At 43.7% G+C, this 493,807-nt stretch overlaps 1 protein-coding gene across 5 annotated transcripts; it reads left to right on the forward strand.

The window, feature by feature from the left end:
- The first annotated feature begins 217,375 nt into the window (after positions 1-217,375).
- Positions 217,376-487,206, forward strand: SLC44A1 (solute carrier family 44 member 1). 5 transcript variants are annotated; one of them, XM_033918450.1, is made up of 16 exons: positions 218,956-218,994; positions 303,152-303,241; positions 342,935-343,077; positions 375,985-376,121; positions 392,950-393,043; positions 403,141-403,310; positions 405,699-405,788; positions 414,786-414,925; positions 430,734-430,920; positions 441,476-441,641; positions 448,320-448,476; positions 448,617-448,700; positions 450,512-450,649; positions 463,004-463,240; positions 468,365-468,445; positions 486,440-487,206. In XM_033918450.1, the coding sequence occupies exons 1-16, from the start codon at positions 218,971-218,973 to the stop codon at positions 486,461-486,463; spliced, it is 1,962 nt and encodes a 653-aa protein (XP_033774341.1). In that variant the 5' UTR covers positions 218,956-218,970; the 3' UTR covers positions 486,464-487,206. The 5 variants fall into 5 exon arrangements, with proteins under 5 accessions (XP_033774324.1, XP_033774313.1, XP_033774341.1 ...); XM_033918433.1 differs by lacking the exons at positions 218,956-218,994; positions 486,440-487,206 and adding an exon at positions 217,376-217,445 and having other exon boundaries at positions 468,365-470,180; XM_033918422.1 differs by lacking the exons at positions 218,956-218,994; positions 486,440-487,206 and adding an exon at positions 217,502-217,937 and having other exon boundaries at positions 468,365-470,180.
- Positions 487,207-493,807: the final 6,601 nt, after the last annotated feature.

The raw sequence follows: 493,807 nt of genomic DNA on the forward strand, positions 1-493,807 counted from the left end.
CTTGGTGTTAGCCTTCAAGACTTTCTACAAAATGACATCAAACTACATAGCATCAAAACTACAAATTTATGTCCCCAACCGATCACTGAGATCCCAAACAGAAAAACTGCTGATCCTGCCACCTGGCCACTCACTTACATCTGAGACAGCCCGAAGACGATCATATTCTCACTACATACCCAGAATGTGGCATACCATCCCCCCATCTATTAGATCTTTGGAACTTCAGAAAAGTCATGAAAACCTTATTCTTTACAAACCCATCTCCTTGAAGACCCAAGTCTACACCCCTGGTAGATGGATCTCAAAGACATGACCTAATACTCCAAAAGGAATCTCACTAATACTCGCATGCCACTGCAAATATAACCTGAATTACTACTACATTCTCCAACAAACATGCACCCATTTGCTAAGAAAGCTATTTTACCTCCATGTGATAGCTACACTGAATGTGATGCAATTTAATCTACCCTATGTCCACTAAGTCTGTATTTTAAGTCTGCATGTTATGTCTATACTGTAAATGCTGTAAAGTCTGTATTTCTCACTAAAGTTTGTCCTAATCATACTATGAATGTACTCTTGTAACCCGTTTTGGGCTCGTTTGGGAGGACGATCTAAATAAATAAATAACAGCCATAACAGCTTTAACAGCCATAACATCAGACAAGTACAAAACTATTCCTCCTCACTTATGGGTTCAATTCACTCCACTATGATTTTGGTTCTTTGTTCTCAAATTCTTCTATGTTTTTCCTTACAGGTGTCAACAGATTCACATTTAACCAGGATTCCTTCAGGAAAGTATACTACAATATACATTTACCAATAAATTAAATACTCAGATCTGAGGTGTGTTTCATTGGAATAAGTATGGCCTATTAGAACACATTTGTGGCAACAGTGTTACCAGTCTAGGAAAGTCTCTGGAAACATTGCAGCTGTCTCATACTGGGTACCATAATCCTTTGGGTCTTCGTCTTCACAGACAGTTGAAATCAGCTCTCTGACTCAGAAAATCCAGGGTACCTACTAACCTAACAAACAAATCAATAAAGGAAAACCCTGACTCCCTGTCCTCGGCGTGAAAGCACTTGACTCCAATTAGAAGAGGAATCTGCTTGGGAACTGTATAAACTAACTAGATACAATTTTTTTTTAAAGTCAGCGGGGATTTTCTCCATAGCCCTTCATAACCGCAACAGTTCCTATGTTCTTTTCCAGCCTGGCTTCTCCCAACCATCCTATGCTAACTGCAATTACTAACTGACTATTACTAAACCCCAGATGCAGACTTGCAAATCAAAGTTTTGGGAGGCAGGCTTTTTAAGTAAAGTTCTTGGAGGTAGGATTTTTAAGTAAAGAGATAGGGGCGTACTCACAGAGATAGGTGGTGGCTGTCTGGGTCTCTTTCTACCTTCAAGGCTTATTTGCAGCATCTGCTCAGCCAGATTCTCTCTCTCATGCAGCTCTCTTCTCAGGTGCTCTATTCTCCACTACAGGGCCCACTCACAGCTCCTCTTCTGCCTGGGTTTATCTGCTTCTCTCTTTGAGCTTCTCACGGTACAAGGGCACTGGTACTGTCTGGTGTTCTGCCGGTACCAGTGGTTCCCTGTCTGGCCTCAATGAGGGTGACTGTGAAGAGGATGCACACCTCGATATAGGAGAGGCCAGATGTAAGGGTGATCGTTGCTTGGTCGGCATCAATGGACTCGATGCAATGGTGGCCTGCGAGACCTATTAGGAAACTGGTGACTTTTTAGCTGGCTTATCCGATAGAGCGATGTCCATCGACGTCGATGCTTTCAATGCTGACAGCTGTGAAGTATTCTCGGTGTTCATACCGATGCCGAATAACTTTTCTTGTTGGAGCTGTCGACTCTTAATTGTACATTTTTGCAGGGTGGAACACTGCGCACAGGATTCGATACGGTGTTCAGGGCCAAGGCACTATAAGCACCAACTATGTGGGTCAGTGATGAAAATTTGCCATTGGAACCTGCAATGCTTTTTTAGACCAGTTAACGGCCGGGACATCAATGGAAAAATTGCCTCAGCCAAATTGAATTCAATGGCTGAGGAAAGAGAAAAAGGCCCCGATGGGCGAAGCCCGTAAGGGACGAACAGTAAGGAAAAAAGAACCTCAACTATTTTTTTTAAACACTAAAGTAAAAATACGTATGAAATACGAGTATAAAGAATACACATAAAAAATATGCGTGAGCAGAAAGGCAAAAGCAAAAAATTGAACATTCAAAGAATATGACTTCTTAACTCCGCGGAAAAGTAAGAACTGAGGAGCCACGAGCTATGTCGGGCAGGAAGGCACTCATGCATGTGCAATGCGGGCTATCGCAAACTTTCTAAAAATCTTAAAGTGGTGATACACTTTAAAAGTGTCCGTACAGTGAGAATATGCTGCCTGCTTGTCCTGGGATAAAAAAAGAGGTTTGGATAAATTCCTGGAAGTAAAGGCCATTAAAAAAATTATAAACTAGAGATTAACTATGGAAAATAAAATCAACATTTTGGGATCTGTCAGTACTTACTGTATCAGAGCAAACATAGGCTTTAAGGTCCAGCACTGCCCTTTTCTTTCATTTCTGCTATTTTGCCTAACCCTCTGCTGAGCAGGAGATGAACTACCAATTCAAGACACATGGCAAATATGTATCAGAGCTGTCAACTTGGCAATTATTAAGTACTGTATTGTAAACTGGCTTGTTTTTCAGGATATCCTTAATGAGTATCCTTGAGATCTTTGCCTGCATTTAATGAAATCAATTTTTATTGAACAAACAGAAAAACCAAGAAGAAATACAAAAGACAATACAATAGGTGTTCAAAATTTCATTTTCGAAAACAGCAACAATACCCATCACAATATCCCCCCCCCACCCACTCCCAAGAAAGACAGAAAAAGAACACGCAGGAAAGAAGAAAACAAAATGGTGTCCCCCCTAGCCCTCTCCCTGACATATCACTGCTAAACAAAGTAGATTGAACAAGCCAAAAAGACAAAGAATACAGTGGTAAGGACAGCATTTATTCTAGGAGCAAATAACAACTATCCCCCAAACCCAATCTCCTCCCCTTCCCCCCCAGACCAGTGTATACAAGGAAAGAGCAAGCGTCTCATCCCCCCCATGATAATTAGTGGGTCATTTACTGTCAATGTACACTAATGCCATTAATGTGAATAATCTGCCACAGAAGCCATTTTATGCAATGTGCCCTGTAAAAGATAGCCTCCAATAATGGCCATAGCCTATGATGGGGCCCTTTTACTAAAGCCATGGCAAAAGTGTCCTACCGCACCCTGGATGTGAATCTTTCCTGAGTGCTAAGGACATTTGTGCCATGGTCGGAAAATGGCACATTTTCCCATTTTCTGAATTAATGACCATGCCCCAATTTTGACATTAGTGCGTGGCCATAATAAAACCTTACTGCGTGAGCCCCCTACTACCATCTATTTTGTAGGTGGTAAGGGCCCCCCCCATGCTAATCAATTATCATATGGAAATATCTCACGTACTAACTGCTTAGTGCTGTCACGCCCACTCTCCATCCCCTAACATGGTTCAGCAACTTTGGCCCTAGCAACTTCTGCCATACTAAGGGAGGAGGTCTAAACAAGACCAAAGTGAAAACATAATAATCAGGGCCCTGGACTCTGATGAGCCCCAAGAAACGAAATAGAAGTCCTCCCCCCAAATCCCCCACCCCCCAAGAACTAAAACACAGCAATCATAGACAGAAATCAAAGCACACTAAACAAAACCACCAAAATAAAACAACAACTAGAGGAGGGCAATCCCAGGGCTGCAAACCTTGCACCACTCAAGGCAAATTAAACTGGCAAGGTGTTAAGAATCAGACTACAGGACCTTGGAGACAAGGAATATATATAAGGACCCTAGACCTGCAAAAAGAATTTGGACTGCCCTCAGGAATTGCGCACCCGACCCCTCTCAAGCATCATTAAAGCATGTAAATGATTACACCAAGCCCAATAAGACAGAGCGCGATCTGAAACCCACTCTCCCAAAATAATTTTCTTTGCCACCAACCCTGCCTTCCGCAAAAAAAGCCGGCCAACACCAGGGGGGAAGCAAAAAGCTTCATATTTATGCAAAAGAAACCCCACCGGAGTGAGAGGGATAGAACAGCCCAGCAAGGGCTCCAAATAACGAATCACCCATTTCCAAAAAGCCCTGATCCCTGGACAACTCCAAAACGCATGACAAAAGGACTTGGGAGCATCCGCACACTTCTCACACTGCGCCAACTCAGCATAACCAGAGTGATATAATTGAACCCGTGTAAGATATGCATGATGCAGCACCCAAAATTGGCACTCCCGGAGTTCTGCCGAGACAGAGAGGGTCGGGATGCATATAATATAACAGCCTATATCTAAATCAGTCAGCCACAGACCTAACTCTAGAGCCCAACAAGCACACAACGATTCCCACGACTGAGTCGGAGCAAGAAGGCACAAAGCTCTATGCATCACCGATACGGAAAGGCCCTCTTCCTCAAATGGAGCAAAAAAGGCGTGGAGCTTATTCCCCTAGCCCAACTGCAAACCCTCCATCTCCAAAGAGCATACATAATGACTCAATTGAAGATAAGAAAAAGAATCAGTAGCCAGAATACCATCACGAAGTTGGAAAGTACACCAAGAAGGAAGCGTTCCGTCAGGAGTGAGAAAATGTTCCAGAACTGTCATCCCCAACTGGCTCCAATGCCAAAAGGGAGAAGAAGTCCGGCTTGGCGAAAACTGAAGATTCCCCTGAATGGGCAGTAAATCAGACACCCCTGACCTCCCCCCCCAAGCAAATCCAAAACCCTCTAAATATCATGAAGAGTTCCCAATAAAAGACTAGAACACAAGTAAGAAGGGAGTGAAGCTCAAGGAGCATGTAACAAAGAAAATAAATGCCAGGAGCGATAAAAGGCCAATTCATATTCAAAGCAAGTATATTCATGTTAATCCAGGATCCATCCATAAGAACATAAGCAATGCCTCCACTGGGTCAGACCTGAGGTCCATCATGCCCAGCAGTCCGCTCACGCGGCAGCCCAACAGGTCCAGGACCTGTGCAGTAATCCTCTATCTATACCCCTCTATTCCCTTTTCCAGCAGGAAATTGTCCAATCCTTTCTTGAACCCCAGTACCATACTCTGCCCTATTACGCCCTCTGGAAGCGTATTCCAGGTGTCCACCACACGTTGGGTAAAGAAGAACTTCCTAGCATTTGTTTTGAATCTGTCCCCTTTCAACTTTTCCGAATGCCCTCTTGTTCTTTTATTTTTTGAAAGTTTGAAGAATATGTCCCTCTCCACTCTCTCTATGCCCTTCATGATCTTGTAAGTCTCTATCATATCCCCTCTAAGTCTCCTCTTCTCCAGGGAAAAAGAGTCCCAGTTTCTCCAATCTCTCAGCGTATCAGACGTGTCGCTCTCCTCTGAACCCTCTCGAGTAACGCCATGTCCTTCTTAAAGTACAGCGACCAATATTGGACGCAGTACTCCAGATGCGGACACACCATCGCCTGGTACAACGGCAGGATAACTTCTTTCGTTCTGGTAGTAATACCCTTCTTGATTATACCTAGCATTCTATTCGCTCTCTTAGCGGCCGCTGCGCAGTGTGCCATTGGCTTCATTGTCATGTCCACCATTACCCCCAAGTCCCTTTCTTGGGTACTCTCATTCAATAACATCCCTCCCATCCGTGTAGTCGTACCTCGGATTTCTGTTTCCCACATGTAATATTTTACATTTCTCAACGTTGAACTTCATCTGCCATCTCGTCGCCCATTCCCCTAGTTTGTTCAAGTCCCTTTGCAATTCTTTGCAGTCCTCTTTAGTCCGAGCTCCACTAAATAGTTTGCTGTCGTCCGCAAATTTTATTATCTCACACTTCATCCCTGTTTCTACATCATTTATGAATATATTAAATAACAGCGGCCCGAGCACCGAGCCCTGCGGGACATCACTCGTGACCCTCCTCCAGTCCGAGTAGTGGCCTTTTACTCCTACCCTCTGTTTCCTGCCTGCCAACCAGTTTCTGATCCATCTATGTACGTCTCCTTCCACCCCATGGTTCTTCAGTTTCCGAAGTAGGCGTTCATGGGGTACCTTGCCAAAGGCTTTTTGGAAATCTAGATATATGATGTCTATGGGGTCACCTCTGTCCATCCGTTTGTTAATTCCTTCGAAGAACTGCAATAAGTTTGTTAGGCATGATCTCCCCTTGCAAAAACCATGTTGGCTGGTTATCAGAAGTTTGTTTCTTTCAAGATGTTCATCGATGTTTTCTTTTATCAGTGCTTCCGCCATTTTCCCTGGAACAGAGGTCAGTTTCCCGGGTCACCTCTTGATCCTTTTTTAAAGATGGACTTAACGTTGGCTATCTTCCACTCCTCCGGGATCATGCCTGTTTTCAGAGATAGATTGTAAATTTGCTGCAGTAGTTCCACTATTTCCTCCTTTAGTTCCTTCAGAACCCTTGGATGGATTCCGTCCGGACCTGGGGATTTGTCAGTTTTTAATTTTTCTATCTGCTTGCGTACGTCTTCAAGGCTCACTTCCATGGATGTTAATTTTTCTGCTTGATCTCCCTTGAAGATTTGCTCAGGTTCCGGTATGTTGGTTGTGTCTTCATTTGTAAATACAGATAAAAAGAACATGTTAAGTCTTTCTGCCACTTCTTTCTCCTCCTTCACCACTCCCTTCCTGTCTCCGTCGTCCAGTGGTCCCACCTCCTCCCTAGCCGGCTGCTTCCCTTTAACATATCTAAAAAACGGTTTGAAATTTCGTGCTTCCCTGGCTAGCCTCTCTTCATACTCTCTTTTGGCTTTTTGAACCACACAGTGACATTCTTTTTGATATTTCCCCAAGATAGCGAAGTAAGCAGGCTTGATTATATTTCTGCATATTGGGATCACCCATGCCACCCACAACCAAGACCCTAACAAATAACGAAAAGCCATGCAAGGTTTTTTTCCCACCCCAAATAAACCAAGATAAGAGCCTATATAATGTACAAAGATCTTTTTGCAAAAGATGAATAGGTAACACTTGCAGAACATAATGCCATTTGGGAAAAATAATCATATTGAAGAGCTGAATACCGCCATGCACCAAAAGGGGAAAAAATTTCCAATTATCTAGACAGTGATGAGTATATTCAAAGATCAAATGCAATTAGTCTGAGGGAAGGAACAGAAGAAGTAAGTTGTATACCCAAATAAGGAAAGCTTGGTCTGCCCATTTCAGTGGAAAGACCCCCGGCCAAGTATTGTGAACCTCACGAGTTGTGGGAAGGGCTAAAGATTTGTCAAGATTCAGCCTAAAACCTGCAAAGTCTCTATATTCAACCATCACCATCAAGAGAGAAGGCAAGGCCATGATAGGATGGGTGAGGTGAACAAATAGGTCATCCGCAAATTCCACAGTACCAATGGAAACCCCCCTAATATCAGGATTCTGCAGAATCTCGTGGACCAAAGGGTCCAAAGTGAGGACAAACAAAAGAGGGGATCAAGAACAACCCTGCTGAGTGCCCTGCTGGATCTCAAAGGATTCAGAGAGCAGCCCATTAACCCAAATGGCCACTAAAGATGAAGTATAAAGAGTAGAGATAGCATTAAAAAAATCCATCAAACTCGTAATGGCTTAACGTGGCAAACAGAAACGACCAGAACCTGGTCAAAGGCTTTTTCCACGTCAAAACTGACCAACAGAGAGGGCACGTGGCGATAAGCAACATATTCTAAAGATGTGAGGATTCGTCTGATGTTGCAAGCCACCCGACGGTTGCGAACAAAGCCTACCTGAGGTTCAGCGATAAGATCAGGGAAAATATGGGCCATCCGGTTAGCCAAAATCTTAGCAATAAATTTTGCCTCAGCGTTAAGAAGAGATATAGGCCGATATGAACTGGGCAAGGTGGGATCCTGGCCCGGTTTCAAAAGCACTACAATATGAGCATCACGCAGAGACATTGGCAAGGATCCCCACTGAACATATGCATTGAAGGTAGAGACCAATACCGGTGTAATTTCCATCGAGAGAAGTTTATAAAACTCAGAGCGAAAACCGTCAGGTCCTGGGGCCTACCAAAGCTTGCTAGATTGGATGACCAGACCAACCTTATCAGCCGATATTGGGGTGTTCTACAGCTGTTGGTGAAGAGCAGACATCTGAGGAGTTAGAATATTATCTAAATACAGCTCACCTGGCATCTCCGGTTCTACCGGCCAAACATACAGCTTCTGATAAACCTTCACAATCACCTCATCAGTACAAACCGGCCCCACCCCCTCCCCTACTACCCGAATTATCCATCGAGGGCCATCCGAAGTGCGCACCAAATTAGCCAGTAACTGCCCACCCTTATTGCCGAGCAGATAAAATTAATGCTTGAAGTAGTGAAGCGAGCGGGCAGTACAGGCCTGCAACAATTCATTTAAAGAGGCCTGCGAGGCCAACAAAGCACTCCTGTGTGAAGGGGTGGGATGACACGCATATCATATCTGGTTCGCCCGCACCTGCCATTCCAGACGAAGGATCTCCCTATCCCGAGCTTTCCTCTTGAAACTAGCATAAGAAATAATTTCACCCCATAACACTGCCTTGACCTTTCCAGACGAAGGATCTCCCTATCCCGAGCTTTCCTCTTAAAACTAGCATAAGAAATAATTTCACCCCATAACACTGCCTTGGCCGCGTCTCGAAATAACACTGGAACATCCAGATGGGTCTCATTGTGTAACTTATAGTCCGCCCATTTCTTAAGTAAATGGTCTAAAAACCCAGGATTCTTATATAAAGCCAGAGGAAATCACCACCGACGAGAGCCACCATCACCCGACTCCACGTTCAAGGTGCACCAAATAAAAGCATGATCAGAAATGCAATATGGGACCTTTTCCCGTTGATTCAGTAGAAGAAAAAAGATTAGTAGACAAAAGCCAATAGCCTATCTGAAATTGAGTGCCGTTAGCGCGGGACAGGTATAATCATGTTCCCCAGGATGGAGAGTTCTCCACATATCCAAAAGATCCAAAGATGAGCAAAGGTAGGGGACCCCTCCTGGAAGAGTCCATGCACTCCTGTGGGCGGGGATCGGATTTGTCCAAACATGTACAAGATTAAAATCTCCCCCCCCCAGCACGTCAGGGTATTTACTCAAAGCTTTAAATAGATTGCAGTAGAAGACTTTATTATAAACATTTGGTGCATAAATATTACAGAGCAGCACAGAGGTCCAGTTTAGAATAACATGAGCCAAGACAAATCAACCCGAAGGGTCTGCATACACTTCCTTCACTGTCACATCCAAATTTTTCCAGAAAAGAATCAGAACCCCTGCCTTCTGCCCAAACGCTTCAGCCTCACCCACCATCCAACAAACTTAGCATGTTCCAGAGATGTCAGGTGCATCTCCTGCTAAAAGGCTATGTCTGCCTTATGACAATTCAAGGTCTGTAATATTTTCTGTCTCTTGACAGGAGAGGTTACTCCATTCACATTCCAAGATATCAATTTAACCATGAAGGTCAGCCAGAGACCAAAAACAATGATAAAGCCAGCATCAAATCATAAAGAAGGTGGGGCCATCCCAGCCTACATCCCCACCCGTGCCGAAACTTCCCCAGAGCGGTGAGCAAAAACCCCCAAGAGCTTATAGTAGGGCTGCGGAGCCCAGGGAAGCCCTCCCCCAGCCTATCCAGAAAACAAAACAAAAAGAAACTGGAAAATAATAAAGAACAGCATCCCACACAATATAGAGACCCCCATCACCCCCAACCCCCCACCCCCGATCAGAACCTCTCAAACCTCCCCCTAAACACATGTGTCCCTAAGGACAACTCCGGGTAGCCCTGAGCAACCCAGAACCCTCCCTCCCAGCTAAATAGAAAAAAGGCCAATAAAAAGGACAGTATTGGACAACACAGCAAACATCCCCATGCCAAAGGAGAAGGCAACAAGCAAAAAAAGGGGGAACCCTAAAGGAAAAAAGGAACAGCACCAAAAACTGTGAACCCCCCTGATTGTACATATATCAGATATGCCTCCTGTAGTTCCCCATCCCACCCACAGAGACGAGCCACGCAGACTCCAAACTTTGAAGCCCCACTCCACAGCTCAAACCAGCCAAATTGCCACCCAGTCCACTCAACCCAAATCAAGCACACAATTCACCATCAGACAACTCAAAAGGATCCCAACCAGAAAGGTATTAACCTTTACCTATCGTAATAAATTTTACGTTACGCTGGTTCCAACCGTAATTATTTTAGCAAAGTTTTGTATTATTCACCGTTATCATTTACGGCTATTGTAAACATAATGTAAATAAGTCATAAGTCTGTAAATTCAAATATTTTGTGTTTCTGGCTCTTTATTAGTCCATACAGACTGTTTATCCACGATGGCAATGACATTTTTGGAATGTCCCGTCATCCGGGACACACGATAGGAAAAGGTTAAAAGCCCACCACCCACCAACCCCTGACCCAATCCACACAATGCCCATACAATAGCTCCCACATACAAACTCCCCACAAAGAAAAGCCCACCAAAGGGCAACAAGCCCACATTGCAAACTAAAGGCCCCTCCAGTCACTGTAGCTCCTGAGCCACTTCCAGCACAGCATTGAAACAGAATAGGAGCAGCAGCTGAGTAGCTCCGAGGCAGCAAAAGGAACGAAGAGCTCATGGTCTCTGGTAGGAGAAAAAGCCCCAACAAGGGGGTCCAGTTATGTGGTGCTGCAGACTCAATTGCAAAGGGCACAAAGGAAGTCAAAATGAAGCAGGCTGTACAACAAAGATCCCCAGGGAGACAGCATCCACAGAAAGGCCAAGGGAATCACTAGGTCGATGGGCCAGCAGCTGGTACAGCCATCTAAGCCACAAAATGCGTGGCATCAGCTAGTTTATCAAACAAATGTGGCTTACCCTCATAGAAAATTTTTAGTTTGGCGGGGTACAGCAGGGAGAACTGCACATGCTTGCGGTGCAGATCCGCGCAGAGGGGGGCATATGAACGGCGCTGGATGGTTACACGAGGTGAGTAGTCTTGAAAGCCTTATGGCACCTGCAGGTTGCATAGGGAGAGATATGGCTAGTAGGAAAAAGGAGGTATTGATGCCCCTGTATAAAACTTTGTTGAGACCTCATTTAGAATATTGTGTACAATTTTGGAGGCCGTACCTTCAAAAAGATATAAAAAGGATGGAGTTCGTCCAGAGGAAGGCTACTAAAATGATATGTGGTCTTCATCATAAGGCATATGGGGACAGACTTAAAGATCTCAATCTGTATACTTTGGAGGAAAGGCGGGAGAGGGGAGATATGATAGAGACGTTTAAATACCTACGTAATGTAAATGCACATGAGTCGAGTCTCTTTCATTTGAAAGAAAACTCTGCAATGAGAGGGCATAGGATGAAATTAAGAGATTATAGGCTCCGGAGTAATCTAAGGAAATACTTTTTTACAGAAAGGGTGATAGGTGCATGGAACAGTTTCCCAGAAGAGGTGGTGGAGACAGAGACTGTGTCTGAATTCAAAAGGGCCTGGGATAGGCATGTGGGATCTCTTGGAGAGAGAAAGAGATAATGGTTACTGAGGATGTGCAGACTAGTTGGGCCATTTGGCCTTTATCTGCCATCATGTTTCTGTGTTTCTATGCTTTCAAGTCTGATTCAAGGTAACGTATAGGTAGAAATAAGAACATTTATTCATTTAGTAACCATATTGCTAAAATAATCATTCTATTGGGTTCGTAATCAATACATTTATACTATTATTTACTCCTGGGGCATTCTGTGCAGAATTTTTGAAAATGCTACAAACAATATTTTAAAATTCTGTATTGTTAATTGTTTTTACACAGAATTTCTCCATCATGAGGCCTGGGATGCCCTCCTGTCTTTTCCCTTCTCAGCTTCAGCTTCCCTAATTCCCTCTCCCTCTAACACCCAGCAAGATTCCTAATTCTGCTTCCAAATTCTTTTCCCATATATAGTACCCCCATCTCTCATTCTTCCTTCCCCCAGGCATTCACCCCCACTTCTTACTCTTTCTCCTCCTCCCCCAGCTATCATTCTATGTCTCCCACCCTCAAGTTTAATTCCTACCCCCCACACACACATACACAAAGTGCCATTGTCTCAGCTTCTTCTGCCTCCACTCTCATCACACATTCTAGGCTATCACCAGGGCAGGATTAATTATTCAGTGGACCCTAGGCACTTAAGCACACTGGGCTCCTGGACCCGCCCCTCCATGACCTTGTCCCTTCCATGGCCCTGCCCCCTCATGGCCTTGCCGCTTCCTAACCTCTGCCCCACCTCATGTCCCCCCTTTTGTGAGAGTGTACCTTCGGGCCCAGTTCCAAAAGTCCAAGTAGCAGCCTCTCCTTCATTATTCGGTGTAGAAGAAGGAAAGAGGTGGCAGTACTTGGATGTTTGGAGCCAGGCATGGAGGCAGGTACACTGATGTCATCAGAGCAGAAAGTGTTGGGGCCCCTCTGAACTCTTCAGGCCCAAGGCACATGCCTACTTAGCCTACTCTTTAATCCTGCCCTATCAAAAAGCGAGTCATTCTCATAAAAACACTTATGTAAATTAGGTTAGCAGAGAGTACCAAAGATTCGCTAAATTTGTATGTACCCGTAGCTGGTGATAACAATGGGCACATGCACACAATAAACGCAAAAAAAAAAACCAAACCCCCCAACAACAAATTGAGCTGCTGGTCAAGCAACCTACCACCTGACAGCGTGAGAGATGGCCACTCCCACCACCACGCAACCTCCCCTTGCCTCAAACTACCCCCACCCTCTCCCCTTTACCTTACCTACATTGCTGGCTGGAGGGATGCATACTCCCTCCAGCCAGCAGGCCCTCCTTTTCAAAATAGGGAGCCTTCCCCTCCCCAGTGCACCAGGGAAGGGCCTAAGGCTCTGATTGGCCCAGGTTGTTTAAGGCCCCTCCCATAGAAGGACCAGGAGGAGCCTTAAACAACCTGAGCTAATCAAAGCCTCAGGATGCACTGGAGAATGGAAGGCCTGCCATTTTGAAGAGGCAGGCCTGCTGGCCGGAGAGAGTTGGCATACCTCCAGCTAGTCATTCAAGTAAGGTAAGGGGGAGAAGGTGAGGTTTATCAGAGGCATGCGGGGAGTGCATGGTGGTGGGAGAGAGTGAGCATCTCTCCCATTGCTGAGGGGATATTGGGGATGTTTTACTTGGCGGCAGGAGAGAGTGGGCATCTCTCCCATTGTTGGGGGAGGGGTGTTCCTTGGCAGCAAAAGAGAGTGAGCATCCCTCCCGCTGCTGAGGGGGTGTTGAGGGGTGTGTTGCTTGGTGGCAGGAGAGAGTGGACATCTCTCCCGCTGCTGGGGGGTGTTGATTGGTGGCGGGAGGGGAGATGCAACATCAGCTTTTAACAAGCGTTCATAAGACATGCCTTTTCTCCCACAAAAACTACTATAATTCATAAGACATGGCTATAGTAGACACACTGAAGTAGTGTGTTTATACCACTCCCCCCCTCAAAAAGAAAAGACTAATGTATGTGAATTATGTCATTTTTATTTTGTTTCATTAACCACAGTCAAAACACACGCCATGAGATGCCCCATTTGCATGGCAGTGTCAGAGACTGCTAGAAAGCTCGCAAAAGACCGTGATAGGCCATTTTGATATTCCACCGCTAAAATGCATGCAGGCTAATCCGACAGGAACCGGTTTAGTGACCATGTTAAAGGCAACCTTAAGTTTTGATAATCTGGCCCTCAGTTTGCTCTGTCTGTTCCCTTTTCTCCATGGCACACTCACCTTGTTGTTCCCCACTCCAATCTTCCCATGGCACATTCAGCCAGCATCTACTACTCACTCCACCTTCCCCATAGAGATCACACAGCAGGAGGAGTAAGAAGTGAACCGCTGCAGATTGGGTCACTTCCTCCTCCTCTGCTGGCTTAGACTCGACCTTATATATAAAGTGCACAATTCATATATACAGTCAGGTCTAAGCCAATAGAGGAGGAGGAAGTGAAAGCAAGTTGGAGGGCCATGGGGAGCGAAAGCAAAGCAGGTTGAGTAAAAGGTACTGGAATGGGGGGGGGCAGAGAAAGTGAGAGATACAGGGGTTGGGGATGGAAAACAAAGCAGAGAGAGTAAGAAATACTGACAGGGTATGGAGGGCAGAAAGCAAAGCAGAAAAAATGAGAGATGTAGGGCTGGGAGCGGGCTGGCTGAGCAGAGAGAGCAATATAGAGAGGGAGACATGCTGGACCTGGGTTGGGGAAAGAGAGAGGAGAAGAGCAAAAGGAAAGGATAGATGCTGGCTCTGGAAGGATAAGATAGAATTTGGGAAAAGTGAGGAGATAAAGTGGCATGGGAAGGAGGATAGGGATACAGAGGAGCAATGTTCAACATGGAGAGGATCGGGATACCAAGAAGTGATACTGGACATATAGGGAGACATAGGGACACAAAGGTGCAATATTAGCAATGTGGAGGGGATAGGGGTACAGAAAGGAAATGCTGGAGAGGGCAAGAGGGACAGAGAGTGAAGATGCTTAACATCATGGGAGGATAGGGGTAGGGATTCAGAGATGGATAAGAGCACAAAGAGAACACTGAACAGGGTGGATAAGAACACAGAGAGAAGTGGCAAAATGGACAAGGAGACCACGGCAAGAGTTAAAAAAAGAAAGCGGAAAACAGAAAGTCCAACACCATTAGAAAAATAAAATGACCAGACAACAAAGGTAGAAAAAATAATTCAGTTTTCTATTTACTGATTAAAATATGTCATTTTTTGGAATGTAACTCTGTATTGTAACACCTTTACAGAAGCTCATGTTTTGTAATACCATTACAGAAGATCATGTAAACTGCTCTGAATTGACTCCCCAGTCATCATAGTAGTATAGAAACTTTCAATAAAATTAGTGCTGCCCAATTCAGGGAAAAAAATTTTGATTCGATTCAGCCTATTGAATCGATTTTGTGATTCGATTCGATTTTCCTACCCAATTGGGTGTTTTTTTTAAAACATCCTGGTGGGTTTATTTTATAGCCTCTTCACCCCTTTTATAGCCTCTTTACCCCCTTTGCCTTCTCCTAACCACACTGGCGCTGTGGTGTATACAAAATAAACAAGCAAAAAGATTTTTCCTCTCTCTGTTAAATCCTAGCTCACGTTTGCGGTCTAAGGACACACATTTCAAATCTGACATATTGCAATCACAAAACAGAAAATAAAATTATTTTTTCTACCTTTTGTTGTCTGGTCATTATTCAAATCTTGTTGGTCTCAGGCTCTGGATGTCTTCTGCTAACTTGCTTGCCAGGGACTCCTTCTTTCTTATTTCTCCTTGCTAACCATCCATCTTCTATCTCTGTCCTCCCCTTCTGTTTACCTTCCCTCCCCCGGAGGTCTGGCATCTTTCCTTTTTTTCATCTCCATCCACAGATCCACCTTTTCTTAACTACCCTTTCATCCAGAAGCTCTCCCTCCTTCCCCACCACCCCAGGGTCCACCATCTCTCCCTTTCTTTTCCCATCTACCCTCCTATCCAGTATCTCTATCCCCCCTCCACACCATTCCATGTGTCCAACTTCTCTCCCTTTCTATTCCTTCCCTCCCTAAATCCCATTGTCCACCATCTCTCTCCCTCTCCTCTGTTTTTAGACCCATTATTTCTTCCCCCTCCAAAGTCCGGCATATGCATGGCTCTTTGAACCCCCCTTCCCTCCCTCCCTCTGTGTACATCTACACCAGGGCCCCCCTCCCCTGAAGACATGTCCCCCCTGAAGGCCTGTACCCCACCCCTGAAGGCCTGCCTGTCCCCCCTGAAGGCCTGTACCACACCCCCTGAAGGACTGCCAACCCCCCCAAAGGACTGCGCACCTCCCCCCCGGAAGGCCTGCGTGTTCCCCCTGGCCTCCTGCACACCATTTACCTACTAGCAGCAGCCTGCAGAGAAGATCGCTGGGGCTAGCAATCTCTGCAAGCTGCTATAGGTCTTTGGAGCTGTTTCCTCTGCCGCGATCCTGCCTCTGACATCAGAGGAGGGGCGTGACATGGCAGAGAAAACAGCTCTGAAGATCTATAGCAGCTTGCAGAGATCGCTAGCCCCAGCGATCTTCTCTGCAGGTTGCTGCTAGTAGGTAAATGGTGTACGGGAGGCCAGGGGGGAAGCCGGACACCAGCGGGAGGTCAGAGGGGAAGCCGGACACCAGCGGGAGACCAGAAGGGAAGACGGACACCAGCAGGAGGCCAGGGGGGAAGCCAGACACCAGCACTTCCTGACTGACCCTCCCCTCTCGCCCTCTAAAGCAGTGTTTTTCAACCTTTTTACACCTATGGACCGGCAGAAATAAAATAATTATTCCGTGGACCGGAATTGGTCCGTGGACCGGCGGTTGAAGAACACTGGGCTTAGTCGTGGGCCAGACCCCGCCCGTCTCTACCCAATCTCCACCCCAGACCCCGCCCCATAATAGTACTAATTGCACCTTGCATGTCCAGTGCCTCATCTGGAAGCCTTCCCTCTGACGTTGCAACGTCAGAGAGAAGGCTTACGGTTCAGGCGCAGGACACGCGTAGGAGCCACTGCCCTTGGCTTTGTGCACTGAATCAGTTAGGAAGAGGGAACTGGCTCGAAGATAACGCCGCGTCGATCGCACCGTGGACCGGCGGTTGAAGAACACTGTTTTGGGCCTGATGCACATGCTGGCCCTGTGGACCGGCAGGAAATTTCTGTGGACCAGCACTAGTCCATGGACCAGTGGTTGAAGAACACTGCTCTAAAGCAAGTGCGGCAGCGGCCAGTCAGCAAGAGGCTACGCTGCTGCTCCTGCTTTAGGGAGCAAGGGGGGAGGGTCAGTTACCGAATAGGGAGGCCGATATTTTTTGGATGATGGATGAGATTAAACGCAACTGCAAGGGAGGCAATGCAGTTATCATGGGCGACTTCAACTATCCGGGGATAGAATGGAACCTAGGCACCTCCGGCTGTGCTAGAGAGACCAAGTTTCTGGAAACTGTAGTCGATTGCTTCCTGGAACAACTTGTCAAGGAAAATACAAGAGGAAACGCAATTCTGGACCTAATTCTAAATGGACTGCGAAGATGTAGAAGTAGAAGGGACGCTGGGAAACAGCGATCACAATACGATCCGCTTCAACCTGGAAATAGGGGCAAAACATCGGTCCAGAACAATGGCCACGGCGCTAAACTTCCGAAAAGGGAATTACAAAGAGATGAGACAGATGGTGGGGAAGAAGATTAAGAAGAGGATAAACATTGTAAAGACGCTAGAGCAGGGGTATGGAACTCCGGTCCTCGAGAGCCATATTCCAGTCGGGTTTTCAGGATTTCCCCAATGAATATGCATTGAAAGCAGTGCATGCAAATAGATCTCATGCATATTCATTGGGGAAATCCTGACAACCTGACTGGAATACGGCTCTCGAGGACGTTTGGTCTCTTTTTTAGGATACAGTCACCGAGGCGCAAAATCTATATATACTGCGTATCAACAAGGGATCAAAGAGGAAAAAGAAAAAAGAACTAGCATGGCTCACTGTAGAGGTAAATGAAGCGATCAGAGACAGAAAAAACCCTCATTTAAGGAGTTGGAAAAGATCAAAAACGGAAGAAAACTGGAATAAGCACAAACAACATCAACACAGGTGCTATAAGGTGGTAAAAGGGGCCAAAAGAGACTACAAGGAAAAAATAGCCAAGGAGACAAAAAACTTCAAGCCATTCTTTCGATATATTAAAGGGAAACGACCCACGAAGGAAGCGGTGGGACCGTTGGATGACCAATGAATAAAGGGAGGGCTAAAGGAGGACAAAGCAATCGCTGACAGACTGAACAAATTTTTTGCGTCTGTATTTGCAGCACGATCAGGCCGGCGTGGGAGCCCTGCTCCGCCCCCCCGATCCCGCAGGAGGACACCATATAAATTTAAAAACTACAGCGCCAGCACCTACATTTGCAGCACGATCGGGCCGGCGTGGGAGCCCTGCTCCGCCCCCCCGATCCCGCAGGAGGACACCATATAAATTTAAAAACTACAGCGCCAGCACCTACATTTGCAGCACGATCGGGCCAGCGTGGGAGCCCTGCTCCGCCCCCCCGATCCCGCAGGAGGACACCATATAAATTTAAAAACTACAGCGCCAGCACCTACATTTGCAGCACGATCGGGCCTGCGTGGGAGCCCTGCTCCGCCCCCCCGATCCCGCAGGAGGACACCATATAAATTTAAAAACTACAGCGCCAGCACCTACATTTGCAGCACGATTGGGCCGGCGTGGGAGCCCTGCTCCGCCCCCCCGATCCCGCAGGAGGACACCATATAAATTTAAAAACTACAGCACCAGCACCTACATTTGCAGCACGATCGGGCCGGCGTGGGAGCCCTGCTCCGCCCCCCCGATCCCGCAGGAGGACACCATATAAATTTAAAAACTACAGCGCCAGCACCTACATTTGCAGCACGATCGGGCCGGCGTGGGAGCCCTGCTCCGCCCCCCCGATCCCGCAGGAGGACACCATATAAATTTAAAAACTACAGCGCCAGCACCTACATTTGTAGCACGATCGGGCCGACGTGGGAGCCCTGCTCCGCCCCCCCGATCCCGCAGGAGGACACCATATAAATTTAAAAACTACAGCGCCAGCACCTACATTTGCAGCACGATCGGGCCGGCGTGGGAGCCCTGCTCCGCCCCCCCGATCCCGCAGGAGGACACCATATAAATTTAAAAACTACAGCGCCAGCACCTACATTTGCAGCACGATCGGGCCGGCGTGGGAGCCCTGCTCCGCCCCCCCGATCCCGCAGGAGGACACCATATCTTAAAAGAAACAGCGCCAACGGCGCACTGCCGTTCGGCGCACTGCCGAAGGCGCACGGCAAAGGCGCCTGCGCCTTTGTGAGCGCCTTCGTGCAGCACCAGAGAGGAGCACCTGAAGGGAACACCTGAAGGGGAACACTTGCGTGGAACACTTCACCCTAAAAGACCGCTCCACCAGATCATCCGCTGACCCCAACAAGGTAAGGAGCGCGGGACCCCTGCTCCTCCTCCCGTCCAGCACCGACTATTAACCCAGTCAAATCCGCCGTAGTCCTATAACAATTTACTTGCAATCCTCTGCAAGAGTATTGATTGATAAAGATAGAAAGCTTATACAGACAGAAAACCAACACAAGTCAAGACAAGAAGGATACCAAAACAAGCAATCATGAAGCTCTTATCAATCCTACTGATATATTTACTGTGCAACAATGTGAAAAAAGTCATATCACTCTATCCAAAGCTTCACTCCGCCCACGAACCTGACACACCAATTAAACTCCTAACTAACCAGCAGGAAGAAAGAGTAAATCACATTAAAATAATCACAAATAAGAATAAACCTTACCATACCCTCAAAAAAAGACCAAGGGAGATAAAACTCATCAAAACCAATACACCCAACACACTCACCACAACCACCTCCATTTCCTGCGCCTACCTCAACACTAGATCAGTAAGGAACAAAGCCTTCTTAATCAAAGACTGGATCGCTTACAAAAAGATAGCTTGCCTCTTTCTAACAGAAACATGGTTAACATCAGAAGAGGACCCAATTCTAAATGACCTAATACCAGATAACTACAAAATTCACATGCTAAACCGTGAAGACCGAAGAGGGGGAGGACTAGCAATCATCCTCAAGGAAGAACTCAAACTTGAATTAGTTGATTCCAAGAAAACCAATCAACTAGAAACATTAGCATGCAAAATTAGCAATAAGGACCTAGAAGAGTACCTCTCCTGCATTCTATTTTATGTAGCGCCAAAATGCTGGTCCAAAGCCAGAGAAGAACTCTATGAATTCATCCTACACAACTCAATCACCCCGTCTTACAATATAATAGCAGGAGACGCGAACCTACATTTAGAAAAAGAGGAAAATCCCGACACAAAAGACTTCAAAAAATTCCTATCCTCACTCAACTTCTTTCTACCTTCATCCACACAAACCCATGAAAAAGGCCACCAGATAGATTTGGTAGCCATGTCCTCAAAAGAAATCCTAAATCCCACTATTTCCATATCAAACGGCATCTGGAGCCACGACATCTGGTCCGACCATTACACCTATTACTTTAATTTAATCTGGAACCAACCAAAAGAAAAAACGCACCCAAGGATAAAAAAAGAACATCTCACAAGGGGCCACATTAACCCAGAGGAATACTGGGCCCACTATGAAGCGCGCGAGGAGAAGAACGAAGAAGGCGAATTCTGGGAACAGTGGTCAAAAACAAGCACAACCATCTTAGACAAAATAGCTCCCAAACAAAACAGAACAAACCGCTCAAATAAATATAACAACTGGTTCGATTCCGAACTACAAAAAATGAAACAATCAACACGACGACTAGAAAGGATCTGGAACAAAACAGGTGAAAAATCTGACAGGAACAATTGGAGAGCAAACATAAAGGAATATAAACAACTGATAAAAGAAAAAAGGAAAAATTCTACTCATCCAAAATATACACATCCAACACAAGCTCAAAAGGAATTAACACTCATGAATTGTTCAATCTAGTCAAAAATTTATTCGACACCACACGCCACAGTCAATCAACGCACGACACAGAACTTCCATCAACAGACGACCTAGCACAACACTTCAACTCAAAAATAGTGAACCTAAGGAAAAATGGCCCAACAAACAACACAGATGAACAACAAATAACCAACACACATGAAAACGAAACACCAGTAGACATGTATTGGAACTCCTTTCAGGACCTAGAATGGAACAGCTTCTTAAAACTATACAACAAATACACCAAATCAAACTGCATCCTAGATCCCTGTCCACCCAACATAATGAAAGCAGCCCCTCTAGACTTTAAAATAACACTATGGACTCATATGTCCAACAATTTAAAAAACGGAAAATTCCTATCAAAAAATGGTCACATTATAATCACCCCAATCCCAAAAAATCGTAAACTACCCCTAACATCAGCAACCAACTATAGACCAGTAGCATCTATCCCATTTTTTGTAAAAATAATGGAAGGCTTGGTACAAACCCAACTGATGGACTACCTAGATCGGTTCTCACTGCTACATGAAACCCAGTCAGGCTTCAGACCTCTGTTCAGTACCGAGACGGTGATAGCAGCAATCTTAGAATACCTACGTAACCTATTTAGCAAAGGCCACAAAGCCTTAGTGATGCAATTCGACATGAGCTCAGCCTTCGACTTGGTGGATCACAAAAAACTATTACAATGTTTAGATTCAATTGGCATCGGAGGCGAAGTGCTGGACTGGTTCCGAGATTTCCTCACAACCCGCACATATTAAGTCCGCTTCAACTGCAATCTCTCAAAAACATGGAGAAACCCATCAGGCGTTCCACAAGGATCCCCACTATCCCCACTACTCTTCAACATCTACATAGCTTCATTGGGCACGCAGCTAACCCAGCGAGGCATAAAAGTATTCAGCTATGCAGACGATTTCACAATCATAATCCCATTTACGGCATCCCCCTCTGAAACCATCCCCCCAGCAACTGAAGCGCTAAACACAATGGAACAATGGACCACAGATTTCAAACTGAAGCTCAATTCAGAAAAAACTAAATTCTTCATAGCCTCGCCACACGCACAGAATATGACAACATCACTACACATTAACAATCTAAACTACCCCATTCAACCAACGATGAAGATCCTAGGAGTAATACTAGACCAAAGCCTAACCATGAAGGACCACATAGACTCCTTAATCAAAAGAGGATTCTTCACTCTCTGGAAACTTAAGTCCATTAAGGCGTACTTCCACACTTCAGCTTTCAGAATGCTAGTACAATCCCTAATACTAAACCACCTGGACTATTGCAACATCACCCATCTGACGATCCCCCAGAAGCAAATGCAAAGACTACAACTGATACAAAATGCAGCAGTCAGGATGATTTTCGGGCTGAAGAAGTCCGATCATATAACCCCTTCTTACCGACTCCTACACTGGCTGCCGATGGAGGCGCGCACAAAGTTCAAGCTAGGATGTCTCTGCTTCAAAGTATTAAATGGTCTAGCCCCAAAATACATCACAGATCTCTTCTCATTCCCAACCAACAGACACGAAAGAAAAACACACATGAAATTTGTCTCCCCACCGGCTAGAGGGTGCAAATATAAGAGACACCATCAACAACTGCTATCATATCAAGCAGCCACATGGGGTAAAGACCTAGAAAAACTCATTGCACACACAAACAATTATGAAGAATTCAGGAAACACCTAAAAACTTACCTATTCTTGAAACACCTAGGCAACGAACCGGAACATCAACCCCCTCGTAACATCATCACATAACTAAACTAGCAAACTGTTAACCCCAACCCCTAATCACTAACTACGAACACTCTATTCAAGTCACGGAATATTTCTACTTCTGAGCAAACAGCTTGGCACTTCCGGGCCTTGCAACACACAAACTGTTGTTAACATTATTAATATTATCAGATGTAACCTGCTTTACTCTTTAAGTCATTGTACGAGAAGTATACTGCTATACTCTTTAATTCATTGTACATAAAGTTTCTCTTTATTGTATTGAGATGTACACTGCTAAACTCCTTAATTCATTGTACGTAAAGCCTCTCTTTATTGTATTTACATTTTCTTTTACTGTATTCACAATCTCTTTTACTGTAAACCGCCTAGAAGTCGCAAGATAGCTGGCGGTATATAAAAATAAAGTTATTATTATTATTATTTACCGAAGAGGATATACACAGCATCCCGGAATCCATCAGGCTATATGCTGGAAGTGAAAACGGGAAATTGACAGGGTTAACGGTCAGTCTGGAAGAGGTATGCAGGCAGATTGATAGGCTTAAGAGCGATAAATCTCTGGGACCGGATGGCATCCATCTGAGGGTCATCAAGGAACTGAAAGGGACCATAGCTGAACTGCTTCAACTAATAGCCAATCTTTCGAACAAATTGGGAAAGACTGCGGAGGTCTGTAAGGTGGTGAATGTTATGCTGATCTTCAAAAAAGGTTTGAGGGGAGACCTGGGAAACTACAGACCGGTGAGCCTGATCTTGGTATCGGGAAAGATGGTAGAAGCGCTGATAAAGGACCGCATCATTGATCACCTTGACGGACATGGTCTGATGAGGACCAGCCAGCACAGTTTCAGCAAAGGTAGATCTTGTTTGACAAACTTGCTGCACTTCTTCAAGGGAGTAAACAGGCAGATAGACAAGGGCAACCTGGTCAACATTGTATATCTGGACTTTCAGAAGACGTTTGACAAGGATCCGCATGAACAACTACTTTGGAAAATTGCGAGCCATGGAATTGAGGGTAAAATACTCACATGGCTTAAAAACTGGCTGAAGCATAGGAAACAGAGAGTGGGAGTAAATGGACAATACTCGGACTGGAAGAGCATCACCAGTGGGGTGCCGTAGGGCTCGGTGCTTAGACCCGTGCTCTTCAACATCTTTATAAATGATATGGACATAGGTACGACGAGCGAGGTGACTAAATTTGTGGACGACACAAAGTTATTCAGAGTACTGAAGACGCAGGGGTATTGCGACAATCTGCAGTGTGACATAATCAGGCTCGAAGAATGGGCAGATGATGTTCAACGTGGATGAGTGTAAAGTGATGCATGTCGGTAACAAAAATCTCATGCACAAATACAGGATGTCCAGGGCGGTACTTGGAGAGACCTCTCAGGAAAGGGACTTGGGAGTTCTGATCGACAAGTCGATGAAGCCGTCCGCACAATGTGAAGTGGCGGTGAAAAGAGCAAATGGAATTCTAGGAATGATAAAGAAGGGAATCACGAACAGATCGGAGAAGGTTATCATGCCACTGTACCGGGCCATGGTGCGCCCTCACCTGGAATACTACGTACAGCACTGGTCACCATACATGAAGAAGGGCACGGTAGTACTCGAAAAGGTCCAGAGAAGAGCGACTAAGATGGTTAAGGGGTTGGAAGAGCTGCCATTCAGCGAAAGATTAGAGAAACTGGGCCTCTTCTCCCTCAAACAGAGGAGATTGAGAGGGGACATGATCGAAACATTCAAGGTACTGAATGGGATAGACTTAGTAGATAAGGACAGGTTGTTCACCCTCTCCAAGGTAGGGAGAACGAGAGGACACTCTCTAAAGTTGAAAGGGGATAGATCCGTACAAACATAAGGAAGTTCTTCTTCACCCAGAGAGTGGTAGAACACTGGAATGCTCTTTTGGAGTCTGTCATAGGGGAGAACACCCTCCAGGGGTTCAAGACAAAGTTAGACAAGTTCCTGCTGAACAAGAGCATGCGCTGGTAGGGCTAGTCTCAGTTAGGGCGCTGGTCTTTGACTAGAGGGCCGCTGTGTGAGCAGACTGCTGGGCATGATGGGCAACTGGTCTGACTCAGCAACAGCAATTCTTATGTTTTGTTTTAAATCGATTCGAATCGGTGAACCGATTTATGTTTAAATATATTTATTGATTTTCAAATCATATAATCAAGAATACCTTGTACAGAAAGCAAATTAGCAATTCTAGATAAAGCAAGAAACATTCCAATAACATTAAATCATATATTAACTAAAATGCTCAAGTCCTCTAAATTGGATCCAAGATTTCTTATAAAATAAAGCCAAAATTAAAGAATTGAACTTAATGTACACTCTTTCATAAAGTTAGCTGGAAGGCTGATTGCTGGGATTAACCTATAGTCATAGAGCTTATGATTTTTCTACCTCCAATCGGGAGAGCGCTAAAAAAGAAGTCAACTGATTAGGCTCAAAGAAAACATATTTAACTGATCGGTGATGGACTATACATTTACAAGGGTGTCGCAAATAAAAAGTAGCACCCAAAGATATAACACCTGGCTTCAACAAAAGAAATTCACGACGACGCCTTTGCGTCTCTCGTGATAAATCAGGAAATACCTGGACTTTACAACCCATAAATTCTTTCTGTCTATTTTTAAAGAACAGTTTTAACAACCATACTTTATCAATAGAGAGAGCTACTGTTATAATCAAAGTACTCGGTTCTACAACCTCTTTATCTGATTTTTCCAATAACTCTGATACATCCAATAGTCCTTGATCCAACGGCTTTTTTGGTAATTTAGTCTTATTAGGTAAATAATAGACTCGTGATAAAGGAGGTAATGAATCTTCTGAGGCCCCCAAAACTTCAAGAAAATATCTTTTAAACATTTCTCTAGGAGGTGTCAGTGGAAGCTTAGGAAAATTAATGATTCTTAAGTTATTGTATCTAGAGTTATTTTCTAAGTTCTCCATTTTTCTTCTAAGATTGATATTGTCTTTCATTAAAGATTCCTGTAATTGTTTGGATGATTTAATGTCCTGTTCAAACTTTTGAACCGAGAAATTAGAGGCAGTCATATCCTTTTTCAAATCTTTAAGTTCAGTAGAATGTTGAGATAATTTCCCCTCAATTAACTGAAGTTTGGGACTTATGGTCTTCACTAGTCCGGCCATAAGATCCCATAGTGAGTCCAGAGTTACTTCTGAGGGTTTTTCCAAAGAAAATACAGGTAAAGAAATGTCATAGTGCTCACCGTCCAGTTGAATAACTTTACGCTGTCCCTGAAGGTTAACTCGCCTCTCAGATGATTCCCCCTCAGCTTCTTCAAAGGAGCTCATATCCATAAGAGCTCCTGTCAGCAGGCTCTGTGATGGACTACTTGCCTCAGGGGAAGACAAGACCCCGACCTCCGGGGTTACCTTACCCCTTGGAGAGCTGCTTAGCTGAGGTTGCGGGGGCGGCGCCCTAACGTCGGGGCTCAACGATGTCTCCAATCCCGGAGGAATCTCCACGGCCTCACTGACGCCGCTACTCCTCTGCGGGCCTCCCTCCGACGCCGAAAAAATACCCTGCATCCGCCTGATGAGTTCCCCGATGTCTCCAGCCGCGGGGGTGGCCGTGGGCCGCGAGGCACCAGCGGTGCTACGGCCCCTCCGTTTAGGCATCGGGTAAGTAATTGAACCGCTTACAAATTGTTTGAAAATTGTTGAAGGAAAATCCTCAGAGCGGCATCTCAGCGCGTCCAGCCCGACGCCATCTTGGATCCTCGCGATTAACATCCTCGGTGAACCGATTTAAATCGTGAATCGGCAGCACTAATAAACATATCTGCTAGAACTGGTAGCAGATAGAAAATGAAATTGGCCTTATATCTCCAGCTTTGGGATGGGCTAACTTTAGTGTTTCTGCTCCCCCTCTATTGGCAGCAGAGACATAATAAGTTGTGATCTCCTGCTGCTGGGAAATGAGTCTTGCAACAAGAGCTGCATTATCTGATAAGGGGGAACTCATGCAGTAGTGTAGTAAGTGGGGGTGCAGATTGTTCCGGGTGCCATCTTGATGGGGGAGCTGGCACTTATCCTTTTCTCTGTGCCCTGGGTACCTCTTGAAATGTTCACAAGCAGCATCTTCCACCTCCCTGCGCCGACTTCAGTTCCCTTCTGATGTCACATCACAGGACTAGGACGTGACAGCAGAAGGGAGCCAAGGCTGGCGCAAGCAGGAGGTGGAAGTTGCTGCTTGCGCCACAAACATTTCAAGAGGTAAGCAGGGGGCCCTTGAGTGGTAGGGAAAAGTAGGGCATACAGCGTGGTGATGCTGGATGCCACTGCCCCATGTACCTCTCTCTCTCACAACACCACTAGCCCACGGCAGCAGGCAATGACATTTTATTAAGTTGTATCCTGCTGCAGACAGAGAGGGAGATGGCTTGTTAGTCCCTTGAAGGAAAGGGTCATGGAATTGAGATGTGCAGTGGTGGAGGCGTATCCTAAATCTCCCTCTCTAAAATTGAGCCCCCTTGGCAGTTCTGGAACTGTATTTTTTAAACAGCAGAAAGTGTAAATGTAAAAGGGTGCATAAGTATTTAAAGGGCTCCATATTACTGAGATGCCAAGTTACCCAGTTCTAGCTGTAGATTTTGTAACAGTCCTGATTTTGAACTTACTTTCCAAAGCAGAGTGGTATTTGCAGTGTCTGATGTTGTCCATTGAAATCAGTGCTTCAAGTCCCAGAATTCACCAGCATGGTATAGCCAGCAATCCAGGACTGTCCCAAAAACCTCCAGCCTGGAACTGGGTAACTTGGCATCTCTGGACTATCAGACTAGTATTTCTCAACCCAGTCTTGAAGGTGCATCTTGCCAGTGGCGTTTTCAGGATATCCACAATGAATATGCATAAGATTAATTTGCAAGCACTGACTCCTTGTTATGCAAATCTATCTCATGCATATTCATTGTGGATATCCTGAAAACTTGACTGGATTGAGAAGCCACATGTTATGTTATATGTAATCTTATATCCTGTCAAATCATTGCAAGATGGAGTTCTAGGCGGCTTACAAGCAATATTATTGCTACATAAAAATATACATATAATGTAAGATCAAATCAGATTACAACCCTAACAGAGACTAAAACAGCAAGTTACAAATAGCATGGCATAAAGATCGAATGAAGCAAGCAACCGGGACAGTCACCACGCCAACATCGTTTTTTTTAGTTAAAACAAGTGATACATTAACTGTTTTGCAAAATATTGAAAGTAAAGCCAGATTTAAACAAGTAATTCATAAACTTTAAAAATGAATTGAAGCGTACGGTTAATAACACGGATGTGCCTATTTGACCGAGAGTAACCTTAGCATCCGAGAAAGGAGAAAGAACAAGATGTAAACACTGAAAGTAACTGTTTGTTTTTAGGTGTTTTTTTTGTTTTGTTTTTACACTGCTTGCACACCAGAAAAGGACGAAGTGAAAAATGGCCCCCAAGCTTCTAGAACAAAAATAACACCTCTCCCCCACCCATAATAAAGACAAAATCGTAGAGAAATTCATCTTTTCCCCCACGCCTCTGAAATAGAATCCCTTTTGAAGTCCGTCAGTTTCCCTCCCGTCCACCCTTAAAAAAAAAAAGACAAGTTTTGTAGCGAGGCTTCCCCTCCCCCCCAAGCAGGATTCTCCTTGAAATCAGTCAGATTCCAATCTGCTCGGGTAGAGAGAGGGGTTGAATGGAGGGTGAGGAATAATTACACCCGCTTTCAGAGTTGGCGGTGGAAGGCTCGTAGGAACAATGGGAAACAACGGGTGACGTCAGCTGGATTGGCAGCCACTGCAGCCAGCTGCCAGAAAATCACGTGCGGCCGGCCAAAACTGCGCTTGCCCGCTCTGCTTTTCTGTTTGAACGCTAGTAACCCCGCAGACAGACGAACTGGAGAGAAGTAGGTGAAAGGTAACCCTGTGTCACTCAACTCTTGATGCTGCTGAGTTGTGCAGTCCACATGCATCGTGCGCAAGAAAAGCCCCCCACTCTCATGTAGGGGTAAAACAAAAGAAGTAGGTCTCGATCCCCCGGGTTGGTTTTTTTTTTATTTTATTTTTGCGGCTGCCGGGTTTTTGCCGCGCGGCTTTGTAAAAGGAGGGGGAGGGGGGAAGGTGTAATTAAAAGAAAAGAGAAACGCCTTGGTGAAACATCTGTGAATCTTTTTAATATGGGTTTTCTAACAGCAATGCTTTTGGTTGGTTCATGGCCTACTACTCTATAACAGTATGTTATGAGTCAGGAGGACAAAGGGAAGGATATGACTTACCGATAAAAGCTTGTGAACTACAGTAACGTGACATTCTTTCTTCCCTTTCTCATAGTTCCTGAAATGACTAACAAAAGGTACTCTGAAAAAGTTAGTCAATCTTGCAAAAATAATGTGAAATCTAAGGGTGTTATCAGATTTTTACATGGTTTCAAATGTCAATTTTTTTTTAAACCCTCTTTCTTAGAGGTCCTTTTATTGTGGACAAAATTAACCTTAGTGTGACCATATCGTTAATACTAGGTACAATGGCAGATTTTCTTTTTTAATTAGCTATGCACTAATGTTGCTGTTACCACATGGGCATTTAAAAAAATTACCACCACCTATTTTGTAGGGGATAAGGGCAGTAATGTAGATGTGCTAAATGGTTAGCCTAAGAATAAGATACCTACTCTCCACCTATGACAGGCCTAAAAAAAATTAGAAATATGTTTTAGTGTGTAGTTAGCATGCACTCATTTCAGAGCTACCACAAGACGTCAGGTAATTCATATGATCTAATGCAGCTTAGTAAAAGAGCCTCTTAGATTGCAAGCCCTTTAGGGACAAGGAAATACCTAGCATTGGTCACAAATTTGTTTACATCAAAGGAGACAAGACTAGCAGAGGAAGCAGTAGTAGAACGCTTTGTTGGTTGTTTTTCTAGCGCATACCCAATAGAGGTGGGCAGTGGGAGGAAGGAGAAAAAATGTGCTGCATGGTAGTAGCAGAATAAGGAAAAGAGAGGGAGGGAGCAATACAGAATGGAAGGGGAGAGAAAGAGCGAATGAAGCAGTGCTAGATAGGGGTTTAAAGGGGGAGAGCAGGGCGGTACTGGTTAGGAAGGGTGAGAGAAATGAGGCCGTGCTAAATGGGAAAAAGAGAGACGGGGCAATACTGGTTAGGAGGGGAGAGAGAAAGGCAATGCTGGGTGGACTGGAGAGAGTTAAAGACAGCAGAAAGGGAATATACTGCATAGGAGGGAAGAGAGAAAGAAATAGAGAGTGCTGAATGGGGAAGAGAAAGATCAGTAGGGGCAATGCTAAATGGTGCGGGGAGATAGATGCAGAACTGCATGCCAGAAGAGAGACAGTTAAAGCTGAATGGGGGGGAGGTGAAGGAGGAACAGAGAGGAGATGTTGGATGGGAGGGGTGGAGGAGAGACAGGAAATGGATGGCAGGGATGGTGAGAGAGACAGGGTCATATTACAGAGAGGAGATACTGGATGGCAAGGGTGGGTAGAGAGAAAGACAGACAGGAAATGCTGGAAGGTGAGGCGGAAGAGGAGACAGAGAAGATGCTGGATGGTAGGTAGAATAGAGATACAGATAGGGTTGGGGATGCTAGATAGGAGTAGAGAGAGAGAAGATGCTGGATGGTGGGGGAAGCAGAGAAAAAAATTAATAAAAGTCTAGGGAAAATGAGGAAGGAGAATGGGAGGGCCTGAGTGAGGAAAAGAGATGATAAGCTGTAGTTAGACATAGTAAAAAGAGGTAGGAATTGAATAGGCTTTGGTGCATTTGTTGTGGGAGAATCGCTGCTGTGGTTTTATCTTTATTGCAAATTTATACACATCTTAAATGACTAGAAAGTCAATTCAAAATGGTGTACAATGATGAGCCATATAAATGGTGTCATAGATAATACAAACTTAAATCTAACTCAGTGGTAAAAGTGAACATTTGTAGTTTAAGAACAATACATATATAGGTGTCATGTATGGTGAGTCACGTGATGATATGAGCGAGTGAGGACGTCTCCTCGTTCGCTCCGGGGCAGCCCTGTACAATCGTGCCTGACTTAACGCTCACCCGAATTTAAACGCAGCCTGTGCAGTATCCGCCGCGAATCGCCGTTGCATGGACCGATATCTCGCCAGGTCGCCCGACTCTATGCCGCCGAAAATAACGAAAAAGGATAAAGAACGTGCCAGACCTGTGGACCCTAAAATGGCGGCGAGCCCCGCGACGGCGGTTTCTGGCCTGACTGAATCGGCCCTGAGAGACATAAAAACTGCTTTAGAACAGGTCCTGGGGCCCCAAATGGAGACGCTTGCTGCCCAGATCACCAACATTGAAACCTTGCTTGCCACAGCTGCAGCCCGCACGACGGAGCTTGAAAAGAGGGTGTCAGACCTCGAAGACTCCACTACAGCACGGGACACTGATATTGGCACGCTGCAGGCGCAGGTTAGAGCTCAGGCAGACAAAATCGATGACCTGGAAAACAGGTCCCGTCGCTCTAACCTGCGTCTGATGGGCATCCCCGAGACGCTGCCGGACCGCTCACTGCCGGAACAATTGGAGAGCTGGTTTAAGGCGGAATTTGATCTGCGCCCTTCGATGGGTCCCCTGCACATTGAGCGGGCCCATCGTCTAGGCCTTAGACCTGGCCTGGAGGCGCGCCCGCGTGTGGTGATCTTAAAACTCCTGAATTACCAGCACAAGATTGAATTGCTGCGACAATACAGACTGATGAAAGATACTCTGAAATTTGATGGAAATCCGGTCCGCATTAGCCAGGATTTTTCTGTGGCCCTGCAGGAACGGCGGAGACCATATTATCCTCTGTGCTCCCGCCTGGTGGATTTGAAGCAGCGTTTCCAATTTACTTACCCGGCTCATCTGAAGATTCAATGTAATGGACTTTGGAAATCATTCCAGACCCCGGAGGCCGCAGACGACTACATTAAGCAGCTAGCGGTCCCGAACGAGTGACCTGCATGATGGATTTGGCTGCGAGTTGTGGCTGACATGGATACTTGGGCTACATTATATTTGAAGACTGCTCGCTTCAGGATGGTTATCTTTGGGGCTGACAATTTTTTGTCGGGGCTGTCCCGGGGAGGTCATTTTCTGTGACTCTAGATCTCCTAAATGGGAGGTATTGGGTGTGTTAACAGGGATGTTGGGGTTGGGAATTGTTCTGGGGCAGCAGCGGTGTGGTATATTTTTACTTATAGTTCTATTTTTTCTGTTTGCAAGGTACAAATACTGACCAATAGAGGGACTGATTGGGGGTTGAGTGATGGTCCTCGGGGTGAGGCTGGGCGCCCTGGGACATATAGTTATAGTGGGCATAGATGTCTTTCCAGGCACCCTATCATATATTATGGGTGATCGGAAATTACGAATACTTTCTTGGAATGTGTCAGGGATATCTTCACCTGTTAAGCGTACTAAAATATTGAATCAACTGAAACATCACTCTGCAGATATAGCTTGCTTACAGGAGACCAGGCTGACTGATAGTGAACACTTGAAACTTCGGAGAGGCTGGGTTGGAGAGATATTCTTTGCCTCCTCCCCGGGGAAAAAAGCTGGGGTGGCAATATTATTTCGTAAGGGCTTTTTAGGGGTCATACGGGTCCTACGACGCGACCCCCTGGGCAGGTATTTACTAGTGAAAGTGGAGGGGCCTAGTGGGACATTTCGAATATTGGTGGGCTATGGTCCGAATAACTATCAGCATGCATTTTTCCAGAATTTGGTGAATATTTGTGTGCAGGATCAGGATGGCCCTTTAATATTGGTGGGAGATATGAATCAAGTACATAATTCGGCTATGGATCGCTCAGGGTTAGCCGGTGGGAAGGGGGGGAGCCAGGCCAGGGGCATTCCATACCTGTGTCGAACTCTGGGGTTGGTGGATCCCTGGAGATTGCTCCATCCGACCGAACGGGATTATACACACCAATCCAGAGCACATGGCTCCTTTTCCAGAATTGACTACATATTACTTTCAGAGGCGTTGTTTCCTAAAGTCACTGAGGCCACAATAGGTCCCCTAGAAATATCTGATCATAATATGATTTGGCTTGACGTGACATTGGGGGGTCCTCCAGGTCCTGGGCCGGGTTGGCGTTTTCCCTCTTACTTACATACTGATACACACTTCACCTCATATTTGCTGGAAAAGTGGGAGACCTACTGCACTCATAATGCCCAACACATAAACCAGCCAACCTTGTTTTGGGATGCGGCTAAGGCGGTATTGCGTGGCGATATTATTGCATATGTTGCGACTAGAACCCGTCGAATAGCATGTCGCATAGTACACCTAGAAAGACAGCTAACAGCGCTGAAACAAGCCTTATTGCAGGACCCTACTGACGCCAATCATGAAGAATATAGGGCGGTGCTCACGACCTTAAATGCGTTAATTCATGAACGTACTAAAAAACTCTTGTTCTACCGTAAATTTCACTTTTACAAACATGGTAATAAAGCCGGGAGGTTATTGGCTTCCATAACTAAGAGTTGGAAGGGATCTCGTTATGTCCCCACAATACGAGATGGATCTGGAAAATTTTTAACTGCTCCAGGTGATATCTCGGAGGGTTTCCAGAAATATTTTGAACAATTCTATGCGTCCCCTGGCCCCTACGCAGGTCCTGATGTCTATGACTATCTTGCAGATGCGGGGTTACCTCGCCTGACAGCTGCTCAGATATCTAGGTTAGATCGTCCGCTACATGCCCTTGAAGTGACCCAGGCCATAAACAATTTAAAATCTTGTACTGCACCAGGTCCGGATGGATATTCCCCTGAATTTTACAAAATTTTGTCCCCGGTTATAAGCACCTCTCTTTTAAATTATTATGTTTCTATTCAGGACAGTGGGGCTTTCCCTAGACACTGTAATGTAGCTCTGATTACATTAATCCCAAAGCCCTCTAAACCACCGGACAGTATGGATTCATATCGCCCCATCTCACTACTGAATGTGGATGTCAAAATACTGGCTCGAATATTGGCGGACCGACTAGCCCATATTTTGCCCTCCATTATTGTACCTGAACAAGTGGGTTTTGTTAGAGGCCGACAATCTACGGTTAATGTTCGCCGTATACTTTTAGCTTATTCTCGTGCGCAGCTGGAACAACGCCCGGGTTTGTTAGCTGGCCTTGATGCAGCTAAGGCCTTTGATAAAGTTCATTGGCATTATCTGTTCCAGGTCCTTCACTATGTAGGGCTCCCTCCTGGATTTATGTCCTGCCTCCAAGCTCTCTATACTAGTCCGACGGCCTCGGTGTTGGTTAACGGGATACGTTCCTCACCGTTTGAGATAGGTAGGGGGACCCGACAGGGATGCCCATTATCTCCCTTATTATTTTTGTTATACTTGGACCCATTGTTGCGTACCATTCTCAGAGATGATGTCCTCACAGGTATTTCGGAAGGTGAGTCCCAATTGCGAGTGCTGGCCTTCGCGGATGACCTCTTACTTGCACTGGGGGACCCGCATACTTCCTTACCACGAGCGTTGGAAATCTTAGATGAATTTCACCTCTATTCGGGCCTGGAATTAAATAGGCAGAAATCTCTAGCTCTCCCTACACTATTGGAGGTACAACAGACTTGGCCGGGTGAATTTCCTTTGCAGTGGGCCTCCTCTTCCCTGACATACTTAGGTGTGATTATTCCCAGGAATCTAAATAAATTATACATTGCTAATGTCTTACCCTTACTTCGTAAATCCTCTCACATCTTGCAGGGTTGGCGGCAACTCCCCCTTTCACTGTCCGGCCGTATAGCCCTTTATAACATGATGGTGCTACCTCAATGGACATATATACTACAAATGTTACCAGTCATGCTGTCTACAAAACACTTAGCGCTCCATAGGTCTCATTTATCACACTTCTTGTGGCAGGGTAAACGAGCGAGGATAGCCTTGACCAAACTAACGCTGCCGCTCACTAAAGGGGGGTTAGGACTATTATGTATAGCTAGACTAAATCTGGCTTGTCAGCTACGTCACATACATGATTGGTTTTGTAATACTACTGATTTCTCATTGCCTGTGATTGAATGTTTCTTTTTTCAGCCCTTCCATTTTAGCTATCTTCTCCATACATCTAGGTTGCCAGATATACCCCAGTTGCTGTCTCACCCACTTCTACCTGCAATGCGTAAAGCCTGGAAATTGTTCTGCAAGACACTTGGGACTACCTCGCACAGTACACCTTACCTGCCCATAGTGGGTAATGGGGACTTTCTACCTGGTTTGGACTCTACAGTGATTCGACGTTGGTCCCGTGCCGGCCTTACCTATGTGTTTCAGGCCATACAGCCTACTGGTTCTCCTTTATCCTTTGGCGACCTACAAGAGAAATATCACCTCTTATCCACGGATTGGTTGGCCTACCGGCAGCTTCAACATTACTTGCACGCATTGACCCCAATGGGGCTCTGTGAGGAGATTCAGGACAACTTTCAAGAAGCACTTTCTCTTACAGCACAAGAGTCTGTGCCACTTCGTTTCTATCATAAGTGGTTACAGGGGCGTGCTGGTGAATTGGACTTTTCTTCTTTGGCACGGAAATGGACTGTGGATCTTCAACTACCTATATCGGCTGATGTACTCAGAAAGGGCTTGCGTGCTGGTAAGATTACTACCATCTCTGCTGTTGAGAGAGATCGGAATTATAAGTTCCTCCTACGAGCCTTCTATACACCGAAAAGGACACATACCATGGGACTTAGTGTGGGACATTGTTGTGGTAAATGCGCCTGTCCTATGGCCTCGTTTGGACACATGTTCTGGTCCTGCCCCATGATATCTTCTTTTTGGATACAAGTGGTGACTTGGGTGGCACGGCTCTGGAATTGCTCTTGGAGACTACACCCCAGTTTTCTTTTTACTCTGCAGATTAGATTTCATCCGCCCATACCAGGCTGTGCAGCCTTTATCCGAAAAACGGTGCTTCTGGGACGGAAATGTATATTATTACAATGGCTCTCGCCTCAACCCCCTACTATCTCACAATGGAGAGCCTTAATGCTACAACAAATGCTGTTGGAACGCCGCGAGATACTGGACTTGTCGTCCAAACCTGGACGTCTCTATTATCAATGCTGGTACCTATTTAGTTTGACTTTTACTGCTTATGTTCAATCCCAACTTTGGACTGATTGAATTCCTTAGTTCCTTTTGATTTTGATTCCGCCGCTGCTGCCGGGGTGGGGGGGGGGGGTGGGTGGGAGGGTGGGGGGTTTGGTTGGGTGGGTGGGGATTGGATTTCTGGTATGTTTTGAAAAACATTTTGCTGTGCCTGTTGTTCTGCAAATTCTGTTTAATAAAAATGATTCAAACATATAGGTGTCATGTATAATACAGGATAAATTAACATTACTTCCCAAAGAGTTGCTTACAGATCTTGAGACAAATTTTTTGCGGCGGTAACAGCTCCAAAGCTCATAGAATTCCTATTGGCCAGTGCTAAAAACTAGTGCTGCCCGATTCAGCCCCGATAAAAAGTTAATTCTTTTTTCACCACCGGACACCAGACTCGTTCCCATCTAATGCAACTTCCGGTTTTACATCAGAAGAAATAAAGGACGTGGGAGCGTCGAGGGGGGAGCGAACAGACCTAGTTCAGCGGACCTCGGAAGTAAAGGGTATTTTTTTGGCTCTGTCTGTCTCCGCATTTCTCCTCTCTTCCCCGCGATTCCACATCCAGTCGAATAAGTAACTGAACCGGCAGGGGGGGGCTGAGAATTGGCAGGGTTGGCTGAGAATTGGCAGGGGGCGCTATCCAGACTGGATTACTGCAACTCCATCTACTTAAGCCTAACAAAGAAAAGTCTTCTCAGACTGTAGCGGATTCAGAATACCGCGGCTAAACAAATCTTCGCAAAAAGCAAATTCGACCACGTCTACCCGCTTCTGTCTAAGCTTTACTGGCTCCCAGTTATCCTCAGGGTTAACTACAAATGCGCCTGTCTAGCCTTCAAGTCTCTTCACAGCATCCTTCCTCCCCTTTTTCCACTTTCTTGGCTCTCCTCGAATCCTAACTCCACCAGATCCACTCAAAAATTCAAACTATCCTTTCCCTCTTTAAAAGGCATATCCCATACAGGCAAACTTGGAACATCCCTCCTCTTCAGGATCACCGAGCTGTGGAACGGCTTTACTGCCCCTCTTCGGAGTTCGACCTCCCTCCAATGCTTCAGAAAACATTTGAAAACTTGGCTTTTCTCTAAAATGTAACTACTCCCTCCCTCTCCACTATACTAAGTCCCCTCTTTCTTTCCTTTTTACTAAGCCCTTCTTCTTTCCATTGGAGTTCCCTTCTTTATTAATTCCTGTAAACCGTGTCGAGCTCCACTTCTGTGGAGATGATGTGGTATACAAACTTAAGGTTTAGTTTAGTTTAGAATTGGCAGGGGGGCTGGGGATGGAAGCTGAAATCGGCAGGGGGGCTGGGAATGGAAGCTGAGAATCATCAGGGGGGCTGGTGAGTCCTGGGGATGGAAGCTGAAATCGGCAGGGGGGCTGGGGATGGAAGCTGAGAATCAGCAGGGGGGCTGGTGAGTCTTGGGGGCTGGGGAAGGAAGCTGAGAATCAGCAGGGGAGCTGGTGAGTCTTGGGGGCTGGGGAAGGAAGCTGAGAATCAGCAGGGGAGCTGGTGAGTCTTGGGGGCTGGGGATGGAAGCTGAGAATCAGCAGAGGGGTTGGTGAGTCTTGGGGACTGGGGATGGAAGCTGAGAATCAGCAGGGGGGCTAGTGAGTTTTGGGGGCTGGGGATTGAAGCTGGAAATCGGAAGGGGGCTGGGGATGGAAGCTGGGAATTTTTGATATGATATTGCCTTGGTTAAATAAAATGTTTAAACTTAAAAAGCTGTGTCATTAACAGTGAATTGAATCGAAAAATCGATTCAACAGGATGAATCGAATTGAATCGAATCGAAATATTTTTCTCTGAATCGGGCAGCACTATAAAAACTGTGCTACAGTTTTGTAAAAGGGGGGGGGGGAATCTCTAGGGGCCGTACTCAGGTTATTTAGAATTAAACATCTGAAGATGGCTGCTTATCATCCTCAGACTGACGGTCTGATTGAGTGATTCAACCAGACCCTAATTTGTATGCTGAAGAAATGTCTGGGAACCAACATGACTGACTGGGATAAGGCCTCCCATTACGTATTATTCACCCATCATACAGTTCCGCAAGCCTTCCTAGTGGTCTCCCCATTTGAATTAATGTTGGGACAATGACCATAAGATATTTTGGATGTGGTCAAGGAGAGCTGGATGGAGCCTGAAGAAAATACTCCCATACTGATTCCGGATTATGTAGAGACCCTGAGAGAGATCCTGAAGAAGATTAGAGCGAAAGCTCATGAACAACAGAAAGCACAGTTCAAAGATGAAGGGATGTGCATTTCAACCCAACGACAAAGTCCTCATGATGCTGCCCACTTCCAATAATAAATTGTTAGCCTGATGGAAAGGACTCTTCCTATTGAAAAAGAAATTAGAACCTGCAACTTACAAAATAAACCTATGAAAAGGTATTGTGGCCTTGTTAGTCCACTCTTCAAGGTATATGTAGAAATAAAACATAAACATAAAGGAAAAAAAATACCTTTTTTATTGGACTAACTTAATGTAGTTTATGATTAGCTTTCAAAGCCTTCTTTCTGATCTGAGGAAGGGATTACATTCGAAAGCTAATCATATACTACATTAGGTTAGTCCAATAAAAAAGGTATTACTTTTCTTTTCCTTTATGTTTTTGTTTTATTTCTACATATTACCTAAAATAAACCTAAGAAGAGGAAGTAGCCAGGTCTATCACAATAATTTGTTGAAAGCATGGATCAACCGGGACAACCTTATTAGTATCTGGGGGACCAAGGAGGAGAAAAAACATGGCCCCCAATATAAAAAATAAATATATATCAGGAGGAATAATTAGTTTAACTCTGTGATGAGAATCAATAGATATTTTCAATAATCACAGCTCTTATAAACAATACACCGTAAATAATATTCTAAATAAAATGTGAAGTGCTCAGAACCTTATAACCTGTGTAGCTTAGTGTAATCACTAAAACGAGGTTAACAAGGGGACCATCATAGCCTTCACAGTCCCCTGACCACCTGTAGTATATGAAGAAAGAAAGATGTACTTATCTTGACAAGGTGGTCGTTGGTAAAGGTAATCCTCGTTCAAACCAACTGAAAACGTGTGATGTGACTTTAAAATTTTTCCTCAGCTTGAGCTGTTCAGCCTATGGTCCCAGTCCATGGAGGGACTGGGACCATAGGCTGAACAGCTCAAGCTGAGGAAAAATTTTAAAGTCACATCACACGTTTTCAGTTGGTTTGAACGAGGATTACCTTTACCAACGACCACCTTGTCAAGATAAGTACATCTTTCTTTCTTCATATACTACAGGTGGTCAGGGGACTGTGAAGGCTATGATGGTCCCCTTGTTAACCTCGTTTTAGTGATTACACTAAGCTACACAGGTTATAAGGTTCTGAGCACTTCACATTTTATTTAGAATATTATTTACGGTGTATTGTTTATAAGAGCTGTGATTATTGAAAATACCCCAATATAAAAAGCCATGCATGAAGAGCAGACAGTAAAAATTGAAGAGGCTCTTGCTCAGCAACAATAGATTCAATTACAATCCCTAATATAACACTTCCAGGATGATCCTGAGTGGGAGTGCACCACATTGAGATGACCCTGGGAAAACTCATCTGGAAAAAAACATACAGGCTATCAGAGACAAAACGAAAAGAAGTTACAGATATGCTCCAATTAAAGGTCATTGAAGAAACTAACAGAGAATGGGCGAGTCCAGTAGTCCTGGTCTCAAAGCCTGATGGAACCACATGTTTCTGCATATCCCATGCCTCGGGTTGAAGATCTAATCGAAGAACTAAGGGGAGCCCAATTCTTGTCCGTTGCATGAGTTCTCCAAAGAAAAGACAGTGTTCATAACCTTTCAAGACCTACACCATAGCAGTTTGCCATTCTCCCCTTCGGGTTACATGAAGATCCCGCAACATATCAAAGAGTTATGAAGGTCCTCCTCTGGCCTCATTCAACCTATACAAACACATACAAGGACTTAGAAAGTTGTCATCAAAGTAGACTTGAATAAATCTCTTAAACTCTCAGACGCCTGCGTTAGCTATAACATTGTTTGTAAGCCAACTTATGCAGGAAGGAGGTATCTTTCATCGAGCTTTAGAGTTTACAATTTGAAAATTTATAAATTTTTTAAGTTTTTTCAAATGCTATATGCAAATTAAAACATTATATAAAAAACGCAACTGAAAAACCGGCACTTAGCTTTTAGCATGTGTTGTCTCTGCCGGTATTATGTTCTGTTGCTAAGCATAACCCAACGGGTCAAAAACTTTCTCAATAATAGATGCATCAGGGACAGGACTTGGGGCCATACTAAGCCAGGAAGTCAGCAAAGATGAACACCCTGCCCTGCCAGAAACTTTCAATGGCCAAACAACACTACTCAACTATTGAAAAGGAATACCATGCAGTTAAGTGGGTGATTGAGTCATTACAATATTACTTAACAGGAAGAGAATTTGTACTAGTAACTGACTTTTGCGCTGGTTGCAGCAGATGAAAAGCTCCAACCCTCATCCGATGCAGTGGTAATTAATGCTCCAGACATACCGCTTCAGAGTGGAACTTCACGCTGAGAAGAATCATATCAATGTGGACTACTTGTCCAGAGAAGTAGCCCCAAAGGACCTCAACACTCAATCAGTTATACTTGAGCTGGCGAGGGGGGGGGGGGGGTGGAGGAATGGATGGGATAGAATCACCACTGAGAGAAAGCTGCATAGAGAAGCTCTAAGCTAAAACCTGCTGAATATAGGCTCTTTCCAGCAGGCCAAACAAAGCAAACTCATTTACATGTTGAGTCAAGTTGGAGCAGATCTCACCCCAAGAGAAACAGGAGTTTGCAAACAAGACCTGGAGCCCAGAGACAAATGAGGGAGATTTCCTGGCAACAGCTTGGGGGATGTATACTGGCACCCATGTATCACCCATTAAGCTCAGACCTGAATTGACCGGTGACCAGTGGGTCTGCAGGGACCAAGGCACCAGGAGAGCTGAACTGACTGTGACCAGTCACAGGGACCACTGTACTGGAAGAGACCAGAGTGATCGGTGGTGACTGGAAGAGACCCAAGTGACTGTTAATGACTGGAAGAGACCAGAGACACCTGAGTGACCAGTCGGCAGTCTCTGCCAACAGCAACGAAATGACCACTCAACATTCATATATATGTAACATTCCCAACCTAGGCTTCTAATGAATTCCCCCAGTTGTTTTAAGAAAATATTGAACAGCATGAGAGATAAAGCCAACCCCTGAAGGACTCCTATGACCATTTCCCTCCAATCACTGTTGTCCCCCTGCCATTCTACTTTTGTCATCTTCTTGGACAGGAAAGATTCTATCCATGTAAGACTCTTCCTCCTAGACTAGCTTTTTTACATTGTATTCTAAGCAGTGCATGTTGAACCAAGTTGAATGCTGCTGAGAAATCTAAAAACCCCAGCAGCACATCCTCCTCCAGTGCCTAATGCTTCAAAACAGTCTTCCACTGCTACCAGAATGATCTCGGTACTAAGGTGTCTTCTAAATTCTGACTGGGCTTGATCCAGTTTAGAGAAATCTTCCAATAAGGATGAGATCTGCTGGCAGACTAGCTTATCCACTAGTTTTGAAATGCATGGCTGGTTTGCTACAGGTCTGTAATTTGCAAGGTTCTCATAATTTTTATCTTTGCTCTTCAAAATGAGTTTAATGACTGAGTATTTCCATCTGTTTGCCACCTACTCTAGCTCTAGAGAACAGTTAACAAGGTCAGTTAAATATGTAAGTCCTAGACCTTCAAAATCTCTCATCAAATATATTGGTCATGTGTCTAAAGATGAAGGACCTGGTTTTACCACTCTTACCATCTTCTTTACTTTACTGCCTCAGATTCTTCCATTCTATCTCCCATTTCCTCCCTATAATCGTCTAAGGCAGGGGTGTCAAAGTCCCTCCCCGAGGGTCGCAATCCAGTCGGGTTTTCAGGATTTCTTCAATGAATATGCAAGAGATCTATTTGCATGCACTACTTTCAATGTATGCTAATAGATCTCATGCATATTCATTGGGAAAATTCTGAAAACCCGACTGGATTGCGGCCCTCAAAGAGGGACTTTGACACCCATGGTCTAAGGTTATACAGTCATTTAGCCCATTATCTATCTGCAATCTACATTAGATAGTGTGAGCCCACCAGGACAGATAGGGCAAAAATGCTTGAGTACCTGAATGTAATTATAACAGTTTATATACCGCTGGACCATGTAAACCACTTAAATATATTTCCTTATTTGTTCTGTGAAGAATTTTCCAAAATCCGCACTTGTCAAGGAGCAATCAATTATTAGTTCTTTTTGATATTTCCCCAACAGTTCATGGACTACCTTTGAGGAGTTTCTAGCTGCTAGTATCTTTTTCGAAAAGAAATCCTTTTCATTTCTTATCTTCCTTATGTACATCCTATTAATTGCCTACTAAGCCTTCCCTATTGTTGCCTCCTTTCCCTTCATTTTCTCTCTAGTTGTCTCTTCTCTCTCTTCAGTTGCATAATTTCATCTGAGGGGATGAAACATGATGTCTTTTTGCTGGCTTCAGCAATTGTAATGGAGCTACTTCCTCTAGACTGCATTTCAATCATTGTCCCAGCTTTTTACCTGTTTGAGAAATTCTTTGTTTGCAATATCAGTTTCCCTCAGATTCACCTCCAGCTTGCTTTTACATTTTTCTCCATCTACAAATCTTCTGTCCATTATTAGCCTCTTTTCTGTGTTAGTTGATTTCTTCCCCTTAGGCTGTCTCATGAGGAAGCAGACATGTGGAGGAGCATAATCAAAAAACACGTCTAAGTCTGTTTTGGGCCTAAGTCGCTAGTCGCCCAAAGTCGGCAGTGTCTGTGCCTCCCTGCTTGTTTATATACAGTACATCGCTACTTGATTTCCAAACTTGTTCTCTTTCTTTATATTTAGACTGGGTTAAAAAATGATTTACTCTATTTAAAACATGTTGCAATGACTACAGCTGGTAAAAAGATATCTTTCAGTTCTAACATTTTCATATGCAAAAGCATGAAAGACTTATCTTAAAGTCGTCTCTCTCTGGCAGTGTATTATTTGCTTCTTCATGGAATGTTCCAAAAAGGCTTGCTCCCAACATAAAGCACTTCTGTTTCGCCTTACCAAGGCTACATCAGGGGAAAAATAATAACATAACTTCACTCATCATTAGCACTTCCATACGCTTTCATGCAAAAAAAAAAAGCAGGAATGGCACACACCAAAATGGATGCACAGAGGCAGTGAAAAGGCTTAAGTTGGACGACCTGTCTTTTTAATTGTCCAAGTGTCAATTTAGGTGGATTTTTAGACTTTTAAAAAAAATTTTATTATGTACCTCTTAATATTTATACAGTACTTTCCAGGAGGCGCATACAAATGCTTTGAAATATTTTTACCTACATGTGTTTCTCCTATTGTTAACGGACATTATCCACAACAACCTTTACTCCATATTAGAGAGCTGAACGGGGACGACGGGAATCCCGTAGGACCCGCGGGGATCCCGCGGGTTCCCCCTTCGGGTCACGGGGATCCCATGGGGACGCCTCCTAGGTCGCGGGGCTCCCGTGGGGACGCCTCCGAGGGTCACGGGGTTCCTGCGGGGTTGGATGCGAGGCTCGTCTTCTCCTTACCTGCCCTGCTGCAGCACACAGCCGATTGGAATGGAAGTCTTCCACGATGTCAGCGCTGACGTCAAAGGGAGGGCTTAAGCAAAGCAGCTTCAATACTCCAGCTGCTGTAAGAAGGTAATTTAGATTCGCGGCTACAGGGCAGGGAGGTTTGTCGGACCGGGCCTGTTCTATTGTCAGTCGGGCGGGGAAGCGCCACAAAGGTAAGGGGCAGGGAGGGAGAAAGGGAGGAAAGGTGGAGTGGAGAGGACGCTTAAGGTAAAACTGAGGAGGGAGAAGGACGCTGAAAGCACTGGGGAAGACAAAGGGGTGGAGAAGGACGCTGAAAGGACATGGGGAAGATGGGGAAGAAGGACGCTGAAAGGACATGGGGAAGATGGGGGGAGAAGGACGCTGAAAGAACATGGAGAAGACAAAGGGGTGGAGAAGGACGCTGAAAGGACATGGGGAAGATGGGGGGGGAAAGGACACAGAAAGGACATGGGGAAGACAGAAGGGGGAGAAGGACACTGAAAGCACATGGGGAAGACAGGAGGAGAAGGACACTGAAAGGACATGGGGAAGACAGAGGGGGGAGAAGGACACTGAAAGCACATGGGGAAGACAGAGGGGGGAGAAGGACGCTGACAGGACATGGGGAAGATGGGGGGGGGAGAAGGACGCTGAAAGGAAATGGGGAAGAGAGAGTGGGGAGAAGACACTGGCAGGGAAGAAGACAGAGATGCCAGACTATGGGGGGAGCAGAGGGAAGAAGATGGGTTCCAGACCAATTTGGAAGGGGGGAGAAAGGGAGAGGCACAGTAACAGAGCAAATGGAAGACGCAGAGAGAAGAGAGATAGTGGATGGAAGGAATTGAATGAGAACATGAGGAAAGCAGAAACCAGGCAACAAAGGTAGGAAAAAAATTCTATTTCTTTTTTTGCTTTAGGATAAAGTAGTATATTAGTTGTGTTGATAAAAATTTATAAACGTTAGAGGCTCTGGTAGAAACCCGTTTACAAAGTATGTATTCTTCCCAATTAATATTTCCCAATTAATAAAGTTTTTTTGCTTATTTGTAAATGGGTTTCTACCAGAGCCTTTAATTCAGTAGCATAATTAAATGAAATAACTATTTCTGTAGTTTATAGGGACGGGTGGGGACGGAGGGGATTCCTCGTGGGGACGCGTGGTAACGGGTGGGATTCCTCACGGGGACGGATGGGACTTTGGTGGGGATTTCTGTCCCCGCGCAACTCTCTACTCCATATCCTTTTTTACTCTAAAGGACCTAGAGGTTTGAGAGTGGCTGTAGGGGTGGAGGAAGCCACTATATCCTTTTTAGGATGTTTTGTTCATTTTCCCACCAGTTATCTCAAACAGTTTCTGGATCGAACAATTCATGTTCATAGTCTAAAATTATGAGGGTTGTGCTCTCGAACAACAGTGCGCACTTCCAAAATCCCACTACATTATGATTGTAATTCTAGACCTGTTCTTGCTCGGCATGCTATACAGGTCACATTCATATTTTCAGTTTTATTTTTACTCTCTGGACAGAGCAAATGGATATGCTCAGATGCACTTAGCGTAAGCAAGTTTTATAGCATCTCATAGTTCCATTTGAAGTAGTTCCAATACTGATATCAAGCTGTACTTTTTCTCATAGGTCCTTGGGTCTTGTATCAATCTTCATTCACTGTGTTACTGTTTTACTTGATATATTTCTCTGCAGTATACGAGGATCTTGTTAATCCGCTTTACATGTTGTAACTTCTAGTCTACTCCTAGGTCACTTCTGTATTACCTCTTTTTTATCGAGCGTATATTCGTTCTTACTAACGTAAAACAGTTTCATCTTTGTAAGATTCATTCTGTTTTTTCAATCTTCTATATTCTTCATGAGTGGTAATGATAGCCTGTAATCTTCATCCACCATATGACTCATTCTAAATAACCTGCGGGGAGAAAAAAAATCACAAGATTTGTCTTAGTTGATGACCTTATGTGCTCTCTTGCTACAACCATTTTCTAAGAGTCTAGCAGCATTAATTTCCTCTTGCCTTTACCTGGAACAGAAGAGTGTCTGGCTACTGCAGGAGAACAGAGTGGTTCGTCTGTCGACTTCTTTTTACCATTATGCTTCTGTATTTCTGTAGGAAATATCCTAGTGTGCATTTCACCCTACTTGTAGTTCCTTCAGTGGGGTTGGCTGTGAGAAAGATTATCGCACGGTTCTCTGGTTTCTATTTCTTAAATTCATTCATAACACCTTGTTTTGAGTCTACGTTGTTATATAGCTGGCCCTCTGGAATTCCACTTATGCATATGCCACATGGTGTCCACAGTCCATGTTACTCCATTCGCCTCAATGCTTAAATGATCTCTGGCATCTCAGTGGTCTCCAGCTTTCGACCTCTTATTCGAAAAGATCAGGGTCAATTCACCATTTCAATGGTCTCTTCAGTGTTGGCTGTGTCGGGTCCATTGCATATTTCTATGTGCAACAATGAGGTTTTTCTCCTGGTTGCCTTTTTTCTCTCATTTTTTTTGCTACTTGTGACCACTTTCTGTGGAGCATATCTATTGCTTCCCAGGCATATTCTTCTCAGCACCTCAGTGCCTCTTTTCATTGAGTTAGTTCACTATCACCTCTCTGGCATCTCTGACATCTTCTTACCGTCACTTGGCTCGGAAGTACTTTTTACATTTGTGTGGGTACTACATGGCCAGGGCCGGATTAACGGATAGGCCCAGGAGGCACGTGGAAACCATCAAAGGTGGTGGTGGGGAAGGTTACAGGCCACAAACCCTCCAAACAATAATGAATAATGTAAGTGGTCACCCGCGCAAAGGTAAGGGGAAGGGAGGGAGATGGTCCTGGGGTGGAGGCTCGGAGTGGGAAAGAAAGAGAGAAAGGGGCAGTTAGGCAGATGATGGACGTGGGGAAAAGGGAGAGAGAGAAGAGGGCAGATGGATGTCAGTTGAGAGGGGAGAGCAGATGCTGAATGGAAGTGGAGAAAGAGAACACATACTGGATGGAAGGAGGAGAGAAGAAAAAGGCATATGCTGAATGGGGGGAAGAAGAAAGTTAGTGAGATGATGGAGGGGTGAAGGAAAGGGGTGGCAATCTGTGGGTAGGCACAATGAAAAGAGGGAAACTGAGGACTGAATAGTAAGAGAGAATATAGACAGAAGAAGAAAAGAGAGATACCAGAGCATGGGGGGAAAGGGGGAAGGAGACAGAAATATCAGATCTGAATGGAGGAAATGAGAAGAGAGAGGGAAATGGAAGGAGAGAGATGCCAGACCATGAGGGGAGCAGAGGGAAGAAGATGGATGCCAGACCAAGGGTGCAGGGGGAGGGCAGGAGGAGAAATGGAAGGGGGTTGGCAGACAGTTTCTGGAAGGGGCAGACAGTGGATGGAAGGAAGAAAATGACAAGATGAGGAAAGCAGAAACTGGGAGACAAAGATTGTTAGGTGCCATCAACTCGTGCTCGAGTCCTAATCCAATGTTAGATGAATATTGGAGAAGAGCAAAGAGCACCAAAACCCTCTATACCTTTGCTTTATCGACTACAGCAAAGCTTTTGACTGTGTGGATTACAATAAACTATGGAGAACTCTAGTGCAAATGGGAATACCCAAACACATAATTCAGCTGATAGAGAGCCTATATGAAAATCAAGATGACAAAGGTAGAAAAAAAATTCTATTTTTAAATTTTTTTTGTTATAGGATAAAGTAGTATTGTAGCTGTATTGATAAATGTTTATAAATAGAAAATGGAAATACGGTGATCATTTTATTGGACTAATTTTAATACATTTTTGACTAACTTTTAGAGACCAAATTCTCTTTCTTCAGGTCATGGCAGGATATTGTAACACAAAATCTAAATAAATTGGAGAAAAAATCTATATACTTAATTCACAATTTAAACAATATAACTAATAAAGTGAATTTAAATCTTAAACAATATTAATAAATCATTAAAAATGATTTTAAGAGTGCTCAGTGTGATATCTTATTCAAAACCAGCAGGTTGTTGGAATGAAGATATATAATCATTGCATCATCGCACTCACCTCCCTACCAGCCCTAAACATCTTGAAGAAAATAAACTGTTCTAGCAAACTTATAATGAACGATGTATAAAGATGAGTACTTAGCTGAATTCACAAGATGTTGAAAAGTCCACCGCTCATGAATGAGATTGCTCAAAAAAAGTAGTCTTTAAAGGCTGATCATTGATGAAAACTAATTAAGTGCAATGAATTATTCCAAGTTGTTATTCCATGTTGTTATCGCTGGTTGAGAAATAATGTTAAATAAAGTGAGTCCCCACAACAACCACAAAAATGAAAAATCAACGTGTAGCTAAAATGTCTTAATCTAAAAGCTGAAGTAAAGTGTCCAACATTTCCTCATTTCCTCAACACCGATCGTGTTTCGCTACGAATAGCGTCATCAGGAAGAAAAAACTAAAAATAAAACAAAGCATAATGATGAATATGTTGCAGTTGTCAAATGTCATAAATGTATTTTGAAAATAAATTTTGAAACAACTAGTAGTAAATTACCTTCGGGCTAAGTACTCATCTTTATACATCGTTCATTATAAGTTTGCTAGAACAGTTTATTTTCTTCAAGATGTTTAGGGCTGGTAGGGAGGTGAGTGCGATGATGCAATGATTATATATCTTCATTCCAACAACCTGCTGGTTTTGAATAAGATATCACACTGAGCACTCTTAAAATCATTTTTAATGATTTATTAATATTGTATAGGATATTGTAACAGCCATATTCTTTACTGACCTAAGGAAAGAGGGTTTGACCTCTGAAACCTAATTAAAAAAATGTATTAGTCCAATAAAATATCTTATTTTCCATTTTTTGTTTTATTAATTTGTAAAGTGATTTGAATCTCCTTATTGTCTGCTGATCTTCTTTTGTTCCACATGGATTCTTTGGTGGACCACTTGCCTTGTTTTTTTGCTACAAATTAGCATACATGGAATGGAACGTACCAGAGGAGTTACAGATTTGGTTGTTTATACATATGGGTTAAAGTTGGATGACAGAGTGAGGCAGTTGAGACAAGTTGCAAACTTGGTTATTAATATAGACTTGTTTTGGATAGTATTATTGCTTTACAATGCATTTGAACACTTTTATATATGTATGGAAAGGGTTCAGAGTTAAAATCCTGGGCAAGTAGGTGGGAAGGGAAGGAAGGGGGGAATTTGTTCAGAGATGTTTGGGGCTTGCATAGAACTAAAACTGTACACTGGTATGGTAATCTTTGTTGTTTGTTTTGAGTTTTATAATAAAAGAAAAAAAGAAATACAAGTGGAAATAAAGAAGTAAATAAGAAAACAGGAAAATAAATGGGGGCGGAATGTGGGCAGGACAGGGGACTGGGGTGTGGATGGGGCAGAGCTAGGGGGCTCAGTGTACTTATGTGCCTAGGGGCCCTCGAAGAATTAATCCTGCCCTGTACATGGCTAACCTCTGTTACCTATGGTCCCTCTTCTATTGCAAAGTAAGAGGGTACAGGAATTCATTGACAAGGGTTTGTTACTTTGTTTTTCCTGCTCACATTCTTGGATGCATGTGTTTTCATGTGGCAATTATTTACTACTCGAGGCAACTTCTATCATGGCGGATTCTCTGTTCCTTATTTTTCCTGGGGAAAAATTATATATTTTTTGATTCCCCAGTTTCTAACGTACCATTAACAGGGGACACTAGTTTGAAGATTAAACTTCTTTCCTTCTAGCAATATGCTTTCATGGGCGCAGGTCCCAGTTTTATTAATGCACTTTAGTTACACTCTAATCTTACTAAGCTCCTCTTTTTCAGTATATATGGAGTCTTAAAAAAAAATTGACCAACTTTTTGTTTTTACAAGGATCTTAAACAATTCTGTTCACTGTTTCCTTTTTAAGTTTCTGAGGAGATTTTGTGTTTACTGGCATATTGCTTTTGTCATATGCTTCATCTTTCTGTTCTTTGCTGATTTATTTGTTTAAGGCTTCTTGTAAATCATAGGGTGGAATACATAACTTGGTGGAACACAATTTGTATGAGCATGTTGCTGCAGAGAGATTTAATGCTCTAAAAAAATTTCCTACAATATGGGAGTCATTGGAGTCTTATGATCTGCTTGATTAAGGTGTACATCCATACTGTATTTCTTTTGACATATTTATGAAAGTATAAATGATCATTAACAATTTTAAATGTTAATCTGTTTATTTTGGTTGTTCTTATCTTTTGTTCATACATATGATCTATATTGTATTGTATTGAGATTTACATATGTATGATTTTTCTTTAAATACCAATAAAAATTATTATATATATATATATATATATATAATTACTAGTTGGAATGTTTTTATCAGGAGTTGCTTTTCTCTAGATTAAGCCACTATGGGCTAACTGCACTAAAGATAGCGACTTGATCACTTTTGGCTGGTTCTCTGGCCGATTCTTCAGCAGCGACCAATCAATCGCTCAGTGAACGATTGACACATGCACAGAGCCCTAACAATGGTGACAGGGGAAGAGCCTCTTGTCACTACTGTTAGGGTACTGTGACCCCCCCTCTAAGGCAGTAAAAATGGCAGGAGAGGTGCCTACTCCTTCCTGCCAATGCTGCTACCCCCTCCACAGCAGTGATGCAACAGAAGGATGCCCATTTCCTCCTGACACCAGAGGTTCCCCGCCACCTAAAAAAAGGCAGGAGGGATTCCCACTCCCTCTTGTTACTTGACCACTCCCTGAACCTTCTCCCAAACCTCTGACATACCTCTTTAAAACATTGGAAGTAGGAAGTCCACAGAAGGCTCTTGCTTCGGCCACCACTGCCAGTTCCAAATGATGCACCTTCCCCTCTCTAGTGCATCATGTGATGCACGTGGTGGAGCTAAGAGCCATGATTGGTTCAGTCGCCTAAGGCCCCTCCTAAGAGGTGTGTAACACATGAAAAATATCTGTACCATTGAAAAATAAATCAGATAGACTTGTTGGTAATGTGTGTGTGTGTGTGGGGGGGGGGGGTCTAGAGCAATCAGTTTTTACGATCGCTAAAACCCGAAGCAAAATAGCCAAGCAATGTTAGTGCACCAGTCAGTTGGCTATTTTGCATGGAGTTTTAGCTAATTTGCATGGCTGGATTGGAAAATAGGCGATCGAGGGGAAAAAGGCAGTGGGCCGTTTTGTGCATCGGGTCGGCAACAGTGATTGTCGCTAAAGCTATGAAAACAGGTTTAGAAACAATTGCTGACTTTAGTGCATCCCCAGTATGTCGGTCTAGTTTTATACTTCATAGCATTGGCTTTTCTTTTCTCCTAGGATAGTTCATCTTTTTTAGCATCTACGGCTATTCTTTTCATGTGAGTCATGCTTTCGTTACTTACAAAAATCCATTCCCTTATCTACTCTGGGACATGACTGGTGTCAAAGGCTCATTGGGTCTCCTGCTCCTTATGAGTGCATTTACCAGTAGTCTTTTCTTATTTGATTCTTCAATCTTTTTGACGTCTCCATCACCTATATTTAGATTCACCTGACTCTAGGAGGTCTTTTGTTATTTTATCAACTTCCATACATGTGGAGGGACATAATCAAAAAAAACATCTAAGTTCCCTTTTGGCCTAAGGCCTTAAACGTTGAAAGAAGAAGCAGGGAAAATGTCCATTATTTTTAAAAAACGTCCTAAAAGAGGTTTTTTTTAAATAATGGCCTGCCTCTACATTCAACTGTTTAAATGCCCAGACTAAAAAATGACACGGTGACAAAATTCATCACCGTTCCCGTCCCTGCGGATAACCGCGGGAAATAATCCCATGTCATTTTCTAATGACTATTTCAACCTCGGTCCTTCTACACCAGCATTCTTCAAAGCAAAGCTTGCGGGTCAGTGGTTATGCCTAATTATACTCTGATTCTTCCCTCTCATCTTAAAGAATGACATGAAGATGGTTTCCCACAGTTATCCACGGGAACAGTGATGAATTTTGTCACCGTGTCATTCTCTAGCCCAGACCATCACTACGTCTACATTAACACCATATAATCAACCTAAAAAAAAACTAACTCCCAAACGCACAAAATAAGAGCTTTTAGGCGAAGAAGGAGCCAGTCCTTTGCCTAAAAGCTGGATTCTGTAATCGGTGTCTGTCAAAAACAACACCAGTTACAGAATCCACCTCCCCCTACAATGACCGGGCAGGAGGGAGCCCAAGCCCTCCTGCCCAGCGGCATCCCCGAACCCCCAACTTGATCAGGGCAAGAGAGAGCCCAAGCCCTCTTGCCTCGCTGAAAATCCACCCGCCCGACACGATCAGGGCATGAGGGAGCCCAAGCCCTCCTGCCCTGCCGAAACCCAGTAGCCTTAGGTCCCTTAGGCCACAGGAGGGGCCTAAGGCTACTGGGCCTATTCCGGTTGGCCCAGGCACCTCAGGCCCCACTTGTGGGCAGGGCTTGAGCCACCTGGGCCAATTAGGCCTTAAGGCCAGCCATTCTGGGGATGGCTGGCCTGTCGGATGGACAGGCTTGGCACCCGTCCGTCCGACCAACGATTTTCAGGTATGGGGTGGGGGGCCGATCGGGGGTTCAGGGGGGGTTGCATCGAGGGCAGGAGGGCCTGGGATCCCTCCTGCCCATATTTTAGTGGGGGGTGAGGGTAGGGGGTTCAGCAGAGCAGGAGGGCTTGGGCTCCCTCCTGCTCGGATCGTTGTTGGGGGGGGTGGTGATGCATCATGGCAGGAGAGCTTGGCTATCTCCCCTACTGCGATGCGATCACCCATCTACCCGAACTTCCACAACCCGTGGCAGGAGAGATTGGCCATCTCTCCTGCCGCGGGTCGTAGCAGTTCGGGTAGAGGGGTGATCGCAACGCAGCAAGGGAGATGAGCCATCTCTCCTGCTGCGATGGTTGCAGTGGGGGTGTGGGTAGGTTGCCGGGCAGCTGAGCTGATCGGCCCAGCCGCCATCAGCTCAGCGGCCCCTTTTTCGGCACTTATACCTGTTTTGACTTGGTCTAAGTCAAAACGTATAAGTGCCGACTAGGCAACCAGTCAAAAGTTTTGGTTATACCTGCTGTACGCCTAGGTGTAGGTCGGCCCACCTCACCCCCACCGCCAGCCCTTTCCCCCTCCTCTAAAAACACTTCTTTTTGCTCTATGTGTTTAGAGGCAAGGTAAAGGCCTAAGCTGGTTTTAGATACGTCTAAATCCAGCTTTGATTATGGGTACTTGGACGTTCAGGCTTTTTGATCGTCCAAGTACCCATTTAGGCCACTTTTTAGACTTTTTTTTTTTTTCTATTATGAACCCCATACTGTTTCTGGGAATTCTCCTTTTTTCCCTAACAGAGCATGGAATTCCCTTTCTAAAATTTTTTCCGATAGGTTCCTTCCCTTGCCTCCGCGCTCTCATACAAGACACTGAGTCTAGGTTTTTACGTGGCAACTCAAATATTTCTGAATACTTGGAACCCAACTCTCCCTCCATCCCCTTTATAAAGCTAGGGAGTCCCACTTATGAGACTATGCTGCCTGTTGTCTAAGGATAAAGCACATTTACCGTAACGGGTGTTATACTGGGACAGCAGGCAGATAGTGGAGGATGGGCTGGGGAGGGCTTCAATGGCTGGGAGGGTGTAGATGGGCTGGAGTAAGTCTTAACAGAGATTTCGGCAGTTGGAACCCAAGCACAGTACCGGGAAAAACTTTGGATTCTTGCCCAGAAATAGCTAAGAAGAAAAAATTTAAAAATTTAAATTGAATCAGTTTGGGCAGACTGGATGGACCATTCGGGTCTTTATCTGCCTTCATCTACTATGTTACTATGCTACTATGTAACCCGCCACCTCCTCTAGTTGGGCTTCGCTTGGACATAGAACCGATGACCTCACGAGTTGGTGTCGGGCAGGAAGGCACTCGTGCATGCGTGGTGCAGGCAGTCTAAAAGCTTATTAAAGCTTGAAGTGATTCTACATTTTTCATTGTCCGTACCGGGGCTCCGTAGATGAAGTCACCCACATGTGAGAATATCTGCCTGCAATCCCAGGATATCACCTGTTATGGTAAGTAACTTTGCTATTTTGTTGGTTAATAAGGAACATAAAAGAATACACATAAAAGTACACCAGACACAGGATCTGAAAGTTCATGTCTGAGCTTATTCCTTTCTTGATGATGGATATATAGCAAAGACATTCCACAATGCTAATACAATGCCATGTGGGTGGGTGGATGTTTACATAGCTGTCTGGCATTATTTTCTTGAGGTATGTAAGCAGAAAAAATTGTCCTCCAATAAAACAATTAACATGTTTTTTTTCTTTTCTCATCATGCTCAGACTTTGCTAGTTTTCATTTTTACTGTTTTTGACTAGCTGTTCTGTTCACTGACCAATGTTTGGCACCTATAACAATTTGCACTGTTATACATTCATCATTATTATTAAAATATAAAATCTCCCCCACAATTTTTCCTTCGCTTTTTTGCTTATATCATCTTACTCTGATGCTTATATGTTAGAGAGCTTGCCAAGACTCATCAAGCCTAATGACTATTATCCCATGTTGGCACTAATGATACTGTTAGGTACCCCTCCAAATGTATCAAAAGTGTCTTTGTAGCTCTGAGAGAGAAGGTGAAGCAGTAAGGTGTGCAGGTGGTATTCTCATTGATCCTCCCAGTCAAGGGTAAAGGTCAAGGCAGAGAAGCTTGCATCCTGCAGATGAATGTGTGGCTGCATGGATGGTGTCATCAAGAGCGTTTTGGCTTCCTAGACCATGGGATGATTTTCCAATGGCTGCTTGGCAGGGCTGTGTGCATCTATCAAAGAAGGGAAGAAGTTTCACTTAATTCCCTCATTGCCCCAGGTACACTAGATAGAGTTTGAGCCCGCCAGGACAGATAGAAAAATATGATAAAAGTACCTGAATGTAAACCACTTAGGATATAAGTGGTATATAAATAAATAAGTGTCTTCAGCAGTAGACTGGCTAATCTATTCAAGAGGATTTTAAACTAGAATCATTGGTGATCAAAGCCCCCAAAGTCCTGAAGAGCTACTGATTGAGGATCTGCTAAGGGGAAGAAAAACTCCATTTTGGAATCTCTTACCTGCTAGCATTCAAACTTGGGAAAAGATAAACTTGGGCTTCAGTAGGTTATTTCATTGTCCTTGTCTTTTACTTTTATAGTTTAGTACTCTGATTTTTCAGCAAAGTCAGTTTAGGCAATATAAAAAGTGTTATAGTCTAGATTAGTGCAGTATTTTAGGTTTGCATTTCAGAGCATAAGATCAGATTAGGGCACAGATACCGTGTTTCCCCGAAAATAAGACAGTGTCATATTAATTTTGGGTCAAAAAAACCAATAGGGATTATTTTCAGGGGTTGTCTTATTTTTTTCATGCACAACAATCATCTCTCCCTTCCTCCCCACCACCCCATTTCGTCCTCTTTCTTCCCCCCCCCTATGTGCAGCATCTTACCTCCCCTCTCACCCATCCCCTTGTGCAGTATCCCTCCCTTCCATCACCCTGTGCAGCAGAACCCCATCTACCTCCCACTGTGAGACTGACATACCTCCATTCTGAGGCCTCCTAAAGCAGCAGGGGTGGTGGTTGCTGAATCGATGAGTCCAATTTTTTTGCCAAATCAGGCAGCACTAGTGTCAGGGATAGAGTTGGGGAGTGTCGGGGACATTTGGGGTGGGGGTCAGGGGGGCTTTGGGAGTTGATATTAACTAGGGCTTATTTTTGGAGTAGGGCTTATATTAGGTCTTATTTTCGGGAAGCAGGGTAGCAGTTGAGGAAAATCTCTGTTTAGTCTTTAATTTCCTCCCACCCACTCCAAAGCTGATCTTTTGATTTATAGGCTCAGCCAATTAGGAACATGGCATTTTGCTTTTTATTCTTTTATTTATTTATTTTTTTTTCCATCGTCTGGGAAGCATAGTATGACCAAAGCTGTTGCTCAGGTTACAGCTTCTGTCTCTGTACAGACAGAAAATGTTATGTACCCAAGCAGAAGGAATTATTCCATATGCAAGCTGTCTTCAGCTTGAATTTCTCATGAAGGAAGTAAATGAAGTGAGAGAGAGGTGGCAAAACTGAGAAGTGAGAATGAGAAATGCATCGATGAAATGCTTCATGATGCATCAAAGATTTCCAGCAGTGGGGAAGAGGCCGTTCTCCATGATGCATCACAGATTTCCAGCAGTGGGGAAGAAGAGGCTGAGCTGAGGGAGGAAAGCTGGACTCAAATTATAGGACCCTGCAGGATTGATACTTTGACTTTACCTGCCATTGAACTGAAGAACTGGAATGCAGTCCTGGAAGTGAAGATGAGAGCATGCCAAGGAGAAGAAGGACCAAAGCTCGAAATCCCCAAAGTTGCTGGATCTATGACTACTAGGAGGTAGTGATGATTGGTGATTCCCTTCTCAAGAGTACAGAGGTGTCCATCTCCACACCAGACATGATGTCCCGGGTGATATGCTGTCTCCCTGGTGCCAAAATCCAAGACATTACAGAGAGTTTGTTGAAACTCATCAAGCCTAATGACTATTATCTAATGCTGCTCATCTATGTTGGCACTAATGATACTGCTAAGTGAAAAGGGGGTAATGTCTGGAAAGCTGTATAAACCAATGCTCAAAATATGGGAAACAAGGTTCTAGATCTAGTAGCTGTGATGAAAGAGGCTAAGTTGGATTTGGTGGCTATCACAGAGACATGGTTCATGGAGAACCATGATTGGGATATAGTTATACTAGACTATATTCTCTTTACGAAAGGCAGAGTAGGAAGAAAAGGAGAAAGGATAGTGTTATATGTTAAAGATCATATTTAAGCCACACAATTGCAGGATTTGCAGGGTAAGGAAGAGGCATTATGGGTCAGTCTGGAAAGAGAGAATGGAAAATGTAATTATATTGGTGTGATGTGCAGGCCTCCATCACAGACAGCAGAAGTGGACAAAGATTTAATAGTAGATATTCAAAATGTAAAAGGAATCATTATTAATAGGTGATTTTAACAATGCCAGATGTTGATTGGGGTATCCCTATAGTGTGGTCTTCTAGAAGTAGGAAGACCAAATGGCATAGTAAGGGGGGGTTCCACTCCTTTCCGCCAGTAGCGTAGGGGGGGGCGGTCCAGCCCTGAGGGGGTGCACCCGGCCTTGCCGTTCAGTCCCCCCCATCTGACGTCAGAGGAGGAGCGGGACCGCGGCGGAGGAAGCAGCTTCGAAGCAGCGCAGGAATCGCTGACATCGCGATCTCGCTGCGGGCTGCTTCATAGGTGGTGCAGGGAGGCCAGGGGGCGAGCGGTCCTTCAGGGTGGGGCGGGCAGGCAGGCAGGCCTTCAAAGGGGGGACAGGCCTTCAAGGGGGGGGGGGGACAGGCAGGCAGGCTTTCAAGGGAGGGACAAGCCTTCAAGGGGGGGACAGGCAGGCAGGCTTTCAAGGGAGGGACAGGCCTTCAAGGGGGGTAGGCAGGCCTTTAAGGGGGGGGACAGGCCTTCGGGGGGGTACAGGCCTTCAAGGGGGGATAGGCCTTCAAGGGGATCAAGCAGGCAGGCAGGCAGTCCTTCAAGGGGGGGGGACAGGCAGGCAGGCAGGCCTTCAAGGGGGGGTGCAGGCCTTTAAGGGGGGGACAGGCCTTCAGGGAGGGGGGCCCTGGTGTAGAAATACACGGAGGGAATGGGGGGGTTCAAAGAGACGCACATATGCCGGACTTTGGGTGGGAAGAAATAATGGGTCTGAAAATAGAGAAGAGGGAGAGAGATGATGGACCATGGTTTTTAGAGAGGGAAGGAACAGAAAGGGATAGAAGTTGGACACAAGGGATGGAGTGGAGGGGGGGATAGAGATACTGGATAGGAGGGTAGTTAGGAAAAGAAAGGGAGAGATGGTGGACCCTGGGGTGGTGGGGAAGGAGGGAGAGATGCTGGATGAAAGGGTAGTTAAGAAAAGAAGGATCTGTGGAGGAAGACGAAAAAAGGAAAGTTGCCAGACCTCCTGGGGAGGGAAGGGAAACGGGGAGGACAGAGATGGCAGATGGATGGTTAGCATGCAGGAAGAAGGAGACCCTGGCAAGCAAGTTATCAGAAGACAACCAGAGCCTTGGTCCAACAAGATTTGAAAAATAACCAGACAACAAAAGGTAGAAAAACTAATTTTATTTTCTGTTTTGTGATTACAATATGTCAGATTTGAAATGTGTATCCTGCCAGAGCTGGTGTTAGACCGCAAACGTGAGCTAGGATTTTACAGAGAGAGGAAAAGTCCTTTTTGTTTCTTTATTTTACTTACACCACAGCATAGTATGTCCACCACATAGTATGTCAGTGTGGTTAGGAGAAGCCAAAGGGGGGTGAAAAAGCTATAAAATAAACCCACCAGGATGTTTGAAAAAACAAAAACCCAAAAACACCCAATTGGGCAGGAAAGTTGAATCGAAAAACCAATTCAATAGGCTGAATCGAATCTGAATTTTTTTTTTTCTTTTTCTTCTTTTTCTTGAATCGGGCAGCACTAGTTTGCGCTACTGTCTTAGACTTTAGGACCTGGGATTGGAGAGAGATGGCATCCTCAGTACTTTATAATGCAAGTGAAACGAGGATTTGGTTAGACTTTTGAAGGGTCTGCAGAAGAAAATATTGTATAGGCCGGGGACATGAGACAGCAGGAAACGGGAACTTTTCTTCCTTCTATTTTTGTGAATGGCAAGGCTGAGGATATCAGTGAGTTCAGTTAAAATATGTGCTTTATAAGAAAATATAATAATGTGTTTTATAAAGTTTATAAGCATTGCTGGCCTACCCGTTGAGGTGTTCCTAATGGTGGTGGTGGTGGCGGCAGCGTGTCAATGTGTTGAGAGGAAGAGGTGGTCTGGGAAATTCTGCTGAGCAAACTCAGGGCCCATTTCCACCCCCCAGTTAGTCCACTCCACTCAACTGGTTCACACACTGAGTGGGTCTTTGGGTGTTGTGCCTGGGTAGTTGTTTTGGGATCTCTTCCAGTGGTTTGTCAGTATCTCCTTGTGGTCCAAGGAAGGAAACTTTGTTAACCTTAGCATTGACCTTCAGAATATGTTTGTAACAGCGCTGCTTGTGTGGCATTAGGCTATGTAGTGATCGAAAGAAAAAAACAGACCTTTGCACATTTTTGCACTATATGGTGGGTGTATGAGGAGATTCACATTTCCTGCACAGCTTAGTCCTTGTGAAGTTACCTTGTTCTTTCTGTATTTGACATCCAGCAAGGTCTCTGTTTGGAAGGAAAGATCTAAGCTTAAAAATGAAGTGGCCAGAAATTATGGTAAAAGCAGATAGCATTGCTGATTTTAAGAAAGGTTTGGACAAATTCCTGGAGGAAAAGTCCATAGTCTGTTATTAAGACATGGTGGAAGTGTCTGCTTGCCCTGGATCGGTGGCATGGAATGTTGCTACTCTTTGGGTTTTGACCAGGTACTAGTGACCTGGATTGGTTACCATGAGAATGGGCTACTGGGCATGATGGACCATTGGTCTGACCCAGTTAGGCTATTCTTATGTTATGTTCTCATCTGTAGGGGGCCTTTGTTTTCACTTCTTATTTTAATGTATTTTTTTTCTGGGAACTTATCAGTGTTTTTTAGAATGGGAACAAAAATGGAAGAGAATTAATGTGTGTGGAATGGGGGGGGGGGGTAACTAATTTCTTCAGCTAAATAATTAAATCCACTTCAACCAGACATAGGAGAACTCACGCACCATTCACACACCCTCCAACCAAAATCGTCAAAAGAAAAAAAACTGTTCAACAACCTCCTAACACTCGACTCCCAACTCTACAACCTATTGACCTCGACCACAAACTACAAAACCTTCAAAAAAGAAATAAAAACCCTTCTATTCAAAAAACACATAAAACTGAACTAACACAATCAGAACTGTCCCAAGCATCACCTGCAACTACTCCATATGTACTTCTGATGTCATGACAATTCAGACATAATTTATGTTATGTTTGGATTAATGGTTACATATATGAGGTTCAATAAAAGAAAATTTTCTGTGCCTGTTTCTATTATGACCATTTATTTTTCATGGTTATTACAAAAAATATTTTTTTACATGGGGAGGTGTCAAAAAATGATGGGCTCCGGGTGCCACATACCCTAGGTACGCCACTGCTCTCCGCCATCCTGCTCCTTCCCACCCCCACCCCCTTTTTGCACGCATATACTCTTTCCCTTCTCTTGTACCTCTTTAATTTTCCCAGCATGAGCAGCAGCATGAATTTGCAGCCCGCATCGGTGTCGGCTCTCTCTGATGTCATTTCCAGGTCTCTCACCTAGGAAATGACATCGGAGAGAGAGCAGATACAATGTGGGCAGCAAGTTTATGATGCTGATTGCACCAGGAAAATTAAAGAGGTACCAGGGAAGGGAGAAGAGGGTGGGGGAGGGGTGCCACCGCCCCGGGCACCACTCACCCTCGCTACGCCACTATGGAGACCCTGGATTCTCGACAAGGAAAACTGTTCCAACAGTTATTTATTTCTTCAAAAGATTTATCAACCGCCTATTCCTAGGCAGCATTCCAGAAGTAACATACACAAAATAAAACAGGTAAGACTTACAGAGACATCTTGATTACAAAGGAATAATTACATTTTTGAGTCGTAATTAAACAGATCCTTACAGTACCATTCATAACATAAGAACATAAGCAATGCCACAGACCTGAGGGCCATCGTGCCCAGTAGTTCGCTCATGCGGCAGCCCAACAGGTCCAGGACTTGTACAGTAATCCTCTATCTATACCCTTCTATCCCCTTTTCCAGCAGGAAATTGTCCAATCCTTTCTTAAACCCCAGTAGCATATTGTGCCCTATTTCGTCCTTTGGAAGCGCATTCCAGGTGTCCACCACATGTTGGGTAAAGAAGAACTTCCTAGCATTTGTTTTGAATCTGTCCCCTTTCAACTTTTCCAAATGCCCTCTTGTTCTTTTTGTTATTTGAAAGTTTTTTTAAGAATCTGTCCTTCTCTACTCTCTCTATGCCCTTCATGATCTTGTAAGTGTCTGTCATATCCCCTCTAAGTCTCCTCTTCTCCAGGGAAAAGAGTCCCAGTTTCTCCAGTCTCTCAGCGTTTGAAAGGTTTTCCATCCCTTTTACCAGACGTGTCGCTCTCCTCTGAACCCTCTCGAGTAACGCCATATCCTTATTAAGGTACAGCGACCAATATTGGACGCAGTACTCCAGGTGAGGACGCACCATCGGCAGGATAACTTCATTCGTTCTGGTTGTAATACCCTTCTTGATTATACCTAGCATTCTATTCGTTCTCTTAGCGGCCTCTGCACACTGTGCCGTCGGCTTCATTGTCATGTCCACTATTACCCCCAAATCCCTTTCTTGGGTACTCTCATTCAATAACATCCCTCCCATCGTATAGTTGTACCTCGGATTTCTGCTTCCCACATGCAATTCTTTACATTTCTCAACGTTGAACTTCATCTGCCATCTCGTCGCCCATTCCCCTAGTTTGTTCAAGTGCCTTTGCAATTCTTCACAATTCTCTTATCCACTAAATAGTTTGGTGTCGTCCGCAAATTTTATTATCTTACACTTCGTCCCTGTTTCTAAATCATTTATGAATATATTAAATTGCAGCGGCCCAAGCACCGAGCCCTGCAGAACCACTCGTGACCCTCCTCCAGTCCGAGTAGTGGCCCTTCACCCCTACCCTCTTGTTTCCTACATGCCAACCAGTTTCTGATCCATCTATGTACGTCTCCGTCCACCCCATGGTTCTTCAGTTTCCAGAGTAGATGTTCATGAGGCACCTTGTCAAAGGCTTTTGGAAATATAGGTATATGATGTATATGGGGTCTCCTCTGTCCATCCATTTGTTAATTCCTTCGAAGAAGTGCAATAAGTTAGTTAGGCACGATCTCCCCCTGCAGAAACAATGTTAGCTGGTTATCGTTTCTTTCAAAATGTTAATCGATGTTTTCTTTTATCAGTGCTTCCGCCATTTTCCCCGGAACCGAGGTTAGACTAACCGGTCTGTAATTTCCCAGGTCACCTCTTGATCCCTTTTTAAAGATGGGCGTAACATTGGCTATCTTCCAATCCTCCGGGATCACGCCTGTTTTCAGGGATAGGTTGCAAATTTGCTGCAGTAGTTCCGCTATCTCCTCCTTTAATTCCTTCAGAACCCTTGGATGGATTCCATCCGGACCTGGGGATTTGTCAGTTTTTAGTTTTTCTATCTGCCTGCGCACATCTTCAAGGCTCACTTCCATGGATGTTAATTTTTCTGCTTGATTTCCATTGAAGAATTGCTCAGGTTCTGGTATGTTGGTTGTGTCTTTGTTTGTAAATACAGACGAAAAGAACATGTTAATTCTTTCCACGACTTCTTTCTCCTCCTTCACCACTCCCTTCCTGTCTCCATCGTCCAGTGATCCCACCCCCTCCCTAGCCGGCTGCTTCCCTTTAACATATGTAAAGAACGGTTTGAAATTTCGTGCTTCCCTGGCTAGCCTCTCTTTGTACTCTCTTTTGGCTTTTCGAACCAAACGATGACATTCTTTTTGAAACTTTCTATGCTCTTTCCAGTTCCCCTCCATTTTGTCCTTTTTCCATTTCCTGAATGAATTTTTCTTATTGCCTATCGCTTCCTTCACTAATTTAGTTATCCATGCCGGGTGTTTTGTTCGTCTCTTTTTGCACCCCTTTCTGAATCTGGGGATATACAGATTTTGCGCCTCGCTCACCGTGTCCTTGAAAAAAGACCAGGCATGTTCTACCGTTTGCCATTTTTTTGGAAGTGTTCTTAAGTTTCTTCCTTACCATTTCTCTCATTGCTTCGTAGTTTTCTTTCCTGAAGTTAAAAGTTGTTGCTATGGTTCTCTTTCCTTTTGGTATTCCTTCCTCAACCTTGAACCTGATCATATTATCACTGTTTCCAAACGGTCCCACTACTTCTACTTCCTTTGCAGGTTCCCTTAACCCATTTAGGATTAGATCCTCTCGTCGGTTCTTTAACAAGCTGCTCCATGAAGCAATCTTGTGTAGCCTCCAGGAATTCTGTCTCCCTAGCGCATCTTGAGCGTCCAAGTCTCCAGTCTATCCCAGGGTAGTTGAAGTCACCCATAATAACCGTGTTAGCGCTTTTACATTCTCGCTTCATCTCGACTTCCATTTCTTCATCGATATCTCCGGTTTGCCTGGGTGGATGATAGTATAGACCCATCTTTATTTCAGGCCCTTTCCTTGCCAGTATTTTAACCCACAGCGATTCCAGCTTGTTGGTCGTCTCAGCTGTGTCCATTCTTGTCAATTGTATGCTTTCTTTTATGTATAGGGCTATTCCACCTCCTTTCTGTCCTGACCTATCCTGGCGATAGAGCTTGTACTCCGGCAGTGCTGTATCCCATTTGCTTTCCTCATTCCACCATGTTTCAGAGATTCCAATGATGTCTATGTCCTCTGCATTGGCCATGGCTTCTAATTCCCCCATTTTGTTTCTTAGGCTCCTTGCATTAGTATGTATGCAATTTAGATCCTGGTATTTTGTTGTCTTCATTTCCTTTCCCTGTGCTTCGATCTTTAGTGACTTCTCATTTGCTACAATCTTTCTAACCTCCTCTTCTGGGTTAGTTGACTCCTGTAATTTGTCCCTTGTTTCTTCCCAGCCTTGTTTCCCCTTAGTATCTTCACGTGATACCTTCTTCCGAATCGTCGACGCTTGGACGACTTGTCGGCTTTCTCCTTCCTTTTAGTTTAAAGCCTGTTCTATTCCAATATTAAACAGCACATCATTTATTGAAAAGCTTCTAAAAATAGTTCCGTTTTTTAAGTATTTTTTTAAATTCTGAATATCAGATAATGCCCTTAGCGGTCCAGTTAATTTGTTCCACAGTGTTACTCCCCTGTTGGAAATGGCAGAAGTTCTCGTGTTCTCATAGTACATTTTTGAGAAGTTTGTCAAAGCCAATCGTATCACTCATTCAGATTGCAGAATTCTGAGTGGTTGGTGGATTGCCATAGTTTGTGATAGATACCAGGGAATCCCATGGTAAATGACTTTGAACAAAGCAAAGACAAAAAAAACACAATATCCAGCCCCACAAAACATTACCTGTTTATTTTTAAAATATAGTTTCATTATCAGTACTTTATCACTCTCATTTGTAAATGAAACTAAAAGGGTAGACCTGGTTTGTATTGTATCTTGTGAGTTTTCAAGAATGTTTTGTGGGGCTAGAATCCAAATATTTCCAGATGTGGCAAGAGTAACCCAACTTAGATGAAAAGCTTTTTTAGCTTTGAAATCTAAGGTAGTGGAATCCGGTGCCACATTTTTTCTGAAATTGCCGTGTAAGTGTTTGGTAACTTTTCATGATAAGGATTACGTATTTTCTGATTCTATTCAATTAGAGTATTTTCTTGAACATTCTTAGTAACCTCCTTTTTGTAAGTTGGGGTAGAATTTTCCTTTCTTGGTTATGATAATGTCAATGAAAGTAGGAGTTTAAATAGTTAAATGCCTCTCTAAAATTAAGGCACTAAATTTTTATTGATTACTAAATTTTATGTTGTTATGTAATGTAATTCTTTCTCCTCAATGATGGGGGCTTGATGTAATGTAATGTAATTTATTTCTTATATACCGCTAAACTCCGTTAGGATTCTAAGCGGTTTACAGAAAAATAGACAATAGGGTGCATTAAAATCTATATATATAAAATCGGATGTATGTATGTATGTGCCGCGATCACGCAAAAACGGCTTGCCCGATTTGAATGAAACTTGGTATGCCGATCCCTCACTACCTGGGGTGATATGTCCTGGGGGTCTCACGGCCCACCTGCACATGTGGGCGGAGCTACAAACATAAAATCAGATTTCACCCATTCATGTCAATGGAAAAAATGTAAAACAGCTGCCAACGCAAAAACGGCTTGCCCGATTTGAACGAAACTTGGTATGCAGATCCCTCACTACCTGGGGTGATATGTTCTGGGGGTATCGCGGCCAACCTGCACACCTGGGTGGAGCTACAAACAGAAAATCAGATTTCACCCATTCATGTCAATGGAAAAAATGTAAAAACTGCCTCCGCATAACCGGCTTGCCCGATTTGAACGAAACTTGGTATGCGGATCCCTCACTACCTGGGGTGATATGTTCTGGGGGTCTCACGGCCCACCTCACATGTGGGCGGAGCTACAAACATAAAATCAGATTTCACCCATTCATGTCAATGGAAAAAATGTAAAACAGCTGCCAACGCAAAAACGGCTTGCCCAATTTGAACAAAACTTGGTATGCAGATCCCTCACTACCTGGGGTGATATGTTCTGGGGGTATCGCAGCCAACCTGCACACGTGGGCAGAGCTACAAACAGAAAATCAGATTTCACCCATTCATGTCAATGGAAAAAATGTAAAAACTGCCTCCGCAAAACCGGCTTGCCCGATTTGAACGAAACTTGGTATGCGGATCCCTCACTACCCGGGATGATATGTTCTGGGGGTCTCGCGGCCCAACTGCACACGTGGGCGGAGCTACAAACAGAACTTCAGATTTCACCCATTCAAGTCAATGGGAAAAATGTAAAAAGCTGTGGGACCGATTTGAACTAAACTTGGTATGCTGATCCCTCACTACCTGGGGTAATATGTTCTGGGGGTCTCGCGGCCCACCTGCACACATGGGCGGAGCTACAAACAGAAAATCAGATTTCACCCATTCATGTCAATGGAAAAAATGTAAAAAACTGCCATTCTCACAGTAATTCCAACTACCTGGGGTGATATGTTCTGGGGGTCTCGTGGCCCACCTGCACACGTGGGCGGAGCTACAAACAGAACATCAGATTTCACCCATTCATGTCAATGGAAAAAATGTAAAAAGCTGCCATTCTCACAGTAATTCAAAAACGGCTTGACCGATTTGAACGAAACTTGGTATGCTGATCCCTCACTACCTGGGGTGATATGTTCTGGGGGTCTCGCGGCCCACCTGCACACATGGGCGGAGCTACAAACAGAAAATCGGATTTCACCCATTCATGTCAATGGAAAAAATGTAAAAAGCTGCCATTCTCACAGTAATTCACAAACGGTTTGACCAATTTGAACGAAACTTGGTATACAGATCCCTCACTACCTGGGGTGATATGTTCTGGGGGTCTCGCGGCCCTCCTGCACACGTGGGCGGAGCTACAAACAGAAAATCACATTTCACCCATTCATGTCAATGGAAAAAATGTAAAAAGCTGCCATTCTCACAGTAAATCAAAAACGTCTTGACCAATTTGAACGAAACTTGGTATGCAGATCCCTCACTACCTGGGGTGATATGTTCTTGGGGTCTCGCGACCCCCCTGCACACGTGGGCGGAGCTACAAACAGAAAATCGGATTTCACCCATTCATGTCAATGGAAAAAATGTAAAAAGCTGCCATTCTCACAGTAATTCACAAACGGCTTGACCGATTTGAACGAAACTTGGTATGCAGATCCCTCACTACCTGGGGTGATATGTTCTGGGGGTCTCACGGCCCTCCTGCACACGTGGGCGGAGCTACAAACAGAAAATCAGATTTCACCCATTCATGTCAATGGAAAAAATGTAAAAAGCTGCCATTCTCACCAAACTGTGCGGCAGAGTTAGGTCCAGGGAGGAGTGTGAGGACCTGCAAAGGGGCCTGGACAAGCTGGAAGACTGGGCAAACAAATGGCAAATGCGCTTTAACGTGGAAAAATGCAAGGTCATGCATATAGGGAAAAAGAACCCGTTGTTCAACTACAAATTGGGGGGGGGGGCATTGTTGGGAGACAGAAGACTTGAGAGAGACTTGGGTGTGCTGGTGGATGCATCACTGAAGCCATCTGCACAGTGCGCAGCAGCCTCGAAAAAAGCCAACAGGATGCTGGGCATCATAAAGAGGGGCATAACAACCAGGACGCGGGAAGTCATCATGCCATTGTATCGAGCGATGGTGCGTCCACATCTGGAATACTGCGTTCAGTATTGGTCGCCGCACCTCAAGAAGGACATGGCGGTACTTGAGAGAGTCCAAAGGAGAGCAACGAAACTGGTAAGAGGGCTGGAACACTGCCCATACGCCGAGAGGTTGGATAGGCTGGGGCTCTTCTCTCTGGAAAAAAGGAGGCTCAGGGGAGATATGATAGAGATCTTCAGGATCATGAGGGGCATAGAGAGGGTGGATAGGGACAGATTCTTCAGGCTGAAGGGGACAACAGGTACGAGGGGGCATTCGGAGAAACTGAAGGGAGATAGGTTCAAAACAGATGCAAGGAAGTTTTTTTTCACCCAAAGGGTCGTGGACACCTGGAATGCGCTACCGGAGGAAGTGATCAAGCAGAGTACGGTACAGAGATTCAAACAGGGATTGGATGGATTCCTGAGGGATAAAGGGATCGTGGGATACTGAGAGAGGTGCTGGGATGTAACACAGGTATAGAAAGCTAACCAGGTAATAAGTATAGAAACCCAACCAGGTAGTGCATGTGCAAGACCGGAGGGTTAGGACTTCGATGGGAAGATAGGACTCAATGGGAAACCAAGGTGGCAAGGGGGCCCCTTCTGGTGATTCAGACAGGTCGTGACCTGTTTGGGCCGCTGTGGGAGCGGACTGCTGGGCAGGATGGACCTATGGTCTGACCCGGCGGAGGCACTGCTTATGTTCTTATGTTCTTATGTTTATGCAAAAGTGGCATTGTGAGACTGAAAGATAAAGGGGAGAAATATGTAGAAGCTGATAAAGATAAGGCTGAATTGCTTAACAAATATTTCTGTTCTGTGTTCACAGCTGAAGCACCAAGAGCAGGACTGCAGAAGACAAATGCAAATAGTGATAAGAGGTGTGGTAGACCCTGATCAATTTTCAAAGGAATGTGTTTGTGAGGAGATAGCTAAACTGATGGTGGGCAAAGCAATGGGGCTGGCTGGTGTATATCCGAGGTTACTGAAGGAACTTAGGGAAGTTCGGGCAGCTCTGCTGGCTCATCTTTTCAATGCTTCTCTAGTATTGTGAGTGGTGCTGGAGGACTGGAGAAGGGTGGATTTGGTCCCTCTCCACAAAAGTGGGAGTAAGGAAGAGGTAGGGAACTACAGGCCAGTAAGTCTGACTTATTTGGTAAGTAATTTGATGGAAAAGCTTTTAAAACAGAGAATAGTGAAGTTTCTGGAATCCAGTGAATTACAGGACCCGAGGCAACATGGATTCACTAGAGGCTGGTCAATCTGGAAAGAGGGAATGGAAAATGTGTTTACATTAGTGTGATATACAGGCCTCCTTCACAGACAGAAGAAGTGGACAGAGATTTAATAGTAGACATTCAGAATATAGCTGCAAAAGGTGAAGTATTACTAACAGTGATTTTAACATCCCGGATATTCATTAGGGTATCCCAGTTACAGGGTCTTCTAGAAGTAGGGATATCCTGGATTCTCTACAAGGAGAACTGTTCCCGCAGTAGGTAATGGAACCCAAGCATGATGGGGCCATACTGGGCTTAGTGCTTATAAACGGGAAAAGTGTTTCTGATGTTACAGTGGGTGATTACCTGGCAAATAGTGATCACCACATTGTGTGGTTTAATATTAAGACAGCAGGAAGACCAGGTGATGTTGTACAGAAGCAATTCTCTCTTCAATTTTCATCACCAAAGACAATTAGATAATTTGTTCAAAAGAAGGCACCCTTCTTTTATCAGGCTCCTTTAATTTAGAATGATCTCACTATATTAATACGATCAGTAGGCCAATATTCTGTTTTAAGAAAACTTTTAAAGACATTCTTATTTTAAATTTTTTTTTTATCTTGAAATTTATCATCTACTGTTAATGTTTTATTTGAATATTTATCATTGTGTTATGTTTAACTGGGTTTATTCCCAGTAATAGAAATATATTGTTATCCACAATGAACTAGTAAGGGCTTTGGCAGAATATTATAAGTCAGAACCTAATGTAAAAGGGCTCATTCAAAAGTAAAGGTTCTAGACTTTAAAAAACACAAAACTAACTGTGTTCGGATGGGGGATTACATCAAGGAACAGTTGTCTGGATGAGAACATCTGGAAGAAGTAGGAAAGCAGTGAGCAAAACTGAAAGGAGCTATTGTAAGGGCAATAAACCATTTTCTAAGGAAAGTTTTCTAAGGAAGTTATCAAAAATAGTTAGCTGATAAGGTAAAGAAAAAGAGGTTAGTTTTCATAAACTACAAAAGATCACAGAAAAAAGAAGACAGGCAAAAATATCTGGAAAAGTTAAGAGGGGCTGGATTCATTAGAGGCAGATTTTGTTAGAAAAATCTGATCAGTTTCGTTGACTGGGTTACCAGAGAATTGGATGGTTCATAGACAGTGGAGTGCAAAACGTCAGCGTGCCGACAATTTGGCGCAAGACAGAAGCGCGTGGAGGAAAAAGTAATTTTTAAAGAGCTCCGACGGGGGGGGGGGGGTGGGGGTGGCAAACCCCCCCCCTCCACACTTTATTGGTTAGTGGGGGGGTTCGGGGGGTTGGAAACCTCCATTATAGCGAAAACGGAACTTTTTCTGATTTTTTCGGGAAAAGTTCCATTTTCTCTATAATGAGGGGGGTTTCACCCCCCACACCCCCCTGCAACGGCAGCGCAAACACTAACCAATAAAGTGGGGGGGTTGCCACCCCAAACCCCCCCATCGGAGCTCTTTAAAAATTACTTTTTCCCCCGCACGCTTCTGTCTTCCGCCGAATTGTCGGTGCTGGATTGTCAGTGCGCTGGCGTCTGGCGCGTGACTATCCCGCCACCGAATTGGATAGAGGGAATGTGTTATATGTGGTGTATTTAGATTTTAGCAAAGTCTTTGACAGTGTTCCACACAGTTGTTTAATAAATAAGCTGAGTGCCCTCAGGATGGGCTCCAAAGTAATGGACTGGGACAGGAACTGGTTGAGTGGAAGGTGACAGAGAGTAATGGTCAGTGGAGATCACTCTGAGGAAAGGGATGTTAACAGTGGTGTGCCTCAAGGTTCTGTTCATGGACCTGTTTTTTTAAACATTTTTTGTAAGCAATATTGTTGAAGGGTTGTCAGGTAAGATTTGTCTCTTTGCGGATGATATCAAAATCTGCAATAGAGTAGACATCTCTTCTGGTGTGAACAACATGAGGAAGGACCTAGCAAAGCTTGAAGAATGGTCTGAAATCTGGCAGCTAAAATTTAATGCTAAGAAATGCAAGGCCATGCATTTGGGCTGCAAAAACCCTAGGGAATGGTACAGTATTGCGGGTGAAGAACTTTTGTGCATGAAAGAGGTAGCAGGACTTGGGTTTGATAATATGTGATGATCTTAAGGTAGCCAAACAGGTTGAAAAGGCGATGGTGAAAGCTAGAAGAATGCTAGGGTGCATAGGGAGAGTGTGGCCTGTAGAAAAAAGGAGGTATTGATGCTGCTGTTTAAGACTCTGGTGAGACCTCATTTAGAATATTGTGTGCAATTCTGGAGACTGCACTTTCAAAAAGATTTAGACAGGATGGAGTCGGTCCAGAGGAATTTATCATAAGGCATATGGGGATAGACTCAAAGATCTTGTCACACGCCATTGGGATCAGCTCACAGGACACCCAGCCGCAGTAGCGTACTAAGGGGGGGGGCGGGGACGGGGCGGTCCGCCCCGGGTGCATACCCCAAGGGGGTGCACAGCCGGCCACCTTCCCTATTTTGCCGCTCACCACCGCATCCCAGCACCGGCTCCCCCGCAGCATCATTCCTTAACCCAGCCGGCCAGCCGGCAACTGGTAGGTGAAGACAAAAGATGAGGCGGGCTGGTGGGCGGGGAAAAAGCATCGAGCCCACAAGGCTTCACCTCCGGCATCAATTCTAATGTCGGAGGGTAAGTTCTGGGCCAGCCAATCGCTGTCTGGCTGACCGGCAACTTCCTCCCCGTTAGAACTGACGCCGGAAGTGAAATCTTGTGGCCCGATGCTTGTACGTGTCGGGCCTAGCTCGGGGAAGGAGCAGGGAGAAATCAGCTTCCGGCTTGGGGGTGGGGGTAAGGAAAGAATCGTGGAAGTGGAGAAATCGACACGATAGCTTTGAGGGGGCTAGGGGGAGAGAGAAAGAAAGGCAGAAATAAAGAGGGGGGCCAGGGGGAGAGAGAAAGAAAGGCAGAAATAAAGAGGGGGGACCAGGGGGAGAGAAAAAGAAAGGCAGAAATAAAGAGGGGGCCGGGGGAGAGAGAAAGAAAGAGGGGGGCCAGGAGGAGAAAGGAGGACCAGAAGAAGGACCAGAGACTTATGAAATCACCAGACAAAAAGGTAGGAAAAATGATTTTATTTTCAATTTAGTGATCAAAATTTGTCCGTTTTGAGAATTTATATCTGCTGTCTATATTTTGCACTATGGCCCCCTTTTACTAAACCGCAATAGTGGTTTTTAGCGCAGGGAGCCTTTGAGCGTCGAGAGCAGTGTGGGGGCATTCAGCACACCTCCCTGCACTAAAAACCACTATCGCGGTTTAGTAAAAAGGGTGGGGGTATTTGTCTATTTTTGTATAGTTGTTACTGAAGTGACATTGCATAGAGTCATTTGCCTTGACCTCTTTGAAAACCCCCCGAATATAAATGATAATTAAAATTTTCTCTGCGTACAGTGTGCTCTCTGTTTTTTTTAAATTTTATTATTGGTAGATCATTTTGACTTGGTCATTTTAAAAGTAACTCGCAAGCCCAAAAAGTGTGGGTATCCCTTCTGCAAACAGTGGTGTCCGTCCCAGCTTGTGCTCCCTCCGGTGGTTGTTTCACTTCTGGCCGTCTCCCCTGCTCAAAGCCGCAGGTATCGGCTCCTCACGCAATCCGCGGCTGTGTCAGAAGTGTTCCCTCTGATGTCACGATGTCAGAGAGAAGGCTTCCAACAGATCGTGTGAGGTGTAGACGCCTGCTGCTTTGAGCAGGGGAACTGGCCAGACATGCTGGGCAGGGAAGAGATGTTCCTGCTGCACAGGGAAGGGGGGAAAAATGCTGCACAGGGAAGGGGGGGAGAAATGCTACTGCTGCACAGGGAAGGGGGTGAGAAAAATGCTGCTGCTGCTGCACCCATTGGGGAGAGAGAGGGAAGAAAGGAGACGGAAGGCAAGGGAGAGGAACCAGAGATGCCAAGTCCATGGGAGGGATGGAAAGGAAAGGAGCTACCAGACCATGGAGGGGGAGGAAGAGATGCCATGGTATGGGGGGGAGGGAAGGGAAGGAGATAGATAGAGATACCACACCATAGTGTGGAGTGGGAAGGAAGGAAGGAAAGGAGAAGGGAAAGAGAGAGATGCCAAAGCATAGGGGAGGGGGTGGAGAGAGAAAAATGGAGAGGGGGTGAAGCTGAAATGAATCATGTGCAAAGGAGAGAAGGACCCCGGATATACAGTTTATTGAAGGGACATAGAAAGAGGGAAGATGCCATATGGAAGAGAGAGAGGGTGGACGGTAGATGGAAGAGGCAGAGGGAGTGTGGGCAGTAGATGGAAGGGGTAGAGAGAGAGGGCAGAAGCTGGGTGGAAGGGGCAAAGAGAGGGCAGATGTTGCATGGAAGGGAGAGAAGACAAGCGCTGTATAGAAAGAAGAGAGAGAAGATGATTAAAGCAGAAACGACAAAAGGTAGAGAGATTTTTTTGTTGCTTTACTTAGAATCAAGTAGTATTGTAACTGTATTGATAAAAGTTTATAAATAGGAAATGGAAATAAGGCAATTTTTTGGACTACACCCCTTTCCTCAGGACTGAATAGCATAACAGCAGTATACTGTACTGTTCTGAAGAAAGATTTGGCCTCTGAAAGCTAATTGAAAAATGGATTAGTCCAATAAAATGGTATTTTCTTATTTCTCATTATTTGTTTTATTTTTATTTGTTAATTTGTAAAGTGGTGATTGTTATGTATCAGTTTTTTCAAATTTACATCTACTGTCTTTATATTTTGCACAGTATTAGGGGACATGTGCCACTGTTTTTGTAGTGTTGTGGTGTTGCATTGTATGCAGAGTTTGGTTTCTTGGCGGTTCAGTTTAACTTTTGTCTACATATTTCTATTTTTAGTTTGTGATTATTCCATATTGGGCGAGAGTGTATCTCTGTTCTGTGTGTATGAAAAGGACATAGTTTTCAGTTGGCATTGACTGCAGGATCAATTGACTGTGCGGGATCTGGCTTGTTTAGTTTTATAATGTATGTGTTGGTGTTCTAGTGCTCACTGCAGTGCCTTTTCCTAGGTACACTCTTGTTGTGCGATATGTGTATTGTTACTAAAAAAATATATTTTTCATATAGATGGGGGGGGGTCAAAAAATGATGGGCCCCGGGTGTCACATATGCTAGGTACGCCACTGCCCAGCTGTAAAGAGTTTTAGCAAAAGATGCCAATGCCTCATGCAATTAACTATAAACGAATCTGGTAGTATAGGGTCTGGGACTGGAACTCAGATTACATCAAAAGTTAGACCTTATCACATTACTGGCTCAACAAACAAGCCAGGCTTTCTTCAGGCCCTGATCGATAGACCAACCAATATCACGACCACAAGGTTCTTCAGAACAAGTTTTATTTTGAGAGAATGGCTGCTGAGGGCTCCAGGATAGTGGGTTCCTATTTGATCACCAGTCTTTCTTTCTAGTCCTTGAAATTACTCTCTCTTTGCCCCAATATACTGTGACTCTGGTAAATTCCACAAAATGCTCTTTATTAAATTTCAGCAAAACAAAAATGAACATAGTTTTACATTCAGTGTTAGCTCTTGCTTTTTAAACATAGATTCCAAGAATGTCACCGTGTGGTTCGAAAAGCCAAAAGAGAGTATGAAGAGAAGCTAGCCAGGGAAGCTCGAAATTTCAAACCTTTCTTTAGATATGTTAGAGGGAAGCAGCCAGCCAGGGAAGAGGTGGGACCGCTGGACGATGGAGACAGGAAGGGAGTGGTGAAGGAAGAGAAAGAAGTAGTAGAAAGACTTAACATGTTCTTTTCGTCTGTGTTTACAAATGAAGACACATCCAGCATACCGGAACCTGAGCAAATCTTCAAGGGAGATCAAGCAGAAAAATTAACATCCATGGAAGTGAGCCTGGAAGACGTACGCAGGCAGCTAGAAAAACTAAAAACTGACAAATCCCCGGGTCCGGACGGAATCCATCCAAGGGTTCTGAAGGAACTAAAGGAGGAGATAGCGGAACTACTGCAGCAAATTTGCAATCTATCCCTGAAAACAGGCATGATCCCAGAGGACTGGAAGATAGCCAATGTTACGCCCATCTTTAAAAAGGGATCAAGAGGTGACCCGGGCAACTACAGACCGGTGAGTCTGACCTCAGTTCCAGGTAAAATGGTGGAAGCACTTATAAAAGACAACATTGATGAACATTTTGAAAGAAACAAACTTCTGACAACCAGTCAACATGGTTTCAGCAAGGGGAGATCGTGCCTAACTAACTTATTGCACTTCTTCGAAGGAATTAACAAACGGATGGACAGAGGTGACCCCATAGACATCATATATCTAGACTTCCAAAAAGCCTTTGACAAAGTACCCCACGAACGCCTACTTCGAAAACTGAAGAACCATGGGGTGGAAGGAGATGTACATAGATGGATCAGAAACTGGTTAGCGGGTAGGAAACAGAGGGTGGGAGTGAAGGGCCACTACTCGGACTGGAGGAGGGTCACGAGTGGTGTCCCGCAGGGCTCGGTGCTTGGGCCGTTGCTATTTAATATATTCATAAATGATCTGGAAACAGGGACGAGGTGTGAGATAATTAAATTTGCGGACGACACAAAACTATTTAGTGGAGCTCGGACTAAAGAGGACTGCGAAGAATTGCAAAGAGACTTGAACAAACTAGGGGAATGGGCGACGAGATGGCAGATGAAGTTCAACGTTGAGAAATGTAAAGTACTACATGTGGGTAACAGAAACCCAAGGTGCAGCTATACGATGGGAGGGATATTATTGAAGGAGACTACCCAAGAAAGGGACTTGGGGGTAATGGTGGACATGACAATGAAGCCGACGGCACAGTGCGCAGCGGCCGCTAAGAAGGCGAACAGAATGCTAGGCATAATCAAGAAGGGTATTACAACCAGAACAAAAGAAGTTATCCTGCCGTTGTATCGGGCGATGGTGCGTCCTCATCTGGAGTACTGCGTCCAATATTGGTCGCCGTACCTTAAGAAAGATATGGCGTTACTCGAGAGGGTTCAGAGAAGAGCGACACGTCTAATAAAAGGGATAGAAAACCTTTCATACGCTGAGAGATTAGAAAAACTGGGACTCTTTTCCCTGGAGAAGAGGAGACTTAGAGGGGATATGATAGAGACTTACAAGATCATGAAGGGCATAGAGAAAGTGGAGAGGGACAGATTCTTCAAACTTTCGAATAATAAAAGAACAAGAGGGCACTCGGAAAAGTTGAAAGGGGGCAGATTCAAAACGAATGCTAGGAAGTTCTTCTTTACCCAACGTGTGGTGGACACCTGGAATGCGCTTCCAGAGGACGTAATAGGGCAGAGTACGGTACTGGGGTTCAAGAAAGGATTGGACAATTTCCTGTTGGAAAAGGGGATAGAGGGGTATAGATAGAGGATTACAGTTCAGGTCCTGGACCTGATGGGCCACCGCGTGTGCGGACTGCTGGGCACGATGGACCTCTAGTCTGACCCAGCGGAGGCACTGCTTATGTTCTTATGTTCTTATGTTCTTATAATCCTGGTCCAACAATGTATTCTTGTTAAACAAGAGTGCTTTATCTTATACCCTTTTCCAAAAAATAGGGTTTTAAAGGTAAGCTCTAGCTTCCTTTTTCCACACTGTTGCACAGAGTCAAATAAAACTCCTTTAGGCAATACAAACACCAAGGATTTAAACCATTTTCCCATTTCCTTAGGGCTTCCTATTTTCTATTATTATTTCCAGTCATTTCCACTCTTATTTTTTTGTGTAGAATCACTTTGCAACACTGAGTTTTTACTCTGCAACACTATTTGTAACAACTACATTTTTCCTCTTAACCTGTCTTTTCTTATATATATATATATATATTTATTAATTTTCAAATTAATTTACTAATTTTCAATATATATCAATGTGACAATAATAATATATATCAATATATATCAATGTGACAATGTAAATATTGTAACAATAAAATACTAAAATATAATCAACCCCCCTCCCTTCATCTTTTTCCCTCCCCTCTCTCAGAACTGCTATAAACCCCCCAAAGAAACACATCAATAACAATCAATCAATAAACGACTTCTTGCTGTTGGAGATAACATGTTAAAAAAAGGTTGCCAAAGCGTGAGCAACACACATCCCTTTTTTGTTTCCCATTCAGAAAGAGACATACTTTCCATAATTAAAAGATGTAGCATATTGGAACGCCAATAATTATAAGTAGGATGTAATGGTTTAATCCAAAGAGAGAGAATGACTTTCAAACCTGAAAGTATGGCTTTTTTCAGAAAACCCTTAAGTCCACTGGGAATAGAATGTTTCAAATCAAATAACCAAAATAAGCTGTAACTATTACAATACCATCTAATACTGTATTTCCCCGCATAAAGGCCGCTCCTCCGCATAGGCCACACCCATGTATAGGCTGCAGAAAAGGGCAGCCTATGTTTAAAAACTGGAAGATAAGCCGCCCCATGGTATTAGCCGCGGCTTATCTTCTGGTACCTTCCCTGCCTTTTTAAATCATCCCACCCCTAGTACCTTTTTCAGACCCCCTCGCTGGCGCGTGGTTTGGGTCTCTAGCTGTGATCGCTTCGGCATCTGGCCTGCCCCTGCACTGCCTGCTGAATGGCCGACATCAGCTTTTGCGAGACTTGCATGAACTGACCTCAGCCACTCTGCAAGCGGTGCGAGGGCAGGCCGGATGCAGAAGAGATCGCAGCTGGAGATACGGTATTCCACATTTAACAACTCTAGAAAAAACTATACATCAAAATTTATGTACCCAAGGGCAGAACCAGAACATATGAGATAAATTGGCTTTAGAGTGTTCACATTTGGGGCAAGAGCCTTCAGAGACGAGTGTTGTGCGATAAGCATGCCAAGGCGCTATATATGAATGACAAATTTATAGCCCATTTCAAAATATGATATATCGGGTAATAATCTATATAATAATTTCAAGAAATTATGGATATTTGGGCCATGTAATGTGATTTGTAGTTCCATACTCCAGGCAGCTGTGTTTATTTTGCTAAAGGGCTGGTTCCAATCCAGCTTTCCCTTACTCCCAGGCATACAGCCTACCTCTGCAGATCCTGACTTTTTTGCCATCTCCCTCTTACTTTAAGAGAACCATCCTTTTCCAGAGTTTTCCTTCTGCAAATATAATAATAATAATAATTTATTCTTGTATACCGCCATACCCAAGAAGTTCTAGGCGGTTCACATCCGTTATTTAAGATCTGCGATGACACACGGATTTACAAAATTTTGACAAAGTTACAAGCAACGAAGAAGGGAGCGTGGGGACGCTTTAACAGAGTTTATCAAAAGTACAAGCAGCATCGAAGGTAGGGATGGAAGGTAAGAGAAAACAAGAGCAGAGACCAAGTAGGGGGAGGGGAGGAGGAGGAGAGCAATAGGAGCGGGGTGAGAGTGGGAAAGGGGTAGTTGCAGGTGGAAAGGGGCTAAAGGACCTGTTCGCGGAAAAGGTGCATTTTGAGTAGTTTTCTGAAGCTAAGGTAGGTAGGGGCCTCAAGTACCATTTGGGCTAGCCAAGGGTTCAGCTTAGCCGCCTGGAAAGCAAAGGTTTTGTCTCTTTGAGGGTGATATATTTTATTGTTGGAGATTTATCCTAATAATAATAAATCCATCCATTAATAATGGGAGAGGTATTTTCTCATGGTGTGGCATTTGTGTAGGGTAATTTGGGGGGTTGGAGCAATATGTATGATAGTGGGGTTCTTTAGGGGGTATAGTTTTGTGGGGTAGGGGTAGTTTGGGGTTGGGAGAGAAGAGAAGGGAACAAGATGACTAGCAATTTGAAAAGGAGGAATTCCCTAACTGGCATGTTTCACTTGGCCATTTATTTTTGAAGGCTCATTGTTATGGGATCTCCAGCTGCCAGTAGTTTAGGCCCAGAAATTCAGCAACAGGTCATATCCCACCAAAGAATGTCTGGGTCATCAGCAGTACCCAGAAGATATGGAATATGGTCCTTATTCAGCATAGTACCTACATACCTAACCAAGCAAAGACAGGACTGCTACTTATGTCGTCACACTTGCTCAGTTAATTATATGGACACCAACACTAAATATCGCCGGTACCCACATGACTCCTGGCTCTGTCCACACTCCACCCCTGGATTGCCCTGACACTGTCCAGACAGTGCCATAGAGATTCTACGGCACTGCCCAGTTAAATGCCACTGAATAAATCCTCTAGACTGCTAAATGCAATGTAACAGGCTAGGAGCTTCTTATGCCTAATTAAATCATTTTGAATATCAAGCCTGATGTTACTTTTTGCCTATTTTGACTTATGCCAGGTTTCATTCCTTTCTGCTAAATTTATTTTACTTACTTATTTTAAAATTTATATACTGTCTACACCTAGATGGTTTCCATTAATAAAATAAGACAATACAATGAAAGCTGTACCTATATTGTTTTCTACTTCCAAGTCCCTTTAGACCAGTGGTTCCCAACCCTGTCCTGGAGGACCACCAGGCCAATCGGGTTTTCAGGCTAGCCCTAATGAATATGCATGGAGCAGATTTGCATACCTGCCACTTCCATTATATGCAAATCTTTCTCATGCATATTCATTAGGGCTAGCCTGAAAACCCGATTGGCCTGGTGGTCCTCCAGGACAGGGTTGGGAACCACTGCTTTAGACTTCATAAAAATACGGTTAAAAATAACTGAGTCTTCAAGAGTCTTTTAAATCCCACCCTGTCAACAGACATCCTCAACTGACGCAGCAAAGAGTTCCACATATAACCCCTGCAGAGTGAAAAGCAGTTTCACTAGATTCTACATATCTTGGGCTAGCATTGCTCTTCAGAAGGGAAACATTTTCTGACCTCAGTGACCAACCAAGCTGCTAAATGACCACCACCCTCTTAAAATACATTGAGATGGTGTGGTATGTTTTATTAAAATTTGATATACCGCTATAGCTTCCAACAGTTCCAAGCAGTTTACAAAATACATAAAATTATAATAAGGAAAAGAACTGCATATGAATAAAAGGATAGACCTAAAAAAATCAATCATACAAAGCACCTATTAAAAAACAGTATCGTGCCATTGTTCCAGGTAAAGTTTGTCATCTGCTGAAGTATCACAAATTGTTTTATTATTTATATACCACTTATATCCTAAGTGGTTTACATTCAGGTACTTATTTCCCTATCTGTCCCAGTGGGCTCAAACTCTATCTAGTGTAACTGGGGCAATGCCCAGGGTCACAAGGAACAGTGAGGGATTTGAACCCACAGCCAGCAGGGTGCTGAGGCTGTAGCTCTAACCCCTGCGCCACACACTCCTACTAAATATGATCATTACTAGGTATCTCTACCAAAAGCTTGTGAGAAGAAATAACTTTTAAATGCCATAAAATTAGGTTCTAATCGCAAATAGTTTGGTAATTGATTCCATAATGTTTGATGTAGAATTGTCAACTTTATATTGTACCCTGAACATCACAGGAAACCAATGTAACTGTTGCAACAAAGATGTAATATGCGTGTACCTAGGTGCTCCTGTCGAAAGGCACATTTTGAACCACCTGTAGTGCCCAGCAGCTTGTTTTCACTAGTCTAAAATATGCTTTATAATAATCTAATCTAGATAACACCATTGCTTGAATTACTGTGTGAAAGTCATAGGGTGAGAGCATAGGTTTCAGACAATATAACAAATGTAGCTCTGCAAAGCAAGTCTGAACAGTCCTGACCATCTGATGATTTATAGTAAGTCTAAGATCTAATCTCATTCCCCAAATTGTCATATCTTCCTTCACAGAAAAAACTTCCCCTAGTACATTCATTTTTTCCAACCATCTTACCGCAAGTCACATTAGACTATTTGCATAGTAATGAGGTGCAAAACATGCATTTGCATATTTTGCATCTCATTATTCCCTAAGGCACAGCAACTTAAATATTGCTGCACTATTTTTAGAAAAGTGGTATTAAACAGCCCTAAGTCTCATTAGGAGCCAATTAATGTGAATTAAAGCCCTAACACCGCTTGATGAATTTTCCCCTTAGTTGTGGGGAAAAGAGTTTGGTAAAGTAATTCTGAAGTTGTCTGTGAGGCTCAAAAATCTGATATCTTCTACAAATGAGAAACGATGATTAACTGAAAATGCTGTACAATATTTGGATGTAATTCCTGTTTGAATAATAATGAAACCACAGAACCCTGTTTATATCCTGTTTTATGGATTTTATTATAAACAAGTTAAGTTGGGACTCCAAGAATAGTGTGTTCTGCAGTTTTTAAAGAAAATATAATAACAGGATGGAGTACAATATTGCCCTTTGAACTCTGGAACACAAAGGCTACAGCTAAACTGTATAAACTAGAGTATAAGGGCTCAATATTCAAAACAATCTACCGGTAAATAGCCAAGAGAGGCTCTTGGTCATTTAAATCCCTTTTCCGAACCTAACCAGACATTTTCAGTGACACTTAATTGGCTAGTGCTGAAAATGGCCGGTGAGTGCCCAAGATGAAAGAGACCATTGTGGGAGTTCCGGGGGGTAGAGCTGGGACTTAGCTGGTTAAGTGCTGATTTTCACCAATTATAAGGCTAAGATAATTGCATAAATAGGACCACATAAAATGCAGTTCTAGTTATGTTTTTCTTCATGGCTGGTTAAGTGCCAAATATCGCACTTAACCAGCCATGTTTTTGCCGACTCTATATATCCAGAAATTCAATGCTGGAGCCTATACATGGCCTGGTATTAAATTTCTGGTATAGTAGTCAACAAAACATTGATTTCTGCTAGCTGAACATCAGGCCCATTATTATTTTATAATAACATAGGGAGCTGGATATCTCGAGAACCCAACACATTTCTATAAACATTATCTGCTTCCTTTAGGCTTACCTAAACACTTTATTGGTTTCACAGTTTGGTGATTTTTCTTGTAGCTCATTTGGAACCAATACTGATCACTGAGGCCAAGAGATATTCAACTGGGCTTTTTCTGTTACAACCTGTTACTTGGCTTTGCCTATGTGAATCGGAAGTTAGCTATTGTTTGACCACTTCTGAAGAAGTCAGCACTTGATTCTTTATTGCCTTCCAGCTGCTAACTAATGCTGCCCAATTCAGGGAAAAAAATTTTGATTCGATTTGGCCTATTGAATTGATTTTTCAATTCAATTCACTTTTCCTGCCCAATCGGGTGGGTTTGGTTTAAAAAAAAAAAATTTTCAAACAACATGGTGGGTTTATTTTATAGCCTTTCCACTCACCCCATGCCTCTTTGCCCTCTCCAACCCCATGCCGATGCTGTAGTGTAAACAAAATAAATAAAAAAGACTTTTCCTCTCTCTGTTAGGTCCTAGCTCATTCTTGCTGTCTTAACACCAGCTCTGGCAGGATCCGGGCCTCCTAAAGCAGCAGCAGCATTGCAGTGGCCAGCCTCAAAGAGGCAGTGCTGTGAACAAGCTGATTGTGGCCTGGCCCGCCAGGGCTTCCCTCTACCGCATCCTCAGTGATGCAGCAGAAGGAAGGCCCCTGTGGGGCAAGCCACGAACAGCCTGTTCAGAGCACTGTCTCTGCTGACTGGTCACTGTTGCTGTTGCTGTAGGAGGCCCGAAGGTATGTCAGGTCTCACTGGGGGGGGAGGGGAGGGGAGGTTCAGTGAATCGGTGAGTCTGATTTTTTTGGACAACAAATCAATTCGAATTGGCTTATCAGGCAGCACTACTGCCAATCTTTAGCCACTCTTTCTCTTTCCTATTGAAGCTAGCAGAAAGAGTTGTATACTCTCAACTTCTTAAATACTCGTATGTTGAGTCCATATCAAGCTGGCTTTAGGCCCAGCTACAGCACTGAGAGCTTTGTCACTCATCTCATCAGTGATCTTTGCTCAGCTTTTGACACAGATAAAGTCACTCTAGCCTAGGATTACCATATTGCAAGGGAAAAAAATCAATAAATATGGTTGCTACCATTGATGAAGAAATATTTAATCAGGACTTTTACTACTACTACTACTATTAATTAGTGCTACCAGTTATACGCAGCACTGTTGTTAATGAACACTTATCAAACAGTGAATGACTTACAGTACAACAGCAGACAATCTACTTTTCCAAAACTTCCAGATTTGAGAATGACAGAGTCTCAGCCCAAGTATACTTATCAAAAGAACAGATATCCCTCAACAACTCTGCCTAGCTTTTGAAATATGTGTGAAAGTCTTTGCATGAGATATGCTTAAAAGTTGTGCTGCATAAACAAAATTCCTTTGATAGATTCAACCAGCAGGGAAACAGAGAGACAGAGAGGATATCAGCAATGCCTCTCTCTCTCTTTAGCCCCCCCCCCCCCCCCCATGTCCAGTTTGACTAATAGGCCAGAGATGGTTTATCTCATTATGTATATAGGTTTATTAAGACCATAAGAATTGCCGCTGCTGGGTCAGACCAGTGGTCCATCGTGCCCAGCAGTCCGCTCATGTGGCAGCCCTCTGGTCAAAGACCAATACCCTAACTGAGAATAGCCCTACCTGTGTACTTTCTGGTTCAGCAGGAACTTGTCTAACTTTGTCTTAAATCCCCGGCAAGATGGTTGAAGCACTGATCAAGGATAGCATAGTCTGGCACTTGGACGCACACGACTTGATGAAACCCAGTCAACATGGATTCAGGAAAGGGAAATCATGTTTGACGAATTTACTCCAATTTTTTGAGACTGTGAACGAGCAAATTGATAGTGGGAAGCCGGTGGACATAATATACTTGGACTTCCAGAAAGCGTTCGACAAAGTTCCACATGAAAGACTTCTCAGGAAACTACAAAGCCATGGCATAGAGGGGGATATACAAAGGTGGATAGGCAAATGGCTGGAAAACCGAAAGCAGAGAGTGGGCATAAATGGGAAGTTCTCCGACTGGGAGAAAGTGACTAGTGGTGTACCACAGGGCTCGGTACTTGGGCCGATCCTTTTTAATATTTATATCAATGACCTGGAGGAAGGAACAACCAGTGAGATCATCAAGTTTGCAGATGATACAAAACTATGCCGGGCAATCAGATCGCAGGAGGATAGAGAGGAACTCCAGAGCGACTTGTGTCGGTTAGAAACATGGGCGGAGAAATGGCAGATGAAGTTCAATGTGGAGAAATGCAAGGTAATGCATTTAGGCAATAAGAATAAGGAATACGAGTATACAATGTCAGGTGCAACTCTGGGGAAGAGTGAACAAGAAAAGGACCTGGGTGTACTGATAGATAGGACCCTGAAGCCGTCGGCACAATGCGCGGCAGCAGCAAAGAAGGCAAATAGAATGTTGGGCATGATAAAGAAAGGAATCTCGAGTAGATCGGAGAAAGTTATAATGCCGCTTTATAGGGCAATGGTCAGACCACACTTGGAATACTGCGTCCAACATTGGTCTCCCTACCTAAAGAAGGATATAAAACTGCTGGAGAGGGTGCAGAGACGAGCAACAAAACTGGTGAAGGGTATGGAGAAACTGGAATACGAGGATAGACTTATAACACTAGGATTGTTCTCCCTAGAGAAAAGGAGACTGCGTGGGGATATGATCGAGACCTTCAAAATACTGAAAGGAATCGACAAAATAGAGCAGAGAAGATTATTTACATTGTCCAATTTGACACGGACTAGAGGACATGAAATGAAGCTAAGGGGGGACAGGTTCAGGACTAATGTCAGGAAGTTCTGCTTCACTCAGAGAGTGGTTGACACCTGGAATGCCCTCCCAGAGGAGATTATTGCGGAATCGACCGTCCTAGGCTTCAAGAGCAAACTAGATGCATATCTCCTTAAGAGAGGCATATAAAGATATGATGGACTATAAATTACGCCAGGGTACACCTGGCAGGGCCTCCGCGTGCGCGGATCGCCGGACTTGATGGACCAAAGGTCTGATCCGGAGATGGCAGTTCTTATGTTCTTATGTTCTTATGGGTGTTTTCTCCTATGACAAACTCCGGAAGAGCCATTCTCTGGGTGAAGAAGAACTTCCTTACGTTTGTATGGAATCTATCTCCTTTTAACTTTAGAGAGTGCCCTTTCGTTCTCCCTACCTTGGAGAGGGTGAACAACCTGCCCTTATCTACAAAGTCTATTCCCTTCAGTACCTTGAATGTTTCGATCATGTCCCCTCTAAATCTCCTCTGTTCGAGGGAGAAGAGGCCCAGTTTCTCTAAACTTTCGCTGTATGGCAGCTCCTCCAACCCCTTAACCATCTTAGTTGCTCTTCTCTGGACCCTTTCGAGTAGTACCGTGTCCTTCTTCATGTACGGTGACCAATGCTGTAAGCAGTACTCCAGGTGAGGGCGCACCATGGCCCGGTACAGCGGCATGATAACCTTCTCCAATCTGTTCGTGATCCCCTTCTTTATCATTCCTAGCATTCTGTTTGCCCTTTTCGCCACTGCCGCACATTGCATTGACGGCTTTATCGACTTGTCAGTCAGAGCTCCCAAGTCCCTTTCCCGGGAGGTCTCTCCAAGTACTGCCCCGGACATCCTGCATACCTCTTCTAGACTGACCATTAACTCTGTCAGTTTCCCTTCTTCACTTTCAGCATATAGCCTGATGGGTTCCGCTATGCTGTGTATATCCTCTTCGGTAAATACAGATGCAAAAAATGTGTTCAGTCTGTCGGCGATTGCTTTGTCCTACTTTAGCGCTCCCTTTATTCCTTGGTCATCCAACGGTTCCACCACTTCCTTTGCAGGTCGTTTCCCTTTAATATACCAAAAGAACGGTTTGAAGTTTTTCACCTCCTTGGCTATTTTTTCCTCATAGTCTCTTTTGGCCCCTTTTACCACCTTATGGCACCTGCGTTGATGTTGTTTATGCTTATTCCAGTTTTCATCCGTTTTTGATCTTTTCCATTCCTTAAACGAGGTTTTTTTTTTGTCTCTGATCGCTTCCTTTACCTTTACCTCTTTTTTCTCTTTGATCCCTTGTTGATTCGTGGTATATATAGATTTTGCCCCCTGGTGACAATATCCTTAAAAAGAGACCAAGCTTGCTCTAGCGTCTTTACAGTGTTCATCCTCTTCTTAATCTTCTTCCCCACCATGCATCTCTTCCCTTCATAATTCCCTTTTCGGAAGTTTAGCACCATGGCCGTTGTTCTGGATCGATGTTTCGCCCCTATTTCCAGGTTGAAGCAGATCATATTGTGATCGCTGTTTCCCAGTGTCCCTTCTACTTCTACATCTTGTGCCGGCCCTCACAGTCCATTTAGAATTAAGTTCAGAATTGCGCTTCTTCTTGTAATTTCCTTGACAAGTTGTTCCAGGAAGCAATCGCCTACAGTTTCCAGGAACTTGGTCTCTCTAGCAAAGCTGGAGGTGCCTAGGTTCCATTCTATCCCCGGATAGTTGAAGTCACCCATGATAACTGCGTTGCCTCCCTTGCAGTTGCATTTAATCTCATCCATCATTTCTCTATCAATTTCTTCGGACTGCCCTGGGGCGTTTTTAGAAGAGGGAAAGGGCGGGAGGTGGGCCGACCTAGACTTAGACGTACAGCAAGTATAACCAAAAACTTGAACAGGTTGCCCAGTCGGAACTTATACATTTTGACTTAGACCAAGACAAAACAGGTATAAGTTCCGAAAAGGGGTCACTGAGCTGATCGCGGCTGCTGCAATCAGCTCAGCAACCCCGGCAACAGTAGTAGATGCCTATCTTCGTTTCTCTCAAGAACACCTAGGTCAAAATGCCTTTTGTAATATGTCAAAATCATTTTACCTGTCAGCTAATGTTTAGCTATCACTTTCAGTGTTCAAAGCAAAATAACCTCTTGTTTTTTTCAGTCAACCATGGCATCTGAACTGCAGTAACCTTAAAGCCAGTGTTCTTCAACCTTTTTATACCCATGGACCGGCAGAAATAAAAGAATTATTTTGTGGACCGGCAAACTACTAAGACTGAAATTTTTAAAAACCATTTCCGCGAGCTCGGTCCCCGCAAACCATCTGATCCCATCTGCACAAGCCACAGTTATGATTTTACATTGAACATAAGAACATAAGAAGTTGCCTCCGCTGGGGCAGACCAGAGGTCCATCCTGCCCAGCGGTCCGCTCCCGCAGCAGCCCAATAAGGCCTGATGGGCCGCAGCGGGAGCGGACCGCTGGGCAGGATGGACCTCTGGTCTGCCCCAGCGGAGGCAACTTCTTATGTTCTTATGTTCTTATTAAAGTATAAAAAAAAACAATATTCTGTACAATTGTCATTTTATAAATACAAATATACAGAGCAAGGACCAACAAAACCCCTGTCTCCCCTCCCCTTCACATATATCCTCTCTACTATAAAGAAAACTGAATAAGCCAAATTATTACAGAATGCTACACAGAAATATCATGCTAACAGTATAGTGAAGTCACACATGATAGGAATAGTGTTAGGGGAGTGCCCCCTGGTCAGAGAGAGCTCTGGGCTTTGCAGTCCCCAGTTATGTCTCTAGCAGGATATATATTTCAAATCTGATATATTCTAATGACAAAATAGAAATAAAATTATTTTTTCTACCTTTTGTTGTCTCCGGTTTCTGCTTTTATCTTCTTTTCACTCTTCCTTCCAGCGTCTGCCCTGTCTCTTCAGTCCAGCATCTGCCTGTTCTATCCACTGTCTGCCCTCTTTCCCTTCCATATGTATCTGACTTCTTTCTATGCCCCTCTCCCCTTTCCATCCAGCCTGTGCCTCCTCTCTCCTTTTTACATCATTCATTCCAGCTTTACTGCTTTCTTCATTTTTATCTCTCTTACACCAGATCTAGCATCGTTGTCCCTCTCTGCTTATTTCTCTGCTGACCCCTTCCCATCATCAATCTCTCTACTTTCTCATGTCTGTCTCTCCCCTTCCCCTCCTCTAATCACCCTGCTAGCTGTTTCCTTCCTTTTTTTCATCTCCCTTCCCTCCTCCTCCTGTCCAGCAGTAACTCTCCTTCCCTCCAGGTCCAGGAGCAGCTGTCATTTTATTCCCTTGCCCAGCAGCTTCCTGAACTCCTTTTCCTCCTCCCCCTCCCAACAGCATCTCTCTATATCCTTCCCTACAGGTCAAGTAGCAGCTGTCCTTTTTTTTCCCTTGTCCAGCAGCTTCATGGACTCCTTTCCCTCCTCCCCACCCAGCAGCATCTCTCCTTCTTTCTCTCCAGGTCCAGTAGCAGCTGTCCCTTTTTTCTCTTGCCCAGCAGCTTCCCAGACTCCTTTCCCTCCTCCTCTCCCAGCAACATCTCTCCTGGTCCACTAGCAGCTGTCCCTTTTTTCCCTTGCCCAGCAGCTTCCCAGCCTCCAACAGTGGCTTTCTCCCCTCCCAGCAGCTCTCCTTACTTGCCAGCGCAGCAATTCAGGAAGGTAGCCTCGGGTTCTTTGTTGGGTCATCAGAGGCAGCCGCGACTCAGCAAAAGCCCCAAGAGTACCTTCCTGAATCGCTGCGCTGGTAAGTAAGGAGAGCTGCTGAGAGGGGAGAAAGCCACTGTCGGAGGCTCCCCATGATCTCTCCGGCCCTGCGCGGACCAGCTGGAAATATCTTGTCGATCTCGCCAGTCCTGTGCGGACCGGCAGGAAATTGAAGTTATTCAATCTCGCCGGCCCTGCGCAGACTGGCAGAAATTTCCTGCGGACTGGCGGTTGAAGAACAGTGCTTAAAGCCATTACACCAGGAATGGCATATTGTTTGTGCAATCTGAGATTTGAAAGGTATTACTCTTTGTCTAATTACATCTAGTGTTTCAAATGAAAAACCAATGTGTCCATTTCTTGCCTTTAAACAGACCTTATGACTAGACAACTGCATCCAGTGCCAAAATTTATTGCTACTTTCATATCTTAATTTGGGTCTGAGGCTTCAACAGCTGATCCCCAAAGGAAATAACAGCAAGACAACTTCCATCACAGAAGAGCCTGGGGGCTTGTGAACCCTCTGGAACTGAGATATCCTGCAGTGCACAGACCCAGGGGTGACTCAAGGCAACCTGCTGCCTGATATGAAGAATGAGATAGTGCCCCCACTGTCCTGCCCCTCCCCCCTTGACACAAGGAACAGGGGGAGGATTCCTCCTCAAAACTACTAACAGAGAATATGGAGGATGGGAGTGATAGAAAACAGAAAACTAAAAGGAATCAAGCAATTAAGATTATTAGAAAAGAGTGGCAGATAAAAACCATAAAACTTTGCTTTCTTGTCCCCCTGCCCTACACTCCATTTATTGCCTTCCACCCTGGACTTTCCTATCCATGTCTCTACATCCTTGCCCCTTTGTTACCCTATTTCCATGTTTCTAGAGTTTTGATATTCTAAAAAATGGGGTGGGAAGCAAAAAGAGGGCAGTGTAGGGTGAAGAGGTGTTAATCCTTTTCAAATGTCCTACAAAAACAAAAGGTGGAACTGCTGCATTTTTCTACCTAAAAAATCTGGAGGCTCTAGCTTTTACTCATCTTAAGGCAGCTCCTTTAATGGGATCCTGAGGATTCACTTTCACTAATACGGGTAAAAGCCAGATCCATCAGTTTGCCTGCAAGCTGCAAGGATAAGTAAAAGCTGGATTCTGCAGATATTTTAAGATAGAATACATTGTCTCCAGCTTTCACCTTTCCTGCTCTCTACCGTCCACCCATTTATTCAGCATTTTCTTTTCTCTGCCCCCCTGTCCTTCCCAATATAGGATACAGCGAGCAGGGACCAATGCAGGGGATGAGAACAAAGAAAATATAATGCCAGATGAAGTAGTAGTGGAAGGTAAAGTGTCATAAAGGTAGATAGCAGGGTTAAAAGTAAGGAGGTAATTTTCATGGAGAAATAAAACAGATAATCACCGCCCAGGTACCTTTGGGAGGAAGCCCAGGGACAGGGCAACAGGGAGATACAGCAGCTAGGAACTGGATCTTCTCGAACTGGGATCCAGTCTCATTTGCCAAAGGCCAGCATTGGTTACATACTCCTTGGGAGGAAGGGGTGGTGAGAGAGAGAGGCAGCTGTCTGGTGGTGGTAGCATCGGCACAGCAGTTCAATAGTGTCTTTAGCAGCCAATAGTGAAGCTGTAGGCCAGTGGCAGAAAGGCATCTGATAGCAGCAACAGCCTTAAAAGTAAGCCGGGGTGGGGGGCACCACTAAGGCAGGCCAGCATCAACTGGAACAGCATAAGTGAAGGGTGGCAGAACACCTTATTGACTGGCTGATGGAGGGCAATCTCCACTCCCAGTTCCCATTCAGATTTACTTAGCCAGTTTTATGTAAATTACATAGAACATAATTATTCATTCATATGGGACATTCTCAGATCATCCAATAAAACTATCCCAACAAGGGCTACAGAACAGAAGAAAAATGTTTCACTTTTCAACTCAATATGCAAACTCCGATGTCAAATCAGTAATAGCAACACAAACTCACCTCCTTAGGAAATTGGAAGACTAACCATCCAAAAGGCAGATAAAATTAATGTGGACAAATGCAAAGTGATGCACATTGGGAAGAATAATCCAAATCATAATTATCAGATGCTATGGGACCAACTTGGGGTCAGCGCTCAAGAAAATGATCTGGGTGTAATCATAGACAATACACTGAAGCCTTCTGGCCAATGTGCGGTGGCAGCCAAGAAAGCAAACAGGATGCTAGGAGTTATTAGAAAAGGGATAATTAACAAGACTAAGAAAGCTATAATGCCTCTGAATCGCTCAATGGTGCGACCTCACCTTGAGTATTGCGTTAAGTTCTGGTCTTATCTCAAAAAAGATAGTGGAAATAGAAAAAGTTCAAAGAAGAGTGACCAAGATGATAAAGGAGATGAAACTCCTCTCGTATGAGGAAAGACTAAAAAGGTTAGGGCTCTTTAACTTGGAAAAGAGACAGCTGAGGGGAGATATGATTGAAGTCTACAAAATCCTGAGTGGTGTAAAACGGGTACAAGTGGATTGATTTTTTTTTTTACTGTATCAAGATTTACAAAGACTAGGGAACCCTTGATGAAGTTACAGATTAATACTTTTAAAACCAATAGGAGGAAATATTTTTTCACCCAGAGAATAGTTAAGCTCTGGAACAGGTTGCCAGAGGATGTGGTAAGAGCAGTTAATGTAGCTGGTTTTAAGAAAAGTTTGGACAATTTCTTGAAGGAAAAATCCATAGACTGTTATTGGGACAGACATGGGGGAAGCCACTGCTTGTCCTGGACCGGCAGCATGGAAAGTTACTACTCTTAGGGTTTTTGCCAGGTACTAGTGACCTAGATTGGCCATCGTGAGGACCGGCTACTGGGCTAGATAGACCATTGATCTGACCTAGTAAGGCTATTCTTATGTTCTTTTGTGCTCTTGAAAGATTATGCCACATATATGTCCTTTATTGTGGTTGGGGCTGTAACATAATATACCATGTTTTTTGCTCCATAAGATGCACCAAACCATAAGACGCACCCTAGATTTACAGTAGGAAAACAAGAAAAAAAACATTCTGAACCAAATTGTGTACTAATATATACCAGGCTCTGCACCCAGCCCCCCTCACTCCCTGCCAGGCTCTGCACCTGCCCCCCTCCCTGCGACAAACATTAAAAGGAAAATAGAGCGATATTTCTTCCAAAACATTCCCAGAGCATCTTTTCTGCAAGATTAAAGTCCAATGTGAACTTCCCTACATTCTTTGAGTTTGTCAACGACCACTATTTCTTTCACTTTTTCTTCAGTTCCTTTTCTTCACTTAGCTCCATTCTCTTCAGCAATCACCATTTTAAATTCAATCAAAGCATGTGTTTTGTAACACTAGTTTGCTAAGTATACTGAATATGTAGGGTGTTTTCATACATTTTACCAAAAAAAACAGATTTAAAAATGTTAAACTCCCTCTGTAGTATTTCCCTTTATTCTTCTGTTGCCCTGCTTTTTTTTTTTTTTTTTTTCCTATATCACACAGAAGCTTTAACACTTGTGTATGTATAGTAAAAAGCTCTAGCATTTCACCTTAAGAAAGCATTCTGGATCACATTCAGCCACAATCTTTTCACAGTCCTTCAGGAAGTTTTCAGTTGTTTTCTTGTGACTGTCTTTCATCTGCTTCCAAATCTGATATTCTTTTATTTTCTTACTGTTCCAATTTTCAAGCACCTTGACAGACACGATCTGATGAGGACCAGCCAGCAAGGCTTCAGCAGAGGAAGATATTGCTTGACAAACTTGCTGCACTTCTTCGAGGGAGTAAACAGATGGATAGACAAGGGTGACCCAGTCAACATCGTATATCTGGATTTTCAGAAGGCGTTCGACAAGGTTCCACATGAACGACTACTTTGAAAAATTGCGAGCCATGGAATCAAGGGTGAAATACGTGGATTACATCATCAGTGACATGGCAGAGGGACTCGCCGGCAGCAAAAAGCCACGAAGCAGCCTGTTTAGCGTGATGCGGCTGCCAACTCTGCTGGAGGGAGGTTTGTTGCTCGGTCATCTCGCTGGGAGGGTCAGCTGGATTTGCATGGGAGGGAGAGATAGGAGGGTTGATGTGGGGGGGGCCCGTTGCCATTGACAAGGTGAGTCATCCTCCTTCAGTGATCCCCCCCTCACAGTTTCGGGCCCTAGGCAAGTGCCTATTGGGCCTATTGATTAATCCGGCCCTGGTTTTACCTCCCCCCCTGTCCAGCAACACCTCTTCCCTGCTCCCCCTATCCATCAATACCTGTCCAGCAGCACCCCTTCACTGCTCCCCCTGTCCAGCAGCAGCCCTTCTCCCTTCGTTTTACCTCCCCCCTATCCAGCAGCACCTCTTCCCTGCTCCCCCTGTCCATCAATACCTGTCCAGCAGCACCCCTTCACTGCTCCCCCTGTCCAGCATCAGCCCTTCTCCCTTCCTTTTATCTCTCCCCCTGTCCAGCAGCACCCCTTCCCTGCTCCCACTGTCCAGCATCTTCTAGCCCAGGCAGCCCCCAGCACACCCCTCCCTCCAAAGCAGCCCCCTTTCCCTCTCCCCCTCCAATTCTTACCAGCAAGGGACACCTCGCAAGCATTGCTGAGACAAACCGCCACTCAATCCACTGCATGCACCCCAAGCTGCACACGCCGCACGCCACCCCATGCACCGCAAATGGAATGCGGCCACAGAGGCACACATCACGGTGGCAGGGATCACGGCCTCCTAAGTTCATTTGTATTATGTTTAAATGTCTTGAACCCCCCCCCCCTTTTTACTAAGCCTCATATCAAGGGCCAGAGCAACAAATGCTTCAATGCCCATAAGAACTGAATAGGTGTTAGGGCATTAATCAATTGAACCCAGTTTATTTGTCTCAGCTTTTATATCCGTATATAAGCCATGTAGTGCACCTTAGTCCTCCCTATAAGACTACTATAATCCTTCAGTAATAGTTTGCTGGCAGGTTCAGAGTGCAAGCAAAGGATTCTGGGGTATTAAACAAATCTGACCCTGGGGAATGTCTGCAGATAGACTGACTGTCACTTGCCCATTGTTTCAAACAGATACCAAAATGTGACAGAAGGAGATACTGGAAGTTACTATTTTTAGAACAAACTCAAACCTATGTAGACAGGCTTCAGACCCTCTGCCCCTTCTCTTCTTTCTTGCTCCTTCCTCTCTGCTTCTTTATGCCTATACCCCCCACCATTCAAACACACTCACACCATTCATTCAGGCAGGGTACAGGCTCTCTGCTCTGCTCTCATTAATTCAGGCAGGACACATACAGATGCAACTCTAAATCTAATTTATACCCTATATTTTGTAAAAGTCTATTGCTATAAAATATAGGGCTCATAATAAAATAAATTTTTAAAGTCCAAAAAGTGGCCTAAATCGGTACTTGGACAATCAAAAAGACAGATCGTCCAAGTACCGATAATCAAAACTGGCTTTAGACGTATCTAAAACCAGCTTAGGCCTTTTCACTGCCTCTGTATGCCTAGAGCGAAAAGGGGCATTTTGGGAGGAGTGGATATGGTGGGAGTTGGGCAGGTTGTGGGCCGACCTAGACTTTGTCGTCTAGCAGCCATAATCAAAAAAGTTTGACAGGTTGCCAGACGGAACATATACGTTTTGATTTAGATGAAGTCAAAACAAGTATAAGTGCTGAATCGGGCTGCGATCAGCTCAGCAGCCCAGGCAACACGTCCCCTGCACCCATAACAATCACGGCAGGAGAGATGCTCAATCTCTCCTGCCGCCAACTCTCCTGAAGTGGCACATCTTCGCCGGTAGTTGGGATGCCCAGTCCCTCCAGCCAGACCCCCCTTGAAGCAACATGATCATTGCCACACATCCCCACCCCCTTATCGGCCACCCTGCCCACTTTGCGGACCACCCTCCACCCCCACCCAGACCCTCCCTAACCCCACCCGGGCCCCCTGCTAACCTCTTGATGGCTGGCCGGATGGGTCTTCCTTCCCATCCAGCAGGCCCGCCTTCCTGGTACATTGTGGGATGCACCAGGGAGGAGCCCTAGGCACATGGGCCAACCGGAATCTTATTTACCTATTTTGCTTTAGTTGTTACAGAGGTGACATTGCATATTTTAAAGTCATCTGCCTTGACCTCTTTGAAACCCCCCGAATATAAATATTTAACATTTTCTCTGCGTACGGTGTGGTTTGTGTGTATTTAATTTTGTTGTTACCATTATGTATTAAAAAGATTATATTGTGTGTATATGAAAAATGGATGGAAGAAATTGCATTACAATTAGTGCTATTATTATGGGGGTGGAGCTTGGGAGGGGATACTTGGTTGGTATTTGTTAGGCTTAGGGGGCACTTGGCTTGAAAAGGTTGAGAAACAATGGTCTAGACCATACAAAACACAAAACATTACACACCTTAGTCTTCCCTACAAGACTACTGTCATCTATACCCTCATATGAGACAAGTGTAACTTATACCAGGCAGCATGAAATATGGATTTCCTTTCACTTGTATTGGGTTTATGTAGAATCCTGCTACCTCACTTATAGAAAGCAAGTCGTCTTGGCTTTTCTGCCAAGTTTATGTCTAAATGGTTTAGATATTTGTTTAATTAAACCTACTACAATGGAAAAATTTCTTGGTTATGGTTGGACCCTCTAGTCCAGGGGTGTCCAACCTTTTAGCTTCCCTGGGCCGCATTGGCCAAAAAAATGTTTCTGGGGCCACACAAACATGCAAATGCTGTAGCAAGACAGAGGAGGGAGCTGGCAAGACGGTAAACACCTGGGGGCAGCAGAGGAAAACACTGCATCATCCTCGACCGGGGCCGTACAAAATACTTCACGGGGCCGCAGGTTGGACACCCCTGCTCTAGTCAGTGCTAGTGAGAATTCTTTCACTGCTTGCACAAGTTATGTCTTTTCTGTGATCAGCAATGTTTTGGGCTTTTTTTTTTTCGTACTTGTATGTTTTGCTTATTGTAGCCTTCAAAGTGTCTATTCAGTAATTTTATGGAACTTGCCTTCTGCTCACTAAAGAGAAATATAGAATGTCAAACAGAATTAACAAACCAAAGGTAAAAGAAAATCTATTAGGTTAGCTTTGTTATGGTGGTTTATGCATTCTGAAAGATAATAAAACATGGGAATTTCTTGTATTCTGCTCCTGACCAGGAACATTTGATGATTACAAATCTCATGATTTCACTCTTGCAACACATGCCAGGAACAAAAGGTTACAAGAGGTTTTTGACATTTCATTATCACATTGTCTTACTCCTTACAGGGTTTAATTTAAATGCTACTCTCAAAGTTTTTCACTAATGTTTTGTAAAATTTATGATTATTATTGAGACCATGTGATGTATGGGACAGAACTTATTTAGGTTTTACTCAAACCTGGTGCTTGTTCATCTATGAGTTTCTGCCTGGGACCATGTTTAATCGCAGTACTGAGGTGTCTCATTTATTATTCACTTTTATTATTACTATTATCTCATTTTTACATTAGTGAATTCTTCTGAGAGTTTCTTATAGGACTCTACTAATCTCCTCTTGTACTTCTACAGTACATACATTTAAACTTTCTAAGTGGTATTCCCAGATGAGACTGGTACTACTCTAAAGCAGGATGCTCTTCCTATTAGAAAGCATATTGTGACATCCTGCAACAAGAAGTTCCTGAAGGAAAGGTCCATATACCATTATTAGCTTATTCAAGGGTTTAAGTAATAAGCAGTGGACGTACTCCTTGGGATGGGATGGGTACTTCTGACCTGGATTAGCCACTATTGGAACCAGGATGCTGGGCTTAATGGGCCTTTAGACCGATCTAATATGGCAATTCTTATGTTCTTAAAGAATTATTTAATAACTATAAAATGAGGTAAATTCTTTCATTGTTTTGATCCTATATCTTTTAATGTGAATTTATATTAAAGAGGAATTAAACTTGATTTCATTCCCTGCCAATAAGCTAGAGTATGTTACCGTAAAAAAATATTGTATAATACACTAAATACTAGAGATGTGTAGCCAAAAATGTTTGTGCTGTGTCGTTTCCCATGTCATTTACAGGCATGATCATTTGTTTGTTTTTTTCCTAGGGTTTTGGTTTTTTTTGAGCTAAATGTCATCATGTACTCTTTGCAGACTATGGGTTCCTTTTACTAAGGTGCGCTAGCATTTTTAGCGCACGCAAAAGATTAGCACGCGTAAACCACGCACTAAACGAAAAATACTAATGCCAGCTCTATGGAGGCATTAGTGTTTAGAGCGCACGGCATTGTAGCACGCATTAAACGCGCGCTAAAACCATTAGTGCATCTTAGTAAAAGGAGCCCTATGTGTGCTATTTGAAAGGTGCACTATCAGGAAAAGAGTACCCACTCTTCGTTAACAATGTGCTTTCTTAACATAGTAAGATAGTAAATGATGGCAGATAAAGACCTGAATGGTCCATCCAGTCTGCCTATTAGTTATACCCATAAAAAATATATGATTAAATTGTCTCTTCTTTGATATTTCTGGGTCATAGACTGTAAAGTCCACCTGGTATTGGCCTAGGTTCCAAATGCTAAAGTTGCAGTCCAAGCTCATTCCAACATATCCAACCATCCAAATAGTGTGCAGTCTGTGCATTATTAATAGTGAATGAAAACCCCCCCCCCACAAACTCCTCTTTCTGTAACATGAGCATCTAAATGTATGTATCATTTGTGCACCCAGATACTAGCACAAGATTCACAAGTGAGTATTACGGTAGATGGGTGCTAAACGGTATTCTATAATCTTAGGGATCAATATTAAAGCAATATTTAGCTATTTTGTGGACGGTCTGAGATGGAGTCAACACTTAACCAATTAAATGTCAATATTCAGACTTAACCAGTTAAGTTTAATTGGCCAAATAAGATCACATAAAAAGCAGTTATTGCAACCTGTGCTTTCATTAACTGAGAGATCAGCAAAGTTCTATTTTTAGGTTACCTTAAGGTGTGATCCAGAATAGAAGAACATGTCTGCTGCTTAGCTTGTTCAGCTTACAAACTGTTAAGTTGGTCCTAGCCTCCACATGTTAACCTATGTATCCCTTCTCCCCCCGGGCAGTGTCTAGGTGCTTACCTAGGCACCTCCAAAAAGACTAGTTAGCAGAACAAAGAATATGAGCCAGAGTGTATGGGATTAAAAAACTGGAAAGATGGAATGCCAGTGTGCAGAATGTGATGAGCTAACTTAAGCATCTTACAGATAGTCCTATAATAGATAGGGAACCAACGTTCCTTTACCCCATAGCATAGTGCGTAAATGCATCTGGATGTTCACATGGGCCCAGCATGATTGTCTCCCACAATTGTTCTCTCCACTCTACCTCACAATCATGTACAGATGCAGGAAAGCACTTGCGTGAGGTTACAGCAGTTCCAGAACAATGGTAACATACCGAGGGCCTCAAAATAGTACCTGGCGGGCCGCATGCGGCTCATGAGCTGCAAGTTTGAGACCACTGGTCTACATACTGAAACTCCAACTGCATCAAAATATCCATTGTTTTGCCATACTTGTGAGCATGTGAATTTCTTGCAAAAAGAGAACTTTATTCTGCAGTTTCCTTCTCCTTTTTTTCTTTCAATGTCTCCTTTATTCGGCATAGCAAGTTGCAGTAGTATTCTGCATTAAAGGTTTGATCCCTTGGAAGATAAAGAGTCATTAAAACACCTTCTTGATCCTAAAACACTGTGACCATGACCTTTCCTACTGATTTTTGGGTCTTGAATTTCCTTGGCCTTGGAGAACCTGAGTGCAGCCATTGCATGGACTGTTGTTTTATCTCAGGATCATAGTGATGTAACCATGTTTTATCAACAGCAACTAATTGTTCCTAAATGCTGGCACCAGCTCACTGAAAATGTTGCAAAATCAACTTGGAAGTGTCCACTTAATGTTATTTCTCATCAGCATTCAAACATTTGGGCAACCACTTGGCTGACAGCTTCTGCATACCCAGCTGCTCATGGATTATACACCCAACACGTTCTCTGGCTATCTATAGTGACTCAGCCAATGCTTTAATTGATATTCGCTAATCTTCCAAAATCAGGTCATAGACATGGTCAACAATTTCAGAATTGACAACATTTGAAGCCTCCCAGACCTTGCTGTTTCTTTGGTCTCAAAATCTCCAGGAGGAGGGGAGGAGGTGCTGGTGTGGGGGATAGATTTGTGCAGTTAGCTTGCAATCATTTTTGTGCAAAGCTGTTTGACTTGTTTTGTTTGTATATGCAGTATAAAATTCTAATAAAAATTCAGAAAAAAAAAAAAAATCATGCTGAAAGTTTGCTTACCACTTCTTCACTGTGGAGTATGATGGGCATTTGTCACTCAATGTTTGCATCATACATTCATGGATTTCCTTTGGAGTTTTCTTCTGAAGGAATGTTATTAAGGCTCGGAATTCCATACATGAAAATTCCACACATAGTTCAATCAAAGATCTGAAACAATTTTGCTGGATTTTTCTGGAGGTCGAAGCTATCCCAGACAAGTAGGCCTTGCGGGGAGACAGATGAAGGTGGAGAGCAAATTTATATTGCAGTTCCCAGCAGGCTACATTGACCGTGACCTTATGAATAGCAAGAACAAAAGTCTTAAAAACAGCCTCCGGCAAGGTAATGGAGAGATCCGATGCCCACGCTGCTGCATACGTGCGATAGCCCAGAGCAGGAGAGGAGTCCAAGAGTGCTCTGTGATGGAAACTCAGAGGAACCTTGTTTTGAGTCCGCATGGTGAAAAGAAATCCCTACTCCTCCTGGATGTCTTCGGTCAGATCTGTCCAATCAAGGCTCTGGACATAGTTGCAGAGTTGCAGGTACGGAAATATATCCCGTGGAGAGAGAGAGAATGTCCATTGCAAGTCTGAGAAAGATAGCATCTTGCCTTCTTCCATGAGCACATGAAAAAGATACTGGATGCCCTTCTGGCCCAACGCCACAAATCTGGCGAGGAGGTGCCCACTGGAAAGTGTGGATTGCGTCTGCTGGCCAGGTATGGAGAAGCTTTAGCTTAAAAGTGGAGGCAGCGGAGAGTCCATCTCCATGCAGCAACAGCCATCAGAAGCAGGTGTGACAGTGTAGCAACAGGCGGGGGCCGCAGGTTCATGGAATGGTGATAACAACTGAAATATACAGAGTCCAATAGTGACAATTCAAGGCTACTATTAGTAAAGTCTTCAGCTGAGCGAAACCAGTCACTAACATGCCTCATAGCACACGCACCAGTAAGAAGTTTGACATTCAAAAGGCCCAGGCCCCCCATGGAGGTTGGGGTACAAATAATAGTTTAAGGGAGCCTTGCCCTCTTTCCCAGCCACAAATATGTCTGGAAATGCCGTCGTCAACCCTCAAAAATAAAGGTAGGGTTTGGAAAGTATACAGCCATTTAGGAGCCAAAATCATGTTAAACAAATGAATTCTACCAAGGAGGGAAAGAGGGTATGCTCTCTAAAGATTTAACTTCACAGCAGTATCTTGCAACAGAGGCTGCACATTGGGAGAATACAATTGAGAAAGATGGTTAGGAATTAAGACCCCTAAATATTTGATATGGTCCACCGCCTACTGCAAAGGGAAGGGACACGCCCAGGAAGCCCAAACCTCTGGAAGTAGGGGTAGAGCCTGATAATTTAAGGTAAACCCAGAGAAGGCCCCAAAACAAGAAATAGTATCTTTTTTTTTTTTGTTTGAAATAATTTTTATTGATCAGAAAAGACTGAACAGCCAAAACAAGGCAACAGGGAACATATAGGGCAGGAAAACAGCAAAACAATCAGGGAATCCCCCACCCAAAGGGAGGAGGTACAAACCCCACAATATCCCAAGGGACACATGCCCAAAAGACAACTTCAGCACACAACCCAAGAAAAGAATAAGCAAGTACGAAAACAAGCTGGTCAGTACAGTTCAGTATTTTGCAACAAAGAGAAAAGAGACAAAATCCCCCAAACCCCAACAGCCATACAACACATCCACACCGACAGCCATCCCACACACCAACACCCCCACACAGAACCCTTGGAACCCCCCCCCCTGTTCCATGGAAGTGAATAGGCGCTGACTGAAAAGAATCATAGAGAACCAACCTCCAGTAAGGTGGCATCCCAAAGAGAGCGATAGAAGCGGCGGGACATGGACAACGTCCCCTGACAGCTACGGATCTCCCATCTGGCCACCTCAGCCAAGGATCTCTTCCATCCCAGCACCTCAGGCGCGCTAGCATCCATCCACAGGTGAAGCACTCCACTCTTGGCCACCATCAGAGCAGTATACAAAAAATGCCAGTGTTCCAAACCCAGACCCTGATCAAGCACCGCCCCCTTGCATCCCAGCACAATAAGTAAATAAGACCATTGAAAGGGCACTCCCACTATGTGGGCCAGGAAGTCCAGCACCCCATTCCAAAAAGTACCCAATATTGGACACTCTATGAACATATGCACAAGGGTGCCTCTCATATGCTGACATTTCACACATACATCCGAGTCCCAGAGACCTGCCCTTGCCCCCCGGTCCCTGGTAAAATTTAGCATACAGGGACAAGCCTTAGATTATGGAGAAAATTTTCTCATCCTGGGATCTCTTTCAAGAGAAAGAAAACTTATTTTCTCTCACTCCTGATAACATCACCGGCTTGAACTCATCCTCCCTACCATAATTAGTTATTACTTATTTTATATTGATTGTAATAATTTATCTAATTCTTTTAATTCATAAATATTGCTATCCAATTTTTATTTCATCCTTATTTCATTCTCAAATTGAATAATCTACTATAAAAACTCTTATATTTATATTGTTTATGTTGTTAGTTACTAATCTGTTATGTTTGCTTAGTGTCTACTTGTTTTTAATAACCCCAGTTTTAATCTGTAATTTGAAAGATTTGTTCATCGCTTAGAAATTTGAGTAAGCGATTAATCAAATACACGATAAACTTGAAACTTGTAACTCAAAAGTTCATCATAGTCAGGGATTTATTTATCATTAAAAAATCTATACTTCATTTCAACACTTGAAACCGACGAAAGAACTATGCTGTAGGTATAAAGTGCACTAATGCTTTAAAGTGCTTCATAGAAAGTGCTTAGGTGCATAGATGCTTCAATTCAATTCAATTCAATTCATACAGTTCAATTCAGTATCCAGTATTTTTCAATGCTTAAAGTACTTAGCTCAGCTTTGCTCTTTTTTTAAAGTGCACTAATGCTCTAAAGTGCTTTGTAGAAAGTGCTTGTGTGCTATAAATTCATTCAGATCAGTTCAATTCATACAATTCAATTCAATGTTTTTCAATACTTGAAATACTTAGCTCTGCTCTTTTTGAAACCAAGGCCGTTGCATATATTTTCAGTCTTCCAACGAAGCCTGCATTTCGCGGGACAAACTTATAACCCCGCTGCGTCAGGGATATAACTCATAGCAACGCTTATCTAGATTAACTACACGTCAGCACACAAGCACTTTCTACGAAGCACTTTAGAGCATTAGTGCACTTTAAAAAAGAGCAAAGCTGAGCTAAGTACTTTAAGCATTGAAAAATACTGGATACTGAATTGAACTGAATGAACTGCGTTTTAAATGTAAGAACTGTGGAAAAGGGAAGTTCCTCCTGAGACTAACTGGATGACAACTATGGAAGTCAAGAAACGTGTTTCTATCTGTGGGCTTAATATGAACATCAAAATCAAAATGATCTTCTTGGATGATTAACAGGTCTAAAAAAAACAATTGTGACTGAAAAGTTCATCGTAAATGTTATGTTGGTGTCACAAGGGCCAAAAATGGGGGTCTCAGTTTATATTTGAGCCTCTCATCTCTCCATGCCACCCAATGACCGGCATTTTTTTTTCCAACCCCCACCCAATTCTCCCGCAGTACTCCTCATCACCATTGCTCCAACCCCATCATAGCAACCTTTTCTTTTTGAACCCCATTCCCCCCCAACTCTGACATCAATGTCACAGTAGCCAACATTCCCCGCCTCCAACCTCCTCACAGCAACCAACATTTCTTTCTGATCCTCCCCCCCTCTCTCCTCCGATGCCACCGCTACAGCAACCAACATTCCCATCTTCTCCGATCATCCAATAATCAGCCCTTCACTTACCGGCATTTACTGGGGTCCCCGACACTGACACCAGTACAGCAGCAAACATTTCGCACCTCCAACCCCCTTGCAGCAACCAACATTTCTTTCCAAAACCCACCAACTCCAATGCCACTGCCACAGTAACTGCTATGAACATCCCCCCCTCAATCAACCAATAATCTAATAATAACTAATAATAATAACTTTATTCTTCTATACCGCCATAGTTGTGAGACTTCTAGGCGGTTCACACCGAAGAGAGCTGGACAATCAGCGAGTTACAATGTGTTGAAGTCTGGGATACAGTATATAGAAACTTACAAAAAGCATATAGAATCTTACAAAAGGTCCGGTATACAGCGTATAGAATCTTACAAGAGCATATAGAGTCTTACAAAAAGGCAGAGAGATACTGCATATGGAATCTTACGAAAGGCAGTGAAAATACAGCAAACAGAGTCTTTAAAAGGCAGAAGAATATAATGTTAGACATTTCAGATTTGAAAGCAGGAGTGGACATATGTAGTGTTAGGTGTAGTTACTTTTTTAGGTGACATTTCTGTTGAATAAGGCAGTTTTTATGGCTTTTCTAAAGGCATTATATGTCAGTCTTGCTCCATTTATGTAGCTGTCTAACCAGTATTGTTTGTTAGCTTGGTACATAAAAGTTCTATCCAGGAAGGTTTTGTATTTGCAGCCTGTAATGCTCGGGTATGCAAATAGGTTGCTGTTTCTGGTTTGTCTCGTAGGACTGTATAGAGTGAAGTGAGGAAGCAGGTATGTAGGAGCTAGTCCCCAAACCAGCTTGAAACATATGCAAGAGAACTTGAATATTATTCGTGCCTCCGTTGGCAACCAGTGAAGCAGTCTGTAGTAGGGGCTAACATGGTCGCTCTTTTTTAATCCAAATATCAAGCGGACCGCTGTGTTTTGGACAATCCTAAGTTTCCTTACAGTTTTTTTGGGTATACCCATATAAACAATATTGCAGTAGTCCAGTGTTGAAAGCACTAGTGATTGCACTAGTAGTCTAAATGATAGAGGGTCGAAATATTTTTTGATGGACCTTAATTTCCACAGGAAACATTTTTTTACTACTATGTTCATGTGTTCCACCATTGTCAAGTGTGTGTCTAGTGTGACTCCCAATATTTTTATTGTTTTAGTAATCGGGTATGCATGATCTTTTATATGTAACATTGTATTGGTAATTTTGTCTGTTGGGCTTGCAAGGAAGACTTTTGTTTTTTTTATATTTAGTTTCAGCTTGAAGTTTATTGTCCATTGTTCTATTTTGGTCATAATTTGAGAAATGTATTCTGAGGTCTCTTTCGTTACTGGGATTAAAATGGAAATGTCATCTGCATATATGTAGTGGATTAGATTTAGTTTTTTTAGGAAGTGTCCTAGGGATGATATGTAGATGATGAATAGAGTAGGTGACAGCGGTGAGCCTTGAGGTACTCCCGAGGGGTTATTCCAGGTGTTTGAGTACGTCCCTCCACTAATCACCCGGTAAGATCTCTTTTTTAGGAAACCCTCTTTTTTAGGAAATCTCTTCACTTACTGGCATTTGTTTCCCTGGCACATACTGAAAAAGATATGCACTGACTGGATCAGAGCAGGGTCTTGTGCATCTGCGCATGCTCAAAGGCTTGCCTGCTCTCACTCTCTCTGAGAGTCTTGGAGAGGGCGAAAGCTGGCAGACCTAAGAGCATGCGTAGATGCTCAAGGCCTGCTGTGATCCATAACTTTTTCAGCATGTGCCGGGAAAGCAAATGAGGGTAAATGAAGAACTGATTATTGGATGAGTGGGGAAGGAGGGAAATGTTGATTGATGTGGCATTGGTGTCAGGGTTGGGGAGACCCCAGTGGGGGGGGGGAAGAAGGCAGGAAAGAGAGGAAGAGTGTTGCTGGTCTGGGGGGAGGGTAGAACATAGAGATACAGAAGAGTAGGACCAGAGAGAATATAATACTGCCATGTGTGGCGATAAAAAAGCCTAACGCAGCTTTGTAAAAGGGGGTGTTAAGCATCAAAACCTTTTGAAAATTGACTCCCACTTAAGTTAGTCCCATGAAAGATTTACCTTAGTAGTCGAAATGTTGTGTGATCTCATCACCACTATGTAACTAGGAACAAGTTCTTCCAGTGTTCCAGTGCAGACATTTTGCACTATAAGCTCTTTGGGAACAAATACAAAGTACTGTAATTGGATAATATATCCTCTGCAACACTCTGTGCAATGACTGCACTCTGCAGATAATACAAACTGTGGTTACTGATAAGAGGGAAATTTTGAAAAAGCGCTAGTAGTATGCAGGTTCACAGTTACTTTGTACCAGTGAAAGTCTGGGTCTACCAAAGACCCATAGCTACAAAGGACATGAAAGCTATGCACAAGAATTTCTGGATGAAATCCCCACATATTCTTTCTGTTTCCTTCCCTAAGCTTGCCCTTGGACATGTCCCTTTTTTATGTGGCCTAAGGTTGTTGCACTGTTTTACATCAGTGACAGGGAAGGACTTAGCAGTTGGGACTAGATAACTTTGGAAATTGTCCTTGAAGATTCTTGGTGGTATATAACCAGATACACCTGAAAATTGATAAATTATGTGTTGGTTGGATTCAGAAGCTGAAGCCTGTTTTGACTGATCATGTGCTTGTGCAGTAAAAGAACTGTTAAATGCAATATCTGCAACATGCTCCTAATTATATCCAACAACCATGTTATTACTGAAAAGCTAATCTTATGCCCCTGGAAGTCTGAAAATTAGGTTTGCTGAAATTAATCCAGAATGCAGGACAATGTGAATTAGTATGATAAAATAATTAAAAGAAGAAATTACAATTAAAATGTTTAGCCTGCAATTCCTAGATTATTCTGACTTCCTGATTCTGGCTCTTATTGCTATTAATAATTTTTTGTCTCTGGTTTCTATGGAAGATGCTTGGTGGGACAAACCAGATAAGCCACATTTATTTATATACACTTCTCTCCCAACACCTCACACAAAACACTTATGTTTCCAGCAAGCATAGATTTGACAAAGAGAAACTCAAGGAAATAAAGTGATACCAAAGACAGAACCTCTCAGATGTAACCCAACAGTGCCCTCTGTTGCTCAAGCTGCTCCTCAGCAAAACAATGAATTCTTAAAGCCGAGGACCAGCAGCTTAGAAGACATACACGTATGTAGGATTACCAGGCTTTACAACTGTAAAATCCAGACACGTGGCCCTGTCCCCAGCCCCGCCTAGTTCCACCCAGCCTCAACCTGTTCCACCCAAGTCATGCACTGTTCTTCCCCAGCCCCGCCTCAAGCTCAGAGCTACATTTGAAGGGACTCTAAGCATGCACGGGTATAACGCAATGACATCACCATGTTGCATCCGCACATACACAGATGGCCTTCAGACACGGCCCCGAGCTCAAAGCTTTTCAAAACTCGGACAAAGTGCTGGGTTTTGAAAAGCCATTTGGACACCTGGACAGTCCTCTAAAAAGAGGACATGTCCAGGTCAATCAGGACTTTTGGTAGCCCCCTACATGTATGACTTTTGCAGTTTAGAACATTCATGTTTTGGGTTTTTTACTCTTGGTGATATTCAGAGTAGGACTAACACAATGCTTTCATGTAGAAGGAAAAATTATGTTCTTACCTGTTAATTTTCTTTCCATTAGATACAGCAGATGAATCCAGAGACTAGTGGGATAGCACACATCTACCACCAGGTGGAGATAGAGAAACTGATTAACAGGTGGTCCTATTGGTTGGCATGCCTTCTGCATCTTCAGTATTGCTTCTTGCCCAAGCATCCGGAACTAGTAATATGCTTAGCATGTAAAAACTTCTTTCCCATAATAAATTTCAAAGGTAATAATACAGAATACAACTACCAACTATAACAAACTTTTGAAACTTGCGAAAGATAAACCGACAGTCAATATCCAGAAAGGGTGGGGCTCTGGATTCATCTGCTGCGTCTAAAGGAAAGAAAATTAACAAATAAGAACATAATTTTTCCTTTCTTAGCAACAGCAGCAGATGAATCCAGAGACTAGTGGGATGTGGCAAAGCAATCCTCAATCTGGGTGGGAAGTGAACACCGCCTCCGCAATGACCAAAGCACCATAAGCAGTCTCCATATGTGCTGCCACATCCAATGCTTAGAAAAGGTATTCTTAGAAGACCAAGTAGCCGCACGACAAATCTCCTCCAAGGAAAAACCTCTGGACTCAGCCCAAGAAGTAGCCATCGCTCTAGTTGAATGGGCATGAAGCTCTTCCGGCAACCACTTCCCTGCTGTCAAGTAAGTTGAAGTAATTGGCCTCCTTGACCCATCGAGTGATAGAAGCTTTGGACGCTGCCATACCTTTGGTGCATCCCATGAATAATACAAAGAAGTGATCTGAACGTCTAAAGTCATTTGTAACCTCTAGATAGTGTATAAGCATCCTACGCACATTGAAGAAACGCAGTGAAGAGAAGCATGCCCCCCCAGTTCTCCTCCCTGAAAGCAAAAAGGAAAAGAGACTGGTTGACATGAAAGGTTGATACTACCTTAGGAAGAAACAAAGGTACAGTCCGAACTGACACCCCAGAATCTGAAATTTGCAAAAAAGGATCTCTGCAGGACAACGCCTGCAAATCAGACATCCGCCAGGCTGAAGCCATTGCCATAAGAAACACCGCTTTCAATGTCACATCCTTTAGAGTTGCTCTGGACAAAGACTCAAACAGGGCCTTCTGTAACCCCCCAAGGACTATCTTAAGACTCCACTCCAGACAGGGCTTCTTAACAGGTGGACGAATATGTTGGACACCTTTCAGGAACTGAACTACATCAGGCTGAGAAGCAAGGGAAGAGTGAGACACGTAGCCCCTGTAACAAGAAATGGCCTCTACTTGAACTTTAAGGGAATTATATGCCAACCCCTTGGCTACGCCATCCTGCAGAAAAGAAAGAATATTAGAGAAGTGCGGAAGGGCAAAATACCCTGAGCAGCACACCAAGAATCAAAAACCCTCCAGACTCTAGCATACGATGCAGCCGTAGATCTTTTTAGCTTGAAGAAGAGTCAAAATAACCTGCTCTAAATAACCCTTATGCCTCAGCCATGACTTATCAAGAGCCAGGCCGTAAGATCAAAGTGGGACAGATTTTCCATGTTGATTGGACCCTGGGTGAGTAAATCCAGAGTCACCGCAAATCTCAACTGTTCGCCCATCGACAGACCCATCAGATCTGCATACCATGGATGGCGCGGCCAATCCGGAGCTACCAGGATCACCGTGCCCTGAAAGCGAGCTATGTGATGTAACACCTGACCGATCATCAGCCAAGGGGCAAACACATAAAGGAGACCCAAGCACAGTACCGGGTAAAGCTTTGGATTCTTGCCCAGAAATAGCTAAGAAGAAAAAATTAAAAAATGTAAATTGAATCAGTTTGGGCAGACTGGATGGACCATTCGGGTCTTTATCTGCCGTCATCTACTATGTTACTATGAGACAATTCGGAGGCAACAAAAGAGCCAACGCGTCTACCCCCTCTGACTCTGCTGAAGAACCAAGGAAGTTTCGCATTTCAAGACCATACACGAAGCAACCAACCGCTATATAAAATCAGTAAGTAAACAGAGAAGAAACAATAATCCACAGTGGTTCTCTGCAGAGATCTCAGACCTCATAAAAAAGAAGAAAAGAGCATTCATCTCCTACAAACAATCAGGGAAGCAAGAATCTAAGGAGGACTATCTGGCAAAGTCAAAAGCAGTCAAAACAGCAGTCAGAGAGGCCAAACTCCGAATGGAGGAGAATCTAGCAAAGAACATCAAGAAGGGTGATAAATCCTTCTTCAGGTATATTAGTGACAGAAAAAGAAACACAGATGGGATAATACGCCTTAGGAAACCCGACAGGAACTATGTAGAATCGGACTCCGATAAAGCCAAACTTCTAAATGAATACTTCTGCTCAGTCTTCACTTGCGAGGCGCCGAAATGCGGCCCTCAGCTGCAGACAAGGGAGTGCTCGGAAGACCCGTTTCGAAATTTCGAGTTTACACCCAGCGGTGTCTACTATGAGCTATCAAGACTTAAGATGAACAAAGCTATGGGACCAGACAAACTACATCCCAGGGTGCTCAAGGAGTTGAGTGACGTCCTGACGGAACCGTTATCCGCGCTCTTCAATCTTTCCCTAAGTACAGGAAGAGTCTTGTTGGACTGGAAAACGGCTAACATCATTCCATTCCACAAAAAGGGATGCAGGACGCAGGCTGTGAATTACAGACTGGTGAGTCTCACATCGATAGTAAGTAAACTTATGGAAGCACTAACGAGGAGAATCTACGAGATCCCCATCAACATGGATTTACAAAGGGAAGGTCCTGCCAATCCAATCTGATCAGCTTCTTTGACTGGGTAACAAGAAAGCTGGATATAGGGGAGTCCCTGGACGTCGTGTACTTGGACTTCAGCAAAGCGTTTGATAGCGTCCCACACCGCAGGTTAATGTGCAAGATGAGCTCGATGGGATTAAGTGAAACATTAACTGCATGGGTTAAGGACTGGCTTAGAGGTAGACTTCAGAGGGTAGTGGTGAACGGTACCCTCTTCGATACGACAGAGGTGATCAGCGGAGTGCCGCAGGGCTTGGTCTTAGGCCCGATCCTATTTAACATCTTCGTAAGAGACTTGGCTAAGGGGCTTCAAGGTAAAATTACATTATTCACCGATGACGCCAAACTATGCAACATAGTAGACAAAAGCACAGTGACCGACAAAAGCTCAATGCCCCACAGTATGACTCAAGACGTATTCCTACTGGAGCATTGGTCAAAGACTTGGCAACTAAGTTTCAATGCTAAAAAATGCAAGGTTATGCACCTAGGCAACAAAAATCCATGCAGGACTTACTCCCTAAATGGTGAGATCCTAGCAAAGACTGTAGCAGAACGAGACTTGGGAGTGATTATTAGCGAAGACATGAAGACTGCCAATCAAGTGGAGACAGCTTCATCCAAGGCTAGACAAATCATGGGTTGTATCCATAGAAGTTTCGTCAGCCGTAAGCCCAAGGTCATAATGCCGTTGTACAGATCCATGGTGAGACCCCATCTGGAATACTGTGTACAATTCTGGAAACCACATTACCAAAAGGATGTGCAGAGAATTGAGTCGGTTCAACGAATGGCCACCAGGATGGTCTCAGGACTCAAGGATCTCCCGTATGAGGAACGGCTGGGTAAGTTGCAGCTTTACTCACTCGAGGAACGCAGAGAAAGGGGAGACATGATTGAGACGTTCAAATATATCACACGCCGTATCGAGGTGGAAGAAGAGGGCATCCACTGAAAATCAGGGGTGGGAAATTTCATGGCGACACCAGAAAATATTTCTTCACCGAAAGGGTGGTTGACCGCTGGAATAATCTCCCACTACAGGTAATCGAGGCCAGCAGCGTGCCAGATTTTAAGAAAAGATGGCATGTGGGATCTCTTCATGGAGGAAGTTAGGGGGTGGTTCACTAGTGTGGGCATTCTAGATGGGCCATGGCCCTTTTCTGCTGTCATTTTCTATGTTTCTATGAGGCCATGAGACCCTACCTCTGCACAATTAGCTCGAACGCCTGTGGACAGTTCCCATTCTCTGGGATCTAGAAGATTTCTGCTGAGGAAGTCTGCCTAAACATTTGCTTGTCCCGCAATGTGAGCTGCCAAGAGAATAAGAAGATGAGTTTCCGCCCATTGAAGCAGAACCATTGCCTTGCTCACAATGCGGGCCTTCGTATACCTCCCTGCCACTGCCGTGACACTGTTCGAAAAAACCCTTCTCTTTCGGCCCTGAATCATGGCCTGAAACGGCTGAAGTGCTAGCCTGATTGCCTTCAACTCTAGAAGATTGATCGACCACCGAGATTCCTCCGGAGACTAGACTCCTTGTGCTGAGGACTGAAGGCACTGAGCCCCCCCATCCCAACTATGATCCAGTCCGGCGATGCTAGTGACATTCCTTTGAACAAATTGATCTTGCTGAGTCACCAATTCACGCTGAGCGATGCTTGAGGAGTCCAGTGTAGACGACGATTGTAGTATTCAAGACAAAGCTGCGCGCCCTGGCCAGCAGTCGCTGAATATAGGGTTCCCAGGTCATCCAGAAGTGACATTGTTGTTGATAAGAAGGGGACATTGCCTGCACCTCCAGAAGCATGAGAGCATGACATGCTACCCTCCAGTGCCAAAAGTAAGGGAGGGGTATCCTCCAGCCAACTCTGCAGTATACATTTCTGCCCCACTATAAGAGCCCTTCATATAAACCCCCTACTCCCTCTCCACAGAGGCCCCCTCCCCCCACTGAAGAAAGAGCACCATCTGAAGAGAAGGGGCAGAAACCTCCCAGTGAGAACTCCCAAGTAGGAACAGGTTTCTCCCCAAAAACTCTGGATGTGAGGGCAGAACCAAAATGCATGGCCCAAAGTATTGTCATCCAAACGGCATTTAGGGCATTGTCTAGTATTTGTCGAATCAAAATAGAATGCCTGAACTTGGGAGGTATAAGCACAAAATACCACTCTAAAGATGCACTCCCGATAATATGCACTGGAGACACACGAAATCCCCAAACAGAGAGCCCCCACAAGGACTTCCCCAGTCACCACCACTCCCAATTTGCCCTGCCACTTAGCCACAATCTGTGTGTAGTTTTTGGGCGTGCTTAAAATCCTGAGGGTCTGTTGAAAAGAAGATATAGAGGGGATGCAGTCCTCCCCCTGGCCAAACAGGATGCCCAACTTGCTGCCCACTCCCAAAACCAAGCCCTCCCTTTGCAAAGTTCTAATATAATGGGACAACTGTAAGTACGCATATAAGAACATAAGCATCGCCTCTGCTGAGTCAGACCATAGGTCCATCATGCCCAGCAGTCTGCTCCCGCGGCGGCCCTCCCAGGTCAATGACCTGTAAGTGATCCTTTACTCAAAAAACATTTTGCTTTGTATAGCATCCCTCTAATTATACCTTTCAATCCCCTTTTCCTTTAGGAAATCGTCCAATCCCATTTTGAAACCCAAAATCATACTCTGCTCTACCACCTCCTCTGGAAGCGCATTCCAGGTGTCCACCACCCTTTGAGTGAAGAAGAACTTCCTAGCATTTGTTCTGAATCTGTCTCCTTTCAATTTTTTTGAGTGTCCTCTTGTTTTAGTTGCCTCTGCCAGTCTGAAGAATCTGTCCCTCTTACCTTCTCTATACCTTTCATGATCTTGTAAGTTTCTATCATGTCCCCTCTGAGTCTCCGCTTCTCCAGGGAAAAGAGCCCCAGCTTCTCTAGTCTTTCAGCATATGAAATGTTTTCCATGCCTTTTATCATTCTTGTTGCTCTTCTCTGGACCCTCTCGAGTATCACCATATCCTTCTTAAGGTACGGCGACCAGTATTGAACGCAGTACTCCAGATGCTGAACGCAGTACTCCAGATGCTGAATGTAGTACTCCAGTTGACACCCCCCCCCCCCCAGGCGATGTAACAAAGTCTCAAAGGGCACCACCCCACCCTCCTCGTCAATAAAGGAAAACACATGTTCTAATGTGCGGTGCCTATAGAATAACCATATTATCGTCCAGGCCAGGGGTAAAGTCCTGATTGCCCACAATAGGAAGAACATCAGTGTGTATATGGGGGATATTCCACAATTTCATTAACACTCACCAGATTATCCTCATGTACTTTAAGAGCAAATGATGTTTATGCTGGGTTGGCAGTTTGCTTGATTTCACCTGCAGGAGATAGTGGTGATATAGGGGTCGAAATAAAGAGCATTCCAGGTCCCTAGCGGTAAAATCAGAGGTCCCCAATATCCAATCTCTAAGATGCCGAAGGCCATACGCCAAATTGTAAAGAGACAAATTAGGAACACCCATCCCTCCCCTCTTTCAGCTGCCCATCAGAAACTCCAGCGGTGGCGAAAAAGACAAACAGAATGCTAGGAATGATTAAAAAGGGGATCACAAACAGATCCAAAAAGGTTATCATGCCGCTGTACCGGGCCATGGTGCGCCCCCAACTGGAATACTGCATTCAACACTGGTCACCATACATGAAAAAGGACATAGTACTACTTGAAAGGGTCCAGAGAAGAGTGACAAAAATGCTTAAGGGACTGAAGGAGTTGCCGTACAATGAGAGGCTAGAGAAACTGGGCCTTTTCTCCCTTGAAAAGAGGAGACTGAGAGGGGACATGATCAAAACATTCAAGACTTAGTAGAGAAATAGAGATTGTTCACCCTCTTCAAGGTGGAGAGAATAAGAGGGCACTCTCTACAGTTAAAAGGGAATAAATTCCGTACAAACGTAAGGAAGTTCGTCTTCACCCAGAGAGTGGTGGAAAACTGGAACGGTCTTCCGGAGGCTGTTATAGGGGAAAGCACCCTCCAGGGATTCAAGAAAAGGTTAGATAAGTTCCTGCTGAATCAGAACGTATGTAGGTAAGGCTAGACTCAAAAAGGGCACTGATCTTTGACCCAAGGCCTGCCGCGTGAGCGGACTGCTGGGCACAATGGACCACTGGTCTGACCCAGAAGTGGCAATTCTTATGTTCTTAAGCTTGAGCTATTTCCCCTCCAAAAGAATTTTTGTAAGACCGCTGACAGTGCCCCAAGGTCTCTCCTCATAAGCCACATTGGGAGTTGTTGGAGAGTGTACAGCCATTCAAGGGAAGTAGAAGTGAGGACCAAAGATCCAGTTGGCAACCTCATACCCAAAGATCTGAAGGCAACCGCATACCCAAATAGATAAACTCCTCTCCTGCCCACCATAAGGAATAGTGCCTTGGCCAAGACTCCCTAGTGATAGAAAGGGGCGCCATGGCTTCTGACTTTGAAGGGTTCAATTCAAAGCCAGAGAAGTCCCCATAATCACACATGCTATCTAGCAATGCTGATAGGGAGGAAACCAGGTCTGTAAGATGTACTAAAAGGTCATCTGCAAAGGCAGAAATTTTTAATTCTCCCAATCCCAGGTACACCCCTCTAACCTCCGAATTCCAGCTAATCTCACGGATCAAATGGTCCAGGGTGAGAACGAAGAACAAAGGGGAGAGGGGGCAGCCCTGCCAAGTGCCTCTCTGTATATCAAATGGATCAGTAAGATGCCCATCTGTGCCTGGTGCCGGTCATAAAGTGCTCAGATAGTATCACCCATGCAGCACTATATACCAGCGGTCTCAAACATGCAGCCCCCAAGTACTATTCTGCAGCCCATGATCTGGATGCAATGATCGAGTATCGGCTCCCTTGCTGCGGTCTTTTTTCCATTCAAAGCCACGGGTGGTGTTGCATCGCGCAAGGAATGGAAAAAAGACCTCAGCAAGGGAGCCAACACTCAATCATCACATCAAGGGAAGGAGGGAGGGAGGGGGAGAGAAATGCTGCACGGGGGAGAAATGTTATTTGTTTTTGAACTTTTAAAACAATATAAACAATTTAGACTGCATTCTGTAGTGAAGAAAATTATCTTTTGACTATTCAATTATATGCAATGACTGGATGGTGAGGCGACATTCTTGGGGCTTTACCCCTTGTTTTTGCCTTCAGGGCTCTGCGCATATTTTTAATCTAAAACTATTAATTTGTACAAAGAGTTTGTTCATTGTACTAGAGGAGTGATTTTACATCAAAGATGGATCCAAGGCAGAAAGTGAAGACAGAGAGGAAAACAGTCAAAGGACAAGAAAGCCCTGGAAACAGTTAAAAGCACAGAAAAATGAAGTCACCAGACAACAAAGGTAGGGAAAATTATTTTATTTTCAATATAGTAATTGAACTGTGTCAGTTTTGAGAAAGGAAAGATGTTAAACTTTAACTGTGAGGGCCACAGAAAAAATAGGGTACTTAGAGGGCCGCAGAAAAAATAGTTAATGTCTTATTAAAGAAGTGACAATTTTGCATGAGGTAAAACTCTTTGGGGCTCGTAATCAAAAGAGAAAAACATCCAAAAACCGGCCTAAGTCGGCACTTGGACGATCATCACTCAAAAACGTCCAAGTAACCACTATGTAACCGGGTTTTGGATGTATTTCTAAACGACCTAGGCCTTCATGGTGTCACTGAACGACCATAGTTAAACGGGGCGTGTCAGGAGGAGTGTCAAGGGTGGGATTTGGGCGGGACGTGGGCAGGCTTAGACTTAGTCGTACTGCATGTATAACCGAAAGTTATACAGCACAGCATAGACGGAACTTGAACGTTGTGACTTAGACCATTTAAAACATGGTCTAAGTCATAAAAACCCACCTAAAGTCACCAGATAAGCACTACAAACTCATAATACAGACCTCCACACACTTCCCCAGTGATCACCGAACCCCCCCCCCTAAAAAAATTATTCACAACTTGAAAATTGTGCCTCCGGAACATCATCATCTGGCAGCCTGGCATAGGAAAGCCTAGTCGTGCTGCACAGAGGCATCTTAAACCATCTTGGGGATGGGTTAGGGACCCAAGGAGAGGAGGACCCATGCCCATAAGCCCTTGTAATCACTGTATTGATATTGAAACATGTGCACTTCCCTATACACCCTCAAAACCCTTTTTACTGGCATATAAGTGGCTCCTGCAGCCATAAGGACTATTGGGGTGGTAGATAAGTGGGTCTCACCATATAAGGGAGCTGTACTGAGATGAACATATGGCACCCTTTTTGTTCACAGCAGTGCCCTGTAAGGTACCCCACTATTTAGGTGCCATGTCTGGGTGTTCAGGCCATCACTTTGCAGACCCCTCCCACGTCCAACAGTGCTTGTTCTAGCGTTTTTGACTTGGACAAAAAGTTGGACGAAAATCTAGTATAAAGATGGACGATTTAGCGACTTGGATGATCAGATCGGCAGGACGTATAATTAGACGATTTTCAAAACGAAAAAAAATGTGGATGTATTTTTCGAAAATATGTCCTAAGCTGTTTTTTCCTTTGGACGACTTGCGACTTGGACGAAAACAGACTTATATGTTCCTTTTGATTATGACCACATATTTTATAAATCTTTCCTTTAACAGTTAAAGAAAGATTTATAAACTATAAAGAGTTTTACCTCATGTAAAATTGTCATTTCTTTAATAAGACATTAACTTTTTTCTGCGGCCCTCCAAGTACCTACAAATCCAAAATGTGGCCCTGCAAAGGGTTTGAGTTTGAGATCACTGAGTTATACCATATTTCGTCAATACTGCATATAAGAATTCTCAACAGACCCTATCAGAGGCCTTTTCGGCATCAAATCTTAGATTCTACACATCTCACAACCTGGGTTTCACACTTTACATAGTACTGAGACTTTATGTTCTTTGATTGCCCAAATTAGGAGAATCATTAATCAGGGCTAGGAGGTTACATTTATGCAACTGAACTTATCCAGCACATTCGATCTTGTCCCTCATGAAATTCTACTATCAAAACTGGATAGCATAGGAATAACTGGTTGGGTATTAAATTGGTTTAAGGGCTTCCTTCAGTATAGGTCTTATATCAGGGTTGTCCAATGTCGGTCCTCGAAGGCCACAATCCAATCAGGTTTTCAGGATTTTCCCAATGAATTTGCATGAGATATATTTGCATGCACTGCTTCCACTATATGCAAATATATCTCATCAGTGTTCTCCCCAGGGCCTTTCAGCCGGGCGCTCCGCCCAGCTAATTTAGATGAGCGCCCGGCTGTAATCTCGATCGCAATCCTGCTGCTGCTGCCGCCTTCTGCTCAACATTAAAAATAAACAAAAACTTTCTCACCGGCTTGGAGATTTACTGGGCTGACTCGGCACAGCCTGAATCGCAGGAGCCTGACATTTTTTTTTTTTTTTTTAGTTTTTAACGCCAGCAAGCGACTTGAACCCATGCTCCCCGGCGGGGCTCTAACGTGCATGCCGCTTCCATCCGAAACCGGAAGTCATGTCCCGAGGGGGGAAGAGAAGGGAAGTCGGCATGCACACGCCCCGGAGCATGGGTTCGCTATAGGAGACAGGTCAGTTTACAACTTGCTCTTGCTTGCTTCGGGCTTTCCTCGCTGCCGGGTCCTGCTTACTTTCTGTTTCTGTAAAGGCAGGACCCGGCAACGAGGAAGGCCCGAAGCAAGCAAGAGCAGCGAGTTGTAAGCTTCCCTCCATTGCTGACTTATGGAAGATAGGTCAGCGATGGAAGGAAGCTTACAACTTGCCTTAGTCCAGCCCTGCACAACATGCGGCCCAAAACGGATCTCACTGCCGATATGGCTCTCACTCCGCTCTCTTTTGAAGATTAGCTCAGGAGGCAAGATTTAGCCCGAGATCAGACGAACATTAAAGGGCATCTGAGCAGATTGAGGAGAACATGTCCTGTTTTTCCTTGCCTAAAAATACCACCTTGTCTAATGTAATCTCTGATCAGATCCTTAAGAGTGATGCAACTATGTATGCTGGACAGTCTCCTCCAGTAAACAGAGCTTTAAAGCCTGCAGCCATATAGAACCAGATGGTCAAAAGGCTCCGAAGTGTAGTATTGCCAAGGGATCTGTCTCACAAGTTTCTGCTGCTGGCAGATGTAAACATAGCACAAGAAATAGAGACTTGTGGCATTCTGTGTGGAAAGCTGATGCATAATGAATTTACTATTACCCATGTAATAGTGCCAAAGCAGTCTGCTGGACCAGACTACAGTACAATGATATGGGGAATATGGAATAATTATTCAGTGTTCAAGATCAACATGATCTCCTCACAGAAGAAAGACGGAGAGAAAGAGAGAGGCAGATACTGGAGAGGGGGGGAGAGAAGGGAAGGAGATAGAGATGTCAGACCATGGGGTGGAGTGGCAAGGAAGGAAGGAAAGGAGAAGAGAGAGATGCCAGAGCATAGGGGAGGGGTGGAGACAAAAAATAGAGAGGGGTTGAAGCTGAAATAAATCATGTACAAAGGAGAGAAAGGGCACAGGATATAGAGTTTATTGAAGAGACATAGAAAGAGGGAAGATACCATATGGAACAGAGAGAGAGCAGACACTGGATGGAAAAGGCAGAAAGGGTGGACAGTGGATGCAAGGGGCAGAGAGAGGGTGGACAGTAGATGGAAGGGGTAGAGAGAGGGTAGAGACTGGGTGGAAGGGGCAAAGAGAGAGGACAGATGTTGCCTGGAAGGGAGCGAGGACAAATGCTGAATAGAAAGAAGAGAGTGAAGAGAAGATGACTAAAGCAGAAACGACAAAAGGTAGAAAAAAAATATTTTTTTTGCTTTACGTAGAATCAAGTAGTATTGTAACTGTATTGATTAAAATTTATCAATAGGAAATGGAAATAAAGCAATTTGGGGGGGACTAAACCCCTTTCCCCAGATCAGGACAGGATACCATAGCAGCTGTTTACTGTACTGTCTTGAAGAAAGATTTGGCCTCTGAAAGCTAATTGAAAAATGGATTAGTCCAATAAAATGGTATTTTCATATTTCTCATTATTTGTTTTATTTCTATTTGTTAATTTGTAAAGTGGTGACTGTTATGTAGAAGTTTTTTTTCAAATTTACATCTACTGTCTTTATATTTTGCACAGTATTAGGGGACATGTGTCACTGTTTCTGTGGTGTTGCATTGTATGAAGAGTCTGGTTTCTACATATTTCTATTTTTAGTTTGTGATTATTCCATATTGGGCGAGGGTGTATCTGTGAAAGAGCTAAAAGTGGAAATCGGAGAACTATTCCAAAAACTTGCCAACCTGTCAATCAAAACAGGGCAGATACCAGATGACTGGAAGATAGCGAACGTCACGCCGATATTCAAAAAAGGATCAAGAGGAGTACCGGGCAACTATAGACATGTGAGTCTCACATCGGTCCCTGGGAAGATGGTTGAGGCGCTGATCAAGGATAGCATAACCCGGCACCTAGACACACACGACCTGATGAAAGCCAGCCAACATGGATTCAGGAAAGGGAAGTCATGCTTGACGAACCTACATCAATTTTTTAAGACAGTGAACAGACAAATTGATAATGATATTATATACTTGGATTTTCAGAAAGCGTTCGACAAAGTTCTACATGTAAGACTCCTCAGGAAACTGCAGGGCCATGGAATAGAAGGAGATATACTAAGATGGATAGGCAAATGGCTGGAGAACAGAAGGCAGAGAGTGGGCATAAATGGGAAGTTCTCAGACTGGGAAAATGTGACTAGCGGTGTGCCCCAGGGCTCGGTACTTGGGCCCATCTTATTTAATATCTTCATCAATGACCTAGAGGATGGAACATCCAGTGAGATCATCAAGTTTGCAGATGACACAAAGCTATGCCAGGCCATCAAATCGCAGAAGGACAGTGAAGAACTCCAGAGTGACTTGAGCCGATTGGAGAATTGGGCAGATAAATGGCAGATGAAGTTTAATGTGGAAAAATGCAAAGTGATGCACTTAGGCAGAAAAAATAAGGAACACAAATATAGTATGTCAGGTGCAACTCTGGGAAAATCTGAACAGGAAAAGGACCTGGGAGTATTAATCGATAGGACACTGAAGCTGTTGGTGCAATGTGCGGCGGCAGCGAAGAACGCGAATAGAATGCTAGGCATGATAAAGAAGGGAATCACGAGTAGATCGGAGAAAGTCATAATGCCGCTTTATAGAGCGATGGTCAGACCACACTTGGAATACTGCGTCCAGCATTGGTCTCCATACCTAAAGAAGGATATCATACTACTAGAGAGGGTGCAGAGACGAGCAACAAAGCTGGTGAAAGGTATGGAGAACCTGGATTACGAGGAAAGACTTAAGAGACTGGGGTTGTTCTCCCTTGAGAAAAGGAGACTACGAGGGGATATGATCGAGACATTCAAAATACTGAAAGGAATCGACAAAATAGAGCAGGAAAAAACGTTATTTACAATGTCCAATGTGGCACGGACAAGAGGACATGGGCTGAAGCTAAGGGTGGACAAGTTCAAGACAAATATCAGGAAGTTCTGCTTTACGCAACGAGTGGTGGACACCTGGAATGCTCTCCCAGAAGAGGTTATTGCGGAATCCACCGTTCTAGGATTTAAGGGTAAGTTAGATATACATCTCCTTATGAGTGGCATGAAGTGACATGGGTAGGGGTAGGCTAGATGCACTTCTCTTTACGAGAAGCTTGGAGCGATATGGGGACCAAAACTATGCCAGGGTACGCCTGGCGGGGCCTCCGCGTGTGCGGATCGCCGGACTTGATGGACCTAGGGTCTGTTCCGGAGATGGCGCTTCTTATGTTCTTATGAAAAGGACATGGCTTTCTGTTAGCATCGACTACAGGATCAATTGACTGTGTAGGATCTGGTTTGTTTAGTTTTCCAATGCGTGTGTTGGTGTTCTAGTGCTCACTGCAGTGTTTAAGATGCTGCCTTTTCCTAGATGCACCCTTATTGTGTGACTCATGGATTATTACTAAAAATATCTTTTTTTATATAGAGGAGGGGGTTGTTAAAAAAATGATTAGCACTGGCTGTCATATATACTAGGTACACCACTGGATTTAATGACCCTATTCTAACTTTACTGTTGACGTAGGTGTTGTCCCCCCCAACACACAGACACACACATTATAAAGAATTAAATTAAAGTTGTATTATCATCAAGCAGCTTTCAAATGACATTATAAGCAAATAAAAATAAAATATTTTTAATACATTGCTAATTATTACCTGCATCTTTACCTATACTGTTTTGCCCTAGCTCTTACTTTGCACTATAGCAAAATAAAAAAGAAGCAGATAAAGATCAATCACACAGGTGCCCTTCAAGGCTCAGTAACACCTCTCCATAAATTATGTGGAAGAGGTCTGGAAGTGGGGATAGCATCTATTTTATATCCTCAGTGAGACCTCAGGAAGGAACCTAGTGATCAAAACATTATTAGAGGTGTTGTACAGCCATTTCTTGTATGACTGGATGAGCTATATTTATCTTTCTTTTTTTTTAGTTGTTTAAATTCATGCAGAAATAAATGGTTAGATTGAACCTAATGACTTCATTAACGCATTTCCCTTTTTTAAACCTCTATACCATTTGAAAGAGGGTGAATATCTAATTATTCACTTCTAGAATTGGATACTTCTTAGATTTAGTAAAAATATTCTGGCACAAGTGTCAAACCTTAAAAAAGGAAGTCATATCGAGCATTGGAAAATAATAATAATTAACTAATATAAATAGTATACATTTAATTTTCTCCACTACCAAATTTCCCCGCCCCGCCCCACCCGGCTACTTTTTCATGCCACCCGGCTGGAAAAAATTTCTGGGGAGAACACTGCTCATGCATATTCAACGAAGGAAATTGAGTTTGGCCTTTGGTTGAGCTGGAGAGAGGTCCTGGTTTGGATGGTCTCGTTCCTATTTGCTGCCTGGAAAAAGAATATTATGAAGTGTCAATGATCATGAAGAAGTGGAGCCTGCTTCAGTCTTAAGCTCCTGATGACGTCTTAGGGTGAAACACAGAACTGTGTCGAGCTTATTTATCTCCAATGATCAGATTGGACTGATGTGATAAGAACAGAGGAGAGTAGAAGGGAGAGAAGTGAGAGGAGAGAAGCCAGGGGAGCCAGGGAGCATCCAGCAGCGGCAAGGAGCAGGTAGCGGCGAGAGGAGGCTCTGCTCACCCCCACCACATCAGTGCAGCATCATCGCCCAGACTACCCCTTAAGAGGAAGGGAGCCGCAGCATGAAGGCTACACTGAGCTGCGTGGAAGCAGCGGCGAAGGAGAGAAGGAGAGTAGAAGGGAGAGAAGTGAGAGGAGAGAAGCCAGGGGAGCCAGAGAGCATCCAGCGGCAGTGAGGAGCGTTTGGCAGCAAGAGGAGGCTCCGCCCATCTCTACCGCGTCAGCGTAGTGTCACCTCCCGGACTCCCCCTTAAGAGGAAGGGAGCCAATGGCGCGCAGCCGTTTGGCGTGTGGCGAAGGCGAGCGGCAAAGGCACTCGTCTTAGCGAGAGTGCCTTTGTGAAGGACCTTAAGAAGGGCCAGGTCGCTACATCCAAGAATCCCAAGAAAGGAAGACAGCAAGGTAAGGAAGTATACACGTACGCGTACACATACAAGCAAGAAAGGCAAAGGGGTAGCAAGCACAGAAGAAAAGGAACGAGTAGGCCCAGGGGGGGACCACATACGAACAAAGGGAAGTGACAGGCAAGGAGGGCATTGAAGAACAGAAGCAGGGACAGAAGAGAAGGTAGGGGTAGGCCAAGGAGGTAGGCCCAGGAGGTAGCATGCGCACACACATACACAAAGGCAGCAACAAGCACAGCAGGACAAGAAAAGGCAGACTCAAGAGAGAACACAAATACACGAGCAAACAGAGAAGGCAGGCACAGAAGGCAAACAAGAGGCAACAACACACACGCACAAGCAAAGGGAAGCGGAAGATGAAGAAGGTAAGGAAGAGCCAGGCACAGGAGTGAACATACTAGCAAAGAGCACCAGGACTCCTAGAGGGCGGACAAAAATGGAAGCTGAAGGAACCCAGAGGATGAGCTTCCCAGTGTACTGCACGGACTGCCACATGTATGAGTACCTCCCCTCCGGGTGGCAGTCGTATGTGTGCGAACGATGTCAGGAACTGAAGAGCGAAGTCAGTCGTCTGAAGCTCAGGATCCAGGAGCTGGAGGGACTCTACATCTCAGAAGCCCCCTTCCAGACAGCCGAAGACCCTTTGCGAGAGAGGCGCATCGAGGAACAAGTCAGGGAGCTCAAGAAGTTCATTGAAGATACCTACAGGAGAGTGGAAGAACAGGAACACGAGAAGCGCAGAAACGAGGAAGACATACAGAGCAGAGGACAAGAAACATCCGACACCAAGGTTGAAGATACCCTCGGAGGAATTTCGCAGAAAGAAGAGACAGTGCCTGGAGCGAGAAGAAACGAAGAACACCAAGGACACGGACCTGCGACCCGGCAGACAAAAGACCCGGCATGGATAACCAATGAAGTAAAGAAAGTGATAGAAGACAAGAAAAAATCATTTCGGAAGTGGAAAAAGGACAAAACTGAAGGAAATTGGAAAAAGCACAGGAAGCATCAAAAAGAATGTCACCAAGTGGTCAGAAAAGCCAAGAAAGAATATGAGGAGAGACTAGCCAAGGAAGCACGAAATTTTAAACCATTTTTCCGATATGTGAAAGGGAAGCAGCCAGCGAGGGAGGAGATGGGACCTCTGGATGAGAGGGACAGGAAGGGAGTGGTGAAAGAGGAAAAAGAGGTGGCTGATAGACTAAACATGTTTTTCTCGTCGGTCTTTACAAAAGAAGACACATCCAACGTGCCGGAACCGGAAAAAAATCTTCAAGGGGGATCAAGAGGGAAAATTAACATGCATGGAGGTAAGCCTCGAAGACATACTCAGGCAGATAGATAGATTAAAAACTGACAAATCTCCGGGCCCAGACGAGATCCACCCGAGAATACTGAAAGAGCTCAGAGACGAAACAGCGGAGTTACTGCGGCATATTTGCAACCTATCCTTGAGAACAGGGGTAATCCCAGAGGACTGGAGGATAGCGAATGTTACACCTATCTTCAAAAAAGGATTGAGAGGTGACCCAGGGAACTATAGACCGGTGAGCTTAACCTCACTTCTGGGGAAGATGGCCGAATCACTGATCAAGGAAAGTATGGATGAGCATATAGAAAAAAATAATCTGATGAGAACAAGCCAGCATGGTTTCTGTAAAGGAAGATCATGCTAAACGAATCTACTGCACTTCTTTGAGGGGATAAGCAAACAATTGGACCAAGGCGACCTGCTGAGGAAACTGTGAAGCCACGGGGTGGAAGGGGATGTGCACAGATGGATCAAAAATTAGCTGGCGGACAGGAAGCAGAGGGTAGAAGTAAAGGGACACTACTCTGACTGGAAAGGGGTCACGAGTGGTGTCCCACAGGGGTCAGTGCTGGGACCACTGCTGTTCAATATATTCATTAATGATCTGGAAACGGGGACGAAGTGCGAAGTTATCAAATTCGCGGACGATACGAAACTCTCCAGCAGGGTCAGAACTGTTGAGGAATGCAAAGAACTGCAGAGCGACCTGAACAAACTGAGTGAGTGGGCAAAAAGATGGCAGATGAGCTTCAATGTGGAGAAATGTAAGGTCTTGCACAGCTATACAATGGGAGGGAGGGTACTGGGGGAAGGCAACCTTGAAAAAGACCTGGGGGTATTGGTGGATAAAACAATGAAGCCGGCGGCACAATGTACAGCGGCCTCAAAGAAAGCGAACAGAATGTTGAGCATTATCAAAAAAGGTATCACTACCAGAACGAAGGAAGTTATCCTTCCACTGTATTGAGCAATGGTGCGCCCACATCTGGAATACTGCGTCCAATACTGGTCACCGTACCTTAAGAAGGATATGGCGATACTCGAGAGGGTCCAGAGGAGAGCAACAAGGATGATAAAGGACATGGAGAACCTTTCATATGCTGAAAGGTTGGACAAGCTGGGGATCTTTACCCTGGAAAAGCAGAGACTTAGAGGGGACATGATAGAGACTTATAAAATCATGAAAGGCATAGAGAAGGTGGAGAGAGACAGATTCTTCAGACTAGTGGGGACAACAAAAACAAGAGGTCATTCAGAAAAACTGAGAAGAGACAGAATCAAAATGAATGCAAAGAAGTTCTTCTTCATTCAAAGGGTGGTGGACTCCTGGAATGCGCTTCCAGGAGAGGTGATAGGACAGAGTACAATACTGGGGTTCAAAAAGGGACTGGATGACTTCTTGGAAGAGAAGGGGATTGCAGGGTACAAATAGAGGGTTACTTTACAGGATATGAACGTTTTAGATTAGGAGCACTTACAGGTCATGGACCTGGGGGGCCATTGCGGGAGCGGACTGCCGGGCACGATGGACCCCTGGTCTGACACGGCAGGGGCAATGCTTTATGTTCTTATGTTCTTATTATGAACAATTGATTGAAGAAACAAAGCAATTGAAAACTGACTCAGTGAAGAAGATTAAGTATTTAAAACAGCACTTTATTGACAGTATGAACATTTCATGAATTTTAAGTGATTGGGTGATTGGGTGGGCTTCATGGTTGGGGAGGTTGATTGGAGGTTGATTGTATGTATGTATGTATTATATAAACGCCCAGAAGCGCTACAACCGGGGACTCACTCTAGCTGAGCTCAAGTAGTTTTCAATGATAAAGCATCAATTTTCTTAATAAGCTCTAACTAATGTCTTTAGGGCGAAACGGAGATCTTCCGTCGAAATATTGTCTCCAGATTGATATGGCTGGGTAGAGCTAAGTACTGCTTTAACTGAAGATTGATTGATAATGAAAACTGAATTAATATAGGGCAACAACTATATTGAACACTTTGTAATTAAAATTTGAAAGAACTCTCAAAAATTTTACATATACATAAAAAATCTTTTAAAATCTTTAAAAATAATATTCCCATTGAGACGAATAGGACCGATGATAGTCTGCATGTAGGTTACTCCTTATGATTAGCTCAAAGGTTCTAACCGCAGACACTTGAGATCTTATGTCTCTCTGAAGGGAATATTACTGTTACCACTCTTTAACAAAAGCGTGTTAGTATTAGGTGCTTTAGTGTGTTTTATATAAAATGATTGTTGTACTAATCACCTTTGTTTTACTTCAAGCACAAATTACAACACAAGTTGATATGGTTAAGTGAACACTCAGACCCACAGCTGAGGTCCGGTGAAACAAGTTCACGGAGCAGCTATTAAGGAGACCATCATTGTTGTTCACAGTCTCCTCCACCAAACAAAGACTAAATAACAGCACATAAACTTGAAGAAAATAAAATAATAAATTTGACAGCAACTTAACTTTGAATGGTGTGGATGATACACATAACTGCTCCGGGCTCCTCCGTTTATTCACAATACCGACCCCCCAACCTAGGTTTCACCCGCTGGCTTCTTCAGGAGGGGTACTACAATTACAAGATGACTCAAATCAACACTACACCACACAGCTTGCTAACTTAATAAACAATACATTTTGAAATACTCAATATAAACACTCTCTCTGCAACTTACCGGCACAAACACTCCATACTGCTCACACACGCACTGCTGACAAGAGGAACTTCCCAGCAGGCCACGCTTTAAATACACTCCCCTTACTACCTATTACATCATCACTCATTACATCATGAGTGAAAGATTAAAGTTGAAACCATTCAATATCATTGTTTAATCCTGCTGGGGCCAAGGTATGCCATTGAAATATAAACTTCTGCTCTAAATAAAGAAGATGTTGAGTAATGTTTCCAGATTTTTTATGAGCACACATAAGGACAGTGTATTGTAATTCCTCAATGGAGTGCTGTTGTTCAATCCAATGACTGACTAAGGGGGCAGTAACACGTTTGCATCTTATATTGCTCAAATGTTCGGCAATGCGAATTTTGATAGCACGCCGAGTGTGTCCTATATAATATAGCCTACAAGGGCAAATAATGCAATATATTACTGCAGATGACAAACAATTAGTACCTGTTCTTAAATAAAATTTCTTGCCCCCTGTTTGAGGAATTATCACTTGGTCAGTGTTGAGGACATGAGGGCAATACACACACTGATGACAACATACGTGAGGACCCTCTCTATTCTGTTGGACAGGGTCACGGTGTTTCAAAATCTGACCTAAATTTCAGCCCCTAGTGTGAGCAAATAAAGGGATGTCATTCAAGCTCTCATGTACCTGCAGCACTGGCCAGTGTTTCAAAATAATTTTTCTAATTTGTTGACTTCGATTGGAATAAGGCAATACACATACCACGGCCCCACTGTTCTCCCTTTGTTGGGGATGAAATAGCCACTCCCGCTGGCAGTTGCGGGCTCTCTTCCATGCCCGTTTGATTACCCGGGGAGGGTAACCTCTCTCCAAAAACTTTGTGTATAAAAGCGTGGCCTGCTGTTGAAAGTCCCACTCGTCAGAACAGATCCTCCGCAACCTTATGAATTGTCCCACCGGGATGCTGTCCCGGAGGGGTTTTGGATGATGACTATGATAGTGTAGGAGAGTGTTTCGATCGGAAGGTTTCCTATACAGAGTAGTATCATAACATACTTGAGAATTGATCTGAAATTTTACTACTTGGATATCCAAAAAGGATACCCTGTCACTACTTACTTCATGAGTAAGAGTTATATTGGGATCTGTCTGATTAATTGTAGTACCCCTCCTGAAGAAGCCAGCGGGTGAAACCTAGGTTGGGGGGTCGGTATTGTGAATAAACAGAGGAGCCCGGAGCAGTTATGTGTATCATCCACACCATTCAAAGTTAAGTTGCTGTCAAATTTATTATTTTATTTTCTTCAAGTTTATGTGCTGTTATTTAGTCTTTGTTTGGTGGAGGAGACTGTGAACAACAATGATGGTCTCCTTAATAGCTGCTCCGTGAACTTGTTTCACCGGACCTCAGCTGTGGGTCTGAGTGTTCACTTAACCACATCAACTTGTGTTGTAATTTGTGCTTGAAGTAAAACAAAGGTGATTAGTACAACAGTGATTTATAAGTATCACCTTGGATAAAAATATTCCCTTGCTGTTTTTTGATTATATAAAATGATAACATTAAAAACATTTTTAAAATGTGATAGTGCAATATAAAATTATAATAAATGATTAAATATTTATGAAATTGAATAGTTTGTAGCTATAGCTTTCTTTTGTTGTTGAGAATGCATATTCATTAGGGGAATCGTGAAAACCTGACCTGGTGAGAGCCGAGGTTAGGCACCCCTATCTTATATAGTTACTTCTACTACTACTATTATTTATCACATATATAGCACTGAAAGGCATAATTATGCAACACTATATATTTTGACATTTAATGGACGGTCCCTGCTCGGGAGAGCTTACAATCTAACTTGGATAGACAGACATAACATATAGGGTTAGGGATGCAGAACCCAAGGAGAGAGGAGTTAGGAGCTGAAAGCAGGTATTGCACTAAAGTAATTTTAAAGAACTCAAGCAGCAGATAAGAATACACTTCTCATTTTCTCCTGCTTAAAATGGGTACACAAAATGTGTTAAACCTTTTTATATAACTGGGTAATATAACTGGTTTGCTCTGAAAAGAGTACAGCAGGGAGCTGTACTGAATAACCAAACTATGTAACAACCACCCTCCTGATGGGATTCAAAGCTCTTAAATAAAGACCAACAATGCATAGAACCAGCAAACAAGGAGCCCTATTCATCTGTCTTTCTACCCCACCGTATGGCGCCAAGGTTTCAGACTATCAGCATCATCTTCATTTCTTCGTACACGCCTGTTTCTCACCTGTGCTGCTGAGAAAGACAGTCATATAATCTCATTTGCAATCACTTGTTATGGTTAACTAGAACCTCAGTTTAAATTTACATTTTATATTATCTTAGTTTTTGTGACTTTTGTGCTTTTTTCACCTATTTATCTTTTTTCCATTTTTTTACATAGTAATTCGGGTTTTTCTTTGGCACACTCACGTGACCTTTTCAGGGTCATCATTTAAACTTACTTTTATTCCTTCACAGCATCTAACGCAGCTTGTTTTTCTGCTCTAGGTAAGAGCCTTTTTCCTTATTCAAATGCAGTGGCGGACCATGGGGGGCGGAGGCGGACCACCCCAGGTGCACACCCTAGGAGGGTGCACAGCCAGTCGGGTCCGGAACTTCCCGCCCTACTGTGCAACAGGACCTGCACTTCAGCACGGCTGCCAGTGCACCCCCTCTGACGTACTTGCTCTGGAGCAGAGTAGGCAGCCGCGCTGAGGTGCAGGAAGGTCCCGCGAGGACAACGTCTGCTGACTCTGCTCCAGAAGAAGTAAGTTACATTGGAAGGGGTGGACCAGCAGACGTAGGGAGTTGCGGCATGGGCCCGCCAGGACTGCATCTTCCGGGTCCACCCCCTCCGATGTAACTTACTTCTTCCAGAGCAGAGCCGGCAGACATAGTCCTGGCAGGACCTTTCTACACCTCAGCGCGGTGGCCTACTCTGCTCCAGAGCAAGTACGTCGGAGTGGGGTGAACCGTCAGCCAGCAATTACAGTCATCGTGGGACCATGCTGCATGAAGGGAGAGAAAGCAGCAGGACTGTTGGTATGAAAGAGTGGTGGAGGGAGAGAAAGGGGGCAGATGCTAATGCAATTGGTGTGCAGGGAAAGGGGAGAGAGATATAAGGGGGAAGGATACTGGATGAAATTGGAAACTGGATTGAAGGGAAAGAAAGGGGGCAGATGCTGATGGAAATGGGGGAAAGGGAGAGACAAGGGATAGATGCTGATTGAAGAGGGGTGGATGGAGAGAGAAAGGGCAGACATTGGATGGTAGTGGGGAGGGTAGAGGGGGAACCTATGTTGGATGGAAGTTCGGATGGGAGAGATAAGGGAGCAGATGCAGGAAGGAAATAGGGAGGAGAGAAAGAGGGGAGCAGACACTGGATGGAAGTGGGCAGAGAAAGGAGAAGGTATTGGATGAAAGGGGTAGAGAAAGAGAGCACATGATGGAAGGAGGGGATAAATAAAAGGAGAGCACATGATGGGGGGAAAAGGATTGAGCTAGTGAAATACCAGAGGGGGTGAGCGAAAGAGGTGGCAAGCTGTAGGTAGATAGTGAAAAAGGAAATTGATGACAAGGTAGTAAGAACGTAATCTAGACAGATGCAGAAAATAAACTGAAAAGGTAAATGAGAGAAAAAAGGGAAAGGGATTGCAGAGAAGAGGTGTGAGAGAGGGAAAGAGAGGAGAGAGATGCCAGACCAATGGGTTGAAGGAAGAGATGGAAGGGGGAGGCATACAGTTTCTGGAAGGGGCATAGAAGGAGAGAAGATGCCATATAGGGACAGAGAGAGGGCAGACAGTAGATGGAAGGAAGAGAGTAACAAGAAGATGAGGAAAGCAGAAACCAGAGAAGACAAAGGTAGAAAAAATTTTCTATTTATTTATTTTTTGCTTTAGGAGACATGTGTCACTGTTTCTGTGGTGTTGAATTGTATGCAGAGTCTAGCTTCTTGATGGTTCAATTTAACCTTTGTCTACATATTTCTATTTTATCCCACTTTTACAAAACTGTGGAGTGTTTTTTTAGTGCCAGCCGTGATGGTAGCAGCTCTGATGAGAGTCGGAGCTGTTACTACCGTGGCTAAAAACCGCACTACAGTGTTGTAAAAGAGGGAGGGGTTAGTTTGTGATTACATATTCCATACTAAGCGAAGGTGTTTTCTGTGTTCTCTGTGTTTGAAAGACATGGTTTTCTGTTAGGATTGACTGTACAGGATTGATCTGTACTAGTCTGGCTTGTTTAGTTTTACAATGGGTATATTGATGTTGTACTGCTCACTGCTCACTCATGGGCTCCGGGTGTCGCATATGCTAGGTATGCCACTGTTCAAATGTTTTTATACCACTTTCTGGTATCTTGCTTTAAACATTCTGTTTCTTCTTTTTTAGCAGCTATTTTGTATGCCTGCTTTATCTCAGTGAAGGTAATTTTTGCATATATGCTTTTTTTCTGATGAGTCTCTCCTCGGGTTTTACTTTAGTTTATTTTACATTCCTGCTTCTGGTTTTGTTTGGTATCACTTCCTCTTGCCAGGTGTTTTTAACACCTCTATCTTTTTCTCATGTTTGGTTTGACTGCTTGGTGTTTTATTGCCTTGATCTCCTCTCTCAGCTCCTTGATCTTACGCTTGGTACGACTGCCTAATGCTCTATCTTATTATTTTGCAAGACGAGCAAAACACTCAGCAAACTTTTGACTTGATTTGCGAGTACCCCCCCCTGATAACCGGCATCGCTCCCCCCTGCTCGCAAGGCCCCCTTGCTCCAACCGGCATCCCCTCCACACGCGAACCGGCCCTCTCGCCCGAAAAACTTAAACTTAGCCCCCCCCCCGTCTAGCGCAGGCACAGATCGTGTGCCTAGAAGAGAATCTCGGCGAGAGGGAGAATTAGAAGTCCTTGAGCATGCACAGATGCATGCTCAAGGCAGGCAGGCAGAAGCCAGAAGATCTTCTAGGCACACGATCTGTGCCTGCGCTAGATGGGGGGGGGAGGTTTAAGTTTAAGTTGTTCAGGCGGGAGGGCGGTTCATGCGCGGGGGGGTGTGCCAGTTGGAGCGAGGGGGCCTTTGCGAGCGGGGGGGAGCGATGCCGGTTATCGGGGGGGGGGGGGGTGCTTGCAAATCGAGTCAACACTCGGTTTGCGAGTCAAAAGTTTGCTGAATGTTTTGCTCGTCTTGCAAAACACTCGCAAACCGGGTTACTCGCAAACCGAGGTTTGACTGTATTTAAAAACGTCCCAGGCCAGGTACCGCTGAACGACCATAGCTAAATGGGGTGTTTCAGAAGGAGTGTCAAGGGCAGGCGGGACGTGAGCAGGCTTAGACTTAGTTATACTGCATGTATAACCGAAAGTTATACAGCACAGCATAGATGGAACTTGGATGTTGTGACTTAGACCATTTAAAACATGGTCTAAGTCACAAAAACCCACCTAAAGTTACCAGATAAGCACTGAAGACACAAACTACAGACCCCCACACACTACCCCAGTGATCACCAACCCCCCCTTGACTTGGACAAAAATGGACTTATACGTTCCTTTCGATTATGCCCCTCCATGTCTCCATTTTGGGATTTTATATGATTTACTCCATGATTTGTGTTTTTAAACATAAATATGCTTGCATTGTTGTCCATGTTTTTTACATATCACCCTATATTTTAAATATCTCATAACATAATACTAGGTTCTTTTATATGTGTTTATTTTTACTTGAAGTACCCTTTTTTGGATAGGTGTTTTATTGATTTGGAGATATATATTTTTTATGCTTCTACTGTTATATGGTTTATGAGTTTTTTATGCTTTTGTTCCAATGCATTTTATAATTATGATCATTTGTTTTAATGTATATGTATTTTTTATGTGATGCATTCATTTCTTCTGAATGTTATTACTCTCTTTATAGTGTCCCCTGATGAAAGTGTTTTAAACGACAAAACTGGGATCCTTGTTGGGACTTGTTTTCAATAAAGACTTTTTATAATTGTTAAGACATCCACCTTGCCTTTTTTGTTTTCTGCTTTTATCCCAAGGCAAGGAACTCTTCTGTTTGCCTGTTTGTTTCTACTGATAAAGCTGCCAGCTCAGGTCCTGAAAGTCACAATTTTACATAGGGTTCTGAAGAGAGAAACAAACGCAGTCCAGGACCACTGTGGATGAAATCAAGGATTGTTCTGAAGCAGCAAGACAAGCTGAACTCTGTCGAGATTGGATTTCTTCCCATCATCAAATCATTCAGCAATTCTTACAAGCTTGCCTTTATAGGAATTAGTAGGCGCAGTGCTGAATAATACCGAGTCCACAGAATCTTCTCCATTGCTGGCAAGTGGTACTCACTGATATTACAGTTTTCAGAACCATGCACATGGCTGAGATGCTACAGACCTTTGATTATTGCCAGTTTTGATATATCTCAGTTCAATAGATTACACTCCGCTCTGCCCCTTGTCAAGAGCTCCTCTAGAGCTGATCTGAGAGAGAGCAAGGGATAAATTAGAAACCTCTCGCTCCTGTGAAAGGAGATTCTTTTAGAGATGATTGATCAACTTTCAGACTGTTGGAGCCCTACTTGTGGGGTTCCTCAGGGGTTACCCTTATCCCCTGTTTTATTTAATGTACTACTGTCTTCTCTGGATTTGTTACGAGAGAAAGCTGGCAGATGATATCACCATTTTGTTCACAATAAATTTGACCTTTCATGATACTTTATCTCAAATAACAGAATGTAAGTGTTTGATTAGTACTTGGATGAGGACTAATTCTCTGAAGCTTAATAAAGAGAAAACTAGGGACCCCTTTTACCAAGGCACATTAGGGTTTTTTATTTCTGGCCACTACGGTAACAGTTCCGACACTCATAGAATTACTATGAGCTTCAGAGTTTTTACTGCAGCAGCTGGCAATAAAGAAAACCCCAATGCAGCTTGATAAAAAGGGGCCTAAATTTCTACACTTTGGCAATATACCGTAATTGTATTTGATAAAAAATTTGGTTTTTCACACAGGGAATATTATGTATAATTTGGAAAGATAGATTAAAATTTTAGAAATAACTTGATTATAGGCTAACTATGACTGATCAAAGCAATACATCAATCAAGAATTGCTTTGGGGTTATGCAAAAACTAAAAAGAATCTGGAAGTATTTATGTATTGATTAGTTCAGATTGGTAGTTCAGTCACTTACTGGTAAGTAAATTAGATTACTGTAATATGGTATACCTGGGTATATCTAAAGATCTTTTGAAATGGATGCAGACTACTCAGAATACAGTTATTTGATTAATTTATTCTGTAAGTTTTTCTGATCATATTACTCCATATTATGTGATTTTGTACTGGCTACCAATGTTTACTTTTTAAGATCTTATATGGTTTAAATCCATTATATTTAATAGAGTTGATTAGCAGGCCGACCAGCACAAGATTACATTTTATTTACCACTGGAATCTACAGTAATATCTTATCCAAATTTTAGGAATGTTCGATTCAAGAAAATTTTTCTAGTCTTCTTTTTATTATATAGCTCCTTTCTTTTGGTCATCACTTCCTACAGAGATAAGATCTTTGTCCATCATTGACTATTACAAAGAGGCAATTAAAACCTATTTAAGAAATTTGTTTTTTCTTAATATGTTTGCTATAATGGTTGTTTTGTACTACATTTATACTCTCTATTGTAGCTGGATAATACCTAGACAATTCAGCTTGCTGCTTATGCTAGGCAGCCAACTATCATTTCTACCCCTGCCTCCTTGAACAGGTTGTGGTTAGGATTCTGCTGTCTGTTTTATATGTGGAGAAGCTTGTGGGATAGATAGGAAATAATACTTGAGTACCTAAATGTAAACCACTTAGGGCTCCTTTTACTAAGCTGCAGTAGCGTTTTTAGCGCATGTGCAGATTAGCGCGCACTGCTCCCCACGCTACACGGAAAAACCAACGCCAGCTCAATGGAGGCGTTAGTGTCTAGCTTGCGTGGCATTGCAGCATGTGCTAAAACTGCTAGCGCAGCTTAGTAAAAGGAGCCCTTAGACTACCTGCATTGATAGCTGGTATATATATACAGTGGTGCCTCGCATAACGGACGCCTCGCACAGCGAACGCTGCGCACAACGAACTTTATGTCTTGATCCGTACAACGAACTTCGTTTCACACAACGAAGTCGCCCGAGCTGCATCCTTCCGCGCAGGCACTGCGCTTAACTGCCCTCTCTCCGCCTGGTTCCCTCTTGCCCCTCCGACTCCCCGACACGATCGGGGCAAGAGGGAGCTCAAGCCCTCTTGCCCCCCCCCGACTCCCCGACACGATCGGGGCAAGAGGGAGCTCAAGCCCTCTTGCCCCCCCGACTCCCCGACACGATCGGGGCAAGAGGGAGCTCAAGCCCTCTTGCCCCCCCGACTCCCCGACACGATCGGGGCAAAAGGAAGCTCAAGCCCTCTTGCCCCCCCGACTCCCCGACACGATCGGGGCAAAAGGGAGCCCAAGCCCTCTTGCCCCGCCGATTCCCCAACTCCCCGACAATATCGGGCCAGGAGGGAGCCCAAGTCCTCCTGGCCACGGCGACCCCCTAACCCCACCCTGCACTACATTACGGGCAGGAGGGATCCCAGGCCCTCCTGCCCTCGACGCAACCCCCCCCTCCCCCCACCGACCGCCCCCCCAAGAACCTCCGACCGCCCCCCCCAGCCGACCCGCGACCCCCCTGGCCGACCCCCACGACACCCCCAACCCCCTTCCTCGTACCTTTCTGTAGTTGGCCGGACAGACGGGAGCCAAACCCGCCTGTCCGGCAGGCAGCCATCGACGGAATGAGGCCGGATTGGCCCATCCGTCCCAAAGCTCCGCCTACTGGTGGGGCCTAAGGCGCCTGGGCCAATCAGAATAGGCCCGGGAGCCTTAGGTCCCTCCTGGGGGCGGGGCCTGAGGCACATGGGCCCAACCCGACCATGTGCCTCAGGCCCTGCCCCCAGGAGGGACCTAAGGCTCCCGGGCCTATTCTGATTGGCCCAGGCGCCTTAGGCCCCACCAGTAGGCGGAGCTTTGGGACGGATGGGCCAATCCGGCCTCATTCCGTCGATGGCTGCCTGCCGGACAGGCGGGTTTGGCTCCCGTCTGTCCGGCCAACTACAGAAAGGTACGGGGAAGGGGGTTGGGGGTGTCGTGGGGGTCGGCCAGGGGGGTCGCGGGTCGGCTGGGGGGGCGGTCGGAGGTTCTTGGGGGGGGCGGTCGTTGGGGGGAGGGGGGGTTTGCGTCGAGGGCAGGAGGGCCTGGGATCCCTCCTGCCCGTAATGTAGTGCAGGGTGGGGTTAGGGGGTCGCCGTGGCCAGGAGGACTTGGGCTCCCTCCTGGCCCGATATTGTCGGGGAGTTGGGGAATCGGCGGGGCAAGAGGGCTTGGGCTCCCTTTTGCCCCGATCGTGTCGGGGAGTCGGGGGGGCAAGAGGGCTTGAGCTCCCTTTTGCCCCGATCGTGTCGGGGAGTCGGGGGGGCAAGAGGGCTTGAGCTCCCTCTTGCCCCGATCGTGTCGGGGAGTCGGGGGGGGGCAAGAGGGCTTGAGCTCCCTCTTGCCCCGATCGTGTCGGGGAGTCGGGGGGGCAAGAGGGCTTGAGCTCCCTCTTGCCCCGATCGTGTCGGGGGTGCCAGGGACTACACGGAGTCACCCACCGTACCACCCGATTCGGGTAAGCGCAGGTATCGGTGGGTGGCTTATTTGCGGGGGCCGGGGGGTGCCTTATTTTACATTTTTTTCTAAAAAGGGGGGGCTGTCTTATTTGATGGCCCTGCCTTATCATCGGGGAAACACGGTAGAAAAAAAAAAAATGAACAGTTAAGTCCCAGTTTTTGCCGCTGAGACTCTGCCCTCTCACTGTAAAATTAGACTCTACTTAGTCTGTCTTTAAATTTAAAAAATGTGTGTTGTTTTAAAAAACAATTATGTTTTTAGATGTATCTAAATAAAAATAATAACCAAAAATTTATCTTTTTTTATGTCATCTTAGCATATTTTATGCTACAGAACGAATTATTTTTTTTAACATGTATTGTTATGGGAAAACGCGTTTCACACAACGAACGTTTCACATAACAAACTTGCTCCTGGAACAGATTAAGTTCGTTGTGTGAGGCACCACTTGTATATATTTTTAAAAAAATAATAATAACCATAGCTCTCCACTGAGGTATTTTTGAGTTCCATAGTTAATTTGGGAACTTTCTGGGCATTGGAGAATTTCAATCTACTGATGTGGATATGATGGAAGAGTTGCCCATTTTCCAAGGCGGACAAGAATCTATAAGGCAGAAAGGGACTCGGAAAGTCATAGAGTTTATGACTTCAGGGAGGAGTTGAGGATTCTGACAGGGGTATTTTTAAAATCCTCAAATAGGCAAGCTCTGTTGATGCCATCAGATAACTTTGGTTTTGCATTTGATCTATACCAAATTTTCTGAATATGTCAGGATCATAGAAGGGTTATTTTTGTAAGAAGTGCATGCAACCATGCCAGAAAATAATATTAGTTTCCAATCTAATTTTCAGGATATTTGAGATGAAGAGTCTCAAGCATTTTATTTTCAGATCCACATAGTGCTTCTAGGTGCACATTTCTGAACATTCAATAATTTTATGTGAAACTTCTGATTTAAACTTCAGATTGAGTCACCTCTTGAAGCATTCATTATATTGAAATATCAGGCTTTCATACAGTTAGGCAAATTCTTTTCTTTTTTTTTGTATGTCTTTATTGAATTTTCAAACTACAATTGTGCAACAAGTATGGTAATTCATATACATATAATATTACAAGAAAAGCACAATAAACTTTTCAGACATTAATATACAATTATATTTCCCCACCCTCCCACCTAATATTCAAATAAAATAAAAACCTTCAAGAACCAATCCATAAATTCTCTGACTCAACTCCCTCCCTCCTCCACCCACCCACCTTGGATGTGTATGTTTACAGGTCAATGAAATAAAATCAGTTATCATTCCTTATAAAATTTAGCCAATGGCTCCCACACATCCATAAAATTCCTGTAAAATTCTATAAGAAGTGCCCAAAAGTTAGACACCGAATTAGGGACTGTTCAGCGTGATTCAAGCAAAATTGTGTACTGTTCAGTGAATCACGCTGAGCGGCACCTATTTTGGAAGCTCCCAATAAATAGGCCAGCTCTAGGCACAACTAAGGTTAGGCAGCCATGTGAATGCTTAAGCATGCTTAAGAGCAGCGATTCTGTAACAAGGTGCCTAAAACAAAGCCCCGCCCATGCCTATCATGCATAGCGCCTATTTTTTGAAGGCTGCCTAAATTTTTAGAGGCGCCTTGTTACAGAATCGTTATTTCTTGATAGACGCCTAAGTTTCAATTATTGCTGATTAAAAAGCTTAATTGAATCTGTTATTCAATTTAGATAGGCGCCTATTGGGTGCCTCCAAAATGGGTGCCTAACATTAGGTGCCGGTTACAGAATTTGGACCTCACTGCACATCATCAGAGCAAACTGCAATTTGAGGAAGTAGAAATTTGTTATATTGACAGTCCCACATAAAAGGTGCTCCTCTTCTGAAAAAGAAAGATTTTACATGCCAGAGGCTGTTGGTGCTTTTCTTTTCTTGCTCAGTCTGCTTGTTAGGTCTAGTGATTCTCTAACCCAAAAGATTAATTTATTCCAAGTAAACCTTTAGCAAAAGCAGCCAACAGAAGGCTTCTGGCGCCTCAGATGTCACATCATGTTTCAGAGCTAGTAGAATGAAATATGAAGCTGAGGATCATAGTAGCTGGTACAGCTTGTCATTAGCAATGTCATGTTAAGTGTAGAAATGAGTCAGCACTCTGGTCTCAGAAGAGACACAACAGATGACAAAGTGTTGACTCTCTCTTCACAAAAATCAATATCTCTGTCTCTGATACTGACCTGTTAAAGTCATCAAGTGGGCTAAAGGCTGCCCCACAGATGCTATTTTTCTTGTTTAAACGAAGGGATCATGGTGTCTCTGAAAGCTCTGTAATTCTAAAAACATAAATTAGATTTCTAACTGCATACATCTCTGCATGTACAGCTTTCCCTATGTTACCTCTTCCAGCCTCCTTCCTCCTCTGTACTTTCACTGGCTGCTAGAGACATTGGGGTGCTGTCCCTATTATAGAAACAATAGAAGGAGACAGCAGGTAGGTACTCAAATACATTTGTAGTCAGGGGTAGACTTCATATTGTCATACTCCAGGAAGCTGGGAATATTTAGTGCATGAGTCTCCTCTGACCATACTGTATTTGTGGAGTTATAATGGTTGATAGCAGTCCCTAAGTATTGCCGTATTCAGTTCTCACTGCAGCTTCTTGATTTTCATATAGCTGAGTTATGTGTTTGTGTATTCCCATTTGCACTAGAGTTCTCCATAGTTTATTATGATCCACATAGTCAAAAGCTTTGCTGTAGTCAATAAAGCAAAGGTATAGGTTTTTTTTGTTATTCTCCAATATCCATCTAACATTGGCAATAATATCTCTTATTCCTCGACCTTTTCTGAAACCAGTTTGACCTTCGTGTAATTGGAGCCTTCGTTGTATTATGTTCAGCAATATTTTGCTGGCGTGTTGAATTAATGCAAATTGTTACAGTTCCTAGCGCCACCTTTCTTCAATATAGGTATAAGTAGTGATCTTCTCCAGTCGGTTGGCCGTGTATTTTCCTTCCAAATCTGTTGATAGTCGAGTGAGGGCCAAGATAGCACCTTCTGAGCCTTTTATTAATTCAATTTGAATACCATCAATACTAGGTGACTTGTTTTTCAATAACACTTTAATTGCTGCTATGACTTTTTCTTTTAAAATATCTGGTTCTTCTTTGGCTTCAATTTCTAGTTCAATTTCCCCAATGTTATCCTCATTGCCTTGTTTCAATAAATTTTCTGTATATTCTTTCCATCTCATAAATTATTTCTGGTTCACTCTCTTCTTTACATTGGTGTCTTTCAGCATTGTTTATTGTTTATTGTTTATTCAGATTTTTGATTAAACGCTTTATTGATACTACAAAGCGTTGTACAAAGTTTAATATAACATTAAAACAAAATAAACAGTTAAGACATATATATATATATAAAAAATTTTACAGTATTGACAACAAATTACTTACAGGGTAAGGGTAGATCCTCCCAGTACCAAGAGCGGATGGAAAGAGACAAGGGGAATTGCAAGTAATCAACGCCTGGATGAGACGATGGTGCGAAGAAGAAGGCTTCGACTTCGTGCGCAACTGGACGGCGTTCTGGGGAAAAAGCAAGTACTACAGAAGGGACAGACTACACCTCAACAAGGAAGGAGCAAGAGTTTTGGCAGGCAACATGAAGAAGGCTTTAAACTGAAAGATAGGGGAAAGCCGACAGTCGACCACCGGTCGATGGCACGGATAGCAGGATGCCCCGACGAAGAAGCCAAGGACTACTACTCCTACACAAGAGAAGACGACCTCACAGCCAATAAGGGAGAAAAAGCAGGAAGGGACAACTCAGACACAGGAGGGGACGACCACACAGCAAACAAGGGTGATAACACAGGAGCAGTAAAGGATACCGTAATTGAAACTATAGGGACGGCCAAGAGTAGAAGGTCCAAAAAGGTAACACGAAGGGAACTTAGATGTATGTATACGAATGCTAGAAGTCTAGGTAACAAAATGGGGGAACTAGAGACAATAGCAAGACATGACATATTGGATATCATTGGCATAACAGAAACATGGTGGAATGAAGAAAACAAATGGGACACAGTACTACAGGGATACAAACTGTATAGAAGAGATCGAGTAGGGCAGAAAGGTGGAGGTATTGCTCTATATGTTAAGGAGGGAATAGATTCTGTTGAAATGGTTACAACAGAAATGAAAGAGAAGCTTGAGTCACTCTGGATCAAAATTCCTGGTCAATATGGCGCAGATACGAAAATTGGCCTTTACTATCGTCCCCCAGGACAGGCGGAGGAAACTGACTCAGAAATGATGGAGGAAATCAAACAAGAATGCAAGACAGGCAATGTAATTATATTGGGAGACTTCAATTTCCCAGGGATAGACTGGAAACTAGCAACCTCCAACTGCGGCAAGGAGGCCAAGTTCCTGGAGGTGCTAGGGGATTGCTTCCTGGAACAAATGGTAAAAGAGCCGACAAGAGGCAACGCCACCTTGGACTTGGTCCTAAATGGCCTCACGGGACCGATAACAGAAGTGGAAGTCATGGTTCCACTGGGAACGAGTGATCACAATGTAATCAAGTTTAAACTTGACATCGGGAAAGGGAAACATGCCAAAACCTTAACCACCACCTTAAACTTTAAAAAGGGTAAATACGATCGCATGAGAGCCATGGTAGAAAAACGACTCGAGAAGATGGTGGACAAACTTGAAACGGTAGATCAGGCATGGTCCCTACTGAAAAATACTATCACAGAAGCACAAGATCTCTACATTCCGAGGATTTCCAAAGATTGGAGAACAAAGAGCAAAAGAGAACCAGCATGGCTTACCATACAGGTGAAGGAAGCCATAAAAGAAAAGAAGGACTCTTTCAAAAAATGGAAATGCATAAAGACAACCGAAGCCTTGAACAAACATAAAGATGATCAGAAGAAATGTCACAAGGTGGTGAGGGATGCCAAACAGGAATATGAGGAAAAAATAGCCCAGGAGGCCAAAAACTTCAAGCCCTTCTTTAGATACGTGAAAGGGAAAAAACCTGCAAAAGAGGCAGTGGGACCCCTGGATGACCAGGGAAGAAAAGGGTACATCAAGGAAGATAAACAAATCGCAGACAAACTAAATTCCTTCTTTGCGTCCGTCTTTACGAAGGAGGACACCTCAACAATACCTGAAGCGGAGAAAGTGTTTGCAGGAGAAATAGAAGACAGCCTCACCACAGTTGAAGTGGACTTAGACCAGATATACTATCAGATCGACAAACTTAAAAGTGACAAATCCCCTGGACCGGATGGAATTCACCCGAGAGTCTTAAAGGAATTGAAGGTTGAAATCGGAGAGTTATTGCAAAAACTTGCAAACCTGACAATCAGAACTGGACAGATACCGGACGACTGGAGGATAGCGAACGTCACGCCAATTTTCAAAAAAGGATCGAGAGGGGAACCGGGCAACTATAGGCCTGTGAGTCTTACGTCTGTCCCCGGCAAGATGGTTGAAGCACTGATCAAGGATAGCATAGTCCGGCACTTGGACGCACACGACTTGATGAAACCCAGTCAACATGGATTCAGGAAAGGGAAATCATGTTTGACGAATTTACTCCAATTTTTTGAGACCGTGAACGAGCAAATTGATAGTGGGAAGCCGGTGGACATAATATACTTGGACTTCCAGAAAGCGTTCGACAAAGTTCCACACGAAAGACTTCTCAGGAAACTACAAAGCCATGGCATAGAGGGAGATATACAAAGATGGATAGGCAAATGGCTGGAAAACCGAAAGCAGAGAGTGGGCATAAATGGGAAATTCTCCGACTTGGAGAAAGTGACTAGTGGTGTACCCCAGGGCTCGGTACTTGGGCCGATCCTTTTTAATATTTATATCAATGACCTGGAGGAAGGAACATCCAGTGAGATCATCAAGTTTGCAGACGATACAAAACTATGCCGGGCAATCAGATCGCAGGAGGATAGAGAGGAACTCCAGAGCGACTTGTGTCGGTTAGAAACATGGGCGGAGAAATGGCAGATGAAGTTCAATGTGGAGAAATGCAAGGTAATGCATTTAGGCAATAAGAATAAGGAATACGAGTATACAATGTCAGGTGCAACTCTGGGGAAGAGTGAACAAGAAAAGGACCTGGGTGTACTGATAGATAGGACCCTGAAGCCGTCGGCACAATGCGCGGCAGCGGCAAAGAAGGCAAATAGAATTTTGGGCATGATAAAGAAAGGAATCTCGAGTAGATCGGAGAAAGTTATAATGCCGCTTTATAGGGCAATGGTCAGACCACACTTGGAATACTGCGTCCAACATTGGTCTCCCTACCTAAAGAAGGATATAAAACTGCTGGAGAGGGTGCAGAGACGAGCAACAAAACTGGTGAAGGGTATGGAGAAACTGGAATACGAGGATAGACTTATAACACTAGGATTGTTCTCCCTTGAGAAAAGGAGACTGCGTGGGGATATGATCGAGACCTTCAAAATACTGAAAGGAATCGACAAAATAGAGCAGAGAAGATTATTTACATTGTCCAATTTGACACGGACTAGAGGACATGTAATGAAGCTAAGGGGGGACAGGTTCAGGACTAATGTCAGGAAGTTCTGCTTCACTCAGAGAGTGGTTGACACCTGGAATGCCCTCCCAGAGGAGATTATTGCGGAATCGACCGTCCTAGGCTTCAAGAGCAAACTAGATGCATATCTCCTTAAGAGAGGCATATAAAGATATGGTGGACTATAAATTACGCCAGGTGTACACCTGGCAGGGCCTCCGCGTGTGCGGATCGCCGGACTTGATGGACCGAAGGTCTGATCCGGAGATGGCATTTCTTATGTTCTTATGTTCTTAATTATGGGCCAAAAGGCTCCAAAACACAATTAGGAAAGGGGGGGAGAAATACATCTGATATAGATAAAGTGAGAAACATTCAAGGAAAACACAAAAGGGACTGGGAAGTTAAATTAAATAATAAAAGCTGGTATATCTCAGAATTTAAGAAATTCAATTAAAGGCATCTTTAAAAAGAAAGCACTTCAATTTACTTTTAAAATTTTTAAGATTTTTTTCCAGTTTTAATTCTAAAGGAAGGGAATTCCAGATCGTTGGGGCTGTTACAGAGAAAATGGATGTACGACGAGTGCCTTTTATTTTTAAAGATGGAATATTAAGATTGTTTTGAGATACAGATCTTAATGCTCTTGGCGGATCATGAGGAATCAAAAGTCTGTCTATGAAAGCTGGTGTATTGAACTGTAAGGTTTTAAATGTTAATAGGGCGATTTTATAAATTATCCTGTATGAGACAGGGAGCCAGTGGGCATTTTGAAGTAAAGGGGTAACGTGGTCAAATTTCTTTGCGCCGAAGATTATCTTGATAGCTGTGTTTTGGATAAGCTGCAATCGTTTAATGTCTTTATGATAGATCCCTTTTAATAGTGAATTGCAGTAATCCATTTTTGAAATTACAAGAGAGTGAATCAAAGTATTTAGGGAACTAACATCAAGAAGTGGTGCCACTGATCAAATCATCTCTCAGCATCTCCAGTCAAGGCTGGAATTGCTGCAGCAATCTCTTAATCTCCTGAAAAGCTAATCTGGTTTTTCCATTTACATGTTCTGATTCAATTTTCTGACAAATATTCTTAAATATTGTTCTTTGTCTTGCCGAACTTGATGTTGAAACACTCAGTTTATTTGTGATACTTTTTCTCTATCACCAGATAGTTTTGCTTGTCTTCTTTCTTCTGCTACTTTTCTAGTTTCTTCTGAGATCCAAGGTGATTTATTGGCTTTTTCTTTCTTCTGGAATGTTTTTTTTTAGCTTCATCGCTAATTACAGATTTGATGTCATTCCATAACCCTTCGGGTTATTTATCTCCTGTATCAAGTAAGGCAAATCTGTTGTTTAGTTTTATCCAATAGTCTGATGGAATGTTTTCAATAAGAGCAAAGAAATTGACCCTGCGGACTAGGTCCTTAAGGTTTTTATGTGGATTGCTATGTTGATTTTTTAAATATTTTTTTAATAAAGTCCAACTCAGGAACATTGTCTCTCCACAGTTTTTTTTTTGTTTGTTTGTTTCTCTTGGAATGATTTCAATGTCATATTTTGGGAGGTCTCTAATGATCTTCTTCTTGCAAAGCTTCACCTTGATCTTGCATGTCAAAAGCTTGTGGGTGCTTCCACAATCAGCTCCTGTTTTAGTCCTTGCAGTTAAAACTGCAGATTTCTATCTCTTTTCTACACAGATGTAGTCAATATGATTTTGAAACATGTCATTTGGAGAGGTCCATGTGTGCTGGTGATGTTTGTGGGGTTGGAAATACATATTCATGATTGACACAGTTGGTTTGTTTTGCAAAACTGTACTAAACTATCACCAGCTTCATTTCTTTCTCCTATGCCATGATTTCCAACCACTACATCTTCAGATATACTTCCTACTTTTGCATTGAAATCCCCCATAATGATCAGTAGATCTTTTAGCGTTTGATCTATTACATCCTCATCTTCTGCATCTGTCATTGGAGCATATACTTGGATCAAGGTGACATTGACCAGCTTTCTCTGCAGATGGATAGAACTAATACATAACTGGTTGAACTCAAACAAACTAGCTCTGAATATTAACAAGACCAAATCCATCCTATTTAAATGGAAAAAAGATATCTCACTTATAAAACCTTTTCTTATTAATAATATACCTATCAGCACTGAACCCATAGTTAAAATTCTCGGAGTACTATTTGATAATAATTTATCTTATCACGAACACATTGTTAAACAATGTTTCTTCAAACTTCGACAGATTCGATCTATTTCTAAATTTCTCTATCCTTCCTCTTTAAAGATTTTAATCCACTCATTCATCATAGCCAAAATCGACTACTGTAACGCCCTATTTTTAAATATTAGCCAAAAAGAAAAAAGAAGACTTCAAATCATTCAGAACACGGCCATAAAATTAATTTACAATGCAAAAAAATTCGATCACGTCTCCCCATTATTAATAGACGCGCATTGGTTACCAGTTAACCATAGGATCCTCTTCAAACTGATGTTCCTAATCTTTAAGTCCCTCACATTTAATGAACCACAATTTATTTTAAAATCACTTATCCCATACAAACCCCAAAGATCTTTGCGCTCATCTAATCAAAATTTATTAACAGTGCCATCTTTAAAAATCATTGGAACGAGAAGAGCTGACATGTTTACTGTTGCAGGTCCACAATGGTGGAATTCCCTTCCCCATTATATTAGAATAGAAAGTGATATCTTAGTATTCAAAAAGCTTTTAAAATCTCATTTATTTAAGGACGCCTTTGATCTATAATTAAACTTATGGACGTCTTTAACTAATTTTCTCCTCTAAATTGTTGATTTGGCTCAAACAAATATGCAAGAAACGCTTTGAAAAATTTTTTTACCCTACCTTTCGTTTTTCCCTGGTTTTTTGTTTTTTTTTCCTCTTCCCCATTGTAACTTTACCCTCCTTCCCTATCTCTCATGTCAGTCATAATTGATTTTATTGTAATTAGGTTAAAGTTTCTTTATTATATTATGTACATCGCCTAGAATTCTGAAATAGGCGATTCATCAAATGTGAAATAAAACTTGAAACTTGAACTTGAACTTGAATAACATTGTACTTTAGTACCATCTTTGAAAGCTTATTATTGAGGATGAATGCCACACCATTTTTCCTGTGTGTTTCATGACCAGAGTAGCAGATCCAATGCTCTTCGTCGTGACTTTATACAGCTCTAGAAATAATTAATTGTAGTAATAGTAGATAGCAATCTTTGCAAAAGAAGAGATGGATAAGCACAATGCTTGGAGCTCATTAAAACATAAGCCTTTTCCATAAGCCAAAGGTAGTTTATAAAGGTATATAATAAAAAGAATTTTAAAACCTTCCATGGGCTGATGCTTCAAGACACAGTACAAGACATGCAAAGTCTAGGAGAAGGCTCTAACTCCACATGTGGAACATCAAAATATACCACAGACAGAAACAGAAGTATGTTGAATATAGTCCTCATCTGAGATAGTAGGACTGATGAAAACTTCAGCGCTCCTTCTCCCTACACTCTTCCCTCTGTATTGGTGGTGGTTGGGGGTGGAACATGACCGTGAATATGTAAAAACCGCAAATAATTTATTATATGTTATTCGCGGGGGGTTTTGTAATAGCCATCCTTTAATATATTAAAATCGTGAATAATAGCAGCGATTGTGAAAGCTGGGAAGCAGTGATGTTCTCTGTGCACGCTGGGAAGCAGCGATTTTCAGGGTGAAAGCTGGTAAGCGCCAAACTTTTTATCGGTACAGTACTTTACTCATGATGTAATTTGGGGGGAGGAGTCAGCATGCAAAAAATCGCAAATAAGCGAAACCGCGAGTGCTGAAACCGCGAATACGGAGGGAGAAGTGTACTTGCTATTGATTAGCAATTCTAAATCTGGGCCATTAGTTTGACTACACTTGTTACCGGTATAATTAAATCAGGCAATACAACTATAGTTAATAACAGAATTCTTTATGTATTATCATGGTTTGCACCATTAGAGGGAGCAACTGTATCACTCATGGAATATTTTCTCCTTTGCCTTCAAACTTCACATACTATCGGATTCACAGGAGGCTCAGGTCTAAACATGAGAACATAAGTAATGCCTCTGCTGGGTCAGACCAAAGGTCCATCATGCCCAGCAGTCCGCTCACGCGGCAACCCATCAGGTCCAGGACCTGTATACTAATCCTCTATCTATTCCAGATCGTTGGGGCTGTTACAGAGAAAATGGATGTACGACGAGTGCCTTTTATTTTTAAAGATGGAATATTAAGATTGTTTTGAGATACAGATCTTAATGCTCTTGGCAGATCCCCTTTTCCTTCAGGAAATCATCCAATCCCTTCTTGAACCCCACAGAACTCTGGTCACTCATCTCTTCACTAGGGTACTTCAAACCTCCCCCAGTTAAAACCCACCAAAGAGGCCATCAGTTAGATTTAGTTACTTTCTCCTCTAGTGAGCCAATTAACCCCAAAATATTCTGGAAACAAGAACACTGGACTTACTCACTATGGTCGGATCACAGTCTCTGCAATTTTGAACTCGATTGTCAACTAAAAACTACAAGCAATGTTCCCTCTAAGGATTGATGAGGTGTGTGCAAAAAAAAATATGCATGAGCGACAAGTTACATATTCCACAAATTTATGAGCAGGCACGGAGGATGCATTTTTAAACAAATGTAGTTTATCCTTGTACTCCTTATGTATTTTTAATCATCTATGGATATGTTTGTATGTTTATTGTTCAAATGGTTTTATTTATTTCCCAAAATTTATTTTTGTTATACACATTGAAAATATTTGATATTGCATTTAAATCAAAATCTCAATAAACTTGAAACGAGTGCCCATGAGATTGTGGGAGGGTTAAATACTCAAAACTTAGAAGAATAACAATTTACTTAAAGTTTTTGCTTCACCAGCTTTCTGGTATCTTTACATAATGCAGTGGTGTACCTAGCATATGTAACACCCGGGGCCCATCATTTTTTGGCACCCCCCCATCTGTCCGAAAAACATGATTTTTAGTAACAAGCCACCCGTCACACATGAGTATCTAAGAAAAGGCAGCATCTTACATATTGCAGTGAACAGTACATCAATACACCCATTATAAAACTAAACAAGCCAGACCAGCACAGATCAATCCTACACCGTCAATCCTAACAGAAAACTATGTCTTTCGAACACACAGAACACACCTTCGCCTATTATGGAATATGTAATCACAAACTAACCCCTCCCTCTTTTACAAAACTGTAGTGTGGATTTTAGCTACGGAGGTAACAGCTCTGATGCTCATAGAATTCTGAGCATCAGAGCTGCTACCACCACGGCTGGTGCTAAAAAACGCTTCACAGTTTTGTAAAAGGGGGGATAAAATAAAAATACATAGACAAAGGTTAAATTGAACCAGCAAGAAGCTGGACTCTGCATACAATGCTTCACAGAAACAGTGACACATGTCTCCTAAAGCAATAAATAAATAGAAATTTTTTTTCTACCTTTGTCTTCTGTGGTTTCTGCTTTCCTCATCTTCTTGTAACTCTCTTCCTTCCATCCACTGTCTGCCGTCTCTCTTCCCCTATATGGCATTTTCTCTCCTTCTATGCCCCTTCCAGAAACTGTATGCCTCCCCCTTTCATCTCTCCTTTCACCCCCATTGGTCTGGCATCTCTCTCCTCTCCTTCCCTCTCCCACACCTCTCCTCTGCAATCCCTTTCCCTTTTTTCCCTCATTTCCCTTTTCAATTTATTTTCTGCATCTGTCTAGATTATGTTCTTACTACCCTCTCATCAATGTCCTTTTTTACTGTCTACCTAAAGCTTGCCACCTCTTTCCCTCACCCCAGTGTTTCCCTAACTCAATCCTTTTCTCCCCATCATGTGCCCTCCTTTTATTTATCCCCTCCTTCCATCATGTACCCTCTTTCTCCAACCCTTCCATCTAGTACCTTCTCCTCTCTCTGTCCACTTCCATCCAGCATCTGCTCCCCTCTTTCTCTCCTCCCATTTCCTTCTGGCATTTGCTGCCTTATCTCTCCCATCTGCACTTCCATCCAGCATAGGCTCCCCACTACCATCCAATGTCTGCCCTTTCTCCCTCCATCCACCCCTCTTCAATCAGCATCTTCCCCCTTTCCCTCCAATATCCTTCCCCCTTATGTCTCTCCCCTTTCTCTGTACATCAATTCCATCAGCACCACCCTTCCATACCACCCTGCCCCTTTTCTTTCCCTCCACCACTCTTCCATTCCAGCAGTCCTGCTCCTTTCTCTCCCTTCATGCAGCAAGGTCCCACGATGATTGTAGCTGCCTGCTGCCAATCCACCCCACTCCGACGTACTTGCTCTAGAGCGGACTCAGCAGCCGCATGCTGGAAGGGCCCGCGATGACTTGTCTGCTGGCTCTGCTCTGGAAGAAGTAAGTTACATAGTGCCCCCAGTGCCTCCTTCCTGTGTCCTTTGTGCCCCCAGTGCCTCCTTCTTATGTCCCCCCACTGTCTTCCAGAATTTGCCCACCCCCAAAGCCAGCCAGCTCTGCCACCTCTCCATTTTTTCTGTCACCACCCCATCCCCTATGCTCTGGCATCTCTCTCTTCTCCTTTCTTTCCTTCACACCCCATAGTCTGGTATCTTCCCTTCCCTGATTCTCTGGCATCTCTCTCCTTTCCTTCCCTCCCCCTCCATGCTCTCACATCTCCCCCTTCCTTTTCCCTTAGTCTGGCATACCTTCCTCCTTCCCTCCAAGCCCTGGCATCTCCTTTCATTTCCTCCCTCATCTTCCTTCTCCCTCCAGCTGGGTACCGCAACACTCTCCCCTGCAGCTCCGGACTCCCCCCCCCCCCGGATCGCTATTATTTTAAATGTTATAGCGGCGGCGCTGTATCCATCAGTGGAGACGTCTAACCTCGGCCTGCCCCGGAACTCTTACTGCAGCAGCCGCCCGTCTAGGCAGGAACAGGAAGTGACTGTTGCAGTAAGAGTTCCGGGTCAGGCCGAGGTTAGACGTCTCCACTGATGGATACAGCGCCGCCGCTATAACATTTAAAATAATAGCGATCCGAAGGGGGGGCAGGGCCGGCGTTACACCAATGAGAACAAGGGGCGGACCGCCCCCCACTTAATACGCCACTGATTACGGGGATCATGAAAGGAGCCGCCGCTGCTGCATCTTAGGCGATCAGGGCAGACCGCCGCCGCTTCGTGTGTGCGCTGTGACGAGAAACTTGTGCGCTGCGATGTAATATTTTGTGCGCCAGCGCACACCAGCGCAGCTTAGCGGGAACACTGACTACAAGTCCAACAAATAACCCAAAAACGAGAAATAAAAAATTCCATACTAGCAGAGGTAAAATAAATCCCATAGAATTCTGGTCTCACTATGAGATCATATCAGAACAAAACAAACAAACCGATCAATTTATGAACTCCTGGATTAATGATAGCACCAATATCCTAAATAAAATGGCTCCCATTAAAACACGCAGAAAGAGACTTAAAAACCTAGAGGGCTGGTTTGACACAGAACTGCTAATGCTAAAGAGAGACCTAAGAAAATCGGAAAAACTTTGGCTAAAATCAGGATCACAAGAGCACAGAATCGCCTGGAGACAAAAATTAAAAATCTACAAAAATCGGACCAAAGAAAAATGCAAAAACTTCTATGCCCTCAAAATCGGCGACATCTCAACCAACAGTAGCAACCTTTTTAAGCTGGTAAATGATCTATACAATATAGAAACATTTATCGACACACCCAAAGAGCCCACTCTAACTGCAAACAGCATGGCGGATTTCTTCATCTCCAAAATACAAAAACTAAGATCCTCCCTCACCGACCCACCCAAGCCCCACTGGTGTTACCCCATTCTACTAGACTCAGACGACTCCAGAGCCGACCTATTCTGGAATACATTCTCACCCATAGACTGGCAAACTTTTAGTAAACACTACAATAAGTATGCCAATTCCTACTGCAGACTAGATACCTGTCCCCCTAATGTCATGAAATCAGCCCCAGTCAATTTTAAGGCCAAAATGATGATTTGGATCAACTCTCTACTATCCTCTGGGAAGTTCCCAGTAGAACAAGGGCACATTATGATTACACCAATTAAGAAAAATACTAAAGAGCCATCTAACACTGCATCCAACTTCAGACCTATCGCCAATATCCCCCTGACTACCAAAATAGCAGAAGGAATAGTAAACACCAAACTCAACACATACTTAGAAAAATACAATATCTTACATGACAATCAATCCGGTTTCCGGTCAGGTCACAGCACTGAAACAATTTTAGCTTCTCTGCTTGATTACCTTCATCAACTATTCAGCCAAGGCTCAAGCGCTCTAATATTGCAACTCGATCTGAGTAGCGCATTTGACTTGGTTGACCATGCCACTCTACTAGACTGTCTAACATCTATTGAAATCTCAGGTCATGTTCTCAACTGGTTCCACGAATTCTTGACAACAAGAACCTACAAGGTGTTCAAGGACGACACTACCTCTTACAGCTGGGACAACCCTTGTGGGGTCCCACAAGGCTCCCCCTTGTCCCCCACCCTATTTAACATCTACCTTGCCTCCCTAGGAAACCTCCTGCAGAGTTTAAAGCTCAAATTCTTCATCTACGCAGACGATATCACCATAATCATTCCGCTCTCTTACCTTACCTCAGAGCTTCTAAACTCACTATCTTTCACCCTAAATCAGATCGAACTTTGGATGACAGCGTTTAGACTAAAGCTAAACCCAGAAAAAACTAAATTCTTCTTAGTATCCCCAAACGACAAAATCAAGGAAACTGCGCTACATGTCAATGGTCTAGACCACTGTATTGAGCAATCCTTAAAAATACTAGGAGTCACCTTAGACAAGCATCTCACACTGGAGAAACACACTGACCTAGTGTTTAAGAAAAGTATCTCGATGCTCTGGAAACTCCGTACCATTAAAAAATACTTTGACGATACCTCCTTTCGTCTGCTGGTCCAAGCTTCTATTCTTAGTGTCCTGGACTACTGTAACATCATTTATCTAGGCGCCTTCAGAAAATCACCAAGAAGCTGAGATTGGTCCAAAATACCGCCATCTGCCTTATCCTTGGCCTGAAGAAATTGGAACACATATCCCCTTTCTACCACAAGTTGCACTGGCTGCCATTCGAATCCAGAGTCCTATTTAAGTTCTCTTGCATCTGCTACAAAACCGTATCTGGTATGTCACCAGACTATCTTTACCCCCACTTCAACCTGAACTATAATAATAAGAGCTCCCGCAGAATAACTATGTTCACTTTTCTCTCACTGAAATCGTGTCATCTTAAAAGATTCCTCGAACGAACCTTCTCTTTTCAAGCGGCCAAACTAAATTCATGGCTCGCCCAAATTATACTTGACGCCTCTTCATACCTCCACTTTAGAAAAAAGCTCAAAACTCTACTTTTCAATGGACCAAATCCTTAATGCTCCCCACTTCCGCCTTAACGTTCCCCTTCTCCACATTAGAAAACAGATCAAAATCTCTTCTTTGCAACAGATCAAATCCTCAACCCTCCCCTCCCCCTCCTCAATGCTTCCCACCTCTTCCTTTATTTTTTCCCCACCCTTCCAATATTGTTGCTCCCCCCTCTCATCTAATATGCTTTGTTCCCCCTTCTCATAAATCCAATTGTATTCTCTTACAGTACATACTGTATATGCTCTGTATTAGCCCTTCCCTCACCTAAATTGTCAATATAAACTAGTTTTGACCTTTCGACTGCCTTGCTATGTTCTTCTTTTCTCAATCGCACTGTATGTAATTCATCTATTTGTTGTGAACCGCCTAGAACTCCCTAGGTATGGCGGTATACAAAAAATAAATTATTATTATTATTATTACTCTGTCCTATCACGCCCTCTGGAAGCGCATTCCAGGTTTCCACCACCCGTTGGGTGAAGAAGAACTTCCTAGCATTGGTTCTGAATCTGTCCCCTTTTAGTTTTTCTGAATGCCCTCTCGTTCTTGTAGTTTTCGAAAGTTTGACGAATCTGTCCCTCTTCACTTTCTCTATGCCCTTCATGATCTTGTAAGTCTCTATCATATCCCCTCTAAGTCTCCGCTTCTCCAGGGAAAAGAGCCCCAGTTTCTCCAATCTTTCAGCGTATGAAAGCTTTTCCATAACTTTTATCAAGCGTGTCTCTCTCTTCTGTACCCTCTCGAGTATCGCCATATCCTTCTTTAGGTACAGTGACCAATATTGGACACAGTACTCCAGATGCGGGCACACCATTGCCCGATACAACAGCAGGATAACTTCTTTCATTCTAGTTGTAATACCCTTCTTGATTATACCTAGCATTCTATTCGCTTTCTTAGCAGCCGCTGTGCACTGTGCCGACAGCTTCATTGTCTTGTCCACTATTACCCCCAAGTCCCTTTCTTGGGTACTCTCACTCAATGACAGCCCTCCCATCGTGTAGCTGTACCTCGGGTTTCTGTTTCCTGTGTGCAAGACTTTACATTTCTCTACATTAAACTTCATCTGCCATCTCGTTGCCCACTCCCCTAGTTTGTCCAAGCAGCGATCCCTGCAGAACATCACTCGTGACCCTCCTCCAGTCCGAGTAATAGTCCTTCACTCCTACCCTCTGCTTCCTACCTGCCAACCAATTCTTGATCCATCTGTGTACGTCTCCTTCCACCCCATGGTTCTTCAATTTCCGAAGTAGGCATTCATGGGGTACCTTGTCAAAGGCTTTTTGGAAGTCTAAGTATACGATGTCTATGGGGTCCCCTTTGTCCATCCGTTTGTTAATTCCTTTGAAGAAGTGCAATAAGTTCGTCAGTCACGATCTTCCCTTGCAGAAGCCATGTTGGCTTGTTATCATAAGTTTATTCCTTTCTAGATGCTCCTCGATGCTATCTTTTATCAGTGCTTCTGCCATTTTCCCAGGAACCGAGGTGAGACTTACCGGTCTGTAGTTCCCTAGGTCACCTCTCGATCCCTTTTTAAAGTTGGGCGTAACATTGGCTATCTTCCAATCCTCCAGGATCACGCCTGTTTTCAGGGATAGATTATTAATAATAATAATAATAACAGTTTATATACCGCAGTACCGTAAAGATTAAGCAAAGGTACAAATTGATTGGCTTTAAGAGGGTGGAAGAAAGAAAATTAATAGGACAGGAAATCCATTGTTGAGGAGAAAGTGATCAATAGGACAAGTTAATCGCTATTGAGGGGAGAGAGATGAGTGGATCAGTTGTCTAGATGCTTTAGGAAAAGGTGTACTTGTAAACCGTGCCGAGCTCCACAACATCCGTGGAGATGATGCGGTATATAAACTTAAGGTTTAGTTTAGTTTAGTTTAGTTAATTTTTAGACGTTTCCTAAATTCCTCATAAGTAGTGCTGTAGTAGTTCCACTATTTCCTCCTTTAGTTCTTTCAGTACCCTAGGGTGGATTCCGTCCAAGCCCGGTGATTTGTCAGTTTTTAATTTTTCTATCTGCCTGTGTACATCTTCAAGGCTTACTTCCTTGGATTTTAGTTTTTCTGCTTGGTCTCCTTTGAAGATTTGTTTAGGTTCCGGTATATTAGATGTGGCCTCTTTTGTAAATACTGACGAAAAGAACATGTTTAGTTTTTCCGCCACTTCTTTCTCCTCCTTCACCACTCCCTTCCTATCTCCGTCATCTAGCAGTCCCACCTCCTCCCTAGCCGGCTGCTTCCCTTTAACATATCTGAAGAATGGTTTGAAATTTTGTGCTTCCCTGGCTAGCCTCTCTTCATATTCTCTTTTTGCTTTTCTAACCATGAGGTGACATTCTTTTTGATACTTCCTGTGTTCTTTCCAGTTCTCCTTGGCTTTGCCCTTTTTCCATTTCTTGAAAGAATTCTTCTTATTCCCTATCGCTTTCTTCACTTCTTTAGTTATCCACGCCAGGTCTTTTGTTCGGCTCTTTTTGCACCATTTTCTGAATCTGGGGATATACAGATTTTGCGCCTCACTCAATGTGTCCTTGAATAAAGACCAGGCTTGCGCTACAGTCTGCTATTTCTTTGAGCTGATTCTAAGTTTCTTCCTTACCATTCATTACCCTCATCGCTTCGTAGTTTCCTTTCTTGAAGTTAAAAGTTGTCACTGTGGTTCTCTTTCCCTTCGGTATTCCTACTTCAACTTTGAACTTGATCATATTGTGATTGCTGTTTCCCAACGGTCCCACTACTTCCACTTCCTGTGCAGCTGTAGATAGACTACATTTTGCCTTTAATGCTTAAGAATGGCAGTAAATTATTGTTTTGAGTTTTAGATATAAACAAAATGCATTTCTAAATCATTGGTATCATTACAAGAGATTAGACCCATTCAACCCATCCACAATATATTTAATATAATCAATGTAATTCTGTACCCATTGCATAAGCCACTTCAGCAACTTGTTCTTATATCCTTTAAGGACAATCAAGAATTCCTGCACAGTTTCTGGATGTTGTGTTGTGTTGTGTTGTGTTGTGTTGTGCTGTAATGATATTTATAAGGGTTGAAATCACTGAAATACGTTCTAATATTTAGCAAGCACAGTGGCGATGATGGAACTCAAAAAAGTGTGGGATAAAAATAGAGGATCTCTAAATAGAAAATGAAGGATGTAAAGTAAAGAACTAAGGCCGGTCTGTGTCCCATATATGGTGATTCGGTGTATGAAGGGCTGGATAGGGCATCAGTGTGAACTCCACTAATATGGAACAGGAGGATGTTACTGGCCAGACTTTACGGTAGATGTCCTGCAAACAACGGGATGGTTGGATAGGCTGCAGTGAGTTTGGACAGCAAAATCAGCATTTGGAACCTAGGACAATACCAGACTTTACAGTCTATGGCCCAGAAATATCAAAGAAAAGACAAGTTAATCTAATCAAATATTTTTTTAATGAGTATAACTTATGGGCAGACTGGATGGACCGTTCAGGTCATTTGCTATGTTACTTTGTATGTAAATATCCCACTGGCAATGTCTGAAAGTGTGGATAATCTGTCACATTACTGCCCCATCATCAAATTAGATTAAATTTTCTAGGGGATACAGTACATGGAATTGATTTCATAATGTATTTCATCTCATTGTGAGGCCTTTCAGCCTGGTATGTATTTTGCTTGTGCATCACCAGCAGCTCTGTTGCTTTAAAGTGTTACAGTTTGAAACCAGTCAAATGGATTGCTTCTCATCTTTGTGGTTGCAGGTGCATTAATCCCTCCTGACGTGGAAATAGAATTCAGTTGGTGTGATCACTTCATTCACTGCGAATCAACTAAAGCAAAAAAAAAAAAAAAAAAGACAGAATCCAATCAAGCCACCCCCATATTGGGCCGCAGAATCAAAGAGAATACGACTGACTCATCAATCATAAATATCATCCATGCTCTCACCTCTTCGTATAGCTGTTTAAATCTTCTGTCCAGCATTACCACCTGGCTAAATTTTCTCTCTGAGCTTGCAAACTTCATCCTTGAAACTAAATGGTTCACCATTAGTGATAAACTAAGAAATAGCTGGTTTCATCCTGAGGAGAGACTGGAAGCCCTGAATATGTATACCCTAGAGGAAAGGAGAGACAGGGGAGATATGATTCAGACGTTCAAATACTTAAAGGGTATTAACGTAGAACAAAATCTTCTCCAGAGAAAGGAAAATGGTAAAACCAGAGGACATAATTTGAGGTTGAGGGGTGGTAGATTCAGGGGCAATGTTAGGAAATTCTACTTTACGGAGAGGGTGGTGGATGCCTGGAATGCGCTCCCGAGAGAGGTGGTGGAGAGTAAAACTGTGACTGAGTTCAAAGAAGCGTGGGATGAACACAGAAGATTTAGAATCAGAAAATAACATTAAAGATTGAACTAGGCCAGTTACTGGGCAGACTTGTACGGTCTGTGTCTGTGGATGGCCGTTTGGAGGAGGATGGGCAGGGGAGGGCTTCAATGGCTGGGAGGGTGTAGATGGGCTGGAGTAAGTCTTAACAGAGATTTCGGCAGTTGGAACCCAAGCACAGTACCGGGTAAAGCTTTGGATTCTCGCCCAGAAATAGCTAAGAAGAAAAAAAAAAAAAAATTTTTAATTGAATCAGGTTGGGCAGACTGGATGGACCATTCGGGTCTTTATCTGCCGTCATCTACTATGTTACTATGTTACTTATCTCTACTAAAAAGACAAATGAAGCACCTGGAACGCAAGTGGAGGAAAAACCTAACGGAAAATTTACATCAGAAATGCAGACTACTCAGCAAACTGTATTACGGCAAAATCTTGAAGAATAAAAGCAAATATATCAACACGAAACTTGAAGAAGTAGGTAACAACCCACAGCACCTATTCAAAATTGTCTACAATATGATCAAGGTCCCAAGCCATAAATTATCTGATAAGAATGAATCCTTGACCACTGCAGGCTTCTCTACCTACTTCAATAACAAGGTGATTAATCTGTTCTGTGTAAGAAAGGTTTGGACAAGTTCCTGGAGGAAAAGTCCATAGTCTATTATTAAGAAAGATATGGGGGAAGGTGCTGCTTGCCCTGTATCGGTAGCATGGAATATTGCTACTCCTTGGGTTTTGACCAGGTTCTAGTGACCTGGATTGGCCACCGTAAGAATGGGCTACTGGGCTTAATGGACCATTGGTCTGACCCAGTAAGGCTATTCTTATGTTACCCCCCAGAACTAGAATTGACATCTATCATGAACATAGCCTGAAATGCAACAATAAATGGGACCACTTTCAATCAGTCACTACCACAACAATGGAGCAAATAATAAACTCACTAAACTCCACAGCAATCCTTATCTTGACAACGTTCCATTTAAAATTCTCCACTCCCATAGGAAAGAAATTGCCCCCATCATTAGTCACATAATTAACCTATTTCTAACTACAGGCTCATTCCCAAAATGCACCAAGGAAGCTTCTATTACACCTATCATCAAAAAACGTAATACCAGTAATGGAGGCTATGCCAATTTCTGACCAATCTCACATTTACCTCTATTGGCTAAGACTCTAGAGAAAGTGGTCCTCAGGCAGCTTACAGAGTACCTGGAAGATAACAATATACTCCACCCCCAGCAATCCGGATTCAAAAGTCATCATAGTACAGAATCACTGTTGTTAGACATAAGAATGTAAGAATATCCTTACTGGGTCAGACCAATGGTCCATCAAGCCCAGTAGCCTGTTCTCATGGTGGCCAATCCAGGTCACTAGTACCTGGCCAAAACCCAAGGAGTAGCAATATTCCATGCTACAGATCCAGGGCAAGCATTGGCTTCCCACGTGTCTTAATAACAGACTATGGACTTTTCCTCCAGGAATTTGTCATGGATGAAATCCTATGCAAAGTTGAATTGGGTTTTAATACTTTATGGATCCAGCTAGATTTAACTGCAGCTTTTGATACAATCTCTCATCTGAAACTTCTCTAGAGACTTAGAGAGAATGGTTTGAATTCCACGGTTTACTTCTTACTTCACTAATCGATCCTGTTCAGTTTATTGGAACAATGAAAGGTCTGCCAGCAACCCCCTTATGTCAGGTGTTCTGCAAGGACATTTATTATCACCAACTTTTTAAAACTTGTATCTGGTTCTTTTAGTGAATCTACTAGAGCAGGGGTAGGTCATTCCAGTCCTTGAGAGCCACAGGCAGGTCAGGTTTTCAGGATATCCACAATAAATATGCATGAGATAGACTTGCATCTCAAGGAGGCAGTGCATATAAATCCATCTCATATATATATTCATTGTGGATATCCTGAAAATCTGACCTGCCTGTGGCTCTCGAGAACCGGAATTACCTACCCCTATACTAGAGTCATGGAACATCAAATTTCACATCTTCGCAGATGTTATTCAACTGCTTATATTTGTGGATAACAATCAAGAATAAATGCTCTCTGACCTTAATAGCAAACTGATTAATCTTAACATCTGACTAGCCTAATTGTTAACACAGAAAAATCAGCCATGTGGCTAACATGTAGCCATTCTGTGCTACATAAACTTCCTGAATTAGCCAGTAACCCCATCCAACTCAAGCACAAATTCTTAACTCTAAGAATACGTTGTAACTCTGAATTAAGCTTCACACCACAAATAAGCCATGTAGTAAACATGTGTTTCTACCATCTAAGACTATTGCGGCAACTAAAACCTGTGCTCTCTGTAAATAATCCAACAAAACTAACTCATGCTTTCATATCTACCATGTTTTCCCCCAAAATAAGACAGTGTCTTATATTATTTGGGGGCCCAAAAAATGCACTGTCTTATTTTCGGGGTATGCACATCATCTTTCCCTTGCTCTCCTTCACCCCAATTCTTCCTCTTTCCTATCCCTCCCCCATATGTTCAACATCTTTCCTCCCATCCCATCCCCCTGTACAGCAGAAATTTGCCCAGCTGCTATTCTTCTCTCCTTACCAGCCATCGTGCAGCAGAACCCTTGCCCAACTTCTATCCTTCCCACCCTCCCATCCCTCGTGCAGCAGAACCCTTGCCCAGCTTCTATCCATCCTTCCTTCCATCCCTCCCTCCCATCCCTTGTGCAGCAAAACCTTTGAGCACGCCATCCCCCCACCGACCGCGAGCGAGCCCTACCTTGATCCAAAGCAGCGTTGGGCCAGCAGCACTCTAAACAGGCTGCTTGACCTTGTCCATCGGTGAATTAAATCTGCCATGTTACTAATGACGAAAAATAATAGACTGACTACATTGGTGATAAATGCCAGCGGGGAGAGAGCTGATGACAGCTTAGAAAAACGCTCAGAAAAAGTGAAACTCTGAGGGGGGTGAATACCTCCCCTTGGGCAAGAGTTTACAATCCAATCATTGCATTTGCTATTTGGAGCATCACTCTCTGACCGCTGGTAAAATTCAATTGTTTCAATAGCTTTTGGTTGACAAAAAATTGTTCAAAAATATCATGCACAAAATCTCTTGCTCATTGAATGATACTATACACTTATCTGTGCAAGCTTTTAAGGATCGTGGTTATGAGGGCTCTAGGGGTCTCAACGTGGCCCCGTTTCGATAATCTTCTTCAGGAGACCCAATACTGCACACTCTGAAACCCTTTTGCTAACGTATCTTTCAAGAGATGATCGTTTGCCAGATTCGGAAAGTCCAAAAGCTTGCACAGATAAGTGTATAGTATCATTCAATGAGCAAGAGATTTTGTGCATGATATTTTTGAACAATTTTTTGTCAACCAAAAGCTATTGAAACAATTGAATTTTACCAGCGGTCAGAGAGTGATGCTCCAAATAGCAAATGCAATGATTGGATTGTAAACTCTTGCCCAAGGGGAGGTATTCACCCCCCTCAGAGTTTCACTTTTTCTGAGCGTTTTTCTAAGCTGTCATCAGCTCTCTCCCCGCTGGCATTTATCACCAATGTAGTCAGTCTATTATTTTTCATCATAAATACTCTTACTGACTAGGGCTTTCATATATGAGTCCCTGTATTTTTCTCTAACGTATGTTACTAATGACGTCAACAGTAATGCAGCAGAGTGAAATCCCCAACGGATAAGGCTGAAGCAGCCTGTTTAGAGTGCTGCTGGCCCAACGCTGCTTTGAATCAAGGTAGAGTTCGCTCGCAGTCAGCGGGGAGGGAAGGATGGAGGTTCTGCAGAGGTTCGGCTGCGCAGTGGGGCCAGGGGAAGGGGCAGGTTGAAGTTGCTGCGAATCCCGGGACTAGGGCTTATTTTTGGGGTAGGGCTTATATTAAGACCTACCCTGAAAATGATGCTAGGGCTTATTTTCGGGGAAACATGATAGATGCTTAGATTACAGTAACACATTATTTCTAGGGTCAAGCAAACCCAATCTATCACACCTACAGCTAATTCAAAACACTAAAGCTAGCCTCCTAACAGGCCCATATGACCACAACCATATTATTCTAATTCTGTTTGAGCTTCACTGGCTACCACTAGCTAAGCGGATTGAATTCAAAGCCTGGCATCTTTAACTTCCTGATTATCTACATAAAAAACTAATCAAATATCAACCGGGTAGAACTCTAAGATCATTTCATGATCAATTCAAAATCCCAGGTCCAAAAGAAATAAAACTTCAAGCAACTTCTTCGAGGGAACATCTTCTCCTTCAAGAAACTATAGAAACCTATTCTTTTTCATCTTCACTATGGATACATCCAAAGTTCACTAAAAATGTCTCTTGCTAACTATTGTATCTGGTGCTAGCCTTTCTTGGATGATAAAATTGAAGCGTTTGTTCTGTATACTGGTCCAAAATGAAGCTTAGAACTAGAAACTGTCTAGAGTTTACTTTAGTTAAATTTTTTTTTCAATATACAGTACTCCCCCCGATATTTGCGGGGGTTCCATTCCAGGAACCCCCATGAATCTTGAAAAACCGCGAATATGGTTTTTCGTGGGGGACACTGGAGAGGGTAGCGGGAGAGCAGCCAGAGCGCCGGCAAGTGCAGGAAATCACTTGCTGTATGCTCCAACCGCCTCTTCCTGCACTAAGTTGGGCCTTACCAATCAGAAGCTGCGTGTCATGCATATTCATTGGGGAAATCCTGAAAACCCGTCTGGATTCCAGCCTCGAGGACCAGAGCTGCCCACCCCTGCACTAGAAACATAATTAGATCTTTAAGTTTTAATGGCTTGCTGTGGACTTCACACTGATTTTAAAACTTCTGTTTGTAGACTTCCCGTTAGGAGGCTTGTCAAATTTTTTTGAATTTCTGGAAAAGACAGTTTCTGTATCTGAATCTTCCATATATTGAAACAAATCCTACATATGGCACCGAAAAATCAGCACTGAAAAAACAGTGCAATAAGTGCTATTCTATAAACAGCACTCCGAGTTGGATGCTGTGGCTCAAAAAGATGGGGACATTGCCATATACGTCAAAGAGGGAATTGAATCTACTGGAGAGAACACGCCAGAAATGATGAACAAGTTAGAGTCTCTTTGGATCAAAATTCCGGGAACAAATGGATTGGAAACGAAGATCGGCATCTACTAATGACCCCCAGGGCACTCTGAAGAAATTGATGTAGAAATGACGGACGAGATTAAACGCAAATACAAGGGAGTCAACGCAGTTATCATGGGTGACTTCAACTATCTGGGGATAGACTGGAACCTAGGCAGCTCCGGCTGCGCTAGGGAGACCAAGTTCCTGGATGCTGTAGGCGATTGCTTCCTGGAACAACTTGGCAAGTAAAATGCAAGAGGAAATGCAATTCTGGACTTAATTCTGAATGGACTGTGAGGACCAGCACAAAGTGTAGAAGTAGAGGGGACGCTGGGAAGCAGCAATCACAATATGATCCACTTCAACCTGGATGTTTGGGAGAAACATCGATCCAGAACAACGGCCATGGCGCTGAACTTCCGCAAGGGAAATTTTGAAGGGTTGAGACTCATGTGGGGAAGAAGATTAAGAAAAGGATAAATACTGTAAAAACATTAGAGCAAGCTTGGTCCCTTTTTAAGGACACAGTCACCGAGGCACAAAATCTACATATACCGCGTATCAACAAAAGATCCAAGAGGAAAAAGAACAAAGAACCGGCGTGGCTCATTGTAGAGGTGAAGGAAGCGATCAAAGACAAGAAAACTTCATTTAAGGAATGGAAAAGTTCAAAAATGGACAAAAACTGGAATAAGCACAAACAACATCAACGCAGGTGCCATAAGACGGTAAAAGGGGCCAAAAAAGACTACGAGGAAAAAATAGCCAAGGAGGTGAAAAACTTCAAGCCATTCTTTCGATACATTAAGGGGAAATGACCCGCGAAGGAAGTGGTGGGTCCATTGGATGACCATGGAATAAAGGGAGTGCTAAAGGAAGATAAAGAAATCGCCAACAAACTGAACACATTTTTTGCATCTGTATTTACCGAAGAGAATATACGCTGGAAATGAAGCCGGGAAAATGACAGAACTGATGGTCAGTCTAGAAGAAGTATACAGGCAGATTGATAGGCTAAAGAGCGATAAATCCCCGGGACCGGATGGCATTCATCTGAGGGTCATCAAGGAACTGAAAGGGACTATAGCTGAACTGCTTCAACTAGTAACCAACCTGTCGATCAAATCGGGAAAGATTCCGGAAGACTGGAAGGTGGCGAATTTTACGCTGATCTTCAAAAAGGGTTCAAGGGGAGATCCGGGAACTACAGACCGGCGAGTCTAACCTCGGTACTGGGAAAGATAGTAGAGGTGCTGATAAAGGACCATTGATCACCTTGACGGACACGGTCTGATGAGGACCAGCCAGCACGGTTTCAGCAAAGGCAGATCTTGTCTGACAAACTTGCTGCACTTTTTCGAGGGAGTAAACAGGCAGATAGACAAGAGCGACACGGTCGACATTGTATATCTGGATTTTCAGAAGGCGTTTGACACTTCGGAAAATTGCGAGTCATAGAATCGAGGGTGAAATACTCACGTGGATCAAAAACTGGCTGGAGCATAGGAAACAGAGAGTGGGGGCAAATGGACAATACTCGGACTGGAAGAGCATCACCAATGGGGTGCCGCAGCGCTTGGTGCTTGGACCCGTTCTCTTCAACATCTTTATAAACGATCTGGACATTGGTACGACGAGTGAGGTGATTAAATTTGCGGACGATACAAAGTTATTCACAGTAGTAAAGACACAGGGGGATTGTGAAGATCTGCAACATGACGTAATCAAGCTTGAGAAATGAGCATTGACATGGCAAATGAGGTTCAACGTGGATAAGTGTAAAGTGATGCATGTCGGAAACAAAAATCTCATGCATGAATACAGGATGTCCGGGGTCAGGGCCGGATTTAGATGAAAAGAGGCCCTAGGCTATTCCACTTATGAGGCCCTTTCACCTCCCATTTTTAAGTTTGTAAATTACATGAGAGATAATAAAATACATCATTACTGTGATATATATCAATATGTTAAATGAAACATGTTGTTATTGGTACTAACCTTTATAAAAAATGTGACACGGATAATAAATTAAAAAAAGTCGAGAACACTTATTTGGACATTTATTCTCAGCACCATATATAGTACTTGTAACAATAACTAATCAAACATAACACACAACATTGCCCTTTCCTATGTCCATAGTGCCCCCAGTGCGTCCTTCCTCACCTCACCCCCCCCCCTCCGATGCCCGCCTCTCCCATCCCCCTTCCATTGAATACCCTCCATGCCATCCTGCCTGCCTGCCTTCCATTAACCCCTCCTTCAATGCCAGCCTGCCTGCCTCCCATCCCCCTTCCACTGAAACCCCCCCCCCCCCCCGATGCCAGTCTGGGCCGCCCTGTCCTGACGGATTCACGTTTTGCCTCTCTTCCCGTGGGGCTGGGCTTTGCCCAGCTGTTTCCGGACTGACGTCTTTCCCTCTCCGATCCTCTTCCCAGAGCAAGAAAAAGAAAGGGAGAAGCCGAGTCGGCGCCCCATTGCGGCTGGAGCCGGTTCCGATCCCGAAGCATAGAATTTCTCCTTATTGTCGGTTCAGTGTTTTAGTGTTCACTGTTTTTAGAATAGTGTAATTTTAATTTTGCTAACAATTTGAATGTAGGCCCCTCTTGATCTTGAGGCCCTAGGCTGAAGCCTATAGGAAAATCTGGCCCTGTCCGGGGTGGTACTTGAAGAGACCTCCCAGGAAAGAGACTTGGGAGTTCTGATTGACAAGTCGATGAAGCCGTCTGCACAATGCGCGGCGGCAGCAAAAAGGTTGAACAGAATGTTAGGAATGATTAAGAAGGGGATCACGAACAGATCGGAGAGGGTTATCATGCCACTGTACCGGGCCATGATAAGCCCTCACCTGGAATACTGTGTCCAGCACATGAAGAAGGACACGGTTCTACTTGAAAGGGTCCAGAGAAGAGCGACTAAAATGGTTAAGGGGCTGGAGGAGTTGTCGTACAGTGAGAGATTGGAGAAACTGGGCCTCTTCTCCCTTGAAAAGAGGAGACAGAGGGGACTTGATCAAAACCTTCAAAATACAGAAGGGAATAGACTTAGTAATAATAATAAACTTTATTTTTCTATACCGCCATAGTCAAGCGACTTCTAGGTGGTTCACAATGAAAGAAGGTAGGGAGAACGAGAGGGCACTCTCTAAAGTTGAAAGGGGATAGATTCCGTACAAACATAAGGAAATTCTTCTTCACCCAGAGAGTGGTGGAAAGCTGGAACATTCTTCCGGAGTCTGTTATAGGGGAAAACACCCTCCAGGGTTTCAAGACAAAGTTGGACAAGTTCCTGCTAAACAGCAACGTACGCAGGTGAGGCTGGATTCATTTAAAGCACTGGTCTTTGACCTGAGGGCCGCCGTGTGAGCGGACTGCTGGGCAGAATGGACCATTGGTCTGACCCAGCAGAGGCATTTCTTATGTTCTTATGTTTATAGAATAGTGCCTAGCTGCCCTAGCACTAGGATCCATGCCTAACTTTTAGGTGCAAGGATTTATACCAACTTAAATCTGGTGTAAATCCCCACACCTAAATTAGGTGTAGATCTGCTGTATTCTGTAATACTGTGTAGAAATTCTTGAAATAACCATGACCCACCCATGCCCCTTCTACAATCAAGCCTCCTTTTCTGATCCGCGCACAAGAATTTATACACACATCTTTATAAAATAGCACCTGGTAAGATGCTTGCATAAATTCTAAATTTTGTCAATTAGCAGTGATAATTGATTACAATGGACAACAAAATTTTAGCTTCTTCAACACTTTCAGGTGTATCTTACAGATTTTTGGCTGCTGATCATGAAAATCACATTTAAAATTACATATCAGGTACTGTTTTAACAAAAAATACATTTTTATAATTTCTTGTTATACTTTCAGGCTAATGCAATTAAGAATTAATAACTGACGCCAAGATTAAGGAAGGCATTTTTGTCTGTCCACAGATCAGACACATCATCAATGACAAGAGATTTGAAGATCTGTTAATCAGGCCAGAGAAAATCGCCTACACAGCATTCAAGGATGCCTTTGAGAATTTTCTTGGCAGTTACAGAACACCAAACTATGTTCAACTGGTTGACAAACTTCTTTGAGCATACAAAACCACTGAAAATGCACTTTCTACATTCACACTTGAACTTCTTCCCCGCAAATCTTGGTGCAGTCAATGATGAACATGACGAAAGGTTTCACCAGGATATTGCCATTATGGAAAAAAGATATCAGGACAATTAGAATCCATCAGTGTTGGCTAACATGACCATTATTTTTTTTCATCAAAAGGGGACATCTATTAATTGTCAGTCCCGCCCCAATCCTACCCTAGCCCCGCCCCCCCAATCCCGTCCCAAATTTCTTCCATTCATTTTTCATGTACACATATCTTATTAATTCATAATGGTAACCATAAAATTTAAAAAACAACAAAGCACACTATACGCAGAGAAAATGTTAATTATCATTTATATTTGGGGGTTTCAAAGATGTCAAGGCAGATGACTTTAAAATATGCAATGTCACCTCAGTAACTATAGAAAAAGACAAATATAGTGCAAAATATAGACAGCTGCTATAAATTCTCAAAACTGACACATTTTGATCATTAAATTGAAAATAAAATCATTTTTCCTACCTTTGCTGTCTGGTGATTTCATGAGTCTCTGGTTACATTTCCTTCTGTCTGTGTATCCTTTCTTTCTTTCTGCACTCAGGCCCAACAATTGTGCCTTTCTATCCCCTCCCTCCTTCCTTCCTATGTCCTTAGTGCCCCTAGTGCCTCCTTCCTATGTCCTTAGTGCCCCCAGTGCCTCCTTCCTATGTCCTTAGTGTCCCATCCTATGTCCTTAGTGCCCAGTGCCTCCTTCCTATGTCCTTAGTGTCCCATCCTATGTCCTTAGTGCCCTCAGTGCCTCCTATGTCTTAGTGCCCTCAGTGCCTCCTTCCTATGTCCTTAGTGCCCCAGTGCCTCGTTCCTATGTCCTTAGTGTCCCATTCTATGTCCTTAGTGTCCTCAGTGCCTCCTATGTCCTTAGTGCCCTCAGTGCCTCCTTCCTATCTCTCCCTCACTGCCTTCAAGACTTTGTCTCACTTCCAACCCCAAAGCCAGCCTGCCTGTGATTCCCTCTGCCGCATCCCTGCCGATGTCATCAGGGAAGCAGCAGAGGAAACCAGGGTGGTAGAAGGCCATGAAGCAGCGTGTTTAGAGTGCTGCGGAAGCTGCTGGAGCCGGGAGGATTGTGGTCGTCTCACGGTGGGAGGATCGGATGGGAGGGTCAACGGGGGTTCAGGTGCGCTGGGGAGGGGGGCGCCGGACGGGTGCTGACAATGAACACGACGCTGCTGCCTAAAGCACCACACCGGTGAGCCAAAGAAGGCTTTTTTTTTTTGCGCGGCTAGAAGGGATAGGAAGTGATCACCTGTCCCATTGTCCCCGCACACAGCTTCGGAACGCTGTCCCTGAAAACAAGACATTTCGGCATCCTGAAGCTGTGTGTGCAGACAACGGGACAGGGGATCTATAAACGGGATGGTCCCGTTCAAAACGGGACGTATGGTCACCTTAGTGTTGGCTGATTATTGTTGGACACTGCAGGTTACAGTAGAAAACATATATATTCAGGACATACTCAAACATATCATAATATATACATCCTATCCTATTCTTCAAATATACTGTATATACTCGAATATAAGTCGTGATGGGGCATTTTTCCCCCCAAAAGGAGGAAAAATGGTTGACTCGAATATAAGACAGGAGCTTAATATTCAAGTGCCAGGATCTGCACCCAAGTGTTCCCACCCTCACGCCCTCCCCTGCCAAACTCTACACTCAGTCCCCCTCCCTGCCAGATTCTGCACCCAGCCCCCTTCCCTCCCTCAGGGCAGGATTAACCAATAGGCCAAGTAGGCACATGCCTAGGGCCCGAAATGGTCAGGGGGGTCCAATGAAGGAGGGCATCAACATTGTTTTTTCCAAACGGCGATGGACCCCTCCAGCATCGATCGCCAACGCGGGCCCCCACTGATCGTCAATGTGGGCCCCACCCCGATCAGCAACACAGCCCCCCCCCCCCCATCGACGGAAAGTAAGACAAGCAAGCAACGCGTGTAAGAAAGGCAACGGGAACTGTAATTGTGCAAGCTGTGCTGCTTGTTCAAAGCTTCCTTCTGATGCAACTTTCTTTTTCGCCTGGGCACATGGTGGGGTGGGGCAGGGGGCCCAGTGTACTTGGGTGCCTAGGGGCCCTCGATGAATTAATCCTGCCCTCCCTGCCCTGCAAGGCTCTGAACCCATCCCCCTTCCCTATCAGGCTCTGCACCTCCCTGCCCTACCAGGCTATGCAGCCAGCCCCCCTCCCTGTCAGGCTCTGTACCCAGCCCCCTTCACTACTTGCCAGGCTCTGCACCTTGTTCCCCCTTTCTGCCAGGCTCCGCACCTTGTCCCATCTTCCTGCCCTATACCCTCTTCCCCCTCTGGTGGTCTAGTGGTAAGCCGGGACAGGAGGGATCCTTCCCGTCCCAGCCAATACTAACAATTTTTTTACCCCCCCTCCCCCCACATACCTCTTCTCATATCCCTGGTGGTCCAGCAGTGTATGGGCAGGAGCAAACTTTCCGTGCTCCTACCCTGCACCCCTCCTGTGCCCCTCCTTCTTGCCCTCCAATCCAGTGGCCAGCGGTGCACCGGCACACAGGAGTGAGCTTCTCGAGCTCCCACCCAGCCCTGCGCCGCTCGCTGAATGGCTGCCATGAGATTCACAAGCAGAGCCAGGCGGGCTGGCCACTGACCACGAGATTGGAGGGCAAGAAGGAGAGGCACAATGCAGGGCATGAGCAGAAAGTTTGTTCCTATCCTTGCACTGTTGGACCACCAGGGATACAAAAAGAGGTATATGGGGGAGGGGGTTAAAAAATTGTTAGTATCGGCTGGGACGGGAGCAGTGGCGTACCTAGGGTATGTGGCACCCGGGGCCCATCATTTTTTGACACCCCCCTCCCCCCCCCCCCCCCATGTAAAAAAATTTTTTTTTTTTTTTTTTGCAATAACCATGAAATGGGATAAATGGTCAGAATAGAAACAGGCAGTGAAAATTTTCTTTTATTGAACCTCATATATGTAACCATTATTCCAAACATAACATAACATAAATTATGTCTAAATTGTCATGACATTAGAAGTACATATGGAGTAGTTGCAGGTGATGCTTGGGACAGTTCTGATTGTGTTAGTTCGGTTTTATGTGTTTTTTGAATAGAAGGGTTTTTATTTCTTTTTGAAGGTTTTGCAGTCTGTGGTTGATATCAATTGGTTGTAGAGTTGGGGGTCGAGTGTTGCAGCTCGAATGGCTAGGAGGTTGTCGAACAGTTTTTTTCTTTTGACGTTTTTGGTTGGAGGGTGTGTGAATGGTGCACAAGTTCTCCTATGTCTGTTTGAAGTGGATTGAATTATTTAGCTGAAGAAATTAGTTACCCCCCATTCCACACACATTAATTCTCTTCCATTTTTGTTCCCATTATAAAAAACATTGATAAGTTCCCAGAAAAAAAATACATTAAAATAAGAAGTGAAAACAAAGGCCCCTACAGATGAGAACATAACATAAGAATAGCCTAACTGGGTCAGACCAATGGTCCATCATGCCCAGTAGCCCATTCTCATGGTAGCCAATCCAGGACACTAATACCTGGTCAAAACCCAAAGAGTAGCAACATTCCATGCTACCGATCCAGGGCAAGCAGACACTTCCCCCATGTCTTAATAACAGATTATGGACTTTTCCTCCAGGAATTTGTCCAAATCTTTCTTAAAACCAGCTACACTATCTGCTTTTATCATAACTTCTGGCCACTTCATTTTTAAGTTTAGATCTTTCCTTTCAAACAGAGACCTTGCTAGATGTCAAATACAGCACAAGGTAACTTCACATGGACTTAGCTGTGCAGGAAATGTGAATCTCCTCATACACCCACCATATAGTGCAAAAATGTGCAAAGGTCTGATTTTTTCTTTCGATCACTACATAGCCTAATGCCACACAAGCAGCGCTGTTACAAACATATTTCTGTAGGTCAATGCTAAGGATAACAAAGTTTCCTTCCTTGGACCAGAAGGAGATAAACCACTGGAAGAGATCCCAAAACAACACCCAAAGACCCACTCAGTGTGTGAATCAGTTGAGTGGAGTGGACTAACTGGGGGGTGGAAATGGGCCCGGAGTTTGCTCAGCAGAATTTCCCAGACCACCTCTTCCTCTCAACACATTGACACGCTGCCACCATCACCACTAGGAACACCTCACTGGGTAGGCCAGCTATGCTATAAACTTTATAAAACACATTATTATATTTTCTTATAAAGCACATATTTTAACTGACCTCTCTGACATCCTCAGCCTTTCCATTCACAAAAATAGAAGGAAGAAAAGTTCCCATTTCCTGCTGTCTCATGTCCCCGGCCTATACAATATTTTTTTTTCTGCAGACCCTTCAAAAGTCTGACCAAATCCTCGTTTCACTTGCATTATAAAGTACTGAGGATGCCATCTCTCCCCAATCCCAGGTCCTAAAGTCTAAGACAGTAGCGCAAACTAATGCTGCCAGATACAGGAAAAAAAAATTTTGATTCGATTCAGCCCTATTGAATTGGTTTTTCAATTCGATTTTCCTGCCCAGTTGGGTGATTTTTTTCAAAACTCCTGGTGGGTTTTATAGCTTTTTCACCCCCTTTGGCTTCTCCTAACCACACTGGCGCTGTGGTGTAAATAAAATAAAGAAACAAAAAGGACTTTTCCTCTTTCTGTTAAATCCTAGCTCACGTTTGCAGTCCAACACCAGCTCTGGCAGGATACACATTTCAAATCTGACATGTTATAATCACAAAACAGAAAATAAAATTAATTTTTCTACCTTTTGTTGTCTGGTTATATTTCAAATCTTGTTGGTCCAAGGCTCTGGTTTTCTTCTGATAACTTGCTTGCCAGGGTCTCCTTCTTTCTGCATGCTAACCATCCATCTGCCAACTCTGTCCTCCCTTTCCATTTCCCTTCCCTTCCCAGGAAGTCTGGTATCTTTCCTTTTTTTCATCTCCCTCCACAGATCCACCTTTTCTTAAATACCCTTTCATCCGGCATCTCTCCCTCCTTCCCCACCATCCCAGAGTCCACCATCTCTCCGTTTCTTTTCCTAATTACCCTCCTATCCAGTATCTCTATCCCTCCTCCACACCATCCCTTGTGTCCAATTTCTCTCCCTTTCTGTTCCTTCCCTCCCTAAATCCCATGGTCCATCATCTCTCTCGCTCTCCTCTATTTTCAGACCCATTATTTCTTCCCCCCCCAAAGTTTGGCATATGCATGTCTCTTTGAACACCCCCTTCCCTCCGTGTACTTCTAAATCATGGTCCCCCCCAAAGGCCTGTCCCCCCTTAAAGGTCTGCCTGTCCCACCTTGAAGGCCTGCACCCCCCTTGAAGGCCTGTCCCTTCCCCTTGTAGGCCTGTCCCCCCCTTGAAGGCCTGCCTGCCTGTCCCCCCCTTGAAGGTCTGCACCCCCCGAAGGCCTGCACCCCCCCGAAGGCCTGTCCCCCACTTGAAGGCCTGTCCCACCCCCTTGTAGCTTCTCCCCCCCCTTGTAGGCCTGTCCCCCCTTGAAGGCCTGCCTGCCTGCCTTTCCCCCCTTGAAGGCCTGCCTGCCTGCCTTTCCCCCCTTGAAGGCCTGTCCCCCCTTGAAGGCCTGCACCCCCTTGAAGGCCTGCACCACCCCCCTCGAAGGCCTGCACTCCCTTGAAGGTCTGCACCCCCCCCCCGAAGGCCTGTCTCCCCCTTGAAGGCCTGCACCCCCCTTGAAGGCCTGCACCCCCCCTTGAAGGCCTGTCCCCCCCCTTGAAGGCCTGCACCCCTTGAAGGTCTGCACCCCCCCCCCCCCCGAAGGCCTGTCCCCCCTTGAAGGCCTGCCTGCCTGCCTGCCTGTCACCCCCTCCCCCTTGAAAGCCTGCTTGCCTGCCCGCCCGCCCCACCCTGAAGGCCTGATGCCCCGACCCACCCCGAAGGACCGCTCGCCCCCCTGGCCTCCCCGCACCACCTGTGAAGCAGCCCGCAGCAGGATCGCGAAGTCAGCGTCAGCGATCCCTGCGCTGCGTCCTGCGCCACGGTCCCGCCCCTCCTCTGACGTCAGAGGAGGGGCGGGATCGCGGCGCAGGAAGCAGCGCAGGGATGCTGACGCTGACTTCGCGATCCTGCTGCGGGCTGCTTCACAGGGGGGGCAGGAAGGTCAGGGGGGCGAGCGGTCCTTCGGGGGTGGCGGGGGACTGAACGGCAAGGCCGGGAACACCCCCTTAGGGCTGGTACCCGGGGCGGCCCGCCCCCCCCCGCCCCCTCCTAGGTACGCCACTGGACGGGAGGGATCTCTCCTGTCCTGGCCTACCAGAGGCCTGCATCAAGTCCAGGAGGGGGGTCAGGTGATGACCCGAATATAGGACAAGTCTCCCATTTTTGGGCCCAAAAATCTCATCCTATATTCAAGTATATACAGTAATAGCTAAAACTAGCATTCTGCTTCCACATATGATCACTAAAACTAGCATAATGCTCATAAAAATGCTTATCCTCTATGAGCCATAAAATGCAGTATTATACTAAGCTAACAAAAAGCTTTGGCACATAAAAAGGTTTTCAATTGCTTCTTGCATCAAACACTGGGTACAAATGAAAATCAGCAGGAAAAACTTTTAGCTATAGCAAACTATCGCAGCGTATCAGAAACTTTGTGCATTAAAACATGTTATAGTCAATTATACATAGAAATATGATTGCAAATAAAGGCCCATCCACTATTTCCCTAAGAGATCCCAAGTGCCTGTCCCATGCTTTCTTGAATTCAGACAATTTTTGTCTCCACTACCTCTGCAGGGAGACTGTTCCAAGCATCTACGACCCTTTTGCTATAAAAGTATTTCCTTAGATTACTCCTGAACCTGTCACTTCTTAACTTCATCCTATGCCCTCTCATGCCAGAGCTTCCATTCATTTGAAAAAGGTTCACATGAAATCACAAAAGGCGCAAGAGACCTCAGGTAGGGTAGGAATGGATAAGCAAGTCCTGGACTCTGGAGTATGTTCAGCTTGTATTGGTTGCTTCTTCCATAAAGGGCTTAGCTAAAGTCATAAGGAAAGCTAGTGGGAAAAACAAGATTTGAACGTTGGCTTTTCTAATTCATAACCCATTGCTATAACCACCAGACCACTTCAGCTCCTACTCAGGACTGCTTTTTAATCAGATTTTGAAACTTCACAACAGCTATCTATAGGGAAATAGATAAACTTCAAAACAGGAATATACAGAATTATATCAAAGCCCACATTAAGGGGAGAGAAAGGGCAATTGCATATCATAAATCATCTTTAAGAAATACAAAAGGAAAATAAAATATTTTCAACACTGCTTAAAAAAAAATACACATGGCTAAAATACTGAGAGCCTGCAGCTAAGCTTTCCATCCTGTTTATATCATATTGCAACTGGCTGCCCTGGATTCAGGCCCTTTCACAACTGCCTGTTTAGCTTTTAACATCTTTCTTTCTGATAGCATTCAATTAATTTGACTTAAATTTTATCCAAGGGACTCAGTACCATTTAAACTGCCAGGTTTTTCAAACCATGTAGGCAGTTTCCTTCTTAATTGACACCTGTGCTTTGTTGTTTCATCTCAAATTGACTTTCACTCAGACAACAGCAGAAATTTTTCTTCAGCTACTCAATAATAATTTTACGTCACTCTTACCTACCTATTAGTTATTACTTAAATGTCATTCACACAACAATTTTTCTTCAAATTTATTTAATTTCTTATATAGCACCTGCAAACCCAAAAGCTTTCAAATGCATTTGGGTATAGTAGGTATTTTTCTGGCCACAGAGGGCTCACAATCTAAGGTCCTCTTTTACTAAGCCATGGTAGAGGCTTCTACCACGGCCCAGAGTGCTAAATGCTCTGATGCTCATAGGAATTATATGAGTGTCAGAGCATTTATCACTTTGGGCTGTGTGTGTGGAGGGGGGGAGTATAAGTTTGTACCTGAAGCAATGGAAAGTTTAATGGCTTGCCTGAGTTCTCAAGGAGCTGTAGTGGGATTTGAAGTAGGCTTCGCTGGGTCCATTGCTCTAACCATTAAGCTATTCTTCCTTTATTAAATCTTGTTCCTATCATAGAACTTAAGCATTGGATGCTATTCATATTGATTTTATATTACCATTTAAAAATTCTTCCTCAAAGAATTTTTAAATAGCACTTTAATAAACTTCTCTTCAAAACCCAGTCCAGTGTAACCAGCTGCCTACAAAAACTCATGTTAGTCCCCTGCCTTGAAACAGCATTAAAACCAAAATCTTCCGATTGCCTGCTACTTGAAACAAATTTTGCAAAGCTAGACTAGTGGAATTTCTAGACAGAAATATTTGGGATGGCAAAGGGAAGGAAAGGGGGGGGGGTCAAGTAAAAGTAGTATTTCTGCACATTATACCCAATGCTACATTAAATTAGCAATATAAGACACCAGGACTTCTTTGCATAAAGAAATCCTCCCTCCTCCAGCCAGTTCCATTTATCTGATAAAACCACCATATAATTGATAGCGTCATTTAACAAATTATTCTATGAGGGAGTGAAGTCTAGAATTTCTACAAGATTACATAAAATTTTAGATAAAACTTTGAACTCTCAGTTTATTCAGTGCTGGTGCCCACAATATAGCTAAGCAGGCAGATAGGACTGCATAATAGCATTTATTATATAGCATCATGCCATATACTATGAGGTTTTCCTTTTCTGAGTCTGTTTTAGGGAGAGCTAAGTGGGAGGTGGAAGAAAGAAGGGACCAACCCTTCTGGACTGTTTTCACACGACAGGACTGCTCAGTAGTTGTTCAGACAGAAGAATTAGCATCTCATTTGCATAGAAGATAAACTTGGCTGTTAGATAAGCCAGGATAAGGGGGAACAAAAGGTTAGGCCCATAAGGGGTTGGGTCATGGTAACCCCCTATTCTAGAGGCTGTAATGGAGAGACAGAGACTGGGCAGGAGTTCAGAAAGTTGACCTTCAGATAAAGATAGGAGCAGAGTTAACAGCACAACAAAACAAAAGAACAGGTGGAGAAGCACCTATTTAGTTTCCAGGATGTCTTCTCTCCCTTGCCAGGACACACGCATCTGGGCTCGCATAAAATTAGCACTCAGCAAGGGAAGATAATTACGTAGAAGTCTTACTGCATTCCAGAGGCAAAGCAGCAGAAGGTGGCCAATTCAATTGAGAAAATGTAGAGGTTGGAGGTTATCGAACAATCCAAGAGTGAGTGGTATAGTCTGGTTGTTCTAGCATCAAAACCGGATGGCTCCACTCATTTTTGTCTTGATTTTCAGCAAGTAAACACCGTATCCCAGTTTGATGCCTACCCAATGCCAAGGGTTAAGGATTTGGTAGAGTAGCTGGGAAATTCTCAGTATACCTCCATCTTAGATTTAACAAAAGGTACTGGTAGATTCCTCTAGACCAGTGTCTTGCAAACTTTTTCGAGCCGGGACACACTAAACCTAGTGTCCCCGGCTCAAGAAGTCTAGAAGTGTGCTGGTGTCAGCGTGATGATGTCACATGCATGGGTGACATCAGTGCATTGACATCAGCGCATGCGCAAAGGCCCTTCAAACGGGCTTGAGCCGAGAGAAGGGCCTACGCTGGAGAGCAGGATCGGCAGAGAGAAGAGGTGCCGGCGTCGGGAGATTGCTTACTGGACGTGCCTCTCTTTGCAAAAAGATCCTGCATTTGAAAGAACTTCGCTAGATATTTACTCTCAACACTGTAGCCCCACAAGGCCTGAATGACAACACTGATTGGATGGTTCTTATTGACTAAGAAGAAGGCGTACCTTTGGGGATTTCCTTTACCAGACGTGCAGGGTTGGTGTTTTAGGCAGTGCATCACAGCAGATGATGTCATGTTCAGTTATATTTAAATTTTCTTTTTACCCATGCCACGGCCATTTTAAATGAAGCCTTCCAGCGTCTTCTAGTTGCTCCAGCTCTGCTGTATTTCACTACGGTAACATTGGTATAGCTAAATATTAGGAAGACAGTTCTTAAATATGATTTGTTGTTAAGTATCACTGTGGAAATGTAGTTGGTATAATTATTTGCATTTTTATTACAAGTTGCATTATGTTGAAAACTCCCCCTGTCCCTGATGAAAGCAATTGAAACGTGTTGGAAGGGGTGAACAGAATACAGTACTCCCCCGATAATCGCGGGGGTTCCGTTCCAGGAACCCCCGCGAATCTCGAAAAACCACAAATACGGTTTTTCATGGGGGAGCCTGAAGAGGGCAGTGGGAGAGGGCAGCAGGAGAGCAGCCGGAGCATCGCAAGTGCAGGAAATCACTCGCGATATGCTCCAACTGCCTTTTCCTGCACTAAGTCGGGCCTTATCCAATCAGGAGCTGCGTGTCAAAGCAGCTCCTGATTGGCTAAGGCCCGACTTAGTGCAGGAAGAGGCAGTCGAAGTGTACCGCCAGGGATTGCCTGCACTCACGGCGCTCTGGCTGCTCTCTCCTGCCTCTCCCTCTGCCCTCTCCTTGTTGGTGGTTCGCGGTCAGAAAATACCACGAATGACCGGGACCACAAACTGCCGACCGCGAAAGAGGGGAACACTGTATTTGGAAAATGCTAGCTTGCAACATGCAGGATGAAGATAAGTAAAATATATATATACACACACACACATACACACACATACATAAGACAAGAAGAAAGAACTGAAAGATAAAAGATAAATTGAAAAAAACAAATACAAAAAAATTTATATAAAAAAACATTTTTTTAAAAAGGAACCATTGAGGAAGTCTGCTCGTGTATGTTACACTACCGCATTACTTTCTGAGGTTCCAAGAAGAATAGAGTATATGTTTAATTACCCAGATTTTTGAATTAACTATTCAGTGGTCGGTTAAAGCCTGCCATGGCTGGGGGGTCCCTTTTGCCAAGCTTGGCAGGCAGCAGTAGAAAGGGATATGGTGCCTTGATAAAACCCTTTTGGGTGAAACATGTTGGCGGTATAAATCCTTGAAAGCATGACCACAAGTTTTAAGTTAAGGATTTAAACTATTTATATACAAAGGTGAAAAAAAGTATTTATAAATTTAATAGCAAAGTTTTGAAGATCCGATGAGGAAGTAGTACATAAAGCCTGACACAATTAATTTGTATAGTGCTAGGTGGTACTTCTGAGGATCTATAAATGTTGTATTATTCACTGTGAAGAGAGTTAGGAGGGGTAAGAGAATATATACCCTTCCAATCTCAAGTTTGGGTTATACTCTCACAGAAAATTTAACTTGAACTATTGTGCTGTTTGGTCAATTAATTACCCAGGTGATACATATCCAAGGATATAGCTGCAACCTTCATTTGATTTGTGTATATCATACTGATCTATTTGTGAGAGGCAGATCCTGTAGACAGTCATTCGGTGCCAGCTTCTCTCCTCTTCCTCAGTGTACCGTGGCACACCTGAAATCTCAGGAGGCATAAACACTTTGCGATACACTGCTCTAGACAGATTATCTCAAGAAAAACAACTTTTTCCATTCCTGTATCAGTTCACAGGTCTCCTATTCAGGTTACATAGGGGTTTGACTACCTTGCAACAGGTTATGAATCAAGTCCTTAGGAGGGCGGGAGCAGGGAGGAGAGGGGGACCTAAGAGCAACAGAGGCACCTGTGCCCAAGGATTACACCTGATTGTGGATGGATCTGTGTTACAGGATCACAATTAATTGTGGATGAACCTTTGTTGAAGGATTTTCCACTGGGTGATTGGTGCATATGGATACTCAGCCTACATCTTCGGGTGGACGGTGGATGGCACTTTCCAGCAGGGAGGGGTTGTGGCAGGCACTAATGATCAATTATTAGAGCTAATTGGCACTTAAAATAGTTACAACTCAAAAGGGGAGGTGGCCATGGGAGGGAGATGGGCAAGTCAAGGCATTCTCAGAAATTAGATGCAATGTTACAGAATACTTGGATTTGCACACCCACTGCCATCAGTTAGATGCACGCTTTACACCAGCTTTTGTCAGGCATAAGTGGCAGGAAATGTGCCAATCGACTATTCCGTAAGCAGTATTCTGTATGGAACAGTGCCTAATTTTGTGTGGTATTTATTGAATCTGGCCTTATGTTACTATTTTAAATCATCTCCCCTCTCCATATTTCTGCACTCAATCTTATACCACTCACCTAATAAAACAGTTCCCTTTGCCCTCTTAATCTCTTCTCATGTTGTTTGTTAATGTATTTTGATTTTTGATACATTTTTCTCTGAGGACAAGCAGGCCTTCCTCTTTTCACATCTGGGTATGTCATCTGATGGAACTCAGAGCAAACACTTACTAGCAAATTGTAGTCAGAAGTTTCCAACAAAAACATACCACATGCACAAGTCATTCATCAGCTCTCCACACAAGCAAATACTGGTTCAGGAAATCTCTGCCCTTCTACAGGACAATGCGGTCGAACACATGCCACCAAGGGAAAAAGGAAAGTACTTTCTTGTGCCCAAGAAAATGAGGGGATTTTATCCCTGCCTAGACCTATAGACCCTAAACATATTTCTGGTCAAAGAAAAGCTCAGGATTCTTTCGTTGGGCACCCTCCTTCCCATGATTCAGGAAAAAGATTGGCTATGTTTTCTGGACTTGAAGGATGCCTACACCCACATTTTGATACTTCCCAGTCATAGGAAGTATCTTAGATTCCGAACGGAAATACCACATTTTGCCCTTTGGCCTCGCACCAACTTCCAGGGTATTTACTAAATGTCTAGCAGTAGTAGCAGCAGCATTTCTACACAGACTGGGAATGTATGTGCTTCTCTATCTGGGTGATTGGCTGGTCAAAAAAGAAACTCAGATATGAGCATCAGAGTCCATGTACAGAATTATTTGGGTGCTGGAGTTACTAGGGTTCATTATAAAAACTACACCAAGTCTCACATGCTTCCTGTACAGCAACTGGAATACTTAGGAGCCCTGCTTGATACACTGCATGCTCAAACTTACTTGCCTCAAGTGAAAGCAGAGACTTAATGACTTTGGCCTCACAGGTCTGAAGCAGGTCACAGTTCAGCACATGTTGAGATTGATGGGCTACTTGGCCTCCATAGTGCATGTCACACTTATGGCACATCTTCATTTGAGTTAGGACCAGTAAACCCTAGCTTCCCAGTGATCTCGGGCAACTGGAAACGTAGCAGATGTAATCCACATCCTTCCAGAATGGAATCAGTCTCTTCTTTGGTGGACAATTCAATCCAATCTGACCCTAGGACTCCCATTCCACATTCTGCCTCCTCAGGTGTTAATAATGGATACATCTAGCTTGGTATGGGGAGATCATGTTCACACCCTGGGAACATGGCTAGCTCAGAAGACAGATTTCCACATCAACATTTTGGAGCTTGGGGCTATTTGGAATGCTCTAGCGGCTTTCAGAAATCAGCTTCAGAATCGAATTATTCTCATGCAAGCAGACAACTAGGTTGCAATATTTTATATGAACAAGCAGAAGGTATGGGCTCCTACCCCTTATGTCAGGAGGCTATGGGGATATGGCAGTGGGATCTCCTTCACAGAATGGTCCTCTAGGCCAGTGTTCTTCAACCTTTTTATACCTATGGACCGGTGGAAATAAAAGAATTATTTTGTGGACCGGCACTGGTCTGTGGACCGGTGGTTGAAGAGCACAGGGCTAAGTCTTGGGCTAGACCTCGCCCATCTCCGCCCCAGACCACACCCCCATAATAGTACTAATTGTAACACTATTTTTTCCATTCATTTTTCATATATGCACACAACACCTAATGCTTAACCACAAAATTAAACTACACAAAGCAGACTGTATGCTTCTCAACATTCATTCCTACCAGAACACATATAACCCCTATGCAAGCACGGGACCAAAAATGAAACGTACTAATATATACAAACGAAACCCTAAGATTCAAGACTCTGCATGCAGTACAACCCCAGAGAAAAAGAAACAAATTTATTTCTTCCTAAACAGTGCAAAATATAGACACAGAAGGCATGAACTTGGGAGAGAGTAAGAGATGCTGAGGGGAGGAGGAAATAGAAAGGGGGAATTAGGCGTGGGTGTATCAGTGAGAAGGAAAGAGATGGTTGTGTACACGGAGAATGGAAGAAAGTTGAATTTTTGGCATAGGGAGGGAGTGAGGAACAGATGAGCGTGAGAAATATTGTGGTAGAAAGGGAACAGTGGGACAGATTGAAATGGATGCAAGAGGGAGGAATGTTGGACATAGTGGTGAAGGGAATGAAGGGAGAGATGTGGCATGGTGCTGGAGAGGGGTGATAGAAGGAGAAATGTTAGGCATGGGATTGGTGGGTAGGGGCGAAAGATGAGAAAGGGATAAATGCTGGACCATGGTAGGAGGAACCAATGGACAGCAACAGAAGAATTTACAGAAGATGGGAAAGCGGAAAAAAGAAACTGGAACCAACTTTATGGAAAAATAAGTCTCCAGAGAACAAAGGTAAAAAACAGAATTTATTGACTAAAATATGTTAGCTTTTGGAAATGTATTTAGCAGATGTCTTTGTATTGTGTTCAAAAGAAAAGGAAATGCATTTCTGGTTTTATGTCTACAGTGTTGAAGTACTTTCTGACCCTTGCTGTGACTGGTGGGGACCCCCAAGCACCACCAGCAGAGACGGCCAGAACTCCCCTCCACCAAGCACAGCAGTCGCTGGCAACATCCATGAGCCACTGAGTTGCCAGCATCTGTGACTCAGGGACACTACTGCTGCCTGCCAAGCTTGGCAAAAGGGACCCCCCGGCCAGGGCAGGATTAACCAATAGGCCAAGTAGGCACGTGCCTAGGGCCCGAAATTGTCAGGGGGGCCTGATGAAGGAGGGCATCAACATTGTTTTTTCCAAACGGCGATGGGCCCCTCCAGCATCGATCAGCAATGCGGGCCCCACCCCAATCGGCAACACAGCTCCCCCCCCATCGACAGAAAGTAAGACAAGCAAGCAATGCGGGTAAGAAATAAGAACATAAAACATAAGAACATAAGAAATGCCATCTCCGGATCAGACCTTCGGTCCATCAAGTCCGGCGATCCGCACACGCGGAGGCCCTGCCAGGTGTACACCTGTCGTACTTTATAGTCCTGACACTGGTAAAGGAACCAATTAAGCTACTTTAAATGCTTTTAACCTAGAGTAGTGCTCAGACTCCAAAGATGGATTGTAAGAACTCAATATGGGGACAAGCCCCTGTAGAGATTCTTATGGTATCTATCATTGCACCATTTTGTGGTTAAAGGTAGTTTAAAGTATTGTTAAAGCCTTGTTCATGATTGAATTAGTCCATAAAGAAGCATAATGTCCAATAGTAAATAAACTTCAAATTGATAATCTCAAAAATAGACTTAGCTTGAAAAATATCAACAGCAAGTGTTCAGCTGGGTCCTGACGCGTTTCGCCGCTATGGCTTCCTCAGAGAACCCGCTAAATAGCTGGAAAAGTTCAATGCTGTGAATATCCTAAACATACAAAACACAGTGCATGAGGTTATAAAGCTGAAAATCCAAGTAAATAATCAATACCTATAAAACACTCACAGCACTACCGGCTGAGTACCTGATTCAAAAAGTAGTTTTTTTCTGTTTCCTGTGATGTAAGTGCTCAGCTGAGCACCCCATATTTATACTGTGGAAGATGTGTCAATCACCTAGTGGAGAAACGCCCACCACTCCACTTCTTTGTTGAGGCCAGCAGGAGAAACCGTCTGCCAGTGATAAATCCACTTTTGCTCATGCTTCCACAACCAAGCTTTATCATTTCCCCCTCTGATGTTATGAGCCACTTCCAAAACAACAAATTGTAAGTCCTGTAGCTGATGTGGTGTAGCGTGCCAGTGCTGAACAAGAGGGGCATTCATATCTCCCCTTCTGATTTTACTCAAATGTTCAATGATACGTGTCTTGATATTTCTGGTGGTGTGTCCAATGTAAAGTAATTTGCATGGGCAGAGGATCATATAGACAACCCCCTGCGTGTCACAATCTGTGTACTGACGTAAATAATGCTTCTTAGATAAACTGGGATGTTGAATATAAGCAGTTTCCAGTGCATGATCACAGACGGTGCAATGCCCGCATTTAAAATGACCTGTAACTTGCGTCAATGTACTCTCCGATTTACTCACAAAGTGGGAGGTAGAAATACACTCACGAAGATTTCTGCCTCTGGAATAGGCAAAAAGAGGGGGTTGTAAAAGACTTTGATGTACCTGGAGAATGTGCCAATGAGTGTTAATGATTTTTTTAATGGCAAACGCTTTATATGAATAAGGGAGTGTACATACCATCCGATCCTCAGGTTGATTAGGAGATTGCTGTAACAGATAAGAACGATGGGCATACAAGGCCCTCTTGTAAGCTTTCTTGATGGTGCTGTAAGGATATCCACGATCCTTGAATCTCTGCCACATATCTCCAGACCGGATTTTATATTCTTCCTTACTACTGCACAGGCGCCTGAGTCTTAAAAACTGACCCACAGGTAAATTATCCCTCAAGTGACGAGGATGGTAACTCTCGTAGTGAAGTAAGGTATTTCTATCAGTTTCTTTGCGGTGTATGGTGGTTTCAAACATGCCATTGTGAAAGGTGATATCAATGTCCAAAAAAGCTATGTTGGTATACGAAATACATGAAGAGAATTGCAAATGTGGGTTACAGGTATTAAGCCACTGTAAAAACTGATGAAAAACCTCTAAAGTGTTTGTCCATATCAAAAAAACATCATCAATATAACGTTTCCATACATAGATGTCCGATACATAAGAGGACGTATAGACAAAGGTTTCTTCAAAATCAGATACGTATAGACATGCCCCCATGGCCGTGCCCTGAATTTGCAAAAAGAAATCAGTATCAAACAAAAAATAATTCTTCTGCAGCGCTATGTTCGCAATGGCTACTAGGAAATCAACTCTGTCCGTAGACAACTGAAGGGTACTGAGATATTTCTGTATTGTTTCAATAGCACTGGATTGTGGAATGTTGGTGTATAAAGCCTGTATATCAAGTGTGACTAACAAGGCCCCCTGAGGAATGGAATGGGACTCCTGAAGCCAAGCTAGCATAGAAGTAGTATCTTTGATATATGATTTTGCACCAGAGACAAGGGGTTTAAGGTAGAAATCCACAAAGTCAGACAAGGGCTCGAGAATAGAGCCGATGCCTGAAACAATGGGACGACCTGGAGGGTTGGTTAAAGTTTTATGTATTTTGGGGACAAAGTATATTACAGGGATGACTGGATGATTTTGGTGGAGAAAGCGGTATTCTTTGTCTGAAATGATGCCTTTTTCCAACGCTTGTAAAAGAAGATGTTGAATACCATCACTAATATCTACTGTAGGATCACCAGACAAAGCCCTGTAGTAATGGGTGTCACTTAGTTGTCTACGAGCTTCCTCTACATAAGCTACAGTGTCCTGAACTACAATCCCACCACCCTTGTCAGCGGAGCGAATAACAATATCAGAATCTTGAGCCAACGTTTGAACTGATTGAGTCATCTCACAAGACATATTACGCCTGATGTGAGTGGGTTGACTTTCAAGACTGACAATGTCTTGCTCAACCAAATTGTAAAACACTTGTATGTGTGGGTCCAAATTCCCCGGGGGGTTCCAAGTTGAAGGTCTGTGTAACCCCGTAGGGCCCGAATCACTAGGTTTGTCCTGAAAGAAAATTTTTAAAGTACATTTCCTGACAAGTTTATAAAGACTTATCCTTGTATCCAAGGGGTTGTAATTTGTAAAAGGAACAAATGACAATCCCTTGGAGAGCACAGACAACTCCCTGGCAGAAAGGTGCCTGCTGGATAAATTGAACACATTATGTGTGTTTATCAAGGTTTCGGAGGACGTCTCCCCCTGGCGGTCCGTGGGCCTCCTGTTTTGTGGGAGGCCGTCCCTTGAAAATTTACAGTAGTGGAACGTGTTTGGACCGGGCCTGCCACTGTAGAACTACTGGAATCTGAGCTAGGGTCCTCCCCACTTGACCCACTCGATGTTTGTGCGTATGTGGTTTTTCTGAACTGACGGGAGCGTTTGTTGCGATCCATCCAGGGGTAAACATACCCCCGGATGTAATCACCCTCATCTCTTTTAAATTTCCCTATTTTAGTCTTTCTAATATCCACACGGAATTCTTCCATCTGTTTTTTAAATTCTTCCATTTTGGTGGTGAAATCTTCTAGTTGTGTAGTACTTTGTATCACTGCAACTTTTTCCTGGAATTCAGATTGGTAGGTGTTTAACTCGTGTTTGGTAGTGTCTATGATAAGTAACATAAGGTCTTGTGAACACTTATTTAAGATCGCGTTCCATTTATCTAGAAAACTACTGTTGTCAAGGAAAAGTCTAGGTTCTGTACGCATACGGAGCCCTCGGGGAATGCGTCTAGCTCGGCAATATTCTGCCAAAGTAGCAGCATGTAATTCTGCCCTGATTGTTCTCTTTTGTAAAAATATCAGTTGTTCCCAATCCACAGTAGAAGTAGGCACATCTTCCTGAGTAAATAATTTGAAAGATGACAAAATGTCATCAGCTTGTTGATCAGTAAATGAAAGCATGGTATCCCAGCCTGTAGATGCCATGTCTAATTACCCCAGAACTGCAAGGTCCTGTGTTCACAATATAAACGACTGGGGAGATATAAGAAGGAAGTTCCTAAAGGTCAATGATATCCTGACACTGGTAAAGGAACCAATTAAGCTACTTTAAATGCTTTTAACCTAGAGTAGTGCTCAGACTCCAAAGATGGATTGTAAGAACTCAATATGGGGACAAGCCCCTGTAGAGATTCTTATGGTATCTATCATTGCACCATTTTGTGGTTAAAGGTAGTTTAAAGTATTGTTAAAGCCTTGTTCATGATTGAATTAGTCCATAAAGAAGCATAATGTCCAATAGTAAATAAACTTCAAATTGATAATCTCAAAAATAGACTTAGCTTGAAAAATATCAACAGCAAGTGTTCAGCTGGGTCCTGACGCGTTTCGCCGCTATGGCTTCCTCAGAGAACCCGCTAAATAGCTGGAAAAGTTCAATGCTGTGAATATCCTAAACATACAAAACACAGTGCATGAGGTTATAAAGCTGAAAATCCAAGTAAATAATCAATACCTATAAAACACTCACAGCACTACCGGCTGAGTACCTGATTCAAAAAGTAGTTTTTTCTGTTTCCTGTGATGTAAGTGCTCAGCTGAGCACCCCATATTTATACTGTGGAAGATGTGTCAATCACCTAGTGGAGAAACGCCCACCACTCCACTTCTTTGTTGAGGCCAGCAGGAGAAACCGTCTGCCAGTGATAAATCCACTTTTGCTCATGCTTCCACAACCAAGCTTTATCATTTCCCCCTCTGATGTTATGAGCCACTTCCAAAACAACAAATTGTAAGTCCTGTAGCTGATGTGGTGTAGCGTGCCAGTGCTGAACAAGAGGGGCATTCATATCTCCCCTTCTGATTTTACTCAAATGTTCAATGATACGTGTCTTGATATTTCTGGTGGTGTGTCCAATGTAAAGTAATTTGCATGGGCAGAGGATCATATAGACAACCCCCTGCGTGTCACAATCTGTGTACTGACGTAAATAATGCTTCTTAGATAAACTGGGATGTTGAATATAAGCAGTTTCCAGTGCATGATCACAGACGGTGCAATGCCCGCATTTAAAATGACCTGTAACTTGCGTCAATGTACTCTCCGATTTACTCACAAAGTGGGAGGTAGAAATACACTCACGAAGATTTCTGCCTCTGGAATAGGCAAAAAGAGGGGGTTGTAAAAGACTTTGATGTACCTGGAGAATGTGCCAATGAGTGTTAATGATTTTTTTAATGGCAAACGCTTTATATGAATAAGGGAGTGTACATACCATCCGATCCTCAGGTTGATTAGGAGATTGCTGTAACAGATAAGAACGATGGGCATACAAGGCCCTCTTGTAAGCTTTCTTGATGGTGCTGTAAGGATATCCACGATCCTTGAATCTCTGCCACATATCTCCAGACCGGATTTTATATTCTTCCTTACTACTGCACAGGCGCCTGAGTCTTAAAAACTGACCCACAGGTAAATTATCCCTCAAGTGACGAGGATGGTAACTCTCGTAGTGAAGTAAGGTATTTCTATCAGTTTCTTTGCGGTGTATGGTGGTTTCAAACATGCCATTGTGAAAGGTGATATCAATGTCCAAAAAAGCTATGTTGGTATACGAAATACATGAAGAGAATTGCAAATGTGGGTTACAGGTATTAAGCCACTGTAAAAACTGATGAAAAACCTCTAAAGTGTTTGTCCATATCAAAAAAACATCATCAATATAACGTTTCCATACATAGATGTCCGATACATAAGAGGACGTATAGACAAAGGTTTCTTCAAAATCAGATACGTATAGACATGCTAAAGACGGGGCCATGGTGGCCCCCATGGCCGTGCCCTGAATTTGCAAAAAGAAATCAGTATCAAACAAAAAATAATTCTTCTGCAGCGCTATGTTCGCAATGGCTACTAGGAAATCAACTCTGTCCGTAGACAACTGAAGGGTACTGAGATATTTCTGTATTGTTTCAATAGCAATGGATTGTGGAATGTTGGTGTATAAAGCCTGTATATCAAGTGTGACTAACAAGGCCCCCTGAGGAATGGAATGGGACTCCTGAAGCCAAGCTAGCATAGAAGTAGTATCTTTGATATATGATTTTGCACCAGAGACAAGGGGTTTAAGGTAGAAATCCACAAAGTCAGACAAGGGCTCGAGAATAGAGCCGATGCCTGAAACAATGGGACGACCTGGAGGGTTGGTTAAAGTTTTATGTATTTTGGGGACAAAGTATATTACAGGGATGACTGGATGATTTTGGTGGAGAAAGCGGTATTCTTTGTCTGAAATGATGCCTTTTTCCAACGCTTGTAAAAGAAGATGTTGAATACCATCACTAATATCTACTGTAGGATCACCAGACAAAGCCCTGTAGTAATGGGTGTCACTTAGTTGTCTACGAGCTTCCTCTACATAAGCTACAGTGTCCTGAACTACAATCCCACCACCCTTGTCAGCGGAGCGAATAACAATATCAGAATCTTGAGCCAACGTTTGAACTACTTTTTGAATCAGGTACTCAGCCGGTAGTGCTGTGAGTGTTTTATAGGTATTGATTATTTACTTGGATTTTCAGCTTTATAACCTCATGCACTGTGTTTTGTATGTTTAGGATATTCACAGCATTGAACTTTTCCAGCTATTTAGCGGGTTCTCTGAGGAAGCCATAGCGGCGAAACGCGTCAGGACCCAGCTGAACACTTGCTGTTGATATTTTTCAAGCTAAGTCTATTTTTGAGATTATCAATTTGAAGTTTATTTACTATTGGACATTATGCTTCTTTATGGACTAATTCAATCATGAACAAGGCTTTAACAACACTTTAAACTACCTTTAACCACAAAATGGTGCAATGATAGATACCATAAGAATCTCTACAGGGGCTTGTCCCCATATTGAGTTCTTACAATCCATCTTTGGAGTCTGAGCACTACTCTAGGTTAAAAGCATTTAAAGTAGCTTAATTGGTTCCTTTACCAGTGTCAGGATATCATTGACCTTTAGGAACTTCCTTCTTATATCTCCCCAGTCGTTTATATTGTACTTTATAGTCCACCATATCCTTATATGCCTCTCTTAAGGAGATATGCATCTAGTCTGCTCTTGAAGCCTAGGACGGTCGATTCCGCAATAATCTCATCTGGGAGGGCATTCCAGGTGTCAACCACTCTCTGAGTGAAGCAGAACTTCCTGACATTAGTCCTGAACCTGTCCCCCCTTAACTTCATTACATGTCCTCTAGTCCGTGTCAAATTGGACAATGTAAATAATCTTCTCTGCTCTATTTTGTCGATTCCTTTCAGTATTTTGAAGGTCTCGATCATATCCCCACGCAGTCTCCTTTTCTCAAGGGAGAACAATCCTAGTGTTATAAGTCTGTCCTCGTATTCCAGTTTCTCCATACCCTTCACCAGTTTTGTTGCTCGTCTCTGCACCCTCTCCAGCAGTTTTATATCCTTCTTTAGGTAGGGAGACCAATGTTGGACGCAGTATTCCAAGTATGGTCTGACCATTGCCCTATAAAGCGGCATTATAACTTTCTCCGATCTACTCGAGATTCCTTTCTTTATCATGCCCAACATTCTATTTGCCCTCTTTGCCGCTGCCGCGCATTGTGCCGACGGCTTCAGGGTCCTATCTATCAGTACACCCAGGTCCCTTTCTTGTTTACTCTTCCCCAGAGTTGCACCTGACATTGTATACTCGTATTCCTTATTCTTACTGCCTAAATGCATTACCTTGCATTTCTCCACATTGAACTTCATCTGCCATTTCTCCGCCCATGTTTCTAACCAACACAAGTCACTCTGGAGTTTCTCTCTATCCTCCTGCAACGGGAACTGTAATTGTGCAAGCGGTGCTGCTTGCCCAAAGCTTCCTTCTAACGCAGCTTCCTGTTTCCGCCTGGGCGCATGATGGGGTGGGGCGGGGTAGGGGGCCCAGTGTACTTGTGTGCCTAGGGGCCCTCGATGAATTAATCCTGCCCTGCCCCCGGCCAACTGCAAAGGAAGTCCTCAGCTGACAGCTTGGGGGTTCTCATATATTTACATTAGAGGCTCTGGTAGAAATTTATTTACAAAGTATGTATTCTTCCCAATTAATATTTCCAAATTAATAAAGTGTCTTTGCTTATTTGTAAATGGGTCTCTACCAGAGCCTTTAATTCAGTAGCATAATTAAGTGAAATAATTATTTCTGAAGTTTCTAGGGACGGGCGGGGATGGAGGGGATTCCTTGCGGGGACGGGTGGGATTTCTGTCCCTGCGCAACTCTCTATGTTGAACCTCATCTGTCATGTCAATGCCCATTCCTCGAGCCTGATTATGTCACGTTGTAGATCTTCACAATCCCCCTGCATCTTCACTACTCTGAATAACTTCGTATCGTCCTCAAATTTTATCATCTTGCTCGTCGTACCTATGTCCAGATCATTTATGAAGATGTTGAAGAGCACTGGTCCAAGCACCGAGCCCTGCGGCACCCCACTGGTGACGCTCTTCCAGTACGAGTATTGTCCATTTACCCCCACTCTCTGTTTCCTATGCTCCAGCCAGTTTTTAATCCACGTGAGTATTTCACCCTCGATTCCATGGCTCGCAATTTTCTGAAGTAGTCGTTCATGTGGAACCTTGTTAAACGCCTTCTGAAAATCCAGATTTACAATGTCAACCGGTTCGCCCTTGTCTATCTGTCTGTTTACTCCCTCGAAGAACTATGATCATGATTGCTCCTTATTTGCCAAAATATATCTGGTTCCTTCTTTTTCTGGATTTGTCTCCCAAAGAACCATGAGATTGGAGTATTTTCTGCTTCTCATCACGCATCCCAACTTCCAGTCTCTGGCCCTCATAGTCTGGGTGTTAACATAGAATTTGAATCCTTGGATCTGCCTGAGGCTGTCTTCCAAATCTTGTTTGCTTCCTCTAAGACAGTGGTCTCAAACCCTTTGCAGGGCCACATTTTGGATTTGTAGGTAATTGAAGGGCCTCAGAAAAAAATAGTTAATGTCTTATTAAAGAAATGACAATTTTGCATGAGGTAAAACTCTTTATAGTTTATAAATCTTTCCTTTTGGCTAAGTCTGAATAATAATAATAATATTGTAATTTATAGCTAAAGAGAAATATGATCATGAAACTGTTTTATTTTACTTTTGTGAATATGATAAACATACCGAGGGCCTCAAAATAGTACCTGGCAGGTCGCATGTGGCCCCCGGGCCACGGGTTTGAGACCACTTCTCTAAGAGGTGCTACTTTCTTAAGTAGAGGAAATTTTCTGTGTGGTATGAGGGCAAGGAACTAGAACCCTGTACTTGCCCTGCACAAAAATTGCTTGAGTACTTCATACATCTCTCTTATTCTGGCTTGTAAAACAAATCTGTAAGGGCTCATTTAAATGTGATTAGTGCTTACCATCTCTGTGTAGGGTGTAAGCCCATCTATGTACAGTTCACTTTATGAGAGGGTTGGGTTTTTTTTTTTATTGATGAAGCCTCCTATCAAACCTCCTATTGTGTCATGGGATCTCAATATGGTTCTCACTCAGCTGATGAAAGCTCCTTTTGAGCCATTTGATGCCTGTCATCTGAAGTTTTTGACCTGGAAAATGCTTTTCCTAGAGGTGGTCACTTCAGCTTGCAAGAAAGCAAATAAAATATTAGGAATTATTAGGAAAGGAATGGTAAACAAAAATAAGAATGTCATAATGCCTTTGTATCATTCCCTGTTGCAGCCACACCTCAAATACTGTGTGCAATTCTGGTGACTGCATCTCAAAAAAGATATAGCAGAATTAGAGAAGGTACAGAGTAGGGTGACGAAAATAAAAATGAAAAAGAGGATGGGATGATTTCCCTATGAGGAAAGGCAAAAGTAGCTAGGGATCTTCAGCATGGAGAAGAGATGGCTGAGGGGGAGATATGATAGAGGTCTATAAAATATTGCCTGGCATACTTCCTCCATAGTGAACTCCATTCCATATTGCCTTCAATAGTGTCCCCTACTCTCTAGGTTTATCCGTTTTAATATATAGAGTGAGGTACCAGCAATATATATCACATTTCCCAGAATCCTCATAGAAACTAATGTGTTTCCTTTCACTGCCTTGCTGATATATAAAGTAGATCTCTAGGTCTTGTTACTATGCTCCCGGAAGTTTATGCTTGGCAAGTTAGCCTTATTACTCAATAATATTATAAATAGCAGAGATCTTGGCTCCAAGCACATTACTAATCTGTAATATATTTTTTAAACATTTTCCATAATGCTTTCTATTGGACAGAGTTGGTAAACTAATATTGGATTGACAAGTATTCCATGCATGGACTGTGAAGCATCAGGTGTAAGCCAGAGCTAAGGCCTAATTAAATCACCTAAAACATTATTACTACCTGTTTAAATGTTTGTATCTGTGTAATGAGTGTAATTAGTACATGTTGCTCTAATGTGATTCCTGGGCTGCTCAAAACTGCATGGTTTTAAGCTGCTGCAGATTCTTTCCCTGGGGTACAGCACGCTCTTGGGTCTTCCACTGATCAGCAGTACAGCTGCTCAATAATGTACCAAAAATGAATACATTTAGGCAACTTGTAGCAGCCGGGTTGTATTCTGTCTTTGTAGTTCCTTGTACAGCTGAGTTGCGATATCCTCAGGGGCCAGTTTAATGAAGACTGTGATAGTGAGAAATTGATATGATAAGGGAAAGATTGCATATGTATTAGATAAAAAGTTTGCCTGGATGTTTGTGTTCAAGGGAGAGCAGGTCTCAGGCTGATTAACAAAAGGCACTATGCATGCATGATAAATAGTATCCTGTTCACTAAAGCCTTAGCAAGCCTTTGCAAGCCGACAGTACTATTCTCTGTCTCCATTCCCTCCTCTACTGCTGCTTTTCTCAAATTCAGGAAAATGTATTGGTCTGACAAAACTGTTTTTATGTTGCCAGTAAATGTGGTTAAAAGGAGAAAAATAGAAAACCAAATAACACTCATGACAGGAACTCAAATTACAGGGTAGAAAATGATAAATAGTATAGACAATTCTGTATTGTATTTAGTCATAGGAGGTAGGGTGGTATTCCAGTTCTGTTAGTCAGTGCCCTGCAATGGACAGCTCCTCAGCTTCCTTCTCCATTCAGCCCCCCCCTTTCCTTTGAGCCAGCACTCTGCAGAGATCAGAAAGAGGAGGATAAGACTAAATGAGACAGCATACAGTATGTAGAACATAAAAGAACTCTGCTCTCCAGTACATCCTCTCTTCTCCTGTAATTTCCCAAAGATGTAAAGCATGGTTTATTGAATTATTTCCAACTCTAATGTGTGCATGTATTGTATTTGGATTTTGGTGTATTGTGACTGGGCGTGGCCAAGCTGGCCTCAGCAAAACTTTCTTCAAACACAAAAACTTTCCAGCCTTGTCTTAAGGTAGTACACATTCCACATTTTCTCCCAGCTGCCATAACAGGAAAAGATCAGCTTGTTTCCATACTTTCAATAATGGGCTGCTCTGTTTCCTCTATCTCCATATCATAGAAACATAGAAGATGACGGCAGAAAAGGGCTACAGCCCATCAAGTCTGCCTGCTCTGCTTACCCAACCCCTGTCTATGCCCTAATGACCCAATTTTCTTATCTTGACCCTCGTAGGGATCCCCATTTATTCTTAAAGTCTGGCACGCTGTCTGCGTCGATCACCTGCACTGGAAGCTTGTTCCAATGATCAATCACTCTCTCTGTGAAGAAATACTTTCTGGTGTCGCCATGAAATTTTCCGCCCCAGAGTTTGAGCGGGTGCCCTCTTGTGGCCGAGGGTCCCTTGAGAAAGAAAATATCATCTTCCACTTCGACACGTCCCGTGAGGTACTTAAATGTTTCGATCATGTCTCCCCTCTCCCTATGTTCCTCGAGAGTGTAGAGCTGCAATTTGTTCAGTCTCTCTTCGTACGAGAGACCCTTGAGCCCCGAGATCATCCTGGTGGCCGTCCACTGAACCGATTCAATTCTGCGCACATCTTTACTGTAATGTGGCCTCCAGAATTGCACACAGTACTCCAGATGAGGTCTCACCATGGCCCTGTACAACAGCATTATGACTTCAGGCTTTCGGCTGACGAAACTTCTATTGATACAACCCAATATCTGCCTTGCCTTAGATGAAGCCTTCTCCACTTGATTGGCAGTTTTCATGTCTGCACTGATTATTACTCCTAAATCTCGTTCTGCTGAAGTTCTAGTTAAAGTTTCTCCGTTCAAGAAGTACGTCCTGCGTGGATTTCTGCTTCCGAGGTGCATGACCTTACATTTCTTAGCATTGAAGCCTAGCTGCCAGGTTGAGGACCAACTTTCCAATGTAAGCAGGTCCTGCGCCATATAATTCTGTAAACTGCATTCACTTACTATATTACATAGTTTGGCGTCATCGGCGAATAGTGTTATTTTACCTTGAAGCCCTTGAGTCAGATTCCCTATGAATATGTTGAAAAGGAGTGGACCCAGGACCGAGCCCTGCGGCACTCCACTGGTCACCTCTGATGTTTTAGAGAGGGTACCATTAACCACCACCCTCTGAAGTCTGCCACTCAGCCAATCATTGACCCATGCAGTTAGTGTCTCTCCTAACCCCATCGATTCCATCTTGCTTAGCAGCCTGCGGTGTGGGACACTGTCAAAAGCTTTACTGAAGTCCAGGTACACGACGTCCAAGACTCTCCCAAGTCCAACTTTCTTGTTACCCAGTCAAAGAAGCTGATGAGATTGGATTGGCAGGACCTACCCTTGGTGAATCCATGCTGACTGGGATCCCGAAGATTCCCTTCATTCAAGATCGTGTCCAATTTGCTTTTAATTAGTGTTTCCATGAGTTTGCACACTATTGATGTGAGACTCACCAGTCTATAATTCGCAGCCTCTACCCTGCAACCCTTTTTATGCAGAGGAACGACATTAGCTAATTTCCTGTCCAGGGGAACTTTCCCCTTACTTAGGGAGAGATTGAATAGCTCAGCCAACGGTTTCGCCAGGACATCGCTCAATTCTCTGAGCACTCTTGGGTGCAAATTGTCTGGTCCCATGGCTTTGTTCACCTTGAGTCTTGCCAGTTCACTGTAAACTTCACCTGGTGTGAACTCAAAATTCTGAAACGGGTCTTCTGTGTTTTGAGTTGCCTTCAACTGCGGACCGTGTCCCGGTGCCTCACAGGTGAAGACTGAGCAGAAGTATTCATTCAGTAGTTCGGCTTTATCGGAATCTGCTTCCACGTAACTTCCGTCCGGTCTTCTAAGGCGTACTATCCCGCCTATTTTCCTTTTTCTGTCACTAATATACCTGAAGAAGGATTTGTCCCCCTTTTTAATGTTTTTTGCCAGAATTTCTTCCACTCGAAGTTTTGCCTCCCTAACTGCCATTTTGACCGCTGTAGACCTGGTCCTATATTCTACTTTTGCCTCTCTTTTCTCCGTGCGCTTGTAGGAGAGAAACGCTTTTTTCTTCTCCTTAATGAGGTGCGAGATCTCCGCGGTGAACCATTGGGGTTTATTGTTTCTTTGTCGTTTATTTACTGATTTTATGAAGCGGCTAGTTGCTTCATGTATGGTTGATTTCAGTGTTAACCACTTAGCTTCTACATCATCGGTCTCCGCTTGGTCCTGCAGCGTCTGATGGACGAAATCTCCCATGCGTGCGAAGTCTGTGCCCCGGAAATTGAGTACCTTTGTTTTCGTGTTTGATCTAGGGAAGCCTTTCCTAAGGTTGAACCATACTATGTTGTGGTCGCTGGAGGCTAGCGTATCTCCTACTGAGACCTCTGAGACGCTTTCCCCATTGGTGAGTACCAGGTCGAGGATCGCCTGGGCCCTAGTGGGCTCCGTTACCATTTGTTTGAGACGTGCTCCCTTTATGGAGGTTAAGAGCCTCCTGCTACCGCTGGTTGTCGCTGAAAATGAGTTCCAGTCTGCATCAGACATATTGAAGTCCCCTAGCAGTAAAGCTTCTCCTCGTAGAGTGATATTCTCTATGTCTTCAATTAATTCTGCGTCCATGTCTTCCAGTTGTCTTGGGGGTCTGTATACCACACCTAGATACAGGCATTTTTATCTGCCTCTTGCCAGGTTTACCCAGAGGGACTCCCCAGTGTACTTGACATCTGTGATCCTGGTGGTTTTGATGTCCTCTTTAATGTATAGAGCTACCCCCCTCCTAACCTGCCCTCTCTGTCCTGACGAAGTAGATTGTAGCCCGGTATAGCCATATCCCACCCATGTGAGTCCGTGAACCAAATTTCAGATATTGCCACCACATCTAGGTCGGCATTCCTTATTTCAGCCTCCAATTCTAGAATTTTGTTACCTAAACTGTGTGCATTGACATACATGGCCCTCCATATCTTGTGTTTGCTAAGTCCCTGTGAGGCGTATCCTACCCGAGTCGGTGTGACTCCTAAAGAACTGTTTGCAATGTGGGTACTTACCTTGGACATGGAAGCGGAGTTTCGACTCACCTCATCAGGATAATTCCTTTCTACACTAATATGTGAATGGGTACCTGCCCCCGACTTACCTAGTTTAAAGCCCTGTGAAGCAGGCAGGCTAGTCGGTGTCCGAAGACGTTCTTACCCCTACTGGTCAGATGGAGTCCGTCTGGTCCCTGAAGTCCTTGTAGCGCTTCCCCATGGTTTAGGAATCCGAAGTTCATATCCCGGCACCATCCCTGTAGCCACTCATTTGTCCTCTAGATATGTTCATCTCTGGCTCTTCCCTTGCCTCTAACTGGGAGGATCGATGACAAAACCACCTGCGCTCCTGACGCTTCAGCCTCTCACCCAGTGCTCCAAAGTCTCTGGTGATGGTCTCCAGTGTGTTCCTGGCAGTGTCGTTGGTTCCTATGTGGACAAGAAGCATAGGAAAGTGATCTCGGGGCGTGAGTAGTCTATCCAGACTGGCGGTGACATCTCGTATCCTGGTTCCAGGCAGACAGCAGACCTCCCTAGATTGCATATCTGGTCTGCAAATTGGTCCCTCGGTGCCCCTCAGCATGGAATCCCCGATGACTATTACTCTGCGCTTCTTTGGGGGGAGCCGGTCAGTTGTCCCTGGAGATGGAGCTGTGTGTTGGGCCTGCTCCTGTTCCTGCTCCTGTTCCTCATCGGCAGTTCCTTCCTGAAGAATCTGGAATCTGTTCCGCAGGGTGAGTTGAGGGGTTGATGTATAGCTGCCCTGTTTGTAAGAAGAAGGAGAAGATGAAGAGATTGAAAAAGGGGGGGGTCTCCTATGTTTCCCCGTGGAGGTCACCAGCTGCCAGGAGTCAGTGCCGCTAGCCATTTCCTGTATCCCAATTGTTGGTTTCAAAGCTCATGATTTGGGCGTCTCGAGGATGGACTTGTCATGGGCCTGCTCGGTGATTTGGGACAGCTCCTGGACGACTCCGTCAATGTAGGCCTCGTCCTCTCGGATGCTTTTCAGGCATATCACCTCCTCCCTGAGGCTCCTTAGTTCCTGCATGACATCTCCATCCAGCTGCGCAGCCTCCTCTGTCTGTGTAGAGGCTGTAGTGTAGCGCTGGGGGATGGTCTCGGTCTGCACAGAGACCTCTGTCCACCATCCTGGGTCCTCCTCCTTCTGCACGCAGTCCGTGGTCGCTTCCTGGATCCCCATAGCGACTGGAATACTGGTCTTGATTGTAGACTTCGCGCTTCTTGTCCTCCCTGCCATTACTGAGTTGTAATGTAGGGCACTCGGAAAAGTTGAAAGGGGACAGATTCAGAACGAATGCTAGGAAGTTCTTCTTTACCCAACGTGTGGTGGACACCTGGAATGCGCTTCCAGAGGACGTAATAGGGCAGAGTACGGTACTGGGGTTCAAGAAAGGATTGGACAATTTCCTGTTGGAAAAGGGGATAGAGGGGTATAGATAGAGGATTACAGTTCAGGTCCTGGACCTGATGGGCCACCGCGTGTGCGGACTGCTGGGCACGATGGACCTCTGGTCTGACCCAGCGGAGGCACTGCTTATGTTCTTATGTTCTTATGTTCTTATGTAATTGAGGTCTGCCTGTCAGTAAGGAAGAGAATTAGGAAAATTAGAAAAATCTGTCTGTGAGCAGGTGTGAGATTTTGAAAGTTAGGGTGTCTGAGAGTTGGAAGATTGGGGTATCTAGTGCTTGAAAGATAAGGGTGTCTGAGAGACTGAGAGTTTGAGATGTCTGAGAGGGTTGCTGTCTGTGAGTTAGTATGAGAGCCTGTACGATTAGGGTGAAGGAATAGTGTGTTTGAGAGGTCCGCTTGTTGCCCTAAGGTATCGTTGACTTATGTAGTTTGGCTCTTCTTAAGGCTCTTCGCAAAGGCGCTCTTGCTAAGGCGAGCGCCTTTGCCGCTCGCCTTCGCCGCGCACCGAACGGCTGCGCGCCGTTGGCTCGTCCCCTTTTATGGGGGGAGTTTGGCTGGTGATGTCAGGGGTGGGCGTAGTTAGCTCTCGCCTCTTCCCCTGCTAGCACCGCCTTCTCTGCTCCTATCTCTGCTTCTTCCTGCTAGCACACTCTCCGCTCACTGTTCTGCCATGTGCTCAGGACTCTTCTACCATGTGCTCAGGACTAGGCACAGCTCCTACAGTCTCCCTTCAGCTGGCCTTGCACTGTGAACTCTCTGCTGTTGGCTCGTCCCCTTTTATGGGGGGAGTTTGGCTGGTGATGTCAGGGGTGGGCGGAGTTAGCTCTCGCCTCTTCCCCTGCTAGCACCGCCTTCTCTGCTCCTATCTCTGCTTCTTCCTGCTAGCACACTCTCCGCTCACTGTTCTGCCATGTGCTCAGGACTCTTCTACCATGTGCTCAGGACTAGGCACAGCTCCTACAGTCTCCCTTCAGCTGGCCTTGCACTGTGAACTCTCTGCTGTTGGCTCGTCCCCTTTTATGGGGGGAGTTTGGCTGGTGATGTCAGGGGTGGGCGGAGTTAGCTCTCGCCTCTTCCCCTGCTAGCACCGCCTTCTCTGCTCCTATCTCTGCTTCTTCCTGCTAGCCCACTCTCCGCTCACTGTTCTGCCATGTGCTCAGGACTCTTCTACCATGTGCTCAGGACTAGGCACAGCTCCTACAGTCTCCCTTCAGCTGGCCTTGCACTGTGAACTCTCTGCTGTTGGCTCGTCCCCTTTTATGGGGGGAGTTTGGCTGGTGATGTCAGGGGTGGGCGGAGTTAGCTCTCGCCTCTTCCCCTGCTAGCACCGCCTTCTCTGCTCCTATCTCTGCTTCTTCCTGCTAGCACACTCTCCGCTCACTGTTCTGCCATGTGCTCAGGACTCTTCTACCATGTGCTCAGGACTAGGCACAGCTCCTACAGTCTCCCTTCAGCTGGCCTTGCACTGTGAACTCTCTGCTGTTGGCTCGTCCCCTTTTATGGGGGGAGTTTGGCTGGTGATGTCAGGGGTGGGCGGAGTTAGCTCTCGCCTCTTCCCCTGCTAGCACCGCCTTCTCTGCTCCTATCTCTGCTTCTTCCTGCTAGCACACTCTCCGCTCACTGTTCTGCCATGTGCTCAGGACTCTTCTACCATGTGCTCAGGACTAGGCACAGCTCCTACAGTCTCCCTTCAGCTGGCCTTGCACTGTGAACTCTCTGCTGTTGGCTCGTCCCCTTTTATGGGGGGAGTTTGGCTGGTGATGTCAGGGTGGGCGGAGTTAGCTCTCGCCTCTTCCCCTGCTAGCACCGCCTTCTCTGCTCCTATCTCTGATTCTTCCTGCTAGCACACTCTCCGCTCACTGTTCTGCCATGTGCTCAGGACTCTTCTACCATGTGCTCAGGACTAGGCACAGCTCCTACAGTCTCCCTTCAGCTGGCCTTGCACTGTGAACTCTCTGCTGTTGGCTCGTCCCCTTTTATGGGGGGAGTTTGGCTGGTGATGTCAGGGGTGGGCGTAGTTAGCTCTCGCCTCTTCCCCTGCTAGCACCGCCTTCTCTGCTCCTATCTCTGCTTCTTCCTGCTAGCACACTCTCCGCTCACTGTTCTGCCATGTGCTCAGGACTCTTCTACCATGTGCTCAGGACTAGGCACAGCTCCTACAGTCTCCCTTCAGCTGGCCTTGCATTGTGAACTCTCTGCTGTTGGCTCGTCCCCTTTTATGGGGGGAGTTTGGCTGGTGATGTCAGGGGTGGGCGGAGTTAGCTCTCGCCTCTTCCCCTGCTAGCACCGCCTTCTCTGCTCCTATCTCTGATTCTTCCTGCTAGCACACTCTCCGCTCACTGTTCTGCCATGTGCTCAGGACTCTTCTACCATGTGCTCAGGACTAGGCACAGCTCCTACAGTCTCCCTTCAGCTGGCCTTGCACTGTGAACTCTCTGCTGTTGGCTCGTCCCCTTTTATGGGGGGAGTTTGGCTGGTGATGTCAGGGGTGGGCGTAGTTAGCTCTCGCCTCTTCCCCTGCTAGCACCGCCTTCTCTGCTCCTATCTCTGCTTCTTCCTGCTAGCCCACTCTCCGCTCACTGTTCTGCCATGTGCTCAGGACTCTTCTACCATGTGCTCAGGACTAGGCACAGCTCCTACAGTCTCCCTTCAGCTGGCCTTGCACTGTGAACTCTCTGCTGTTGGCTCGTCCCCTTTTATGGGGGGAGTTTGGCTGGTGATGTCAGGGGTGGGCGGAGTTAGCTCTCGCCTCTTCCCCTGCTAGCACCGCCTTCTCTGCTCCTATCTCTGCTTCTTCCTGCTAGCACACTCTCCGCTCACTGTTCTGCCATGTGCTCAGGACTCTTCTACCATGTGCTCAGTACTAGGCACAGCTCCTACAGTCTCCCTTCGGCTGGCCTTGCATAGTCTTCATCAGCTAACTCAATGTCCTGCCCAAACACAGTTTCACCACTCTCTGTGACTTCTGTATCACCCACTTCTGCCTGGTCTGGTAACCAGGAGGTAGATTGTGGCTTCTTAATTCCTTGGGCTGGCAATCAGTAACTTGCAACTGGCTCTGGCTTGCTGGGTTGGGAACCAGTGTGTACTCTGAGGCTGGTGCTCCCACTGCTTCTGGAGCTGGCTCCCCTGCTTTGAGAAAGTTACTCCCTTTTCTCTCATTGCAGGAAGCTGATTAATCCTTCCTGCAGGTGTGTTGGTGTAGCCTGCTCTCACAGAGCTCCTCACCTGGCCTAAACCAATTTGGGACTGATTGTAAGTGGCTTGTATTCCAGCCCTGCTCTTTCCTGCCCCTGACTCTAGGCTTGCTGAGAAATGTAGTCTTTCCACTTGTTTCTATATACCTGGCTTAGGTAAAGCTAAACCAGATCTGCTCACTTTAGGTTTCATTGTTGGAAGGCTTGGCTTATAAGTGTTCCTAGAGGCTGCTTTGGGACTCTCTCTAGCCTTGCAAGGGTTTTAACCCTATTTCCCTTCTCTGGCAAGGTTTCCTCACTTGGAACAGGGGCGACCATGTGACAGTATATTCCTGTATTATTTGCATGTGTGTGTCTGAGCTTGAAGGGAGAAGTAGCTTGAATGGAGGGGTATTCAAACATTCTGCTGGTTCTGAAATAATAATAAAATGAAAGAATTGTGATAATATTCCTAGATGTCAATGACAATTTGAATCTTTTAAAAGATGCATTTAACATTAATGTCATAGGATTTATGTTTATGTTCATTGATAGACTTGGTATACCGCAATTCAGACTTAACATAACAGTGTACAATTATTTAAAATAATAAAGAAGAGAGACAGGAAATGTTTCATATATATCCTACTGGACTCCTAGGCCTGTCCACAACCATGCAATCAAGCGCCAAACACCTGCTCAGAGAAACTGTTTAATGTTTACAAAGTACTTGATATACTGACCAAGGAGGGGATGGTCAAAGCAGTTTACAGTCTAAAATTGAAATAGGAAAGGAACACCATTAGTCAAAAGAAAAGGTGAAAAGGAGATATAGGGTACTGTAGTGTACAGGGTAATGTAGTGTGATATTCACAACACTCCGTACACCAAATGGTCTCTCTTTTCCCCTCCCCCCCTTTTTCTTTCTCTTCCTTTCTTTCAAGGTTTAATAAGTATTCTGTATATAGTTTGTTATAGTAATTACATCCTTAGTAGAATGTGTGCTTTTGTCTTATATTCCTAATTATTATATTTAAGTTTGCTTGAAATTACTTAAAGTGAAAAAAAGTTTTGAGCCCTGCTCCCAGCCATCTTATACACGTGCTGTGCTAAAAGCACGTATTCCAAAAGCATGACTGGGTGTGCCAGTAAAAGGACTGGGACCTTCAGACAGTGTTAAGTACAGACAAAGACAGGCCAGAAGCACAATACACAAAGGCATAGCTAGATGTGCCAGTTTATTTTATTTCTTCCATTTGTGCATCGCACATACCTATACAAGCTCTAGGCGACATTACAGAGGAAGGAGTTAGAAGAAGGTAGGGAGCACTATGAAGGGCAGGAAGAAATGGAGAAGAGAGAAGTATGTAGAATATTTCATAGAAATTCTTAACTTTACAGATAGGAGCATCATCTATGTAAATGATATCTAAATAAATTAAAGTAATATGTAAAAAGAACATAAGCAATGCCTCTGCTGGGTCAGACCTGAGGTCCATCGTGCCCAGCAGTCCGCTCACGCAGTGGCCCAACAGGTCCAGGACCTGTGCAGTAATCCTCTATCTATACCCTTTTCCAGCAGGAAATTATCCAATCCTTTCTTGAACCCCAGAACCGTACTCTGCCTTATTACGCTCTCTGGAAGCGCATTCCAGGTGTCCACCACACATTGGGTAAAGAACTTCCTAGCATTCGTTTTGAATCTGTCCCCTTTCAACTTTTCTGAATGCCCTCTTGTTCTTTTATTATTCGAAAATTTGAAGAATCTGTCCCTCTCTACTCTCTCTATGCCCTTCATGATCTTATAAGTCTCTATCATATCCCCTCTAAGTCTCCTCTTCTCCAGGGAAAATAGACCCAGTTTCTCCAATCTCTCAGTGTAAGAAAGGTTTTCCGTCCCCTTTATCAGACGCGTCGCTCTCCTCTGAACCCTCTCGAGTAACGTCATGTCCTTCTTAAGGTACGGCGACCAATGTTGGATGCAGTACTCCAGATGCGGATGCACCATTGCCTGATACAACGGCAGGATAACTTCTTTCGTTCTGGTTGTAATACCCTTCTTGATTATATCTAGCATTCTGTTTGCCTTCTTAGCGGTCGCTGTGCACTGTGCCGTCGGCTTCATTGTCCATGTCCCTTTCTTGGGTACTCTCATTTAATAACATCGCTCCCATCGTATAATTGTACCTCGGGTTTCTGTTTCCCACATGTAATACTTTACATTTCTCAATGTTGAACTTCATCTGCCATCTCGTCGCCCATTTCCCTAGTTTGTTCAAGTCCCTTTGCAATTCTTCACAGTCCTCTTTAGTCCAAGCTCCACTAAATAGAAGGGAGGAACCGTTAAACAATAGAATTCAGGGAAATTCAATTAATAAAATAAAAACAATAGGGGTAAAAATAATGGAATAAAATTTAAAATAATTCATAAACTGGGGGGGGGGGGAAATTGAATAAATCTGACAAAAGTCTAATTTCCTGAAGCAGCTCTGTTGCCTCAGCATATTTTAAATAATTCCAATGGCAAAAGTCCAGACAGGACAGATATCAGCTTGGGCTTTCTAGCTGCTGCAGCCCCGACTCATTGCTTCTAGGCAGAAGATGCACAGAGATAGAACAATCCAGTGCCGGGTCGCACTGCTCTTGGTGGGCTGTGGATGCTCATGGGCAGCTCCCAAAGAATACAGCACTCTGCCTCCATTGGCGGAAAACCAAGAGGAGGAGTCCCTGGCATGCCCCCACTCCACAGATCCTCCTAGTTCCCATGACCATGGTCTGCAATAAAATCTCATCATGACATCACCGAAATAAAGACTACCCTGCTCTTTGATGCACTGCTACATGATTGAATATGAGATAGAGACTGCCCCTGAGTTTTGATGCATCCTGGGAATCCTCCCCCCATCCATAAAGCATCGATGCCATATGGTATTCGATCTCTCTTTCCTCTTCCTTTGGACCAACACTGGACCAGGCTTCAACCTCTCCAGGCCATGTGCTTCATGCACATGTTATGTGCTTCTGCCTAAGGACTTTTCAACCAGCATATGTGAGTAAATGTAACCATTTAATCTTAGAGAAATTTTGGCCAGTGTAATCCTATTGTCTTTGCTTAAAAGGTCCCATTTGTAACTACTGCTTCTACTGGTTTGATTGTAATTTCATACTTGCTCTAAAATGAAAATAAATTTTAAGTTTGCTTATAAATGTTCTGAGTCTTAGGGCTCCTTTTACTAAGCTGCGATAGCGTTTTTAGCACGTGCAGAATTTTAGCGTGCGCTAAACCCACGCTATGCAGCTAGAACTAATGCCAGCTCAATGCTGGCGTTAGCGTCTAGTGCATGCACTAAAACTGCTATCACAGCTTTGTAATAGGAGCCCTTAGTTCTTTGAATAAATATTCACCTATATTATATTTAATTATTATTACAGAGCTAAGTTTTAATCAAGCAAACTAACTTTCCCCAAATTAATAGTTCTTTATAATACATATTTCTCTAAGCCAGAGAGGGAGGTGTATTATTGGTAGAATTCCATCCATTTAATAATAATTTTTATAACATATTTTAATGGTGGAGAATGTGCAGGCAAGATTGATAGTGCAGAAAGCAAAATTTCTTTTCTAAGAGTTAAAGTAAGAAAACAGTTATTATTGTGCTGCTTAATTGTATTGTGCTGCTTAGTGCTTTAAAGGAAAATAGAAAAATAAATAGAAATTGTATGATGCTGCTTTTAAAAGTAATTAAAAGGGTATTTTAGTGCTTTAAAGAAAATAGGAAAGTACTGAAATTGTATTGCGCCTGTTTTTTTTTAATGAAAATCATCACCGTTGGTGCCATATGGACCCATCTTTCCCTGGTCTAATCTATCACTGTTAACTGTTTATATCCATTTTCCAGTTAGCCTGCATCCTGGTGAACATATATTATTAAAATATATGGGAACTGATGCTTGATGTTTCTATTCTCCTTCTTAAACTATATTTCCTCCTAATCATCCTTCTGGTTAACGGCATGTTTTAATCATATGTTTAATTCTGTGCAGAGTATCATAAGTAAAATAACGCTGGCGTTTAACATAGATTTTACATCTTCAGATGGTAATTAAAATAAGTTGACTATGTCAAATTTGAAAATGTGTTAAATGTGTATGTTCGGCGCTCAGTAGTTACCGGCGCCATTTTGAAAATCAGTAACGCTGTAGCTAAACGCAGTAAGTATGACATTGCTTAAAATTAAAAAACTTGAGAGTTGAGTTCCAAAATAGTTTTATATTTAATGATTGTAGTTACTTTTTGCAGTTTTCAAGAAAGGACCCCCGAAGAAGCCATTAATAATGACAAAATGGGACCCGTCATGTATAATCACACTGAACTGCATCACTGCACAATTTTATTTTATGAAACAGCGCTAAAATAAGTGCATATTTATTATACTATATATTTATTAGAAAGTATTCAAAATAAGTATATATTTAATAATATTTAAAATACCATATAGCAGAGGTTTATGGTCGATGAATGATAACCTGACCTGCTTTCTCATTGATGATTCATTAAAAGTGCAGGAGCTCTGAGACCATTTCCTCTAATTAACACAACACTCTAGTGGTATAGAAACCTGTTTGGACTGTGTATCTATCACTTGAGGTTTTCTCCATTCGATTGTCAGTTGTGTTTTTTTTTAATGAAAATCCTTACCATTGGTGCCATATGGACCCATCTTTCCCTGGTCTAATCTATCACTGTTAACTGTTTATATCCATTTTCCAGCAGCCTGCGTCCTGATGAACATATATTATTAAAATATATGGGAACTAATGCTTGACGTCTCTATTCTCCTCCTTAAACTATATTTCCTCCTAATCTTCCATCTGGTTAATGGCTAGTGCACACTTTTGCCTCACAGCTATCTTTCCAAGCCTCTCTTCTGCAAAAAGGAGAGCATTTCTAAATACACCAAACCTTTCCCGGCTTTACCCCGGTACCAACGAGTGAATTAGGGAAATTCGGGGTATAAAAATGTTTTGGTGTAAAAAGAGAACTGATTCTGCAGCATATGCTGAAGGCATCCCACAGACACCCCTTTTTAGGTGTAGACAATCCCATCTTATTCAGGCAGTATGTAGTGTCACCTGGGCCTAACCCCTGGACTTCCTGTGTGTTGGATTACATGGCATCCATTTCTGATGCAGAATCTAAATTTGAACAATATTGCTCATTGTATTCTATGAAGTCAGAGCGCATAAGAAATGCAAATTGTCTTTGGTTTACATGCTCCATATGTAAGAAAATGATAACGGGGAATGCAGCATATGTTGAAGGCACACCACAGATACCCCTTATTATAGGTGTAGACAATCCCACCTTATTCAGGCAGTGTGTAGGGCCTAACCCCTAGACTTCCTGTGTGTCGGATGACATGGCATCCATTTCTGATGTAGAATCTAAATTTGAACAATATTGCTCATTGTATTCTGTGAAGTCAGAACGCAAAAGAAATGCAGCTTGTCTTTGGTCAACCTGGTCCATATGTAAGAAAATGATAACGAGGAATGCAGAATTGAAAGAGAAATTGGTAGACAAAGAGAAAGAATGTGCTTTATTGGAACAGGAAAAGGAGTTCTTAGCAACAAAAAATTATTGCTTATGGTACCAGTCAGACTTTTTAAAAGTACAGTGGTTCACTGTGTTAGTTTTTGAGGTAAAAGGAAAAAGAAACATTATCAAAATCACTTGGGGCTCCTTTTATTAAGCCGCGCTAGCAGGGTTAACGCATGCGACTTTTCATCAAGCGCTAACTCCTGCGCTGGCTAAAAACTACCGCCTGCTCAAGAGGAGGCGGTAGTGGCTAGCACGGCTGGCAGTTTAACGCACGCTATTATGCACGTTAAACCACTAGCACGGCTTGATAAAAGGAGCCTTTGGAGTACAAATTCTTTTATTATTTAGCAAAGCTTTTCTACATTATAAAGGTCACTTAAATCAATATTTCTACTATTTTATTGTCCAGTCTACACCTGTCTGCCACCTGGGTCCCACTGCTGGGCACGATGGACCGCTGGTCTGACCCAGCAGCAGCAATTCTTATGTTCAAACTGGACACGTTTCCTCATGTCTCTTAGAAAGGAAGGGCTGAGAGAGTAGGAGAGGCAGCTACACCTTCCTGCTTATCTGGGGGCAGATTTTTCTCACTTTGGAAGTCTTGTGTAACAAGATGCAAAACTCATGCTATGAGGACATGGCTTGGTTTTTCATTCCAATAACTCATGTTCTCACCATGTGAACCACTGTACTTTCAATTAAACTTCTCTTATATTTTGTAAATTGAAGCGTCCCTGCTTCTTATGACTGTGAAGAAATGGTCTATAAGAATGAAACTGGCAAAGCAACGGAGCCAATTAACTTAAGTTTTTTCTCTGTCTCTTTTTCAGAAGCTTAGCATCCAGACATGGCCATTCAAAACCATTTTCATTATGCCTTTTCTGATTATCTGTAAAATTAAACTGTTCATGTGTGCACACAAAGAAGTACTCCCAGCACTGTGATCTTATATTGGGAATCCAATGGATACCAAATATGAATATGATTCTTTTGATATAATAGTGTGTTTATTTACAGATTAAATTCAGCCCTGGATCCTTGACCGATGAGAGAAAGCCTCCTGGAGCTCTATGTTTGTCTGTTTGTGTTATGTGGTCTCTGTGCTATGTTGTCTGTTTTACCTTATGGGGGTACCCCATGAAACATTACACCATAGCCTTTTCCAGAGTTTTGCCACCCCTTCTACTAGTCCAAATGGTACCATGTCCCTTTCCAAAAAGATTCTCTCACATACATGAAAGCTTCTTATGAAAACCATGCTCACAATGAATTTATGCTATGGTTCACACAGTCCAATTATAACTTATAAATTATAAATTATAACTCTCAGTACAGATGAAATTAAATGAATCAAAAACAAAATTACTCTGGCTCGGCCCAAAATTAGCTCACCTGCCCGCCCTCCTCACCCTACCCACAGGCCCTGCTCTACACCTTGAGTTCTCAAGCAAGGTCCTTGGCATCACTATCGACTCCTCCCTTTCCCTCAACGATCACCTGAATTCCCTGGCAAAATCTTGTTTTTTCAGCCTCCACATGCTGAGGAAAGTTAGATCCTATTTTCACCAAAAGCATTTCACCGTCCTTGTACAATCCATCATCCTATCCAAACTCGATTATTGTAATGCCATCTACTTAGGCCTAACGAAAAAAAGTCTTCGCAGACTCCAGCTTATCCAGAACACTGCGGCTAAGCTGATTTTTGCTAAACGCAAATATGACCACGTCTCCCCTCTACTTACCAATCTTCACTGGCTCCCAGTACTTTCCAGAATTCATTTCAAATGCTCCTGCCTGGCTTTCAAGATCATTCACGGCATCCTTCCGCCCCTAATCCCTCTATCCTTCCTCGCCCCGACACCAACTACCACCAGATCTGCCCACAGACATAAACTATCCTTCCCCTCTTTACACAGCATCCTCCACGCAGGTAAACTGGGTAGATCCCTCCTCTCCAAAATCACCGGCCTCTGGAACGACCTCACTGTCCCGCTGCGGAACCTGGACTCCCTCCAACTATTCTGAAAACAACTGAAAACCTGGCTTTTCTCTAGCATATAATAATCTCTTCCCCTGATTATATCCCCTCTTTTTATGCTTTGTAAACTCTTTCTCTTCTCTCTTCCCATATTTTTTAAACTCTGTAAACCATGTCGAGCTCCACTTCAGTGGAGAAGATGCGGTATATAAACCTAAGGCTTAGTTTAGTTTAGTTTAGTTTAGAATTATAACTTAATTAGAGGTTATATTGTAAGATTGTGTTTACAGAAGAATTTTTTTTTAGAAAGCTTTATACTTGATAAATGGTGCTTATTGATATTTAATTTCATGATTATATATATAACCTACCAGATATAATCAATAAAGTGCCCATTTCTGACATAAGTTCTTTTGGTATCACAATCAGTACATGTTTAAGGTTTCCCTTAAGTGACATAATAGTTGTGTGCAGAACATAAAAATATGTTTCTTCTGAATGTCCTATTGAGCACATTTAAATGCATGAGTATTATTTCTCTTTTCTCAAACAAATACCACTTTAAACACAAGTATATTGTGACATGTTGCCACGCTCCATACACAAAGTGGTTTCACTTTTTTCTTTCTTTTTCCTATCTTTCTTTTTCTTTTTCAAGGTTTATTTCACTTGGATCCTGGTACCCTACCAGGCCAATTAGTGGTGTTCTTATAATATGTATGTTGCATATAGTTTTATTATAGTATTGAATTATTGTGCCCATTTATTATTGCTAATAGTGTTTGTTGTAACTAATGCATTGAAGCTAAACATTCATAGTGAGATATTTTCTTTGGAAAATAACGTACTGGGAGTTGGTATTCCATATAGAATGTTCATCCCTTTGCGATAATAATTTGCAAGCTCCACTTTTAGTCTTATGATTTGGCTAGCATGCTGGGTTAAGAGAAAATTTCAACAGATTGAGAAGATGGCATCACGAAACCAGACATACAGTGCCATGCCATAATGCTATTATGTGGCAGCATTTGGGAATCTGCAACTGCACACTAGAGCTGATCTCTGGGGGTGATGCACTAGACACTTATGTGATTGAAGGCAGACCCTAACTAAAGCTGCCAACGAAGACTGGATTCCGGATGACTGCAGTGATCGATGGTGGATATGGAGGTACCCTCAATGTAGCTAAGCCATGAGTAGGAGCACAAATGTAATATTAATATGATTATTAATTTTCATGATTCCTGATATGTGACACTTTCCAGGATACAATGTCTCCAAAACACAGTTTATGTATACTGTATAGCGTACTCTAATATCTTTACGGTTTGTGTGAATTTCAATATATTTCCTTGTGTGATGTATCAAGTTAGTGTTAAGGGTTGTTACTTTTTCCACCATGCACTATATTTATAGTTGTGATTCCTCGTTCCAATATTATTAATATTTTCTCTCGCAATCAAGAGAGGGAAATGTAGCGTGATATACACCACACTCTGTACACAAAAATGGTCTCTCTTTTCCCCTCCCCGTCCCTTTTCCTTTCTCTTCCTTTCTTTCAAGGTTTAATAAGTATTTTGCATATACTGTAGTTTGTTATAGTAATTACATCCTTAGTAGAATATGTGCTTTTGTCTTATATTCCCAATTATTATATTTAAGTTTGCTTGAAATTACTTAAAGTAAAAAAGAAGTTTTGAGCCCTTCTCCCAGCCATGGGTGTTTCAAAAGCATGACTGGGTGTGCCAGTAAAAGGACTGGGACCTTCAGACAGTGTTAAGTACAGACAAAGAAGACAGGCCAGATGCAGAATACACAAAGGCATGGCTGGATGTGCCAGTTCCCCTGCCCACGGTCTGCAAGAAAATCTCATCATGACATCACCGAGATAAAGACTGTCCTGCTCTGTGATGCACTGCTATATGATTGGATGTGAGATAAAGACTGCCCCTGAGTTTTGATGCATCCTGGGAACACTCCCCCCCCCCCCCCCCCCCCCACATCTATAAAGCATCAATGCCATGTGGCGTTCGGTCTCTCTTTCCTCTTCCTTCGGACCAGTGCTGGACCAAGCTGCAACTTCTCCATAAGAACATAAGAATTGCTGCTGCTGGATCAGACCTGTGGTCCATCGTGCCCAGCAGTCCACTCACACGGTGGCCCTTAGGTCAAAGACCAGTGCCCTATTTGAGTCTAGCCTTACTTGTGTATGTTCTGTTCCAGTAGGAACTTATCCAACCTTGTCTTAAATCCCTGAAGGGTGCTTTCTCTTATAACAGCCTCCGGAAGAGTGTTCCAGATTTTTACCACTCTCTGGGTGAAGAAGAACTTCCTTATGTTTATACGGAATCTTTTCCCTTTTAACTTTAGCAAGTGCTCTCTCGTTCCCTTCAATATCTTGAATGTTTCAATCATGTCCCCTCTCAGTCTTCTCTTCTCAAGGGAGAAGAGGCCCAGTTTCTCTAGCCTCTCATTGTACGGCTCCTCTCTAGCCTCTCATTGCAACTCCTCCAGTCTATTAACCATTTTTGTTGCTCTTCTCTGGGCCCTTTCGAGTAGTACTATGTCTTTTTTCATGTACAGTGACCACTGTTGGACAGAGTATTCCAGGTGGGGGCGTACCATGGTCCGGTATAACAACATAACCTTTTCAGATCTGCCAGGTCATGTGCTTCTTGCACATGCTATATGCTCAGGCCTAAGGACTTTTCAACCAGCATTTCCATGTGCTTAGCTCTCCAGCTAGGCCCTGCAGCCTTCTAAGGACTTTTCAACTAGCATATGTGAGTAAATATAGCCATTTAATCTTAGAGAAATTTTGTCTAGTGTAATCTTTTGTCTAGTCTTTGCTCAAAAGGTTCCATCTGTAACTACTAGTGCTGCCCGATTCAGGAAAAAAAAATTTGATTTGATTCGATTCAGCCTATTGAATTGATTTTTCGATTTGATTTTCCTGCCCAATTTGGTGTTTTTTTCAAACATCCTGGTGGGTTTATTTTATAGCCTCTTCACCCCTTTGTCTTCTCCTAACCACACTGGCGCTGTGGTATCCTATATAATAAAACCCTAGCCGCGCATGCGCACTTACCTGCGTGCTTCCGTGATCTCTGATCTGTGATCAGTAGGTCCATGGCCAGCAGGAGTACGTATGCGGTGGCCAGACAAATTGGAAAGCGGAGAAACACAGCACAGCCGGTGACTCCCCCCTCCCGCCCTCACTCACCGCCAAAACCAGCTACTTTTAAGCCTCCTCCTTCTCGCCGGCTCACCCGCGTTTAAATTTAAATTCAAAGCTGCACCGTGCTAATGCTGGCCTTGCCGTCTTCTGTCCACTGCGGCCCGTCCTCTCTGACTATTTCCTGTTTCCACTACGGTTGGCCGCAGTGGATAGAAGACAATGAAGCCAGCGGTAGTGCGGTACAGCGCTTTTCTCTGAATTTAAATGCGGCGGCTGGGAAGGGGGCAGCGGGAAATGCTGCTGCTGCACAAGGAAGGTCGGGAAATGCTGCTGCTGCACAGGAAAGGCCGGGAAATGCTGCTGCTGCACAGGGAAGTGTGTGTGTGTGGGGGGGGGGGAGAAAATGCTGCTTCTGCACAGGGAAGGCCGTGAAATGCTGCTGCTGCACAAGGAAGGGTGGGAAATGCTGCTGCTGCACAGGGAAGTGTGTGTATGTGGGGAAATGCTGCTTCTGCACAGGGAAGGCCGGGTAATGCTTCTGCTGCACAGGGAAGTGTGTATGTGTGGGGAAATGCTGCTGCTGCACAGGGAAGGGTGGGAAATGCTGCTGCTGCACAGGGAAGGGTGGGAGGAAAATGCTGCTGCTGCTGCACAGGGAAGTAGAGGGGACGGAGCGGGAAAGGGGGCCTGGGAGCAATCTTGGTTTGGTTTGGGGGAGGGGAGACAGAAAGGGGTCATAGAGAGACAGAAGGACAGGCAGGCAGCGCATTAGAATGAAAGACAGACACACAGAAAGATAGCAGGCAGGGAGAGAGACAGAAAGAAAGAAAGACAGACATACAGGGTGCCAGAGAGAGAACCAGAAAGAAAGAAGGACAGACAGCGGGAGGAAGAAAGAAAGGAAGAGAGAGACAGGGGCAGGGAGAGACACAGAAAGTAAGAAAGACAGACAGACAGACAGACATATATTCTAGCACCTGTTAATGTAACGGGCTTAAACACTAGTAAACAAAATAATCAAACAAAAAAGACTTTTCCTCTCTCTGTTAAATCCTAGCTCACGTTTGCGATCTAACACCAGCTCTGGTAGGATACACATTTCAAATCTGACATATTGTAATCACAAAACAGAAAATAAAATTATTTTTTCTACTTTTTGTTGTCTGGTCATTATTCAAATCTTGTTGGTCCCTGGCTCTGGTTGTCTTCTGATAACTTGCTTGCCAGGGTTTCCTTCTTTCTTCATGCTAACCATCCATCTTCTCTCTCTGTCCTCCCCTTCCGTTTCCCTTCCCTCCCCCAGAGGTCTGGCATCTTTCCTTTTTTTTCGTCTCCATCCACAGATCTACCTTTTCTCAACTACTCTTTCATCCAGCAACTCTCCCTCCTTCCCCACCACCCCAGGGTCTACCATATCTCCCTTTCTTTTTCCCAACTACCCTCCTGTCCAGTATCTCTGTCCCCCCTCCACACCATCCCTTGTGTCCAACTTCCCTCCCTTTCTGTTCCTTTCCTCCCTAAATCCCATTGTCCACCATCTCTCTCCCTCTCCTCTGTTTTTAGACCCATTATTTCTTCCCCCCCTAAAGTCTGGCATATGCACGTCTCTTTTAACCCCCCCTTTCCCTCCCTCCCTCTGTGTACTTCTACACCAGGGCCCCCTCCCCTGAAGGTTTGTTCCCCCCTAAAGGACCGCACCCCCCTGAAAGCCTGTACCATACCTGAAGGCCTGCACCCCACCTCTGAAGGCCTGTCCCTCCTGAAGGACTGCACCCCCCTGAAGGCCTGTACCACCACCTTTGAAGGCCTGCACCCCCACTCCTGAAGGCCTGCACCTCCCCCTGAAGGCCTGTCATCCCCCCGGACCTCCTGTGCCTCCCTTTACCTAATTCTAACAGGGAGCAGCCTGCGGAAAGGATTGCAGGTACTTTAGTGATCCTTGCAGGTTGCCATAGGCCTCAGGAGCTGTTGTCCCTCTGCCGTGGTTCTGCCCCTCCTCTGACATCAGAGGTAGGATCGCGACAGAGGGAAGACAGCTTCTGAGGCCTATGGCAACCTGCAAGGATCGCTAAAGTGCCTGCAATCCTTTCTGCAGGCTGCTCCCTGCTGGAATCAGGTAAATGGAGGCGCGGGAGGTCAGGGGGGAAGCTGGACACTGTAGCACTTCACAATTGACCCTAACCCCTTGCCCTCTAAAGCAGGAGTGGCAACGGCCAGCCAGCAAGAGGCAACACTGCCGATCCTGCTTTAGGGACAAGGGGGGAAGGTCAGTCACTGAATCAGGAGGCTGATTTTTTTGTTTTTGAATTGATTCGAACTGATTTATCCAAAATGAATCGGTGAATCGATTCAAATCGTGAATTAGGCAGAACTAGTAACTACTGCTTCTATCGGCTTGATTGTAATTTCATACTTGCTCTAAAAGGAAAATACATTTTCAGTTTGCTTATAAATGTTCTGTGTCTTAGTTCTTGAATAAATATTCACCTATATTATATTTAATTATTATTACAGAGTTAAGTTTTAATCAAGCAAGCTAACTTTCCCCAAATTAATAGTTCTTTATAATACATATTTTTATAACACTACCTGTCAGAGTCATCTGAAAGAGCTCCTGAGGCTGATTGTGTCCCGGGTATTGGGTAGCAGCATCTGATGTAATTTAGAGCAGTGTCTCTCAACTTCTTCAAGCCAAGTACCCACTAAGTCTAACAAATATCAACTGAGTATCCCTGCTCCAGCTCCACTCCAGACCTGCCCAAACTCCGCCCAGACCCCACCTCCATATTAACAATACTAATTATAATGAAATTTCTTCCATTCATTTTTCATATACAGACAATATAATCTTATTAACAATATATAATGGTAACCACAAAATTAAACTCACAAAGCACACTGTACAGAGAAAATTTTCATGTGGAATCAATTTTTATTTTCAATAATAAAATCCAACCAACAAATTACAATCAACTATGGCCCGACAACAAGAGAAACCCTGATACAAAATAGTCCCAATCCCCCCCTCCCCAGATTCATAAGCAAAGCATGAACCACATTGCAGTAGACTTGGACTCTGATAGCCCACTGCCAAAGAATAAAGACCCCCCCACCCCTATCCCCCCCAACTAGGAAGGGTGACCTACATGGAAGGCCAACCAACAGAACCACAGATAAGGAAAATGAGAAGAAGAAGAGAGGAAAAAAAGGGGGGGGAAAACAAAAGTCCTCTCATGCACCCCAAACTCTCCTGCGCCGACTAGGCTCCAAACCCCCGGCCTGAAGCAGGATTAAAGAGAGTTTAAGATGTCACTCTGGGCTCGCGGTGATAAGGATTGGATATAGGGATTCCAAATTTGAAGAAACTGTCATTGACGTCGAAGGCTGTAACTAGCCGCCCTCCGTTCCATTAGCATCAGAGCATGCAAGCGATTCCTCTAGACCGAAAAGGAGGGTAAGGTATCACTGATCCAGACTGAAAGGATCACTTTTTCCCCAGGACTACCACCCGTCGCAGAAACTGCCGCTAACCACTACAAGGCAAACGAAAAGCCTCATATTTATCAAGTAATAGGCCACCGAGAGAGGTTGAGGACAGTTCAAAATACCCTCCACATAGGACAAAACCTGCCTCCAAAAATGCTTAATTTTCATACAGGACCAAAAAACATGGATGAACAAGTGGGGTTGCTGGGAGCATTTAGGACACATAGGTGAGGCTGTATAGCCAGAAAGATGTAACTGGCTCCGTGTAAAGTACCCATGATGAATCACCCGAAATTGACATTTATGTAAGTCCACATTGACGGAGATTCCAGGTATCTGCTTAATCAAAGAAAGAAGGTCCAAAGTGTCTTGCAAGATCCCAAGGTCCTGTAGCGCAACTCGATCAGTGAACACCACAAAGCAGTGTAAGTCTTTATACAGGCCCGACACCGTAAACCCATCCTCCATATAGGGTGCAAGAAACTCCGCAAATTTGTCTGCAATAGGAAATGCTAAAACATCTAACTGAAGCGACTGAACATAATGCTGAAGCTGCTTGTAAGCCAGAGAATTCCCCACCCCGAAAAATCTCCCAAAGATCCAAGATCAGTCCATGGCAGGATAGAACCATCAGCGTGCAGAACATGGTCAAGTAAGGTGAGACCCTGCAACGCCAGTTTACGAAAACTAGCATTATCCATATCCGGGCTAAATTGCAAATTACCGTGAATATGTAAAAATCTAGAAACCGAGGGATTATCGTGTCAGAGCTTCAATAAATAGGACAAAATCATTCTCAATGAGCTCAACATTCGTGTTGCTCAAACTATAGTATATCAAACTTGAGGAAGTATTTCATTATAAGAGCAAGGCCACCTTCTCTTTTGTTCTTTCTGCTTAGCAGTAATATTTTGTAACCTGGCAGACAAAGGTCTTTAATGAGTGGGTTTTCTGCTGAAGGTATCCACATTTCTGTTAGGAACAGACAGCCTAGATTGTCCTCCATGAGCCAGTCCCTGATGAGGTTCCTGACAGATCTTATATTGGTGTATGCCATGAGATGGAACGGTAGTGGGCGCCTGGTAATCTGATGAGGGCAGCAGAGTAGATAAGGTTCTGCCTTTCCTAGGTTTGGAGTGTGTGGCTTATCTTTGATGACTATGTATGGTCTGAATTGGTTTTGCACTGTTTTCTCGACAGTCTATTAGGATTCTGAGTGTTGGCGGAGGTTCAAGATATATATTTGGTCTGTTGAGCGTGTAGTGGACTGGGATTTACCTAGGACTATCTGTAATCCATCCCATGCCACCACACCATGTGAGGTAGAGCAGCAAGATAGTCAGCCACTGCATGTTGGATGGTTGGCTGGGTTTTGCTTGAGATTGCCCTGGTTTATGAGTTCCAGGGGTTCTCTGGTGAGGAATGCTGGAATTTGAAGTGGAGATGGTGGGAAGTGAAAGTCCCTTCCTGTTGACTGGAATGGCTTTAATCATGGGTAAGCCTGGTGGGATATTTTGCAGTGAAGAAGGCGATAAGCGACAAGAAAGCATCGTTCAGAAAATGGAAAAAAGACAAAACAGAGGAGAACCAAAAAGTGCACAAAGAACACCAGAAGGAGTGTCACCGAGCGGTTAGAAAAGCAAAAAGAGAATATGAAGAGAGACTGGCAGAGGAAGCAACAAACTTCAAGTCGTTCTTCAGATACTTCAAGGGGAAGCAACCGGCAAGAGAAGAAGTGGGACCATTGGATGATGGAGACAGGAAGGGAGTGGTAAAGGAAGAGAAAGAAATAGCTGACAGGTTAAATGAGTTCTTCACGTCAGTTTTCACGAGGGAAGATATAACCAACATCCCAGAACCTGAAGAGAGCGGAAAAGGAGACCAAGATGTAAAACTGGTCAATTTAGAGGTAAGCCAAGAAGATGTACTCAAGCAGATAGACAGACTAAAGAGCGACAAATCTCCAGGTCCGGATGGCATTCACCCAAGGGTACTCAAGGAACTAAAAAACGAAATAGCGGAGCCACTTCGACAAATATACAGCCTATCCTTAAAAACCGGAGAGATCCCGAAGGACTGGAAAATAGCAAATGTCACGCCCATCTTCAAGAAGGGCTCAAGGGGAGACCCAGGAAACTACAGGCCAGTGAGCCTGACCTCAGTCCCAGGAAAGATGATGGAGGCACTGATTAAGGACATCATCTGTGAACACATCGAAAACAATGAGCAGCTAAAACCGAGTCAGCATGGCTTCTGCAAGGGTAGGTCATGCCTCACAAACTTATTGCACTTCTTCGAGGGGGTAAACAGCCAGGTGGATAAAGGGGAATCTATAGATATCATTTACCTTGACTTCCAAAAAGCCTTCGACAAGGTACCACACGAAAGGCTGCTTAAGAAGATATGGAACCACGGGGTACAAGGGGTGATCCACCGATGGATCAAAAACTGGCTGGCGAACAGGGAACAGAGGGTTGGCGTAAAGGGCCATTACTCAGACTGGAAAGGGGTCACGAGCGGAGTTCCGCAGGGGTCGGTGCTGGGACCGCTCCTGTTCAATATCTACATAAACGACCTAGAGGCGGGAACCAAGTGTGAGGTTATTAAATTTGCAGATGACACCAAACTATACAGCAGGGCTCAAACCAGGGGAGACTGCGAAAATCTCCAAAAGGATCTAACGCAGCTGGAAAAGTGGGCCGAAAAATGGCAAATGAGCTTCAACATAGGGAAATGCAAGGTCATGCACGTGGGGAAAAAGAACCCGATGTTCACATACAGAATGGGGGGAAAACCGCTAGGGATCAGTAACCTGGAGAGAGACCTGGGAGTGATGGTAGATGCAACACTGAAGGCATCGGCGCAGTGCGCTACAGCCTCAAAGAAAGCTAACAGAATGTTGGGTATCATTAAGAAGGGCATTACGACCAGGACGAAGGAAGTCATCATGCCACTGTATCGTGCAATGGTGCGGCCGCATCTGGAGTACTGTGTCCAGTACTGGTCGCCGTACCTCAAGAAGGACATGGCAGTACTTGAGGGAGTACAGAGAAGAGCAACTAAACTGATAAAGGGAATGGAAAATCTCCCATATACCGACAGGTTGAAGCAGTTGGGACTTTTCTCACTGGAAAAGCGGAGACTTAGAGGAGACATGATAGAAACCTTCAAGATCCTGAAGGGCATAGAAAAAGTAGACAGGGACAGATTTTTCAAATTAAGGACCACCACAAGTACAAGGGGGCACTCGGAGAAATTGAAAGGGGACAGGTTTAGAACAAACGCTAGGAAGTTCTTTTTCACTCAGAGGGTGGTGGATACATGGAACGTGCTTCCAGAGGCTGTTGTAGACAAGAAAACATTAAATGGTTTCAAAGAAAGTTTGGATAGATTCCTAGAAGAAAAAGGGATTGAAGGGTATAGATAGGTATGGACCACTACTCAGGCGATGGGCCTGATGGGCCGCCGCGGGAGCGGACCGCTGGGCAGGATGGACCTAGGGTCTGCCTCAGCGGAGGCAACTTCTTATGTTCTTACTACTCCCAGTTGCTGTGTAGAGCGTAAGGGGCAGAGCAAGTCTCTAATGCCGGCCCGTCTTCCTGTTCCTTCCAAAGTTCTGTAGTGTTGGGTGTCTTTTTGGCCCACACAAGGACCCATCGGTGGTGAGGTTTGCCTTTCATGTGGCCCTTTTCAGGGCTGGTCACAAGAGGACCAGAGATGGGTGTGGGGGGGGGGGGGTCTCAGTCAGCCGTATGGTTGATTGCTCCAGTGAAGAGAGACGGGATGTTGTATTGGTTTCCTTTCTTCCTCTCCTGCTTGGGTTTGAGTGTGCTGGTGCTCTGTTCCTTCCTCTGGTGTTAGAGGGCTTCTAAATAGAGAATAGTTTTGTTTGGGATGAGAAGGTCAGCTCTGGTGTGGTTTGAGTGTAGTGTCCCGCATAGTCCTACTTGGTCCATTTGAGGTGTGGCCTTTCGGTGGGAGAGGCCCACCTGCTCAGTGGCCTTTTAAAAGGATGAAGAGAAGGGAAAGCCAGTGATGCAGCGGGTGGGGCGACAATGTGGCTGATCTTCCTTCCTCCATGCCCTGCTGGAACAGTGTTGGGCAGCTGGTCCTGGCCTTTTAAAAGGCCAAACAGAAGGTGGAGCCGGTGATGCAGGGGTTGGGGCTACCTGCTGAAGAGAGGAGTCAGTGCAGCGTGTTGGGATGATGTGGCTGGTCTTCCTTCTTTCCTCATACTGTGCTGGGAATGGGTGGAGTGTGGGCAGAGTCAGGTGTTGGGTTTTTTTTTGCTTTCACAAATATGGTAACTCCCATAACCAAGCATTTCCCCCTCCCTCCCCCCTAAGCTGTTCAGTATCTCCCTTTTCTACCTCCCAAATGTCTAGGAGGGCTTGCTCCTGCTCAAGCCAGCTCGTATCAAAATAACTGCTGCAACCTCATGAAATTGTCACTGGGGTTTGCAGCAGCCATTTTTCATGGGGGAGAGGCAGGGCCAGATTTAGATGAAAAGAGGCCCTAGGCTATTCTACTTATAAGGCCCTTTCACCTCCCATTTTTAAGTTTGTAAATTACATGAGAGATAATAAAATACATCACCCGGGGCTGAGACTGATTCCCCTCCGGAGCCGGGAAAGGGGGGGGGGGGGGGGAGAGGAGCAGCGGGATCCGATCCGGAGCTGAAGCACGTGTGCAATTCGGATTCCCCACTCCCGGCTGAATTTTGATGAGTCGCTGGCGCAGGCGCCGTTTGGAGTGTCACAGAAGCACACCTCACGCCACCAGGACTCACGATATTTCAACAGCACATGCGCGCTCTAGGATTTTATTATTTATGATATAATCAAGAAAATATAAAATAAAGCACTTAATATACATTTTAAAATATGCAAATTAAAACATATGTTAAGAACTTACTTAGAATTCCGCAAAATGAAGATATTGTCACAAAAATTTTTTTCAATAGTCTATAAACACTTCACTAAATTATTGAACCTACTGAACTCAAAAGGCGAGAATCAAATGATCGTGTACGCAATCCTAAAATAAGAATCTTTTCTAATAACACGTGTTTCATATTATCGAAGTAACACGAATATAACCGAACGTCGGGATATCAATAGGTCTGTTCGTTTGTCTGTTCCAATCTACACCAATCTGCACTTTATTTATGCAAGAACAAACCAGAGCTTAGCAGCATAAGGCATGTCAATATTTGCCATAGCAATCAGTGAGCGTATGAACTATACTTTGGTGCAATCTAGTATATACAAACGAACAGACCCAATGAGCCGAACGCATTGATCTTAACCAATACATTTATATGTGTTTATTAGTCATATGCGTAGAATTTCTCCTTATTTTCGGTTCAGTGTTTTACTGTTCACTGTTTTTAGAATAGTGTAATTTTAATTTTGCTAACAATTTGAATGTAGGCCCCTCTTGATCTTGAGGCCCTAGGCTGAAGCCTAGTTAGCCTATAGGAAAATCCGACCCTGGGGAGAGGGTAGGAGCAACTGCAGATTACTTCTTCCCCAATTAAAATACAAGACCACTAGGGATGCTATGGTAGGGTGGTGGTTGGCCTATTCCTATTGGGAGAGGGGCAGCAAGAAAACACACTGCACTGCGTGTAGGTTCCACCCACATCCTGTCAGAGAAGAGACAGGAAGTGACATCAACTAGAGCAGATACGGTAGATGGAATCCCGCGGGGCCAATGCCCGTTGCTGTTGGTGATGAAGATGCTGGGGGAAGGGGGGGGGGGGAAACCACCGCCAATGGGCGGGCAAGTGCGCGAGCGAGCGAATGAACGCTGGATCCAAGGGTGGAAGAAAGGGAGCGAGCTGGGCGAAGTGCCACCGCTGAATTGTGGTGTATGCCAGACAGGGTGGGCTTTTTGCTCACCGAGAAAAGTAGTTTATTAATGGAAAACTCATAATTACTTTCTAGAGGGAAAATAAACGCTACCAAGGAACACTTCTAGTTTATTTGAGCGCGTCCATAGAGGTGATTGACAGTGCAGGGTGGGCGGAGCTCATTAGCGGCTGCACCGCCCTCTTTCCCTCCTCACCGCCTGCCCCGGCGAGATCCTTAGGCCGGGCTGCAAAGAGGAGCGGCGCCACCATGATGGAGGCTGCGCACGCCCTTCCTGCATCTACTCTTGCAAAGGAGCGGGCAGTGGAAGCCGGCCCCGGATCTGCGGCCCCTAGCGTTGTCCACTGATCCACCCCCCACACACTGTGTCCCCCCCGGATCTCCCGCCCTGCAGACGTGCCCAAAGCGACCGCTCGGCTCGGGGGAGGAGGGGGGGGGGATCGGCTACCGCTCTGCGGTTCTTCTTTCCCCGCGGGCAGCCATGGGCTGCGGCGGGAGCACACAGGTGAGTGCGGGATGAGCAGTCGTTGTTGTTGTTGTTGTTGTAGTATTGTGCTGGCTCTTCACTCGCACGACCGAGAGAGCTTTGCCGCTGTCTGCTCGCTCACTTGCCCTTTGTTTGGGCTGCGGGTTCAGTCCTGCTCGATCTCGCTCTGCTGCTGCCGCTTTCCCCGACGCCATCTGCGCAGTGTTGCTGCTGGAACATGCTGATGGGACGCCGCTGCCATACAGTGCCTAAGCAGCTGGCGTTAGCAGGTTGATTTGGAGGCGGAGGGCTTCTTAGTTCCCGAATTATTGACTTAGCCGGGTAATCTCTGAGCCATGACGTGCTGGCGATTCTGGGCCTTTTGGTTAGGTTTGAAAATCTACACAGCTTGGGGGGGGGGGGGGGGGGGACGGTGTTGGTGGTGTCCTGCCGTTTGACCACATCGGGGGAAACAGTTTACAGTAGAGGAAAAAATACCCCCACAGTTTTTTGGGGGGACATCTCGTACCACAGGTTCTCTGTTACTCTTGGAGGATGCATTTCTTCCTTTTTTCGGGGGTCCGTCAGTACTGGCCATTGCAGATACATGCAGGCAGTTTGGTCCACAGAATCGGTATATTTTTTAGGGATTTTATTGAGTTTCCTGGTAGGGTACGTATTTACAGCTTGAATCACACCTTTGATTATGTATATTGTATGGGATGGAGATAATGTGGGGCGTTACAAAACGTTTACCTGTAGGTCTTTTCCTGCTAAGTCTTCCAGCCTTTCCAGAAATGAAACAGGCCTGTTGTGTCCTTTTTCTTACCTAGGCTTGGTATTCAAAACAGGGCTTGGTTTCTATTGCATGTATTTCTGAATTACCTACAATATTGTGATTTTTTTTTTTACATATTCTCCTGGGTGGGGAATTTTTCAAACACAAAAGTTCTAGCATCCATTTAATTGCCAGAATTTTATAAACATTCTTATTTTTGGAAATACTTGACCCTTTTACTAATGTGTGATGTGCCAACTGTTACCAAGCTGTATGCCCTGTTATGGGCAGGGAATGCATGTGGACTTTCCATTGCAGGTAAAGCACATGGTAGCTCACCATGTGTTGTCTTCAACACTTCACATTAATTGTAACATTTTTGCACACTTTAGATATTAGTCTTTTAGAAAATGTAGGCACTCAGAATTAATATGTAGCTTGTGTTTATAATTGTTGAGTCTTAGTCAACTGAATTTTTAATGGTCACTTTTTGGCTGCTTGTTCTATTTCTGTACATATGTTAAATACTGTATCGTACTTAAAGGCATTTTGATAGGTGGTCAACAAGTGAAGAAAAATTGAGCATACATAGGAAAGATGTGTTAATTCACCCCCTATTTATCTGTCTATGTGTATATCTTTGTTTTTTTGCTATGGGGAATTATGCTCACATGCTAACAGTAAATATGGGGCTAGTAATAGAGAATAACATGGGGAAAAAAAATCTGTCCCCTTACTGCCTCGTCCCCGCCATCCCCTTCACCGTCCCATCCCCGTAGCATCCATACAAGCCTCAGTACTGTAATATTTAGCTTATTCCTTCCTTATAAATCAAAGTTCTGGCTGCTGAACTGGAGAAAGAGATGTTCAGCTGGCAGGGCTTTGTTTATAAATATTTATCAACACAACTGATATACTACTTTATCCTAAAGAAAATAAATAAATAAATATAATTTTTTTTTCTACCTTTGTTGTCTGGTTTCTGCTTTCCTCATCTTCTCATTCAATTCCTTCCATCCACTGTCTTGTCTTCTCTCTGCGTCTTCCATTTCCTCCATTACTGTGCCTCTCCCTTCACTCCCCCCCAATTGGTCTGGCACCCATCTTCTTCCCTCCACTTCCCCATAGTCTGGCAACTCTGTCTTCTTCCCTTTCAGCGTTTTCTCCCCACTCTCTCTTCCCTATTCCCTTTCAGCGTTTTCTCCCCACTCTCTTCCTTATTCCTTTTCAGCGTTTTCTCCCCACTCTCTCTTCCTTATTCCCTTTCAGCATTTTCTCCCCACTCTCTCTTCCCCATTTCCCTTCAGCGTCTTCTCCCCACTCTCCCCCATTTCCCTTCAGCGTCTTCTCCTCACTCACTCTTCCCCATTTCCCTTCAGCGTCTTCTCCCCACTTGCTCTTCCCCATTTCCCTTCAGCGTCTTCTCCCCACTTGCTCTTCCCCATTTCCCTTCAGCGTCTTCTCCCCACTCGCTCTTCCCCATTTCTCTTCAGCGTTCCGTTCTCCCCACTCGCTCTTCCCTATTTCCCTTCAGCGTTCTGTTCTCCCCACTCGCTCTTCCCCATTTCCCTTCAGCGTTCTGTTCTCCCCACTCGCTCTTCCCCATTTCCCTTCAGCGTTCCGTTCTCCCCACTCGCTCTTCCCCATTTCCCTTCAGCGTTCCGTTCTCCCCACTCGCTCTTCCCCATCCCCCCACCCCTAGCACCCTTTGCACAGTCCAGCAGCTCCCTCCCGTCGGCCAGCCGTGCATTTCCCTCCCTCTCTTCCCCTTACCTTCTCTTCATGGCGAACTGGCAATTTTTATAAGGTTATGCCTTGTATTGCAGTCGGAGCCTTGAAGTCATGTCGCGTTGGCTGCTAGAAAAGTCTCCTCCGATGCAACCGGAAACAGGAAATTGCGTCAGGGGAGACTTATCCAGCAACCATACGCGACGCGACGCGACTTCAAGGCTCCAGCTGCAATACAAGGCAGCCTTATAGAAATCGCCAGTTCACCACGAAGAGAAGGGAAGGGAGGGAGGGAGATGCACAGCCGGCGGGAGAGAGGGGGCTGGCGGACCGCATGTTCGTTCACCGCGCATGCACACCCCTTTAACTGCGGAGACAAGACCATTCACCACTCCACGGGGCGGTGAAAGGCCTTGTCCCCGTACTTGTGGTGATCTTTTTTTCTTTGTCACCGTTTCGGCAGGTAACAACCACTGTGTCATTCTCTAGTTTCAAGTTTCAAGTTTATTAGGTTTTTATATACCACCTATCAAGGTTATCTAAGTGGTTTTACAATCAGGTACTCAAGCATTTTCCCTATCTGTCCCGGTGGGCTCACAATCTATCTAGCGTACCTGGGGCTATGGAGGACTAAGTGACTTGCCCAGGATCACAAGGAGCAGCGCAGGGTTTGAACCCACAACCCCAGGGTGCTGAGGCTGTAGCTCCAACCACTGCGCCACACACTCTAGATAGTAACTCAGATATTCTACTTATAAGGCCCTTTCACCTCCCATTTTTAAGTTTGTAAATTACATGAGAGATAATAAAATACATCACCCGGGGCTGAGACTGATTCCCCTCCGGATATGTTAAGAAATCATGTGATGGTGTCCATGGCAGAATCTGTTAGTGTAAGTTAATTGCTTGTGTTGGTAGTTGGATGTTCTGAGCTGAAGGCCAGGTGACTGATACGATTAAGAGAAATTGTATGCCCCTGCCCATTGTTAGTGTGAAAACCTAGAATAGAAATTGCAGAAGAATGTAGCTTTAAAAAATATATCTTATAAACCTAGTCTGATTGCTGCTCTGTCTGCTGTGAAATATATTTTTAATTATTGGAATGAAAGAAGCAGTCCCTCTGCATTGTCAAAGGGATATGTAGTGAAAGATGCTTTGGTTTGGTTGTAAAGAGAACAATCTATTTTCTGATGAAATGTGCACTGCATATTTGATGACACTGGTATCAGGAGTGGGGAAATCTGCTTAGGTCCATGAGTTGGAGGTTGGTAAGGAGGAGTAGGTGATCACATGCAGTGGGAACTACTGTAGTGTTGCCTGATTTAGGTAAAAAAAATTTCAATTTGATTTGGCCTATTGAATTGATTTTTTGATGAACTTTTTCCTGCCCAATTGGGCATTTTTTAAAAACGGCCCAATGGGTTTATTTTTGTAGCTTCTTCACCCACCCCAACCCCTTTTTTGCCCTCTCCAATCCCATGCTAGTACTGTGATGTAAAAACAAAAAAGACTTTTCCTCTCAATGTGAGGTCCTAGCTCACGCACACAGTCTAATACCAGCTCTGACAGGATATACATTTAAAATCTGACATATTGAAATCACAAAACAGAAAATAAAATTATTTTTTTTTCTACCTTTTGTTGTCTGGTCATTTTATTATTCAAATCATGTTGGTCAAATACTCTGATTTCTGTTTGTCTTTTGTTAACTCGCTTACCAGGGTCTCCTGCCCATTTGATGTTTTTTTTTCCTTCTCCATTCTCATTATATTTCATCTCTGTACCTTCCCTTCCACATCCAACATTTATGGTTTTTTCTCAGTGTCTACCATCTCTCTCTCTCTCCCTGCCTTGTGCCCTGGGCCAAACTTCTCTATTCTCCTCCATGTAGCATCTCTCTCTTCCTTCCCTTCATGATCAGGTGCAACATTTTTCTCTCTCCCCATGCACCATCTCTCTCTGTGCTCCACCCTATGTCCAACATTTCTCTCTCTCTCTTCTCCATGCATGTCTCCCTCCCCTCCATATGCAAGATTTCTCTCTCTCACCCCTTTCTACCTCTTTGCTGCATCTCTCCCTTCATTTCATCCACCCCATGTCCAACAGTTCTTCCTTTCTCCTCTTGCCCCTTGTGCAGCAGCTTTCCATCCCTTCCTCCCATCTCCCTGTGCAGTAGTTTTCCATCCATCCCTCCCTCCCATTCCTCTATGTAGTACTTCCTGATCAACCCCCACTTTCTCCCATCCACCTACCATAAGATCTCAAATATCAGGCCTCCCGAAGCAACAGAAGCAGTGAACAGGCTGCTCAGAGCCTGTCCGCCAGGGCTTCCCTCTGCCACGTCATCAGTGATGTCCTCGGTGGCACAGCAGAAGGAAGGCTCTGGGCAGGGCAGGCCAGGAGCAGCCTGTTCAGAGCACTACCTCTATCTGCTGGACACCTCCATTTCTGCTGCTGCTTTAGGAGGCCTGGGATATTGTCAGGACTCACTGAATCGGTGAGTCTGATTTTTCTAGCAAATGAATTGATTTGAATCAGTGAATCGGGCAGCACTAGTGGGAACAAAGGGAACAGGTGCATTAAAGGCAGATAGATGATGTGCCCAGTTTGGGAGAATGAAGCAGAGAAGAGAAGGCACAGAAGTGAAACCTCTCTCTGCATAACAGGAGGATGAAATTGTTACTGGAGCCAAATTTAATTTTTTGCTGAAATTGTCCACAAACTTTTGCTTTATCTGTCAATGGCAGAGGGTCTATGGAGATGGTAGCAAAAACTTCATAGGTAGTAACTGCTGCAGGTTTTGTTCCTATGGTTGACCTCTGCTCCATTTGGATGTACACTTTTCCCTCCAAATTTGTGGGTTTAGAACTCACGACTTCGGTTATTCACAGGGTTCTGACCTACCCCTGCCTCACAGGCCTCTCCACACTGTACCTGGTGGCCTAGCGATGAAGCAGGGCAGGAACGATCTTCCTATGTTCCTGCCCCATGCAGAGCCATCAACAAAAATGGTTGTAGATACAAGACATCTATAATAATAAAACGCTAAGCGCGCATGCGCACTCTCACTGCGTGTTCCCTGAGATCCGATCTGTCGGGATGTGTCGGCAAGAGTGCGCATGCGCGCTTACTACGTATCCGAAGGTGCGCTAGAAATGCGACAGGTGTGTTCGGTGGCGGGACATTTAGAGGCAGCCACAGAGGGGGAAAATAAGTGTACCATAGTCGTCAGAGGGCGCAGGCCAGTGGTCCGGGAGTGACAGAAAAGGAGAAGCGAGAGTTGGTGTCATTCGGAGACGGCCGCCGCAGCCCCTGTCACCCCTAGGCCTCCCGGCTGCTCACACACACCCTCTGAAGGGCTGGAGCACAAGGAGCGCCTCCTTCCCCCCCCCCCCTCCCCGAGACAAACCGAGAAACGGAGCCGGCCCGGCCTGGCCTCCGTGACAGACCCGAGGAGCCCAGCAACTTTCCGCCCCGGCTCTTGCGTTGACCCCGCCGCCCGGGACCCGAATCCTTTGCCGTCCCCCCTTCCCTTCCCGCGTTCCTGACTACGAACCTTGCGATTCCAGCAGCGTGTGCAGCAGTCTTCACACGCTGCTTCGGGCCCTTCTACTGCCCTGATTTGCTCTGCCGCATCTCTGATGATGTCATCAGGGACGTGCCAGAGTAAATCAGGGCAGTAGAAGGACCCAAAGCAGCGTATGAAGACTGCTGCACACGCTGCTGGAATCGCCAGGTTCGTAGTCGGGACCGCGGGAAGGGAAAGAGGGGAGGGGCGGTAAGGGACTAAGGGAGCCGGACAGACCGCGGGAAGGGAAAGGGGGGGTAAAGGAAACGCTACTGCTGCTGCACAGGGAAGTGGTGTGGGGGGAGGGAATGCTGCTTTGGCTGCTGCACAGGGAAGTGGTGGGAGAGAAATGCTGCTGCATTGGAGGCAGGGAGAGAGACAGATAGATAGAAAGAGACAGACAGACAGCGGGAGGAAGGGAGACAGAAAGAAAAGAAGAAAGAAACAGGGGCAGGGAGATACACAGAAAGACAGACAGACAAAGGGGGACAGAGACAGACAGAAAGAAAGACAGCGGGAGGGAGAGAGAGACAGAAATAAAGACAGACAGACATTCTAGCACCCGTTAATGTAACGGGCTAAAATACTAGTTTTTAGATAAGACCCTAGTGTTTCAAGCAGGTAAACAGAAGTCTTGGCTAGGCAATTGTATTCATCAAGCTATGTTATGTTATAGTTCTTTTCAGAAAATAATCAAGATAGCGCTGTTCGATAAATTTATTTCTTAACACGGTCCATTATTACTGAAATTGTATTTTTAAAGTTCACAACTTGTATTTTTATTGAATGTTTGAATTTTTATGTTATTTATGTATTTCGCTGATTGTCTTCTTAGTGTAAACCACCTAGAACTTTTGGTTATGGCGGTATAAAAGAATAAAGTTATTATTATTATTTTTGTTGACGGCTCTGCATGGGGCAGGAGAATAGGAAGAACGCTCCTGCCCTGCTTCACCGCTAGACCAGGTAAGGTGTGGAAAGGTGCAGGGGGTGGTGGGGGTGGATCAGAGTCAGCCCTAAAAGTTGTTTGCAGTTTTTTCATATTCATGGGCTGGCTCTGCCCCTAACCCCTGCAAATATGGAGGGAGAAGTGTATATTTCAATTTATGGGTCAGTACCACTACTACTAACTTGTAACCCGCTCTGTACTTTTCTGGGAGGACGGGATATAAATCCAAATAAATATTAATTATTTCTAGAGCACTACCAGGTATATGCAGTGCTGTAGAGAGTCACAAAGGAGACTGCTTGAGTGAACTTACAATCAACACAGTCAAAAAGGATGTCTGGGTATGGGGTACAGTTAGAGGGGATGGTTAAATTGCTGGCTAGGGTGGTGAGAAGAGGGGAGTAAGGTTTTGAGTTGAAGGTGAATGGGTCTGGTGGATGGACTTGGGTAGTTTATTCCAGGCATACCGGTCAGCGAGCTGAAAGGAACGAAATCTGGAAGTGGAGGTGAAGGTGAAAGATACAGATAAAAGGAATTTGTCAGAGAAATGGAGTTCTTGGGGAGGTGTATAAGGAGAGAGAAGAGAGGAGAGATACTGAGGGGCTGCAGAACAAACACACTTGGAGGTTAGTAACAGGAATTTCAACTGTAGGCGGATGGAGAGCCAGTGAAGTGATTTGAGGAGAGGGGTAAGATGAGTGTAGCAAGATTGGCAAAAGATAAGTTGTGCAGCAGAGTTTTGTACAGATTGCAGTGGGTAGAAGCAGTTCAGGAGGAGACCTGTTAGAAGTAGATTGCAGTAGTCTAAGCTTGAGGTTATGAGTGTGTGGACAAAGGGCTGGTTAGTGTGCTCAGGCAGGAAGATGAAAGACCCATGGTTTAGCATACCATCCCTATCTACTGGAAAAGATGTATTATCAAGATAAGAACCTAATCTCTTTTAACACGTGGGGTAGGGGATAATGGGGTGGAAAATGGAAAGCCAATAGGTACAAGTACTTAAAAAAAAAAAAAAAAAGATTAAGGGCTGAGGCCCAAATGCACTAAAGTCACCGTGCGTGTAATGATCGTCACTAAACCGGTTGAACTAGTTTAGCGACAATGTTATTTTGCCAACCGATGTACTTAATGGCTCATTGCACACTTTTTCGTGCGTCCGTTGCAGCCTCCGACTCTATATAAATGACCTTATTAGTACTGAAATGAGGTCATTAATATTAAACCCAGCCTACCGATCGATGCACAAAAATAGTGATTAGTTACACTGACCTGAAAAAAACTGTTATCGACAGGTCTGCCATATTGCCCTCGAGGGGAAAAAAAAATGAGAGGCAGAAGGGATGCCCACTTCCTCTTGCCTCGTCTACCCAGACCCCCCTCACACACATAAGAACATAAGCAATGCCTCTGCTGGGTCAGACCTGAGGTCCATCGTGCCCAGCAGTCTGTTCACGCGGCGTCCCAACAGGTCCAGGACCTGTGCAGTAATCCTCTATCTATACCCCTCTATCCCCTTTTCCAGCAGGAAATTGTCCAATCCTTTCTTGAACCCCAGTACTGTACTCTGCCCTATTACGCCCTCTGGAAGCGCATTCCAGGTGTCCACCACACGTTGGGTATAGAAGAACTTCCTAGCATTTGTTTTAAATCTATCCCCTTTCAACTTTTCCGAATGCCCTCTTGTTCTTTTATTTTTTGAAAGTTTGAAGAATCTGTCCCTCTCTACTCTCTCTATGCCCTTCATGATCTTGTAAGTCTCTAACATATTCCCTGTAAGTCTCCTCTTTTGCATGGAAAAGAGTCCCAGTTTTTCCAATCTCTCAGCGTATGAAAGGTTTTCCATACCTTTTATCAGATGTGTTGCTCTCCTCTGAACCCTCTCGAGTATCGCCATATCCTTCTTAAGGTACGGCGACCAATATTGGACGCAGTACTCCAGATACGAATGCACCATCGCCCGATACAATGACAGGATAACTTATTTCGTTCTGATTGTAATACCCTTCTTGATTATGCCTAGCATTCTATTTGCCTTATTAGCGGTCACTGCCCACTGTGCCGTCAGCTTCATTGTCATGTCCACCATAACCTCCAAGTCCCTTTCTTGGGTACTCTCATTCAATAACATCCTTCCTATCGTATAGTTGTACGTCGGGTTTCTGTTTCCCATATGTAATACTTTACATTTTTCAACATTGAACTTCATCTGCCACACACACCTCAATCCCCCCACCCCCAATGATGGCCCCCTTCCCCTAACAACGTAAAAGAAAAAATTCAGCAGGAAGGATGCTAACTCCTTCCTATCCTGGTCACCGGACCATTCCAACACCCCTGACTACCCAAAAACCTGGAACCCCCATACACACCACCACAAACCTCACAACACCAAGGCCCCCCCCCATTCTGACCCCCTCCTAACCTCCAACAAGTCCCCAAGAGCTGGCCCTGGTGGTCTGGGGAAGTCAAATGAGAACCCCCAGTTCAGCACACTCCTCCACATTCTACGTTGTTGTATAAATCCGATGAGGGATGCCAACTCCCTCCTCCTATGGGAGGGGCTTAAGATATCTGAAACAATCAGAGTCTTAGGCCCCTCCCAGGATGCACCGGGAAGGGTCCCTGATTGGCCCAGATGCCCAAGGCCCCTCTTATGGGTGCATCGGGAAGGCGAAGGCCCGCCATTTTGAAGAGATAGGGCTTCTGGCAGGAGCGAATGGAGATCCCTCATCGGGTTTCTACATCAAGGTGCGAGGATAGTTTGGGGGGGTGTGTTTGAGCTGGGGATTCCTGACCTGACTATCCCCAGGGCATTCTCTTGGAGACTTGGTAGGGTCGAAGAGGAAAGGAGGCTTGGGAGGGGTCAACAGAGGGGGATGTATGGGGGCGGTGCAGGTTTTTGGTACTCAGGAGTGTGGTGGGGGTCTAGGTGGCCAAAGCAGGAGGGAGTGGGCATCCTTTCTACCTCTTTTTTTTTTTTTTTTTTCCAGGACTGTCATGGGGGGAGGGGGGGCGGATGTCATTGGGGGGGTCCCGGCATGACTTATTTTAATGGGGACAGGTATTGTACATGTGTAATGCATAACATCTGTGCCGTTAAAACGAAAAAAAAAAGTCTTCCTGTACTGAATAGCTGAGTAGCAGGAGGCTTCTTTGGGGTTTCTTCTGCTGTTCATCTGTTTGGACTTCCCTTACCGACTCTGAGCTTGTGTGAAAGTTGATTTTCCAATGACTGGTGGGGTGGAATACGGCTGACCTCTGTAAAACTAATTTGCATGCAAAGTTGACTGATCATTGATCACCATTTTAAAATCGGACAAAAAAATTAGCCCACAGTGACCCACATGATCTTGATGACTTTTTTTTTTTTTTTAATCAATCATCTTTATTGCTCGAGAAGATGAACAACATTAACTGGTGAACAAGCAAACCAAACAAGTACTGAACACAAAAGTCTGCGAAGCATAAAAGAACAATTTTGTATTTTTCACCCCCATCCCCCCTTCCGGAAATAGGTGTGCATTAGCAAGGAATCTTGATGTCACCACCATGGCCTAACAATCCAAAGTTTGGGCTGAGAAGCCCAGAGAAAACACAGGACAAGGTAGAGCTAATTACAAGTTGAGTAAGTAACTATGAGCTGCAGGAGTTAAAGTATTCCAAAAAGGAGACCAAATGTCCTGTAAACGCTGGACAGCCCTGGATTCCAAATGTGGGACCATGCGACGTTCCATCTGCAACAACTGGATCATGATCGCTCGCCAACTCTGCAAGGTTGGGGGGTGACGCCTCCAGCCAGCGCAATAGGATACCTTTTTTCCCCAACAAAATAGCTTTCACAAAAAACAGCGCAATCCCTTAGGTACCGGGGCAAGCACCCTGCACTGAAAAAACAAAAGGTGAGGAGACCCAATACAGTGGGCGTTCCACAGGAAAGAAATGTGATCCAAGATCCTCCCCCAAAAAGCACATATTCGAGGGCATGTAAAAAACATATGCCCTAAGGTGGCTCCCAGAAGATTACATTTAGGTCAGTGAGCATCCAATTGCAGCGCTATTTGCTGTGCGTGTCTGGGAGACACATGCAACCACATGGTCATCTTGTAATTGAGTTCTCAGAGAGCGACCGATAAACGCATCTGGGAAGCCAATTTAAGGCTACGACTGAAAAGATTGATGGCTTATTTTTAGTGCATCTGGGCCTGGGAAGGAATAAGAACATAAGAATTGCTTCTGCTGGGTCAGACCAGTGGTCTTATCGTGCCCAGCAGTCCGCTCTTGCAGCGGCACCAAGTTCAAAGACCAATGCCCTAACTGAGACCAGCCCTACCTGTGTACCTTCCGGTTCTGCAGGAACTTGTCTAACTTTGTCTTGAATCCCTGGAGGGTATTTTCCCCTATAACAGCCTCTGGAAGAGCATTCCAGTTTTCCACCACTCTCTGAATGAAGAAGAACTTCCTTACATTTGTACGAAATCTATCTCCTTTTAACTTTAGAGAGTGCCCTCTCGTTCTCCCTACCTTGGAGAGGGTGAACAACCTGTCTTTATCTACACAGTCTATTCCCTTCATTATCTTGAATGTTTCGATCATGCCCCCTCTCAGTCTCCTCTTTTCAAGGGAGAAGAGACTCAGTTTCTCTAATTTCTTGTTATACGGCAACTCCTCCAGCTCCTTAACCATCTTAGTCACTCGTCTCTGGACCCTTTCGAGTAGTACCGTGTCCTTCATGTATGGCGACCGGTGCTGGACGCAGTATTCCAGGTGAGGGCGTACCATGGCCCATTTCAGCGGTATGAGAACCTTCTCTGATCTATTTGTGATCCCATTCTTAATCATTCCTAGCATTCTGTTCACCCTTTTTGCTGCCACCGCACATTGCGTGTGGACAGATTCATCGACTTGTTGACCAGTACTCCCAAGTCTCTTTCCTGGAGAAATGACAGTGGGTTTAAGATGTGAAGAAGTGGAATGGTGTAAATGTGCATCTCTGTCTATGAATGCTTGTCTTGTACTGGGCAAGGCTCTGTTCCTATTTCTTCATTATTGCACTGCATGTAGAGTCTGGTCTTTTTGGGTTTTTGTCTAAATATTATTTCCAGTTTAATTTTCATTGACTAGCATGCCATTTTGTGATATTTTATTCTGTATTTGGTGAAAATCTTGAGTTTTGCATGTTTGATCAAGATGATGGATTCTGCTAATGTAGAACAGTCTGTCTTGTTTGAGGTGTGTGTGGGTTTTTGGAGCCCAATTTTTTTTTTAAATCTTCACATGGTCAACCAGTTTAAGCCATACTTAATGAGTATACAGTAGTTTGCAAGTGCTTGCAATGTATTTTTGATGGGATTCTGTAAAACCTAATAAGCTTCAAAGGGTTCAAAATTTTGCTGCTAGGGTTATCTGTAGGAAAAACCTAGAGGGATTGTCACATTAAACTCCCCCCCCCTAAATATATTTGATCCCATTTGAAGCCCATAATAGATGCAAATTGTTGGTAGATCATAAAATTTTAGGGCCTATAGGATAACTTCAATGTATGGATTAAAGTTGATTTAAAAAGAGAGGTATGCTGGCAGCGTGGTAATGATTGAACCAGAATGACTAGTATTCAATACTGTCTGCTTTTAAAGATTATTGTTTTAAGTCTGGTTGTAGTAAAAATGAGTACCAGAGTCTTGATTAGATATATTCAAATTGACGGCTTAATCTGTTATCTTTTTGCATATACTGGTTAAAGTTAACTAAACCCTGTTGCATATCAATACCACACCTTTCCAGCAATGAGTCCCAATCTGTGGAACATGCTCTCACAGGATATTGAAGGTGCTTAGAATGATCTATTAGCCATTTAAGAGGCTAATTGAATCTTGGATCTTCCTCTAATGTTTAGTCATGAGTTGTGTGATTATCTTTTAGTTGCTTGGTGCCTAAGATTTTAACTGCTTCAGTTTTCTCTCTTTGGTAGGGGTCGATTTGCCAGTGTTGCAAATTTACCATTTAGGACTTTTGTATACATATTTGTTGTCCCAGCTTTATTTTTTTGTCTGTTTTTGTACTTGTATCTAGTTTGATATTGACATTGGTTTGAATTCTGTGTTTAGTTTGAGGTCTTGTTAGTTTTCAGTGCTGTTATAATGTTGTACCTTGCTGTCTATGATGAGTTTCTTGTAGTAGTAAGTGATATTTTTTTTTCCTGCAAGTCATATTTAAAAGCTTTCTTCCTGCTTACAGCTATCTTATGCCTTTAATGCAGATGATTTGTTTCAGAAACTGACAGCATTGGATAGTGTCTGTCTGGTCTCTGCTGCTGACAACACTTTCTTAAAAAAAAAACAGACAAGGCTTTGTGTTCTGCTGCAGCTTTTTTCCTTACTCTTGGGTAGAAAATGAATTAACTAAGCGAATGGTTTGAGAGCTGTGCTACAATGCAAAATGAAAAAGCATAAATTCAGCATTATCCCAGGACAAGCAGGCAGGCATGTGGGTGACGTCATCCGACGGAGCCCCGATGCAGACGCCTCACAAGCAGACTTGCTTGAAGAAACTAGAAATTTCGAGTCGCCCGCACTGCGCATGCGCGAGTGCCTTCCCGCCCAGTGCACCGGGCGCGTTTCCTCAGTTCTTAGTTTTCTGCGGAGCCGAGAAGTCCGTCTTTGACTCTCTGCGTTCAACTTCATTCACTTTGCCTTCTCTTCGACCGCAGTTTGTGGTTTTTCTTCACGAATCGCTGTTTTTCTTTATTTGTTTAAAAAAAAATATATATTTTCTTTTCTTCCGTCCGTTCTCCGGGTCAGGCCATTCGGCCGCAGCCCGCGTGCTTTGACTTTGCGGCGGCTATTTTTCAGCCTATGTCCCGGCCTGCTACCGATCCTTCTACTTCGAAGGTGTCTTCGGCCTCGATGTCCATCAATGCTCCTCCGGCGCCTCCTGCTTCCACCTCGAGCCTCATCAAACCTTCATTGTTTGCAGCGGCTCTTGCTTTGACGCCACCTGCTGTATCTTCCCCTGTTTCCTCAGGCCAGATAGCTCGGCAGTCGGTTCCACCGGTGGTGATTAAAGTGTCCAAGACTCCTAAGTCGAAGCACTTTCACACCAACTCGAAGGAACCTCCAGCCAAGGCAGGTGGATCGGTTTCAGACGCGGAACCCACCTTGCCGGCTTCTTTCCAGACCATATTAGAGAAGCAGTTCTTTCAGTACCTTACCATTACGGGTCCTAAACTGCTTCCTATTATCCTGCCTGGGCATCTGGCAACTCCCTGTGATGTCGAGCCGCCTCCTATGCCTCGGTTGGAGCCACACTCTTTGCAGGGAGCAGAGTCTCTGCGAGTGTTTGGTCTGCCTCCTAAGCACGACAGTCAATGCATGGATTCTTTGCGAGTGCATCGACAGGATTCCTCACACTCTCAGCAAGGAGCAGAGTCTTTGCGAGTGCATCGAGGTTCCTCTTCCAAGCCTCTGGAGCTTCGATCTACAGCCTCTAGTCCTATCCATACATTGGCATCGGCTGTTTCCGTCTATGAGGCTAAATTCCCCGCTCATCTAAGTCTGGTTCTCGACACAGCCCTCATCATCGTTCGAGGCCTTCATCGAGGCATTCTTCAAGGCATCATTCTTCGCAGGATGTCCCCTCTTCCTCGAAGCCTCGTTCCACTCCAGCCTCGACCAGACCGCCGACTTCTCGGTTGAGGTCTCCCATGCCGGACCTCAAGTATGTTCCAGTCTCAGTTGCTTCGTCCAATTCACCAGGTTCCTTCGATGCTTTTTTCCATGCCGAAGCTTTTCCTTCGACACAGGCTGCCTCGACGTCCTCGAGTCCTTCTCGAGAACAGGCCCTACCAGATCAGCTATCTTTTTCGTCTTTTTTACGACAGATGGCTTTGGATTTGGATGTGAAATTGGATACTGGCTCCAAATATTCTAAAGAATATCTAGAGGTCATGCATCTCCCCCAGCCTCCGGCTGAGAGTCTCAAACTTCCTCTTCATAAGCTTTTGCATCAGACTTTTGCTTGATGCATGGCGACTCCTTTTTCCTTACCAGCAGTTCCTGGAAAGTTGGACTCGAGGTATATGACTGTGCATCACAAAGACTTTGACAACTCGCAGCTTTCTCATTAATCTCTGCTTGTTGAGTCCTCCTTGAAGAGATCCCATCCTTCAAAAATCTACGCCACAGTTCCTCCTTGGAGAGAGGGGAAAACTATGGACAAATTTTGACGTCGCATCTATCAGAATGCTATGATGATGTCCTCTAAGGTCTTCAACTATAATTTTCATTTCATTACTTATTTTGAATATCTCCCCCCTGCCCAATCTAGCACTTCTTTTAATACCCTTCCCCCTCTACTTAAAAAAAAGAGACCTTCAACAAAACCCCTCCTCAATATCTGAAGACCCTGAGAACCAAATGAAAACAAAAATATTGAGCTCCCCATCCCCACCCCACCCCCTCCCAATCAACAATTTACTGGAAATATCCCACCACATGGTGGCCAATCCCCGCTCCCCACCAACCTTAAATGCAACCTACCGGTATGAAAGTAAAAACTAACATCCAGCCATCCACTCGCTACACTCAATAACCATAAAACACCACACAATCTCAACTCAAACACATATCACGAAAAATAGAAGCAAATCCCTGAAATTAGTTCCAGAACAGGAGTAACAGCCAAAAAGGTCCTGTAAAGCTGTCCATCAAGCTGGCCCCCTTCTGATGGTCTGCGCTTTGAGGCCGGACGTGCAAGCCAGCCATGGCCTCTAGAGGAACGTTGCCTTATGGGCAAAGGTGGTTCAAAAGATGGAAATCTTAAAGGCCACCACCCACCGACGATTCTTTGACCCCAAAGTCCACGTCCAGAAAAATCTGAATCGCATCCTCCATGAAATGCACTGTTTTCAAAGTTCCTTTCAGATGAAATAATAGTGCGAATGGGTGGTGCCAGCGATAACGAATCACCTTTTTTCGCAATTACTTTAAATCCACTCTCTGCCTTAAAGTGACCGACGCCAAGTCGGTCATAATTTTTCCACTGGAGGCGATTGCACCCGAGGTTTAGCCATGACAGCCTCCTTGACTTTAAAGTTTTGAAAACAGGCTATTATATCGCGTGACCTGTTAGCGTGTGGCGCTTTCAAGGCTCTATGAGCACGTTCTAGATGGATATCTTCAGGCAGCATGGTCGAGGCCTCATCAAATAGTAAGTAGCGAACTCGTGCTCCAAGGCTGTAAAGTGTGCATGCCAGCTTCCCTTCTCTTTTCTCCCCCCGGACATAACTTCCGGTTTCGGAGGAAAGAGAAGGGAAGCTGGCACGTACACGTTAGAGCCCCGGAGCATGAGCTCGCTACGGGCTAAAGTGGGAATCTCCAAGCCGGTGAGTTTTTTGTGGGTTTTTTTTTTTTTAAATGTTGAGCAGCAGCTGGATTCGCGATCGGATGACAGCCGGGCGGTCATCTAAATTAGCTGGGCGGAGCGCCCGACTAAAAGGCCCTAGGGAGAACACTGCTATTATGCTGACTGATAACATCAAGTTATCAGGGAAAGTTTAAGAGGTAACATTGCGCTTATGACCACATTTGATCACATAACTCCTTCCTACCGACTCCTGCATTGGTTGCCAATGGAGGCGCGTGTGAGGTTTAAGTTCGGCTGTTTTTGCTTCAGTCTAGCCCCCAGATATATAACTGACCTATTCTCCTTTTCAACCAATAGACATAAAAGAAGCTCAAACTTGAATTTTGTTTCCCCACCGGTTAGAGGATGTAAATTCAAAATTCATCACCAACACCTTCTCACCTATCAAGCAGCATTATGGGGCAACGATCTGAAACAACTACTTACACTTGCCAATACATATAGGGAATTTAGGAGACAAATGAAAACATACCTGTTTTTAAAGTACATAGGAAACTGATTCGCACAATCTCTCTCTCAATACCAGCCCTCTAGAACTGCTAAACAATAGATATTAACTATGTCAATTCTATTCAATTTGTAACATTTTTCTGTAATCATTGTAAACCGCATAGAACTTTACGGTCCTGCGGTATATAAACCATTATTATTATATTCTGTTTAGTTCTTCAAACCCATGCTTTGTATGGACATTGTAAGGTTGGAGGCATTTCAGAGAAGGGCTACCAGATTTACGGTATAGAGAGAGTTCTAAGGAATTCAAAATGTATCTGTTTGGCTGAAATAATTATGTGGACAGGCAACATATTGTACATGCCTCCCCCCCCCCCCAAATCTTCCATATATTCCTCAGATCTTAATTCTATCTCATGTGGCCTGCCAGGTACTGTTTTGAGGCCCTCAGTATGTTTCTCATAATCACAAAAGTAAAATAAAACAGTTTCTTAATCATATGTCTCTTTAGCTATAAATTACAAAATTATTATTAAGACTTAGCCAAAAGGAAAGATTTATAAACTATAAAGAGTTTTACCTGAATGCAAAATTGTCATTTCTTTAATAAGACATGAACTATTTTTTCTGAGGCCCTCAAAGTACTTACAAATCCAAAATGTGGCCCTGCAAAGGGTTTGAGTTTGAGACCACTTCTCTAAATCGTCTAAACCACAGTTCTTCAACCGCCGGTCCAAATTCCTGCCGGTCTGCGCTGGACCGGCGAGATCAACTTCTTCAATTTCCTGCCAGTCCACACAGGACCGGCAAGATTGAGGAGCTGTCCTTCGCGCAGGGCCGGAGAGATAATAGGGAGCCTCACACTGTGCTTTCTCCCCTCCCAGCGGCTCTCCTTACAAACGCAGCAATTGAAGAAGGAAGCCTTGGAACTTTTGCTGAGTCGGTCCGCCTCTGATGATGCAACTTCCGCTTTCCTCAGAGGCGGTGCGACCCAACAAAGGACCCGAGGCTGCCTTACTGAATCGCAGCGCTGGCAAGTAAGGAAAGCTGCTGGGCATGGTGAAAAAAAAAAGGGACAGCTGCTACTGGACCTGGATAGGGAGAAGGAGAGATGCTGCTGGGAAGGGGGAGGGAAAGGAGTCTTGGAAGCTGCTGGGTAAGGGGAAAAAGGGACAGCTGCTACTGGACCTGGATAGGGAGAAGGAGAGATTCTGCTGGGAGGGGGGAGGGAAAGGAGTCTGGGAAGCTGCTGGGTAAGGGGGGAAAAGGGACAGCTGCTACTGGACCTGGAGAGGGAGAAGGAGAAATGCTGCTGGGAGGGGAGGAGGGAAAGGAGTCTGGGAAGCTGCTGGGCAAGGGGAAAAAGGGACAACTGCTACTGGACCTGGATAGGGAGAAGGAGAGATTCTGCTGGGAGGGGGGAGGGAAAGGAGTCTGGGAAGCTGCTGGGTAAGGGGAAAAAGGGACAGCTGCTACTGGACCTGGTTAGGGAGAAGGAGAGATGCTGCTGGGAGGGGAGGAGGGAAAGGAGTCCGGGAAGCTGCTGGGCATGGTGAAAAAAAAAAGGGACAGCTGCTACTGGACCTGGAGAGGGAGAAGGAGAGATGCTGCTGGGAGGGGAGGAAGGGAAGAGAGTTACTACTGGACAGGAGGAGGAGGGAAGGGAGAATGAAAAAAGGAAGGAAACAGCTGGCAGAGAGATTAGAGGAGGGGAAGGGGAGACACAGGCATGAGAAAGTAGAGAGATTGATGATAGGAAGGGGTCAGCAGAAAAATAAGCAGAGAGGGACAACGATGATATATCTGGTGTAGGAGAGATAAAAATGAAGAGAGCAGTGAAGCTGGAATGAATCATGTAAAAAGGAGAGAAGGGGTACAAGCTGGATGGAAAGGGGAGAGGGGCATAGAAAGAAGACAGATACCATATGGAAGGGGGAGAGGACAGACAGTGGATGGAAGGGGCAGACGCTGGAAGGAAGAGAGTGAAAAGAAGATTGAAAGCAGAAACCAGAGACGACAAAAGGTAGAAAAAAATAATTTTATTTCTATTTTGTGATTAGAATATATCAGATTTGAAATATATATCCTGCTAGAGCTGGTGTTAGACATAACTGGGGACTGCAAAACCCAGGCAGTGCTTCTTTAGCTTCCAGCTGGCTTAGGGCGCTCTCTGACCAGGGGGCAGTTGCCCTAGTTGCATTCCCCTAAAACTATTCCTGTCATGTGTGACTGCAGTATTCTGTTAGCATGATATTTCTGTGTAGCATTCTGTAATAATTTGGCTTGTTCAGTTTTCTTGATAGTAGAGGGGATATATGTGAAGGGGAGGGGAGACAGGAGTTTTGTTGATCCTTGCTCTGAATTATTTGTATTTATAAAATGACAATTGTACAGAATATTGTTTCTTTTTATACTTTAATAAAATACATTCAATATAAAATCATAACTGAGGCTTGTGTGGATGGGATCAGATGATTTGTGGGGACCGAGCTCGCGGAGATGGGGCGGAAACGGGGTTTTTAAATTTTAATCCTAGTAGTTTGCCGGTCCACAAAATAATTATTTTTTTTCTGCCGGTCCACGGGTGTAAAAAGGTTGAAGAACACTGGTCTAAACAACTACTGGAAAAAAAAATGTCTTCACAAACAGATATGTTAGTGTGATCTCTAGCTCATTTTCAGCGACCCATTGCTGTGGCTCCAACATCTTGTTCCAAACATTAAACCAAAATATTTTATTCTATGAAGGAAAAATATGTACTCTGCGTGTTATTCAGCTACATCTTTCATATAATAGTGTCTTTTAAAGTCTTAACTAAAAGTGTATCTAATACATATTGGTTATGGGGCCCACCCTTATATTCTGCATAATACAATTATCCCCATCATTTCCACTGGCTGGTCAGAATCTAAACTTCTGTATTATATTAAGACTTCGGTTGGTACAAAATGCTGCAGTTCGCCTGATTTTTAATCTTAAAAAGTATGATCATGTTAGCCCTTTTTATACCAAGTTGCATTGGTTGCCTTTTGGGGCCAGAGTGCTTTTTAAGTTTGGATGCATTTGTTATAAGGTGCTTTTTGGATTATCTCCCTCTTATTTGTCCCCCTATCTGAAACTTTCTTATTCAACAAAAGGAACTAGAAATTCTGGAAAGTTCATCTTCCCTACTCCAAAGGCCTGTCGTTTTAACACCTTTTTAGACAGGACTTTGGAGTATCAAGCTGGGAAGATGAGCTCCTGGCTAAGTCTGATGACTGTTCTATCTAATTCTTACTTCACATTTAGGAAATCATTACTGACCTATTTATTTGACAAATAAGAATATTAATTTAGATATATTTAAATGAGGTCTTTTGTTTCTATTCTTATTGTCATAGTATGTTTTAATTTTTTAATAATTTTTAACATTGTACTTGAATGTTTTTAACAATTGTATTACTTTTATTCTATAATTTCAGATTGTACATAGATAGTGTGTTCTATGAAACTGTACCATGTGCTGAAATGTCTCGGTATTCTCCTGTTGTGAACCGCCCAGAACTACAAGAAAATAAATTATTATTATTATTATTATGATATAAGAAGCATGGCTCTACCAAAAGGACTGTAGCACACAGATCCACTCTTGTATTTGAATTTTTACTCCTAGAGGGAAAATAATTAAGTGTCCCTGCCACATGAATTCTGTAAGACAAGCACGGACAATATTTAAGAAGAGTTTGGCCCACTGCTTTCCTACTTCTTCAGTTGTTCCCATCCAGACAACTCCTTAACATAATTCTTTTAAAATCTAGATAGAACCTTTGCTTTTGAATGAGCCGTCTGTACACCTGCCTTAATAAATATTAAGAAAGAAATAACAAGTTCCCTTCTAAATCTTTTTGAGAATGGTGGATCGCAAAAATGCTTACTATTAGGGAAAATACCCTATGTGCTGATTTATTTTAAACATTAAATTTGTGTTTTGATGTAACCTCAGTGCTTTGGTAAAAGCTATCACCTCGGAAACCCAAGTTACAGGCTTATACTGTGTAAGGGGCTATTTCTCATACCTCTTTAGCACCATCATTGGTATACAACGTGTGCCCTCAGCAAAACTCTGTAAATGTTCACCAGCGTGAACAACATCTTCCACTTGCTGCTCGCGCCAGCCTTGGCTCCCTTCTGACATCACTTCCTGTCACGGGTCCAGGACGTGACATCAGAATGGAGCCAAGGGCGGTATAAGCAGCAGGTGGAAGATGTTTCTTGTGCCGGCGAATATTTACAGAGGTATAATTATAATGTGCAACAAAAAAGCCAGAGCTAAAAAAGTTTGCAAGATACTGCTGTAGATCCTACATCTGTGTGGTTTTAATATGATCTTTAACATATAATGACACGCCTCCTTTTCTACCCATCCTGTCTTTCCGTAAACCACGTCGCCGTGATTGCCACTAAATCCAAAACAGCCTCTTCCATTACAGTCTCTAGATGCAGAACCTTGTTTCCCATACTTCGAGCATTAGTATATACTGCTTTCTAGACATTACTCCTTTTTCCATGTGTGTAGAGATATTTAATGATTCACTTACCTGAGGGCTTTGATCACCCAGCCATAACAATTCTAGTTTAAAGCCCCCTTCAGTAGGTTATCGAGTTTGCTGCTGAAGATACGTCTTCTTTTCTTTGATAAATGCACATCATCTCTGCTCAGCAGCCTTTGGAAAATCATTCCATGGTCCAGGAAACCAAAACGCTCTTTGATCCTCTCTGTACCTTGTCTAATCCCCCTGGAAGGTCCCTCCTCTCAGAAATTGCCCGCAAACGCTTCTACAGCCACTTCATTCCCCAACTCTGGAACCAACTCCCCCTCAACTCAGACTACAGAACTCACTAATGACATTCCGGAAAATGGTAAAGACCCTCCTCTTCAACTAAAGGTCACCCTCAGTCTACACCCAACCCCTTAAACCCCACCTCTACCCTTCTTTCTCCATTCTAATCTTCTGCCTAAATTTCTGTATAGTCCACTCTCAGCCTATACTCAAATAACTTGTATCTAAACTAAACTACTTATATTTAAACTACTGTTCTTAATTTGCTGTATAGTCCATATATTTAAACTGCTGCTCAGTCTCGTATGTCCAAATATTTAAATCTAATGTATAATCTTGTATGTCCAATTCACTCCATTGTGAATGTTTACTTGTAAACCGTTCTGAGTTACTGGGAGGACGGGATAAAAATATAAATAAATAAATAAATATTTTTTTTTAGATACGATGACCAGAATTGCACATATTATTTGAGGTGCAGCCATACCATAGAGCAATACAAAGGCATTATAACATTTTCATCTTTGCTTTCCATTCCTTTCCTGATAATTTCCTAATATTTTATTTACTTTCTTAGTCACTGCACACTGAGCTAGTTTTTCAACATATCCTCAACAATGACACCTAGATCCTTTTCTTGGGCAGTAACTCCTAACATGGAATTCTGCATCACAAAGCTATAGTTTGGGTTCCTCTTTCCCACATGTATCACTTTGCACTTGCTCACATTAAACATCATCTGTCTTCCAGTCTCACAAGGTCCTCTTGCAATTTTTCATAATCCTCTTGTGACTTAACTTTGTGTCATCAGCAAATTGAATTATCTCACTAGTTATTCCCATCTCTAGATTGTTCATAAATACAGTAGGAAGAAGGGAGCCAGGGCACGAGGCAAACCTCGGCAGCATTTTTGTTCTGTCTCTTTCTTCTTTACAGGAGCGGAGAGGCAGAGGGGAAGGCAGGAGGAAGCAGCCAGAGCAGGCTGTTAGACCGGGGTCGCGGCGAGAGTTAGCTCCGCCCACCCCCACCCGCGTCAGAGGTTACATCGGGCCCGGGCTCCCCCTATAAGAAGAAGGGAGCAAGGGCACGAGGCAAACCTCGGCAGCGTTTTTGTTCTGTCTCTTTCTTCTTTACAGGAGTGGAGAGGCAGAGGGGAAGGCAGGAGGAAGCAGCCAGAGCAGGCTGTTAGACCGGGGTCGCGGCGAGAGTTAGCTCCGCCCACCCCCACCCGCGTCAGAGGTTACATCGGGCCCGGGCTCCCCCTATAAGAAGAAGGGAGCCAACGGCGCCCAGCCGTTCGGCGCACGGCGAAGGCCTTAGCGAGAGCGCCTTTGCGAAGGAGTCTTGAGAAGGAGCCCAGACAGCAGCAGCAGCAAAAATCTTTTTTTCTCTCTCATTACTCTCTTCTCTCTCTACCCTTTCAGCTAGCTGCACGCCGGACACCACTCATACACACCGAGGAACCAAAGGAGCAGGGAAAAAGAAATGGAGGCTGCAGGAACCCAGCGGAGCTACCCAGTGTACTGCATCGAGTGTCATATGTATGACTACCTCCCCTCCGGGAGGCAGGCGTACATATGCGGTCGATGTCAGGAACTGGATAGCCTGAGGAAGGAGGTCGGGAGACTGCAGGCCAGGGTCCAGGAGCTGGAAGGACTGTGCACCTTAGAGGAACCATGCTGGACAACGGAGGATACCACCGGAGAGAGTCACGTCATGGAGCAAGTAAGAGAGCTCGAGAAATTCATCGAGGAGGCCTGCAGGATGGTGGCGGCTCAGGACAAACAGCACATCGGAGTGGAACCAACAATTGGACAGAATCCACCAGACGCCATGAGAGTAGGACCTTGCGGAGGAGCTGGACAGACAGAGGAGATAGTGACCCAACAGAACCCAGAGGAAAATCTAACGGATCGCGACACGGACCTGAGACCAGAGAGACAACCAAGGAAGGGGAAGTCTGCAATTGTAGTGGGAGACTCAATTCTGAGAGAAGTGGACAGTCACATAGCAGGAGGGAGAGAGGACCGACTAGTGACATGTCTCCCGGGGGCGAGAACGAAGGACGTCATTGACAGAATAGAGAGAATCCTGGACGGAGCTGAAACAGAGGAGACAGCGGTGATAATCCACGTTGGAACCAACGACATCAGCAGGACTACACTAACTGAGCAGTTCAGGATCCTGGGGAGGAAACTGAAGCTGAGGACAAGGAGGATAGCCTTCTCAGAGATCCTGCCAGTACCGAGGGCAGATGCTAAGAGACAGACCGAGCTGCAAGCAGTAAACGGTTGGCTGAGGAGATGGTGCGAAGAGGAGGGTTTCCACTTTGTACGGAACTGGGCAACTTTTTGGGGGAAGAACAAGCTCTACAGGAGGGACGGACTGCACCTGAGCACGGCTGGGACGAGGTTGCTGGCACGCAACGTCCAGAGCAGCATAGACTTGGCTTTAAACTGAGGAGAAGGGGAAAGCCGACAGTCGACCTGACCTCGACACATCGGACCAAAGTATCAAACAAGGATACTGAACCAGAAATTTGTAAAAGAGGGCTCGGGACTGAGAGGGAACTTTTGGGAAAAGGACACAAGGACGCAATGCAGGGAGCCAATGCACAAACGAACCTAGCAAGCAGAATTAAGAGAGAGCAACAGGAGCCAGAGGGTCATCCAAACATGGGGGAGCAGGCTGAGGACAACATAGACACACCGCAGGATGGGGATGAACACAACAAAGCTCCGGGGCTGGCAACCCATGAGGAGGTTGGCAGGGGCACCAAACCACGAGGAAAACCAGCGGAAAAGGCAAACAACCATGACTTAAATTGCCTATACACTAATGCTAGGAGCCTAAGAGCCAAAATGGGAGAACTAGAAGTCATAGCCAGTACAAAGGACCTGGACATAATAGGAGTCACAGAAACGTGGTGGACTGATGACAACAAATGGGATGTGGCCATACCAGGGTACAAACTCTACAGGAGGGACAGGACACACAAGAAGGGTGGAGGAATAGCGCTTTATATAAAGGACTCCATGCCTTCAACCAGGATAGAAACAACAGTAAGGGCGGACGACTTGGAATCACTATGGATTAAGCTACCTGGAGGAGCTGGAGCAGACATAAAATTGGGCCTGTACTATCGCCCACCTGGACAACCGGAAGCACTCGACCAGGACCTGGAGGCTGAGCTGAGGCAGATATGCAAAAGCGGAAGCGTGATGGTGATGGGAGACTTCAACTACCCTGGGATAGACTGGAGTATTGGACACTCAAACTGCACAAGGGAGACCAAATTCCTGGAAACCACGAGGGACTGTTTCATGGAACAGCTGGTCACGGAACCAACACGGGGGGATGCAACTCTCGACCTAATCCTCAATGGGCTAGGGGGACCTGCAAAGGAGGTGGCGGTGCTAGAACCCCTAGGAAACAGCGATCACAACATGATCCAGTGCAAGCTGGAAATTGGACCATCAAAGGTGAAAAGATTCACAGCGACAGCACTCAACTTCAAAAAAGGGAATTATGATGGCATGAGGAAATTGGTGGGAAAGAAACTCAACGGTAGCGCAAGGAAGATGGAGTCTGTAGAAAAAGCCTGGTCCCTACTCAAGGGCACGGTGCAAGAGGCACAGAACCTGTACATCCCCAGATTCAGGAAGGGGTGCAAAAAAAACCGAACAAAAAACCCAGCGTGGATAACAACTGCAGTGAAAAAGGCGATAAGTGACAAGAAAGCATCGTTCAAAAAATGGAAAAAGGACCAAACAAAGTACAACCAAAAGGAGCACAAAGAACACCAAAGGGAGTGTCACCGTGTGGTTAGAAAAGCTAAAAGAGAATATGAGGAGAGACTGGCGGGGGAAGCAACAAACTTCAAATCGTTCTTCAGATATGTGAAGGGGAAGCAACCGGCAAGGGAAGAAGTGGGGCCATTGGATGATGGAGACAAAAAAGGAGTGGTAAAAGAGGAAAAAGAGATAGCAGACAGGTTAAATAAGTTCTTCACGTCAGTCTTCACGAGGGAGGACACATCCAATATTCCGGAACCGGAGGACATCGTAAATGGGGATCGGGATGAAAAGCTGGTCCAACTAGAGGTAAGCCAAGAGGATGTCCTCAGGCAGATAGACAGACTAAAGAGCGACAAATCGCCAGGTCCGGACGGCATTCACCCAAGGGTACTCAAGGAACTAAGGAACGTAATAGCAGAGCCACTTCGCCAAATATGTAACCTATCCTTAAAAACTGGAGAGATCCCGGAGGATTGGAAAATTGCAAATGTCACACCCATCTTCAAGAAGGGTTCAAGGGGGGACCCGGGGAACTACAGGCCGGTGAGCTTGACCTCGGTCCCGGGAAAAATGATGGAAGCACTGATTAAGGACAGTATCTGTGAACACATAGAAAACAATGGACAGCTAAAATTGAGCCAGCACGGCTTCTGCAAGGGTAGGTCATGCCTCACAAACTTATTGTACTTCTTTGAGGGGGTAAACAGACAGGTGGATAAAGGGGAATCCATTGACATCATTTACCTTGACTTTCAAAAAGCCTTTGACAAGGTACCGCACGAAAGACTGCTTAAAAAGCTGTGGAGACACGGGGTGCAAGGGGAGGTCCACCGATGGATCAAAAACTGGCTGGCAGACAGGAAACAGAGGGTTGGAGTGAAGGGCCATTACTCAGACTGGCATGGGGTCACGAGCAGAGTTCCACAGGGGTCGGTGCTGGGACCACTCCTGTTCAATATATTTATTAATGACCTGGAGGCGGGAACAAATTGCGAAGTTATTAAATTTGCGGATGACACCAAACTCTACCGCAGGGTTGAAACCATGGAAGACTGCGAAGATCTGCAAAGGGACCTAACGACGCTAGAAGAATGGGCCAAAAAATGGCAAATGAACTTTAACGTAGGGAAATGCAAGGTCATGCATGTAGGGAAAAAGAACCCGATGTTCAGCTACAAAATGGGAGGATCACTGCTAGGGGTAAGTAACCTTGAAAGAGACCTGGGAGTGATGGTGGACACGTCTTTGAAGGCGTCGGCACAGTGCGCCATAGCCTCAAGAAAAGCAAACAAAATGTTGGGTATCATTAAGAAGGGTATCACGACCAGGACAAAGGAGGTCATCCTGCCACTGTATCGTGCAATGGTGCGACCGCATCTGGAGTACTGTGTCCAGTATTGGTCGCCGTACCTCAAAAAGGACATGGCGGTACTTGAGGGAGTCCAGAGAAGAGCAACTAAACTGATAAGAGGTATGGAAAACCTCTCATATACTGACAGACTGAAAAAGCTGGGGCTGTTCTCCCTGGAAAAGCGGAGACTTAGAGGAGACATGATAGAAACCTTCAAGATCCTGAAGGGTATAGAAAAAGTAGACAGGGACAGATTTTTCAGATTACGGGGAACCACAAGTACAAGGGGGCACTCGGAAAAATTAAAAGGAGACAGGTTTAAAACAAATGCCAGAAAGTTCTTTTTCACCCAGAGGGTGGTGGACACATGGAACGCGCTTCCGGAGGCTGTGATAGGCCGGAGCACGTTACAAGGCTTCAAAGAAGGTTTGGATAGGTTCCTAGAGGATAAAGGAATTGAGGGGTACAGATAAGAGTAGCGGTAGGTTATAGGGATAGTCTGGGACCATTGCTAAGGCAATGGGCCTGATGGGCCACCGCGGGAGCGGACCGCTGGGCGAGATGGACCTCTGGTCTGCCTCAGCGGAGGCAACTTCTTATGTTCTTAGTATGTTAAAAAACTGCATTCCCAGCATACACTCTGGGGAGCCCCACTATTTACCCTTCTCCATGGAGAATATTGACAATTTAAACCTACTATTTGTTTTCTATCTTTCAACCAGTTCATAGTCCATAATAGGACATTACCTCCTACCCCATGACTCTAATTTTTTCAGAAGTCTTTCATGAGGCACTTTGTCAAATGCCTTTTGAAAATCCAAATACACAATATCGACCGGCTCACCTTTATAAACATGTTCATTCACCTCTTCAAAGAAATGTAGTAGATTGGTGAGGCAAGATTTCCCTTGTCTCATTAATCCATGCTTATGTATATGTTCTATCATTTTGTTCTTTATAATAATCTATACCATTTTGCCCGGCACTGACTTCAGACTAACCGGTCTATAATTTCCTAGATAAACCTCTGGAACCCTTTTTAAAAGTCGGCATTACGTTGGCCAACCTCCAGTCTTCAGGTATCATGCTGGATTTTGAAGATTAATTACTAATTACAGCTCTGTAAGTTAATTTTTCAGTTCTCTCAGCACTCTTGGATATATACTATCTGGTCCAGGCAATTTACTACTGTTCAAATGGTCAAATTGCCCCATTACATCTTCCAGTGTTAGAGATTTGTTTGTTTTTCTGGTTCATCAGCTTTGAATACCATTTCTGGCCCTGGCATCAATCCCCACATCTTCCTTGGTGAAGACCAAAGTAAAGACTTCATTTACTCTCTTTGCTATGGCCTTGGCTTTCCTGAGTGCACTTTTTACCCTTCGTTCGTTTAGTGTAGTGTTTCTCAACTTTGTCATGAAGTACCGCCTTGCCAATCAAGTTTTCAGGATATCCACAATGAATATGCATAAACTTGATTTGCATACACTGCCTCTTATTATATGCAAAGTATTTCATGCATATTCATTGGGCATATCCTGAAAACCTGACTGGCAAGGGGGAATTCTAGGACTGAGTTGAGAAACACCTGTTTAGCAGTCCAACTGTTTTTTTTTTGGCTTCTTGTAAACTGTGTGTTTTTGCCACCAGCACAATCTTCTTTTCAAGGTCTCTCTTTGCCTTCCTTATCAATGCTTTGCCTTTGACTTGCCATTCCTTGTGCTGTTTACAGTTATTTTCAGTCTGATCTTTCTTCCACTTTCTGAAGGATTCTCATTTAACTCTAATAGCTTCCTTTACTTCTTCTACTGCTACTACTACCACTAATCATTTCTATAGTGCTACTAGACATATCTTATCTCCCACACCACCCTTAGATCCTCCAATCAGAACTTACTGACAGTTCCCTCAATCAAAGACATATATTATACTAGAAACACTATCTTTCCCGCAACTGCCCCCTCCCTTTGGAATGCAATGTCTCTGCATCTTCACTGCGAAAATTCTCTAAACAGGTATAAAACTAACCTCAAAACATTTCTATTCAGAGTTGCATACCAAAATTGCAGTTAAGAATCTTGATCAAGGGAAAATAAAAACAAATAAATAGAGAACTACTTTTAAGAAGTGACCCCCCCCTTTTTCCCTCCTGTTTTACCCTCTCCCTCTTCCCTTCCTTTTATTTTTATTTTCTTAATGTAATTAAAAACTCCCTTCCCCCCCATGTTCCTCTGTCTCTAACCCGTCTAAATTTTGCCCTATTTTTATTTCTATTTGAGAGGGGACATAATCGAAACATTCAAAATACTGAAGGAAATAGACATAGCAGATAAAGACAGATTGTTCACCCTCTCCAAGGTGGGGAAAATGAGAGGGCACTCTCTAAAGTTGAAAGGGGATAGATTCCGTATAAACGAAAGGAAGTTCTTCACCCAGAGAGTGGTAGAAAACTGGAATGCTCTTCTGGAGGCTGTTATAGGGGAAAACACCAGGGATTCAAGACAAAGTTGGACAAGTTCCTGTTAAACTGGAACATACGCAGGTGAGGCTGGACTCATTTAGAGCACTGGTCTTTGACCTAGTGATTGCCTGTTTTCTTATCTCTTTCTTCATCTCATATTCAGCATCTGCTCTACGGGCCCTTATCCCTCCTCCTCTGATAAATAATTTCTCTCTGTGTCCCCATACCCTCACTGTCCAACATCATCTCCCTTTTGTCTCTCTGTCCCTGTGTTTCCTCTTGTTACTCTGTGACTCTTTCCCTCCCCTTTCTCTTTCCTACTGCCCCCCTCCCCACCCTGTGGCTAGTATGTTACACACTCTCTCTCTCTTCAGCCACCCCCTTCCCCTACAACGGACTCCAGCAGCACCTCTTGTCTTTTTTTTTTCTCCCATCCAAGGTCTGTCCTAAGTTGCCAGGATTGCTGCAGCAGCGATTCAACAGCCAGCTTCAAGGCCTTCAATAGGCCATGTCCTGCCTCCTCTGATGTAACTTCCTGTTTCCTCAGCGGTAGATCTCAGCCTAGTGAAGTCCCCAAGGATGTATGTTTGAATTACTGTGTTGCTGCTACTGGCAGCAAGATAGAACAGACTGGGAGAAAGAAAGGGGGAGTTGTTGCTGTTAGGGGAGGAGGGAAAGAAGGAGCATGGGAGACAAGCAGCACTTAGTTCTGATGTGCTGAGGCACTGCATACCTCTTAGGGCATGTGTACCACGTGTTGGGAACCTCTGGTTTAAAGCACCATACTTGACAGATTCAGCAATAAGTTCAGGTACTGCCAGAAGGAATGACAAAATTGTTACGTAAAACATTTAGATATCTTGGTTAAAACGTAGACCATCATATGGCTGAACCCATCTGGCATTCTGCAAGTTTATAAACTCAGGCACTCCCATAGCTGGTTCTGTGTGACAGGTCAATATAATAACAGCTGCTTGCATTAGGCTTTGTGACAGAATTAGATTAGCAGCTGGGCTGTCTGGCAGGTTACAAGAATACAAATAGGTAGACCTAGTGGAAATGTAGGCATTTAAGATACTGGGTCTGTTGTGCAGGGTGAACATGTATGGCTTTGCCCAAATGTTCAGATATTTTAATGTTGATGGTTTTTGAGATTATTAAGGACCTTTGTGTTTAGCTTGGGGAAGCTAGGGTGCCTTGTTTACTCCTCTATCCAAGATGTTGGTATACAAATGAGGAAGACTGAAAAATTGTGTTGTAGATAAGGGGAAATGTTAATAATAATAATAACTACTTTATTTTTTCTATACCGCCATAATCTTGCGACTTCTAGGCAGTTCACAGTAAAGATTAGCTGCACAGACAGCGAATTACAGCGTACAGATGAAGAAGAGGTCACAGGGCGGTCAGTGGTTACATGGTGCAATTTGGCAAGAGGAAAGATATACATATACATTGAAATGGTAAAAAAGCCAACGAAAAGCTGGAATACAGGAGATGGAGGCTGAACTGAAACAGGTATGCAGAAGCGGAAATGTGGTGGTGATGGGGGACTTCAACCATCCTGGGATAGACTGGAGTATTGGGCACTCAAACTGCGCAAGAGAGACAAAATTCATAGAAGTCACGAGGGACTGTTTCATGGAGCAGCTGGTCACGGAACCAACACGGGGCGATGCCACTCTTGACCTAATCTTTAACGGACTAGGGGGGCCAGCAAAGGAGGTGGCGGTATTACCCCCACTAGGTAACAGCGATCACAACATGATCCAGTGCAAGCTTGAAATTGGATCATCAAAGGGGAAAAGAACCACAACGACGGCACTCAACTTCAAAAAAGGAAATTATGATGCCATGAGAAAAATGGTGGGAAAGAAGCTCAAAGGCAACATAGGGAAGACGGAAACCGTAGAAAAAGCCTGGACCTTACTCAAGGAGACTGTGCACGAAGCACAAAGCATATGCATCCCCAAGTTCAGAAAAGGGTGCAAAAAAAATAGAACAAAAAACCCAGTGTGGATAACAAGTGCAGTGAAGAAGGCGATAAGCGACAAGAAAGCATCGTTCAGAAAATGGAAAAAAGACCAAACAGAGGAGAACCAAAAAAGGCACAAAGAACACCAGAAAGAGTGTCACCGAGTGATTAGAAAAGCAAAAAGAGAATACGAAGAGAGACTGGCAAAGGAAGCAACAAACTTCAAGTCGTTCTTCAGATACGTGAAGGGGAAGCAACCGGCGAGAGAAGAAGTGGGACCATTGGACGATGGAGACCGAAAGGGAGTTGTAAAAGAAGAGAAAGAGATAGCTGACAGGTTAAATGAGTTCTTCACGTCAGTCTTCACGATGGAGAATATAACCAACATTCCAGAACCCGAGGAGATCGTAATAGGAGACCAAGAGGATAAGCTGGTCAATTTAGAGGTAAGCCAAGAGGATGTACTCAAGCAGATTGACAGACTAAAGAGCGACAAATCGCCGGGTCCGGATGGCATTCACCCAAGGGTACTCAAGGAACTAAAAGACGTAATAGCGGAGCCACTTCGACAGATATGCAACCTATCCTTAAAAACCGGAGAGATCCCGGAGGATTGGAAAATAGCAAATGTCACGCCCATCTTCAAAAAGGGCGCAAGGGGGGACCCGGGAAACTACAGGCCGGTGAGCCTGACCTCAGTCCCGGGAAAGATGATGGAGGCACTGATTAAAGACGGCATCTGTGAGCACATCGAAAAAAATGGGCAGCTAAAACCAAGTCAACACGGCTTCTGTAAGGGTAGGTCATGCCTCACAAACTTATTGTACTTCTTTGAGGGAGTGAACAGCCAGGTGGATAAAGGGGAATCTATAGACATCATTTACCTTGACTTCCAAAAAGCCTTCGACAAGGTGCCACACGAGAGACTGCTTAAAAAGATATGGAACCACGGGGTACAAGGGGAGGTCCACCGATGGATCAAAAACTGGCTGTCAAACAGGAAGCAGAGGGTTGGCGTAAAGGGCCACTACTCAGACTGGAAAGGGGTCACGAGCGGAGTTCCGCAGGGGTCGGTGCTGGGACCGCTCTTGTTCAATATCTACATAAATGACCTAGAGGCGGGAACTAAGTGTGAAGTCATTAAATTTGCAGATGACACCAAACTATACAGCAGGGCTCAAACCAAGGAAGACTGCGAGGATCTCCAAAAGGATCTAACGCAGCTGGAAAAGTGGGCCGAAAAATGGCAGATGAGCTTCAACGTGGGGAAATGCAAGGTCATGCACGTGGGGAAAAAGAACCCGATGTTCACATACAAAATGGGGGGAACACCACTAGGGGTTAGTAACCTGGAGAGAGACCTGGGAGTGATGGTAGACGCAACACTGAAGGCATCGGCGCAATGCGCCACAGCCTCTAGGAAAGCAAACAGAATGCTGGGTATCATTAAGAAGGGTATTACAACCAGGACGAAGGAAGTTATCATGCCGCTGTATCGTGCAATGGTACGGCCGCATCTGGAGTACTGTGTCCAGTACTGGTCGCCGTACCTCAAGAAAGACATGGCGGTACTTGAGGGAGTACAAAGAAGAGCAACCAAACTGATAAGGGGAATGGAAAATCTCCCATATACCGACAGATTGAAGCAGTTGGGACTTTTCTCCCTGGAGAAGCGAAGACTTAGAGGAGACATGATAGAAACCTTCAAGATCCTGAAGGGCATAGAAAAAGTAGACAGGGACAGATTTTTCAAATTAAGGGGCACCACAAGCACAAGGGGGCATTGGGGGAAATTGAAAGGGGACAGGTTTAGAACAAACGCTAGGAAGTACTTTTTCACTCAGAGGGTGGTAGATACATGGAACGCGCTCCCAGAGGCTGTTGTAGACAAGAAAACACTAAATGGTTTCAAAGAAGGTTTGGATAGATTCCTAGAAGAAAAAGGGATTGGGGGGTATAGATAGGTATAGACCATTGCTCAGTCAATGGGCCTGATGGGCCGCCGCGGGAGCGGACCGCTGAGCAGGATGGACCTATGGTCTGCCTCAGCGGAGGCAACTTCTTATGTTCTTATGTTCTTATGTACAAATTGTGAGGAAGACATTGAACGGTCAGTGATGCCGTTGATGAGGAAAAGTGGATTCAGTATGGTCAACAGAAGCATTGAAAAGAGGGGGGAAGTCTGCCTAGGAAATGAATTTATTGAATAGGGTGGTCTTTATTTCTTTCCGAAAGGCGCTGTATGTCAACCTGGCGCCATCAATGAAGTAGCCTAGCCAAGTTTGCTGCCTACCAGCTTGAAACTTGAATGTTCTATCCAGAAAGGTTCGGTATCTTCAACCTGCGATTTTCGGGTAGGCAAAAAGGCTGTGATTTCTGGTTGTCCTTATGGGGGAGTAAAATTCGAAGTGAGATAATAAATAGTTGGGGGCCATTCCCCAAACCATTTTATAGCAAAAGCAAGAGAATTTGAATAGGATTCGTGCTTCAATTGGCAACCAGTGCAGCAGTCTGTAGAAGTGACTAACATGGTCACTTTTCTTTAGTCTGAATATTAAGCGGACGACCATGTTTTGAACTATTCTTAATTTTCTCACAGTTTTTTTAGGTATACCCACATAAATGATGTTGCAGTAGTCCAGGGTGGATAGAATCAATGACTGTACCAGTAGTCTGAAAGATAGCAGATCAAAATATTAAAAGCAGGATCAAAATATTAAAAGCAGGAGGTATCCTTATATATGTATGTTTCTATGTTTCTATGTAAATGGGTGGAATGGATGAACCAGAGGAGTGACAAAAATGCTAAAAGGGATGGGATGACTTCCTGTGAGGAAAAGCTAAAGTGACTAAGGCTCTTCAGCCTGGAAAAGAGACGGCTCATGGGAGATATGATATAGGTCTATAAAATACTGAGTAGAGTGGAGCAGGTAGATGTGAGTCACTTGTGAGTCCAAAAATGCTAGGACTATGGGCATGTATTAAAGCTACTAAATAGTGGATTTAAAACAATTAGGAGAAAATAATTCATCACTCAATGTGTAAGTAAACTCTGGAATTCGTTGCACTCTTCTAGAGTTGCACTCATTCCAGAGAATGTGGTGAAAGCAGTTAGTATAGCAAGGTTTAAAAAAGGTTTGGATAACTTGACCAAAAACCAAAGTGTGCAAGCCATTATTAAGATAGATATGGGGAAATCCACTGCTTATTCCTAGGTAAGGAGTATAAAACTTTTTTTTTATTCTTTGGGATCTTGTCAGGTACTTGTGACCTGGGTTGGCCTCTGTCGAAAACAGGATACTGTGCTTGATGGACCTTCAGTCTGTCCCAGTATGGCTCTTATGTTCTTATCTTCTACCATCATATCCTGTCTTCACTATTGACTCCTGTGAAGAATAATTTTTCCCCATTCTGACATTAGTTTTTGTAAAGGCTGCCTTTTTTTCTGTGTCTTTTACAAAAATGCTCCTGCAACCACCCCCAGTAGCTTAGTCATGCTTTTGTACCTGCTCCAAAGAGGTGTGTTCATTAGCACAAATTTTATTAAATACATGTGTACATTGCAACACTGCTCAAAACTACTCTTGGGAATGCCTGCATGCAGTGTGCAACCTCTTGTCAATTCATTGACTATGTACACATTGGTCACAGTTTTATGATGGCCCTTTTTTTCTTTTTGGAAGGATCTTGCTGATGTTAGTTTCAAGTTTATTCAAGTTTATTAGTTTTTAATATACCGACCATCAAGAAATATCTGGCCGGTTAACAATAAACTTACTTTAGGAACATGGGGAGACCTATCAAGAAAATAGGAAATATGATTTTTAGGAAGGCGAGAAGAGTGCAACAATACTTCTGTCACATAGGCACAAGAGTCTATATTTCAAATGATCAATCTGTGCCCACAAACTGCTTGCAGAAGGGTGTCAATCACATCTTTTGCTCCTCCTCCTTCACCAGTGGAGTATAATGCTCTTTTCAGTTTTTCCTGCTGCAAGTGAACTGAGAAGTTGTGTTCTGATCTGGTGTGTTTGGTTTTCTTGGCTTTGGTGTCAAAAGTACCCCCATTTTGGGGGCTACTCTGTCTGGGAGAGGCTGCAGTTTGCAGGGCATCCCTCAGGTGTACCTGTTGAGCTAGTCTGCTCTGTACCTCTTTGAGATTCGGGGTCCATTCCCCTGGGAGCCAGCTCACCTTTTGATTTATCAGAGGCTTGAGCGCAGGCTGTGGGGCCCCTGTGTGAATCCGTTTGGGTTTTAGGAAGCCAGCTGCATTTTAATCTCTTCCCCCCCCCCTTCGTCACGCTGCAAGGTAGTCCTTAATGAGCCTCTGTCTAGCTGATAGCCGAAAGAACTCCAGCTGTGGACTGTTTCCTACAAGGCAGAAAGTCTTCTCCATTCAGTCAGGCTGCAACAAAGCTGATGCAGGCAAACACCAGCAAAGCACAGTGAGTACAGCCCATTATTCCCTATGGGGAAAATCAGGGGTTCAGAGAGAGTTAATTTAAGGTTTCTGGGACCAGAGCTAGGGCCACCCTCCTCTAAAACCCCTTTCCCTGAATTTTCTGACCTTCAAGAGAGCCTCCATGGGCTATTTTGGCACAAATTTGCTGGCAGTGACCATCTTGAATTTTAAACAATATTTTTTTCTTAAAGCTTCCATCTACCTCAAAACCCCTCGATTTGGGTGTTGATGAACATTGGCTATGGCAAACAGCCATCTATTTCTCTCAAAGCTCATTCCACTGGAAGTATGGTATATTCAGGGTGGAGTCCTGGGCAGTTCCACCCGATGAGATCTGTCTACTCTCCAAACCTTTTGGGGTTCTACAGAGTGGATGTGGCAGCTCGAGAAGGTATTGCTTTTGGGTCCTTGGTTTTGCGGGCAGACTCATCTGTCCTACCCTAGACATCTGACACTGTTTTGGTACGTCTCCTAAGGTATAGGCTCCTGTGTTTATGTAGCAGAATGGAAGACTAGGTTCTTACCTGGATAATCTTCTGTTAATGTACACAGGAGCCTGTACAGCCTATACTGTGGATTCTGCAATTTGCCTACTTTCTGCCTTAGACAACTTTATTGTCCAGAACTGGAGTTCTCCTGTCAGTTGGATGACCAGGTATGAATAAATTATTAATAATTACTATGTGTTGGTGCTAGTTTTACACAGCAGATTGGTTCATTTGATACATCTGTGTTGCAAGTTCATAGTAGTTATTGTTCTTTTTTGAATTACAGAGCAAAACAGAAATGTATGATATCTCCTTGCCCCTCCTTCTGTTACAGTGGAGATTGATTGCTTTGCTACAAACTATACTCCACTGGTAAAGGAGGAGGAGCTGAAAGATGTGACTGATACCCCTCTGCAAAGCAGTTCACAAGCACGGATTGATCACCTTGGATTGATCACCTTGCAGTAATCCAGCCGTGACAAGACCATTGCTTGTATAACAGCATGAAAGTCAAAAGGTGGTAGCATTGGTTTCACACGGTACAATAAATGTAACTGTGCAAAACATATTTGTACTGTTTTTACCACTTGACAACCCATAGTAAGTTCTGGGTCCAATTTTACTCCCAGGACTGTAATTGACTCCCTTACCTCATCCATCACTTTTGATGTTTTTGTCCAATTAGCCTGATCATATTTCCCCACAAGCATTACCTCAGTCTTTTCTACATTCAATCTTGGACCCTGCTTCCCCATCCATCCAGTAATTTTGCTCATATAATCAGCAACTCAGCAACTTTTCTAACCCATCTCCCCGTACACACACTGGGAAGAAAAAGATAATATCATCTGCATAAATGTGGTATTCGACCCCCAAGGATCGAAACAGCTGACTAATAGTGGCCATGTAAATATTAAATAATAACGCTGAAAGCGCCGAGCCTTAAGGAACTCCACTCCTAACCTGAAAATTACTTGAAATCTTAGTACCTTTACTTACTTGAAAAGAGTGATCTATCAAGTATGAATTTAGCCATTTAAGGACAATACCACCCACCCCAAGGTCTTTCAATCTCTGCAACAGTTTCTGAAGATCTACAGAGTCAAAGGCTCCTGATATATCTAAGGATATCAAGCAAAAGGGGGGCTGGGTTTCCCACTTTGAGTTTAGACCCCGTAAAAAAATTAATATGCTTCCTCCCTTCCCTTTCCTCAGTTCCAGTGACCAGAACTTTCCAAGTACTGCAGCTTGCAACAGTATTTCAGAGTTGCTGCTGCTGCCTTTCCCCCTTGGCTTTCATGCATTCATGAAAGCAGCGGCATCTTGAGGACTAGTGCTGCCCAACTCGGGAAAAAAAATTTGATTCGATTTGATTTTCCTGCTCAATTGGGTGTTGTTTTTTTTTTCTAAACATCCTGGTGGGTTTATTTTATAGCCTCTTCACCTCTTTTGCCCCCTCCTACTCACACTGGCGCTGTGGTGTAAACAAACAAATAAGACTTTTCCTCTCTCTGTTAAATCCTAGCTCACGTTCGCGGTCTAACACCAGCTCTGGCAGGATACACTTTTCAAATCTGACATATTATAATCACAAAACAAAATAAAATAATTTTTTCTACCTTTTGTTGTCTGGTCATTATTCAAATCATGTTGGTCCCAGGCTCTGGTTGTCTTCTGATAACTTGCTTGCCAGAGTCTCCTGCCCATTTGTCATTTTCTTCTTTCTCCATGCTAACCATCCATCTTCCATCTCTGTCCTCCCCTTCCTTTTTCCTTCCCTCCCCCGGAGGTCTTGCATCTCTCCTTTTTTTCCCGGCAGCTTCAGCGATGGACCCCCACCATCCCCAGATCTACCATCTCTCCTTTTCTCAACTACCCTTTCATCCAGCATCTCTCCCTCCTTCATAAGAACATAAGCAATGCCTCCGCTGGGTCAGACCCGAGGTCCATTGTGCCCAGCAATCCGTGCATGCGGCAGCCCAACAGGTCCTGGACCTGTGCAATAATCTTCTATCTATACCCCTCTATTCCCTTTTCCAGCAGGAAGTTGTCCAATCCTTTCTTAAACCCCAGTACCGTACTCTGCCCTATTACGTCCTCTGGAAGCGCATTCCAGGTGTCCACCACACGTTGGGTAAAGAAGAACTTCCTGGCATTTGTTTTGAATCTTTCTCCTTTCAACTTTTCCGAATGCCCTTTTGTTCTTTTATTCTTTGAAAGTTTGAAAAATCGGTCCTTCTCTACTCTCTCTATGCCCTTCATGATCTTGTAAGTTTCTATCATATCCCCTCTAAGTCTCCTCTTCTCCAGGGAAAAGAGACCCAGATTCTCCAATCTCTCAGCGTATGAAAGGTTTTCCATCCCTTTTATCAGACGTGTCGCTCTCCTCTGAACCCTTTCGAGTAACGCCATATCCTTCTTAAGGTACGGCGACCGATATTGGACGCAGTACTCCAGATGCGGACGCACCATCGCACGATACAACGGCAGGATAACTTCTTTCGTTCTGGTTGTAATACCCTTCTTGATTATGCCTAGCATTCTATTTGCCTTCTTAGCGGCCGCTGCGCACTGTGCCGTCGGCTTCATTGTCATGTCCACCATCACCCCCAAGTCCCTTTCTTGGGTACTCTCATTCAATAACATCCCTCCCATCGTATAGTTGTATCTTGGGTTTCTGCTTCCTACATGTAATACTGTACATTTTTCAACGTTGAACTTCATCTGCCATCTCGTCGCCCATTCCCCTAGTTTGTTCAAGTCCCTCTGCAATTCTTCGCAGTCCTCCTTAGTCCGAGCTCCACTAAATAGTTTGGTGTCGTCTGCGAATTTTATTATCTCACACTTCGTCCCTGTTTCTAGATCATTTATAAATATATTAAATAGCAACGGCCTGAGCACCAAGCCCTGCGGAACACCACTCGTGACCGTCCTCCAGTCCGAGTAGTGGCCCTTCATCCCTTCCCTCTGTTTCCTACCTGCCAACCAGTTTCTGATCCATCTATGTACGTCTCCGTCCATTCCATGGTTCTTCAGTTTCAGGAGTAGACGTTCATGAGGCACCTTGTCAAAGGCTATTTGGAAATCCAGGTATATGATGTCTATGGGGTCTCCTCTGTTCATCCGTTTGTTAATTCCTTCAAAAAGTGCAATAAGTTAGTTAGGCACGATCTCCCCTTGCAGAAACCATGTTTGCTGGTTATCAGAAGTTCGTTTCTTTTAAAATGTTCATCGATGCTTTTTTTTATCAGTGCTTCCTCCATTTTCCCCAGAACCGAGGTCAGACTCGCCTGTCTGTAGTTTCCCAGGTCACCTCTTGATCCCTTTTTAAAAATGGGTGTGACATTGGCTATCTTCCAATCCTTTGGGATCACGCCTGTTTTCAGGGATAGGTTGCAAATTTGCCGCAGTAGTTCCGCTATCTCCTCCTTTAATTCCTTCAGAATTCTTGGATGGATTCCATCCGGACCCGGGGATATGTCAGTTTTTAGTTTTTCTATCTGCCTGCGCACATCTTCAAGGCTCACTTCCATGGATGTTAATTTTTCTGCTTGATCACCATTGAAGAATTGCTCAGGTTACGGTATGCTGGTTGTGTCTTCGTTTGTAAATACAGATGAAAAGAACGTGTTTAGTCTTTCCGCAACTTCTTTCTCCTCCTTCACCACTCCCTTGCATTCTCCATCGTCCAGTGGCCCTACCTCCTCCCTAGCCGGCTGCTTCCCTTTAACATATCTTTTTTTTTTTTATTATTTATTTATAAATTTTCAATATAACAATCAAGTATAAACTTGTACAGAAAAGCAAAATTGAAGAAGCAAAAAGATTTTTCCACAACATAATACAAAACAAGAAATAATTGTATCTTAAATCTCACTCAAGTCCTCTATTTAGGATCTAAGATTAAAAATAAACGGAATTTAAGTAATCAATTAAAGAAGAAAAACAGTTATAGTTACTACTGTGCTAACAGTCGTCTATCTTTCTTATCCATCCTGAGCTGGCTCTTTCTCCAGTCTTGACAGTGATAGGAATGTTGTCAGTTGAGATGGTTCAAAGAAAACAAATTTATGCAATTTATAATGGACTATACATTTACAAGGATATCGAAGGAAAAAAGTAGCTCCCAGGGCTATTACTGCTGGTCTCATCAAAAGAAATTCTTTTCTCCGCTTCTGTGTGTCTCTGGCCAAATCAGGAAACATTTGAACTTTTAGTCCCAAAAATTCTTTATATTTATTTTTGAAGTATAATTTCAATAACCATATCTTGTCCATTGTGAGAGCTACTGAAAGAAGCAATGTTGCCGGCGTAGCTACTTCCCTATCTGAGGATTCTAATAAAGCTGTAACATCCAAAGGCTCTTGATTAACTTCTTTAACATCCTTAACAGGAAGGTAGTACACCTGAGTTAGAGGTGGTATAGAAGATTCAGAAATTCCCAATATTTCCGTCAAATAACGAGTAATCATTTCTCTAGGAGTCACTGTTATAATCTTAGGAAAATTAATTAATCTAAGATTATTACTTCTTGTGGAATTTTCAAGTGACTCTAATTTCCTTCTTAAATTGGTATTATCTTTAATTAAAGCCTCCTGTATTACTTTTTGGGAATTAATATTCTGTTGTTGATTTTCAATCTGTAATTTATTTTCAGTGGCAGTTTTCCGTATTTCCAGGATGTCTTTATCATACAATTTAAACCGTTCCTCCACTTGATTTAATTGGGATGCTATAGTTTTAGGAATAGTAACTACCAGGTCCCACAGAGCGTCCAGTGTAACCTCCTGGGGTTTAGTTATCTGAGGAAATTGAAAATGTAAAGTCTTATGCTCACCCACTGGCAAGTCTTCCAATATCTGTGCGGACTGGGCTATTCCTTCCCCCGTAGATGTCCTGTCCTCGAATTCCTTATTCAGGTTTCCCAGAGAAATCTGGAAAACCGATTCTCTGTCCCCCGGACTGATCTCCGCTGCCTCTAGAGTAGGAAACACTCCGATTCCCGGAAGTTCCCCCTCCCTCGGGGAACTAGCCGTTCGTGGATGCGGGGGAGGTGCTCGGTTGTCAGGGCTAAAGGTGGTTTCAAGCCCCAAGGAGGACTGCTGCGCGCCGTTCTCCTGCAGCGTCTCCAGTGGGGGTAGCCCTGATCCTGCCGACGTTCCCTGCATGCGCCTGATGATTTCATCAATATTGCCGAACACGGAGGTCTCTGAGCGCCGCGAGGCACCAGCGGCGCTTTTCCCTCTCCGCTTAGGCATGTCAAAGGTAGGAAATCAGTATTATCCGAAAAAAAAATACCCAATTGAGAAAACTCTCAGGAGCTGCCGCACAGCGTCCCTATACCGTCGCCATCTTCCCCTTTAACATATCTAAAGAACGGTTTGAAATTTCGAGCTTCCCTGGCTAGTCTCTCTTCATACTTTCTTTTGGCTTTTCGAACCACACGGTGACATTCTTTTTGATACTTCCTGTGCTCATTCCAGTTCCCCTCAGTTTTGTCCTTTTTCCATTTTCTGAATGAATTTTTCTTATTGCCTATCGCTTCCTTCACTATTTTAGTTAAACACGCCGGGTCTTTTGTTCGACTCTTTTTGCACCCCTTTCTGAATCTGGGGATATATAGATTTTACGCCGCACTCACCGTGTCCTTGAAAAAAGACCAGGCATGTTCTACCGTTTGCCATTTTTTGGAGGCTTTCCTAAGTTTCTTCTTTACCATATCCCTCATTGCTTCGTAGTTTCCTTTCCTGAAGTTAAAAGTTGTCACTATGGTTCTCTTCCCTTTCGGTATTCCTACCTCAACCTTGAACTTGATCATGTTATGATCACTGTTTCCCAACGGTCCCACTACTTCTACTTCCTTTGCAGGTCCCTCTAACCCATTTAGGATTAGATCCTGAGTGGCATTTCCTCTCGTCGGTTCTCTAACAAGCTGCTCCAAGAAGCAATCTTGTGTAGCCTCCAGGAATTCTGTCTCCCTAGCGCATTTTGATCTTCCAAGACTCAAGTCTATCCGGGGGTAGTTGAAGTCTCCCATAATAACCATGTTACTGCTTTTGCATTCTCGCTTCATCTCAGCTTCCATTTCTTCATCGATATCTCCGGTTTGCCCGGGTGGACGATAGTATAGGCCCATCTTTATTTCAGGCCCTTTCCTTCCCTGTATTTTAACCTATAGTGATTCCAGCCTATTTGTCCTCTCTGCTGTGTCCATTCTTGTTGATTCTATGCTTTCTTTTATGTATAGGGCTATTCCACCTCCTTTTTGCCCTGACCTATCCTGGCGATAGAGCTTGTACCCTGGCAGTGCTGTATCCCATTTGCTTTCCTCATTCCACCATGTTTCAGAAATTCCAATGATGTCAATGTCCTCTGCATTGGCCATGGCTTCTAATTCCCCCATTTTGTTTCTTAGGCTCCTTGCATTAGTATGTATGAAATTTAGATCCTGGTATTTTGTTGTCTTCATTTCCTTTCCTTGTGCTGCGATCTTAGTGTCTTCTCTTTTACTACAATCTTTCTAACCTCTTCTTCTGGGTTAGTTGACTCCTGTTCCCCCTCAGTATCTTCATGGGATACCTTCTTCCGAATCGTCAACACTTGGTCGACTGTCGGCTTTCCCCTTCCTCTCAGTTTAAAGCCTGTTCTAGTCCGTCAGCTCTCCCTTTCTCTTCCCAACTACCCTCCTATCCAGTATCTCTATCCCCACCGCCCTCTACACCATCTCTTGTGTCCATCTTCTCTCCCTTTCTGTTCCTTCCCTCCCACCATCCCATTGTCCACCATCTCTCTCCCTCTCAGTTTTTAGACCCATTATTTCTTCCCCTCCCCCCTTCAGTCCGACATATGCTCTTATCCTCTGATGTCATCATCCACTATACTCCACTGCATGGTATGCTTTCATGTCTCTGCTTTTAGAGGAAATCTTTGTTTTTGTGAGTGGAATAGCTCTGCTAAATAGATTCCCTGTCTATGAGTACTGGGTCTGATTCAAAAGACTTTATTTTAGTCCTGAAAGGAGCAAAATAAAGTTTGTCTAGCCTTTTATACAGTTCGGGTGTAGTCTTAAGACTGAAAATAATATTCAAAATGTTCATCCCCTCCCAACAGTGCACTGTATTTTCTATATAGACTGTAATATACCTTTTATGACATTAGGTTCATGTATCTAATTAACAAAATGACCTTTATGTAACTTCAGAGGCATAGAACAGAGCTGCTGCTTGTTTTCCCATGCAATGGAGCTCATTGTAGAAGTTTTCAAATATTCCCCAGTTTAAGTGAAGGGAGAGGTTACAAGAAGAAGCAAGAGAACAGAATCTGTTTTAGTTCTTAGAAAATGTAGAGAGAGGTCTCTTCTCTTGTTAATATACTTTAAAAGGAACTCTGTATTCTCAGCATCCTGTTTAATAAGATGCATTAAGTGTTTAATTTTATCATAATTCCAAGTTTATTGAAGACTCAATATACCAGTGTAGAGAGGACTATCAAATCGATTTATAAAGTAATAGAAATACAGTGGTGCCTCACACAACGAACTTAATTGGTTCCAGGAGCAAGTTTGTTATGCGAAACGTTCGTTATGTGAAACGCGTTTTCCCATAAGAATACATGTAAAAAAAAATAATTCGTTCTGCAGCATAAAATATGCTAAGATGACATAAAAAAAGATAAATTTTTGGTTATTATTTTTATTTAGATACATCTAAAAACATAATTGTTTTTTAAAACAACACACATTTTTTAAATTTAAAGACAGACTAAGTAGAGTCTAATTTTACAGTGAGAGAGGGCAGAGTCTCAGCGGCAAAAACTGGGACTTAACTGTTCATTTTTTTTTTTTCTACCGTGTTTCCCCGATGATAAGGCAGGGCCATCAAATAAGACAGCCCCCCCTTTTTAGAAAAAAATGTAAAATAAGGCACCCCCCCGCAAATAAGCCACCCACCGATACCTGCGCTTACCCGAATCGGGTGGTACGGTGGGTGACTCCGTGTGGTCCCTGGCACCCCCGACACGATCGGGGCAAGAGGGAGCTCAAGCCCTCTTGCCCCCCCCGACTCCCCGACACGATCGGGGCAAGAGGGAGCCCAAGCCCTCTTGCCCCCCGACTCCCCGACACGATCGGGGCAAGAGGGAGCCCAAGCCCTCTTGCCCCCCCGACTCCCCGACACGATCGGGGCAAGAGGGAGCCCAAGCCCTCTTGCCCCGCCGATTCCCCAACTCCCCGACAATATCGGGCCAGGAGGGAGCCCAAGTCCTCCTGGCCACGGCGACCCCCTAACCCCACCCTGCACTACATTACGGGCAGGAGGGATCCCAGGCCCTCCTGCCCTCGACGCAAACCCCCCCTCCCCCCAACGACCGCCCCCCCCCCCAAGAACCTCCGACCGCCCCCCCAGCCGACCCGCGACCCCCCTGGCCGACCCCCACGACACCCCCAACCCCCTTCCCCGTACCTTTCTATAGTTGGCCGGACAGACGGGAGCCAAACCCGCCTGTCCGGCAGGCAGCCAACGACGGAATGAGGCCGGATTGGCCCATCCGTCCCAAAGCTCCGCCTACTGGTGGGGCCTAAGGCGCCTGGGCCAATCAGAATAGGCCCGGGAGCCTTAGGTCCCTCCTGGGGGCAGGGCCTGAGGCACATGGTCGGGTTGGGCCCATGTGCCTCAGGCCCCGCCCCCAGGAGGGACCTAAGGCTCCCGGGCCTATTCTGATTGGCCCAGGCGCCTTAGGCCCCACCAGTAGGCGGAGCTTTGGGACGGATGGGCCAATCCGGCCTCATTCCGTCGTTGGCTGCCTGCCGGACAGGCGGGTTTGGCTCCCGTCTGTCCGGCCAACTACAGAAAGGTACGGGGAAGGGGGTTGGGGGTGTCGTGGGGGTCGGCCAGGGGGGTCGCGGGTCGGCTGGGTGGCGGTCGGAGGTTCTTGGGGGGGGCGGTCGTTGGGGGGAGGGGGGGTTTGCGTCGAGGGCAGGAGGGCCTGGGATCCCTCCTGCCCGTAATGTAGTGCAGGGTGGGGTTAGGGGGTCGCCGTGGCCAGGAGGACTTGGGCTCCCTCCTGGCCCGATCGTGTCGGGGAGTCGGGGGGGCAAGAGGGCTTGGGCTCCCTCTTGCCCCGATCGTGTCGGGGAGTCGGGGGGGCAAGAGGGCTTGAGCTCCCTCTTGCCCCGATCGTGTCGGGGAGTCGGGGGGGGGGGGCAAGAGGGCTTGGGCTCCCTCTTGCCCCGATCGTGTCGGGGAGTCGGGGGGGGGGCAAGAGGGAGCCAGGCGGAGAGAGGGCAGTTAAGCGCAGTGCCTGCGCGGAAGGATGCAGCTCGGGCGACTTCGTTGTGTGAAACGAAGTTCGTTGTACGAATCAAGACATAAAGTTCGTTGTGCGCAGCGTTCGCTGTGCGAGGCGTCCGTTATGCGAGGCACCACTGTATAGCAGAAAAGAACTACAGCATTATAGGAGAGAAAAGGTGATAAGACAATTTACAGATTCAAAGGCAGTGAGTCTACTCTGGGAACACACACGTGCAAAGTCATGCATCATGCTTGTGAAAAGAAAGACTATGCTCGCTCACAGCCCCAACACCGGGACATCAAAGAGGCCAAAACCGGCTCGATGCATCAATATTGTCAAGCGCTGGAAAGCAGATGCACAACAGCCAGACGTTCCTCAACCCTCCCCCTGGACTCTCTCTCAAATCCAGACCCACACTCCCCAATCTGACTTTCGTCCATTCTACCTCCAAATTTCTTTAAGATCGCTCGCTACCTGCACCAGCACCCTTCTCCTCAGATGCCCCGCCCCCTCTGACACCACCTTCCCCAGGGGAAGCTGGGGGAACATGCAGCACTTCCTGACTGACCCTCCCCCCCTTGCCCTCTAAAGCAGGAGCAGCAGCGGCAAGAGGCAGCGCTACCGCTCCTGCTTTAGGAAGGCACGGGGAGGAGGGTCGGACACCGAATCGGGAGGCCGATTTTTTTTTTTTTTTTTAAAGGAATTGATTCTAATCAATTCATCCAAAGTGAATCGGTGAATCGATTAGAATCAGAAATCGGACAGCACTAGATATAGTCACTAGCTGCAAAGTTTGGAGATTTCTGGTTGGCAGACAAGAGGAGGAGATCTTCAGTTGGCAGGGTTTGGAATCCCCACCCACTCAAGTATTTGTTTTGCATTCAGATGGGGAGAAAATTTAGTGCCCATCACCCATTTTGGGCTCCATTCCCTCCCCCCTTAAAAAAATTAGCTTTGTGGCTATGCTACTGAATAGAATACAAATATATTTGTGATACACATATCCTAAAGCTAATGTGTTCTAGTTAATTAATTCAAAAGAAAACACTTTTTTCTACCTTGTTGTCTGGACATTTTGTTTTTCCATCATCTTGGTCCCAGTTTCTCTTTGCTTTTTGTCTATCTTTCCAGTCAGTATTTGCTGTCCATTTTATTCACCTCTTCTCTCTTGTTCCATTGCTCCATTCCCTCACAATGCCTGTCTTCAACATATTGATTTTTCTCTTTCAGCTTTCCTCCCTTTTTAATTTCTTTTCTGCCTCTGTCAACTCAGATCTCGCCCTCTTTCTCACCCTTCTCCTTTTTAAATTTTCAGCTACCTATCAATTTTCCATCTCTTCTCATTTCCTAGTTCTCCCATTTTCCATCTCATTCCTTTCCCAGCCTCCTATTTCCTTCTATCCTCTCCCCATTGCCACATTTCTACCCTCTTTACTCACTGTTCTATCTCTCTCATCATCCCCTTTTGACCTCTTTACATGTGACTCACCACTTCCAGAGTACCCCCCTCCCTCATCAGGCTATATCTCCCTGTCCCTTTCTCTCAATCCCCTAGCATCTTCTGATCCCACCTCTCTTTCCTCCTATGGGTACATCTTTCATCCTCTCTCCCCATATATGTGCATCTTGCCCTCTCTTTTGTGTTCTTCTCTCCCTCCTTGATGCTGAATGAAAGAAAGAAGGGAAAAAAATAAATATTTCATTTCTTTTTCCCTTCCATTACCAGACATAAGAATAGCCTTTCTGGGTCACACCAATGGTCCATCAAGCCCAGTAGCCCGTTCTCACGGTGGCCAATCCAGGCCACTAGTACCTGGCCAAAACCCAAGGAGTAGCAATATTTCATGCTACCGATCCAGGGCAAGCAGTGGCTTCCCCCAAGTCTTTGTCAATAACAGACTATGGACTTTTCCTCCAGGAACTTGTCCAAACCTTTCTTAAAATCAGCTACGCTATCTGCTCTTACCACATCCTCTGGCAATGCGTTCCAGAGGTTAACTATTCTCTGAGTGAAAAAACATTTCTTCCTATTGGTTTTAAAAGTATTTCCCTGTAACTTCGAGTGTCTCCTAGGCTTTGTAATTTTTGACCTAACATTTCTCCTTCCTTCCGTACCCTCTTTTTATCCCTCAGGTTCAATTTCTCTCCCTTTCTCTTCTCAATTGACCTCCCTTCCCTTATCTCTTCATGCCTCCCAGAGGTCCACCATCTCTTCCTTTCTCTTTCCAACTATCCTACCCTCCTAGTCTCTCCCTCCCTCTATATCACCCCCATGTCCACCATCTCTGCCTTTCTCTTCCCAGCTGTCCTCCCTTCAAGTATCTTTTCCCTTTCCTCCACAGCACCTCGTGTTGGTCCAACTTCTCTCCCTTTCTCTTCTTTCCCTCTAGACCAGTGTATTGCAAACTGTGTGCCTCCTGAGATTCCAAGTGTGCCGCGACACACTGAGGAGGAAGAGAAGCGCCAGCCAGTTGACTTTCCTCTCACCGCGAGAGCCACCTCCTTTAGGGCCTGTCTGGAGGACCGCTGCGTTTATGTGGGTGTCAAAAGTGATGATATCACACATGCACGTGATGCCATCATGGCAATGTACATGCACTTCCGGGTGCCTCGAGCTGTAGCCACTATTTTTAGTGTGCCCCGGCTCGAGAAAGTTTGAGACTCACAGCTCTAGACCATTGCCCACCATTTCTCTCTCGGACCAGGGCTGAAGGAAAGAATGCACAGAGGGAGGCTGCAGGCTGTGCTTCAGAGTCGCTGCCACAGTTGGCAGTCCCCTGCAACAAAAATAGATAAGAACAAAGGTGAAGGAGATGTCGAGGTCAGCGCACTTAGAAGGAGGAGGAGGACATGCCAGCTCAGGTTAGCTGCCTTGTTTGCCCCCACCCCCACCCCCTAATACCGACACTGACCATTATTCCATAACTTTATATAGTTTGTAAGTAAATAACTCCAATTGCCTCTTTGCTTATGAGAATTTCAGAAACAAATGAGTAAGCAATTAAATTTGGCAATGTGTTGAGTTTATGTTAATTTATTTTAGAAAAGGCTAAAATGATTTTAAAACGATCCTCCATTATGGGACAAAAAGGGGCAAACTAGATAAGCACAGCATAAAACAATTTTTAAGAATGGAATACAGGGTACATTTTGAACATTTTCAGTGAGAGGAAATGTTTCGCTAGCATGTCTCATGAAATAGCAGTAACTTGTAGGAAGGTTGAGTGGTACTTTTAATTCCCAGTTGCTGAAAGACAGCCCTTGTTGAGAGATGCTCAGTGGGTGGCAATGAATGTGCCATTCACACTGTTATTTTTTGACATGTTTGTCGCCTTTTGTTATATGGCTTGTGATAGTTCAGCATTTTTAACACAGTGAATTTCTGTCTTAATTATATGGTGTTGAAATTGATGACTAAGCATTAAGTAATTAAATCTTGATATTCTGGCTGGCTGTGTTAGATTTCATTTTTAGACTTGGCTATATAGTTTGAAAGCATTTGACTGGAATATGAGTTCCCAGTTTTTGTAGAATACTTGAGTTCATTTGAAAGTGTTTTTTTGCAAATTACTACAGAGTACCAATAATAATTTTTGATCAAAAATTTGAAGTTGAAATTTCATGGGTTGGCCTAGTGCAGGGGTCAGCAACCTGCGGCTTGTGAGCCACATTCAGCTCTTCTTGCATATGGCTGCAACTTTCCTGGCCCCGACCCTTTAACCTTCCTCCCAACCCCATGATCCCCCCCCCACTCTTGGGCCTACCGAGGTAACTGATGGTCCAGCGGGGGTCTTTGTGGCAGGGGCGTGGCCCTCTTACTCCTGCCTCTTCCCGGCTGCCTTCTAAAATAGCTGCCGCAACCTCTTGCAGCTGCTTGCAGTGTTTCTTGTAGTACCGTGAGCTGCTGCGAGAGGTCGTGGCATCCATTTTAGAAGACAGCCACGAGGAGGCAGGCCAAGCTTCTGCCACAAAGACACCTGCTGGACTACCAGTTACCTCAGTAGGCCCGAGGTGGGGGTGGAATCGTGGGGTTAGGAGGGAGATTAAAGGGTCGGGGCCTAGAGAGGGGAAGAGAACCTTAACTGTGGATTTGGGGGGGGGGGGAGAGAGGGAGGGAGTAATGAGAGGTGCAGAGACCTTTGTGGGGTTAGAGAGGAGAGAAGCTACATCTTGCTGCTTTTTGTAAATCTTGGATCAAACATTTTGGATAAATTGGCTCTTTGCTATTAAAAGGTGGCTGATTCCTAGCCTAGTAACTTAATAGCACATTGTGTGAACTATCACATAGAAGACTTGGGTTGGGGATGCCACAGAATTCTCTTACGTGCTTTCTGGATTCCATATTCTAGGTGTTCAATCCCACCCCACAATCTGGGAGTTGCAGAAATCCAACACTTTTCTGAGCCCATGTTCTTCCCCCTTAGACTGAGAGCTAGAAACATATCCAGTTTTAATTTCTGCAAACAATCCGTGCAGACGTCTTTTGAATTGCTCTGCTTTCTTATTTTTTTCGTTTGGTAGGATTGGTAGTGTCTAGTGGTGAGATGTAGAGGCTAGGATGTTAAGAGATACTGAAGGGAAGGAGAAATGTGTAACCGAGATGGGAAGGATAAATACTTGGATAATTACAAATGAGCACTCATGACTGGCTGGCTAAGAGGCTGGTTCTGATTGAACTGGAAGCCCAGAGCAGCAGGAAGAGAGAGAGAGTTAAAATTAATTTAAGGGTATTCCAGTTCTGTTCAGAGTATTATAATTTAATTTGCTTTGCTGCCAAAATTTTTACAGAATATATGTGGGTGGTTTCTGACTTTAAAGGATAATGGGTGGAGGATTTTAAAGTGGAAATAAATCATAAGACCATAAATGTGGAGGGGGAGAGGGCATGAACAGGACCTCTTGTTTGCATTTAGAAAGATTTAATTCCCTGTCATCAGCAGCAGATGAATCCAGACACATGGGTTTAAGTCCATCCACCAGCAGGCAGAGATAGAGAACACCAGAACAGTGATCCATTACCTCCAATGGCATGCTCTAACTCCAGCAGGCAGATGGATGGTTTTACCAATGCTCTTCTTGTCGCAGGCTCCCATTGTGAATTTTCCGTTGGTATAGTCCGGAGGTTTTAGGCTGTCGTATCTCTCTCCTCACCCAGCAAAAAAAAAAAAAACCCCAACCCAAAAAGAGAGGCTATTCTAGCCATTTCAGAGCACAGCACATTAAAAAAAAAATCCCAACTGATCCCTGCTTCTGACAGGCATTGTAGACTGTGTCAGAGAGTCTCTTCTATCTTGGAGCGAGGCACCTGGTGGTGAATACTCATTAATGATTTCCTGCTGGTGAGGGGGAAGAGCTTGGAATGCCGCATTCAGCCTTCTTCTTTATATTTGTTTAATTAATATTTGATATACTGCTTAAGCATATTACAGATCTAAGAGGTTACAATAAAATACAGGTACTTAAGACTTCCCTATCTGTCCCTAGGCTCACAATCTAGCTAAAGTACCAATCTTTCAGCTCGAATTGGATGGCTTTGCCTTTGTTAGTCATCATCTTTTAAAAGACGCTCTTCTCAGTCCATGTCGTCTTCTAAGTCTCCTCTTCAAAAGCACCCCAGGCAACAACGAACTCAGAAATAACAAACTCAGCCTCAGCAAAAACCCACTCAGTCTTTTTGACTTCCTCATCCAGAGACTAGCCACCGTTCCACCAACTCACCCTCTCCCTCATCCCATCAGAGGTTGCCTTACTCTATCAACATCTTTGGACCCTGATCACCACCAACAAATGGGTCTTGAAGATCATAAAAGAAAGCTATGCTCTTCATCTTTGCAAACTGCCTTCACACAGACTTCCAAAAAAGTATGTTTTCAATAAACAGCAGACCTCCCTTTTTCAACAAGAACTCTCGGGCCTTCTACAACTGAATTCCATCGAACCAGTACAGTTACAGTTAGTTTATTTAATATACTTCATTTTTAACAAATATAGTCAAACCGGATTCCAGAACTTGGCTGCAGAGCAGATGGCTGTGTGATTGCTGAGCTCTTCCCCAACAGCATTTACAGCTTAACTATCAGTATTTTAAAGGATGGTTTTCGTCCCCAGAAGATAAACATTTATTTTGGATGGCAGCAGGAAAACAAACACGGTTAGAGGCCGCTTTTGCAGCGATTGGATCAGCAAAAAGATCAAAGCCAGATCCACTCACACCTTCTAAGGTGCCACTACCAAAAGACTCCATGGAAATTTTAGAGCAGATGATGGGGGAGATGAAAAGCATTAAAAAGCTGATACAAGACAATGCAGTTAAGCTTTCAGCAGTACAAGAGGTGGCAAACCTTGCGAAACAAATGCAGGTCTCTAAACAGACTGGAAAGCTGTGAGAATCGGGTAGCTGACTGTGAGACTAAGCTGATTCAATGTCACTCAAATCAGAAGACTGTTATTCGTTTGACAAAAGAATTGGAAGATTTAAATAACAAGGGAAGGAGGAAGAATGTCAGATTAATAGGTCTTCCTGAGGAAGCAGAGGTTCCAGATGCTATAAAGTTTTTGGAAGATTTCATACCAAAAATACTGTCCTTAAAATTCCCTCAACCATTGGAATTTGAAAGGGCCCATTGAGTCCCATCAAGAAGGATTAACTGTCAAACTGGCCCCAGGCCATTAATTTTTAAACTGCTGTGGGTCACACAAGCATTAAAAATATTAAAGGTGGCTAGAGAAAAAAGAAATTTTAAATGGCAGGATTCAAAAATCTTTCTCTTACATTACTTTACAAAGGCTATAGTGAGTGTAAGGAAGCAATTTTTGATGCTCCACCCACAACTGAGGCAGATGGGAGCAAACTATTATATCCTGCGGTGATGAGGGTCACCCACTGCAATAAGACAATTCATTACGAGGACCCAGGGAAGCTGCAGGAATATATTAATTCATGGAGGAGATGTCATAAATTTATCTGTTTAAAATGGTTAAAGCTGAAACACATCTTTGTTTTATTTTGTTTACTGTTGGTTTTGGTTGCAATGGTTTGACTTTGGGAGAAAGGTAACTGATTTTAATATTTTAGCATTCTTTTTTGGGTTAGGAAAAATGAATTTATTAATTCAAGTTGGCAACATTTAGTGACTTTTTTTTTTTTTTCTTCAAAGAACTTACTCGGAGTTTTACCTTCAAAATCATTATCTCCATCCCGGCTTTGAATGCTCTTTATGGTTACAGAATTGCCTGCATCAGGATTGGATAAGCGGTCTGTCAATCATCTATTCGTCATCACAGGATCCTCTACTAACAGGAAGTTGGAATGAGGAAGGAGGGTTTCTTCGGAGGAATTGGGATTACATGATGACTATTTTATTTCCATGAATGAGATGATTCTGTTTCTCCAGCTTGCTCTGTTTCATTATGCTACTGTTTCGGGCTGATAAGGAGCACGGTTGTCAGCAGGAGAGGAGTCTGAAGAGAAATTCTACTGGAGAGCCGGAGGAAAGGCTGTGTGGTCACTGCAAGAAGTGCTAAGACTGAACAATGTTGTGAGACACTGAAATATACTATACTGGGTGGGGTGGCAGAGGTTATGGGTTTTAATATTTTATTAATTTAATTGATAATTTTTTTTACCATTCATGGGATGAGTTCAGTGTTGCAATGAGAATGGGTTGCAGTGAATGATGACTATGTGATGGATGCTTGACGCGAAGGATGATTTTGCATATGGAGGAAATTCTTAAATCGCTGGATGAAGATAATAAAGGGGATCTGTGGTGGAATATTTGGTAACAGTTGGAATGCATTTACAGTGTTTGGAAATCGGCTGTTGTCATGAATGGAGAGAGTGTGTTTGTAGTGTGCTTGTGATTGTAATTCCAGGCCATATCGATGTGCAGGGGGTAAATGTGTAATTTTGGGGAACGTTTGGATATATAAATCTATAAGGGAGTATGAATGTAAAATTTCTGGGCCCTAATAGATAGTAGATTTTGGTGGTTTAATGAATAAATATGTATGGAGTTTATATGTATGAAATGTGTTTGGGAAATATAAAGGGTGGATGATTCGGGAATTAGTTTCATACTTAAAATGGGTATAATCAAATGCATTAATATTTCTTTACTTATTTGTTATAATAATCTATTAATATGTGATTGATATAGAAGACTATGAGAGATTTCTTTTACTAGGCATAATTCATAAACATAAGAACATAAGAATTGCTGCTGCTGGGTCAGACCAGTGGTCCATCGTGCCCAGCAGTCTGCGCACGCGGTGGCCCCTAGGTCAAAGACCAGTACCCTAACTGAGTCTAGCCTTACCTGCGTACGTTCTGGTTCAGCAGGAACTTGTCTAACTTCATCTTGAATCCCTGGAGGGTGTTTTCCCCTATAACAGCCTCCGGAAGAGCATTCCAGTTTTCCACCACTCTCTGAGTGAAGAAGAACTTCCTTACGTTTGTATAGAATCTATCCCCTTTTAACTTTAGAGAATGCCCTCTCGTTCTCCCTACCTTGGAGAGGGTGAACAACCTGTCTTTATCTACTAAGTCTATTCCCTTCAGTATCTTGAATGTTTCGATCATGTCCCCTCTGTCTCCTCTTTTCAAGGGATAAGAGGCCCAGTTTCTCTAATCTCCTCTATCCCTTAACCATTTTAGTCGCTCTTCTCGACCCTTTCGAGTAGTACCGTGTCCTCCTTCATGTACGGCGACCAGTGCTGGACGCAGTATTCCAGGTGAGGGTGTACCATGGCACGGTACAGCAGCATGATAACCTTCTCCGACCTGTTCGTGATCCCCTTCTTAATCATTCCTAGCATCCTATTCGCCCTTTTCGCCGCGCATTTGTGGATGGCTTCATTGACCTGTCGACCAGCACTCCCAAGTCTCTTTCCTAGGGGGGGGGGGGGACATCCTGTATTCGTGTTTAAGATTTTTGTTACCGACATGCATCACCTTACATTTATCTATGTTGAACCTCATTTGCCATGTCACAGCACATTTATCGAGCGTGTTTGTCACATTGCAGATCTTCACAATCCTCCTGCATCTTCACTACTCTGAATAACTTAGTATCGTCTGCAAATTTAATCACCTCACTCGTCGTACCAATTTCCAGATAGTTTATAAATATGTTGAAGAGCACAGGTCCAAGCACCGAACCCTATGGCACTCCACTGGTGACGAGAATTGTCCATTCACACCCACTCTCTGTTTCCTATCTGCCAGCCAGGTTTTAATCCATGTATTTCACCCTCGATTCCATGGCTCACAATTTTTCGAAGTAGTTGTTCTTGCGAAACCTTGTCGTACGCCTTCTGAAAATCCAGATATACAATGTCGACCGGTTGCCTTTGTCTATCTGCCTGTTTACTCCCTCGAAGAAGTGCAGCAAGTTCGCCAAGCAAGATCTTCCTTTGCTGAAGCTGTGCTGGCTGGTCCTCATCAGATCGTGTCCGTCAAGTTGCTCAATGATGCGGTCCTTTATCAGCGCCTCTACCATCTTTCCCGGTACCGAGGTCAGACTCACCCGGTCTGTAGTTTCCCAGATCACCCCTCAAACCTTTCTTGAAGATCGGCGTAACATTCGCCACCTTCCAGTCTTCTGGTATCCTTCCCGATTTGATCGACAGATTGGCTATTAGTTGAAGCGGTTCAGCTATAGCCCCTTTCAATTCCTTGATTACTCTTGGATGGATGCCATCCGGTCCTGGGGATTTATCATTTTTAAGCCTATCAATCTGCTTGCATACCTCTTCTAGACTGACCGTCAACCCTGTCAGTTTCCCATCTTCATTTCCTGCGTATAGCCTGTCAGCTTCCGGTATGTTGTGTATATCCTCTTTGGTAAACACAGACACAAAAAATGTGTTCAGTTTGTTGGCGATGGCTTTTTCCTCCTTTAGCAGTCCCTTTATTCCATAGTTATCCAACAACCCCTCCACTTCTTTCGCAGGTCGTTTCCCCTTAATATACCGAAAGAACGGCTTGAATTTTTTCGCCTCCTTGGCTATTTTTTCCTCGTAGTCTCTTTTGGCCCCTCTTACTGCCTTATGGCACCTGCTTTGATGCTGTTTGTGCTTTTTCCAGTTTTCGTCCGTTTTTGACCTTTTGCATTCCTTAAACAAAGTCTTCTTGTCTCTGATCACTTCTTTCACCATTACAGTGAGCCACACCGGTTCCTTGTTCTTTTTCCTCTTGGATCCCTTGACGATACGTGGTATATATAGATATTGTTCCTCAGTGACTGTGTCTTTAAAAAGGAACCATGCTTGTTATCCCAGGACAAGCAGGCAGGTATTCTCACTAATGGGTGACGTGATCCAATGGAGCCCCGATGCGGATGCCTCACAAGCAGTCTTGCTTGAAGAAAACTCGAAGTTTCGAGTCGCCCGCACCGCACATGCGCGAGTGCCTTCCCGCCCAGACCAGGGCACGTCTCCTCAGTTCTTACTTTTCCGAGGAGCTGAGAAGTCCGTCTTCGACTCTCTGCGCGAAGTTTTCTTCACTTGTGCCTTCTAAGTCTGCGGTTTTGGTTTTATTTGATCTTAATCGCTGATTTTTGTCGTGTTTTTCGGCCTATGTCCCGGCCTATCACCGGTTTTAAAAAGTGTGACAAGTGCCAGCGTGCGATTTCGCTAACGGACCCTCATCGATGCTGTGTTTGATGTCTCGGTCCTGAACATCTCCCGAATCGCACCGGCCTTGCTCCACACTCACCGCACGTGCTTTCAAGCGCCGTTGCGTTTTGTGGGAATCGCTGTTCATGGAGTGCTCGATGGAGTAGTTGACCACGAAGGGACCTACGCCTTCGACATCATCTGCAACTCCACAGCCTACCACAGCCTCTGCGGTGCCGAGTCTCATCAAGCCCGCCTCGTTCGTCCTGGCTCAGACTCCGGCGCCTGCTGCAATGCCTTCCTCATCCTCCTCAAGTCAGGTAGCTCAGCAGCCCATTCCCCCAGTAGTGTTGAAAGTGCCCAAGGCCTCGAAGTCCAAGCACTCACACACTGCTCCGAGGGAGCGCGAGGCCCACGCAGGTGGTCCCATTTCAGATGCGGATCCATCCTTGCCGGCCTCGTTCCAGATCATGCTACAGAAGCAATTTATCGAGCTCTTTACCACGATGGGGCCTCAGCTTCTTTCCCAAATCCAACTTGGGCACATGGAGGCCTCCCGCGAGGTCGAGCCCCCTCCAGTGCCCCAGCGGGGAACACACTCTCAACAGGGAGCAGAGTCTCTGCGAGTGTCTGTTCTGGCAACAATGCATGCATCGCAAGGAACAGAGTCTTTGCCCATGCCTCCATTGGAACCGATGCACTCGATGCAAGGAGCAGAGTCTTTGCGAGTGTCTCCGTTGGAGCCGATTCACTCAATGCAAGGAGCAGAGTCTTTGCGAGTGCCTCCGTTGGAGCCGATTCACTCGATGCAAGGAGCAGAGTCTTTGCGAGTGCCTCCATTAAAACCGATCATCCCGACGGGATTCAAGCCTTTACAGCAACCACCCCTGCTTCGATCAACCGCTTCCAGCCCCATCCACTACCTGGGGACCTCAGCGAAGACCTACTCGCCTAGCCCATTGAGGCCGACTTCTCGACACAGTCCGCATCACCGATCGAGGCACTCCTTGAAGCACTCGTCCAGGCGGGCCTCGCCTCATCGGAAGCAAGCATACCTGGAGTATTCACCACCGACCACTACTCCTCCACCGATGCCGGAGCTCGAGGACACAATGTGATCTCTCACCGTCTCGATCCCTGTCCCCAATGGATCCGGAGGCCTCGATCTCTTCGAGCCCGTCTCCAGGCCCTGCAACGGCCGACCAACTGTCCTTCTCCTCGTTCCTTCGACAGATGGCTGATGACATGGACATCCCCCTGGATATGGGATCCAAATTCTCGAAAGAATACCTGGAGACTATGTGCCTCCCTCAACCACCGGCGGAGTCCCTAAAGCTTCCCTTACACAAGCTACTGGACCAGACCTTTGCACGGTGCCTCGAGACACCTTTTTTGATCCCTGCGGTGCCGGGTAAGTTGGACACCAGATACCATACTGTTCATGGTAAGGGGTTCGACGGCTCTCAGCTCTCCACCAATCCCTGCTAGTGGAGTCCTCACTGAAACGGTCCCATCCCTCCCAGGTCTACGCCTCCATCCCACCTGGTAGAGAGGGAAAGACCATGGACCGGTTCGGCAGGAGAGTTTACCAGAACTCCATGATGGCCTCGAGAGTCCTGAATTACAACTTCCACTTCACAACATATTTGGAGTTCCTTTTGTCCGTACTCCAGAAGTTCATGTCCTACATGGATCCTAGGACACAATTCAAGTACCAGGAGGCGCTGGCTTCATTATCCCAGCTCCGGGTGCAGCTTATGCAGTCCTCCTACGATGCCTTCGAGCTCGCAGCTCGGGCCGCAGCATGTTCGGTGGCTATGTGCCGGCTGGTGTGGCTGAGGACAATCGACATGGACCCCAACCTCCAGGACAGGCTTGCCAATGTTCCATGCGCTGGCACCGACCTCTTTGATGAGTCCATCGAGGCGGTAACCAAGAAGCTCTCGGACCATGAGAAGTCATTCCAGTCCATCCTGCGTCTGAAGCCCAGGCCTGCTCCTCCTCGTCAATCACGTCCGCCACTGATCTACCAGCGGCGTTACCCCCCGAAACAGGCTCCCCCCATCCGGCAGCCTGTGAAGAGGCAGCACCCGCAGAAACATCAGCAAAAGCCTCAACCATCTGCTGTTCCTAAGGCTCCTCAGCCCTTTTGACTGTCTCAAAGAGAGCATAACCTCTGTCGTTCTACCTTCTTCAGCAACTCCACCTATCGGAGGTTGCCTCCACCATTTTTTCCATCGATGGACGACTATCACCACCGACTCCGTACATGTGACTCCGTTTGCCAGACTTCACCTCAGGACACCTCAGTGGACTTTGGCGTCTCAGTGGTCCCAGCCGTCCGACCCTCTGACTCAACACATCCAGGTCACTCCTGCTCTGCAACAGTCTCTTCGCTGGTGGATGCTATCCTCCAATCTCTCCAGAGGCTTGTTGTTCCAAACCCCCCGCCATCAGAAAGTTCTCACGACCGACTCGTCGACATATGCTTGGGGGGGCTCATCTGGACGGCCTCCGCACCCAGGGTCACTGGACCAGCATGGACCGCCAGTGCCACATCAATCTCCTAGAACTCAGGGCGATCTTCAACGCTCTCCAGACCTTTCAACATCTCCTTCGCGACCAGGTTGTCCTCATTCGCACAGACAACCAGGTCGCCATGTACTATGTGAACAAGCAGGGAGGCACAGGATCGGCCTCCCTCTGCCAGGAAGTTCTGAAAGTGTGGGATTGGACGACTCGCAACAACACCTTCCTCAGAGCGGTCTACATTCAGGGGGCGGACAATGCCTTAGCAGACAGCTTGAGCCGTCTTCTACAATCTCACGAGTGGACCCTCAACTCCACGCCCCTTCATCACATCTTCTCCCTGTGGGGAACGCCTCAGATAGACCTCTTTGCAGCCCCCCACAACTTCAAACTGCCTCACTTCTGCTCCAGGATCTACACCCCTCAGCGCCTCGAGGCAGATGCATTCCTCCTGGACTGGACGAATCGCTTCCTATATGCGTTTCCTCCATTTCCTCTCATTCAAAAGACTCTGGTCAAGCTGAAGTCAGATCATGCCACCATTATCCTGATTGCTCCACAGTGGCCCAGACAACCTTGGTACTCCCTTCTACTTCAACTCAGCAGCAGGGAGCCATACCCTCTACCAGTTTTTCCATCTCTGCTTACACAGCATCAGGGATCTCTACTTCACCCCATCCTGCAGTCTCTACACCTGACAGCTTGGTTCCTCTCAACATAACCCTTCTACAGTTTTCCCAACCTGTGAGGGATGTCTTGGAAGCTTCAAGGAAGCCTGCTACCAGACAATGCTACCACCAAAAATGGAATAGATTCTCTGTTTGATGTGTTTCTCAGCGCCAGGAGCCTCAACATTCCTCCTTGCCTTCAGTTTTGGACTACCTTTTGCACCTGTCTCAGTCTGGCCTCAAATCTTCCTCCAATCTTCCTCAGTGCAATTGCTGCTTTCCATCAGCCTCTTCAAGGGAAACCTCTCTCTGCTCAGCCTGTGGTTTCCAGATTCATGAAAGGACTTTTCCATGTCAATCCTCCCCTCAAACCGCCTCCAGTGGTTTGGGACCTCAGTGTTGTACTCTCACAGCTTATGAAACCTCCATTTGAACCTCTTCATAAGGCTCACCTGAAATATCTCACTTGGAAAGTGGTGTTTCTCATTGGCCTCACTTCTGCTCGACGAGTCAGTGAGCTCCAAGCCTTGGTCGCAGACCAACCTTTTACAGTCTTCCATCATGACAAGGTGGTTCTCTGCACCCATCCGAAATTTCTCCCGAAAGTTGTCTCGGAATTTCATTTTAACCAATCCATCGTTCTGCCAGTGTTCTTTTCGAAGCCACACTCTCACTCTGGAGAATCTGCTCTTCATACTCTGGACTGTAAGCGTGCTTTGGCTTTCTACCTAGAACGCACCAAACCTCACAGAACTGCTCCTCAACTTTTCATCTCCTTCGATCCGAACAAGTTGGGACGCCCCGTTTCTAAGCGCACCATCTCCAACTGGATGGCGGCTTGCATCTCAATCTGCTATGCCCAGGCTGGATTGCCCCTTGACAAAAAAAATCACAGCCCATAAGGTCAGAGCTATGGCAGCTTCTGTAGCTTTTCTCAGATCGACACTGATTTGAGGAGATTTGTAAAGCTGTCTCTTGATCCTCGGTTCATACCTTCACTTCTCACTATTGCCTGGATATTTTCTCCAGACGGGATGGACAGTTTGGCCAAACAGTATTACAAAATTTATTCTCCTAAGTTGCCAACTCTTCCACCATCCCACTATGGTTAGCTTGGAGGTCATCCATTAGTGAGAATACCTGCCTGCTTGTCCTGGGATAAAGCACAGTTACTTACCATAACAGGTGTTATCCAGGGACAGCAGGCAGCTATTCTCACGTCCCACCCACCTCCCCTGGGTTGGCTTCTCTGCTTGCTATCTGAACTGAGGAGACGCGCCCTGGTCTGAGCGGGAAGGCACTCGCGCATGCGTGGTGCGGGCAACTCGAAACTTCGAGTTTTCTTCAAGCAAGACTGCTTGTGAGGCGTCTGCATCGGGGCTCCGTTGGATCACGTCACCCTTTAGTGAGAATAGCTGCTTGCTGTCCCTGGATAACAACTGTTACGGTAAGTAACATTGCTTTCTAGCGTCTTTACAGTGCTTATCCTCTTCTTAATCTTCCCCACCATGAGTCTCATCTCTTCGTAATTCCTTTTTCGGAAGTTCAGCGCCGTGCCTGTCATTCTGGATCGGTGTTTCGTCACTGTGTCCAGGTCGAAGAGGATCATATGATCACTGGTTCCCAGCTTCCCCTCTACTTCTACACCTTGTGCTGGTCCTTGTAGTCCATTTAGAGTTAAAAGGGGAGTTAGACAAGGATGACCCTTATCTCTTTTGCTTTTTGATATTGTTTTGGAACCCTTGTTCCAAAATAGCCACTCAGCAGACAAAGGAGATACAGGGAATTCCATATGCAGGTCGGGACTATAAAGTTTCGGCCTATGCAGATGATATTTTGCTTCATTTGAAGAATCCTGAATCAACTATCCCTCATTTACTGGAATTGATTGATCGATTTGGCAAATTTTCCAAATTTCTACAGGTATCAAGCTTTTATTCTGCATCAGGTATGTATTGGATCCTTCCTCAACTCATGGAGAATCTGCCAGATTGGTTGCTGTTGGAAAGTCATCTCTTGGCCCCGTTACCACTTAACCATATTTTGAGTATCAAGCTTCCTTGAATATATAAGGACAATATTATTCTTCATTCTACCTGGAAGACATTAAATTATATTAATACCTTGACTCCTACTCCAATACAGGAATCCACATGTCAGTCCCTGTGGTTAAACTCCAAGATACAAATTGGCGAGTCTAAAATCCTCTGGAAACATTGGTTGAAGGCGGCATATGTATTCTGGATGATGTGATTTCAAATGGGAAAATGGTAAATTTATTACAACTGCAACAATCATTAGGCATATCAAAGTCTCAAGCTTACAAATGGTTGCAGTTGAAGTAGAAAACAAAAGGAATTGACCCCGAAATATCCACAAAGAAAAAAATCCAGAGAAAACAAAAAAAAATCTCTGGAGTGACGATGTTCCTAAATGGACTTTATTTGAAAGTATCAAAGTTCCAAAAGTACACTGAAATCATCCACATAAAATAATTCCATCCACATAAAAATAAATCATCCACATAAGAGCCTTAAAGGACGTAGTCCGCTAGGGATCCAGGACCAACACGGTCCGCGTTTCGAACAAAAAGTCTTCTTCAGGGGTCCCTGGGGGTCTTATAAAGGTGAGTACGTGAGAAACAATTGTGTGGTGAGCTGGAAGTGAGACACTGCTTGCATTTGCAATGGAAAGGAACCGTGTTGGGTCCTGTATCCCTAGCGGACTAGGTCCTTTAAGGCTCTTATGTGGATGATTTATTTTTATGTGGATGGAATTATTTTATGTGGATGATTTCAATGTACCTTTGGAACTTTGATACTTTCAAATAAAGTCCATTTAGGAACATTGTCACTCCACAGAGTTTTTTTGGTTTTCTCTGCAGTTGAAGTAGGCCATTCAGAAGGGGTTCCCTGATTGGTGTACCTTAAATAATCAGTTTAGCTTGCCTGGCCTGTGTTTCCAGACAGATTTTCAAGGACATCAGGCCGCCAAGTGGTACAAATTAATATCTGATTATTTGAATAAAAAACCAAAAACAAGTCTAAAAGATATTTGGAGTATTGAAACAAATCAGCATATTTCTGCTACACAATGGCCATGGATTTGGACTTGGAGGATGAGATGTACAGCGTCAGCATCTATGAGACAAACTTGGTTTTTTTGTTACATAGAATTTTCTGGACCCCAGTTCATTTGCAAAAGTTGGATAGTTCAAAATCTAATAGATGCTGGCCCTGTAATCTTGATGTAGGGACACTGGATCATTTGTTGTTTTATTGTCCCTTGATATTCAATTTCAGGAAATCGATTTGGGGCAAGATTATTATAATTGGTGTTCCTATGCCATTAACATATGAGGTGGTTTTATTTGGAACATTATTGAGACCGAAGAATCCAGTTGATAGTCATAAAAACAGACTTCTTTCAATTATGACGGGGGTTGCCATGCAGATGATAACCAGGAATTGGAAAACTTATGACAGGTTAAACATTTCCTTTTGGTGGGGAACACTGTGCTTATATTACAGGTATGAGAGAATGATTGCGGAGCAGGTGGGAAATAGTAAGAAGTCTGGGGTCCGTTGGACACATTTGTTAAATTGTAGATTGGTTAATTGATACGATCCTTACTTTTTGGAATTTTTTATTTTTCCACACACATCCAGATGGGGGGGAGGTGAGGGTGTAAGGTATTTTGTTTTTTATATTTAAGCAATTATAAGTGCTGTTATTTGTTTTTTATCTATATGCTTATTTGTATGCACTTTTTGTTCAGTTTGGAAAATTAATAAAGATTTAACCCTCCCCCCCCCAAAAAAAAAAAACCAACAACAAATATACCGTATTTTTCGCTCCATAAGTGGGTGGAAATCTCAGTGTATTTTATCAAGCGAAGGTGCAAAATTTGAATCCCCTGCACAGCCGCAACCCCCCCCCCCGCGCACCAGCCGCACCACCTTGTTAAACACCGCCCGCCGGCTTGGGAGGGGAGGTAAATTTTTCAAAATTCTACAGGTTTCATCAAGCTGCACTTCATACATTGGACTGTAAATGTGCTTTAGCTTGGTTCATAGACTAAAGTACGCGGGACAACCGTGCGCTGACAAAGCCGCTCAGACAATTTCACACAGGACGTCAGCGCGCCGTATTTAAAACTTAATTTTAAAGCGCTCTGAGGGTTTCTTGGGGTGGGGGGACCCCCCCCCATTACAGAGGAAAGTGTAATTTTCCCCTTTTTTTAAGGGAAAAATTATAGTTTCCTCTGTAATGGGGGTGGTGGTTCCCCCCCACCCCCAACGGCAATGGCAACACTTCTAAGTAAAGTGGGAGGGATATTGCAACCAATATCCAACACCATAACAGGAGAACCCTTATAACAAGAAGCTCGAACCACCAAACCAGCACTCAACATCCCATCATCCTAACCTGGAGAAGAAGATCAACACTTCCCAAGACCAAACCACACCCTCGGAGTGCTTTAAAGTTAAGTTTTAATCCAGCATGCTGACGTCCTGCACGCATTTGTCCGAGTGGCTTTGTTGGTGCGCGATTGTCCCGCGAACTTTTGACTCGTCACCCTTTAGCTTACTACTTGGATCAAACAAAGCCTCATAGAACATCTACTCAATTATTCCTCTCATTTGATCCTAACAGACTTGGAACTCCGGTTACCAAAAGAACTATTTCTACAGCTATGCATGGGCTGAGCTACCATTGGAAAGTCAAGACACAGCATACAAGGCTAGAGCAATGCAGCCTCAGTTACTTTTCTCCGTTCCACTCCTATTGAGGACACATCTGTAAGGCTGCCACCTGGTCTTCAATGCATACTTTCACGTCCCATTACTATCTGGAGACTCATTCCAGACGGGACAGTCGGTTCAGCCAAGCAGTTCTCTACATAAGTGCTAACTTCCCTCCATCCCTTTCACAATAGCTAGGGAGTTCCATCTGTGAGAATATGCTGCCCGCTTGTCCTATGATAAAGCACAGTTACTTATCTGTAACAGGTGTTATCTAGGAATAGCAGGCAGATATTCTCACAACCCTCCCACCTCCTCTAGTTGGTTTCTTAGCTTTTTTTTACTGTGAACTGACTTTAGGGGAAGACGCTCGCACATGCGCGATATGGGCCATCTTGAGACTTCTGAAGAGTTAGTGATTCCACACTTTTAGACCGTCCGTACCTGGCTCTGTGGATGACATCAGCCATCTGTGAGAATATCTGCCTGCTGTCTCTGGATAACATCTGTTACAGGTAAGTAACTGTGCTTTTTCACATCACTGTATGTGCCTAACTGGGAGACATACCTATGGCCTGTCTATCCTCTGCTCACAGTTGGGCACTATGGGACTTAGACGCTACCTAATAGAATAGCACCTGGTGCACACAGGCACCTATCAATCAGTAGTGCCTTTGATGTCTGGGCTTCAGCTTATAAATGTGAGTTAAGAAAGTTGGTGTCTGTACAGTTTCTATGTATTTTTTGAATAGTACCCTTCCAGGTTGTTGGTACTACAGAGCCTCCATTTCCAGAGCTTGAAATCTCTGATTCAAAATAATAGCATAGTATTATATAATTAAGCCATGCGCCTGATTTCTTTACTGTGTTTGTGACTGAATGTTTCTTGCCTCTTAAAATGCTACTTTAAATATAGAGATGCAAAGCCTATCAGCTAAACAAAGGGGAAATTGAAGCATCTGAGTGAAGAATTGGCAAGAAAATAATAGTGTTACTGTGCTTGTGTTGGGTCTCTGTTAGCATTTATGGCTCAAAATAACAGGGCAGTGTCTACCACCATGGCTCCGGTTTTTCAGCTATTCTGCACATGCAGACTTTTCCTTTATAAGATCTCCTTTTTAATATATCAATGTTAGAAGCTTCTCTTTTTTTTTTTTTTTTTACATTAATGTATATAAGCAGTTATTGAATTGCTAGACCAATCTTGAATTTATTTTTAGGTATACAAATAATGTTGCCTTCTACCAGATGTCAAATCGAGTATTGTTTAATATGTGCATTCCTGATCTGACCATTGTCTACTACTACTATTTATTATTTCTATAGTGCTACCAGATGCATGCGGCGCTGTACATTAAACACGCAAGAGATGTTCCCTGCTCGAAAGAGCTTACAGTTTAATTATGACATGGTTGCACTGTTCTTTTGCGTGTGACCCTTTAGGCATTGCCTACCTGCATTGCTCCTGAGTGATCTTGCCCTCCTAGCCTCCTCTTGTTGATGCCATTTGTAAACAGTATACTGTAAATATTGTGACAGCTGTGGTGTCAGCACGTCCCATATAATTTTTATGAAGACAAATGGTCACAGTATTGCATGCAATGCGTGCATGCCTCTCTTCTCACCTAGAACCATCTATTTCGATTTTGAGGCTAACCCCCTCTTTTACGAAACCACACTAGCAGTTTTTAGCGCAGAGAGCCGTGCTGAATGGCCCATGCTGATCCCGATGCTCATTGAGTTCCTATGAGCGTCGGGAGCAGCGCGGGCCATTCAGCGCGGCTCTCTGCGCTAAAAACCTTTAACGTGGTTTCGTAGAAGAGGGGGTGAATGTCTGTCACTTGTCTGGCTGACTGCTGTTAACTTGGTTTCCACATCACCTCACATCAAAAACTTCCCAACAGTGGGTATACACTTCTCCCTCCATATTCGCTGTGATAGGGGATTAACAGAACCGCAAATACAGAAAAACCGTGAATAACTTTTTCATATGTTATTCGCTGTTTTCTATTATAAACCATCGTGAATATGGTGAAACTGCGAATAACAAGGAGGGAGACCTGGCCAGTTCCTGAAGGAGAGGCAAAACACGGTGAAGAAAGTGCTGGGAATCAGCAATTTTCTCTGTAAAAGCTTGGAATCAGCGATTTCTCTATGCAAGCTGATGTAATTTGGGGGGAGGAGCCAGCAAGCTAAAAACCGTGAATACGGAGGGAGAAGTGTATAGTTTTCCATGACCAGCCAGATGCTGCCAAAATTCAGTAGCACTCCATTTTCATTGCTCGGAGCTTGGTTGTAGAGGTAGCTACTGCTGATTCCTACATTGCTCAGATATAAATAGAGAAAGGGGGCAGGAGAATCATTGTGTTGGACTCCTCATCAGGCTGAGTGGGTACAACTCTGGCATACATTTGGTATTGGTCATCATTGTCAGCACAGTCCCATCCCTATCTGGCAGCGGCTGTGCCCAGTAATAACTGCAGCTGCAGAAACTGAAAGCAGGGATAGTCACAGCAGCAGAATGAACAGATAAATTATCTGAGTAGATTTCAGCTGGCTGTACTGAGAGCCATGGAGGTAAGTGTTGAATCAACTCTAGTAGAAATAGCCACTATCTCTGCTCTTATATGTTTTTTTTTTCTCTTTCCCTATGGTGAGTTGAACTGGATAGGAGGATAAGGAGGAAGTGGGTTGACAGCTGATGGCTGCTAATGCTCTGTGGTGCAGTGCTTATGGCTGACTGTTCTGCTATGCACTGTTATATTATAGTATGGATGTGTTAGATGTAGGACTGGCTCACATTGGGAACTGAAAGCAAGAAATGGAGATGTCATAATGTATTGGCCTTTAACAAATGTGCTAGTGGAAAGAGCATTGCATGAGGTGGATAAAAAGTTACAGATAGAGTTTTTGTCTTTTGCCTGTTCAACCTTGCTTTTTAGAGGCAGTGCAACCCTAAGTGACTGGCAGGCTTTGAGCTGTGTATAGTTAAAGTTAAGTGATTGCTGTGATGTGGGTTTTAGTATTAGTAAAATGTTGTTAAATAAAATGTAAATCATGAATTATAAATGTACTGTTGCATGGGTCCCTTAGTTTAGGCTCTGAAGAGGTATATGATCTTTCTGATGGATAAGTGTATAGGAAAAGTTCAAGTTTTTCCATCTAAGCCCAGACCTTTTCTTACTGAGTAGGGGGATGTCTTTGTAACCTATGAAAAGGCTTTAGGTATTTTGGGGATGGGTGGATTAGAGAGATCACAGAATTCTCTGGAGATTGTTGTTCCCTCCCCTAATAAACAGGTCCTTCAGAGTGTGCTAGCGCTGAAAGGGAATGGTAGCCCCACTGTTAAGGTGTTTTTTGATCATGTCATTGCTGAACGAGCAGCTGGCAGAGAGATCTATAGAGGAGACATTGGGAGAACTGGCTTCCTTCAAAACCTCGCTAGAGGTTCACTTGGAGCAAAGCAAAATCCTCTAAGTCTGATCAGTTTTGAGCAGGTAGCAAGCAGTTCAGGGTTTAGAGGGCTTGGATTTAGGGAATTCTGCCCTGAAGTCTCTCAGTAGACCTATTGGTAGCCATTCAGGGAATGAACAAGAGTCCCCACCCTTAAAGGGTACTGATAAGTTTCAAGGTGTGTTCTGTCAGTGTTAACTTTGAAAATTTGGGGGAGAGCATTGCTGCAATGTAGCTATCTTTGATTATACTGAAAAATTATCCATTTAGCTAGATGTGGTTTCTTGAAATTTTCAGTGTTGACTTAGATTGCCAAAGAGTGGACTAAATAAAAGCTCTGACTGGCAGCCCGAAGACCAGTGATGAAGGGACATTCCAGCATGAGACATTTCCAGCTACTGTAAGAGAGCTGAGGCAGGCTGCAACATTGCCATCACAGGCCACAGTGAGTAAGGCTGTTATATAGCCTTTGAGATGAATCGGGGTGGGGGGTGTGATTGTCTGGTAAACAGGATTTTGAAGGTTTCTGAGTGTTTACCTGTGTTCCCCAACCTTAAAAATCCTAAATTTACTTGGGGAGGGGGGTTGTGTGTGGGAAGTTTGGGTTTTTTAAAAGCAATTTTAGGTGCAAAAATGTTGATGGTGGCCATTTGAATTTTTAGCAATCTTTTTTTCCAAAAGTTCCCTGCACTTCCAAAACTTCAATTTTTGCCTCAAAACTGGTTGGGATGGAGTCTTTTACCCCAAATTCATGCCAGGATTGTGCAAAATGTGTACCTTGGGAGCGTCCTTGCACCATATTCCGTGTGGCGCAGACCGGAGAGGCGGGAGCAGCCAGCTTACCCTCTCCTCTGCGTACTAAAGTGACAAAAATGGAAGCTAGCCTGTTGGAACGGCCATCTCTATTTTTGGGGCATGGAAATTGTGACCGTTTCGTACGTAGATGCGCAAATGCCCCACAGCCCAAGAAACACAATGTAGAGTCTTCATAAGGTGACTCGGCGCTCTCTAGTTAGGATGCCTTCTCTGACTTTGAAATTTGGGGAGAAAGCCTTTCACGAGAGCTGTGCTTCTGCGCAGTTCCCATGTGCCTCAGACTCGTCTCTTCATGGCAAAATCACACAAGGCACGTCGTCTTCCCTGTCTGTCTTTGTCCAGGACTTGGGAGACCCCTTTCCAAGAGATACAGATGATCATTTTATTGATCCCTTATTTTCTGGGAATGCTCCTCCCGTTGCAAGGGACCGGGAAATATATGCTGTCTCTTTAGATCATGCTGCCTTGATGGATCTTCTTTCAGAATATCTGCATCAGTTGGATTTAGTCACTCAGCTGTCTATTTCTACTTTGTCCTCCCTTATATGTGGAGTGAGAGTGCAGCCTTCAGCATTTCCTTGCCTTCCTGATAGTAATATCTTGATCTCAAGAGCAGTGGGTCTCTCCAAAAGGGACTCTCAAGGTAGCAAGAGCCATGTCCCGGCTGTATCCTATGGCATAGGAGTGTCAGCAACCTAAAGTCAGCCTAAAGTGAATTCCTTGGTTGCACAGGTCACTAAGTACACTTCCCTTCTAAGAGAAGATGGCATGGTGCTCAAGGACATGAAGGACCACTGAGTGGATGTAGTTCGCAGGAGACTTTTTGAGGCAGTGACTTTGGGAGTCAAAGCTGCTTTGGTGGCGTCCTTTGTCACACCTGTTTGTCCAGACTGCGCACTTTGGAGAGTGAGGGTGATGATCCTCCTCCTCAACTTCTTTTATCTGGTGTGGATTATGTAACTGATGCTTACAATCTAATTATGACAGACACATAGGATGCAGGGTGGACCAATCTATGCTGAATTGGAACACAGTTGTACTGTTCTTTTGCATGTGACCCTTCAGGCGTTGCTTACCTGCATTACTCCTGACATTCGTGTCCTGGGTAAAGCATCTGCTTATTCCAGTTCTGCTCACCTCTTCTCTTCAGGGGAGCTCCATTGAAACCGGGAGCTGCCCCAACGCAAAACAGCCCTCCTGCTGCAGGGAAAGGACATCGGGCCGCATGGGAGACCAGCTCCGCCTCCCGAAGCCCCCTGCGGCTCACAGCTTTTTCTCTTCAGGGCAGCTCCATTGCCACTGGGAGCTGCCCCAACGCAAACCAGTCCTCCAGCTGCAGGGAAGGGACTTCGGGCCGCGTGGGAGACCAGCTCCGCCTCCCGAAGCCCCCTGCGGCTCACAGTTTCTTCGCCTCTTCTCTTCAGGGCAGCTCCATTGAAACCGGGAGCTGCCCCAATGCAAAACAACCCTCCCATTATAGGGAAAGGACATTGGGCCGTGTGGGAGACCAGCTCTGCCTCCCGAAGCCCCCTGTGGCTCATAGCTTTTTCTTTACAGGGCAGCTCCATTGCCACCGGGAGCTGCCCCAACGCAAATCAGCCCTCCAGCTGCAGGGAAGGGACTTCGGGCCGCCTGGGAGACCAGCTCCGCCTCCCGAAGCCCCCTGCGGCTCACAGTTTCTTCGCCTCTTCTCTTCAGGGCAGCTCCATTGCCACTGGGAGCTGCCCCAACGCAAATCAGCCCTCCAGCTGCAGGGAAGGGACTTCAGGCCGTGTGGGAGACCAACTCCGCCTCCCGAAGCCCCCAGCAGCTCTAACAGTTGAAAAGGCCAACATCAGGACCTATCTCCCATAGAACAGCGAGATCTATCTCCCCCACCGAAACCAGCAGGACAGGTGGCACTCCGAACCAGTCCAGACCCCTACTGCCTGTCACCAAAGATGAAGCTATCCCCACAAACTCACTCAAGCCACCCTACTGATAATCCTCCTCATTACCAGTTGGAAAGTAGTAGCAAATAACTTATCCACCACACCCACAAGCTGCATTGCAACCAATATCCAACACCACAACAGGAGAACCCTTATAACAAGCTCGAACCACCAAACCAGCACTCAACATCCCATCACCCTAACCTGGAGAAGAAGATCAACACTTCCCAAGACCAAACCTCAACCTCCTCCTAAAACACTCATCTACCCTGAAACGGCTCACAATCATCTTACAGATACCACTACCCTAACTTGTGCCTACGTAAACATCAGAGCCTTAGAACCTAAAACAGAACATATAAAAAACTGGATAAAAACCGAAAACCTAGGCTGTCTTTTCCTCACAGAAACCTGGTTAACCTCAGATGCAGACCCTAGAAAAACAGAGGTATGCCCTCAGGGGTACAAAATAAGTGACCTGCAGAGAGAAAAAAAGAGGAGGAGGACTAGCAATAATAATCAAGGACTCCCTAACCCTAAATATACTAGAAAAAACATCCACCACACAAATGGACCTCCTTGCCTGTCATCTCACAAGCACTACACTAAAAAACTCACTAAACTGCATGCTCTGTTACATAATACCAGGTAACTGGACCACAGTAAGACCTGAATTTGAAAACTTCATTTACCAAAACTTTTTAACAGCAGAATACAACCTTATCCTAGGAGACTTAAACCTACACCTAGAAGACCAAACATCCACACCAGCAAAAAACTGTCTATCATTTCTCAATGCCTTATCCTTCCAAATCCTAAACCCACAAACCACTTATGAAAAAGGACATCAACTCGACATTGCAGCCTTCATGACTCATCAACCACCCACCCCAGTAATTCAAACACCCAATGGATCCTGGTCCCCATCCCTCTGGTTAGACCACTGCACATACACCTTCAACATCAACTGAACCAAGAACAAAACCACACCTAAATCCAAAAAAATAACATACACCTCACTCAAACACATCGAGCCATCCGTATTCTGGACAAAAATAGATGAAACAGTCGAGGACTGCGACCCCAAAAACTTCATCTCTCACTGGAATAATCTGACCACCAACATCCTTGATGAACTAGCCCTACTACAAACCAAAACTAGAACTAGCAGAAGATCAGACCAGTGGTTTGACAACGAACTGCTCCAACTTAAAAGACAATGCAGACGATTAGAAAGAAAATGGAGAAAAACAAACCTAGATCAAACAAAAACTGCTTGGAAAAAAATTAACAAACAATATAAACTTCTACTAAAAGACAAGAGGAAAACTCACTACACCAATCTTGTAGGCACAGAAACCCAAGATACCAAAAAACTATTCCAAATATTAAAAGATCTAACAGACACCAAACCCTACATGACCACTAACAATACCCCACCCCCCTCAGCCACCCTCTTAGCAGATCACTTCAAGAACAAAGTTACTAATGTCAGAGCCACTCTCAATTTTACCCCATCCCACCTAAACGAACTCACAATTCACCCCACAGAAAAAGAATCAACTGCAGCAGACAGAACATGGTCTCAATTCCCCAACATACAATGGTCTGAACTCAATAAACTCTACAAAAAATACAGCCATGCCTCCTGTGACCTCAACCACTGCCCATCATATCTCCTTACTACCTCCAGTGTAAAATTCCGTACTCTACTTCTGCAATGGATACAAGCCATGCTCTCAGATGGCATTTTCCCTACTGACCTCAGCGAAATCATCATCACCCCAATCCAAAAAGACCCAAAAGGACCAACAGACCAACCATCCAACTTCAGACCCATTGCCTCAATACTGCTATATGTCAAACTTACAGAAGGCCTAGTAGCCAAACTCCTCACCAACTATCTAGATGACCATAACTTACTCCACCCCATGCAGTCTGACTTCAGAACCAACTTCAGCACAGAGACATTACTAGGCTCCCTTATGGATACAGCCAGACAACATCTTAGCACCGGGAAAAAAATGCTTCTCATACAACTGGACCTGACCGCAGCATTTGACCTAGTTGACCATAACATCCTTTTGCAAATCTTGGATGCAATAGGTATCTCAGATAAAGTATACTCTTGGTTTGAAGGCTTCCTAAAATCCAGAACATACAGAGTAAAATCAGACAAATAAAAATCAGAACCCTAGTCAAACCCCTGCGGCATGCCACAGGGATCCCAACTATCCCCTACTCTCTTCAACCTATACACTGCCTTTAGTTATGCAGACGACATTACCATTCTCATACCATATGATTAGCCAAAGACCACCATGACAAATATACTACATCGAACACTAGAAACAGTTACGACCTGGATGAAAGATCACAAACTGAAACTCAACCCAGATAAAACTAAATTCATCCTCCTCGAAAATGACAAAGTCCCAACCATAACCAATATAGTTCTCAACTCAATCAACTATCCCATCCAAACCACCATAAAACTAGGGTAGGAAACAGAGGGTAGGGGTGAAGGACCACTACTCGGACTGGAGGAGGGCCACGAGTGGTGTTCCGCAGGGCTCGGTGCTCGGGCCACTGCTATTTAATATATTCATAAATGTTCTAGAAACGGGGATGAAGTGTGAGATAATAAAATTTGCAGGCGACACCAAACTATTCAGTGGAGCTCAGACCAAGGAGGACTGCGAAGAATTGCAAAGGGACTTGAACAAACTTAGGGAATGGGCAACGAGATGGCAGATGAAGTTCAACGTTGAGAAATATAAAGTATTGCACGTGGAAAGCAGAAACCTGAGGTACAACTATACGATGGGAGGGATGTTATTGAATGAGAGTACCCAAGAAAGGGACTTGGGGGTAATGGTGGACGTGACAATGAAGCTGACGGCACAGTGTGCAGTGGCCGCTAAAAGAGCGAATAGAATGCTAGGTATAATCAAGAAGGGTATTACTACCAGAACTCAAGAAATTATCCTGCCATTGTATCGGGCAGTGGTGCTTCCGCATCTGGAGTACTGCGTCCAATATTGGTCGCCGTACCTTAAGAAGGATATGGCGTTACTCGAGAGGGTTCAGAGGAGAGCGACACGTCTGATAAAAGGGATGGAAAACCTTTCATACGCTGAGAGATTGGAGAAATTGTGTCTCTTTTCGCTGGAGAAGAGGAGACTTAGAGGGGATATGATAGAGACCTACAAGATCATGAAGGGCATAGAGAGAGTAGAGAGGGACAGATTCTTCAAACTTTCAAAAAATAAAAAAACAAGAGGGCATTCGGAAAAGTTGAAAGGGGACATATTCAAAACAAATGCTAGGAAGTTCTTCTTTACCCAACGTGTGGTGGACACCTGGAATGCGCTTCCAGAGGACGTAATAGGGCAGAGTACGGTACTGGGGTTTAAGAAAGGATTGGACAATTTCCTGCTGGAAAAGGGGATAGAAGGGTATAGATAGAGGATTACCTGGATTTCAGTAAAGCTTTTGACAGTGTCCCACACCGCAGGCTGCTAAGCAAGATGGAATCGATAGGGTTAGGAGAGACACTAACTGCATGGGTCAATGATTTGCTGAGTGGCAGACTTCAGAGGGTGGTGGTTAATGGTACGCTCTCTAAAACATCAGAGGTGACCAGTGGAGTGCCGCAGGGCTCGGTCCTGGGTCCACTCCTTTTCAACATATTCATAGGGGATCTGACTCAAGGGCTTCAAGGTAAAATAACACTATTCGCCGATGATGCCAAACTATGTAATATAGTAAGTGAATGCAGTTTACAGAATTATATGGCGCAGGACTTGCTTACATTGGAAAGTTGGTCCTCAACCTGGTAGCTAGGCTTCAATGCTAAGAAATGTAAGGTCATGCACCTCGGAAGCGGAAATCCATGCAGGACGTACTTCTTGAACGGAGAAACTTTAACTAGGACTTCAGCAGAACGAGATTTAGGAGTAATCATCAGTGCAGACATGAAAACTGCCAATCAAGTGGAGAAGGCTTCATCTAAGGCAAAGCAGATATTGGGTTGTATCAATAGAAGTTTCGTCAGCCGAAAGCCTGAAGTCATAATGCCATTGTACAGAGCCATGGTGAGACCTCATCTGGAGTACTGTGTGCAATTCTGGAAGCCACATTACAGTAAAGATGTGCGCAGAATTGAATTAGTTCAGCGGACGGCCACCAGGATGATCTCGGGGCTCAAGGGTCTCTCGTATGAAGAGAGACTGAACAAATTGCAGCTCTACACTCTCGAGGAATGTAGAGAGAGGGGAGACATGATCGAAACATTTAAGTACCTCACGGGACGTGTCGAAGTGGAAGATGATATTTTCTTTCTCAAGGGACCCTCGGCCACAAGAGGGCACCTGCTCAAACTCAGGGGCGTAAAATTTCATGGCGACACCAGAAAGTATTTCTTCACAGAGAATGGTTGATCATTGGAACAAGCTTCCAGTGCAGGTGATCGAGGCAGACAGCGTGCCAGACTTTAAGAATAAATGGGATACCCATGTGGGATCCCTATGAGGGTCAAGATAAGAAAATTGGGTCATTAGGGCATAGACAGGGGGTGGGTAAGCAGAGTGGGCAGACTTGATGGGCTGTAGCCCTTTTGTGCCGTCATCTTCTATGTTTCTATATTTTTTTTCTATGTCCTGGACCTGTTGGGGGCTGCTGCGTGAGCAGGCTGTTGGGCGCGATGGACCTCAGGTCTGACCCAGCGGAGGCATTGTTTATGCTTAATTAGAAGGCCTTGAGCATGCGCAGATGCATGCTCAAGGTCCGGCAGAGGCAGGAAGATCTTCTAGTGGCACCAGCCCGTCCTGTGGGCTGCGTGCCGGTGCCAGACGAGGGGGGAGGGGGTAAGTTCAAGTTGTTCGGGGGGTGCCGGTTTGCGTGGGGGGGGGGGGGGGGGGGGGCAGCGCCGCTGGCCTCGGGGGGGGGGGGAGGAACATATCAAAGCGAGTTTCCATTATTTCCTATGGGGAAACTCGCTTTGATATACGAGTATTTTGGTTTACGAGCATGCTTCTGGAACGAATTAAACTCGTAAACCAAGGTTCCACTGTATATTGCTAATTTAGAATAGTGAAAAGTTAATTTTTGATGTAATGGTCATAATCTATGATATGTGTTGTTTGTTTGAATACTACGTATGTTTTTATGGAAACCACTTAGATGTAAGCGGTCTACAAATTTTAAAAATAAATATTCTTGTTGAGGAAGGAGGGTGTGCTGATGCAGGGGAAAGTCTCTTTGGGGGTGGGGATGGGGGTAGGAATCTAACCACATTTTCCCAATAGGATCCACTGTTCACTTTCTGCAGTTTTGAGATGGAAGGTGTACTGCTGGAAACTAACCTCTATTTTCCCAAAGACTCTGCATTTCATTATTCATGCTTTTGCAGTTTATGAATATTTTCATGAACCATACTACTGTGAATAACAAGAACGGACTGCATTTTCTGCATTGGCTGATGAGTGCTTTAAACATGTGGGGTCCTGTGATGTGTCCTGGCACATTTTTACAACATGGTATCTAATGAGACTTCATATATTTTTTTTTCATTTATATTTGGAGTTGCTTCTAATTAAGTGATAACTAGAACTGGAAGAGCAAATAATATTTATTGCAGTGATTCAACCTTTACTAGTTATAGCTAGTAAAGAGAAAACAAAAAAACATTTCTTCCTTGTGGAGTTCATTTTTTTTTTTTTAAATTTTAAAAAATTCTGATATATGAACAGATTTTATACCATATTTGTACCACAGATTTGCAGCTGCAGACATATATCTGAGCCTTGAAAATCTGTTTGCACAGCCACAGGATATGCTCCTAAACTACCGAATAAAACAAAATAGCTTGCTTTACAACATACTGAGAACCGATCTCTACAGCTTGGTAAATGACTAAGACACTTTGTGTGACTCAGTGGTCTCAAACTCAGACCCTTTGCAGGGCCACATTTTGGATTTGTAGGTACTTGGAGGGTCTCAGAAAAAAATAGTTAATGTCTTATTAAAGAAATGACAATTTTGCATGAGGTAAAACTTTATAGTTTATAAATATTGTAATTTATAGCTAAATAGATATATGATCAAGAAACTTTGTTTATTTTACTTTTGTGATTATGATAAACATACTGAGGGCCTCAAAATAGTACCTGGCGGGCTGCATGTGGCCTCCGGGAACGGGTTTGAGACAACTGGTGTGACTGGAGAAGAAGAGACTGGCCAGTTTTCCAACACGTGTATCATCCAAGTGAAAAAGTTACTGCCCCCCCAAAAGTGGAGGAGTGGCTTAGTGGTTAGAGCAGTTGCCTAGTGATGGATCTGAATGGAGTGGTTCTGGAAGAACTTAATCTGTGGTCACCATGATTGCCTACTGACTCCAGATTGCCTAATGGAAAGAATTCTGTGGAAGAGTGGCCTAGTGCAGGGGTAGGCAATTCCAGTCTTTGAGAGCTGGAGCCAGATCAGGTTTTCAGGATATCCACAATAAATATGCATGAGATAGATTTGCATCTCTAGGAAGCAGTGCATTCAAATCCATCTCATACATATTCATTGTGGATATCCTGAAAACCTGACCTGGCTCTGGCTCTCAAGGTCTAGTGGTTAGGGCAGCTGTGAGTTTGATTCCCACTGCAGTTCCTTTTGTCTCTAGGCAATTCATTTAACACTTCATTGGCCCATATAAATCACTCTGATTGTGTAAACCACACAGAAAAAGTGGTATATTAAAGTGTCATCGACTTTACCTTTGATACAGGGACTTTAAAATTTAAAGAACATACAGCAATTTACAAAGAAAAAATAATTCAAGCAAAATCGACACATTATTCCAGACAAATTCTTCAAGCTAAAAATACTTCTATGCTATATAATATCCTAAAATCAATTAACCATCAGTCTAAAAACCTCTCCCAAGATTTTAAATCCCTTCCAACTGCACAGGAATTAGCAGATTCCTTTGTGGATAAAGTTAACAACATAAGGAAAAATTTCTCATTAAAACAACAAACCACTCTTGCTTCCGATCAAGAAACCAGCTCTTTATTTTCCTCCAAATGTTCTCAATTCAACCTTCCCAGTCTTAAAGATCTTGAATTAATTATCAAAACTATCAATCCCAAAGGATCCTTTACAGAATCCATCCCCCCTTTTATTCTCAAGAAATACTTTTCAATATTTGGTCCTTACATATATGCTTTAACTAACATGAGCTTGGAAAAAATATACTATACGACCAGTCCTAAAAGATCAAAAAATAGGCCCTGATGAAAAAACTAATTACAGACCAATTGCTAACATTCCCTTTCTAGCGAAAGTAACTGAAAAAATTGTGTTCAATCAAATATCAGAATATATTGAAAAAACTAACGTCTTACATCCAAACCAGACAGGATTCAGGCAAAATCATTCCACAGAGGATTCCTTAATTGGTATGACTACATCCATTTTTTATCATTTAGATCACCATACTTCTGTGTTATTAATTTCACTTGACCTTTCGTCTGCATTCAACACAATTGACCATACCCTTTTAATAAACAGGCTTCAATCCATCGGCGTGACTGATCAGGTTTTGCTCTGGTTTAAGTCTTATTTCGAAAACAGTTCTTCCAATGTCTTTTTCAATAATACGAATTCAGAAAGTTTTTCATTTCCCTATGGCATCCCTCAAGGATCAATACTTTCTCCTTTACTATTTAATACTTTCCTTGCTCCCCTTATGACTCTATGCCAGTCTATCGGATTCTCGGTATTTGCATACGCAGACGATATACAGCTGATACATCCAATTGATCCCAATAATTTACAAGAAATAGCAGCAATAAACGGAAAGCTGGATCAAATTCATCATTGGCTGGATACTAATAGACTAGCCTTGAATATTAATAAAACTAATGTTATGCTCTTTCCATGGAAGGACTCCTATAGACTTCTTTCTCCCATTTCCATTAAAGGCATTCCATTGCAGACGGCACACAATATTAGGATTCTTGGAGTAATATTTGATAACAAATTATCTTACCATGATCACATAAGCCATGTGGTCAAATCTACTTTCTATAGACTTCGCCAAATTCGTTCAGTGGCTAAATTTTTAAGTGCAAAATCTTTGAATATCTTAATTCATTCTTTAGTAATCTCCAAAATCGATTATTGTAACGCATTGTTTAAAGGTCTGCCACAAAAAGAAATCAGACGTCTTCAAATTATCCAGAACGCCTCTATTAAAATTATCTTCAAAGCCAAAAAATTTGATCACGTCTCTCCATTGTCGAAGCTTCACTATTTTGCTTTTCTTTAGGCATTTTAAAATGAGTAGGTTTGCATTTGAGGATAACTCTCTCTCCTGCTAGGTGAGCTGCTTGTTTCCCTTACATTGTTTAGGCCAGGGATGCCCAAAAGGTCGATTGCGATCGACCGGTAGATTGCGAAGGCAACGTGAGCCGATCGCAGAGCCCATCCCGGGCTCCATGATAGACTCGCGTTGCTTTCCATTCTACCTGCTTCCCGACCCTGTAAAGAGGACGCTGAAGCGTCGGGCCGACCAACGTTCCTCACTTGATGCCAATTCTGACGTCGGAGAGGAAGTTCGGACCAGCCAATCGCTGCCTGCCTGGCCCGGAACTTCCTCTCCGATATTAGAATTGACGTCTGGTGGGGAAGGTTGGTTGGCCTGGTGCTTCAGTGTCCTCTTTACGGCAGCGGCCTGTTCCCCGATGGCGGTGGCTTGGGGGGGGGGGGGGGGGCTGGGAGACAGACAGAAAGGGTGCATGGAGAGAGAAAGACAGGGAGACAGACAGAAAGGGCATGGAAAGAGAAAGACAGGGAGACAGAAAGAAAGGGGGCATGGAGAGAGAAAGACAGACATACAGAAATAAAGGGGGGGGCAGGGAGACAGAAAAAAAGATGGAAAGAAAGGGGAGGAGGGCAGGGAGAGAGGAAGAAAAAGTTGGGGGAGGGCAGAACAGGATTAATTTGTCAAGGGCACCTAGGCACACAAGTACACTGGGCACCCTGCCCCGCCCCCATGTATTTACCCATTTTCTTATGTACTTCTTTATTTCCACTTTTTTCTTTTATTTTAAAATTCAAAACAAACAACAAAGATTACCACACCAGTGCCAGTGGACAGTTTTTCTTCTATGCAACCTCCAAATATCTCTGGATAAATCCCCTCTTCCTTCCTAGAGGAAGAGATCTTCAGCTGGCAGGGCTTTGGGAAGCCCACCCATTTATATTTTGCATTTGGGTAGGAGGCATGGGGCATGGCGGGAAGAAAATTTAGTGCCTGTCATTTTATTCGACTAATACATTTCTCACTTAGCTATCAGAGGTTAAAACCTCTTTCTTTAGATCAGTAAACTATACTGCTGTTACAGTATCCCTGTCCTGACCTGAGGAAAGGAGTTATGGTCTCTGAATTAGTAAAAAAAAATGTATTAAAATTAGTTCAATAAACAGTATCATCTTATTTCCATTTTCTATTAATAAACGATTATCAACACAGCTATAATAATACCTTATCCTAAAGCAAAAATAAATAAATAAAACAAATAGAATTTTTTTTCTACCTTTTGTTGTCTGGTTTCTGCTTTCCTCATCTTCTCATCATTCTCTTCCTTCTATCCACTGTCTGCTCTCTCTCTGCCTCTTCCAGAAATTGTCTGCCTCTCCCTTCCATCTCTCTCCAATTGGTGTGGCATCCATCTTCTTCTCTTCTCCAATGGTCTGGCATCTCTCCTCTCCTCTCCTTCCCTCTCCCACACCCCCATGGTCTGGCATTTCACTCTCACCTCTCCCTTTCCCTCAATTCCCTCAGCATCTGCCCCCTTTCTTTCCCTTCAACCCAATTCCATCCAGTATCTTTCCCCCTTATGTCTCTCTTCCCATTCTTTGCACACCAATTCCATCAGCAACTGCCCCCTTTCTCTCCTACCACCACCCTTCTATAACACGCTGCCCCACCATCCTTCCATAACACCCTGCCCCCTTTCTCTACCTCCACCTCCTTTCAATACCATCCTTCTCCCAACCCTTCCATACCACCGTGCCCCCTTTCTTTCCCTCCATCCTTTCCTTCCACCATGTCCCACCACCCTGTCCCCTTTCTCCCCCTCCACAATGCTTCCATACCACCCTGCCCCCTTCCTCTCCCTCCACCACACTTCCATACCATCCTTCCCACCTCCCTTCCATACCACCATGCCCCCTTTCTCTCCCTCCACCCGGTCAACTTTCTCCCCCTTCACCACCCTTCCATACCATCCTGTCCCCTTTCTCTCCCTCCACCACCCTTCCATACCACCCTGCCCCCTTTCTCTCCCTCCACCACCCTGCCATACCATCCTTCCCACCACCCTTCCATACCACCCTGCCCCCTTTCTCTCCCTCCACCACCCTGCCATACCACCCTGCCCCCTTTCTCTCCCTCCACCACCCTGCCATACCATCCTTCCCACCACCCTTCCATACCACCCTGCCATACCATCCTTCCCACCACCCTTCCATACCACCCTGCCCCCTTTCTCTCCCTCCACCCTGTCAACTTTCTCCCCCTTCACCACCCTTCCATACCATCCTGTCCCCTTTCTCTCCCTCCACCACCCTTCCATACCACCCTGCCCCCTTTCTCTCCCTCCACCACCCTGCCATACCATCCTTCCCACCACCCTTCCATACCACCCTGCCCCCTTTCTCTCCCTCCACCACCCTGCCATACCATCCTTTCCACCACCCTTCCATACCTCCCTGCCCCCTTTCTCTCCCTCCACCACTCTGCCATACCATCCTTCCCACCACCCTTCCATACCACCCTACCCACTTTCTCTCCCTCCACCACCCTTCCATGCTCCTTTCTCTCTTCCCCTCCAAACATTGCAGTTGCCGGTTCTGCCCTCTGAGCTCCTTTGCAAAAGGCAGCCTGAAAGCAGAATTAGAAAAGCTGAAGGCAACGCCTCCCCCTCCCCCCCCCCCCGCATCAATGGCAATGTGGCCGGCTCTGTTACAGGAAGGTCCTGCGATGATTGCATCTGCCTGTCCATCCCTCTCTGACGTCACGTCTTCCAGAGCAAGTATGTGATGTCGGAGGGGGATGAACAACAGACGCAGTCATCGCAGGACCTTTCTGTAACAGAGCTGGCCGTGTTGCCATTGATGCGAGGGGAGCCCGTTGCCGTTGATGCTGGGAGGGGGCCGTTGCTGTTAAAAAAAAAAAATGGCAAGGTGAGTCGTTCTCCTTCAGTGGGCACCCCTCACAGTTTTGGGTCCTAGACACATGCCTACTGGGCCTATTCATTAATCCGGTCCTGGGGAAGGGAATGAGGTCTGGAGGAGAAGCATACAGGAGGCTGAAAGAAGGGAAGAAATATTGGATGTACAGTCAGAAGAAGAAAGTGCAACCAGAGACTCATGAAGTCATAAAGGTAGGAAAAATGATTTTATTTTCAATTTAGTGATCAAAATGTGTCCATTTTGAGAATTTTTATCTGCTGTCTATATTTTGCACTATGGCCCCCTTTTACTAATCCGCAATAGCAGTTTTTAGCGCAGGGAGCCTATGAGCAGCGCAGGGCATTCAGCGCAGCTCCCTGTGCTAAAAAAGGGAGTGGGGTATATTTGTCTATTTTTTGTATAGTTGTTACTGAGGTGACATTGCATAAAGTCAGCTGCCTTGACCTCTTTGAACACCCGCGGAATATAAATGATAATTAACATTTTCTCTGCTTTGTGTTTTGTGTTTTTTTTTAATTTTATTTTTGGTAGATCATTTTGACTTGGTCATTTTAAAAGTAGCTCGCAAGCCCAAAAAGTGTGGGCACCCTTGGTTTAGGTCATGGCTTCTCAAACCAATCCTAAGGACTGTACCACCAACTGGGTTTACCCACGGTGACAATGCCCACTATTTTCAAATGTATTATTGTGGATGTCTTAAATACTTGACTATTTTGAAGTATTTGATCAATTTTATTTTCAAATGCCTTATGATGGGCGAACAACTGCTTTGGGGATATCCAGGGATCAAGGTTGTAAAGCCTTGCCTTAGGCAGGCAAGTACTATGACAGTGAACCCACTTCATTCCCCAATAAGTCCCTGGATAAATTTTGTTAACTGTTTTTATGTGCTGCTTTTTTTCTGGAATAAGGGGATAGGGGTTTATATACGTACTTATTCAGTACCTGAGGTAATAGAGAATTAAATGATTTGCCCAAGGTCACAAGGAGCAACGCTGAGGCAGGGTGCTGAGGCAGCAGCTCTACCACTAGGCCACTCTTCACCTCCACTTTGCAATTCTTGAAACAGTACTGCAGATGAGATCTTAAGGCAATTTGCAGAGAAATTATTGTACAGTGGTACCTCGGTTTATGAGTGCACCGGTTTGCGAGTGTTTTGCAAGACAAGCAAAACATTCGCAAAATTGGCGCCTCAGAAACCAAGTGTGCCTCGATTTGCGAGCGAAGATTTGCCTCCTCTTCTTGCTGGGCCTTGAGCATCTACGCATGCTCAAGGCCTGCGAGTTCACGCTCTCTCTGAGATTCTCGAATATCTCGGAGCGAACGTGAACTCGCAGACCACTTGTCTCTTGGGGGCAATATTAGAATGATGTTCAAACAGGCAAGTTTTTAAACTCCGTGCCGTGTGTCCTATGTAACACAACCCACACGGGCAAATTATGGCATTTAAATACCTATGTGGCATAAATGTGCATGAGACAAGTCTCAAATGAGAGGAAACTCTGGAATGAGGAGGCATAGAATGAAGGTGAAAGGGGGTAGATTCAGAAGTAACCTCAGAAAATACTTTTTCAAAGATGTGGTGAATGCTTGGACCTGCCTCCTGGTGGAAGTGGTGGAGACAAAAAAATTGTATCTGAATTCAAGAAAACTTGGGGACAAGTACGTTAGATCTGTAAAGGAGAGGAGGGGATAGTAGATGTTATGGTCAGGCAGATTAGATAGGCCATATTTAGCCAACTTTATCAATGCTTTGCATCTAATTTGCCAGTGCTTATATTGCTGCTTCTTTTCTTCATTTGGATCCCTTTTCCTTTCTTTAAAGCATGTTCTTTTGGCTCTAATAGCCTCTTTCATTTCACCCTTTTCTTCCCACCTTTAATATGTGGAGTACATCTAGTCTGGGCTTCCATGATAGTAGTTTTAAATAATGCCTATGCCTGATTTGAAGCCTTAATCTTTGCTGCAGATAATTTTAGCTTCTTTTTAACTATTTTCCTCAAGTTATTGTAGTTACCCTTTTGAAATTGAAGTGCTTCTACAGTACGATTCTTTAGTGACTTCATTCCAGATATCAGCTCAAATTTGACCATGTTATGATAACTATTTCCTAGTGTACCCAACATCGTTACCTCTTGTATTATGCCCTGCATCCACCAAGGACTAAATCTAAAGTAGTTCCCCCTCTTGTTGGTTTCTAGACCAGTTGCTCTAAAAAGCAGTCATTTATTACATCTAGGAATTTGACGTCCCTAGCACTCCCTGATATAGCATTTATCCAGTCAATACTAGGGTAATTGAAATAGAAGCCAGAGAGGAAGAGAGGTCTATGCAAGTGGCCTGAATGGTGATAGGCAGTACTGGAGCCCTGATCCAGCAGTGCAGCTAAGTTTTCTTGTATTTCAGCTTTCATACTTTCAGTCACTGCTGTGTTTTGGAATTTTGTTTTAAGGGGGGGAGGGGTTTGTAATCCAGGTATAAGTACTAAATATTTCTGCAAAAGGAGTTTGATAATTTAGGAACAATTGATGAACAAATGGACTATGTTGGAGAGAACTAATTAATTATGTCTGTGAACAAAGGACTGTGCGTGTAGTTTTTTTTAGACCCATGAAGCACAACTGAGGTATTTTTCTCCACTTTTTTCTTTGTTGTTTTTATTTCTCTCTTTTTTTCCTCATTTTGGAGCTACTCCTGTTTGTAAATTTTGGTTTGAGGGTATTAGTTTTTCCCCAATAGAGCCTGAGTGCAATTATTTTATAGTTTTTGGTTTTTGTGCTCCTTCAATGTGGTAATTGAAATCACCCATTATTATACCGTTGTCAAATTTGCCAGCTTTCCTAATCTCTAAACATTTATTTCTTCACCTGTCTGCTCAGTCTATCATGGGAGATGGTAGTAGAGCCCTACCTGTATATTCCTTCCCTTCACATGTAGAATTTATGTCCATATGGATTGCAAGCTGCTATCTATGACATACAGAATGTTTATTTTGTTTGATTCAATTCCTTCTTTAACATATAGTGCAACCCCCACTCAATCCAAAATGTTTACACTGGTAAGAGTATTCAAGTTTTTAAAAGGGGTTTGGACAGATTCTAGAGGAAAAATCCATAACCCATTATTAGCCATATGATTTGGGAAAGCCAACACTTTATCCCAGGAACTGAGCCACAAAGAATATAATTTCTCTGTGGGATCCTGCCTGGGTACTTATGACTTGGATTGGTTGCTGTTGAAGAAAGGATCTGAAGCTCGATCAGACCTTGGTCTGAGTCTACATTGCACTTCTTATGCTGTTATTTTTAGGACTGGATTTTGAAATCGCTGGTTTATTGCTTTTCAGTAGGAGATTCACACCTGGATTTGCTCTGAGCATTGTGTTGTACATCATAAGATCTCTGTGCTTTCCAAATGTTGAAGATTATTATGTTTAAATGTGTACGCTGCAATCTATTTTTGATTTGAAAGCAAAACACTGAGCCAGGTTTTTATGCAGAAGCAATATATCTCTTGGTGGTACTATACTCCCAGTCAAAGAGGGAAATAAATACTAGCTTGTTTTTATAGAAGAAGTTGCAGCCCCAAGAACAACTTGCATTGAGTTAAATATTCATCTGGCTTTCCTCTCTGTCTTATAATAAATCTCATCTTCCCACCCAAAACAAAAGTCCCTGATCTTTTTTTTTTTTTTGCACCCTAGAGTTCCAGGCGTGAATGGAAGCCGCTGGAGGAGCACAGCTGCACAGATGTACCCTGGTTGTTGCTGTTTGTCCTGTTCTGCATTGGCATGGTAAGCAAAACCAAAGGAGCCTTATGACTTTATTGCATTCAGCACCTTTGGGAAAAAATCTTTATTGAATAATTCCATAAATATTATATTATGATGGCAGGAGAAAGGATCTCATGCCATCACTGGTGAAAATATTTTTGGTACTTATGGTACTGGAGTTTCAAATTTGCACAATATTGTCATAGCAGTAAATCCCTTCTCCCCTGGAAGATAGAGCTCTTTATAACAAAATGTGGAAAAATTCATTCCTTGTTTGGCTGCACTGTTCCTGAACAAGTGGGTGTTTTCTCCTTTAATTAGCAGAGAAAAAAAAACCCTGATCTTCTCTGGTGAACTTACTGATATAGCTTTCTGGTGCACAGTGGAAATCTCCAGTATTTTTCACTACCTATAGCAGATGGTAAGTTTTATTCTGGCTGGTGCTCTGGTCACTGTAAGGATTGTTAGTGGCCCCCACAATATATGGTTGGTGGGGTCACTTGAGAGGCGCCCTTACAAGCGTCAGGTCCCAGGTTCAGTTCCCTCACTGAAGATTCACCAGGAAGTAGAATCAAAAAGGCACAGCCAGAGGTGATTGCATAAAGAATATATTATAGAAATAGGCTTACAGAAAAGCAATATTTATAAGCATTACAATTAAGCATTACAATTAATGAGAGAGCAACGCAGTTTCCCTGCCTTACAGAGTTCAGAGGAAAGAGAGACATAGAAGCCTGAAGTTCCAGGGAAAGGCAGAGAGAGAGAGAAAAGGGGGATGGGGTGATGGTCTAAGCTTCATGTTCCATAGATAAAGAGAAGGATAGACAGAGAAAGAGAGAACTCAGAGAAACAAGAGAGGACCAGAGTGCCAAGAGCCAAGAGAGGGTCTGATGCTGCGAGGGGGCTTTTATAGTTTGGAAACTTATTCTAAAAACCAGAATTTATTGAGCTTCAATAGAAGTTAAATCTCCCCCCTCCTTCGTAGACAGGAGAAAAATAGGCTGTAGTCATATGTAATTTCCAGTCTGCCTCTGACAATAGTTTCTGATTAACTTTAGTTATCTGTGCACCTGGACCCATTGTCCTAAGCACCCTCTTAATCAGACATTAACACATTAACACCTTTTAGCTAATCATGATTCAATCAGGGCTATTTAACACCGTGTTTTCGGGCCATATGAAACAGTCTGCCTACACTCAGGGTCTATCTACATTCACATGCCAAAGTCAGATTGATATAATTTCCCATAGGCCTTTGCTGGCATAAGTTATGCCAACTGAAAATGCTGATTGCTAGCGATAGCTATGCTTACAGTCACTGGCTTAGCTCCTGTTTTGCTGGGTGTGACTGCACAATGAAGTTGTGCATGATGGCTGTTCCCAGGTGATAACTGCTGCCCCCAGTCATGCTTTGTAGCATCCACTGTAAGAGACAGCCGTTTAAAAAAAAAAGTTCAGAACACACCCACAGAGAGCAGGAAGATACTGCAACCTGAAGATGGCCAGAGTTCCTCTGCTAAACATGCCTACAAGAGCCAGCAGCTTAGTATATCTGCTGACTGTCTGTCCCTGCTGCAGTTGGTACATCTGAACTCATAGCTCCCATTGGAGTTTGGAGGGGTGGAGAGGCTTTTCCACCTATCTACCCTCAAACCATCTCTTGGAAGCTTCCCGGATTAATTTTGGCTTCAGTACTTAGCTGAATCGCCAGAGCTTAGCCTAGTTGCAGGTGGATTCTGGCCCCGCAGGCAGACCCTTGGCCAGTGGTGGACCCTTGGGGGCTTGGTGAGTTCTGGCAGGATTCTGGACTGGGGGCTCCCTGAGACCCTAGGTGGCTTCTACTAGACTCTGGAGGATCTGGAGACAATTTTGGATCCCTAGTCCCCTTCGGATTCAGAACGGAATTGGAACAGGTATTGCCAACAAGAGTAAGATCTTTCACCAAGAAGAACTCTCATGTCTCGTTGATGAAGTTACTTTGCCCTTGAGCTCACTCAAGATTCCTTTTATGAATGCCCTCAGAGGGGGACTCTTGGCTGGAGGGTTTGGCAGAGCTTCCAGGGCATTTTCTGCTTCATAAGGCCACATGATACTGGTGGAGTAGGGTCCTCTAGAAGAGCTCTGCAGGGCTAGGTCCTTGGACTGACTTTAAACTTTTGCCCCCGATAAGATGGAGTGGTACTGGTTATACCTTGGTCTTGGCGATCACTAAGAATTCTGACATTAGTATTCAAGGGGCTTTGCCCTCCGGGGGAGTTCCACGAAAAGCGGGTGGTCGGCAGTTCAGTCTGGTCTTCTCCTCTAGAGTCCACACCTCGATCTGTAGGGGCTACGTGACATGTACCATGTTGCAGTGGTTGCAGCAGCTGCTGGAGTCTCCAGATGTTGGTCAACTGAAGTCTAGGGCAGCCTTCTTTGGTAGATGTCCTTTATGATTTGGTAAAGCTTTCCTCCTGCCCTGTGGCCGCCTCAGTGGTTGGTTGTCATTAGCTTTGGCTTCATTATTGGGTCATGAGTGTTACCTCTAAGAAGCTCCTCAGTCAACTTCCTAGGGGTAGTTGTTCTTTAGAGAAGATCTGGAAAGGTTAATGAAGGTTCTCGTACTACAGGACTGGTAGTCTTGACCCAGCGGGTACCCTCATTAGCTGCGAGCGTTGTAGAGAGCCCACTGTTTCGTTTTCATGTTCCACCTCTCATCACTCTGGGATGAGCTCCACCCCTTCAATCCTACACTCTACAAGCAAGCCTGTCTGTTCTGCTCAAGTTTAATTTTTATTATTTTCAGGCTTTCGGTGCTGCAGAGGATCCAGGTCACCTGGGGGCATAACTGGCTGTGAGAAGATACAGACTGTTGGCTGAGGTCTGTAGCCAACAGGTACATGCCTCAAGTGATTCCTATGTGGCTAGTCTGCATCAGTAGTTCTCGGAGCTCAGGGTCCATACCCTTGGAAGCAAGCTTCCTCAAGGTTCATCCACAGTGGGCTTGAACGGCTCACCCCAGGTTCTGTCCACAGTATGCTTGAGCACAGACTGAGTGGTTCCTGTGGCAGTTTTATCCAGGATGAAGGCCGATTGTGTTTCTCCCCCCAAGAAGTTGTGGGGGTCTGAGAGTCTAGTTCCACGTTGGGTATCGGGTGGCAGGCCAAAGAAATAAGCCATATGTTGGACTCCAGGCTTGTCTGAGGCAGAAATCTCTCACCTCTGATCAGGCTTCCCTATACAGCTCTAGCACAGAAGCTTGCACAGTGAGTAAGGTTATTGCAGCCTATGGGGAAAATGGGGGCAGGGGTCCTTAAAAGTCATTTTTAACAGTTTCTGAGGTTAGGGATCTGGTCCCCTACCTCCCAAAACCCCTTTCCTGCATTTTTTTGAGTTTTTATTTTTTTCTCCAAAGGCTGTTTTAGGCGCCAGAATTACTATCGTGGTAGCCATCTTTAATTTCCCGATTTTTGTTTTAAAAGCCTCCATCTGCCTCAATACCCCTTATTTTTGACAGAAAACAGTATAGGTGGATATCCTTTTGGATTCATACCAGATTTATGGTGAATGCCTGCTGTTCCTCCATTGATCTCTACTTCTTCAGCCAGAGCTGACATTCGGGCATTGGCTAGCAATGTGGAAGGGGCCTCGTTAAGCCCCGTAGAATGAACAACTTCCCTGAAACTAGGAAATTAGAGCAGTTGCAGACCTGTGTTCAGTGAATGTTGCCCAGAGAGGAGTAGAAGCTGAGCAACAGAGGGAAATGTTTGCATTGCTTTCAGTGTTTCCCTTGGGAGAAGAATCATCTTTACAAACAGCAACTAAGATCTTACCACAGGAAACTTGAGTAACTTGACCCAAGTGAGAAATGAGCCTACTTTCTACAGTGAGTTTCAAGTTTATTTTTGACTTATTGAATCGCTTAATTTAATTTGCTAAGCGATTTACAGATTAAAAAATAGGTACATCAGATTAATTATAAAAGGATACATAAGTTTGACACATTATCATACAAAATAATAAATAATGTCATACAAACTAACAGATACACGGGGGAAGAAAGGGTGGAACTACAATCGTATATATAAAAGAGAACATAAATGGTAAAAACAACAGGTAGGGGAGATAACGGGGAAATAAAAAGATAAAAAGGAAAAATTTGATAATAATCATTAATTAAGCTTATAAATTAAACGCATCTTTAAAAAGGAAACTCTTTAAACTGTGAGGGATATTATTCATGGCATTCATACTTCCTTGTAGTCTATAATTTTGGATAATACTAAGGAAGTTAATTTCAGAAGCAATCCTAATCCATGGTCAGACGTCTGCCCAGCAGTTCCCTAAGCTAGAAGTTTTGGACACTAAGGGGCTCCTTTTACGAAGTTGTGTTAGCGGCTTTATCGCACGTATCTTTTTAGCGCTCACTAACCCCCGTGCTAGCCGAAAAACTACCACCTGTTCAAGAGGAGGCGGTAGCGGTCTAGCTCGGCCAGCAAATTAGCGCGTGTTAAACCACTAACGCAGCTTCATAAAAGGAGCCCTAAGATTCAGACCCTGGAAAGTTTAGAAGTGGCATCTCTGAAATATAAGATCTATACGCATTGATTTTTGGAATATCTGGAGAATCAAATTTAGAAGACATAATCCTAAATCTGCTTAACTTTCCTAAGTCTCCGATTATTTCTCCAGTCGATATGGTAAAAAAAAAAAAATTTGGTTGAGGTTCTAGGGATGCTAGGAGACTCTTTACTCCCTATTACAGGGGCCCCACTATATTATTGGCTCTGGAATTCGAAGCAGTTTACAAAGCAGTTAAATTGAAAATCTAATCGGGTACATTGAATTTCCCTCTGTCTCAACAGGCTCACAATCTAACTATTGTACCTATAAGAAATATTTGGTTATATACTAGAAAAATATAAAGGAAAAAAATACATTACATTTCATTTCAAGACTGCAAAGCCTCTCGGATCGATGCAGTTTACAAAAAAACCAAGAACCTGAACAACCCCAATGACCTACAGTGTCCATTATCACTGTTAATTTCCTCAAAATTTCACAAAGTTAATTTTAATAATTTTCTGAAATGTATATACGACAGCGCAAGCAAATTACATAACTCCTTAACTTATAAGTATACTCCTTATACTATAAGTATAAAAGTATAAGTATAAAAAATTTTGATATCAAAGCAGAAATAAAATAAATAACAAAACAGAAAAAACTGGGGGAAACCCCGCTCCCTGAAATTAAACAAACCTAGCAAAAATAACATGAAATTAAGTTAGAAATTAAAATAAAATGCACTCCAATCATTCTCAGTCAGCTTCCAGTTCCATATCCTGTCTAGACCGGTGCCATTATAACTTCTCATCCACCTCAATTTTTCTACTTCTGGAAGGCAGGAACCAAATGTTGCAGCTTCACCAGTACACTCCAAAATGGTAATGCAAAGAGGGTTGGATAGTCCTCTTATGGGACCTAAACAGAAGCCTGTATGCTGGATACAAGTAAAGGCTCAGGGCCAGAAGTTGGGCACAAAAGGCACAAGTGTTTTCCAAGCCACATTCAGTTCTTTTGAGGGAAAAAGTTCCCCCGGCCGTTGGACCCAACGTCATTCAAATGACAGTGGGATTTAACAGCACCGCCAGGATCAGTTCAAAGTTCTTGCCGCCAGAGCCAAAAAGATTGCAGTCTATTCAGCTGGGGAGCTCATTGCGAGGGATGTCCACTGCAAGGGCGGTGGTCCCCATCTCAGAAGAAGTGTTCGATCAACCACTTGGAGCTCAGAGCGATACGGTTAGCTTTGTGAGCCCTGGGTAGTGCCCTGCAAAGAAAAGCAGTCTGAGTCTTCTGAGACATGACTACAGTAGTCTATGTAAACAAGCAAGGAGACACCAGGAGTGCATCACTGAGCTTGGAAGCTCACTTGCTCTTTCAGTAGGTGGATGCAATCTCGGCAGCTCACGTAGCTGGGGTGGAGAATGTGTAGGCGGACTTTTACATGGTGGATGTTGCAGCTGGGCTGGACACTGCTGGGCTGGCAGCAGGATTGTGTGTCCACCCTATAAACTGGGACTGCTCTGATACATCCTGCTGGTCAAGACTACCAGTCCGGTTGCACAAGAAGGAAAGATTAGGTTCTTAACCTTGCTCATCTTCTTTCTTGTAAACAGGAATGGTGGTCTTGACACCCATCCTGTTAGATATATACTAGCCTGCTTTCAGTTTCAAACATGCCTGCCTAGTCAAATTGCTACTCGTAAGTAACTTCGTTATACTTGACTATAAAATTAATTTGTGATTTTGATTGCAGTAATGGCAGAAATCCAGTGACCAGATGGTAACCATAAAAGCTGATACATTCACTAGCTTTCATCAGACAATAGCTAAAGAAATTTATTCTTCTGAAGATTCAGTTTAAAATTGTAAAGAATTATTTCTGTATTCGGAAACATTCAGATGGGATGGTTGATTACATTCATATTAGAATACCCATCAGTTTGGTGTTGACATATATACAGAATACCTGATTAAAATGTGAACCCCTCAGATGGCTGTATCGAATAGAAAATGTTCTTGGACAGTCATGCATCTTACTGGTATACTATGTATTCTTGTTGATGGCTAGTGTGTTCTTTTCATTGATGCCTCTGTTTGCATATTTTACCCTTGTACCATGCTTGTTTCTCTTGTTGACTCTTTAATAAAAATGATATTAAAAAAAGAAGAAAATAAACTTATAAATAAATTGAGCATTAGCTAAGCTTGACTATACCGACATTATACAAATGCATTACTATTAGTTTCTGTTGGTTTTACTCATTGGGGGGGGAGTAATGTTTTGTGTTTTAATTAGTTTTCTATACCATTCTCCCCAGGGAGCTCAGAACGGTTTAATTTATTCAGATACTCAAGCATTTTTCCCTTTTCTGTCCCAGCAGGCTCACAATCTATCTAATGTACATGGGGCAATGGGAGGATTAAATGACTTGCCCAGGGTCACAAAGAGCAGTGTGGGTTTGAACCCACAACCTCAGGATTCTAAGGCTGTAGCTTTAACTACTGTGCCACACTCTTCCAAATGGGTTAGTTTTGTGCACTGAATACGGTCCTTGTAGTGTGGTTGCAGCCGACTGACATCAAAAGCAATTTTGTTAATTTGAAGAACAGCAAATGCTTAATGAAATTCAAACTGAAATTGACAGCTATTTGATTTTAATTTGGATTTGCACAGATTAACTCTTGAGATAGTAAAGACTGACTTTTGAAGTGGTGAGCTTATTGACTTTACTTGAATAGGATCCTTGAGTTTGGAGCTCCGTTCTTTTCTGTGGACAAAATGGTAACAGAATAAAGTGGAGGGATGAAGTGTGAACAGAGCAAGGAGCAGATATGAAAAGACAGGTGGAGCTGAGCAGTGGTGTACCTAGCATATGTGACACCCGGGGGCCCATCATTTTTTGGCACCCCCCCATCTGTACGAAAAACATGATTTTTAGTAACAAGCCACACGTAGCACATGAGTACCTAGGAAAAGGCAGCATCTTACATATGCAGTGAGCAGTACAACATCAATACACCCATTGTAAAACTAAACAAGCCAGACTAGTACAGATCAATCCTACACCGTCAATCCTAACAGAAAACCATGTCTTTCGAACACACAGAACACAGAAAACACGTTCGCCTAGTATGGAATATGTAATCACAAACTAACCCCTCCCTCTTTTACAAAACTGTAATGTGGATTTTAGCCACAGTGGTAACAGTTCTGACGCTCATAGAATTCTGGGCATTAGAGCTGCTACCACCACGGTTGGTGCTAAAAAACCCTCCACGGTTTTGTAAAAGGGGGGATAAAATAAAAATACATAGACAAAGGTTAAATTGAACCAGCAAGAAGCTGGATTCTGCATACAATGCAACACCACAGAAACAGTGACACATGTCTCCTAAAGCAATAAATAAAGAGGAAATTTTTTTCTACCTTTGTCTTCTCTGGTTTCTGCTTTCCTCATCTTTTTGTTACTCTCTTCCTTCCATCCACTGTCTGCCATTACTCTCTTCCTTCCATCCACTGTCTGCCATCTCTCTGCCCCTATATGGCATCTTCTCTCCTTCCATGCCCCTTCCAGAAGCTGTATGCCTCCCCCTTTCATCTCTCCTTTCACCCCCATTGGTCTAGTATCTCTCTCCTCTCCTTCCCTCTCCCACACCTCTCTTCTGCAATCCCTTTCTTCCCTCATTTTCCTTTTCAATTTATTTTCTGCATCCATCAAGATTACGTTCTTACTACCCTCTCATCAATTTCCTTTTTTACTGTCTACCTACAGCTCGCCACCTCTTTCCCTCACCCCCTCCAGTATTTCCCTAACTCAATCCTTTTCCCCCATCATGTGCCCTCCTTTTATTTATCCCCTCCTTCCATCATCTACCCTCTTCTCTCTCCCCACTTCCATCATCTGCCCCTTCTCTCTCCTTCTCTCCCCTTCTCTCCACTTCCATCATCTGCCCTCTTCTCTCTTTTTCCTCCTCCTTCCATCATCTGCCCTCTTCTCTCTCCCCAGTTCCATCATCTGCCCTCTTCTCTCTCCCCAGTTCCATCATCTGCCCCTTCTTCCCTCTTCCATCATCTGCCCCTTCTCTCTCTTTCCCCCCACTTCCATCAGCATCTGCCCCCTTTCGCTCCCTACAACCCAATTCCATGCAGTATCTTTCCCCCTTATGTCTCTTTCCCTGCAATTCCTTCAGCATCTGCCCCTTTCTCTCCCTCCACCACGCATCCATACCACCCTGACCCCCCTTTGTCACCCTTTACCATGTTTCCATAGCACCCTGACCCCCCTTTGTCACCCTTTACCATGTTTCCATAGCACCCCGACCTCCCTTTGTCACCCTTCACCATGTTTCCATAGCACCCTGACCCCCTTTGTCACCCTTTACCATGTTTCCATAGCACCCTGACCCCCCTTATCACCCTCCACACCCTTTTATGCCACCCTGACTTCCTTTCTTTCTCTATCCCAAAGATCCCGCGATGACTACTTCTGCTCCTATGGAAGAGGTAAGTGACGTCGGAGGGGGCTGGGTCAGCAGACGCAGTTAATTGCGACAAAATCCCGCGATGACTGCGGCTGCCGGTTCCCCCCCCCCAACGTCACTTGCCTCTTCCCAGTCATCGCGGGACCTTCTTCACTTTATCGCGGCTGCCAACTCTGCTCTAAGTAGGGCAGCCGCGCTGAAGTGCCAATTGAAGCAGCGCAGGAGGTTCTGGATCCGGCTGGCTGTGCACCCCCTTGGAGCGTGCACCCGGGGCGGTCCTCCCCCCCTTTGGTACGCCACTGGAGCTGAGATATGTTTTTAAAACAGAAGATAAGCAGAGTGAAGCCAGGAGATAGTTTCATAGTCTCTAGACCAGGCATAACCAGAGAAAATGTTGGAAGATGAAGAACATAAGAGTTGCTATACTGGGACAGATTGAAGGTCCATCAAGCCCAGTATCCTGTTTCCAGCCGTAGCTAACTCAGGTCACAAGTACCTGGCAAGATCCCAAGGAAAAAAACAGATTTTATGCTGCTTATTCTTGGTGCGACAAGATGATAAAGGAACAGATAAGATGAATGTTAAGAGGTGATAGTAACAAGACATTGTACGGTAAGAAAGAGATGGAGGAAAAGAGCTAATTAAACTCATGTCAAACTTCTGGGTTTAAGGGGAAAAGAGTAAATTACAAATGAAGGAGACTAAACACAAGCAAAGTAGATGTTAAGTCTGGTAGAGCTTAAATTTTTAAAGTAATGGCTGAATATTCTTTCAGAAAGCCAAGAATGGCGGTGATCCGATAATGAACAGATTCTTTAAGAAAGGATAAGGAGAGCTGGCATCAGCGTAATGCTGGTAAGAACAAACAAGAAGAACATACATACAATGAAGAAATGGCTGAAACCCAAATACTGAGAATACTGTAATGCACTGTATAAGGGTATTTGTCAAAAAGATATCTGTCGCCTAAAATTGATACAAAATACTACCATAAAAATTATCACAAACAGGAAAAAATTTTATCATGTCACTTCCCTATTAAAAAATGCTCACTGGCTACCAATTCCACACCGTATCATATATAAAATAGCTATCTTCTCTTTCAAGTCTCAAAACACTAAAGAACCGGCCTTTATCCACAAACTTCTTATTCCACATGAACCTACAAGATCCTAAGATCCTCCTCTCAGCATCTTCTTCATACACCATCCTTGAAAATCATTAGCATACGTCGGGCCACCTCATTCGCAACTATGGCCCCTACGATATGGAATTCCAAATCACTTTATATCAGGGCAGAAAAATTTTTTGACAAATTTAAGGGAAATCTAAAGACTTACCTCTTCCAGGATGCATATGACTGTTAAACAGACTTGGATACAGCCAGAGTTGTTCAATAATCTTTATTCCCTAGCTTCCCTATTGTCTTTTACCTTTTATATATTCCTTACTTTTAATTTGTAGTTCTCCCAACTTTCCTATTGTTTTACATTGGTCAAGTATTGTTTAGTGGGTATTTACATAGTAACATAGTAGATGAAGCAGATAAAGACCCGAAAGGTCCATCCAGTCTGCCCAACCTGATTCAATTTAAATTTATTTGTTTATTGTCTCCCCTTTTTAATACAAATTGTAAAATGCTTAGAAGTCTTGATTTGCATTTTATCAAAATTTTAATAAGCTTGAAACTAACAGAGATGTGAATATTCAAACTCGGCGTGGGAGCTTGCTCTGCCTATTCTCAAATTCATACCAGCTCTTCTCTCGTACAACTAATTCTTGGCATGGGAGCTTGCTCTGCCCATTCTCACACGTCAGCACCAAGCTTTTTTAAACTTGCGCCTAATGGCGCGCAGAGTGCACAACCTTTGCACGGCACATTTGCGTTCATTTTTACAACTCCAAAGTTCTTACTGGGACTTGAATGACCTTGACTATTCTTCCAAATGGTAATTTTATCTTTTATCAACATGTATCTTTTAAAAGTTATATTAACCTGTTCAATCTTAAATCAGAGAAATTAGTTTGTTGCCATTGGAGCTATTACCAATCTATGGTTTTCCCCAAAGATCTTCTAATTTAAATTATGCCTTACAAGCAAGCATTGAACACACAGCTACAAACATCTTTCAGACTATCGGGATACACATGAATAGTCACAGGCAACCAAGACATCCATAAAGAAATAGGGAGTTAAAACAGATTCCTCTATCCAATTTTGAAATTTCTTCTTCAACTAGAGCTTGTACCATTCAGTGTGCTTATTTTAATGTTCGATCCGTCAGAAATAAAGCGACTTTCATAAGAGACTGGATCTCGGCCAAACAGTTATCGTGCCTTTTTATAACAGAACATGGCTGTTACCTAACGATGACCCAATTATAGCAGATTTGCTCCCAGTGGGTCATAAAATTATCCCTTTATGTCTGGAGGAAAAGAGGGGGGGGGGGAGGGCTATCTGCAATTTTAAAAGAAGATCTTGAATTACTATTCAAAACTTAAAATCTACAAAGTACTTAGAAATAATATCATGTAAATTAAGTAGAGGTGATTTGAGAGAATCTCTTTCCTGCATTCTATTCTATATCCCACCTAGGAGTTGGGCCAAGGCTAAAGATGAATTCTATGAGTTTATTTTATACAACTCTATAACTACTTCACATAGTCTCCTTTTAGGGGACTATAACTACTTCACATAGTCTCCTTTTAGGGGACATTAACTTACACTTAGAGATAGAAGATGATACTGAGGTGAGAGTTAAAAACTTTTCTTTCCTCCCTGGATTATGGTATTTTAGTATTCTCTCAAACCCATGATAAAGGCCATCATCTGGACCTGGTTTCTCTGTCTTCAAGGAGTGAATTTTCTCCTGTTATTTCTTTGAAGAACGAGATCTGGTGCCCAACTATTTGATCCGATCATTATAATATGTTTCAATTCATCCTGGTTATTATCCCACGCTACATTAAAACAAGAAGTTAGTATTAGAACTTTTACCCAATCCCAGTGAATTTTGGAGATGTTTTGAAACATCCTTGGCGATGGATGATATCGCGGAATTTTTAGATAATTGGAATAATACCAATACTCAAATTCTTGATGAGATAGTCCCAAAACATTCTATTAAAAAACGATCAGGCAAATCGAAGGATTTATGAAACAAGATGTTTAATTTGGCGTGTAGAAAGAAGATGGATAAAAACCAAAGCAAATTTGGATCATGAGAAATGGCGTAATGAAGTCCGACAATACAAATTTTTACTTAAGGAAAAAAGGAAAGCCTACTATTCCGCACGTGGTAATTTCTGTTACCAATACAAGAAAATTATTCAAACTGGTCTCAGATATTTTTGATGCGTCTCGATTTACACATAGTTCCTAGATCAAATGAACTGGCTAATTATTTCAGTTCAAAAGTTAAATCTTTACGATCATCTTGCATCCCTCATGAACATCTATCTATTCTAGATTCTTATCGGGAAAATGAAGGTTCTCATGCTGACCTTAGCTGGATGTCATTTCATAAACCAGATTGGAATCAATTTGTAAAGATGTATAATAAATATGTAAAATCCTACTGCACTTTGGATCACTTTTCACTGAATATCATGAAAGCAGCACCCTTAAGTTTTAAAATGGAACTATTCAATTGGTTGATTTATCTTCTAGATTCTGGACAATTTCCACTAAATGGAAGTTCTATTACCATTACTCCAATTGTTAAGAATTCCAAAGCATCTTGACTTTGATGCTATTGGTCTGTAATTAGAGACCAATGCCATTTTTCACAAAAATTTTGGATGGGCTAGTTCAATTACAGTTTCCAAATTTCTTGGATAATCGCTCTCTGTTACATGACTCTCAATCAGTACAGCACTGAAACAGTACTTGTGGCAGTCTTTAATTTTTTACATCATTTATTTAGTAAAGGCAGCAATGCCCTTATCCTCCAATTTGATTTGAGTTGTGCCTTTTGTCAGCCTAGAGGCCTATGGGAAATTATATCAATCTGACTCTGGCATGGGAAGGCAGATAGACCCTTAGTTCAGGGAAACTGTTTTAAGTATCCCTGATATGTTTTAAGTTTCCCTGATTGAATCATGACTAGCTAAAAGGTGTTAATGTCTGATTAAGAGGGTGCTTAGGACAATGGCCTGCTTGAATGGGACAAAGAAGCCAGAGGCTAATCCCATCACCATGCTTGCAGGTATCTCACCCTCCTTAGCAATTAAATTAACCATTGTTTCAAACAGTTTACAAATTCTAAACAGAAAGATACTGGGGCATACAGGTTTCTATATTGAGCCAAGGTATAAAAGCCTGCTCTCTGCAACACACATGGATCTCTCTTTCTATCTAGCTATCTCTTGGCTCTTTGCTTGGCACTCTGGTTCTGTCTTGGCTCTCCCTCTCTCTGTCTATCCTTCCCTTTATCTATGGAACACGAAGCTTAGACCATCCCCCTTTTCTCTCTCTCTGGCTCTTCCTAGAACTGCAAGCTTCTATGTCCCTCTTTGCCTCTGAACTCTGTAAGGCAGGGAAACTGCTATGCTCTCTATTTAATTGTAATGCTTAATTGTAATGATTATAAATATTGCTTTTCTGTAAGACTTTCTATAATATATTCTTTATGCAAACACCTCTGGCTATGCCTTCTTTATTCTACTTTCTGGTGAGTCATCTGTGAGGGAACTGAACCTGGGACCTGGCGTCTGTCAGTGCGCATTTCACTTAACCCCTATCACCATACTTTTGGGGGGGGGGGGGGCACTAACTGAAACTGACACCTTCGACTTGGTAATCATTCCAAATTGTTGGAATGCTGAGATGCATTTGGGATTCAAGATAAGGTGTAAGCCTGGTTCCAAGGGTTCCTGACTTCTCATTCTTACTGTGTTCATATAGATAACACCTGTTCTTCTAACTGGAAAAATCCTTGTGGTGTCCCGCAGGGTTCGCCACTCTCCCCACTTTTATTTAATGTTTATCTCTCCTCACTGGGAAATAGTCTAAAAAAATTGGGCATGAAACTTTTTAGTTATGCTGATAACATTACAGTTATAATTCCATTTCCTTCCTTACTTTCCAACATTACTTATACAATTACTGAATGATTGAATTAATTGAAGGTTGTATGTTAGAATTCAGATTAAAACTGAATTCAGGAAAAACAAAATTCTTTTTTGCTTCGCTCCATCAAAATTCTTATGAGGACACTATTACATAAGAACATAAGAATTGCCGCTGCTGGGTCAGACCAGTGGTCCATCATGCCCAGCAGTCTGCTCCCACGGCGGCCCTTAGATCAAAGACCAGTGCCCTAACTGAGTCTAGCCTCACCTGTGTATGTTCTGGTTTAGTAGGAACTTATCTAACTTTGTCTTGAATCCCTGGAGGGTGTTTTCCCCTATAACAGCTTCCGGAAGAGCGTTCCAGTTTTCCACCACTCTCTGGGTAAAGAAGAACTTCCTTTATCTACTAAGTCTATTCCCTTCATTATCTTGAATGTTTCGATCATGTCCCCTCTGTCTCCTCTTTTCAAGGGAGAAGAGGCCCAGTTTCTCTACTCTGTACGACAACTCCTCCAGCCCCTTAACCATTTTAGTTGCTCTTCTCTGGACCATTTTGAGTAGAACTATGTCCTTTTTCAAGTACGCCAACCAGTGCTGCATGCAGTATTCCAGGTGGGGCCGTACCATGGCCCAGTACAGCAGCAAGATAACCTTCTCTGATCTGTTTGTGATCCCCTTCTTAATCATTCCTAGCATTCTGTTCGCCCTTTTCGCCGCTGCCACACATTGCGCGGATGGCTTCATCAACTTGTCAACCAGTACTCCCAAGTCTCTTTCCTGGGGGGTCTCTCCGAGTACTGCATCGGACATCCTGTACTCATGTATAAGATTTATGTTACCGACATGCATCACCTTACACTTATCCACGTTGAACCTCATTTGCCATGTCGCAGCCCATTTCTCAAACGTGTTTGTCACGTTGCAGGTCTTCGCAATCCTTCTGTGTCTTCACTACTCTGAATAACTTCGTATTGTCTGCAAATTTAATCACTTTGCTCATCGTACCAATCAGCGTTTATAAATATGTTGAAGAGCACAGGCCCAAGCACCTAACCCTGTGGCACTCCACTCGTGACGCTTTTCTAGTCCGAGTATTGTCCATTTACCCCCACTCTTTTGTGTCCTATCCACCAACCAGTTTTTAATCCACGTGAGTATTTCACCCTCATTCCATGGCTCGCAATTTTTCAAAGTAGTTGTTCATGTGGGACCTTGTCGAATGCCTTCTAAAAATCTAGATATACAATGTCGACCGGGTCACCCTTGTCTATCCGCCTATTAACTCCCTTGAAGAAGTGCTGCAAGTTCGTCAAGCAAGATCATCCTTTGCTGAAGCCATGTTGGCTGGTCCTCAACAGATTGTGTCCATCAAGGTGGTCAATAATGCGGTCCTTTATCAGCGCCTCTACCATCTTTCCCGGTACTGAGGCCAGTTTGTTCTTCGATTTAAAATATTGGGATTCACATTGGATCAGAATTTAACTATGCAGAAACAAGTTGATACAGTAATCCGCAAGGCTTTCCACACTTTATGGAACTTGCGGACAGTTAGAACTTACTTTGATATCACTGCATTTAAGCTGCTGATCCAGTCATTGGTATTGGGACACCTAGATTACTGTAATATAGTTTATCTTGCAGGGGTAAAAAAGAATATTCCCAGATTATGACTTATACAGAACACAGTGGTGAGACTAATTTTTGGTCTGAAAAAATATGATCATGTATCCCCTTTTTATCACAAATTACATTGGCTACCTATGGAGACTCTAATCATTTTCAAATCTGGTTGCATTTATTACAGTCTTAACCGCTCAAGCACCCTCATACCTGTTGGAAGTATTCTCATTTTTTAACCCAAAAAACTCCTGCATTGTTCATGCTCTTTTCGTTTACCGTTCAGTGAAGGGATATAAGTTTAAAAGATATCATGAAAGTACATTGTCTTACTAGGCTGTCCTCTGGGATAAAGACTTTAAACAATTATTCTTTCTATCCATGTCATATTTGGACTTTAGAAGGCATTTGAAGGCTTATTTGTTTTCTAGATTTTTGGGTAATTAATTTTTTCAGATTTTCATGTATGACTTAGACTAATTTTTTGTAAATCGCATCGATCCTCACGGTTATGCGGTCTATAAGTTGATTTTATGTTTTTATGTTAAGATGCAAGTCTGTTTTAGAAACCCTGAAGGAACCTGAAGGGAGATTTGGTAATGTTTTGGTCACTACAAAAACTGTGTAATAGTAATAAAATGCCATGCCCCTCCCCCAGGCTTACCTTAAGGTCTGAAGGTGAGTCAGGGCAGGACCAATCCTTCTATTCTGCCTGTGCAGTCTTGCTGTTGAAAATGGCTGCTGCAAGTTCCTGCGGCAACCTAGCGACACTGCTGCAGGAATTCGCAGCAGACATTTTTAACAGCGAAACTTCACGGGCAGGAGCATAGGAGGATTGGTCCTGCCCCAACTCACCTCTGGACTTTTAGCATTGGGGAGGGCCTCTGCTGGTTCTTGAAGGGGGAACACAGGGCATGATGCTTGCACAGCTGGCTGGGACAGGACCTGACACCTCATCTTGAGGGGAGGGATTGCTCCTGTTCCAGCTCACTGGTGAGAGGCCAGCACTGGGTCCAAGAGGGGGAGACTGGAATATGAACCGAGACCCCATTTTTGGGCCATTGTTTTGGCTCAAAAATCTGTTTATATTCAGGAATATATGGTAATGGGATTTGAAGAAATTCATAGAATTTCCTACCTGGGCAGTCTGGTGGTCTAGGGTCTTTCTCCAAAGGAGGGCTCATATAGCTTGCAGTATCAGCTTCAAGACATCTCTTTGAACAGAATTTAAAACTGGATGATGAATATTTCTTTAAAAAAATTGAGATAAAAGCTTGATTGTGGGGATAATTTTATGAGGGTTTTTTGTTTTTTTTTAGCTTAGTGTCCCTGTTTGATGAAATCTGTTTGGACTGAAATCATTTTAACCCTTTCCTTATTCCACTTCCCTTTAATATTGTGCCAGTAGATAGTCATTCTTATTTTTCTCATCATAATATTGTGCTATTGAGTGGAACAGGGAAATACAGTTTCCTAAGAAAAGATCGAATTGTATCTAAATGATGAAGGAGGAAGACAAGTACATTAGCTCTCTGTGCAATATGCCTAGTTGATTTTGTGGGTTTGTACACCCCAGTAGCAAAATTAAATATTGCTTCCTTATAGTATTCTCAAATGCATCCCATCAATTTGCAGTAAAGGTTTCTATCAGTTCATACTATTGCAAATATTCTTTGTCCTCTATCATATCAAGAAAGTTAGGCTACACTAAAAGGCTGGCATTGAATCACCAGTGACAAGACTGTTTTAAGGGATCACGGAGGGCAAAGGAGAGATAGCCATGTTATCAGAGCGAACAATCAAGCCAATATATTCAGTAGCTGGCAGTCAGTGTGTGGTGTTTTATTTTTTTTAAACAATGACTGTCACTGGCTAAGTTAGCCACTGATATTGAATGCCAGGCTATGTCAAGCACCAACATTGAATATTTGGTGCTAATCACATTGGTTCTGGCTGAAACCACAAGAGAGTATGTGGACACAAGTCAATATTCAGCTAGGGTCTGCATAAGACATTTATGCGGTCCATGACTGAATATCAACTGGCACCCACATAACCCTCAATATGGTCCTTTAGCCTCTCTGATCTCTCTTTCACCACCTCTCCTCCCCTCAGAATAGTCCATTTTCTTCCAATCTCCCTCTCCCTAGCCTGCAACATCAAGACTGCCTCCCCTGGGCCTACCTCAGATCTCTGGTGATCCATTGAGGGCAGGAATGAACACCACTCTCTCCTTCCTCTAGTTGCAGGGGTGTCAAATGTTGCCTCAGTCCAGTCGGGTTTTCAGGAATTCCCCAATGAATATGCATGAGATAAAATGTGGGCTACTGCCACTTATTATTTATATAGCGCTGAAAAACGTACACAGTGCTGTACATTTTGACATTTATAGATGGTTCCTTCTCGGAAGAGCTTACAATCTAACTTGGACAGACAGACGTGACATATAGGGTTGGGGATGCAGAACCCAAGGTGAGAGGAATTAGGAGTTATATAGGCACCAGGTCAAACATAATGTATAGCATATCTGGTAATGATGGCAGGTGCTCAAGCAAATGGGACAGGAGATGAACAATAACCTAACTACCTATCACATACATTTAAATCTGTGACCTGGCAGCCTTCCACAACCACCCAGAGGAAGACCACAGCGGGCTTTAATGTTGTACTCCTAAATGTAATGGAACTTTGGTGATGCAACCAGATAACAGACAGTGTTTTTCTTGTCTTAAGTGGTAGAAAGGTCCACACTGATACATCATGTTCTATTATTGGTTGATCACTGTCTTAAGGAAAAAGGAACAGTCTCTACAGGAGCAACCAAGCAAAAAAAGGAGTTCCAAAGATGCTTCAACCCCTGACCCAGGCTTGGTTGAGCCAAAACACAGACCGTATTGGGTCTTTTTGAGATTTGGTCATTTTGTTTAATACCAATAAAGACTTAGGTCAAGTTCTTTAATAATAATAACTTTATTTTTTTATACCGCCATAGTCAAAATGACTTCTAGGTGGTTCACATAGAAAGAAGGCTGGACAATCAGCGAATTACAGAATGCATGAAGAAAGATGTTACATAATAGATTGGAGAAACATGGGAAAGAATACATGAGAGAGGTCATCTGATTAGGCAAGGAATTTGTCAAATAGAGCGGTTTTAATTGATTTTCGGAATGTATTGTAGGTCTGTCTGGCTTTATTTATGTGGTTTCCCAGCCAGGATTGCTGTCTGTTTGCTTGGAACATAAAGGTTCTGTTTAGGAAGGATTTTTATTTGCAGCCTGTGATCTTTGGGTATGCAAAGATGTTTTTGTTTCTGGTTGTTTGTGTGGGGTTGTGTAGAGTGAAGTGTGTTTGCAGGTAGGAAGGTGCTAGGCCCCAGACTTGCTTGAAACAGATACATGCAAATTTGAACAGTATTCGCGCCTCCACTGGTAGCCAGTGCAATTTTTTGTAATAGGGGCTAATGTGGTCTTTTTTTCTCAGTCCGAAGATCAAGTGAACTGCAATGTTTTGCACTAATCTTAATTTTTGTACTGTTTTTTTGGGGATACCCAGGTAGGTGATGTTGCAGTAATCTAGGGTAGATAGGATCAGTGACTGCACCAGTAATCTAAAGGATGTTGTGTCAAAGTATTTTTTAATAGTCCTTAGCTTCCACAGCGTGTAAAAGCATTTCTTCACCAGTAGGTTTGTGTGGTCAGCCATGGTTAAGTGAATATCTAGAGTGATACCCAGTATTTTTATGGTTTTGGAGATTGGATATTCATGGCTGTTTATTTATAACAATGTTTTCGTTATTTTGTCGTTGGGGCTTGCTAAAAAGACTTAACGGGCTTAAAAAAATAATCAACAATAATGGAGCCAAGATAAGGAAATAATATAAAATAGATTAGAAGGGTTTGAAAGTGCTCAGCTTTCCCACCAATTCTTGGTGGTTGAGTATTCCTTGAAGAAGTCTAACACCTTGAAGGTTTACGCTGCCGTCCCTCTGGGCAGGGAGGGCCGTACGATGGACAAATTTGGTTTGCCGCCTTTATTAGAATTCAATGATGATGAACTGTGTCCTTAACTACAATTTCATCTTCACGTCCTACCTCAGGTTCTGTATAAATGCCCTCCGCTCGTTCTGGGAGGTCGTGCCAGAGCCTCGATGTCAGGAGTTTCGTTTCCTCGAGGAGACCCTCTCCCAACTCCGCCTGTATATGTTTCAGGCCTCTTACGACGCCTTTGAATTGTCCTTTGCGATCGCCATGCGTCTCCTCACTTGGCTCCGGATTATGGATATGGATCCGAATCTACAGAATCGCCTTGCCAATCTCCCGTGTGTGGGTCATGAGCTCTTCGATGATTCCATCAAAGCGGGCACGAAGCGCCTTTCGGACCACGAGCTGTCCTTGCGTCTCTGGTGAAACTTAAACCTAAGGCCCCTCCGGCTCTTCCATATAAAATCCCTCTCCGGAGGTATCCACAAAAATCCACTCCTGCTTTCTCTAGGCCTCTTTCGAAACGGCCCCTGCAGCAGCAGCAACGTCAACCTAAGACTCAGCCGCCGGCCCCGGCGAAGACCAGGCCGTCCTTTTGACAATTCCAGTCTGAGCCTTCGGGCTCCCTTCCTCCTGGAGCCTTCCCCCCTCCCCATCGGGGGGACATCTCCATCATTTCTATACCCAGTGGGAGAGTCTTAAAACCGACAGTTGGATCCTGTCTATCATCCGGGAGGGGTGCTCCCTCCACTTCAGTCGTGTACCCCCAGACTTGCCTCCAAGAAAGTTTCCTTCTGCTCAGTCTCAGCTTCCCCTCCTCCTACAGGAAGCTCAGGCTCTTCTTCGCCTTCGGGCAGTCGAGGAGGTTTCCCCGGAACAGTGGAACTCGGGATTTTATTCCTGGTACTTTCTGGTACCCAAGAAGACGGGGGATCTGCGTCCAATCCTGGACCTCCGTGCTCTGAAAAAGTTTCTGGTCTGGGAACGATTCAGAATGCTCACCCTTCCCATGTTGTATCCCCTCTTGGACAAGGGGGACTGGCTGTGCTCACTGGACCTCAAGGAGGCGTACACGCACATTCCAATACACCCGGCCTCTTGATGGTATTTGAGATTCAGGGTGGAGAATCTCCATCTCTTGTATCGTGTTCTTCCCGAGGGTTTTCACGAAATGTATGGTTGTGGCAGCTGCGGCCCTGCACCTCCGCGGCCTGCAGGTGTTTCCCTACCTCGACGACTGGTTAATCAAAGCGTCTTCTCGCAACGAAGTTCTGCGAGCGACAAGTCAGACCATCTTGCTCCTTCAAAGTCTCGGCTTCGAGGTGAACTTTCCCAAGTCTCACCTCTGCCCGATCCAGTCTCTCGAATTCATCAGAGCAGTCCTGGACATGGTTCGTCTCCGCTCCTTCTTGCCTCGCCCTTGTCAGGAGGCCCTAATCTGTTTGTGCCGAAGGGTGACCCATCTGCACTCGGCGCTGGCTCGGCTCATGATGGACCTCCTAGGTCACATGGCCTCCACAGTTCACGTGACTCCTTTTGCCAGACTTCACCTCCGTGTTCCTCAATGGACTCTGGCGTCCCAATGGAACCAGGATTGGGATCCTGTTTCTCGACTCATTGTCGTGACTCTTTTGTTGAAGCAGTCTCTCCGTTGGTGGATGCTCTCGTCCAATCTTTCCAGAGGTTTTCTGTTTCATGCTCCTCCTCCGCAGAAGGTCCTAACGATGGACTCGTCGACCTATGCTTGGGGGGCTCATCTGGACAGTCTTCGCACTCAGGCTCTTTGGTCCAGTGCTGACCGCCTTTGTCACATCAATCTGCTGGAGCTTTGAGCGATTTTCCTCGCTCTGAAATCTTTTTGTCTTCTGCTTCGCGACTGGGTGGTGCTGGTCCGCACGGACAACCAGGTCGCCATGTATTATATCAACAAACAAGGGGGCACGGGGTCTCTGTCCCTGTGCCAAGAGGCAATGCGGCTCTGGGATTAGGCCATCCGCCGCAACATATTCCTTCAAGCGGTCTACATTCAGGGCTAGCACAATTGTCTGGCGGACAAGTTGAGTCGTCTTCTGCAGCCTCATGAATGGTCCATCCATTTCTTGACCCTGCATCAGGTGTTTGCTCGTTGGGGGACTCCGGACGTCAATTTGTTAGCGTCCCCCCTCAATCACAAGTTGCCCCGCTTCTGCTCCAGAGTTTACACCCCTCTCAGGCTTGAGGTGGATGCCTTTCTGCTGGATTGGACGGACCTGTTTCTGTATGCGTTACCTCCATTCCCTCTGATTCTGATAGCTCCTCGGTGGCCCCGACAGCCGTGGTTCTCCCTTCTGTTGCAACTCAGTTCCAGGGAGCCTCTTCTTCTGCCTGTTTTTCCTTCTCTGCTTACGCAGAGTCGGGGTTCTCTACTTCATCCCAACCTACAGTCTCTGCACATAACGGCTTGGTTCTTCGAGACTTAATGCCTGCATTCCAGTTCTTCCAGCCTGTGCTGAACGTCCTGGAGGTGTCTCGGAAGGAGTCCACTCACCAATGTTAACATCAGAAGTGGACCCACTTTTCTACCTGATGTGCTACTCGGCAGCAGGAGCCGCTATCTGCCTCCTTTTCTGCTGTCCTGGATTATCTGTTACACTTGTCTGGCGCTGGACTCAAGTCCTCTTCGGTTCGAGTTCACCTTAGTGCTATTGCTGCTTTTCATCAGCTGATTGAAGGGAAGCCTATCTGTGTTCATCCTGTGGTTTCCCGCTTCATGAAAGGCCTTTTCCACGTTCGTCCGCCCCTTAAACCTCCTCCGGTGGTTTGGGATCTTAACGTGGTCCTTGCTCAATTGATGAAACCTCCGTTCGAGCCGCTAGCGCGGGCTCACTTGAAATATCTTACTTGGAAGGTTGTGTTTCTTATTGCTTTCACTTCTGCCCGTCGGGTCAGTGAGCTTCAGGCCTTGGTAGCGGACCCACCTTTCACTGTCTTCCATCATGATAAGGTGGTTCTCTGTACTCATCCTAAGTTCTTGCCTAAGGTGGTTTCTGATTTTCACATTAACCAATCCATTGTTCTCCCTGTGTTTTTTCCGAAGCCCCATTCTCACCCTGGAGAAGTGGCTCTGCATTCTCTTGATTGTAAGCGTGCGCTGGCCTTCTACTTGAAGCGCACCACTCCTCATCGTTCTGCTCCCCAGCTGTTCCTCTCTTTTGATCCTAATCGTTTGGGTCGCTGTTTCTAAGCGGACCATTTCTAACTGGTTGGCCGCTTGTATCTCCCTGCTGGGTCGAGTCACAGGCCACAAGGTCAGAGCGATGGCGGCGTCTGTTGCTTTCCTCCGCTCAACTCCAATTGAGGAAATCTGTAAGGCTGCCACTTGATCCTTGGTTCATACCTTCACCTCGCACTACTGTCTGGATGCTTTCTCCAGGCGTGATGGCCATTTTGGCCAGTCAGTTTAGCAAAATCTGTTCTCCTAAATTGCCAACTCTCCCTCCATCTCATTCTGGTTAGCTTGGAGGTCTCCCACATGTAGAGAATATGCTGCCTGCTTGTCCTGGGATAAAGCACAGTTACTTACCGTAACAGGTGTTATCCAGGGACAGCAGGCAGATATTCTCGCAACCCACCCACCTCCCCATGGTTGGCTTCTTTGCTAGCTATCTGAACTGAGGACACGCTGAGGAGATGCATGCCCTAGGTCGGGCGGGAGGGGCCCTCGCGCATGCGCGGTCCAATCGCAAGCTTGAAGTTCTTCAAGCAAGTCTGCTTGCAAAAACGTCCACTAGGGGGCTCTGTCGTTGACGTCACCCACATGTAGAGAATATCTGCCTGCTGTCCCTGGATAACTCCTGTTACGGTAAGTAACTGTGCTTTCAGGGTTTCTGGGGCCTCCTCCAAAACCCCTTCCTTGAATTTATTAAACTTCAGGAGAGCCCCACGGCCGTTTTTGGTGCAGAATCGCTGGTGGTGGCCATCTTGGATTTTAAATGATCTTTTTTCTCTGATGTCTCTATCTGCCTTAAAACCCCTCGATTTGGTTCAAAATCAACTGGGATGGATTTCTCAGGCTGTTCTGCCCCTATATCGTGTCAGTTTTGAGCTGGGTGGTCGGCCGAGGAGTGTCTGTATATTGTGTGCTGCAGAGTGTGTAAGGAAGGGTTGGATAAAAGATGAGGTTTTGTCTGGTGTCATTAGATGTCTCAGGGGCTTTTGACTCTGTAAATTTTGATTTGTTATTAAAGAAATTGCAAGGATTGGGATAATGTGATAAAGTACTTGAATGGTTCTCTTATTTGTGCAGAATATCTTTTCAAGTGAAGAGTGGTGGTATTTCCAAATTACAAACAGTTAAGAGAGGGGTACTGCAGGGATCAGCCTTATGAGCTTTATTATTTAATATCTATATGGCAGGGATAGGCACAGTTTTTCAGGGCTTACAGGTACTGTACAGATTGTATACTGATGATATTTTGGGTTTTTTCCTTGTGGTTAAGGAAGATGAAGAAATCTGAAAGAGTTTGAATTTTTATATGGAGAAAATTGTACTTTAGATGAGTATTCATGATTTGCAGCTGAATGTTAATAAAACAGAGGTGTTACTAGGAAATGATAAAGAAGGATGAGATCTAATTTAATCTGGAGTGTGAGACTGTTTGGAAGTCAGTTACCAATAAAAAAGGAGCTGTTGGTTTTAGGAGTTTGGTTAGACTCTGCACTGACAATGGGATTCCAAATTTTGAAGACAATACAGATGGGATATGCACAGTTGCATATGCTGTACTGGTTGAAGCCAATGTTAGTACCTTATGATTTTCAGACTGTGGTGCAACCAATGATATTAGGTAGATTAGACTACTGTAATGCACTGTATTTGGGGTTGGTGAAAGTTAAGAGCAAGGCGCTACAAGTGTTGATGAATTCAGCTGCTAGAATGATCATGGGTGTATCACAGATGACCCATATTATGCCGGTTTTGAAACAGCTCCATTGGCTTCCTATACAGCAAAGGGTACAATATAAAGTACTATCGATTGTTCAGCGAGTACTATATGATAAAGCGTCAGTATGTTTTCAAGACATGTTATAATTGTATCGTCCAAGAAAGGTATTAAGATCAGAAAATGCTATAAAATTACCTAGAAAGAGAAGCATATAGTGCATGCAAGAACAGTTAGAAGTTCTGTTTTCAGTTGCAGGTGTGAAATCTTGGAACACACTGCCAGGTCAGTTACATTTGTGTAGGTCCAGAGATATTTTTAAGAAGCTTTTGAAGACGCAGCTTTTTGTTTATGTGAAATGATTACGTATGATTGATGGTTGAATGGGATTTGTGATAAAGCAGTAGATATGTTTGTTTTATCTTTGATATTTTGTGAATAGGTAGGAAAATGGCCAGCAATGTATGCAAACTGCTTAGATTTGTAAGCAATATATACATTTTTGAAATAAATAATTAAACATTAGCTGTGATGCTCTAGGAGAGTCCATAGCAGCAGCATGGAGAGAAAGGTTGCATGCTTTATCCCAGGACAAGCAGGCAGCATATTCTTGACTGATGGGTGACGGCACCGACGGAGCCCCGGTACGGACAATTTTAGAGTGATTGCACTCTAAGAACTTGGAAAGTTCTAGCAGGCCGCCCCACGCATGCGCGAGTGCTTTCCCGCCCGACGGAGGTGCGCGGTCCCCAGTTAGTTTCTTAGTTTCCGCGGAGCTAAGAAGACGCACGTTTCAACGGCTGTTGAAAACTTTTGTTCCTTATCGCCTTCCCGCTCGCGTAAACTTGTTCGGAAATATTATTTCCTTCTTTTGCTTTCTTTTCTTTGTTTAAAAAAAAAAATAATAATAATTTTGTTTTCTTTTTCATTTTTTCGGTTTCGCCCCGGCGGGGCCTGTTGCCACCATCGAGGCCTCGGCCTTCGATTTGGCAGAAGCCGTTTTTACCTTCATGCCCCCTCAACCCGGGTTTAAGAAGTGCCAGCGGTGCGCTCGACCAATTTCACTCACAGACCCGCATAACTGGTGTCTGCAGTGTCTTGGTCCTGAACACCGAGCGTCCACCTGCACCCGCTGTGCGACTTTAAAAAAGAGAACTCTAAAAAACCGCCAGATCCAACAGCGATTGCTATTTGGCGCCGAGATGTCTGATTCCGCACCACCGGCACCGACATCGGCCCCATCTCAGTCGGCACCTACTTCGTCGACACCGCGCGATACCGCGCCGGCATCGCATCCCACAGGTAAGCCGGCTAAGAAGCCTTCCCCGTTGGAGCGTCCTCCGGTCTCAGTAGCAGCAAGTCCAGTCCTGCCGACCTCGAGGCGCCCATGAAAGCGCTCCGCCCCTATTGAGGTGAGCCCCTCGACATCGGGTTCCTCATCCTCGGGGCGTAGAGCGGCACCGCAGGTACCGCAGAAGAAAAAGGCGGTACCGGTGCCTTCGCTGGACGAGCGGATTGCTGCTGTCCTGCAAGTGCAACTTAAGGAGCAGTTACAACAACTCCTTCCCGCACTTTTGACACCGAGCCTTCCAGTCCCGGTCCGGTCTGAGCCACCGGTACCGACAGTGGAGGGCCCTCTTTTATCGGCATCCACTTTGTCGGTACCGGTCCACACTGCTTCATCGACTTCGATGCCAATCTTAGCACCGGAACCGAGAGCTCAACACCAGGCGGTCCAGACTTCGGTGCCGACGCAGCATGTAACATCTTCCGGTACCGTGTCTATGAGGTCGGGTAAGTCGATGCGCAAATCCCGACACCTGGAATCCTCCACTCCAGAGTCTCGAGACCGTAGCTCTCATATTAGGGACCCTGATTTGTGGGGTGACTCCGAAGAGCCTTTTCTGTCTGAGGGTGAGTGTTCCTCTGATGAAGAGGATCAACTTGTTGCAGATCCCTCTTCTAAACAGGATTCCACATCCTTTACCTCTTTCTTAAAAGAGATGTGTGAATCTCTTTCTATTCCCTTGGAGGCTGAGTCTAAGAAATTCAAGGCATTCCTTGATGCTCTGGACTTTGACCAGCCTCCAAGGGAATTTCTCAAACTTCTTCTCCATGACATCTTACGGGAGACCTTTTATAAAAATCTGGAGACTCCCCTGACTGTATCAGGAGCTCCTCGTAAATTGGACTCCTTGTACAAAGTTATCCCCATTCCTGGTTTTGACAAACCTCAGCTCCCGCATGAGTCTCTTTTGGTAGAATCCACTCTTAAGAAATCAGCGGGAGCTAGTGTGTATGCCTCAGTCCCTCCTGGCAGAGAAGGAAAAGCCATGGACAAATTTGGCAAACGTTTATATCAAAATGCCATGTTAGCCAATAGGTCAGGGAATTATGCTTTTCATTTTTCCTTTTATTTAAAGCACCTCATACAAAACATGGCTGCGTTTGAAAAGTATCTCCCTGACCGCAAAAAATCTGCTTTTCATGCCTGTTCTTCCTCTCTTCTCCAGTTACGAAAATTCCTAGTTAGGTCAATTTATGGCACTTTTGAATTGACGTCTAGAGCCACGGCTATGTCTGTTGCCATGCGTCGGTTGGCATGGCTCAGAGTCTCAGAGCTCGATGTAAATCATCAAGACCGCCTAGCAAATGCTCCCTGTTTAGGTGATGAGCTCTTTGGAGAGTCCATGGATTCCACTACACAAAAACTGTCTGCCCATGAGACTTGGTGGGATACTCTCCTGAAGACTAAGAAAAAGACTCCACCTGCTCGGCCTTTACGCCAACAATCCGCCTACCAGCGCCGCTATGCTGCTCGTCCCTTGCCACCGGCTACTCAACAGCCTAGACGTCAGCGCCAACAACAGCGACAACCTGCTAGGCCAGCCCAGCAGCAACAGGTGAAGCCTCCTCCACCACAAAAGTCTACCCAACCCTTTTGACGTGGTTCTCCAAAGCATAGCCAGTATTCCACCATCTACCCATCTCCCTCGACCCATAGGAGGACGTCTTTCTTGTTACATCAGCCGTTGGGAGAACATCACATCGGATCAGTGGGTCCTCAACATCATCCGCCATGGCTACTCTCTCAACTTTCAGACACTTCCTGCACAAAGTCTGCCAAGAGAGTCTGCTTTGAACACCTCTCAGTCTTCTCTCCTTCTTCAGGAGGTTCAATCCCTCCTCCTTCTGAACGCCATAGAGGAAGTTCCTCTAGATCAGAAGGGGAAGGGATTCTACTCCCGTTATTTTCTGGTTCCCAAAAAAACAGGGGATCTCAGACCCATACTAGATCTTCGCGATCTCAACAAATGCTTGGTCAAAGAGAAATTCAAGATGCTTTCTCTGGCAACTCTTTATCCTCTTCTCCATCAAGGCGACTGACTATGCTCCCTTGATCTCAAAGAGGCATACACTCATGTACCCGTCAATCTGGCCTCCAGACAGTACCTCCGCTTCATGATCAATCATTGTCATTACCAATACAAGGTGCTGCCCTTCGGTCTTGCCTCCTCTCCGAGAGTGTTCACCAAATGTCTGATTGTGGTGGCTGCCTTTCTACGTTCCCACCACCTTCAGATGTTTCCTTACCTGGACGATTGGTTGATAAAGACCAATTCATCTCAGACAGTACTCCTGGCCACCAACCAAACCATCCTGTTTCTACAACTTCTGGGGTTCGAGATCAATCTACCCAAGTCTCATCTCATCCCCACTCAGAGACTTCAATTCATTGTAGCGGTGCTGGACACAGTCCTCATGAGAGCGTTCCTGCCGTCCAACTGTCTTCAAACTCTTCAGTCTCTATGTCAGCAGGTGCTTCCACAACGTTCCATCTCTGCCAAGCAAATGATGATACTCTTGGGTCACATGGCCTCCACAGTTCATGTCACACCCTTCGCACGTCTTCACCTGCACATTCCTCAGTGGACCCTAGCTACCCAGTGGTCCCAAGCAACGGATCCTTGCTCACGACACATATCTGTGACATGTTCAAGTTCAAGTTTAATTATTCTTAATGAATCGCCTATTTTAAATCACTAAGCGATGTACAAAACCTTAATACATACAAATTAATACCTAAATACATACAAATTAAATATTAATGACAATTTAAAATGAATTTTGTTAAAGATAAAAAAATTAACATACTAAAGTACATGCGTATAATAAAATGTTAGTTGGGGTAAAAAGACATCATCTCTTCGTCAGTCTCTACAATGGTGGTTGATATCCTCGAATCTCTCCAGAGGTCTTCTGTTCCATCTACCTCCTCATCAACTTATCATCACCACCGACGCCTCCCCTTATGCCTGGGGAGCTCATTTAAACGAGTTCCAAACTCAAGGACTTTGGACAGCCCAGGAAATGAAGCATCACATCAATTTCCTGGAACTCAGAGCAATGTTTTATGCCCTCAAGGCCTTCCAACATCTTCTCTTTCCTCAAGTCCTCCTGCTGTGCACAGACAATCAAGTTGCGATGTACTACATCAACAAGCAGGGTGGGACAGGCTCTCGCCTCTTGTGCCAGGAAGCCCAGAAAATTTGGACTTGGGCCACAGATCACCAACTATTCCTGAAAGCTATCTACATTCAGGGAGAACAGAATTCCTTAGCGGACAAGCTCAGCAGAATTCTCCAACCTCACGAGTGGACACTCGATCCTTTAACTCTACAGTCCTTCTTCGCTCAGTGGGGCACCCCTCAAATAGACCTCTTTGCAGCTCCCCACAATCACCAGCTGCCCCTATTCTGCTCCAGACTCTACTCTCCTCACCGTCTGGCAGCGGATGCATTTCTCCTCGATTGGTCCAATCTGTTCCTGTACGCTTTCCCTCCTCTACCTCTCATGTTAAGAACCTTGTTCAAGCTCAAGAGGGAACGAGCCACCATGATTCTGATTGCTCTACGGTGGCCCAGGCAACATTGGTTTTCCCTTCTACTTCAACTCAGTTCCAGGGAGCCTTTTCTTCTTCCACTGTTTCCTTCTCTGCTTACACAACATCAGGAGACCCTTCTGCATCCCAACCTTCAGTCTCTGCGCCTGACAGCTTGGTTTCTCTCGGGCTGACCTCTCATGATGCTCTTTTGTCTCAGCCCGTTCGTTCCATTCTGGATGCCTCCAGGAAACCGGCCACTCTGCAATGTTACCATCAGAAGTGGACACGGTGTCTTCTTCGTCATCATGATCCCACTTCCCTTGCAGTGGAGACCTTGTTGGATTATCTTCTTTCTTTGTCTGACTCTGGCCTCAAGTCTACTTCCATCAGAGTCCACCTCAGCGCTATTGCTGCTTTTCATGAGCCAGTTCATGGAAAACTTCTCTCGGCTCATCCCTTGGTGTCCAGATTCATGCGGGGTCTTTTCAATGTGAAACCGCCTCTCAAAGCCCCTCCTGTAGTCTGGGATCTTAATGTGGTTCTTTCCGCCTTAATGAAACCTCCATTTGAACCTTTGGCTACCACTCCTTTCAAGTTTCTCACTTGGAAGGTATTTTTCCTTATTGCTCTTACCTCTGCCAGGAGGGTCAGTGAGCTACATGCACTAGTTGCTGATCCACCTTTTACAGTCTTTCATCATGACAAGGTGGTTCTGCGTACACATCCAAAGTTTCTCCCTAAGGTTGTCTCTGAATTCCATTTCAACCAATCTATTGTTCTGCCTGTCTTCTTTCCAAAACCTCACTCTCATTCTGGAGAACAGGCTCTGCATACTTTGGACTGTAAGCGGGCTTTGGCTTACTATTTAGACCGTACTAAGCCCCACAGATCGTCACTCCAACTTTTTCTGTCCTTTGATTCGAATAAATTGGGACGTCCTGTTTCTAAACGTACGCTATCAAATTGGCTTGCAGCGTGCATTTCATTCTGTTATGCTCAGGCCGGACTGACACTGGAAGGTTCTGTCACGGCCCATAGAGTTCGAGCTATGGCAGCATCTGTAGCTTTCCTCCATTCAACTCCTATTGAGGAAATCTGCAAGGCTGCTACTTGGTCCTCAGTTCAGACTTTTACATCGCATTATTGTCTGGATGCTTTTTCCAGACGGGATGGACACTTCGGCCAATCTGTTTTGCAAAATTTGTTTTCCTAATGGCCAACCTTCCCTCCATCCCTCTTTTTGTTAGCTTGGAGGTCACCCATCAGTCAAGAATATGCTGCCTGCTTGTCCTGGGATAAAGCACAGTTACTTACCATAACAGGTGTTATCCAGGGACAGCAGGCAGATATTCTTACGTCCCACCCACCTCCCCGGGTTGGCTTCTTAGCTGGCTTATCCTAACTGGGGACCGCGTGCCTCCGTCGGGCGGGAAAGCACACGCGCGTGCGTGGTGCGGCCTGCTAGAACTTTCCAAGTTCTTAGAGTGCAATCACTCTAAAATTGTCCGTACCGGGGCTCCGTCGGTGCCGTCACCCATCAGTCAAGAATATCTGCCTGCTGTCCCTGGATAACACCTGTTACGGTAAGTAACTGTGCTTTCTGTGACCATGATAATGGGGATTGTGGCCACAGAATATTTGATAAGCACTGGCATAAAACTTTTACCCCAAGCCTTTTGTACCCTATGCTAAACACTTTTTGGGCTTGCAAGCTACTTTTAAAATGACCAAGTCAAAATGATCTACCAACAATAAAATTTTTAAAAAAAACCAACACAAAGCACACCGTACGCAGAGAAAATGTTAATTATCATTACTATTCCGGGGTTTTTTCAAAGAGGTCAAAGCAGTTGACTCTATGCACTTTCACCTCAGTAACAACCATACAAAAATAAACAAATATACCCCCTCCCTTTTTACTAAACCACAATAGCAGTTTTTAGCGCAGGGAGCTGCGCTGAATTCCCAGCACTGCTCTCGACGCTCATAGGCTCCCTGCGCTAAAAACAGCTATTGCGGTTTAGTAAAAGGGGGCCATAGTGCAAAATATAGACAGCAGATATAAATTCAGACACATTTTGATCACTAAATTTAAAATAAAATCATTTTTCCTACCTTTGTTGTCTGGTGATTTCATGAGCCTCTGGTTGCACTTTCTTCTGACTGTGCATCCAATCTTTCTTCCCTTCTTTCAGCCTGTATGCTTCCTCTCCTCCAGACCTTATTCCCTCCCCCAACTTTTTCTTCCTCTCTCCCTGCCCTTTCTTTCTCCCTGCCTCCCTTTCTTTTTTTCTGTTTCCCTTCTTTCCTTCTGTCTCCCTGCCTGCCCCCTTTCTTTCTTCATGCCCTTTCTTTCTTCAAGCCGCCGCCGCCATAGGGGAACAGTCCCCAAAGCCGCTGCCGCTGCCCCAAGCTCTCCCTGCGTTGGGCCGACCAGCATTCCTCTCCCTGACGTCAATTCTGCCGTCGGAGAGGAAGTTCTGGCCCAGCCAGGCAGCAATTGGCTGGCCTGAACTTCCTCTCCGACGGCAGAATTGACATCGGGGAGAAGAAGGCTGATTGGCCCGGTAGATCACCAAGGCAAAGTGAGTCTAACACGGAGCCCGGGATGGGCTCCATCGACTCACTTTGCCTTGGCGATGTACCGGTCGATCGCGATCGACTTATTGGGCACCCCTGTTCTAGGGTAACATCGAATATTTTTAAGAGAGAGATCCAGCAGTATAGCTCATATTAGCACAGTGATCTCAAACCTGCGGCCCACCAGGTACTGGAAAAGTTGAAAGGGGACAAATTCAAAACGAACGCTAGGAAGTTCTTCTTTATCCAACGTGTGGTGGACACCTGGAATGCGCTTCCAGAGGGCGTAATAGGGCAGAGCACGGGATTGGGGTTCAAGAAAGGATTGGACAATTTCCTGCTGGAAAAGGGGATAGATGGGTATAGATAGAGGATTACTGCACTGGTCCTGGACCTGTTGGGCCACCGCGTGAGCGGACTGCTGGGCACGATGGACCTCAGGTCTGACCCAGCGGAGGCATTGCTTATGTTCTTATTTTGAGGCCCTCGGTATGTTTATCATAATCACAAAAGTAAAATAAAACAGTTTGTTGATCATATGTTTCTTTAGCTATAAATTACAATATTATTATTAAGACTTAGCCAAAAAGAAAGATTTATAAACTATAAAGAGTTTTACCTCATGCAAAATTGTCATTTCTTTAATAAGACATTAACTATTTTTTCTGAGGCCCTCCAAGTACCTACAAATCCAAAATGTGGCCCTGCAAAGGGTTTGATTTTGAGACCACTGTATTAGCAGTATCAACTCCCTTTTAGTAGATGACAATTCTGAATCATTTTGCATATTGCATCCTGAAACTTTATCAGCATTGTTATATAGGCTTGCATTAGCCATCTTTCATTTTCACTCTGTCAGGGAGGTGTGAATACCAGCTTGAAAAAATTCAAGAACTCAGTGTAAGGGAAGTATTTTCCACATGATGATTAAAAAGGCTGTAATGTAGAGATAATTTATCTAATTCTACTAATAAGTTTCCACATCAATAAATAGATTTCCAAAACTAGTCTCCTCCCAGTAATGGAGGAGCAGGCTGACAACCAGAAAAGTCACATTTAAATCTCACTTGTGCTCCTTGTGATTTTAGGCAAGTTAATTCATCCTCCAATCACTCAGATGCAATTTAGATTGTGAGCCCTTTGGGGAGGGACCTAACAAGAATATGTGGGACTATATTCCAGATAAGTGCTGTCGTGTATAATGTGGCAGGATCCTAGTACACTCCTCCCTCTATATTCACGGGGGTTAGGTACAAAGCAGGCCCGTGAATAAGGAAAAATTGCGAATAACTTTAGGACCTATTCTGACCTATCCCCGCCTCCATGACCTCTTCACTTACTTTTTAAAGTCTGGTGGTCTAGCGATGAAGCGGAGCAAGAGTAATCTTCTACACTTCCGCCCCATGCTGAGCTGTGAACAAAAATGGCTGACGTGAGTTTCCGCTGTTATCTCATGAGACCACGGGAACTCACAGCAGCCATTTTTGTTTGCGGCTCAGCATGGGGCAGGCACATAGGAAGATCGCTCCTGCTCTGCTTTACCACTGGACCACCAGACTTTAAAAGTAAGTAAGTGGAGAGGTCCGGGAGACGGGGTAGGTTAGTGAGATGAAAAACTGCGAATAATAAAAGTCACGAGTGCCGAACCCACAAATATGGAGGAGGACCTATACTTCAGAATTCAAAAATACAAAAATGTTTGTTAATCTTTTGTGTTTGTCTTTGGTTGAAAAGTTTTTGATGCTTTAACTGTGTTACCTGATATAATATAAATAATTTTAAATGCGATAAGTAAGACAACTGGTAGAATATAGATAGGGCAATATATTCTGCCATCATTAACTGAAAGACCTGACACCCCTCCTTTCTGTCCCCTATTCTTGAACAAAGAACCCTAGGCTTAATATCATCAACAAGGTTTATAGTACAAATATGTCAACTTGGGAAGAAAGAAATAGACCTGATTTACCCAGAAATATTTTTTTCCGGTAAGCACAGAATGGGAGAAAATTATTGATAAATCTGATCTCCAATTGTGTCAATCATGTTCTTTTTTTGGCTTTAAAATAAATCTCTTTGGGGGAGAGAAAATCAAGATGGCATCAGAAGCAGACGCCTGAGCGGGGAGCTCCGTTGCCTTGTCTGGCTGACGTGGCTTGATAATCTTTCCCGGTCAGGAGACATGGGGAAGAGAAAAGGAGCCCTCCGTTATAACCCTCCAGCGGCAGTAGCCCAGCAGCATTTGGTGCAGACAACAATTATGGAGTCTTTTTCTCATTCAGACAACCTTTCAATATCTACTTCGGAGGAGAACCTGACTACATCGGGTGAACCCGTGCACGTAGAGAGGGCGTCATAGAGCCCTGAGCAGTGAATGATACCACCCCAACCCGGAAATACGCTGGAGCAAGGAGAGCTGGAGCTGACGACTTCAAAGATGGAATCTTCAGACCCCGGCTTAGGAGAGAGCCCAGCACTTGTCCTGTTAAGAGAAGGAGTGTGGGGAAAGGACCAACAAAGACACGGCCCCAGTGCAGAGGTGAGAGGTGCTTCGGGAAGGTCTACCATACAGTTTGGGGTGTTGGAAAAGCCCGCAAAGATAGATTTGGAAGCACTATGGCAAGCCATATCTGTTATGGATGCCAATTTAAAACTATCTTTTTCTACATTATCAATTGACTATAGGACTATCTTTTCCAAAGTGGAACAACAGGGATTGACTATTACACAATTAATAGACAAAGTAGAGAAACAGGAGACAAAACTCTTTGAAATGAAACAAATAGAGACAGAATTGGTGAAGGAGAGATCATATATTTCAAGGAAAATGGAGAGTTTTGAAAATCAGTTAAGGAGAAATAATCTGAGACTTTTAATTTCCCTAAATCTCTAGTAATTGCTCCTATAGAGATGGTTAGGAAATATTTCAGAGAAGTGCTATCTATTCCACTAGAAAATTTACCTCCCATTGTCAGAGTTAATTACCTTCAGATAAATAATCGTGTAGGCGTTTTTTCTCCCAATGAAAATCAAGGAGATAAAAAGGTGGATATGGACTTAACAGCCTTCTGCTCCCACGGCTACCAAGGCCTCTTCTCACCCAGAACTAACCGAAAAGGAGGTGGCCTGGAACTTCTCTACAAATCATTTTTCGATGTCCAGCTCCTCGAAAAGGGTAGCCACACCTCACTAGAATATATGCTAGCCTCAGTCAACGATGAACTCCACCTTCACCCACTGGGTATCCTGCTTTTATATCGTCCATCTACCCCTTGAAACAAATTCTCCAAACTCGTCCTCGAGACCATAACAAACGCCTTCCTCAAATTTCAAAGATTACTGATCATTGGGATATCAATCTCCACCTAGATGACATCACCAGCAAGGATGTGACTGAATTTAATAACTTCCTCACCTCTCTAGGTTTCCCCCCTCCCCCACACCCTTTCCAACCCATGAAAAGGGGCACACACTAGACTTCATTAGTTTCCTTGATCTTACCGCTTACAAAACTTCAGCCGATGACACTCGCTGGGAACACATCCCTTGGTCCGACCACTTCTTAGGGGCTTTCTGTCTCCCCATTTTCATGTCGCATCTTGGGGCCCCACCCGTACCTCTAATTCCATTACTTTCTGCAAAAAAATTACGAGCGAATTGTTCTGGACCAAATTTCTCAACCAATTCTCCGCTCCTAAGCCTGTAGATTCAGAAATCAATTGGCATAACTGGGTCACCCTCTCCGAGTCCACCTACCACTCCCTCGCCCCACTATCCACTAAAACCGTCTCCTACTCCCGGAAGGCCCCTTGGTTCCTCCCATATCACAGAGAACTGAAGCAGAAATGTCGAGCTCTAGAGTGCAAATGGGAAAAATCTAAATCCCCTACAGATAGACAGTCCTGGAGGGTCAATATTAAGTTTTACAATACAGTACTAAAAAAAGCAAGGAAGAACTTCTAAGGTGACAAAATCTCCAGATCCAACAACCAGAGTAGTACATTGTTCAACATCTGGCACTCCTTAACTTCCAAAAATGACTCCACCTTGCTTCCCTCCTCCCCTCCAGCCGATGTTCTAGCAAAATTCTTCAACGAAAAGGTCACTACCTTAAGATGCTCCTTCCCACCTACAGTCTCCTACAACTCTCTGGTGCCCACCGACCCAAACCCTACCTTAACGGTCTCCAACCCTGTCCCAGTCGACAGATCCTGGACTGTCTTTGAGCACTTATCCGAATCCCTGGTCTTTAAACTCTGCCTCAAACTGAAATCCTGCAACTGTACCTTGGACCCATTCCCCTCCTACCCATACGAGAAAATTCCCGCACAGGCCATCTCATCTCTTACCAAACTTATAAACTCCGCCCTACAATCGGGCCTATTTTCCCCAGAAATGGGACATATTGCCTTGATCCCATTACTGAAAAAAGCTGACCTAGACCCTTCCACACCATCCAGCTATCGCTCAATAACAAACATCCCTCTCCTAACCAGGATGCTAGAGTCTATCATATCTACCCAACTCTCATCCTATTTAGAGAGATTCTCTATTCTCCTACCTTACCAATATGACTTGCGACCCAACTTCAGCACCGAATCCCTATTGACCTCTTTAATCTCAAGGTTCAACAACTTCATTCTCGTAATAAGTTCATGTTCTTCTACAATTTGACCTTTCTGCAGCTTTTGATGTTGTCCATCATGATATTCTAGTTTACCAACTCTCTGAGATAGGTATCAACTCCACAGTTCTAGACTGGTTCTCGAAATTCTTACGTTCCCGCTCTTACACTGTTAACATGAATGACACCTCATCCTCCCCCTGTAAACTGTAATGTGGAGTCCCGCAAGGCTTACCTCTATTTCCTATTCTTTTCAATATCTATATGTCCTCCCTGAAACTCCTCCATCTATCCCCCCTAGAAACACTTTACACTTATGCTGATGACATCCTTGTCCTCCTCGAGACCGACTCGAACCTCACTAACCTCTCTGAGAACATATCCTCATGGGCCCTCACCGTACAAATGAAACTGAACGAGTCCAAAACAAAACTACTTTGGCTCGGCCCAAAATTAGACCAACTACCCACCTTCATCCCACTGTCCTCTGGCTCCACACTGCAGCTTGAGTTCGCAAGCAAAGTTCTGGGCATCATCACTAATTCTACATTGTCCTTCAACGACCACCTCAATTCCTTGATAAAAAAATGGTTTTTCAGCCTTCACATGCTAAAGAAAGTGAGATTCTGCTTCCATAAAAAATACTTTGCTGTCCTTGTCCAATCTGGCTTGGAGGTAGGCTTCAGCGGGTGGTGGTGAACGGCACCCCCTCTGAAACGACGGAGGTGATCAGTGGAGTGCCGCAGGGCTCGGTCTTGGGCCCGATCCTGTTCAACATCTTTATAAGAGACTTGGCTGAAGGGCTTCGAGGTAAAATAACGTTATTCGCAGATGACGCCAAACTATGCAATGTAGTAGACAGGAGTGCAACGGTCAAAAACTCAATGTCCGACAATATGACGCACGACCTACTACTACTGGAGCGCTGGTCTAGGATCTGGCAACTAGGTTTCAATGCCAAAAAATGCAAAGTCATGCACCTTGGCAGCCAAAATCCATGCAAAAGTTACACCCTTAATGGCGAGATCCTAGCAAGGACTGTAGCAGAACGGGACTTAGGGGTGATCATCAGTGAAGACAAGAAGACTGCCAATCAAGTGGAGCAGGCTTCATCTAAGGCTAGACAAATCATAGGGTGTATACGTAAGGGTTTCGTCAGCTGTAAGCCTGAAGTCATTATGCCATTGTATAGATCCATGGTGAGACCCCATCTGAAATACTGTGTACAATTCTGGAGGCCTCATTACCGCAAAGATGTGCTGAGACTGGAGTCGGTCCAGAGAATGGCCACCCGGATGGTCTCAGGACTCAAGGACCTCCCGTACGAGGAACGGCTGGATAAGTTGCGGCTATACTCACTCGAGGAACGCAGAGAGAGGGGAGACATGATCGAGACGTTCAAATATCTCACGGGCCATATCGAGGTAGAAGAAGATATCTTGTTTTTCAAAGGTCCCACAGCTACAAGAGGGCATCCGTGGAAAATCAGGGGAGGGAAGCTGCACGGTGACACCAGGAAGTACTTTTTCACCGAGAGAGTGGTTGATCGCTGGAATAGTCTTACACTTCAGGTGATCGAGGCCAGCAGCGTGCCTGATTTTAAGACAAAATGGGATCGTCACGTGGGATCTCTTCACAGAGAAAGGTAGAGGAGGGTCATTAAGGTGGGCAGACTAGATGGGCCGTGGCCCTTATCTGCCGTCTATTTCTATGTTTCTAATCCATCATCCTTTCCAGACTGGACTATTGCAACTCTATCTACTTAAGCCTAACAAAGAAAAACCTTCAAAGACTTCAGCGGATTCAGAATGCCGCTGCTAAGCTTATCTTCGCAAAAAGTAAATTTGACCATGTCTCACCGCACCTGTCCAAGCTTCACTGGCTTCCAGTAATCTCCAGGGTCCACTTTAAAAGTGCCTGCCTAACTTTCAAGATCCTACACGGCATCCTTTCTCCCTTTATTCCACTTTCTTGGAATTCCTCAAATCCTAATACCACCAGATCCGCCCAAAAATTAAAACTATCCTTCCCCTCATTAAAAGGCATTTCCCATGCAGGAAAACTAGGGACCTCTCTTCCCTTCAGAATCACTGAGCTTTGGAACAACCTTACCTCCCCACTTCGTAATCTGAGCTCCCTCCAACTTTTCCGTAAACATCTGAAAACTTGGCTATTCTCAAAAATGTAATACTTCCTCCCTCTCTGGTATACTAAGCCCCTCTAAACATTCTTTATACTAAGGCCTATAACCCTTCATTGGAGTTCCTTTTCTGTCCCAGCTCCTGTAAACTGTGCCGAGCTCTATGATTGTGGAGAGGATGCGGTATACAAACCTAAGGTTTGGTTTAGTTTAGTTTAGGTTGTAACAGAAAGGAGAACTGTTGGTTACTTTAGCTTTGGAAAGTGATAGGGATTATATACTACGATTATATTTTTGGCACTTAAATGATCAGTTTTTGGGTTCTAAGATTCGTATATTTCCAGATATGTCTCAAAAATCCCAGAAACAGAGAAAGGAATTCTTGTCCTTGAGGCCAAGAATCCTGACCATGTTAAAATTTCCAGTAAAATGTTTTATTACCTGTCAAATCAAGAATTACCTTTTTTTTTTTTTAACCTAAACAGCTGGTAGCATTTGTCCAATCTAAGGAAAGAGGAATGTCCGTAACAAATGATATGTAATTTGCTGTACCGGCTTTAAGCATTGATAAGTGTTGCTGCTTTCAATATTATATGAAAATTTTAAGAAAAATTTTTTGATTTTCTTTCTTATTGTGGACTAAATAACTAAATAGAATTGTTTTCCTATTTTGACTACTTTCCTGATTTGAAATGTTTGATCTGTATTCAAGATGTGATATGCTTGATTGTTAAAATGAAAAATCATAAATAAAGAAAGAAAAAAAAATCTCTTTGGTATTATGACTATACAGCAAACTTATGACTATACAGCAAACTGTAGGCTTGGTGCTAATTAACCATGGCTTTTGTTTTTTATTTTAGGGATTTATTTGTGGGTTTTCAATAGCCACGGGAGCAGCCTCAAGACTGGTGTTGGGCTATGACAGCTATGGCAATATTTGTGGACAAAAGAATACAAAAATAGAAGGAAATATCAACAGTGGCCTGGATCATACCAACCACAAGTGAGTAAATCTTGCTGGAATGTAAAATGAACAGATGCTATAGTGGGTCATTGATTGGATCTTCTAAGGGTATCGCTTTATATTTTTAGGTCTTGCTGCACTAGCTAAATACATTGCTATGCTTACCAGACTTGCTTACTCTGAGATTGTTTGAGGATTGCTGTTTTCTTTGATATATTGTTTATCCCAGGACAAGCAGGCAGCCTATTCTCACATATGGGTGACGTCACCGACGGAGCCTCGATGCGGAAGCCCCGTAAGCAGACTTGCTTGAAGAAACTAGAAATTTTGAGTCAGCCGCACCGCACATGCACGAGTGCCTTCCCGCCCAGCACAGGGCATGTCTCCTCAGTTCTCAGTTTTCCACGGAGCCGAGAAGTCCATCTTTGACTCTGCATTTAACTTACTTACTTCGTGCCTTCTCTCACCGTGGTTTGTGTTATTTTTCTTCACGAATTGCTGTATTTTCTTTAATTTCTAGTTAAAAAATTTTTTTTTTCTTTTTTCCATTCGGCTGCCAGGACAGACTGCTCAGCCGCAGCCCAGGGGCTTCGACCTTGCAACGGCTGCTTTTCCTCCTATGTCCCGGCCAACAACAGGCTTTAAGAAGTGTAGCCAGTGTCAGCGTGCTATTTCTCTCACGGACCCACACAGTAGGTGCCTCAAGTGCCTTCGGCCACACCATCACCTGAAGTCGTGCGAGCGCTGTTCTATTCTTCAACCTCGAGCCCTTAAACGTCATCTACTTTCAGTGGAGAAGCTCTTTGAGATGGATTCGACCTCTTCCTTGACTCCGAAGCCGACCTCGGTCTCACCTTCGACCGAGAGTCCTCCTGCCTCTACTGCTTCGACCTCGAGCCTCATCAGACCTTCTTCGTTTGCAGCGGCTCTTTCCTCGACGACGTCTGCTGTATCTTCCCCTGTATCCTCAGGTCAGATAGCTCAGCAGACAGTTCCACCAGTAGTGATTAAGGTGCCTAAGACTTCCAAGTCGAAGACATTTCCCTCTGTGGAACCTCCAGCCAAAGCAGGTGGTCTGGTTTCAGACGCGGATCCATCCTTGCCGGCTTCTTTCCAGACCATGTTAGAAAAGCAATTCATTCAGTTCCTCACTAATATGGGACTGAAGCTTGTTACTCTAATCCAGCTTGGTGATCTTGCAGACTCCCGCGATGCCTATGCCTCAGTCTGAGCCTACACACTCTATGCAGGGAGCAGAGTATCTGCGAGTGTCTGGTCTGGCATCTATGCACGTGAAGCAAGGAGAAGATTCTTTGCAAGTGCCTCGACAGGAATCCTCACAAGGAGCAGAGTCTTTGAGAGTGCATCGAAGTTCCTCCATCAAGCCTCTGGAGCTTCGATCCACAGCTTCCAGCCCCATCCATTCCTTGGTGGCATCGACTGCTTCCATCTCCAGGGCAAAGACTCCTCGAACTTCGAGATCTGCTTCCAAGCACCGTTCTCACCGACGTTTGAGGCCTTCCTCGAGGCATACTTCCAGACATAGCTCTTCTTCCAAAGAGCATCCTTCTTCAACTCAGCCTCGATCTACACCTTCCAGTTCTACTAGACCACCGATTCCTCGATCGAGGTCTCCACTTCCAAATCTCAATGACTCAGTGGTTTTGATTGCCTCGTCCAAGTCTCCCTATTCTTTTGATGCCTTTTTCCTTGCCGAAGCTTCATCTTTGACCCAAGCTGCCTCGATGACCTTGAGTCCTTCTTGAGGCAAAGCATTGGTGGATCAGCTATCTTTCTCCTCTTTTCTTCGTCAGATGACTATTGACTTGGACCTTCAATTGGATGTTGGTTCCAAATACTCTAAGGAGTATATCGAAGTCATGCATCTTCCTCAACCTCCGGCAGAGTCTCTTAAGCTTCCTCTTCACAAGCTTTTGTCTCAGACTTTTACCAGATGCCTGGAGACTCCTTATGCAATTCCAGCTGTTCCAGGCATATTAGACTCCAGATATAAAACTCTCCATTGCAAAGGATTTGAGAATTCACAATTATCTCGCCAATCCCTAATTGTGGAGTCATCCTTGAAGAGGTCCCATCCTTCCAAGCTTTATGCTACCGTTCCTCCTGGAAGGGAAGGGAAAACTATGGACAAATTCGGACGTCGCATCTATCAAAATGCCATGATGTCCTCTAAAGTCCTTAATTACAATTTTCATTTTATCACTTATTTTGTGTTCCTCATTGCTCTTTTGCCTAAATGTATCACTTATTTAGATACTCAAAAGCACTTTGAATTTCAAGAAGTCATAGCTTCTCTATCACAACTCAGATTACATCTACTTCAGTCTTTTTCCGATGCCTTTGAGTTGTCTGCCAGGGTGCCTGCTTGTTCTGTAGCAATGCGCCGCCTTGCTTGGCTTCGTACCATTGACATGGATCCTAATCTTCAGGACCGCTTGGCTAATATTCCTTGTGCAGGCAATGACCTCTTCAATGAATCTATTGAGGCAGTCACCAAGAAATTGTCTGAGCATGAAAAATCCTTCGCTTCTATTGTCAGACCTAAACCAAAGCCAGCTCCTACCAAGCCTGCACGCCCTCCTCCTATTTACCAGAGGCGTTTTGCTCCGAGAGCGGCTCCTTACATTCGCCCTCCTCTCAAGAAACAGCAGAATCAGAAGCAACAGAAACCTCAACCTTCTGCTGCACCTAAGGCTACACAGCCTTTTTGACTGTCTAAAACAGAGCATAACCTCCACCGTTCTGTCTCTGTCCTATATTCCCCCTATTGAAGGTCGTCTCCATCATTTTTACCACTGATGGGAGACAATCACATCTGACCTCTGGGTGCTGTCAATCATCAGGGAAGGATACTCTCTTCACTTCTCTCAGATTCCACCAGAGCTTCCTCCAAGAGAGTATCCTTCCAGTCCATCCCAGACCGCCCTTCTTCAGGAAGCTCAAGCTCTGCTTCGTCTCCATGCCATCAAACCAGTTCCTTTGGAACAGCAGAACAGGGGATTTTACTCCCGTTATTTCCTTGTTCTGAAGAAGACGGGCGATCTGCGACCCATTCTGGATCTCAGGGCTCTCAACCAATTTTTAGTCAAACAAAAATTTTGTATGCTATCCCTGGCATCCCGGTATCCCCTCCTAGATCAGAACGACTGGTTATGCTCGCTGGATCTCAAGGAGGCTTATACTCATATTCCCATTCATCCGACCTCCTGCCAATATCTCAGATTTCGGGTGGGGAATCTGCATTATCAGTACAGAATGCTGCCCTTTGGCCTGGCTTCCTCTCTCAGTGTGTTCACCAAGTGCCTGGTAGTGGTAGCAGCAGCTCTAAGGAACCATGGTGTTCAGGTATTTCTCTACCTAGACGACTGGCTCATCAAAGATTCAACATATCAGAGGGTTATTGTAGCGACCCAACGGACTACGTGGTTTCTACAAAGTTTGGGATTCAAAATCAACTTTCCCAAATCACAACTTCAACCCTCTCAGAATCTACAATTCATCTGTTTTGGACACTATCCAACTCAGAGCATTTCTTCCGCAACAATATCTGGAAGCTCTCCTGCAACTCTGTCATACAGTGTCTTCCCGCTCCTCCATATCAGCAAGATACACGATGGTACTCCTAGGTCACATGGCCTCCACACTACACGTGACTCCTTTTGCCAGACTTCACCTCAGAATTCCTCAGTGGACCCTGGCATCTCAGTGGACACAGGTTTGTGACCCACTTTCTTGACACTTAGCAGTCACTCCTTCATTGAGACAGTCTCTCCGCTGGTGGATGCTCTCTTCCAACTCTCCGGAGGCTTGCTGTTTCAAATGCATCCCCCATCAGAAGGTCCTCACAACAGATTCCTCGACATATGCTTGGGGTGCTCATCTCGATGGTCTCCGTACTCAGGGCCACTGATCAGTCGGATTGTCAGTGTCACATCAATCTGTTGGAACTCAGAGCGATTTTCAAGGCTCTCAACGCTTTTCAACATCTTATTCATGACCAGGTAGTCCTCATTCGGACGGACAACCAAGTCGCCATGTACTATGTCAACAAACAGGGAGGGACGGGATCTCCCTCCCTTTGTCAAGAAGCTCTGAAGGTTTGGGACTGGGCAATCCGCCACAACACCTTCCTCAAAGCTGTCTACATCCAAGGGGTGAAAAATTGCTTGGCGGACAACTTAAGTCGTCTTCTGCAACCTCACGAATGGACACTTTATTCCTTGCCTCTTCATCACATTTTTTCACAGTGGGGAACACCTCAGATAGATCTCTTTGCAGCTCCCCACAACCACAAACTGCCTCAGTTCTGCTCCAGGATATATTCTCCTCTTCGCCTCAAGGCGAATCTCTTCCTCTATGCATTCCCTCTCATTCTCAAGACTCTTGTCAAGTTGAAGAACGATCATGCCACCATGATTCTGATTGCTCCTCGGTGGCCGAGACAACCTTGGTACTCCCTTTTACTTCAACTCAGCAGCAGGGAGCCATATCTTCTACCAGTTTTTCCTTTTATGCTTACACAGAGTCAGGGATCTCTGCTTTATCTCAACCTGCAGTCTCTACACCTGACAGCTTGGTACCTCTCAACATAACTCCTCTTCAGTTTTCTCAACCTGTAAGAGACATTTTAGAGGCTTCTAGGAAGCCTACCACTAGACAATGCCATCACCAGAAATGGACTAGATTTTCTACATGGTGTGTTTTTCTCATGATAAGGAGCCTCAACATTCCTCCTTATCTTCTGTTTTGGACTACCTTTTGCACTTATCCACCTCTGGCCTCAAGTCTACATCGATCCGAGTGCATCTCAGTGCAATTGCTGCTTTCCATCAGCCTATTGAAGGGAAACCACACTCTGCTCATCCGGTGGTTTTCAGATTTATGAAAGGACTTTTCAATGTCAAACCTCTTAAACCGCCTCCAGTGGTTTGGGACCTCAATGTTGTTCTTGTTCAGTTGATGAAGCCTCCATTTGAATCAATGTCTACGGCTCATCTAAAATATCTCACTTGGAAAGTGGTGTTTCTCATTGCTCTCATTTCTGCTCGAAGAATCAGTGAACTGCAAGCTTTAGTTGCTGATCCACCTTTCACTGTTCCATCATGACAAGGTGGTCCTCCGTACTCATCCTAAATTCCTCCCTAAAGTGGTTTTGGAATTTCATCTCAACCAATCCATTATTCTTCCAGTGTTCTTTTCAAAGCCTCATTCTCATCCTGGAGAATCAGCTCTTCATACTCTGGACTGTAAGCGTGCTTTGGCTTTCTATTTGGAACGTACCAACCCAAACAGAACTGCTCCTCAACTTTTTGTCTCTTTTGATCCAAACAAGTTGGGACATTCTATCTCTAAACGTACCATCTCCAACTGGATGGCTGCTTGTATCTCTTTCTGCTATGCCCAGGCTGGATTACCCCTACAGAGTAGAGTCACAGCCCATAAGGTCAGAGCAATGGCAGCTTCAGTAGCTTTCCTCAGATCTACACCTATTGAGGAAATTTGCAAGGCTGCTACTTGGTCCTCGGTTCATACTTTCACTTCTTCCTGTTGTCTGGATGTTTTTCCAGACGGATGGCCTTTTGGCCAGACAGTATTACAAAATTTATTCTCCCACCATCCTATTCTGGTTAGCTTGGAGGTCACCCATATGTGAGAATAGGCTGCCTGCTTGTCCTGGGATAAAGCACAGTTACTTACCGTAACAGGTGTTATCCAGGGACAGCAAGCAGCTATTCTCACAACCCACCCACCTCCCCTGGTTGGCTTGTCTGCTAGCTATCTGAACTGAGGAGACGCGCCCTGTGCTGGGCGGGAAGGCGTATGCGTGGTGTGGCTGATTCGAAACTTCTAGTTTCTTCAAGCAAGTCTGCTTATGAGGCTTCCGCATCGAGGCTCCGTCGATGACGTCACCCATATGTGAGAATAGCTGCCTGCTGTCCCTGGATAACACCTGTTACGGTAAGTAACTGCTATGTGAAAGAAGGAAGATGGTGTCTGGTGCAGTGGTTCCCAACCCTGTCCTGGAGGAACACCAGGCCAATTGGGTTTTCAGGCTAGCCCTAATGAATATGCATGAAGCAAATTTGCATGCCTATCACTTCCATCATATGCAAATCTCTCTCATGCATATTCATTAGGGCTAGCCTGAAAACCCGATTGGCCTGGTGTTCCTCCAGGACAGGGTTGGGAATCACTGGTTTGGTGTATGCTGCGGTGCACTCAGTAAATTTTGTTTTTCTTAATATATACGCCCCGGTCCAAGATCACCCAGATTTCTTCAAAGAGCTGCAGCTGGCGTTGGTTGAATTTGATTCTTGTTCTATGATATTAGGAGGGGATTTTAATCAAATTCAAGACTTATATATTGATAGATCATCTTCTTGCAAACCCTCCAAATCCAGGTCTTTCACAGCTCTTCATGCTTTAAATGATGCCTTCTCCCTTGTAGATCCTTGGCGCTTGCTTCACCCGAAAGGCAGAGAATACACACATTTTTCACCTCCACATAACACGTGCACAAGAATTGATTTCTTTCTCTTGTCCTCTTCTCTTATTCAAGATCTTACCAATACTATTATACATCCAATCTCTCTCACAGATCACGCTGCCATCTCTTTATATATATCCATATCTGCCCCACGTAAAGAATCCCCCTCTTGGCGACTGAATAACACCTTACTCTTAGATGAGGAAATTGTTGAAAAAATCAATTCTTTTACTGTGGAGTTTTTTGAAATTAACTCTAAAGATCCTGAAATTTGTCCTTCAATTGTCTGGGAAGCATACAAAGCAACCCTCAGAGGTGAATTGATCAAAATAGCTTCTTGGAAAAAGAAACAGTCTATGAGAAAGGAAAAAGACTTAGATAATTCTATTAAAGCCTTAGAATTACAACATATGTCTAATCACCTACATGACCCAACTACTTTCCAACGTATCCAAAATCTTAAATATGAATATAACACTTTGGTTTCATGTACAGCCCGACGTGATATCTTCATTTCCACCTCTGGTCACTACATGGGAGATAATCTTATGGGTCGCCCTTTGGCTAGATACCTTAAAACCAAATCCAAAAGACTACATATCACAGCTATTCAAGATCCATCAGGTCATTTAGTCAAAACCAGATCTTTAATTTCCTCTCAATTTGAAAATTTTTATGCTTCTCTATACCAATCCGAATCTACTGCTCCTGAATCAGATATAGATTCCTTTCTTACCTCCTTAACCCATTCGTCCATATCGGACTCTGTTAAATTGGAACTAGATTCCCCAATAACTATATCAGAAATTGAAACTGCCATATCTTCTTTACCCGCTGGGAAAGCCCCAGGCCCAGACGGCTTTACTAATGAATTCTTTAAACAATTCCGAGCCCTCTTAGCGCCTTACCTTCTTACATATTATGATTTCCTCCACTCCACTCCGGACAAACAATTCAATTTCACTGAGGCCACAATTGTAGTAATCCCCAAACCTGTTAGAGACGCCACCTTGGTTAAAAACTTCTGCCCTATTTCTCTCCTTAACTTAGATTATAAGATAATGACAAAACTACTTGCATTAAGACTTACCAAAGTAATCCTGTCTCTCATACATAAAGATCAAACAGGGTTTATTAAACAAAGATATATAGGAGATAACCTACGTCTCTTTCATTATATTAACGCTCACGCTAAAACAATGTCAGACCCTGTAATAGGCCTAGCTATTGATGCTGAAAAAGCCTTTGACCGGGTGGAGTGGTCTTTTCTTTTCCGTGTCCTGAAGTGGTATAATTTTGGCTCATTCTTCACGGATTGGATAGAAACGCTATATCGCCAACCCACAGCTCGTATTCTGATTAATAACTCTTTATCTAATAAATTTTCCCTTCACAGAGGTACTCGACAGGGCTGCCCTCTCTCACCATTGCTATTTAATTTAGTGTTGGAGCCCTTCCTTTCAGCTATCCGACAATGCCCCTTAATTAAAGGCATACCCTCCTCTAATAGAGACTTCAAATTAGCAGCATATGCCGATGATGTTTTATTCTTTCTTAGGAACCCTCTAGTCTCTCTTCCTCACCTTATTCATATTGTCACTCAATATTCCCTCCTCTCCGGTTATTCTGTCAATTGGGAGAAATCAGAGATCTTCCCTCTGAACGATAATATTCTCCCCTCAGATCTAGCTCACTTTCCCTTCTCATGGTCGCATGAAGCTGTGAAATACTTGGGGATCTTAATACATAAAGATCCGGTTCATGCTCAAGATCTTAATATATCCAAAGTCAAAAATATAGTTCTAAATACTACATCTAGATGGTCTCCACTTTTTTTATCCTGGTGGGGTAGAATAACATCCATCAAAATGACTTTGGCCCCTCAAATTAATTACATTCTCTCTATGCTTCCTCTTCTATGCCGAAAGTCATTTTTTCAATGGCTAAATAGGAAGCTATCTGAATTCATTTGGAACAAGAAAAAACCTCAAATTGCTCTCGCCAAGCTGAAAGCCTCTAAGATTAACGGTGGTCTTAACTTTCTGGATTTTTATCATTATTATATTGCTTCACTAGCTAAATATGGTGCTTACTGGCTCACTGACTCCTCTCTCCAAGATCCTCCTGCCTGGTTTGAAATGGAGTGCTTTTTATGCAAGCCTTTACACACCTCCTGCCTACTAACGATGTTAATTCCCAGACACTTGAGAAGGTACTCTTTGTTGAGTTCAACGCAACATGCTCTTCATCTTTTAGATAAATTGGCTGAGATCTCAATTTATGATAGTCCACTCATGTCCCTTTGGAATAATTCTAAAATCCAAAACCATGGTAAATCCCTCTCATGGAAACGATGGCAGCGGGCGGGCCTATGGTTTGCCCATCAATTGTCTACTCCAACTGTGTCTGTTCCTTTTGATGCAATTTGCTCTACATACTCGCTACCTCCTTCTGTTTATTCACAATGGCTTTCACTCACTGAAGTGCTGTCTTCTGTGCATATACGTTTTGACTTCATGACTTCCATCCATACTATTCGTCATTGGTCTGTACTGTCTCTACTAAAAGGCAAGGCGATATCTCTTTTTTATAGTATTTTAAGAGATCACTCCTTCACTTTTTCTCCCCACTCTATGAAACACTGGGAAACTATACCCACCACTCCGCTTTCTGACATTGATTGGGAACTTTTCTGGTCTTCAACAAATTGCCCACTTTTATCTTCTAGAGTCTCACAATCAATGTTCTTTATTATGTGGCATGCAGTATGGACTCCAATTCGCATGTGGAAAGCCAACTTAAAACAAGACTCTGTTTGCTGGAACTGTTTAAAAGAAGTGGGAACTCTTGACCACATGTTTTTTCACTGTACGCTAGTCCGCTCCTTTTGGACTCGCATTTGGATCACCATACAATCTATTACTAACTGCTCGGAAGAGATCTCTATGGACATTGTAATCCTTCGCTCTCAACATCCCTGCTTTGCACAATCAAATTGTCCTCCTAAACTCATTGATACCATGTTTGTGACTGCTCTCATGCACATTCTGAAAAATTGGAAATCATCTTCATTATTAGACTATACTTTTTGGTGGAACTCTCTGTGTATGTATCATAGATTTGAATCCTATGCATATGAGAAAAAAAATGCATCCAGAACCCCAATGAACTTGAAGCTTAACAAATCACCTTGGTCATTCCTGGATACCTATGTACGTTCTGCTCCGTAGACACTCCTGTCTTCCTTTTCTTTCCTTTTCCTTTCTACTTTTTCTTCCTATTCCCCCCCCTTTTTTTTTTTTGTTGTTCTCCCTCACTTTTTTCTTATATATTCTTCACATGCAGTTCTAATAGTAGGAACCTTTCTTACTGTTATGTTCCTCTATAGTTGAATATAGATTTGTAGGTTCTTTATACAGAAAGCTTTATTTTAATCTTATGTTTTTGAACTGCTTCCTGTATTTTCTAAATATACTCAATAAAAAAAATTATTGAGAATGAAAAAAAAAAAAAAAGGAGCATAAATTGACATATAACCACTGACATGCCCATTCAGCAAGTGTTGCCATCAAGGGTGGCACCTGTTTACACTTATATTAATTTCTGGTAATTTTTTTGTTTGTTTCTCATGCGTTTTTCAGTAGTAGCTAAAGGCAAGTTACATTCAGGTGCAGTAGGTATTTTCCTGTATATGAAGGACTTACAATTTCAATTTGTACTTGAGGCAATGGAGGATGGAGTGGGGTACCTGGCACTCAAAACCATGCTTGTCCAACCTGCAGACCATAACACGGCCCACCAACTTTATTTATTTGGCCTCCAGAAGCTCCATGAAGTCCTCTTGACTGCACCCCTGCTTTCATACTGCAACTGGCCTAACTGTGTGCTTGAGCTGTGCAGCACCGGAATTTGAGGCAGTTCCTGCGGTTTCAAGTCTTGTGAGATTTGATACCTGAGACTAGCCTCAACTTCCAGCGCAGCACGGCTCAACCTCGTGCTAAAAAACTAGTCATGGTAGCGAAGCAAGGATCTTGTTGGACTTCACAGAACTTTTGCAGCAGGAAAGCATCCCAATAGAAGACTTTTGCTGCAGGAAAGTTATTGGACTTCACAGAGGTTTTGTAAACTTTTGCAGCAGGAACGCAGGGATTCTGGTAGAGGACTTTTTGCAGTAGAAAAGCAGACCATTTGTAGCAAGGATCTCATCAAAGCAGCTGAAGCCAGGTGAGGAGCAGGAGACCAGATGAAGGAGGGGGGGCAGAGGTGCACATGTGAGATTTTCTTCTTTTTGCTTAGGGCTTGTTCTGATGAAAATAGGATACAGAAGCTATATTTGCTCCATCTGCATGCAGGCTAGATTTGGTGGGGGAAAGAGATGGGCAATGTTGAATGGGCTGGAATAGTTGCATCGTTAGTGTAGCTGGTGGAGATCCCTGGACCATGCCAGCGGAAGAGTCCTCTTTGGAGTCCCCTGAGTAGTCTCATTTCCACAGCAGTCAGAAGAGGGGTTCCAGCTGCTGATTCTGGCATCCCCCACCCTCCTATGCATGCTCAGTCCAATTAGCACTCCTGCGCAAGTGTGCATAGGGGTTGAATTGAGCATGCGGGGAACGATTGTGCTACCTCCATTAAAATTTTGGGAATTTCATTAGATCGTTATCTAACTCTGGACGAACATATTGACTTATTAGTCAAAAAATGCTTCTTTGTATTGTGGAAGCTTCGGACTATTAAAAAATATTTTGATTTAACATCTTTTAGATTGCTGGTACAGTCCTCGATATTAAGTATCCTTGACTATTGTAAAGTAATCTATTTGGGATCTTACAAGAAAATTTTCAAAAAGATTAAGGTTAATTCAAAACTCAGCTGTCCAGTTGATCTTTGGCCTGAAAAAACATGAGCATATTAGCCCTTATTATTGACAATTACCGTATTTGCCGGCGTATAAGACGACTTTTCAGTACCTTAAAATCCTCCCCAAAGTCGGGGGTCGTCTTATACGCCGGGTACTGTTTACATGCCCTTACTTTACATTAGAGAGCTGCACGGGGACGCCCCTAGGGTCGCGGGGATCCCGTGGGGACGCCCCCTAGGGTCGCGGGGATCCCATGGGGATGCCTCCAAGGGTCGCGGGGCTCCTGCGGGGCTGGATGTACTCAGTCTTCTGGATGTACGCGGCTCTTCTTCTCCCTACCTTCTCTGCTTGCAGCACAGAGCCGAACGGAAGTCTTCCCGACGTCAGTGCTGACGTCGGAGGGGAGGGAGGGCTTAAACAAAGCTTAAACAAAGCCCTCCCTCCCTCCGACGTCAGCGCTGACGTCGGGAAGACTTCCGTTCGGCTCTGTGCTGCAGGCAGGGCAGATAAGGAGAAGGAGAGTAGCCTCGCGGTTCGAGTGGCTACCAAGGGAGAGGGGCGGCCCGCCCTGCCCCGGTTGCAGCACAGCCGGCCAGGTTCCCTTACTTTTGTGGCACTTCCCCGACCGACCGATAACAGCCCGGGTCCGACAATCCTCCCTGCCCTGTAGCCGCGAATCTAAATTACCTTCTTACAGCAGCTGTAAGAAGGTAATTTAGATTCGCGGTTAAGGGCAGGGAGGTTTGTCGGACCGGGGCGGTTGTCGGTCGGTCGGGGAAGTGCCACAAAAGTAAGGGGACCTGGCCGGCTGTGCTGCACCCGGGGCGGTAGAGAAGGTGTGCGGAAGAAGGGGTAGTCTTATACGGCGAGTATATAACAAACTCTATATTTTAACTGTAAAAGTTGGGGGGTCGTCTTATACGCCCAGTCGTCTTATACGCCGGCAAATACGGTACATTGGTTACCAATAGAGGTAAGAGTCTTGTTTAAATTCTCTTGTATCTGTTTCAAATCTCTATTTGGCTTGGCTCCAGTTTACCTTTCCTCTCACTTTGAGTTGCATCGGTCCATCAAGTCTACTCGAAGTTCTCATTTATTCACCTACCCAACATTAAAATCTTGCCAGTATAAGAGAATTTTGGATAGAACACTTGCATTTCAAACAGGCAAAATGAATGCCTGATTAGGCGAAATTATTTTGCATGCTTTGTCTTATTACTCCTTTAGAAAACTGGTGAAGACCTATCTGTTTGATAAATTTGTTACTTGATATCTCTTTGTTTTCATTGCTTGTATTTCTCTAGTACTTGTATCTTCACAGATTGTTCAGTTCTCTTTTTGTGAACTGCCTAGAACTGTGTGGTGTGGCGGTATAGAAGAATAAAGTTATAATTATAATGATCCACTGTTATCATATACTTGGGAGATATTGTTACAGGTAGCTTGTTTCTTAAGTTTATTCGCTAGAAGCCGACTAGCCTTATTATTATACTCAAAGTATTCCTGATGCACTTTTTGTAAAGATTCACCTATGGAGGCTAGCTCTAAATCCGTTAATTCCAGCTCTAGTTCTGCTATGCAAATTCTATCGCCCTCTCGTATTGTACCCTCTCGAGCCCCTTGGTGTAGGAGCTGAAGTTCAGTTTTTAAGGCCATTTCTCGTTCAAGCTTCATTTTGCGGACATAGGCCTGGAGAGCAATAATCTTCCCCCTCATGACTGCTTTACAACTCTCCCACACAATGCAGAGTATCATATCAGCACAAGTCATTCAATTCCAAATATTCTTGTAAATCTTTAGCCAGTTCCACATCAACCCATTGCCCAACCACATATCAATTCTGGAGTGCGTATCATATACCCGGGAGTGGAGCATGAATCTCGTACAGTTGGGTGATCTTTTCTCCAATAATCTATTAATCCCCAATGTTTCATCATTATATGGAGCTACTCCCTTTCTTTATCCGCATATTGAACAGATAAAGTGGTATTGTCCAGGGATGGATCCAGTGTAAGGTTGTAATCACCCCTCCCCCTTCCCTCAGCTTGCTGTTCAAACAATTCATCTGTTTCCTGAAAAAGCTTCCCTGCTGATCATTGGGAGTGTAAATATTAACTAAGGTAAATTGCTCCCAACCAAGAAGCATCTGAAGTAATAAAAACCTTTCCTTCACATCTTTAATCACCTTAGTGTCCTCAAACTGTAAGGTATTAGCAAACAATAGCCTCACCTCTTTAGATTTCTTTTGCTGCTCATTAGAGGCCAAATACACGGTTGAATATTTTTTATGTCATACCAGATTGCAAGTTGCAGTGTTGGCTCCTATTTTCCAGGTCTCCCATTTTATCAGTCAGTTTGCTTATAGTCGTGCAGCCCCTGGTCGCAATGGATGAGGGACTCTGCTTGCTTCTCCAGGTGCTCTTCAGTATCCCCACTCTCTGGCCCAAGACTGCTATCTTCCTTCAGAGATCCAAAGCCAGGGTTGTGATCTCTGTCTGCACTGCCTTCACATTCAATTTTATTTCTGCCATCCATTCTTTCAATTCTATAAATGTGGCAGACTACAGAGCTTGACCCGTGTCTTTCCCCCGGTCTAGTTCTTCCATGTGCGATTCTGTTTTGCTCTCTGGAGAAGCAATCACTGCCATCTTATTCTGAATGCACCCCTCTGAGGGGTGTTTTGATTAGGCGAACTCTGTAGTTTCGTTGCCATGCATTCACTAGATCGTGTCGCTCAGTGCTCTTGTCGGCAAAGTGCCAAATTCTTGCTGGGGAACAATATAAAAGCTTTTACATGCTAGTAAGCACACGGAGATCTCAACTGAAGCATCCATCTTGGAAGCTGATGTCACTTCCTCCCCTTCTCTTTTACTTTTTTAGTTCAGTACTCTGCTTTTACATCAAAATCAATTTAACTTTTAGACTCTCTGTTAGGGTTTTTATATAAAAAGTGTTTTAGTCTAGATTAGTATTTTAGGTTGCATTTCAGAGCATAAGATGAGATCAGATTAGGGCACAGATAGCAGTTGAGGAATGTATTGTTTAGTGTAACTCCTGTCCATCCACCCCTGGCCTGATCTCTGATTTATAGTTAGTTGTACCAATTAGAAGGCTAAAAAACTAATTAGCTAGTAATTAGCTCTTAAGAAATAGTCTAAGAAATCCTTGGAGGGTAACATACCAATTTCAACATTACAAAATAATAATGAAAATTAAAACATAACTAGTAATCTTAGGGGAACTTAGAGTACATATTCCAACTCCCGTAGCAACCTAACAAATATTAAGATGCAGGCAGCAGTCTAGCAGCAAGATTTGAGGCTATCCAGTTTTTTGCACCGAGTGGGTCACATGATGAGAGGTCTTATGTGTCTGCTGATTGCAAAGAGCTCCTAGCACAGGGAACAGGTCCGATTTCTTGAGGCTAGAATAGCAGACTTGGAGGAGCTGAGGGAGACAGAGAGGTACATAGTAGTGCTGCCCAATTCAGGAAAAGAAATTTTGATTTAATTCAGCCTATTGAATCGATTTTGCGATTCGATTTTCCTGCCCAAATGGGTGTTTTGTTTTGTTTTTCAAACAACCTGGTGGGTTTATTTTATAGTCTCTTCACCCCCTTTGCCCTCTCCTACCCACACTGGCGCTGTGGTGTAAACAAAATAAACAAACAAAAAATACTTTTCCTCTCTCTGTTAAATCCTAGCTCACGTTCCCGGTCTAACACCACCTCTGGCAGGATACACATTTCAAATCTGACATATAGTAATCACAAAATAGAAAATAAAATTATTTTTTCTACCTTTTGTTATCTGTCAAATCATTTTGGTCCCAGGTTCTGGTTGTCTTCTGATAACTCGCTTGCCAGGGTCGCCTTCTTGCTCCATGCTAACCATCCATCTTCCATCTCCGTCCTCCCCTTCCCTTTCCCTTCCCTCCCCCAGAGGTCTGACATCTTTCCTTTTTTTCGTCTCCATCCCCAGATCCACCTTGTCTCAACTACCCTTTCATCCAACATCTCTCCCTCCTTCCCCACCACCCCAGTGTCCACCATCTCTCCCTTTCTCTTTCCAACTACCCTCATATCCAGTATCTCTATCCTCACCCCCCTCTACACCATCCCTTGTGTACAACTTCTCTCCCTTTCTGTTCTTTTCCTCCCTTCATCCCATTGTCCACCATCTATGTCCCTCTGCTCTGTTTTTAGACCCATTATTTCTTCTCCCCCAGTCTGGCATATGCGTGTCTTTTTGACCCCCCCCCTTCCCTCCCTCTGTGTACTTCTACACCAGGTCTGCACACCACCCCTGAAGGCCTGCATTCCCCCCCCCCCGCCAAAGGCCTGCATGTTACCCCCTGGCCTCCTGGTCTTTTACTTAATTCCAGCAGTGGAGCAGCCTGCAGAGAGGATTGCCGGTGCTAGCGATCCTTGCAGGCTGCCATTGGCCTCCGGAGCTGTCTTTCATCTGCCGCGGTCCCACCCCTCGTCTGACATCAGAGACAGGATCGTGGTAGAGGAAACAATAGCTCCGGAGGCTGATGGCAGCCTGCAAGGATCGCTAAAGCACCGGCGATCCTCTCTGCAGGCTGCTCCACTGCTGGAATTAGGTAAATGGATGCGCGGGATGCTAGGGGGAAAGCCGGACACCACAGCACTTCCTGACTGACCCTCGCCCTATATAGCAGGAGCGGCAGCAGCCAGCCAGCAAGAGGCAGCGCTGCCGCTCCTGCTTTAGGGGGCAAGTGGGGAGGGTGAGTCACCAAATCAGGAGGATGATTTTTTTTTTTTTTTAATTGATTCGAATCGATTTACCCAAAGTGAATCGGTGATTCGAATCATGACTCAGGCAGCACTAGTACATAGAAGAGACCTACAGGGACGTTGTAGAAAAGTCCCACCTCCAGTCTTTGTGTGGCCTCAGAGGAGGTCTTCCTAAACGAGAGTATCACCCTGATGAAGTAGGAGGCAATCCTGTAGCTAGGACCTGCTCACCAGGAAATGCAATGTCCTCTCGCACTGAGGATGGGGGCTTCAGGGGCTTCTGCCCAGGAGGGAAGAGTTAGGATGTCCGTTTTAGTGGGAGATTCAGTCATTAGGCATGTAGGTGGCTGGTGGACGTGAGGATTGCTTAGTCACTTGCCTTCGTGGTGCGAAGGTGGCGGACCTCATGCGTCACCTAGATAAGATTTTAGACAGTGCTGAGGATGAACCTTCTTTCTTGGTACATGTGGGTACTAATAGAAACATAGAAATAGAATATGACGGCAGAAAAGGGCCATCGGCCCAACAAGTCTGCCCACTCTAGAACCCTCCCCCCTAAGCACTTCCTCAAAGTGAATCCACATGTTTATCCCATTTTTTCTTAAAATCGAGCAGGTTGCTGGCCTCAACTACCTGAAGTGGAAGATCATTCCAATGATCAACCACCCTTTCAGTAAAGAAATACTTCCTAATATCACCATGAAATCTCCCACCCTTGATTTTTAACGGACGCCCTCTTGTTACCTTAGGTCCTTTAAGGAAAAAGATGTCTTCTTCCTCAATACGGCCAGTAACATATTTGAACGTCTCTATCATGTCTCCCCTCTCTGCGTTCCTTGAGAGAGTATAGCTGCAACTTACCTAGATGTTCTTTATAGGAGAGATCCTTGAGCCCTGATACCATCCTAGTGGCCATTCGCTGAACTGACTCTATTCTCAGCTTATCCTTTTGATAATGTGGCCTCCAAAATTGAACACAATATTCCAGATGAGGTCTCACCATGGACTTGTAAAACGGCATCACAACTTCAGGCTTTTGGCTGACAAAACTTCTTCGGAAGAAACCCAGCATTTGTCTAGCCTTGGATGAAGCTTTCTCCACCTGATTGGCAGTCTTCATATCTTCACTAATGATTACTCCTAGGTCCCATTCTGCCACAGCTTGTTAAGGTTGCACCATTTAGGGTGTAAGTTTTGCATGGGTTTCCACTGCCAAGGTGCATAATCTTACACTTTTTGGCATTAAAACTCAGTTGCCAAATTGTGGACCATTGTTCCAGTAAAAGTAGGTCCTGCGTCATAGCCTTGACTTCATCTCCTACTCACCCAGAGGATTGAACTTCGCACTAGTAGACCATATCATATGGGAACCGTTAATATGGTCAAACCAACCCCTCTCAAACTTCTATCTGAAGCTACCTAAAACTTCTGTTCATAAAACAAACCAGAGAACGCATGTGCCAAAGTGAGGCAAGATCCCAGCAGAGACCTTTTGGGAGGAAATCATGGTCCATCTACCCCCTGATGATGACTGTGCAGTTATGACAACCTTCGACATCTATCAGGACTGCCACATCCAATGGAGAAGAAAGATAAAACAATACCAACAGGCTGCATCAGAAGCCAAGAAGACATATGGAGCCATGCAAAAGTTTTGCATCACCTCCGAGTAATACATTGTTCCATCTTTCTTACTAGATCACAGCAATATTTCTGATGCCTACTGCTACATATAATATACTGACGTGTTCAGAATTTTATGCTCTATCACCCTGTACATTTTAAATTGATTTAGGACTTCAGATTTAAGAATTGTAATGCATAAACTGTGGAATGTCAAAAATATTGATATTTTGCGTCAAAACCGGATCAAAATGGTCCAATCAGATCACTCTGTTTTCAACCAATGGAGTTTGTTTTGGGAACCAATCACAGCACAGCATTCACACGCATATATGGTGAAGCGGGAAAATCAGTTTTCATAACTGACTGCTACTCCAGTGACAGCATAATCGCAACATGGGAAAAGTTAGAAATCTTTCAAAAGAATGACGTGTGACAGTGGTTGTACTTAATGAAGAAGGCTATTCAAGCCGGCAAATTGCAGTCATACGCTTGCTCAGTAAGAAAAAGAGACAGGAAAAGTGACTGACAGGGCTTGAAGTGGAAGACCACACAAATCCACTCTGCAAGAGGTCACATCACTAGAATTGTCAGCCAATTGGCAGGAAATGTGTTCAATGAACATATCTGCCTCAAAAGTACGTCGGCAGTGCCTGGAGTTTGACCTATGTGGCTGTAGAACAAGGATTTCCCCAATGAGTATGCATGAGATCTATTAGCATACAATGAAAGCAGTGCATGCAAATAGATCTCATGCATATTCATTGGGGAAATCCTGAAAACCCGACTGAATTGCGGCCCTCGAGGAGGACACCCCTGCTGTAGAGCAAGAAAGAAGCCATTAATAACAGCAATGCAAAGAAAGCAATGGATTGAGTGAGCCAGAAAGTACATCATGTGGACTCCAGAGGTGTGGGAAAACATTCTCTTCAGCGATGAGAGTACTTTCTGTATGCTAGGAGGCCAGTGCAACACATTTTATTTAAGAATGAAGCTTTCAAATCACAGTGTCTGGACTTCACTATAAAGCATCTGACAAAAATCATGGTCTAGGGCTGTATGTCAGCCAATGGCACTGGACGCTTTCAGGTGATTGATGGCATGATGAACAGTGAAAAGTATCTCTCCACTTTGCAAAACATAATGGTTCTGTCTGCAAGGAGTCTCTTCCAGAGTGACTTCCACTTCCAGGATGACAATGCACCCTGTCATCGGGCAAAGATGGTGACAAAGTGGATGACATTGAGCCATATTCAGTGACTGGAATGGCCAGGGCAGTCACCAAATCTCAATCCAATTGAGAATTTATGGAATAATCTTGCTGTCAAGGTATTCAGAAAACACCCAAAAGCAAAGGTTGAGTTAATTGAAGCACTGATTAATGCTTGGCACCATGTTGTACAGCCAGAAGAACTTCGAAAATTGGTTCACTCCATGCTGTAAGCTTGTTATCAAGAACAAAGGCTGGCCCACATGTTATTAGAATAGCAGAAAACTACCAGCCCTTTTGAGGGCTACCTCCTCTTGAAGGGGGTAACAGTTAAAATACAAATAAACTTAGTATGTACTGAAATAGCTAATGTAATCCATTTATGAAATATTGACATTTTTTTACATTCTGTAATTTATGCATTATAAGTCTTAAATCTGAAGTCCTAAATCAATTTAAAATGTGCAGGGTGATAGAGCATAAAATTCTGAACATGTCAGTATATAATATGCAGCAGTAGGCATCAGAAATATTGCTGTGATCAGTAAGAAAGATGGAACAATGTATTACTTGGAGGTGATGCAAAACTTTTGCACAGCTCTGTACTATGAAAACCTCATAAATCAGACTGAAAACTCCACCAAAACCCTCTTCAAGATCTTCAACTCTTTAACGTCAACACAAGCTATCTGCAATGGCTCAGCCTCAAACTAACTGGACGCAAAGAACCTGGGCAGTGAGAGAATTCTTCACACACTCCTTGGAAGATAGTGTCGGTCAGGACCAAATATTCCACACAGTTGAGGAAGGCATACCTGCAGACAGATGCTGGTTAGACTTCTCCCCAGTCACAACCAAAGAAATATCAAAACTGGCTAATGAGGCTCTCAAAGAAACTATCCAGCCTAGACATATGCCCAGCAAAACTGCTGCACCAGGCATCCCTCCCCTGCCTTCTCTGGCTGACAGCCCTGGTCAACACCTGCTTGTGCAATGGCATCTACCCCAATGCAATATCTGTAATCACACTGACACCTATACAGAAAGCGCAAGGTCTAGACTTAGCTAGGATCAAAAGTGTCAGACCCATAGCCGGAATACCCTGGCTGGCAAAACTATTGGAATTTTGTGTTAACTTGCAGCTCTCTAACTTCATTAACTAATGGGGTGGATTCCACAGCACACAGTATGGCTTCAGATCCAAGCACAGCACTGAAACGCTACTGCTGGAACTAACTTCAACAGCCAAATACTACCTGAGTAAGGGTAAGGAGTTGGTCATGATGCAGTTCGACATATAAGCTGCCTTCAACACTGTGGACCTCTCATTCTTGCTCCTGAGATTGGATAAACTGGGCATACAAGGAACTGTCCTCAGCTGTTTCTCACGGTTCCTGAAGTACAGGTCTTATGAAGTATGGCAGAACGGCCAAAGATCCCAGAATTGGATACCCCCTGTAGGGTCCCATAAGGTTCCCCGCTCTCACCCTCCCTATTCAACATCTACCTAAGTGCAGTGGGCAATAGTCTCCCCTTCCCTCATTCAAACATCTTCTCCTATGCGGATGACATTTTCATACTTTGCGCTACCAAAGACTCTTTGGAAGACACTTTGTTTGCACCTCATTAAAGCTGCGATTGAAAGTCTGAGTACCTGGGCCCACAACAACTTCCTTAAAATCAACAAACAAAAGACCAGGATACTCTGGTTCGGCAACTATAGTCAGCTACCTTGCAAGGAATTAGGGCTACCTACAGGTACTAGGAGTCACACTAGACTCTTCTCTATCATTCAAAAGTCAGATCGCCTCTGTAGCAAAGAAATTTTTCTTCAGACTGAGACAACTGAAAACAATTAGACCGACCCTGTCTCAAAGTAGCTTTAGGAAGGTAATGCAAGCCATCTTGCTGCCCCATCTAGACTATTGCACCACAGAGAGAGAACTAAAATGCATGTAGGTGCTACAAAACACAGCAGCAAAGCTGATCTTTCAATCACACTGCTTCGAGAGGGCTAGCCCATTGCTACTCAAGTTACACTGGCTTGTCCAAGAAAAAAATAATCCACTATAAGTTATTCTTCAGAGAAAACTCTGGCCAACTAATGGCCAGCATTCCAGTCTCACATGCCTTCCTTAACCCAAGGACCACATAGTGCTTTAATATACCATTTCCGTCCTCCCAAGGAGTATGGAGGAAAAGTATGTTCAACTCCACCTACGAGTTCCTAGGACCACATATCTGGAACAACCTACCTGCTTATCTATGACAACTACCTACACATTGCCAGCTCAGGAAAAGACTAAAAACATATCTCCTCCCCCAGTAGACTCAACATTTTCCCAGCCTCTTCATCTCAAAGATTGTCATCTCCTAACTAATCTGACAATATTAATCTCACGTCATACAATGTAACCCTTCTTGCTGTAAGCTGCAATGATTTCCTGTTGAAAATTGCAGGATATAAGAAATTGTATTTTAAGTTAAAATCCAGAGCCTCCAGGGTTGCATTTTCAGAAGTGCTTCTATTCCACGTGCAGGACCTAAGAAACAGGCGGAGCTCTGAAGTCTCAATGTGTGGATGAGATTTGGAGTAGGGAGGAGGGTTTTAGATTTGTTAGGAACTGGGTGACATACTGGGGCATGGGGAGCCTGTTCCGCAAAAATGGACTCCACCTTAACTGGGGTGGAACCAAGAAAAGGGAAGAGCAGTTTTAAACTAGAAACTGGGGGTAGGCCGACAATCGCTCAAAAGAGCATGGTTCGGGACAAGGTATCTTTTAAATTCTTTATTCATTTTTAAACTTTCATCAAGTGTACAAAATTCATAATAAACACAATTAATCTGAGCACTTGAACATATTATCATTACAATCTATAAATACAATGTAACCCTCTCCCCACCCTCCCTCAAAGTCCATTATTCATTATAAAATCATAAACTTGAAACCCTCCCCCCACCCAATACTATAAGGTGTAAAATTAATAGAAAAATGGCATTTAATCATGACAAAAAGATGTTAATGGCTCCCATATTTTAATAAAATTTTTATAATTTCCATTCTGTACTGCTAATGATCTCTCCATTCTATATATGTGACATAATGAATTCCACCAAAACTTAAAATTAAGCCTACTACGATCTTTCCAGTTATTAGTAATATGTTGGATGGCAACTCCAGTCATGATCATTAACAGTTTATTATTACTTGATGATATCTGACTCTTTTTTCTCATGGACATTCCAAATATCACAGTATCATAAGATAACGCTACATGGTTTTCCAATAAACAATTTATTTGATCCCAGATTGATTTCCAAAAGGCTAAGATATGGGGACAGTAAAACAAAGGACAAGGTATCTTTAAAAGATATCATCATAAAAGGGAAAATGGAGCATCCCAATAGTGAGATTCTAATACAGGCCACAGTAGACCAGGTTTCCTTAAATACAGAGCAGGCTGATCTTTAAAGATTGCAAATTATCTATGCCAACTGCTAAGCAAATTGTAAATAGATATGATAAACATTATTTGAAATGTCTGTATGCAAATGCAAGAAGCCTAAGAAACAAGATGGGAGAGTTATATATTGCACTAAATGAAAAGCTAGATATAAAAATAATTTCTGAGACCTGGTGGAAGGAAGATAACCAATGGGACACTGTTATACCAGGGTACAGGCTATATCATAGTGATAGGGTTATGGTTTATGGTTTATTAATCTTGTTATACTGCTCATTCATTTCACTGGTCCAAGCGGTTTACAGAATATAATAAAAGAAAAATAAAATAAATATAAAAAAAGAACTCCATTATTAGATAATATAGTCCTGGCCCATATAAACAGCAAACATACTAAAAAACATTCATTCTTAAAAAAAAAAAAAACTCCATTGTTGAGCAGAATAAATCTAACCATACAAACACCAACCATACCAAACACCAACCATACCTAAATAAAATCATAAAAATACCATTGAACTTTAAAATTTCACCAAACTGCTGACTGAAGATATAGAACATTTAGAATATGTGAGTAATATCGGATTGATTTAAATCTTGCCGAATGCTTCTTTTAAAAAAACCTCTTTTTTAACATAATTTTGAAGGATTTTCAATTTGCTTCCAGTCTCAATTCTCGTGGCATACCATTCTATTATCTTGAATAGATCTCACAGTTCTTTTTTTATTATTATTTATTCTTTGTTGAATTTTCATTTTTTATGATAATACAATCATATTCGAAATAAACAGTTTTCACCACAAATCAAATTATATTGAAACTAGTCTTTTAGCCCGTTACATTAACGGTGCTAGAATATGTCATTTCCCTCCCCCCCCTTCCCTGTGCAGCAGCCACAGCAGCATTTCCTCCCCCTCAATTTCCCTGTGCAGCAGCATTTTCCCTCCCCCACCCCACTTCCCTGTGCAGCAACAGCAGCAGTATTTCCCTCCCCTTCCACTTCTTTGTGCAGCAGCAGCGGTATTTTCCTTCCCCTCCAGGTCCCTGTGCAGCAGAAGCAGCATTTATTTCCCCCCCCTTCTCTTCTCTTCCCGCAGTCTGGCCTGCTCCTTTATTCCCTTGTCGGCTTCCCTCTTCCCTTCCTGCGTTCTGGCCTGCTCCGTTATTCCCTTGTCGGCCCCTTCCCGCGGTCTGACCTGCTCCGTTATTGCCTTGTCGGAGTTTATTTTTAAGTTTAAAGGTGCCGGGTCGGCTCCTCTCACGATTCCCACCTGTGTCGGAAGCCTTCTCTGACGCAGGTGTGGTTCGTGAGAGGAGCTGCTGCGGCAGCTTTTAATTTAAAAATAAACTTCGGCAGTAAGGCCGTATTTCCTGGCTTGAGGAGGTAGAGAGCAGGTACGGCCATATTTCTGGCTTGAGGAGGTGGAGAGCAGGGAGTCCAGCGCTTTTCATTGTCTCTTGTCGGCCACTGGCACAGCTATGTGCACATGCGCACTTTTGCCAGCCAAGGACCCATGGATCGATCATGCACGCTTAGCGTTTTATTATAGTAGATAATATTAGAAACATAAAATAACATTGTTTCAACTGTTATTTAGTCCACAGTCACTGGAGAAGGGGTTTGAACATAATCGAAGATAGTTTACCCAAACACTTATTAGGAAAAAAAAGACGGGTACCTAAATTGATCCCAACCTACTAACTTAGAACTTATTCCTGAATACTGAAAGGGGTACTTGCAGATCTCACCTCATGTTCTAAAATAAATCTCGTCAAATTGTGCGGATTCAAAGAAAATATATCTAGTTCCCTTAAAATTAACAAGACATTTACATGGGAATCTTAATACAAAAGTTGCACCCATTTTTAAAACCTGGGGTCTCAAAAGCAAAAATTATTTCCTTTTTTTATGTTACTCTGGAAACATCTGGATACATTCTTATTAAAACATCTTTATATTTAAAAAACAACTTCAATAACTCGAAAGGGTCCAGAAAAGAGCGACTAAGATGGTTAAGGGGCTGGAGGAGTTGCCGTACAGTGAAAGATTAGAGAAACTGGGCCTCTTCTCCCTTGAGCAGAGGAGATTGAGAGGGGACATGATCGAAACATTCAAGGTACTAAAGGGAATAAACTTAGTAGATAAGGACAGGCTGTTCACCCTCTCCAAGGTAGGGAGAACGAGAGAGCACTCTCTAAAATTGAAAGGGGATAGATTCCGTACGAACATAAGGAAGTTCTTCTTCACTCAGAGAGTGGTGGAAAACTGGAATGCTCTTCTGGAGTCTGTCATAGGGGAAAACACCCTCCAGGAATTCAAGACAAAATTAGACAAGTTCCTGCTGAACCGGAACATACGCAGGTAGGGCTAGTCTCAGGGCGCTGGTCTTTGACCAGAAGGCCGCCGCGTGAGCGGACTGCTGGGCATGATGGACCACAGGTCTGACCCAGCAGTGGCAATTCTTATGTTCTTAACCATTGGGCAATTACTGTGAGTCCTTCTTTCAGAGGATTCAAATCTAAATGAATTGGATCAATTTTAGCAACTAATCAGTGGAGGCGTAGAGTGTTAAGAAAGGCCTTGAATCGAATAGATTGAAATTTCTACAGGAGCAGAAACATACTTTGGAATCACTATGGGTAGAAATTCCATGTGTAAGGTGGAAAAGGATAGTGATAGAGTGCACTACTGTCCGCCTGATTGAGATAAACGGACAGATGCTGAAATGTTATCAGAAATTGGGGAGGCTAACAAACTGGGTAACACAATAATAATGGGTGATTTCAACTACCCCTATATTGACTGGGTGAATGTAACATCAGGGCATGCTAGGGAGATAAAATTCCATGATGAAATCAAGGACAGCTTTATGGAGCAGCTAATGTAGGAACCAACAAGAGGTGAAGCAATCCTAGATCTAGTTCTTATTGGAACACATGAATTAGTGCATGAGTCACTTGACAACAGTGATCACAAAATGATCAGATTAGATATAATCCCTGGAATACGTTTTCATAGGAAATCCAATACAACAGCATTTAACTTTAAGAAAAAGGTGACTATGATAACATGAGGAGAATTGTACAAAAGAAACTTAGAGGTGTAGCTGCAAAGAACAAAAATGTACATCATGCGCAGACTAGATATATTCCATGTTTTAAAAAAGGAGGAAGGAAGACCAAACGGCAGCTGGCATGGTTAATGAGTGAAGTGAAGGAAGGTAGTAGAGCTAAAAGAGAGTCCTTCAGAAAGTGGAATAAGGATCTTACTGAAAATAATTGTAAACAGCACAAGGAATGTCAAGTCAATTGTAAGGCGCTAATAAGGAAGACGGAGAGATCTTGAAAAGAAGATCGCGCTGGAAGCAAAAACACACAGTAAAAACTTTTTTAGGTATATTAAAAGCAAGAAGCCAGGAAGAGAATTGGGTGGACTCCTAGAAGACCGAGGGATAAAAGGGGCTCTCAGGGAAGACAAGGCCATAGTGGAGAGATTAAATTGATCCTTTGCCTCGGTCTTCACTGAGGAAGATGTGGGTGAATTACCAGTTCCAGAAATGATAATTCAATTCTGTTGAATCAAAGAAATTCAAACAAATCTCTGTAACGCTGGATGATGTAATGGGTCAATTTGACTAATTGAACAGCAGCAAATCGCCTGGACCAAATGATAGAATTGAAAAATGAACTGGCATAGCTATTAGACTGGAGGGTGACCAACGTGACACTGATTTTTAAAAAGGGTTCAAGAGGTGATCCGGGAAATTATAGACCAGTGAGTCTGATGTCCAGTGTTGGTTGAAATGGTAGAGACTATTATAAAGAATAAAATGACATAACATATAAATAAGCATAGATTAATGAGAGAAAGCCAACAGGGATTTAGTGAAGGGAAATCTTGCCTGACCAATCTACTGCATTTCTTTGGATAAAGGTGAGCAGGCTGATATTGTGTGTTTGGATTTTCAAAAGGCATTTGACAAAGTACCTCATGAAAGACTTCCTGAGGAAATTAAAAGGTCATGGGATAGGAGGTAATCTCCTATTATGGATTAAGAACTGGTTGAAAGACAGAAAACAAGAGAGTAGGTTTAAATGTTAATCTTCTCAATGGAGAAGGGTAAATAGTGGGGTTCAAAAACAATGTATATAGGATAAAGAGAGATCAATCATAAATCCACAAAAATACCTCCCTTGTATTCAATTTTCAAATTCTTAATTAGAAACAGTGATGAAGTTTTCTTATATCGGACTTATCTCCACTAATCACACATTTAAAGTTCTTTATAGAGGAGAGGCCTGAGATCCTCGTGCGTTGCCAGTGATTAGCTATACAACAGCACTAGATAGGGAACTAGCCTCATTGGCACTCTCCCCCTCCTGCCTAATTTTAAGATGATGTATATAAAAAACTAAAAAAAACCTGATAATGAACTTAACTTCAATTAGGCAGGGAGTTCTTATGAGTTCTTATATCTCTCAGCTTCTGTTTTCTTTGCTGCGGTCCGTTCATGCCAACGTAAAGCTAGCTGGCATTTCGCTGTATGGCTGCGTCAGGGCAGTGGACTCCTGTGAAAATAATGCAAAAAACAGTGCTATTAGAGTAAGACCAATGCCAGAATACTCCTCTCCGTACTTCTACTTACTCGACGAATGTATGAACGCTCAAAATTGCAAAGATGACCGCCGCTTTGAACTGCCCAGTTTTATACTACTAACATATGACATCACATGGGAGGAGCCTGATTGCAAAATCCAATGGTCTGAAAGGGCTTGCACCTCCTATTCTTTGAATGGGAAACTGATGATCACTGTGTTAAAATGTCATTAGCCATCACTGGCAACGCACGGGGATCTGAGGCCTCTCCTCTATAAAGAACTTTAAATGTGTGATTAGTGGAGATAAGTCTGATATGAGAAAACTTCATCACTGTTTCTAATTAAGAATTTGAAAATTGAATACAAGGGAGGTATTTTTGTGGATAAATAGTGGGGTTCCCCAGGGGTCTGTGCTGGGACCACTGCTTCTAACATATTTATCAGTGAACTAGAGATGGGAATAACGAGAATTAAATTTGCTGATGACACAAAGTTGTTAAATCACAAAAGGATTGTGAAAAATTGCAAGAAGACCTTGCGAGACTGGCATCAAAATGTCAGATGATGTTTAATATGAGCAAATGCAAAAGTGATGCATATGGGAAAGAGGAACCCGAACTAGAGCTACCTGATGCTGGGTTCTATGTTAGGAGTCACTGCCCAGGAAAAGAATCTAGGTTGTTGAAGTTACATTGAAACCCTCAGCTCAATGTGCGGCAGCGGTAGTGGCTAAGAAAGCAAATGGAATGTTAGGAATTATCAGAAGAGTAATGGAAAACAAAGATGAAAATGTTTTAATGCCCTTGTATTGCTCTATGGTATAGCCACACCTCAAATACTGTGTGCAATTCTGGTTGCCATATCTAAAAAAAGATAAAGCGCAATTAGCAAAGGTACAGAGAAGGGTGATGAAAATGATAAGATGGATGGGATGACTTTCCTATGAAGAAAGGCTAAAGCAGCTAGGTCTCTTCAGCTTGGAGAAGAGATGGCTCATGGGGGAATATTATAGATGTCTATAAAATAATGAGTGGAGTGGAAAGGGTGACTCGTTTGTTCACGCTTTCCAGGAATTAAAGATAGAGACTTCATGTTCCTTTGCTACACAGTGCCTGCATATGAGTAGCACAAGGGCACAGACCACCTGTTTTACTTCTCTCAAGACATTACCAAAATGCTCACAGACCATTGGGGGAGGTCCTGGAGGGGCCCCTTCAGGTGGCCAAAGCCAGGCCAAAGCTCTATCCAAAGGATGCTGAATTTAATTGGATTCATTGGTGGTGCAGGTTACAAAGCATTCCTCCATCCCTAATGAAGGCTGTGTGGTATTAAGGGATACCCAGGACCGCAGGCTAGATTTTGTTCATAAGAAGCTCTTAGAGGCTGAAGCCTCAGGTTTAAAAGTAGCTGCAGAGGTATCTTTTGTCACCTGGTCTTGCCACTCAAAGTTGCGCCATGCCCCTGACCCCACCCCCATAATAATAGTACTAATTGTAGCGCAATTTCTTCCATCCATTTTTCATATACACACAATATAATCTTATTAATATATAATGGTAACCACAAAATAAAAAAAAAACCACAAAGCACACTGTACGAAGAGAAAATGTTAATTTTCTATAGTTGTTACTGATTGCATATTTTAAAGTCATCTGCCTTGACCTCTTTGAAACCCCCCTCCCCCAAATATAAATGATAATTATCATTTATATTCAGGGGTTTTTTCAAAGAGGTCAAGGCAGATGATTTTAAAATATGCAATCAGTAACAACTATAGAAAAATAGACAAATATAAAGCAAAATATAGACAGCAGATATAAATTCACAAAACTGACACATTAAAATTATTTTTCCTACCTTGGTTGTCTGGTGATTTCATGAGTCTCTGGTTGCATTTCCAATATTTATTTATTTCTGCCTCCTGCACACTTCCTCTCCTCCGGACCCCATTCCCTTCCCCAACCAACATCTTTCTCTCTCTGCCCCTCCATGAGTCCAACTTTTCTTTCTCTCTCCTCCACCCCTATTGGCAATATGTGTCTCTCTGTCTCTCTCTCTGTCTCTCTCTCTTTCTCTCTCCCCGTCTCTCTCTCTCTGTCTCTCTCTCTCTTTCTCTCTCTCTCTTCCCGTCTCTCCCTTTCTCTCTCTCTCCATCTCTCTCTCTCTCTCCCCGTCTCTCCCTTTCTCTCTCTCCCTCTCTCTTTCTCTCTCTCTCTCTCTCTCCGTCTCTCCCTCTCTCTCTCTCCGTCTCTCCCTTTCTCTCTCTCCCTCTCTCTTTCTCTCTCTCCCTCTCTCTTTCTCTCCTTCTCTCTCTCTCCGTCTCTCTGTCTCTCTCTCCCTCTCTCTCTCTCTCTCTCCCTCCCTCTCTCTCTCTCCCTCTCTCTCTGTCTGTCTGTCTCTGTCTGTCTGTCTCTGTCTGTCTCTTCCCCCCGTCTCTCTCTCTCGCTCTCTCTCTATCTTGAGAGATCCAGGCATATCTCCCATTCCTTCTACTGCCACATACAACATGTCTCCCTCTCTCATCCCCTGGATTATGTGCAGCATTTTTCACCACTGCCCACCAGCCCCATGCCCATTTCTCCTTCTATCACCCCTCTCTAGCACAATGCCACATTTCTCCTTCCATCACTATGTCCAACATTCCTTCCCCTTCAATCTGCCCTCTCCACCACCATATCAGACATTTCTCCCTCTCATCCTTCTATTCCCAGTGCATCTCTACCTCACTCCTCTTTCTCTCTCTGCCCAAATTCCCTTACTTCCTTCTCCATGTGCACCATCTCTCACGCACACACTCATGCCCTTCAATTCTCCCTTTCTATTCCCTCCCTCCTATGTCCCAAGTTAGTGCTCCATGTGTTGAGTTCGCGATTGGCTGTCCTGGAACCTTCTCTCCGACGTCAGAATTGATGTCGGGGGAAGGCTTGTCAGCCAGCTGCGTGCAGCATGTGAGTCGCTGCACATTCCGTGTCCCATCCCTGTGTGGAGTTGCTGCTGGGGGGGGAGGGTAGAGCATGTCAGCTCCGGCTTGGTGGCAGGGTCAGATTGGGGGGGTGAGGGGTGGTCCAGTGGGCAGACAGGGAGGCAGGGAAGGATCCCCAGTGGCAGCGGCTTCAGCAGGAGGCAGGGAGGGATCCCTGGCAGCAGCCAGGCCGTGTACCCCAAAGGTACGCGTAACATGTGTTGAGAAACATTGCTCTATATGACCTTTTCAGAGTCTTAAGCAAAATGTCTGCTTATTCCATTTCTGCCTACAAAATGTCTGCTTATTCCATTTCTGCCTATGAATCAGACAGGGGATAGGGATTCCTTCTCCAAGGTGACCTTGAGTAAATTACAATTAAAGGGACATTTACTCTATAGGAAAGTCTGAATAATCTTATGGTGAGTGTGCAGAATTGCAAGCCAAAGTCTTTACTGGATGGCAGACCTCCAGCCCCTAGGGGGTCATGTTGCGGTAATTTTTGGGTCTTCAGATGATATTGCCTATTATCTGGAGGGCCTTTGGGCCAGAAACCTTTTCAAGGCTCCAGACAAAGTTTCAGAGGGGCCAGGTGCCCTCAGGATCCTGCTCTGCCACAACTCCCAAGAAGCAGTTATGATGCCGAGCCTCCACACATTGGAGGGAGGTTATCGGCTTATTTGGGAGCATGGGTGGAGATCCCCACAGATTGTGGGGTGGTGGACATTATATAGGAGGGGGTACAAGCTTGAGTTTTCATCCCCTCCCAGACCATTTTTCTAGATTTTCTGGCTGGGAATCCAGGCATCTCTCTCACCCCGTCTACTGCCACATCCAACATTTCTCCCTGTCTCATCCCACGAATCATGTGCTATACCTTTCACCTGTCCACCAGCCTCATGCCCAACATTTCTCCTTCTATCACCCCTCTCCAGCACTATGCCACATCTTTCCCTCATATCCAACATTTCTCCCTCTCATCTTTCTCTTTTCCATGCATCTCTACCTCGCCCCTCTTCTTCCCTGTGCCCAACAATTTTCCTCTTTCTTCCTTTTCCCATGTGCACCATCTCTTTCCCTCTCGGTCATACACTCTTGCCCAACACTTCACGTTTATTTGGTGGCTCTTGGTGCTTGAGTACTAACTGTAGGTGGAGCTAGGGAGGTTAATGAAGTACAATAGAGACACAGAAAGAAAATCCAGAGTGGATTTTTTCTGGAGATTGGCATGCGGCCATAGGGGCACAACCCACATGTCTAGAATGTCTCGCCTATCTACTGGAAAAGAGCTTACCAGAGTAAGTACATAATCTCTTTGTATCTGCCATCATTTTCTATGTTTATAATGTGTGCTATTTGCTGCCCAGACCTGTGGGAAGTAGGGGGGAGGGGCGATACTTTGGATGCAGTTGCACTGTATATGTGTGTGTTATAAAATTCACAAGCAAATGCTTATGGTACATGCACATATTTACATCAAATACATGCATCGGCATTTTTGTGCTGTTGGGGCTGCTTCTGGAGCCTGTTCTATATAGATACATGGGTGTTTTATAAGATAGGTACTTTTTGACTTTCACACTTAGTCATCTTGTTTTAAAATCAGATCTTTTGTCAATATCTCACCAATTTCCTCTTGCACTGGTCAGTTTCGTGCAAGATCTAATCAGTCTCATACCCAAATGCACACATTTCACAGGTCTGCATAGATAGTATAGATTTATAATTGCAACCAAATCCTAGCAAACTGTGTATGTGATAAAACTCAATTTTTTGTTAATTTAATTCTTACCTAGGCCTTGGGAGTATTATATACTTGAATATAAATGATTTGAATATAAACCAAGGGTTTATGTTCAAATGCCCTGCCAGGTTCTGCACCCAGCCCCCCTCTGTTCATCCCTCCCTGCCCTGCCAGGCTCTGCGCTCAGCCCCCTGCCCTCTACTTCCCCTACCCTGCCAGGCTCTGCGCCTTGTCCCCCCTCCCTCCCTTGATTCCTTGCAGACTTTTCTCAGGGCCTGCCATAAGCCCTGGTGGTCTAGCAGTGAGCCGGGAAAGGAGAGATCCCTTCTGCCTATGTCCCAGCCAATTCTAAAACATCCACCTCCCAGACCTCTAGAAAGACTACCTTGAAAAACCTGGTGAACTCCAGCTTGGATGGGGCAGGATTGAAGGAAGATCGCTCCTGCCCCAGTTCACCTCTGGACCACTACGGCTTTCAAGATAGGCATTCTAGAGGTCTGGGAGGTGAAATATTTGAGTCGGCCAGGACAGGAGGTGGGAGAGATCCCTTCTGTCCCCACTCACCGCTAGATCACAAGGACATGGCAGGCCAGGTGGAGGCCTGCAACAGGTCCAGGAAAGGGGGGGGGGTGAGTGGGCACCAAGTGGAATATAAACAAACACCCCCATTTTGGGCCTTTTTTTGGGCCCAAAAATCTCAGTGTATATACGGCATCTGTGTGTTAACATGCATATAGCTCCTACCTATACAGTTCTGGAATGATCTAAAAGCTCAGTGTAAACTGTTGTAGAGACATAAATGATAACACATAACAAAAATAGAAAGATCCTAATAGTACAAAACATACAGAACTACCAAAAAAAAAGCTCAATAAGCCTTCAGAAAAGGGACATGGAACACTTTTATTCAGTTGACCCAACACGGCCTGTGTTTCTGCCAAAGGCCTACCTAGGGGTCAGTTTGTCCACTCTAAACAAAATCTCATATAGTAAATCTGTGGAAATACCTCTATCGAGCGATCCTCACTTGTGGGTGAATATTAAAAAATTCAATGTCATGGTAATAAAGCCAGCATGCTTCAAGTAGTAGAAAAAAAAAAAAAAGCCAGACTGTTGCAAGAAAGTAGATGTTTAGAGATTCATTACAGACAGCTTCAGGCTTGTATAATTTTGCCATGCCAATAACTTGCATTTAAAGTTTTTTTAAATTTTTGTAGGTATGTGTTCTTTTTGGATCCTTGCAATATAGACCTGGTACATCAAAAGATCAAGTCTATTGCCCTGTGTGTGTCGGCATGCCCAAAAGAAGAGTTAAAAACATTAACTGATGTCCAGAAGTTCGCAGAAACTAATGGTGAGAGAAAAAATGGTTGCTGTTTGGTTAAATCTTTATGCCAAGTCAAGTGTATTTTTAGTATTTACCTGGGTAAGCTGAATTTTGGAGCAGATATTTCTTTTTTGCTAAAATGATGATAGTACTAAACCAGTATAGAAAGGACTGGCTTGTGGGTTTATATGGCATTCCTTAGCACCAGCAGCAGATAAATCCAGAGACCAGTGGGATAGCATACATCTACCAGCAGGTGGAGATAGAGAAACTGATTAACAGGTAGTCCAATTGGCTGGCATGCCTCTTGTATCTTCAGTATGCTCTATCTCCCAGCAGGTGATGGTCGCTATTCAACTAGCTCCCGGATTCTGGCTGTGTCTGGAACCTTGTTTTTCCTGTTGAGATTTTCTCTTCAGTGAGACAGGGGTTTCTGGCTGAATGGTGCCGGCTTTAGGGGTTACACCTGGGCCTCCCCCAGGTCCCTGCCTCACCCTCGCTCCAGTGATAGAGGGTCTGACTGGGTCTCTATATGTATGTATATTTTTCTTCTTTCCCTTAATTAAAAAAAAAAAAAAGACCACAGGGAATATATACAATGTCTACCCTGCTAGTGCTGAGCAACCGGCAATAACCGGCTTCAACCGGCACTTGTTGTCCTCTGCAAGCCCTGACTCAGAGTTTATTGTGAGTATGTTTTGGTTAGGCTTCTTGTTCGCTGCAGGTTCTTTAGTCACGGGTATGTGTTTGTGAGGGAGCTTTTCCTCTATGGGTTCCAGCATCATGGGTGAGTGACTTTGCTGTGAGCAATTTTATTTCTAGCTGCATACATTGTGAGGCCGTGCTTTGGGTGGTGTTCAACGCCTAACTCTTTTCGGCACAGGAGTGTCTGTTGGCTGTGGGGAGTTCCGGGTATGTGTTTCTCAGAGCATGAAGGAGCGGTTATTTCCCGCGTGCTTCTTTCTTATGCTGTCGGCAGTGCTGCAGCATTCAAGCACTTTCCCCCAAGCTGTTTTTTACTTCACTTTTGCGGCGGCCTAGGTTGGAAGGGCAGTGCATGTTTGCTGAGGGAGCTCTGGGTTTGTATTTACCGGAGCGTGGAAAGAACGGTTATTTCCTGCGCACGGGAGCCGTACATTTCTTTTCCTACACAGTCAGCGGTGCCACAGCGTTTGAACGGTTCTCCTCCAGGCTGTTTTTTCCTCCACTTTGGTGGTGGTCTGTTTGTTCGTGTTGGCTGCATTGACGGTATTACAATAGTGTCAAAGCTGCAGCTGTCGGGTTTGTTTTCTCCCAAGTGCTGCTTTTCATTTCATATGTGTTCTGCTGGCATGGGGCCCATCTTGAACAGCCTGAGGACATTTCAGGGGGTGTTTTCACTCAGTGCTCTTCGGTTTCGGATGGTCTCTGACCTGGAGTGGCAGGAGGCTCATTGTAGCACGAATTTCTCAATGCCAGCAGAGTACCCTGTGATTATTCTAGGTTTATCATAGTTGCTATTTCACTTTTTCTATGGGAAGAAAGTTTCCTTCTTACTTCTCCCTCTGTACAGCGCTGCATTTGTCTGGTAGCGCTATAGATATAATTTTGAGTACTAGGAGTGCCCTTCTTGGATTCGGGGAGACTTTAGTGGTGGGCCTGGGGGGACACTCCAGTTGTTTGTGCGGACATTGTGATAGTTGCTTCTAGGGTGAAAGTGTCTACCTATTGTTCAGGCTATAGCACATGACTCTGACGCTGCCATCTTCTCTTCCCGCGTGCATGTCAGTTCCCTAGCATGATAGCAAGACAGCTATTTTTGGCCTTGGCACGGAATAAGTCAGTGTATGAGTCCCCTTTCGAAAGTGGGTGCCTAGTCACATTATTATGCTAGAGCTCTCTTTGAGGCTCTGCACCCCGCTATAGACAGGTTTCAGGGTGGCGCAGGTTATGTGTCACTTGGGTCTCCCCTGAAGTTCTCTTTCAGGTTGCGAGCCTTTTATTGTTGGTATAAGGGGAAATGTAGCTTCTCGTGTGCACCTAGGGCATCTGCCCTTTCAGGGCAGTTTGTGGTTTTTGTTTTTTTGGGGGAGAAGCTTGGGTGCCATTGGTAGTGGATTTTAAGGCTTCCGGATGATAGACAATTCGGCAGGTTGATCCTGGAAGTTCTTTTTGTTTTCTTCCCCGTCACGGCCCTCTTTTTCAGTTTTCTCAGAGCTGGCAGTTTGCTACTCCTTCTTATGTTCCTTAGCTGTTTCACTGAAGAGTTCTGTTCTTTCGTCCAGGACTTTCAACTCTCATCCAGCCTGTACCCCAACCTCCCGTGCTTCTCTCGGAAGGGGTCTGGTCTCCCCCTTGCCGCTGTTTAGCATTTCTTGCACAGGGGGAGGGGACCGTGCTGATGCCCGGTCCATAGGCTTGGCATATTGTTCAGGATGATTGCACCTTTGAATATTCCTCTCCTATTCAATTTTCTTTCTTGGAGTCGCTGAGTATTGAGCAGCCAAAAAGTAATGTTACTGCTACGCCCCTTACGATATTGATGGAACTCAGGGCGGTAGTTCCCGTTCCTCTGGAACACAGGGGCATAGGAAGTTCTTCTAATTTCCTTTAGGGTACCCAAGAAGAGGGATTAGGTCAAAAAAATAAAATAAAACGGTGCTGTTGCTCATTACAGCAGTTCTGCCGGAGGAGTTCCTTTCACCGCTTGTTCTAGAAGAGGATTGCTTACATATTGTCTTGTAGACACTGCTTCAGTGGTGGCTTCCCTATGCTGTCCTCAGGCATCATTTTAAGCAGCTGCCATTTGACCTAGCCTCGGCTATGCGTACATTTTCTAAAGTTATGACAATAGTGGTGCTGTTTCGGCGTACTGAGGGGTTCAGGTTTATCCTTCTGTGGACGACTGGTTGAGTTGAGAGTTTTACAGACAGTACAGTTTCCCAGTAACCCACGTGGGTGACTTTCTTTTTCAATCTTTGAGGTGGATCTTCATATTTCCAACGAGTTCTCTTCTCCCGACTCAATCATTGGTACACTTGGGGTAATGTTCCACATGCCTGTGGGAAATGTGTTTCTTGCTAGATATAGAGGCAATGATTTCCTGTGTCAGGTTAGACTTCTTCTCCTTCAATCCCCCAGTCTGATTGTCTGTGCTTATCTGCCTGGTTCTAGAATCCGGGGAGGCGACTCTAGCAGTAGGTCTGCAGCAGCATTCACTTCTGTCCCAGGGGTTCCCGCTATCTCATTCTTCTGGAGTTGTGGACAATCTGGCTAGCGCTTCAGGCATTTCAAGCCATGCTTCAGGGATGAACGATGAAGGGCTTTTCGGACAGTGTCACGGCAGTGGCATTTCTCAATGGCCAGGGAGGTACGCGAAGTCCTCGGTTGTCGAGCACGGTTACTGTCCTGCTTCGGTACACGGTTCCTTTTCTTCTATCGATGGCTCACTTTTTTGGGATGGGAGAAGGGTTTAGACAGACTTATTCAGTGAAACTCTTATACGTCACGGACATTCGGAACTGTCAGCTCAGCTCTTCCAGCTAATTGTGTGAAGGTGAGATCTCCTAGCCTTAATCCTCATGGCCTAGTTTCGAAATGCAAGCTTACTCCGTTCTTCATCAGATGCAGGGAGTTGGAGTCAGAGAGAGTTGATGCAGTCTCTCTTTACTGGCCTCGGGGTCGTCTTCTTTAAGTATTTCCCCTTAGCAGCTAGTTGGGTGTGTGTGGCATCTCATGGCTCGCTTTCACCACATGGTCATTCTGGTTGCTCTTGTTTGGTTGTGCTGTCCATGGTATGCTGATCTCAGGAGTAGGTGATTTCCGGTACCTCAAGATTTCATCACCCAGGGGTTGATCACCCTGACACTGTGTTCCATTTGGGTATTATGGACTAGCTCTTGCACCGTCATGGCTGAGCCAGGAGGCTTAGTCAGAACAGGTTATATCTACTCTTATCCAGGCAGTTCAGACTTCTACATCTGCGACATCCTCTAGAATCTGGAGGGTGTTAGATTCTGGACTAGTGCTCAGTATATTTTGCTCTTTATGACTGCTCTTTCATATATTTTTGCCTTCTCCTAAAAGGGGTGGCTTGGGGCTTAACGTATGCTTCACTTCTGCTTTAAGTGGCGCCCATTGTTTTCTTACAGGGGCTGAATATCTCATTTTTTTCGCTTGATTCTCGGCTGCTGTAGTTTGCTTCCTGAATAGACTACTGCATCTTGATCCTTTGGTTATGAAATCCTGTTCAGGCTCGAGTTTTAAGAGTGTTTTTTGAAAGTTTTCAAATGGCTCTGTTGCAACTTTTCTCTCATGAGGCTCAACAGTAGGTCGGGTTGAAGACGGAGTTTCTTAGGGGCATACCTTTAGCTTGGTAGTTTTTTGAGTTGCAGGCCTTATCCTGCAGGGTTTCATTTTTGGTGCATTACACATTCTATGGTGTCAGTTTGGACAGTACCATAGTTTCTTCCTGAAGTGGTGTCATCCTTTCTTCTTGCCGCTCTCACTTTTCCTTCCTGCTTTCTGAGAGGAGGACTGGGGAGACAAGCTTTTCTTCACTACGTTTCTTAAAAGTGTGTAGACAGCTTCTACACTGTCTGTAAGTTTCTAGAGCCTTTCGTCGTTTCCGTCACCTCTTTATATTATTTCAGGGACGTGACATAGTTATGACAGTGTCCAAAGCCTCAGGCGCTTGAGGGGTTATGGAGGACATTCTATCCTCTTCATGGCAGGACAGTGGTTGGTGGAAGAACTTCATCACCATTCTGTGTGGGCGATGGCTACTTCTTGGTCTCAGTTCTGAGGTTTTTTCCTTGGAGGAGGTTTGTCATATGGCTACTATGGCTAATGGTCTTCTGACTTTGCCTTGTCTATACTTTTCTGGTTTGAGGTGGTGTCGCGTTCAAAGGCCATTTTTAGTACTTCGGTTGTTGCGGAGGCGGCGTTTGCTTCCCACCCAGATTGAGGATTGCTTTGCTACATCCCACTGGTCTCTGGATTCATCTGCTACTGGTGCTAAGGAAGGAAAAATTATGTTCTTACCTGTTAATTTTCTTTCCTTTAGATGCAGCAGATGAATCCAGAGCCCCACCCTTTCAGGATGTTTCTGTCGGTTTATGTGTCACGATTTCTGGATTCATCTGCTGTGTCTAAAGGAAAGAAAATTAACAGGTAAGAACATAATTTTTCCTTTGTCATAAGTTGGAGGGGTAGCAGTTAATTAAGCACTATACTCATTAATCCTCCAATGCTTCAAGTACAAACTTATACTGTAAGCCCTCCAGGAACATGGAAACACATTTAGGCATATTTGGTGTCTTGCTTTGAACTCCTACTGAAAAAGTATGTGTTAAATTCAAATAAGTCATAAAAAGTGCATTCTTGTACATCTCACTTTATTCTGGGACCAGTGGGTTATTTCCGTCTAACTGCCAGGACTTTGTAGGAAGACTCAACCTTCAGAGGCTTAAACTACTCCCCCTCTTACTTCATCACTGTCCTTATAAGCATCAGTTTTTCTTCCTAAACCCTCTAAACAGACTGCAGATCAGATTGGGGCTCAGGTACTGTTCCCTTGGGAGCTTGCGCACCCCAGGTTCATCCACTAGTGGGTCGAGCGCAGGCTGTGTGGTTCTCTGGAGGTGTGCCTAGGATCGGAGCCAGACTGTGTTTCTCTGCCAGGCATTCTGTGCAGTATGTCTGAGGATGGTGGAGGTACCCGGCCCTGTGGGGCAGTCAGAAGAATTGAAGTCAAGTTTTCCATCTATTTGAGGCAAATGTCTCGGCTGTGTCTGCAGTGTTTTCCAGTCAGCACATATTTCTGTGAGTACAGGCTGACAGCCTGAATCAGCAATTTGGGGGGGGGGTGTGTCTTAAAAGGGTTTTGGAGTAGTTTCCCTGCATGCCCTACTCCCCACCCCTAAAATCACCATTTTCGAGGGTTCTTTGTGGTTTTCCTGGGCTATTTTTAGTCAAAAGTGGCCATCTTGGATTTTTCCCAATTTGAATTTAAAGTTATTTTTTTACACTTACCAGCTTCGTTTTTGAAAGAAAACCAAATAGATGGCCTCTCCAGGGCAGGATGTGATGGATTCATGCCTCATTTATGGTGGATGGCTGTTGGATGCACAGCTGTGTTTTACGTGTACTGTGGCCCCCTAGGCTTGTCCGGATTTAATGCCTTTGATCTTTAAAGAGGGTCTTCTAGTGCCTTCCGCCCCGACTCCTGTGAAAATGATGTTAGGGGGCCCTGGGGAGTGTGCAGGCAATACTATGGCAAAATTTAACATACTAATAGTTAAACATGTATACTTTGATGTAGTCATGTACCAATAGCATGCCAAACACTCAAGCATTCATTGTCTTCTTGAGATAGTCAGGATAGAGCCAGCGATGCTGTTCAACTCCTTGCAACAAGGTACTGAGAGCAGTGTATATACTTTATCATACCAAAGAGAGGCTCCAAGGACTGGATCTCAAAGTGATCAATGCAGCCCTCAAGGTTCCCCATTTCAGGATGGAAACAGTGTAGTCTGTGATCACCTCAGTAACATTGGGTAAATTTCTGACCTCTCTGGATTTCACCAAGGCCTATCTTCATATTCCTGTTTTTCCAGAGCACAGGAAATTCTTGAGGTTTCATGTCCTGCAATGGAATTTCCAGTTTGCAGCCATGCCCTTTGCATTGGCAAAGGTTCTGTGGACCTTCACCAAGATGGTGGTGGTCGTTGCAGCAGCCCACCTGTGAAAACTCAGAATCCAAGTCTGTCCCTATCTTGGATGATTGGCTCATCTTTAGAGCCTAGGCTGGGTAGTCAACTTTTGGAAGAGCCAGTTCATTCCAACACAGGACCTGGAATACTTGAGGGTCCACTTTGCCACAGGGATGAACAAGCGAGCTGCGCCAGGATAAGCTTCGTCAGTTAATATGTGCCTTCCTTGATTCTTGAGCCCTGATAGTCTGGCTGTACCTACAGGTTCTGTGGTTGATAGTTGTGATTATAGAGGTAGTTCCATGGACAAGGGCTCACTTGCGCCAGCTACAAGACGTGCTTATCTCCTGTTGGAGTCCGCAAAGGGATCCGCTGCATGATGAGGATAAAGCTGAACTCCTTAACAGTTATTTCTTTTCTTTGTTTACAGATAAAAGACTAGGGGTAGGACTGCAGAAAACAAATGCAAATGAGAATAGAAGTGTAGTAGGTCCGGAAAGATTCTCAGAAGACTGTGTTTGTGAGGAGCTAGCTAAATTAAAAATAGACAAGGCGATGGAGCCTAACGGGATACATCCCAGGGTACTCAAGGAACTCAGAGAGGTTCTGGCGGCTTCATTGTCTCTAAGGAAGCATTAAAAACATGAGACTGGTGTGGTCCCGGAGGACTGGAGAAGGGTGGATGTGGTCCCTCTGTACAAGAATGGAAGTAAGGAGGAGGTTGGGAATTACAGGCTGGTTAGTCTGATCTTGGTAGTGAGTAAACTAATGAAACACGTCTTAAGCGGAGGATAGTGAGATTTCTAGAATTGAACGGACTGCAGGACCCCAGACAGCATGGTTTTATGAGAGGTAGGTCTTTTCAGACGAATCTGATTGATTTTTTTGACTGGATGACCAAACAATTGGCTATGGAAGGGGCGCTAGATGCAGTCTACTTAGATTTTAACAAAGCTTTCAACACAGTGCTGCATAGGAGATTGATAAATAAACTGAATGCATGCAGTAGGGACCCTAAAGTGACAAACTGGATTAGAAGCTGGTTAAGTGGAAGAAGACAAAGAGTTATCCCAGGACAAGCAGGCAACATATTCTCACATGTAGGTGACATCATCCACAGAGCACGGTATGGACAGTGTAAAAGTATACTGTCACTTTAAGTTTTAGAAAGCTTTAAGACTGCCCGCACCGCGCATGCGCGAGTGCTTTCCCACCCAAAACCAGCTCGCAAAGTCATCAGTTTTTTGTTTTCTGCGGAGTGAAGAACACATAACTAAAACTTTGTCTAGTGGAGTTGCCTTCCTGCTTAGTGTTTTTCATTAATTTCATTATTTCTTACTTGTTTTTCTTTTCCGTCCTTTCCATAAGAACATAAGAATAGCTATACTGGGTCAGACCAATGGTCCATCAAGCCCGGTAGCCCATTCTCAAGGTGGCCAATCCAGGTCACTAGTACCTGGCCAAAACCCTAGGAGTAGCAATATTTCATGCTACTGATCCAGGGCAAACGGTGGCTTCCCCCATTTCTTTATTTTCATTTTCAGGGCCTGTGGGTGTTTTGGCAGCCTTTATCCCCACCGATGGCATCGACAGCTTTTCGGCCTTCTTATCACTCAACCTGTGTTGTTTGGTCTTTCCTGCTGGATCCCTTTCCGATCTTTCAGGGCTAAAAAAAACAAACAAACCTGAAGAAGAATAAATGTATTACCAAAGAAATAATCTATTCTTTTTGTTCCTGCATTTTAATTCTGTAAGAAGGTATTAGGCTTGCGGTCGGGTACCCATCAAGTTGGACTTTACCTATTGTACCATTCCTAGTGGTACCAATGCATTGACATTGACTTCTTTCTTCGACTTCGACATCATCAAGCATCATGGGCATGTCTCTTGATACATGCCTTTCCTCGACACCATCAGTGCAGGCTATCAATTCTGAAGCGTGCCTCTTCTTGAGGTTACCAATGCTTCGACACCCTGCTGCATCTATGGTACCAGCTGACTAGCATATGGATTGATCTTCTAAGTGGTATCGATTCCCTTTGGTACCAGAGAGCATTGGCAGTTCATCGATATCATCACCAGCATCACTGGCATTTTCATCATTGAGTCACTCAATTCATGCCTATCATCGATGCCATCATTCGTTGATGCAGGCTATCAGTTCTGAAGCGTTATGTTCCTTGGGGTTTTCCACCGCTTCGACACCTGTGGCACCTATGGTACTAGCTTCACAGCCCTTAGTACTGGTGCAATTTCCCATTGTATGCACAGCATCTGTATTGTGAATGGCTAGCCATCAGATTAGAATAATTTTGGCCTTGATGCCCTTTTTTATCCTCAGTACCAATATAGCTACTTAGCATTGGACTCTGCTCAGTACCAATCCATCCTTGCAATGAGACTTAGTACCGATGATATTTTCACCTTTGTACCATTGCTGCTCCTGTATCTTGATTCTCAACCAATGGTACTGGTGCTTTCATTGTGTCCCTCGGTACTGCCCTAACCTTAGCACAATACAATCTTCTCCTGGATTTGATGAACCACACTAGTCACATTAGTCTTTGCTGGTTAAATCCACTCTTGAAAGCCTCCAGCTCCAGAGTCTATGCCACTGCACTACCAGGACGTAATGGCCAGACTGTGGATAAGTTTGGATGCCATCTTAGCCAACATAGTACTCTATTTCAACTACTTTTTGTCCTTTTACCTCACATGTATTCGTCCTTCAAGCCTCACATGTATTCGTATCTGGTCTAGCTGCAAAATTTCTAGACCTTTCATGATCTCTACTTATTCCTTTGTATTTATTCCACCTATTGGGTAGCATCTCATAATGCTATCTTCACAGTTTCTCCATTCCTGTTCTGTGTTTCTATCAGGAATGGATACTCCGTTATTTCCACTTGAGACCTTTCTTTATTAAAGGTCTCACCTTATTTCTCTCTGTCATATATTCCTGTACTTCATGGCTCACTAACATTAAGCATAGCCACCACATAAAAAACAAACAAAAAACCATTCACCACATGAGGTTGGTGTGCCTCACTTGTGGAGTGGCCGCCCCTATGCCCAGATGTTGTACAGTCGGGTCCCAGTGCTTTTGCTTGTGATTCTCTGCAGGTCACTTAACTCAAATGGCAGAATGCCCTCAATGGTACCTTTTCCTTCCTTCCTTCCGGGTCTATCAATTTTTTTCTCCATTTCATACTCTTATTCTTTTCTTCCTTGCAGACCCCTTAATTACTTTCACCTATGGTGCTCCATTCTTTGGAAACTTCAGACTAACCCAGTATTTGGTGAAGTTTCTTCCGACACACCAGGGTACTGCTTTTTTTTCCCTGTCATGGCTTTTTGTACCTCTGGCCTTTTCTCCGATCTCTTTATGTCTTCCTTCATGCTTACAACCTGCCATGCATTCAGTGATAGAGTGGTCTGGTACTTAGCACACCTGCCTCATCACCGTGAAGTTGTGAGCTCAACTCTCGCTGCAGCTCCATTTGACTCTGGGCAAGTCATTTAACATTTCCCTGCCCTAGATGATTATTCCTTCGTGTTTCTTTTTCATATCTCCAATGACTGCTATGTTGGATTTTAATTTTTATGGTGCTATTTTCTATTTCTTCAAACACACAACATACTTTCTTCCCACGTTCCAATTTTTTCGGCTGCACTAATGGACTTCATATTTCACCGTCGCTATTTCTGTCTTTTATTTTTGAATGTACCCACTTTCTCCCTTACACCATAACCATTAGAATGGCAAGTGGTTTAAAAGTTGAACTTAATATCCACTGGATATGTGCTCATATGGGTTCAAGTCCCACTCCTAGTAGAATTTTAACTTTCCCTTAAAATTATCTGGTTTTTCTAACTTTTCTAAATCTTCATAGCTACCTCATTCTTTAGTGGCCTTACCCTCTTCTCTAGCTTCTTCAACCATTTGCGAAGCACCTCTAACGCATGAGTATAACAGTATAGTGCACTAGTTGGGACTCCAACCTCGGCACCCTGGGTTATGAGTTGACCATGCACAGGTCCCTTAGGGCTTCCTGTGCCTCTTTCCGTTTCTAAACTTCATTTAGACTTACAATCCTGGTATTAGGACCAAACCTCCAAGGTTCAAGTTCCAGGTCACTTTTGGTACATACATATGGTACATATTTTTTCCCATCCCATCGCCTCCGAGGGTCGCGGGGTTCCTGCGGGGTTGGATCGCAGTGCACTCGAGCCGCGAGGGTAGTCTCCTTCTCCTTACCTGCCCTGTCGCAACACACAGCCGAACGGAAATCTTCCCGATGTCAGCGCTGACATCGGAGGGAGGGCTTAAGCAAAGCCCTCCCTTCCTCCGACGTCAGCGCTGACATCAGGAAGACTTCCGGTCGGCAGTGTGCGGCAGGGCAGGTAGGAAGAAGGCAATGGCGTACGAAAGAGGGGGGAGGGGGCGGTCCGCCCCGGAGAATGTGCACAGCCGGTCAGGTCCCCCGATTGACCGACAACAGGCCCGGCCGACAAATCTCCCTGCCCTATAGCCGCGAATCTAAATTACCTCTTACAGCAGCTTCACTACTCCAGCTGCTGTAAGAAGGTAATTTAGATTCGCAGCTACAGGACAGGGAGATTTGTCCGCCCGGGCCTGTTCTGTTGTCGGTCGGGTGCAAAAGCGCCACAAAGGTGGAGGCAGGGAGGGAGGAAAGGTGGAGTGGAGAAGAAAAGACGCTTAAGGGGGGAGAAGGCCGCTGAAAGCACTGGGTAAGACAAAGGGGTGGAAAAGAACGCTGAAAGGACATGGGGTAAATGGGAGGAGGGGGGGGGAATGACCCTGAAAGCACTGGGGAAGACAAAGGGGTGGAGAATGCCACTGAAAGGACATGGGGAAGACAGAGGGGGGAGAAGGCCGCTGAAAGGACACGGGGAAGACAGAGGGGGGAGAAGGACGCTGAAAGGACATGGGGAAGGCAGAGGGGGGAGAAGGACACTGAAAGGAAATGGGGAAGAGGGAATGGGAAGAAGACGCTGGCAGGGAAGAAGACAGAGGTGCCAGACTATGGGGGGAGCGGAGGGAAAAAGATGGGTGCCAGACCAATTTGGGAGGGGGGAGAAAGGGAGAGGCACAGTAACAGAGCAAATGGAAGACAGAGAGAAGAGAGGCAGTGGATGGAAGGAATTGAATGAGAACATGAAGAAAGCAGAAACCAGGCAATAAAGGTAGGAAAAAAATTCTTTTTTTTTTTTGCCTAAGGATAAAGTAGTATATTAGTTGTGTTGATAAAAATTTATAAACATTAGAGGCTCTGGTAGAAACCCGTTTACAAAGTATGTATTCTTCCCAATTAATATTTCCAAATTAATAAAGTCTTTTTGCTTATTTTTAAATGGGTTTCTACCAGAGCCTTTAATTCAGTAGCATAATTAAATGAAATAACTATTTCTGTAGTTTATAGGGACGTAGGGGATTCCTCGCGGGGACGGGCGGGGACGGAGGGGATTCCTCGCGGGGACGGGTGGGATTTCTGTCCCCACGCAACTCTCTAGTCGAATGTCTGGAAAGTTTGTATCTTAAACTTGTGCTTTTGGTATGAAATAAGTAGATTTTCATGTTGTACACTTTTCTTTTAATTTTAATATGTTTCCTTCATGCTTAAAAGATATTAATTTAAACACTACATTAAAATATCCTGATTTTTTAATGGGTGAGCAGAGTGAAGAGTTGTATATGGCACATATTCTGCATCTCAAAAAATAGAGCTGATGGGATAAAACTGGTGCCATGTTTGCAATCAGAAGGCCAAATATACCCAGAAACAGGTCTTAACATTTGAGGTACCAAAAAGAGTGTTGGTCAGGATTATATTCATAACTTATTTTCCCAGCCTTACAGTCACCCCAGACTTTGCTTCTGATTGCACCCACATTCTTGGTTGCCCTCTTCATTACACTTTTCCTACCAATTCTTGGGGAAACAGTCTTTTTTTCTCTGCATTAGCACTCCGTTGTCTTAGGTCTTTACTCTCTGCTTTCTCTCTGTACAGTCTGTAGCCAGATTCTGTGCATACATTTGCATATTCCACACTCTAAAAATTTTGATCCTTACAATCAGTGGGAGCATTCCAGAGCCAACACTCCCTCCTCCAGCTTCATAAGCTAGGGAGTTCCACATGTGAGAATATGCTGCCTGCTTTTCCTGGAATAAAGCACAGTTTCTTACTGTAACAGGTATTATCCAGGGTCAGTGAGCAGATATTCTTACATCCCACCCACCTACCCTGGTTTTCTTCTTCACTTGGGCATAGAACTGACGATCTTGCGAGCTGGCATCAGGCGGGAAGGCACTTGCGCATGCATGATGCAGGCAGTCTTAAAGCTTTCTAAAGCTTAAAGTGACAATACACTTTTATATTGTGTATACCGGGCTCCGCAGATGACATCACCTACATGTGAGAATAGCTGCATGCTGTATCCGGATAACACCTGTTAGGGTAAGTAACTGTGCTTAGTGGTAAATGGAATCCGCTCAGAGGAAAAGGATGTTAGTGTTGTGCTGCAGGGATATGTCCTTGGGCCGGCTCTGTTTAACATCTTTTGAGAGTGATATTTCAGAAGGACTGTCTGGCGAACTTTTCCTTTTAGCAGATGGTACCAAGCTCTGTAATAGGGTAGACATCCTGGAGGGTGTGGATAACATGTGGAGAGATCTGGTGTAGCTTGAAAAATGGTCACGCAACTAAGATTTAATGCTAAAAAATGTAGGGTTGTGCGCTTGGGTTGCAAAAATCTGGGAGAAAGGTATAGTATTGGAGACGAGGAACTTTTGTGCACGGAAGAAGAGCGGGATTTGTGGGTGGGTGATTGTCTTATGGCAAAACAGTTAGAAAAGGCAATGATGATTGTGTTTGGTGGCAAAACAGGTAGAAAAGACGATGGTCAAAACCAGGAAGATGCTTGGGTCCATAAAGAGAGGACTGACCAGTAGGAAAAGGGAGGTAATAATGCTGCTGTATAAGTTTTTGGTGAGGCCCCATTTGGAATACTGTGTGCAGTTTTGGAGATCGTATCTTCAAAAAGACAGGAGATAGAGGATATGATAGAGACGTTTAAATATCTCCATGGCGTTAATGTACAGGAGGTGAGTCTTTTTCAAATGAAGGATGCCACTTTTGGGTCCTCGATGCTAGCAACAGGCTCATTTATCCTGCCCTAGACTCAGAGGATTGCTTTAGTATATCCCACTGGTTCAAGACTTGTATGCCTGTTGCACTAGAAGGGAAGATTAAGTTCTTATCTCAATAATCTTTTTAGTAGAAAGGCATAAGAGTCTTGACAGCCTGCCCTGTCAGATTTCATTTAGCTTTCTTACTGGCTCAAACATGTATGTATTACCAGATGTTTGTGTTTTTCCTATCAGACAGGACTGAAGAGTAATGGCTTAATTCTCACTTGCAAAGAAGCAAGGAAGAGAATGAAAATACTTAAGTGGATAGCTTATTCGTTCCATCTTATTTTAGGTTATGTGCCTGTTAACATTGATTTATTTAATTTAAATCATTGCAGAGCAGAACAGAATTGGCTTTCTTAGAGAAGTCCCTGTGCCAATCCTGGTTATTTCTCCTCTTATAGTGGTTATCAACTGATTTGTTACGAACTGAGGAGCTACAGCACAGCCCAGGGATGCAGGAGGTGGAGCCAAAAAATATAGATGATTCCTTCTACACATCTCATGATTAGAGGTGAATAACCCAGTGGCTCATGACTCATATGCCTTTCTACTAGAAAGAAGATTATTGGGGTAAGAACCTAATCTTCCCTTATGGTGAATAATTCACACTTAGGTAAGATTCAGTATTTAGTGAGGTTTTAGCTGAATCTAATTATCAATTAAATATGTGGTCAGTTGGATGATTGAGTAACTTCAGGGGGCAGTTAGTGTTTCATAAGGGTGTTGAAAAACTTTGTTCCTTGAATGTGGTTGTAATAATATAAAAACTGTTATGTGTTTACTCAGGTTTCCTTTCTGTATTATTACATTTTGTTTATGAATCAAAAACCATTCTATATGATGTATGCAATAACAGGTGAAATTAGGTGAGGGGTAAAAACTTTAACATATCACTGTAGTTTTGGAGGGTGGGGTATTTGTTTCAGTTGTGGGTAGGGTAGTTTGAAGGATGATATGGCAGTTTCGGAGGGTTGTTTGGGGGATGTGTAGTTTTAGGGAATGAGGCAGTTTGTGGACAGTGTGCAGGGGAAAATATGTGGATTAAAATGGTTAGTTGCAAGGTGGTAGATTTTCTTGCACTAGAGGTAGTTTGCAAGATGTTGGGGCAGTTGGCATTTGTAGGGGTTACCTTATAGGGATTGGACAGTTTGCAGGGTGAAAGAGCAACTACAGAAATATTTCAAAGCAATTAAAAATAAGAAAGCAAAAACTGTTGATTGCATAAGTCTCCTCATCCTTTGATTCATTACTTGACTGCATGTATCCTCCCCCTTTTACTAAACCGTGATAGCGGTTATTAGCGCTGAATTCTCCGTGCTGCTTTCAACGCTCATAGGAACTCTGTGTGAGCATCGGGAGCAGCACAGAGCATTCAGCGTGGCTTCCTGCGCTAATAACCGCTATTGCAGTTTAGTAAAAAGGGGGGGAGGAGTAGTCAGAATGGTCTGTAACTTTGGAATTTGCTTCCAGAGAAATTGCAGCACATAAGAAACTGCCTTCAGTTTACAAAACAAAGCAATAGCCTGGCTATAGGAGAATAGTTGTATGAATTTTTATAGCTAATATTAATGCACCAAATGGCCCTTTTACTAAGATACACTAAGTATTAGGCTTATTGTGTTTTAATGTGGAACTTTCTCGTGCACGAAGCCCATTTCTATTGCATTGCTAAAATATGGCTTTTTTTTTTGTTTTTGTTTTTTCATTTTGTGGGTCCTGTGCAAATTTTTCCATTAGTGCATGAGATCTGCAAAAATATTAATGTGGGAACAATTAGTATCTCATCAGCATTATCCAGTAAGCATGTCTTATGTGAATGTGCTAGCTGGATAATACTTCCCATGCCCACTCCCCCTCCCCCCCCCCCCCCCCCCCCAATTTTTTTTTTTTAAAAAGCTCATGATTAGCATGTGGTGATAGGCAGATTACTATAAAATGCTTTCTGGAGTTTTGTGGTAAGCCTTTTTTTAAAACATGTTAGCACTTAGCCCCAAATGCACTAAAGTCAGTGATCATTGCTAAACCTGTTTTCACAGCTTTAGCAATGATCGCTATTACCAACCTGATTCAGAAAATGGCTCACTGCATGTTTCCCCCCTCGATCACCCATTTACCAATCTGGCCATGCAAATTAGCTAAAGCCCCATGCAAAGTAGCCAATTGCTTGATGCACTAATATCGCGTGGCTATGCAAAAAAACCAAAACAAAAGCACAGGGGTTTTAGCCGATGGAAAAAACCGACAGGTAGACCTGTCAGTAACTGTGTTACTGACAGGTCAGCCTGGGGGGTTTTTTTCTTTTTTTTTCAATGGCACAGATATGTTACACATGCAAAATATCTGTCCTATACAAAAGAGAAAAGAAAAAAAGCATCCCACCTGCTAATGACAGCCTTCCCTCCCCGACGAACCAGCACCGCAAAATGGCCCCCCACCCCACGCCAACGAAAACGGCAGGTGGAATGCCCACTTCCTTCTGCTATGCCGAATACCCCCTAAAAGAAAATTGACAGGAGGGATGCCCACTCCCTCCTACCACCGAAGGTCCACTCCCGCGCCAGGTGCTCCCCAAACATTCTCTACCCTCCCCCTTCCCCCCCCCCGGGGACCTCTGGTGGCATAAGGTAGTGGGCATCCGTACTGCCTACAATCAGGAGCACTTTGCAGAATCAGGGCCACAATGTGCAGGGTGTTCGGATTCCAAAGCAGAGTTTGGGTTCTGGGGCAAAATTTACTACAAAAGCCTCAGTCACTTCATCCTTTTATATTTCTTCTTTCTTACGTTTTACTATTCCTCTTGCTCTTTTTTTTTTTTTTTTGTCTTCTCTCAGCACACATTGTTTTCTAACTAGGTTTAAGTGTTTCTTGCACTTCTTGCTTCGAGTGAATGTGTTAGAATTTGGAACAATTTGTTCCCTATAAAGTAATTGAGGTTTTTTCTTTACAGGATCAGCACTCTGCAGTTATGAGCTGAAGCCATCTCAGTACACCAGGGATAAAAGAGCATCAACCTGGTGCCCAAAACTTCCAGTACTAGCAAGGTGGGTTCATAGACAATGGCGCGAAAGACAAAAGCGCGCGCCGCTCTAAATTACAGTGCTTAGGGGCTCTGACGGGGGGTTTTGTTGGGGAACCCCCCCAGTTTACTTAATAGACATCGTGCCGGCGTTATGGGAGGTTTGGGGGGTTGTAACCCTCCACATTTTACTGTAAACTGAACTTTTTCCCTAAAAACAGGGAAAAAGTTAAGTTTTCAGTAAAATGTGGAGGGTTACAACCCCCCACACCCCCCACAACGCGGCATGATGTCTATTAAGTAAAGTGGGGGGGTTCCCCCCCACGCCCCCCGTCAGAGCACTAAAAACAGTAATTTAGAGTGGCGCGACGGCGCGCGCTGCGCTCAATTGTCAGCGCGCGCCTTTGTCCCTGTGTGCTTTTGACCTGACACCAGCAAGGTGAGCTGTGTAGCTGACAGTCCTAACTCTTTTGTTTTGAGATATGATGTAATTCCATAAGCTACAGCAGGAGCTGGACATTGGAAAACCTCTGGGCCTGCTTTACAGGAGATCCATGTTGAGTTTTCATCTGCTTTGAGTTAGGACTTAGGTTGTGTCCTTTCCTTTGGTTTCTGGAGATTTAGTATTCCCCAGCTCTCTAACTCTAGAAGGCTCAACAGTTCATCCTGTTTGATAGTGATAGCCTGCTTGTACTCGTTTTAATATGTGGTTTTATACTACAGTTGGTTTTTATAGCCAAATGTTTTTAGATATAATTTTTTCTTTGTCGCTCCTTTGGGAAAATAACAGGATTTACCTGAGCAACAGCAGGTATTTAACATCTACCCTATCATAATTATTAATAAATAAATTTAAAGTGGATTAACATGGCAACAGCACCTCTATGAGAGTTGTCATTAAAATCTGGCTTAATAGTAACCACCTTCAGTATGTGCTTCCCGGCTTCAAAGGCCTAAACTGTTGTCAGGAGGAATTAGGTAATCTCCTTAAGGAATATTGTGCAGAGATATGCAGCCTGTAGTCAAGAGACCAAAATAACAGGACACAAGACTTCAAAAAAAAATATGTTCAATACAGCTGTCTATTTTTTTATTTTATTTTTTTTTCAAATATTTTGTTTGAAATGAAAGAAGAAATATGTATAATACAAGTAGTGCACAACATCAGATATCATAAAGAAGAATCTGTCATTACTAGAGGTTAAAGAATACACTTTGGATAACATATCAGCCTTATTACAGTATATACACAGTTACCTGTATTTTGGAAGTGGGTTAGGGTAGGGGGAAAGTAGTTATTCATCTTTCCATGTGTTTCCCAGCTTTGGCATGCGTCGCTGCAGTTTACACAGCTGTATGTTAATGGCTATGGGACTTGATTGGTTAGTTGCTCAATGTAGTAAAAGGCAGCTGAGCCCAGGCAGGTTGAAGATACTCTGCTTCCATTTACATCTATGCTACTGTTGCATGCCCTTGTGCTTCTACTTTTTTTGTGTATGTGTGTGTGGTAGTGCTGCCCAATTCGCCAATTTGAGTCGATTCACTTCAGTGAATCGATTCAAATCGATTTGTTTTCCCCACAAATTGGACTCGCTAATTCAGTAACCAATCCTCCCCCAACGGTGAGACTGGACATACCTCCGAGCCTCCTAAAACTGCAGTGGCAGCGGATAGCCGGCAGAGGTAGTGCTCTGAAAGGGCTGCTTGAGGCCTGCCCCGCCAGACCCTTCACTCTGCCGCATCACTGATGACACAGCAGAGGGAAGACCTGGCGGGGCAGGCCGCAAACAGCCTGCTCAGAGCACTGTTTCTGCTGTACTGCTTTAGGAGGCCCGACAGTTTGTCAGATCTCACCGGGGGGTGGGGGGAGGAGGTTATTTGGGAAGTGCTGCATAGGGGAATGGGAGGGATGGAAAGCTGCTGCTCAGGAGGATGGGAAGAAGAAATGTTGTACATGGGGTGGAGGAAAGGAAGGGAGAGATGCAACAAAGAGGTAGAAAGGGGTGAGAGGGCAGGGAGACATGCATGGAGAAGAGAGAGGAAGAAATGTTGGACATAGGGTGGAGGGCAGGGATGCATGGGGAGAGAGAAAGAAATAGTTCACATGATAGTGGAGGGGAGAAGGGGACTAGACAGTGAATGTGCAGGGCACAAGTTAGAGGGAGAGAAGAGAAACGGCAAAGAAATGTGGGAAAAAAATGTTGGATGTGGCAATAGAAAGGAAGGTACAGATATGGAAGATGGATGGTGAGCCTGGAAAAAGAAGAAAATGTCAAATGGGCAGGAGACCCTGGTGAGCGAATTAACAGAAGACAAACAGAAACCAGAGCCAGGGACCAACGTAATTTGAATAATAAAATGACCAGACAGCAAAAGGTAGAAAAAATAATTTATTTTCTATTTTGTGATTACAATATGTCAGATTTGAAATGTGTATCCTGCCAAAGCTGTTGTGAGTTAGGACCTAACAGAGAGAGGAAAAGTCATATTTTGTTTATACCACAGCACCAGCATGGAGTTGGAGAGAGCAAAGGGAGGTGAAGAGGCTACAAAATAAACCCGCCAGGACATTTGGAAAAGAAAAACACTCGATTGGGCAGGAAAATTGAAAAATCAATTCAATAGACTGAATTGAATTGGATTGAAAATGTTTTCCCTGAATTGGGCAGCACTAGGATGTTGGGGGTGGTTCACGCAATGTTTATCTGCATTTGTTAAGAAAAGTTTATTCAGGATTTAAACTTTGTTGCTTGTTTGTGAATTTATACAACCAGTAAATTCCTGTGTTATATGATATTCAGTGTCGCTTGGGATGTACCGTGTTTCCCCGAAAATAAAACACTGTCTTATATAAATTTTGGGTCCAAAACAAGCACTAGGGCTTATTTTTGGGAGATCATTTTTTTTTTTTTTTTTGGTCAACAATGATCATCTCTCACCCATTAACGGAACCATGCAGTCTTACAGTGCATTTCGAAAAGGAATTGACTGTACTATTTGATAAATTCATTTCTTAACTGAAGTTTTATTTCTAACAATAATTTTAAACTGTCTAGATAACATGTTGTACTTTTTTTTTTTTTTTTTAATTTATCATTTTATAATTAATTATCAAGTATAAACTTGTACAGAAAGTAAAATTTAAGTTTAAGGATACATAACCATGTACATCATATTTAAGTCCAAAATATTAAGAACCAATATTTCAAAGAAGAAAAAAGCAAAACTCCATTATATTACTTAAATTTTAAACTCAAGTCCACTTTGAGGATCTAGATGTACAAAGGACAGTTTAAAATAAAAAGAAAGAAAACAAAGAAAGCTAAGATTGATCTAAGCTGGGTTCAAAGTTCTCCCAAAAAAACATCCAATCCAGGGCTAGGTCTTATCATCCTTTTCTTTTTCCAAGCAAGACAATGACAGGAAGGTCTCCAGTTGGGAAGGATCAAAGAAAACAAATTTCTGAGAAGAATAATACACTATGCATTTACATGGGTGACGTAAATAAAAAGTTGCCCCTAAGGCTAACACCCCTGGCTTTAATAATACAAATTTTTTACGACGCCTCTGGGTTTCTCTGGCAAGATCTGGATACATTTGTATCTGCATTCCTAAGAATATTTTCAGTTTATTTTTAAAGAAGAGTCTCAGTAACCAGTTTTTGTCCGGGGCCAATGCCACTGTTAATAATAGGGTTGCTGGGACTGCCTTTTCAATATTCGAGGATTCCAGTAAAGTGGTCACATCCAAATTTTCTTGCTCAACCTCTTGTTGTTGTTTCCGTTGATTAATAGGGAGATAGTAAACTTGTGTAAATGGTGATATCATATTTTCAGACAAACCCAAAATTTCCATCATATATCTTTTCAGCATCTCCCGAGGAGTAATCATTAAGACCTTAGGAAAATTTACCATTTGCTGATTGTCCAGTTTCTCTTCTGTGTAAACCGCCTAAAAGTCATTTGATTGTTGGCAGTATAGAAGAATAAAGTTATGTTATGTTATCCCCTTGTCCACTATCTTTCTATTCCTCCCTCCTATTCCCCCCTCCCCCCCGGTGCAGCAGAACCCTGAAAGCGATTTCATTATGTTGCGTTAGATCTAATCTAATCTAAACATTGTTCTTGTATGCCACGTCTTCCCTATAAATTAGAGCTTTAAATGGTTAACAAATATACAAATTACAGATCATCCTTAAACAAACTGAATTTCAGATGTTATAACATTTCTGAAATAAAAAAAGTCTTGAGTCTGCCGCATCATAGGGAAGGCCCCAGCAGGGAAGGCCACGAAGCAGCCTGTTCAGTGCTGTACCACTGCTGTTTGGAACGGAAGTATGTTGGCCTCGCGGTGGGAAGGTCGACTGGGTTCTGCTGCACGGGATGGGAAGGAGGGATGGAAAGATATTGCGCAAGGGGATGGGTGAGAAAGCATTGCCACCAGCGAATCAGGGAGTGTTGGGGACATTTGGAGGGACTTTGAGGGTCGATCCAATTAGGGCTTATTTTTGGGGTAGGGCTTATATTAGGACCTGCCCTGAAAATCATGCTTGGGCTTAATTGCGGGATAGGCCTTATTTTCAGGGAAACACGGTAGTAATAGTGTACTGGTTATAGCAATGGAATTATCTACAGGAAATAGCTTCCTTTAGAAAGGTTTTATAGAGAATTTTAACATGCAATCCACCTAAGAATGAATGTTTAGTGTCAGTATATTAAATTAATAGAGTTGAATATCTAGGGAGTAATAAAGGTTTTTCTGTGTGCAAAGTCTGTTTTATACTGAGAAAATAGCTTCATAAATTCTGTGGCCACATATCACAAAAAATTATGCTGAAAGAACAGGCATATATTTACACAGATGTGTGTAGGCATTCTTGGGGGCATACTTTTTTTGTGAAGGCAAAGTTGCAGAGTACTTGTTTCTTTTATAAAAATTGATGGGCACGTGTGGCGAGCACACAGATTTATACTGTCTGCAGAGCAGGTACAAATTTGTGTGTATAAATTTATGCACTGTTGGGGTTGATTTGCCCTTATAAAATATATACTGAAAGTTTAAAAAAAATATACACTAACCCCCCTTTTACAAAACCGCAATAGCAGTTTTTAGCCAACGTACTGAATGCTGTGCGCTGCTCATGATGCTCATAGTGTTGGGAGCAGAGCAGAGCATTCAGCACACTAGGTGAAGTTCTGTGTATAATTAACAAAACAAACAAAAAAAAGAACCTCAGATAAGGTATTTACATATTCCTAAAAAATGTTGGACCATAATACAACCTACTTCCAACTAAGTAAAGGGAAAGTGGAGAAATATAATCATTAATCCAATTGAGCAGTGTTTGATTATTCACTCAGTGTAAATATAAATCCCAAATACTTGTGATTATGAAAACAATTTCAAAAAGGATTTTCCAAAATTATTTCCAAAATAACTTATAAAAGCAAAGACAACAATTAGGACTCACAGCAGTTCTGACTTGATCATGTTTCAAGCAGTCAGTTTGCTCTGCGGCAAGGTTTAAATAAGAACATAAGAATTGCCGCTGCTGGTCAGACCAGCGGTCCATCATGCCCAGCAGTCCACTCACGCGGTGGCCTCTAGGTCAAAGACCAGTGCCCTAACTGAGATTAGCCCTACCTGCGTACATTCTGGTTCAGCAGGAACTTGTCTAACTCTGTCTTGAATCTCTGGAGGGTGTTTTCCCCTATAACAGCCTCTGGAAGAGCGTTCCAGCTTTCCACCACTCTCTGGGTGAAGAAGAACTTCCTTACGTTTGTACGGAATCTAACCCCTTTTAACTTTAGAGAATGTCCTCTCGTTCTCTCAACCTGTCTTTATCTACTAAGTCTATTCCCTTCATTATCTTGAATGTTTCAATCATGTCCCCTCTCAGTCTCCTCTTTTCACGGGAGAAGAGGCCTGATTGGTCCAGGCGCCTAAGGTCCCTCCCGCTATAGGCTTGGGCCAATCATGCCCTAGGATCCTGTGGGTTGGGCAGTGGAGGGGAGGGCCCGCCTCATTTGGACGGAGGTGGGCCTGCTGGCTGGACGGTGCGAGTTGCCATCTGGCCAAATTGGAGGTAAGCCCAAGGAGGGATTCCGGGGTGGGGGCTTTCATGGGGGAGGGTACCCTCCTGTAGGCGATCTTAGGGGGGCCATTGGGGGTCCGGCAGGAGGACTTAGGCACCCTCCTGCCGTTGATCTTCAGGTGGGGGGGGGGCGAGTTCTGTCAGCAGGGAGGGTTGAGCACCTTCCTGCCAGCGATTGCGGGTTTTGTCGGCAGGAGGGGTTAGGCACCCTCCTGCCGCGATTGTCAGGGGGGGGTTGGGGAGGGGAGACTGGCGACCGTAGCCGTGTCCGCTATCCCTGGAGAGCATTTATTTATTTTTTTTTTAGAAAAAGTGCCTCCTGATTGGCTGATTAGACAGCTAGGACGCCTACAGCTGCCTACAATCGGGAGCACTTTGCAGAATCAGGGCCACAATGTGCAGGGTGTTCGGATTCCAAAGCAGAGTTTGGGTTCTGGGGCAAAATTTACTACAAAAAAAAAGTTCGGATTCCAAAACGTTCAAGTTCTGGGGTGTTCGGATTTCGAGGTACCACTGTATATAAATAGAAGAGTTGGAGTCGAAGTGCAGATACCATGAGTAAAGGAATCAGACTCGAAGGTTTTTTGTACCGACTCTACAGCCCTGTTGTAAAATTGTTGGAATGTGCACGCCTATATTTTATTTTGTATATGTCCTGCATGAAAATTTGAGGCAGGGACATATCAGCCAGGGTAGGCATATGACAGACTGAAGGTTCTATGGTGAACGTGTTTGTGTTTGAAGTGCTTGAAGCATTTAATATTTGCCTTATTTTGAAATAAAAGTAGTTTGGCAATTTTATGATCTTGTGGTCTGTCTTTTTCTGACCCTGGGGTTGTGGGTTCAAACCCCGCACTGCTCCTTGTGACCCTGGGCAAGTCACTTAATCCTCCAGAGCCCCAGGTACATTAGATAGATTGTGAGCCCGCCGGGACAAATAGGGAAAATGCTTGAGTACCTGATTGTAAAACCGCTTAGATAACCTTGATAGGTGGTATATAAAATCCTAATAAACTTAAAACTTAACATTACCATTCTGAAAACTGAGAATTTTTTTTTTTAATAAAAGACCCCAACCCAAAACGAAATATGGATTTTGGAGAAAGTATCTTGTATCTGTACTAATTGACAGATTTAGCTCTGCTGCTCTTTGCTAACTTACTTTTCTGTCTTTCTCATGATCTTTTGCCACATCCTTGCTGCTCCTCTCTGCAAGTCTGCTTTTGGTCACCAACTTTTCAATGCACTGTCATTCTGAATAGATGGCACATTTGTATTGAGATCTAAGCCAACCCAGTAATCAGCAGATGCCTTCCTAGCTTGGATCAGTCATTTTGCTCACTCCCATTCCATAGCTAGGTAACACCCAATGAAGATCTCATAATGAATAAAGTAAAATACAGTAGATTCTCAGTTAACCAGCACCCATGGGGATTGGTAGATGACGGATAAATGTAGTTTCTGGTTGCTTGAGAGTTACTATTAAAAATAGGCCTAACTAATACTTTACCCCATACCATACCATACCATAAACTCTGTATTGACTTGATATTAATATTGAAATACAATACATAAAAGCAAATTAAGACAAAGAAAAAAAAACAACTTTGTAAATGCAGTGTGCAATTTTAGTTAAATGGCAGTCAAAAAAACTTTTCAACTTAGTAAACTTCACTAACATCATTTTTTAACACACTCATACACACTTAAAATTGTTACAGTAGGGGTAGAGAGTTTATTGGGTAGACATCGCATCAGGATCCATCTCCCCTCCCCTGTCCTTCACCCTGCAGGTCCAGCATCCATACCTCTTCCCCCCCACCCCCACCAACACTTACTGGTGCAGCATTCATCTCCCTTCCCTTCACCCTGCAGGTCCCAGCATCTATGTCCTTTCTTCCCTGCCCCCAAACTTTTGGTCCACCTTCCCCCTCCCCCTGGGTCTGCCTTCTGATGGACCCCCTCACCCATAGAACCAGGATCTCTTACCTGTGACTCTCCCGAAGCAGCAGAGGCAGCACTGAAAACAGGCTGCTTTTGGCCAGCCCCAGCAAGGCCTTTCCTCTGCTGCGTTGGAAGTGACACAGCAGAGGAAAAGCCCTGCCGGGGCTGGAGAGCGGGGAGGGTTAGGAGCATGGGAAATAATTTTTTTTGCTGCCATTTTTTTGGGCCAGTTGGTTGAGAGTGCTGGGTGGTCGAGTGCCAGTTAACTGGAATTCTACTATGAATTATTCCCTAATCAATCTGTTTGTAACTTGGAAAGCCTTCCCTTAGATTTTGAGTACAGTTGTAGGTTTGTCATTTTAGTATAAATGTGATGTTCTTAGCAAAATTTTTATATAAATAATATGTTTAGTCCCAGTGTTTAGTGTTGTGTTTAATCCCAATGATTTGATCAGTAAAATACTTTTTCTTCCAAAGAAGTAAAAATAAGAGAGCAAGTCCTCTTGTTATGGCTTTGGCTTATTTTCCTTAAACTCATTCTTCAGCTGTTCATGACATATTCATATATCAACTTTTCTTTTTTTTTTTTCTACCTGGCAATTTCCTTCTGTTCCATAATCCTTTCAGTTCACATTGGAACTAGGGCAGGTACATGGGACCATGGTCATTAGTTTGTAACTGCACAGGGATATTTCCCTCCTTCTGTAACCCATCTTTGCTCCCATAACATTGCAGTGATGGTCCCTAGCCAGGGCTCTTTCCAGAACTCTGAGTTCATGGACCTTGAATTCAGCTACTAGCTGTCACCTTTAAGCAGTGACCACCACACTGTTCACTGGAAAAGCCCACATGATAGTTGTGATAACCTGCATGGCATTCTGACCCTTCTCTTGAGAGCTTATACTTTTTTAGTAGACAATCCTATCAGTGCACTGAACAAGGTCACCATCACTGTCTCTCTAAGTTGAATAGGAGTCTTCCAACCGCACTGCTGCCAGTGGGGGGTAGTGCTTCAATATTGTTTTCAATTCCTAGGGATAGACAGGTTCCCTGAAGTCCTTCAGAGCTTGCCTGTCTCTCACTATTGAACATGTGATAGTGAAACAGCAACACCCCCCCCTCGACAGAACTTTAGGTAGAGGATTTCCATTCAATGTAGAGAGAACGGTGGTTACAATTTCTTCCTGCCTAGACAAAGTAACTAAGCAGTGGAAATTTAAAGGTGGTGTGAAACTATGAGATGCATTATTGCTCACTGGCAAGAGCACATTGACTCTTAGAAGAATCAGTTTGCTTTGCTTTAGTGGGAGTTGCTAGCCACCCCCCCAAAAAAATGTTTTTGAAAATAAAACTTAGAATATAAAGAAGCCTTTAATGATGCTGTTTTGGCAATAAATTATCATGTGAACTCTTGGCAGTGTGTTTTGAATTACCTTTCTCCTTACATCCACTGGTAGGCATATGTTGCAGTACTTCACAGGCACTGTGAATTGGTAGCATGATCCTTCAAGCCCTTAGCCATAGTTCATTAAGTAGAGTAGAAGCACAGAGAACAGTGTTTCTTGAGTATGCCTATGATTCTTGATGATGATGGGGGTGAGAGAGCCTGAAAGGAGATGCAAGTAAATTGACAACCTGAATAAATTTCTTTTTTTGTTTGTTTGCTCTCGTGAGGGAGGGAAGGGTTCTTGATTAAGCTGAATTTTAAAAATATTTATTTTGGGTGAGAAATAGTTGGGGTGGTGGTGGGTGGGGTTCTGAGCAGGCACTCCATTGCATGAACCTTGCACTTTCACCTGAACCCTGTCCAACATACTTTATAAAGCTGTTTGTTGCCTGAACATGCTTCTCTTATGTATGGTGAATTCCATTTCCGCTTCGAAATCCATTAAACATCATTACAACAGTCATTCTCATTATGGCAGCTGCTGTGCTACCAAGCTGTTATAATGATGCTGGCATGTGCTATGCTCATTCACCTTTCCATTTGTTTGTTGTTGTGGCATTTTTATATTAAGTAGGAGTAATTTTTTTTTCTGTTTTTTTTCTTTTACTTTTTTTTTTTTTTTTTCTTGTGTCACCAGTGCACCTATTCCATTCTTCCATCGCTGTGCTCCTGTGAACATTTCCTGCTATGCCAAGTTTGCAGAGGCCCTGATCACTTTTGTCAGTGACAATAGTGTCCTACACAGGCTGATTAGTGGAGTAATGACCAGCAAAGAAATTATAATGGGACTTTGCTTGTTGTCACTAGGTAATGGTTTTTCTCATTATCAGTTCTTGCTTAGTGATGTGTTAGTAACTGGTAACTGCCTTGTGGTCTACAGTATCAGATTAGAGGCAGGTAAATTAGGCCTTGGGAAATATGGTTAAAAATGCCTTTCAGCTCAGTAACAACTGAAGTTAAATTTGCAGCATAAGTTGATTTTTTTTTTCCCATTTACCTATTTTAACTACTGTCTTTTAGTAAATGTATATACATTTATGGTATGTCTAAGTCTAGGTTTTTTAAATATCTACAGTGAATATGTATGAAAAATTGCATGCAATACCTGCATTACATGCAAATTTATCTCCTGCGTATTCATTATGGATATCCTGAAAACTTTATTGACTGGGTCTATCCCAAGGACTGGGTTGAGAGTCACTGATCTAGAGAGACATTTACAGCTGTGGTTCTCAACCAGGGTATTGGTGTGTCACGAAAAAATTTGACAGACAGCAGTTCCAGCATTTTCCTTAACAGTCAGATGTGTCTCCTTCCTGAGAAGAGCTAGGTAATAATTGAAATAACCATTGCCACTTTTGTCATTACATCTCTGCCAGTATTAGCCAGAAATGAGTCCTGTTTGATCTCCCATAGCAGAAGAGGAGAATATAATCTGTGGCTCTCTCTCCTACTAGCTCTCTCAGTTGGGAGAGTTTTAAAAAGGGACCCACCAGGAAAGTTTGAAAGAGAACAAAGAGAGGATGAATCTAAGGCATGTTTCTCAACACGTGGTACTTGTACCCTTAGGGATACGTGGGCCGCTTGTTGGGGGTACGTGGCCTGGTCGCTGCGGAGGATATTCCCTGCCCGTCACTAGAAGTCGCTGCCGCCGGGGATTCCTGCCCCCCCACCTGTCCCCCCCCGGTAAAGCCGCTGCTGGGGATTCTTCCCTCCCTGCCCGCCCACAACCCCCACCCCACCCCGGAAGCCGACCCAGTTACTTGATGGAACTGCACTTGCTCCCTCTGCCCCCCCAGCAAACTCCATGCAGGGATGTGACTCACACGCTGCACATAAGTAGCTGACCCAGAAACCTCTCCGATGTCAGAGTGGACGTCAGAGGGAAGGCTTGTGGGCCATTCATGTGCAGCGTATGAATCGCTGCTCACGCCGTCCCTGCACAGAGTTCACTGGGGGAGGAGGGAGCGAGTGCGGCTCCAAAAAGTAATTGGGTTGGCTTCGGGGGAGGGGTGTGCAGGGAGGGAGGGACAGATCCCTGTCAGCGGGGGCAGGCAGGGATCCCCGGCGTACAACTTAATTTTGGGCAGGGCTACTCGGTTGATATTTGTTAGGCTTAGGGGGTTACTTGGATTGAAGAAGTTGAGAAACACTGATCTAAGGGACATTAATGTATGATTGACAATGTTTGACACTGTGTGGGTGAGACTGACCTGCTGCATCATTGGAGGACCCCTGTTTTCCCAACGAGGGTCTTTTGCAGTATGTTATGCACACGAGCGTTATAAGTTGGGTGTATCATGACAACAAAAAAGGTTGAGAACCACTGACTTGTAGGTATGTATTAGTATATATATAATAATGTACATCTACTTGCACTTTGGGCAGCTCTCTTAGAGTTGGCTTATTAGCAACCCCTTCTCCATATGAATGTATTTATCCATAACTAGGGTTAGCAATTTTGGTGTGTGAGGACCACAAACTGGGTCTGGTTTTCAGAATATTGTCTGTGTACGGTCATAAGATGTTAACACGCATATGATCCGAAAGCCAGCATCATTTTGCATAAGTGACGTGTGCCTGAGTCATTTAGGGAGACTGAAGCAGAGGAAATGGGAATTGGGGGAACCTGCGATTTAAAATGTTCTCATTTCCTCGCTTATCCCCCCTTCCTCAAGAGAACTTTTAGATTCACACAATCTTCTGCTTTCTCTTGTGTGCCCCCATCCTCATTCAGTTGCTCATTTCTCTTACTGCCTCCCTCCACACAGCACTCACATGCAACCCCTCTCTATGCCCCCACCTTCTTACTATAAGAGTTGGAGAAAGTGTTTTCCCACCTGTGGGTGCTAATTTCATTTTCCTGGTCAGGACCAGTCAGATGTAGGGGAATTACCGGGTAGCTGCAGCAAGTAGACAGCTTCCTCCAGCTTTTTGCCTCCGTGGCTTTTCTAGCACCTGTCCACTGCATATCCTTCCCCACTTCTTTTGAGCAGATAATAATTAACGTTTTGGTTTTGCTGCCCTTGAGTTGACCACCCTTGAACTACAATTTCAACTGCTCGGACATCCTTACAAAAAATATAAAGAACCAGAAAATTTTTTATTATGCAGTTTCCCCAGAACCACTCCTCTCTCGCCCCCCCCTGGTTTCAGATGTGCTAAATGCTGCTTATGTTTATCTCTTCCTTGCAGTTCTATCTATGATTCTCATGGTGATAATCAGGTACATTTCTAGAGTGCTAGTCTGGATTCTGACTATCCTAGTCATCTTGGGGTCGATAGGTAAGTGACCCTGATATCTGTTATGTTATGTAATATTTTTTTACTTCTGGTCTGCCCAGCAATGAGAAGAGTAAGATGCCAGAATGTTAAGTTTGACAGCTGTCTGATGCACTGGAGCTGCAACAGCTATGGAAATGTAGGGTATCCAGACATGAAGTCCAACTTGGTAGATTTGGCCCTTCTTTGTGTTTGATATAGACAAAATTAAATACTACTTGTAAATTGGGGGATAACTTATTAGTAGTGTTTTAAGGAGGAGATGTGATGATGTGTTCAGGTTTTTACATAGCTCTGCAACCAGGGCTGGCTCTGGGACAAATGGCACCCTTGATAAAACTTAGCCATGCCCTTCCCAGTAACTCTTAATGTTTGGTGTGGATTAATGGGGTGCAGTGGAGGTAAGGAAGGGTTGAAGTGAAGTGACATTTCCACCTACCATGCCCTCCTTCCAGCATAGTCTTGCCATTGCCATTGAAATAGCTATGAAAGTCAATGTTCCAAAGTCCTGCTATGTTTAAGAAACTTTTGGCCAGTTTCAAGCACTCTGTAAAATTACTATTACAATTTTTATCTTACAACTGATCATACAAAACAAGTCTAAAATTGCATGACTCCTTCAGCAAATAAGTTTTTATGACTCTGTGACCTATATGTGTGAGTCTTGCTGTTGTTTGAAGGTGGATGACTGCTTATGTGAAGAGAGAAGTGGTTAGAGGGGGGAGCAGTTGAAGTGAAGTTTCTGTGTGTATGTTGGGTTGTGGTATTATAAGGTATCCCACATGTTTGCACGTTCTATTCCTACCAGACCCCATGATCTGTTTCCCTACTCACCATGAGTTGTTGTAGGGAGATGAATATTCTACTTATTACTTATACTCGGACTAAAGTGAAACCCCCTTGAACTGCTACTGAAAAGGCCAAACTGTCCAAATAATAAAAAAAAGTTCCACTGTGGTCTTGTAAGACCACAAACCTTTCTTCCATATGTGCAAATTTGCTTAAGTTTTAGGGGTTTTTTTATCAGCACATCATAATGGTTTTTCTTCAACAGTGGTTTCCTTTTTGCCACCCTTTCATGCAGACCATTTATTCAAAATTATTATAAGCTGTCTTTCTTTCAAAAATCAAAATGGCTTACAATATAAAATCTTATAATTGTAAAATAAACCATTAAAATATTTTAGTTTTACTGACTGCCACTCTAGTATAAATCGTACCACTTGACATAAGCTTCACTCCCACAACAAAATGAAATATTAAGCCATTATACCACACTTTCTTAGCAGCCAACAGATCAATTTATAAACTTGTGGGTTGTGTACATCGACCAATGGATAGAAACAGAGAAAGAAATAGTTCCTAGTGATTAGCACCTAAGGGTATTGCGCAGCCGTGAAATGTTCAGCATTCTTTATTTTCAGTGGATGATGGATGTTTCTTGCAACTTCTGGTTTGTTGTTTCAAACCTCTCCTAACTTAATAGGGGTGCTGGTAAGTTCTGAAGAGCATGGATATAATTCCTTAGCTCTCAAACTCCATAGCAAGATTCCTGCGATTACTATAAATATCACTTCTATTTTTTTCTCTCATTCTTTCTCAGTATTGTTGGTTTACTGATGTTGAGTAAAAATTTGAAATTGGATGCCACTTCTTCGCTGATGCTGTCTTTTAAATGCGAAAAGCAAGATCCAAAACCTCCTCACAAGATGGCTCCTGCCAAAGACGACAAAATATCACTTCAAGCCATTATGGAAGAAATCCTTTCCATTAAGAGGATTTTACAAGACAACCACAGTACTTTGTCTGCATTAAAAGCTGTTACTGATGACCTTAAAACCCAATTGGTGATTTGACATCTTATACTGATACAGTTGAGATAAAATGTGATACCACTGCTGAAATTTCACATGCTCTTCAGGAAAAAAAAAAGTTAATGAAATAGACCATCTTAAAAGAGATTTTGAAGCTCTTAATGGATCTCAAAGAAATAACATTAGAATCCTTTTTTCTGAGCTGCAGAGGAGAAGAAAAGAGGACATTTCTGTGGCTAAGCAAACATTATTTTGCTCTGTGCTCAGATAATTTTGGGATACAAGATAAATTGTAGATTCCTTTTTATAAAGACTGTATACATTTTAAAAGTGCAAACTTTACTTATTAGATCATCATCTGATAAACTTCGCCATTAATCCCCCTCCCCCTCCGCCACGCCCAGTCACCTCCAACAAGTTTGGAAATCTTCAAGTCCTCAATCTTTCCTCATTCTCAACCACTGTTTCACCTCTCCTTACCTCCACTATGTTATCCAATTCTGTCCACAAAGCTATCTGGTCATACAACTCTATTCTCTCCTCTGCTCTGGACACCCTTGCTCCCCCTGTTCCTCACTTTGTCAGGCGTATCAAACCTCAACCTTTGGCTCACTCCCAGTATCCATTACTTACATTCCTGTACCCGTTGTGCCGAGCGGATTTGGCTCAAATCTCGCACACATGCTGACTTTCTTCACTTTAAATTTATGCTGATATCCTTCTGCACTTACACGGGTCAAGCAAGACTACCACATCTAACTAACTCCCTTTCTTCCAGCCCCCGTCATCTCTTTGCCACGCTAAACTTCCTCCTCAAAGCACCCTGACTTCCGACCCCTCCTTCTCTCTCTCCCCAGACTAAGGTTGATTACTTCCATGACAAGGTCCGCAAGATCGCCCTTGAATTCACTACAAAGTCACATCCTTCTCCCCTACCCACCATCCGCTCTCCTGAACTTCAAACTTGCCCCATCCCTTCATCCAAACAACTCAGAAAGCTTCTCCTGTCTGGTCCCAACTGCTGACTTTTCTTCCTTCTCTGAAATCACAGAGGAAGAAACTGTACAACTTCTGTCTTCAGCCAAGCCTACTGCATGCCCCTCAGACCCTATTCCCACCCCTCAATTCGACCCCATCTCTGATCCGTCCCATATGCCATATTCTTAATCTATCTCTTTCCACTGCAACTGGAAAGGGAGAGCAAAGAGTGAAAAACACAGAGGACTTTAATAGAGGAGCCCTTAGTCTTGTTAACCATCCCTTTTTTAATAATTCCTAGCATCTTTACTTTTTTGGCTGCAACTGCCACACATTGGACAGAAGGTTTCATCGTAATGTCTACAATGACACCCAGATCTTTTTTCTTGGGCGCTAACCCCCCAAGGTAGACCCTAGCATTTGGTAACTGTGATTTGGGTTATTCTTCCCAATGTGCATCCAAGTTTCCAAGTTTATTTGTCTTTTGATATACCGTTTAATCAACAAGTACCTAAACGGTTTAAATGGAAGACTTAATGTAAAACAAATAAATAAATACAGTAACATGAAATAAAATAAGTAAATAATAAAATATACCAAAACCAGGTATGAAAAATAAAAGATTTAAGAGGGGGAAATGTAATAAAAGACATACTGGAACAGAAGGAATAAAATCATACAAAAAAGCTAAATATAAACCCTTAAATCAATTCTTCAATTTATTTACTTGTTTCAACTATTTCAAATAATTCCAAATAAATATTATATCATTTACACCACATCACATGTTACATAATCATCACTTACATAAATAGAGTCCCCCCATTCATTTAACCCAATAAAATAGTCATTTGTAAACGTTCACTCAATGTTCACCCGTATCACCAATATAGCAGCAACTACTTTAGCTTGTACTTGATATACGACGATTCAGTTTCTCCATATCGTTAGCCATTGTGCTGTTCCTTTCCAGCTCATGGCCGCCAGAGGGCACTAAGATTCCAGGGAACTAAACGCTAGTATGCTCTCGCATCACTTGAACCGGAGTGACAGTTCAACTGGCGGCCGCGAGCTGGAAAGGAACATAGTGGCTAACGATATGGAGAAACTGAATCGTCATATATCAAGTACAAGCTAAAGTAGTTGCTATATTGGTGATACGGGTGAACATTGAGCGAACTTTTACCTATTTGTGGAAATGGCTCTTTTTTATCTGGTATAACATCTGCAGGTTTTCAATCTAATAAACGAGGAAATATTTTCTATTTTGACCAGATATTAACTGATGATTGTAATTTACCAACGTTATCACAATTACGTACTGTTTATAATTGGTCTAAATTGGATATATATTCTTACATGCAGTTGAGGTATTTTGTGAATTCCTTACCTTCATTGTCACTAAATGCTAAAGTATATGATGTTCTTTCAGAATTATTTTGGTTAGATGCCCAGTTGATTGTGCTCCTTAAATATTTTAGACATTCATTAGTGAATCTTTCTCCTAATTTAGATTACAATAAAATAGATCAAGCTTGGAATGAAGAGTTGGGGATTCACCTTCAGGGATTCCATATTCAAAGATTTTTAAAGATTTTATATGGTCTTCTTTCTGATATCACCTATTATGAAATGGGTTATAAATTTATTTGTAGAATATATATTGCTTCCTGGCGTGCTTATAGGTGACTTTTGCTACATTAGGCCCTTGTTTGAAAAGTGGTCACCCTAAAGCTAATTTATCTCACATGTTTTGGACATGTCCTTTGATACACCAATTTTGGAATGTTGTTTTTTCTAAAGTTGAGCAAATGTGGGGAATTGATTGGCATTGCAATAGTTATAATATATTTTAGATTTTTGATGTTAAGCGTCTTATTCCAAGAGGCCTAAAAGGCTTTCTTCAAAGAACAATCTTATCACGTTTGAAAGTCATACTTTATCTTTGGATTGGACCTTTAAGACCAACATATAGTCATTGGCGTTCTAGAATGTTACACTTTTTAAAAAAATTTATTTATTTATAATTTTCAAGTTAAATACAAAGCATAAACTTTGAAAGAAACAAAACAGAATATGATACTCCCAATTTCCCCATTGGGGATTAAAGTTATACAATATAAATAAGAAAATATAATACAAAATATAGTCCTCAAACTGAGTGGGGGGGGGCAATGATATTAATCCTCCAGGGAGAGGAAATTAAGACAAAAAGAAATACTAAGCCATAGAAATTGAGCAAATCCTTCAGCTTTCTAACTGACTTGATTCTTACACTTTTCGCTTAGGCTGCAAATGAAATCCCCTTACCCTCTAGAAAGAAACAAAGCTGAACTGGATCATAAAATATGTATCTAACCTCCTGATATGAAATAAAGCCTGACTAGGAGTCTTACTCCAAGTCCATAATCTCTCTGAGGTTCATTATTCTTTCCCTTCCTATTGTTTTGTTTTTTTTTTTTTTACCATAATTGTCTTCTCTTCTATCATTCAAATTGTATTTCTTTTCCCATCCTTTCCTCATGTTTTTTAAAGTCAGTCTTCAATATGTCTTGTAAGGTTTAGTTTTTTGTCTGTTTTGTTATCCCCTCAATTTTTGTAATTTTACTGATATGTTCATCGCTTAGAATTTGGAATAAGCGATTAATCAAAATTATAATAAACTTGAAACTTGACATGGAAATCTAAATTGGAAAAAAGCACCTAAGGAGAGTACTTTATGCCGATAAGCTAGAAATTCCTTTCTCCTATCTTGAGTCCATTTAGAAACATCCGGAAAAATATATATTCTTTCACCTAAATAGGAAATTTGCTTCAAGCTATAGTACTGCTTTAGAACCATCTCTCTATCTTAGTAAAAGACAAAGGTAACCAACCATGTTGCATGACCATTGAACTCAATACTTGAGGATTCCAGTAAAGCTGTTATATCTTGCTCTTCTCCAATTTCATTCTTATCTTTAAAAGTCCTTTTCAAAAAGTATAGTTTTTATACTGGAGGAAAATTGGTCTCAGGAACTTTCAATATAGTAATCAGGAAGTTCTTAAAAATTTCCCTCGGAGACATAAATTTAGGAAATGGAAAATTCAGAAATCTCAAATTCAAACTCCTATTTTGGTTTTCTAAGTTCTCAGTTTTCTTTAGAAGTAAAGCCTTATCCATAGTCTGTTGTTTAATCACAGTTTTAATTTCATTAGTAGTTTTCTCTACTTCTCCAATCTTCTCATTCTGTTTCTGAGCTCCCATTTCAAGTTGTACAGTTTTTGTTGGAATATTCAAAGTTACTGAAATGAAGTTGGTACATACCATGTGGCGATTTTCAATAGCAGCCCACAAGGAGTCAAGCGTAATCACTGAGGGCTTTGAAAGTGGCTTGAGGTCAGGCATTCGAGATTGCTCTTGTTCGAGCCGTAGGAAACTTCCTAGGCTCTTATCTCCACTGAACTCACCACCAATATTCCTCAGGTCATCTCCCCCACTAAGCAGCAATGCTTCTAAGAGCATCGAGGTCTCTCCTTCCGGGTTTGCCGATGGAAGCGTTCCCTTCCCTCTCGCGAGATTGCGAGAGTCTTCCATTCGAAGGTATGCCTCTGCCGCCTCTCCGGGAGCTGGGGGAGGTTCAGGTCCCAATGGGCTAAGAGAAAAATCGCTTTCCAAGTTGTGTCTTCCCTGCGGCACAGCAGCGGATACGCCCGACATCACTGAAGGTACTATAAAAGATGTTATTAAAGTTTGACGTGGTGTTGATATGGTAGGAAGGAGTGGAAGGTTACTCCTCGATCTCCCTCTTCTTTTAGGCATCAGGCTAATAGGTAAAAAAAATTTTTTTGAGGAAAATTATAACACAGGAGCTGGAGCCTGGACTCACACGTCTTGCTCAGTCGCCATCTTACCCCTACACATTTTAACAATGGAAAGTATGCAATTATCAGAATGGGATACTAGACAGGGAAGACAATTTTTTACTATTTGGCAACCTTATTTAGATACATTACCACCACACACTCACATTCGCATATTATTTAATATGTAATTACAGTTCTAAAATGGGGAAAAAGGGGAAGGAACTGGGTATATTTGCTTTTAGTGATAATGTTTATTATATACTAACTCTGTAAATTTTGGGTTTCTTCTTGTATTTGAAATGATTTTTTTTACTATTTTGTTTGTATTTGAAATTTAATAAATATGATTTACATTAAAAAAAAAAAAGAAAGACCAGAAAACTTGAAATTATCTCCCAAGTAGATAGGAAGCTTGTACCTATGTGAAGACACTCTTAGTTCCAATAGGAGTGCATGATCCTTAGTCTTGCACTTCAGCATTCTAGAGCACAGTTCTTCAACCGCTGGTCCGCAGAAAATTTCTGCTGGTCCGCGCAGGGCCGGCGAGATCAAGTCGGCAGTTAAATTTCCTGCCGACTGTGGTTCCTCCCGACTGCGGTTCCTGCTGACTAATGTTCCTCCCAGCCTCAGGCGATCAAGACAGGCTGCCAACGTCGGGGCTTTCCCTCTCTGAGTCTCGCCTGTTAGGAAACAGGAAGTTGAAACAAAATAGGCGGGACTCAAAGAGTGAAGGTCCCGATGTCGGCAGCCTGTCTTGATCTCCGCCCCTGCCGAGTTGCTGAAGAGGGCCGCGGGGACGTCGCGAGTAGAATGGAGAGAGCTACAGATACAGGTGCAGGTGGAGGGAGATGTCAGCGTGTGCGAGCAAGATCCTGGGGAACCTTCACTTTGGCTGTCTCCCCTCCCACCAGCTCTCCTATTTGCCAGGGCAGTGATTTACTGGCAACTTCCTGCAGGCAAGTACTGAGAGCTGCTGGAAGGGGAGGAAGCCACTGTAGGAGGCTGGGAAGCTGTTGGATAAAGGGAGAGCTGTTACTGGACTTGGAGAGAGTTAGAAGGAGAGATGCTGCTGGGAGGGGAGGAGGGAAAGGGATGGGAAGAGAGTTAATGTTGGATAGAGGGAGGAGGGAAGGGAGAAGGAGAGATGCTGCTGGAAGGGGAGGAGGGAAAGGGATGGGAAGAGAGTTAATGTTGGATAGAGAGAGAAGGGAAGGGAGAAGAAGGAGAGATGCTGCTGGGAGGGGAGGAGGGAAAGGGATGTGAAGATAGTTAATGTTGGATAGAGGGAGGAGGGAAGGGAGAAGGGAAAAAAAGGAAGGAAACAGCTGGCAGGGAGATTACAGGAGGGGAAGGGGTCAGGGTGGAATGGAGAGATCAGATGAGGGAAAGGGGAGAGAGAGGAATGAGAAAGTAGACATTGATGCTGGAAAGAGGGTCAGCAGAGAAATGAGAGAGGGATAAAGATGCTAGATCTGGTGTAGGAGAGATAAAAATGAAGAAGGCAGTGAAGCTGGAATGAATGATGTAAAAAGGAGAGAGGAGGAACAGGCTGGATGCACAGGGAAGAGGGACATAGAAAGAAGTCAGATACATATGGAAGGGGGAGAGGGCAGACATTGGATGGAATGGGCAGATGCTGGAAGGAAAAGAGTGAAAAGAAGATGAAAGCAGAAACCAGAGACAACAAAAGGTAGAAAAAAAATAATTTTATTTCTATTTTGTCATTAGAATATATCAGATTTGAAATATTTATCCTGCTAGAGACATAACTGGGGACTGCAGTATTCTGTTAGCATGATATTTCTATGTAGCATTCTATAATAACTTGGCTTGTTCAGTTTTCTTGATAGTAGAGGGGATATATGTGAAGGGAGGGGAGACAGGGGTTTTGTTGGTCCGTGCTCTGTATATTTGTATTTATAAAATCACAATTGTTCAGAATATTGTTTCTTTTTATACTTTAATAAAATACGTTCAATATAAAATCATAATTGCGGCTTGTACAGATGGGATCAGATGGTTTGCGGGGACCGAGCTCGCGGAGATGGGGCGTAAACGGGGTTTTTAAATTTTAGCCCTAGTAGTTTGCCGGTCCACAAAATTATTTTATTTCTGCCAGTCCACGGATGTAAAAAGGTTGAAGAACACTGTTCTAGAGCTGCAGAAAGCATGGGCTGACTGAAAATGTTTGTTGAGTCAGATAATATAGAACCTTTTCTGCTTTATGAACTAAATGACTCATTTGTTCGTGTTGAGAAAAATATGCACTTTGGATTTTTTTTTGTGGGGGTTTTTTCTGTAATGATCATATAGAGAATTATTTAAAGTGTGATTAAACATATAATTATTATTTTTTCTTTAGGGGGCACTGGGCTTCTGTGGTGGTTGTATGCAGATCACAAAAGATCTTTCAATGCAGCTCTTCCAACAGACCAACTCCAGGTTTCTAAAGATAACCTTCAAGCACTCCTGATCTATGCCATTGCAGCTACTGTTTTCACAGTAAGTTTGTAGTAATGTGTCTTGCTGTTATTAGAAGACTGTCTTTCCCCTGCTCTTGTCTTTCTTTTGATGGATATTTGCATTGTTGAGACAACAGGAAGTTGAATTTCCTGTGATTGTCCTGTTGGTCCTATTCCAGCTCAAATCTTTTAAGATGCCATAAAATGGCATGATGCCCTGATGCCATTTTGTTACAAGGGCTAATCATTTATCTGGTGTGCCGTGAAAGCCTCTCATACAAGATTGATCTGAACACAATAACAAGTTTGTTAAAGATATTCATATGATATTCGACACGGCAGAAGAAAGGCCCTGCTGAAGCTGGCCAAAAGCAGCTTGTTGGGATTGGCAGGATCGGCTGATGCTGTTGCTTTGGGGCTGAGGGAGGGTGTGGGTGGAGGTTTAGTTAGGATCAGCTGATACTGCTGCTACAGGGCCGAGGGAGGGCAAAGAAGTTGTCAGGATTGGCTACCACTGCTGCCTTGGACCTGGAGGGAGCTAGGGAGGATTGGTTATCAGGATTGGCTCTGCTGCTTTGGGGGCTGGAGGAAGGGCAGGGTGTTGTCAGGAACCGCTGCCTGCTGCTACAGTATTTTTATTTATTTATTTGCAGTAACTCTCAACCAGAAAAATAGCTATCTGGCATCCACCAAACCCCATGGGTGCCAGATAGCTGAGGGCCTACTATAAAATACAAATAAAAGTTATTAACACTTGTATTAAAATGTCTTCTCTCTGCCCCTGCCTATCTATCCATAAGAGCATAAGAATTGCCGCTGCTGGGTCAGACCAGTGGTCCATTGTGCCCAGCAGTCAGATCATGCGGCAGCCCTCTGGTCAAAGACCAGCGCCCTGAGACTAGCCCAACCTAAGTACATTCCAGTTCAGCAGGAACTTGTCGAACTTGGTCTTGAATCCCTGGAGGTGTTTTCCCTATGACAGACTCCAGAAGAGCATTCCAGTTTTCTACCACTCTCTGGGTGAAGAAGAACCTCCTTACATTTGTACAGAATCTATCCCCTTTCAATTTTAGAGAGTGCCCTCTCGTTCTCGCTACCTTGGAGAGGGTGAACAACCTGTCCATTTCCACCAAGTCTATTCCCTTCAGTACCTTGAATGTTTCAATCATGTCCCCTTTCAGTCTCCTCTGTTCGAGGGAGAAGAGGCCAAGTTTCTCTAATCTTTCGCTGTACGGCAACTCCTCCAGCCCCTTAACCATCTTAGTCACTCTTCTCTGGACTCTTTCGAGTAGTAACGTGTTGTTCTTCATGTACGGCAACCAGTTCTGGACGCAGTACTCCAGGTGAGGGTGCACCATGGTCCGGTACAGCGGCATGTTAACCTTCTCCGATCTGTTCATGATCCCCTTCTTTATCATTCCTAGCATTCTGTTCACCCTTTTCACTGCAACCGCCACACATTGCGCGGATGGCTTCATCGACTTGTCAATCAGAACTCCCAAGTCTCTTTTCTGGGAGGTCTCTCCAAGTACCGCCCCGGACATCCTGTATTCATGCATGAGATTTTTATTACCGACATGTATCACTTTACACTTGTCCACGTTGAACCTCATCTGCCCATTCCTCGAGCCTGATTATGTCACGTTGCAGATCTTCGCAATCCCCCTGCGTCTTCACTACTCTAAACAACTTCGTATCGTCCACAAATTTAATCACCTCACTCGTCGTACCTATATCCAGATCGTTTATAAAGATGTTGAAGAGCACGGGTCCAAGCACCGAGCACTGCGGCACCCCACTGGTGATGCTCTTCCAGTCCAAGTATTGTCCATTTATCCCCGCACTCTCTGTTTCCTATGCTACAGCCAGTTTTTAATCCATGTGAGTATTTCACCCTCGATTCCATGGCTCGCAATTTTCCGAAGTAGTTGTTCATGCGGAACCTTGTCAAACACTTCTGAAAATCCAGATATACAATGTTGACTGGGTCGCCCTTGTCTATCAGCCTATTTACTCCCTCGAAGAAGTACAGCAAGTTTGTCAAATAAGATCTGTGTTTGCTGAAACATGCTGGCTGGTCCTCATCAGACCGTGTCCGTCAAGGTGATCAATGATGCGGTCCTTTATCAGCACCTCCACCATCTTTCCTGGTACCGAGGTCAGACTCACCGGACTGTAGTTTCCCGAGTCTCCCCTCGAACCTTTTTTGAAGATCGGTGTAACATTCGCCACCTTCCAGTCCTCCAGAATCTTTCCTGATTTGATCGACAGATTGGCTATTAGCTGAAGCAGTTCAGCTATAGTCCCTTTCAGTTCCTTGATGACCCTCGGATGGATACCGTCCAATCCTGGGAATTTATCACTCTTAAGCCTATCAATCTGCCTGCATACCTCTTCTAGACTGACCGTTAACCCTATCAGTTTCCCGTTTTCGCTTCCAGCATATAGCCTGATGGGTTCCGGTATGCTGTGTATATGCTCTTCGGTAAATACAGATGCAAAAAATGTGTTCAGTTTGTCGGCAATTGCTTTGTCCTCCTTTAGCGCTCCCTTTATTCCTTGGTCATCCAATGGTCCCACCGCTTCTTTCGTGGGGCGTTTTCCCTTAATATATCGAAAGGACGGCTTGAAGTTTTTTGCCTCCTTGGCTATTTTCTCCTCGTAGTCTCTTTTGGCCCCTTATACCGCCTTATGGCACCTGCGATGATGTTGTTTGTGCTTATTCCAGTTTTCGACCTTTTCCATTCCTTAAATGAAGTGTCTCTGATCGCTTCCTTTACCTCTGCAGTGAGCCATGCCGGTTCTTTGTTCTTTTTCTTCTTGGATCCCTTGTTGATACGCGGTATATATAGATTTTGCGCCTCGGTGACCATATGCTTAAAAAGGGACCAAGCTTGTTCTAGCGTTTTTACATTGTTCATGGTCTTCTTAATCTTCTTCCCCACCATGCGTCTCATCCATTCGTAATTCCCTTTTTGGAAGTTCAGTGCCATGGCCGTCATGCTGGACCGATGTTTTGCTCCTGCGTCCAGGTCGAAGCGCATCATATTGTGATCGCTGTTTCCCAGCGTTCCTTCTACTTCTACACCTTGTGCCGGTCCTCGCAGTCCATTTAGAATTAAGTCCAGAATTGATTTTCCTCTTGTATTTTCCTTGACAAGTTGTTCCAGGAAACAATCGCCTACAGCATCGAGGAACTTGGTCTCTCTAGCGCAGCCTGAGGTGCCTAGGTTCCAGTCTATCCCTGGATAGTTGAAGTCGCCCATGATAACTACGTTGCCTCCCTTGCAGTTGCTTTTAATCTCATCCGTCATTTCTCCATCAATTTCCTCGGACTGCCCTGGGGGTCGGTAGTAGATGCCGATCCTAGTTTCTGGTTCATTTGTTCTTAGAATTTTGACCCATAGAGACTCTAACTTATCCGTCTGTTGTGGCATGTTCTCTCCAGTAGATTCAATTCCCTCTTTGACGTATATGGCAATGCCTCCTCCTTTTTGAGTCACTCTGTCTCTGCGGTATAGTTTATATCCCGGTGGCACCGTGTCCCATACATTTTCCTCAGTCCACCATGTTTCCGTGATGCCGATGATGTCAACGTTATCCTTTTGTGCCATAGCTTCTAATTCACCCATCTTATTTCTAAGGCTCTTTGCATTCGTGTACATACATTTGAGATTGCAGTCTGTTCCCTTCTTGCATGTCCTTCTCTCTTGTGTCCCTTTCGGTCTGTTTTGCTTGCGATCCAGTGAGTCTCCCCTTCTATCTTCCTGTACGGTATCCTCCGGGTGTACTGGTTTCTGAACCATTGACTCTCTCTCTCTCGGTTGACTGTCGGCTTTCCCCTTCTTCCTAGTTTTAAAGCTTCTCTCTTGATTTTGCTTGCAAGTAGCCTCGTTACATCTCTGCTGAGGTGGAGTCCGTCCTTCCTGAATAGCTTGCTCTTCCCCCAGAATGTCATCCATTTCTTTTCTTTTTTTTATATGCCCCAATATATTTTTCTTAGGCATCTTTCCTCATGCTGCCTCATTCCTCTCAAATGTGACTCAACACTGCTCATTTCACAGCTTTCAGTTACTTAAGACCTTACTTATGGAATTCTCTCCCAAACAACATCATACAGAGCCTTCATTCAAAAAATAATTGGCAATTAAAGTTTAATACTAAAAAATGGAGGGTCGTGCACTTGGGCTGCAAAAATACAGAGAAACGGTATAGTATAGGAGGTGAAGTACTTCTGTGCACAGAAGCAAAGCGGGACTTGGGAGTGATGGTCTGATGATCTCAGGGTAGCAAAACAGGTAAAAAAAAAACTGTCAAAGCCAGGAAGATGCTTGAGTGTATAAGAAGAGGAATAGCCAGGAGGAAAAAGGAGGTGATAATGCTATTGTATAAGTATCTGGTGAGGCCCTATTTGGAATATTATGTACAGTTTTGGAGACTGCACCTTCAAACAGATATAAATGGGATGCAGTCAGTCTAGTGGGCTGCTACAAAATTGGTTGGTGGTTTTTCTCATAAATCATATAGCAGACTTAGAGACCTTAATCATGCCCAGCAGTCTGCTCACGCGGGGGCCTTCTGCTCAAAGACCAGCGCCCTGAGATTAGTTCTACCTGCGTATGTTCCGGTTCAGCAGGAACTTGTCTAACTTTGTCTTGAATCCCTGGAGGGTGTTTTCCCCTATGACAGACTCCAGAAGAGCGTTCCAGTTTTCTACCACTCTCTGGGTGAGAAGAACTTCCTTACGTTCATACGGAATCTATCCCCTTTCAACTTTAGAGAGTGCCCTCTCGTTCTCCCTACCTTGGAGAGGGTGAACAATCTGTCTTTATCTGCTAAGTCTATTCCCTTCAGTATTTTGAATGTTTTGATTATGTCCCCTCTCAGTCTCCTCTTTTCAAGAAAGAAAAGGCCCAGTTTCTCCAATCTCTCACTTTACGGCAACTCCTCCAGCCCCTTAACCATTTTAGTTGCTCTTCTCTGGACCCTTTTGAGTAGAACCGTGTCCTCCTTCATGTATGGTGACTAATGCTAGACGTAGTACTCCTAGTGAGGGTGCACCATGGCCTGGTACAGCTGCATGATAACCTTCTCCGATCTGTTTCGTGATCCCCTTCTTTATTATTCCTAGCATTCTGTTCGCCCTTTTCGCCGCAGCCACACATTGCGTGGACAGCTTCATCAACTTGTCGATCAGAACTCCCAAGTCTTTTTTCTGGGAGGTCTCTCCAAGTACTAACCCGGACATCCTGTATTCGTGCATGAGATTTTTGTTACCGACATACATCACTTTACACTTATCCACGTTGAACAAGTTTCAAGTTTATTCATGGCTTGATATACCAACCATACAACAAAATTTTTGATTTAGGTGAGGTAAAATAAAAAGGGGGTAAACCTAATACTATGACAAATTAGGACTGATTGGAAACAAGAGGTTTGGGGGATAGGGAAGTTTTAATTACAATGATAAATAAAAATAAAGGGAAGGTAGGGGGAAGGGAAGTAACGAGAGGGAAGCAGGGATGTTGCTTCTTAAAAGCTTTTTTTTTAATCCTCCTCCCACTTATTGGTAGGCATCTTTAAAGAGAAATGTTTTGAGATTTGTTTTAAATTTACTTAAAGAATTTTCATTGAGAAGATAAAATGGCATTACATTCCAGAGCGAGGGAGCAACTACTGAGAAAATGGAATTTCTAATATAGTCAGTGGCGTACCTAGGGTATGTGGCACCCGGGGCCCATAATTTTTTGACACCCTCCCCCCCCCCCCCCATGTAAAAAAATATTTTTTGTAATAACCATGAAACTGAATAAATGGTCATAATAGAAACAGGCAGTGAAAATTTTCTTTTATTGAACCTCATATATGTAACCATTATTCCAAACATAACATAACATAAATTATGTCTGAATTGTCATGACATCAGAAGTACATATGGAGTAGTTGCAGGTGATGCTTGGGACAGTTCTGATTGTGTTAGTTCGGTTTTATGTGTTTTTGAATAAAAGGGTTTTTATTTCTTTTTTGAAGGTTTTGTAGTTTGTGGTCGAGGTCAATAGGTTGTAGAGTTGAGGGTCGAGTGTTGCAGCTCGAATGACTAGGAGGTTGTCGAACTGTTTTTTTTCTTTTGACGTTTTTGGTTGGAAGGTGTGTGAATGATGCGTGAGTTCTCCTATGTCTGGTTGAGGTGGATTGAATTATTTAGCTGAAGAAATTAGTTACCCCCCCCATTCCACACACATTAATTCTCTTCCATTTTTGTTCCCATTATAAAAAACACTGATAAGTTCTCAGAAAAAAAATACATTAAAATAAGAAGTGAAAACAAAGGCCCCTACAGATGGGAACATAACATAAGAATAGCCTAACTGGGTCAGACCAATGGTCCATCATGCCCAGTAGCCCATTCTCATGGAAGCCAATCCAGGTCACTAGTACCTGGTCAAAACCCAAAGAGTAGCAACATTCCATGCTACCGATCCAGGGCAAGCAGATGTTTCCCCCATGTCTTAATAACAGACTATGGACTTTTCCTCCAGGAATTTGTCCAAACCTTTCTTAAAACCAGCTACGCTATCTGCTTTTACCATAACTTCTGGCCACTTTATTTTTAAGCTGAGATCTTTCCTTCCAAACAGAGACTTTGCTAGATGTCAAATACAGCACAAGGTAACTTCACATGGACTTAGCTGTGCAGGAAATGTGAATCTCCTCATACACCCACCATATAGTGCAAAAATGTGCAAAGGTCTGGTTTTTTTCTTTCGATCACTACATAGACTAATGCCACACAAGCAGCGCTGTTACAAACATATTCTGTAGGTCAGTGCTAAGGTTAACAAAGTTTCCTTCCTTGGACCAGAAGGAGATACTGACAAACCACTGGAAGAGATCCCAAAACAACTATCCAGGAACAACACCCAAAGACCCACTCAGTGTGTGAACCAGTTGAGTGGAGTGGACTAACTGGGGGGTGGAAATGGGCCCGGAGTTTGCTCAGCAGAATTTCCCAGATCACCTCTTCCTCTCAACACATTGACACGCTGCCACCACCACCACTAGGAACACCTCACCGGGTAGGCCAGCAATGTTATAAACTTTATAAAACACATTATTATATTTTTTTATAAAGCACATATTTTAACTGAACTCTCTGACATCCTCAGCCTTGCCATTCATTAAAATAGAAGGAAGAAAAGTTCCCATTTCCTGCTGTCTCATGTCCCCGGCCTATACAATATTTTTCTTCTGCAGAGTGCAGACCCTTCAAAAATCTGATCAAATCCTCATTTCACTTGCATTATAAAGTACTGAGGATGCCATCTCTCCCCAATCCCAGGTCCTAAAGTCTAAGACAGTAGCGCAAACTAGTGCTGCCAGATTCAGGAAAAAAAAATTCGATTCGATTCAGCCTATTGAATTGGTTTATCGATTCGATTTTCCTGCCCAATTGGGTGTTTTTTTCAAACATCCTGGTGGGTTTATTTTATAGCTTTTTCACCCCCCTTTGGCTTCTCCTAACCACACTGGCGCTGTGTTGTAAATAAAATAAAGAAACAAAAAGGACTTTTCCTCTCTCTGTTAAATCCTAGCTCACGTTTGCGGTCTAACACCAGCTCTGGCAGGATACACATTTCAAATCTGACATATTGTAATCACAAAACAGAAAATAAAATTAGTTTTTCTACCTTTTTGTTGTCTGGTTATTTTTCAGATCTTGTTGGTCCAAGGCTCTGGTTGTCTTCTGATAACTTGCTTGCCAGAGTCTCCTTCTTTCTTATTTCTCCGTGCTAACCATCCATCTGCCATCTCTGTCCTCCCCTTCCGTTTCCCTTCCCTCCCCCAGATGTCTGGCATCTTTCCTTTTTTTGTCTCCCTCCACAGATCCACCTTTTCTTAACTACCCTTTCATCCAGCAGCTCTCCCTCCTTCCCCATCACCCCAGGGTCCACCATCTCTCCCTTTCTTTTCCCAACTACCCTTCTAACCAGTATCTCTATCCCCCCCTCCACACCATCCCTTGTGTCCAACTTCTCTCCCTTTCTGTTCCTTCCCTTCCTAAAACCCATGTCCATCACCTCTCTCTCTCTCCTCTATTTTCAGACCCATTATTTCTTCCCACCCAAAGTCCGGCATATGCACTTCTCTTTGAACCCCTCCCCCTTCCCTCCGTGTACTTCTACACCAGGGCCCCCCCTCCCCTGAAGGCCTGTCCCCCCCTTAAAGGTCTGCATCCCACCCCTGAAGGCCTGTCCCCCCCTTGAAGGCCTGCCTACCTGCTCCCCTTGAAGGCCTGCCTCCCCTTCTGCACCCCCCCCTGAAGGCCTGCACCCCTCCTTGAAGGCCTGCCTGCCTGTTCCCCTTGAAGACCTTCCCCCCCTGAAGGCCTGTCCCCCCCCCTTGAAGGCCTGCACCCCCCCTGAAGGCCTACACCCCCCCTCGAAGGCCTGTCCCCCCCTTGAAGGCCTGCCTGCCTGTTCCCCTTGAAGGCCTGCCCCCCTTGAAGGCCTTCCCCCCCTTGAAGGCCTGCCTGCCTGTTCCCCTTGAAGGCCTGCCCCCCCTGAAGGCCTTTCCTCCCCTTGAAGGCCTGCACCCCCCAAAGGCCTACACCCCCCTCGAAGGCTTGCCCCCTCTTGAAGGCCTGCACCCCCCCGAAGGCCTACACCCCCCTCGAAGGCCTGTCCCCCTTGAAGGCCTGTCTCCCCCCCCCTCCACAAGGTCTGCCTGCCCGTCCCACCCTGAAGGCCTGCTGCCCCCCCCCCTACCTCGAAGGACCACTCGGCCCCACCACCACCACCTCCATGAAGCACTGCTCATTCCCCCGGCCTCCCCGCTTCATTTCCCTGGGGAAACAGCCTGCAGCAAGATTGCGCGATGCCAGCGATCTTTGCTTGCTTCGGCTGTTTCCTCCGCCGCGGTCCCGCCCCTCCTCTGACGTCAGAGGAGGGGCGGGACTGTGGCAGAGGAAACAGCCGAAGCAAGCAAAGATCGCTGGCATCGCGCAATCTTGCTGCAGGCTGTTTCCAGACGCGACACCCGGGGCAGTGGGGGGGGGAACCGGGCCGGACTGGGAGCACCCCCTCAGGGCTTGGCACCCGGGGCGGACCGCCCCCCCCCCCCTTGGTACGCCACTGAGTATAGTATAGGTCCTTGATTGAAGGTACTGTCAGTAGGTTTTGATTCGTAGATCTAAGGACCCTAGGAGGTGCATGTGGAATGAAATATTTATCTAAAAAGACAGGGTGATGAGAGGTCTTGATTTTGAAAGTTAGAAGGAGAATTTTATATGTAGTTCCGGTCTCTCACCGAACTACATATAAAATTCTTCTTCCAACTTTCAAAATCAAGACCTCTCACCTCCCTGTCTTTTTAGATAAATATCTCACATTTCTCTTTAAAGATACCTACCAATAAGTGAGGGGAGGATAAAAAAAAAGCTTTTAAGAAGCAACATCCCTGCTTCCCTCTCGTTACTCCCCTTCCCCTTCCCTTAAAAATGAGTTTGATTGCGGTACTTTGGATCAGTTGTAATCTACGGATTTCTTTTTGAGTTATACCATGGTAAAGAGAGTTGCAGTAGTCTATATGTGAAATGATTAGAGAGTGAATTAGAATTTGGATTGATGAGGGTTCAAGAATGGAGATTATGGAACGAATTAAACGAAGTTTGTAGAAGCAATTTTTGGTCATGGAACTGATTTGATCGTGATAAGTAAGATCTTTATCCAAGATAACTCCTAGTAATTTGAATTTGGAGGGGAATTATATCAATAAATATATGTCCGGTTAAAGAGTCTTTATTTTTATAAGGGAATAGAATTCCTCGTGATTTAGCTATGTTTAGTGATAGTCTGTTAATTCAAAGCCAAGAGCTGATTTTGTCGAATTTGAGATTGATTTCTTGAATATCGTTAATGTTGGCCGGATTGAGTGGGTGAAGGAGTTGAATGTCATCAGCATAAGCAAATGGAGTGAATCCGAAAGATTGAGCTTATATCAGGGCTAGGAAAATGTTGAATAATAGAGAGGAGAGGATTGAGCCTTGTGGTACACCATAAGCTTGAAAGATTGGAGTAGAAGAGGTTCTTTTAGAGTGAACTTGGAAGTTCCTATCAGCAAAGTAGGAAGAGAACCAGAGGAGAGCTGAATCGGTTATTTCACTGTCTTTGAGACAATTGAGGAGTAAGTCATGGCCGATTGTGTCAAAGGCAGCCGATAGATCAAGGGAGATCAATAGGAATGATTTTCCATGGTCATGATAGTAAAAGATAGTGGTAGTGAGACCTAGTAGGGATAATTATGTTGAGTGGTTGGAGCAAAATCCAGTTTGGTTAGTGTGTAATGCATTTGTTTTTTCAAAAAAATTCAGAGATCTGAAGGAAGATGATTTTTTCCATAAGTTTGGAAATTAAGGTAGGTTAGCAATAGGTCGATAATTGGAACTGAGAGTTTGATCAAGGTTTTGATTTTTTTATTTTGGGAAAAACTAATGCTGATTTCCAAAATGTTGGTACAGTTTACTTGAGATGCTTTTGGTTACCATTTCTAAGAGATATGGACCAAATATTGAAAAAAATTTCTTTACCACAATGGGTGGGATGTTCTCAGAGGAGGGGCGGGACCGCGGCATAGAGAAGGCAGCTTGGAAGACCTATAGCAGCTTGCAAAGATCGCTAGCACTCACGATATTATGCAGGCTGCTGAAATTAGGTAAATTGATGCCGGGTGGCCAGGGGGAATACGCAGGCCTTCTGGGGGGGTGCAGTCCTTCGGGGGAGGTTGTACAGGCCTTCAGGGGGAACAGGCAGGCCTTGGGTGCAGGCCTTCAGGGGGACAGGCAGGCCTTGGATGCAAGCCTTCAGGGGTAGGGTGCAGGCCTTCAGGGGTGGGGTGTAGGCCTTCAGGGGAGGGGGCCCTGGTGTAGAAGTACACGGAGGGATGGAAGGAAGGGGGGTTCAAAGAGACGTGCATATGCTGGACTTTGAGGGGAAGAAATAATGGGTCTAAAAATAGAGGAGAGGGAGAGATAGGATGGACAATGAGATTTATGGAGGGAAGGAACAGAAAGGGAGAGAAGTTGGACACAAGGGATGATGTGGAGGGGGATAGAGATACTGGATAGGAGAGTAGTTGGGAAAAGAAACCCTGGGGTGGTGGGGAAGGAGGGAGAGAGGCTGGATGAAAGGGTAGTTGAGAAAAGGTGGATCTGTGGATGGAGGCAAAAAATGGAATGATGCCAGACCTCCAGGGGAGGGAAGGGAAACGGAAGGGGAGGACAGAGATGGCAGAGGAAAGAAGGAGACCCTGGCAAGCAAGTTATCAGAAGACAACCAGAGCCTGGGACCAACAAGATTTGAATGATGACCAGACAACAAAAGATAGAAAAAATAATTTTATTTTCTGTTTTGTGATTACAATATGTCAGATTTGAAACGTGTATCCTGCCAGAGCTGGTTTTAGACCGCAAATGTGAGCTAGGATTTAACAGAGAGAGGAAAAGTATTTTTTGCTTGTTTACACCACAGCTTCAGTGTGGTTAGGAGAAGGCAAAGGGGGTGAAGAGGCTATAAAAGGGGTGAAGAGGCTATAAAATAAACCCACCAGGATGTTTTTTATAAAACACCCAATTGGGCAGGAAAATCAAATCAAAAAATCGATTCAATAGGCTGAATCGAATCGAAATTTTTTTCCTGAATTGGGGCAGCACTAGTAAATATATTTACATTGTTGTGATATACAGGCCTCCTTCACAGATAGAAGAAGTGGACAGAAATTTAATAGTAGACATTCAAAATATATCTAAAAAAGGGGATTTTTTACTAATAGATGATTTTAACATGCCATGCCAGATGCTGATGGGGTATCCCTATTACTGGGTCTTCTAGAAGTAGGGAGATCCTGGATTCTCTACAACAAGGATCTCAAAGTCCCTCCTTGAGGGCCGCAATCCAGTCAGGTTTTCAGGATTTCCCCAATGAATATGCATTGAAAGCAGTGCATACACATAGATCTCATGCATATTCATTGGGGAAATCCTGAAAACCTGACTGGATTGCGGCCCTCAAGGTGGGACTTTGAGACCCCTGCTCTACAAGGAGAACTGTTCTAGCAGTTTTTAATGGAATCCACACGGGATGGGACCATACTGGACTTAGTGCTTACAAATGGGGAAAATGTTTTGATGTTACAGTGGGTGATCATCTGGCATCCAGTGATCACTGCATAGTACGGTTTAATATTAAGACAGGTATAGAGAGGGCTCATTCAAAAGTAATGGTTCTAAATTTTAAAAAAAACTAACTTTATTCAGATGGGGATTACATCAAGGAATTGTTGTCTGGATGGGAACGCCTGGAAGGGTTAGAAATTCAGTGGGCAACAAATCTTTTTGTGAGGCAAGTAAGTAAAAGTAAGAGGAAAAGAAGGCGGCTTTGGTTCTCAGAAGCAGTAGTTGAGATGGTAAGGAATAAGGTTAGCTTTCATAAACTACAAAAGATCAACAAAAGAGGAAGACAGACAAAAATATCTGGAAAAGTTAAGAGAGTCTGCTCAAGTAGTCAGGAAAGCAAAGAGACAAATGGAAGAAAAAAATAGCTGACATGGTAAAATGGAGAGATGAGACATTTTTTTAGATATATCAGTGATAGGAAGAAGTGTAAAACTGGGATTGTGAGATCCATAGGTGAAGGGGAGAAATATGTAGAAGCTGATAAAGAAAAGGCTGAATTGCTTAACAAATATTTCTGTTCTGTGTTAACGGCTGAAGTGCCGGGAGCAGGACCGCAGAAGACAAGCACAAATAGGGATGGAGGAGTGGTAAACCCTGATAGATTTTCAGAGGGTTGTGTTCATGAGGAGCTAGCTAAATTAAAGGTAGACAAAGTGATGGGGCCAGATGGTATATATCCGAGGTTGCTGAAAAAACTTAGGGAAGTTCTGGTGGCTCCGTTGACTGACCTTTTCATAAAGATGTAGCCCTGGTGGCTAATTTTGTGATCACACTTTTACGTTCATCTTCTTTTCCTCACTTGGTCTTCCTGTGAACAGCATAGCTGCCATTTGTCACAGTAGTGCAGCTATTTCCAAGATAGCATAAATAAATAAATATAAGGTCAGCCTTGGAATATTTGTCCATACCAATAGCAGTGCATTCTAACCTACAGCTTTGTTCAAAAGCAACTTGACTTTGCTCTATGTGATAGGAGAGTTACACACAAAGACTTGAGTGCACACAAAGAGCTGCAACCATATAGTATAAACTAGGACTGCACGTTCATTATGGTTAATATTGCAATTAAAACATTATTAATAGTAATTAAAAATGTAATCACGATTATAATTGATTGCAGTCACTTTCTGCCTCCCTCTAACCACATGCACTCATGATCCAGACTCTCTCCCTCCCCTCTTGACCCAATCCGACGTGACTACGCTGCTTTGCTCTTTCCTTCTTCTCTCCTTCGATCCAGCAGATCTACACTGGACCTTCCTTCTGATTGGGCTACCCCTTCTGAAACAGGAAGTTGCATCAGAAGGAGTGAGCCAGGTCAGGCAGAAAGCAGCCTTTCAGTAGGGCTACTGCTGACCTGCAGAGCCAAAGACTGTGGTTTAAAGGTAAATGAGCTGCAGGCGGGAGGAGGGGGGAAAAGGAGAAGAGCAAGCCAAATTGGGTCTGGGAGGGGGAGGGAAGAGCTGCCACATTGGGTCCAGGGAAGGAAATGCCGGATTGTGAGAGGGAGGAAATTAAGAGAACAGGGGCAGGGCCAAGTGGAGGGGGGAGTTGGTTGGATGGACTTGGTGTAGGGGGAAGAGAGGGGGTGAAAGAGTTGGGCTGGTGACAGGGAAGGAGATAGTTGAGGCTGGGAGGCATGGGGGAAGAGAGCAAGAGTTGGACCTGGGATATAGGAGGGAGGGGTAAAGAGGGGAGGGAGTTGGATTTGAAAAGAAGGTCTTTAAAGATGTTTTTGATATATAAGCTAACTTCGATCAACTGCTAACCGAAACATTCACTTTAACCCTTTCTCTTCTGTTTCTCCCTCTTATTTTCCTTTTCTATTTTTAAATACAATATAACTTTTATCCTTTTATCCCTTATGTATTATGTTACAGTTCTTTGCTGTTCATATCTGTCTTTGTCTTTGAATACCTTCTTCACTTTACAGTGGTACCTCGGTTTACGAGTGCACCGGTTTGCAAGTGTTTTGCAAGACGAGCAAAACACTCAGCAAACTTTTGTCTCGTAAACCGAGCACTGCCCTGATAAACGACCACTCAGCAATGGTGGCCTAGGGGTGAATACTTGCCTGCGGGTGCTGCAGCGATTCCAAAGTGTTGCCTTCCTTGCCTCGGGGTCCCCATGTGGCTGCCCTCCCGCTTCGGCCGATGCCTCTGCCGTCCATCAGCGCCTCCCGGCTCCCATCTAAGCCGGCCGCCATCCTGAATGAGCATGCGCGCTGCTTCACCTCTCCTCTCCTAAGTCAGCCGCTGCCCTGACAACACGCTCACTACATAAAAGCACGCAGGACGTCCTGCGTGCTTGTACATGGTGAGCGTGTTGTCGGGACAGCGGCTGACTTAGGAGAGGAGAGAGGTGAAGCCGCACGCATGCTCATTCAGGATGGCGGCCGGCTTAGATGGGAGCCGGGAGGCGCTGATGGACGGCAGAGGCATTGGCCGAAGCGGGATGACAGCCGCACGGGGACCCCGAGGCAAGGAAGGCACCACTTTGGAATCGCTGCAGCACCGCAGGCAGGTACTCACCCCTGGGCCACCATAGCAAACTTCGGTTGTGGAACGAATCTTCTGAGTTTGCATTAAGGCCTATGGGGAACTTTGCTTTGATAAACAAGCGTTTTGGATTACGAGCATGCTCGTAAATCAAGGTACCACTGTATATTTATTTTAACATTGTTTGTAAGCCGCTTAGACTTAATGATACGTGGTATATCAAATTAAAATAAACTTGAAAGGAGCTGGGATCTGGGTGGAGAGGAGGAGAGAGAGAGAGTTTGGACTGGGGTTAAAGGGAGGGAGCTCGTCCTGGGGGTAGAGGGAAGGCGCTTGTCTTGGGGGTAGAGGAGAGAGGGAAATGTGGACCTGAGAACAGTCTTTTTTTTTTTTGGGGTAGTCTTTTTTTTTTTGGGGGGGGGGGATGAATTGGCCTTGGTTGGCCTGACCCTACTCCAAAGCTGCATTACCTGTTCAGTAGCTAATAGGGTAGCCAAAGCCCCTTCAGCCAAAGAAATCTGCTGCCTGAGTAGTCCCCTTCCTCTTCATACTGCCTCAGGAGCAAGAAGGTCAGCGGCATGCCTACAGCCACCAACACTTGCGTGATCCGAGCATATTTAGGGAGTGCCAGCATTGGCAGCTGGAGGCACCCCACTGGCTTTCTCACTCTTGAGGCAGTACAAAGAAGAAGGCAGCTTTGGCAGTGGATTTTTTTTGACTTGCGGGGCTTTGGCATATGATACCTATTGTGGGGAGGATATCTAATGTGGCCTCCTAGTCTCCTCCTGTGGCTCCCCATTGGATTGCTGGCTATACCCCACCTTTGTGTGATTAATCATGAGATTAAAATGCAGTCCTAGTATTAACAGCTTGACAGTTCATGAGCTTGCCAAAAACATAGGAGTAATTTAGCCAATGTATCAGTTAGGAACATTTTCAAATGAAGTTACAGTAAAAATGGTTTGGTTGAGAAAGTATTATTTCTTTTGTGATCAGTTTCTATATATGGAGAACTGACTTGGCCTTATTTTAGAAGTGGATTAATTGCATCTGAGGACCACTAAACCAGCTAATACAGATTCCTTTCATCTAAATTTTGAATTCATGTTGTTTTCCAGGTCATCCTGTTGCTGATAATGTTGATTTTACGTAAAAGAGTGGCCCTCACTATTGCCTTGTTCCACGTGGCAGGGAAAGTCTTCATTCACCTTCCATTACTCGTCTTCCAACCATTTTGGACTTTTTTAGCTCTCATCTTCTTTTGGATATACTGGGTCATGGTCTTGCTGTTTCTTGGAACCACAGGTATGTAAGTAGAGGGTTCATTTCTTTTTGTAGATTTTCCCTGTTTCAGATGTGGGTTTCTGGGAAAAATTAATTACTGGTTTTCTGGGTATTCATTTCCCTGCTCATGATTTGAAAAATAAAATAACTAGACAACAGAAGGCTGAAAAAATAATTTCTGTGATTAGAATATGCTAGATTTGAAATGTTAGGGCTGGGGTCCAGGGCAGAAATTTGGGAGGTGGCTCCATGTGGTCCTTATGAGGTTGCACTTTTTTCAGCTTCCAGTAGAGCTTTGGGCTCTTTCTGGTCAAGGGCCAAGGGCAGTTGTTCTAGTCACACTCCTCTAACACCATCCCTGACACATGCCATCTTTATATTTTGCACAGTATAGGAGTAAATGCATTACTTTCTATATCTAATCTATAATTTATGGATTGCATTGTGCCTATATAGGTTCAAGATGATTTACAGAGTTGAGTTAACCCACACAATAAAGCTGGGGAGAGGCACATTGCGAGGGGTGTCCGGTTTATGGACACTGCTCCCCCTTCTCAGAAGAAGTGGTTGATCAACCGTTTAGAACTCTGGCCAAAGGCAGGTCTTCTTTACACCTTCCCTCCATTGCCCATGATAATCAGACTTTTGTGCAGGATCATGGTGCCTCAAGGGCAGTTGATTCTAGCACCAAATTGGCTGAGGTGACCATGGTATGCAGACCTGGTCCATCTAAAAAGTGATCAAAGTCTCAAGACTTCCATGTCATCCCCAGCTGCTCATGCAGGGCCCAATTGCCCAGCAGGATCCAGAATATCATGACTCTGGAGCGTGCAATGCTAGTGTATAAAGACTGTTTGGACGGAGTGGTCGTCACACTTCTAAGATGTAGGGAGAAGGTGACTATAGCTTCATATGTGAAAACCTGAAAATTCCTCCAAGCTTGGTGTGTTCAGAGGAGTGAGGATCCGAGCTCGATGCAGATTTCTGTGGTACTTGCTTCCTGAAGAAAGGTCGGGTAAAAGGCCTAGCGGTTGGCTTCCTGAAAATTCAGATTGTGGGGTGCTCATGTTTTGGGCCTAGGGTTAATAAGAACACCATTGGAGAGGAAGTAACATCATCAGCGAAGACGGCTGCCTAACCTCGAGGCTCTGTCTTCTAGCCACTCTAATTCCCCTGAAAAGCTGATTTTTGCTTGCCGATCTGACCAATCCTACAGTGCAGCTGCTTTGTCAATGGCCCCTGCATCTCATGGCGTCGAAGAAAAGGATGGAGGGTGATTGCTAATGGAGTCACTTGGCCGAAAAACACCTGCACATTTCACGCACACAGTTGGGTCACATGATGAAGGTGGGGAACATACCCGTACATCGGGAGTGCTGCAGATGCTGCCTGCGAGGGCTTCTGATAGTAGTGAAGGAGCCTTGGAGCCCCTGACTAAGGCCAATCTCCAGGAACTGTTAACAGTGAGCACCCAGGTTAAAGAGGCGATCAGGGAATTGCGGCAGGACCTGGCTGAAATCGGGTTCCACATCAATACAGTGGAACTTCGGATGGACGCCTGTGAAGAGTCAGCCACTGTGGCTCAGCAAGACTTAGAGGATGTGCGATCCGAGTTACATGAACTGATTTGATAAAATCGAATATCTTGAAAATTGGGCCTGTCGAAATAATTTACAGATCCGGGGAGTTCCGGATACGAGTGAGTACAAAGATGCTAGAGAAGTAATGACCAATCAGAGTTGGTTGCTGCAGGGCAACAGCCTAGACCCTGTCATTGAGATAGTGCACAGAGCCCTAGGGCCTAAGACATCAGAGTGGCCCCACGATATTGTTGTCTGCCTTCAGAGTTTTGTACAGGGTCCCTAGGCGAGTCACCACTGTTGGAGTGGTCCGGGACTTGCTTGCCATGGAGGGGAATAAGGTTCCTGCTGACTTGGCTGGAGGAATGGCCCAGAAGTCTATTCAACAGCGCTTATCTGGATTCAGATGGCTTGACCAATCAGGGCTTTAGGCTCCTCTCTCAGTATCCTGGATACAGAGGGAGGTGTCTAAGGCCTGATTGACTCAGATGCCTATGGTCCCACCCCTTGGTAACGGCCTTAGGCATCTGAACTATTCATGGCCTTTGGCCCTACCCTGTGCATCACATGATGCACTAGAGAGGGGAAGGCTCATCATTTAGACAGGCAGGCCAGAAGCGGGAGACTGAGAGCGGGCTTCCTGCTTCCAATGTTTTAAAAAGGTATGGGGAAGTTCGGGGGTGGGGGGCATCCGGTGGCAGGAGGGAGAAGGCATCCCTCCTACATTTTGGGTGGGGGTGGGGGGCATCCGGTGGCAGGAGGGGAGTGGGCATCCCTTCTGCCATTTTTGGGGGGTGTGAGGGGGCAGTGGCTCCGGGGTGCCTGACGCAGAGGTGTTCTGCATGGCAGGAGGGATTGGGCATCCCTCCTGCCATTTGTTTTGGGTTTGGAGGGGGGGACAATGGCTTGGGGGTGCCTGGCTCGGGGGGCCACATTTCTTAGGGGTCTTTGGGGAGGGTTGTCATCGGCAGAGAGGGACTATTTTCTTTTCATTTTTTATGGGACAGATATTTTGTGTGTGTAACACACGCAAAATATCTGTGCCATTGAAAAAAATATGAACCCCCCCCCCAAGACAAGCAAGTCGGCTTTTACGATCATTAAAAAAAACCTCACTTTTTTTTTTGGAACAGCCAAGCAATGTTAGTGCATCAATTGCTTGGCTATTTTGAATGGGCTTTTATCTAATTTGCATGGGCTATCGAAGGGAAAAACACGTGGTGGGCCATTTTGTGCACTGGGTCGGTAACGACGATTGTGAAAACAGGTTTAGCGACGATCGCTGACTTTAGTGCATTCCCCACAATATTCAGTTCAATGTAGGTGGTGAGGCTTCACAGGGGGCAGTTTGGGAAGGCTTAATGGCAATGGTACGGGGTCATCTTATTTCTGTGGTGACCTATTGGAAGAGACAGAGGGTTCAGGAGGGCCTACGTCTTCGTCATACCATTGCTAAGTTAAAGGGAACTCATAAACATAAACCCTGGGAAGGAGGGGTCCTTTGGGAGGCTCGTAGAGCTTTGCAGACATATGAGCTTGAACGCGTGCAATTTCAAACCCAGCTCTTTCGGCAGAGATACTTTGAATATAGCAATAAAGCCTCCCATATGGTAGCCCATAGATTAAAACTTAGGAGGTCTCGTAACAATGTGTTTTGTGTTAAGCGACCCTCTGGTGGTGAGGTGCAAACTGAACGTGAAGTACGGGATTGCTTTTTGCAGTCCTATAAGACTAAACCTTAAGTTTATATACCGCATCCTCTCCATAGAGATGGAGCTTGGCATGGTTTACAGGAACTTTAATATAAGGAAGGAAAAACATAATAAGAGTTAGTGATTATAAAGAGGGTAGCGATATTAAACTAAACTAAAACGCTATACACTGCTGAAGATGAGGTCCTGGAAACTGTTATCGCGACATTTCTTGGCTTGTTACAGCTGAACTCTATTGCAGCCACAAATGCTTTAAGACTTGATAGACCCCCTTAAATTAATTGAGGCACGCCTGGCTCTTCTTGCTATGAAGCTGGGAAAATCGCCAGGATTGAATGGCTTTATGGTCAAATTCTATAAAGCCTTTCAGGACTCCTTTGCTCCTGTCTTTATTTAACTCCTTGAATGCTGGTAGTCAGCTCCCTCACTTTATGCATCTTGCAGGGATTACTTTAAAGGAGGGGAAAGACCCCATGGTGTGCTCCTCTTATCGTCCAATATCGCTCCTTGGAGTAGATACTAAGTTTTTTGCTTGGGTTCTCATTGATAGACTGATGAGTTGGGTACTCTGGCTGGTGCATCCCCAATCAGTCTGGCTTCATTGCAAGGAGGCAGGTGAGAGATGACATCCGAAGGGTTGTGAATTTGAAAGAATAGGTAGCATAGTTGGCGCAGGAAATGGTCTTTCTGTCGGTCAATGCGGAAAAGGCCTTTGACTGCGTCTCTTGACCATTTATGTTCAAGTATTGGCGCTTATTGGTTTAGGAACTCGGATGCTAGGCTGGATTAGAGCTCTATATAATTCTCCCCTGGGGGTGTGTGAAAATTAATGGGAAATATTCTGAAGTGTTTTACTTGGCCCGGGGAACGAGGCAGGGGTGCCCTCTTTCCTCAATTTTCTTTGCCTTGGTTCTGGAGCACCTGGCCCAATGGGTGCAGGAGAGTCCTAATGTGATGGGTGTCAGGACCCCTGGGGGAATTATAAAATCAGCTTATTTGCTGATGATATTTTGTTTACTTTGACAGAACTGGAAAGATCTCTGGAGGCGGCTGAAGAGGAATTGTTGCATTATGATAGATTCTCAGAATTTTGGGTGAACATAACCAAATCAGAGTTGTTAAATGTTACTCTTTCCCCGAACCAAGAGAGGGCCTGCATTGTCTATATCCTTTCTGTTGGATGAAATCCGTTGGGTGAAAGGTGCTATGCGTTATTTGGGAATTCATTTAGGTCCTCTTTCCCTTTGCCTCTATGACTTAAATTATGTACCGACTTTTCAGAAAGTCAGGGAAGAATTGAATACTTGGGAAAAGCTCTGCTTTTCCTGACTTGATAGGATCGAGGTGGTCAAGATGATTTTACCCCAACTTCTATTTCTCTTTCAAACACTACCAATTTGGGTAAATAGAAAGATGCTTGAGGCTATGCAACGGCAGCTCTTTGCCTTGGTATGGACCCACAAACATCCAAGGAACAGTGGAAGGGTATTGCGTCTGTACAAATAACTGGGTGGCCTGTCTGTGCCATCTCTTTTGAAATACTTTCAGGCGGTCCAGCTGCAGGTGCTTCTAGAGTGGCAAGTTTAAACCTGCAAACTCTAGGTGGATATCGAACAGGGCGGGGATGACTCGATCCCCCTGCTACTTTTACCTCGGCTCCTACTGGTAGGGGGAAGGCTGAATTTTTTTCCAAGAAAGGTAGCCTATTGTAACCCTAGACTTTTGAATTCTGCAAATAATCTGGGTAGGTTTGAACCCTCAGTTGGCTGAACTTCCTCCAAACTGCTCAATGCGAGCATTATACTACAGTTCTCAGCACCAGGAAGTGCTGACATAGGAACTATTCTTTCTTATAAAGGCCCATTTATTCAAACCCATTATACCAGGGGAAGAGAAGGGATTCTATTCCAAGTATTTTCTTGTGGCCAAGAAAATGAGGGGATTTCATCCTATCCTAGACCTAACAGCTCTGTTCAAATATCCAGTCTAAAGAAAATTTCAGGATGATTTCTCTGGGCACCTTATGATTTAGGAAAATTATTGGCTCTGTTCTCTTGGGTAGGGAAACACCACTACCAGTATGTCTTCTGCTCCCAGGGTATTCACAAAATGCCTAGTCATAATCACAGTATCACTATGCAGATTGGAAGTTTGTGTTTCCCTATCTGGATGATTGACTAGTAAAAAGCACATTAAAGGAAGGTGCTCAGACATCAATGCAGCAAACTGTTTGGGTGTTGGAGCAACTAGGGTTCATAGCCAACTACACAGAATCCTATCTACTCCCAGTCCAACAACTGGAATACATTGGAGTCCTGATAGACATGATTCAAGCTCGAGCCTACATACCTCAGATTGACTTCCAGAAAGCATTTGACAAAGTTCCACACGAAAGACTTCTCAGGAAGCTACAAAGCCATGGCATAGAGGGAGATATACAAAGATGGATAGGCAAATGGCTGGAAAACCGAAAGCAGAGAGTGGGCATAAATGGGAAGTTCTCCGACTGGGAGAGAGTGACTAGTGGTGTGCCCCAGGGCTTGGTACTTGGGCCGATCCTTTTTAATATTTATATCAATGACCTGGAAAATGGAACATCATCAAGTGAGATCATCAAGTTTGCAGACGACACAAAACTCTGCCGGGCAATCAGATCGCAGGAGGACAGTGAGGAACTCCAGAGCGATTTGTGTCGGTTAGAAAAATGGGCAGAGAAATGGCAGATGAAGTTCAACGTGGAGAAATGCAAGGTAATGCATTTAGGCAGTAAAAATAAGGAATACGAGTACAGAATGTCAGGTGCAACTCTGGGGAAAAGTGAACAAGAAAGGGATCTGGGTGTACTGATAGATAGGACCCTGAAGCCGTCGGCACAATGCGCGGCAGCGGCAAATAAGGCAAATAGAATGTTGGGCATGATAAAGAAAGGAATCTCGAGTAGATCGGAGAAAGTTATAATGCCGCTTTATAGGGCAATGGTCAGACCCCACTTGGAATACTGCGTCCAACATTGGTCTCCCTACCTAAAGAAGGATATAAAACTGCTGGAGAGGGTGCAGAGACGAGCAACTAAACTAGTGAAGGGTATGGAGAAACTGGAATATGAGGATCGACTTAAAACACTGGGATTGTTCTCCCTTGAGAAAAGGAGACTGCGTGGGGATATGATCGAGACCTTCAAAATACTGAAAGGAATTGACAAAATAGAGCAGAGAAGATTATTTACAATGTCCAATTTGACACGGACAAGAGGACATGAAATGAAGCTAAGGGGGGGGCAAGTTCAGGACTAATGTCAGGAAGTTCTGCTTCACACAGAGAGTGGTTGACATCTGGAATACTCTCCCAGGGGAGATTATTGCGGAATCGACAGTCCTAGGCTTCAAAAGCAAACTAGATGCATATCTCCTTGAGAGAGGCATATAAAGATATGGTTGGCTATAAAATAAGCCAGGTGAATACCTAGCAGGGCCTCCGCGTGTGCAGATCGCCGGACTTGATGGACCGAAGGTCTGATCCGGAGATGGCGCTTCTTATGTTCTTATGTTCTCTCATTGGCATCACAACTCAGATTTAGCACAAGCAGTAGGTCACAGCTAGTACAATGTTGAGCCACATGGCCTCCATAATACTTGTTACACCCATGACTCAGTTCCATTTGCTTTTTAGTGGTGTCTTACAGATGTTATATTGGTCACACTAGAGTTGGCCTAGTTACTTCTCTGATGGATGATTTGAAACACACAATGGGCGCTGCATGGGGCACCCTGTTAGCGAATCTTTATGCTGCTCATCTTAACAATATCACTCAGTTGTGCTCCAGACTCAGATCACACTGCAGACTAGTGTTGGATTCCTTTCTCCTTGATCAGGGGAAAGGTCTTCTCTAATAGGGAAAACTCGCTGTGACCATGTGACTGGGCCAAGTGGTAATACCCGTCACATATCCACTCCCAGACATCTTTTTCTCAGTAAAAACACAAACACAGGATTAAACACACTTCTTAAAACATGTGACCAGGTCTTTCCAACCTCCTGGTCATCCTGAGGTCTTCCCTGGACTCCTCATTCTCTCAGGTCCTCCCTGGACTCCGTCTCTCCAGGTGTCTCCTGAGTCATTCCTCTGACCCTGTATTGGCCCTCCAGATCTTCGGCAGCTACTGGTGCTATTTGACGGTCACTCCGCCGGTTGCCACCATCCCAGCCGGTACCTATGCCGTATTCTCCTTAGATCTTGGCCAATGCTTCCAGGGTCTCAGGCTGCTTTACCTGGGTTCCTCTCTGATGATTCTCAGTGCCATCGCCGGTCTCTCCGCCAGTCGCCACCAGTCTCACGCCAATCATCCATCTGACCCCCTCAGCCTTGGGCTTCAGCTCTTCCAGCTGCCTCTTGTGGGGCCACCACTAGTCCCTCACTCCCTGGCCTCATGGGTCTCCACCATCTGGATCCTTCTTCACCGGTCCCACCACCAGTTGTTAAACCTGAGCCTCTTCTCTCAACTCCAGGCTCTCCGGCTTCTTCTAACTCTTTCCTACAGGTGTATAGGTTTCCGCAGACCCTCTCACCACCAAGTTTCCACCAAGTTTCCAGGGGGACCTGAGGGTGTACAGGTCCCCCTGGACCCTACCACCACCTGGCTTTCTACTGCTGCACCAGTCCCCCCATCAGGACTGTTAAACCTGGCCACCCTACTCCGCTGCACCAAGCCCTCTGTCAGCGCCAGTCAGTAGTGACCTTCAGGGCTTACTGAGAGTTAGGCCAGAGGGCAGCATTCTTCCTCTTGAGGGTCACCCAGCTCCCAAAGGGGCTCCTTTGCCTTCTGATCTCTCTGTGCTGGGAGCTGTTCTTTTCAGCACCACAATCCACTCAGGGTGAGTGGACAGCTTACAGCAGCACTTGCAACTCTATGCAGATTAGCTGTCCTCTCAGGCTCAATGAGCTCCACTGCTCGAGCTCCCTTATCTGGCCCTCTCACACTCACCAAAACTGAAGCAGGACCAGGGAACCATGATTATCATCATCAAGGGGAGGATATGTGGATTCCAGGCAGGGATGTGAGCCTACATCTGGGGGGCAGCAGCCCATTGTGCTCCCTCATTTATGTAACCAGTGACACCCATTGTTAGACCATGACTGCAGGCCCAACCATGGAGGTGGCCTGGGGGAGCAGCCAGGCAGCTACCTGGCATAGCTGCTGTTACCATACCATGCAGTCCTATCATTCTCCCCTTTCCCTCAGATTCTGCTGCCTGCATGGGTCCTGAGGGCTGCAGAGTACACTGCACATATTGGTATGTGGTATGCTATTCGACCTTGGCAACACTGCTGTTTCAGTGACTTGCTCTATAGGTTCAGGTCAATGGCTTTTGTCTGGTGCATCTATACACCCTGTGAGGCAAGCTGGGGGAGCAGTGACAGGGTTGGAGATGGGAGCATGGTCCTTCCTGAGCCCCCCCCCCCCCCAATCTATCAGCCCTGTATCACAGGATGTGATCCATTAGTAAGAAAGTAGAAACACACACATTGTTAGATTTGCTATAGTTGTCCTTTATCTTTATTTTCTGTTGTTTTTCACCCACACATCCAGGGGTGGTGGGTGTGGGAGGGGCGGGGAATATATCTTTTGTTTTGGTATTATTCCTGATGGTAATGATGGATAGGAGAGGGAATTTTTATCTTTTGTATAGATCAGGGGTCTCCAAAGTCCCTCCTTCAGGGCCGAATCCAGTCGGGTTTTCAGGATTTCCCCAATGAATATGAATGAGACCTATGTGCATGCATTGCTTTCAATGCATATTCATTGGGGAAATCCTGAAAACCCGACTGGATTCAGCCCTCAAGGAGGGACTTTGGAGACCCCTGATATAGATACTGATTGATTATAAGTGCTTGGTTGATTATCATTATTTGTATATAAATTGTATTGCACTTTTTGTTGGCATTAAAAACTAAATAAAGTAAAAAAAAAAAGAAATCCTAAACTGAATAGGTAACCTTTAACACAGGTGTAATATATTCAATATGAGCAGTTCCTGAAATCAACCGTACTATAGCATTTTGTTATTATTTAAAGCTTTAAATGACATATTACCAGTTTGTTTCACATCTATCTTGAATATAAACAGACCAGTGCATTGATTGAGATATACAAATAAGGGGTAACTGGACATACCTTCCATTAGACAAGTCAGATTGGATAGGTACAGGGAAAAATGTTTGATTGCTGGACCAGTGTTTTGGAACTTTTTACCTTGTAATGTCAGATAAATAGATCTATTTTTGATTTTTGAAAACAGGTTTATTGTTTATTGAAAGCTTCTATACCGCTACTAATGACTGGGTAGTCAATCAAAGTGGTTTACATTAGCTTTTATAGCGGTGTTACGCTATATGACCTTCAGTAATGGTGTTTACTATACATGAGCTATGATTTATGAGCTTCTATAATGTTACTCTGAATCTACAATTATCATACATATTTATACCTTAATTCATTCTTTTTATGTATGTTTTATACTTCTATTATCTGTTTCAGGTTTCATTAAAATTTGATAAAAATGCTTTACAAAATAATTTCAAAACGATTTACAATGAAATTAAAATAGTCTTTGAAACATAAAGCAAAAACATTATTCATAACATACTTTGGAAAGGATAGAGGAGAGAACTACAATTTAGACAAGAAAGCACAAAAAAGGAAAAAAAAAACAGGAAGGGATTAGCAATTACCTAAAAGTAATTGTTGTTTAAAATATGCTTGAACTATAAGCAATAAGAGTGAGTGACTGGGCTACCTAAGAATTTGTTATCTTTCAAAAGCATCTGTATAAATATAACATTTGAACGAGCTCTTGAATTTCTCCAGGGTAGATTCTTCTCTAAGGTAAAGTGGTAAATGTGTTTTATTTATCATATTCTTTGCATTTGTGAATTTTCCTGTGTTCATTCTGTCGTGTTTGTGTTCTAAGTGGGCGTTTGGTCATTATTTCTAAGTTTCCAAGTTTATTAAAATTTTTCTATCCCCCACCAAGGGAATAACTTCTCATGCAGGCTTATATTTAACTATGGATAATGTCAAAGAGCTAGAATTGTTTATTATATCAGTGTTGTGTTATGATTTTGATGATGTCTATTTTAATTGTTTGGTTTTATTATGTATGTGAATTGTAAGCCGCCCAGAATGTTAGATGGTGCACGATAGAAATATTTAAAATAAATATATGTCTTCTCCTTCCTCTTTCTCCTAAACAAGACATTCATCCTTTCTTTTAATTTGTTATTAGGTGATCCTATCCAGAATGAGCAAGGACTTGTGGAGTTCAGAGTTACTGGTCCCCTGCAGTACATGTGGTGGTATCACCTGGTGGGACTCATATGGATCAGTGAGTTCATATTAGCATGTCAGCAGATGACAATCGCCGGGGCTGTAGTAACTTATTATTTCACCAGGTAAGAACTCTTTGCCATTTATATTGTTACCTGTATATGATATGTAAATCATTTTGATTATAACCACAGAATGGCGATATATCAAATCCCTCCCTCTTTATTCTCATGAATTCTAGATATTTACTAATGGTGGAGGGGTGAAGTTAGTGCTATGAACTGACATATGCTAGTCTGCCTTAATTCTCAACCAGACCACTTTTTTATGGAAACCAGAAGCTTCAAATTCTTGGGTTGTCCTATCTCATATTGATTTAGATTATATGCTTCAGTCTTCACAATTATGAAGTTCTGTTGACTACAAGCAAGGAGAAAGGTGGAAGAAACACCAGATCCTTCATTTCAACTATTGGCTTTCTATCTGACCATAAACAGATGTTAAAGATATTTATATAGTAGTATGTTCCATAAAATCTTGTTTTGTTGTTTTAAATGTATGAGTTGATCTTTCTGTAATCAGAACTTGTTTTAAATTATATTTAAATTCTGAAATAGACTAATTTAAGAACATAAGCAATCCGATTAAGAAAGCATTCATAGTGATAAGCTGTTGGAAAACCGAGATTAGTGTATAATTTGCTATTTACAAGGTGGCGTTAGTGTCTAGTGCAAGGGTCTCTAAAGTCCCTCCTTGAGGGCCGAATCCAATCGGGTTTTCAGGATTTCCCCAATGAATATGCATGACATCTATGTGCATGCACTGCTTTCAATGCATATTCATTGGGGAAATCCCGACTGGATTCGGCCCTCAAGGAGGGACTTTGGAAACCCTTGGTCTAGTTTGTGCGGCAATTCTGCACGCATAAGTGCGAGCTAAAACCACTATCGCAGCTTAGTAAAAGGAGCCCTTAATGTTAAAAAATGCAAAGTCGTGCACTTGGGCTGCAAAATTCCAAGAGAAGTACTTCTCTGTACGAAAGAAAAGTGAGACTAAGGGGTGATTGTGTCTGATGACCTTAAGGTGGCAAAACAGGTAGAAAAAGTGACGGTCTAAACCATGAGGATGCTCTGGTGGATAATGAGTGGGATGGCCAGGAGGAAAAATAAGGTGATTGTGCCATTGTATAAGTCTCTGGTGAAGTCCCATTTGGAATATTGTGTGCAGTTCTGGAGACTGCGCCTTCAAAAAGATTTAAATAGGATGGAGTGGTTCAGAGAGCTGCCACAAAACTGGTTAGTGGTCTTTTTATCAAAAGCATATAGGGACAGTCTTATATCCCTCAATATGTATACGCTGGAAGAAAGTCAGGAGAGAGAGGATATGATAGAGACATTTAAATCAACAATTTATGAAAATGTCACTCACCATCAGTGGACTCAATTTCTCAGATCTTACAATCAAACGGGTGGAGAAAAAGCCTCCATTATTATATCATGTAGCAATCATTGATGATTTTTAAGCTAGCGTTGTTTTTGTCATTGGCAAAAAACTCGCACCCAAAAGGATCTAAAGAGATTTAAAACCCACTAATGTGCACAGTAGAAAAAAATAATCTTTTTTAAATTTTTTATTATCTATAATAATAAAATGCTAAGCGCGCATGTGCACTCTCACTGCGTGCTTTCCTGATCCCTGTTCTGTCGGGCTGTGGCAGTAGGAGTGCGCATGCGTGCCAGACAAGCACTGCTCTCCACCTCGCAGCTGCAGAAACGGCCCCACACTCGCGGCTCGCCTTCGTTACGGAGCCAAGAAGAGCTCTCCCAATCGGAAAAGCTACAGCACAGATTGGGAGGGAGGCTGCGGCGGCCTTCCTATTTCATTGGCCACATGTGGCGTACGCCATTACCCGGCCACCCTGGATCGCCATCTCTGCGGCGGCGGCACGAATGGAGGAGCGAGCGAGGCTGGGGAGGGAGGGGGAGCAGCGAACGGAAGGTTCAAATCCGCCGCTTCGCCTCTGAAGTTGATTTCCAGCTGGGAAGGGGGAGGGGAAGCGGATGGTCGGGGCCCTGGCTGTTCGGTCCGTGCGGCCGCCGTCAGGCGTGGGAAAGGAGCTGCCAACGGTAAGCCCAAATGGAGGCTTCAGATCCACCCCTCTGAAGGTGATTTCCACAGGGGGACGGGAAACGGATGGTCAGGACCCGTGCTGCTCAGTCCGTGCAGCCACCTGGGCATTTCTCTCAGTCAGCTGGTATCCTGCAGTTCCTGCACTAGCAGAGTGACAGTTGGAGAGAGATTGTTCACTGCAAAATGATTTGGAATTTTCAAGGAAGAGACAGACATAGAAGGCCATTTTCGATGTGACATCTAAATCCGAGCTTAGACGTTTTTGGAGGTGTGTCCAAAAATCAGGTAGAGAAATGACCTTTTTCAAAACAGCAAAATGTCTTTTTTTTTCCTTCAAAAAAGACCATTTCTAATATGTGCATCTATTTTTAAAACATTTTTGGAGAAAAAAGAAAAACACACAAAACAAGTCATTTTTAGTAGACTGGCCACAGAGCACTGCACTACAGTGAACTTCATATAAAAAGGACCAGGTACATATTTCACCATAACCCCCTGATAGAAACATGATGGTAGGTAGAGGCCAAATGGCCCATCCGCAGTATCCACTATCTCCTCCTCTCCCTAAGAGATACCATGGGCCTGTCCTATACTTTCCTGAATTCAGTCACAGTATTTGCTTCCACCAGCTCTAAGGGCAAACTATTCCATGCATCTACCACCCTTTCTGTAAAAAAGTATTTCCTTAGATTATTCCTGAGCCTATCACCTCTTAACTTCATCCTGTGCCCTCTCATTCCAGAGCTTCCTTTCAAATGAAAGAGACTCGCCTCATGCGCATTTACACCACTTAGGTATTTATAACATTTTTTTTATGACATCAAGTATGTAAACAGAAAGCGGCCAAGGAGAGAGAGAGAAAGAAAGACAGACACACACATCTATTCTAGCACCCATTAATGTAACAGGCTTAAAGACTAGTATACATATATATAATTAGTTCATCGAAAAAGCTTATAGTTTTAAAGGCGTTTAAACAACAACAGATGAAAGATAGAAAAAGAAAAACTTAGCTCTGGCGCCAGAACTACGCTGTAACAAACCACCTTCACCAATAGCAAGAAACTTTTTTTTTCAATGGCGTTAAGGTTTGCAGCATAATCAACAGCGACAGGCCAGCAGTTCCTCTTACAAGATCTTGTTTCACTAGGGATTCACCAGGGATTCAAAACCAATACCAACTTCCATCTGGGCAGCATTTGGTTTTATTGTCACTATGATTTATTTATTGAGAGATATTTAAATATCTGTCTGGTGTTAATTTACAGGAGTGAGTCGTTTTTCAAATGAAGAAAACTCAGGAATGAGAGGGCATAGTACAAATTTAAGAGGTGACAGGCTCAGGAGTGAGCTTTTTTTTTAAAATCTTTATTAATTTAAAAAAACTTTCAACAAGTGTAACATAAGATACATTTTATACTTTAACATCACTTAATATACCATCAAAATATAACTCACATCAAATATCCCCCCCTCCCTTATACCCAACAATTGTTCTTAAGCATCTAATGGAAATTATTTTATACAGAAAGGATGGTAGATGCGTGGAATTGTCTCCCAGTAGAGATGGTGGAAACAAAGACTAAGGGCTCCTTTTATCAAGGTGCGCTACGGGGTTAGCGCGTCGGACATTTCATCACTGGCTAACCCCCGCAGCACACCAAAAAACTAACGCCTCATCAATGGAGGTGTTAGTGACTAGCACGGCAGGCAGTTGAACATGCGGTTTGATAAAAGGAGCCCTATATCAGAATTCAAGAAAGTGTGAGACAGGCACGTGAGATCTCTTAGGGAGAGGAAGAGAGAGTGGATGTTTCGGATGGGTACACTGGATAGGCCATTTGGCCTTTATCTGCCATCATGTTTCTGTGTTTCTAAATGTGTGCTATGATGTTACTGTTTAAGAGGTTTTATAAGTTGCACATCTTTTATTTATTTATATTTCTATAAGTGTGCCTCGGAGAGAAAATTCAGAGTGATTCAGTACAAGTAACATCTGATGACAGCTGTTTAAGTGCTAGACACACTGCTCTCTGCTGTTGTCTCCCTGCTGTACTCTACCATGGCCACTTGTGATCATTTTCATGACAGTTTCTGTAGCACTTACAAAGATGTTGAAGAAGTAATGAGGTGATATAGGAAGGTTAAAAGCTTATTCAAGCAAGGCAGATAATATAAAATCAATGCACAAAATATGATGCAGACCCGACACGGTCCATGTTTCGGCTACAGTGGCCTTCCTCGAGAGTCCTATAAAGTAGTGTATATGTAAATATTCATGAAATGGTGATGTGTGAAGAATACTGTGAAAGGTGAATAAAAAATAATGCTTTATTTATTATAAAGGTGACTAAAGAGTGATACCTTTTATGTGAAAGTATATGCAGAATTAAAAACTAATAAACAACAGATAATGTGCAATATGAGGAGTGGATGTGAAAATGTGATTGCTAAGAAATACAGGTGCAAATCCATGGGTGAAGGCTTTTAATTAAGTTGAAATGCAAAGTAAACTAGTAGATGGTAGTGAAAGTCAAAAGTTTAATTGAATATTAGACTGAAAGTAAATACTGAAAAATTAATGTGAAAAACATATAAACTCAACCACCAAAAAGAGGAACAAATTGCTACTTGATACATACCAGATCTAAAATGCCACAAACCTGTTTATATATTAAATATATTTGAATAGGTGGTTACTGAAACAAAGGAAAGTGCAAACTTGGATTAGCAGAAAAATACAAAATAAATAAAAGTAAAAAAATACAAAATGTGACAAGAATTGACAAATCAAAAAGTGCATATAAACCATGTGGATAGAATAAAAAAAGGGGAAGTACATTGGCAATATTATATTTGAAGTAACAAACCAAAACGGCACTATGATCCACTTGAAAAACAATCATAGTGCACCCAATGTAGGCCAAAGGATGAACAAAACACAAACTTAAAAATGCACTGACCTCCCAGTACTCTTACATATTGAAGACGTAAACAAAGAAATTCCACAAGATAGTCGATGTAATCAAAAATAGTCATAGTAATGTGGCATCAGCATATTGAGTCTGAAGTACAGAAAAAAACCCAGTATCAAACAACAAAAACTCGAGAGCAAACCTGAGTTTAAAAAAAAAAAAGTGGAAAAACGAAACAAACCCGATGTTGTAAAATGGGTCCCATAAAAAATATAATATTGTGGATTTATATTAAATATAACAAAAGTATAATGTGTCAGTCAGTATGGATGATATTGATACCACAGGAGAGTCAATGTAATCAATGCAATTACATCACTTTGTTTTCCAGAGTTAAATAAAAAAGATTTGACATCGATATGTGATAATTTCTTAAGAACATAAGAAGTTGCCTCCGCTGAGGCAGACCAGAGGTCCATCTCGCCCAGCGATCCGCTCCCGCGACGGTCCATCAGGCCCATTGCCTGAGCAGTGGTCCCTGACTAGCTTTATAACCTATCTCTACTCCTATTCTTATAACTTACCTCTACTCCTATCCCTATAACCTACCTCTACACCTATCTATACCCCTCAATCCCTTTGTCTTCTAGGAACCTATCCAAACCTTCTTTGAAGCCCTGTAATGTGCTCCTGTCTACCACAGCCTCTGGAAGCACATTCCATGTATTCACCACCCTCTGAATATTTCATGGGGTGTCCTAATTTTTTCACATGACTGTATGACATTAGTCCTATAAAAATATATTGCCTTATTTTCCATTTTAAGTTTAATTTATTAACCTTTAAAGTGGACTAACACAGCTACCTTTTACTTTCCCCATCACCATGTCACATATTGACCATCAATCCTGACAGACAACTTGTGCTGCTTGTATACTGAAGGAGTTCTCCAGTTTTTGGAAATGTGGTGCTATTTATGAATATAAATCTTTTTTTTTAATTTAAATCTTTATTAATTTTTCATTCAAAAAATAGTGCATTATAAGCATATAATTAACTTCAAAAAAGCACTTAGTCAATCAAAAAAAAAATTACTACAAATCATTTCCCCCCCTCCCTCCTACCCTAATTCAGGAGCAAAAACAATTATATCATGTATCAATTAATTCATAAACAACATTTGATCAATGAATATAACAAAATATAATACCCCCTCCCCCTCCTTCCTGGATGTGCAAATCAAATGTCAGTGTATGTACTGGATCCTTTCTGAACTCATGGAGCATTTTCCGGACTGGCTTATTTCAGAATGGCAACTTATGTCCCCACTACGGTTGAATATAAATCTATTGCATAAAAAGGTACACATGCTTACCCCCTTATGTTGTTCCTTGGAGGATTTGCTTCCTTTCTGGAGATACAGAGAGCTACTATGCACTGCTTGTGACTTTTCCTATTCCTCTGGCCCCTTTTCTTTTCTTTCTTAAGTTAAATATGGCACTTGAAGTAAAGTGCATCTCCTCCAGCATTTCTAATGCCACTCAGACCACTAGCTATTTTTAGAGAAGTGCTTGACTCTTCTGCTTTTCCTAAGGCAGTGAACAATTGATTTGAGCCCAAGAAGCAAGTTTCTGGAACTCGACTGGATTGTGACTCCACACCATCTGTCACTACACTGCTGCTCATCTCAGTGTTGCCCTTTTCTGTGTGTATTTTTTGTTTGTTTTTTAAATTATTTTTGCTCTTTTTTGTCCTCAGGGATAAGAGGCAACTGCCATTCACACCTATCCTGGCATCAATAAATCGGCTTCTTCGTTACCACTTGGGAACAGTAGCAAAGGGAGCATTCATCATAACCTTGGTGAAGATACCACGCATGATTCTCATGTACATTCATAGCCAGCTGAACGGAAAAGTAAGGGGACACGCTTCTTGACGTTCTGTCACCATTAATATATAGAATGGGAATGTTTGATTTTCTCCTCCAGAAAATTATGTTGGGTTTATTTTGGATTTGCCCTGTTTCTTATTCTTCTTGCATATGTGATTCTCTAGGAAGGTGCCTGCGCACGCTGCATGCTAAAAGCCTGCATCTGCTGCCTGTGGTGTCTAGAAAAGTGCCTGACATATTTAAATCAGGTAAGACCTGAGCAATTGTTAGTGCGTTATTTTCATAACTTCATAAAAGGCCACGGTAAATTTATCCTGATCTTCTCTTTTATCAAAACACCCTGGGTATTTTTATTTTTTGTAAAAGACCTCTCTGTTGCAAGGATGAGCATCTGTTGATACCTGCCAACTTATTTTATGAGGTATTAAGCACATGACTACTGTTATGACTTAGTTATGGAGGGAAGAAGACTCAAAGGAAATATGTAGAAGAGGTAAATATTTGTAATATAATACTAGTAGAGGGTAGAGGTAGGGGAGTTGAAGCTGTAGGTAAAAGAAATGAAGCGGTCTAGGTGTTGGACTAGTTATGGAAAGCTACATATAAGTACAATCAGCTGGAACAGTGGAGAAACAAGGAGGAGGCTGGCAAAAACACACTTATACAGTGGTACAGTTTGTGTAACATCTGTAAGACTTTAATATAAGAGTAGACAGCCACAGTCCTTGAAAGCCACAACCCACTCAGGTTTTCAAGATTCCCATAATGAATTATGCATGAAACTGATGTACATTTACTGCTTCCATTGTATGCACATAATCTCATGCATATTCATTGTGGAAATCTTGAAAACCCTCTAAGGGCCAGATTCTCTAACATCGCTAGTAAAAGCTGAGGGGTCGCTGTAGTGGCCGTAAATCTAATGATTCAAAAAAGATGAGTGATTCTCAAAGAACTGTGCATGCAAATGAGATCAGTCGCTAGACCCCTATTGTTTGGAAAGAAAAAGGTGTCGATGCTATATAAAACATTGAGAGAGGTTGATAGAGAAAAGGATGTCCCCTTTGATCATAAATGGTTGGAAGACCTAAATTTAAACCCAGGGGAGGTGGATTGGAAATTATTTTGGACTCACTCAGCTAGGCCCATTATGTCGGCATCTATATGTCAATCCACCTATTTTACTTTACATCAGGGGTGTCCAACCTTTTGGCTTCCCTGGGCCGCATTGGCCGAAAAAAATGTTTCTGGGGCCGCGCAAACGCTTCAACAAGACAGAAGAGGGAGCCGGCAAGACAGTAAACATCTGGGGGCAGCAGAGGAAAACACTGCATCACCCTCGACCGGGACCACACAAAATACTTCACGGGGCCGCAGGTTGGACACCCCTGCTTTACATAAAGCTTATTGGACCCCCGGCTAGAGTACTACATTTGTCTTCTGATGTGTGTTGGTCTTGTAACGAGCAATCAGGAACCCTCTTGCATCTTCTTTACACATGCCCCAACATGCAAATTTATTGGTCAAGTGTAAGGTCCAGAATTCAAGCAATATTGCATATAAATAAAAATTTGTTGCCTTTGTCTTATAAATTGATCATATTGCACTCCTCAAACCCAGAGGTCTCATTACCAACATTATTTTTTTTTTAAATTTTGTTTCCATGATTGAAGTAGCCATTCATCAAATTATATGCAACTGGAAAGATAACTCTAAGATTAATTTTCCTGAATGGTGGATCCATTTGTGCATCATTAGGAAGTATGAGGAAATAATAGTAATCAAACAAAATAATATTGCTAGTTTTACTAGAACGTGGTCCCCTCTAGATAAGTTTTGTGAAGTTGTTTTTAATGATAACTCTAATTGACCCTATTGTGTTTTGATTGTATGCAGCTGGTTTTTTTTTGTTTGTTTTGTAATACTGTATTATTGTTATGCATCCTTGGGTTTTTTGTATTTTTTTAAAATATTATTGTATTTTAAAAAACTGTTTTATTGTTATTGTTGTATTTAAAATTCAATTTAAAAAAGGATATATCATTTCTGTTTCACTCAGAATGCATATACAGCAACAGCAATCAACAGTACTAATTTCTGCACATCAGCAAAGGATGCTTTTGTCATTCTTGTGGAGAATGTGTTACGAGTGGCTGCCATCAATACCATAGGGGACTTTGTGCTGTTCTTAGGAAAGGTAAGCTGGAAACATCACAAGGGTTTGGTGGGTATTTTCAAACAATATGCACATGTACTTTTTTTGCCAGGAGAAATACTAGAAGAGAACAGTTTTATACCTAATTTGCTTCAGAAATATAAACATAAGAACTTAAGAGTTGTCATATTGGGACACACCAAAGGTCCATCAAGTCTAGTATCCTGTTCCAACAGTGGCCAACCCAGGTCACAACATATCTGTCAAGATCCCAAAGAGTAAAACAGGTTTTAAACTGCTTATCCCAGAAATAAGTAATGGATTTTTCCATCTTCATAATGGCTTGTCACTTCTGTTTTAGGATGTTATTTAAACCTTTTTTAAAGCCCTGCTAAGCTAACTGCTTTCACCGCATTCTCTGGCAACGAATTCCCGAGTTTAATTACATGTTAAGAGAAGAAATATTTCTCTGATTTGTTTTAAAACTACTACTTAGTAGCTTCATTGTATTCCCCCCTCGTCATAATATTTTTTAAAGGAGTAAACAAGCAATTCACATCTCCCATTCCACTCCATTCTTAGTTGATACTATTATTATTTATTGATTTGTTATTCCACCTGTACCAACAAAGGATCTAAGCGGTTTACAGTTAAAAACAAAGCTAAGAATATCAAAAAGAACTCAGTAGTTGATAGGAAAGAAACTATTTACATCCAAGCGCTTTCACAGCATACAAAATATTTTTGTAGCAAATCGCTACCTGCTTGCCATCCCACCCCCAAGTATCAACTAGCCCAGCTGAAAAGTAAGAAAAATTAGTTTAAGAACCCTTCAATAAGAGATGGATTGTTTCGACCTGATATAATTCGGAAGAGAATTCCATAGGGAGGGTACCAAAAAGTAGAAAGCTGTGTTTCTCATAGATTTCATATGTGCCATCCTATTTGAGTCAAATGAACGTAAAGTACGAAGAGATGTATAGGGCACAGTGGATGAAGAAAGGTATGAGGGGGATACATGAATGGAATTCCTTGTGTGCAAACAGCAAAATCATAAACCTACAATGGACAGGTAGCCAATGAAGGCGATAGAGGAGAGGAGAGACATAGTTGTATCTTGATGTTCTAAAGAAAAAACCACAGCACAGTTCTGTAAGGTTTGAAGCTGTTTAACCTGAGATTAAGGGAAGCCCTTTGTGAACAGCAGTGAATGCAAAAAGTCCAAAATATTCCTAAGAGAACGCAGAACCAGAAAACCAGACTTTATAAGGGTAGAATCTGCTGAGTAAAATACAATTTGTAATCATCCAGACATCATACAGTGAGAGATTGGAGAAACTGGGCCTCTTCTCCCTTGAAAAGAGGAGACATGACTGAAACATTCAAAATATTGAAGGGAATAGACTTAGCAGATAAAGACAGATTGTTCACCCTCTCCAAGGTAGGGAGAACAAGAGGGCAGTCTCTAAAGTTGAAAGGGGATAGATTCCGTACAAATGTAAGGAAGTTCTTCTTCACCCAGAGAGTGGTAGAAAACTGGAATGCTCTTCCGGAGTCTGTTATAGGGGAAAACACACTCCAGGGATTCAAGACAAAGTTGGACAAGTTCCTGCTTAACTGGAACGTACGCAGGTGAGGCTGGACTCATTTAGAGCACTGGTCTTTGACCTGGGGGCCGCCGTGTGAGCGGACTGCTGGGCACAATGGACCACTGGTCTAACCCAGCAGTGGCAATTCTTATGTTCTTATGTTCACCCAAATATTAGATACTGGAGACAGGAGAAATGGGGAGATCAAACAGAACTAGTGGAATGGAGGGTTGGTTCAGTGATCCCGAAATCCAGCATACAATTGTTTTGTCAGTTTTAATTTGTGAGCAGTTAATGAATACATTCATGTCCCATTTATCTCATTATTCTAGGAAGAACTTGTAGATTATAGTTTTCTCCAGCAATGAAATGTGTCTAAGCAGTTAGAGTGATGAGTAAGGGGAGAGCTAGGGAAGAACGTATCCAGAGGACTAACAAGTGGCTATGCGGATGGTGCAAAGAGATGAACTTCGGCTTCCTAGACCACAGAGAGGCACATCAAGGACTACAGGGATCAGACAGGCTACACCTGACCAGAAGAGGGAAGAACGTCTTTGGACAACGACTAGCTCGCCTACTCCGGAAGGCTTTAAACTAGGTGAGCTGGGGGAGACAACCACTCTCATCCTCAGAGGGTAAATAACTCAATTTTTGAGTCTGAGGTAAGTATCTGCGTCAAAGACAGTACTGAGGGGGACAAAATAACTCGAACAGGAAAATCTCCATGCAGACCGGACAAACATAGAGAATGGAAGGCTATGTATGTTAATGCACGTAGTTTGGCCAATAAAATTCTGGAATTGGAAACAGAAATGAGAAATGCCAACCTGGATGTGGTAGCGATAACGGAAACCCATGACTGGGATATAGCTATACCAGGATATAACTTGCTCCGTCGAGACAGAGAAGGCAAGACCGGAGGAGGGGTAGCACTATACATCAGAGAGGACATCAAAGTTACCAGGATCATAGACGTCAAGTATACGGGGGAATCACTCTGGGTGAACCTTGCCAGAGGCAACGACAAATGCTTGTATCTTGGTGTTGTATACAGATCTCCAAGACAACATAGACAAAGAACTAATTGAAGACATTGAGACCATCACTCTGTGTGGAGACACTGTGCTGTTAGGGGACTTCAGTGTGCCTGATGTAGACTGGAACAAACTTTCCGCTAAGACCAGTGGCATCAGGAGGCTACTAGCCTCCATACGAGGAGCACACCTCAAACAGATGGTAATGGAACCCACCAGGGATCAGGTGATCCTGGACCTGTTGCTCACCAATGATGACAGTGTCACAAAGATTTCGGAAGGTGAGGCTTTGGCCTCCAGTGACCACAACATGGTGTGGTTTCACCTCAGGAAGGGTGTCGCTGAGGTCAAATACATCGACAAAGGTCCTTAACTTTAAGGGAGCTAACTTCCAGAGCATGGGAGATTATGTCTATGAGGCACTGCAAAACTGGGACACAACGGACAGTGTGGAGGTAATGTGGTTGGCTCTGAAATCTACCCTACAGGAAGCAACCAACCTCTACATAAAGACTGTGAGTAAACGATGGAGAAATAATAGACCCCAATGGTTCTCCGCGGAGATCTCGGAACTAGTTAAGCAGAAGAAAAGAGTATTTGTATTCTATAAACAACGACCGGAAGCTAAGGAAGCTAAAAAAGCCTATCTGGTGAAATCTAGAACTGTTAAAACAGCAGTCAGGAATGCCAAATTTTGGATGGAAGAGAATATAGCTAGACATGTAAACAAAGGGGATAAATCCTTTTTCAGGTATGTTAGCGACAGAGAAAGGAATACAGACGGGATTGTGCGCCTAAGGAAACCTGACGGTAACTATGTAGACTCGGACTCAGACAAAGCCGAACTACTCAATGGCTACTTCTGCTCGGTCTTTACCTGTGAGGCGCCGGGATTCGGACCGCAGCCACAAATAAGGGAGTGCTCGGAGGACCCGTTCCAGGATTTTGAATTTACCGTGAGCAATGTATACTATGAGCTATTGAGGCTAAAAGTGAACAAAGCAATGGGACCGGATAATCTGCACCCCAGAGTAGTTTGGGAACTGAGAGATGTCCTGGCAGAACCGTTATCTGCGCTTTTCAATCTTTCCCTAAACAAGGGAAAAGTCCCCTTGGACTGGAAAACTGCTAACGTCATTCCGCTCCACAAAAAGGGATGCAGGTCAGAGGCTGAAACTTACAGACCAGTGAGTCTCACATCGATAGTGTGTAAACTTATGGAAATGTTGATTAAAAACAGATTGGATACGATTCTGGATGACGAGAAGCTGAGGGACCCTCAGCAGCATGGGTTCATGAAGGGAAGGTCTTGTCAATCCAGTCTGATAAGCTTCTTTGACTGGGTAAAGAAACAATTGGACAGGGGGGAATCTCTGGATATCATGTTGGGCCCATGTGCCTAAGGCCCCGCCCACAGGAGGGGCCTAAGACTCCCGAGCCTATTCTGGTTGGCCTAGGCGCCTTAGGTCCCACCTGTGGGCAGGGTTTCAGCCACCTGGGCCAATCTGGCCCAATTCCGGAGCCGGCTGGCATGCCAGGCGGGTGGGCTTGGCACCCGTCCATCCGGCCAACATTTAACAGGTATGGGGGGGTGGGATTGGGGATGGGGGGGTTGGCGGGGGGGCCGATCAGGGGTTCAGAGGGGGCGGTCATTGGGGGGAGGTTGTGTCGAGGGCAAGAGGGCCTGGGATCCCTCCTGCCTGTATTGTAGTGGGGGATATGGGGTCCGCCTGGGCAGGAGGGGTTGGGCTCCCTCCTGCCCGACCTTGTAGGGGGTGGGGGGCGAGAGGCCAGGAGGGCTTGGGCTCCCTCCTGGCCGGATAGGACTCGGGGGGGGGGGGGGGAGGGGGTTGGGGATCGCGGGGCAAGAGGGCTTGGGCTCCCTCTTGCCCCAATCTTCATTGGGGGTTCGGGGGTGTCGCAGGGAAAGAGGATTTGGGCTCCCTCTTGCCCCGATGTTGTCGGGGGGGGGAGGGGTGATGTATCGCGGCAGGAGAGATGCCTCATCTCCCCTACCGCGATGCCATCACTCCTCTACCCGAACTGCCGCGACCCGCGACTCATGGAGATGATGCGGTATATAAACTTAAGGTTTAGATTAGATTAGATCTCTCCTGCCATGGGTCAAAGCAGTTCGGGTAGAGGAGTGATGGCATCACGATAGGGGAGATGAGGCATCTCTCCTGCCGCGATCATTGCTGTAAGGGGTAGGCAGGTTGCTGGGGCTGCTGAGCTGATCGCAGCAGCCACGATCAACTCAGCGGCCCCTTTTTCGGCACTTAGATCTGTTTTGACTTCGTCTAAGTCAAAACGTATAAGTGCCGACTAGGCAATCTGCCTAAGGTTTTGGTTATACCTGCTGCACGCCTAGGTGTAGGTCAGCCCTCCGCCCGCCCTTTCCCCTCCTCTAAACACGCCTCTTTTCTCTCTGTGCGTTTAGTGGCAGAGGAAAGGCCTAAGCTGGTTTTAGATACGTTTAAAACCAGCTTTGATTATGAGTACTTGGACGATCAGGTTTTTTGATCGTCCAAGTAGCCATTTAGGCTACTTTTTAGACTTTTTTTTTTTATTATTATTATGAACCCATATACTGTATGTTTATTTGTATAAAATTCTTTTATTTTTGTCTCCTATTTTTAAATTGTCATACGCATTGAAGTATTTGACATTGCGTGTACAACAAATTTTTAATAAACTTGAAGCTAGAAACTTGATACTATATTAGGTCTTATATTCCACAGATTTTAGTAAAGATTCAGTGCAGATCACAAAGCAGTTATTCCTCATTCTGGAAAAGTACAATTAGAAAAACTTATCAAATATAACATATCAAAAAGCATTATCAAAGAAACAAGTTTTAAACACCTTATGGAAAAGAGGTGTCAGGTCAAAAGCGCGCCGGGACAAAGGCGCGCACAGACAACTGAGTGCAACGCGGAGCTGCACACCGAAGAAAATGACTGTTTGTTTTAAAGAGCTCCGACTGGGGGTGTGGGGGGGGAACCCCCCACTTTACTTTATACAAATTGCGCCGCGTTGTGGGGGGTTTGGGGAGTTGTAACCCCCCACATTTTACTGAAAACTTCACTTTTTCCCTAAAAAAACAGGGAAACAGTTAAGTTTCCAGTATAATGAGGGCGGTTACAACCCCCACAACGCCGCCGCGATCTGTATTAAGTAAAGTGGGGGGGTTCCCCAACAAAACCCCCCGTCGGAGCCCCTAAAAACACTCTTTTTCTTCAGCGTGCGCTTCCGTTTTGCGCTCAGTTGTCGGCGCGCACCTTTGTCTTCGGCAGTTTTGTCTATGAACCGGAAAAGATAGTATGAATTCAGTTATCTTAATTGAAATGGCAGACTATTTCAAATTTTAACCTCTTGATGTGCAAAATTAGATTGAAACAGATGTATGAATTATATATGTTGAAAAGAAGAAAAATTCAATTTCAAATTCTGTTTACTTCTAGCAGAGACAATGCTTTTGAAATATTCAATTCATGAGCCAAGCCATAAGAATTAAGATCATAAATGGCCTTATAAACCAAACATGCCACCTTAAACTGTACTCTCTGACTTAACTCGGAAGCCAGTGCAACTCAATCAATAATGGGATTAACTTTCTCAAACCTATGCAACAGAAAAAAATAATCTAGCTGTTGCATTTTATAATAGCTGTAGTCTCCTATATAACGTCTCTGTTATACCACGAATGGCCACTAAGATGGTCTCAGCACTCAAGGATCTCCCATATGAAGAACGTCTAAGCAGGCTGCAGTTATATTCTCTCGAAGAACGCAGAGAGAGGGGAGACATGATAGAGACGTTCAAATATCTTACAGGCCGTACTGATGTGGAGGAAGATATCTTTTTCCTTACAGATCCCACGGTAACAAGAGGGCATCTGCTCAAACTCAAGGGTGGGAGACTTCATGGTAACATCAGGAAATAATTTTTCACCGAAAGGGTGGTTGATCGTTGGAATAGTCTTTCACATCAGGTTGTCGAGGCCAGCAACGTGCTCGACTTCAAGAGACAATGGGATAAACATGTGGGTACACTCCGGGAAAATGCTTAGGGGGAGGGTTCTTTGAGTGGGCAGACTTGTTGGGCCGACAGCCCTTTTCTGCCGTCATACTCTGTTTCTATGTTTGTAAAGAGAGTTAGAGTAGTCCAAAAAGGGCAGCAATAGCTGGAAAGCAATAACCACAAACACTTACATTTTAAGCAACAAAGTTCTTGATCTATAAGCTCTAATGTTATAAGCAGATTTAAATATTGTTACTATCATGGAGACATGGTTCAGTGATTTCCATGAATGGGATGCAAACTTATCCCAGGACAAGCAAGCAGAATGTTCTCACAGATGGGGTGACATCATCCATGGAGCCCCAGTACGGACAATGCAAAAGTGTACTGTCAATTTAAACTTCTTCAAAAGTCTTGAGACTTCCTGTACTGTGTATGTGCCGGTACCTTCCCACCTGACATCGGCTTGCGGAACCATCAGTTCTCAGTTTTCCATGGAGCTGAGAAACTGTATTTTTGGAGCTATTCCAAAATTCGTCAAATATTTCCCTTTTTTGTGCTTTCCCGTCTTTATTTTCTTCAGTATCTCATTTTTCTTTCCTACTTTTATCTTCTTTATTTTCGTTTATTATTTTCATTTTTGGTTTCTGGGCTTTCTGGCCCTGTGGAGGCTATTTTTAGGCCGGGAGCATCAACCTTTTTTCAATACACGATGTACTTGACCTCCCTGGGACCATGAGTCCTTTGACTTTGCATTGGCAATTTTTCTCTTGATATCCAAGCCACCTTAGCAGATTTAAGAAGTGCACTCAGTATAACTAGAGAATGACACGAGGAATAAATTTGTACCCATCTCTGCTTCATCCTCATGAGCTTGGTCCCTGTCTCTGTGAGCTCGGTCCCCGCAAGCCATCTGATCCAATCCGTACAAGCCTCAAATAGTTATGATTTTATGTGGAACTTATTTTATTAAAGTATAAAAAAAAACAATATTCTATACAATTGTCATTGTATAAACAAAAATAATACAGAGCAAGGATCAACAAAGCCCCTGTCTCCCCTCCCCTTTACAAATATCCCCTCCACTATCGATAAAATTGAATAAGCCAAATTATTATAGAATGCTACACAGAAGAATCATGTTAGCAGAATAATGCAGTCATACATGACAGGAATAGTGTTAGGGTAGTGCAATTCGGGCAACTGCCCCCTGGTCAGAGAGAGCCCCAAGTCAGCTAGAAGCTAAAGAAGCACAGCCTAGGTTTTGCAGTCCCCAGGTATGTCTAACACCACCTCTAGCAGGATACATATTTCAAATCTGATATATTCTAATCACAAAATAGAAAATAAAATTATTTTTTTCTACCTTTTGGTGTCTTGTCATTTTATTCTTCAAATCATGTTGGTCTCAGGCGCTGGTCTTTGTTTTCTTTTGTGTTCTCTTAACTCACTTGCCAATGTCTTCTGACCATTTGACATTTTTTCTTTCTCCATGCTCACCATCCATCTTCTATCTCTGTGTATGTATTGTTCCCCATGTTCAGCATCTACTATACGTCCCTTTCTAGTATTTCCCCTGTGCCCATCTCCCTGCTTTTTTCATCTTACCATTCTATGATCCCCTCCCCCCTGTGTACAGTATCACTCCTCTATATCCCTATGTCCCTCCGTCCAACATCTTCTTTCTGCATTCTTATTCTCCCCCATGTGTAGCCATCTTCTCTCTGTGTCCATATATCCTCCCATGTCTAGCATTATCCCTGTGTCCATTTACCACACCCATGCAGCATTCCCATCCATGCCCACCATCTCCTCCCTTTTTGCATATTTCTCTGTGTCCAGCATCTCCCTTCTCTTACTCCCTTACACCAATATGTCTCACACTCTCTTTTTTCTCCTTCCCTCCGCTATGTTCAATATTTCACTCACTCTTCCTTCATTCCCTTGGTTCAGCTTTTCTTTTTCCCTTTCCTTCTCTCTCTTCCTTCCTACAGGTCCTGCACCTATCGCCCTTCCCTCTAGCCCCCTTCCCATGAATCCAACACTTCTATCTTCTTCCTTCAGCACCCAAGTGTGGGTTTGGCACCTTTCCTTTCCCTCCAGCTTCACTCCACCCACCACATGGGCCCAGCACCTGTTTCCCTTATCCCTCCCCCCAATCCTCAGACCAGTTCCAGCAACTGTCTCCCTTCAGCTCCAGCTGGTCCAGCAGCCCAAGAAACCCCCTCCCCCTTCACAGGTGCAGCAGCAGCCCCCCCTCATGAGTCCAGAAGCCCCCCTCCTTCCCTCTCTATCGCAGGCCCAACAGCTCCCTCCCAATTGCGGCTACCGGCAAAAAAAACTCCAAACCTGCAACTTCCCCATTGGCCCCTTTGCGCCTCCAAGGGCGGGCATACCAGCCTCTTAGAAGCGTTCATAGGACAAAGAGGCAACATCGCATGCAAGGCTGGTTCAGAACATTCTTTCCTCCAAGTCCCTCCTTCCTAACTTCCAGTATTTGGTATCTGTTTGAGATAATTGCTCTGGTAGCTGGAGCCATTCTGTGTTTAAATTCCTTAAGCACCTGTCCTTATCATATCTTTTAAAAGTCCAGGGCTTCACAGGATACTCCTTGGTCCTGTGCAAAAGGTTCTTTGTTAATCTCAAGTTGTCCCCCCTTCAACTACTGCTGACTTTTCTGCCTTCTCTGTAATCACAGTGGAAGAAACTGCGCAACTTCTGTCTTCAGCCAAGCCTATGACATGCCCCTCAGACCCTATTCCCACCCCTCTACTCGACCCCCATCTCACATACTGTTATCCCTCCCATTTGCAATATTCTCAATCTATCTCTTTCCATTGCAACTGTCCCTGTTGCCTTCAAGCATGCGTTGATTAAGCCACTTCTCAAAAAATCCTTGCTTGGACCCATCCTGCCAATCCAACTATCGCCCTGTCTCCCTTCTTTCGTTCCTATCCAATATACTTGAGCATGCTATTCTCTATCACTGCCTGGACTTCCTTTCAACTTGATAGATTCTTGATCCTCTACAATCTGGTTTTCGCCCCAACACTCCACAGAGACTGCCCTCACTAAGGTCTGCAGTGACTTGTTCATGGCCAGATCTAAGGGCCTTTACTCTATCCTTATCTTCCTTGACCTGTCTGCAGCCTTTGATACTGTAAATCACAGCTTACTCCTTGATATGCTGTACTCGTTTGCATTCCATGATTCTGTCCTCTCTTGGTTTGCCTCCTACCTTTCCCAACACACCTTTAGTGTATGTATTGGTGGGTCCACTTCTGCTGCTACCCCGTTAGCGGTTGGGGTACCCCAGGGTTCTGTCTTAGGTCCTCTTCTCTCTATATACCTCTTCCCTCAGTGCCCTGATCTCCTCCCATGGCTTCCAGTATTACCTTTATGCTGATGACTCCCAGCTCTACCTCTCTTCACCTGAAATTTCACCTAAAGTCCAAGAAAAAGTCTGCTTGTTTGGCTGACATTGCTGCCTGGATGTCCTGTCGTCATCTAAAACTAAATATGTCCAAGACTGAGCTGCTCCTCTTTCCTCCTAAACCCTCTGCTCCTCCTCCTTTCTTCATCTCTGTAAATAATACTGTCATTGTTCCAATCTCTGCTCTCAACCTTGGAGTCGTCTTCGATTCTGACCTCTTATTTTCTACGTATATCCAACAAGCTGCATAGACCTAATTCTTCAATATCACCATAATTCGCCCCTTCCTCTCTGAGCACACTATCCAGACCCTTGTCCAAGCTCTCGTAACCTCACACTTAAATTACTGCAATCTGTGCAAAAAACTGCTGCGGGACTCATCTTCTACCAACCTTGCTATGCTCATGTCACCCCTCTCCTTAAGTCACTTCACTGCCTCCCTATCTGCCATCGCATACAATTCAAGATCTTATTGCTGACTTATAAGTGTGTTCATTCTGCTGCCCCTCAATATCTCTCCTCGCTTCTCTCTCCTTATACACCTCCCTGAGAACTCCGTTCCTCAGATAAGCCACTATTAGCTGTACCCTTCTCCTCCACTCCCAATTCCAGGCTTCGTTCCTTTCATCTAACTGCCCCCTATGCCTGGAATAAATTACCTGAGTTTGTCCGCCAAGCTCCTTCCCTTATCTTGTTTAAAAGCAGAATGAAAAGCCACCATTTTGATATAGCTTTCAATCCTTATCCCCACTACTCTGCCCTCCAACCCAGACAGCTGATTAACCGTTCCCCTTAACTGTATCCATGACATCTTGTTTGTCTTGCCTGTTTAGATTGTAAGCTCTTTCGAGCAGGGACTGTTTTCTTATTCTTTGACTCTGTACAGCTCTGCGTGCATCTGGTAGCGCTATAGAAATAACTAATAGTAGCAGTAGTAGTAGTAGTGGCATTCTAAATAAAAGTTCTTTTGTTAGACTGAATGAACAGAGGCCATTCATACTATCTGCATTAACATTCCCCAGTGTCAGATATCCCAGAATCCTTTGCCAGCACTTTGGACACAGCTAGGACACTTAGTGTAATGCAGTTTGCACGAGCTAACTGCTTGGCACCCATTATATTCCTATGGGTATCTGTAGCGATTAGCATGCACGAACTCGCTTAACTTCCTTTCATGAATTCTGCCTTAAATCTTCAAAGAAAGAGTAAACATGAGTTTCTAGTCTACACATGTTATATGCATGTTTTATAAAACATGTCTGTATGTAGCAATTCCACCTCTGCTTCACTCAAACTGTACCCCAGGAATGTCTACACAAAGTTTGTGTAAAATGGTAACATCCTTTGTAAGTGTGTATTTAATGTGCATATGTAGCTGTGCAATTTTATAAAAGCCCTTTTCTGTTTAAAATAGTTATTAAATGCAGAAAAATACTCTTTTTTTTTATATTTATAGCCTGCTCTAATCAGAGCACTAGATTCTAGGTGGATAACAAATTAAGAAAGTTTATATAACATACATTCTACAGTATAACCTATAAAAACAGTTAAAAATGAAGCTACTGGGTCTGAAACAAAATAAATATTTTGCCCCATTTTGTGGCCGTGAGAGAAGATAGGTAAATTTGTCCCTACCTGTCTAAAGCAGCATGTGGGGATAAAGATTGAGTGCAATTAAGATTCATGGTAGAATGAGCTAAGGTTGATTGTCTAGAGTTCTAACACATGGTGATTGTAACTCCATGCATTTAACTCCTCTGTGATTAAAACAATTGGTAATGTAATGTAATGTAATTTATTTCTTATATACCGCTACATCCGTTAGGTTCTAGTAGAATGAAGGTGAAATAGGATTCAATAAGTATCACTACAAATATCCTTAATGTGGAGCATTTTGGAGGAACTCGTAATTTCATAAGAAAGCTAACTTGTAGGCAGTAAGACAGTGTATAAATGTGGAATTCTAGCCATTTATACTCAGATAAGTGGACTCGGAGAATACCAGCTAGTGGAAAAGTATGCTTTATGATTTGATGGTGCATACTTGCTGGTGGGCATGAGCATTGGTGGAGTGCACATAAATTATAGAATACATGCATTCTATTGCATACCAAAGTATGGACATTTACACAGCAATAAGGTTGGTATGTAGGAGACGGTGTCTTAAATTTACATGTGTTTTCAACCACTTGCGTTAATATTGTGCCAAGGAATATAGGTCTGTATTTATAGAATAAGCCTGAAATAGGCTCCATTACCAGCTCCTTTGTTGTGTGCCCTGTTGTAGGATTACCCTCTTGTTGTCTTTCTGCTTCAGGTCCTGATTGTCTGCAGCACTGGCTTTGTGGGGGTCATGCTGCTGAACTACCAGCGAGATTATACAGTATGGGTACTGCCCCTGATCATAGTCTGCCTCTTTGCTTTCCTGGTTGCTCACTGCTTTCTATCTATCTATGAAATGGTAGTGGATGTCCTCTTCTTGTGTTTTGCTGTTGACACAAAATACAATGATGGCAGCCCTGGAAAAGAATTCTACATGGATAAAATTCTCATGGTAAGTGTTTGGGATGAGGGAAGGCTACATTTTTTTTCTCCCCACTTTAATTTTACTCCTACTCAAGAAACAATGTAGACGTCTGGAAAGAAAATGGAGAAAAACCAACCAAGATCACACGAAAACCGCCTGGAAAAAAATTAACAAACAATACAAACTTCTATTAAAAGAAAAGAGAAAAAAACATTACACCAACCTAATAGGCACGGAAACCCAAGACACCAAAAAACTATTCCAAATATTAAAAGATCTAACTAACACCATACCCTATTTGACCACTAACAATAACTCCTCCCCTTCAACCTCCCTCCTAGCTGAACACTTCAAGAATAAAATTACAAACACCAGAGCTACTCTCATTAGTAACCCAACCCACCTACTCAAAGTCACAATACTCCCCACAGAAAATGAATCTTGTGCTGCAGACAGACCTTGGTCCCAATTCCCTAAGATACATTGGACCGAATTCAACAAACTCTACAATAAGTACAGCCACGCATCATGTGAACTCAACCACTGCCCGCCATATCTCCTGTCATCAGCAAGCACTAAGTTCCGTACCTTACTCCTACACTGGATACAAACCATGCTCACAGATGGCATTTTCCCAAATGACCTCAGCGAAATCATCATCACCCCAATCTTAAAAGACCCAAAAGGACCAACAGACCTCTCATCCAACTACAGACCAATAGCCTCAATACTTCTATATATCAAACTAACAGAAGGATTAGTAGCCAAATTCCTCACCAACTATCTCGAGGACCATAACTTACTCCATCCCACGCAATCCGGCTTCAGAACTAACTTCAGCACAGAGACTAGGCTCCCTTATCGACACAGCAAGACAACACCTCAGCATTGGAAAAAAAATGCTGCTCATACAGTTGGACCTGACGGCGGCATTTGACCTGGTAGACCATAACATCCTACTGCAAATCTTGGACTCAATAGGCATCTCAGATAAAGTATACTCATGGTTTGAAGGTTTCTTAAAATCCAGAACATACAAAGTAAAATCAGACAAAGAAAAATCCAAACCTTGGTCCAACCCCTGCGGCGTTCCACAAGGGTCCCCACTGTCCCCTACTCTCTTCAACCTATATACGGCTTCTCTTGGCGTTTACCTGAACAAACAAGGCCTATCCTCTTATAGCTATGCTGATGACATCATCATCCTCATTCCTTTCGACCAACCAATGCTCTTAATGTCAGACACACTACACAGAACTCTAGTTACAGTTACGACTTGGATGGAAGACCACAAACTGAAACTCAACCGAGACGAAACTAAATTCATCCTCCTAGAAAATAACAAAATCCCAACCATAACCAACTTAGAAATCAACTCTATCAACTACTTACCCCCCAATCAAAGAAGTAAAACGGAAAAAACTATACAACGGACTACTGGCCACTCAGGAAGCGAAGATAGACAACCAAGTCTCCAACCTATTGACAACAACCCCAGACTACAAGATGTTCAGAAAGGAAATAAAAACTATACTCTTCAAGAAATCCCTTAATAAAGCTTAATATCATGATAAAGCTTAACCCCCCTCTTACCATCCCCTCCCTAACCCCAGATCCTACTTTTCCCTCTCTTGGAAACCTTCTCTGATCTAACGTTGTAACCCTTCTTCCATAACTCTTTTTGTAATCCGCTTTGAACCGAAAGGTAATGGCGGAATAGAAATCTGTAATGTAATGTAATTTTTGTTTGGGAGTAGATATCAAATCATTGCAATTCATAGGTACACTTCACCATCCCTTCTATGCTGGTTTAAATGCTTACAGAACCAGACAGATGTCATATACGAGGGCTGTTCAAAAAGTATCAGATCTTTATTCATAAAAAATACTCGTATTCAGATACAACAATCTTATACTAATCTCCTTCAAAGTAGTCCCCGTGGGCTGCCACACACTTCTTCCAACGGTTCTGCCACTATCAGAAGCAGCGCTGGAACGCCTCTTTTGAGATTGCTTGCAACTGGTCTGTCACATTCTGCGTGATGTCTTCTCTTGACTGAAATCTGGTCCCTTTCAGGGGCATTTTCAGTGTGGAGAAAAGCCAGAAGTCACACGGAGCCATGTCAGGAGAGTAGGGAGCCTGAGGAATCACAGGTGTGTGTTTGGCCAGGAAACTCCGTATCAAATGTGAAGAACGGGCAGGTGCATTATCGTGATGGAGCTGCCAATTGCCCGCTGTCCATAGGTCCGGCCGTTTTCATCTCACAACATTATGAAGGTGATGCAGAACCTCTTAGTAGTACCCCTTGGTAATGGTTGTGCCGTGTGGTGCGTACTCATGATGAACCACGCCACTGGAGTCAAAGAAGACAGTCAGTATGACTTTCACATTGCTACGGACCTGCCTTTTTTTGGCCTCAGGGATGTTGAATGCTTCCATTATGATAGCATCAACTTGGTTTCTGGGTCATACCCATAAACCCAGGACTCACTGCCAGTGATCACTGTGCTGAGGAAGTTGGGATCACTGTTCACACTCTTTATAGCATGTCCTGTGTGATCTCCAAGCGGAGTTGCTTCTGTTCGATCGTTAGCAGCTTTGGCATGAACTTCGCTGAAATCCTCAGTCAAAATGGAATGAACGGATCCAACACTGATGCTCTCCTCATCTGCAAGTTCTCTGATTGTGATTCGATGATCCTGCATCACCAGGGTCCTCACTTGGTCAGTGACAATCTCATTTCTGGATGTTGAGGGCCTACCAGAACGTGCTTCACTCTCCACTGATGTATGGCCATCTCTGAAGCGGTTGTACCACTCCTTTATCTGTGTGGTGCCCATTGCTTTGTCCCTGAAGGCCTGTTGAATCTTGCGGATCGTTTCTAATTGGGAATCGCCAAGCTTTACACAAAATTTAATGCAGTAGCGTTGTTCATTTTTTTCTGTCATTTTATCAAAAACTAAATTCCGACGGTGCCCACTTACACTTCCTCACTCATCAACAGTCTGCTGACGACTGACAGTTTCTGTAGGCGGGAAAAAATTCAAACATGCGCATTAGGGTCACTTACATATGTGCACCAAACCACACCTCCCTAGCTTTATTTGTGTACACAAGAAAAATTAAGGTCTGATACTTTTTGAACAGCCCTTGTACCTATGTTCAGATCCAGCAATGAAATTAAAAATATTCTTAAACTTTCAGAAACAGAGGTGGGTAAAATATGGCTATCCTGTTGGAAAACTCTCTGTTAACTATGGTGGTGCATTACCAAATTGATAACTTTCAGTAACTATTGTCATTGAGTTACCTCATGGGCACTGCTAATAGTTGCAGGTGATTTATCCTTGATTCCAGCTCATTATTTAAAACTAACCCAAAATCCAAGTAAATACCAGACAACTGAAATATTTGCTTAGGAGTAGGACTTTTATTTAATTTAGGTATTTATATACCGAAGTTATCTAAGTGGTTTACAATCAGGTATTCAAGCATTTTCCCTATCTGTCTTGGTGGGCTCACAATCTATCTAATGTACCTGTGACAATGGAGGGTTGAGTGACTTGCCCAGGGTCACAAGGAGCACCGTGGGATTTGAACCCACAACCTCAGGGTGCTGAGGCTGTAGCTCTAACCACTAGGCCACTCATTTTGATTTTTCCTTTGCCAGTTTGCTTCTCAGTGATTATTTATGACAGACTTTATATACTTCCATTGACAGATCACTGCAGCTGTTTATAAATTTCAAATTATTACAAAGAGCAAGAAGGCGCAACAGAATTATCAAAAGGGAAGAAACATACTTCCAATAGCAACCAATGAAATACAGAAAGAGGCTGGAGGGAAGAAGATGAGTTTAAAAAACAGAACAACAGATAGAAGCAAGATCCATTGCACCCAAGGACAGCTCTACAGCACGCTAACCACAGTCTTCCCAAAAACTTACATAAGGAAGTATATCTTAAGAACGCCTTACATTTGGGAAATGAAGATTCTATCCATAGATGTCAAAAAACTAAGTTCCAGGGCAAAGGGGTCAGATAATAGAAGGCAGAATGTCGTATGTACTCTACAACAGTAAAACCCAAAATGAAAGAATAATCAAAACGCTACACTCTAAAGAATTCTTTCTGTGTTAGGACTGTGGTTATATTTATATACATCTAAGCAACACCTTTGAAATTATCTGAGAAGGAACATACTCTGAAACTGATGATGAGAAATATAAATGTAATTGTGTGTGTGTGAAAAGAGAGTCCTCAGTTTTCACAACTCATTAAGGGAAAACCCTTGAGCAAGAGTTGTCAGTTTTCATTAACCCAATTGGGTAACATCTTGTGAAACATCTAAAGACATCTATTGTGTAAATTCATGATAAATCAAAAACTGTGTCCTAAATAATAAATGAATATATCTCATAGTCTATATCAATATAAAAGTGCCTTACAAAGCTCTGTGAGGACCAGTATGCACTTATCTATTTTCTTCAACTATCAAAAGGATGGTAATTTTGGACTTAGGCAACTCGGTTTCAGGAACTTGACTGTGCTTATTCAGCTATTGGGGTGCAGCCATTTTTCATCCATACATTGTATTTGCATCAGGATTTAGAATGCTCCAGCACTTGCAAAATGATTCTCAAAACCCTGCCAGTCCTCCGGATGTCTGGTAACCTTAATTTAAAGTATGTTTTCAGCCCATGATTAACTCTTGTCAGCAGGCCTCTAGCTGCACCCTCAGCCCCTTCTAGTTCCTTTCCTACCCTTTTGGTTTGTCCTTCCCCCTCCCAAAATTTAAATGATGTATCCTCTTCCTTATGTATCCATCTTTACCTTTTAGTATGTCCTTTTAATTTGTCTCCCTTTTTAGGTTTATATTATGTTATTACTTTAGAAGCATTTGTACAAATGTTTCATTTTATGTAAACTGCCTAGGTACTTAGGCGGTATATTAAATACAATAAACTTGAAACTTATCATTCACGTCCAGTATCGTCACAAAAGCAAATATCCAGTTCATTAAAAAATTGCTGTATAGGTTCAAAGTACTGTCCATAATCAAAAAGGTTAAAACTATGTACTTATCTTCTCCATATCAGAGTTCTTAAACCAAATTCAAACTTCTAATACATTCATGCTTTAATTTTGCAGGAATTTGTGGAGAACAGTAGAAAAGCATTGAGAGAGTCTAACAGAGGAGGTGGAGCCGAGGGCAGGGAGCTGAAGCCCATGGTAGGTTTCAAGAAGGAGGTGGCCATTCAGCAAGAATTTCATTTTTACTTCTTGCCCCTCACAGTCTTCACTGACTGGGCTTTATCAGATGATGCATTTGCTCTCTGCATCACTCAAGACTTCCTTCTTTTTCTGTCTGTATGCTTGCCGGTTGCCTGGATAGCAGAACTCTTGTCACATCTGAAATCATCTCATGTGTTGGCAAGCTGAAAAGAGCAACATCTTGGTACTTTTAATGACATTGTTTGGTATTACTTTGCTTTATTAGCTATCTGAATTGAGCAAAGCTAGCTCAAGTCTGGTTTCTAATTTTGAAGAGGGTAATTTTATAATGGGTTGCTTGGGTTAATTGAACCTATTTTATAAAAGACAAATTGGCATGTATTTGCTTGGAAACAGGCATAAACAGTGTCTAAATGACATGCATAAATTGTGACTTTCCTGGGCATGCTTACTTATACCATTTAGGAGTGACATAATTTTAGTAAAAATTGTTTTCTGTCATACAATCTATCTTTTTGTAGAAAAAGATTCTTAAATTATCCTCCACATGTAATGGATTATTTTGATTAGTTGGTTGAGAGTTACAGGATCTAGGAAGAAAAATTGCATTATTGGTTTTTTTACAAAATCTAATTGGAACTTTAGATGTGCTTTAGAAGCTTAGATAATGTAGATCCTTTTCAGCTTGCTGAAAAGCTTTTCTTCCATCTGTTTTCATTACATACGTGGATGTGCCAAGGTCATCTTGAATTTACTTTCCTCTCCATTTTTCTTCTCATTGCATTGTCTGATGGTCAAAACAAAAATACATGTGAATACAAAGTATTCTTACTAACATGGTGTTTTCACAACTTTTTTTTAAAGCATTCTGATCATCAGATCTAATATTCTGTTGGTTGGAGTGTTGCGGTTCTTTGAATACAGGGACTGTAATTCTGTAGGCTGAGAAAACATTGCTACCTACCACAAGTATTAAAGCAAGATATAGAGTGAAGATGGAGAGTGAGCAACTCCTTATATTTGATGTATACTTTGTATTATCTCTGCTAAGAGACTCAAAAGGTTTGAGTTTTAAATAATCTTAAGAATAGTTAAAAATACTTTCCATGCTGGATCAGACCAAAGGTCCTCTGAGCCTAGCATTTTGCCTACGATTGCAATTGATGTAAGTCAAAAGTATCCAGTGGGATCCTAAAGAGTAGATCCGTTCTTTGTTCCTCATGCCTAGAGATGAGCAGTAGCCTTCCCAAATCTTCATGGCTCATAATAATTTTGGGTCTTTTTGAACCCAGCTTTGCAAGTTGAGACCAAACTATAGCTTGTTCTGATACTATCATGAAGTTGTTTCACATAGTCACTAAACAACAATTAGAGGACCGTGATGTTTGGCTAATGCTAATCTGCACTGACTTAGAGATGCCACGTTTTGCTTTTCTTCTCATTAGCCTGCATACAAATGCCCCCATGAATCTCTAGTACACTTGGCTCCAATTCCCGTTCCTGCCTCCTCCATCTTTAGATCAGACTAAAAGGTACCATAAGTCCTCACTAGAAACTCTTGTTATTATCACATCATCTGTTAATTTTAAAGGTGAATGAAGAACAGAGTATATTGTTGTGACAGTGTTATTATGCAATGTAGTGTGAGCACATAATCCTTACCTATACCAAATAAACTGGTAGGGCAGTGTCTAATAAATATGCTTTTAAAAGATTCTCATTCCAATTGTTTTGGAGGAAGGAGCACTTAGAATGATTTTTGATGCACTAACCCTCATCCTTTCACTTCTTATTGCTTAACTGATGCTGGCTTTTGGCTCTCATGCACTGCTGCTTCAAATGATGGTTGTATGTCTCTGTTGAGTGTGATGTTTTTATTTGCAGTAAATTCACTGGGGCTTAATGTTCTCAGATGGCAGCAGGTGCAACAAAGCCGCACAGATGGGTCACATGACTTAAGCCTTTGAGATAACTGCTCATGCTCTTTATAACCAATTTTTCTCGTTAACCTCTTCTTATTCACTTTCTAAGTTGTATTTTCATGTTTTCCTCACTGTAGTCAGAGAGAGATGACCCGAAATGGTCAGATACATCCTTGAGTAAGACAGTTCTTGGTCACTTCAGTGCCTCAGTCTGAAAATAGAATTAGAAACAGGGACACATTTTGCTGCCTTCACCAGAGTTTGAATAAAAGCAGTCAAATGCTGAGCCTTGAGTGGAGACTTTGGCGTATCATTGTTCCTTATTGTTGCACAATTACGAAGGCTTAGAAATGGTGGAAATGCCCCATGCTTCAAAGTAGTTATGCATAGAGGCCCATCTAGCTTTCCATTTGAGGTCCTGGCAGCACCAGTCTCCCAAGGACCATCCAGGTTTCAGGCAGTTCCTCTGCATAGCTCTTGTGAATACTTGGTCTGCTGCAAAAAGCCCAGTCCTGTATTACACAGCAGTCTGAATGGAGATAGCCAAGATAATCAGTGCCTCAGGGGTGCTGATTTCATTTATTGTATATTTAAACTAGCTATTCCACCTGGCTTTCAGTGATCACAGTGTTTTACAATATCCTTGCAGCTGTTAGAAAGGAATGCCGTTAAAAACAGGATAGCCTAAAATAAATATACAGAGAATGTATCCAACATAAGATAAAATTATAGCCCAAACATCTTTCATCTCAGCGAAAACTGTCAAATAAGGGAAGGGGTTTGGGACTTTTATACTGCCTTTTTGTAGTTATACAACCACACTCAAAGCAGTTTACATAAAGGTACTTCAAGCATTTTCCCTATCTGTCTCGGTGGGCTCACAATCTATCTAATGTACCTGGGCAGTAGAGGATTAAGTAATTTGCCCAGGATCACAAGGAGCAGTACGTGGTTTGAACCTACAACCTCAGGGTGCTGAGGAGGTACACTAGTGGCCAAAATTGTGGAAACACTTTGAGTTATTTTGAGATCGCAGAACTTTATTCAACTGTTGCTCCAGTTACTTATTTAATCCTGCAACTTATAATGTTTATAAACATCATTTGATTGTTTATAAACATTAATGGTAATATTAATGTAGTAATTTTTTTTGTGTGGTTAGGAATAACATTTAGTGATTTGAGTGTTTCTTTTGATATGTAAATTGTTTAGATTTTGAGCGCTTATACCGTGTTTCCCCAAAAATAAGCCCTAGCATAATTTTTAAAGATGCTCCTAATAAAATCCCTACCCCAAAAATAAGGCCTAATTAAGATTCCCCCCCCCCCCACAATGTCACCGAATCTATCCCTGACACTAGTGCTGCCTGATTTGCATAAAAAATCAGACTTGTGAATTCAGCGACTCCCACCCTGGTGAGATCTGACATACCTCTGCTCCGAGGCCTTCTGAAGCAGCAGTGGCAGCACTCCTAATGGGCTGCAAAATTTTGAAATGCATATATTTCCCTGGTAAAATGGGATGTACACATAAGTCCATCCATTCCATGCCTAGAGGATTCGCCCCTGAAATGCGTAAAAAATAAAACAGCAGAGAAAACAGTTCACCAATGGCCAAAAAGAACAACTGAGGAACCAGTTGTTAGAAGATCAAAAGCCATTAATAAATTCAAGTCTTTGAGTCACCTTACTTAAATTTATTAATGACTTTCTTTTGATCTTTTAACAATTGGTTCCTCAGTTGTCCTCTTTGGCCATTGGTGAACTGTCTTCACTGCTTTTACTTTTTTGTTCTTCTGTTTTGTTTTGTTTTTTGGGGGGAGGGGGTTTACATGCTTTAGGTAAGAACATAAGAATTGCCGCTGTTGGGTCAGACCAGTGGTCCATCGTGCCCAGCAGTCTGCTCACACAGCAGTCCTTGGTCAAAGACCAGCGCCCTAACAGACTAGCCCTACCTGTGTACGTTCTGGTTCAGCAGGAACTTGTCTAACTTTGTCTTGAATCTCTGGAGGGTGTTTTCCCCCACGACAGACTCCAAAAGAGCGTTCCAGTTTTCTACCACTCTCTGAGTGAAGAAGAACTTCCTTACATTCGTACGGAATCTATCTCCTTTCAATTTTAGAGAGTTCCCTCTAGTTCTCCCTACCTTGGAGAGGGTGAACAACCTGTTCTTATCTACCAAGTCTATTCCCTTCAGTACCTTGAATGTTTCGATCATGTCCCCTCTCAATCTCCTCTGTTCGAGGGAGAAAAGGCCCAGTTTCTCTAATCTTTCACTGTACGGCAACTCCTCCAGCCCCTTAACCATCTTAGTTGCTCTTCTCTGGACCCTTTCGAGTAGTACCGTGTCCTTGTTCATGTACGGCGACCAGTGCTATACGCAGTACTTCAGGCGAGGGAGCACCATGGCCCGGTACAGCGGCATGATAACCTTCTCCGATCTGTTCGTGATCTCCTTCTTTATCATTCCTAGCATTCTGTTCACCCTTTTTGCCGCCGCTGCACATTGCATGGACGGCTTCATCGATTTGTCGATCATAACTCCCAAGTCTCTTTCCTGGGAGGTCTCTCCAAGTGCCGCCCCGGACATCCTGTATTCGTGTATGAGATTTTTGTTACCTACATGCATCACTTTACACTTATCCACGTTGAACCTCATCTGCCATGTTGATGCCCATTCCTCGAGCCTGATTATGTCACGTTGAAGATCTTCACAGTCCCCCTGTGTCTTCACTACTCTGAATAACTTTGTATCGTCCGCAAATGTAATCACCTCACTCGTCGTACCAATGTCTAGATCATTTATAAAGATGTTGAAGAGCACGGGTCCAAGCACCGAGCCCTGTGGCACCCCACTGGTGACGCTCTTCCAGTCCGAGTATTGTCCATTTACCTCCACTCTCTGTTTCCTATGATCCAGCCAGTTTTTAATCCACGTGAGTATTTCATCCTCGATTCCATGGCTTGCTAGTAGTCATTCATGCGGAACCTTGTCAAACGCCTTCTGAAAATCCAGATATACAAGGTTGACCGGGTCACCCTTGTCTATCTGTCTGTTTACTCCCTCAAAGAAGTGCAGCAAGTTCGTCAAACACGATCTGCCTTTGCTAAAAACCGTGCTGACTGGTCCTCATCAGCCCATGTCCATCAAGGTGATCAATGATGCAGTCCTTTTTCAGCGACTCTACCATCTTTCTTGGTACCGAAGTCAGACTCACCTGTCTGTCGTTTCCCAGATCTCCCTTCGAACCTTTCTTGAAGATCGGTGTAACATTTTCCATCTTCCAGTCTTCCAGGTTTGCACGTGTAAGTCAGGTTTGTTTGTTTTTTTAAATCACTACTTACATGTGTACCCATTTATTTGTGTAAAAAGGATGGAGTTTTTTATACTTGCAAATGCTGCCTAACCCTCTCACATAGCTTCCATAATGTGTGTCTAAGCATCTCTTGCATTTAACTGGTTTCAGCTCTCTTCAGAATCTGGCGATCAAATCTTTTATCAGAAGATATAAGAAGTACAAAATTTTTTTTTTTTTAAGTTCAATCAGTTTTATTAAATTTTGTAAACAGTACAGAACATAAAAGGTGAAACATGAAACATAACATAAAATAAAAGCCACAGATCTTGTATTTCAGTGAAACAATCAGCGAGATATGTATAGATAATGAAATCCAAATAGATAAATAATTAAATAACTATAACTATATCGTGCAGGCAAGGTTCAACAGGGTCATGAGACTTATTAATTATAAGAAAATCCAAAAGATCATGTCCCAATTTAGTACAATCAGAAACACATTGGGCTATTACGATACACAGTATGCTAAGACAGGTGACCATACTTTGTTATAAGAGTGAAAAGAATTAGTCTTGTCAGCGGCTATTGATTCATATTTAGAAAAGAGACAAACAGTATTCCACCAAGTGTTGCAATGTAACAATGAAAAGTCTTTCCAATTAGATAGTATGGTTTGGACTGCTATAAGAGTTAAACATTTAAGCAATCTAGCTTCATATTTATCTAGGCGAGTGTTCTGTAAGGCATTAGCCCCATATATAACTATAGCGATAGAAATGGCCTCATCAATATGTAATATTTGACTAACAGTATTCCAGACATCTGACCAAAATGACTGAAGGTGAGCACAATGGTAAATCATGTGGTCCAAAGTTCCTACTGCGTCCATACATGACCAACATTTGTTTGAAGCAGGTGGCCCAATTTTGGACAATTTGAGTGGTGTCCAGTAAGCTCTGTGATATAGGAACAGTACAGTGTGCCAAATGGCAGATGATTTTAAGGCTCTGAATGATGTTAGCCAAATTTCTTCCCAATCATGTTGTTCCACAGGAACCAAAATATCATGAGCCCAAATATCATACAACACTACAGGAGGCTTGAACTTGTGTTTGTGTAATAGTTTATACCAGGCCGATGCTTGGCCAGCAGTATTGTCAATAAGGGCAGCCCACTCCACAATAGTAGGTGCAACAGACAACAATTTCGTTTTCTTGAGATATGCAGTTAGACAATGTTTCATTTGAAGCCATTCATAATAGTGAACAGGTTCTAAATTAAAAGACCTAGATAAAGTACCATAATCAATACATTTGAGATCAGACAATAACTGATCAAGGAACCAAATGCCCTTCTTGCGCCATGACTTCCATTCAATATAACGACCTTGAATCTGTACTTCAGGATTCCGCCATATAGGCGAGCTGGTGGTACTGTTCCATTTTATAGGAGCTATGTTATCTATCTCTCGGAGAGCTGTTATTGTGGAAGAGAGGATAACGTTGTTACAAATCCTGCGCGTTCCTTGAGCAAAAGGTAATAATCTGAAATTTTCTTCGGGCAGCAAGGTGCGTTCCAATTTTAACCAAGCAGGTGCATTCGAGACTGTGATATTATGGATCCATTGAGACCCTTGTCTACATAGAAATGCCACATGATATTCGTAGAGACTAGGAAAATTAACACCTCCGTTTTCCTTGGTACATTTCAACTTCCGTAGGGCGATGCGAGGCGTTTTATCATTCCACAAATATTTAACCAAAGCAGATTCAAATTTTTTATAAGCAGACAAAGGAAATAAAAATGGTAACATAGACAATATGTATGTGATCTTTGGCGCCAATATCATCTTAATAGAGTCCAAACGTCCCCACCAGGACAATTTCAATGGTGACCATCTGGTGGTGGTTTTGTTGATGATGTCTGTAATATAAGAGATATTGAAATCACGAGTCTCATCTAATGAGGCACCAAAATAAATCCCTAAGTATTTCAATTTAGTAGGGGCATATTTGAGGCCCATTGATTTTATATCTTCACCACACGGTAGTCCAGAGAGCGGCATGACTTCAGATTTAGTCGGATTAAGTTTATATCCAGATACTGATGAGTATACATCTATTGTTTTTAGGACAGCCGGTATGGAATCTAAAAGTGTGTAGATCTGTATATCGTCTGCATATGCTGTCAATTTGAAACTTAAGTCAGCTAGCTGAAAACCATTGATGTTAGTGTTGGTTCGAATATCAATTAACAATGGTTCCAGAGCTAGATTAAACAGAAGTGGTGACAAAGGAAAACCTTGTCTAGTTCCTCTTGATGGTTGAAATGAGTCAGACAGAACATTGTTGATGCGGAGTCTAGTTGTCGGATGGGAGTATAAAACTCTAATCATTCGAAGAAAAGAATCCTTAAAGCCGAACCAGGTCAAAGCTTGAAATAGAAAAGACCATTCCACCCGATCGAAAGCTTTTTCCGCGTCCAGGCCAATGGTGACATAGGATGAAGGCAGATCAGATGTTAGTGAGATAATATGAGAAAATAGGCGAGAGTTGTCACTGGCGAGGCGTCCTTTCATAAATCCATTTTGATCTGAATGAATTAGTTTAGTTAGAACAAGCTGTAGTCTGGTCGCCAATAATTTCGCATAAAGTTTGGCATCAATATTTATCAATGACAAGGGTCTGTAATTCGAAACATACAAAGGGTCTTTGTCCGGTTTCGGTAAGACAATTATCAGGGCTTCGGTAAAAGAGCCCTCCGCCAGCCCTTGATCAATGAGATGGTTCAAATATTCCAGTAAAAATGGTAATAATGTGTCCTGGAAGGCTAAATAGAACTCCACTGGTAATCCATCTGGTCCTGGAGCTTTGTGTTTAGCCATATTTTTCAAAGTCTCCTTAAGATGATCCAGTTCTATAGGAGCAGTCAATAGTTCATTGTCTGATTCATCCAGTTTGGGCCCATCAAGACGTAATAGATATTTTTCTATTAATGAAGTGTTAGGATTATCAGACTTGTATAAGTCATTATAGAAACAGTGGAACTGTTGGCAAATTTCCTTATCAGTAGTTACAATCTCATCATTAATCGTTTTTATGGCTGGTATGGATGTTTTTTCCATTTTCAATTTCAGGTATTGTGCCAGTTGATGACCAGCCTTATTGGAAGTAGCATAATAGTGCGAGGCTTGGATAAGAACCTCCGATGCAGCTGCGGTGCTCAGTTGTAAATTATATTCATATCGTAGTTTATTCAGCTCAGTTTGAATAGCAATGTCATTAGGGACCGCTATGTGGGCTGATTCCAAGGACGAAATACGGGATTCCAAACCATGCATTTTTCTTTTATGTTCGGATTTTCTCCTAGCAGAATAAGAGATAATTATTCCCCTAATATATGATTTAAATGCATCCCACGTGGTCTGCCAAGAAGTCTCTTCCACTTTGTTAGTGGTAAAATAATCAGTGATATGAGTAGAGATGTGGTCTGTAAAAGAGGTATCCTGTAGGAGCGATGAATTAAACCTCCAAATACCAGGAGTTGACGGAGGAATGAGGTCCTTCAAAGTGAGCGTTATAGATGAGTGATCCGATACTGTTAACGGCTGTATATCTGTGGAGTCTACTTTATGCAATAAAGTATAGCTAAGTAAAAAGAAATCGATCCTTGAGTAGGATGCATGTGGTGGTGAAAAGAAGGTATAAGCTTCCTCTGTTTGATGTTGTAATCTCCAAGGATCTATTAATTTTAGTTGATATAAAAGATCCTGCAGACAATGCCAAGCTCTGGACTTCTTATAAGTAGTCTTAGATTTCCTGTCTTTCTCCGGGTTCAAGATCAAATTGAAATCTCCTCCTACTATCACAGGGTGGGAAGCTGTCGTGTTGATGTCATCAGCCAAAGATTCAAAATATACTGGACAGTCCTGATTAGGAGCATAGATGTTATAAGTGTTGATAGTATGATTACCAACTTTTAGTGTGACACGAAGCCATCTGCCCTCCGTGTCATGTGACGAGGAAATAATACTGACATCTGCTTGTTTTCTAATCAAAGTAATAACTCCATTTTTCCTTCCTGCAGAGGGAGAAAATAGAGGGGAATACGCCCATTTTGGTGCCACCTTTAAAGCTTCAGTGCCAACCAGATGAGTTTCTTGGTAAAATATTATATCAGGACTATATTGCTCAGTGTAGCGTAGCAGTTTTAGCCTTTTCACTGGATTGTTGAATCCTTTCACATTTAGGGAAAAACATGTTAATGACATGGAGACATGACCTTAAAAATACAAAGTGATATAGCATGTATTAGGAAAAGTACTGAGGACATAATAATCCTGTAATTGAAAATGTTTAGTTTAAAACATAATGACCATGAGTACCCTGCACAAACAGAAAGCAACAATATCTGTAATAGTATATTAAACTGCATCAAACAGTGGCAAAACTCTATGGGTCAGAAAGCTGACAAGGAAGTAAAGCCTGAAACACAGACTCCACAAGAGCAATTAAGAGAGAATAATGACTGCAATGTCATAATATGAAAAACAAGAAAAACATGAAAAACAGCAGGACATCTATGTTACATATGGCATAGATATAAAGTGAAATCAGAAAAATATACAGCACAGCAAATGCATAATAATTAGGTTTTATCTATTGCAGTAGGTTTCACAGACTCAATGAAATCAGCAAGCTCAGCAGGATTAATGTAATCTTTAGTAGTGTTATTGAAAGTAACTCTCATACGTGCCGGATACAGCATACCAAACTTGGCACCCATGTTTTTAAGCTGAGGTACAAAATTAATACATCTGTGCCATTGGACCGTGAACTTAAAGCTCTAGGCCTTAAGAAGCACAATTTTCAGAACCCTTTGCTTTCTTTTCATATAGCTAACTATCAGATCTGGGATTCTGAAAAATATTTCTAATTTCTCACTTAAGTGAAACTAGAAGAATTTTAAGTTCTTTGCAGCTAGAAGAAAGGCATATGAGATGCATCAAGATCCTCTGCCATGACCATTAATATTCACAAAGTAGCATGGCTATGGGTGTAAAGCTTTAGAGAGATGTACAAAAGAGGCTTGTTGACATATCATGCCTAGGTGACAATATGGAGAAATTGGAGGAGGTTGAGGACTTCATTTAAATTCTACTAGACTATACTTCAGACCACTTCCAGCTTGCTGTCTTTACTTTAGAAGTTCAGCGGAATCAACCTTTTTGCTCACTGAAGAGCTTAAGATTTGAGGAATTACAAGTGTAAGTAGCAGGTCTTAAACCTTTTACCATTATCCACTCAAAACCTATGTATATTAGTTTTTTGACCAAGTCTAAAAGAAATGGTCATTTTTCAGTCTGTGTGATTAAAAAGCTTCCTATTTAGGAAAGAATAAGGTTTATGTGCTAGGCATCTCTTTGTAACCTAAGGCAGCTGGGCTCTCTAGATGGTCAGATATGTTTTCCTTCAGGAAAAATTTTCAAATGGTCTTCCAAGAAAGCATTCAGGCACATTCTCCATCAGTGCCAGTTGAGTTTATAATTTTGCCTCTTTGTGAGTCTGTTAGGTTAAATCTGTTCAGCATAAGAGAGAATATGGATTTTACTTCAGCTACTTTCTGGTTTCCAAGAAGGCAGGAAAATAGACATAACCTAGATCCTGATGGACATGAATACATACTTGAAAAATGAAAAGTTTTTAAATGATTTTCTTAGGTATAGTTTCTTGTTGGTAAATCAAGATCTTAAAGAAACTTACATCCTCAGAGGGATATGTTTTGTGTTTTGATTTGTCTTAATTTTGTGGTAGGAACACATCTCAATATGCCATTTAATTTCTAGTCAATCATCTCTTCTTTGACTATTCATTGAATGATTGGTTGCTGAGAGTAAACGCATTTCCCTGCCTGGAAAATTGGCTAGTCAAGAGCATGCCTAAAGTAGGGATAAACATACTTGTTCTCTGTCAACTGCCTTAAATCTCATCTGGATCAATCATCTGAAATGGTGTCGATAGGGTTCTGTTAAACATGGTATGTGCCAAGCACTGACTCCACAAGAGTTCCCAGTTCAGCTTATAAAATGTTTATGGTTATTTTTATTTGATATACTATACTGCCTTTCCTCAACAGATATCAAACTGGTTTACAATATACCGAATAATAATCAGATACTCTTTTTCCCTATCCTGTCAGTTTGTCTCCAGTTTTGTCAAATTTGTTTTTTAACCTCGTTAGTAGTATCTTCTATGATTTTGTTTTACATTGTAATTTTATTATATTGTACATCGCTTCGAATTTAGAAGAAGCGATTCATCAAAAACATATTAAACTTGAAACTTGAACAATCTAACTATGATACCTGGGGCAATGGAGGGTTAAGTGACTTGCCCAGGGACACAAGGAGTGGTGCTGGGATGAAACACACAACCTCAGGGTGCTGAGACAGCAGCTCTAACAGCTAGGCCACAAATCAATATATAGGAATGAGCATATATATTGGGAAGAAACAATAGGAAAGGAAATTTACAAGAGGGGGTTTAATAAAAACTCCAGAAGAAGAGAAATAGTAAGTTAAAACTACATATAGTTAAAGTTAAATGAAAGAACAAACAAAAGATGGGGAGGGAAGTGAATAGAAGATGACTGGACATAATGGTGAATAGGATATACTTGCAGTGAAGGGTGACAAAATGAGCAAGAGTTGGAGTTATTATAAAATGGAAGAAAATGCTTTAGTGAAAATAGGGGCCTTGAAGTGTTTTAAATTTTTGAAATGAGAGTTCAATACATAGGTATTCAGAGGGAAGGTGAAATAACCGAGAATGAGGTTCTGGCAAGATGTGAGTTGACCTGGAGAATTGAGGGCAGTACAAGGAGCTGCTGTTGAGAAGAACATAGTGTGAGGAGAGTACATATTCAGAATACTGAGCTTCAGGGTTTCAGCAGTTCATGCAACTACCAAGGCATATTCTTGCATGAGTCAAGTCCATTGGATTAGAGTCTCCATGAACCCTAGACACTTGGTCAGAATTTTACTTGGATCATAGAGGAGCTAAAAATTTGGTTATCTTTTTTTCCTAGACTAATTTTAGCAAGGCATTCTGTTTTTAAATTCCTAAACATTACTATGGTGTCCCTATGGATGTGTTCAACCTGGGCTGGGGAGCACATATGTAGAAGATACATATCTTCCAGGACCACAAGCTTCTCCATAAGATAAGATTTGACATTTGGAGAAGACTGTATTGAAATATTTCAAAGCCTTCAGAAATTGGGTAGCTAAAAATAGTTCTAGTATAACAAAAAAAAAAAAAAAAACCAAAACCTATATTTTGGCGATCCATTTGGGGTCAAATCAATAGAATACTGGAAGTTCTAGTGGCATTGACATATGATACAGTGCTGTTTGGCACGTTATTGAGAGCCAAGAGTCCAATGACTTCATGTAATAATAGACTACTTTTCATCTTGACAGGAGTCGCCATACAGCTCATTTGGAAAAATTGGGACAGGTTAAACTATAGTTTTTGGTGGGAATCCTTTTACCAAACTTATAAATTTGAACGTATGAGTGCAATATAATTGGGACATTATAAGAAATTCAAGGAGGTTTGGGACCCATTGACAAAATTTTGTAAAGATTGATTATTAGTTTTAGCACTTTGAGAGGGGGGAAGGGATATGTGTTATCCAATTTTGTTTGTCTTGAACATTTGTATTACTCTTGTCTTCATACTGTATGAAAGGGTGGGTGGGGGGAAAGGGATATATGTTTATTATATCATTTGATGGAATTAAGTGCTGTTTATTTTATACATTGTTTGATAATATGTTGCACTTGATGTTGGTTTTTAAAATGAATAAAGATATGGGGGAAAAAAAGAGAGATGTTGAACAGAGTAGAGTTGTTTGAGTTTGTAGAAGCAAGCTCTAATAGTATTGGAAATTTGAGACTGAAAGCATATGGTGTCATCTATGATGGTACCGAGAATTTTAGTGAATAGTTTGAAAGCAATTGGTGTTTTAGCTAGAAAAACAGGGGATGCCAGAATAGGTGGGTGAGTGCCTATATCTAAGCCTTGAGATTTGCCGGGGTTTAATATAAACATTCTTAAGCAGGTACTAGCCAAGGTGAATCTGAACCATTGTGAAGAGGAAGTTGCCAGTCTTCTACTCCAGATCAGAAAACAGGCTAGCATTAGATGCTGTCTTCCTTCTTTAGAGGATAGTTCTGCTATAGCTATAAACTCCTATTGCTGGTAAAATTCAAAAGGGGAAGAGCATTCATGATCTTTAAAGTGCCATATTTGGCCAACAGAGATGGTGGTTCCCCAAATTATTGGAACACATTACATTACATTACATTACATTAGTGATTTCTATTCCGCTTGTGCCTTGCGGTTCTAACCCATCAGTCTTTGTTCTCCAAGCCTAATAACTCAAAATTAAGATGCCTCACTTCATCTCAACCTCTAGTGTCTTGCTGTCGCAGATGGAAAGGAGATTTCCTTCACAAAAACATGTTTGCACTTACTGGTTGGTATATGTTTCTGCTCTTGTCTTTCCATTTCTTATTTGAAGATGTATCTTAGATTTTCTATTCCACCTTTATCTATTCAGTTCAAGGTTGGATTACATTACAAGAGGTTGGGTCAGTTACCCAGGAATTTACAATGGACAGTTTGATACGGACATTCAATAGGGTTGCTAATACAGGTAGATCAGTACAACTATTAATACAGTTAGGTCATAGTTTCAAATACATAGTTACAATTGCAGGTAGGTCATTGTTGGCTCTTTGTTTTGTCCCAGGAGTTGCATTAGACAGGAATAGTCTTTTACAGTTCCCATTTCAGTTTCAGATCTTTTTATTATTACTCTGTTTCTAATCAGAAATCTTCAAAAATGAATAACATTCTTCTGTGTTTAATGTTTTTCTTAGCACCCAGAACTATCTTACTACTGTGGCGATATTCTTTGCCACCTAATGTCATGCAGTAGCTGAATTGAGTGTGTGTCACCATGGTTATGGAATGTCATAAGGCAAACTGGACTCATTCTCTGTGTTGGAGAGCATTCTAGAGGATGTGTGTCATCGCAGTTCAAACTGGTTCCCATCCTAGCTCATAGTTAGATACTAAATTGTTGTTCTGGCTATACATAAGAAGTGCCTCCGCTGGGTCAGACCAGAGGTCCATCATGCCCAGCAGTCTGGTCACGCGACGGCCCATCAGGTCCAGGATCTGTATAGTAATCCTCTATTTATACCCTTCTATCCCCTTTTCCTTCAGGAAATTATCTAATCCCTTCTTGAACCCCAATACCATACTCTGTCCTATCACACCCTCTGGAAACGCAATCCAGGCATCCACCACCCTTTGGGTGAAGAAGAACTTCCTAGCATTGGTTCTGAATCTGTCCCCTCTTAATTTTTCCAAATGCCCTCTCATTCTTGTAGTTTTCGAAAGTTTGTCACCTCTAAGTCTCCATTTTTCTAGGGAAAAGAGCCCCAATTTCTCCAATCCTTTCAGCATATGAAATGTTTTCCATACCTTTTATCAATCATGTCGCTCTTTTCTGAACCCTCTCGAGTATCGCCATATCCTTAAGGTACGGCGACCAATATTGGACGCAGTACTCCAGGTTCGGGTGCACCATCGCCCAATACAACGACAGGATAACTTCTTTTGTTCTGGTTGTAATACCTTTCTTGATAATACCTAGCATTCTATTCGCCTTCTTAGAGGCCGCTGCGCACTGTGCCAACGGCTTCATTGTCTTGTCCGCTATTATCCCTAAGTCCTTTTCTTGGGTACTTTCACCCATAACCAGCCCTCTCATCGTATAGCTGTACTTCGGGTTTCTGTTTCCTACATGCAAGACTTTGCATTTCTCTACATTAAACTTCATCTGCCATCTCATCGCCCACTCTCCTAGTTTGTTCAGGTCCATTTGTAAATCTTCACAGTCCTCTTTAGTCCTAACTCCACTAAATAGTTTGGTGTCGTCTGTGAATTTTATTACTTCGCACTTCGTCCCTATTTCTAGATCATTTATAAATACATTGAACAGTAGCGGTCCGAGTACCGACCCCTGCAGAACACCACTCATGACCCTCCTCCAGTCCGAGTAGTGGCCTTTCACTCCTACCCTTTGCTTTCTACTCGCCAACCAATTTTTGATCCATCTGTGTACGTCTCCTTCCACCCCATGGTTCTTCAGTTTCCGTAGTAGGCATTCGTGAGGTACCTTGTCAAAGGCTTTTTGGAAATCTTAATATACGATGTCTATGGGGTCCCCTTTGTCCATCCGTTTGTTAATTCCTTCGAAGAAGTGCAATAAGTTAGTTAGGCACGATCTTCCCTTGCAGAAGCCATGTTGGCTTGTTTTCATCATATTATTCCTTTCTAGATGCTCATCGATGCTGTCTTATCGGCGCTTTCGCCATCTTCCCCGGAACCGAGGTCAGACTTACCAGTCTGTAGTTTCACGGGTCACCTCTTGATCCTTTTTTAAAGATGGGCGTAACATTAGCTATCTTCCAATCCTCCGGGATCACGTCTGTTTTCAGGGATAGATTGCAGACCCGCTGTAGTAGTTCCGCTATTTCCTCCTTTAGTTCTTTCAATACACTAGGGTGGATTTCGTCCGGGCCCAGAGATTTATCAGTTTTTAATCTATCTATCTGCTTGTGTAGGTCTTCAAGGCTTACCTCCATGGATGTTAATTTTTCTGCTTGATCTCCTATGAAGATTTTTTCAGGTTCCAGCACGTTGGTTGTGTCCTCTTTTGTAAATACTGACGAAAAGAACATGTTTAGTCTATCCGCCACTTCTTTTTCCTCCTTCACCACTCCTTTCCTATTTCCGTCATCCAGCGGTCCCACCTCCTCCCTTGCCAGCTGCTTCTCTTTTAACGTATCTGAAGAACGGTTTGAAATTTCGTGCTTCCCTGGCTAGCCTCTCTTCATATTCTCTTTTTGCTCTTCTAACCACGAGGTGACATTCCTTTTGATGCTTCCTGTGTTCTTTCCAGTTCTCCCCGGTTTTGTCCTTTTTCCACTTCCGGAATGAATTTTTCTTATATCCTATCGCTTTCTTCACTTCTTTAGTTATCCATGCCGGGTCTTTTGTTCGGCTCTTTTTGCATCCTTTTCTAAATCTGGGGATATACAGATTTTGCGCCTCGTTCACTGTGTCCTTGAATAAAGACCAGGCTTGCTCTACAGTATGCGATTTCTTTGAGCTGTTCCTAAGTTTCTTCCTTATCATTACTCTCATCGCTTCGTAGTTTCCTTTCTTGAAGTTAACAGTTGTTGCTGTGGTTCTCTTTCCCTTTGATATTCCTACTTCGACTTTTAACTTGATCATATTGTGATCGCTGTTTCCCAACGGTCCCACTACTTCCACTTCCTTTGCAGGACCTCTTAGCCCATTTAGGATTAGATCCAGAGTGGCATTTCCTCTTGTCAGTTCTCTGACAAGCTGCTCCATGAAGCAGTCCTGTATAGCCTCCAGGAATCCGGTCTCCCTAGCGCATTGTGAGTTTCCAAGACTCTAGTCTATCCCGGGATAGTTGAAGTCTCCCATAACAATCGTGTTACCGCTTTTGCATTCTCGGTTCATCTCAGTTTTCATTTCTTCATCGTTTGCTTCGGTTTACCCAGGTGGACGATAGTACAGGCCCATCTTTATCTTGGACCCTTTCCCTTTATCTTGGACCCTTAACCCATAGTGATTCCAATTTGTTGGTCGTCGCTGCTGTGTCCACTCTGGTCGAGTGCATGTTTTCCTTTATGTATAGGGCTATTCCTCCTCCTTTCTGACCTGACCTGTCTTCGCGATAGAGTTTGTACCCCAGCAGTGCTATGTCCCATTTGTTTACTTCATTTCACCATGTTTCAGAGACCCCAATGATGTTCACTCTTGAATACAAGTTTCAATGTTTGTTTCAGACTTGGACAAGAATTCATCAAGTCTGGAGTGGACCTGCTTTTAGGTTTAGGGAAGTGGGGGTGGAGGGATAAGAAACTAAAAAAACTTGTTAAGCAGTTCCACAGGTTCTGTAAAGATTATAATCTTTCTGTATCAGCTTTGGTTTGGAAGCATACTTGTTTCTTAATAAAGAAAACTATGAAAAAATGTAATTGAAGAACATCTATTAAAGATTAGAAGCTTTGCTTTTCTAATTCTTATGGTTTGAGGGGAAAAAAACAATGAATAATAGTTTGCTAGGAAGACATTTACTTCAGAAATCTTGGTAGAGAGATGTTTTATTTTACTAGATGCTTTAAAAAGCTTGTTTCTGATTTGTTGACAGAATTTCTCAACTGATGGTTAACCTTAGGAATGCTGCTGCATGATGGTACATTGGAAAGGTTGACACATAGATTATGAAAATTGTAGTTACCCTTAAAACAGATGACATTTTATCAAAGATATTACCGTATATATTATCATAACTCTAATAATGCACTTCATATAATATCTTGCCTTTTGTGAGCCCTATTTGTAAGGGCATACAGTCCACATAAAACCATTTACTTGGGGCAATATTCATCACAAAATATACCCAAGGTCATAGCATTCCCATTAATGAATCTCTAAGTAATCCTCATATTGATAAAGCATAGCAGGAACTGAGTCAGTCACAAGGATTTTGCTGAATTCTGCTCTAGAAAAGTTTTCTGAGTTCCAACATGTTTTTGTTTGTGGAAACTCCATTGATGGTTTGTCTAAGCCATTCTTGTATGACTTTCTTTTCTAGGCTCCTGGAACAAGTTCAGCTTGAATGTAACCAGCCAATATGGAACTTACTGACATTCCAAATCAAACAAAACACAGCCAAAATCCCAGCCAGGGTTTTCCTATTTGTTTTCATTTTTGTTGAATATCTACTATTCTCATACGGGTGGCTACAAGCAACATTACCACAATTACATTGATTTGAATAGGCATTCAGCTGATAAAAATTTGGAAAGATGCTTGTCATGGATTTTAAAGAACAGATGGGATTCTTGACTGAAACAGTGAAAACAGCCTCATTCTCTCCCACAGTGAGGCCAAGAACTCTTTCAGTGAATGACTTTAAAACAAAAATTGTTCTGAATTCTTTACTGAACACTAAGCAACTTGTAAGTGATTTATTTTTGACACAGATTAATCATGGTTTTCATCGATCTCTCCAAATCGTAGTCAGTTCTGACATTACCTATAGAAAGCTTCCAGATCAAATTGATGATTGCATTGTTCTTTGAAACACCAATAGAATCCAATTATGATACCTTAAAGGCCCAATTAAAACTTCTTGGTCTGGTACCTGTTTCTCATGTAAAAGTAGAAAAAAATGTTACATCTCCCCTTATACTGAGTCTATAAACCTTCCTCTGCCAATCTCAATGAGCTTGAATTGGGCTCTGGACTATGGGCTCCTTTTACAAAGGTGCATTAGGGCTTTAACGCGTGGAATAGCACGTGCTGAATTGCCGCGCACGCTAGACCTTAACGCCAGCATTGAGCTGGCGTTAGTTCTAGAAGCGTAGCGTGGGTTTAGCGCACGCTAAAATCCTGTGTGCACTAAAAACGCTAGCTCACCTTAGTAAAAGGAACCCTATGTGTTCTTGAGTAATCAGAATTGTTTTTTTAAATTAAGTAAAAAACACTCCTCAGGTACTTAAGCATTGAAAGAGTCCTGAAATTTGTGTAAAACAGCAAATAAAGAATAGGGAAAAAAAAAGGTCACCACCTTCTTCCATACACATTTGTTTCTTTATGTGTTGGAGCTCCTGCAAATTAGAGCAGAAGTCACTGAAGTGACTACTGGGATGTTGCAGTCAGTTACAGACAATATTTAAGTTCTGCTTCCATTTGAATAACTGCATAATTTGCAGAGAATGAAAATCTGTCCAGCTTTGAATAAGTCCTTTGCTTTTTGTCATTATAATTCAGTCGTTCATTACTTTCTGAAGGGGGCCTACAGAGTCGCAACTGTTTTGTGTCAGATATGGTTATTAAGAATTCTGTCTTGGATCTAGAGAAAATGGAAAATAATTGTTTCTTTTAGCAATAGAACCTGAGTGCTTGGGGGGTGGATTCATCAAAGGGAACTAACTGATTTAGCGCACACTAAATGCTAAGATGCTCATAGGAATATAATGGGCATCTGAGCATCTTAAAAAAAGGAAAAATCCAACGTGGTCTGCAGTGAAACAAGCAGCAAGCGAAAAAACAAAGAGACTACAGATAATGTACAAACGCCAATGTTACGCAGGACTCGCTTGACCATATTCGTTCAACATTGGCGTTTGTTTGATATCTTTTATGCGGTTTGTCTTAAACCTTAACCACCATGGACCCTTGAAGAAGGCATGTTGTCTGAAACACGGACCCTGTTGGCTTTAAGGTTGTATATGTTACTGCATTTTTTCTATTAATAAACAACGCCTGCATCTTGTACATCATCTGAGCATCTTAGCATTTACCAAATCAGTGCCCCTTGATGAATTCCCCCCTTAGCTTATGCATCTCATATTTTGCTTGAGAAACTAGATTTTTTTGGACTGTTTACCACCTCACTGTTTTGAAAATATGTTTTAATTTTGCATTTAACTAAACTACACCATTGTCCCCAGGTGCTGATAAAGGAAGTCGCATACTAATGACATATTGATTTGAGTATGAAGAGCTGAAGCAGACTGATGTTTTAGAATAGCACCATAGTTTTGTTGTAATCAAACACATTATGGTGTCAAGTCCTTCTCCTCTGTAGAGTTAATGGCATTGTTCTTCAGTACTGTTTTCAAACACTGAAACAATGTTAAGTCTGATTTGAAGGACAAGGTTTTGATGATAAGTTTATGAAATACTTGTTCTGAAGGTGGTGGTTAGAGGAGGAAATAAGTTACCGGTACATCACTTTGAAAATTGGGCAGTGTGTGTGTGCGCGCAGTTGTGCTTTATTGGGTCCTGCTGCTATCCCCATTAAAATCTTTTGTAGGGAATTGTGATAACATTAGCAATGGAGTAATAGATGAAACAGTTAGACGATTACACAGTCACACCAGCACCGACTAGTTAATTAATTTGTGACCGAAGATGCAGACTCAAACTCTGCACTGGCTTTGCCCATCTTAGAGAAAGGTATACATTTAGGACTGAAGGGAAGATTCTCAAAACTTTAACGTGGTTGCTAAACTGGTTCCAGCCGGTGGTGGATACATGGAATGTGCTTCCAGAGGCTGTGGTAGATAGGAGCACTGTACAGGGCTTCAAGGAAGGCTTGGATAGGTTCCTAGAGGACAAAGGGATTGAGGGGTATAGATAAGTGTAGAGGTAAATTACAGGAATAGGAGTAGAGGTAAATTACAGGAATAGGAGTAGAGATAGGTTATAAAGCTAGTCAGGGACCACTGCTCAGGCAAAAGGGCCTGATGGGCCGCCGCGGAAGCGGACCGCTGGGCGAGATGGACCTCTGGTCTGCCTCAGCGGAGGCAACTTCTTATGTTCTTATATATTTTAGTGGTGGATTATCAAAACAGCTCACTGTGGTCTTTTCCAAGCTTCTGTCTCCGATTCTGTCATGCAAATGTATTACAACAAGATCATTAAAGGAGCACTCTGGGCAATGCTCTATTATCACTGGGTGATTCCTTAACCTTGGGAAGGGAAGGCAAGCCATTTTGAAGAGGCAGACCTGCTGGCTGGAGGGAGTGACTGTGACTTCACGCACCCTTGAACTGAAGAACTGGTATGCTTGCCTAGAAGTGGAGGAGATGAGAGCATCCTAGGGAGAGGAAGGACCAAAGCTTGAAATCCCACAAATTGCTGGATCCATGACCACTAGGAGGCGTAAGATAGTGATGTTGGTAATTCCCTTCTGAGTGGTACAGAAATATCTATCTGCAGACCAGACATGATGTCCCGGGAGGTATGCTTTCTGCCTGGTGCCAAAATCCAAGATATTATGAAGATTGCCAAGACTCATCAAGCCTGATGACTATTATCCGATGCTGCTCATCCACGTTGACACTAATGATACTGCCAGGTACCCCTGCAAATGTAACAAAAGTGACTTTATGGCTCTGGGAGAGAAGGTGAAGCAGTCAGGTGCACAGGTGGTTTTCTCATCCATCCTCCCTGTCGAAGGTAAGGGTCAGGTCAGAGAAGCACACATCCTGGAGATGAATGCATGGCTACGTGGATGGTGTAGAGAGCATTTTGACTTCCTGGAGCATGGGATGATTTTCCAAGTGCTGCTGAGCAGGGATGGTATACATCTATCAAAGAAGGGAAGAAGTGTCTTCGGCAGCAGGTTGGCTAAGCTACTAAAGAGGGCTTTAAACTAGAAGTGATGAGACAGGGTGATGAAAGCCCCTAGGTGAGAATAAACCCTCAGGTAAGTAAATCGCTGAATACCTCTACACAGATGGGAAAAGGGAGCAATGTCTGGAAAGCAGTATATACTAATACTCAAAGTATGGGAAACAAGATTCTGGATCTAGAAGCTGTGATGGAAGAAAATGAGTTGGATATAGTGGCGCTCACAGAGACGTGGTTCACGAAGACCCATGACTGGGATGTAGTTATACGGGGCTATAATCTGTTCAGGAAAGACAGGGCAGGAAGAAAAGGAGGGGGAGTAGTGTTATAAGTTAAAGATCATATTAAAGGCTCCCAATTGCAAGATCTACAGGTCAAGGAAGAGGCACTGTGGATCAATTTGGAAAGAGGGAATGGTAAATATACAGAAAAACCTTGGTTTGCAAGCATAATTCATTCTGGAAGTGAATTTCCCCATAGGAAATAATGGAAACTCTACGATTCGTTCCACAACCTAAAAACTTTAATACAAAATACTGTATGTTGTGAGCGCTTGAGCTATGGGTAAATTGAGTGTGACACTTCTAACGTAAGTTCAGCTGCACTCGGCATAAGATGCACATATGTCGTGCGTGCTTAAACTGTGGGTAAATTGGGCATGACACTTACTATATTCAGCATTTATTATGTTCAGCCACAATCAGCATAAGATGTGCGCGCTTCAACTGTGGGTTTTGATGACAAGTGATACGTGCTCGTTTATCGAGCTAAAATTTAATAAAATGTTTTGCTCATCTTGCAAACCACGTTACTCGCTATCCAAGGTTTGACTGTATTTACATTGGTGTGATATAGGCCTCCTTCACAGATGGAAGAAGTGGACAGAGATTTAATACTAGATATTCAGAATATATCTAAAAAAGGGAAGTTTTACTAATAAGTGATTTTAACATGCTGGATGTTGATTGGGGAATCCCTGTTGAGTCTTCTAGAAGTAGGGAGATCTTGGATTCTTTACAAGGAGAACTGTTCCACAGTTGGTAATGGAACCTATGTGGGATGGGGTCATACTGGATTTAGTGCTTACAAACGGGGAAAGTGTTTCTGATGTTACAGAGGGTGATATCTGGCATCCAGTGATCACTGCATGGTATGGTTTAATATTAAAATGGGTATAGAGAGGGCTCATTTAAAAGTAAAGATTCTAGACTTTTAAAAAAATTAACTTTGAACAGATGGAGGATTACATCAAGGAATTGTCTGGTTGGGAACGTCTAGAAGGAGTAGATATTTATTGGGAAAAATTGAGAGGAGTTATTGTAAGTGTGACAAATCTTTTTGTGAGGCAAGTAAGTAAAAGTAAGGAAAAGAAGGCTGCTTTGGTTCTCAAAAGTAGTAACTGAGAAGGTAAGGAGTAAGGTCAGCTTTCATAAACTACAAAAGATCACAGAAAGAGGAAGACAGGCAGAAATATCTGGAAAAGTTAAGAGAGGCTGGTCGAATAGTCAGGAAAGCAAAGATACAAATGGAAGAAAAAATAGCAGACACGGTAAAACAGGAAGACGAGACTTTTTTAGATATATATCAGTAATAGGAAGATGTGCAAAAGTGGCATTGCGAGACTCAAAAGTGAAGAGAAGGAATATGTTGAAGCTGATAAAGAAATATTTCTGTTTTGTGTTCACAGCTGAAGCGCCGGGAGTGGGACCACAGAAGAGAAAAGTGAATAGGGATAGAGGAGTGGTAGTCCCTGATTGATTTTCAGAGGGTTGTGTTACTGGGGAGCTAGCTAAATTAAAGGTAGACAAAGCGATGAGGCCAGATGGTATACATCCGAGGATGCTGAAGGAACTTAGGGAAGTTCTGGTGGGTCCGCTGACTGACCTTTTCAATGCTTCTCTAGAATCAGGAGTAGTACCAGAGGACTGGAGAAGGGCGGATATGGTCCCTCTACACCAGTGGTTCCCAAACCTGTCCTGGGGGACCCCTAGCCAGTCGGGTTTTCAAGATATCCCTAATGAATATGCATGAGAGAGATTTGCATATAATGGAAGTGACAGATATGCAAATCTCTCTCATGCATATTCATTAGGGATATCTTGAAAACCTGACTGGCTAGGGGTCCCCCAGGACAGGTTTGGGAACCACTGTTCTACACTAAGGAAGAAGTAGGGAATTACAGGCCAGTAAGCAAATTAATGGAAACGCTTTTATAACAGAGAATGGTGAAGTTTCTAGAATCCGTTGGATTACAGGACCAGAAGCAACATGGTTTCTCTAGAGGTAGGTCTTGTCAGACAAATCTGATTAATTTCTTTGACTGGGTGACCAGAGAATTGGATAGAGGGAGTGCATTAGATGTGGTGTAGTTAGATCTTAGCAACGCCTTTGCCAGTGCTCCACACAGACATCTAATAAATAAACTTGAGTGCCCTCTGGATGGGCCCCAAAGTGATGGCCTGGGTCAAGAACTGGTTGAGTGGAAGATGACAGAGGTTAGTGGTTAATGGAGATTGCTCTAAGGAAAGGAATGTTACCAGTGGTGTACCTTAAGGTTCTGTTCTTTATAAATTTTTATAAGCGATATTACTGAAGGGCTGTCGGGTAAGATTTGCATCTTTGCGGATGATACCAAAATCTGCAATGAGTAGACACCCCGGATGTGTGAATAACATGAAGAAAGATCTAGCAAAGCTTGAAGAATGATCTGAAATTTGGCAGCTAAAATTTAATGCTAAGAAATGCAAGGTTATGCATTTGGGCTGCAAAAACCCGAAAGAATGATACAGTTTAGGGGGTGAAGAACTTATGTGCATGACAAAAGAGCGGGACTTGGGTGTGATTGTATGATCTTAAGGTGGCCAAACAGGTTGAAAAGGTGATGGCAAAAGCTAGAAGGATGCTAGGATGCATAGGAAGAGGTAAGGCCAGTAGGAAAAAGGAGGTATTGATGCCCCTTTATTAGACTGGTAAGACCTCATTTAGAATCTTGTGTAGAATTCTGGAGCCCATACCTTCAAAAAGATATAAAAGGATGGAGTTGGTCCAGAGGAAGACTACGAAAATGCAGCTCCTTGTGACTCTAGGCAAGTCACTTAATGCTTCAATGCCCCATGTAAACCACACAGAAAAAAAGATACATAAAGGCGTAAAAGATATAAGGCATAAAGATGTCAATATGTATACCTTGGAGGAAAGGCAGGAGAGGGGAGATATGATAGACATTTAAATACCTACATGATGTAAATGCACATTAGACCATTCTTCTAACTTTTGCAGAACCTTTTTTCATGTTTTCCAGTCCCTCTGGGGTGTCCACTCTGATACAAATCTTGGTATCATTAGCAAAAAGGCAAACCTTACCTTCTAACCCTTCGGCAGTATCGCTCACAAACATATTGAACAGAATTGGCCCCAGCACCGATCCTTGACGCACTCCACTAAAAAAAAAAAAAGAGGTGATAGGCTCAGGAGTAATGTTAAGGAAATACATTTTTACAGAGTGGTAAATGTGTGGAGGAAGTAGTGGAAACAGACTGTGTCTGAAATCAAGAAGGGTGGGATAGGCATGTGGGATCTCTTAGAGAGAGGAAGAGAAAATGGTTACTGCGGCTGGGCAGACTAGATGGGCAATTTGGCCTTTATCTGGCATCACGTTTCTATGAATTTACGTTCTCCTTCTGGCTTTGGATGAAGTAAGTCTGCCCTTACTGTAAGGGCACTTAATTTCTAAATGTTTATGTAGAACTTGAGAAATGGCATTTACAGAGTTGGTGGAACTGAAGAGCATGCATGGTCACTAAAGGATAATGATGGG

This window comes from Geotrypetes seraphini, chromosome 1 (assembly GCF_902459505.1).
Source record: "Geotrypetes seraphini chromosome 1, aGeoSer1.1, whole genome shotgun sequence".
Taxonomy (NCBI): domain Eukaryota; kingdom Metazoa; phylum Chordata; class Amphibia; order Gymnophiona; family Dermophiidae; genus Geotrypetes; species Geotrypetes seraphini.

What these genes read in the sequence shown, in the direction of transcription:
- SLC44A1 (XM_033918422.1), top strand. Translation starts at nt 217,914, where the DNA reads ATGGGCTGCGGCGGGAGCACACAG. An exon ending in GCTGCGGCGGGAGCACACAG is followed by an intron (nt 217,938 to 303,151) that starts GTGAGTGCGGGA and finishes TTTGCACCCTAG; the next exon opens with AGTTCCAGGCGTGAATGGAA. An exon ending in GTAACTTATTATTTCACCAG is followed by an intron (nt 441,642 to 448,319) that starts GTAAGAACTCTT and finishes TTTTGTCCTCAG; the next exon opens with GGATAAGAGGCAACTGCCAT.